This window comes from Mastigoproctus giganteus, chromosome 5 (genome assembly GCF_048544385.1).
Source record: "Mastigoproctus giganteus isolate SK-2022 chromosome 5, ASM4854438v1, whole genome shotgun sequence".
NCBI classification, from domain to species: domain Eukaryota; kingdom Metazoa; phylum Arthropoda; class Arachnida; order Uropygi; family Thelyphonidae; genus Mastigoproctus; species Mastigoproctus giganteus.
Window position 1 is genome coordinate 122,411,472 of NC_143579.1, and position 508,794 is coordinate 122,920,265.

At 38.8% G+C, this 508,794-nt stretch overlaps 3 protein-coding genes across 4 annotated transcripts in view; 2 read left to right on the forward strand and 1 right to left on the reverse strand.

Annotated features, from left to right (window-relative positions):
* Positions 1-24,166: 24,166 nt before the first annotated feature.
* Positions 24,167-309,773, reverse strand: LOC150085673 (endoplasmic reticulum-Golgi intermediate compartment protein 1-like). 2 transcript variants are annotated; one of them, XM_090374181.1, is made up of 9 exons: positions 309,661-309,773; positions 255,385-255,519; positions 230,794-230,882; positions 187,401-187,528; positions 159,996-160,097; positions 143,629-143,689; positions 93,760-93,860; positions 64,078-64,200; positions 24,167-24,405 (listed from the first exon to the last, which is right to left on the reverse strand). In XM_090374181.1, the coding sequence occupies exons 1-9, from the start codon at positions 309,678-309,680 to the stop codon at positions 24,298-24,300; spliced, it is 867 nt and encodes a 288-aa protein (XP_090230307.1). In that variant the 5' UTR covers positions 309,681-309,773; the 3' UTR covers positions 24,167-24,297. The 2 variants fall into 2 exon arrangements, with proteins under 2 accessions (XP_090230307.1, XP_090230306.1); XM_090374180.1 differs by lacking the exon at positions 309,661-309,773 and adding an exon at positions 309,567-309,606.
* A 590-nt stretch (positions 309,774-310,363) lies between these two features.
* LOC150085674 (dual specificity protein phosphatase 1-like) lies at positions 310,364-351,087 on the forward strand. The gene is made up of 3 exons (XM_090374640.1): positions 310,364-310,923; positions 342,356-342,784; positions 350,672-351,087. The coding sequence occupies exons 1-3, from the start codon at positions 310,455-310,457 to the stop codon at positions 351,085-351,087; spliced, it is 1,314 nt and encodes a 437-aa protein (XP_090230766.1). The 5' UTR covers positions 310,364-310,454.
* Positions 351,088-415,855: 64,768 nt separating this feature from the next.
* The window catches only part of LOC150085675 (uncharacterized), a 252,562-nt gene continuing 159,623 nt past the window's right edge, over positions 415,856-508,794 (forward strand). The window contains exons 1-3 of the mRNA XM_090374182.1: positions 415,856-416,316; positions 485,802-486,018; positions 496,824-498,990. Coding sequence (XP_090230308.1) covers positions 416,253-416,316; positions 485,802-486,018; positions 496,824-498,990 — 2,448 coding nt within the window. The 5' untranslated portion in view covers positions 415,856-416,252. The remainder of the gene's footprint in view (positions 416,317-485,801; positions 486,019-496,823; positions 498,991-508,794) is intronic.

The following is a 508,794-nucleotide window of genomic DNA, read 5'->3' on the forward strand; positions in this document are numbered from 1 at the left end:
GGGTTTGATGTACTGTGTGTTGTGACACATTACTCCCTTCACCAGCATTCCAATTACCGGCGAGTTGGGCCACAGTTACCCATCTGGTGCCGCATACCATGCGGGAGAGCCTTCACTCACCTCAAACCTTCAGCTGTGGTCACCCAAGACCTCGCTGGTGGTTCGTGGGTTTCCCCTCCTCAAACCGCTTTCAGTAGGTACTAACCATGAGCACCCTACCAGCTGTGCTGTTTCGGATATGCTCTGACCATTACAATTTGGACTTTGTCAAACTCACTTAAGTCCGCTGCCTTTCCCATCTGAAGAACAAGAGTAACACTGATTAACGTAGCTCAGTATCAGGGTAATTTTTTATACTGTGTCCTGACCCACGCACGTGCCGTAGTTCACCTGCGGTTGCTTCGATTTGCATAACGACTTGCTGGTCATAATGTTTTGGCTCATCGATGTATAATTGTATTGCATAAGCCACTGGCACAGTAAATGATTTTTACTCAAGCCTGTAATATCTTAACTGAACTAATATTTGGTAACTATAGCTTTAGCTGAACACTATATATGAATTTTCAACATATGTTTTTCATTAAGTGAGCTACTAATATTAAAGAATTTTGATTAGTATTTATTATACTAATCAAAATTCTATTTTATAGCATGAAAATGTTATATCTTTCATGCTTTAAGACAACTATTTCTATGTATATCAAACCCTCTGTTTAACAGGGTGCAGAAAAGCATCCTATTAGAACACAAAACTGAATTTATCATTCCACCTAAAGTCTTTCTGTCCATTACATGATATCTTTTGAGTTCTTGGAAGTGGTACAGGAAACTCACTCAGTACTCCCATTTCAGTACTTCCTACTGCTCCACCTCTACAAAAACAAAAGCAAATTAGTAAAGATAATACATAAACACCACCACTAATTGCAAGCCAAGAACAAATGGATGTACAGGTTAACGAAGTGGCTGATGAGGTCAATTCTGGAAATTTTCATTGAAGATGATGTGGACACAGTTTAGCATACATATTTCCTCACAAAAGGCAAAGCCCTCAAAGTCCTCAGTCTTTCCAAAGTCAATTGGTGGGTCCACCAAATGTAAATAATGGCAAAAAGTTTGTTCAGTGAAATTTTTGTGGACTTCACCAGAATTTTGATGTCAGGGTTGTTCTCTGTTCACGGGAGACTTACCTAAAGAAAATGGAAAACCCAGATGTTAATAACTGCATGATCATTCATAAAGATAGCACAGGGAGAGTTCCTATGGATGGAGAGGGTCACTAGTTGTGCACAGTCAATATGACTGTGCACAACTATAGTGACCCTCTCCATGTATAGTATATCATACTCCAGCATAGTATATATCTTGCTTATTACTGCTTTGGAAGTGGTTGCAATATATATCACTAAAGGGTTCCTCCTGATTCTCTGCTCCATCTACCTGACACTGACATCTCCCAGTAATGTCTTGATGAGCTGATATCACAGTCCCCCCCTCCCAATTCACATCTTGAGTGATTTTAATGGTCAAAATACTTTGAGTAGTGCCAGTATTAATGGATGTGGCCTAATAATAGAGCGTATGCTAGACTGTAATGACCTCCATTTTAAATGTATAGGGTTCCATCAACCAATAGCTGCTTTTACTGCCATTGTTTTGACTATTTCCCAACTTTCCATTGATTTCAACTTTGATTGTCCCATTGGGACACCAAGGTGGAAGATAGAGCAGGCTAACTGAAATGTCTATAGACAGTTCACAGTCAGCAAGGTCTCAATCAATGGTATAGTAATGCATGTTACAAAAATGAATAATGCAGGAAGCGACACATTCATTCCACAAACATCTACACAATTTCCCTCTTCTTCCACACTGGCAGACCTCATACTAGATTGCATTGCAGCTAGGTGAGCACAAGAGTGTGGGGTCATTTCTGTTCTTAGCCCACTACTGAAATAATATTCCAATCCTCTTGTCAATACCATCCAGTTTTTAGAATAATATTGGACAACACTATTTGTTTCATAGATAAGTTCATATGACTCATCCACAAAACATTTGCTTGAAGAAATTAAATACTGGGTTGTTATAAAATAAGTTTCCCTATTCAGGAGACCCTAGTGTCAAAACGGTTAGAGATAGTGCTGTCAAAATCAGTGGATATGTCATTTAGGGTATGGGGAAGCGATTTGTAGAATAAAAAAAATTAGTTCAAATTTCCACCATCAGGGGAGAAATTGGGGAGTACAGGGGAGTAAAGATGAGATGGAATACTTAACTTAGGATTAGATTTTAATATCAGAAGTTAGAAATCTATAGATATTGTTCTATGTGCTTTCCTTCACTTGAGATGAAATTCTGGAAGACCGTGTGACTCAGTTTCGCATAGCATCTCATTGGCGATGTTGGCTACATGCTGTTAATGCTCCTTTCAAATTGAAAGGTGTCTGTATGCTGCCACGGTAAACTGTCTTTCAGGTATCCCCATAGCCAGAAATCACAGGGATTGTGATCTGGTGATTGGACTGGCCAGAACTGTGGAGAGTCTCTAGAAATAATATGATCATTTCCGAATATTGAGTGGAGCAGTTCCTTCACTTGTCAACCAACGTGGGGAGGGGCACCATCTTGCATGAAAACTACGGTCTTCAAGCATTGCCTTTCTTGCAGAGTGGGAATAATGTGATCTCTTTGAAGACTGCAGTACCATGCACTAGTTACCATACACCTTACGGGTCCAATGAGGTATAGACTCTTCAAAGAAAAATGGTCCGATTATAAACTCTGCTGTGAATCCACACCATACTGTACCATATGGACTTTGATGCACAGCAGATGGACGAGAAGTTCCTCATATTCACCAGTTTTCTGCATTTACAGCCCCATGAAGAGAGAAATGTGCCTCATCACACCACAAGATCATTTGAGCCCATATATCGTCAAGTTCCATATGAGCCAGAAATTGTAGGGCAAAGTCTATTTGCTGTTGTTGATCACAAGACTTTTAGTTCTTGTGCTACATGAATTGTATGGGAACCACCATAAAATTATTCAAAGCACTTTTCGTACAATAGATAAAGGAAGGTTCAAGTCTCTTGATACATCTCTTCCACTCCTCAATGGTAATGTTTTGCATTCTGACCTGGAGGCCATTGCAACTGCCACTTCATCCATTACCTCCATTCCAATACATGGTCAACCCCTGCCTGGAATTACACCTAACTCCCCAGTCGCTTCAAATTTCTTTATTAGTTTTTGAAACCCCACTGACACAAAGGTCCTTTATGCAAATCTTTTGCATAAAGGACATATTCTGGTAGAACAGTTTTACTAAAATTATATCTAACACTTTTGTTATAGTAAGAAGTTAAAATATAGTTTAATTTCTCACTTTGTAATAGTAAAGTTTTGTAATTGTAGATCAATTTTTACCTCTGGATTGAAGGTAAAAATTGATCTACACAATGGTTTACATGGTTAAATTATTGTTATAAGCCACCAATTATTTTTAAACACAAATTATTTTTGCTTTGTTGTTTTGTAGTTTTTATTTTTAGTACAAAAACTCATGATTCAATATTGCTCTTCTTCACATAGTGCTATTACTCACCAACAGGTGGCACTGTTGGAAGACTCCCAAAATGACCAACAGAAATTAGATGGATAATTTATTTCGTATTGTTTATTTTACTTCATAAACTGCAGAAACAGTCAATGACACTGTGAAGCATGCAAATTTTGAAGCCACACATTTGGGGGTCCTACTTTATTGTAAATTAAATAATCTATTATGCAGATTTTTTTTATTTCTTTAAGAAAAATGCCTAGGTATTTGGCCTTTCAATGGCTGAGGCCAAAGCTGAATAATGAGGAAAGCCAAACTTCGGTGCACCTGTACTACTTGGACTCCCTCCAGTCACTATCTGGCAGAGTAGAGGCAACTAGATTATACACTAGCTGATCCAGAAGTGTAAAGAATTACTAATAGGTTCGGTCCAGTGGACTATCTAGTGGCCAGCCTGTGAACACTGTTTTAGAGCTGTACCCTCGAAATGCAGGGAAGATTGAATTTTGCCATGATGTCCATCATAAGCTCAAAAGACATCAATCATACTTAATAATGGAAGAGATGGGGGAGTTGTTGGAGCTTCTTTCTGGAGACAAAACTTCGGTACCATTATCTAGCCTATTCTTAATCATACATGTTAGCTCAAAAGACATCAATCATACTTAATAATGGAAGAGATGGGGGAGTTGTTGGAGCTTCTTTCTGGAGACAAAACTTCGGTACCATTATCTAGCCTATTCTTAATCATACATGTTATGGACAGTTGAGAAAAAAATATAAGATCGAAAATGAGTTTTCATACCAAAATGCAAGAAAGAAAGTTACATCATCTAAGCCAAGATATACTTATACCTCCACTGCCTAAATTTCCAGGTTGTAGCAACTGAAATGGAAGTGTCATTCCCATCCCCCATACACAGAATGGACTTAATCAGTAGTATTTTTGAACCAGCACCCATCTAGGACAGCAATACTCCAGCCACCCAAACAAAGAACTATTTGTATTAAAAAATTAAACGGTCTCAGAACGAGAACCATGGGATGCTCATCCATACAACCTGTTACATTTATATCGTTAACTGGATCACGTTTAGATTGTGGTTCCTCGTTTAGTGGTTCTGCGAGGAAAAGCATTCTTATAAAGCTGAATTCCATATATGCTCTGTGAATTCCTTTGGGAGCTTTCCGAATTTCTACAGGTAACCTATACGTAGAAGCTAATGAACCTCATCTTCATCTTAAAAGGAAAAAAACAGCTACTAAACTATGCAGCAAATATTTGCAGTCTCTATGTCTCTTCTCATCCTGTTCACACAACTCTTTAATCTACAGTTAACACACTTCTACAACAGCAAGCCCAATGAAGACAAGTCTGCTGCCAAGAGCTGATGAAAATTTGAAATGTACATCTTCAAAACATACACCAAGAAATTTAACAGTCTGATCTACTTCAGATTGTAGGACCAGCATCCTGTGATAGTCCAGTGAGAGTAAAAAACTTCACGAGACCCTCACAACAAACAATCAGATATTTTAAACTTAACAATTAAAATACCTGATTTAATTACATCATTGTGGATTTATTTTTGAAATGTGGTATTCATTTTGATCTGCATCAAAATGAATTTGTATAGCTGTAAAAATTTATTCACAGTTCAATGTTTGCATTCAAGCATGCTTTTTTCTAAAAAAAATCAATATTCCTCTGTTATTCATAGAACTGTGGTTTCTGCTTCAGTTTCATATTCTTATTATTCTTTATGGTCAGAATAAAATTATAAAATATAAACCGTGGTATATAAATTGAATGCATGCCCTTGTTTTTTTTTTTTAATGTGTCTACTAGAGAGTGAAAAATTTTTAAATATGATTACTTCCCACTTCAAATTTTTATGGAAGAAGCATGGTGGTGAGGATCCCCTGCCCCTTGATTTGAAATTGGAGGTATGAAATAAGACATTTATGGGAAATTTCTTAAAGATTAGTTTGCTGTAAAAAAAAAAAAAAAAAAAAAAAAAAAAAAAGCGACTAGTTTTAATATCTAGACAAGACTTCAGTTATAGCTCGGACACAGCATGGTTTTGTTAAGGGAAAGTCTTGCCTGACCAATTTGATTGGATACTATGATGTGGTCACAAAGGAACTGGATGCAGGGAATAACTCTAATATCATATATTTGGACCTTAGAAAGCTTTTGATACCGTTGCACATGGAAGACTGCTGAACAAATTAGAGCAGTGTGGCATTGGAGGCAAATTGCTGCTTTGAATAAAGGGATGGTTGAGTGGGAGAAGACAGAGTAGTAATCAATGGACACTGCTCATCGTGGACTAATGTTATTAGTGGAGTCTCTCAGGTTTCAGTGTTGGGTCCATTGTTGTTTTCTGTATTTATAAATGATATTGATGATAGTATATCAAGCTTAATGTCCAAGTTTGCAGATGATACAAAGGTTGGCAGGGTTGTTAATGACACTAATGACAGTAAGCTGCTGCAACAGGATGTAGAAAGGTTGAGCAGATGGGCTGAGAGGTGGAAAGTGAAGTTTAACATTGACAAATGTAAAGTACTACTTATGGGAAGCAGTAACCCCAGAGTAACCTATCAACTCTGCGGTGGTACCCTGACAGTGGTAGAGAACGAAAAGGACCTGTGGGTAATTGTGCAGGCAGATATGAAGTTTTCTGAGCAGTGCAGCGGTCTGCAAGAGAAGCTCATGGTGTCTTGTCAATGATATACAGGAATTTTTCTAGCAGGGATAAGGATTATCCCCTTGTATAAGGCAAGCAGGGATTATCCCTTTGTATGAAGCAATGGTCAGGCCACACCTTGAGTACTGTGTACAGGTCTGTAGGCCTCATTCTAAAAAGGATGTAGGGCTGTTGGAACGAGTACAGAGAAGGGCAACATGATTAGTGAATGGAACAAAAGGGTTGCTCTTACAAAGAAAGGCTTAAGTTTTGCAATTTTCAGTGTTTGGAGACTAGGTACCTGTGAGGTGATCTGATTGAGGTGTATGAAGCCTTGAATGGTTTGAGCATGCTCAATGCTGATGGGATTCTTCCTCTTGCTGAGAATAATCACCTGAGAGGGCATAAATTCAAATTGAGGAAAGACAGATGTAGGATAAATGTGTGGAAATTTGCCTTTGGCCAGCGGGTAGTTAGTTGGTGGAACAGACTTCCATCCTTTGTTGTGGAAGTTGAAAGCCTAAATAAATTTAAGGCTGAACTGGACAGGTATTTGGAATAAACGGAGGGGGTGAAATGGGAGCAGTTTTTTTTTTTTGGCGATGCTTTCTTGCATCATATGTCTCTACTAATGCTAATATATTAACAATTATATTAAAAACCACATTTTGGAGGATTGTGCTTCCTCCTCTTTGTTTGGGGGGGGGGGGGAACTGATAAAACACTAATAATAATAATATGTCATACAGCCATTACATTTTCATCTGAGAAGAAACCAGTCTAGAACTCCTCCAGTAATTTACAAGATAACTCTGGACCCACCACCAGAAATAGCAGGAATACATAAAGAAACCTCCCAATCACAGATCAGAGAACAACCCACTAAACAAAAACTAGGCAGGATCTCTCCATGCAGCTAACACAACACAACTGGTGTAGTCTCCCTGAGCCTTCTCCTTTCACAGACAACAATCAGCAGAGCTGGCAGCTAAACAAGGGCTACAAACTTTGTCCCCTTGAGCATCATCATCAGTTTACCTTTCTCAATGTTTTGTCATATGGGCTTCACTATATAATATCACTGTTAACCAATATAGAAAGTCCTCGACTTATGCAATTAATTCGTTCCAGTGATTTCTGTGCAATTTGAAAACTGTGTAAGCCGAATAGTGGTTAAATACGATCTATTTTTAATTGTATATTTGTTTGAAAGGAAAATTCAAGCAAATAAACTTCTATTTATGAAAATTTGTGGATATAAAACTTTATTCAATATCCTATCAAGTGCTTACTCGTACATAAATATAAAAATGTATCTAATTTATCTGAAAATACCCATTCTGTACTAATTGTTTAATATGTTTCCAGACTCCGGAGATTTCGATGGTGTCTTGAAGTACTTATCCAATGTTGTGTGCACTGTAGCTCTCTTTTTTCTCGTTGTAAATCAGTTTGTAGCATGCAATTGCATCATGCACTGCCCCAATCACTTATTCAAACTGTTATGTCTGGATCCTGAGCTTTTAAGCCAGCTAGTTATTCATCAATAATTTTAAAGCATTTTGCCATTTCCTTAGTATCAAATCGTTTTGATGGTTCAACTCCTTGTACATCCTCAGAAACCGCGTCTTCATTTTTATTGTCATCAAGCTCCATTAAATCTTCATTTTTTAAATTCTTTCAATGACTGCAACAATTCAATAACGTCATTTTCCTCTAAATTTAATTCCAATGTTCTGGTCATTTCCACAAGCTCTCTGATTTGCAAGAATATTTGCTGATTCTATCGAGGCAATGTTAAGTGGGTAGGAAAACTACTAGCTTGGGGGGATTCACAGACTAATAGATTAACAGTAGCCACAGGCAGAAATGGAAATGATTGTCGCACTGCTTCTATTGGAATCAACAGCCTCACAGAAAGCCAGTTGCTGGGGATTTCAGGAACTACTAGGGGTCATGAAACAAGTAAATACATGGGCTGCGTTAGAGTAACTAAGAGTAAGAACAGATGCATGTACACCATCGCTAGGAGTATAGTAAATAAATTTGAAGTGCTGATCAAGGCATCAAAGGCAGATATTGTTGGGACATCAAAGATGTGGTGCCATTCATATATAAGGGATGCAGAATTGGAATTTGTGGAGTACAATGTGTACAGAAAGGATAGGGTGGGGGGGGGGGGTTATGCTATTAAGAGACATAAAATCTAAGCAAGTGCATCCCGTTGACATGAATGGACCGTGCAATGTGAGTCAGTTTGGCGTCACATAAGCAATTGGGAAAGCAAAAATGAGCAGAGGAGTTTGTTATAGGCATAATGGCTCTGATGAGTACAATGAACAATTATACAGAGAAATAGAGTGGGCCGGTAAATCAGAGTGTCTTATAATGGGTGGTCTTGGCGCATTATAGCCTTAGTAGCTAATGCGCCAATAAAACAAAACAAAAACAAAACGTCTTATAATGGGGATTTTAACTTCTCGGATATAGACTGGAACTTGTGAGTTGGTCATTCGCACACCAGCAAGGCTTTTGTGGATTTATTGGATGATTGCTTTCTACAGCACACAAGTAATTACAGACCCATGTTAGAGAGGGAGTAACACTCTTGATCTGATTAACAGCAGTGATTATTCATGCATTAAGAATTTAAGGATAAAGGAACCACTAGGTGGTAGTGATCACATGTGGGATTTACTTAAAGATGAAACTACCATCAGGGTTAAAGAGAAGGATTTTTGCTTTTGTAAATGTGACTACAGTGGTCTCATCAGTTGGCTGCACTATAGTGACTACAGTGCAGCCAACTGATGATGTTACCAACAGCAAATCCTAAATGGGAAGCATTCAAGGAAGTAATTTTGGTAGCTACTAGGCTTTGTTCCAACTAAAAAAATACTGCTCTAGGTTTAGGCCCAAATGGATGTCAGATGAACTAATGAGACTTGTGGCAGAGATGCACATAAATTGTCAGTAATTAAGTCACAAAGAAGCTTAGGCAATTGAAGGCAGATTATGAAAAATCTTTGGCAAACGATGTAAAGAAAAACAGCAAAGACTTCTTTACTTATGTAAACTCTAAAAGGAAGGGGATGAATCAGATTGGGCTACTTGATATCAATGGTTTTACTGTAGATGATCATTCTCAGATAGCTGCTGAACTAAATGCATATTTTGCATCTACATTCACACGAGTTATTTAAGGAGGAGAGGGCCAGATATTTATCAAACTCTAAAAGGGAGTTAATGATTTTCTAATAACTGAGAGCAAAGTGGAGGAGAAATTGTTGAAGTTAAATGTAAGAAAGGCACTTTGGGTAGTGGGATCTATCCAGTTATATTAACGGAGGTGGCAAAGCAACTAAGCAAACCCTTAGCCATAATTATGAGAGCATCCTTGGACTCGGGGGGGGGGGGAGTCCCCACGGACTGGAAATGTGCAAATGTATCTCCAGTTCACAAAGGGTGACACAAGTAATTACAGACCTATTAGTTTTGACTTTTGTTCCACGGACTGGAAATGTGCAAATGTATCTCCAGTTCACAAAGGGTGACACAAGTAATTACAGACCTATTAGTTTGACTTTTGTTCCAGGGAAAATAATGGAGACACTGGTTAAAGAAGCATTTCAGGATCATCTAGACAAGACAGCAGTAATTCAGACCAGCATGAGTTTGTCAAGGTGAAGTCTTGTCTGACCAATTTGATTGGATATTATGGTGTGGTCACAAAGGAACTGGATGCAAAAAATAATTTTGATATACAGTCGATTCCGGTTATTTGGGACACATCGGGACTAGTGCATTTTGGCCCGATTAAGTGGCTGCCCCAATTATCCTCAAGTTTCACATAAACAGTTAAAAATACAATGGATCCCCACTTTACATTTGGTTCACTGTACAATCAAATTGCGTTACGATGGATTCACCATAGTAAAGTACTGTTCACTATACGATGTGTCATAAGCAGCTATCATTGTGATCACGTTTGTGAATTGAATTTTAATTATATTAAACAGCGATTCTAATTAGCAAAAATAGGAGGAATATTATCCACAGGCTATAAAAGTAAAGATATATTAAGCACAAATTTACCCTTTATTACCTTACCAATTAAAAAAATTAAATGATACGTGAAAATCGGAAGAATATAAGTGATAACCGGAATAATTAATACGTACTGTAATATGTATATACAACTAGTTGACATTTCTATTCACTGACATTTGTGGGTGGGGTTAAAATTTAAAACAGTAAAAAGATAAACAATAACAAAGAACATGGCACACACAAATTGCAAGTAACATGATATGCGCAAGTGAGAACCGAGTAACTAGTTAGGAAGCTTAAAAAATAGGAATTAAGAGAAGATTTTGAAAATTAATTTTTTTTACATGATTGAAGATTTCATGGAAGTGTAAACCATAAAATCCCACAGAATTCCAGCTGTCGGTATTATCGCAAATTCAATAAGATCGAGTTTACTATCCTATTATGATAGATTTCACTAACAGAAAAGCCCAATAAACAGGTGACTGCTAATTGTTTTTATTGTTTTATGGTTGTGACCTCCAGAAATCTGACCGAACTATGTGGTACGGCTGGAGAAAATCGTAGGGTAATCTTCAGTGCTGTGGTCTCCTGCCCTGATTAAACGGCATGTTGTCCCAGTTAAGTGAAGTAAACCCTGGCTATTTTCTGGATTGGGTTCTTTTTTTAAGATTTTCCGCAAGTAAACGGCTCCTCCGATTAATCAGAATCCACTGTACTTGGATTTCAAGAAAGCTTTTGATACTGTTGCATATGGAAAACTACTAACTAGGATGGGATCTATGATCCCATCCTAGTTATTGATATCTATATGATATGTGGGTGTCCTTTTATAATAGCAATCCAAATGAAAACCAACATACCTTGCTCAGACTAATGGAGTTGTCTCATCTCATGCTTGGAATATTGAGCTATTGGGACAATGGATAACAGGATGGTTGAGTGAGAGAAGACAGAGTGGTGATCAAGGGGTACTGCTCTACGTGGACATGTTATTAGTACTGGTCCTTGGTTCAGTGTTGAGCCCATTGTTTTGTATATTCATCAATGATATTGAAGGTATATCAAGCTTAATATCAACGTTTGCAAATGATACAAAGGTTGGCAGGGGGGTTAATAACAGTAATAACAGTATGCTGCTGCAACAGGATCTGGAAAATTAGGATAGATGGGCTGAGAAGTAGCAACTGAAGTTTAACATTGACAAATGCAAAGTACTGCATATGGGTAGCAGTAACCCCAGAGAAATGTACCATATGGTGTTACACTCAAGGTAGTGGAGAATGAAAGAGACCTGGATTTAATTGTGCAGTTATGAAGTTCTCTGAGCAGTGCAGACAGGTGGCCAGAGTATGTCATAGGGTCTTATCAATAATATACAGGAATTCTGCAAGCAAGGATAAGGAGATGATTATCCCCTTTTGTATGAGGCAATGCTCAGGCCATACCTTGAGTACTGCGTACAGGTCTGGAACCCTGATTTTAGGAAGGATGTATAGTTGCTAGAATGAGTACAGAGAAGGGGAACGAAGGGGTGCTCTTATGAAGAAAGGCTTTTAAGTTCTACAAATTGCAGCTTCTGGAGACTAGGCACCAGCAAGGGGATCTGGTTGAGCTGTATAAGGCCTTGAATGGATTGAGCAGGCATCAATGCTGATGGGATTCTTCCTCTTGCTCAGATTACAAACCTGAGGGGGCATAGATTCAAACTGAAGAAAGACAGTTGTTGAATAGATGTGCAGAAGTTTGCCTTTAGCCAGCGGGTAGTTGATTGCTGGAAAAAACTTCCATCTGTTGTTGTGGAGTTGATTAGCTTAAATAAATTCAAGGCAGAACATTCTAGACAAACTTTTTTTTTTTGGCTGATGCTCTATAAGCTTGCTTTCTTGCATCATGTGCCTCTGCTAATGCTAATAGAGCACGTTCCTTTTTTGTGAGAGCCATAATGGTTATTGATGGTAGCATAGGCCTTTCCGCTGTTATCTAACAGGATGCCATTTGTGTAAGCAGTGTGTCTTGAAGTAAATGACAACTTTTACATATGTGCAGCGCCGTTTTTCCCTGGTGGTGGAAATTCTAACTAATTTTTTTTCTTCTACAAATCGCTTCCCCATATCCTAAATGACATATACCCACCAATTTTCACAACACTATCTCTAACCATTTGACCCTAGGGTCTCCTGAATAGGGAAACTTATTTTATAACCATTGGTATATTCTGATCTATATCACCCATATCATGGAATGTGAACTGCCACATTTTTACATCTCTCTAAACAATAATCAGACTTGTACATTATTGATTTTCTACAAATAGATCTTTTTCAGAAAATGCTTATCCCCTCTATTGCTGTTACTTTTTTATTTGTGCCAAAGCATTTAAGTCAAAGACTTTGGCACAAATAAAGTTGACTTCAGATCTTCAATATGGCCCTACTAGAAAACGTGCTGTACAGTGACTAAATACTATCCAGAAAAGTGCTCTCAGTACAAAGGCTTTACCTTGAAGCAAATGAATTTCTCCATTACACATTCATTTGAAAACACTGCTCTTGCTCTGCTGCAAACGATCTATGATCCCATCCTAGTTAGTGATATCTATATGATATGTGGGTGTCCTTTTATAATAGCAATCCAAATGAAAACCAACATACCTTGCTCAGACTAATGGAGTTGTCTCATCTCATGCTTGGAATATTGAGCTATTGGGACATTATTTCAGGATATGTTACCAACTGTACTTTGGGAACTTATTTGTGCATTGTATAATGACCTATTTAAATCCTGGGCCTGTGAAATTACTAATAATAATATTTGAAAACTGACACTCAGGTAGACACTGGGGCAAGTTTTCCCTTCTTTTTCTAGTAAACTTCATTCATTACAAACTGTGCTTTCTGCTGAACTTCATATCATTTAGCTATTTAGTTTTGGATTAGGTTGTTACTATCTCACTTGCCTTCATACACACAAACTCTCTTGGCAGTCTTTTCCATAAGAAATAATCTCTCCACTTCACATTCTGTATTAAAAAGCATCCACTCGGAGTTATTCTTTTTCAGTATAAAATGAAAGAGTTGATCTTAATGCAAAAATATGTAGGCCTAAAATCTTTTCAAGTGCCCTATACTATATACAGACTATAAAAATCTTACTATAAAATATCGGTGTAAATACACCATAGTGAACTTGTAATAAAAAACTACATAAGTAATGTAAAGGCATTGATTTAATTGTATCTCATATTGTGACTACCTTCACGAGTTAGCACGTATTGCACTACCTCGAATAAGTAACACTTCACTAATAGAGAAGACTATTGTTACTTATTCTCAGTGGGTACTGTTTCAAGGCTTATTGGCCTATCCTCAGGTGGGCAGTTACCCTGGGTGCTAGTGTCCATTGAGAATAAGTAACAAGTCTTCTCTATCAGTGAAGCGTTACTTATTCAAGGTAGTGCAATACACGGTAACTCATGAAGGTAGTCACAATCAATATAAGATACAATTAGATTAATGCCTTTACACTACTTATGTAGTTTTCCATTGTGAGTTCACTATGGTGTATTTACACCAATATTTTATAGTGTATTTTAATAACGGCGGCACCCCTACATTATTTTATTTTGTGGCACTCCTACTCGATTTTCTGAATGTTAGATGCGATTTTCTCTCTCATATATATATATATATATATATATATATATATAGGGTGTTTCAAAAATGTCTTTATTTGATATTAAGACTGTATTTTAAACATTATTTGTATAAAGAAATTAAGTTGATTGTTATAAAATAACAGAACATTCGAGCTAATGGCACATTGAGATCGGATGTTTACATACAGCGCTGATATCTTGCAGTGCCAAAAAAAGAAAACAGCAAGTCATAATTACTGTATTTGTTTACGTTTGCCATTTTGAAAGTGAATTCTGTACTGATATCATGGATAGCTCTTTTACATTTATTTTAAATTAAAAACCCTTTACTATGGCTCCTAAAATTAATGAACCTCATATGGAGAAGAAAAGAACAACAACATTAAAGCTTTAGTGGAAAACTTGATATCCAAACTATTACATTAGGTCACCTGGAAAGTTAATTCATATACCCATGTGTATTGTCTATAAATTGTGTGTGCTTTCTAGTTGTTTTGCTGGACGAAAAACCAGTTTCTGGGAAAAAAAACCTTGAAAAAAGTCCATAAGTTCCTTCTGTCATTGACAGGATTTGAACCCGAGCCTTTTCCACCCAGTGTGGGGAGGAGTATATTAATGGCAGAATATAACATTGGATTATCAGCATGTTATGTTTGTTTTTTATGCGCAGTTAATAAAATTGCATTCTTAAAATCTCTCTATTTCTTATTTAGTCTCATTATTTCTGCATTAAATAAAACTTTCTAGATAATGGGAAAATCTAAATAATGAATCCCCAAAGGTCCATTATTCTGAAAGTCTACCGTATTTTGATGTTATGTTTATTTTTTTAATTATGTTTTTGAAGTCAATTTTTATAGCTATCGAAAAAATATGAGATAGTTACATACAATACAAATGTGATTAGGGAATGCAGAGAAATAGGGCTTAAGCTATTAGGGCAAGTGTGGTAAAGCCCGTTATCATCAGTAAAGCAGTGTCCACATACATTTCTATTGAGGTGTCAAAACAGGAAAGTCACTGGGGGCCAGATCCAAACTGTAAGGTGGATGGGTAAGTTCTGTAAAGTCACAGTCTCTCAAAGCAGCAGCAACAGCATGCGATCACTGGTTGTACGGTAGGGATGCATATGTCTCCCCAGTGACTGTTTGTGTTTCAAGTAGTGAATGTACAAAATTTCCTCAGTGTCCCAAAAAAAAAATGGTAGCCATAATCTTCCAGCCAAAGTAACCAAAATTTTTTGGGTGAGGAAGAACCCCTGTGCTTCCATTGCATTGAATTTTGCTTAGATCCCAGTGATGAACCCATGTTTCATCACTCATAACGATTCTGGAGATAAAAGTTTCAGGATCCTTCTACAAAGCTCTAAATTCTCCACAACACGTACTCTGAATTGCAGAAGCAATTCAGAGTACGAATTAATATTTATTAATGATATTGATGTAGGTTCATATTAAGTTTGATTTCTAAGTTTGCTGATGACACAAAAGCAGATATAGTGGTTAATAATAGTAATTAGGGCATGCTACTTTAAGAGCGCCTCTGTAGCCAGGTGGGCAGGAGCAGCAGTGCGTAGCACACGCTTCTTGATTAGACCGGGGTTCGAGCCCATGACCACCAAATACGGAGGATGCGGAAAGGTCAGGGAATGACCACCACATATCCCTGGAGCAATATGGCCTTAGTTGCTAATGCTTCTAAAAACCAAATAACAACAACAACAGCTACTTCAAGAAAATCTGGATAAATTCGGCAGATGAGCTGGAAAATAGCAGTTACAATTTAATAATGATAAATGCAAGGTAGCAGTAATCCCAGAATATCATACCATCTGGGTAGCACCAAACTAAAGGTAGTGTAGTAGTATGAATAAAGATCTGTGTAATAATTGCACAGTCTGACACTGACATGAAAGTCCCTAAGCATTGCAACAGCGTTCTAAAATAGCCTATGGAGTTCTGTCAATGATATACAGGAACTTTGCCAACAGGGAAAAGAAGTGATTATCCTATTATATAAGGTAATGTTTAGGCCACATCCAGAATAATGCATACAGGTCTGGAAACCTCACAGATCTGCTGCTGAAAAGTATGCAGAAGAGAAACAAGATTAATTGGGGGGGGGGGGGGCACAAAAGGATACACTTACGAAGAAAGACTGGGTTCTGTAAATTTCAGGCTCTAGAAAACAACTAAACATCTCTCAATGACCTAACTGAACCAGCAGTTCTCCAACTTTCTGAGCCCACGCCTCCCTTGACCTGTACAATTTTCCCGTGCCTCTCTTGAAGTAAAACATCTATAATTGCACAATTTTTTATTTTTATTTTTAATATATTAATACAATAATTCAAACTCATGCAAGGTCAAATAACATGCAAAAATACCAGAACCAATTGCTCATAAGTAATTGGATCCCAAGAATATGGTCAGGAAACACAATGCATTCTCTTTGTCAAAAATACCCAAAATATTTTCTATAATTATTTAAATTAATAACACAGATCAAATAGTAGTAGATATCTAAAAGTAAGAAAAAAAATCATTCTTAATACATTTTTAATATTTGCCATGGAAATCTTACATAAACTATTACATCGTCCATGATGCCCCCTAGTAAATTAGGCACCTCCCCAGGGCATCGCGATGCACAGTTTGAGAACTGCTGGTATAAGGCCTTAAAGGTTAAGTGAACTGTATACGGATGGCATCTTTACCCTTTTACAGATGAAATCTTTATCCTTTTACAGATGAAACAACAAGGGATCATAAATTTTAATTGGAAAAGGATGGATGCAGAATACATGTATAGAAATTCCCATTCTGATAAAGAGCAATCATTTGTTAGAATAAACTTCCACTAGTATTGTAGAGGTGGGTATTTGTAGTTTGCATTAGTTATTGTAAGGAATGTGGTAATGAAGTGTGAATGCATTGGCTCATTCTAGGATCATCCATTTATCATCTGTTTATCACATGATGGCACTGTAATCAAAAAATAAGAAAAGCAGATGAGAGATCACAATAAAAGAGGGTGAACTAGTACAATAAGATTGTGTGCTCAATGTTGCTGCATAAAATTGTTGATATCTGTGGCACCATCCAGAAAAATCTATATCTGTAAAAGGAATATTTGTATGTTAATCGGACTTTTACAATGGTACAAAAACAAATCTTCTTATATTTTGTATGTATCCAATTGCAGTTTGCTGGCACAGCTGTTAAGAAAAAATTTTTAAAAATAACAAGTTTTCCAAAAACCAATTTATAGGTGTTTGGAGAAAAAAAAATTTAAACAAAATATGAAGCTTTTTTTGGAAATCTAATCATCAAAAATCACCCACTGGAACCTTGAACCTGTCTATCCTATTTTGAAACATTATTTACTTCATTAAATCAGATGCAGTTTGTGATTTTTTTAATCAGTTTTATTTGTTAAAAATACACGTTAAAATACTCAATTTTTTGTATTATTAATTGGAATTGAGAATCAAAACCTCTTCTGAACTATTCATTAAATGAGAATAGAGTACAGATTGTAACACAATATCTGATCTGTTTTAATTTCTATTATAACTGGAGTGTTTTTTGCAACAATAATACTATATAGTATTATTTCCCTTAAAAATCGTAGTTCTGAAATTGGAATTGATAAATTCAAACCTCTTCTGACTATTCATTAAATGAGAATAGAGTACAGATTGTAACACAATATCTGATCTGTTTTAATTTCTATTATAACTGGAGTGTTTTTTGCAACAATAATGCTATATAGTATTATTTCCCTTAAAAATCGTAGTTCTGAAATTAAAATATAGAAATGTTTGATTTCAAGACCCTTTATTATGATAACCCAAACACGAGAGGTATTAGAACCTATAGTACTTAGTACCGTGCTTGGGCAGGAGGTTGAGAAGACGAAAGAAGATATTTGTTGATATTGGACTTAAACTTCTGTAGATTGTAATTTTCAGGAAATACGTATGAAGGAAGGTTGTTCCAGAAAATGGCAGTTGAATGAATAAATGAGGAAGATGAAAAGTTGGTTCTGTGGGTTTGAAGTTGGACAGTAAATGGATGTTGGCTGGTGGCGGCACGTGTTTGGACTGTTTTGAAAGAGAGAGCGGGAATTATAGAAGCCAATTCAGAAGAACAGTGCCCATGGAAGTATCTGTAGAAGAGGCATGCAGCAGAAACAGTGCATCTATGAGAAAGCGAGTGGAGAGACTCTGTTAGAGATGAATCGTTAATTAACCTAACTGCCCTCTTCTGAATGGAATCAAGAAGCTGAGAGAGGTTTTGGGGGCACCACCCCAGATGTGGGAACAATATTCCATGGCAGGGCGGATTTGCGATTTATACAGAGTGAGCAGCTGTTTGGAAGAAAAGTAACGCCGAGAGCAAAAGAGAAAACCAAGTTTTTTAGATGCAGAGGAAGCAATATTTGTAATGTGATTGTGCCAAGAGAGATTAGAAGTCAGGGTAATCCCCAAAAGAGATATATCATTTTGCCTAGAAATCGGAGTGTCACTAAAGATAAGCATAGGAGCAGAAGAATCCTTTTTGTGAGATACAAGACAAGATTGAGTTTTAGAATGGTTGAAATCAACTAAGTTGTCTTTGCCCCACTGGAGAATTACCTGAAGATCGGCATTTAAGGAATTGGCAGCAGATTTTCGAGAACTTGAAGCTGATTCAGCAGGACAAGGTTTCTCAAAATGGAAAGTTGAATGCAATGTGCTATCATCGGCAAAACTATGGATAGGATTTCCAGTCAATGGAAGAAGGTCATTGACATTCAAGAGGAAAAGAGTGGGGGAAAGAACTGAACCTTGGGGGACACCGGCATTAGTGGAGAAGTTAGAAGACAGAGAGCCATCTACCATCACCCTCAGTGAGCGATCAGAGAGAAAACTGGATAACCAATTACTAAAAACAGTTGGCAAACCATAAGATGGAAGCTTGTTTAGAAGACCTTTATGCCAAACACGATCAAAAGCCTTTGAGATGCAAAAGCAACTACTTGTGTTTCACCGAACCTTTCCATTGAATTAGTCCATAAATGGGTAACATAAGCCAGAATATCACCAGTGGATCGACACTGACGGAATCCATACTGGCGATCGTTGATCAGACGGAAGGTTTCTAGGTAGTTTAAGAGGTGGCGGTTAATTGATTTCTCCATTACTTTAGAAAGAGTAGAAGTAATTGCAATGGGACGATAATTGGATGGGAGGGATTTGTCACCCTTTTTAGGAACTGGCTGGATATGAGCAAATTTCCAAGCAGAAGGAAAAACACCTTTAGAATAAGAAAGTGAAAAAAGGCGGCAAAGAATAGGAGTAAGTTCAGGAGCACAGGTTTTGAGAACAAGTGGAGAAATACCATCAGGACCTGGAGCTTTCTTAGCATCAAGATTCATCAAAATCCTTCTGATATCCTTTTGACGGAAGCCCACAGGAGGCATTGAATGGAGCGTGTTAGGAATGGTGGGAGGTGTTTTACCAAGATCATTAATACATGAGCTCGAAGAAAAATGGGATGCTAGCAGGTCAGCTTTATCCTTGGCTGAAGTGACAACAGAACCATCTGGTTTGGACAGAGGTGGGAGCAGAGATGGGCAAAAGTTGCGGCCAATAGCTTTGGCAAGAGACCAGAATGCTCGGCTACCATTAGGGCAAGAAGCAAGTTTTCTACTCTTAGCCTGTTCAAACTCTAGTTTGGACTGATTAATAACTGCTTTACAATTGTTGCGAGCTTTGGTGTAGGCAGAAAATGAAAGTGAAGAATTAGAAACAAGCCAATTATGATATGCAACATTCTTCTCTTGGACAGCCTTAGCACATTTATTGGAAAACCAAGGTTTAGATAAAGGACGAGATTTTAAAGTGGAGTGTGGGATAAAGGATTCCATTCCTGCAAGAATAATTTCACTGACACGATCTGAGCAAACGTTGACATCAGAAGTTTTGAAACAGTAATCAGACCAAGGAAAAGAAGTCTCGCAGGTCATCTCATTTTGCATTCTTGTAATGCCAAACAATACGAGGTTGGGAATAGCCATGAGATAAAGGTTCCATTGGAGAAGAGACAATCACCAAGTTGTGATCTGAAGTGCCTAAAGGACCTCTCACTTCAACCTTGTACTTAGAAGGGTTGTTTGTGAGAAAAAGATCAAGCGTATTGGCTGTATGATTAGGATTGTCCGGTATTCTTGTAGGTAAATGAACAATGTGTGCTAGGTCATTAGTAATTGCAAAAGCCTCGGCATCTCGACCTGCTGGGTCGGTGTGACTAGAAAATGGAAGCCACCTGGAGTTGTGAACGTTAAAATCACCAACCAAAATTACCTCACTGTTAGGAAAGTTGGACTGGAGAAAGTCAAGTTGCAAAGAGAGGAAGTCAAAGAGCTCCAAGTGATTAGTGGAGTTGGGAGAACGGTAGAGACAACAGATGAATTTGACACAATGGGGTAGAGAGATTTTAAGCCAGAGAATATCAAAGAGAGGAGATTCCAAATTGCCAAGTCTCTGACGGGGAATATCAGAACGGACATATGCACAAGTACCACCTTTGAGGCGAAAGGAATCATACAGCAAATAATTTGGACATCTGAGATGAGCAGTAGTTGAATCAACTGATAACTGAGATTCAGTCAGAAAAAGTACATGGGGTTTGGAAGACTGCAAGTGGAAATGGACATCGTTGAGATTGGAATTGAGACCACGTATATTTGTGAAATGAATTAGGAAGTCCTTGGGAGGTTTAGATCTTTTCGCAGATAAGCTTGCTCTATTATTTTGACAATTCATGGTGTATTCAATAGTAAGAAAAAGTGGGCGGGACATGCTGTATGAAGTAATGAAATTTTTGGATATGGCATACATGTGGTAAGAATATACCCAGATCCTTGACATAACATGGCCTCGACAATGCTCCCCACATACACACTACTCGAACTCCCTCCAGTCACTATCTGGCAGAGTAGAGGTAGCAAGATTATACACTAGCTGATCCGGAAGCCTCCTAGAGAGTTACCAATAGGTTTGGTCCGGTGTACTATCTAGCGGCCGGCCTGCGAACACCGTTTTAGAGCTGTACCCTCGAAATGTAAGGAATATTGGATCTCGCCACGACATTCATCATAACCTCAAAAATCATCAATCATACTGCATGATGGAAGAGATATGGAAGGGTTGGCCGGAACTTAGCTCTAGAGACTAAACATGGGTTCCACCACTTCGAGCCTCCAATAAGCAAAGTGGTGGTATTTCACCGGTTGATGAGAGTCATCTACCACCTAGTACTGCCTGGTAACATAGAGGGGTGGCGTTCCTCCATGTGGTGTGGGCGCCACACCTCGACCCCTGCTTATGTTGGTTCACACCTGGGTGGTCACCCACCATGTACTTGTGCATGAAGGTTATACCCATGAAGGTTATTAGGCTGCTAAAGGCAACCTTGTTGCCCCTCATCAGTTTTAATTGTTAAAAATATACATTAAAATACCCATTTTTCATATTATTAACTGAGAAGTAGAGTATGGATTGTATTACAGCATCACAACTGTATTTGATCTATTTTAGCTTCTATTGTAACTGGATTTTTTTGGTACCGTTAACACCTATATTGTATTATTATTGCCTTTAAAAATATAGAAATGTTTGTGGTTTCAAGACCTTTTGTCTGCTAAAAGCAACTGTTCCCCCCCCCCCCAAAAAAGGATATCGATTTTTTAATTCAGAATATGGTCACAATGAACTTCCAAGAATCTCATTACAGCAAACACAAACAGCAATTTAATATCTGGAAATATCACTTGTGGCAATCTGCCAAATCTCATTTAAGGCAAGTTTTAATCAGAGGAAGGATTCTCAATGCAAGGAATAACAACTGTATACATCAGTGATTTCTATGTTCTTGCACTGGTTCAATACAAAAATGTGAGGGTGCTTAGGAGAAGGGATCCTATTAGGTTGGAAGCTTAAGAGCATTGCAACAATTCATTACATGTGATGATGGGCATAATCAAATGATTATCAGTTATTAACTACTAATCATTCAATTATGCCCATCATTACATTCACTTATTCAGGAAAAAGCTATAATTAGTAATTATTTAAGCATTAGTGCAATTCATAATCAAAGATTTTGTATTGAAATAAGTATATATTTTTTCCTGTTAATTTAAACAATAACAATTGTTTTGCATTTGTTGTAAACATATTTCAGCTAATGTTGACATTAACTGTATTAAGCAGCAAAGTGTGAAACTTATCAGACATGTTGACTGTACTTTATGACATCATTAATTAACATTAATTAATTAATGTTAATTAAAAAAAATTATTTCCAAGACAATTTGTACTTTATATTTTTTAATTTCACAATAAAGTATTATCAAAATCATTACGAAGTTATTTGAATTCAGACAACAAATGCATGAATTACATGGTTACTTTATATACATCAATAGTTTTAATACCAAAACAGCATCTCTTCTTTTTCATGTTATTATAACGTTCAGCAGTCACAATATATAATGGACTATCTTGTTTAAAAACACACTATACTATTTTATTAATACAATATTAAATGCCAATCAGATGCACCTGGTGAAAATCACGTTGATGTGAAAACTTTAGTATTCCTCAAGTATGGTAAAAGGTTCCCCAACTGCATCATTAATTATTTATTTTTTTCATTACAGAAGTACAGCTCTAAGAAACTCTTTGAAGGCTTGGTTTTGGAGTAAAAGGACCACCATGTTAATTTTACAAAAAATTTAATTTTTGCCCACTTCTCAATTGAAATTCAACCTCCAAGCATGCAGTCAAGGAAATATAAAATCCCCCCCCCCCTTGGATAACAAGACTATTTTTTTGATATTATTTAACCAATACAGCATTAAAATTAGGAGTAATTTAACATTATTAATTTTACACTATTGTTTGCATCCCCCCCAAAAAAAACCTGATTGATGAGTTCTGTACACCAATGTTGCCTTATTTTTTTATTTTATTTTTTTTTTGTGAACTGCTAGATGGGTTAATATTATCACAGATATCAAACAGATACAGACTAAAGAAGGCTAAAAACATGAAGAAAACATAAAGAAGATTAAAACATGACTCTAGTGCAGCACTTATCAACTTTTTTTCATGTGATACTACCTGGTTGTACTGAGTTTTATAATGCCAAAGACAGAAAATAATGTATGTATTGCTTTTTCTCTATATTCTGATCCCTTGCAAGGCAAAGAAGTAACTTTCTCTGAAAAATTTCTTTCATGACTAGAGAGATCATGAAAGAGAAATAATGGTGTCTCTCAAAAGAAAACACCAGTGTCATTGACATTTGACTATTCTTTTCCTCACTGTGAACAAATTTTACTGCTAGCAAAGAAAACAGAATAGTTTAAAATCAAAGGTAAACAACATTGAAGTTGGATGGTTTTTTTTTTTTTTTTTTTTTGTTTAATTCTTGAGGGAGTGAACACATTGATCTACATGATCAACATTTTAGGAGATCTTTTCAAATAAAATGTCCTTTTACATACAAATTGTCATGAAATTTTTGTAGCACACTGCCATCTCTTTGAACAATTTCATTACTTTGAAACATTATATCTCTGTTTCCCACATGATTTTAATAGATAGACATCATACCTGTCAGCCACTGTTATCTAATTTTAGCTTACAAGTGCTAAAATTCTCTATAATTCAAAAAAAGTTTCTATGCAATTTTTAAAAAAATTTTGGTTTTATTTTTGATAATAATTTTACTTTAATAATGGACTATCAAATCAAAATAATATAATTTAAAAGCATGTATGTACAAAGTTGTTTTTTTACAAAAACTTCAAAATATAATAAAAGATTCTGGCTCTATAGAGCTTATCACTATAGAAACCTGACTACAGGAAGTCCACACATATTTGGAAAAAATCAAGGGATAGTTACTATTCCTCAACATGGGCTGTGAAAAAATTAGGAAATTTTCAAAACATATTATTGAGAAGTATTGCTGTGGTTCATGTTTTATAAATAAAATTCACAGAAATGTAAACTCATTTATATAAAAAAAAAAAAAAAAAGACTATCTCACAGAAGGAATACAAACCATATTCGAATATTGCAAAATTAATAATTAAATTATGTATATTTTTAATGAGTAAATATTTAAATCCTACCCCATACACACAGTTAATCCCACCCCAAAGTAGTTTTTCACAATTCTTCCAAAATTCCATTTTATACACATTCACAAAAAAATATAATTTGGGGTTGGGAAGGAATGATGACTGAATTCTGACAATTATAAATGGGACTAGCTTAATTTCCCAAGCTCAAGTTTTTTGAATACTTCTGAAGCTGAGAACACTAAAGAGTCTATGATTCCAGCAACAGTGAATGTACCTCCTATTATTGCAAATATCTGTAAATGGAAAATGGTACTGTATTATAGCAATATATTATAAATGGGGAAAATATCATATAAATATCAATAATAATTGATATACAATAAACATAATTCATCACTTATTTTTAAAAAAGATTAGAATAATAATTTAACAAAACTCACCTGTGAATTAAGTCGTTTAAGATGGTATAAAATTATTAAAGAAAAATGTATAGTATTTAAAATTTCGCTAAATATATACATGTTTGATTCATCATTATAAAAAATTAGTCTGAAAATTTGAGCAACTGTGGAAAGAGAAAATTGCAATGGGAGTCACAAATTACTGAGTGAACAAACCAGGAGTGGATTCTTATTGTATTATCATATTATAATAAGCTTTATTTTATCTGACTTCCAAGCCTCTTGATAATTCAACTGAAATGAACAACCAGAGGCGTGGAAGTCATATATTTTTATTCTTATATATATATATATATTTATATATAAAAATCATTTAACATAATTTTTCATGATTTTTATAACCCATGTTTCACCAATCAAAAACCTGTTTATAGATATACATCAGCTGTCAGTGGCACAAGGGCAGCTGAGGCCAAAATGTGACTACTTCTATAAAGGTAACCCTAGTATAACACAATACAGTAAAATCTTGTTAATACAAACTCTGTTTATACAAAGTACTCATTTATATGAAGCATATACCATTCCCCTGCGAAAGGATAGGCTTTTCTATGTAAATATATTCGTTTATTACAAAATTTGGCTAATATGTATTACAAAGTTCTTTTTCACCCTGTGAGAAATAAATATATATTTTGTATGTTAATTTAATTTTGTATTTAATTTAATGTTAATTTAATACAAAAAGTCATTTAATACATAAAGTCATTTTGTATGTTAATTTAATACAAATCTTGGCAGAGTAATCCGATTTCTGCCCCCCAGCTCCCTACTTCCTGAAGGATGGCACTGACTTGTTAAACATTAATTTTGTGTAAACAAAAGCAATTTATGGTAGCTACAATGTCCAGTGCTCTCTGAAAAACATCTTTCTGAAGGATGAGTTGTTAAATTAACAAAGCACTCCCTCGCTCTCCACGGGAATAAGGTCAGTTGCAATTGTTACCCTAGTTCAAAGAGGCTTTTGCTATCATATACAGCAATTTATTTTTTGTGCCATTTTATCTGAGCTGATGTCTCTTTCGGAACTTGTGTCTTTAAATTAATTTAAAATTTGTTTACATTAAATCTTATCTAGCAGTGTTATGGCAACAAAACATAGACGGACAGAATTAAGCCTGGAAATCAAACTAAAAATTATACAAGAGGCTGACAGAATGGAAAGAAGCAAAGCGGACACTGCAGAGGAATAACAACATCCCTTTACCTACAACTGATTTATCTACAATACTGAAAAACTGAAAAAGACTTGAAAAAGTGCGTGACACTGGAGCAGCAATGAAAACAGGAAACAAATTCATGGTGAAAAATACGAGGAGCTTTAAACAAAACTTTACGAGTGATACCAACAAATACTTGCATCTAATTTGCCAATATCAGGTCAGATTTTGCAAGAAAAGGCAAATTATCTAGCTCAGCAACATGGGATTAGCGACTTCAAATGCAGCAGTGGCTGGCTCCAAAGATTTAAAGAAGGAATAACTTGGTTATTCCTGTCTTTAAATATTTGTTCGTTGTTCTGTTATGCTGCAATTCAGATGGCAGTACAAAACTACGCCCACTTGTGATTGGCAAGTTTTCCAAGACAAGATTTTTAAAGCAGTTAACCAACTTCCCTGTGATTACGAGGCCAATAGAAGTTCTTGACTTACGGTCAAAATTTTTCAGTCTTGGTTATTGAAATTGGACAGAAGATTGGCCTCAGAAAAAAGGAACATTTTGATGATTCTAGACCGTTGTACAGCACATTCTGCCAAGACACTTAAGTTGACAAATATACTGCTGTTGTTTTTAACCCCCAATACCACAAGTTTAATATAGCCACTGGAGGAGGGAACAATTTGCAGCCAAACTGGAATGTCTTGGATGCTATCCGTAATCTTGTTATTGCTTGGGAAAGTATTACACCAAGTGTAATAATCAACTGCTTTAGAAAGAGTGGCTTTGGAGAGAACATCATCGAAAAACATAGTCCAGCAGACAAATGTGATAGCAACAGTGAGGAATTTGAAGGAGCATATGGATTTTGTTGGCGAATTTGAAGAGTTTGTGAAGGTGGATGATGAAGTTGCTACCACTGCAATGCCAACACCAGAAGAGCTGCTGGGCACCAAACAAAACAATGTTTTTGTTACCAGTGACAGCAAAAATAAAGAAGCATGCACACTACCATCTAAAAAAGACGCCCAAAATGCATTAAACATAATAGAGAATGTGTTGGCCTGCAGTAATGTTGATAAAGAAACAACTATTGCCTTTGATAATGACTGTGCTGTAGTTAAAAATGCATATAGGACAAAAACTGTGCAAACAACATTGGATTCTTTCTTTAAATTAAATTAATTTATTAAAGGGTTAATGGTTTTTATGTCTCCTTTTATATTAAGATTGTAATTCTTTTTACTGTGATACTAAAATATTGTATATATAAAAATATATACTGTACAATATTTTCATTTTCATTAATATTGCTTTTCTCTTAGTTTATCTTATAAATAAAATAAAATCTTTTAAAAAATATGTTATTCCTATTACTGTATTGTTAGACAAGGCTTTTGTTTTTATTTTATTTTATTATTTTATTAATTTGTGATATTATTATTATTTATTATTATTCTTAGATATACAGTATGTATCCAAAAAAAAAACAAAAAAAACAGTAAAATTTTGACACTTTTGGGGGACCTTGTTACTACAAACCTCGTTATTACAAAACGTGAAAATTTAGGTCCCTTGAACTTTGTATTAACGAGGTTCCACTTGAGTAGTGTAAAACATGTTATACGAGACTAAGTACCAGTAGAAAAAGGGAAGTTACCTTCCAAAAGCTAACAAAAATACACCATTTTTTTATAACTATCAGAAAATTAATTTTTATTAAAAATTAGTAATAACTGAACAAACGTCTTACAAACTGTGGTACATATCAGATAATGTATGTTCATTTAATTTTCTTCCTCTTCATCACTGTTAAGCACAATTGAATGAAAAAATTTTCTCTGTTGCAGAATATCTTCACCTTCTGAACTTTCTTCTGCAGCATCTAGATTTCATGTATCTTCTACTCTCTTTAAAAAATCAGTAATCTGAGTTTGTTTGCTTTTGCTTAATAGATCTTTGTAAATTTCTTGGTATGGAGTCAACCATGTTTGAAGCTCGCTTTTGAACTTTGTGCTCCTTTCAGTTGAAGGATCTGCATTCAAAAAATAATTCTAATTGCTCTGCTAAGTTTATGCCTTCCCTTATGCTTTTTATTGTAAAATTCGGAACTTCAGAATTTTCATCTGTGCTATCATCCTCTGAATTGATTTGGTTTACTTCTGATGCCATTTCTACCAAATCTGCTTCACCAGCCTCTTTTTCTACCAGTAATTTTTGGACGTCTTCAGTAGTCATATCATCAAAACCTTCCCCTCCTACTGACTTAGCAAGTTATACTATTGCACCGATTCCATTTTCTTCCGGTTCAACCATATTTCCTGAATGAACTGACTCTGGCCATAGATTTTTCCAACACCCATTTAATGTTGACGGTTTTACTTCTTTGAGTAATAAAGTTATGATTCCGATACATTCCACAATTGAAAAATGTTGATTGAGCGGTGCTTTTTTAGTTTCCTTAGGCATAATTTAGGGCTGGAATTTAATTCACAACAAAGATATATAATACATACTTGAAAAAATTTATAAATGATCAAATAAAAACCAAAATAACCTTCATCATCATCAGCCATTTTCAATCCACTGCAGGATGAAGGCCTCTCCAGCAACTTTCCAGTTCTTTCTGTTTTGAGCACTGGCCATCCATTTACTACTCAAAAACTCATGAATTTCATCTATCCATCTCCGCCTTTGTCTTCCAGGTTTTCTTCTAGCTCCTCTTGGGTACCATTCTGTTATTTTCTTAAAATAACCTTACAAAACCTTAAAAGTCACAAATTGCCCACTTCGAAGTCACAATTTTTTATGGTTTCAAACGAGCACAAGTTCAATAGCACAGAACCTAACACGGGGATTTCCCAATATTTTTATTATTATTATTTTTAAAAATTTTTTTCATAGCCACTAGCGAGTCAACAGTGGAGATTCGCAAAAAAGAATGGAAATTTTGAAAAATTACATCCAACATAGCAGGGTTTCCCCCCCTGCACAAAAGCTCAAAAATACCATTTTATGTGAGGTTTGCCACAATTCTCTAACTGTGTTGTGTGAGGATTGCCACAATTTATCACTCATGTTAGTGCAAAACCGTGTTGTGGAAGTACTATGTTATACGGGAGTTGCTTGTATGACAATTCTACAAAATAACTTGGTCCCTTTTGGCATCAGAAGTGATCACATATGCATATTTGCTTAAAGAAGGTAAACAATTTATCGCTATTTGCAGTATTTCCAATAATGTGAGTAAGTGATGAGGGTTCTTGCAATCATGACAGAGAGTGAAAAGTACTTTTCCTGATATGGAAATAGTAAGTGCAATCAAAGAGTATATGCTTGACAGTGAGCAGGGATGAACAATGCATGCATAGAGGAGGATTGTCCCCCACTAGGAGAAACATGTGGGTTGGGTGTGTATGCTCTATGCATAATCTTGCTAGTACAACAGTGCTAGTAGCATTGTTTCCACAAATGATGTTCTACAGGGCTCCTAAGGCTATTAAAGTGCTATTATGTATGGGTGTAAAGTGCTATTATGTATGGGAGTTAAGCCACTGCAAGACATTGGTTATATTAGAGTCAGACAGGAGCACCATAATTCATTCCAGATCTGATCAGTGCATGGTATAGGAGAATGACAGTCAGCTCCCCATGTCATTGCAGATATCACTCTAAGAATGGTGAGTTTTTCTTGGCAAACTGTGCAGAGATATTGGAGCTAAGGAAACAAACACTATTTGTAGGAGAGATGGTTTTCTAGTCTGATTTCAGGTTCAGGGTGGATTGTGCATTTTCTACAAAAATTAATTGCAGTTGTTTTCCTTTTTGATATTTTGTAACCAAAAAAATGAATAGCAAATGCTTAGAAAACGGTACTCACCTTGTATAAATCTGCAATAAAATATTTTTGGTAGATGGTGGTTAAATTTAGGTAATTTAGGTTGGAAGAAGCATTAAAAAGAACTAAGGTGGGGAATGGGGTGAAAATATTTTAAACAGATTTTAAAATGAATGAAGGAAGTAGAAATGCAGATCTCCAATCCTTGGTTGTCATAAAGAGGTTAAAAAAACATAAATGAAAAAAAGAGAATACCTTACTGATAAATTCATAGCCAGGAGCTATCCCCCTCAACTCATCCAACACACAATATCCACCGTTAAAAACAGTATTAATAATCCCACCAGACACAGTCACAAGACAAATACTCGCATAGTTCTCCCTTACCATAGTGAACTCGCAGCACAATTCCGACGTACATTCAAAGATACCGACATCTCCCTCACCTTCTCCACCAATAAACTAGGTTCCCTATTTAATTCTTACAAAGATACACACAAATATCCCATCAATGATCTCAATAACTTAATATATCTCATAAAATGTCAACCGAACTGCGACACCTGTTACATCGGCAGCACTACCACCAAATTCGGTTCCTCCACAACTTCCAATACCTGCGCATACTACCACTTCAACACTTTCAAGACAAGTCAATCCTGCACTGAGTTAACAACCCATGCTCAAACCCACAACCACACCCACCTTGTTGACTCTGCCATCACTATTATTAAACTTAGATCGAGCTACAGAATTCTTCAATATGAAGCCCTCACCATCGAATGGTACCGACACCATTCTGATCTCAACCTTATTAACGCTAAACGTCCCTTCAACCTTTCACCGGCTTGGAACCTCTCGCGACTAAAGTTCCCACGTGTCAAAAAGAGCATCATGGGAGTTTAGATAACTTTAAATACAACACGCGCTCACTTTTCTTCCATTTTCCAACTGATGACGGTTTACTCACGAAAGTCCCTCGTAACAACTATTGGCACCACCGGTCTTCTCTCTTTTTTTCTCTTTTTTTCATTTACGTTTTTTAACCTCTTTATGACAACCAAGGATTGGAGATCTGCATTTCTACTTCCTTGCGCTCATTTTAAAATCTGTTTAAAATATTTTCACCCCATTCCCCGCCTTAGTTCTTTTTAATGCTTCTTCCAACCTAAATTTAACCACCATCTACCAAAAAATATTTTATTGCAGATTTATACAAGGTGAGTACCGTTTTCTAAGCATTTGCTATTCATTTTTTAGTCAGATTTATCACGATATTATAAGGTTACTATAATTTCACTATTTTGTAACCATTGTTCTTGGTCCATATTTCTAATTTGTTTATTGCTTCTTGAAGCTGTCAATGGGCGATATGAGAAGGTCATCTGCATTTAGATATGCCGCAAATGTTTCTGATATAATTTTAGTTATGAAGTTGATGCCGATCATAAACAAAGCTGTGCTGAGGACCAAGCAGTTTTTCTATCATAAAACCTCTTGCATCTGTAAAATGGGATCTCATATGGAAGGGTGAGCATTTATGTCCCCCAAAATGCAGAAAGGAGGTGGTAGCTGGTGGATGGGTATCTAACAGTTTTTCTATCATGAAACCACTTGCATCTGTACGATGAGATCCCATATGGAATTATGGGCACTTTCTTCTTCTTCCAACTGCATCGATCATGTGCTATACGAGTGGCATCACAAAATGTCATGCCCAAAAGTTCACTGATCCCATCCTTCCACCTAGTTACAGGTCTTCCTCTGCACCTGTTCCACTCTATTTTTCTTTCCATTATATTCTTCAACAGAAAGTTTTCCCTCCTTACTATGTGTCCAAAAAATTAAAGTTTTTTTCTGTTGTGATGCTATGAAAAATTTTAGGCCTGCCAATTTTATTTGATACCCGCTCATTCGTTCTTTGATCACTGTAAGAAATACGCAGTATTCTCCTGCAACACCAAATTTCAAATGCCTCAATTATCTTCCTGTCAACTCTCTTCATATTCCATCCTTCACATCCATAAGTGACAACTGGAAAAATTAACGAATCAATGCTCCCAGCTTCATCTTTAGGGGCAGATATTGATTTCTCCACAATTTTGTCAGATCAGTGACCAATGTTTTAGCAACTGCCTGTTGTCTCTTTACATCATTTGAACAGTCACCATTTTTATTTATTTTTGACCACTTATGCCCCCCAAAATGGTGAAAGGAGGCAGTAGTTGTAGTGCTAGTTCTTCAGAGTCCTCATAGGCATAATGATGATTAAAATGAAGGTATAGTGATACTAATGTTAGTGTTAGGTGAATCACAATGTAAACTGTAACTGCTTCCAAATGTGTCTGTTGGAGAATATGCTTCGAGAAAATTCGAGAAAAAACCCTGGAATTAACCCAAATGGCTATTCCTCTAAGAGTGCCATTAGAGGTTTCATCTTGCCTATGTACATTGAAGACTTTTACTATAGCACTTAACTTTGAAGTTAAATTTATTTCCTGAAGACAGTGGGAGTATATTGGGCAGGAGTATATTGGGCAGTAAGATTGAAACTGTCATTATGTAACTTTGGAAACTTCTGAAATTCCATTGAATATGTGTATGCATTAATTGGGTTTAAAATTTATTTTTTTTTTATCAATGATCAAAATTTATTATAAAAAAATAAATTTATTATTTTTTATAATAAATTTTTATATATATATATATATATTTTTTTTTTTTCTGTATCAGTGGGCACCACTTTATGGACTAATAACATTAATCCATGAAGAGTGTGGCATCCCCACGTGTTGGCTCCATTGTTGTTTTCTATATTTATCAATGATATTGATGAAGGCATATCAGGCTTAATGTCCAAGTTTCCAGATGATACAAAGGTTGGCAGCATGGTTAATGACAGCGTGCTACTGCAATAGAATCTATAAAAGTTAGGCAGATGAGCTGAGAAATGGCAATTGAAGTTTAACAATTGCCATTTCTCAGCCCATATGCAGTACTTTGCAATTGATAAATGCAAAGTACTGCATATGGGGAGCAGTAACTGCAGAGTAATGTACCAATCGTGTGGTTCTACGTTCATGGCAGTGGGAAATGAAAAGGCGATGGGTGTAATTGTGCAATCAGATATGAAGTTTTCTGAGCAGGTCATGCAGTCTTGTCATTGACAAGAATATACAAGAATGATATACAAGAATTTTGCTAGCAGGGATAAGGAGGTGATTAATCCAGTGTATAAGGCAACGAGCAAGCCACATCCTGAGTACTACATACAGGTCTGGAGGCCTCATTTTAGGATGTGGAGCTGCTAGAAAAGTACAGAGAAGGATAGTAAGATTGGTGAGCAGAACAAAGGGCACTCTTACCAAGAAAGACTTTAGTTCTGCAAATTGCAGCATCTGGAGAACAGGCACCTTTGAGGTGGCCTGAAGTGTTTAAGGCTTTGAATAGCACAGAACTCATAATCTCAACATATCCTTGACAAACAATAATCTTCATATGAGGTTTCCCCTTGGACCTTACATTAATTTAATACAATAGAACACCCAGCCATGAAGTCTCCCTCAAAACAATTTCAGGCAACATTTGAATTCTATTGAGTTTTCTTGAAGAAACTAGTCCAGTAGTTTGTTAAAATGATATTAAGCTACAACTTCCAGCATTGAATGTTAAGTAGCACAGGAGAGATATCCTTCCTTCCCACCCCCGCACCAAAAACCTTAACATAATCCCTGAAATTATCTTAGTGTTTGATACATTAATTCCTTATTAAATTAATTTCTCTCTCTTGTTTATCCTATCAACCAAAAAAACACATTAGATAATTGTTTGATTCATACACTGATAATATATTATAAACATTCTCTCACCATTCCATCCATTAAAACTGTTCTCACAAATTTAAATGTTGTCTTGTATATTTCTACTCCTGCTTAACATGTATTATGCCTCTTGTACATTATCCATTCAAACTTCATCCCTTCACGTATTAAATCTTCTTCCTCAGTGATTTCTCTCCTGTTTCATCTACTCTTTTATTATTATTAAACTCTTCATATTTCCTTTTTCCCACTCTGCTATTCCCTTTTTTTCATCCATTTTTGTTATCTTTCTGATCATATCCCACACTTTTTTTAGGACTAGTTCCTTTTTTATATTGTTTACTTTATCAGTAACCTCAATAAGTCCTTATTTCAACCTTATTGCAATCTTGTTCTTACTGATATTTCCCCTTTCAACCTTACCTCTAAATCTTTCTTGTAAAAGTTTCTTTAACCATATTCCATTTTTTTATATTTATTTTCAAATCCTGGAGATGAATGCAAATTTTTCACTGTTCCTTTCTCTTACCATTATATAATAAAATTGTTATCTTCTGTCTCCTATAATTTCCCACGTATAATGAATCCTTTTTTGATTCTTGAACCATGTGTTTGTAACAACCAATTTGTTTCTCCTCTCAAATTGAACCAGTCTCTCTCTCTCTCTCACACAACAACCACTCCACTTACCTCCCAGTAGCAGTTTTTCAAAATGAGAGGGCTGAAGGACATTGTTATATAAGCAGGAATTACTCTAATCTGATTAAAATATACACTGCACTGCATTGCCATTGTAACAATATAATAAAAAATTAAAATAATCAATAATTGGATGTTACAAGACACCCAAACATTTTGGAACATTGTATGTCTTTTGCCTGTGAGAATGTCAGGAAGGTTAGGTACAAAGAAAGGTCAAGTTGTCAGATTGGACTTAGAGCTTCTCTTTACTGCTAGCCATGCCAAATGCCAGAGCAGATGGGGAAGTTGCTCTTGTGAAACTGCTGTTGTTATTGCCTCTGGCTGAACTGTAAACTAGACTTCTGTTAAGGTCTCAAAATATAACTGAACTGGAGATCTGAACACTACACACACACACACACACACACACACACACACACACACACACACACACACACACACACACACACACAGTAGGGTGTCGATGAGCTGAACTAATTGGAACCGGTGGTAGTTCAGACTTCTGATTTGTTCAGATTTTTTAACTTATCAAAAATACTCTTATAAAATAAAAAGGTTTAGTAAGTTTAGAAACAAAAACACTAATTTGCATTTATGTATTTTTATTCATTCAAAATAAATGGAACTTTCAGCCACAATAACACATATGTATAGGCCTTTAACAAAAATAATTACTTATTTTTTGCTGCACCATTTTTGAACTTCATTTCTTTTATTTCCAGATTTCTCACTCTTTTCAGCAAGAGTAGTTGAAGTTGAGTTGGACAGCATTCAGTTTGTTGATTGTTTGCAGATTCATCATTCAGTTTGTTTGTTGATTTTCACATATCATTTAATTTTGTTAATTGGCAGGGTAATAAAAGTGTAAATTGGTGCTTTGTCTTCATTTTTATAGCCTGTGGATGTCTCAGATTTTCACTTATTAGCATTGCCGTTTAATAGAATCAAAATTCAATTTGAAAATGTGATCACAATAATCGGCACTTACTGTAATTATTTTATGGCACCAGCATAAACAAAATAAATTCTGGTTCATTCGGATTATTGACGTTCGGATTTTCGATGCTCTACTATATATATATATATATACACAGTTAATTCCGGTTATTTGGGACACATCGGGACTAGTGCAATTTGGCCCGATTAAGTGGCTGCCCCAATTATCCGAAGTTTCACATAAATAGTTAAAAATACAATGTAACCCCCCTTTACAATTAGTTCACTCTACAATCAAATCACGTTACGATGAACTCACCATAGTAAAATACCATTCACTATATGATGTGTAGTAAGCGCCGATCATTGTGATCACGTTTGTGAATTGAATTTTAATTCTATTAAACAGCAATTCTAATTAGCGAAAATAGGAGGAATATTATTCACAGGCTATAAAAGCAAAGATATATTAAGCACAAATTTACCCTTTATTACCTTACCAATTAAAAGATATGTGAAATTCGGAAGAATATACGTGATAATTGGAATAATTAATACGTACTGTAATATTTACATACTAACTAAACTAGTTGACATTTCTGTTCACTGATATTTGTGGGTGGGAGTTAAAATTTAAAACGGTAAAAATATAAGCAATCAATAACAAAAAACACAGCACACACAAATTGCAAGTAACACAATACGCGCAAGTGAGAACGGAGTAAGGAGTTACAAAGCTTTAAAAATAAGAATGAAGAGAAGGTTCTGAAAATTATTCTTTTTATATGATTGAAGATTCCATGGAAGTGTAAACAGATTTTACCATAATAACCCATAGAATTCCAGCTGTCAGTATTATCGAAAATTCAATAAGATAGAGTTTACTGTCCGTTTATGATAGATTGCACTAACAGAAAAGCCCAATAAACAGGTGACTGCTAATTGTTTTTATTGTTTTATGGTTGTGACCTCCAGAAATCCGACCGAACTACGTGGTATGGTCGGAGACAATCGTAGGGTAATCTCCAGTGCTGTGGTCTCCTGCCCCGATTAAACAGCATTTTGTCCCAATTAAGCAAAGTAAACCCTGGCTATTTTCTCGATTGGGTTCTGTTTTTTAAGATTTGTCCCAAATAAACGGCTGTCCCGATTAACTGGTGGCCCAAATAACTGGAATCCACTGTGTATATAAATATATATATATATATATATATATATTTTTTTTTTTTACCCTATTATCACTTCTGATTGACACCCTGTTGAAGAGAGATATCCAGGATTGGAGGATAGTAATCCTAGATATATCTTTTTCTGTAGTTTTTCTGTGTGGAAACCTTCTAGAAAATCTCTTCTATCTTATTGGTGGCAACATTTAAGACCTTCAGGTCAGAGGTGGGAAAGATGACCTTCTGATATGAAACAGAATGCTATATTACTTTGAGCTAGATTTCTTCATTTTGTGTGATGAAGGTGTTTGTTGATTCTTTTTTGCAGTCAAGTCTGTAAACTACATCTCTTATTAGGCATGGGCAGAAAAGTTAAGGATTTGTTTAAGATTTGTATAATCTTTAAATCTAACATTAAAATGTGCCATTTAGCAAATCGGAAATTATTGATGGTTCTTCTAAAGGCTTTACAAACAGTGTTTCTGGGAGTACTTTTTGTGTGTTTATATGAGTTTTATGTTTGGTTTTTATTGTAAGTTTTCTGCAAGCAGACTGAAAATTCTCAAAGTCATACTTTTTATAATGCTGATTTTTACCGACATATTATTCTAACCATCCTATGTATAAATATAGTGCAAATGCATCAGGAATACATAGCTGTATCTGAATAAATCAGGTTATTAATAAAACGGCATCGTTTTAAGTTATATCTCATATTGTGAATACCTTCACAACGAGTTGCCATGATATTGCACTACTTCGAATAAGTAACGCTTCACCTAAGGAGAAGACTAATGTTACTTATTCTCTAACCATCCTATCAGTAAAAATCAGTATTATAAAAAGTATGATTCTGAGAACTTTTCAGAAAACTTACAAGAGCTCAACAACATAAAACTCATACTAACATATTACCAATACCAAGAAACCACTGTTAACAAATCCATTAGAAAAGCAATTTATAACTTCCAAATCCCCTCCCTCCCACAAACCACAACCTACCCAAACAGATCCCAACCTGCTCTTCTTTCTATTCTATCCAATTATAGAGGAGCCATTAACAGAATTGCTGAAAAACAATGTTAATGCTGTATTTAAAGTTAGGAATAATCTTAAACAAATCCTTACCCCATCCCTCTTACTTAATGTGAGATGTTTACAAACTTGGCAATGATTGTGGGAAGTATTACATATGGCAATTGCTCAGAAAACTACCAAAAAAAAAAAAAAAAACAAGGACTCTATGAACACCACCACACAAAACAAGGAAACACAGCCCAAAGTGATACAGCATTTCATTCCATATCAGAAGGTCATGCCTTTTAAACCCCTACCCCAAATATCTTAAATGTTGCCCACTAACAAAATAGAAGAGGCTGTCCACATACAGAAAGACTACAAAAAATTGTTAACAGAAATATATAGAGAGAATTACTATCCCACAGTCCTGAATAACTCTCTTCAAGAAAGTGTCAACCAAAATTGATAACCATAACCTCCTGTTTGATTACGTTTCCAGATCTTAGTGGAGGTCAAGTTTACAATTCAACCAGAAGAAGCAACATAAAGCAGCAGTTCCCAATCCCCCCATAGAAAAGCCTTATGTACAATAAGGAGGCCACAACTAACCACATGACCTTCCTTCTCCAGTCTCTCTCTCTCTCTCCCCCATCCACCAAGCTTCACTCTGTCGGGTATCATGTGTCATGACGTATAATATAATATAAGATGTAATTTTCATTGTATATCTATTCCAATTCCTCCAGATGAAGGAACCACAGTATTCTGAAACATTTTGGTTTCTTGTAATATCCAGTTATCAATCAATAAGATTTCTAACGTATGTTAATTACAACATAGTGCAACGTATAATCATATTAACAATTTTCTCTCTCTATATATATAAGTTAGTAGTCGTGAAAGGCAATGTGCTAATGTTACAGTACAAGTAACGCTAATTGTGGAGAACAAAGGGCAAACTAAACAGAAATTGCTATCACGGTGAACAAAGAAGGGAGCTAAGATAAAGGAGAAGTAATAAGAAATAATAAGAATAACTTAGTGCTGTTCATCCTGTGACCTCAGCACCTTTTTCAGGGGCCAGCCACTGAAATCAAAGGAGGAAACGGCAATAAGTGGGTATAGCCTTTGTTTCTGACATGAAATACACGGCGCACGTGGTACACGTGAAAAGTAGGTAAAGTCAGTTAAAACATTTTTTACTTAATTTTAATTTTTAAACATGGGGCATGCGTATATTTCATGGCTGACCCGACAGAGGCTGGAAGTAAAGATTAAAAGAATAACAAGAATAAAAAGCAAGAAATGGGATAACTTACAGGGATTATGGCGATCTGTACTGCTGTAGAAATAAAATGTTTAAACTGAATGTGGGCTACAGTATATGGTGTAAACTGGCGACCCCTGGAGTAAGAAATCAGGAAAATTTTAAGATTAAATAATTAAGTTGGGATAGTTACCCCATGTGTCCCAGGTTGGAGATGTATTAACATAATTTAAATTAGCAAAGTAGTAAATTAAAATTAATTAAACCAATTTTGTTACGAATGTAAAAAGGGTTAGTGGTAGGGTTACCCTTTTAAGGTTAAACGTGTGAAGGAATGCATCCCAGGATAGAAAGGAATAATAGGCTAGCAAAGTAGCAGTAAATAGTCGCTGTAGGCAAGGAAAGTGTTTTAAAAAGGAGCATCTCAGGTATTGCATTCGGTAAACTAATAGCTCACGATGTTTGCTATTTGGTTTTTAGGAGTATTAGCAACTAAGGCCATATTGCTCCGGGGATATGCGGTGGTCATTCCCTGAACTTTCCGCATCCTCCGTATTTGGTGGTCACGGGCTCGAACCCCAGTCTAATCAAGAAGCGTGTGCTATGCACTGCTGCTCCTGCCCACCTGGCTATGGAGGCGCCAATGGCTCACGAGAAATAAAAATATAGGGGATAGGAAAGCATAAAGAGTACTGAAGAAGACAAAAAGATGGTGCTAAGGGAATTCAGGGTTGCTATACACGTTCCTATAGTAGGACCCTAAACATAGTTCTGTGAGCATCCTTCATGTATGAAGATAAAAATAAAAGTAAATAAATAAATAAGTAGACAGATAAAATAATAATATATAAATGGTAAATGAATACTCCTAGAGATAGCCAATCGAGAGGTACAAGTTTTCTACGCTTGTAAGAGCCCAAAGAGGCTGGGAGTATTGAGTCAGCCTAGCAGTTATGAAATATCAGTTTGCTATGATATTATTGATATCAATAGTACAGTTAGTCAATTTTTTATATTTGATAATACGGAGAGTTTTTTTTTTTGATGTGGTAATATAAGTAGGCTGCCAGAAACTGGTTATTTAGAAGTTTGCTGCACAGGTTTCTGATGTTGCTTACTATCAGTTGTTTCCTATTGCATATCGTGGCTATTCTGATGATTTGAGATAAGATGATGTTGGCATGTACTTTTTGGAAATATTCGAATGCCAGTGCGTGAAGCTGAATACATTAAAGCTGAAGGAGTCACGCTTATTATATACAGGGTGTCTCAAAAATGCACAACATAATTTCAGGAATGAGTTCCTCATATGTAGACAATAAAAATATTTTATATCAACATAGTTCTGAAAATGCTTGGTTTCCAATTTTTTGAAGGTCTGTCTATGACACTTAACTAAGGGAATTCAGGTTTCAGAATTTCACATCACCTTATAGTAATTGTTCGAAATGTCCACCTTCTGCCTGAATACAGACCTCACATCGATGTCTCATGGCCTTGCAAAGATGATGCCAAATTCCTGGCATGTTTCATATTGTCTCACAACCTGCCACAATTCGATTGCGGAGAGTTTCCACATCAGCTACCGGAGTCGAATACACCAATGACTTTAAATGGCCCCACAAGAAGAAATCTAGTGGGTTTAAATCAGTGAGCATGGAGGTCAGGCAGTTGGTCCACCTCTACCTCTCCACCGATTGTTCCTGATTTGAGTACATGGTCGGAATGGAAAACCACTAGATTCTGTTAGTACCTTGTGATGAAGGAAATCACCTGTGGGAGATAAGACATTCCGATTAATAACTCAGGAACAATGTTGATATAAAATATTTTATTGTCGATATATGAGGAACTCATTCCTAAAGTTATGACGTGCATTTTTGAGACACCCTGTATATTGACAGTGGAGTAGGGGTTGTTAAGCTCTATATCTAAATCCAAGTAGTTAGCAGCCTTGTTATTATCATTGGTTTTTTTTAGTGTGAGCTCAGTCGGGTATGTATTGGCAAGGATTTGTATGAAGTTGGGGCAATTTGCTACAAATAAATCATGAATATATCTGAATATGCAGATATCCGGGGGTAGTGATGTTTCATACCAGTATAGGTATAGTTTGGCAATGATTTTTTGTCTTCTTCAGTACTTTTTATGCTTCCCTAACCCCCTATATTTTTATTTCTTGTGAGTCCTTAGTTTACCGAACGCAATACCCGAGATGCTCCTTTTCTGCTTTAAAACACTTTCCTCGCCTATACAAAGTTCAGCGACTATTTACCACTAATTTGCTAGCCTATTATTCCTTTCCATCCTGGGATGCATTCCTTCATACGTGTAACCTTAAACCCTACCACTAACCCTTTTTACATTCGTAACAAAATTTGTTTAATTAATTTTAATTTACTAATTTATTACTTTGCTAATTTAATTTATGTTAATACATCTCCAATCTGTGACACATGGGGTAACTATCCCAACCTAATCTTAAAATTTTCTCAATTTTTACAGCAGGGGTCACCAGTTTACACCATATACTGTAGTACAAATTCAGTTTAAACATTTTATTTTTTCACAGCAGTACAGATCGCCACGACCCCAGTAAGTTATCCCATTTCTTGCTTTTTATTCTTGTTATTCTTTTAATATTTACTTCCAGCCTCTGTCGGGTCAGACATGAAAATTGGCACCCCCATGTTTAAAATTTAAAATTAAAATTTAAAAAAAATTTAACTCACTTTACCTACTTTTCACGTGTACCACGTGCGCCGTGTATTTCATGTCAGAAACAGAGGCTATACCCACTTACTGCCATTTCCTCCTTTAATTTTGGCGGCTGGCCCCTGAAAAAGGTGCTGAGGTCACAGGATGAACAACACTAAGTTATTCTTATTACTTCTCCTTTACCTTAGCTCCTTCTTTGTTCACCATGATAGCGATTTCTGTTCAGTTCGCCCTTTGTACTCCACAATTAGCGTTACTAGTACCATAACGTTAGCACACTGCCTTTCACGACTACTAACTTATGTAGCAATTATGGTCGTGGGGTACTTTCTGCATATAGCAGTGTTCCAGGTCCATAAACCTTTATTATTATTTTTATTATTAATAATATCCAAAACTGTTGCTTCCTTTAAAAACATATATATATATATATATATATATATATATAGTGCTTTTTTGGGGTGGTACGCAATAGTACAGCATACCAGCACCTTTATTAATAGTGACGTGTGACATTTGTATGTAATGCACTTCGAAATTTGTAATAATCCGTAAATTTTTTTCACATATTTACGTACTATTCAAATAAGCTTAAAACTATTTAACTAAATTTGCATTTTTTACTGTCTATTATTAAGATATTTTCTATATAAAACTGTATAACATTTTTATAATTCTAAATTATGCAGTCGGACTTCTGTTTAACGAAGTCCTTTTATAGTGAATTCCCCTTGGAAGTTACATTTAAAATAGTTTACTATATAATATTGGTGTAGATACACCATAGTTAACCCATAAATTTGAACTACATATGTAGTGTAAAAGACATCGTTTTAATAGTATCTCATATTGTGATTGCCTTCACAACGAGACAGCTGGTATTGCACTACTTCAAATAAATAACGCTTCTCTAGTAGAGAAGACTACTGTTATTTGTTTTCAGAGGATACCACCACCCATGACGATCGTTTCGAAGCTAGTGGGTTTCATCATCAGTGGGCGGGGCAAGTCATTTCGTTTTCAAATACATTATTACCAACACCCCTTGGCATCTCTCATATTATGGATATAACTTCACAACTGTGATGGCATGTTGCACTACCAGGGTACCTGCCTGCCCACTGATGATGAAGTCCACTAGCTTCAAAACGATCGTATGGGTGGTGGTATCCCTCTGAAAATAAATAACAGTAGTCTTCTCTACTAGAGAAGTGTTATTTATTTGAAGTAGTGCAATACTAGCTATCTCTTGTGAAGGCACTCACAATATGAGATATATTAAAACGATGCCTTTTACACTACATATGTAGTTCAAATTTATGGGTTAACTATGGTGTATCTACACCGATATTATATAGTTAATTATCAAAACCCATAAGGATTATGCCTTGTGCATTTCGTTTTCAAATACATTAAAATAGTTTCCATTGAGCGAAGAAATTTTCATATAGCAAACAGATTAAGAGAGAATTAACTCGGTGCGCACTGTTCGCATTTCTGGCCTTCAAGCAATTAGTGATGCTGCACGAATTAAGATAGCTAAAGGGATTACCATTCTGCAACTTAGTGGTACCTGGTAAAACCTTTCTGACCACCTGTCCCATATACGGAGAAGTTGCGCTGGTCAACAGTGAGCAGATCAAAGTGTATTCCCAATGGGCTCTGGCCCACCTTCTACTGCAGCGGTATCTAACATTTTCCCATAGAGGGGTCATATTCAAAAAAATTCTAAGTTAAATTTCTTTAGTGTGTTACATTTTCCATATCTTGTTGCATGTAAAAGTAAAATTGAAAATATTCAAAAATTTTATTAAGTACAATACACAATTACATTTACTGAACAAAACATTTAATGAGAAAATTTTTTGATAATTATGTCATTCAGCAACCGACACACAAAGAGGAAGAAAAGAAGTCAGCATAGGGTGTCAAATGAGAACTTAATAAAAATTTGGAATATTCTACAAAAACTTTATTATGAAATTATTTTTACTTATGTTATTATTTTTTACTTATTTTTTTATATACTGGAATAATAAATTTATAAACTCTGTTAATACAGTTAATTTGTTGTTCTTATTCTAAAAACATTACTACTAAAGTAACAATATCAGGAAAAAAACTTTTTAGAGTACTTTTCACATCCTTTTAATTTTCTTTCCTGATAACAAAAAATGAGTACCAGCATTGTTACCGATTATTGGTGTTTTTCATATAAGTATTAGTGTTCATACAAATTTGTAATCAAGTTAACCTAGTTTGGTTATCTTCATTCCATATGGCCTATACATTTTGAGTTAAGATAAAAAGTATAATGCTAAATGATAATGTTTTTTCATAACATTTTACTAATGAAAACATTTTATCTGTAGCAAGATAATTATTAAATCTTAATTTCTGTATAAATTTATATAATAATACTAAATCTTAAAGACTGTACAAATTTATATAATAATATAACGTATTGCATTACACCACGTGGCCGTCAATCCCCTACTTCTTCGGGGGCTTTGAGTGGATTGACAGCCCTTTTCGACGTAATGCCTCGTACTTACTCGTTTCTGTCTGTACCTATACCAGTTTTGCTATTTTAGTTTATATTTTCAGGTTCATTTTCTTAAATTTTTTTTTTTAATTAAATATTATTTATTTTCCTAAATTTTTTTTTTTTTAATTAAATATTATTTATTTTCCTAATTTCTTCTATTTTTAGGTTAATTTTCTTAAATTTTTTAATTAATACTTAATTTTTATTTATTTAAATATTAGGATAGGGTACACAAAGCCCTTAAATATTTAAGGGCTTTGTGTACCCTATCACAGATCAATAAAAAATAAACTAGTAATATTTAAATAAATAAAAATTAAGTATTAATTAAAAAATTTAAGAAAATTAACCTAAAAATAGAAGAAATTAGGAAAATAAATAAAAGTTAATTTAAAAAAAAAAATTTAAGAAAATGAACCTGAAAATATAAACTAAAATAGCAAAACTGGTATAGGTACAGACAGAAACGAGTAAGTACGAGGCATTACGTCGAAAAGGGCTGTCAATCCACTCAAAGCCCCCGAAGAAGTAGGGGATTGACGGCCACGTGATGTAATGCAATACGTTATATTATTATATAAATTTGTACAGTCTTTAAGATTTAGTATTATTATATAAATTTATACAGAAATTAAGATTTAATAATTATCTTGCTACAGATAAAATGTTTTCATTAGTAAAATGTTATGAAAAATCATTATCATTTAGCATTATACTTTTTATCTTAACTCAAAATGTATAGGCCATATGGAATGAAGATAACCAAACTAGGTTAACTTGATTACAAATTTGTATGAACACTAATACTTATATGAAAAACACCAATAATCAGTAACAATCTACAATTAAACGAATATATACTGGCGCGTATAACGTACAATTGGCCTATGGCAAAAATACAATGGCATCAACGCAGCACAGAAGAACTCGCAAATCTAAAAGAATACATACATCTAAACGTAATAACCACATAATATATATATATATATATATATATAATATATATATATATATAATAGTTTAACAGTAACCGCAGGCAGAGGTGAAGGTGATTCTTGCACAACTTCTATTAGAATAAGAAGCGACCTGGAGCGAGGGGTGTTGGGGGTTTCAGGGACGGATGGCAGTCATCATGGAATAGTTGGGTATATGGGATGTGTTAGGGTAACAAGGAATAGGCATAGGAGCATGTATGCTTGCATGTATACCAATGCTAGAAGTATAGTAAATAAATTTGATGAATTTGAAGTGTTGGTCAAGACATTAAAGGCGGATATTGTTGGGATAGCAGAGACGTGGTGTCACAAAGATATAAGGAATGCAGAACTGGAATTTGGGGAGTACAATGTGTACAGAAAGGATAGACAGGACAGAAAGGGAGGGGGTGTTATGCTGTTAATTAAGAAAAACATAAAATCAAAGGAAGTGCACCCAGTTAATATAGATGAACAGTGCTCTGTTGAGTCAGTTTGGTGTGAGATAAGCACTGCGAAAGGAAAAATAAGAGTAGGAGTGTGTTATAGGCCTAATGACTTGAATGAGTACAATGAACAATTGTACAGAGAAATAGAGTGGGCCAGTAAATCAGAATGTCTTATAATGGGGGATTTTAACTTCCCAGATATTGACTGGAACTTGATGGTTGGTCACTCACACACTAGTCAGACTTTTGTGGAGTTATTGGATGATTGTTTTCTGCAGCAGCATGTTCGAGAGGCAACCAGAGAAAGTAACACTCTTGATCTGGTTATCAGCAGTGATCATTCGTGTATTAAGAATTTGCAGATAAAGGAACCACTAGGTGGCAGTGATCACAGTGTGCTGAAGTGGGATCTACTCAAAGAGGTAACTACCGTCAGGGGTAAAGGAAAGGGTTTTTGCTTCCGTAAAGGGGAGTACAGTGGTCTCAGACAGTTTTTAAATTCTGTACAGTGGGATCAACTGACGATGTTACAAACAGTAAATTCTAAGTGGGAAGCATTCAAAGAATTAATCGTGGAAGCTACTAGACTTTATATACCGATTAAGAAATATCGTTCAAGGTTTAGGCCTAAATGGTTATCAAATGAACTAATGAGACTCGTGACAGAGAAGAAAAATGCATGGGATGCATATAAATTATCAGGTGACGCAGAAGCCTGTGGCAGATATAAGCTAGTCTGTAATCGGGTCACAAAGGAGGTTCGGCAGGCGAAGGCGGATTACGAGAAATCTTTGGCAAAAGATGCTAAGAAAAACAGCAAGGATTTCTTTACTTATATAAACTCGAAAAGGAAGGGGATGAATATGATTGGTCCACTTGACATCGATGGTTCGACTGTTGATGATCCTGCTCAGATAGCAAACAAACTGAATGAGTATTTTGCATCTACATTCACACGTGAGGAATTATTACAATTTGAAAATGGAAGAAGGTTATCAAATTGTAGCAGTGTGCTTAATGATTTTGTAATAACTGAGAGCAAAGTGGAGGAGAAATTGTTGAAGTTAAACATAAGAAAGGCACCTGCGGTGGATGGGATCTATCCAGTTATTTTAAAGGAGGCGGCAAAGCAACTAAGCAAACCCTTAGCCATAATTATGAGAGCATCCTTGGACTCAGGGGAGGTTCCCACGGACTGGAGATGTGCAAATGTGTCCCCAATTCACAAAGGTGGATCGAAGGGTGACACGAGTAATTACAGACCAGTTAGTTTAACTTCTGTTCCGGGTAAAATAATGGAGTCGCTGGTTAAAGATACATTGCAGGATCATCTAGACAAGACTGCAGCAATAATTCAAACACAGCATGGGTTTGTTAAGGGAAAGTCTTGTCTGACAAATTTGATTGGTTATTATGATGTGGTCACAAAGGAACTGGATGCAAAAAATAATTTTGATATCATATACTTGGATTTCAGGAAAGCTTTTGACACTGTTGCGCATGGAAGACTACTGTACAAATTGGAGCAGAATGGTATTAAGTGTAAGTTGCTACAATGGATAAAAGGATGGTTAAGTGGGAGAAGACAGAGAGTGGTAATCAATGGGTGCTGCTCTTTGTGGACTAATGTTATTAGTGGAGTCCCACAGGGTTCGGTGTTGGGTCCACTGTTGTTTTGTGTATTTATCAATGATATTGATGAAGGTATATCAGGCTTAATGTCGAAGTTTGCAGATGACACAAAGGTTGGCAGGGTTGTTAATGACAGTAATGGCAGTGTGCTACTGCAACAGGATATAGATAATTTGGGCAGATGGGCTAAGAAGTGGCAACTGAAGTTCAACCTTGACAAATGCAAAGTACTGCATATGGGTAGAAGTAACCCCAGAGAAACGTACCAACTGTGTGGTACTACACTTAAGGTGGTAGAAAATGAAAAAGACCTGGGAGTAATTGTGCAGTCAGATATGAAGTTTTCTGAGCAGTGCAGACAGGCTGCTAGGGCCGGTCATGGGGTTTTGTCAATGATATATAGGAATTTTGCTAACAGGGAAAAGGAGGTGATTGTCCCTCTGTATAAGGCAATGGTCAGGCCACGCCTTGAGTACTGCGTACAGGTCTGGAGGCCTCATTTTAGGAAGGATGTAGATTTGCTTGAGCGTGTACAGAGAAGAGCAACACGATTGGTGAGGGGAATGAAGGGATTCTCTTACCAAGAGAGGCTTAAGTTCTGCGAATTGCAGTGGCTGGAGACTAGGCACCTGCGCGGTGATCTGATTGAGGTCTATAAGGCCTTGAATGGGTTGAGCACGCTGAATTCTGATGGGATCCTTCCACTTGTTCAGATTACCAACCTACGGGGACATAAGTTCAAATTAAGAAAGGACAGATGTAGAATAGGTGTGCGGAAATTTGCCTTTAGCCAGCGGGTGGTTAATTGCTGGAACAAACTTCCATCTGTCGTAGAAGTTGATAGGTTAAATAAATTTAAGGAGGAACTGGACAGGCATTTGGAGGGAATGGTGTGATTTTTATTTTTTTTTTTTTTTTTGGCTAATGCTGCATAAGCTCCTACACTTGCTTTCTTGCATCATGTGCCACTACTACTACTACTACATCAGGTCAAATTTTTGTCCAGCATTTGATAAGGGTAGTCTTGTCACTTTCGTCCCAAGCTGCAGCAGAAAAATAAATGACTGTTATTATGTTGACATTTTTAAGAAGGTCTATAAAGTTTGATTTTTCTTTAAGTGCCTCTTGTTGTTCTAACAGTGAGATTATCAACTTCTTTCTGTACTGTTGCTTCACAGCCTCTATAACTCCTTGTTCCACATAGGCAGTAATAGTGCAGTAACACTGGGTGTCAAAAATTTTACAAAGATGTTCCCAGATCTCAGTTGTCCTTCAGCTGGGTGGGTTGGAGCATTATCAATGAATAAAACCACTTTTTCTTCCAGTCCTTGATCCCTTAAATATTTTTTAACTAAGGGAACAATTGGATGAAAAACCAATCTTTAAAAAGATCTGAGCTCATCCATGCTGATTTTTGTGACGTGTACTTAGCTGGGAGGGCATTTAAAATCACATTTTTAAGAGCATGAGGCTTAGCAGATTTTCCAATGACTAAACAGTGGTAATTTAAATTCCCAGACACGTTACTGCACAAAAGCAATGTCACTCTTTCCTTACTCAATTTATGTCCTTTAGTTAAAGAGTTAAGTTTTAGGGCAAGTGTTTAATTGGGTAACATTTTGAAAAATAAACCAGTCTCGTCAACATTAAAAATTTTGGATGGAACTAAATTTTCTTCACTAATAAACTTGAGAAACTGTACTTTAAATTCTTCACTTGCAGCCCAATCACCAGAACGACTTTCACCTGTAATTCCAAGCTGTCAGATTCCATGAAACTCCTTCCAAAATCATACCCCAAACTCGCAGTAAAAGACGTGTCACCTCCTAACTTTTCGTTATGCTAAGAGCCCTTGATTGAAGGACTGTGCCTGGAAGAGGAACCCCTTGCTCTCGTTCTTGACAAAACCAAATGTACAAGGCCTCATCCAAATTTTCATTTTTTGCCTTCTTAATGGTAGCTCTATTTCCTAAGCTGTCTTTTTTTTTTGCACAAAAGTTTTTGATTGCTTTCCAATTTTTTTTTCCAATTGGAAACAGTTTGTTTTGCCACCCCTATATTGAGAGTGATCTTTTTAAACTTTCCCTCTTATCAATGCAAAAAAGCATGTTCAGTTTTTGTTCCATTTACAAGGTAACACTCTTCTTTTTGTTGCCATCTTCTGTTAACCCAAAATCACAAAAAAATACAAGTAAAACACAAAATAAAATAAAAACACAGTAAAAACAAAGAAATACAGCAGGTAAAGAACTGAAGTAAACTGTATGCATGGACAATGCTAGCAGCAGCTGTCAACTGAATAAAACAGCTAAGCGACTGATTTGTGAGTCATTTCCAAGAATGCACGATTCATTCACTGATCACGTGCTATGGCGCAACATTACATTTGCTCTTATCCGGTGCAGCGGGCATTTAATGCTTAGTATACATGGACTAGTTGTAGTTCCTTTATCCCTGCTCCTCTTATTTGCAATGTCTCTTTCTTCTCCGATTCACAAGAGCCTGCAGAAATACCTCCACCCCAGCACTATAGGTCATTTCCAGAAATCTACCTTTAGACCTCTATATTGCTTACTGCAGCCTCTTGCACTGCTCCAAAAGGAACATACAAAAGGAAACTACCTTCATCAGTATTTCTGCTACAACCAACATCAAAACTCTTCACAGTGGCACATTTACGTGGTTTTGTAGGGGACCACTGGCACCACTGACATATACACACTATGTTCACTATGTCTTCTTTTACAATGATGTCACTAATATTAACTTAGGCGAGCTCACACTTGTAAATATACTGTACAATTTTCAGAAACCACTCATAAGTCAGTTATTTTTATAATTCCTTCCATGTATTTTTATTTTGATAGAATTTTTCTCCTGACAGAAAATCCAATCCGGATTAACAGTGGGGTCACTGGATCATTTGAGTCCGGATTAATGGGGTTCTACTGTATATATATATATAAATTATTTATAATAATTTTACCACAAATGTAACTATATATTATTAATAATTAATGGTTTATGACCAGGGACACTGCCAAAATTAAGCAGAAGGAACCCAACGACCATAATGGATACATAAGTTTGTAGGTAGACAGTGAAATAGGTAAAAAAGTCAGTTATTTTTATAATTCCTTCCATGTATTTTTATTTTGATAGAATTTTTCTCCTGATAGAAAATCCAATCCGGATTAACATTGGGATCACTGGATCATTTGAGTCCGGATTAATGGGGTTCTACTGTATATATATATATATATATATATATAAATTATTTATAATAATTTTACCACAAATGTGGTAAAATTATTATAAATAATTATTAATAATTATTTATTATTAATATATGGATAAATATATTTATCTATATATTATTAATAATTAATGGTTTATGACCAGGGACACTGCCAAAATTAAGCAGAAGGAACCCAACGACCATAATGGATACATAAGTTTGTAGGTAGACAGCGAAATAGGTAAAGGGCTAACGGAACTGAAATTGTAACTAGGGAGAACAAGGAAGGGATAGAAGTTAATAAGAAGTAATTAGAAGTACTTAATGCTGCATATCCTATGATTTCAATGCCTTCTTTGAGGGTCAGCCGGCGAAATCAAAGGAAAAAGCAGCAAGGAGTAAGGCCTCTGTTTCTGACATGAAATATACACAGCATGTTGTAGATTTGAAAAGCCAGTATAGAAGATAAGGGTTGAAATTTAAATTTTAATGCATACGTATATTTCATGGCTGACTCAACAGAGGTGGAATGCAAAGTGAAAAGTTCAAATGAAAGATGATGTAACTCCCCACTGTACTGCAGTGGGGAGTTACAAAATTACATTCAAAAAATTAAAATTATGAATGTAATTTTGAGGTAGGTATTAAACACAAGAAGTAGTACATCTAAGGAGAGAAAGGAATAATAAGCTAACAAAGTAGTGGAAAATAGTCAGTGAAGTTTGTTTAGGCGAGAAAAGTGTGTTACAGCAGAAAAAGAGCATCTCGATATTGTGTTTGGTAAACTAATGGCTCACGAGAAATAAAAATATAGAATGGTAGGAAAGCGTAAAGAATATGGAAGAAAACTGAAATAGATCGTACTCGGGCAGTTTGGAGCTGCTATTCCTGTTCCTATAGTTGGACCCTGAATACAGTTCTGGGAGTATACTTCCAGTGTTTAAGTCAGCTATGTTTGGTATATAAAATAATAAGAATAAAAAAATATAAAAATACTCCTTGTTCAGCCAATCTTATTATTCCTTATTATAGCTTATTATTCCTTTCTATCCTGGGATGTACTACTTCTTGTGTTTAATACCTACCCCAGAATTACATTCGTAATTTTAATTTAATTTAAGATAATTTTAATTTAAATTTTAATTAGATTTAAATTAAATTTAATTTAATTTTGACTACTTTCTCTAACTTACAGTTTCAAATTCCTGACACGTAGGATAGCTTGCATATTTTAATTCTGATTATTTCTCTAACTTACTTTTTTCCGATTTCTTACACATGGGGTTGCTAGCATATACCATAAATACTTTATATCAGACTTACTTCTTGCTGCTGCTTTTTCCTTTGATTTCGTGGCTGGCCCTCAAAAAAGGCATTGAAATTAGCAATAACATCAGTAGAAGCACATGATGCAAGTAAGCAAGCTTATACAGCACCAGCCAAAAAAAAAAAAAAAAAAATCCTTCTCATTTCACTGAGCCATTCATTCCAAATGTTTATCTAGTTCTGCCTTTAATTTATTTAAGCTATCAACTTCCACAACAACAGGTGGAAGTTTGTTCAAGTAATCAACTACCCGCTGGCTAAAGGCAAATTTCCGCACATCTATTCTACAATTGTCTTTCCACAGTTTGAATCTATGAATCTATATATAAAACTTGCCTACATATTTTAGCAGGTTTGTAATCTGAGCAAGAGGAAGAAGGCCCCCCAGGTGCCAAGCATTTCCGTGGCCAAGCAATTCTCATGCGATTAAAGAGCATTTTTTGATAAGCGACTAGGTTCTCCCTTACTTATTAAACTTTTTCATTAAGTAGCTTCACTCTCTTAAAAGCACTAAGAAGTGAGCCCAGAAGAAGGAAAGTACCTTTTTCTTTAATTTAGTACTCCTACTAACCTCTACACTTGGCCACAAAGAGGCACTGCTCCTGCCTCCCCGTGGTGGGGCCGGTAACCTGGGTGGTAAAGGTAAACCCCCAGGGCCAAAAGGAACTAACATGGATACAAATAGTTATCCACCTTTAGAACTATTGAGCTCAAGACAAGAAATTTCTGACACTGACCATGACTCTGTTCAACCAAAAAGGCTTTGAAGGGAAGCAAAGTGTCAAAATGATATACTGAATTTCCTGGTGGTACATTTGTTATCTGCCCAACCTGTAGACAAGTTATCACCATTCTTCATACAAAAGTGTTTAGAATCTATTTCAGGGTCACCAAAAATGGTGAAGCGACTACAATCTGGAGACTTCCTGACTGAAACAGCCAACTCAAAACATTCTGAGCAGCTGTTAAACACAATAGAATTGGGGGTTAAACACAAATTGGGGGACTGACAGTTAAACACAAATTGGGGGACTGACAATATCAGTAACTCCCCAAAGAACCTTAAATTCATCAAGTGGTGTGATCAGTGAGTGGGACCTAATTACAGTCTCTGAAGAAGAACTACTCCAAGGACTTAGTAGTCAAAAGGTAACAAGTGTAAAAAGAATCATGAGTGAAAAAGATGGAAATCTAACTCCAACTAGAACCATCATTTTAACATTCAGTACTCCAGACTTACCATCCTCAATCAAAGCTGGCTATTTGAATTGTCATATTAGACCATATATTCCGAATCCCGTTCGTTGCTTCAAATGTCAGAAATATGGCCATTCACAGCAGGCATGTAGAGGTGATGCCATCTGTCCCATCTGCAGATCTAATGGGATACTCAAGCTGATTGCTCAGACGCAACCCTTGAGTGTCCAAACTGTAAGGAAAGTCACCCTGCCTTTTTCCAAAGCTTGCGAATTATGGATTACAGGGAAAAAAATTCAAAAATATAAAATAAAGTTACGTTTCCTGAGGCACGTGGGCAAGTTATGTTGAGCATGCCTAGCAGTTGATCCTACGCTGTTCACACTAGAAACTATGTATCTACTGGAGCACAAACAGATGTATCAATTCCACCTAATACCTCTATGGCTAATTGGCTTAAATCTACTCTTTCAAATTCAAAAAAAGAAAATCCTCAAAAAACTAGCGAAGCTACAATATGCCAATCAGTATCCCTAGTGATACTCCATCGGTCCCATATGACACAGAGCAAATGAAATCTGACACAGGTTGAAAACATATGGAAGTAGATTGTTTAGATAATGAGGAGCCCATTTTGGAACTCCATGCAAATGACACCATGGATTCTGTACGCCCCTATTTCTCAAAAAAATATAAAATAAAGCAAGATAGATCGAAATGCTCCACTTCTAAAAAACAGTCAGACCAATCCACCACAATTAAACTTAAATAATGTCTAATATCATACAGTGGAACTGCAGAGGGCTAAGAAGCAATTCTTAGCAATTATTTATTTATATATATATATATATATATATATATATATATAGTATTAGTATTAGTAATGGCCGCATGGTGCAAGAAAGCCTATAGCTTATACTGCACCAGCCAAAAAAAAAAAAAAAAAAAATCCGAACAAAACAATGATAAAAAATAAATAAATAAATAATAATAATTAATTAAAGAAAAGGAAATTAAATCTATCATCCTATGCGCTTCCCTCACCTGAAGGTACTATCCAGATGACCTTTGAATTTCCCCAAACCGTCAGCCTCTACATGGGATGTAGGCAACTTATTCCAATAATTTATAACTCGCTTGGCTAAAATAAAACTTCCTGCAGTCCAATCTAAACATTTCTCCCCATAACTTGAATATATGTCCCCTAGTTCTAGCATCATTTATAATCTTGAAAATTTCATCCTCATTCATTTTACTGATACCTCTCAGAGCCTTAAACACCTCAATCAAATCTCCTCTAAGGTGTCTAGTTTCCAAACTCTGCAACCCACATATTCGAAGTCTTTCTTCTTAAGGACGCCCTTTTGCTAATCTCACCAGGCAAATTACCCGCCTTTGAACACTTTCAAGAAGCTCAATGTCTTTCTTTAGGTGCGGTCTCCATACTTGAACACACTATTCCAAGTGTGGTCTAACAAAAGCCTTATATAATGGGATTATCACGTCCCTATCTCTACTTGCAAAAGTTCAATAGATCATTGATAGGACACCATGGGCCTTCCTTGCAACCTGTTTACAATGCTCAGAGAATTTCATGTGTGACTGTATCGTAACACCTAAGTCCCTTTCCTCCAGTACTGGGTTTAGTTGAACTCCACCAAGTGAATAAGTTATTTTGGGATTACTATTTCCCAGGTGCAATACCTTACACTTTGTTGGATTAAAGCATAGCTGCCATTTTTCTGACCATTCCTGAAGTCTATCTAGGTCTCTCTGAAGAAGCTCAGCTTGACAGTGATCATTAACTACTCTACCAATTTTAACATCATCTGCAAATTTAGACATCACACCCTCTATCCCTTCATAGATGTCGTTCATGAAAATTAAAAACAACAGCGGTCCTAATACTGATGCTTGGGGAACCCCACTTCTTACATCAACCCAATCTGAAGAATAGCCATTTATCACAACCCTCTGCCTTCTGCCCTGAAGCCATCCTGCTATCCATCTAAGGATTTTCCCAGTAATTCCAACATGTTCCAGCTTATAAAGCAACCGCTCATTTGGGACTGAGTCAAAAGCTTTGCTGAAATCTACATAAACAATGTCGAAATTATTCCCTAAATCCAGCTCGTGAGTGACCCTTTCAAAATAGCAAACCATGCTGAGTATCCTTGAAAATTTCAATTCTATCCAAATGATCCTGAATTCCACCCTTGATCATTGCCTCCATGATTTTCCCCTACCACTGAAGTCAGACTGACAGGTCGATAATTTCCCACTTCACTCTTAGAGCCCTTATGTATGGGAGATACAATGGCACTTTTCCAATCCAACCGAATCTCCCCAGAGTCTAGTGATGCTTGCATAATTAGCCTCAATGGTTCAATGCACTCACTTACCACCTCCCTTAATTATAGGGTATAGGGTATATTCCATCAACTCCAGGAGCCTTACTGGCCTGTAGGCTCAAAAGTTTTTTCATTAAATAATCTTGCGAAATTTCAATATCATTAATTACATATTTTTCAACTTCGTTCCCACAATTTCCCATTGCTACAAAAGGTTTTTCATTTGTAAATATCAATGCAAAATAACTGTTGAGTTCATCTGAAATGGCAGCTGGTGTATTCAATACTATCCCCTTTCCCTTACGTAAAGGTCCGATCTGGTTTGAGCTGCTCTTCTTGGCAAATATGTGTGAAGAATTCCTTATCCCCCCCTCTTTGCTCTGTTTGCTAGTGATTTCTCATAAACTGCCTTTGCCTGTCGAACCTTTTCTGTGGCTCTATTACAGATCATCTTCCAGCTGTTATAGGCTTCAGTACTTTTTATTGCTCTGTAACCTTTATGCCACCTTTTTCTGCTCAAGTAATGTGGCAACCTCACTATTCATCCAACTTGGAACCCTCCTCGTGGAGTATTTTTTTTAATGGTAAATACGCATTCAAGACATCTGTGATTAATATTTTAAAAGCATACCACAGTTCAATTGTATTCATTCTCTGCGCGATATCTGCCCAGTTAACAGAGGACATGTAGTACCTTAATGCATCATAATTTCCTTTTCTGAAATTAAAACCCATTCCTTTGCCTTTTACTACTGCTACCTCTCTCATCATCATCCACTGTAGAACTCCCTGATCACTTCCTGCTACTGGTTCCTCTATTGTCAGCCCTGTTATGTCATCTGATTCATGGGTGATGATGAGGTCTAGGATATTCTTTTCTCTAGTACTTTCCCTGATATGTTGATACAAATAACAGTCATCTAGTTGATTTAAAAATTTTGTTCTCCATGTCGAATTTCCTTCCCATTTACTCCAATCAATTAGAGGCAAATTGAAATCACCCATAATAAGACATTGACGCTTACTTGCCCATTCCATTGGAATGTAGAGGCTTTCATCATAATCTTCACAATTACCTGGTCTGTAGATTACTCCTACTCGCATTATACCTTTGTTTCCAACTACCTCACACCATACAGATTCTATACTAGCATGTGAAACGTCTGAATCCGGGAAAGCTATCGTCGCACTCAGGCTGCTTCTGATAACAAGCATTACCCCACCACCCCTTCTATCTACCCTAGCCTTCCTAAATACATTATACAAGCCGTACTGAAACTCATCATCCCCAATTTCCGGGTGGCACCACGTCTCCGTAAGTCCTGTTATGTCCGTGTTACTTGTTTCAACCAGCAGTTCGAATTTGCTCATTTTATTGACGACACTTCTAACATTACTATATAAACAATTAAGACTTGCTATGCTTGTATATTTAACAACCCTAACACAATCCTTGAAGTTTTTTAGGCTTGCTTCCCTGGTATTAGCTACCTACTCACTTGAAACATTTCTGCTCCCAGAACATCTAGATAATATGTCCAGTTGGGGTAACAGATAAGAACTCTTGAGGTATGTGCAAGAGTTACTTTGACCAATATTATCAGATAAATGCGTGTCAGTATTACCCACATCCCCCCTAACTAGCAGTTTTCCTGAACCTTTAAGGTATTTGGCAAAAACATTTGCACTACCTTTGTTTAAGTGTATCCTGTCTCTACAAAACAAATTCCTTCTACCTACAAGTGTGGGCCATGCTGATAGAAATTTCCCCCCTAAAGCCTTGCAGAGTCCTTCAAGTCTTGAGTTAATCCACAAGGCTTTTAACATATAATCCCTCCTATCGCGTCTGGGCAGAATTGCAGACACATAGACATTGTAGCCTAGCTCGCGGCATTTCCTCAGCATGGTCCTGTATTTGTCCAACAAATCATCAGATCGTGTACGTTTAATGTCATTAGTCCCCACATGAATAATAATATTCTCTTCACCCCCTTTAAAATCTGACAATCTGTTGGTGACATCATTAATAGTTGCTCCTGGCAGACATACCCTGGTTATACTCCACCTATCCTTATTACAAAAAATATTCCCCGTTTCCCTGACAATGGAGTCTCCTAATAAAACAATGTCCTTTTGAAGCAGAGTAGTTTGCACTTGGTTTTTCTGTTTTGAGGCCCGAATCGGATGTGCATCACTTGGTAGATTGCTGAAGTCTTGAGTCACTGACGAGCTCCCAGATGCATTATTCTCGAGGGCAAGCACCCGTTTTTTTCAGTGACTCAAATTGTTCCAACAGTGCACCAAATTGTAATTTAAGATCGGTGCACTCCTTACATCGATCACAAAGAAAAGAATCCCCAGGTGAGCTATGATTAGTCACCAGGTCGACCTTGGAAAACATTCCACAGGTTCCGCAACGGATGAAATCATGACTCACCTGTAAATCGCCATCGGCTATTTCCCTGTGAGTCACGATACCCTGCGATGTGTTTAAGGCAGATCTCGTAACTACCATTATAAAATTAGCTAAATATCAATGAAAATTAACTTTAAAAAAATTATATCTATAATATTATAAAAATCAAACTGTTACAGGAAAACCTATAACAAAATAATCCGATAATATCTAAATAATTCAAATATTTAAAAGCAATAATCAACAGTAATCCAAACCACTTAACTGAGGAGCCCTGACAAAGTGCGTCCGCTCACCTTGAATTTCAACACTCGAATGTATATAAATATACACATTCGAGTGTTGTATATATACAGTAAACCCCCGCTATTCGCGGGGGTTACGTTCCTGAGAAATGCCGCGAATACTGAGTTATGGCTCCCATAGTAATAAAGGGGTTCCGTTCCAAAGTATGAAACATATAAGAAAAACTAGTTTTGTCTATGTATGTATTATATGTACTTTCATAATATGACTATGTATATAGACAGTACATAGTGAAATGCAAGCATATGGCATCGAAATGAAAATAAGAAACAATTTAATATTAAATGTAATATTTATTATAAATTTCAAACAAATCTTTCAAACCAGTGCCTTTGCTAGCTAAAAAACTTATCCCGCCAGTGCTATCACCAGTTTCGCTAAAGTGTTGATAAAGGAGTTTTGCCTTTTCACGAATGATGAGTGAACTTAACGGAATTTTATTTTGAGTTTGGTCTTCTATCTGCAGATTTAAAGCCTTTTCCATTTTTTCTAATTTAACTTCACGAGTTACAGAGCAAATTTTTGAAGCAATTAGCACGTTTTCACGGACACTATGGCGGATATTTTCTTCCAATTTCTTGATTGATCATACCATTGACTCATTAATTTTATGTTTTACCACTGACGAGACACTTTCACCATTAGAAATTTTATCTAATAACTCAATTTTATTCGCTAATGTCATCATCTTCTTTGATCTTTTCACATTTCCCTTGTTATTCGTAGCCATATTTTTCTATGGGTTAGAAAGAACTTGTCCACAATAAAGTCACTTTCTTCCATTAACACACTAGAAAAAGTCTATTTTACACTGCAAAATGGTAGATTTGTCACATTTTTAAGCATATCAATTTATAAGCATATAAATTAAAAGCAAACGGCGAAACCTTCCATGAAAAGCGCATAACACAAACTGAACAAGGATTTGCGAGACACATCCACGCTCGCGATTTTGTCACCCCCTCTCCCCCCACCCACTGAGCGCTGTTTTGACCGGGAAAGATAATTTTAGCCATGCCCATGTATTTTTATGGCGGAAAGTGTTCACGGCGCTTTAAAATTCACATTGTTTTAGGTTTCATTTTATATTAAATCAGCGACCGTGAATACAGATACCGCGAATAGCGGGGGTTTACTGTATAGACTGTGTAAAAAGCATTACCGCTACTATCAGAAGCATCTGCGACCTTTCAATCCCACGCAGAAGGCCCCACAGGTATGCTGTCCCTTGGTGGAACCACCAGCTAGACGATCTAAGAAGAAGGGTCCACCATGCTAGGAAAATGTTCCAGCGGGCAAGGGCAATGATGTCCTCCCAAGAGATTACGGCAGCCAGGGAAGCTTACCGCACAGTCAGAAATGAATATACTAAATAAAAAAATTTGCAAAAACAAAAAGCAATCGTGGCAAACTCTGGTGTCTATCTCTGGAAATGAGAACCCCTGGGGCATCGTTTTCAAAATTGTAACTAATAAATTACCACGTGGTGAGGTGCTTGATACAACACTGAAAATAGACGGTACTTCCACCTATATCTGGGAGGATACTATAAATAACATTCTTGATACCAACAGCAACAAGAAATTATCAACCAGAATTTAAAATACCACACAGCAACGGTGGAGCCCCCGTTCACCGGCTTTGAGATGGACCTGGCAATTAACAAGATGAAAGATGGAAAAACACCAGGTGCAGACCTGCTGGAAGTAGAAGTTCTCAAAAAATTCGCTGAGGCCTGCCCAGCTATACTTCTAAGCCTACAGAATAAGTGCCTGGCAGAGGGCACCTTCCCAGTTTCATGGAAGACTGCAACCTTAAAACTAATTCTGAAAAACTCAGACAAGTCACCACAGAACACAGCCTCATATCGCCCGATTGCCTTACTCTCCGTGATGGCCAAACTACTGGAGCGTCTACTCTTGTTTCGACTTTCTGCCTGCTATGAGGAACACCAACTCTCCTCAGAAAAACAATATGGCTTTAAAAAAGGCTGCAGCACTGAAGACGCTATCAACAATCTAATCACCCAAGCAATGCACTCAGGTTTCAAGTACTCTCTTGCTATATTGGTGGACTTTGCTGGAGCTTTCGACCGCCTGTGGTGGCCCAGCGTTCTTCGGAGACTTCAGCACTCAAATGTTTCTAAAAATCTATATAACAATTTGAAGTCTTATCTAACCAACAGAAAAGTATGAGTTACTAACAAATATCAGACAGTTACCAGGTTCATACACCAGGGATGTCCGCAGGGCTCTGTGCTTGGCCCGTTCCTCTGGTCTATTGTCTTGGACGAGTTCCTGGGCTTGGACCTTGGGGGGGGCTGAGCCCTTGGCCTTTGCGGATGACCTTGTCCTGTTGGTGCGTGCGGACACTAGGTCTTCCTTGGAAATTATTGCAAATGCAGGCGCTTGTGAAGCTCCAGAACTGGACAGCCTTGCACAACCTTACCTCTCGGCAGAAAAAACAAAATCCATTCTCCTCAAGGGCAGACTACAAATTAGAAGACCACCTACAATGAAATTAAACTTCACCCCCATCTGACTGTACACAGAGGTTAAATACTTAGGTATTTACATTGACTCGGGTCTTACTTTCCATAACCACCTGAAATATCTAGCCACCAAAATCCGGAAGTATGCCGCCATGATCAGGAGGGTGAGCAGAGCTGACTGGGGCCTGAAGCACAAAACTCTGACCCTCATATACAAAGCAGTATATGTCCTGATTGTTTGCTATGGTGCCTCCACCTGGTATAGACAAGCTACACTAACAAAAAACAAACAGAAGCTGGACACAATTCAAAGGTTCATGCTGCTATCAATTAGTAGGGCGTGCTGCACTGTTAGCACCCCTGCCTTGCAAGTTCTAACAGGTTGTCAGCCACTCTACGTAGAGGTAGTCAGGCGAGGCCTATATTACCACCTTAGGAAAGGAACACCAGCTGAAATAGTAAATCTCCAGCTGGATCTTGCAAATGACCCCAAGATAGAGAAGAGGAGAATCACCCAACACCTACAAGCGATATGGCAACAGAGCTGGGAAACCATGCAGAAAGGAGACATCACGAGGCGATTGCTCCCAACTATAAACCATACTCACCCAGAGCCCCCTCCCTGGTTCTCACCTGGTCTGCACGTGACGTTTATTATCACTGGACACGGCCCCTTCCGTCAGAAACTCACAGCTATGGGGATTGAAAGAGACCCGCGGTGCCATTGTGGAGAAGAAGAGTCCTGGGGGCATCTCATGTATGAGTGCCCTGCCTATGACAACAGTAGAATCAAGTTTGCTACCGCAATTCAAAGGAATCCACGTAACCAAGAGTCCTCGCTGCTGCTGCTCGATGAAAACACATACAGGGCACTAACTGTGTATGCGCAGGAAATCTTCGCACTGAGGCTACCAAGATTACTGAAATGAGAACAACATTGGATCATGCTGCCCAAGGCCTGAATCAGACTGGCGTGGGTTAGCTCCTTCTCCGCTAGAGGACACTGCCTTGACAACTTGCTAATCCTTTAAGGGTAGGAACACTGCTGGTACCATTCTGGTGCGGGATACTGCTGCAAACCCCTTATAGGGTAGGATCAGCCGGCACCGTTCTGGTGCTGGATTGGTGGCACTCTGGAGAACTTCTGAGTGCGGGATACAGCGTCCATTGGCCTCTGGTAATCGTGCAGGGGCACCTGTCCCCTGCTACTTTAACTCCCACTCCCAGACCCCTATTTTCACCTCACAAAGAGCGGACTGCTCCTTAACTTCAGTCCGTCCTCCTTTCCCTCTTTCTGTTCCTTCTAACTCGTACTCTTGCTCTGTTTTCTCCCCCCCCCACTTTTTTTTATTTATTTTTTTTTTTATTTTATTTATTTATTTTTTATTTTTTTATTTATTTTTTTTTCACTTGACCTTTGTCAGGAAGCTTAGGCAACCCTGGCAAAGGCCAGCCAGAGTATAATGGGCAGCCTGGCTCACCTCCCAGTTGTGGTGGCGGGCAACGTGGGGTCCCACTAGGGGCTCTGCGGCCAAGCAGCCAGAGACACAACAACAAAACATAACACTACTCTGACAGAAACCAGACATTACACCTTTTCTGGCTTTTACAGAGAATCTGTACTTCTTCACAAAGTACCATGGTGCAGATGTGGGAAACCACAGGTGGCGCCTTTCACAAAACACTATGCCACTATGTATATATATATATATACAACACTCAAATATATACATATATATACCAATTTCTATATACAGTGGATTCTGGTTATTTGGGCCACCAGTTAATTGAGGGAGCTGTTTATTTGGGTCAAATCTTAAAAAACAGAACCCAATCGAGAAAATAGCCAGGGTTTACTTTGGTCAATTGGGACAACATGCTGTTTAATAAGGGCAGGATACTGCAGCACTTAAGATTACCCTACGATTGTCTCCGACCGAACCACGTGGTATGGTCGGATTTCTGTGGATTATTATGGCGAAATGTGTTTACACTTCCATGAAATCTTTAATCATATAAAAAAATTTATTTTCAGAATAAATAAAGAGAAGATTTCTCTTCATTCCTATTTTAAAAGCTTCGTAACTTGATACTCTGTTCTCACTTTTTGTGCGTATTGTGTTACTTGCAATTTGTGTGTGCCATATTTTTTGTTATTGATTGCTTATCTTTTTACTGTTTTAAATTTTAACCCCCATCCACAAATGTCAGTGAAAACGAAATGTCAACTAGTTAGTATGTACATATTACAGTACATATTAATTATTCCGATTATCACGTATCATTTAATTTTTTAATTGGTAAGGTAATAAAGGTAAATTTATGCTTAATGTATCTTTACTTTTATAGCCTGTGGATAATATTCCTCCTATTTTCACTAATTAGAATTGCTGTTTAATAGAATTAAAATTCAATTCACAAACATGATTACAATGATCAGCACTTACCACACATCGTATAGTAAACGGTACTTTACTATGGTGAGTCCATCATAATGTGATTTGATTGTACAGTGAACCAATTGTAAAGCGGTGGCCCATTGTATTTTTAACTATTTATGTGAAACTTCGGATAATTGGGACAGCCGCTTAATCGGGCCAAGATGCACTAGTCCCGATGTGTCCCAAATAACTAGAATCGACTGTATATATAGATTATCTCTTCTACTCCATCTCTTACATCCCATCTGTTTCCTCTTTGTCATAATCTGATGTTGGCATACATACATACCAGCACCTCCACCATACCTCTTGATTCTGCTTCTATCTTCACCATCATTAACCCATCAGTAGTATATTTAATCACTTCCACACATTTACTTAATTCTTAATTCAACACTATTGCAACAGCATTTGTTCTCTCTCTCTCTCTCTCCTCCATCAAAATATAACATTCTAAATTTTGACTTCGAAAGTATCCTCCCTCCTTCCACCTATCTCACACTACCTTACCAAATCCAACTTACCACATTTACCCCCTTCTTAAATTTTCCAATTTCCTTTTTTCACATCAGATATTAAATGTTTCTATCCTAATTATACTTCTTGTCTCTATCCCTCTTTCTCTTGTCCTTCCCTACAATGAAGATGTCCCCATGGGGAACATTAGCCGTTCCATAGTGCCTTCATGTCCAATCCACTGTTTAGGAAGAAGTTCATCCTAGGATCTTACTTTGCTATGGAAATATAATGGGGTCAGACTTTGTGGTAAATCAGATTTCGATCTGCCGTTGCAGTATTAACCAATTTCACAGAATATCAAGATAGATCATTCCTGTTATTTTCAGTTATGTAAAGAAGAATTGATTATAAACTTTTCCTTATTGTTGATATTAACCTTGGAACTGTCTCTTTCATGTTCATTTAATTCATGGAGGATTTTTGCTCTCCCCTTTATCCATAACTCCCCCATATCCATAACTTATCCATAACTTAGGATAGTCCAGCCCCATGCAGATATCTGAAAACTGCAAAGATAACTGTCTAAAGTTTAACACATTCTTCACTCAGGTCAGAATCAGTTTTCCTTTACAGACAAGCTACATTCACAAATTGCATGTGACAACCAGGAATTGATTTATTTTGTGGATCCTTCCTTTACTTAGGCTGAAACTGTTATTACGCAGACAACAGATTCCATTTCATGAAAAGCTAACACACAAAAAAGCCACCATGTGGCAATAAGGAACATACCATACTTTGTAGAAGGAATGAATATTGTAGGCCACAACCTAGATACTTTAAGTTGATCTTTCCAAGTGGTATATATTTCAATTGTATATATTTCTTAAACACGCCAAGGAATAAAAGATTAAAATTCTATACATCATTATGGACACTCTGTATACTCATGGTTCTTTAATTATGAAACATTTAGAGATAAAGCCTGTGCCTTCAAATTTATTGTGTAAGAGAGAGTTATGTAAAATTTATATTACAAACAATACTTACAGTAGTCAGAAAACTATACAGAGGTTGACGCTTTTCAGTATACTTTACAGTTATTGGGGTCAGATCATAACGAAACCAAATTGCTGGCATGATACGGCCAGTATGGCTAAAAGTTACCGAACTCTGAAATAAAAACATAGTTTGCAGATATTAACATTGTAAACAGTTTAGAATGATAAATATAAAATTTTCAAATAAAATAGCATTTCCTAAAAGTTTTATTTAAATTTTCATATATAGAGAAACTCTAAAAAAAAAACTCTAAACTTTTATATTCATATTTTTCAAAACAAATAAAAACCTTTCCTTTTATCTTCCCTAAGACATTCATAATAAATAAAACTGACCATAATATTAAGCAGTAAGCATAGTGGCTTAATATTATGGTCTGTTAGAAATTTTGGCTAAAAAAATTCCCTTCAGTTTTTGGAATAAAAACAAAACATAAAGGAAAAAAGGATCTGTTTCCTAATAACTTCATTTCATTCCCACTATAGGTATTTCAGTAGTTTTAAGCCTGCATGTAATTACACACATTATTTATGAAACAGGATGTGGTGCAAGGTCTTACACAACTTGTTTTTTTTTTTTTTTTTTTTTTTTTTTTTTTTTGGACAGTTGTTGGCGCATCGGCTTCTGTGGCCATAATGCACCCCCCAAGGTTTTTTGCAGTACTTTGATCCAAGCCCGAGGCAGGATTCAAACCCGCAACCTTTGGGTTGCCAGGCAAGCAGGCACTTTACCCACCCGGCTAGCCCAGTCAGCAACACACATCTTGTATAGGACTGCCTCAGCAATACAGTACCAGTTAATTTTGAAGTTAAAACTTGCCTACATATATATTTTATTTTTATACCATAGTAGCTCCACACTACATATAGTCACAAATGCAGCAGCATGACTATGTCACAAATGCAGCAGTATGGAATTTATTGGGCATGGCCAACTGTGTATGATAGAGGTTCTATAGATAGAATTTTTGGAATACTGAGAATTTCTGCTCTTTCATACACTAAGTCTTACCTTGTGGTATGTCAGTACCTGACTACATTCAAATTCACGGCTTCTTTCTGCATGGCATGTCAAATGTAAATATGCCTTTACCATCCACAGCTGCAGCTACTACTGCATTGCCTTCTAAAGTATTTGCATAACCAAGAATTTTAATAAAATTTGCTTATTCATGTCCAATACCTTTGGTATTGGACATGAATAAGCAAATTTTATTAAAATTCATTCATGTCCAATACCAAATTCATGTCCAAATTTTATTATTTCATTCATGTCCAATACCAAAGGTATTGGACATGAATTATATGCCTAGAGGGGAAAGAAAAGGCAATGTTAGTTTGATTTAAGTATAATAAGTACATCATTTAAGTATATTACTTAAATGATAAAGCCTCCGTAGCCGAGTAGTCAGGAGCGGGAGTGCAGTAGCACACGCTCTTTGAGTAGACCGGGGTTCAAGCCCCTGACTGCTAAATACAGTCAATCTGTCAACCTGCACTGGATCAGCGTGGCAGATTATGGTCCATTTCCCTCAGCATGAATTGTTGAGGAGGCTTCCATCCTGCAGTGGGTTGATCATGGCTGCAGTTTCACTTAAATGATGCCGATTTTAACTACTTTAATCGATGCATTTGCACTAACCCATATGTCTAGGCTGTCCATTTTGGAAGAACACAAAACCAGGACACTTATCTTATGCCGTAGTTATGGGGGGAGTAAACCTGCCCATAACAAAAATGCGCGAAATTTTGTTTTTAATAAAAGACTTTTTTTTTCCCCATTTTTATTTTCAAAATGTAGAATTAACAAAAACAGAATACAGTTCTTAAATTTAAACAACAAAATTTATGCAATAAATATGAAAACTAATATTTTTTATTAATATATTTAGCAGAACTCTTCGTGGCATTTAACAGATTTTTGTTATTTTTAATTTTATTCTTAAAATCTGCAGTTTAAGTCCCTCAAATTAAAAACAGGTAATAATTGCATTAAATTTTTTTTTGTTTGTTTTTTATGAAAACCCCAAACACGAAAGGTATCAAAACCTATAATACTTAGTACCGTGCATGGGTTGAAAGAGAAGTATGGGGGGGGGGATGCCAGAAACTTTGCTCTGTACTTATCTCTAACATATTATGCTCATCAGTCCATTGTATTTCCATTAAAGAAAATATTCGCTTGCAGCTGGCGTTGTGACCCGGAATTGCAAATAAATATGAACATAATCTAATAAACTCGCTCTTTTGTTCAAGCTATTCTATTTTTTTAAGTAAGTAAGTAATGTTGTCCATTTTTCAACACAACTCAATGTATTCCATTCTTTACTATTTTCGATTTCGTTTATGGCAATTTTTTTTTAAAACTCCAAACTGATCATATAATAAATTTTCATGAAACTTAAAATTTCGATTTTTTCAAATTATTTCAGAGAATTTGCTATATCCTACCATTTCGGAATGTTGTTCATTAGCATCCAGTTTAAGAAATGGAATTGTTCTAGGGGTTTCGACCAATTTTCTAAATAATTTTTAGCCGTCAAATAAAAATCTAATTTCATTTTTAAACTTATGAACTTTTTGGTTTTCTATATCACACTGAATCGTTTTTCTAGCCTCAAATGGCAGAAATTGATCAGATATTCTATTATCTAACATCTCAATCGTTTCTTCAACAATTATTTTAACCTCTAAAATAGTTGTTTGCTTTTTCAATTTTTAGTATATGGTTATTGAAGAAACTGAGAAAGCTGTGGGCAGTCTACAAATATGCTTCTCCCAATGAATGATTAAAAAATTTCTAAATAAAAATGGGAGGCTTTTCCTCGGATAAAAAAAAAAGATTTTAAACCTTCGAAAATTTTTAAAATGCATTCCACGGCAGGAAATAATGACAAACAGCAAGTTTTGGAGTAAGAGAGTAATTTTTTATACTCTATACCAATGGTAGCACAAAATTCCTTTAAATGTTCTGTTCGAACAGTATAAGTGTGAAAGTAAGAAAATATTTTTATAACTATCAATTTCACGTCAACAGCTAGTCTTCCTGCTCCCGATTGAGCAGAATTATGAAATATGTACGCTATACATCCGACATCTTTGATATTGGAATTAACTAAATTTTGGAGTCGAGAAAATACGTTGAATTGGCCTCTTCTGTTGATCCCACCAAAATTAATATTCGTATTGTCAGCTACGAATGCAATACACTTTTCTTTGGGGATATTATTTTCCTTCAGAGAAGTAAGGATGTAGTTGGCGATAGTTTCTGATATCTCATCGGGCAAAAACAAATTCATCTTAAGAAATTTAACTCGCATACCATTTTTCTCGTTGAAATAATGCAATAACCATGGAAATACTTTCTCCGATTTATGGTTGCTTGCATCGACAGAAATTCCAAAGAATTCAGTACTACTGACATCTTTTAAAACTTCGTTAAGTGAATAAGGCGCCAGTATTTTCTTTATTAGTGCAATTGTTTTCATTTGTGCACTAGAAAAACAAAAAGTTGACCGAAAAGGCTTGATGAACAATCAGCACTTCTAAACGACTGATGATGTTTAATTAAATGATATGCCATCGTAAGTTAAGTGATGGCAACCTTGTCATGTTCGTTTGAATTTTCTTTGACAAAGAAATGTTCCAATTTAGATGACGATGCAGTTGCTTGAAATTTCATTGCATGTTTTTTTCGAATTAATGTGATCTTTGATATCACATCTGTAAAAATATCTTCATTTTTACTTTTTGTTTGCCTTTGAGGGCTGTTACTTCGCCAAGTCAACTTATACTTTTTGTCACTACTATACTTCTAGTATGATATTCACTCCTTGTATAAGGCTGTTTCTTTTTTTAGCGTACACCCGTTGGTGCAGCACAAGGGAAAAACAGCAGTTGAAACACTATTCCATCTTTATGAGTCCGGCTGATTCACAGCAAGAGATCGGTATTCGATCAGATCGGACAAACATCGTGGATATAATATTTATAAAATGGTGAGAAAGTATATGACTTTCATTGGAGGAAAGAGAGTAGTGACAATTAAGAAACATACTTCAGGGTGAAATCTGAACCTTATAACTACGGGGTGATTTTTGTCTGGAAATTCCTTGTGTACGAACGAACGAACTTTAGATCTAGTGACTACCGCTGGGAAGTCAGGAAATTCCATCCCATGCAGATGTGAAGTTCCTCTTTCTCCTCATAAATTCCATTTTTCACTGTGTCAGGTCTCCAAAATAACAGACCCTGGGATTTTCATTTCCCCACGAAATTAGCCTTTTGGCCAATAGAAGCATTGGAAACTCTAAAAGGGGGGGGGGGGACATATATATATATATATATATATATATATATATATATGCAGATCGGAGACAAAAGAGGAGGAGGCAAACAGAGGGGACAGAGAGAGAGAGAGAGAGAGAGAACGGACAGAACGAAAAAATCAGGAAGACAGAGAAAGAAGGGAGAAACCCAGAGAGAGATGAAGAGAGTCTTGTCCTGAGCGAAGCACTTCTTTTTCTTGAGGCGATCTCGTCAAAAACGTCTTGAGAATCTTTTGCTGCTGGCTCCTGTTCCTTGAGTCTATTCCTGAATATTGCAAAGTTTATTCTGGTAAGTTTCACCCTATATTTACGAAACGATAGTTTAATAGAATGAAAGTGTCGGACGTTAATACCTAATTAAGAGTTTAAGATTAGCAAGATCAATTTGTATTAATGGAATACCATAAGTTATGACTGTTAAACCTGTATAGTACACTTACACATACACCCAGATACTCGAAATGCAGGATGATTGTTGGCTTCAGAGAGTACGGGCAGCAGTGCCAACTGAAGATCACATGAAAAACAGACCTATTTATACATGCCTGTGTTTTTATATATATTAGCCTTATAGTATATATCGTTTTATCCCTTTGATAAGAGGGACAAAACGATATAGAGATAAAGCTCTTATATAATCATATAAAGTATATAACCATATCATTTTACACCTGTTTGTATGCTAGAGTTAATAAACTATGTTTTGTTTAATCATCCTTGCCTCTTAGCCATTCTCTTGCTAAACGTTATCACAGCACAAGTTTTATAATACAAGACCATAGTTTTGCAGCATTCTGAGGTCTAACTTATAGGAGGAGTTCAGAGTGAATAAGCACAATGCCAATTCGATGTTGCGAATCTGTTTTCCACATTTCAGAATAGATCTTGAGAACACGAGATTTTTGTCCTAATATATAAACCACTAGTCGATCATATAAAACACAGGCGTTTTCTGGAGCATCAATATTAATGAATAAACTTGCCCAGAAACCTTATTGTACACATTGCATTTTGAATAATATTAAGAGTTGAATGTCTTAGTCTCCATTTGAAGAATGATGTCCAGACGAACCCCTGTGGAACACATCTCCCACTGTGACTTATGTTGATAAAACATGAGAACATTCTGCATTCAGCCTCATTTTCGTGTCTTCTCTTTTTTATAAAACTCCATTCTTTCTGGAAGTCCTCTTTGAAAACACATTTACGTTTAGGCATTTTTTTTTTATTATGCAGCTTAAACTAATTTAAAAAATTTTCACAAAAACTCACTTATCTTTATCTATAAACTGATCAGGCCATGTGCACTGAAAATAAAGGAACAAAACACACATCCAAACATCCAAATCGCTGAACTTAAACTAAAAGTAGCGTGAAATGAAACTGAACACATAACATCCACGTGCATACACGAGAAATTAATGCCTGCCAATCAATGCTAGACACTTCCTCCTCGATTATATGGATTAAGTTTTTTGACCATTATAAAAGTTATAGTGAGGTGGCCGCAAACCAGCTGTGAACAGGCGACGTACAGGCTGTAACTGACGATGCGATTGAAGACAATGCTCCGAACTCTGCTACTAATTTTTTATTGTGCACAAATAAATTTGTGCAATTGTTCATGATAAGAAACCGGGACATTTAAGAGTCCCAAAAAAAAATTTTCGGGACACCGGGACAGTTTCACATAAACTGGGACGAATCCCAGAAAACCAGGACGTATGGACACCCTACATATGTCAGTAAATTTTCTTGCAACATGAGACTTTAGCCCTAAAACATTTTCAGTTTAATTTTTATTTTATCTATCTGATTTTTTTTTCTTAGGCTTGCCCACCATCTTGCCTTGGCAAGCAGAGGGACTGTCCTGTCTATGGTACACAATATGGCAGATGGTCTGCCTCCTCGTGGTTAAGGACAAATACCAGGTAGCAGTGGCTCTCATTATATTTGTATGATTACTATGCAACCCTCTGCCAACCCTGGTAGCTAAGAGGCCAGTCAAGAACACCAAATCCCCCCCCCCCACGACGGCAACCATACACACTAACTAGCTTTACAGAGTTCTGTACCATAACAAGAGATATCATGTGGATTTAAAGGAAACTTGAGGTACAGCCTTTGTCATAATACAATACAATACAGTATAGTATCTTTGGGTTTTTAATGAATAATGGATTCACTTAACAGTGCATTATCAACACTAAGTGCCAGACAGTTTTTTTGAGGGAATCCCTCATGCTTTCAGGTTGTTCAGAAGATGTACAGTGTTGTACACTACAGAGTCACCATCCACTGCTTTTGGTTTGACAACTTTTACAAAAGTCACACAATGGGATATAGCTTGGGATCATCTTGATTACTGAGGAGAGGGCATTAGAGTGTCATTATAAGTGAAAGCAGCAAATTCAAACTCCAAGAAATATATGTTTTTTGAAAACTTTTGGCATTTTATTTACTTAATTGTTATATTACATCGTACTTTATAAGTAGCTTTATAGTCCTGGTTACGCTCTTTATTTTTATTTTAGAACAAAATTTAGTTCAAAAGAATGAAAATTCTTTCGTTCGAATCTTTCTGCCATTGTTATAATATAGAGTGAGTGGTAGGGAATTCAAAATTTTTAATTGTGGTAAATATGTAGCTCTAACATAAAACTAGATACCATAATACACAGCACTGTACTAGCAATCTGTTAGCTTAGTATAGTACTGTCAATTAATCAATTAAATTTATAAATCTTATCAACTTTTATTGTTAATTAAATTGTATTTAAACGGAAATCACGCCCCAGACTAGAGAAGCAACGTGCAAAAAGTAGTGGGTGTTCTGTGGCTCAGGGAAGAACCGAAGGGGACAATTCTCCAATGCATCACAGTCTAAAAAAATGTGCAAAATGTGAAATGTTTGCAGAACTTTCTGGAACAGGACATGATTTAGCCATGGAGGTTGTCTTTGTGTGTATGCTAGATGCAGAGTGTGTCAAGAAATTAGGCACCAACTCACCATTCTGATGGGTGCCTATGAGAATTTGAAGAGTTGGGTAGATGCCCTCGAAGGAATTAAAATGGGGGGGACCCATCAAGCTCTGAACTGCCCAACTCAATGCCAGAGCTCACTATTGAGCACTAGACAACAGAGCAGCAATCTTCAGGGCAGAATGTGCTGGTCCCACAGGAGCCAGTTATTGTCAGTGACTCCACTGTCAGGGAAACAGGTGACATACTGTGTAAAAAGGATAGGTGGAATAGGACCAGGGGCAATGAGACTATGTAAGGGTATGTCTGCCAGGGGCAAAAGTTGAAGATGTAGAGCAGATATCATCTTTTAAGGGCACAAAGGGTGATATTGTGAATAGGAGATCTCTGCAGATTCACTTAACAAGTACAGGCACTCCCCGGCTTACATAATACTTGACTTACAGAAATTCAACTTTATGTAAGTTTTTGGCAGCCGGTGCAAACTTAAAATAAACCATAGAAATGTATTTTCATCCCATAGCAATAAAGGAAGGTATTGTGAAAATATCATAATGTGAACCCAGTAACACATTGTTTTTTTTTCAGTAATTCATTTCACCAAGACCTTGGAAGTTGAAAGTTTCACTATATAACTAAGCTATTTATCTCTCTAAAAGGTCATTTTTATAATGGAAATTGCACTACACTTTCATCGTTATAAGAATCAATTTTGAACGCCTTTGTGATATTTTTCTAAAACACATTTCTAGAGGTCACTACCATAAAACAATAAAAACAATTTGCACTTTCCAGTTTATTGGGCTTTTCTGTTAGCACAATCTATTATAAATGGGTAGTAAACTTGATCTTCTGGCATTTGCGATAATACTGATAACTGGAATTCTGTGTGTTTTTACGTTATGGTATTATGGAGAAATAAGTTACCCTTAACTGAAATCTTCAATCACATAAAAAACATAAATAAATTTTCAGAATCTTCTCTTCATTCCTATTTACTTATTACAATGGTGAAGGGAAAGGTCCCAAGAAAGTGCAAGTGCTGGCAGTGCTAGGAAACAAAACAAAATTGATTTAGAAATGAAGATGATTAATTAAGTACAAAGCAGGACAAAGTTTGTCATCTACTGCACGGAATTAGGTCTCGCTTTTCAACAGTGAATACTACTTTAAAGGATGATGCTCGTATAAAAGAACATGTTAAAGGTTTGATTTTTGATTTGGTAGTTGTTGGCGCATCGGCTTCTGTGGCCATATTGCACCTCCCAAGGTTTTTTGCAGTACTTTGATCCAAGCCCAAGGCGGGAATCGAACCCGCGACCTTTGGGTTGCCGGGCAGGTACTTTACCCACTCGGCTAGCCCGGTCGGCCACATGTTAAAGGATCAATGCATTTAAGATCAATGATCACAAAACAGCGTTCAGGTGCTATATCAAAGATGAAAAAGCTATTAATAATATGGGTGGAAAATCAGATTCAGAAGCAAGTGCCCCTGAGTCCAATGGCCATTCAAGCAAAAGCAAGAAGTATTTATGAAGATATTAAGGAAAAGTATTAAGGCAAACCCCAGCCAAGTTCGTGGCAAGCAATGAATGGTTTAATATGTTCAAGCATCGTGCTGGTTTCCAAAAACATAAAAGTATTTCCCGTTTCTGTAGCTGCAGAGAAATTTTGTGATGTGTTGGAAAAAAATCATTTATAAATCTCCACAGCCTTCAACTTCCACAGCAGTGCGCTTATCAGCTGGAGAGTTAATTCTGGCAACTATGCTTGAAAGATAAAACTTGCTGATGTTATGCCTGTCTCCTCTTTTGCAATTTTATAATTTTTAAATTTTTGTAATTTTGTACACTTGTAATTTTTCCTGTGCACGACGTAAAAAAATTGAATAAATAATTCTATTTACATGTTCGTCGAACATTTCTTTTTTGCTTCAATCAAATTCAGTATGCATAGTTGCGAATGCTGCATAAGCATTTCAGGAAATTCCGACTTATGTAAAATTTGACTTACGTACAGTTCCGTGGAACACAACCCTTACATAAGTCAGAGAGTGGCTATACAGATCAATGTTGAATAAAGTCGTCAGTTAGGATTAAATTTGAAAGTGTTTTCAATCCTGCACAGACACGATAAGAGGGAGTACATGATGAGAACTTTGTACATCAATTTGGCCCAAGAGAGATTGTTCACGGCTCATGGGTTGGAATTTTTCTCAGCATGGTCTGTGCTTGTTAACAGGAGAGACTGCTTCTACAGGGATGGGAAACCTTTAAATAAAAGGGGGTGCAAGAGTGTTTGCTGATGCTATTGAGGTAGTGTTAGGTGGGTTGGAAAACTGCTAGCTTGGGGGTGGATTGACAGCAGCCACAGGCTGAGGTGAAAGTGATCCTTGCACTGCTTCTATTAGAATGAGCCGCAGCCTTGAAATACCCAGGCAGGGTGCTGGGTGTTTCAAAGGCTGCTGGGAGTCATCATGTAACAAGTAAATACACGAGCTGTGTTAGGGTAACTCAGAATAAGAATAGTAAATAAATTTGATGAATTTGAGGTGCTTGTGAAGACATCAAAGGCAGATATCGTTGGGATATCAGAGACATGGTGTCACAGAGATATAAGCAGTGCAGAATCGGAATTTGGGGAGTACAATTTGAACAGAAAGGACGGACAGGAGAGGTTATGCTGTTACTTAAGAAACACAAAATCTAAGAAAGTGCATCCAGTTGATGTAGATGGACAGTGCAATGTTGGGTCAGTTTGGTGTGACATAAGCACTGGGAAACATAAGCAAATTATAAATCATCATTTTTGATTTTGCAACTGAAACAGAAAGCTTCTTTGCAGCAGTCCAATTAGAGAGAGAGAGAGTTTGTATAATATGATATTAGCTTTCCAGATGCAATCTAATGATCACATCTGATCAGCTTTTGAATTACCATTAAGAATAATAGAGATCCTTCAATAATAATAGACAATATAGATAATAACAGATATCGTAAATTGCAACAATTATATGTAGACACATGCTAAGGAAATCCAGCACATCATTATAAGATGAACAGTTTTTTTTTTTCTTCTTTCTCTTCTCTCTTTCTAAATATGAAAATTAATTCTCATACCAACAGTTGGCAAATTTCATTCTGGCACCATTGATTACAAAAGTTCTGCCTGTCCCTCTGAATAATTTGAATTACTCATTATACATTAAGCTAATTTTTTTTTTCAATTAGGCATAGATCTGTGCTACTCTGTGGAATGTAACTTATATCACAGTTTGAGTTTCTTCTTCTTCAACAGGAACTAGAAATTTATTTATTATTAATTGATAGTGTGGGATTAGGAAGACCCTCTTCATGCAGCACTTATTTCATTGCAGAAGCAATATTTGGATAATCTTTATTTTTGGTGTTTAATTGAATATTTAATTTTTGATGCTGCTCAAAAACCCTGAAAGTTTTATAAGACAGTAATCTTAATTTTGGCTGGTTAAGTAATACCTTACCATGAGAATAACAAGTAGTATGCTCCATTTGTACAAATTTCTTTCATTAATTCAGTGAGAGCCTGATATGCAGAATACATACGTATGGTGCCCAAAATTTTACTTTCCTAAGCTGTATCTGTAGTAGAGATAATAAACAAGCTCATCAATTTTCATTACAGGCCAATGTTATTTTGGTGTAAACTTTCTGCATACATACTAAAAAACACATAAGTGAATTTGCACAGCTATGGTAGTGGTAGTTTCTCTACCAGTCACACACACACACACACACACACACACACACACACACACACACACACACACACACACACACACACACACACACACACACACACACACCAGTTATAACAGATTCTCATAGTAGATAAGTTATAATTATGGTTCATTCCCTCTATATCTTCTGTTTATGTACATTTAGCACAAATGCATATTCTTTTTTAACATTATGAAAATCAGTTACTGTGCTTTTCAACAAAGCTGTGACACAACAGTGACATGTTTCAAGATTTGGAATTAAGATGACAAAAATTAAATTTAAAAGTTAATTTTCCTTTTATGCCGCTGAAACCTTCCTGACCAATGTAATTAAAACAAATGAAGATGAGTGGTTCTGAGTAACTAATAATTGAGATTCTGTTATAAAAAGCAAGTGAGGATTGGCAGATTCTCCCCCCTCTATAAGACAAATGGGGGGAGGGAGTTAGTACATAAATAACGTACTAACTCCTCAAAGATTAAGAGGTATATTATGTTATTTACATTTCCACATGTGGACTTCTCCAGCATACTTTTATTCATATTTATGTTTTTTGGAAAGGTCCTTTCAAGTACATTCCAAATAATGCAGGAGTTGTTTTAAAATCTTCCAGTAAAGATGCAATCTCTTATTTTAATTTTTAACTAACACTATACAGAATTTTAATACATGGCAGCACAAAAATTGCTTTGAAAATTGGCAGAGGAGATCAAACTTGTCAGCCACTGTTGTCCAATTTTCACTTACAAAAGGTATATTTCTCTGGAATTCAGATCCCAGTGAATTTTGGATGAAAGTGGATGAAATTTAATCAAGTAATGATAAATAGATAGATGGGATATTATTCGATTTAAAAAAATGTAACAAGAAGTTCATGATTTTTTTAATTCTGATTTTGTTTTTACATATTTTCAAAAAATTCAAGAAAAATTCTTTGTGTTCTCAGGAAACTCCTTATACAAGCCTGTTTTAGAAAACTTAATCCTCAAAGGATACACCTTCAGGTGTTTTAAAATGTGTCCTGTTTATTCAAGAATAATAGAATAGTATTTGTTGAATGTTTAAAAGAGAAATGAAAGATCAGATTTACTGCAGTGGAATTATATCGATAACCAATGTTTAATTAATGATTTTTCAATCTTCTTTTTTTTTCTTTCCCCTTCCCCCAACATAAAAAAAAAAATACTCAACAAATTGGCAATAATATGTAGAATGCTTCTGCTAAATGAGGTACACCTGTATAACTGGTTTCAAGAATGTTTTTTGAATCCAATTATAGAGTTAAGCCCAATATAGTATGCCTGCAGTTATCTGGGATGGTTGGGAAATACATCTTTCCAAATAATCGAAGCACAGTAATCCATAAAATGAAATATAGTTTGGGAAGGAAGTTATGTGGTGATTTTCCATAGAATTATACTTTTAGTAATGATCACTCTTATACCACGTGAATATTAAAATAGTTTATTCAGTTAATAACTAAATTCCTATACCTTAAGGTGAGATTTCGGAAACCTTGTTAGTGCCCATCATCAGACCATATATAACCGTTACTTATTATTATACTTTATATTACACATTTATAATACAGGTAAGGATTATCTATACAAATGGGAAGTGAACAGAAACAAGTTAAAAAATTGTAGGATTAAACATATAATTAAGGGTGAGCAGAATTATAAACATGTGGCACCCTGTATAAGTGTGTCTCAATCCCTACTATGCATTCTGGCAAGAGCTGCTTCTCAACAGGTACTTATATATGAGAGGATTTCAATCAGTGATTCTTATTGGATTGTAGCCTTGAGGTGTAGTAGTAGTGGCATGTGATGCAGGAAAGCATGTGTAGGAGCTTATGCAGCATCAGCCAAAAAAAAAAAAAAAAAAAAATCACACCATTCCCTCCAAATGCCTGTCCAGTTCCTCCTTAAATTTATTCAACCTATCAACTTCCACAACGACAGATGGAAGTTTGTTCCAGCAATTAACCACCCGCTGGCTAAAGGCGGATTTCCGCATATCTATTCTACATGTCTTTTCTTAATTTGAATTTATGCCCCCTTAGGTTCGTAATCTGAACAAGTGGAAGGATCCCATCAGAATTCAGCATGCTCAACCCATTCAAGGCCTTATATACCTCAATCAGATCACCGCACAGGTGCCTAGTCTCTAGCCACTGCAATTTGCAGAACTTAAGCCTCTCTTGGTAAGAGGATCCCTTCATTCCCCTCACCAGTCTTGTTGCACTTTTCTGTACACGCTCAAATAAATCTACATCCTTCCTAAAACTAGGCCTCCAGACCTGTATGCAGCACTCAAGGCGTGACCTGACCATTGCCTTATACAGAGGGATAATCACCTCCTTTTCCCTGCTAGCAAAATTCCTATATATCATTGACAAAACCCCATGACCTGCCCTGGCAGCCTGTCTGCATTGCTCAGAAAACTTCATATCTGCCTGCACAATTACTCCCAGGTTTTTTTCATTTTCTACCACCTTAAGTGTAGTACCACACAGTTGGTACGTTTCTCTGGGGTTACTTCTACCCATATGCAGTACTTTGCATTTGTCAAGGTTGAACTTCAGTTGCCACTTCTTAGCCCATCTGCCCAAATTATCTAGATCCTGTTGCAGTAGCACACTGTCATTACTGTCATTAACAACCCTGCCAACCTTTGTGTCATCTGCAAACTTCGACATTAAGCCTGATATACCTTCACCAATATCATTGATAAATATACAAAACAACAGTGGACCCAACACCGAACCCTGTGGGACTCCACTAATAACATTAGTCCACGAAGAGCAGCACCCATTGATTACCACCCTCTGTCTTCTCCTACTTAACCATCCTTTTATCCATTGTAGCAACTTACCCTGAATACCATTCTGCTCCAATTTGTACAATAGTCTTTCATGCGCAACAGTGTCAAAAGCTTTCCTGAAATCCAAATAGATGATATAAAAATTATTTTTTGCATCCAGTTCCTTTGTAACCACATCATAATATCCTATCAAATTTGTCAGACAAGACTTTCCCTTAACAAACCCATGCTGTGTCTGAATTACTGCTGCAGTCTTGTCTAGATGATCCTGCAATGCATCTTTAACCAGTGACTCCATTATTTTACCCGGAACAGAAGTTAAACTAACTGGTCTGTAATTATTCGTGTCACCCTTCGATCCCCCTTTGTGAATTGGGGATACATTTGCACATCTCCAGTGCATGGCTGAACCTCATTCTCAGATCTTTGGGAGTTATATGGCTGGCTTCTGGAAGTGGGGGTTGGTAATTGGCTGTTCTATTGTTTTTTGGAGAATCTCTTTCTTGTTTTTAAAGGCCTTCTACTGTTGTTTTTGTTTGTTTTTTAGGAGCATTAGCAATTAAGGCCATACTGCTCCCGGAATATGCAGTAGCCATTCCTTGACCTTCCCGCATCCTCCGTATTTGGTGGTGACAGGCTCGAACCCCGGCCTAATCAAGAAGCATGTGCTACGCACTGCTGCTCCTTCCCACCTGGCTACGGAGGCGCCCTTCTTCTACTGTCTTTTTAAATGAGTTCAAGTATTGTGGATTAAATTTGATTCCTTGTATTTTCAACCTTTGTATTGTTGTTCAGTGGAAAGAATTCTGGTATTGTTGAACTGCCATATATCCCCACATTGGAATGCATGCAGGGAGATGTATGTCAGATTTTTCTATTCTTCTGTATTGTACATTTTTTTTTTTTTTTTTTTTGTGTTCCTTAATTCTGGAATTGAGTCATCTATAAGATACTCTTATGTAGATGCCTCCATACACAGTCTGTTTGATAAATAGGGCCTCTGGGATTTTTGGTTTGATGTGTTAGAATTTGTGTTATGGAGGCCAAACCCTTGTAGAAACTGCTGATTCCGTATTTTCTTGCTTCTTCACCCATTTTTTTCACTAATGCCAGTTATATATGGTATATAGATTGTCCTTCATTCTAAGAGCATACCGAATCCATTGTTTAAGGCTAGACTGGTAATAACTTCTAGTTTTTGGTGGAGGTCTTCTTTCTTCCAGGATGATTTTTGTACTCCGATTTTTGTTGAATGGGCAGTGGCAAGATTTGTAGTTAAGAATGATCCCTGTATCTGTAGGATTCTTGTACACTTTCATCGGTAACTCAGTAGGTTTTTTGTTCATAAGAATGTCCAGAAAAGGTAGTATGCCATTGCTTTCCATTTCGGTTTGAACTTTAGCTTCTAGTGGGAGTTGTTTAGAGTAGTGTTTCACAACCTTTTTCTCTTTGCAGCACACCTTGAATTATCCATGACAAAACACGGCACATCAATATGTTAATCCCCCAAAAAGGCATATGTCAATATAAATATACTTTAAGTCGCAAAAGAATCAATTATTCTTGTTCCAACAATCCAACAGAAATTGGCTCATGCATATAGTAACATTTTACGAATCCTAAATCATTGAACAAAAGGAAAGAAAAGCAAAAAAAAAAATTCTGTTAGTATTAAACCAACAGAACTACGCATACTTTCAATGTGATACTTGTGCCAGCTTTGCTGAACACAGACAACTGATGCGTGGCGGAATCATTGCAATGCTAGCCTCATTTCTTCATCAGTACAGCTCAAAGTTGAAAATAAAATGCCTTGATAGGGTTGAATTTGAAAGTGTCTGCAATTCTGTCCAGACACGATAGGAGAGAGTATATGATGAGAGCCTTGTCGATCAATTCAGCCCTGGAGAAATTGTGCAAGGCTCAAAGAGTAGAATTTTTCTCAGCCTGGTCTGTGCTTGTTAACAGCAGAGACCGCTTCTACAGGGATGGGATACACTTAAATAGAAAGGGTGCAAGAATATTTGCTGATGCTACTGAGGCAATGTTAGGTGGGTCAGAAAACTGCTAGCTTGGGGGTACATGGACTAATAGATTAACAGTATTGGTATTGGTATTGGTATGGTTATTTCTGGCGCAAGGGCTACTTAGGCCATATTGCGCCTATAAACGAGATGAGGATTTCACGGTGTCTGTAAAAACAGTTAGAAAGAATTATACAGATTTATGCATTTTAAGAAGCGGAAAAATTCCGGGAGATTTGCATTATTACCTATGAACTGTTGGAGTGTCAAAGGTTGTTGAAGATTACTGTATGAAGCTTTTCGGGCATCAGTGTATAAGGTACATTCAACGAGTATGTGCTTTATTGTGAGAACAGAGTTGCAGTGCATACACTGCGGAGGATCATTTCCTGTAAGAAGAAAAATATGGGTGAGCTGACTGTGCCCGATCCGGGCTCTAGCCAGGATGACTTCTTCCTTTCTGTTTACAGAAAAACTGGAAACCCATAACTGTGGTTCAGGTTTTATTTCACGCAGCTTGTTATTCAGTTGAGATTGCCATAGAAGTGTCCATTGTTCTTTACATGTATTTCTTATATGGGATCTGTAGTCCATATATGGAACATAGTAACCTGGCGATGCTATGTTGGATGAATGTTTGGCTGCATAGTCTGCTTTTTCATTCCCTGATATCCCAGTGTGACCTGGGATCCAGCAAAAGATGACAACTTGTTGGTGATCATGGATATGCATTAGTTGAGATTTTATAGATTTTATTAAGGGATGCGTTGTTGAGGAGGAATTTTGCAAGGCCAAGATTGAACTCTGTGAGTCACTATATATTACACTTTTTTGGATGGACAGTTGGAGAATGTTTTCTAAGGCAAGCTTGATAGCATATAATTCAGCTGTATAACTGCTGCATTCGGTGGGAAGTGAAACAGAGATAGTGTTAAAGGGAAAGACAGCTGCAGCACCGACTTTACTATCAGACTTTGATCCATCAGTGTATACATGCGTAAAATTTTGGTAATTTTGTGTGTGAGTGGCATGCAGTTGCTGTATATTGGTATTTGCAAGCGAATGTTTTCCCCAGTTTAAGAAATAGCTGTCACAGGATGCTTTAATAAAGGACCAGGGAGGATCTGAACTGTTCAGATCATGGAGGATTTTGTTCAGATGTATATTCCAATTTTGTGATAATTCCTGTAATCTGATGCCAGCAGGGCGAACTGCTCTAGGTTTATTTCTGTAGTACATTGGGAACTGTGGATTATTAAGTATTGGCCAATTGGGGTGAGAAGGCAGACTTTGAATTTTGGCTGCATAGTTCAGAAGTAACATCTTTCTCCTGAGGCTGAGCGGAGGTTCATGGGCTTCGATATAAAGACTTTGCACTGGCGATGTTCTATAAGCGCCTACAGCAATTCTGAGGGCAGAATGTTGAATAGGGGCAAGACGTGCTAGCACGCTTTCCCTAGCAGAATCATACACCGGGGCGCCATAATCAAGGCGAGATCTGATCAGGGCTCTGTACAAGTGAAGTAAGGTGTACCGATCTGCACCCCATGATGTAGAAGAGATAATTCTTAATAAATTCATTTTTTTCTGGCAAGCAGTCCTTAGATGTGTGATATATTCTAGGAAGTTCAGTTTATTATCAAAAATTAAACCAAGGAGACGAATGCTATTCACCACTGTGATGGGATGATTTGTTAGTTGTATCTCTGGATCTGGATGCATCTTTCGTTTATTACAAAAGTGAATGACTCTAGATTTCTGATAGGATAGTCGGTAACCATTGTGTATCATCCATAATTCAATGTTATTTATAGATGTTTGCAGCTGCCTTTCGATAAAGCTCATGTTTTGCGAGCTGCAAGAGACAGTCAAATCATCAGCATAGAGGTAAGAGTTTACAGCTTTTGGAATATTTTTTGTCATCTGATTTATTCTAATTGCAAATAAGGTTGCACTGAGTACAGAGCCCTGCGGGACTCCTTCTTCTTGTATGTATGTTTGCGAAAGTACTTGCCGATAGCGAACTTGAAAGGTCCTGTGTTGTAGGAAATTCTGTATGAAGTACGGTAAGTGTCCTCTCAGGTCCAGGGAATGAAGATCTTTCAGAATACCAAACCGCCAAGTGGTGTCAAAGGCCTTCTCTATGTCGAGACATACCATTACTAGATGTTTGTTTTGGATAAACGCATTCCTGATGTCTGTTTCTGCTTTGATCATGAGATCTAGAGATGATCGGTGTTTTCGGAAACCAAATTGATTGTCAGAGATAATATTTTGGGAATCAAGATACCACGTTAGTCGACGGTGTATCATTTTTTCTATGGTTTTACTTAGGCAGCTTGTGAGCGAAATGGGTCTGTAATTGTTCGGAATAGAATGATCTTTCCCTGGTTTGGGTATCGCCAGTACAAAAGCATGACGCCAGAAGCTGGGGAAGGAATGCTCCATAAATATACGATTGTAGAAGGTCAGTAGCGAAGATAATGATTTATTGTCTAGATGTTGTAACATTATGTAGTATATTCCATCCGGGCCAGCAGCACTGTTCTTAGCGGTGGATAAAGCTTCTTGAAGTTCTACCAAAGTAAGTGGTGTATTGTATTGGAAGGTTGTTGTTGTTCTAAATTTCGGATGGGATTTTTCTGCTACAGCTTTAATCTGTTGAAATGATGGATCATATGTCGTAGAGTCAGACAACTGTGAAAATACCGTCCCTAGAGCATTTGCAATCTCTGCAGGAGTAGATAGCTCCTGTCCATTCACGGTGAAAAGTGGGGACGACAAAGGGGGAAATTTACCATTTAATTGTCTTATTTTCCTCCAAATAATTCTTACATCAGTATTTTTATTAATTGTAGTTGCGAATCGAACCCAAGAGTCTCTTTTTGCTTTCTTTCTAATATGACGGGCTTTAGCTCTAATTTTCTTGTAATTTATAAGATTAGTGGTGGTAGGATGTTTGCGGAATAAATTCCATGCACGGTTTTTTTCTTTTTTTATATTCTTACAGTCCTCGTTCCACCAATAATTTCTGTTTCTATGAATGCTTGACTTTGACTGTGGGATGGCAGTGGATGCAGCTGCTAGAATCTGTTTTGTAATATGGTTGGCAACTGTGTCAATCGGATGAGATTTGATGATCTGATTGTCGAAGGATACGTTAGTGGTATACTTTGCCCAGTCTGCCTTGGAAATTTTCCATTTTGTGTGAGTTTCTGAAGGTATGCAGTGTGACGTTTCAATTTTACATATTATAGGGTAGTGGTCACTATTGAGTGGATCATCCAGAGTTGTCCACCGGATACTAGGGAAAAGGATTGGAGAGCAGATAGAGAGATCTATTGAAGAGACTGTTCCTGTTGGGAGGTGGAGGTAAGTTGGTGAACCAGTATTTAATATGGTTAGATTTCGTCTTTCAATAAGCATTTCAATTATTTTTCCACGTCCGTCTGTATTGGAAGAACCCCACAATGGATTGTGTCCATTGAAGTCACCCAATAAGCAGAAAGGGGTTGGCAACTGCTGAATGAGATCTTCAAGTTCATGTATGGTACAAGGGCGACTGGGTGGCAGGTAGATTGAAGCAAGTGTTAGGGTAACGCCAATGGCTATTCGTGTGGCAACAATTTCAACAGTGGTTTGCAACTGAATGCGTTTGCAGGGTACTCTTCCATCTATAAGTATCGCTACACCTCCATGAGCATTATTAGTAGCAGGTCTGTCTTGCCGAAAGAGAGTGTAATTTTTTATCGAAGTAGACACCTGAGGTGTTAAATATGTCTCTTGTAAACAGATTCCAATTGGTTTATAACGCTTAATTATCTCGTGGATGTCGTCGATATTGCTGCGAAAGCCTCTACAGTTCCATTGGATGATGTTTTTCATTGTTTGGATTTAAATGAGGAAGCTGTGTCTGTCTGCTTTTTGGAAGTCTGTTTCTGTCGGTCAATTTTTATTTTGTCTCTCTTTGAAAATATTGGTCTGGCGTCTATTACATCTTCTGGATGAATTTCCAGAATGGTTTCCGTTTCTTCATGAGAGCAAGTCTCATTCGTGTCCATGAAGAAAGATTCAGCATGCTGCTTGTTAACGGGATCAGAGTTTTCTGTTTGAGTAGATCTTACAGGAGTTGTAAGAGTAACAGGAGGTATCGTGACTGGTGTGTTATTAGATCTATTAGAAGTCTGTTGCTTTGAGGACTGAGGTACAGTAGAGAGTAAAGTTCGAGCCCATTCAGAAATAGAGATGCTTGGCGGGATTGATGTATCTGTTTGAACTGATATTGAGTGAAATTTTTGAGCAGCGTCGGCATATGTACGTTTTGGCATCGGTATTAGTTGCTGTAATTGTTTTCTGGCTTCGGAAAATGAGACTTTCTTTTCTATCTTGTATTTTTGAATTTTCTTCTCATATTTCCACTGATCGCATGTTTTTGAAAAAGCTGGGTGATTGCCTTTACAATTAGGGCAAAGTGAGGACTGCGATTTACAATCAGCTACAGACAGTTTGGGAATGTCCAAATTTTTGACATTTATAGCACCTTAGCGGGTTTGGGATATACGGGCGAATGCGGCAGTTCAAATACCCGGCTTTTACTGATGATGGTAGGTTGGGTGAGCTAAATGTCAGTATGATACTGCGTGTTGGAATAAGTTCGCCATCTTTCTTAATCATGATTCTCTTCGCTTGTATGACCTTCTGATCCTGCAATTCGTTGACAATTTCCTCTTCTGAAACATTCATTAGGTCCCATTCTGAGATAACACCCTTGGAGGTATTGAGTGTTGCGTGTGGTGACACCTTAACAGGGATTCCATTGAATGTTGTGAGCTTGAGAAGGTACTCTGAATGTTTAGAGCTTGTAGTCTCAACCAACAGGTCGCCAGATTTGAGACGGCGCACCATTTTGGGGGAACCTGCTACATTTTCCAGACATTTTTGTATGAGGAATGGCGATAGATTGCCTAGGGCCTGGTTCGCTAAGGAATGCAGGATCAGGAAACTCGGATGTTCTATTAGGGAATCATCCGTCTTCAGTCTCTTTCGGTTGGTTTTGTCATCATTAGGTTGATGCAAATCCTTTGAATTTGGATTTGCTGTCTGGATCGGGGGAAAGTTTTCAAAGTCCATGTTTTGCTCCTTTTGGCCCTGGGGGTTTGCTTTACCACCCAGGTTTCCGGCCCCGCCACGGGGAGGCAGGAGCAGTGCCACAAGGTGACCAAGCGGCTGGGTTAGGAAGTTAGTATTAATATAAAAAGAAACAGAAAGGTGGTTTTCCTTCCTGGGCCTTTGCCTACTTCTTGTAGTGCGAAAGAGCTACTTTGATCGAGAAATCAAGAAAAACGGTTGTTGAAACAAAAAATAGAATCTATTCGCTGGAAATCTCTTTAGAAAAAACGCTTTTACAGACGCACTAGAATCGCTTGGCCACGGAACGCTTGGCACCCGGGGCCAGATTAACAGTAGCCGCTGCAAGAGGTGAAAGTGATTCTTGCACTGCTTGTATTGGAATGAGCAGTAGCCTGGAAAACAACGTGCAGGGGATTTCAGACACTGATGGGGAGTCACTGGAACAAGTAAATACATGGGTTGTGTTAGGGTAGCTAAGAATAGGAACAGGTGCATGTGTACTTGCATGTACACCAATGCTAAGAGTTTAGCAATTAAATTTGATGAATTTGAGGTGCTGGTCAAAACATCAAAGGCAAATATTTTTGGGCTATCAGAGACGTGGTGTCACACACCACGGAGATATAAGGAATGCAGAACTGGAATTTGGGGAGTACAATGTGTACAGCAAGGACAGACAGGATAGGAAGGGAGAAGAGGTTATGCTATTAGTTAAGAAACACATAAAATCCAAGGACGTAGAGCCAGTCGACATCGCAGGACAGTGCAGTGTCGAGTCAGTTTGGTGTGACATAAGCACTGGGAAAGCAAAATTGAGAGTAGGAGTGTGTTGTAAGCCTAATGACTCTGATGAGTATAATAAACAACTGTACAGAGAAATAGAGTGGGCCAGTAAATCAGAGTTTCTTATAATTGGCAATTTTAATTTCCCAGATATTGACTGGAATTTGTGGGTTGGTCACTCACACATTAGCAAGGCTTTTGTGGATTTATTGGATGATTGTTTTCTACAGCAGCATGTTTGGGAGGCAACGAGAGGGAGTAATACTCTTGATCTGATTATCAGTAATGATTCTTCATGCATTAAGAATCTGCAGATAAAGGAACCACTAGGTGACAGTGTGCTGAAGTGGGATTTACTCAAAGAGGTAACTACCATCAGGAGTAAAGGGAAGGGTTTTTACTTTCGTAAAGGTGACTATGGCAGTCTGAGACAGTATTTAAATTCTATACGGTGGGTTCAACTGATGATGTTACCAACAGCAAATTCAAAATAGGAAGCATTCAAAGGATTAATCCTAGAAGCTACTAGGCTTTTCATATAAACTAAAAAATATTGTCCAAGGTTTAGACCTAAATAGATGTCAGGTGAACTAATGAGACATGTAGCAAAGAAGAAAAACGCATGGGATACATATAAATTAACATGTGACACGGAAGCCTATGATAGATATAAGCTGGTCTGTAATGAAGTCACAAAGGAGGTTAGGCAGGCAAAGGCAGATTACAAGAAATCTTTGGTAGAGGATGCAAAGAAAACCAGCAAAGAGTTCTTTACTTATGTAAACTCTAGAAGGATGAGGATGAATAAGATTGGTCCACTTGATATCGATGGTTCAACTGTTGATGATCCTGCTCAGGTAACTAACAAACTAAATGAGTATTTTGCATCTGCACTCACATATGAGGAGTTATTCAGGGAGGGGAATGCCAGAAGTGAATTAAACTCTGGCACTGAGCTAGATGATTTTTGTAATAACTGAGAGCAAAGTGGAGAAGAAATTGTTGAAGTAAACATAAGAAAGGCACCTGAGGTGGACAGAATCTATCCAGTTATATTAAATGAGGCAGCAAAGGAAGTAAACAAACCCTTAGCCATAATTATAAGAGCTTTCTTGGACTCAGGGGAGGTACCAATGGATTGGAGATGTGCAAATGTGACCCGAATTCACAAAGGAGGATTCAAAGGGCAAAACAAGTAATTACAGACATGTTAGTTTAACTTCTGTTTCAGGGAAATTAATGGAGGCTGGTTAAAGAAGCACTGCAGGATCATCTAGACAAGACTTCAGTTATAGCTCGGACACAACATGGGTTTGTTAAGGACAAGTTTTGTCTGACCAATTTGATCGGATACAATGATTTGGTCACAAAGGAACTGGATGCAAAGAATAATTTTGATATCATACATTTGGATCTTAGAAAGGCTTTTGATACTGTTGCACATGGAAAACTGCTGCACAAATTGGAGTAGTGTGGCATTGGAGGCAAATTGCTGTTATGGATAAAGGGATGGTTGAGTGGGAGAAGACAGAGAGTGGTAATCAATGGACACTGCTCTTTGTGGACTAATGTTATTAGTGGAGTCGCCAAGGGTTTAGTTTTCGTCCATTGTTGTTTTCTGTGTTTATTAATGATATTGATGATGGTATCTCCGGCTTAATGTCCAAGTTTGCAGACAAAAGAAAGGTTGGCAGGGTTGTTAATGACACTACGCTACTACAACAGGATCTAGAAAAGTTGAGCCGATGGGATGAGAGGTGGCAACTGAAGTTTAACACTGACAAATGTAAAGTACTACATATGGGAAGCAGTAACCTCAGAGTAATGTATAAACTGTGTGGTACTACACTGACAGTGGTAGCAAATGAAAAGGTCATGGGGATAATTGTGCAGGCAGATATGAAGTTTTCTGAGCAGGGCAGATGGTCTGCAAGAGTGGCTCATGGTGTCTTGTCAATAATATTTAAAATAATTAAATGCACATGGCAAAATACTTTAAGAGTTTAGTATCTATATAATATCGGTGTTTAGATACACCATAGACACTCTTAAAAAAACTACAAAGTAGTTGTTGTGGGCATCATTTGCTCTTTCTCATATTGTGCTCTGCCTTCACGACGAGTTGCCATGATGCTGCACTACCTCAAATAAGTAACGCTTCACTAATAGAGAAGACTATTGTTACTTATTCTCAGTGAGTACCTCCACCCAGACATGTTTCAAGGCTATTGGCCTATCATCAGTGGGTGGGCAGGTACCCTAGTATTGCAGACATGACGACCCAGTTGTGAAGTTAATCGCACAATATGAGAGATGCCAAAAGGTGTATAAGATAATATTTAAAATAATTAAATGCACATGGCATAATACTTTAAGAGTTTAGTATCTATATAATATCGGTGTTTAGATACACCATAGACACTCTTAAAAAAACTATAATAGCCTTGAAACATGTCTGGGTGGTGGTACTCACTGAGAATAAGTAACAATAGTCTTCTCTATTAGTGAAGCGTTACTTATTTGAGGTAGTGCAGCATCATGGCAACTCGTCGTGAAGGCAGAGCACAATATGAGAAAGAGCAAATGATGCCCACAACAACTACTTTGTAGTTTTTTTAAGAGTGTCTATGGTATATCTTGTCAATAATATACAGGAATTTTTCTAGCAGGGATAAGGAGGTGATTATCCCCTTGTATAAGGCAATGGTCAGGCCACACCTTGAGTACTGTATACAGGTCTGGAAGCCTCGTTTTAAGAAGGATGTAGAGCTGTTGGAACGAGTACAGAGAAGGGCAACAAGATTAACGAATGGAACAAAGGGTTGCTCTTACGAAGAAAGGGTTAAGTTTTGCAAATTAGAGTGTCTGGAGAGTAGTCGCCTGTGAGGTGATCTGATTGAAGTGTATAAAGTCTTGAATGGTTTGAGCATGCTCCATGCTGATGCGATTCGTCCTCCTGCTCAGAATAATCGCTTGAGAGGGCATAAATTTAAATTGAGGAAAGCAGTGGTAGAATAGATGTGCGGAAGTTTGCCTTTAGCCAGCACATGGTTGATTGCTGGAACAAACTTCCATCTGTTGTTGTAGAATTTGATGGCTTAAATAGATTCAAGGCAGAACTAGACAAACATTTGGAGCGATTGTTGTTATTTGGTTTTTAGAAGCATTAACAACTAAGGCCATATTGCTCTGTGGATATGCGGTGGTCATTCCCTGACCTTTCCGCATCCTCCATATTTGGTGGCTCACGGGTTTGAACCCCAGTCTAATTAAGAAGCGTGTGCTGCACACTGCTGCTCCTGCCCACCTGGCTACGGAGGCGCCCATTTGGAGCGAGTGGATGAGTGAAATGAGAAAGGGTTTTTTCTTGGCTGATGCCATATAAGCTTGCTTTCTTGAATCATGTGGCTTTACTAATGTTAATCAATGGATATGAGTCTTTCCTCCGACAACCAGAATGTGTCCAAATGCACTTCAGATGTTTTGATCGCAATTGTTCTGTCCACCTGCAGATCTGTTGGTTCCTCTTGTACATTCATCAGAAGAGATTTTGCATCTGAACAAATGGGTCACAAACCCATTCGAAATCTTCATGGTTTCTTCAAAATAATCCTTTAACTTCTGCTGCAAGTTATCTAAATGTTTTTGAATGAAGTCCATCACCACTTTATTACCAGCAGCAAGCATCCATACAGCTAAGAACATCTCAAATGACCCATTTGCAATGCATTATATCTACAAATCCAGCTTATTCTGAAAGCCTTGAATCTTAGCCATACTCGTAAAAAGATTTTCGTTCTTGCCTTGCATTTTTCGGTTTAGCTCATTAATGTGAATGAGCTAAATTCATGTGAAAATATCGGTAATACATGCCAACTTAGTCACTCATTCAGTTGTCAATTTCTAATCATGATACATATAGTATTATTTATAATTATACAGCTGCAGCAAAGTTCGCTGCAGCTGTATAATTATATATGTATGCCACAAGATGACTTGTGGCATACATATATAATTATACAGCTATAATTATACATATATAATTATGTATGCCACAAGATGACTCTAAACCACTTGCGGAACAATGGTTTAGAGCATAAAAATTTGTTAAGTTCTGTTCGTGGCTCCAGATTACTTTTATGTCATCTATGTACCTGCTCTAGAATTTTGACTTGACAGGCTGTTGTTTTTCTAAGAATTCATTTTCGAGGTGTATCATAAATATTTCTGCCATGAGAGAGAGCATGCGCGAGCATTTCCTATGCTTAGACCTGTGAGTTGAGTGTGGAACGAACCGTTGAAGAAGTATGGTTTGCCTATTGATAGGTTGACTAGTACTGTTATTTCTGAGACTGGTAATGGTCTTTTGTATCTAAGGAAGATGTGGCTATCCAAGTTTTCTAGAAGCCTTGCTTTTGCTTCTTCTAGTGGTATCATTGTGAATATTGAGTCTACATCAAACAACACCAAGATATTTTCTTTGATTTCTATTTCAGTCAGGTAATTAGGACCTGACTGTTTTTTTTTTTTTTTTTAAGGATCACTGGTTCTTTGGTATGATTTGTGAGAGCAGTTGTACTAGCCATTTTGAGATCTTCTTCCTGGGGCAAACTCTTCTGCTAATAATAGGCCTAGCTGGGAAACCTGGTTTGTGGATTTTTATGCTTGCAAAGAGGTATGGTGCTTCTGAGCTGTTGGGATTCAGTTTTTTATGAAGATCTTCATATATATACTTAAGGTTGAGCATTGATTTTAGTTTCTGTTTTACTTTCTTTTCCATCTGGTTATTGCGGTCAGTTTCAATCATTTGTAAGTGTTGGGGTCTTTCAATAGGTCTTCAACTTTATCGATATAGTCCCGCGTGTCCATAATGACTGTGGTGTTTCCTTTATTCATTTCAATATATAAATGGTTTTATCTTTCTTCAGGTCTAATAATTCTCTTCTTTTGATGGTTGTTAAATTGTTGACTTTCTTTTAGATCTTCTTGTAGTCTATGTTCTGAAGTAACTGTATGGTCATGAGCTTAATGGAGTTTCTGGCTTGGTCATCCTTAATGTTCCTCAGACTGTTGTGGAGGTAGGCAAGGAAGTTGAGGTGGGAATTTGGTTCAGGATGGGTTTGAAATTTAAACCTTTGTTTAATACATTAATTTCTGCAATACTGAGGGTTCCAGAACTTAAGTGAATGGTATGACTAGTATGTTCAAAGTTCTGTCTAAAGGAAAAAATGGATTGGGAGGAGGGGTTGTCTGGTTCCTCTTATTACTCAAATTGAAATTATAGGATGTGAGATTAGAGATTTTACTATAGAGGCGATTAATTAAGTCTACATGTGTTATTGTGGTTCTAACTGTTATTAATTGGTCAATCCTTCAACAGTTCATTTTACACTCAATTCACAGGCCTAAGCATGGCAAATGCCCTCACTCTCTCTTCACTAATGGCAGAAATATTTATGACATACCTGGAAAATGAATTCTTAGAAAAACAACCCATCAAATAAAATCTGGAGCCACAAACAGAAGAACTTCACAAAATCCTTCATCCTAAGAGCATACCAAATCTGCAAGAAAGAAGACCTCCAACAAGAACTAGAAGATATAACCAGTCTAGCCTTAAACAAAGGATTCCTTCTACACATCATCACAAAGAAAATAATAGCTGACAGCCCTAAGACCTTCAAACTGCCAAGCAATATCATAAACCAATAATCTGCATTCTATACATACTTGGCATTAGTGAAAAATTAGGAAAAATAAGCAAGAAAATACGGAATCAGCACATCCTTCAAGGGTTCGGCCTCTGTAAAACATATTCCAAAAAATCAATCCAACCACCAACAATCACAGAGGCCCTATTTATCAAACAGACTGTGGGTGTGGAGGCACATACATAGGATAGTGTTATAGAAGACTCAATTCCAGAATTAAGGAACACAAAAAAAAAAAAAGATGTACAATACAGAAGAACAGAAAAATCTGACACTGCCCTGCATGCATTCCAATGTGGGGATATATGGCAATTCAACAATGCCAGAGTTCTTTCTGCTGACCAACAATAGAACAGTAGAAAATTCAAAGAAGCATTCTACATAAAAATTGTATGAAGGCACATCTGTTAACAGAAAACAAGGAATTGAATTTAATTCACAATACTTGAACTTATTGAAAAAGATAGCAGATCTCAAAAAACAGAAGATCAGCCAATTACCCTCCCCTTGGAAACTAGCCAGCCACAATCCCCAAAGATCTGAAAACAAGGTTAGGCCATCCATCTCGAGGCTTCAATCCAATTGCAATTTATACTATAATACAAGAATAACTGTATACAGAATAACTTAGCTGACACTCTACTACTGGACAATTAATTGGAATGTTCTCATATAAATACCCGTTGACAGCACTTCTTGCCAGAACACACAGTAGGGATCAAGACACTCAGCAAACAGGGGCTGACAATAGGTAAGACCACATGTTATAATTCTGTTTAACCTTAAGTATATGTTTAATTGTAAAAATTTTAACTTGGTACTTTTCTATTTCCCATTTGTATAGATAATTCTTACCAAATGTATAATATAAAGTATAAGTAACAGTTATATATGGTCTCTCTCATGATGGATACCGGCAAGGTTCCCAAAACATCACCTTAAGGTATAGGAATTTAGTTATTAACTGAATAAACTATTCTAATATTCATATGGTATAAGGAATGGCCATTACTAAAAGTATAATTCCACAAAATGAAAGCAGAATTCATAAATGTGGCAAAAAAGTAAATTTATTTACATACAAGTTCATATTTTTTAAGCATATACTGCAGTTTGAAAAGATGACATAAAAGTGAATACAGTAAACTCTGTAAAATCTGGCACATTTTACAAAAAAAAAAAAATCAAAATTTCATAATCTAGAAATACTGAGAAAGCAATCTGGCACTCACATCAATGATTGCAATTGTCTTTAAGGAATCACACAAAAAAAGAGTGACATTTCTATCTTTATAAGATGCTTGCAAGACTATCCTGTCCTTTAATCTATTTTTATGGCCAGCAGGATTTAAACTGCATAGACATTGCAATGGCTTTAATTCTCACAGGAGAACAAACTTCTCTTTGCAATGAGTTTCCCTGGTATTGCACTACTTGCAAACAGATAGCCTCTGTAGACAATTAATTGCCCATATAAATAAAAGAGGAGACTGCTATGAACAGTATGTTTCGGCACTAGCCACTATTTTATCCCTCATGAATTAGCAGGTGGTCTTCTCTAGTGACAACACACAGACAAAGCAGTTATAGAAAATTGTGACATGAGCTGCTATTTGGCATACAAAATTAGTTTACAAAGTTGTAATACAATTACAGCTATCTGTGGAAATCAGAGTAATACTAGTGCAATTCATTACAAGGGCAAGTTTGTTCTATTGTGCATTATCCATGCAGTTTAAATCTCTGCAAGAAAAGATGAATGGACAAGATAGACATAATAACTATTTACAGATGTAAATAAGTTCACAGTTCTCTGAGCTTCTCTAAAACTGCTGAAACACTATGTATGCTGCTTCTCTAAAATCTGGCACCTCTCAATCCCAGAGGGTGACAGATTTTAAAGAGTTTACTGTATATACTTTGTTCCACACAGTTGAACAGGCACTTCACATGAGAAAAAGCGGCATTAACCAGGGCTGCAGAGATACTAGTTAATCCAACCATTGATAATCAAGAATCTACTATAATTGGGACTATTTGCAATAAAAATAAAAATGGGGGAAAAAAAGCAAGTAAAGCTTTATGCAATAATATTAGCAACTTACATGCTACATGGGAATTATTACCTTATATGCATAGGTATACTGAAAAGTTTCAACTTTCTTTCCATGGAGATCTTCAAATATTGTCGGCACAATTTTCATTACATAATCATGTGATTCAATAGCTAGAAAAATAAAAATTTAAAAAGTGAAAAACCATTATTACATAGAGGTAATAAGCCAATGCAAGAAAGAGAGAGAGAGAGAGAGAGAGAGAGAGAGAGAGAGAGAGCAGTGATTATTAAATATCAATCACCTAGTAAAATCAGGGACTAGTGTGAAAAGCATAAACAGTGAATATTTTTTTTTTTAACATGTTTGCTGCCTTTATACTATATGTGTTCCTCATATACCTTACAGCCCTTATCTTTCACTTGGCGATTTTTTTTTTATTTCCAAAGTTGAAGAAGGAGCAGCAAGGAAAATATTTCCAGTCATCAGAAGTTGTACAGACATCAGAGGTGATTTTCAAATGCATGTCAAAAAAATGGCTTCCACCATGTTTTTGAAGAATGGCAGCAATGTTGGAGTAAGTGCATATCACCAAATGGTGACTATTTTGAAAAGGAACATCAAAATATGGATGATTAAAAAAAAGGTATACAGCCAGTCATCGTATAGCACGATAGTTGTGTTCCTAGAAACCCTCGTGCAATGCAAAACCGTGCAATATAAACAACAAGCCCTATGGGGAAAATAGGGTTAGGTGCCGACCACCCAAAATTGAACACACATTTGTAACCAAAACATTACCAAACACAATGAATTATCGTAATAAAATACTTAAGTATTTTATTACAACTATTACGTAATAAAATATTGCTAATGCTTTTGCTTCTATCGTAAGCAAACTTGTTTTTTTTTTGACTTTCTATCCAAACAGATGACAGCTGTTCAATCTCTTCCAATTCTTTGTGTCTTAATCTAATGGATTTTAATTACACTGAGTTGGTCTTGCTATGAAAGTTTTTATTTTCTCTGCATTCTTTGTAATTCTCGGCATTGCCTCATTTAGGCCTGTAGCACGTGCAATATCACATGGTTTTTCATTTCGCTCAAAGTGTTTCACAATTTCATGTTTTTCTCTATCGACAGAGGAGGACTGGCCATAAGCCTTACCAGAGAAACCACGGTGGGCCGGAGTCTGGTGTGATTTTGGCCATAAACGCTAGTATGGGGCCACTACAAATTTTCCCGGGTAAAAATTTTTGATCCAGTCTGCTTCTATTTATCGATATTGCTTTTCTTTTTCTCTCTAAATCTGTAGTGTCTTCACCAGGACGCTTCCTTTTCACACCTTTTAAGTATTTTACTCATTTTCAGGGAACAAAACATAATTACAAAATAAGGAGGCATGCTTGATACACATAAACAAAGCTGCACGCATGTTTAAAAACTGAATAAACAACACCGTAAAGGCAGAGACACACTATGAACACCTCACATTTTACTAAAGCACGTTTCTGGGGGTTACTACCATAAAACAATAAAAATTATTTCCATTTGTGTTTCTGCTAGTGGAATCTGTTATAAACTGGTAGTTGTTATTGTTTTTTATTTGGTTTTTTTTTTAGGAGCATTGGCAACTAAGGCCATATTGCTCCAGGATATGCGGTGGTCATTCCCTGACCTTTCCGCATCCTCAGTATTTGGTGGTCACGGGCTCGAACCCCGGTGTAATCAAGAAGCGCGTGCTACGCTCTGCTGCTCCTTCCCACCTAGCTACGGAGGCGCCCTGTTAGTAAACTCGATCTAATTGCATTTGTGATAATACCAATAGCTGGAATTGTCTGGGTTTTTACGCTTCACTAATATAAAAAACATAAATACATTTTCAGAATCTTCTCTTCATTCCTATCGTGTTGTGTTCAGTTGGAGTGATTCCGCATTAGACTGCCATTTCTTGTAAACACAAAGGCGAATCGTGCATAAGCAAATTTGGTTCGTGTTATATTCGATATTGTTCCCCTATTTATAAATCGTGTATGATCGAATTCGTGTAGTGTAAACACGTGTTATACGAGGACTGACTGTATTGTGAAAGAAAAAAAATAATTATGATCATTAATTATTGAACAAACCTCCTTCATGGATGGGCTGAAAAATGGCAATTCCGGCTGACAGTGATAAATAGATGTAGAACTATAGTAACCCTGGAATAACATCCATTTGACCAGCACCAAACTCAAGTAATTGATAAGAAAAAGGCCTATGTTTAACTGTACATTCCAACATGGAGTTCTCTGAGCAGCACGAACAGCTCATAAGGATTCTGTCAATGAATAAACGAGAACTTTGCCACAGAGACAACAACATGATTTTTTCTTTGTACTATATAAGACAATAGTTGGCCACATCTGGAATAATGCTTAGAGCTTCCTAATTAGAGGTTTCCAAGAAACTTCATTTTAGGAAGGACATAAAACTATTGAAAAAGGGTGGCAATGGTAGAGAATATCCTTGTGGAAGGCACAGAAAAATAGTCTTACCAAGAAAGACTGGTCTTCTGTAAACTATAGTTTACTAAAATGTAAGAAGAATTAATGTAAGATTTAATACAGTAGAACGTCGGTTATCCAGAATAATTTTAAAGGTTGATTTTTTTTTGATTTTTTTAATTTGCAGTAGTACAGTAAGCACTGGTTATAGTAGTCACATTTCCAAATTGAATTTTGAATGGTTCAATGGTTCAACTATTGATGATCCCGTTCAGGTAGCAAACAAACTAAACGAGTATGTTGCATATACATTCCCACGAGGAGTTATTCAGGGAGGGGGAAATTTTTTTTTTTTTTTTTTTTGGTAGTTGTTGGTGCATCAGCATCTGTGGCCATAATGCACCTCCCAAGGTTTTTGCAGTACTTTGATCAAAGCCGGAGGCGGGATTCGAACCCGCAACCTTTGGGTTGCCAGGCAGGTACTTTACCCACCCGGCTAGCCAGGTCGGCAGGGAGGGAAATGACAGAAGTGAATTAAACTCACGCGGTGAACTAGATGATTTTGTAATAACTGAGCAAAATGGAGGAGAAATTGTTGAAGATAAACATAAGAAAGGCACCTGAGATGGATGGGATCTATCAGTTATATTAAAGGAGGCAGTAAAGGAATAAGCAAACCCTTAGCCATAATTATGAGAGCTTCCTTAGACTCAGGGGAGCTACCCATGTACTGGAGATGTGCAAATGTCACCCCAATTCAAAAAAGGAGGTTCAAAGAGCAATAGAAGTAATTACAGACCTGTTAGTTTAACTTCTGTTCCAGGGAAATTAATGCAGTCACGGGTTAAAGAAGCATTGCAGGATCATCTAGACAAGATTTCAGATATAGCTCAGACACAGCATGGATTCGTTAAGGGAAAGCCTTGTCTGACCATTTTGATTGGATACTGTAATGTGGTCACAAAAGAACTGGATGCAAAGAATAATTTTGATATCATACATTTGAATCTTAGAAAGGCTTTTGATACTGTTGCACATGGAAGACTGCTGCACAAATTGGAGCAACGTGGCATTAGAGGAAAATTGCTGCTATGGATAAAGGGATGGTTGAGCGGGATAAGAACGAGAGTAGCCTTGTTCAGGCAAAGCTTTTACAGCTCCGGAAAATAGAGAAGTTTTTTCTGTTTTTATCAACTTAAATTGGCTTATTAACTTATTTTCTAGAGAAGCTTTATATTCCTAGTTATGATACTTAGTTCAAAATTTAACTTAGATAGAGATTTTGTAGGTTATTACTTAGTATCGTTAAGGGTATCCAATCCACGTGTTATACAAGTTTTGCAGCTCCGGCGAACCGGAAGTTTTTTAGCTATAATTAGCCGCTTAATTGACTAATTGTAATATTAAATTAAAGTCTATAAGTAACGTATGACCTAGTCAAGATCCTTGGTTTATTCTGATTTCAGACAGCGAGATTTTGGAAGTTAATTAATACTTTTTAAGTGTTCGTAGATTTACCGTTCCTAACTTGCCGCCATTGTTATATGATACGTTATATCCCAAATTAGATAGCATTAGCTCAGTACAGTATAGTATATAATATTATCAATTAATAAATAAAATTTTTTAAACTTGTTAAACTTCATTGTCAATTAAATTGTACTTTTTAACTAAATACATATAACAACTTAGATTTTACAAACGTAACATTATTAATACATAACTTGATACTGAAGTTACATATCGGAACTCTGAGATAATACTTGATATTGAAAAAATATATATAGATATATACTGTTATAACTGCATTGGGATGCAAGTTTAGGGTTATAATTTTGTACTGGAATTGAAATTTTATTGAAATTGAATCAAAATCATGACTCAGAAAAGAGCAGCAAAGCAAAAGGCTCAAGCTAATGAGAGTGCTGTGGCTCAGGGGAGAACCGAGGGGGGCAGTTGCCCTCTGAATCACAGCCTTTTAAAATGCACTGCTTGCTTGATGCTTGTGGAGCAATCAGGTACGGGACATGATATTTCCAAAGGGGGGGGGATGTCTTTGTGCATGTGCGCACGATGTAAGGAGTGTGAGGAAATGAGGCGACAACTCAGCGTTGTTATGGACCTATGTGAGAACTGAGGGACAGGGTGAATGTCCTCGAAGGATCTAAATTAAGGGGCCCATCAAGCGCTCAGCTGCTTTTATTGGAATGAGCAGCATCCTGGAAAACAAGATGAATGGTATTTCAGAGACTTTTGGAGGTCACTGCAGTACAAGTAAACACATGGGTTGTGTTAGGATAGCTAAGAATAGGAACAGGTGCATGTATACTTGTGTATACACCAAAGCTAGCAGTTTGGTAAATAAATTTGATGAATTTGAGGTATTGCTCAAAACATCAAAAGCAGATATTGTTGGGATATCAGAGATGTGTTTTCACACAGATATAAGGAATGCGGAAATGGAATTTGGGGAGTACAATGTGTACATGAAGGATAGACAGGATAGGAAGGGCGGAGTGGTTATGCTATTAGTTAAGAAACCCACATAATCCAAGGAAGTGAAGCAAGCCAACATTCCTGGACAGTGCAGTGCAGTGTCGAGTCAGTTTGGTGTGACATAAGCATTGGGAGATCAAAATTGAGAGTAGGAGTGTGTTATAGGCCTAATGACTCTGATGAGTAAAATAAGGAACTGTACAAGGAAATAGATGAGCCTTATAATGGGGAATTTTAATTTCCCAGATATTGACTGGAATATATGGGTTGGTCACTCACACACTAGCAAGGCGTTTGTGGATTTATTAGATGATTATTTTCTACATCAGCATGTTCAGTAGGCAACTAGAGGGAGTAATACTCTTGATCTGATTATCAGTAGTGATTTTTCATGCATTAAGAATTTGCAGATAAAGGAAACACTAGGTGGCAGTGATCACAGTGTGCTGAAGTGGGATTTACTTAAAGAGGTAACTACCGTCAGAGGTAAAGAGAAGGGTTTTTGCTTTCATAAAGGCGACTCCAGAGGTCTGAGACAGTATTTAAATTCTATACGGTGGAACCAACTGATGATGATGATACCAACAGCAAATTCAAATGGGAAGCATTCAAAGAATTAATTTTGGATGGTACTAGGCTTTACATACCAAATAAGAAATACTGTTCAAGGTTTAGGCCTAAATGGATGTCAGATGAACTAATGATACATATGACAGAAAAGAAAAGAAAAATGCATGGAATACGTATAAATTAATGGGTGACATGGAAGCCTATGATAGATATAAGCTGGTCTGTAACCAAGTCACAAAAGAGATTATGCAGGCAAAGGCAGATTATGAGAAATCTTTGGCAAAGGATGTAAAGAAAAACAGCAAAGAGTTCTTCACTTGTGTAAACTAGAAGGAAAGGGATGAATCAAATTTGTCCACTGGATATTGATGGTTCAACTATAGATGATCCTGCTCAGATGGCAAACAAACTAAATGAGTATTTTGCATCTACATTCGCATATGAGGAGTTATTTAGGGAGGGGAATGCCACAGGTGAATTGAACTCTGGCAGTGAGCTAGATGATTTTGTAAAAACTGAGAGGAAAGTGGAGGAGAAATTGTTAAAGATTAACATAAAAAAGGTACAAGGGGTGGATCCATAATTATGAGAACATCTTTGGAATCAGGGGAGGTACCCATGGACTGGAGATGTGCAAATGTAACCACAATTCACAAAAGAGGATCAAAGGGCAACACAACTAATTATAGACCTGCTAACTTCTGTTCCTGGAAAATTAATGGAGGCACTGGTAAAAGAAGCACTGCAGGATCATCTAGACAAGACTTCAGTTATAACTCGGACACAGCATGGTTTTGTTAAGGGAAAGTCTGCCTGACAAATTTGATTGGATACTATGATGTGGTCACAAAGGAACTGGATGCAGGGAATAACTTTGATATTATATATTTGGATCTTAGAAAGGCTTTTGATACTGTTGCACATGGAATACTGCTGAACAAATTGCAGCAGCGTGGCATTGGAAGCAAATTGCTGCTATGAATAAAGGGATGGTTGAGTGGGAGAAGATAGCAAGTGGTAATCAATGGTCACTGCTCATCGTGGACTAATGTTATTAATGGAGTCCCTCAGGGTTCAGTGTTGGGTCCATTATTCTTTTCTGCATTTATAAATGATATTGATGATGGTATATCAAGCTTAATGTCCAAGTTTGCAGACGATATGAAGATTGGCAGGGTTGTTAAAGACACTAATGACAGTACGCTGCTACAACAGGGTCTAGAAAAGTTGAGCAGATGGGCTGAGAGGTGGCAAATGAAGTTCAACATTGACAAATGTAAAGTTCTACATATGGGAAGTAGTAATCCCAGAGTAATGTATCAATCTGTGGTACTACACTGACAGTGGTAGAGAACAAAAAGGACCTGACGGTAATTGTGCACGCAGATATGAAGTCTACTGAGCATTGCAGACAGTCTGCAAGAGTAGCTCATGGTGTCTTGTCAGGCCACACCTTCAGTACTGTATTCAGGTCTGGAGGTCTCATTTCAAGAAGGATGGAGAGCTGCTGGAACGAGTACAGAGAAGGGCAACAAGATTGGTGAATGGAATGAAGATTTGCTCTTAAAAAGAAAGTCTTAAGTTTTGCAAATTACAGTGTCTGGAGACTAGGCACCTGCGAGGTGATGTGATTGAGATGTATAAAGCCTTAAATGGTTTGAGCATGCTCAATGCTGATGGGATTCTTCCTCTTGCTCTGAATAATCACCTGAGAGGGAATAAATTGAAATTGAGGAAGACAGTTGCAGGATAGATGTGTGGAATTTTGCCTTTAGTCAGTGGGTGGTTCATTGCTGGAACAAACTTCCATCTATCGTTCTAGAAGTTGATAGCTTAAATAGATTCAAGGCAGAACTGGACAAACATTTAGAGCGAGTGGATCAGTGAAATGATAAAAGTTTTTTTTTTGCCTGATGCTATATAAGCTTGCTTTCTTGCATCATGTGCCTTTACTAATGGTAATGCTAACAAATCCATTCTGTGATAACCATTTAACTGCATTCCTATCAGAATAATCCTGGATTGCTTCTTTAATCAGCAACTTCATTATTTCCCGTGGAAGAGCCAAGTCAATATTACAGGTTTTTAATTATACAATGTACCCTTAGATCGCTCTCTGTGAACGGGAGAAATATTTGCATATCACAAAACTGTATAGATTAAATTTATTACTCCACAATATGAGAGATGCCTGATGGTGTATGATGTGTTTAGACTATAAAGCATTTAGGGATGAAGCCTCAAGCTATGGAAAAGTCTAGACTATGTATAAGTACAGTAAACCCCTGCTGTTCGCAGTGGTTACGTTCCTGAGAAATGCCGCGAATACCGAAAACGCAAATACTGAGTTATGGCTCCCATAGTAATAAAGGGGTTCCGTTCCAAAGTATGAAATATATAAGAAAAACTAGTCTAAAATTTTGTCTATGTATGTATTATATGTACCTTCATAATATGACTATGTACATAGACAGTACATAGTGAAATGCAAGCATATGGCATCGAAATGAAAATAAGAAACAATTTAATATTAAATGTAATATTTATTAGAAATTTCAAACAAATCTTTCAAACCAGTGCCTTTGCTAGCTAAAAAACTTATCCTGCCAGTGCTATCACCAGTTTCGCTAAAGTGTTGATAAAGGAGTTTTGCCTTTTCACGAATGATGAGTGAACTTAACAGAATTTTATTTTGACTTCAGTCTTCTATCCACAGATTTAAAGCATTTTCCATTTTTTCTAATTTAACATCACGAGTTACAGAGCAAATTTTTGAAGAAATTAGCACGTTTTCACGGACACTACGGCAGATTTTTCTTCTGATTTCTTGATTGCCACTGACGAGACACTTTCACCATTATAAATTTTATCTAATAACTAAATTTTATTCGCTAATGTCATCACCTTCTTTGATCTTTTCACATTTCCCTTGTTATTCGTAGCCATATTTTTGTACGGGTTAGAAAGAACTTGTCCACAATAAAGTCACTTTCTTCCATTAGCACACACTAGAAAAAGTCTGTTTCACACTGCAAAATGGTAGATTTATCAATTCTGTAAGCATATCAATTTATAAATTGATAAATTTATTCAATTTATAGGCATATAAATTAAAAGCAAACGACAAAACCTTCCATTAAAAGCGCATAACACATACTGAACAAGGATTAGCGAGAAACATCCACGCTCGCGATTTTGTCACTCCTTTCCCCCACCCACTGAGCACAGTTTTGATCGGGAAAAATAATTTTAGCCATGCCCATGTTTTTTTATGGTGGAAAATGTTCACAGCGCTTTAAAATTCACATTTTTTTAAGTTTCATTTTATATTAAACCAGCAACCGTGAATCCAGATACTGTGAATAGCGGGGGTTTACTGTATATAGTGCAAAAGCATCAATAATACATAGCCAAATCTGAATTAACAGATTGTTAGCAAAATGGCATCGTTTTAAGTTATATCTCATATTGTGAATACCTTCACAACGAGTTGCCATGATACTGCACTACTTCGAATAAGTAACACTTCATCTGAGGAGAAGACTAATGTTACTTATTCTCAGATGGATACCACCACCACCACCATCCAGACAGCACCGTTTCAGGGCTATTTGGCCCATCTTCGGTAGGTGGGTAGGTACCCGAGTGATGCAATGATGGCAAAACAGTTATGAAATAGAACTCCACAATATGAGAGATGCCTGATGGTGTATGTGTTTAGATTATAAAGCGTATAACTCCATAGCTTGAAGCCTCAAGCTATGGAGTTATACCCACCCACCGAAGAAGGGCCAAATAGCCCTAAAACGGTGTTCTCTGGGTGATGGAATCCATCTGAGAATAAGTAACATTAGTCTTCTCCTCAGGTGAAGTGTTACTTATTCGAAGTAGTGCAATATCATGGCAACTCGTTGTGAAGGTATTAACAATATTAGCATTAGTAGAGGCATATGATGCAAGAAAGCAAGCTAATGCAGCATCAGCCAAAAAAAAAAAAAAAAAAAAAAACACTTCCATTTCACCCCTCTGTTCATTCAAAATACCTGTCGAGCAGAGCCTTAAATTTATTTAGGCTATCAACTTCCACAACAAGGGATGAAAGTCTGTTCCACCAACCAACTACCCACTGGCTAAGGGCAAATTTCCGCATATCTATCCTACATCTGTCTTTCCTCAATCTGAATTTATGCCCTCTCAGGTGATTATTCTGAGCAACAGGAAGAATCCCTTCGGCATTGAGCATGCTCAAACCATTCAAGGCTTTTTACACCTCTATCAGATCACCTCGCCGGTGCCTAGTCTACAAACACTGTAATTTACAAAATTTAAGCCTTTCTTCATAAAAGAAACAGTTTGTTCCATTCACTAATATTGTTGCCCTTCTCTGTACTCGTTCCAGCAGCTCTACATCCTTCTTGAAATGAGGCCTCCAGACCTGTATACAGTACTCAAGGTGTGGCCTGACCATTGCCTTATACAAGGGAATAATCACTTCCTTATCCCTGCTAGAAAAATTCCTGTATATCCTTGACAAGACCCCATGAGCTACTCTTGCAGCCCGTCTGCACTGCTCAGTGAACTTCATATCTGCCTGCACAATAACCCCCAGGTCCTTTTCATTCTCTACCACTGTCAGTGTAGTACCACAGAGTTGATACGTTGCTTTTGGTTTGCTGTTTCCCCATATGTAGTACTTTACATTTGTCAATGTCAAACTTCATTTGCCACCTCTCAGCCCATCTGCCAAACCGTTCCAGATCCTGTTGCAGCAGCAGCATAACAACCCTGCCAACCTTTATATCGTCTGGAAACTTGGACATTAAGCTTGATATACCATCAACAATATCATTTATAAATACAGAAAACAATAGTGGACCCAACACTGAACCCTGAGGGACTCCACTAATAACATTAGTCCACGATGAGCAGTGTCCATTGATTACCACTCTCTGTCTTCTCCTACTCAACCATCCCTTTATCCATAGCAGCAATTTGCCTCCAGTGCCACACTGCTCCAATTTGTGCAGCAGTCTTCCATGTGCAACAGTATCAAAAGCCTTTCTAAGATCCAAATACATAATATCGAAGTTATTCCCTGCATCTAGTTCTTTTGTGATTGCATCATAGTATCCAATCAAATTGGTCAGACAAGACTTTCCCTTAACAAAACCATGCTCTGTCCGAGCTATAACTGAAGTCTTGTCTATGATCCTGCAGTGCTTCTTAAACCAGGGCCTCCTTTAATTTTCCTGGAACAGAAGTTAAACTCACAGGTCTATAATTACTTGTGTCAGCCTTTGATCTTCCTTTGTGATTCGAGGTCACATTTGTACATCTCCAGTCCATGGGTACCTCTCATAATTATGGCTAAGGGTTTGCTTACTTCCTTTGCTGCCTCCTTTAATATAACTGGATAGATCCCATCCACCCCAGGTGTCTTTCTTGTGTTTATCTTCAACTATTTCTCCTCCACTTTACTCTCAGTTATTAAAAGATTATCTAGACCTCTGGCATTTCCCTCGCTGAATAACTCCTCATGTGTGAATGTCGATGCAAAATATTCATTTAGTTTGTTAGCTACCTGAGCAGAATCATCAACAGTTGAACCATCGATATTAAGTGGACCAATCTGATTCATCCCCGTCCTTCTAGAGTTTAAGAGTTTTTCTTTGCATCCTTTGCCAAAGATTTCTCGTACTCTGCCTTCACCTGCCTAACATCCTTTGTAAATTAGTTGCAGATCAGCTTATATCTATCATAGGCTTCTGTGTCACATGTTAATTTATATTTGATACTAGAGAGCTATTAAGTGCTCGATATTTCCTATATTCTATTATATTATGAATCAACAGGGCTTACCTTTATTTTTGATATAGGAAGCTTCTTTTCCAACTCTCCTTGTCCAACTCGCTAATAATTCATGGGGAAGGCGATATCAATTTTGCAAGACATTGTCATAAAGTTAGATTTTGGAGGTCTAAACTGGCTAATAATTAAGGATCGATTTTTTCTTTTTGGTGCTGTGGCAGGAATTTTGAGTTAAATTTAGGGGTCTAATAATTAGATATGGGGTGGGGGGGTGGGGGTTATTCTCTACATTCCTTAAGTCGGACTAGAACTTTTCGGGGTGTCATGTTCACAGGAAGAGAGCTACTCACAATTAATCCGAAACTTTTGTCTTATGTTGTAGTGTTTGTTCTTCACGCATGCGTATAAGTGACCAATCGTCGGACAACAGGAATGGCCTACGGATATTGATTGAAGTTGCATGTAGTTTCATCTCTAAGGTTTCTGCAATAAGTAGTTTGTAGTAGTTGTGTTGAATATTTATAATTTTAGTTTCATTAAAGCCGAATGTATGTCGTTCATTTATGGCGTGGAACGAAAGTTCCGATGCATTTAGTAGTAGTAGTAGTAGTAGTAGTGGCATATGATGCAAGAAAGCAAGTGTAGGAGCTTATGCAGCATCAGCCAAAAAAAAAAAAAAAAAATCACACCATTCCCTCCAAATACCTGTCCAGTTCCTCCTTAAATTTATTTAACCTATCAACTTCCACAACGACAGATGGAAGTTTGTTCCAGCAATTAACCACCCGCTGGCTAAAGGCAAATTTCCGCACATCTATTCTACATCTGTCCTTTCTTAATTTGAACTTATGTCCCCGTAGGTTCGTAATCTGGACAAGTGGAAGGATCCCATCAGAATTCAGCGTGCTCAACCCATTCAAGGCCTTATAGACCTCAATCAGATCACCGCGCAGGTGCCTGGTCTCCAGCAACTGTAATTTGCAGAACTTAAGCCTCTCTTGGTAAGAGAATCCCTTCATTCCCCTCACCAATCGTGTTGCTCTTCTCTGTACACGCTCAAGCAAATCTACATCTTTCCTAAAATGAGGCCTCCAGACCTGTACGCAGTACTCAAGGCGTGGCCTGACCATTGCCTTATACAGAGGGACAATCACCTCCTTTTCCCTGCTAGCAAAATTCCTATATATCATTGACAAAACCCCATGACCGGCCCTAGCAGCCTGTCTGCATTGCTCAGAAAACTTCATATCTGACTGCACAATTACTCCCAGGTCTTTTTCATTTTCTACCACCTTAAGTGTAGTACCACACAGTTGGTACGTTTCTCTGGGGTTACTTCTACCCATATGCAGTACTTTGCATTTGTCAAGGTTGAACTTCAGTTGCCACTTCTTAGCCCATCTGCCCAAATTATCTAGATCCTGTTGCAGTAGCACACTGCCATTACTGTCATTAACAACTCTGCCAACCTTTGTGTCATCTGCAAACTTCGACATTAAGCCTGATATACCTTCATCAATGTCATTGATAAATACACAAAACAACAGTGGACCCAACACCGAACCCTGTGGGACTCCACTAATAACATTAGTCCACGAAGAGCAGCACCCATTGATTACCACCCTCTGTCTTCTCCCACTTAACCATCCTTTTATCCATTGTAGCAACTTACCCTTAATACCATTCTGCTCCAATTTGTACAGTAGTCTTCCATGCGCAACAGTGTCAAAAGCTTTCCTGAAATCCAAGTATATGATATCAAAATTATTTTTTGCATCCAGTTCCTTTGTGACCACATCATAATAACCAATCAAATTTGTCAGACAAGACTTTCCCTTAACAAACCCATGCTGTGTTTGAATTATTGCTGCAGTCTTGTCTAGATGATCCTGCAATGCATCTTTAACCAGTGACTCCATTATTTTACCCGGAACAGAAGTTAAACTAACTGGTCTGTAATTACTCGTGTCACCCTTCGATCCACCTTTGTGAATTGGGGACACATTTGCACATCTCCAGTCCGTGGGAACCTCCCCTGAGTCCAAGGATGCTCTCATAATTATGGCTAAGGGTTTGCTTAGTTGCTTTGCCGCCTCCTTTAAAATAACTGGATAGATCCCATCCACCCCAGGTGCCTTTCTTATGTTTAACTTCAACAATTTCTCCTCCACTTTGCTCTCAGTTATTACAAAATCATTAAGCACACTGCTACAATTTGATAACCTTCTTCCATTTTCAAACTGTAATAATTCCTCACGTGTGAATGTAGATGCAAAATACTCATTCAGTTTGTTTGCTATCTGAGCAGGATCATCAACAGTCGAACCATCGATGTCAAGTGGACCAATCATATTCATCCCCTTCCTTTTCGAGTTTATATAAGTAAAGAAATCCTTGCTGTTTTTCTTAGCATCTTTTGCCAAAGATTTCTCGTAATCCGCCTTCGCCTGCCGAACCTCCTTTGTGACCTGATTACAGACTAGTTTATATCTGCCACAGGCTTCTGCGTCACCTGATAATTTATATGCATCCCATGCATTTTTCTTCTCTGTCACGAGTCTCATTAGTTCATTTGATAACCATTTAGGCCTAAACCTTGAACGATATTTCTTAATCGGTATATAAAGTCTAGTAGCTTCCACGATTAATTCCTTGAATGCTTCCCACTTAGAATTTACTGTTGGTAACATCGTCAGTTGATCCCACTGTACAGAATTTAAAAACTGTCTGAGACCACTGTACTCCCCTTTACGGAAGTAAAAACCCTTTCCTTTACCCCTGACGGTAGTTACCTCTTTGAGTAAATCCCACTTCAGCACACTGTGATCACTGCCACCTAGTGGTTCCTTTATCTGCAAATTCTTAATACACGAATGATCACTGCTGATAACCAGATCAAGAGTGTTACTTTCTCTTGTTGCCTCTCGAACATGCTGCTGCAGAAAACAATCATCCAATAAATCCACAAAAGTCTGACTAGTGTGTGAGTGACCAACCCACAAGTTCCAGTCAATATCTGGGAAGTTAAAATCCCCCATTATAAGACATTCTGATTTACTGGCCCACTCTATTTCTCTGTACAATTGTTCATTGTACTCATTCAAGTCATTAGGCCTATAACACACTCCTACTCTTATTGTTCCTTTCGCAGTGCTTATCTCACACCAAACTGACTCAACAGAGCACTGTTCATCTATATTAACTGGGTGCACTTCCTTTGATTTTATGTTTTTCTTAATTAACAGCATAACACCCCCTCCCTTTCTGTCCTGTCTATCCTTTCTGTACACATTGTACTCCCCAAATTCCAGTTCTGCATTCCTTATATCTTTGTGACACCACGTCTCTGCTATCCCAACAATATCCGCCTTTGATGTCTTGACCAACACTTCAAATTCATCAAATTTATTTACTATACTTCTAGCATTGGTATACATGCAAGTATACATGCACCTATTCTTATTCCCAGCCACTTTAACACATCCCATATACCCACCTGTTTCACGAAGACTGCCATTTGAACGACCCGCCCGCACTGAAGCTTTGTGTTGTTTTGCTCGAAGCTGTGCCACTCCCATGGTGGATCCTACGTAGACCGTGTCACAATTTTTGCATGGTATACTGTATACTAGGTCATGCTGTGATTGGAATGTGGTATTTGAAGGTCGATTTCTGAAGAATGTGTACAATTTGTTCATGGGTTTTGCTATGATTTTCATGTCGGTTCCCTTGCATATTTGGTTAAGTTTATTGTACCAGTGCTCGATATATGGAATGGTGATGAAATATATTTTGGTTTTGTTGGATTTTTTTGCAATGTTTGTTGCAAGGTTGTTGTTATTTATTTTATCACGGGCTATTGTTTTGACTTTGTTTATATAGGTTATTGGGTAACCCCTATTTGAGAATCTTCTAGTTCATTTATTTCAGTGGTTAGAGAAATCTGAGTGGAAGAATATTTAAAGGCATTTTTAAATTGGTTCAGTATGACCGATTTTTTGTATGGTTGGGGATGGTAACCGTGGAAGTGCAGAAGCATCCCTTTATTAGTGGGTTTTCTATATATGCTGAAATTTAGTTTTTGGTCTAATCTGTTTATGGTAAAATTAAGGAAATTTATGGAGTGGGATTCTGCTTCAGTTTCTAATTCAAATTTTAGTCTCTGATGGACGTTATTAAAAACCTGTAGAATATTGTTTATGGTCAAGTGATCTGTGATGATTAGGATGTCATCCAGATATCTTCCGTAATATGTGATCTGTGGTATAAATGGATCAAGGTGGATCTTTTCTAATTTGTCTAAGTATAGTTTGGCAATGATCCACTAATATTTAGGCCCATTGGGAGGCCAAAAATCTGTCTGTATATTTTTTCTTGGAACAGAATGTAATTTGCACTTGCAAGTTGGACAAGGAGAGTTGGAAAAGAAGCTTCCTATATCAAAAATAAAGGTAAGCCCTGTTGATTCATAAGTTAATTTATATGTATCCCATGCATTTTTCTTCTCTGCCATATGTCTCATTAGTTCATCTGACATCCATTTAGGCCTAAACCTTGAACAATATTTCTTAGTTGGTATGTAAAGCCTAGTAGCTTCCAAGATAAGTTCTTTGAATGCTTCTCATTTTGAATTTGCCGTTGGCAACATCATCAGTTGGTCCCACTGTATAGAATTTATATACTGTCTCAGACCATCGTAGTCGCCTTTACGAAAGCAAAAACCCGTCCCTTTACCCCTGATGGTATGTTACCTCTTTGAGTAAATCCCACTTCAGAACACTGTGATCACTGCCACCTAGTGGTTCCTTTATCTGTAGATTCTTAATGCATGAAGAATCACTACTGATAATCAGATCAAGAGGATTACTAAGAATATTATTGATGATGATGTAGAAAACAATCATCCAATAAATCCACAAAAGCCTTGCTAGAGTGTGATTGACCAACCCACAAATTCCAGTCAATATCTGGTAAATTAAAATCCCTCATTATAAGACTCTCTGATTTAATGGCCCACTCTATTTTCCTGTACAGTATCTTATTATACTCATCAGAGTCATTAGGCCTATAGCACACTCCTACTCTCAATTTTGATCTCCCAATGCTTATGTCACACCAAACTGACTCGACACTGCACTGTCCTGCGATGTCGACTGGCTTCACTTCCTTGGATTTTATGTGTTTCTTAACTAATAACATAACCTCTCCTCCTTTCCTATCTTGTCTATCCTTTCTGTTGATGTTGTATTCTCTAAATTCCAGTTCTGCATTCCTTATATATCTGTGTGACCCCACATCTCTGATATCCCAATGATATCTGCCTTTGATGTTTTGAGCAATACTTCAAATTCATCAAATTTATTTTCCACACTCCTAGCATTGGTGTATACGCAAGTATACATGCACCTGTTCCTATTCTTAGCTACCCTAACACAGCCCATGTGTTTACTTGTACCGCAATGACTCCCAGCAGTCTGTGAAATATCCTGCATTCTGTTTTCCAGGCTGCTGCTCATTCCAATAGAAGCAGTGCAAGAATCAGTTTCACCTCTGCCAGTGGCTACTGTTAATCTATTAGTCCTTGTATCCCCCCCAAGCTAGCAGTTTTCCGACCCACCTAACACTGCCTCGATAGCATCAGCAAATATTCTTGCGCCTTTTCTATTTAAGTGTATCCCATCCCTGTAGAAGCAGTCTCTCCTGTTAACAAGTACAGTGTTAACTTGTTAACAAGTACAGAATATGAGATATAACTTAAAACGATGCTGTTTTGCTAACATTCTGTTAATTCAGATTTGGCTAAATATTATTGATGCTTTCGCACTATACTTATACATAATCTAGACTTTTCCATAGCTTAAGGTTTCAGCCCTAAACGCTTTATATCTTTATCTAAATCCAACATCAATACACTATGATCACTGCCACACAGTGCTTCCTTTATCTGTCAACAGTATCTGCAATATTCCCAGCCATAAACCTGCACACACAGTACGGAACATATAGTACTGAAGTACTATACGTTCTTATACTGTTTATAACTGGGGTTATCATCAAAAATAATAATAACAGTGTGAAAATTTACATTCAGCCAAGGCGCCTCTGTAGCCAGGTGGGAAGGAGCAGCAGTGCGTAGCACACTCTTCTTGATTAGACCGGGGTCTGAGCCCGTCACCACCAAAAACGGAGGATGCGGAAAGGTCAAGGGAATAACCACCGCATATTCCCGGAGCAATATGGCCTTAGTTGCTAATGCTCCTAAAAACCAAACAACAACAACAACATACATTCAGCCAGAGAGTAGGTGATGATTCAATCAGTTTCCACCTATTGTGGAAGTGAGGTAAATGTAAAGGTTTAAAAGTCTAATAATCACCTGAGAGGGCATAAATTCAAATTGAGGAAGGACAGATGTAGGATAGACGTGCGGAAATTTGCCTTTAGCCAGCGGGTGGTTGGTTGGTGGAACAGACTTCCATTCCTTGTCGTGGAGGTTGATAGCCTAAATAAGTTTAAGGCTCAGCTGGACAGGTATTTTTAACGAACAGAGGGGTGAAGTGGAAGTGGGTTTTTTTTTTTTTTTTTGGCTGATGCTGCATAAGCTTGCTTTCTTGCATCAAATGCCTCTACTAATGCTAATGGTTTGAGCAAATTATTTAAATACTAATGTCTTTTTTTTTTTTTTTTTTTTTTTAAGGTTTTACGACAGATGGAAAATCTTGGGTATATCTTCCTTAACATATTTCTTTTGTACTTTACTGAAAGAGCTGGTGTGCTGAAGAATGTCTTCTGTTTCTTTATCTTAGAGCCTGCAATATATGGTTCTCTTGCTTTTGTTTATCTTATAACCTTGTATGGTACATGCCTCCATTCTTCTCTGTTCATTATGCTCAACTGAAGAATGCCAGATTGTCTCAGGCTGGCGGCTGTTGTTGAAGTTATATAAAGCTGTGTTTCTTCCCCCCCCCCCCCCCCACACGCACACATTTCCCAGAAAGGTGTTATCACAATGTTTTGCTCTTCTGGTCCTCAATGCAGTACAGGCAGGCCTCGCTTAACACGGTTTTCAGTTACCGCGATTGGAAAAAATGATACCACTTTTTACTTTACGCGATTCAAATTTTCAGTTAACGCGATCTTTTATTTCTGATAGTTGAAAAAGATTCGAATCGCGCACTAAATGTCTGACTGCCAATAAACAAGCGTTTGTCCGCTTCCCGCCTCAGTGTGTTCCATCAACTAAGTAGACATGTTATTTGTTTGTCTCCACCTAATAAAGTCACGTGCAGACGTATTTAAAAATTCTAATTTTCTACCCCTGTTAATTATGGATAAAAGAAAGAGTGAAAAACGTGATTGTAATAAAAAAAAACGAAAAGTTATTACTTTAGCTGATAAACTTGAAGTTATTAAAAAACATGAACGTGGTGCAAACCATGCGAAAATCGTAAGAGATCTAGGATACAGTGAGTCTACCGTACGAACTATCTTGAGCCGTAAGAACAAATATAAAGAGAAAGGTAAAGTTTCATCATCTCTTTTGTCTTACAAAATACCAGAAACAGAACTCTAATAATGATTGAAATGGAAAGTCTTATCAATTTGGATAGAAGATTGCAATCAAAAAAGAATTCCATTATCTAAGGACAATATTCAGAGCAAAGCTATTAACCTTTTTACTAAGCTCAAAGAAACAAAATATCAAGGGGAGACTGAAATGTTTGTTGCTAGTTCAGGGTGGTTTGGACGTTTCAAAAATCGAGCACGACTGCATAATGTTAAAGTAACAGGGGAAGCTGCTAGTGCTGATGAAGATGCTGCAGCCAAATTTCCTGCAGAATTGCAAAAAATCATTCAGGATGCTGAATACGACGATCGGCAAATATTTAATGTAGACGAAACGGGCGTATTTTGGAAACGGATGCCAACTAAAACTTATTTGGCTGCAAATGAAGCATCACAACCTGGGTATAAAGTCTCAAAAGATCGACTAACACTTTTATTAGGAGGTAACGCTGAAGGTGATTTTAAATTGAAACCCATGCTTGTGTACCGTGCACAAAATCCTAGGGCTTTAAAAGGATACAGCCATCGCACTCTTCCAGTCATTTTTCGTTCAAATAAAAAAGCATGGATGACCAAAGCCCTATTTGAAGACTGGTTTACGTCTTATTTCTGTCCAACAGTTGAAGCCTATTGCAAGAAAAATAATCTTACTTTTAAAGCTCTGTTGCTTTTAGATAATGCACCTGGACATCCTTCTGCACTTGGTGACTTAAATGAAAATGTGAAAGTTGTTTTTTTACCGGCGAATACGACTTCGTTATTGCAACCCATGGACCAGGGGATGATTGCAACTTTCAAGGCTTACTATCTCCGCAGAACCTTTGCACAGGCACTTGAAGCTATAACAAGAGATAATGCAATTTCTGTACCAGAATTTTGGAAAAAATATAACATATGATTGGCCATTAAAAACATTCATGCAGCATGGGAAGAAGTGACAGCCAGCAATATGAGAGCAGTTTGGAAGCATCTTTTACCCCGCGCAAACGATTTTACTTGCTTCAAAAATGCAGTTCAAAAAGTTATTGAAGACATAACTAATATTGGTAATGAACTTGGTTTCAAAGGCTTGGATGCGGCTAACGTTCGAGAATCACTGAATTCGCATTTAGAACAGCTAAGTGACAATGATCTCCTTCAAATAGAGCAACAGCGTGCGCACGAAGAAGCTGAAGAAAAAGAGTGTGAGCCAGATGAAAATGTTACCTCAAAGGAGATAACGGTAAAAGAACTAGGCGAAATCTTTCGTATCGCAGAGAACCTTAAACAAAAGGTAATGGATGTTGATCCTAACATCGAAACAAGCATGTTATTTCGCCAGGGCCTAGAGAAGCTTGTTGTCGGCTATCGGAAATTGTATGATGAAAAAACGAAAGCCAAAACTGTTCAAACGACTGTGTTCAAATATTTCTGTAGCAAATAGTTAGTTTCTCCATTTGAACAATACATTTAATTCTATAATTTTTATTATCTTTTACATGGCATGCAGTTAAAAAGTTATTTAAAAGGTATTATTTAAAAGTTATTTAAAATTCTTTATGGACATTCCAGAAGGTCAAGTACCAATTATAATTTTTCCTATTGGTTATGATATTCGATTAACGCGTTTCCGTTTTGCGCGGTGCGCTCGCGGGACGAATTAATCGCGTTACTCGAGGCCCGCCTGTATTTGCCACAATGGCCCAATATCTAGCTAAAAATTATCATTCAAATAGGTGGAAACATGCTAATAAACTTGCAGAGCAATGGGGATGTGTGTGCATGTAACTGGTAGGCATATAGCCATACTCCAAATAAAAAAGCAGGCAAGAGGAGATTTGCTATCTCTTCTCTTCTCTTCTCTTCTCTTCTCTCTCTCTCAACTCTCCCAACAGGTAGTTATGCAATTATAAAACTTATTTTATTTATGTGTAAACATCTTTGGCAGCACCTACTAAATTTCGGACAGTAGTAAAATCAATTTGTCATGATTTTGAGATGCGGAAATGACATCATTTCCATTTCATAACAAATAAAAATGGAGTCGGAAGAGGAGATCGTGCAACTGATCGTGGGGGGTGATCGTTGATGTGCTCAGAGCTGGCATAAACCAGCTGGTTGCGATAAAATGCTTATGATGCAAGCATGCCACTTAGGTGGCTTTGGTGCTAACCATTGCCACCCGGGACAGAAATCTTTTGGTAACCAGAGAAACAGATATCTTGAAAATTTAAAATAAAGTGTTTAAAGCAAAGCAAAGGGAAGTGATCTTGGATGTGCTCAGAGCTGGCATAAACTGCTGTGGAAAACATTTATGATTCGGGGCATACCACTTAGGTGGTTTTGAACTAACCATTGCCACCCATGGCAGAAACCTTTTGGTAACCATAGAAATGGATATCTTGAGGGCAGTGATGTGTTCACAGCTGGCATAAACCAGCTCTTAGCAGACCTAAGGTCGGAGATGAAAACTTCAGCCTTACCAGCTGAAGCACATGTAATGTAAGCATTACAGTACCCATCTGTATTACTTGTATATTTCCATCAAGAGGTGAATCATAAACGTTTTTCTGCAACCAGCTGGGCTGGTCAAGAATATTTGAATCGGCTAGAGATTGGGAGATAACAAAGTCGAAATTACAAGTACGAATAGAATCTTTTGATTGTCATTGGTCATTCTCATTAAGTTGCAGAAGTCTTTGTTAGTCATCAAGTTTTCACGTTTCTTTGCAATTGTGCTGAGTTGGTTGAGAATGGCGAGTTTAGATTCTCATTCATCTCACTGTTTGGATGATTATAAAAGTTTCGAAAGGGGTCTTCTCGTAGCCGCGTTACAAGGCTATGCATGTCATTACCGCATGCTTTGTCAGGGTCACCGTCGTTGTTGTCTTGACATATCATCTTACATATTTCAATTGTTTTATGAATGTCCAAGTCCAATTCATACAAAATACGATCTAGTATGAACTCTTCATTGTCATCATAGAGCTTGACATATTTCATCTCTGACAGTATCTCTGTTTCCTCTTTGTGAAATGGAATGTGCAGCGCTACATCTCGCGCTTGTACTAGTTGAGATCCTGAGCCAAGTCATAGTTTTGATAGCATATTATGCATGAATACTGTCATTTCTTACAGATCTCGTTAGCACTGCATGTGTAATTTGCGACAAAGCAGTCAGGTTGAAGCGTTACTTATCTGTATCCTTTGTTGCCAGACCGCTATCTCACCATGTGGCTGACAACAGGCTATAAAGAGAGAGACTGCCAACATAACGTGGTGGCCGCGTTTCCACCTGACATCTTGCCCGGGGAGGTGCCTCAACTAGTGAAAACTGAGCAGTTATTGTGCTCCATCAATCTGTGCCTTTATCGAACAATATCATCAAAGAAATATGATATTGTCTTCACTGCCACCAGTTAACCCCTGGGGGTATATCTGGTGTTTCCATCCCCCAAAACTTCCACAGTCCACTGTGTGCCTTCAAATACACCCACAAACATGTGGTTGGCATCAATAAATGATAAAACGATACATCATTTTAAGCAAACTATCTGATCCCAACATCGTGAACCCAATTAACCAAACAGTCCCAGTAATCTGGAATCCACGGAAATGGAGGGAAAATTAGATAAGCACAAAGGTCCCCTGACTGAGACACAAAATGATGACCCTGTCATTATTGACCAACCAGAGGAAATAGAGGACGCCTGACCTGGGGGGTCCCCTCAACTAAGTGGAAAACCGCCGCAAGCAAGTGGTTCCCAATTCGGAACGGGAAACACGATCTCAAGCTGAAACAAAGGAACAGCCAGAAGCCACTGCATCGCAAAAAGAAACAAATGATGACAAGCAACAAGAACCATCCCTGGACCGGACCATACCATACCATACCATACCATACTAGAGGGCTTCGTTTATGAGAACTCTCTTTCTGAAAACGGCTCTCGAAACCATTTAAGGAGAATCCCTATAAAATATCCTCTGGCCTGAGATCGCAGATTGTCACCATCTTTTACAAGATGGAGACAATTCTGCATGATACACATGTGGAAAGCGAGACAGCTGTCTCACTGCTACAAGCATACATGGAAAGTAGGGCAAGACAAATGCCACAGTGCACACCGACATACTCTGAAGCGCTGAGGACCAAAACTACCACTACAACTGTGAAACTTATACTTAAAAACTCATCCAAACAGCCCCAGACACCAGAATCATATCGACCAATAGCCCAACTTTCGGTGCTACGCAAAGTACTTGAACAACTGCTCAAAGAGAGGATAGTAGAACACTACACCACAGCAAATTTAACTTCAAACAACCAATTTGGCTTTAAACCTGGAAGATCTACCCTTGATGCTCTGGAACGTATTCTGGACTTAGCAGAGAGTTGTGACCTAAAATATTTCCTCCTCATCTTGATTGATTTTGCGGGGGCGTTCAATGCCCTATGGTGGCCGAGAGTCCTCGCAAGACTCAGAGCAGCCCAATTACCAATGAATCTCTATGGCTGTATGCGGAGCTACCTAAGTAATAGAAGGATCTTTGTAGATGCTCCCTACTGTAGGGTGGAGCGCCGGGTCTGTCAGGGTGGTCCCCAGGGCTCGGTACTGGGCCCCCTCCTATAGAACTGTGTACTTGACGAGTTCCTCTGCAAGGATCTAGGGAACATCAAATCACTGGCGTTTGCTGATGATCTCTCACTGGTACTGGCCGCTAACTCTAGGGCTCAAGAGCTCAGATGGAAATCATTGCAAACGAAGCACTAACCACCCTCTGAGACTGGGCAGAGGGACATCACTTGACCATCTCGTCAACCAAGACAAAATCCATATTCCTAAAAGGCTTCCTGACCCCAACCAGACTGCAGCAAATTAGAATCAATGATAGAAATGTTAAGCTTGTCACTAAACTTAAATACCTTGGAATTATAATAGACAGAAACCAATCGTTTACCCCCTACCTCAACTATATACAGACAAAGATTAAAAATTACCTGGCCATGCTTGCCAGGGTCACCCGCCAAGACTGGGGGCTGAAAAGGTGCACCCTCGCGCTCCTCTACAAGGCAGCCATCATCCCAGCAATTACATATGCCTCCAGCGTCTGGTATCACAAGGCCTCAACAGGTGAATCACTGACGATTGGACATAATACACAGACCGATCCGCCTAACCATCACCCGAGCATGCAATACAGTATCAACACATGCACTGCAAGTTATCATGGGAACCCTGCCTCTCAAATTGGAAGTAATCCGCATAGGAATTCAGCAGAAACTCAGGCGTGGAAAAGCCACAATGTATCTAGACCATTACCACAGACGCGATAAATAACAGACAGGCAGAGAAGAAAAGACTGGAAACATATCTACAAACAATCTGGCAGCAACGCTGGACTGACTCAACCAAAGGCGATATGACTCGAAAGTTTCTACCAACAGGTCTACCCACAATATCTGCAATGGTTCAACCCCAGACTCTACACTACTTACCTCCTCACAGGACACAGACCAATCTGCAACAAACTGAACCTTCTTGGCATCACAGATAATCCCATGTGTGCGTGTGGCTCCCTAGAGACATGGGACCACATAATGCATGAATGTGGGCATTACGAAGATCTAAGTCACACAGATACAATTCAACCCCAAAACCCAGGAGCATTATCTACCGGAGAATGAAGCAAATTACAAGCTATTCTCTAAATTTGCCCAGAGCCTCTATGCCAGACGGCAAACTCTCCCGCCACAAGCAAACCCTGGGCAACCAGAACCAACATAGCTCACTGCTTGCATGACCACACCAAGCCATACTGATCTGCGGAATAACCACCACAACAAAAACAAGAGTCTTGACTCCCTATCTCCCCATTGTGACTGAATCCAAACATCCTGACTTTCACTCCCGGACAGGCCATAGGGACCACGGAGAAACCACGACTACTAAAGACAAGTCCAACCTATAGCATGCAAATGACTCTACACAACCCAGAATGGGACCAAAGCATGGAAATGAACATGTAAAGGCCGCCACTATGACGGGAACACATCCCACAAACAGTGATTGTAAAGATCTGACTCTTTTGACTCACAGCTGGGGCATTGCCCAATCTATAAAAACTAACGACCAAGCAGCTGTCGCGCTGCACAGACACCAAATGGATATGATTGGACTTTCAACCCAGATGAAAATCCTTCCCAATTGACACATGGACGGGACTCAGTCCAATGAGTGACTCCCACCAAAAGATGAAGAAGAACCTGCACAGTCGTTGTAGGGACCTGACTAGAAAGCCTGAATGAACTCCATTAGCCCTGGATGGTAGGCCACTGATGATAGACGACCACTTCACAGCTGAAGGCGTTCACACCCTATTGGCCATCAGGGCTAGCTCCCTTGTCTGGCCCACTATTTCTCCCTTTCCCCAGTGGGGAGGGAGACGGCTTGCCGTCTCCTGCAACCCCCACCACCCTTCTCTTCTCTCTGGTGGGGCATGGGCATGTCCCACTGCAAGCTGGAACTACCTTCCCTATTGGCTTCTTAATCTCTGACTATATCTCCACACTCTAACTATACGCAAGCGAAAGTCCCACACAATCCAAATATAACCATCAAAATAAATTTCGCCCAAAACTCTCGGCTTCACATTCTAGCACCTTCACCATGCAAACTAACCTATACCAATTGATGTGTATGTATATGCATGTTTCTATGTATGTACATGTGCACTCCCTCACTTTTTTTTTTTAGGTCCTAGCCACTGAAATCTCAGGAAATTAAGTGGCAGGACCTGCCAGAGTAAATAATTATAATACTGGTGTACCTGGTCTGCCTCCATGGGCCGAAAGTGGGGCAAAGTTGGGCCACAGTAGGGGTCCAGCGGCTAAATGAATAACGGTACACATCACTACACATGTACAATATCCATACACTTTTAAATCTCTCGCATTTCCAGCAAACTGGCACACCTATCACAATGTAAACTACATGAAGATGGGGTTAAAACCCCTGGTGCCGTATGACCCTAAATACCCTTTACAACTGTTACCACCACCACCAAAGGTGCCTCCGTAGCCAGGTGGGAAGGAGCTGCAGTGCGTAGCACACGCTTCTTGATTAGACCAGGGTTCGAGCCCGTCACCACCAAATACGGAGGATGCGGAAAGGTCAGCGAATGACCACCGCATATCCCGGAGCAATATGGCCTTAGTTGCTAATGCTCCTAAAAATCAAATAACAAACAAACAAACCACCACCAATCCAGCACACCCAGGAAGACACTGCTCCCTCAGTGGTGTCAGTGGTTGTAGGTTTGAGAACCTACAACCACTGACCCTCTTAAAACTAGTGAAGAGGTCAAGAAAAAAGTCAGACTCCCTAACTCAAGAGTTTAGAACAGCTAAAATCAGTGCCATCAGGAAGACCCAAAACACAGTGGTCATAATTGAGATCAAAACCAAAAGTGATGCAGATCTCATCATCAATAACTCCAAGATTCTGATGCTTGGACTCTCTGCTGATCTGTCCAGAGAAAAAGGCCCCTCGATTGTCATTCGATATTGACAAAGACATGACCCCTACTGCCATATGTGAGGAGATATATATATACACAACCATCAAGACTTACCCAATAGAGACCACACTACTGTACTAATGCCCATGCACCAAACCAAGAGCACAAACGACAACCTGACAAGCTGGGCGGTCGGACACCGGAAGCACTTTGGCACATTGCTGTGCCAAAGTGCTTCCGGTGTTGCCAATTTGGCCACACTGCCCACACGTGCTCAATGGGAGGCAACCTGCGGACACTGTGCTGAGAAAGGGCACAACTTTGGAAACTGCCCCAACAGAGAAAATGATCCAGTCTGTGTAAATTGCAAGTGGCAAAAGCTCCTCCACACGCATTCAACCAGAGACAACAAATGCCCTGTTCATATTAAAGCAAGAAGCTCCCAACAACTAAGAATCCATTAAGGGAACTCTGCCTAAAAGGCATAACACTAGTTGCAACAAATTCCTACAACTTAATGCACAGCAAGCAATTGCCAAAGCTGGACAGATCAGACAGAAGGCTGAGGAGGAAAACTTAGACATCCTCCTGCTACAGGAATCCTACACCTGTGAGGGTGCCATCTGGGGATATCCGTTTAACTACAAGATCGTCCAGGTGGAAGGCGCGACCCCCTGGGCTGCGGTGGTGGTGGTCAGGAATCTGGATATAATGGTCACCAGGATCTCGCACCTGTGCTCCGAGTGGGCCTCCTATGCACACATCGTCTCCTCCCTGGGAGAACTCTATGTGATTTCACTATACTACCATCTGGGTTAGGAGATCCTTCCAGCAATTCAATACCTACAATGAGTCCAGACCAAACTGTCAGGAGCAAAAATTCTTGTCTCTGCTGACTTTAACTGCCGCTTGCCCCCTGTGGCACAGTGAGACTCTGGAGCACAGAGGCTCTAGAAATTCCCAGCATATAGAGGAGTTCCTGACAAACAGCAACTTTGTTGTCATTAATCGTCCTAACAACCTTCCCACATTCAGCTCAACCCTATGGGAGGCCACCCTTGATGCCACTGTGACTACCTGAACCCTTGCTGGCCACTTGACAGACTGGATGGTGCAAGAGAACTGGACCAGTTCTGACCACTGGGTCATCACCTTTACCATCTCAGTTTGCTTTAACAAAGCTAACTGGGATGCATTCAAAGTGGCCATCATAAATAATGCACACAATCTGACAACCGACCAACTACAGAACCAGACCATGGATCAACACCAACATGCAGTTACCAATGCTATTGTGAGTGCAACCAATTAAACAATCAAGAAGAGGATCCTGATGCCTGGCACTGCTCCATGGTGGTCGTGAGAACTCAACCTCTCAACCTACTCGGGAGAACCATGAATCAGAAGAGACGCACCTTACAAAGAGCCAGATGAGCCCCCAAGGTGGAGTTCGTCAGGCGGTACAGGGAGGCCAGAAACACATACACTGCAATGATCAGGCAGCAGAAAAAGCTGTCCTGGGAGCATCTGGTCTCCACTGTGGGCAACTCAGGCCATGGAGCATCATTTACCGAATAACTACAAATAAGCTGCCCCGGGGAGAGGTGGTACCCTCCACCATGACCCCCCAAGGCACCATGACAAAAACTGGCAGGATACCATCAATAATATTTTAAATGCGACTTTCAAACCTGTAGAAGGAGACAACACCCACGAACAACAACAGATATGCTAGGCCAATGAGGCTTACCAGACCCTCCCACCCCCAGGCAGAGGAACCCTTTACTCACCTAGAGCTCCAAACTGCTATAAACAAAATCAGAAACAAAAGAACCACCGGACTCGACATGCTTGAGCCAGAACTGGTCAAGAAGGTGGCCGAATTTACCCGGGACCTGCTCTTGGATCTGTATAACCACTGTCTCTGCTCTGGCACATTCCCCTCAGATTGGAAAGTTGCTAGCCTAAAACTAATCTTCAAAAATCCGACTAAACAGTGGGACATACTGGAATCCTACCGACCAATTGCTCTCCTCTCTGTACTCAGTAAAGTGCTAGAACAACCGCTCAAACAGAGAATCAAAATGCACCACTTTACAGCAAATCTATCTGCAAACTGGCAATATGGCTTCAAGTCAGAAAAATTCACCCTGGACCCACTGGAGTGCATCCTGAACATGGCAGAAAACTGTCCACAGAAATATCTACTCCTCATCTCTAACGACTTTGCAAGGGCGTTTGATGCCCTTTGGTGGCTGAGAATCCTCACAAGACTCAGAGCAACTAATCTGCTGATAAATCTCTACAGCTGCATAAAAAGCTACCTGAGCAGAAGAAGGGTCTTGGTTCAGGCCCCCTACTGCAAGGTCAAGTACCAAGTACACAGGGAATGCCCACAGGGCTCTGTATTGGGTTCCCTCCTGTGGAACTATGTCTTGGACAAGTTTCTCCGCCTCGACCTAGGGGACGTTCAAGCACTGGTGATCCTCTATAAAGCAGCAATCATATATGCCTCTGGTGCCTGGTACCACACGGCCTCAACTATGGTAAATCGCCGATAGCTTGATATTATACGCAGACCCATCTTATGGACCCTCACCCGAGCATGCAAAACAGTGTCGACCTACACACTGCAAGTGATTACAAGGGCTCTCTCCCTCAACCTCGAGATGACCAGCACAGGTATGCTGCACGGGGAAAGCTTGGATGGGGAAAGTTACAACATACCTAGACTACACAAAGGATCCGACAAGTAATCAGAAAGCCAAGAAGAACAAGCTTCAAATCTACCTGCGATCAATCTGGCAACAGTGCTGGACAAATTCTGACAAGGGGGAAGTCATGCGAAAGTTCCTTTCAAACCTGGAGCAAGTGTACCCAAAATTTCCAACATGGTTTTGCCCAGGACTGCATGTCACCTACCTGCTTACAGGACATGGAGTGATCTGTCACAGCTTCATCTCCTTGGAATCACAAACAGCCCTGTGCATGCCTGTGGCTCCCCCAAGACCACCAGATGCATGAGTGTGAACTGTATTTCGACTTACATGCCCAGCTGATCACGCAAGTGCATTACAACCCTAAAGACCAAGAGCACCACTTGCTGGAGGACAGGAAAACCTACAAAGCCTTAACAATTTGCTCAGAGCCTAAACACTAGATGACTAACCCTTCCACTGTCTGCAAACCTAGAATAACAAGGACAAATGTAGTACTCCATGCACCCCGAACCTGAAAGCTCCATGACCAAGTGGAAACTTATAATTCCATCAATACCAGCCTACTGGGTTTGGACCATAAAATATCCCAACTCATCACCAAGGATAACCAAACAGAACACGTGTCACAGGAAGAGTATGGGGGAGAATCTCACAATTCTACCCCTGTGGATAACGCTGGACATCATGGCGGAACTGGAACTCAGCTAAACCACATTCAATTCCTTTCCACCACAAATCGACTCACAGACTGGACATGGCTCCCAGGTGCGATCTCCCAATAAAAAGACCAAGCATAGCCTCCATGCACATTATACAACTCGGACTTGCATCCTGGATGAGAGCTCTGTTCTCCCAAACATCAACCCATCAACAGAATTTGCCCCAATGGCGAATAAATCTTATTATTCCAAATATCCATGGGACCCGCGAGCTTGTTATTTGTTTGTTATTTGGTTTTTAGGAGCATTAGCAACTAAGGCCATATTGCTACGGGAATATGCGCTGGTCATTCCCTGACCTTTCCGCATCCTCTGTATTTGGTGGTCACAGGCTCAAACCCCGGTCTAATCAAGAAGCGTGTGCTACACACTGCTACTCCTTCCCACCTGGCTATGGAGATGCCAGGTCCCGTGAGCGACTACTCAACAAATGACTTTGCACTGACTGCACTGTACTGTATGGACCTGGACTTGTTCGGGAATACTCATTCTGATCTACAGACGGAGTGTACACCAAAAGCGAGTATCCCTCTACACAATATCCTATGGATGCCAAAATCTGATCTTACTAGACGGGACCCGGCTCCCATGAGTGACTTCCAAATAGGCAGCCAAACTTGGCCTGCATGGATCAGAGAACCTGGACTATAATGCTGGAAGTGAATCAATCCTACTGGTCTATACCAAATGCTACATGGAAAAATCACAGTCTCACTACATGCAAGGCCCTACTGGCGACCTGAGCCAGCTCTCTTGCCTGGCTTGAGGAAGAGGTGACGGTTCTGCCATCTCCCCCTGCCACCTCCATTCTTCCCCTCTGGTGGACATGCTCCTGTGTAAACTGGCTGTCTTCCCTATCAACTCCATGTCTCTGCCTTCCCCACAGTCTTCAGTCTCCTCCCCACTCTACCGGCACACAAGTCAATGCCCGACACAATTTAATACGCTATCTAAAATCACCTGTGCCCACTACTGTTGGCCTTCCATTCCTAGTGTCTTCCCGACATGCAAGTGCATAATAATTTTTTTTTAGGTCCTGGCCACTCAAATCTCAAGAAATTAGGTGGCAGGACTTGCCAGAGTAAATTAAAACTACTGGGTTCCTGGTCTGCATCCATAGAGCCCATGGGGGCCTATGGATGCAGACCAGGTTGGATCTCAGCAGGGGTCCAGCGGCTAAACCACCAAATGAACAACGGTACACGACACTACACTGTACTGCACTGTAGAATATCCACACTTTTAAATCTCTGACATTTCCAGTAAACTGGCACACCCATCACAACGTAAGCAATGCGGAAATCGGGGCAGCCACTGATGCTGTTTGACACCAAACACACTTTACTCATAACACCAAACACTAAAATTTTTTCAGGCGTGCTGTACAGACTTTCTGTACGCTCATAGAGGACAAAGGTAGAGATGGGCATTTGCCTAGGAGTCATCCTGATACAGGAATACATACACACGTGCACAAAAACCCATAGGATAAAATATATTTGACAAGGAACATAAAATTTGTGTGTCTGCAAATAAATGAAAGAATGTCATGAGTTCCTTTGAATTGTTATATAACCTCTAAAAAATGTGTACTGGCAACCCACCGACAAGGCATTGATTCAGTTCCGCATAAGGTTAAACACACAGTTCCGCATAAGGTTAAACTTCAAAGTTGAAAACCATTTTGTGTTTTTTATTATTAAAATGATTATTGGAAATGGTTGTTTTTCCATGAACCAAAGGCCTTAGGCTATGATTGGGCCTGGATGGCCGACCTCTGTTTAATACATGCATTAAAAAAAGCAATTAATGTTTTATATTTATAGTTTTTCATTGAAATTTTATTGTATTTTAGAATAGTTAGCATATTCATTTTTGTTTTACAACCATATTAAATAGGCTTAGTAGCATTCGTTAGCATATTTTTTTAAAATTTAGCTAGTGACTTTGTAAGTTACAACTTGCTACTCTTACTGCTATCGTATTGGTGTTTTGGCTAGAATTTCGTAGCATAATCAGTAGTGTAGAATACTCTGGTTTTAATTGTAATTAATAAGTTTTTTAAAGGTTTTAATCACTTTATGGGCATATATCTTTTATATTTAGCTAAAGATATAACTAATTAACATTGTGATTGTTATGGTATAGCAAAAATTGATAACGTACATCTCGAATTTGGTAGCTAAGGTATAACATAAAACTATACAGTGGAATACATACTACTGCATTAGCTTAGTATAGTATAGTATTGTCAAGCATAGTGTAGTAAATTAATCATTTAAATTTATTAACCTTATTAATTTTCATTGTTAATTATTAAATCATATTTAAACGGAAATCATGGTCCAGACTAGAGCAGCAAAGCAGCGAGCACAAAGTAGCGGGAGTGTTGTGGCTCGTGGGAGAACCAAAGGGGGGGATTCTCCAGGGATGGGACCTTTCTGGGATGGGACATGATGTTTCCAAGGGGAAGGGATGTCTTTGTGTGTGCTTGACGTAAGCAGTGTGAAAAAGTTAGGTGCCAACTCGGTGTTGTCATGGGCCTTTATGAGAGCTTGAAGGATAGGGTAAATGTCCTCGAATGACTTAAATTGGGGGACCCATCAAGCTCTCAGCTGCCCGCATCAATGCCAGAGCTTGCACTTGATCATCAGGCAACACAGCGGCAACCTTCAGGGCAGAATTCGCTGGTCCCACAAGAGCTAGCTATTGTCGGTTACTCTATTGTTAGGGAGATGGGAAATATATTGTTCAAAAAGGATAGGTGGAATAGGAACAGGGTATGTCTGCTAGGATCAAACATTGATGATGTTGTACAGCAGATATCATCTTTTAAGGTCACAAAGGGTGATATTGTTGTACACATTGGCACTAATGACATTAAGGAGGAGGGAGTATATGATGAGAGCCTTGTCGATCAATTCGGCCCTGGAGGGATTGTGCAAGGCTCAAGGGGTAAAATTTTTTTCAGCCTGGACTATACTTGTTAACAGGAGAGATTGCTTCTACAGGGATGGGATACACTTAAATAGAAAGGGTGCAAGAATTTTTGCTGATGCTGTCGAGGCAGAGTTAGGTGGGTCGGAAAACTGCTAGTCGGGGAGGGATACAAGGACTAATAGATTAACAGTAGCCACTGGCAGAGGTGGAAGTGATTCTTGCACTGCTTCTATTGAAATGAGCAGAAGCCTGAAAAACAAGATGCAGGATATTTCAGAGACTGCTGGGAGTCATTGCGGTACAAGTAAACACATGGGTTGTGTTAGGGTAGATAAGAATAGAAACAGGTGCATGTATACCTGCGTGTACACCAATGCTAGGAGTTTGGTAAATAAATTTGATGAATTTGAGGTATTGCTCAAAACATCAAAGGCAGATATTGTTGGGATATCAGAGACGTGGTGTCACACAGATATAAGGAATGCGGAACTGGAATTTGGGGATTACAATGTGTATAGAAAGGATAGAGAGGACAGGAGGGGAGGAGGGATTATGCTATTAGTTAAGAAACACATGAAATCCAAAGAAGTGAAGCCAGTCGACATCGATGGACAGGGCAGTGTCGAGTCAGTTTGGTGTGACATAAGCATAGGGAAATCAAAATTGAGAGTAGGAGTGTGCTATAGGCCTAATGAATCTGATGAGTATAATAAGATATTTTACAGGGAAATAGAGTGGGCCAGTAAATCAGAGAGTCTTATAATGGGGGATTTTAATTTCCCAGATATTGACTGGAATTTGTGGGTTGGTCACTCACACACTAGCAAGGCTTTTGTGGATTTATTAGATGATTGTTTTCTACATCAGCATGTTCGTGAGGCAAAAAGAGGGAGCAATACTCTTGATCTGATTATCAGTAGTGATTCTTCATGCATTAAGAATCTGCAGATAAATGAACCACTAGGTGGCAGTGATCACAGTGTGTTGAAGTGGGATTTACTCAAGGAGGTAACTACCATCAGAGGTAAAGGGAAGGGTTTTTGTTTTCGTAAAGGCGACTATGATGGTCTGAGACAGTATTTAAATTCTATACAGTGGGACCAACTGATGATGTTACCAACAGCAAACTCAAAATGGGAAGCATTCAAGGAACTAATCTTGGAGGCTACCAGGCTTTACATACCAACTAAGAAATATTGTTCAAGGTTTAGGCCTAAATGGTTGTCAGATGAACTAATGAGACATGTGGCAGAGAAGAAAAATGCATGGGATACATACAAATTAATGTATGTATCTATGATAGATATAAGTTGGTCTGTAACCAAGTCACAAAGGAGATTAGGCAGGCAAAGGCATACTACGAAAAATCCTTGGCAAAGGACGCAAAGAAAAACAGAAAAGAGTAATTTACTTATTTAAACTCAAGAAGGAAAGGGATGAATCAGATTGGTCCACTGGATATTGATGGTTCAACAGTTGAGGATCCTGCTCAGGTGGCTAACAATCTAAACGAGTATTTTGCATCAACATTCACGCACGAGGAGTTATTCAGGAAGGAGAATGATGTAGGTAAAGTAAACATTGGCAGTGAGCTGGATGATTTTGTAATAACTGAGAGGAAAGTGGAGGAGAGATTGTTGAGGATAAACATAAAAAAGGCACCTGGGGTGGATGGGATCTATCCAGTTATATTAAAGGAGGCAGCAAAGGAGGTAAGCAAACCCTCTAGCCATAATTATGACAGCTTCTTTGGACTCAGGGGAGGTACCCATAGACTGGAGATGTGCAAATGTAACCCCAATTCACAAAGGAGGATCAAAGGCTGACACAAGTAATTATAGACCTGTTAGTTTAACTTCTGTTCCAGGTAAATTAATGGAGGCACTGGTTAAAGAAGCACTGCAGGATCATCTAGACAAGAATTCAGTTATAGCTCAGACGCAGCATGGTTTTGTTAGGGGCAGGTCTTGCCTGACCAATTTGATTGGATACTATGATGTAGTCACAAAAGAACTGGATGCAGGGAATAACTTTGATATTATATATTTGGATCTTAGAAAGGCTTTTGATACTGTTGCACATGGAAGACTGCTGCACAAATTGGAGCAGTATGGCATTGGAGGCAAATTGCTGCTATGGATAAGGGGATGGTTGAGTGGCAGAAGACAGAGAGTGGTAATCAATGGACACTGCTCAACGTGGACTAATGTTATTAGTGGAGTTCCTCAGGGTTCAGTGTAGGGTCCGTTGTTGTTTTCGGTGTTTATGAATGATATTGATGATGGGATATCAAGTTTAATGTCCAAATTTGCAGATGATACAAAGGTTCGCAGGGTTGTTAAGGACACCACTGACACTATGCTGCTGCAACAGGATCTGGAAAGGTTGAACAGATGGGCTGAGAGGTGGCAAATGAAGTTTAACATTGACAAATGTAAAGTACTACATATGGGAAACAGTAACCCCAGAGCAACGTATCAACTCTGCGGTACTACACTGACAGTGGTGGAGAATGAAAAGGACCTGGGGGTAATTGTGCAGGCAGATATGAAGTTCTCTGAGCAGTGCAGACGAGCTGCAAGAGTAGCTCATGGTGTCTTGTCAATGATATACAGGAATTTTTCTAGCAGGGATAAGGAGGTGATTATTCCCTTGTATAAGGCAATGGTTAGGCCACATCTTGAGTACTGTATACAGGTCTGGAGGCCTCATTTCAAGAAGGATGTAGAGATGCTAGAACTGGTACAGAGAAGGGCAACAAGATTAGTGAATGGAACAAAGGGTTGCTCTTACGAAGAAAGGCTTAAGTTTTGCAAATTACAGAGTCTGGAGACTAGGCACCGGCGAGGTGATCTGATAGAGGTGTATAAGGCTTTGAATGGTTTGAGCATGCTCAATGCCAATGGGATTCTTCATCTTGCTCAGAATAATCAGCTCAGAGGGCATAAATTCAAATTGAGGAAGGACGGATATCGGATAGATGTGCGGAAATTTGCTTTCGGCCAGCGGGTGGTTGGTTGGTGGAAACGACTTCCATCACTTGTTGTTGAAGTTGATAGCCTAAACAAATTTAAGGCTCAACTGGACAGGTATTTCAAGCGAACGGAGGGGTGAAATGGGAGTGGTGTGTTTTTTTTTTTTTTTTTTTTTTTTTTTTGGCTGATGCTGCATTAGCTTGCTTTCTTGCATCATATGCCTCTACTAATGCTAATGCTAATGCTAAAGGGTAGGAGATCTATGAACTTAGTTAACAAGTACATGTCAATGTTGATGGTTGGTTGGTTGAGTTTTATTGGCGCATCAGCAACTTAGGCTATAATACGCCAAAACCTTGTCAAAAAAAATAAGTAAAACATTCAGTGACCTAATGAATTAGGTCACTAAGTCAGGGTATAAAAACAAGTATAAACTGTAAAAGACAAATATCAGTAAACAAGTAACAATAGTAAATCTTAAAATAATAAGATTTTTTTTAAATATGAGTAAAAAGGTTTACTGATTTTAGGAAACTAAAAATAGCAGACACATGGTCATTGTCGGATAAAATCTGACTGAGTGTATACGGCTCAGTCAGAGTCAATGTTGAAAAAAAGTCACAAATTGGGTTAAATTTGAAAGTGTCTGCAATTCTGCCCAGACATGATAGGAGGCCATATATGATGAAAACATTGTCAGTCAATTCATTCCTGGAGAGATTGTGCAAGGCTCATGGGATAGAATTTTACTCAGCGTGGTCTGTGCTTGTTAACAGGAGATATTATTTCTATAGGGATGGGATATACTTAAATAGAAAGGGTGCAAGAATATTTGGTGATGCTATCGAGGCAGTGCTAGGTGGGTCAGGAAACTGCTAGCTTGCAGAGATTAACAGATTGACAGTAGCCTCAGGCAGAGGTGAAAGTTTGTTTGTTTGTTATTTGGTTTTTAGGAGCATTAACAACTAAGGCCATATTGCTCCAGGGATGCAGTGGTCATTGGCTCGAACCCCAGTCTAATCAAGAAGCGTGTGCTACGCACTGCTGCTCCTGCCCACCTGGCAACGGAGGCACCGAAGTGAAAGTGATTCTTGCACTGCTTCTATTGGAATGAGCAGCAACCTGCAAAGTGAGGTACTCAGGATTTCAAGGGCTGCTGGGAGTCATCATGGAACAAGTAAATACATGAGTTGTGTTAAGGTAACTAAGAGTAAGAATAGGTGTATGTACACCAATGCTAGGAGTACAGTAAATAAATTTCATGAATTTTAAGTGCTGGTCAAGACATAAAAAGCAGATATTGTTGAGATATCACAGACATGGTGCCACACACCACGTCTGCAGATATAAGCAGTACAGAATTGGCATTTGGAGAGTACAATGTAGAGAAAGAATAGACAAGACAGGCAGGCAGGGAGGAGGGGTTATTCTGTTAGTCAAGAAACATAAAATCTAATGAAGTGCATTCAATTGACATTGGTGGACAATGTAATGTTGAGTCAGTGTGGTGTGACATAAGCACTGGGAAAGGGAAAATGAGAGGAGGTGTGTTATAGGCCTAATGAATCTGATGAGTATAATGAGCAATTGTGCAAAGAAATAGAGTGGGCCAGAAATTCAGAATGTCATATAATTCGGGATTTTAACTTTCCAGATACTGACTGGAACTTGTGGGTGATCAATTACACTCTAGCAAAACTTGTCAATTTATTGGAGGACTGTTTTCTACAGCAACATGTTCGGGTGGCAAGCAGAGGGAGTAATAAAATTGATCTGATTATCAACAGTGCTGCTTCATGCATTAAAAATCTGCAGATAAAGGAACCACTAAGTGGCAGTGATCACATTGTACTGATGTGGGATTTATTTAGAGATGTAACTACCATCAGGGGTAAGGGGAAGGGTTTTTGCTTTCATAAAGGTGACTACAGTGGGCTCAGAAAGTTTTTAAATTCTATTCAGTTGAATCAACTGATGATGTTACCAATGGTAAATTCTAAATGGGAAGCCTTCAGGGTCTTAATTTTGGAGAGTATTCAGCTTTTCATATCATAAAGAAATACTGTTCAAAGTTTAGGCCTAAATGGATATAAGATGAAATAATGTAGCTCGTGGTAGAGAAGAAAAATTCATGGGATGCATATAAATTATCAGGCGACAAAGAAGCCTATGGCCGATATAAGATAGCATGAAACCAAGTCACAAAGGAGGTTAAGCAGGAGAAGGAAGATTACGAGAAATATTTGGCAGAGAACGCAAAGATAAACAGCGACAGTTCTTAACTAATATAAACTCTAAAACAAAAGGAATGGATCACATCGGTACACTTGATATTAATGATTTGACTGCAGACGATAATTCTCGGGTAGAGGCCAAACTAAATGAGTATTTTGCATCTACATTCACACATGAGGAGTTAGTTACTCAAGGGGGAGGAGAGGGCCAGATGTTTATCAAACTCTAACAGAGAGCTAAGTGATTTTGTAATAACTGGGAGCGAAGTGGAAGAGAAATTGTTGAAGTTAAACATAAGGAAGGCACCTGGGGTTGATGGGATCTATCCAGTTATATTAAAGGAGGCAGCAAAGGAAGTAAGCAAATCCTTAGCCATAATTACTAAACCTTCCTTGGACTCAGGGAAGGTTTAGTATCATTGGGCTTTCCATGAGGTCCCCATGGACTGGAGATGTGCAAATATGTCGGAAATTCACAAAGGGGGATCAAAGGGTGACATGGGTAAATACAGACCTGTTAGTTTAAGTTCTCTTCCTGGGAAAATAGTGGAGTCACTGGTCAAGGAAGCTATGCAGGGTCATCTAGACAAGACCACAGTTATAGTTCATTCACAGCATGGGTTCATTAAGGGGAAGTCTTCTCTGACAAATTTGATTAGATACTATGATGTGGTTAGAATGGAATTGGATGTACAGAATAATTTTGATATCATATACTTGGATTTTAGGAATGCTTTTGATACTGCGGCACATGGAAGAATACTGTAAAAATTGCAGCAGTATGCATTAAGGACAAGTTGCTACAATGGATAAAATGATGGTTGCGTGGGAGAAGACAGTGTGTGGTTATCAATGGACACTGCTCTTCACGGACTAATGTTATTAGTGGAGTCCCCCAGGGTTCGGGGTTTGGCCCATTGCTGTTTTCGTTATTTATCAATGATATTGATGAAGGCATATCACGGTTAATGTCTAAGTTTACAGATGATAGGAAGGTTGGCAGGGTTGTTAATGACAGTAATGATAGTACGCTATTGCAACAGGATCTGGAAAAGTTGAGCAGATGGGCTGAGAGGGGGACAACTGAAGTTTAACTTTGACAAAAGTAAAATAATGCATATGGGTAGCAATAACCCCAGAGTAACGTATCAACTGGATAGTACTGCACTCAGGGTAATGGAGAATGAAAAGGACTTGTCGGTAATTTTGCAGTCAGATATGAAGTTTTCTGCACAGTGCTAAAAGGCTGCAAGAGTAGCTCATGGTGTATTGTCAATGATATACAGGAATTTTGCTAGCAGCGATAAGGGGGGTGATTGTCCTCTTGTATAAGGCAATGGTCAGGCCACACCTTGAGTACTGTATACAGGTCTCAAGGCCTCATTTTAGGAAAGATGCAGAGCTGCTGGAAGAGTACAGAGAAGGGCAACAAGATTGGTGAGTGGACCAAAAGGTTGGTGTTAACAAGAAAGGCTTAAGGTCTGCAAATTGCAGCTTCTGAAGCCTAGGCACTTGCAAGGTAATCTAATTGAGGTGTATAAGGCCTTGAATGGATTGAGCAAGCTCAATGCTAATGGGATTCTTCCTGTTGCTCAGATTACTCACATGAGGGGACATAAATTCAAACTGAGGAAAGACAATTGTAGAATAGATGTGTGGAAATTTGCATCTAGACAGCGGATGTTTGATAGTTGGAACAAACTTCAATCTGTTGTAGTGGAGCTCAGCAACTTAAATAAGTTCAAAGTAGAACTAGACAAACATTTGGAGTGAGTGGATGGGTGAAATGGGAAGGGTGTGTTTTTTTTTTTTTTGGCTGATGCTATATAAGCTTGCTTTCTTGCATGATATGCCCTACTAATATTAATGCTATTTTTTTTATTTATTTATTTTTTTGATTACTGGAAATAGAGCATGAGTATACTATATGTGGGACCTGTTAATAAACATATTCATTGCATTGCATTGTTCTTTACAAAATTTCATATAACTCCATTGACTGTATATTTAGATTTAAAAATCTAGGGATGCTGCTGTTCAGCAGTGCGTACTGACGAGCTGCCCCAGTGTGTGTGAGTGACCAACCACAAATTCCACTCAATATCTGGAAAGTTAATCTCCAATTATGAGATATTCTGATTTGCTGGATCACTTTATTTCCCTGTATAGCTGTTTGGTATTCATCACAGTCATCAGGCATATAGCACACTCCTACTAACAAGATGGGGTGGGGGATATCGGAAACTTGCTGTGGAGACTAAACATGGGTTTCAATCACTTCAAGCTTCCAATAAGCAAAGTGGTCATATTCCACCAGTCGATGTGAGTCATCTACCACCTAATGCTAGCATTAGTGCAAAGTAATAATAGTAAGTATGACTATTATATTAGTATATTATAGTATTGTAGTTTATTAGTGTTAATTTATATTAATATCAGTAGTGGTGTTAGTCAGTATTCGTACTAGTAGTATCGTGTATGGACAGAAGGAAATATGGAAAGACAAAAGAACACGAAATGGAATAGTCTCAAGGTGCTAGTCATCACAGAAATGGATATGTCTTGGAACTATACATTTTATTAAATTGAAAATTTTAATAAATTCAGTTCGTTGCAGAATGTAGATTCTTAATTCTCAGCTTTGGTATGAAAAATATATAACAAAGGTTTAAGCGACATGAGTAGGTTTTAAGGAGATTTAAACTGATTAAAGTTAAGTGCTAAGGTGTCATCATACATAGATCAGATGGAATCTTAGGTTTCCAGGAAGAAAATATTTGTGCCTATTAAATATCTAAATAAACTTGGAAGAGATAAAGATTTTTAACATAATACAGTTTTTATTTTATATCAGTTTTAGTGCAAGTTGGAGTTTGCAGTTGCATAAATTTACTAAAGTAATATAAGATAATATCTTACATACATTATTCTTTCCCAAGGTAGACTCAAAAGAATATGACAGACAGAAGCCTTGTATCATGATAATAGGAGGTTCTTTAATACCATGAGTAAACTGTATCTGGCAAATCCTACAAAGTGTATTATCAGGATTTTAAAGTTAATTGATGGTGATCAGGAAGTTAATATACCAGCTGCTCCAGAAATCAAACCTGTACAGTGCTCATCACTACGTATGCTTAACGCTGATAATGCGTTCCAGAAAAACAGAGCGCTAAGTGAATCCACGGTAAGCGAGCGCCGCATTCCCATAAAGTAACATATGTATTTGTGAGTTGTGGTCGGTGCCATAGGATATTTCCTAATCAATAATAATCGGTAGTGAAATGATGCACAAATTTCGGTCAAAATATTTAATATTCAAATATTTGTACATATAAAATATTCTGCATTACATACGTATATAATTAAGTGGTAACTACTTACGTATCAAAATTAAACTTAAAATTCCAATTAAAATCATGAATTTAATTGATCTAAATTGATTTAATTTAACTGATGAATTTAATCCTGAAAAATGTGTGGATTTTGGGTTGAACTTTGGCCCTTTTCCAAATAAACTAAAAGGGGTATTAATTTTAAATCACCCACAGTTTAATTACCACAGTTTAAGTCAACCGATCCTTCGCCGCTTTGAAACCTGGCATGTTTTTTTCTTCTTTCAATATGAAACTTCTTTTAGGCATTTGTTTCCACAAAAGTCCTGCTTCATCTATGTTATAAACTTGTTGAGAAGTATAACACACAGTATACTTCTATCAATAATTTTAACAAGTTCTTTTTTGAAAGTTTTGGCTCCTTGATCTGAACTTGCGGCTCCTCCCTGGATTTTAAATCTATTCAACCAGCCCTTACTAGTTTTAAATAGTTCCAATTTTTTTTAGGTGAGTTTTCTTCTGATCATCATATAGGCTAATCCCTCTCTCTTTTTTTATTATTTATAATATTTAACTTGACTGAATTCTGCATTGGATATTATCTTCAATAAAATTAGTTAGTCTTTCCATTTCAATCCTAATAGCCAGCCTAGTCCTAGTTGCTTGCAGTGGAACAGCTATCTTTCCCGCTGCTAAAATTAATTCTTTATTTTTTCATAATTGTTCTTACAGTTAAACTTGCAAGTTCTAAATTATGGCACATATCTGCTTGTCTTTGACCGGATCGATTCGCTTCAAAACGTCTAATTTAATTTTCAAATTCAGTAGTATTTTTCTTACATTTATAGTCTTAGTACTGCTCCCAGACGTTGTTGCTTTTTCATTCTTATTGGCCATTATTAACTCTTCGAAAATGTAACTGCGTTGGTTGCATTAATTATGATACAATATTCAAGTAAACTGTCCGTTACGCACGATGTCTAATACTGTACTGAGTGATGACTAGACTTCGGATAAATGCATATAATGCAAATATTACAAGCAATATACATGATCATTTTTTAAAATGTTGATCTCGGAAATACGTAACAAGTCACAGTACTGCAATTAAATTAGTGCACGAGAGAATTTCACTGAGGGTGGGAATTAGGGCTCCCACTCCTGGGTTTTTCCACCCAGAGCTGGGTTTTTTGATTGTCATCTGGGTTGATAGGTTTTTTTCACAAAAATATCTCATTATCTGGGTTTTTTTCAGTAATTTTTAATTTTAAGTCAAAATTTATTTTTATTTCTTGTAAATACAATAAAATTTAATACATTTAATAACAGTTTACAATTTTCTTAATTTTATGTTCTAACAATACTGATCATAATTTGTAATATCTCAAGTGCTTGTACAAAATACTACAAATGTAAAAGGATTTCAAAGTTTTCGCAGGGTTCTACACTATGAAATTACGCTTACATGTTCATGTTACTAACATGTATGCGCAGCCTATTGAGTAGGCGGAAGGCGGTCTTTACTGCACAGTCTCGTGATCGTTCGTGGTATTATTGCATTGCTTGGTGTGATTTTTACATTTATGCGTGTACTACATACAGTGATTATTATTTATTATTTGTTTTTTTTTTTTTTTTTTTAGCAGCATTAGCAACTAAGGCCATATTGCTCCGGGATATGCGGTGGTCATTCCCTGACCTTTCCACATCCTCCGTATTTGGTGGTGACGGGCTCAAACCCCGGTATAATCAAGAAGCGTGTGCTATGCACTGCTGCTCCTTCCCACCTGGCTACGGAGGCGCCTACATACAGTGATATAATAAATTTAAATTGTAGTGACTATTTCTATTTTATGTTAATGAATTAGTGATTTATTTTTTATTTTATAGAACTTTTTAAATAAGATAACTGCTAATTAGCCATACCCACAAATTGCCCACAATGTTTAAAACTTGTTCCCCACAGAGAAAGATGAGTAAACGGTGGTATACTCAAAATTTTAGAAATGAATGGCTAGAAGATCCGGAATTAAAGGATTGGCTGAAAGAAAACAGTAATGAAAAAGGTGCGTCTTACTATATTTGTTGTGAAATGAAATTAAAGAATGCCAATAAATTGATGTTACTAGCGCATAAAAATACAGTTAAACATAAAAAAAGTACAATTATTGCTAAGACAAGTTCAACGTTAGACACGTTCTTCACAAAACGTAAACCTATGGAGAATGAAGAAGTAGCAAAGGCAGAGTTAACAGTTGCTGCACTCATTTCTGAGCATAATATTCCATTTGCGCAATGTGATCACCTTATAGAAGCATGTAAGAAAGCATTTCATGATAGCAATATTGCAAAACAAGTTCAGATGAAGGCGACTAAAGTCTCTTATCTTATACAACATGGCACAGCCTATCATAAAAAAATATACATTTCTAACATATGCAGAAACAACAAGTTTTCAATGATAATAGATGAAAGTACAGATTTATCTTTATCGCAAGTTCTAGCTGTTGTTGTTAGATATTTTGATATTCAAAAACTTGAGTTGTAGATGTGTTACTTGACACTGTTTGTGTCGAAAATGGTACTTCAGAAGGGCTTTATCAAGCTGTAAAAGATCTTTTCATAGAAAAAAACATTCAAATAAGTAATCTCGTTGGCTTTGGAAGTGATAATTGCGCCACTATGATGGGTACTAAGAGTGGGTTCCAGTCATTGCTAAAAAAGGGTGTACCATCAGTATTTATAATGGGATGTGTTTGCCATTCTTTTGCATTATGCGCTAGTCATTCAGTCAAGGTACTACCATCATATCTAGAAATATTTATAAAAGATATCTCTTGTTATTTTTCCCGTAGTAGTAAAAGATTAAACGAGTTCAAAATGATTCAAGATGTTGTAGATACTGCTAAGCATAAAATCCCCAAATTAGCACAAAGACGTTGGTTATCCCGTGGCAATGTAATAAAAATTATTATTGAGCAGTGGCATGCGTTAGTTCTTTATTTTCAGTCTCAATCAAAAATTGACAAAATCGATGGTGCAGGGAATATTTACTATGATCACTAAAGGAACTAAGCATATGTTGTTGTTTTCAGGATATGTACTGGAGAAAATAAACTGCCTGAATATTGAATTTCAATCTGAGCATTTCAGATTGCACTTACTTCATTCGGTGGTTTCAATTGAGTATAAAAATATTCTTAGTTTTTTCATAAAAGAAGTCATTACTTCGTGCAAGCTGGTTGAAATTTATCCAAGCAATACAATAAATCATAAGCCTCTGAATAAAATATATTTGGGAGGCTGTTGTATGGCCTTATTAAATTCAACACCACTTGGTGACAGTGAAAGCAGGTTTAAAAATGATTGTTTAAAATTTCTTGTTGAACTTTGTATGGAAATCAGTAAAAGATTTCCTCTAAATGATGATGGAATTATCGCCAGTCTCAATGTTCTTGACCCAGCAGTTATACATGATCGTGCCAATTCGCCATGCTCAATTTTCCATTTAGCAATGCAGTTCCCTCACCTTGTTTCTGAAGACAAACTAGATCTTCTAGATGATGAATGGAGATCATTTCGTTTAAATCAAGATTTAGAATTCTCTTACAAAACCATTCCTGAATTTTGGTATCTGTTACGTAATGTAAAAGATGGCTTTAATAATTCTAAATATGAGATTTTATCTAACTTTATGACCAGTCTAACTATTTTACCTCACTCTTCAGCAAGCGTAGAAAGAATCTTCTCCCAAGTAAACCATATAAAAACAAAAGCCACAAACTCCCTTAAACCAGAAACTGTGAAAAATCGACTAATGGCAAAACAGGCGATAAATAGATCTAATCAAAACTGCTACTCATGGAAACCTAAATCAGAATTGGTAAAAGAAACAGGTGCAGGTATACTTGCGTGTACACCAATGCTAGGAGTTTAGTAAATAAATTTGATGAATTTGAGGTATTGCTCAAAACATCGAAGGCAGATATTGTTGGGATATCAGAGACGTGGTGTCACACAGATATAAGGGATGCAGAACTGCAATTTGGGGAGTACAACGTCTACAGAAAGGATAGACAAGATAGGAAGGGAGGAGGGGTTATGTTATTATTTAAGAAACACATAAAAACCAAGGAAGTGAAGCCAGTCGACATCGCTGGACAGTGCAGTGTGGAGTCAGTTTGGTGTGACATAAACATTGGGAGATCAAAATTGAGAGTAGGAGTGTGCTATAGGCCTAATGACTCTGATGAGTATAATAAGGAACTGTACAGGGAAATAGAGTGGGCCAGTAAATCAGAGTGTCTTATAATGGGAGATTTTAATTTCCCAGATATTGACTGGAATTTGGGGGCTGGTTACTCACACACTAGCAGGACTTTTGTGGACTTATTGGATGATTGTTTTCTACATCAGCATGTTCGGGAGGCAACTAGAGGGAGTAATACTCTTGATTTGATTATCAGCAGTGATTCTTCATGCATTAAGAATCTGGAGATACAGGAACCACTAGGTGGCAGTGATCACAGTGTGCTGAAGTGGGATTTACTCAAAGAGGTAACTACCATTAGGGGTAAAGGGAAGGGTTATTGCTTCCGTAAAGGCGACTACGATGGACTGAGACAGTATTTAAATTCTATACAGTGGGACCAACTGATGATGTTACCAACAGCAAATTCAAAATGGGAAGCATTCAAAGAACTTATCTTGGAAGCTACTAGGCTTTACATACCAACTAAGAAATACTGTTCAAGGTTTAGGCCAAAATGGATGTCAGATGAACTAATGAGGCATATGGCAGAGAAGGAAAATGCATGGGATACATACAAATTAACACATGACACAGAAGCCTATGATAGATACAAGTTGATATGCAACCAAGTTACAAAGGAGGTTAGGCAGGCGAAGGCAGATTATGAGAAATCCTTGGCAAGGGATGCAAAGAAAAACAGCAAAGAGTTCTTTACTTATGTAAACTCTAGACGGAAGGGGATGAATCAGATTGGTCCACTTGATATTGATGGGTCAAGTGTTGATGATCCTGCTCAGGTAGCTAACAAACTAAATGAATATTTTGCATCGACATTCACACATGAGGAGTTATTCAGCGAGGGGAATGCCAGAGGTGTATTCAACTCTAGCAGTAAGCTACAGAATCTTGAAATAACTGGGAGTAAAGTGGAGGAGAAACTGTTGAAGATAAACACAAGAAAGGCACCCGGGGTGGATGGGATCTATCCAGTTATATTAAAGGAGGCGGCAAAGGAAGTAAGCAAACCCTTAGCCATAATTATGAGAGCTTCCTTGGACTCAGGGGAGGTACCCATAGACTGGAAATGTGCAAATGTGACCCCAATTCACAAAGGAGGATCAAAGGCTGACACAAGTAATTATAGACCTGTGAGCTTAACTTCTGTTCCAGGAAAATTAATGGAGGCACTGGTTAAAGAAGCACTGCAGGATCATTTAGACAAGACTTCAGTTATAGCTCAGACACAGCATGGTTTTGTTAAGGGGAAGTCTTGCCTGACCAACTTGATTGGATACTATGATGCAGTCACAAAAGAACTGGATGCAGGGAATAACTTTGATATTATATACTTGGATCTTAGAAAGGCTTTTGATACTGTTGCACATGGAAGACTGCTACACAAATTGGAGCAGTGTGACATTGGAGGCAAATTGCTGCTATGGATAAAGGGGTGGTTGAGGGGGAGAAGACAGAGAGTGGTAATCAATGGACACTGCTCATCGTGGACTGATGTTATTAGTGGAGTCCCTCAGGGCTCAGTGTTGGGTCCATTATTGTTTTCTGTATTTATAAATGATATTGATGATGGTATATCGGGCTTAATGTCCAAGTTTGCAGACGATACAAAGGTTGGTAGGGTTGTCAAGGACACTACTGACACTAAGCTGCTGCAACAGGATCTGGAAAGGTTGAGCAGATGGGCTGAGAGGTGGCAAATGAAGTTTAACATTGATAAATGTAAAGTACTACACATGGGAAACAGCAACCCCAGAGCAATGTATCAACTCTGTGGTACTACACTGACAGTGGTAGAGAATGAAAGGGACTTGGGGGTGGTTGTGCAGGCAGATATGAAGTTCTCTGAGCAGTACAGACGGGCTGCAAGAGTAGCTCATGGAGTATTGTCAATGATATACAGGAATTTTTCCAGCAGGGATAAGGAGGTGATTATTCCATTGTATAAGGCGATGGTCAGGCCACACCTAGAGTACTGTATACAGGTCTGGAGACCTCATTTCAAGAAGGATGTAGAGCTGCTGGAACGAGTAAAGAGAAGGGCAACAAGATTAGTGAATGGAACAAAGGGGTGCTCTTATGAAGAAAGGCTTAAGTTTTGCAAATTACAGTGTCTGGAGACTAGGCACCAGCGAGGTGATCTGATAGAGGTGTATAAAGCCTTGAATGGTTTAAGCATGCTCAATGCTGATGGGATTCTTCCTCTAGCTCAGAAAAATCACCTGAGAGGGCATAAATTCAAATTGAGGAAAGACAGATGTAGGATAGACGTGCGGAAATTTGCCTTTAGCCAGCGGGTGGTTGGTTGGTGGAACAGACTTCCATCCCTTGTGGTGGAGGTTGATAGCCTAAATAAGTTTAAGGCTCAGCTGGACAGGTATTTTGAACGAACAGAGGGGTGAAGTGGAAGTGGGTTTTTTTTTTTTTTTTTTTGGCTGATGCTGCATAAGCTTGCTTTCTTGCATCAAATCCCTCTACTAATGCTAATGCTAAAAAAGAAGTCATACAAGGAACTTGTCATTAAAGATACGAAGAATGTTTGAAAAAAATGAAAGAACTTCAAAAAATAAATGTGGAGGGAACTGAATGGGATGAAAATTCTGATTACAATTAAATACAAGATATTTTTGCATGGTAAGTTTTATCTTATTTGTGTTGCTATACTATATGATGAAAACTAGGTTTTTTTTGGGTTTATTTAAGTTGCAATCTAAGTTTTTTTTAAATTTGTGAGTTGGAGCCCTGGTGGAAATATTTCTCAAGTCGCCGTGGGAAACGTTTTAACCGTATTTTTATATTCATTTTCATTTTCAAATGAAATGATTTCGTTAAATATGCAAAAAATGCAATCTGTAAAAGAGCGTTATAGTGATCTGTGACAGCGTTATAGTCAGATACGGGTTATAATATAAGAACAGCGTTATAGCGAATCAGCATAAAGCGAACCGCGTTATAACAGGGGCCTGCTGTATTCTAGATGCCTCTATTAGTCTGGGTGTATCCCTCCAACCTAGCAGTTTTCTGACCCACCTATCACTGTCTCGATAGCATCAGCAAATATTCTTGCACCCCTTCTATTCAACCATACCACATCCCTGTAAAAACAGTCTTTCCTGTTTGTTTGTTTGTTATTTGGTTTTTAGGAGCATTAGCAACTAAGGCCATATTGCTCTGGGAATATGCGGTGGTCATTCCCTGACCTTTCCGCATCCTCCATATTTGGTGGTGACGAGCTCGAACCCCGGTCTAATCAAGAAGCTTGTGCCATGCACTGCTGCTCCTTCCCGCCTGGCTACGGAGGCATGCCGTCTTTCCTGTTAAAAAGCACAGACTACACTGAGATAAATTCTACCCCATGAGCCTTGCACATTTTCTCCAGGACCGAATTGATTGACAAGGCTCTGAACATATATTCCCTCCTATCGTGTCTGGGCAGGATTGAAAATGTGTATATTTTACATTATTTACTTTAACCTAGTGTAATCATGTTGGCTTGGCACCATTTTTATCTGACACCAGAAGTGGCATGAAAATTTATGTTCATTTTCATTAAAAACTATGTCATTTTCAAAAAATACTCCTAAGAATTTTATTTTCTTTTGTTTTCAGGAATCCATCATTGAATTTATGATGTCTAATTTAATTCTGTATCACCTTCTATATGTACATATCTAAATTAAATTTTAAAAAAATTAATAAGTAAAAAAATTCCAAACCACTAAAACTCATTTCCAAAACCACAGCCATGCACAACAAATAATGAAAATAAATGACCTAAGAGTTCAAATCTTCTTCTTTAATGAATCTACATTTACATTTAATATGTAAGGTTGCTCTCATTACATTAATATGTAAAATTGGTAGGCATTACGGGAACCATTTCATCTATGTACCACCCCCATCCACACCACTTTAAAACAACTCACAACTCTCTTCACTCAGGAGTAAATGACACAGTGCTTTCCAGGATGAATTTTCATCACGGTTTTTCTATAAACAGTTTAATCGATCTGTTTTGAAGAGTCAAAATGACCCTCAAAGTTTCGTGTATATGATTTCACACAAATATCAGTAGGTTAATTAATAAAATGCACTTGGTCCGTGCCCTCACACCCTTTTCCTCAAAGATCTGAACTCTCCCTTAAAGTTCATTAAGAGAACCCAGCCAACGAATTTTTTCTGTGGCATAATAATACTTTTTGCTGAAATCACTCTTGCTGATAATAAAATACAACCTATATATATATATATATATATATATATATATATATAATAAAATAAATCTACAAAGAAATGGGAAAAAAAAAAATTTTTTTTTTTTTTTAAACCTTTGGCACTACTTCGGTCTTTTTCTTTAAGTGGGTTAAAGCTTCCCTGTGTCCTCTCTGGCTGAAAAAATGAAACAATAATCAGCAATGAGATATTTTCAAATATTAAAAGTCACAATAATGTAATGTATATTCTCATTAAGGAAAATTTATTTTAAATAAACATTACACTGAAATAAACTAACATTAATAAATTAAGTCAACCTTAACCAGTGTTCACATAGTTGTTATTGCCACTTGAAAGAATTTTAAGAACTAGAACTCTAAATATAAAGAGAATTCCTCAACACAAAATTCTTTAATTATGTAAACTGTAGAAGGAAGGGGGATGAATCAGATTGATCCACTTAGCATAAATGGTTCAACTACTAATGATCCTGCTCAAACAGCTGATAAACTGAATGAGTATTTTGCATGTACATTCACACATGAGGAGTTATTCAAGGAGGGGAATGCCAGAAGTTTATCAAACTCTAACAGGGAGCTAAGTGATTTTGTAATAACTGAGAGCAAAGTGGAGGAGAAATTGTTGAAGTTAAACATAAAAAAGGCAACCGGAGTGGATGGAATGTATCCAGTTATATTGAAGGAGGCAGTGAGGGAAGTTAGCAAACCTTCAGCCATAATTACGAGAGTATCCTTAGATTCAGGGAAGGTCCCCATGGACTGGAGATGTGCAAATGTACCCCCAATTCACAAAGGGGGTTCCAAAGGGTGAAACAAATAATTATAGACCTGTTAGTTTAACTTCTGTTCTGGAAAAAATAATGGAGTCACAGGTTAAAGAGGCAACACCGGATCAGCTGGACAAGACTGCAGTAATAGTTCAGACACAGTATGGATTTGTTAAGGGGAAGTCTTGTCTGACCAATTTGATTGGATACTACAATATGGAAACTGAATGCAAAAAATAATTTTCAGGAAAGCTTCTGTTGCACATGGAAGCCTGCTGTACAAATTGGAGCAGTATGGCATTAAGGGCAAGTTGATGCAATGGATAAAGGGATGTTAGAGTGGGAGATGGCAGAGAGTGGTAATAAATTTCACCATATGGCTAATAATAATAATAACAATAAATGGACACTTCTCTATGCAAACTAATATTATTAGTGGAGTCCCCCACAGTTCGGTTCTGGGCCCATTGTTTTCGGTATTTCTCAATGATATTGAAGAAGGTATATCAGGCTTAATGTCCAAGTTTGCAGATGACACAAAGGTTGGCAGAGTTGTTAATGGCATTAAAGACAGTATGCTACTGCAATAGGATCTAGAAAAGTTAGACAGATGGGCTGAGAAGTGGTAACTAAAGTTTAAAATTGACAAATGCAAAGTACTGCATATAGCTAGCAGTAACCCAAGATAAATGTGCCAACTGTGTGATACTACACTCAGAGAGGTGGAGAATGAAAAAGACATGGGGGTAATTGTGCAGAAGTTCTCTGAGCAGTGATGACGGGTAGCAAGAGCAGGTCATGGAGTTTTGTCAATGATATATAGGAATTCTGCTAGCAGAGACAAGGAGGTGATTATCCCTTTGTATAAGGCAATGGTTAGGCCACACTTTGAGTAATGTATACAGGTCTTCAGGCCTCATTTTAGGAATGATGCAGAGTTTCTAGAACGAGTACAGAGAGGGGCAACAAGATTGGCGAGAGGAACAAATGGGTGTGCTTACAAAGAAAGGCTTAAGTTCTGCAAGTTGCAGAATCTGGAGACTAGGCACCTGCGAGGTGATCTGATTTAGATGTATAAGGCCTTGAATGGTTTGAGTAGTCTCAATGCTGATAGGATACTTCCTTGCTAAGACTAAGAACCTGAGGGGGCATAGATTCAAATTGAGGAAAGACAGTTGTAGAATAGATGTGTGGAAGTTTGCCTTTAGCCAGCAGGTAGTTGACTGCTGGAACAGACCTCCATCTGCTGTTGTGAAAGTTGACAAATTAAATAAGACTGAACTAGACAAACATTTTGGAGTGACCGGATGGGCAAAATTGGAAGGTTTTTTTTTTGGCTGATGCTGTATAAGCTTTCTTTCTTGCACCATATGCCTCTGCTAATGCCAATTATTTTCTGTATGATTCCTTTCGCTTCAAAGGTGGTACCTGTGGATATGTCTGTTCTGATATTCCCTGTCACAGATTTAGTAATTTGGAATCTCCTTTTTGATCTTCAATTGTCTGCCTTAAAATCTCTCTGCCACATTCTGTCAAATTTATCTGTTGCCTCTATCGTTCTCCCAAATAAACTAATCACTTGGAACTCTTTGAAACTTGACTTTCTCACGTCCAACTTTCTAACATTGAGGTAATTTTTCTTTGCTATTTTAATGTCTACAACTCCAGCTGGCTTCTGTTTTCTAGTTACACGGACCCAGCCGATTGAAATGCTGAGGCTTTTGCAATTACTAATAACATCGCACACATTGTTCATTTACCTAAAAGAATACCAGACAATAATAAACAAGCGGCCAACACGCTTGATCTTTAAAAAAAAAACAATCCTTCTAAGTACACAGTCGAGGTGAGTCGTCCTCTAGGCATCTCAGATCACAACTTGGTGATTGTCTCTTTTCCAATGGAGCCTTTTTCTCTTGGCCATTCTCAATCTCATGTTGTTAGTCATTACAAGAATGCAATATGGGATGATCTGCAAGATTTCTTTTCATCTTTCATTGGTTGGATTACTGTTGTCAATGTTTGCTCAGACTGTGACAGCGAAATTATTTTTGTAGGAATTAAATTCTTTATTCCTAAGCCAAACTCAAAATCTCATCTTTTATCTAAACCTTGGTTTTCCAATGTGTGAAGGCTGTTCAAAATAAGAATGTTGCACATCGCAATTGGCTTGTATCCATATCTCTAGGTTCAAATGGCAGTCCAGCATTCTGGTCTCTTCCAATGCTACTGGCTACAACTTTTTCCCATCTCTATCCCACCTTTCTCAAAACGAGCTGCTTCTATTGCCACTTCAGCCAAGGATAAAGCTGACCTGCTAGCATCCTACTTTTCTTCCAACTCATGTATTGATGATCTTCGTAAACCACCTCCTACTTTTCTCAGCATGCTCCATTCAATGCCTCCTGTGCTCTTCCATCAAAAGGATGTCACAAGGATTTTGAATAATCTTGATGCTAACCTCCACGTACTGACCGTATTTCTCCACTAGTTCTTAAAACTCGTGCTCCTGAACTTACTAATGTTCTGTGTTGCCTTTTTTTTCACTTTTTTATTTCAAAGATGTTTTCCCTTGTGCTTAGAAATTTGCTCATATCCTGCTAGTTCATAAAAAGGATGACAAATCCCTCCCATCCAGTTATCATCCCGGTAATGGAAAATCAATTAACTGCCAACTCTTAAACTATCTAGAAACCTTCCATCTGATCAACGATCGCCAGTATGGATTCAGTCAGCCATTAATGATATTCTGGCTTAAGTTACCCATCGTACAAATTAAATGGAAAAGTTTGGTGAAACTCGAGCAGTTGCTCTTTACATTTCAAAGGCTTTTTACCTTGTTTGCCATAAAAGTCTTCTAAATAAGTTTCCATCTCATGGTTTTACAATTGTTTAAGTTTTCTCTCTGACTGATCACTGCAGGTAATGGTAGATGGCTCTCTGTCTTCTAACTTCTCCACTAATGCTAATGTTCCTCAAGATTCAGTTCTTTCTCACCCTCTTTTCCTCTTATGTATTAATGACCTTCTTCCACTGACCGGAAATCCTATCCATAGTTTCGCTGAATATAGCACATTGCATTCCACTTTCCAGTTTGAGAAACCTTGCAGTGCACAAACAGCTTCAACTTCTCCAATATCCACTACCAATTCCTTAAATGCTGATCTTCAGGTTATTCTTCCGTAGGGTAAAGATAACTTAGTTGATTTCAATCCTTCTAAAACTCAATCCTGTCTTATATCATGAAAAAAGGATTCTTCTCTTCCTATGCTTATCTTTGATGACACTCAGATTTCTAGACAAGATCACATATCTCTATTAAGGATTATCCACTTCAAATTTCTCTTTGCATAAGCACATCACAATTATTGCTTCCTCTGCATCTGAAAAACTGGGTTTTTCTCTTTTGCTCTTTGCGTTACTTTTCTTCCAAACAGCTGTTCATTCTGCACAAATCCACCCTACTACGGAATATTGTTCGCACATCTGGAGCAGTTCCCCCAAACCTCACCTTGAGATGAAGCATAATGGTTAGTCTTTCCTATTCAATTCGTTTTTATAGCTTGTTCTACTCCGTTCTCTATTTAACCTTCCTTCACTATTCAATAAGGGGGACGCTGCTAAATTTTCATTTAATTAGGATTCTATTTCCTAAATAATGTTTCCCCAACATTACTTTAACCTTACTTTTGCATGTTAAATTCTTCACTCTAATGGTCTGCCACACTACTAGCATACTTCCATTTCTTTTTATTGTAACATAATACAGTATACAGTTATATATATATATATATATATTTATGGAAAATTAATAAAAGTACTGTATTTAAATTATCCACATTTACACTAGTCAACAGATTATGGAAATCAAAAGTTTGAAAATTTTGTAATTTATTAGATTAATGTTTTTAGGAATAATTTTGTTGTTATGTAAAATACTCAAGTAATTGTTCTAATGTAAATCCAGAAAGGTGAACACAGCTATTTTTATAAGAAATAATAAATATGAATGTGACATATGTTTTATAAAAATTTGGAATGAAAAAGACTATGGGAAATTTAAAATTATAAATAATTAGTTTTAATTTCTTATTTAAAGCTATAATTTTTTAAGGATAATGCTAGCAGAGGAAGACACCAGTCAGTATCACTGCCATGTAGCTCTTTGTTTAATTTATCAATATTAGCATTAGTAGATGCATACTATGCACGAAAGCATGCTCATATAGCATCAGTAAAACGAACATCTTTCCCATTTCACCCATCCCTTGCCCCAATGTTTGTCTAGTTCTGCCTTGAACTTATATAAGTTGCTGACCTCCACTACAAAAGATGGCAGTTTTTTCCAACAATCAACCACCTGCTCACTAAAGGCAAATTTCCACACATCCATTCCACAAATGTCTTCCCTCAACTTGAATTTTTGCCCCCTCAGGTTAGTAATCTGAGAGACAAGAACAATCCCATTAGAACTGAGCTTGCTCAATCCATTCAAGGCCTTATACAACTCAATTACATCACCTCACTGGTGCCTAGTCTCCAGAAGCTGCAATTTCCAGTACTTAAGCCTTCACTGGTAACACTAACCCTTTGTTCCACTCAACAATATCGTTGCCCTTCTCTGTACTCATTCCAGCAGCTCTACATCATTCCTAAAATGAGGCCTCTAGCCTGTCTACAGTACTGAAGATGTGGCCAAACCATTGCCTTATACAAGAGGACAATCATCCCCTTATCCCTGCTAGCAAAATTCGTGTATATCATTGACAAGACATCATTGTCAATGATATACAGCCTTTTTGCACTGCTCAGAAAACTTCATATCTGACTGCACAATAACCCCCAGGTCCTCTTCATTCTCCACTACTCTGAGTGTGGTACTACCCAGTCAGTTTGTATGTTACTCTGGTGTTACTGATACCATAGCAGTACTTTACATTTATCAATGTTAAACTTCAGTTGGCACCTCTCAGCCCAACTGCTCAAATTTTCCAGATCCTGTTGCAGTGGCGCACTATCATTACTGTCATTAACAACCTTGCAAACCTTCGTATTGTCTGCAAATTTAGACATTACCCCTGATATATACCTTCATCAAATATCACTGATAAATACCGAAAAGATTGGTCCACTTGATATCGATGGTTCAACTGTTGATGATCCTTCTCAGGTAGCTAACAAACTAAATGAATATTTTGCATCGACATTCACACATGAGGAGTTATTCAGGGAGGGGAATGACAGAGGTGTATTCAACTCTGGCAGTAAGCTAAATAATCTTGTAATAACTGAGAGTAAAGGGGAGGAGAAATTGTTGAAGATAAACACAAGAAAGGCACCTGGGGTGGATGGGATGCAAAGGCAGTTAGCAAACCCTTAGCCATAATTATGAGAGCTTCCTTGAACTCAGGGGAGGTACCCATAGACTGGAGATGTGAAACTGTGACCCCAATTCACAAAGGAGGGTCAAAGGGCGACACGAGTAATTATAGACCTTTTATTATAACTTCTGTTCCAGGAAAAATAATGGAGGCACTTGTTAAAGAAGCACTGCAGGATCATCTAGACAAGACTTCAGTTATAGCTCGGACACAGCATGGTTCTGTTAAGGGGAAGTCTTGCCTGACCAATTTGATTGGATACTATGATGCAGTCACAAAAGAACTGAATGCAGGGAATAACTTTGATATTATATACTTGGATCTTAGAAAGGCTTTTGATACTGTTGCACATGGAAGACTGCTGCACAAATTGGAGCAGTGTGGCATTGGAGGCAAATTGCTGCTATGCTGCTAAGGGGTGGTTGAGGGGGAGAAGACAGAGTGGTAATCAATGGACACTGCTCATCGTGGACTAATGTTATTAGTGGAGTCCTTCAGGGTTCAGTGTTGGGTCCATTATTGCTTTCTGTATTTATAAATAATATTGATGATAGTATATCAAGCTTAATGTCCAAGTTTGCAGACGATACAAAGGTTGGTAGGGTTGTTAAGGACACTACTGACGCTATGCTGCTGCAACAGGATCTAGAAAGGTTGAGCAGATGGGCTGAGAGGTGGCAAATGAAGTTTAACATTGACAAATGTAAAGTACTACATATGGGAAACAGCAACCCCAGAGCAACGTATCAACTAACAACACTGAACACAACGTAACAACACTGACAGTTGTAGAGAATGAAAAGGACCTGGGGGTAATTGTGCAGGGAGATATGAAGTTCTCTGAGCAGCGCAGACGGGCTGCAAGAGTAGCTCATGGTGTCTTGTCAATGATACACAGGAATTTTTCTAGCAGGGAAAAGGAGGTGAATATTCCCTTGTACAAGGCAATGGTCAGGCCACACCTTGAGTACTGTATACAGGTCTGGAGGCCTCATTTCAAGAAGGATGTAGAGCTGCTGGAACGAGTACAGAGAAGGGCAACAAGATTAGTGAATGGAACAAAGTGTTGCTCTTACGAAGAAAGGCTTAAGTTTTGCAAATTACAGTGTCTGGAGACTAGGCACCAGCGAGGTGATCTGATAGAGGTGTATAAAACCTTGAATGGTTTGAGCATGCTCAATGCTGATGGGATTTTTCCTCTTGCTCAGCATAATCACCTGAGAGGACATGAATTCAAATTGAGGAAAGACAGATGTAGGATAGATGTGCAGAAATTTGCCTTTAGCCAGCGGGTAGTTGGTTGGTGGAACAGACTTCCATCCCTTGTTGCGGAAGTTGATAGCCTAAATAAATTTAAGGCTCAGCTGGACAGGTATTTCGAACGAACGGTGGGGTGAAGTGGAAGTGTTTTTTTTTTTTTGGCTGATGCTGCATAAGCTTGCTTTCTTGCATCGTATGTCTCTACTAATGCTAATGCTAAATTAAAAATCTTTCCATCCAAAACTTGTCTGATGGTTTCTAAGTGTTGTCTTTCTTCAAATAAACCTTTGCTCAACAAAATTAATAACAGTCTATTCCTTTCATGACAACAACTAAATATCTGAGTCTTAAAGTTGACAATCGACTAACATTTCTACTCTATATTACTCATTTTGCAGATAAAATTAAAAAGTTTATATCAATGTTCTTCATATTCCTAGGCAGAAGTGAGGGCTTAGTGCAAAAACCCTTTGTCTCATGTACAATGCTGTTGTTTTTCCTATTGTTACTTATGAGGCTGGAGCCTGGTTTCATTGTACCATACAGTTCAATGAAAGCTTAATTCTATTCAGCGTACTTTCCTTCTTGTCCTTGTTAATGCCTGTCACTCCATCTCCAAATTCTTCTTGCTGTGGTACCCTTTCCCTTGATTTTCTTTTAGTATACTGAGGGCTTTCTTATTATATCTAACAAGGTCATTCTTATGAATTTGATGGCATTTTAATTGACCCTGAAGTACCTCCTAAATATTTCCAAACATTCAGGAGATACTTCAGGGAGATAATCTCGTTTCAAAATTTTAATTTCTCATTGGCAAGAACTTTGTTCTTCCTCATCCAAAGGTAGAACTACTTATATTAAAGTTTTCCCGTCTGTCTCCATTTTCATCAAGACTACTTTGCAGTGGTTCACTCCAAGCTCACTCCTTTTTTTTCATTTTCATATCCTTTCAAACCATGGCTCAATTAATACTAAGTTATTTTATTTCAACCTTTCTACAACACAATTTTGTTTGGGTGGCACTCTTGAGGATGTTCTCTATATATTATTCTACTGTCCAGCTTATAGCATCCTCTAGGCAAAGATTATTTATGAGCACTGGTCCTGTCTTACCTAGTCAAGAATATATATTTGAGTCTTCTAAAAATAACTTTCAAGCACTGCAAGATGTTTCCTGTTGAGAACATCTCAACAGGAAATGCTGTTGTTTTTCCTATTGTTACTTATGAGGCTGGAGCCTGGTTTCATTGTACCATACAGTTCAATGAAAGCTTAATTCTATTCAGCATACTTTCCTTCTTGTCCTTGTTAATGCCTGTCACTCCATCTCCAAATTCTTCTTGCTGTGGTACCCTTTCCCTTGATTTTCTTTTAGTATACTGAGGGCTTTCTTATTATATCTAACAAGGTCATTCTTATGAATTTGATGGCATTTTAATTGACCCTGAAGTACCTCCTAAATATTTCCAAACATTCAGGAGATACTTCAGGGAGATAATCTCGTTTCAAAATTTTAATTTCTCATTGGCAAGAACTTTGTTCTTCCTCATCCAAAGGTAGAACTACTTATATTAAAGTTTTCCCGTCTGTCTCCATTTTCATCAAGACTACTTTGCAGTGGTTCACTCCAAGCTCACTCCTTTTTTTTCATTTTCATATCCTTTCAAACCATGGCTCAATTAATACTAAGTTATTTTATTTCAACCTTTCTACAACACAATTTTGTTTGGGTGGCACTCTTGAGGATGTTCTCTATATATTATTCTACTGTCCAGCTTATAGCATCCTCTAGGCAAAGATTATTTATGAGCACTGGTCCTGTCTTACCTAGTCAAGAATATATATTTGAGTCTTCTAAAAATAACTTTCAAGCACTGCAAGATGTTTCCTGTTGAGAACATCTCAACAGGAAATGCTGTTGTTTTTCCTATTGTTACTTATGAGGCTGGAGCCTGGTTTCATTGTACCATACAGTTCAATGAAAGCTTAATTCTATTCAGCATACTTTCCTTCTTGTCCTTGTTAATGCCTGTCACTCCATCTCCAAATTCTTCTTGCTGTGGTACCCTTTCCCTTGATTTTCTTTTAGTATACTGAGGGCTTTCTTATTATATCTAACAAGGTCATTCTTATGAATTTGATGGCATTTTAATTGACCCTGAAGTACCTCCTAAATATTTCCAAACATTCAGGAGATACTTCAGGGAGATAATCTCTTGTTTCAAAATTTTAATTTCTCATTGGCAAGAACTTTGTTCTTCCTCATCCAAAGGTAGAACTACTTATATTAAAGTTTTCCCGTCTGTCTCCATTTTCATCAAGACTACTTTGCAGTGGTTCACTCCAAGCTCACTCCTTTTTTTTCATTTTCATATCCTTTCAAACCATGGCTCAATTAATACTAAGTTATTTTATTTCAACCTTTCTACAACACAATTTTGTTTGGGTGGCACTCTTGAGGATGTTCTCTATATATTATTCTACTGTCCAGCTTATAGCATCCTCTAGGCAAAGATTATTTATGAGCACTGGTCCTGTCTTACCTAGTCAAGAATATATATTTGAGTCTTCTAAAAATAACTTTCAAGCACTGCAAGATGTTTCCTGTTGAGAACTCGTTATGGAAGACACGATTTCTACCAACCAATAATCTAAAATCTTCATAAACTGCAAGTCGAATTGTAGTTTTCACTGAAAGTACTTATGCAATGTTTTGGATGGTTATTGTGACTTGCAAACTACTGTCAACTAGTCAACTAAACTTTTAAGATTTGTCTGTTAATTCTATTATTATAGCTTATTGATTGTAAGAATTACATTAAGTCTAAATCAATCAATTATAATTGATTGATTTAGACTTTAGCATTAGCATTAGTAGAGGCATTTGATGCAAGAAAGCAAGCTTATGCAGCATCAGCCAAAAAAAAAAAAAAAAACCACTTCCACTTCACCCCTCTGTTCATTCAAAATACCTGTCCAGCTGAGCCTTAAACTTATTTAGGCTATCAACTTCCACGACAAGGGATGGAAGTCTGTTCCACCAACCAACCAACCAACCACTCGCTGGCTAAAGGCAAATTTCCGCATGTCTATCCTACATCTGTCTTTCCTCAATTTGAATTTATGCCCTCTCAGGTGATTATTCTGAGCGAGAGGAAGAATCCCATCAGCATTGAGCATGCTCAAACCATTCAATGCTTTATACACCTCTATCAGATCACCTCGCTGGTGCCTAGTCTCCAGACTCTGTAATTTGCAAAACTTAAGCCTTTCTTCGTAAGAGCACCCCTTTGTTCCATTCACTAATCTTGTTGCCCTTCTCTGTACTCATTCCAGAAGCTCTACATCCTTCTTGAAATGAGGCCTCCAGACCTGTATACAGTACTCTAGGTGTGGCCTGACCATTGCCTTATACAAGGGAACTTATTTAAGTCTAAGTCAATTAAGTCAAAATCAATCAATTATAATTGATTGATTTAGAATTAATGACTTTATTTATTGTACTGTATTGTATTGGTTTGGTTAATGTTGCTTAGTTGCACCTGCAAATCGCACAGCTTTTCTATTTTATAATATTGTCTAACTTCTCCGTTATTCCTTTTCTTTCCTCCTTTATTTTATTTTATTTCATTTTATTTTTTTTTTTTTGCTGGTAGTTGAGACGTTGGCTGTCTTAATCATGGGATGGCCGGCACCCACCGGTATTGTACTACCTTTAGTTGCTGCAGGATATTGTCCATTTCAGGACCGGCATACAAGTTTGCTAAGGTAGGCTATGGTACATAATTAGTAGCGAACCACCTCCTCGTGATGTAGACAGACACTGGGTAGATTTTCAGATTACCTTCCGGGTGACTAAGTGACCAGAAACAACTAAACATCACAACAACACTTTCACTGAACAAACACATTACACATCTGTATCATCACAGTGTACCATGGCAGAATTGCACTAAAGTTCTGAAGCTGTCCTGCATAAAATACTATACATGTCTACAACATGGTGTGACTGGCTTTAGGTTTCACTAAATGAACTAAAGGAGATTTTTTGAATTATCGTCAACATGTGACTAAATGAATAAACTGATATAAAGAAATCCTGTTCTGAAGACAGAGAATTAAATTTTAACAAGAATTTGCATCTCTGCCCATCCACAAAAGTACAAACAAGGAATTCATTCAATTTACAGGGCTGTAAAGTAAAAAACATCGTCAATTATCTGGATAGGTTTTGTGAATTTCTTCTAGAAAGAAATATTGCATTAGAGCTTTTATACAAAAATATTGCATTAGAGCTTTTATACAAAAATATTGCATTAGAGCTAATATATAAAACAGTATGACTGTTTTGTCATGCTGTGTTATATATTAGCTCATATAAACCTGAAAATAAATAATTTTTGAACATCACATTTCAAATAGTCATTTGCTTGATTAATAGAGCTGGATTGCATGAGGAAGACAGTGAAAATAATGCTAGAGTGCAAAGGGTTAATACTAATACTAATCTATGAGTCATATAAATTTCTAATTGCTGCTTTCAAATGTATACTTAGTAAATAAAATAACTTTATATCATAGTCAGATAAATAAGATAACTCAGATAGTCAAATAAGATAATTTTATATGGCTTCCCCAAATAACAAAGTTTCATGGTAACAATAATGAAAGCGATTTTTATGCTGAATGTTGATATGAAAAATTTATTAGTTACATTTTCAAGTCTAGAGATTAGTAAATACAGTCAGTCCTCGTATACACGATAGTTGTGTTTCTAGAAACCCTCGTACAATGCAAAACTGTGCAATATAAACAACAAGCCCTAAGGGGAAAATAGGGTTAGCCGACCACCCAAAATTGAACACACATTTGTAACCAAAACATTACCAAACACAATAAATTATCGTAATAAAATACTTAAGTATTTTATTACGACTATTACGTAATAAAATATTGCTAATGCTTTTGCTTCTATCGTAAGCAAACTTGTTTTTTGTTTGACTTTCTATCCAAACAGATGACAGCTGTTCAATCTCTTCCAATTCTTTGTGTCTTAATCTAATGGATTTTAATTACACTGAGTTGTTCTTGCTATGAAAGTTTTTATTTTCTCTGCATTCTTTGTAATTCTCGGCATTGCCTCATTTAGGCCTGTAGCACGTGCAATATCACATGGTTTTTCATTTCGCTCAAAGTGTTTCACAATTTCATGTTTTTCTCTATCGACAGAGGAGGACTGGCCATAAGATTTACCAGGGAAACCGCAGTGGGTCGGAGGCCGGTGTGATTTTGGCCATAAACGCTAGTATGGGGCCACTACAAATTTTCCCGGGTAAGAATTTTTGACCCAGTCTGCCTCTGTTTATCGATATTGCTTTTCTTTTTCTCTCTAAATCTGTAGTGTCTTCACCAGGACGCTTCCTTTTCACACCTTTTTTTACTCATTTTTAAGGAATAAAGCACAATTACAAAATGAGGAGGCACGCTTGATATATATAAGCAAAGCTGTGAGCGTGTAGCAACTGAATAAACAACACCGTAAAGGCAGAGACAACTCTATTAACACTTCACTAGCTCACATTTTACTAAAGCACATTTCTGGGGGTTACTGCCATAAAACAATAAAAACAATTTCCAGTTGCGTTCCTGCTAGTGGAATCTGTTATAAACTGGTAGTAAACTCGATCTAATTGCATTTGTGATAATATCGATAGCTGGAATTTTACATTATTATGGTGAAATATGTTTCCCCTTCACTGATAGAAAAAACATAAATACATTTTCAGAATCTTCTCTTCATTCCTATCGTGTTTCTTTCAGTTGTGGTGATTCCGTGTTCGACTGCCATTTCTTGTAAACACAAAGGCGAATCGTACATAAGCGAATTCGGTTCGTGTTATATATGAAATCGTTCTCCTATTTATAAATCGTATATGATCGAATTCGTGTAGTGTAAACACGTGTTATACGAGGACTGACTGTACTTCAATCAAATTAGCAATGTACTAAATAAAGGCAGTTGCTTTTAAAAATTATAAGACACTGACATGGTGCTTTCCAAACCTTATTTTATGCAAACACATTATTCATATACCAAAAATAATTCAACACCTTACCCAAATTTTGCAATTATTCAACATTCCTCCCTCTTTTAATCCAAATTTAAGATAATGAATAAAAAGGTATTTACAGGCAGTTCTCGCTTTACGAGTTCCCGGATTTAGGAGTTTTTTTTACCCCAAGTATAAAGTATCAACAAAATCGAAAATATGAACATTAATTGCAAAAAATGAATGTTAAACATTCAGAAATACTACATCCAATTCCCCGTGCATAGCTATACAATACAGTGTACTCCACTTTACGATATTAATCAGTTCCAGAGACACCACCGTATCGTGAAAACATCGTAATGTGAACCCAATAACACATTGTTTTTTGGTAATTTGTTTCAAGATCCCGGAAGTTCAAGATTTCACTGTATAACTAAGCTACTTATCTCTCTAAAATTTCATTTTCAACCGTATTTTTATCTCCTTGTGTCTCGTGACCTTTAAATGGCCTTAAGGTCACGAGCGTGATTTGTAAATTGTATTAGTTACCAATTCAAATCATTAAAATGCACTACACTTTCAGCATTATCATATGTTCCGTTATAAGAATCAATTTTGAACGCCTTTGTGATATTTTCCTAAAGCACGTTTCTGGAAGTCACTACCATAAAACAATAAAAACAATTTGCACTTTCCAGTCTATTGGGCTTTTCTGTTACTGCAAGCAATTATAAATGGGTAGTAAACTCAATCTTATTGCATTTGCGATAATACCGATAGCTGGAATACTATGGGTTTTTACTTTATTATGGTGAAATGTGTTTGCCATTTACTGAAATCTTCAATTGTATAAAAAACAAATAAATTTTCAGAATCTTCTCTTCATTCCTGTTTTTTTTTTAAAGCTTCGTAAACTTTTTACTCCACGTAAATCGTGTTAGTTGCAATTTGTGTGTGCCATTAAAAAATGCTTATGCATATGCAATCGTAAAATTTATAATAAAGAGAAGATTATCTTGTAAACAAACGCCTCTTGAAGCATTTCTGAAGAAGACGACTCCTTATGCAACAAACCAATGAGTGCTGAGCCAATAATGAGTGATCAATGAGTGTGCATGTAGTCGATGATGGTAATGAAGAATAAACATTCTTTAACATTTGTAAGTCATAATTAATTTCTCTATTATTATAATTTGCTTGATTTTACAGGCTACGTTTTCATTTCTTTGCATGAATCACTCATTGTTTAAACATAAACTAATTAGCTAACTAATTTCATTGTTGATAACATAACCCCTATTTTTAACATTATGTCTATGGGAAATATTTGTAAAATAATAAGAGGAGTATACCTCAATATAATACATAGAACACTTCCGTACGATACCTCCAGAAATTAAAACGGAAAAAACCGAAAAAATCAACAACTTACCGGTACATTAGAGTAAAATATAAATAATTAATAATCCAATTTAACACAAATCAAATCAATTTAAAACAATTAAAAATCAAATTAACGCAATTAAAAGAATCTAACTAAAATATTCAAAATGATTTTCCGGTCTGACGATCGAAAAGCGTTGTCAGCTTCAGGAAGGAAAATCGTTGTGAATATTTTCGTTAGATTCTTTTAATTGCATTAATTTGATTTTTAATTGTTTTAAATTGGATTTTTAATTATTTATATTTTACTCTAATGTACCGGTAAGTTGTTGATTTTTTCGGTTTTTTCCGTTTTAATTTCTGGAGGGTATCACACGGAACTGTTCTACGTACTATATTGAGGTATACTCCTCTTATTATTTTACAAATATTATTATCAACGTAGAACGTATTGAGTATTACAGCTCTGATTCATACTATCTAATTCATTTTGTAAACTCTTATTGACTATTTCATTCACTTTCTGTCTCTCCAGTAGTAAACAATCGATACACACAGTTATGGGAGATTTTTTGAATGGCTTGGTTCAAAATTACATTAAATCTACACTAAGGTACTCGGCCCAAAGTTACCATATTTCTTTTCTAAAATATTGCCTTCAAAACAACACCGTTCCGAAGTTTGCCAGGGTTAATTTAAATCAAAAAATTTCAGGCATAAAACAACTAACAGTGGCGACATCGCGTAATATTGTTAAGCTTGCCTTAAAATCTCGATATTCGAATAAACAAAAATACCTTTCCCAGGTTAGGAAGCTTCGCGATAAATTAAAAAATTAGATGGTCGAAAAGTGTTGTCAGCTTCAGGATGAAAAATCGTTTTGAATATTTTCGTTAGATTCTTTTAAATGCGTTAATTTGATTTTTAATTGTTTTAAATTGATTTGATTTGTGTTAAATTGTTTTTTTAATTATTTATATTTTACTCTAATGTACAGTAAGTTGTCGATTTTTTCTGTTTTTTCCGTTTTAATTTCTGGAGGGTATCATACGGAAGTGTTCTACGTACTATATTGAGGTATACTCCTCTTATTATTTTACAAATATTATTATCAACGTAGAACGTATTGAGTATTACAGTTCTGATTCATACTGTCTATGGGAAATGAATTCCCAAGCGCATACTAGGAACGAATTAACTCGTAAAGTTGAGAATTATCTGTACCAACAAATTAAGTTGTTGGAAAATGCAACACTATGCAACTTCCTTTATTTCAATAGCAAAAAAGTGTTAAAAAGAGATGTGAAAAAATTTAACCATAGCCATCTAAAATCGACTACATCAGTTACTAGCTTTGAAGGAGAAAGAGCAGCTCACCGGTTGCTAAGTATGAAGTACATGAAGAAATAAAATATCATATATTTTAAAGTATTACGCAATAACTATAGTTTAACCAATCAATTAAATCAACATAAGCAGTGAAAGAAAATCAGACTGAAAACAATACTGATATGATGCCAAAATTTGGCAGTATCCTTTGGGACACAATATTACATGACATCTACTTTGACCAAGATCTGCATTATCATACCAAAGTCAAATTTTAGATCATTTACCATTTGTGCTCCAAAGCTAACTTCATGTATAACATGAGCCATGTCAATGCTGTCAGGCTGGTTGGAAGCTGCATGAGTAGATACATGGAAGTTTCCAGGAACCTAAATTAATATTAAATAAATATGCAAAAAAAAAACATAAGCAAAAAAATAATTACACGAAAACATAATATAGTCTATCAGAATCCTCAACAGAAATAGAAATTCAGCTATACCAAACTGTTTAATGTTCATATTCATAGTGATACACCTGAACAAAAATCACCATACATAGTATAGAGCTCGGCTCAAAGCAGCACTTAAACGTCTCTAGAATGGCAAATATCTTGGAAATATCTGAAACCAATTAAACGCTCACAATCCATATCTTGTATCTTTTATTAAAGACACATTTTCAAATTTCATACATATTTGTCAAGTGTTTTATTTTACATATAATATTTTGATTTTCTAACAACATCCTTTTACTGTCCAACTTCAAACTCGCAGAACCAACTTTTCTTCTTCCTATATTCAATCTACAGAAATCCGAATCTAATGTCAACAAGTATCTTCTTTCATCTTCACCTTCAACCCATGCACAGTACTAAGTACTAGTTACACAGGAAGACTGTCGAGTGGACTTTTTCAAGCCTAACTAGTCTAGAGTGACCAGATGTGGCGGAAATCCCTGGACAGACCCCGATTTCGACTTAACATCCCGCTGTCCCAAAGAACTTCATCTATTTCTCCCAGATTACTCATTTCTCTTACACAAAATATCAAAATCAGCAATTTTATTGAATATATTTAAATGTAATCACATAATATTAGTCAAATTCACCTAAGATAACTGAAATGTTATCTATAATAAAATTTTCATTGGATTTGGGGGAGACTGCTGCAAGGCATGGATAAAATGGTCTGTTTTTGCTACATTGTCACCAACTGTTGCAAATGCTTACCAGCTGCATGGCACATACCAAGGAATAAAACTGCTTCTCAGAATGTTCCAATTAGAAGTAATGCAGGTAATTTTGACATTATGTGAGTTCTGGACCATCCCAAAAAAAAAATTATCTTGAGATTAATAGACATCCATTTCAACTTTCTTCTTACAAAATACTCACCTCGAACAACTTCTTTGTTTGAATGTGTGTTACATTATTTAGACCCTATTACTTATAACTTATCTTGTGAGACTTACCACATCAGTTTCTCATTACTATAGTAGATGTGGGATTTGTTTGTATGTTTGTTTGGGGATTTATTAGGCACATCGGCATCTGTGGCCATAGTGTGCTAGTATCTTACATGTGCTGGCACACTATGGCACACTATCGGCATCTGTGGCCATAGTGTGCCAGCGCATGTAAGATACTAGTACAAGAGTATCGTTCGTGTAGTGTACTTTACCTTTCAGTGACAACTAAAAATGCAGCCAAAGTGTGATCTATATGTTAATAACTGAAGTGAATAAAGTAAAAAGTAATTTTTATTAATTACCCATGGGCAAAAGGAAGTGTTTCATGTAAATTTACAAAAGGAATTTCATTTTATTAAAAAAAAAAAAAAAAGCAAGCATGAAGGAAAAGTTGAGTTCTTTATGTGCAATGGTGTATTTTTCATTGGACATGGAGGACAACCATATAGAGGATTATTTAAAGTTAAAGAACTGCAAAAGTTGCATGGTTCTAAACTGTTGTCAATAAACAACAATATTCATTTTTCCTATGATTCCAAAGGATGGGCACTTACAGCTTTCTGCTGCAGAAGGTATCTTCACATTTCATAGTGTTGCCCGCAACCAAAATTTCAGATCAGTGGACTGCTTATCATCTCTTATAAAAAAATTTATATTGTAAAAAGTCTGCATCTGCTCGTACTAAAACAGAAGCTATTGTAAAAAATGTTCTTATACCTTTTGTGGTGAATCAAATCATAAAAGAATTAGAAAATGCATATTTTGTATCTATCATGATTGATTCGGCCAATCGTGGTATTCTTTTTAGATCTAGCATTAGCAAGGGCACATGATGCAAGAAAGCAAACTTATATAGCATCAGCCAAGAAAAAAACATACACTGTCTTCTCGTTTCACTCATCCAATCATGCCAAATGTTTGTCTATTTCTGCCTTGAATCAGTTTAAGCTATCAACTTCTACAATAACAGATGGAAGTTTGTTACAGCAATCAACCACCCGTTGGCTAAAGGCAAACTTCAGCACATCTATCCGACAACTGTCTTTCCTCAATTTGAATTTATGCCCTCTCAGACAATTATTCTGAGCAAGAGGAAGAATCCCATCAGCTTGAGCATGCTCAAACCATACAAGATTTTATACACCTCAATCACATCACCTCACAGGTGCCTAGTCTCCAGACACTGTAATTTGCAAAACTTAAGCCTTCCTTCGTAAGAGCACCCCTTTGTTCCATTCACTAATCTTGTTGCCCTTCTCTGTACTCGTTCCAGCAGCTCTACATCCTTCTTGAAATGAGGCCTCCAGACCTGTATACAGTACTCTAGGTGTGGCCTGACCATCGCCTTATACAATGGAATAATCACCTCCTTATCCCTGCTGGAAAAATTCCTGTATATCATTGACAATACTCCATGAGCTACTCTTGCAGCCCGTCTGCACTGCTCAGAGAACTTCATATCTGCCTGCACAACCACCCCCAAGTCCCTTTCATTCTCTACCACTGTCAGTGTAGTACCACAGAGTTGATACGTTGCTCTGGGGTTGCTGTTTCCCATGTGTAGTACTTTACAATTGTCAATTTTAAACTTCATTTGCCACCTCTCAGCCCATCTGCTCAACCTTTCCAGATCCTGTTGCAGCAGCATAGTGTCACTAATCTTGTTACCCTTCTCTGTACTCGTTCCAACAGCACTACATCCTTCTTAAAATGAGGCTTCCAGACAAGTATACAGTACTCAAGGTGTAGCCTGACCATGGCCTTATACAAGGGGATAATCACTTCCTTATCCCTGCTAGAAAAATTCCTGTATATCATTGACAAGACACTATGAGCTACTCTTGCAGATCGTCTGCACTGCTCAGAAAACTTGATATCTGTCTGCACAATTACCCCGCAGTATTTTTCATTCTCCACTACCCTGGGTGTAGTACCACCCAGTTGGTACGTTACTCTGGGGTTACTGCTACTCATATGCAGTACTTTGCATTTGTCAAGGTTAAACTTCAGTTGCCACTTCTCACCCCATTTGCCCAACTTGTCTAGATCCAGCTGGAGTAGCGTACAGTCATTAGTATCATTAACAACCCTGCTGACCTTCTTATCGTCTGCAAACTTGGACATTAAGCCTGATATACCATCATTAATATCATTAATGAATACAGAAAACAAAAATGGACCCAACACTGAACCCTGAGGGACTCCACTAATAACATCAGTCCATGAAGAGCAGTGTCCATTGATTGTCACTCTCTGTCCTCTCCCACTCAACCATCCCTTTATCCATAGCAGCAATTTGCCTCCAATGCCACATTGCTTCAATTTGTGCAGCAGTCTTCCATGTGCAACAGTATCAAAAGCCTTTCTAAGATCCAAATATATGATATCAAAATTATTCTTTGCATCCAGTTCTTTTGTGACTACATCATAGTATCAATCAAATTATATTAAATTATATTAAAAGATGGTCCGAGCTATAATTGAAGTCTTGTTTAGATGATCCTGCAATGCTTCTTTAACCAGTGCCTCCATTAATTTCCCTGGAACAAAATGTTAAACTAACAGGTCTGTAATTACCTCTGTCTCCCATTGATCCTCCTTTGTGGGATTGGGTCACATTTGCACATATCCAGTACATGGGTACCTCCCCTGAGTCCAAGGAAGCTGTCCTAATTATGGCTAAGGGTTTGCTTACTTCCTTTGCTGCCTCATTTAATATAACTGGATAGATTCCATTCACCCCAGGTGCCTTTCTTAAAGTTTATCCTCCTCCACTTTACTCTCAGTTATTACAAGATTATCTAGCTTACTGCCAGAGTTTAATACACCTCTGGCATTCTCCTCATGTGTGAATGTAGATGCAAAATATTCATTTAGTTTGTTAACTACCTGAGCAGGATCATCAACAGTTGAATCATCGATATCAAGTGGACCAATCTGATTCATCCCTTCCTTGTAGAGTTTACATAAGTAAAGAACTCTTTGCTGTTTTTCTTTGCATCTTTTGCCAAACATTTCTTGTAATCTGCCTTAACCTCCGTTGTGACTTGGTTACAGACCAGCTTATATCTATCATAGGCTTCCGTGTCACCTGTTAATTTATATGTATTCCATGCATTTTTCTTCTCTGTCACATGTATAATTAGTTCATCTGACATCCATTTAGGCCTAAATCTTGAAAAATATTTCTTAGTTGGTATGAAAAGCTTAGTAGCTTCCAAGATTATTTCTTTGAATGCTTCCCATTTTGAATTTGCTGTTGGTAACATCATCAGTTGGTCCCACCATACAGAATTTAAATACTGTCTCAGACCACCACAGTCACCTTTACAAAAGCAAAAAACCTTCCCTTTACCCCTGATGGTGGTTACCTCTTTGAGTAAAGAGGTAACCACTTCAGCACAATGTGATCACTGCCACCTAGTGGTTCCTTTATCTGCAGATTAATGCATGAAGAATCACTACTGATAATCAGATCAAGAGTATTACTCCCTCTGGTTGCCTCCCGAACATGCTGCTGTAGAAAATAATCATCCAATAAATCCACAAAAGTCTTGCTAATGTGTGAGTGACCAAACCACAAATTCCAGTCAATCTCTGAGAAATTAAAATCCCTCATTATAAGACACTGATTTACTGGCCCACTATTTCTCTGCACAATTGCTCATTATACTCATCAGATTCATTAGGCCTATAACACACACCTACTCTCATTTTTCCTTTCCCAGTGCTTATGTCACACCAAACAGACTCGAAATTGCATTATCTACTAACATCAATTGGATGTACTTCCTTAGATTTTATGTGGATGAAATCTTAGATTTAATCTTAAACTTGTTTCTTTAATAATACGATTTTTTGATGCATATCAAGGAATCAAAATTAGGGTTTTGGAGTTCACAAATCTCTCAAGTCAATCTTCCGAAATAATCAAAAAATATGTTGTTGAAATTTTGGAAAAATGGTGCATGAATGAAAAAAGTAATAGCATTATCACGTGAAAATGTAAATAAAAATTTCGAAGGTTCTAACAGAAAAAGGAACTCGCATTCTAAAGAGGAATGGCATTGGTGTGAATTGTATTGTCCATGTAATTCAAATAAAACAGCCTCTGACTGCCTTCCAATTGACAATGAAGTCATTGTGAATAAGATTTTTTCAGTTTTTTCACACATACACAGTAAGGACTGAAATATGTGAAAGAGTTTTCTGAATCAGTCAGTTTTGAATATACAAATTTGCAAGCACACTCCAAAATGAGATGACTAACATTACTTACATGCATGGAAAAGTTTACTGACCTATATAACACAGAATGTTATTTTATGCCCTTAGAAAAATTTCAACGCTGAGCAAAACTTTTTTTGACAATCTACTCTCATATTTTTGGCTTAATTTCTTTCAAAGTCAACTTAAACTATTCAATGTTACCATTTTGGAGATAGAGAAATCCAGCAATTATGATGGTAATTGACAGCTTCATTGAAAAATTACAAACCCATAAATTAAAAAAAATTTTTAACAAATGCAACTAAAAATATTCTTCTTGAAATGAGTGAGAGAGGACACATTAATGTTGAAGACTTACAAATCCTTCAAAGTCTTCTTTGTGACTTGGATAGAATATATTAAAAGATGGCCCTCTAATTACCAGGAACTCAAACCTCTCGCTTGGGAACTGGTTTTAAGAAATTCCACCAACACTTGAAGAGTAATAATCCAAATATTTCTATTGACGAAAATAATTTACTTGATGAAGTGCAAAGCATTCATAAATTTATTTGTGGGGAAATTAAAAAATGAGCTGAAATTAAAACACTGGTATACAGTCACTCCCCAGCTTACGCAATACTTGACATACGGAAATTCTAGGCGCCTCCGTAGCCAGGTGGGAAGGAGCAGCAGTGCGTAGCACACACTTCTTGATTAGACTGGGGTTCGAGCCCGTCACCACTAAATACGGAGGATGCGGAAAGGTCAGGGAATGACCACCGCATATCCTGGAGAAATATGGCCTTAGTTGCTAATGCTCCTAAAAACCAAATAACAAACAACAACAAACGTCCTTGAGGTTGTCACAGACATTCTCTCAGATATGCCAGACAAGCTGTACTTGCTACCTGGGAGTCTAAAACGCTGATGGAACTGATATTCGGATGACACTCAAGTCAAGTGGACCCAATTTCGGCGAATTCCGGACGGTCTGTGACAGCCAAATCCTCTGCTTGCACCTTCACGATGGTGGGACTGTTAGTAATCCTGGGTATAACCTCCATGCACAATTACATGGTAGGTGACCACCCAGGTGTGAACCAACGTAAGCAGGGGTCGAGGTGTGGTGACCACTCCACATGCAGGAATGCCGCCCCTCTATGTTACCAGGCAGTACTAGGTGGTAGATGACTCTCATCAACCAGTGAAATACCACCACTTTGCTTATTGGAGGCTTGAAGTGGTGGAACCCATGTTTAGAGTCTAGAGCTAAGTTCCGGTCAACCCTTCCCTATCTCTTCCATCATGCAGTATGATTGATGACTTTTGAGGTTATGATGAACGTCGTGGCGAGCTCCAATATTCCTTACATTTCGAGGGTACAGCTCTAAAACGGTGTTCGCAGGCCGGCCGCTAGTTAGTACACCGGACTGAACCTACTGGTAACTCTCTAGTAAGCTTCCGGATCAGCTAGTGTATAATCTTGCTACCTCTACTCTGCCAGATAGTGACTGGAGGGAGTCCGAGTAGTGTGTATGCGGGGCGCATTGTCAAGGCCACGTTATGTCAAGGATCTGGGTATATTCTTACCACATGTACACCCATATCCAAAAATTTCATTACTTCATACAGAATGTCCCACCTACTTTTTCTTACTATTGAATACACCATGAATTGTCAAACTAATAGGGCAAGCTTGTCTGCGAAAAGATCTAAACCTCCCAAGGACTTCCTAATTCATTTCTCAAATATACGTGGTCTTAATTATAATCTCAACGATATCCATTTCCACTTGCAGTCTGCCAAACCCCATGTACTTTTTTTGAGAGAATCTCAGTTATCGGTTGATTCATCTACTGCTCATCTCAGATGCCCAAATTATTCGCTGTATGATTCCTTTCGCCTCAAAGGTGCTACTTGTGCATATGTCCGTTCTGATATTCCCTGTCAGAGACTTGGCAATTTGGAATCTCCTCTCTTTGATCTTCTCTGACTTAAAATCTCTCTACCTCATTGTGTCAAATTCATTTGTTGTCTCTACCGTTCTCCCAACTCCACTAATCACTTGGAGCTCTTTGACTTCTTCTCTTTGCAACTTGACTTTCTCCAGTCCAACTTTCCTAACAGTGAAGTAATTTTCCTTGGTGATTTTAATGCTCACAACTCCAGCTGGCTTCCGTTTTCTAGTCACATCGACCCAGCAGGTCGAGATGCTGAGGCTTTTGCAATTACTAATGACCTAGCACAGATTGTTCATTTACCTACAAGAATACCGGAAAATCCTGATCATACAGCCAATACGCTTGATCTTTTTCTCACATACAACCCTTCTAAGTACACGGTCGAAGTGAGAGGTCCTTTAGGCACTTCAGATCACAACTTGGTGATTGTCTCTTCTCCAATGGAACCTTTATCTCATGGCTATTCCCAACCACGTGTTGTTTGGCATTACAAGAATGCAAAATGGGATGACCTGCGAGACTTCTTTTCTTCTTTTGCTTGGTCGGATTACTGTTTCAAAACTTCTGATGTCAATGTTTGCTCAGATCGTGTCAGTGAAATTATTCTTGCAGGAATGGAATCCCTTATCCCACACTCCACTTTAAAATCTCCTCCTTTATCTAAACCTTGGTTTTCCAATAAATTTGCTAAGGCTGTCCACGAGAAGAATGTTGCATATCGTAATTGGCTTGTTTCTAATTCTTCAGTTTCATTTTCTGCCTTAGCTCGCAAACAGTTGTAAAGCAGTTATTAATCAGTCCAAACTAGAGTTTGAACAGGCTAAGTAGAAAACTTGCTTCTTGCCCTAATGGTAGCCGAGCATTCTGGTCTCTTGCCAAAGCTATTGGCCGCAACTTTTGCCCATCTTTGCTCCCACCTCTGTCCAAATCAGATGGTTCTGTTGTCACTTCAGCCAAGGATAAAGCTGACCTGCTAGTATCCCATTTTTCTTCCAGCACATGTATTAATGATCTTGGTAAAACACCTCCCACATTCCCAACACGCTCCATTCAATGCCTCCTGAGGTCTTCCGTCAAAAGGATATCAGAAGGATTTTGATGAATCTTGATGCTAAGAAAGCTCCAGGTCCTGATAGTATTTCTCCACTTGTTCTCAAAACCTGTGCTCCTGAACTTACTCCTATTCTTTGCCGCCTTTTTTTCACTTTCTTATTCCAAAGGTGTTTTTCCTTCTGCTTGGAAATTTGCTCGTATCCAGCCAGTTCCTAAAAAGGGTGACAAATCCCTCCCATCCAATTATTGTCCCATTGCAATTACTTCTACTCTTTCTAAAGTAATGGAGAAATCAATTAACCGCCAACTCTTAAAATACCTAGAAACCTTCCGTCTGATCAACGTTCACCAGTTTGGATTCCGTCAGTGTCGATCCACTGGAGATATTCTGGCTTATGTTACCCATTTATGGACTAATTCAATGGAAAGGTTCGGTGAAACACAAGTAGTTGCTCTTGACATCTCAAAGGCTTTTGATTGTGTTTGGCATAAAGGTCTTCTAAACAAGCTTCCATCTTATGGTTTGCCAACTGTTTTTAGTAATTGGTTATCCAGTTTTCTCTCTGATCGCTCACTGAGGGTGATGGTAGATGGCTCTCTGTCTTCTAACTTCTCCACTAATGCCGGTGTCCCCCAAGGTTCAGTTCTTTCCCCCACTCTTTTCCTCTTGTATATCAATGACCTTCTTCCATTGACTGGAAATCCTATCCATAGTTTTGCCGATGATAGCACATTGCATTCAACTTTCCATTTTGAGAAACCTTGTCCTGCTCAATCAGCTTCAACATCTCGAAAATCTGCTACCAATTCCTTAAATGCCGACCTTCAGGTAATTCTCCAGTGGGGCAAAGACAACTTAGTTGATTTCAACCCTTCTAAAACTCAGTCTTGTTTTATATCTTGCAAAAAGGATTCTTCTGCTCCTATGCTTATCTTTAGTGACACTCAGATTTCTAAGCAAAATGATATATCTCTTTTGGGGATTACCCTGACTTCTAATCTCTCTTGGCACAAGCACATTACAAATATTTCTTCCTCTGCATCTAAAAAACTTGGTTTTCTCTTTCGCTCTTGGCGTTACTTTTCTTCCAAACAGCTGCTCATTCTGTATAAATCACAAATCCGCCCTGCCATGGAATATTGTTCCCACATCTGGGGTGGTGCCCCCAAAACCTCTCTCAGGCTTCTTGATTCCATTCAGAAGAGGGCAGTTAGGTTAATTAATGATTCATCTCTAACAGAGTCTCTCCACTCGCTTTCTCATAGACACACTGTTTCTGCTGCATGCCTCTTCTACAGATACTTCCATGGGCACTGTTCTTCTGGATTGGCTTCTATAGTTCCTGCTCTCTCTTTCAAAACAGTCCGAACACGTGCAGCCACTAGCCAACATCCATTTACTGTCCAACTTCAAACCCACAGAACCAACTTTTCATCTTCCTCATTTATTCATTCAACTGCCGTTTTCTGAACAACCTTCCTTCATACGTATTTCTTGAAAATTACAATCTACAGAAGTTCAAGTCCAATGTCAACAAATATCTTCTTTCGTCTTCTTAACCTCAAACCCAAGCACAGTACTAAGTGCTATAGGTTCTAATACCTCTCATGTTTGGGGTTCACATAAAAAAAAAAAAAAAAAAAAACGGAAATTCAACTTTACATAAGTTTTTGCCAGCCGGTGCACACTTAAAAAAAAATCATGGAAACGTATTTTGCATCCTGTAGGAATAAATGAGGTATTGTGAAAATATAATGTGAACCCAATAACACATTGGGGTTTTTTTTTTTTTTTTTTTTTTTTTTTTGTAATTCGTTCCCAAGACCTCGAAAGTTAAAATTTTTCGCTATACAACTAAGCTATTTATATCTCTAAAAGGTCATTTTTATAATGGAAATTGCACTACACTTTCATCGTTATCATATGTTCCATTATAAGAATCAATTTTGAACACTTTGGTGATATTTTTAAAAAACACATTTCTGGAGGTCACTACCATAAAACAATAAAAACAATTTGCATTTTCTGGTTTATTGAGCTTTTTTGTTAGCACAATCAATAATTTCTGTTAGCACAATATAAACAGGTAGCAAACTCGATCTTATTGCATTTGCAATAATACCAATAACTGGAATTCTGTGGGTTTTTATGTTACAGTATTATGGTTAAATGAGTTCCCCTTCACTGAAATCTTCAATCATATAAAAAACATAAACAAATTTTCAGAATCTTCGCTTCGTTCATATTTACTTATTACAATGGTGAAGGGAAAGGGACCAACGGAAAGTACAAGTGCTGGCAGTGCTAGGAAACGAAACAAAAAAATTGATTTAGAAATGAAGATGATTGATTAAGTACAAAGCAGGACAAAGTTTGTCATCTATCTAACTGCTTCAAATGCTATTTTAAGGGGCAGTGCATGTATAAAAGAACATGTTAAAGGATCAATGTATTTAAGATCAACAGTGATCACAAAAGGGCGTTAAGGTGCTATATTGGAGATGGAAAAGCTATTAATAATATGGATGGAAAATCAGATTCAGAAGCAAGTGCCCTTGAGTCCAATGGCCATTCAAGCAAAAGCAAGAAATATTTCTGAAGATAAATAAATAAATTTTCTGTTTATACTCTGGCATGACAACCAAGTTAGTAGAGTTTACAATAAATCGTCAATGAAAATATTTATCGTATTTAGTAGTCACGGGCTTCAACCCTGGTCCACTCAAGGAACGCGTGCTATGCACTCTCGCTCCTGACCACTCGGCTACGTCGGGCCTACATATATTAACGATAAGTACAGCAAACCCCAACCCAAGTTCATGGCAAGCAACGGGTGGTTTAATAGGTTCAAGCATTGCGCTGGTTTCCAAAACATTAAAGTATTTCCCAATGCTCCAGAGAAATTTTGTGATGTGTTGGAAAAAATCCCTTCTAAATCTCCACAGTCCTCAACTTCCGCAGTGCCGTGCTTACCAGCTGGAGAGTTAATTCTGGCAACGATGCTCGAAAGGTAAAACTTGCTGATGTTATGTCTGTCTCCTCTCTATTTTTGTAATTTTATAATTTTGAAATTTTTGTAATTTTGTACCCTTTTGTAATTTTTCCTGCGCATGAGATAAAAAAATTGAATAAATAATCCTATTTACATGTTCATCGAACATTTCTTTTTTGCTTCAATCAAATTTGGAAGTGCTGCATAACCATTTAGGGAAATTCCAACTTACGTAGAGTTCAGTGAAATGCAATCCTTATGGAAGTCAGGGAGTGGCTGTAATAATCAATCTAGTCACACCAAAATGCCTTAATGAAAGTTAAAACTGAGGAATATTTAAATTTACGTAAGCTTGAATAATTTAAATTAATTTTAAAAAATTCTGGAGGCGGTTTTTATAGTATATGGAAACATTATATTTAATTTTTTTTTTTTTTATTTATAAAAAAAATGGGCATAAAGATTCCAAGGTCATAGAAAATGGATTTCATTATTTCCACATTTTGAAAATGAAGGCATTCAATGTGATAACATTAAACTCATAGTTGAATTTGCACTGTCATTTACTGAAAGCAATACACCAGTTGAAAGAAATTGTTCGTAAACAGACAAAAAAAAAAAAAACAGACTGGATATATCTAGTGAAAAAACCATCATAGAAGTTGAGACATACTTCATGCTGCAATTTCCATTCTTTCTGCCTGGAAAATAAAAATCTATTGTAAGAAATTCACTCTTCAAACAAGTATTCCATAGCCACTGCTAGTTCTAAAACAAAATCAAGTGAATAGTTAAAAACAAAGCATTTTTGTTTGGATCACTTTTGTCATAGCAGACAGATGTAAATGAAATCATTTCATATTTTATTTTGTGAGTGTGTTGCGTCACCAATTACAGATGATAATTATTATGAGAGCCGGTAAAAGCTTAATATTTATTTTTTGTAAAAAACAATATTGTTCAGTTTGTCATGCAGAATATTTGTATCTTATAGCTTTAAAATTATAAAAAACCTTATTGAAATATGCAATATTCGTTCATTTTGCCTTTATGCATGTTTAACTTACAAAAATACAAAACAACATGTGGTCCCAAGTTTTTTCAAGCTGTTCGGTTATGTCCCAGATTCTCCTATTCATGTCCTGCTTTTTATCACTGAAAATCTGGTCATCCTAAACAGTCTAAACTGAAGAAATAGGATGGGTTTCTGAACACAGGAAAATTGCCATAAGATTTGCGGGGGAAACCACAGTGGGCAGGAGTATTAGTCGAGGAATATGATGGAAGAAAGCAAGCTTATACAGAATCAGCCAAAAAAAAAAAAGCATTCCCATTTCAGAGATCCATTCATTCTAAATGTTTGTCTAGTTCAGCCTTAAATTTATTTAAGCTATCAAACTTCCACAATAACAGATAGGAGTTTGCTCCAACAATCAACTACCCGCTGGCTAAAGGTAAACTTTCGCACATCTATTCTACAACTGTCTTTCCTCAATTTGAATCTATGCCTACTCAGGTTCTTAATCTGAGCAAGCAGAAGTATCCTATCGGCATTCAGCCTGCTCAAACCACTGAAGGCCTTATACACGTCAATCAGATCACCTCGCAGGTGCCTAGTCTCCAGATGCTGCAACTTGCAAAACTTAAGCCTCTCTTGGTAATGGCACGCCTTTGTTCCTTCCACCAATCTCGTTGCCCATCTCTGTACTTGTTTTCTGTTCTAGCAACTCTATATCCTTCCTAAATCAGGTGACTGTGATCACAGCCACCTAGTGGTTCCTTTATCTGCAAATCCTCAAGGCATAAATAATCACTGCTAATAACCAGATCAAGAGTATTACTCTCTCTCTGGTTGCCTTTCTAATGTGCTGCTGCAGAAAACAATCATCCAATAAATCCACAAAAGTCTTGCTAGTGTGCGAGTGACCCACCCACAAGTTACAGTCAATATCTGGGAAGTTAAAATCCCAAATTTTAACTTCTCCATCTTTCTTTCTCCTCTGTACTCTCACTGGTTCCCCCTTCCAAATTTTTAACTACTAGCCCTATAATTCTTTTCACATCTTCAAGAGCTACTCTTCATTCAGGCCCAAGTCAGATCATGTGTCTTGTGGTGAGGGCAGGTACCAGAAAGCTTCCTTCCAAGTGATTGTAAGGAATTGGACTTGATTCTCACAGGTTGAGACATCGGAATCCAGGCTGTTCCTTCAGAAGTATGCCAGAACCACACACACACACACACACTAGAAAGAATATCTTCTTAGAAATCGTGCAGATAATTAATAGGACCTACAAAAACCAGAACAACAGCTTCCTCAACAAAACCTAAGAGTAGAATAAATAAAATGCTCAACCTCAACAGGAAGGTAAACAACAGTGGTGGGAGCATCATTCTTAACAAAGAGTACATATCCCGAAAATCTCAATTGTCCTCAAAGAGAACATTACCAAAAAGAAACAAAAACTATTCAAAACAAAATCACTAGAGTTCCAAGCTAAAAATATATACTAAAAGGATTATTGAACATAGGTAAAACCAACCAATCAGCAATCAAGCTGATTAACTCACGAACTCCATACTCCTCTTCATCTTTGAGAGGCATCAGGACATCTAAATATATTCATTAAAAAAAAAAAAAAAAATAGAATGGAAACTCTTTAGCAAAAGCAGAGGCATATGATACAAGAAAGCAAGCTTATACAGCTTCAGCCAAAAAAAAATCCCATTTCACGGATCCATTCATTCCAAATGTTTGTCTACTTCTGCCTTGAATTTATTTAAGCTATCAACTTCTACAACAACAGATGGAAATCTGTTCCAGCAATCAACTACCCATTGGCTAAAGCAAAATTTCTGCACATCTATTCTACAACTATCTTTCCTCACTTTGAATCTATGGCCCCTCAAGTTTGTAATCTGAGCAAGAGGAAGAATCCCATCAGCATTGAACCTGCTCAATCCATTCAAGGCCTTATACACCTCAGTCAGATTGCCTTGCAGGAGCCTAGTCTCCAGAAGCTGCAATTTGCAGAACTTAAGCCTTTCTTCATAAGAGCAACCCTTTGTTCCCTTAACCAGTCTTGATGCCCTTCTCTTGTATGACAACACAAAAGTTTACTCATTCTAGCAACTCAACATTCTTCCTAAAATGAGGTTTCCAGACCTGTCTACAGTACTCAAGGTGTGTCCTAACCATTGCCTTATACAAATGGATAATCCCCGCTCGCAAAATTCCTGTATACCATTGACAAGACCCCATGACCTATTCTGGCATCCTGTCTGTTCAGAAAACTTCATATCTGACTGCACAATTACACCCACATCTCTTTCATTCTCCGCTACCTTCAGTGTAACACCACCCAGTTGGTGCATTTCTCAGGGGTTACTGCTACCCATAAGCAGTACTTTACATTTCTGAATGTTAAAATTCAGTTACCAACTCTGTCAACGAGGTGATCACCAAGAAAATCAAATAACTCTGCTTAATACCACACTTTCAACTTAAAAGTCACGAGAATATAATAATGTGTTTAACATAGACAGCAGCCAGTAGTGCCGATGCAGTCTTCCTGCAATGTCAGGCCATAATTTTTGCCATTCATGACTGTGTGTGTGCTGCAACAAATCCAAGGGCAATTCACCTGACAGGAGCCTAATTTTATACTCCTCAAAGAGGATATGTCTGTTTCCCATCACTGGGGAGAGTAGCAACGAATCACTGGAAATGTTTTGTTGTGGACTTCGTGCATTCTGGTTTACTAAACAGGGGTCTCTTATAATGACTCTTCACTGTGGACTCTGTGGGATTTGAAACTAAGTGGAATCTGTGATTTGAGAATTGGAATCTGTATTATTTTATCCCTATAATTTTAGTTTATTTATTTTGCATTTATTCATATTATATTTTGTTATCTTATGTTATAATAGTCTTTATCCATATTTTACCTTTTTTTTTATCCATATTTTACCTTTTTAGCCACAATAGGACTTGTATACTGGCATACGTATACAAACTAAATATTCATATATACAATTTGTTGTTTTTTTTTTTTTTTTTTTTTAGGAGCATTAGCAACTAAGGCCATATTGCTCCGGGGATATGCGGTGGTCTTCCCTGACCTTTCTTCATCCTCCGTATTTGGTGTTCACAGACTCGAACCCCAGTCTAATCAAGAAGCGTGTTGATTCTTGATTAGACTGGACGCACTGCTGCTCCTGCCCACCTGGCTACAGAGGTGCCTCATATATACAGTAAAGCATTATTTATAATTTATATGGCTAACACTAATACTAAATCTGTTCTCAATAATTATATGCACACGTTAAAAAAAAAAAAATTGAATTCAAAATAAGCAGTATCTCTTGCAAAAATTATTAAAGTGCATTAGTTCAATGTTTTATGCCAACGCTTCCAATTGATACACTCTCTGGTTTGTGTTATCAAGAGAATGGCTGACATCCAGTTCTTCAAGCAACCGTTTTTCGATTTACATTTCACTTGCTAATAGGGAAAGCATGTGATAAAATACGTGTCTAAAAATACCAGAAGAGATTTTATTTTTATTGTTGTGTGGTTTTTAATTTTAATATAAAAACAGATTTTTCACAACTGAAGAGCACTCGGTCTACTCAATCTAATAGAGATCTTTCTGATCAATCTGATTACTTATTATAAGGTAGTCAAAAAGGAACTGAATGGACAAAGCTGTTTTAATACCATATATAGGAACTCCCCAACTTAAGTAAGGGCTGCGTTCCACGAAATGCTACGTAAGTCAAATATTACGTAAGTTGGAATTTTCCCCATGCTTGTGCAGCAACCGCAACTGTGCTCGCTGAATCGATTGAATCAAAAAAGAAATGTTCGACGAACGTGTGAATAGAATTATTTATTGTATTTATTCAATGTTTTATCTCATGCGCAGGAAAAATTACAAAAGCGTGCAATTAAACAAAATTACAAAAAAAGAGAGGAGACAGGCATAATGTTAGTAAGTTTTACCTCTCAAGCATCGTTGCAAGAAGTGATGTCTTTAGCTGATAATTATGCTGCTGCAGAGGTTGAAGGCTGTGGAGATTTATAAAGGGTCAGCCACTCAACCTTAAGAAAGAACATATTAATGGATGACTGGACGATGGCTTTTTTCTTTTCGTCGCAGATTTCTTTCTAGAAAGCAAGCATATCATTCACCCTTCTGTTAACTTTTGAGAATCGTTCGCTGTCAGGATCCAGCTTCTCAAACCTTGCCATTGCCGATGCAATTTCATGAAATGCCATTGCCATCTCTCTGGTAATGAAGTGTCTTGACTCCTCATTTGGTTCATCTTGAGCTTCGTCAGCATTTTCTTCTTTCACTACTGCAGCCTGCAAGTCAATAAGTTCTTCGTTAGATAATTCCTTCTCTTCTTCCTCTATTAACTCCTCCGCATCTTTGGCATCAACCTCCAACTAAAGCAGCGCTGCAACCTTTATAATCTTATCTGTAACCTCTTCATATGATTCGTCTTTTTCAAATCCTTTGAAGCCTTTTACGTGCCATAGGCATATTTTCTTCCATGCACCATTTAAACAACTTTTAGTAATAACCGCCCTGGCCTTATTAAGATTTTAGATGCATTGACAGATGCATCTTGTCTACAAATCTTCAATGACAGATTTGTAGACAAGATCCCATATCTCTGTTAGGCATTATCGTGGCTGCTAATCTCCCTCTCTCTTGGCATAAGCACATCACAAACATTGCTTCCTCTGCATCTAAAAACTGGGTTTTATCTTTCCCTCTGAGCATTACTTTTCTTCCAAATGACTGCTCATTCTGTAAAAATCTTCCCAACCATGGAATAAAATTAGTATTAGTAGAGGCATACGATGCAAGAAAGCAAGCTTATGCAGCACAGCCAAAAAAAAAAAAAAAAAAAAACCACTCCCATTTCATCCCTCCATTCGTTCCAAATGCCTGTCTAGCTCAGCCTTAAATTTATTTAGGCTATCAACTTCGACAACAAAGATAGAAGTCCATTCCACCAACCAACTACAAGCTGGCTACAAGCAAATTACTGCATATCTATTCAACAACTGTCTTTCCTCAATTTGAAACAGTACCCCCTCAGGTTCTTAATCTGAGCAAGAGGAAGAATCCCATTAGCATTCAGCTTGCTCAACCTATTCAAGGCCTTATACACCTCAATCAGATCACCTTGCAGATGCCTACTCTCCAGGTGCAGCAATTTGCAGAACTTAAGCCTTTCTTGATAAGAGCACCCCTTTGTTCCCCTGACCAGTCTTGTTGCCCTTCTTTGTACTCGTTCTAGCAATTCTACATCTTTCCTAAAATGAGGCCTCCAGACCTGTACGCAGTACTCTAGGTGTGGCCTGATCATTGCCTTGTATAACAGGATAATCACCTCCCTGTCCCTGCTAGCAAAATTCATATATATCATTGACAGGACTCCATTACCTGCCCTGGAAGCCAGTCTGCACTGTTCAGCAAATTTTATATTTGACTGCATAATTACTCCCAGATCTTTTTCACTTTCCACTTCCCTAAGTGCAGTACCACATAGTTGGTACATTTCTCTTTGGTTACTTTTACCCATATGCAGTACTTTGCATTTGTCAATGTTAAGCTTCAGTTGCCACTTCTCAGCCCATTTGCCCAACTTATCTAAATCCAGTTGGAGTAGCATACTGTCTTTACTGTCAACAACCCTGCCAAACTTTGTATCATCTGCAAACTTGGACATTAAACCTGATATACCTTCATCAATATCATTGATAAATATATAAAACAACAATGGGCCCAACACCAAACCCTGGTGAACTCCACTAATAACATTTGTCCACGAAGAGCAGCGTCCATTGATTACCACCACTCTCTGTCGTTTCCCACTCAACCATCCCTTTGTCCATTGTAGCAACTTACTCTTAATACCATTCTGCTCCAATTTGTATAGTAGTCTTCCATGCACAACAGCATCAAAAGCTTTCCTGAAATCCAAGTATATGATATCAAAATTATTTTTAGCATTCAGTTCCTTTCTGACCACATCATAGTATCCAATCAAATTGGTCAGATAAGACCTCCCTTTAACAAACCCAAGCTGTGTCTTAACTATTACTGCAGACTTGTCTAGACAATCCTTGCTTCTTTAACCAGTGATTCCATTATTTTCCCCGGAATACAGGTTAAACTAACAGGTCTATACTTACTTGTGTCACCGTTTTAACCCCATGTTAATTGGCGATACATTTGCACACCTCCAGTCCATGGGGGCCTCCCCTGAGTCCCAGGAAGCCCTCATAATTATGGCTAAGGATTTGCTTACTTCTTTTGCTGCTTCCTTTAATATAACTGGATAGATCCCATCCACCCCAGGAGCCTTTTTTATGTTTAACTTCATCAATTTCTGCTCCACTTTGCTCTCAGTTTTTACAAAATCACTTAGCTCCCTGTTAGAGTTTGATAAACTTCTGGAACTTCCTTCATTGAATAACTCCTCATGTATGAATGTATATGCAAATTACTCATTCAGTTTATCAGCTACCTGAGCATGATCATCAATAGTCAACCCATCTATGTTAAGTGGTTCATCCCTTTCCTTCTAGAGTTTACATAAGTAAAGAACTCTCTGCTGTTTTTCTTTGCATCCTTTGCAAAAGATTTCTCATAATCTGCCTTTGCCTGCCTAACTTCCTTTGTGATTTGATTACAGACTAGTTAATATCTGCCGTAGGCTTCTGTGTCACCTGATACTTTATATGCATCCCATACATTTTTCTTCTGTGCCACAAGCCTCATAATTCATCTGACCTCCATTTAGGCCTCAACCTTGAACCGTATTTCTTAGGTAGAATAAAAAGCCTAGTAGCCTCCAAAATTAAGTCCACAAAGGCTTCCCATTTAGAATTCAACGTTGATAACATCGTCATCTGATCCCACCGTACAGAATTTAAAAACTGTCTGAGACCCCTGTAATCACCTTTATGAAAGCAAAAGCCCTTCCCTTTAGCCTTGGCAGTAGTTACATCTTTAAGAAATTCCCACATCAGTACATTCCCACATCGTTCCTTTCTCTACAAATTCTTGGTGCATGAATAATCACTGCTGATAATCAGATCAAGAGTATTACTCCCTCTAGTTGCCTCTTGAACATGTTGCTGTAGAAAAGTCATCCAATAAATCCACAAAAGTCCTGCTAGTGAGTGAGTGACCAACCCACAAGAGCCCTGTCAATCAATTCGGCCCTGGAAAGATTGTGCAGGGCTCAAGGGGTAGAATTTTTTTCAGCCTGGTCTGTACTTGTTAACAGGAGAGACTGCTTCTACAGGGATGGGATACACTTAAATAGAAAGGGTGCAAGAATGTTTGCTGATGCTATCGAGGCAATGTTAGGTGGGTCGGAAAACTGCTAGATTGGGGGGATACAAGGACTAATAGATTAACAGTAGCCACTGGCAGAGGTGAAAGTGATTCTTGCACTGCTTCTATTGGAATGAGCCGCAGCCTGGAAAATAAGATGCAGGATATTTCAGAGACTGCTGGGAATCACTGGGGTACAAGTAAACACATGGGTTGTGTTAGGGTAGCTAAGAAAAAGAACAGGTGCATGTATACTTGTGTGTACACCAATGCTAGGAGTTTAGTAAATAAATTTGATGAATTTGAGGTATTGCTCAAAACATCAAAGGCAGATATTGTGGGGATTTCAGAGACGTGGTGTCACACAGATATAAGAAATGCAGAACTGGAATTTGGGGAGTACAATGTCTACAGAAAGGATAGACAGGATAGGAAGGGAGGAGGGGTTATGCTATTAGTTAAAAAACACATAAAATCCAAGGAAGTGAAGCCAGTCGACATCGCTGGACAGTGCAGTGTCGAGTCAGTTTGGTGTGACATAAGCATTGGGAGATCAAAATTGAGAGTAGGAGTGTGCTATAGGCCTAATGACTCTGATGAGTATAATAAGAAACTGTTCGGAGAAATAGAGTGGGCCAGTAAATCAGAGAGTCTTATAATGGGGGATTTTAATTTCCCAGATATTGACTGGAATTTGGGGGCTGGTCACTCACACAGTAGCAAGGCTTTTGTGGATTTATTGGATGATTGTTTTCTACATCAGCATGTTCGGGAGGCAACTAGAGGGAGTAATACTCTTGATTTGATTATCAGTAGTGATTCTTCATGCATTAAGAATCTGCAGATAAATGAACCACTTGGTGGCAGTGATCACAGTGTGCTGAAGTGGGAGTTACTCAAAGAGGTAACTACCATTAGGGGTAAAGGGAAGGGGTATTGCTTTCGTAAAGGCGACTACAATGGACTGAGACAGTATTTAAATTCTATACAGTGGGATCAACTGATGATATTGCCAACAGCAAATTCAAAATGGGAAGCATTCAAAGAACTTATTGTGGAAGCTACTAGGCTTTACATACCAACTAAGAAATATTGTTCAAGGTTTAGGCCTAAATGGTTGTCAGATGAACTAATAAGGCATATGGCAGAGAAGAAAAATGCATGGGATACATACAAATTAACACGTGACACGGACGCCTATGATAGATACAAGTTGATCTGTAACCAAGTTACAAAGGAGGTTAGGCAGGCGAAGGCAGATTACGAGAGATCCTTGGCAAGGGATGCGAAGAAAAACAGCAAAGAGTTCTTTACTTATGTAAACTCTAGAAGGAAGGGGATGAATCAGATTGGTCCACTTGAGATCGATGGGTCAACTGTTGATGACCCTGCTCGGGTAGCTAACAAACTAAATGAATATTTTGCATCGACATTCACACATGAGGAGTTATTCAGCGAGGGGAATGCCAGAGGTGTATTCAACTCTAGCAGTAAGCTAGAGAATCTTGTAATAACTGAGAGCAAAGTGGAGGAGAAATTGTTGAAGATAAACACAAGAAAGGCACCTGGGGTGGATGGGATCTATCCAGTTATATTAAAGGAGGCAGCAAAGGAGGTAAGCAAACCCTTAGCCATAATTATGAGAGCTTCCTTGGACTCAGGGGAGGTACCCATTGACTGGAGATGTGCAAATGTGACCCCAATTCACAAAGGGGGATCAAAGGCTGACACAAGTAATTATAGACCTGTGAGTTTAACTTCTGTTCCCGGAAAATTAATGGAGGCACTGGTGAAAGAAGCACTGCAGGATCATCTAGACAAGACTTCAGTTATAGCTAGGACACAGCATGGTTTTGTTAAGGGGAAGTCTTGCCTGACCAATTTGATTGGATACTATGATGCAGTCACAAAAGAACTGGATGCAGGGAATAACTTTGATATTATATACTTGGATCTTAGAAAGGCTTTTGATACTGTTGCACATGGAAGACTGCTGCACAAATTGGAGCAGTGTGGCATTGGAGGCAAGTTGCTGCTATGGATAAAGGGGTGGTTGAGGGGGAGAAGACAGAGAGTGGTAATCAATGGACACTGCTCATCGTGGACTAATGTTATTAGTGGAGTCCCTCAGGGTTCAGTATTGGGGCCTTTATTGTTTTCTGTATTTATAAATGATATTGATGATGGTATATCAGGCTTAATGTCCAAGTTTGCAGACGATACGAAGGTTGGCAGGGTTGTCAAGGACACTACTGACACTATGCTGCTGCAACAGGATTTGGAAAGGTTGAGCAGATGGGCTTCGAGGTGGCAAATGAAGTTTAACATTGACAAATGTAAAGTACTACATATGGGAAACAGCAACCCCAGAGCAACGTATCAACTCTGTGGTACTACACTGACAGTGGTAGAGAATGAAAGGGACCTGGGGGTGGTGGTGCAGGCAGATATGAAGTTCTCTGAGCAGTGCAGACGAGCTGCAAGAGTAGCTCATGGTGTATTGTCAATGATATATAGGAATTTTTCTAGCAGGGATAAGGAGGTGATTATTCCCTTGTATAAGGCAATGGTCAGGCCACACCTAGAGTACTGTATACAGGCCTGGAGGCCTCATTTCAGGAAGGATGTAGAGCTGCTGGAACGAGTACAGAGAAGGGCAACTAGATTGGTGAATGGGACAAAGGGGTTCTCTTACGAAGAAAGGCTTAAGTTTTGCAAATTACAGTGTCTGGAAACTAGGTACCAGCGGGGTGATCTGATAGAGGTGTACAAAGCCTTGAATGGTTTGAGCATGCTCAATGCTGATGGGATTCTTCCTCTAGCTCAGAAAAATCACCTGAGAGGGCATAAATTCAAATTGAGGAAAGACAGATGTAGGATAGATGTGCGGAAATTTGCCTTTAGCCAGCGGGTGGTTGGTGGGTGGAACAGACTTCCATCCCTTGTCGTGGAAGTTGATAGCCTAAATAAGTTTAAGGCTCAGCTGGACAGGTATTTCGAACGAACAGAGGGGTGAAGTGGAAGTGGTTATTTTTATTTATTTATGTTACTTTTTTTTTTTTTTTTTTTTTTTTTTTTTTTTTTTGGCTGATGCTGCATAAGCTTGCTTTCTTGCATCAAATGCCTCTACTAATGCTAATGCTAATGCTAAGTTCAAGTCAATATCTGGAAAGTTAAAATCCGCCAATTATAAGACATTCTGATTTACTGGTCCACTCTAATTCTCTGCACAACTGTTCATTATACTCATCAGATTCATTAGGCCTATAATACACACCTACTCTCATTTTTCCTTTCCCAGTGCTTATGTCACACCAAACTGACTCAACATTGCATTGTCCACCAACATCAATGGATGCACTTCCTTAGATTTTATGTGTTTCTTAACTAACAGCATAACCTCCCTCCCTTCCTGTCCTGTCTATCCTTTCTGTGCACATTATACTCCCCAAATTCCAATTCTGCACTGCTTATATCTGTGTGACACCACGTCTCTGATATCCCAACAATATTTGCCTTTAATGTCTTGACTAGCACTTCAAGCTCATCAAATTTATTAACTATACTCCTAGCATTGGTGTACATGCACCTGTTCCTACGCTTAGTTACCCTAACACAGCCCATGTATTTACTTGTTCCACTATGACTCTCAGCAGTCCTGGAAATCTCCCTTACCTTGCTTTCCAGGCTGCTGCACATTCTAATAGAAGCAGTGCAAGAATCGTGTTTGCTTCTAACTGTTAAACTTTTAGTCTGTGTATCCCCCCAAGCTAGCAGTTTTCTGACCCACCTAACACTGCCTCGATAGCTTCAGCAAATATTCTTGCAAAGAATATTTGCTCACTGTTACCGCATCTGGGCCCGTGCCTCACAAAACCTCTCTCGGACTTCTAGATTCCATTCAAAAATAGAGCAGTTAAGTTAATTAATGACCTGTCTATAACAAAGTTTCTCCATTCTCTGTCTCATAGACATTCTCTTTCTGCTACATGCCTTTTCTATAGATACTTCTATGGGTAGTGTTCTTCTGATTTGGCTTCTATAATTCCCACTCTCTCTCTCTCTCTCTCTCTCTCTCTCTCTCTCTCTCTCTCTCTCTCTCTCTCTCTCTCTCTCTCTCTCCCTCTCTCTCTCTCTCTCTCTTCCAAACCAGCCCAAACATACGCCACAACCAGTCAGCATCTTTGTACCGCAAACAATATTTGCCTTTAATGTCTTGACTAGCACTTCAAGCTCATCAAATTTATTAACTATACTCCTAGCATTGGTGTACATGCACCTGTTCCTACGCTTAATTACCCTAACACAGCCCATGTATTTACTTGTTCCACCATGTATTTACTTGTTCAGCATCTTTGTACCGCAAACTCACAGAATTGACTTTTCTTCTTTCTCATTTATTCCTTCGACATCCGCTTTCTGGAACAATTTCACTTCATACATATTTCCTGAAAATTGCAATCTACAGACGTTCAAGTATAATGTCATCAAGTATCTTCTTCCATCTACTCAACCTTCAACACATGCACGGTACTAAGTACTATAGGTCATATTACCTCTCATTCTTGGGGTTTTCATAAAAAAAATAAAATGAAAACAATATCTAAATGTGCTGATTATACAAAGGTGACCATTAACAACAATAATCAGGCATGCTTCTCCAACAAGAACTAGATACATTAGGCACATAGGCTGAAAAATGAAAATTAAGGTTTAAGATTGATAAATTTTTGGATTACATAGAATAACATACAAAATGCTATGTTCTTTTAGGTAATCCCAGAATAACTAACATTTCAGTGGTATCAAACTCAAGGTAATGGAGCATGAAAAGATTTAGGGGTATTTGTACAGTACAATGAAGTGGACTGTACAATGAAATTAAGTGGGCTATAAGATCTGACAAGTTGCTCTTACAACTCATCTAGTTCAGTCAATGATATACAGGCAGTTCTCGCTTTACGAGTTCCCGGGTTTATGAGGTTTTTTTGCAAGTATCAAATATCAACAATAATCGAAAATATAAACAGTAATTGCAAAAAATGAATGTTAAACATTCATAAATACCACATTCCAAACCACGTGCATAGCTATACAATACAGTGTACCCCACTTTACGATATTAATTAGTTCCAGAGACATCGTCTTATCGTTAAAATATCGTAATGTGAACCCAATAACACATTGTTTTGTGGTAATTTGTTTCAAGATCTTGGAAGTTGAAATTTTCGCTGTATAACTAAGCTATTTATCTCTCTAAAATGTCATTTTTAAGGTTACGAGCGTGACCTTAAGACCATCTAAAAGGTCGTGAAAGTGGCTTGTAAATTGTATTAGCTACCAAATCAAATCATTAAAATGCACTACACTTTCATCGTTATCATATGTTCCATTATAAGAATCAATTTTAAACACCTTTCTAAAGCACATTTCTGGAGGTCAAGACCATAAAACAATAAAAACAATTTGAACTTTCTGGTTTATTGGGCTTTTCTGTTACTGCAAGCAACCATAAACGGGTAGTAAACTCGGTCTTCTTGCATTTGCGAAAATACCGACAGCTGGAATTGTGTGGGTTTTTACGTTATTATGGTGAAATGTGTTTGCCATTTACTGAAATCTTCAATTGTATAAAAAACATAAATAAATTTTCAGAATCTTCTCTTCGTTCCTTTTTTTTTAAGCTTCGTAAACTTGTGTACTCCACACAAATCGTGTTAGTTGCAATTTGTGTGTGCAAAATGCTTATGAATGCAATCGTGAAATTTATAATTAAAAGAGAAGATTATCTTGGAAACAAATGTCTCTTGAAACATTTCTGAAGAAGACGATTCCTTGTGCAACAAACCAATGAGTGCCAAGCCAATAATGAGTGATCAACGAGTGTGCATTTAGTCGATGATGATGAAGCATAAACATTCTTTAACGTTTGTATAAGTCATAAATAATTTCTCTATTATTATAATTTGCTTGATTTTACAGGATACGTTTTCATTTCTTTCACTAAATCAATCATTGTTTAAACATAAACTAATTTCATTGTTGAGAATAATCCCTATTTTTAACCTTATGTCTATGGGAAATAAATTCCCGCTTTACAAGTAATTACAAGTAGTTCTCAACTCATAAAGTCGAGAACTACCTGTATATGAATTTTTCTTGCAGGGACAATGAAATAAACAGTTAATTATCCAAACCATTCCCTTAAACAACATTTTTGTTGAAGGCAATGGTTAGACCACATCCTGAATATTGCATAAAAGGGTTGTAGCCTCATCTGAAGAACAATGTAGAAATGTTGGAACAGGTGTAGAGAAGATCAACAAGATTTGTCAAGGCATATATGGGTACAATTACCAAGAAAGATTTGAGTTCTGTAAATTGCAGCATCTGGAAACTAGGCATCTACAAGGTGACTTGATTGAAGTATTTAAAGATTTAAATGAATTAAATAAACTGATGGGATTTGGTTTACTTGTGAAGGATCACAAAATTAAATTGAAAAAAGGACGGTGCGGAATAGATGTGATGAAATTTTCTTTCAGTCAGCGTGACTGATTGTTGAAATGGGCTTCTGACTATTATTGGAATGATTGAACAAACATGTTAAGGTGGGTTTTTTGTTTCGTTTTTTCCATACAAGTTTGCTTCCTTACAATATTTTGTAGCTAAATACTAATAACAGAGGAAGGATTTTAAAGGATTCTGCATTATCCAGCACAACCCAGATAGAAACAAACCCGAAACTGCAACAGTCACGAGCCCCTACCCTCCCCACAGTTAGCACATTTTGGCAACACTCTATGAAGCTCCAATGACACAGAGAACTTCTGTCAACCATAAACTCAACACAAATCAATAACAGACTGTTTATGCCCACAGGAACTGGAAGTACCCCAACATAACTCACCATGGAAGGTTGGAGATCAATAAGAGCAATAGCAAAGCAATAAACTGCTATCTATCAAAGGAAACCAGAACCTAGCTAATCATAATTCAAAAAGACAGACTTAGACCTAGACCTCCACTAAGTCCACACTACACAGATCCAGAAGATAGAAACACTACCTCAAGACAAGACAAAACAGTGTCCAGCCTGAATACTAAAAAGTCCCTTCTCTGTTCTCACCCTAAATAGGTACACAGGAGGAGCCCTCAATGCATATTTCTTCTCCCCCACACCCACTGTTAAAAAAAAAAAAAAAAAAAAATTTATCCCCCTTCCAGATTTAAAATTACCTTATTGTCATTTATTTAATTTCATTTATTTACTTTTTCATCACTGATTTTTAATTTTTCATTATTTTCTTTTTTTTTTTTTTCATTTACTGTTTTTTATTCAACAATGAAATTTCCACCTAATTCTTTACAACAATGAGAACACTAAGTTTCAAATAGATTTTGTATATGTTTGAAAACAAACCTTATTTTCCAATTCTCCTAGCCAAAGTAAGTAAAATTAAAATTTCAAGATATAAACAATTTTATGATTCATCTGGATTATAAATTGCCCCCCACACCCTCTTTAATGTGAATATCCACAGTTCTACTGTACCACCTATTCAACTGCATCCTGTTGTTATTCTATGCTGTGCAACTTTAATTATAAGATTAAGTAAATCACAAAAATTATGGTTCTTACCTTATTTACATAAAACTTTCCTTCAAAGCGACAGCCAATATCACCAGAATCCAGTGGAACTTTTACAATGTTTTCAACAAATCCTACTTCATGCCTTCCCATATCATCCTGAATATCAAGTCCAAGAACTTCAAACAGATAAAAATTATTACTAATTAAAATATGTTTTTTGAAGTTCATTTAATACCTATAAGTAATGCTTGTTTTAGTATTCTAGATACAAGGTTATTTTACATGGAGGATATTTTTATATGTGGGCAGATTCCACAAGCCAGAAAAACTTTCATGAAAAATTCTGCTGGTTTGAAAATTCTCAAATTTTTTTAATTATTGACATGAACACAGCATAATTTTTATTATCCAAAATAAGTTAAACTCCATTCATCCAACTGTTAACAGTTGCCCAGAAAGCAACACAATGCTTTTTTTTTTTTTTTTTAAATCAGTCATTTAAACATATTTTTAAAATTTTAACCCAGTAGAACTCAACGTTCTACCAATTTGTGAAACATTTGATAGAAAACACTGTATGTATTATTGGTTAGATATAGCACTGTATGTGATATCTATAGTGAGTTGCACTGAAAACAAAGAGCCTGACTGAGTTTGTAGCAAAAAATAAATCAGAAGAGGGAACGTTCACAAGCAACTAAAGAACATCAATAGAAGCTGTAGTGTCAACAGAAGTGCTGTTAGTCACTAAGCTAAGCAGATGTTGCAATGTGCCAATGGCATTATTCATAAGAAATAACAAACCACAAACAGGCAACTGGTAATTGAGCTATCCATCGGCAAAGAAAGAAATAACACGAAATTAAACAAAAAACATTGTTTAGATCTTCACAAGTTTAAGAACTCAGAAGGCAATCTCAAAACTTGACTGGACTGCATTGCCCCATCCAGCAGAATTTTGAGAAATTGAAGCTGATTGAGCAGGACAAGGTTTCTCAAAATGGAAAGTGGAATGCAATGTGCTATCATCGGCAAAACTATGGATAGGATTTCCAGTCAATGGAAGAAGGTCATTAATATACAAGAGGAAAAGAGTGGGGGAAAGAACTGAACCTTGGGGGACAACGGCATTAGTGGAGAAGTTAGAAGACAGAGAGCCATCTACCATCACCCTCAGTGAGCGATCACAGAGAAAACTGGATAACCAATTACTAAAAACAGTTATCAAACCCTAAGATGGAAGCTTGTTTAGAAGACCTTTATGCCAAACACGATCGAGAGCCTTTGAGTTGACCTTCACATTTAAATAAATATATAGTCATACGCCCATTATGTGTACTATTAGGAAAACACAATACACTCACTTGTAGTGTTGACATATAAACTTACACTACAAACAAAACTTCAAATATCAACACCAATTTCCTATTTGACAAAAGTATAACTCACTGAATTACTTAAATATTTTTGTTCAAACCTTTAACTCATTTATTCATTACTGACTATGTTCCAAGCAACTATACTTTATATTACAGTTACGCAACAATTCCTCCCTACATTATTATTTTTATTTAATTCCCTATCCGCTTTCTACCAAGGTGCTCTCGTGATATTAATAGTCTCATGCTGATGTCTTTGACATCATGGTTCATTGTATGGTGAGCATTACAATTAAAACCCTACTAATCTAATGCACTACTGGTTACGTGCTACATATTCGTACCCAAAACTCCAATACAATAGCAGTATGAGTAGCGAGTCGTAACTTACAAAATCACTAACTAACAAATGCTACTAAGCCTATTTAATCTATTCATAAATCACAAATTAACATGTTAGTTAATCAAAAATACGACAAAATGTGTAAGAAAAACATCGTTTGCAGGAGCTCAAGAAGTGTGTACATCTTCACACTTATAATCTCATTCCCAGACTTCCCATTATGGAGTGTATATACTGCAATTGCACTAGACCATAAATTCTATATATATCAGGTCAACATATTTTTTTTTTTGGTAGTTGTTGGCGCATTGGCTTCTGTGGCCATAATGCACCTCCCAAGGTTTTTGCAGTACTTTGATCCAAGCCCGAAGTGGGATTCGAACCCACAACCTTTGGGTTGCCAGGCAGGCACTTTACCCACCCGGCTAGCCTGGTCAGCCGGTCAACATATAAAATACCTCATATATATAGTTTTATATATATTATCTAAATATGAAGTTATGTAAAAGAATATAAGAAATAGAAAAAGAAAGGGAAAGAGTTGCAGAGTTTCTATTAAAAAAAAAATAAAAAAATAAAAAAAAAAAATATATATATATATATATAAAACTATATTTTAGTTAATTATAATACCAACTAGATAAATCGGACAAAAGTATTTGGGGTGAAAACTATAACCATTAGCTCAAAGTGCCAAATTGGAGCTAGCCCTTGTTAACGTTCCATTCAATGTAACCATATATCTATAATTAGCTATATTATTATTTTACTTTTACTATTTCATGTCATTTTATTATTTTATTTTATGTGTTTATTTATAGGGTACAACGAAAAAGTCCAACTTGGGTTATTTGAATTTGGAACTTTGAGCTAATGATTATAGTTTTCACCCCTAATACTTTTGTCCAATTTATCTAGTTGGTATTATAATTAACTAAAATATAGTTTTTTATATATATATTATTTATTTTTTTTTTTAATAGAAATTTTGTAAATAGTAAATGAATTTTTATTGTTACACACTTCGTGTTAGAAAAAGTACCCTGACAATATATGCTGATCCCCCCAACCACCCAAGCAATGACACAAGTGAATGTATCTTGGTATAAGTCAAAAAACTGGCTAATAATCTCTTGAGGAAGGATCTTTAATCGACAAGCGGCAGAGGAAGGACTGCATCCATGTGAATTATGTCGACTCCCTCTTGCCACATCTTTTTTATACTAGGTTAATCATTTTCCCTTTTCCAGAAGCTCAGAGGTCGTTGAATGATGACAATCCCAACCCTGAAGGAGAAGGACCACTTCCTGAATACCCTTCACAGTACAGTGCAGCAGACCAAACCACCATTAAGCATATCAATTTCAACAACTCTGAAACACCCACTTTTTTTTCCTTTTTTTTGGATGCATGAAGGATCACAAGCATGGGCTTCCAGTCTGCCCCACTGTCAGTGGTACCCTGGACGGCCCTTGCCAAATGTCTAGCAGCTCCCCTATCCAAAAATTATCACCTCAACCCCCACTCTCTAAAAAAAACTCTAGGCATTTGAGCAAACTTCCATACAAAATGAGGGTATATTAGTAAGCTTTGATATGGAATCAGTGTTAACTAGTATCCCTCTAACACAGCGGTTCCCCACCAGTTGGGAACCGCTGTGTTAGAGTTGGGAACCTCTAACACAGCGGTTCCCAAATGGTGGTTTGCGAACCCCTGAGGGTTCACAAGAGTGTTCCAAGGGGTTTGCACTAAAAATTCAGTAAGGGTGCCTGCTTAGATTTACACAGACACATTTTTTATAAACTACAAAATAGTTTAATATTAATTTTTGCAGTTCAGTTCAAATTTTATATTTAGTTGTGGTTTGAGTCATGTGCCCTTACATAGCAAGCATACATGACAGGATGTTAGTGGGGGATTAGGTGTGAATGTGCCAATATGTACTGCACCATTCGGCTGTGGAAGGGTTATAAAAATTATAACTAATAATAAGCAAAGATAGAACAAAGTAAAATAAAATTAATTATAAAGTAAAGAATTGCCACTGAAAGAAACCACATCTCCCACAATTCCTTATACAGTATTATTATGCAATATCACTTATAGAAACAATAGTGCTGGAAATATTTTATAATAAAAATTCAGCACTATTATACAATTTCAGAGAGCTTAGTGGTTTGTGATAAAAATATTATGTTGAAAGGGGTTTGCGAGTCAAAAAAGGTTGGGAACTGCTGTTCTAACAGATGCCAAAGCTAGCCAAGGTCAACCAGCTTGCCATCCCCCTCCAGCTCAGGTCCTCATAGCAGACCTTAAATCCTATGCCTAATTCTACTCCTACATAACATACACCAAAATATTAGTTTCATACTTGAAATTAAAGAAATAAAGAAAGAACACAGTACCTTTCTTGGATGTGTTTGTGAAGAAAGTAGACTGTATCACCATATACCATAAACCCACTAATACTGAAACAGTTATAAACCTCATTTCAATCCCCTCCCAGTGTATGTTATAGTGAACAGAACTGGCCATGAGGATTTCCTACGCTGGTAAGAAATCAGCGCGCACACACACTTCCCCCCATCTAGGAGGAGTAAGGTGAACAAAAGAACTTGAGAAAACTGAACTGAGGTGAAGATTAAGAAAATTAAGGTAGTGATAGTGAGGCTAATACCTTGATTTTAACCAAGGGACACCTGTTGTGGTGATGGTGGCACACACAACAGGTGTCCCTTGAAAATAATATTAACTATTAATCAATGATTCAAATTTTCTGTCTTCTTAAATATAATCAAACTTTTATTGCATTTGTTTCTGATGGGATTTTCTTACAGTTTTCACACAGAAATAGTGCATACGCCTGTACGTTTCAATTTACTTGTTTTCCGTCTCCCACTAGTTCAATAAACATGTCTTACCTTAGTTGGTTTTTGAAAAATTTATTATTGTTTACACAGAGTAAAGACAATAACATGACACCTAATATTCTTTCCAAATGACTCTATGGAAAGCAACGTGAGTAGTTTCAAATTTAGCATGCTGAGAAGGGTGCCAAATTTAAAATAAATTTTGAAATAAACCTCAAAATGAAAGTAACTAACAGTATCAAATATATATAATATATTTAATTTTTTTAATAATATTTATATGCACTTACTTTCCAAAAAATAGAAACCTTTTGCAGTTGGCATCAACAGATAATTATATAATTAAACATATGGTATCATAAGTTCCTTGATAAATACTGTACTTTTTTCCTGGGGCTTTTTATCAATCCGGTAACAGAGCAGGCAAGTGATGGTTATAATTTATAGTGTTATTTTGGAAAATGTTTATCAAGAGCCACAAATGAGAAAACAACAGATATCACTAGTGTGTGAGGAAAGCAACCGTCTCAAAAGTATACAATGGAGAATGAAAGACAGATGCATCTGCAAAAGGAAGAAAAGTGGCAGAAAATCAATATTCCAAGAATGAGACTGTGAGAATTAAAAGCAAATTGTGAGTCAGAAGAAGTCCAGTGTGCCGAAAATTACCAAAAAATATAATTTAGACAAAGAAAGATCCAACTCCAACTGAACTATGTAACAGGAACTGAAAAATCGGATTTGGTAATTGTGTGCTATACAATAGTCACTTCTCTCTGTAAAAAATCAAAAGATTCAACTGAAGTGGTGTCCCCAACGACAAGACTAGACTGTGAAACAGTGAAAAAAGATCATGGGTTCTGATAAGTCTTGATTTACACTTTTTTGCAGCAATGGCAGGGCAAAAATGTAGTGTGAACTGCATGAAGCTATGCATCCAGCCTGTCTCACGTCCATCACTCAAAGCAGCTGGAGGTGTTATCATGGTAGGGGTATGTTGTGTTGATATGGATTGGGTCCACTCATACCATTAGAAAATTGTGTTACCTCCAATGAATATGTTTCTGTCATACTGGACCAACTTCAATCCTGCAATGTATCATTTTTACCTGTACTGTAATTGATTCTTTCATGGCAACAGCATAACTATCACCACACAAAAATTCTATCTAAATGGTTTGAGGAACATTTTCAAGATTTCCAACATCTATACTGGCAGCCTAATAATCCAGATTTGAGTCAAACTGACAACATCTGGAATATGTTGGAAAGGGCAGGTTGACTTCACATATTCTCTACCAACCACAATACAGCATTTGAAAAATATCCTGACAGAAGAATGACCAAATCTGGACCTCCCTCTGACACCTAGTGGAATCCATGCCATGACATTTAATTTGGGCAAAAGGTGAACCTATCAAATACAGAATAAAGGTTTCTAATTTTTTGATGCCAGTGCACGTACATAATAAGCAGAAATATATGGGCATGTTTAAAATTTCATGCACCAGCAGTGCGTTACATTGGTAAATGGAACAGAATAAGAGACTGATGCTTCTATTTTTATGTCAAAATAGTTTTGTAATTTACAGCAGAATTAATATTTTTTAGTTTTTTTTTAAATTAAAGCTTTTAAAAATTTTCTAAAAAAATTTTCTAAAACTTAGTTTCATATAATAAGCATTGCAATCCATTAAGAAAGGATGAAATACTGGCATGTTCAATCAGAATTTTAAAAAATATATAAATCAAAATGAGAAAAAAAAAAAAAAAATGGGCACCTGTCAGGTGCCCACCACTGTTTTTGCTACAAATAGGGTTACCAACACTGCCAGGTTAAGATGTATTTAGGTGTGCTATCTATGTAATCAGATTGGATAATTTTTTTTCCTGAAAGAGATATTAAAAGAATAAATATACCCGTATGCCTTATAAAATTCTCAAGTAATATGATGCTCTGATTTCATGAAATTGTTGTTTAGTGTTCAAGAGGGAATAGTGAAATGATCATTTTACTTTTCCTGTAGAAATATGCATGTAGGTGTGAAGACCAGTGTTTAACAGGGTAAACAAATAACTGAACCTGCCTAATTAAGGTTAAATTATGTGCTCCCTGTTATTCATATGGAATGACATCCGTTAAAATTTCCCAATAAGCAAAAGGTAGTCTGCAACTGCAAAGTTCTTTAAGAGTATATCAGATTTTGGGGGAGAGATATACTGAGACAAGGGTTATTGCAATTCATACAGTTGTAGCTACAGCTATATGTGATATGATATCCATTAGAATCTCACAGCAATTACAGCATCACAGCATTAAAATTCACACTCAATTATAGCATCACAGCATTAAAATCTCACACTCAATTATAATCGAGTGTAAGATTTTAATGAGCAACTAAATGAATCATAAAAACAAAAATTTTCCATAAAACTAAACAGGTATTTAATATAACTATATATTTAAAAATAAAACTGTATAAAAGCAATAAAACAAGTAAATTAAAATACAATAAAATGATATAAAAATCACATACCAAACCTTTCAGCATATGTAGCAACATATAGGATTTAGAATGAATGCATGAATATGAAAATTTAAACAGCCAACAGTACTAGGTTAATTTATTATTATTATTATTATTATTAATGGCCATATGGTACAAGGAAGCCTGAGGCTTATGCTGCACCAGCCAAAAAAAAAAAAAAAAAAAAAAAATTTCCCAAGTTACCCCCTGTGTGAGAGAGAGAGAGAGAGAGAGAGAGAGAGAGAGAGAGAGAGAGAGAGAGAGAGAGAGAGAGAGAGAGAGAGAGAGAGAGAGAGAGGAATCACCAAGAAAGAGAAGAATGATGATATCCAGCTCAGGACCCTGGGTTTGCCAAGCCCATACTCACCAGATGTGAGCCCCCGGGGTGATTTTGATTTAATAAATATGAGTATGACATTATGAACTGTGCCAGACTCACGGGGTAGAATTTTTCAGCGTGGTCTATGCTTTCTTACGGAAGAGACTGCTTCTACAGGGAAAGGATACACTTAAATAGACAGGGTGCAAGGATATTTGCTGATGTTATCAAGTCAGTGTTAGATGGGTTGGAAAACTGCTACATTGGGGCAATTCACAGACTAAAAGACTAATGGTAGCCGCAGGCAGAGGGGAAAGTGATTCTGGCACAAATGAGTACAATGAAAATTTGGGCAGATAAATAGAGTGGGTCAGTAAATCAGAATATCTTGTAAATGGGGGATTTTAACTTTCCAGATATTGACTGGAACTTGTGGTTTGGTCATTCGCACGACAGTAAAACACTTTTGTGGATTTATTGGAGGATTGTTTACTACAGCAACATGTTCGAGGGGCAACCATTGGAGTAATACCCTTGATCTAATTATCAGCAGTGATTATTCATGCATTAGGAATTTGCAGATAAAGGAACCACTAGGTGACAGTGATCACAGTGAACTGATATAGGATTTACTTAAAGATGTAAATTTTTAAGTAAATCTTTAGATGTAAAAGATGTCTCAGATAGTTTAAATTCTATACAGTGGGAACAACTGATGATGTTATCAATGGTGAATTCTAAATGGGAAGCCTTCAGAGACTTAATCTTTGAAGCTACAAGGCTTTTCATACCAACTAAGGAATACAGTTCAAGGTTTAGGCCTAAATGGATATCGGATGAATTACTCGTGGCAGAGAAGAATAATGCATGGGATGCATATGAATTATCAAGCGACACGTAAGCCTATGGCAAATATAAGCTAGTCTATAATCAAGTCACAAAGAAGGTTAGGCAGGTGCAGACAGATTACAAGAAATCTTTGGCAAAGGACAGCAAAAAGTTCTTTACTTATGTAAACTCTAGAGGGAAGGGGATGAATCAGATTGGTGCACTTAACATAGATGGTTCGACTATTGATGATCCTGCTAAAGTAGCTGATAAACCGAATGAGTACTTTGCATCTACATTCACACATGGGCAATTATTCATGGAGGGGAAAGCTAGAAGTTTATCCAACTAACAGGGAGCTAAGTGATTTCATAATAACTGAGAGCAAAGTGGAGGATAATAATGTGTAATAATTATGAGAGCATCATTAGAGTCAGGGGAGGTCCCCATGGACTGGAGATGTGCAATTATATCTCCAATTCACAAAGGGGGTTCAAAGGGTGACACAAATAATTATAGACTTGTTAGTTTAACTTCTGTTCCAGGGGAAATAATGGAGTCACTGATTAAAGAGGTGATAAAAGATCATCTAGACAAGACAACAGTAATAACTCAGACACAGCATGGGTTTGTTAAGGGAAAGTCTTGCCTGACCAATTTGATTGGATACCACAATGTGGTCACAAAGGAACTGGATGCAAAAAATAATTTTGATATCATATACTTGGATTTCAGGAAAGCTTTTGATACTGTTGCATGTGGAAGACTGCTGTACAAATTGGAACAGTGTGGCATTGGAGGCAAATTGTTGCTATGGATAAAGGGATGGATGAATGGGAGAAGACAAAGAGTGGTAATCAATGGACACTGCTCTTTGTAGATTAATGTTATTAGCAGAGTCCTCCAGGGTTCGATGCTACGGCCATTGTTGTTTTGTGTATTAGGCATATCAGGCGTAATGTCCAAGTTTGCAGATGATACAAAGGTTGGCAGGGTTGTTAATTACACTAAAGAAAGTATGCTACTGCAATAGCATCTAGAAAATTTAGGCAGATGGGCTGAGAGAAGAGGCAACTGAAGTTTAATATTGACAAATGCAAAGTACTGCACATAGTAGTAAACGTACCAACTGTGATACTACGCTCAGGGAGATGAAGAATGAAAAAGACCTGGGTGTAATTGTGCAGTCAGATATGAAGTTCTGTGAGCAGGGTGCAGACGGGCTGCCAGAGCAGATCATGGAGTTTTGTCAATGATATATAGGAATTTTGCTAGCAAAGACAAGAAGGTGATTATCCCTTTGTATAAGCCAATGGTCAGGCCACACCTTGAGTACTGTATACAGGTCTTGAGGCCTCATTTTAGGAAGGATGTAGAGTTGCTAGAATGAGTATAGAGAAGGGCAATAAGATTGGTGAAAGGAACAAATGGGGGTTCACTTACGAAGAAAGAGTTAAGTTCTGCATCATCTGGAGACTAAACACCTGTGAGGTGATCTGATCGAGGTGTATAAGGCCTTGAATGGTTTGAGCAGGCTCAATGCTGACAGGATACTTCCATTTGCTCAGATTAAGAATCTGAAGGGGTATAGATTCAAATTGAGGAAAGACAGTTGTAGAATAGATGTGCAGAAGTTTGCCTTTAGCCAGCGGGTAGTTGATTGCTGGAACAGACTTCCATCTGTTGTTGTGGAAGTTGATAGCTTAAATAAATTCAAGGCAGAACTAGATAAACATTTGGAATGAATGGATGGATGGGTGAAATGGGAAGGGTTTTTTTTTTTTTTTTTTGGCTGATGCTGTATAAGCTTGCTTTCTTGCATCATATGCCTCAACTAATGCTAATTGGAATGAGTTCTCCGTCCTTTTGGATCAAGATTCTTTTTGATGTGTTAACCTTCAGATTCTTACACTATTTCATCCTTTGGGATGAAATAGTGTAAGAATCTGAAGATGTACATAATGGCGTGATCCAATGGGATGATGTACATAATGGCGAGATCCAATCTTCCTTACAGTTCGAGAGTACAGCTCTAAAATGGTGTTCGCAGGCTGGCAGCTAGTTAGTACACCGAACTGAACCTATTGGTAACTGTTTAGAAGTCTTCCGGATCAGCTAGTGTATAATCTTGCTACCTCTACTCTGCCAGATAGTGACTGGAGGGAGTCTGAGAAGTGTGTATGCGGGGGGCATTGTCAAGGCCACTTTATGTCAAGAATCTGGATATATTCTTATCGTGTGTACATCATATCCAAAAATTTCATTATTTCATACAGCATTCCCCCCCCCCACTTTTTTTTACTATCGAAATACACCACGAATTCTCAAACTAATAGAGTAAGCTTATCAGCGAAAAGATCTAAACCTCCCAAACACTTCCTAGTCAATTTCACAAATATACGTGGTCTCAATGATGTCCATTTCCACTTGCAGTCTACCAAACCCCATGTACTTTTTCTGACAGAATCTCAGTCATGGGTTGATTCACTACTGCTCATCTCAGTTGCCCAAATTATTCGTTGTATGATTCCTTTTGCCTCAAAGGTGGTACTTGTGCATATGTCCGTTCTGATATTCTCTGTCAGAGACTTGGTAATTTGGAATCTCCTCTTTGCATTCTTCTCTGGCTTAAAATCTCTCTACCTCATTTTGTTATATTCATCTGTTGTCTCTACCGTTCTCCCAACTCCACTAATCACTTGGAGCTCCTCGACTTCCTCTCTTTGCAACTTGACTTTCTCCAGTCCAACTTTCCTAACAGTGAGGTAATTTGTCTTGGTGATTTTAATGTTCACAACTCCAGCTGGCTTCCGTTTTCTAGTCACACCGACCCAGCTGGTCGAGATGCTGAGGCTTTTGCAATTACTAATGATGTTGCACAGATTCTTCATTTACCTACAAGACTACTGGACAATCCTAACCATACAGTCAACACTCTTGATCTTTATTTCAAAAACAACTCTTCTAAGTACATGGTCGAAGTGAGTGATCCTTCAGGCACCTCAGATCACAACTTGGTGATTGTCTCTTCTCCAATGGAGCCTTTATCTCATGGCTATTCCCAACATCATGTTGTTTGGCATTACAAGAATGAAAAAATGGGATTATCTGCAAGATTCATTTTCTTCTTTGCCTTGGTCGGACTACTGTTTCAAAACTTCTGATGTCAATGTTTGCTCAGATCGAGTCAGTGAAATTATTCTTGTAGGAATGGAATCCTTTATCCCACACTCCACTTTAAAATCTTGTCCTTTATCTAAACCTTGGTTTTCCAATAAAAGGGCTAAGGCCGTTCAGGAAAAGAAAGTTGCATATTGTAATTGGCTGGTTTCTGGTTTCCAATTCTTCAGTTTCATTTTCTGCCTACACTAAAGCTCGCAACAATTGTAAAGCAGTTATTAATCAGTGCAAACTCGATTTTCAACAGACTAAGAGTAGAAAACTTGCTTCTTGCCCTAATGATAGACGAGCATTCTGGTCTCTTGCCAAAGCTATTGGCCGCAAATTTTGCCCATTTCTGCTCCCAACTCTGTCAAAACCAGAAGGATAAAGCTGACCTGCTAGCATCCCATTTTTCTTCCAACTCATGTATTAATGATCTTGGTAAAATACCTCCCGCCATTCCTAGCACGCTCCATTCAATGCCTTCTGTGGTCTTCCGTCAAAAGGACGTCAGATGGATTTTGACGAATCTTGATGCTAATAAAGCTCCAAGTCCAGATTGTATTTCGCGACTTGTTCTTAAAACCTGTGCTCCTGAACTAACTCCTGTTCTTTGCCTCCTTTTTTTCACTTTCTTATTCCAAAGGTGTTTTTCCTTCTGCTTGGAAATTTGCTCATATCCAGCCAGTTCCTAAAAAGGATGACAAATCCCTCCCATCCAATTATCATCCCATTGCAATTACTTCTACTCTTTCTAAAGTAATGGAGAAATCAATTAACCGCGGACTCTTAAGCTACCTAGAAACCTTCCGTCTGATCAACGATCACCAGTATGGATTCCGTCATATCAATCCAATTTGTCCATAAATGAGTAACACATTCAATCGAAAAGTTAGGTGAAACACAAGCAGTTTCTCTTGACATTTCAAAGGCTTTCGATCGTATTTGGCATAAAGGTCTTCTAAACAAGCTTCCATCTAATGGTTTGCCAACTGTTTTTTGTAATTGGTTATCATGTTTTCTCTATGATCACTCACTGAGGGTGATGGTAGATGGCTCTCTGTCTTCTAACTTACCCACTAATGCTGGTGTCTCCCAAGGTTCAGTTCTTTCACCAACTCTTTTCCTCTTGTATATTAATAACCTTCTTCCATTGACCGGAAAACCTATACATAGTTTTGCCGATGATAGCACATTGCATTCCACTTTCCATTTTGAGAAACCTTGCCCTGCTCAATCAGCTTCAACTTCTCAAATATCCGCTACCAATTCCTTAAATTCCGTTCTCCAGGTAATTCTCCAGTGGAACAAAGACAACTTAGTTGATTTCAATCCTTATAAAACTCAGTCTTGTCTTATATCTTGCAAAAAGGATTCTTCTGCTCCTATGCTTATCTTTGGTGACACTCCGATTTATAGGCTAGTTGATATATCTCTTTTGGGGTTGTTTGTTGTTTGTTTGTTTTGTTGGTTTTTAGGAGCATTAGCAAGTAAGGCCATACTGCTCCGGGATATGCGGTGGTCATTCCTTGACCTTTCCGCATCCTCCGTATTTGGTGGTGACGGGCTCGAACCCCAGTCTAATCAAGAAGCGTGTGTTGCGCACTGCTGCTCCTTCCCACCTGGCTACGGAGGTGCCTTCTCTTTTGGGGATTACCCTGACTTCTAATCTCTCTTGGCACAGGCACATTACAAATATTGCTTCCTCTGCATCTAAAAAACTTGGTTTTCTCTCTTGCTCTAGGCATTACTTTTCTTCCAAACAGCTGCTCACTCTGTATAAATCACAAATCCGTCCTGCCATGGAATATTGTTCCCACATCTAGGGTGGTGCCCCCAAAACCTCTTTCAGGCTTCTTGATTCCATTCAGAAGAGAGCAGTTAGGTTAATTAATGATTCATCTCAACAGAGTCTCTCCACTTGCTTTCTCATAGACGTACTGTTTCTGCTACATGCCTCTTCTACAGATACTTCCATGGGCACTGTTCTTCTGAATTGGCTTCTATAATTCCCACTCTCTCTTTCAAAACAGTCCGAACACATGCCGCCACCAGCCAACATCCATTTACTGTCCAACTTCAAACTCACAGAACCAACTTTTCATCTTCCTCATTTATTCATTCAACTGCCGTTTTCTGGAACAACCTTCCTTCATACATATTTCCTGAAAAGTACAGGATTACAGAAGTCCAATGTCAACAAATATCTTCTTTCGTCTTCTCGACCTCCAACCCAAGCACAGTACTAAGTACTATAGGTTCTAATACCTCTCGTGTTTGGGGTTTTCATAAAAAAAAAAAGTTACTGATGCAATAATTCATAGTCCAGATCATCAGTTAGACAGCAAACTGCATGCAGTACTTAAAATTTCAAACAGAAGTGGTAAAAGAAAATTATTACAAGATCAATTCCACCCATATAAAATCAGTGTTGTGCAAAAATTGTCTGCAGATTAAATCAAATAGAGTTCTTCAGACTGGAGTTGAAAAATCAATACACAAACACTCTAAAATAAATTGATAATATCTGATGAAAAGTGAAAGTGATCACTTTCACTTTTCAGGGTTCATTTATAAACAGAACTGTGATTATAGGGCTCAAGAAAAAAACCATGTAAAATTGTCAAGCTCCTCTTCATTCAGCTTGGGTAGCTGAATGGTGTGCATTTCATCCTATGATATAACTAAACACCACTTTTTTTTTGAAAATGACCAGAATATAATAAAAGAGGCCTACGTGCTCTGGATTCATAATGCGAAAAAATTTTTATTTTGTTGCACAGAGCATTAAACTACAATACATAAATAAGCTTTCGGCTGGGTGGCAGCCTTCATTGGATTAAAATACTTGAATGGCAGTTGGAATAGAGATGCACTGCCAGGATGGTGCGTGAGGCGCGTGGTTAATTGTTTGTTGATGTTTGTGGCTGTGATGTATGGTGGTGACGTGGCCAGCGTTTGTCTATGGATAGAATTACTGACTCTGTGATGGGATTAACTTGACAACCACTGTTCCTGTTTAAAGAGGTATCCAAGCATTTTATATTTAACGATTCCAACCAGGTATGCCTTAGGTAATGGTGGGACCTGTCCACAACCACGACATCGCGGTGTGGGTCGATGTCGTGGTGGGTTGTCCAGACATGCTCGGCGATAGCTGAGTGTTCCACATCTGCCAAACGGATCGCCCTTTTATGTTCTGAGAGGCGTTTCTCGAGTCAACGTCCAGTCTCTCCAAAGTAGCAGCTCGTGCAGTCACGGCAAGAGATGCGATAGACCAAACCGCTCTGTAGAAGGGTGGGGACAGGTGCTTTTATGTTGGAAATGAGAGAACGCAGTTTCTTGCCTGAGAGTTGGATGCACTTTATCCCATGTGATTTTAGGATTCTACCGATCTGTTGTGACAGGTTGGGGTAGTATGGGATGAATGCCCTCGTGGATGACTCGTCACTGTTGGCGTTGCTGTTGGTCGTCACATTGTCGCGTGCTTGTAGATCACACCTGTCAAGGACGTTGATAGGGTAGCCACACCTCGTAAGGTCTGCTTTGACTCTGGTGACCTCTTTGCGTCTTTCATCTGCGGAGCTGGAGTGTGTCCAGGCGCGAGTTAGCAAGGTTTTGGGCAGTGGAGAGGAGGTGGCCCTGTGCGTGTGCTGACCGGAAGTTGGTAAACTGGCCAGCACACATAGGCTTATGATAAACTGTCGTCTTCAAACATGTGTCTTCGCACCAGACAAGTGTATCTAGGTATGGTATAGAGTTGTTCGACTCCAGCTCAATCGTGAATTTTATGAAGGGCGATAGTGAGTTGAGGTGGGTTAGGAGTTGCTGACCTGAGTCTCTAGGGATGACTACGAACACATCGTCTACATAGCGACACCAAAAGGCGATGTGATCTGGTGCATGTGTAAACGCACGTCCCTCTAACTCCTCCATCACGATGTTTGCTGTGACAGAGCTGACAGGGGAACCCATGGCTGTGCCATGTATCTGCTGGTAAATTGAGTCATTAAACATGATTACACCCCCTGTTAAGCACAGTCTGAGGGCGGCGGAAATGTCATCAGGCGTCAGTCTAGTTCTGTCGCTAAGGGTTCCATCATTGTCCAAGAGTTGTTTTGCACAAGAGATATCACATGGGATAAAGTGCATCCAACTCTCAGGCAAGAAACTGCGTTCTCTCATTTCCAACATAAAAGCACCTGTCCCCACCCTTCTACAGAGCGGTTTGGTCTATCGCATCTCTTGCCGTGACTGCACGAGCTGCTACTTTGGAGAGACTGGACGTCAACTCGAGAAACGATTCTCAGAACATAAAAGGGTGATCCGTTTGGCAGATGTGGAACACTCAGCTATCGCCGAGCATGTCTGGACAACCCACCACGACATCGACCCACACCGCGATGTCGTGGTTGTGGACAGGTCCCACCATTACCTAAGGCGTACCTGGTTGGAATCGTTAAATATAAAATGCTCGGATACCTCTTTAAACAGGAACAGTGGTTGTCAAGTTAATCCCATCACAGAGTCAGTAATTCTATCCATAGACAAACGCTGGCCACGTCACCACCATACATCACAGCCACAAACATCAACAAACAATTAACCACGCGCCTCACGCACCATCCTGGCAGTGCATCTCTATTCCAACTGCCATTCAAGTATTTTAATCCGATGAAGGCTGCCACCCAGCCGAAAGCTTATTTATGTATTGTAGTTTAATGCTCTGTGCAACAAAATAAAAATTTTTTCGCATGACCAGAATATATGAGTAGGAGATAACAGTTGGTAGGAGAGAACCCTGAAAAGTGAAAGTGATCACTTTCACTTTTCAGGGTTCATTTATAAACAGAATTGTGATTATAGGGCTCAAGAAAAAAACCATGTAAAATTGTCAAGCTCATCTTCATTCAGCTAGGGTAGCTGAATGGTGTGCATTTCATCCTATGGTATAACTAAACACCACTTTTTTTTTGAAAATTACCAGAATATATAATGAGTAGGAGATAACAGTTATGTTACATTACATTACATTACAGTTTACCACACTATGACCAAAACCTATACAGCTCCTACAATACATCTCAGAAATCAGAATATTGGTTTCAACAAAATGCAGCCACTTCTCACAGAAATAGAGTTTCTCTGGAATCATTATAAAAGACTAGTTTCCAGGAAATCTTATTTCTGGATATGGAGACATTTCTTGGCCTCCATACTGCTATTCCCCAACAGATGCTGGAAGACAGAAACACAGGAAGATGTCTAGTGCACAGCTTGAGAAGAAGTCACTTTAACAAGGTTCCGCTAGCTTATAATATTTTCCCAATTTTTTTTTATATATTATGTTAAAATATGCTTTTTTTAGCACTACAGTATACAAATAATACACATGGCTCCAAGATCCTGCCTTGCAATATCTGACCTTTGCATATGAATACATTATGCCTAGCATGTAATTTAAAAACTAAATGACATCAGACATAGTAACAATAAATAAGATCACATCAAATGTGCCTGTACTTTCAGCTACAGCACTCTGTATGTAAAAAAATTCTAAAAGCCTTTTCAACAGGTACCTAGGGAGCCCCTTGGACCACTGTAAGTCTTATTTTATATTGGCAGGAATGACCACATTGCTGACTGCACATTTTCAGCCTAGATGCTAAACTAAAGACCCCCACCCCCAAGTAAACACCATCTAGGTTTGATCATTTCCATGTTTGTCACCAGTGACGTTCATTAATACAATTGTTTCAGAAAACTACTGTGAAGTCTAACATCAGACATAGTAACAATAAATAAGATCACATCAAACTGATTGACTGCAAGGTGGGCTTACCAGCCAATGAAATCCACTAGGAAAGTGAGTCATTGTCAGGCACGTCCAAGTATGATAAACACATAGCCATACAAAGTTTCTTGTGTGTGGTGTGGTTTGGTGTGTGTGTGGGGGGGGGGGGGAAACATAATAGTATAATAGACAATAATATCATATTAAACTATCATATCGGTGAATAATTTAAACTCCTGGCCAATAATGGGCAGGTATGGTCAAAGAGCTAATAATACATAGTTAGAGCAGTTGCTTGAAATCTCAAAAACAACTTCTAGAACCTGTCTCTAAAAATGTCTATAAAAAATGGTCTCTAAAACCTCATCTGCAGAATATAAGTAGAAGACAAATAGGACTTACCTGGACTGAAGAGATTTCAGATTAGGTTTCAAATGATTGCTGCTGCAAACAAATGAACAAAAAACACAATGAACAATATCAAATTATTCACTCCCACTAAAATTTACTTTAGATACCAGAATAGAGTAAGTCATACACACAGCATAAGCAAACATGGACTGACACTTTGAAACAGGATCATAACTAAGTAAGTAGTTCAATTATTAGTTACTAAAACACCACCTCCTTGTAACTGATCAGAGAGAAATAAAAGCATTTATTTTGTTGTACCTGTTTCACTGCATCCTATATTCCCTCTACTTATATTTTGTTCATTTTGAATGTCTGTCAACATTTTCTTTCTCTTAAAACATAATTATATAAGAAGTATATACCCATCCTTTAACTTGATATAAATTAATGTGTTGAGTACCTTTCCCCCATGCCACCACAAACATTAATCAGATAGCACCACCACCACTACTCCTGGTTTAAATATCAGTGGTTTAAATATCTCGAATCGATCTCTAGGACTGGATCTTCCAGTGTAATACCTCCTGAAAATCTTACTGGATAAAGTATATACCCATTCTTTAACTTGATGTAAAATAATGCATCGAGTACCTTTTCTCCCACTCACTCATATTTTAACCACTCCTAGTTTAAATATCAGTGGGTTAAATATTCCAAACCCAGCTGCAGGACTGGATCTTCTTCCAGTGCAATCATCATCATCATCATCAGCCATTTTCAATCCACTGCAGGATGAAGGCCTCTCCAGCAACTTTCCAGTTCCTTCTGTTTTGAGCACTGGCCATCCATTTACTACTCAAAAACTCATGAATTTCATCTATCCATCTCCGCCTTTGTCTTCCAGGTTTTCTTCTAGCTCCTCTTGGGTACCATTCTGTTATTTTCTTAGTCCATCTGTCATCATGTCTTCGAGCTATGTGTCCTGCCCAAGACCATTTTAGTTCTTTAGTTTTGATAAGAATGTCCTTTACTTGAGTTTGCTGCCTAATCCATGTGTTTCTCTTCTTACCTAACAGTCTGATTCCCAATATAATTCGTTCCATTCTTTGCTGTGTAGTTCTTAGCTTCTCTTCCATTCTTTTGGTGAGTGCCCAAGTTTCACTTCCATAAGTCATGGAGGGGAGTATACATTGGTTCATTATTTTACGTTTCAGACAAACTGGGATATTGCTCTTCAGTATGTGACTATATTTCCTGAATGCTATCCATCCAAAATTTATTCTTCTCTTGACTTCCAGCCATTTATCATTATTACAGCTAATAACTTGTCCCAGATAAGTATATGACTCCACCTTTTCAATTACTGCTCCTTCAATCATTATTTCCCTTTCCGTGGCATACTTGTTCATCATTACTTTTGTTTTAGTCATATTCATCTTTAGTCCAAAATCCTTACTAACTGTGCATAACTGATTGAGATTTTCCTCTAATTCTTTGGGATCATGGCTTATGACCACAATGTCATCTGCAAATCGTAAATGGTTTAGGTACTCTCCGTTCACATTGACTCCTTTCTGCGACCAGTCTTATCTTCTGAAAGCTTCCTCAAGGGCAGCAGTCAACAGCTTCGGAGATATTGTGTCTCCTTGTCGAACTCCTTTCTCGATTTTAAATTTGCTACTGTCTTTGTCTAGTCTAATAAAGGATGTAGCACTCTCATATATTTTCTTCAAAATCATAATATATGGAGTATTTATGCCTTGTCTTTCCAGTGCCGGAAACATTGCCTTATGCTGTATGGAGTCAAATGCCTTTTCATAATCCACAAATGCCAGGCATAATGGTGTTTTATATTCATTTGCTTTCTCCAGTGCAATACCTCCTGCAAATCTTAATGGATCTCCCAGTCAGACTGGGAGATCCTTCAGAACCAGAATACAGCCTGCAGAACCATATCCATTCTGCAGAATATATATAGACTTACTAGGCAATTCAATTGTAAGGAAAAGTGGAAATATATCTGCAATAAAGATAGAAAGAACAGAATCAGAGTATGTCTGCCAAGTGCTAAAAATTGATGATGCAATTAACCAGCTACAGTTTAAGCGTACCAAATGGTATATGGTAATTACTAACATAAACAAATAGATGATTTAGTTAAAAAAAAAAATAATGTCATGACACGGGACAAAATATTCTTATGTGTGTGTGCAAACATGCACAAATAAGAACTTTGATAAAGAATATGCACATACACAGTGCAGCCACAACATTGTTTTAGCAATCAGCAGCTCCTCCCTACCTGGCGCGCACACACGCACCATGGTGAGAACTGGTAAATGGTGACACTGCAGATTCATGGCATGCAATCCTAAAAACACATGGGCAAGAGACATGATCTGACAGACTCTGAAAAAGGGATGATTGCCATATACTAGCTGAAGGATGGCAATACAGGTTGACCGTCACTAATCCAACAGCTTTGGGACCTGTGAGGTGCCAGATTAGTGAGTTTGCCAGATCACCGGTGGTTATTTTAGCACATACAGTTTACCCAACAGCTAGCCACTTCATCTTACCTTTAACACGCTGACTGCCAAGCTAGTTTAAGAAAAAAATTCCCCAGGGGCCAAAAAATATTTAGCAAATATTTTGATCAGTAATTCTAAAATAAATAAGGTGGCTCTCGACTTTACGAGTTAATTCGTTCCTAGCGGCGCACGCTCATAAAGCGAAAACTCATAAAGCGGGAATTATATCCAATAGACATGTTAAAAATAGGGGTTACATTCTCAACAATGAAATTAGTTAGCTAATTAGTTTATGTTTAAATTTATCCAAAGAAATTATTTATGACTTACAAATTATAAAGAATGTTTATTCTTCATCATCGACTAAATGCACACTCGTTGATCACTCATTATTGGCTCGGCACTCGTTGGTTTGTTGCACAAGGAGTCGTCTTCTTCGGAAATGCTTCAAGAGGCATTTGTTTCCAAGATAATCTTCTCTTTTCTTTATAAATTTCAATATATGCATAAGCATTTTTTAACGGCACACACAAATTGCAACTAGCACGATTCGCGTGGAATACACAAGTTTACGAAGCTTAAAAAAAAAAAGGAATGAAGAGAAGATTCTGAAAATTTATTTATGTTTTTTATACAATTGAAGATTTCAGTAAAGGGGAAACACATTTCACCATAATAACGTAAAAAACCACACAATTCCAGCTATCGTTATTTTTGCAAATGCAAGAAGATCGACTTTACCTGTTTATAATTGCTTGCAGTAACAGAAACCGGAAAGTGAAATTGTTTTTATTGTTTTATGGTCGTGACCTCCAGAAATTTGCTTTAGAAAAATGTCACAAAGGCGTTCAAAGTTGGTTCTTAAAACAGAACATATGATAATGATGAAAGTGTAGTGCAATTTAGTGATTTGAATTAGTAACTAATACAATTTGCACTATAAAAACGACCTTTTAGAGAGTTATATAGAGAAAATTTTAACTTCCGAGGTCGTGGAACAAAATATCAAAAAACAATGTGTTATTGGGCTCACATTACAATATTTCTGATACGATGGTGTCTCTGGAACAGATTAATATCGTAAAGCTGGGTACACTGTATTGTATAGCTACGCACGTGGTTTGAAATGGGGTATTTATGAATGTTTAACATTCATTTTTTGCAATTAATGTTCATATTTTCGATTTTGTTGATACTTGATACTTTGGAAAAAAAAAAAAAAAACTCGTAAACCCGGGAACTCATAAAACAAAAACTCATAAAGTGAGAACTGCCTGTGTTGTCAGTGTAATGTACACTGACATTTTTACAAAAAAAACTGTGGTTTTTTTGCTTATAAAATATCAAAAAAAAAATTCTTTTTTTTTATGTCGCAAATATGTGGCCGACGTGGTCCAGTAGGTTACTTTATTTCTCGAGAAGCCATGTATCAACCAAATACGTGTGGTGCTATTACGGCATACATATGAAGGTCGTTTGTGATTAGTTTACTGCATGCATGGGGAGCACTGCAATAAAACTAATTGCGATAAAATAAACTCTCAAATGTCGCAACAAGTTTTTCAGTATTTTTAGAGATTTTGTGAAAACAAGTTCGTTAGCGCACTGTATTATCAATTATCATATTGTGTTGTGTGGTGTTTTTCTGCAAGTTTGTACAAGTGTGTTGTAAAAAAAAAAAAAAAATCTAAAAAGGAATGGCTAAAAGAAAATTAGTAAAATAAGAGGAACTGAGAGAAATTGTTGGAATTTACAACTAAGCAGAGTTAAACTTCTCACAGACACACCGCTTTCGAGTTTTTTCAGAAGTCCAACTTTATCTGTTATGGACAATAAACGATGTTTGCGCCACCACGAGAGGCACTTCCTTTATGCACTGGAACCATGGCTGGGGCTAAATGTGAGCAGGTTATAATAATAAATGCAGAAAAACAAGTAGGAATGGCTTGCCAGTGTTTACGAGCGTGCCAACAGCTGATGCTGCAACCAATGCCACCAAAACAGTAAAGGCAGGTCGGTGCGCCGACCCGGGAAATGTGAAATTACGTTTGTGGAAATTATGTCCGAATTAGCAGTGGAACCGGATTACCGGTGGTCGGATTAGTGATGGTCGATCTGTATTATGAAACTGTTAATCTTATGGCTGTCCGATAAGTGCTATGAAATTAAGATGTTTCAAGAGTGGATGGTAGTGAACAGAGCACCAGTCACTGGGATTGATAATTATGGTGAATATAGGCTGTCCAGTCTTGTGTGAGCCAGTAGACAAAAAATGGTGGAACAGCTGACCATAGATTTAGTCTGCATGGTAGCTATGATCACTGTTCTCCCCACAATGGGTGGAAAAGCCTGGGTTCGAATCCTGTCAATGATACTAGAAACTTTTATGGGCCTTTTTCATTCCGTAGCTGAGTAAGTCAATATCAGGTATGGATAGCAAGGTCCCCTCCCCACTCTGCAAATTTGGATTTTTCATACAGTAAAACAGGCAAATCAATCACAGAACACATGCAAATTATAGACAACACATATGTGTAAATTGGTCCTTGAGGCTGTCACAGACATTCTCTCAGATATGTCAGACAAACTTTACTTGCTATCTGGGAGTCTAAAACGCTGATGGAACTGATATTCGGGTGACAATCAAGTCAAGCGGACCCAATTTTGGAGAAGCCTGGATGGTTTGTGAAACCCAAGTGCTCTGCTTGCACCTTCACGATGGTGGAACTGTTAGTACTCCTGGGTACAACCTCCATGCATAAGCACATGGTGGGTGAACACCCAGGTGTGAACCAATGTAAGCAGGGGTCGAGGTGTGGCACCCGCACCACATGGAGGAATGCTGCCCCTCTGTGTTACCAGGCAGCACTATAGATGACTCTCATCAACCGGTGCAATACCACCACTTTGCTTATTGGAAGCTTGAAGTGGTGGAACCCATGTTTAGTCACCAGAGCTAAGTTTCGGTCAACCCTTCCCCATCTTTTGCATCATGCAGTGTGATTGATCACTTTTGAGGTTATGATGAACATCGTTGTGAGATCCAATCTTCCTTACATTTTGAGGTTACAGCTCTAAAACGGTGTTCGCAGGTCGGTTGCTAGTTATTACGCTGGACCAAACATCTTGGTAACTCTCTAGGAGGCTTCCGGATCAACTAATGTATAATCTTGCAACCTCTACTCTGCCAGATAGTGACTTGAGGGAGTCCAAGTAGTGTGTATGCGGGGTGCATTTTTGAGGCCACGTTATGTCAAGGATCTAGGTATATTCTTACCATGTGTACGCCATATCCAAAAATTTCATTACTATATACAGCATGTCCCATCCATTTTTTCTTACTATTGAATACACCATGAATTGTCAAACTAAGAGAGCAAGCTTATCTGCGAAAAGATTTAAACCTCCCAAACACTTCCTAATTCATTTCACAAATATACGTGATCTCAATTCTAATCTCAACTATGTCCATTTCCACTTGCAAACCCCAGGTACCTTTTTTGACAGAATCTCAGTTATCTGTTGATTCAACTACTGCTCATATCATTTGCCCAAATTATTCACTGTATGATTCCTTTCGCCTCAAAGGTGGTACTTGAGCATATGTCCGTTCTGATATTCCGTCAGAGACTTGGTAATTTGGAATCTCCTCTCTTTGATCTTCTCTGGCTTAAAATCTCTCTGAGATTTTAAGCCAGAGAAGTCAAACGCATTGTGTCAAATTCATCTGTTGTCTCCACCGTTCTCCCAACTCCACTAATCACTTGGAGCACTTTGACGTCCTCTTTTGCAACTTGACTTTCTCCAGTCCAACTTTCCTAACAATGAGGCAATTTTCCTTGGTGATTTTAATGTTCACAATACCAGCTGGCTTCCATTTCCTAGTCACACCGACCCACCTGGTTGAGAAGCTGAGGCTTTTGCAATTACTAATGATGTTGCACAGATTGTTCATTTACCTACAAGAATACCGGGCAATCCTAACCATACAGCCAACACACTTGATCTTTTTCTCACAAACAACCCTTCTAAGAACACTGTCGAATTGAGAGGTCCTTTAGGCACCTCAGATCACATTGTGGTGACTGTCTCTTCTCCAATAGAGCCTTTATCTCATGGCTATTCCCAACCTTGTATTGTTTGGCATTACAAGAATGCAAAATAGGATGACCTGCGAGATTTGTTTTCTTCTTTTCCTTGGTCGAATTACTGTTTCAAAATTTCTGATGTGACCGTTTGCTCAGATCGTGTCAGTGTAATTATTCTTGCAGGAATGGAATCCTTTATCCCACACTCCACTTTAAAATTTTGTCCTTTATCTAAACCTTGGTTTTCCAATAAATGTGCTAAGGCTGTTCAAGAGAAGAACGTTGCATATCGTAATTTGCTTGTTTCTAATTCTTCAGTTTCATTTTCTGCTTACACCAAAGCTCGCAACAATTGTAAAGCAGTTATTAATCAGTCCAAACTAGAGTTTGAACAGGCTGAGAGTAGAAAACTTGCTTCTTGCCCTAATGGTAGCCGAGCATTCTAGTCTCTTGCCAAAGCTATTGGCCGCAACTTTCACTCATCTCTGCTCTCACCTCTGTCCAAACCAGATGGTCCTGTTGTTATTTCAGCCAAGGATAAAGCTGACCTGCTAGCATCCCATTTTCCTTCCAACTCATGTATTAATAATCTTGGTAAAACACCTCCCACCATTCTCAAAACGCTCCATTCAATGCTTCCTGTGGTCTTCCGTCAAAAGGATGTCAGAAGGATTTTGACGAATCTTGATGCTATGAAAGCTCCAGGTCCCGATGGTATTTCTCCACTTGTTCTCAAAACCTGTGTCCCGAACTTACTCCTGTTCTTTGCCACCTTTTTTCACTTTCTTATTCCAAAGGTGTTTTTCCTTCTGCTTGGAAATTTGCTCATATCCAGCCAGTTCCTAAAAAGGGTGACAAATCTCTCCCATCCAATTATCGTTCCATTGCAATTACTTCAACTCTTTCTAAAGTAATAGAGAAATCAATTAACTGCCAACTCTTAAACTACCTAAAAACTTTCCGTCTGATCAACGATCAGCAGTATGGATTCCGTCAGTGTCGATCCACTTGGTGATATTCTGACTTATGTTACCCATCTATGGACAAATTAAATGGAAAAGTTTGGTGAAACTCAAGCCATTGCTCTTGACATTTCAAAGGCTTTTGATTGTGTTTGGCATAAAGGTCTTCTAAATAAGCTTCCACCTTATGGTTTGCCAACTGTTTTTTGTAATCGGTTATTCAGTTTTCTCTCTGATCACTCACTGAGGGTGATGCTAGATAGCTTTCTGTCTTCTAACTTCTCCACTAATCCGGTGTCCCCCAGTCTTTTCCTCTTGTATATTAATGACCTTCTTCCATTCACTGGAAATCCTATCCATAGTTTTCCCGATGATAGCTTTCCATTTTTAGAAACCTTGTCCTGCTCAATCAGCTTCAACTTCTCGAAAATCTGCTACCAATTCCTTAAATTCCGTTCTCCAGGTAATTCTCCAGTGGAGCAAAAACAACTTAGTTGATTTCAACCCTTCTAAAATTCAATCTTGTCTTATATCTCACAAAAAGGATTCTTCTGCTCCTATGCTTATCTTTGGTGACACTCCGATTTCTAGGCAAAATGATATATCTCTTTTGGAGATTACCCTGACTTCTAATCTCTCTCTCTTGACATAAGCACATTACAAATATTGCTTCCTCTACATCTAAAAAACTTGGTTTTGACTTTTGCTCTCAGTGTTACTTTTCTTCCAAACAGCTGTTCACTTTTTACAAATCGCAAATCTGCCCTACCAAGGAATATTGTTCCCACATCTGGGGCAGTGTCCCCAAAACCTCTCTCAGGCTTCTAAATCCCATTCAGAAAAGGGCAGTTAGGTTAATTAATGACTTATCTCTAACAGAGTCTATCCACTTGCTGTCTCATAGACATACTGTTTCTGCTGCATGCCTTTTCTACAGATACTTCCATGGGCACTGTTCTTCTGAATTGGCTTCTATAATACTCTCTCTCTCTCTCTCTCTCTCTCTCTCTCTCTCTTTCAAAACAGTCAGAACATGTGTAGCCACCCACCAGCATCCATTTACTGTTCAACTCAACCTCACAGAACCAACTTTTCACCTTCCTCGTTTATTCATTCAACTGCCGTTTTCTGAAACAACCTTCCTTCATACATAGTTCCTGAAAATTACAGTCTACAGAAGTTCAAGTCTAATATCAACAAATATCTTCTTTTGTCTTCTCAACCTCCAACCCAAGCATGGTACTAAGTACTACAGGTTCTAGTACCTCTTGTGTTTGAGGTTTCCTAAATAAAAAAAAAATGAGGTTTGAAGTGTTTGAGGTTTTCATAAATACAAAAAAATAAAAAAAAACTTCCTGTAAAATTCAGAGGCCGATGTTGAGTTTGATAAAGTCTGTGTGTTGTGGTGGTACTGATAGTAATAGAAGGACATACCCACTATTAGGTAAGGGGTCATAATGTTTTGACTGGACTGTGTGTGTGTGTTGCTTTAATGCTAAAAGAAAAATACAATCATAATAAAGGCTGCCCTGGGACAATTAGACAGTATGATATGATATTAAACTTTGTGGATTAACTCTAGACTTGAGGATGGGCTTCTCTACGAGGAAACAAACTACACAGTTTTCCCCAACAAGAAAAAGTGTGTTTAAGCAAATATAATGGACACATCAGGGTCGTAAAAAGGCAAAAGATACAAATTTAATTTGAATATATAGTGCCAGCTGTATTGTAAAAATTTCAGCATTAATTCAACTAAATCTGATATAGTAGCACAAAAAAAAAAGACATGGTGCCACCCAGAGATAGGAAATGAAGAATTTCATTATGGTGAGTATGGTGTGTGGGATCAAAGAGTAGAGGGGAAGGGGAAGGGAAAGACATTCTTCTTATCAAAAGCTCATTGAAAGTGTTCAGACTGTATACAAAGCTAGTTCAAGTTCAGATGGATGCTGAGTTTGCATGTAAGGTGACTTATGATAAAGAAAGGTGATAGTAGGGGTAAGAAACAGGCCACACAATTCTGAGAAGAATAACAAAAATCTCTTTGGATAACTTGAATGAGAAGGCATGTGTAATTGTCTCATTATGGGAAACTTCAATGTGCTTCTTAAAGATTGGAAATTCTGGAGTAGTTTTTCGAGCTGTCTGAATCATTGTTATGTTATAATATAAAGATGATCCAGATGGCTCAATTAGATCTGATAATATGCTCAATCTGATTCTCACCAATCTGCATCTAATATTTAACAGTGCAGTAACAAAAAGTGAGTAATGACTACAATATCATAAAATGGATAAAATTCAAAGAAATATTTGTCACCCAATGAAAAAATGAGGGCTTCAATTTCAAGACAACTATACAGATCAGATATTTCCTGGACTCTATTACCTTGAGAGAAAACTACAAGTGAAAAACTAGTGAAAAAGATTTCATACTAAGGAAAGAAATAAAGAAAAAGTTAGGGTAGAAGCAGAAAAGTAACACAGTCATATTTTACTTGAATATATGATTTATTCACGGAGTGGTTGTATTTAAGTTGGTGATATTCTTTTATACAGAAATTTCTAGCAATTTATTCTCAACAAGCCATTCAAGTTAATCAATATGCTCAAAATATTTCACTATTTGAATAAGCCTTCAAGTAGCAACTCACATTACTTAACATTGAATTAATATCCATAGCACTAGAAACTCATAAAGCTTTGCATTAATTATTTTTAGTTGGTCTGATCATTGTCATTACCACTGTCACCTGCAGGACTCAGATCACACACTGCATCTGCAGTGTCATTGTCCATCACCATCTGTACCACAATAATGTTTTCCTATACTCTTACATAATCATTTAATGAAGCCGAAACACTTAATCGTTTTCATACACAGTTGAATATATCACTGCGTGTTGGCTCCCATTTTGTTTTCTTCAGAAAGTTCAATAAAACAATTTTTTATCATTTCTGATATAAATAGACTCCAAGCAGTAAACAGAAATTGTCAGATATTTTCTCAGAAGCAGTTTTCTGTAGTGGAAGTTTCAAGTTTTGTATAATGTTCTGGTCACAAAGCTGCAAGATACTGATGATATTCAGCAGGGTTTATTGTTTGTTATTTGGTTTTTAGGAGCATTGCTAATATGCGGTGGTCATTCCCTGACCATTCCGCATCCTCCGTATTTGGTGGTGACGGGCTCGAATCCCGGTCTAATCGAGAAGCGTGTGCTACGCACTGCTGCTCCTTCCCACCTGGCTATGGAGGCACCTATTCAACAGGGGAAGGGGCACACTTTAATAGCTGTTATTTTTACATCAACAGAATGGACTGGACAATTATCGATAATCAATACAATTTTTCGTTTTTGCAAATGAAGCATTTTTCCAACTCCAGCAGCTAATCAGAAAAAATAACAGACACCATTCATGCTTTTCTATTTGAAGAGTATTCTATCGGAAATTTTTCAACATTTTTAAAGTAGCAAGGATTTAAATTTTTCCTTATTACAAACAAGGATAGATTTTCTGATACATCAGTACTGCATCCAACTACCACTGTGACCCTTTCCTTGATTTCTTGCCACAAGAGCAATGTTCACCTTTAAAAATAAGTATTTTCTCGGGTATGCAGCAATAAAAAAAAAAACAGGTTTCAAGAATTCTGTAACCTAGCTTGTATAAACCGTACAAGAAGTCTAGCCTCTAAATTTTCATAGTTTTGCTTTCCTAAAACATTTTCGATATGGTTCAAAACTTGCTGGCTACAAAAAATAAGAATTTTAAAGAATAAAAATAAGAATATTAAAGTGCCAGTCATCAAATTATATCATTGTATTTTTACAGTGTGAAGTCAGTCAACATTAGTAGACACATATGATTTAAGAAAGCAAGCTTATATAGCATCAGCCAAAAAAGAAAAAAAAAAAAAAAAAAAAACCCTTCCCATTTCACCCATCCATTCACTCCAAATGCTTGTCTAATTCTGAACTGAACTTATTTAAGTTGTTGATCACCACAACAGCAGATGAAAGTTTGTTCCGACTATCAACTGGATAAAGGCAAATTTCCACACATCTTTTCTACAATTGTCTTTCCTCAATATGAATTTATGCCATCTAAGGTGAGTAATCAGAGCAAGAAGAAGAATCCCATCAGCATTGAGCTTGATCAAACCATTCAAGGCCTTATACACCTTAATCAGATCACCTCGCAGGTGCCTAGTCTCTAGACACTGCAATTTGCAGAAATAACCCTTTCTTGGCAACGGCAACCCTTTATTTCACTCACCAATCTCGTTGCCCTTCTCTATAATCATTCCAACAGCCATACATCTTACATAAAAATGAGGCCACAAGACCTGTATGCAGTACTGAAAATGAGGCCTAACCACTGCCTTATACAAGGCGACAATCCCCTCCTTATCCCTACTTGCAAAATTCCTGAATATCATTGACAAGACACCATGAGCTATTTTTGCAGCCTATCTGCACAGTCAGAAAACTTCATATCTGACTGCACAATTACCCCGAGGTATTTTTCATTCTCCACTACCCTGAGTGTAGTACCACCCAGTTGGTACGTTACTCTGGGGTTACTGCTACCCATATGCAGTACTTCACATTTGTCAATGTTAAAAACTTCAGTTGCCACCTCTCAGCCCATCTGCTCAACTTTTCCAGATCCTGTTGCAGTAGTGTACTATAATTACTGTAATTAACAATCCTTCCAACTTTTGTGTCGTCTGCAAACTTCGACAATAACCCTGATATACCATCATCAATATCATTTATAAATACAGAAAACATCAGTGGGCCCTACACCAACTTACCCTGGGGGGACTCCACTAATAACTTTAGTCCACGAAGAGCAGTGTCCATATATTACCTCTGTCTTCACCTACTCAACCATCCTTTTATCCATTGTAGCAACTTGCCTTTAATGGCATACTGCTCCAATTTATACAGTGGTCTTCGATGTGCAACAGTGTCTGTTTGTTTGTTTGGTTTTATTGGCGCATTAGCTACTAAGGCTATAATGCGCCAAACTAAAGTCATATATAAAAATTTCAATTTTCACTGACCTAATTACTTAGGCCAGCATGTCAGTATATAAAACATGTGGTCACTGTACCCAGCAGGGACACGAGTTCAAAGACTGCCCTAAAAGGGAGGAACCAGCAGCTTGTGCAAACTGCAAACGGTCTAAAATACCCCACCTGCACTCCGTCAGGGATGCAAACTGCCCTGTATATATAAAATTTAAGGGAATATACCAAGACAGAACCAATTATGGATAGACGGTCCACCCAACCACCAACACAGAAGAAGCTGAATTTCTTGCAGATTAATGCACAGCATGCCAGAGCAGTGGTTGAACAAATTAAATTAAAAACAGAGGAAGAAAATATTGACATAATTATGCTCCAGGAGCCTTATGCCTACAAGGGTAAGGTCACAGGTTATCCAGCTTCATACAAAATCATTCAAGGTACTACAGATGCACCACGGGCCGCAATCCTAGTCAGTAACACTGAAATCTCTGTAACTAATGTAGCTCCACTTTGTACATCCTTTAGTGCCTGTGCTCAAGTCCTTACTGCCATGGGATCCTTACATCTGCTCTCACTCTATAGCAGACCTGGTGAAGACATCTCAATTGCGATCGCCATAATACAAACAGCACTTGACCTTCTACCAGGGGGTAAGCTACTCATAGCCATGGACGCGAATTGTCGCTCCCCCCTGTGGCATAGTCAAACACCTGATCGTACGGTCACTCGAAATGGGGAGGAACTTGAAAACTTCATCCTTGCCTCCAGACTACAAGTACTCAACCAGCCTGGAAATCTCCCCACATACAGTAGCACCCTCTGGGAAAGTACCATCGACATCACCCTGACCACGCCGACTATTTCTGGAAAGTTCAGCAAGTGGAAGGTTAATGAAGCATGGACCACTTCTGACCACAGAGCAATCACCTATTCTCTTGGCCGCTCCGTGGATCGTATTCCCCCAATACCAAGGGATGTAGTGCGATTCTGCACAAAGAAAGCTGACTGGCCACGCTTTCAAGCCGAACTTGTAAGAAGACTTCATGAAGATTCTTCACAACTGAATCACATCACCTCCGAGGACTGTGCAGTTTCCCTCTCCAAGACCATTAAAGAGGCCTGTGCTATGGCAATCCCCAAGAGAAGGCCCTTCAAAAACGCAGTCCCTTGGTGGAATGCTGAACTACAAGATATGAGGAAGAGAGTCCACCAAGCTCGTAAAACTTTTCAGAGAGCCCGTGCTCACCTCCCACCCTTAGAGGTCGAAGCCGCAAAAGACAGTTACCGATTCTTAAGGAACAGTTACACTACCATGATTAGACGCTGCAAAAAAGCCTCATGGCAGAATTTGGTCTCGATCACTGGAAATGATAACCCCTGGGGAGTTGTCTATCGTATCGTTGTGAACAAACTCCCTAGAGGTGAAGTCCTCAGTACAACTGTAAAGCCTGATGGTTCTTCCACCTTCACGTGGGAGGACTCTGTCCATAACATGCTAAATGCCCTCTTTCCAACAGATGATGCACAGCTAACTGAGGAGCAACTACAGATTGTTACCGCTAACTATTCTTATACAACAGAAAATACAGAAGAACCATTTACAAATGATGATCTAAAAGCTGCACTGGACAAAACTAAAGAAAAAAAAAACTCCTGGCAATGACCTCCTCGAGGTGGATGTTATCAAGAAATTTGCAACCTACTTCCCAAACACCATGCTTGCCACTTTCAACAGATGCCTAATGGAAGGCCACTTTCCTGCTATCTGGAAGGAGGCATGCCTTAAACTCATCTTGAAGAACCCAGACAAACCACCTGAAGAGCCAAAATCTTACAGGCCAATTGCTCTCTTGCCAGTCCTAGGCAAACTTCTAGAAAGGCTTCTCCTCAGCAGGTTGTCAAAATGCTACTCTAAAGAAAACCTCATTTCTCCACTTCAGTACGGTTTCAAAGCTGGTTGCAGCACTGAAGATGCTCTTCTGAAATTAATATCTACTGTTTCAAGCACTCAAGGCAAGTATGTGCTAGCCATCACAGTTGACTTTGCTGGAGCGTTTGATCGGCTGTGGTGGCCAAGTATTCTCAGAAGACTCCGACAAGCCGAAGCACCGCTCAACCTTTATAGCTGTGTCAAGGAGTACCTGAGACACCGCACTGTCCATGTTAGTACCAGGTACAAGTCTGTCACTAGCCAGGTCTCCCGAGGCTGTCCCCAGGGCTCGGTCCTGGGGCCTTTCTTTTGGTCCATCGTCCTGGACGAGTTCCTTGGGATGGACTTGGGGATGACTCAACCCCTTGCGTTTGCTGACGATTTGGTTTTGGTGGTGCATGGTGACACAAGAGCTGATTTAGAGGAGAGAGCAAATTGTGCACTAACTAAGCTCCAGGATTGGACAGCCATTCACCGACTAAAGATCTCGGGAGAGAAAACCAAATCTATATTGCTCAAGGGAACGCTCCAACTACGAAGACCACCGGTTATCAAAATTGACAACACCTCCATAAAATTATACCCTGAAATCAAGTATTTAGGAATCGTCTTAGATATGAAGCTAAATTTCCATCCTCACTTGAAATATATGTCACAGAAAATAAAAAAATACTCAGCCATGATCATCCGTATAAGCCGTGCAGACTGGGGCCTAAAGCGCCGGGCTCTGGCCCTCATCTATAATGCCATATTTGTGCCAATAGCTTGCTATGGAGCCTCAGTATGGTGTACTAGGGCCTCCCTCGACCGAAATCGCCGTAAACTAGACTCCATACAGCGTTCTATGCTCCTTGCCGTAACAAGGGCGTGCCGTACAGTAAGCACCCCAGCTCTGCAGGTGCTAGCTGGATGTATACCCCTACACCTAGAGGTAATAAGAAGAGGATTATATCAACGATTGAAGAAGAGTATTCCCACCGAAACAGCAGGCATCACTCTTAACCTTGATAACAACCCCAAACAGGAAAGGAAGAGAATCTCTGAAATTATGTACAGGACCTGGCAAGAGACATGGGACAGCACCAACAAAGGATTGATAACCAAAAAGTTCATCCCCTCTGTGAACCTCATCAGTCCAAAGCCTCCTCCCTGGTACTCACCAGGCCTCCATACTACATTTCTATTTACAGGCCACGGACCCTTTAAAGCGAAGCTAACATCCCTAGGCATAGAAGAAGATCCACTGTGTCACTGCGGGGCTGAAGAAACGTGGGATCACGTGATGTATGATTGCCATGAATATGACGAGTTCCGGCTAAGGTTTGCCACTAAAATGCAAGAAAATCCCCGGAATTGTGAACACCTGATTATGATGGACGAGCAGCGCTACGCCGCCTTTACAGAGTTTGCGCAGTCTGTCTTCACTGCTAGACGGGTTAGGCACCCAAACAGCACCCATTGAAGATCAAAGTAAGAAACTTCCTGGATATGACAGTCCTCTCAGGAGAAGGGAAAAAAAAAAAAAAAAAAACTCCTTCCTTCCTTCGTCCCAGGAGTGACAGAACCTACACCAGCACAGCTCAGCTGCTGCCTTTAGGCCTCCCTAGCCACGCTCCCTTGCGTGGTCCTTTGCTTCCACTCCCTGGCGGGAGGGTGAGTTCATCCCTGGTGTCCTTCCCCCTCGCCACCCCTCTTTTTCACTCTGGTGGGGCATGGGCCTGCTCCACTGACTTGGGGTCATCTTCCCTATGGACCCCGTAACTCTGTCTTTTCCCCCCAGTCTTCAGTCTCCCTCCCCTTCTCTAACTTTCAACTAGTGTTTGAATCAACTCCAATTTGTTTGAGCCCTACATCCAAAAACTTAACAACATCAAATCGCCCGACTAGTACTCCCTTTGTTTTTTGGCTGACCCCTATCTATAGCGTGTTTTTTTTTTTTTTAGGTCCTTGCCACTGAAATCTCAGGAAATTAGGTGGCAGGACCTGCCAGAGTAAATAACTAAGTAGTGTACCTGGTCTGCCTCCACGGGGCGGAGTGGGGCAACGTTGGGTCCCATTAGGGGCCCAGCGGCTAAATGACCAGAGGAACAACGGTACACGACACTACACATGTACAAAATCCATACACTTTTAAACCTCTGGCATTGACAGTGTTCTGTTTCACACCCACAATGTATAGCACGCGGAGATGGGGGAAACCCCTGGTGCCGTTTGACACTAAACACACTCTACACTCTACACACTCTACTCTACATGTCAGTATATAAAGTAACAAAGGTATAAAATGTAGAAAAGATAAATCAATAAAGAAATAACATAACATGTAAATATTAAATACAAGTAAAAAGCCTTATTGATTTAAAATAACTAAAAATAGCAGACACATGGTCATTGTCGGATAACAACTGACTGAGTGTATATGGCTCAGTCAGATGATTAAAAACGCTAGAACGGATATTGCTAAAATCTGGACAGTCGATTAAAAGGTGTCTAATCGATAAAATTGTGCCACAAGACTCACACATAGGAGGGTCATCAGCCCTCAGCAGAAAAGAATGTGTCAAATGACTATGTCCTATGCGGGTCCGGGCAAGAACAACTTCCTCCTTACGATTCCTGCGCAGACTAGACTGCCACGGTTCAATAACAGGCTTTATACGATATAATTTATTCGCAGTCTATCTATTCCACGAATCCTGCCATTGGGAATGTACCTTTTGATGTACTATTTGCCTGTAGTCTGTATAGGGGACTAACAGGCAGCAGTTATTATTGGGAATTGCTGATTTGGCTGCGGCGTCAGCCAAATCATTTCCCCTAATCCCAATGTGGCTGGGAATCCAGCAGAAGCGGATGTCATATTCGCATTCATGGAGAACGTGAATCTTCTGCTGAATGCTAGACAGAACTGGATGAGGATTATACCTCACAGATATTAAAGCCTGTAACATGCTAAGAGAGTCGGAATATAAAATGAACCGTTGGTATTGGCATTTACTAATATGATCCAAGGCTAGCTCTACAGCGTGCAGCTCTGCAGTAAATATGCTGCAATCAGAGGGAATCTGCTCTGATATAGTGCTGTCTGTGAAGACAGCAGCAGATCCCACATATGATTCTGACTTCGAACCGTCTGTGTAGACTGGCGTGAAGTCGGAATATTCAGTTCGGTGTGCTGAATGAAGCTGCAGGTAGACACATGATGGCGTGTCCGACTTTCCCCAGTTTCTAAGCGACAAGTCGCATGCTGGGACACGAGCATGCCAGGGTGGAAAGGGTTGCTTTGATGTTTGGGCAACCTTGTCTACCTTGATATTAAGTTCTTTGAGTAGCTCTTGGAAACGAATACCAAAAGGACGATTGGCAGTCTTACGAGTATTGTATAAATTTTCCCATTGTGGCTCAAAAACGAATGGCCACGTAGGATGGTCTGGCAGGGATTTCAGTTTTAAAGCATACTTTAAAGACAACTGCTTACGTCGAAGCGATAACGGTGGTTCGTTTGCTTCGACGTATAAGCTCTGGACAGGAGATGTGCGATATGCTCCAGTAGCAATATGTAGGGCCTGATGATGGACGGGGTCCAGCCATCGCAGGACACTGTCTCTGGCTGAGGAATATACCTGGGACCCATAATCTAATTTGGATCGCACAAGTGCACGGTAAAGCCGTAGAAGGGTGCATCGGTCTGCACCCCAAGATAAGGAGGAGAGCGATTGTTGTTGTTGTTGTTTTTGGTTTTTAGGAGCATTAGCAACTAAGGCCATATTGCTCCGGGAATATGCGGTGGTCATTCCCTGACCTTTCCGCATCGTCCGTATTTGGTGGTGACGGGCTCGAACCCTGGTCTAATCAAGAAGCGTGTGCTACGCATTGCTGCTCCTTCCCACCTGGCTACGGAGGCGCCTGGAGGAGAGCGAGCGGAGCATATTAAGGGCTCTTGTGCACTCTGTGCGGAGTTGACGAATGTGATCCAAAAAGTTAAATTTTTTATTGAATATGAGTCCCAAGAATTTTGTGTTCGCTGCTACTGGAATAGCATTTTGTCCGAGCCTTAATTCAGGTTCAGGATGAAGATTACGCTTGCGACAAAAGTATACGCAAACGGTCTTCTCCGGCGAGAACCTGAAGCCATTAGCAAGTGCCCAGGAATTTAGACTATCAATGGCTTTCTGCAGTTGTCGTTCAATAACCCTCATGTTGCACGACTGGCAAAAAATGCTAAAGTCATCAACATAGAGGGCACTGTTTACAGTTGGAGGAAGTTGTTCTGTGATGGAATTTATTTTGATGGCAAAAAGCGTGACACTTAATACTGATCCTTGTGGTACTCCCTCCTCTTGGCTAAAGGAGCGAGAGAGTGAGGATCCCACACGAACTTGGAACGATCGATTGGCTAAAAAGTTTTGAATAAAAAAAGGGCAGGTGCCCTCTTAGGCCTAGGCTATGTAAATCTTTTAAAATGCCAAATCTCCAAGTTGTGTCATACGCTTTCTCCATGTCAAAGAACACCGACACCAAGTGTTCGCGTTTTAGGAAAGCATCCCGGATGGATGCTTCCAATCTAATAAAGTGGTCCAAAGTGGACCGGTTCCTTCGGAAGCCGCACTGGATGCTGGAGAGAAGGTCATTTGATTCTAAATACCATATTAAACGAGAATTGACCATTCTCTCCAGGATTTTGCACAGACAGCTAGTCAGAGCAATAGGACGATAATTGGTGGTGACTTTTGGATCCTTTCCTGGCTTAGGAAAGGCAAGAACGATTGCCTTTCGCCAGGAATCCGGAAACTGCCCTTCAATAAAGATTCTGTTATACAGAAGGAGCAGACAATCCATAGATTTTGGTGAAAGATGTTTAATCATTTCATAATGGATGCCATCTGGTCCAACAGCACTTGCTTTGGAAAGAGCGAGGGCTCTTTTCAGTTCCTCTATAGTGAATGCCCCGTTGTAGGGATAGAGGCCCTTGGTCTTAAAATTAAGTGCTTGCTTTTCCAATTTATGTTTAAGGACCAGGAACTCTGGGGAATACGAAGATGTTGCAGAGATGTTAGAGAATGTTTCCCCAAGAGCATTGGCTATTGCAGTTGGATCTGCAATAGCGCATCCATTATAATCTAGGATTGAAGAAGGGTGGGATGTATATTTTCCCTTCATTTTCCGGATTTTATCCCAGACTACCTTAGAGTTGGTAGACTGGTTAATAGATGATGTAAAACGGATCCACGATTCCTTTTGACTCTGACGACGGATGTAGCGTGCTTTGGCTCGTGCACGTTTGAAGGCTATAAGGTTGTTTGTGGTAGGATATCCCCCACGCTTTGTTTTGAGCCTTTTTTGCTGCTGTGCATTGTGAATTCCACCAAGGTTTGGGAAATAGTGGAAACCGGGCAGATGTTTTTGGAACAGCATTCGCAGCTGCTTGGACAATATTTTCTGTGATGTACTTAACTGCATCATTGATAGGCTCTTGACTGACCGTGCTAAGATCAAAAATTGCCTGATGTTGGAAGGCAGTCCAGTCAGCCTGATCAATCTTCCACCGTGGTAACCTGAAGGGAAGACATGGTCTCCCACTGTGTAACGAGGTTATCACAGGGAAGTGATCACTTCCGTATGGATTCTCCTCCACTTCCCAGGTGAGTGAAGGGAGTAGAGAAGGGGAGCAGATAGAGAGATCAATGGCAGAAAAAGTACGGGTAGGCATGTGGAAGAAGGTGTTTGTTCCAGTATTTAGAAGGGAAAGGTCAGTGTCATTGAGCATACGCTCTATGACTCGTCCCCTTCCATTGATGTTAGCACTACCCCACAGGGTGTTATGTCCATTCATATCCCCGAGAAGTAAGAAAGGGGGAGGCAACTGCGTTAGAAGATCATCAAGGTCTGCCTGGGAGATGTCAGTCCCAGGTGGCAAATAGATAGAGCACACAGTTAATAAAAATCCCACCGTAAGGCGAATTGCAACAGCCTCTATGCTAGTTGTAATTAGTAAGGGCTGCACTGGGGTCTGGTTACCCACAAGGATAGCCACTCCCCCATGTACAGGGCCATCCGCAATTCTATCCTTTCGAAAAATTGTGGTGTTGTGCATCGTGGGATCGTCATTTGCCTTTAGATATGTCTCCTGCAAGCAAAAGCAAACTGGCTTGTGCTTTTGCAGGAGGGCCTTGATGTCATCCATATTTTGCCGGAATCCACGACAATTCCATTGTAGGAATTTAGCCATTATTTTGGCTTGGTGGGTCCATCAGGCGGCTTCCGAGGTGCTGAGGGCTTACTTTTATCAGTCTTGGATTTATCTTTTTTGGGGAAGAATGGACGCTGTCCCGTGTCCATTTCCTCCTCCGCAAAGAGTTCCAAGACTGAATCATCGGGTACCTCCTTCTGCTCTACATCCATCTTTTCTTGGGTACTAGGGGGGACTTCCCCTTTCTTATTCTTTTCTTTCATTGTTACCTTTGTTACTTGTGGAGCGTTAGGAGGTACCGATATAGGAGTGGCAGCTGATTGGTCCTTCTGTGCAGGTTTTTGAGAACTTAATAGATACCGCGCGATGGGAGTGAAAGACTCCTTTGGAGGAATGGTCATGTCCGTCTGAGTTCCGACGGAACATCTCCCTGCTACCTTCTGGGCGTAGGTCTGTTGATATTCAGGGGTTTGACCGATTTCCTTGCCTCCTGGTATGATATATTTAGCTCTGCCTTCAGCCGTTGAATTTCTTTTTCTTCTTTCCACCTCTGGCATGCTCGTGAATAGGCCGGGTGTTCGCCTTCACAGTTAATACAGGTGGGTTTTGCGGCTGAACATGCTGTTGTTTCGTGGTCCTTTGCACCGCATCGAGCGCATGCAAGGACTCCACGGCAGGCCATTTGAGAGTGTCCATACTTCTGGCATTTGAAACACCGTAAAGGGTTCGGAATGTATGGACGCACTGAACAGTTGATGTATCCAGCTTTAATCTCATCAGGAGGTTTAGGAGTGTTAAAAGTCAGGATAACGCTCCTGGTTTTAACAATTTTTCCATCCCTTCGCGCAGTGATTCTCTTGACGGCAATGACTCCCTGTGGTTTTAATTCGGAGCAGATTTCCTCCTCGTATACGTCGAGAAGGTCCCACTCCGAAATGACACCTCTAGAGGAATTGAGTGTTCTGTGTGGTGTCACTGTTACAGGGATTCCTCCGATTGATGTTGTTCGGAGTAGGTGTTCTGATTGCCTGTCATTTTTAGTTTCAATTAAGAGGTCTCCAGAACGGAGCCTCTTAACTGACTTGGGTGAACCTGCTAACCCATCCAACCCTTTTTGGATAAAAAAGGGTGACATTTTTCCAATCGGTTTTTCACTGGTTGAGTGCATAATTAAGAACCTTGGGATTGGCCCTGATGGTAGTTCGGTTCGCTGCCTCTTATTAGCAATAACGCTATCTGATTCTCTGTCTAAATTTTCAGATAGGGACCGGGTTGGGGCCCCTGAAGGAGTAAGTTTATCAGGATTCATAGAGATTTTTTAGTTGTTCAGTGCCCGGGCTCCCCACCCACCACGGAGCCCAAAGGGACGCCCACTACCCGGCATGCAATAAATGCGCTCGGGAGTGGGTCGCCAGGGCTACCCAGACACTATACCCGCACCGCCGCCAGCCTGAATCCTGTCCCTCGGACCATGAGGGTAGGGGCGTGGCATTGACACGGTTGACTCTCGCAGGCAAGCCTACTAGCCGATTGATCCTAGCCGGGCCTTCCAGGACCACCCGTCTTGTCGAAGCAGGGGCCAAAGTGGTGTATTGAAGCTGGGCCCCTCAACCACCAGGATCCCCCTTTCCGAATTTCCACGGGTCGCAGCGCACGGCAAACACGCCGGATTCCATTGATGTAAGCCTGGAACCTGGGCTGTGGGCGTTAGATCCCAGTGATGCTAGTCTGGAAGTCCAGCAGCATCACTGGGAGGTCCCCTCACCACGTACAGGTGCCCACGTCGAGGGGCCTAGCACTGGTGTACATGCAGTATACATGCACATGTTCTTACTCTTAGTTACCCTAACACAACTCATTCCAGCAGGCCTTGAAATCCCCAGTACCTCCCTCTACCAGCTGCTTTCCAGTTCTACTTTCACACTATAAAAATACAATGATATAATATGACTGGCACTTTAATATATACCCCATGGCACTGAGTCAACACACCAAAGACTGTGTAACCTTCTGAAAATATGAAGAGTTTAAAACAAGAGTTTAAAATTAGCAAAACTGCAGTTAACTCCTACCACATAAATTTCATGGTAGCTTAATCCTGATGCTGATTCAGTAAAAAAAAAAAAAAATACTTTCTAAAAGTTCTTTTTTGCCATGCCTGGTAAGGCTGCAATCCCTCTTAATGATATTATGACTTTCCAAGTGATCACAAAAAAACAGTAAAATGCCCCTTTCCAATGGGAACCTAAAAATATTTTGTGTTAACCTATTTTTCATGTTAAAGGTTTTTCACTGTATATGCTATATAGGCTTTGAATTTCTTATGAGACATATTTAAGGAATTTATCCTGGAAGCCACAAATGTATTCAATCCAGTGGAAAAGTTATACAAAAGAAAGATACTAAGTGGATGAATAGAGGTTGAGTGACTGGATGAATAGAGATTGAGTGACTGGCTGATCAAATGAAAGAAGCATGTGACAGTTATAAATTATGATGTGATGCTCATTTAGTATTAGCAATGGCCATATGGCAAAAGGAAGGCTAAGGCTTATGCTGCACCTATATGTGAGTGTTATAAATGTATATGTGACAAAACCATTGAAAGGGTAATCAGGTGAAAGATGAACATGAGAAATCCCCAGCAAAGAGAGCTAAAAATAGAAATGTGCAGTTGTACATGAATACAAAAAAGAAGAGGGAATCATACACCTCTTTACTTGGTTGAAGTGGGAAAATCACAGAAAGCTTAGAAGAAGTGGCAATTAAATATTAACACGTTGACTGCCAAATCAGCCGTACATGCGTGACACCATTAGGTTTTTTTAGGCACCGCGTAAGACATGGCTGACACCCTCTCTTTCAGTCATAGATGCATCAGCTGTTTAGCACTGACAATTGATGGGAATTTACATTATTTTTGAAAGCATGGCCCGTGATGATACATGTGATGAAATACTATGAGATACTTCCTTTAGATGAAATACTTCCTTTAGTCGAAATCTTGTTTTTCATCTTCAGAAGTACTAAGATTTTCAGCAATTTCTCTCAGTTCCTCTTCCTTTAGTAATTTTCTTTCAGCCATTGCTTTTCAGAGTTTTTTTACAACAAACTTGCAAAGAAGCACACAACACAATATAATGGATAATACAGTGCACTAGCACCTTTTTTTTAACGAAATTGTTTTGACAAAAGCTTTAACAATACTGACAAACTTATTTTTACAAGTTTGTGATAAGTTTATTGCACAGTGCGCATGCAATAAACTAATCACAAATGACCTTCATATGTGTGACCTAATACCGTCACACATATGTGGCTGACATGATGGGGGAAATTTTTTCTTAAACTAACTTGCAGTCAATGTGTTAAGTTCAATATGTTCTTTGCAATGAAACTTACAGTTGAAAGACTATTTGAACCCAGTGTGTAAAATAGACAAGTAGTCAGACTACTGTAAAAGTGACATAGCTATCTTGGAAAAGAGAAAAGCTACTTATGCTTTTATTCTGTTAGGAATGTTAATAAGCCACAATCAGACTCTAGACCAATTCCCCTGGACTAGAGAAACACTAATGTCTAAAACACTAATCACCTTTGCAGACTGGGGTCCACAAAGGTGATGCAAAATACAGGATAGGCAACTATAGACTAATGAATTTGACTATAGTGGTTAGTAAGACCATGGAGTATGTAGTTAAGGGTATGATATATAACTACCTCAATAACAGTATCCTTAATGGATCATAAGCATGGATTTACAAAGGGAACACCTTGCATGACCAGTCTAGTTAATTATTATGACAAGGCCATATAGCAGCTGGATGCAAGAAACAAGTGACTTGATTCAATAGTTAAATTTTAACAATGGGAGAAACTGGGGGGGGGGGGAAGAGATACAGAGAAAATGTACTGCCTTGCACAATTTAGCCCTTCCAATACTAAACCTTCTGACACAGATTTAAAATTTTTTTTTTTAAAAGTCCCCTCTGTCTGCTGATGATAATAATCATAATAGTTCATTTCATAAAATTACAATTGTGAGGTTCTCAAATAGAGGATTTTTATTTTATGACTTGAACCTCCTTGCTGTGATTAATGTATATGAAATTTCTTATTCAGCAAGTAGTTTTCTATGAAAACAGTATTTTGAATTAAGCAGGTAAGTACAATTAGACAATATTTCCGTTTCCTTTGATTATCAATGTATGAAATTAATATCACTCATTAAAGTTATATTGTAGCAATGTTATTAATTTATAGCATTTAATTTAATACTATAAATTTACCATTTAATGTAACCAGGCAGCTAGGAAATCATGTAGTGTCCTGTCTGTGATTTATACCTTTGCAAGTAGGGAATATGATATCCTTCTTATCATCATCCCTCTTATAAGATTATGGTGAGACTACATCTGGAATATTGTGTTCAGGCCTGAACTTGAAGAAAGACTCTGGAGAGGATTCAAAAAAGGATACCCAGATTGGTAATGGATGCAAATTAATGTCCACATGAAAAATGGCTTAGGTGTGGACTGTAAAATTTGGCAGCTGAACATATCAGATATAATTTACCAAGTAATGTAACCATGCAGCTAGAAAATCATGTAATGTCCTGTCTGTGATAGGACCCTACATGATATCCAAGCCCATAAAAGACAGAGTGGTAAACCTTTAAAAAAATTTAAGGAATCCAAAATAGGTACCACTGACTGTCAGCTTAAAAGAGAGATGCATTTACAAGTGTAAATTCATCTTTCTGTAACTTCTATTTAACACAATCAATATACTAGCACTATAGCTGACAATAGATGTACAATTTTGTGTCAGCATACAGATTCGTGCCAATTTGCAATGCGTGTACCAGCATCCACATACAGAATCACAGACAGCCCATAACAAGTAGAAGGGAAAAATTTCAGGGGAGGTAAAGACAATGGAACTATTTGAAATCAATGTATTCTGTTCTGTGTTTCACTAGAAATACATAAAATTTAGTCATGCAGGTGTTTCATGGCATGAAGAATACTGAAACAAATGCATAAAAATAATAAAAATTATTAATATTATATAAGAATATCTTAATATTCATTATTTTTTTTTTTATATAAAGACATACCTTTACAAGACAATCGAGGAAGTGAGATGTTAAGACGAACTGAAATGCGATCGTCGTCTGCTGGATTATCTACAAACAGCTCACTTATTCTAGATATTAAAATAAAAAAAATTAATTAATTAAAAAAAAAAAAAAAAAAACACACATGCAGGGTTAACTTTAAGTACATTAAAAAATTACAATTGTATTAAAAACAATTGCAATGAAATTGTAGTAAAAAAAAAAATTCAAATGAAATTATAAAAACATTATAGCCACACAATTTACCTAATGTTTTTATATGAATACAAAATGTCTAAAAGACATTAATTATTAAGCAAGCATTTTATTATTAGGGTAGGCTTTTGGCTGTAGATTCATAACTCTGATTGAGGTGTATAAGGCTTGAAAGGTTTGAGCAAGCTCAATGTTGATGGGATTCTTCCTCTTGCCCAGATTAGTCGCTTGAGAGGACATAAATTCAAACTGAGGAAAGACAGTTGTAAAATAGATGTGCGGAAATTATCCTTTAGCTAGCGGTGGTTGATTGCTGGAACAAACTTCCATCTCCTGCTGTAGAAGTTGACAGCTGAAATAAATCCAAAGCAGAACTAGACAAACATTTGGAGTGTTGGAGTGAATGCATGGGTGAAATGGGACAGCGTTTTTTTTTGGCTGATACTATATAAGATTGCTTTCTTGCATCATTAGCATTAGTAGAGGCATACGATGCAAGAAAGCAAGCTTATGCAGCATCAGCCAAAAAAAAAAAAAAAAAAAAACACCCTCCTATTCATATATCTCTACTAATGACTAGATCGTATGTATAGCTTAGCTTAATTTTCAGCACTCGCCTCATAGTAATCCGCTTAGCTGGTGGAGAGTTTTACCACATACATACATACATACATTTACCACATACAAACTCTCCACCAGCTAAGCGGATTACTATGAGGTGAGTGCTGAAAATTAAGCTAAGCTATACATACGATCTAGTTATTACATTACAGCACATAAGGACTCCTTAAAAAATCAAGAGTCTCTACTAATGCTAACTCTGTAAGGAAGTGGAGTCCAGAAGCTTATCAAACTCTAGCATGGAGCTAAATGATTTTGTAATAACTGGGAGAAAAGTGGAGTAGAAATTGTTGAAGCTAAACATCAGAAAGGCACCTGGTGCGAATGGGATCTTTCCAGTTATTTTAAAGGAGGCAGCAAAGGAAGTAAGCAAACCCTTAACCATGATTATGAAAGCATCCTTGGACTCAGGGGAGGTCCCCATGGACTAGGTGTAAATGTATCCCAATTCACAAAGGGAGATCAAAAGGTGATATGAATAATCACAGACCTGTTAGCTTAACTTCTGTTCCAAGGAAAATAATGGAGTCACTGGTTAAAGAAGCATTGTATCATCTAGACAAGACTGCGATTATAGTTCAGACACAGCATGGGTTTGTTAAGGGGAAGTAGACAAGACTGCAGTTATAGTTCAGACACATCATGGGTTGGTTAAGGGGAAGACTTGTCTGACAAATTTGACTGGATACTATGATGTGGTCACAAGGGAACTGGATGCAAAAAATAATTTTGATATCATATACTTGGATTTTAGGAAAACTTTTGATACTGTTGCATGTGGAAGACTACCGTACAAATTGGAGCAGTATGCCATTACAGTAAAATTGCTGCAATGGATAAAAAGATGGTTGAGTGGGAGAAGATAGAGAGTGGTAATCAATGGACACTGCTATTCGTGGACTAATGTTATTAGTGGAGTCCCCAGGATTCGGTGTTGGGCCCAGTGTTGTTTTCTGTATTTATCAATGATATTGACAAAGTTATATCTGGATTAATGTCCAAATTTGCAGACAATATGAAGGTTGGCAGGGTTGTTAATGACAGTACACTACTGCAACAAGATCTTGAAAATATAAACAGTACACTACTGCAACAAGATCTAGAAAAGTTGAACAGAGGTGGCAAATAAAGTTTAACATTGATAAATGTAAAGTACTGCACATACAGGTAGCAGCAACCACAGAGTAATGTACCAACTGTGTAGTACTACACAGTACTTTTTCATTTTAAGAAGGATGTAGAGCTGCTGGAACAAGTACAGTGAAGAGCAACGAGATTAATGAATGAAACAAAGGGTTGCTGTTACCAAGAAAGGCTTAAGTTCTGCAAATTGCAGCATCTGAAGATGCGGCACCTTCCAGGTGATCTGATTGAGGTGTATAAGACCTGGAATGGTTTGAGCAAACTGAATGCTGATGGGATTCTTTCTCTTGCTCAGATTACTCACCTAAAGGGACATAAATTTAAATTGAGGAAAGGCATTTGTAAAATAGTTGTGCATAAATTTGCCTTTAGCGAGCAGGTAGTTGACTGTTGGAACAAACTTCTATCTGTCGTAGTGGAGGTCGACAACTTAAATAAGTTCTAAACAAACATCTGGAGTGAATGGATTTGTGAAATTGGAAGGGTTTTTTTTTTTTTTTTTTTGCTTTGTTTGAAAATGAAATTATGGATGACACAGAAATCTCTCTTGCGTGCACGCACACCATGACAGAAACAGATCGATCAAAATATGAAGATATGAAGAAGAAGCTGAATCAGATCAGGGCTAAATCTTTTTCATGCAGCTGCCAAAAACATCTTAGATACAGCTTTCCATTATACTGCACAACAACAACCTGATTCAATAATCAATTAAATAAAAAAATTAAAAAAAAAAAAAGGAGGAACTATGTTGCAAAATGTTACATTTCAAAATTCAAAAAATAAATGACTTCAGAATGTCCTCTAAGCATGTGCAACACTCAGTAACACATGCTTAAACAGCATGCTGTTACTAAATTCTTAACCATGGAAAAGGTTATTCTGCTGAAATTTATCAGAGAATAAAGGCTGTTCATGGGGAAGAATATGTCAATGAAAGCACTGTGTGTGTGTAGGTGGGCAAAGAAATGTGGTAATAGGGAACCAGAAACAGGTGATTTGAATGATAAACCTTGCACTGATAATGGTATGTGATTAAATATACAAATAACTTGTGAATAACATCACTCAAAGTGATCATTGCATTACCCAAGGTCGCACTGCTGCCAAGCTGAACATCTCGAAAGAAAGGGTAGGCCACATTATTGGACTTCTCAGTTATCAAAAAAGTGTTTTATTGTTAAACCAGCATTTCCCAAACTTTTTCAAGAGCAGACCGGTGTTTGCAGATTTTTTTTTCGCGGCCCTCCTATAGCTATAAATTAATGTATTTTTAATAATTATACTTGTAGGTTCAGGAAATAATGACACTACCATTAGGACATTTAACATACCAGTAATAATGCAATTAGGTATTCGTTAAAATCGGTAAATATAAATAACAGTGATTTATTTCTTTGTTTATTATCAAAAGTTTACATAAAATTTTCATATTTCTGAGCAAATAAAAATTTATTTAACAAGTAGGGTGATGCTGTTTTCCATCATATAGTAATTTTAAATCAAGGGGGAAAAGATGTCAACTTGATTCTCAAATCTGGCTCGATGTCCAATCTGTTCTAGCATTTGTTTTTTAAAAAAAACTAATGTTGAGAATCCGGTTTCACATTTGTAAGTTATTACAAATGGCAAAAGAAATTTTAGTGCTTTTTCTGATAAATGCTTATATTCTTCACGGCAACTAAGCCAAAAATTTATCAGTGAGACCCAATTGAAGTAGTCTTTTAATGCTGTGTCATGTGATAGTTCAATAACAGAATAAATTTCTTGTTTATTGAGATAGAATTCTTCCACATTAAAAGTAGAATATTCAGATGGATTTCAAATCCACATTTTACTGCTGTCAACTGGAAGAAAATATTCTTGAAGATTTGATTTCAATTCTAAGAGGTGTTCTTTAATCGCTGTAGAAAGTTCAGCCAGAATGTCGCTTCTTTTTGTAATTTAGTTAAATTAGGAAGAAAATTATAATTCCCCTTTTCAACTCAAAAGTACCCACAGATGAATTTTCTTCGTAGTTGCTTCTACTATTCTTGAATAGCTGTATTCAAAACCAAAGTCATTTTTTTTTTACAGCTAATGCGTCTCTGTGAATACTACAATGCACCCATTCACAATCTGGAGCCATCTCTCGGACCCTCGGAAAAAGTCCCTTACGGGAACCTGCCATTGACCGGACGCCATCACAACTCAATTCGACACATTTGTTCCAATCGATTTCACTTTGAGTTATATAATTATTGATTAATTTAAAAAGTTCTTCAGCCATTGTTCTCACTGTAAGGGGTTTACAAAACAAAAAATCTTCACTGACAGTGTCCTTAAAATCATACCTTACAAAGCACATTAAATTGACATTATTGGTATTATCTGTACTTTCATCCACTTGTAAAGAAAAAAATTCAGTTTTGAATGCACTTTATGAGAGTTTCTTCGATATTATTCGCCATTTCCACAATTCTATGCTTCACAATATTATTTGATAAGCAGAGTAAATGCAGCTGATTTTCTTTCTTTTTTTTTTATAAAGGTGAGATGTAATTACTTTTAGTGCAGAAAATATTAACTTTTCACCAATAGTATGAGGGTATCCTGTCTGGGCTATTAGTTTTGCAACTTCATATGAAGCCATAACCAAGTCTTCATTGCAACATCTCAAAGAAACAGTCTTTACAAAACTTTTTCTAGATAAATATATTCATTTTTCTTATTAATGAAAAATTCCTTTGCCTTATTTGAGTATTCTGGATACACACAACTAAGTGCTCTTTCAGTTTTGATGGTTTCATGCATTCATTTGACGTTTCAAAACAAATAACTCACAATGACATGTGCTTATTAGCACTAGTAGAGGCATACGATGCAAGAAAGCAAGCTTATGCAGCATCAGCCAAAAAAAAAAAAAAAATCCTCCCATTTCACTCATCCATTCATTCCAAATGCTGGTCCAGCTCAGCCTTAAATTTATTTAGGCTATCAACTTCCATAACAAAAGATGGAAGTCTGTTCCACCAATCAACCACCCGCTGGCTAAAGGCAAATTTCTGCACACCTATTCTACAACTGTCTTTCCTTAATTTGAAATTTTATTGCAGATAAAACCAAATTTTCATAATACTACCTTTTCCAAGAGGCTTTGGATTTCTCTTCCATGCTGTCAGTCTGCCCATTGCCAGGGCATTTATTAATATTATTTCCATTATCTCTACTTGTACTAGAATGCACATCACTTGACTTGTTAAGTGGACATTTCTTCAGCAACTTATCCATATTAAAAATGACAGGATGTTTATATAAATATTTATTTGAAAAAAATGTGTAATACTTCACAGGCGACAGCAACAAAAAGGAATAAGACAGGCATGTATATACAGCTTGTCAGGTTCTCACTGATTGCTGATGATTGCGGCATGGTTCATAAGTTAGAGATGGCACAGGCAGTCTGTCACCTCAGAAGCATGTACGCATGCATGCTACTTACATGGCATAATAAAATTGATGAGCGCATCACACACTGTTTTTTTCTTTTGTTAAGAGCAGAGTCATCTGGAGGCATCATAGATCTTCTTCTTCAAGAGGAGTGTTTCCATTTACAATGGGTTTCCTCAGCCTACAAGTTATTTCTTGTTAGGAATTTTTTCCCGCCATAAAGTGCAGTTCAAGGTGTCTTGGTCAGTTAAGCCTCGGGCTGTCATGCACTCCCGTACTTCATCCATCCATGTCCTCCTAGGTCTTCCTCTTCTTCTTCCAGGAGGTATCCATTCCAGGATAGCCTTTGGATATCTGTTTTTTTGCATCCGTTTTACATGTCCATACCATGTTAGACGCTTTTCTAACATGGTATGGACATGTAAAACGGATGCATACCATGTTAGACGCTTTTCTTTGATGGTGTCAATAATAGTCTTTTTCACTTCCATTTTTTCCCTTATGTCTTCATTCCGTTTTCTGTCTCTTCTAGAAGTTCCTGCTGAGCGTCTCCAAAAATCCATTTCTGTGGAGAGCAATTTGTTTTCTCGCTCGCCTATTCAATGTCTAGGTTTCCGCTCCATACAATAGAAGACTTTGTACAATCGTTTGAAATATAAGTTTCTTTGTTTTATTTAGGATATTTTTGCTCCACAGAACAGAATTTAACATGCCGATAGCCTTTCTGCCGTCTGTAATTCTCTTACTGATCTCTGCTTGGGATGATCCATCACTTTGTAAGATTGATCCCAAATATTTGAATTTATCAACTTGTTTGATTTTAAAGCCTGCAATATTTAGAACACGTCCTGGCCCTGAAGACAACATTTCAGTGTTGCTAAAATTGATTTTTAGACCCCATTGTTTATATTCCTCAAACAATTGACGACATGCATACTTTGCATCTTCTAAGTCTTGGCTATCACCACCTGATCATCTGCAAAAAGTAAATTGTGAATATAGGTGTTCTTATTAATCGGCAATCCCATTTTATTACATTTTTTTCACCAGGATCTTAGGCAGATGTCGATATAAATTTTGAAAGGTGTTGGTGACATGCAACAACCTTGTAATAAGCCTCTTAAAGTGTGGTGACAAAGCTGATCCCACTTTAATTCTGCATCTATTATTCCTGTAAATTGCCTTAATAATGTTTGTTTTGTTTGTTTGTTTGTTTGTTTTAGTTTTTAGGAGCATTAGCAACTAAGGCCATATTGCTCCGGGAATATGCGGTAGCCATTCCATGACCTTCCCGCATCCTCCGTATTTGGTGGTGACAGGCTCGAACCCTGGTCTAATCAAGAAGCGTGTGCTACGCACTGCTGCTCCTTCCCACCTGGCTATGGAGGCACCACCTTAATAATGTTAATCAGTTGTCCATCAATATTTGCCTCTTTCAGTGCTTCCCATAAGAGTTTTCTTGGAACACTGTCATATGCCTTTTCAAGGTCAATGAAAATCATAAAGATTTTTTTTTTTTTCTTTTGATTGGCATTTTTTAAGGATCTGTCATATTGTTGAGATATGATCTATACATGACCTTCCATCTGAAAAACCACTTTGTTCTTCTGATACCTCAATTTGGGCTTCTAAATGGTTCCTGATCCATTTTCCAAGAATCTTTAACAGCAGGTTCAGGACGCATATTCCTCTGTAATTTGAACAGCTTTTCTGATCGCCCTTCTTATACATTGTATTATATCCTGTTATCATTTCTTTCGGTATTTCTTCTCCTCTCAGTATACTATTTAACAGTTTTTGTATCAGAACAGCCATTCCTCTTCCTCCATATTTCAGAAGTACCATGTAAACTCCTCCAGGTCCAGGTGATTTGCCATCCCTTCCTTCCTTCCTTTAGCAGGAGTTTCACTTCCCTAACAGAAACTTTTCTTCTACACCAAAATCCTGCATCGTCTTGAACTCTTCCCAGTCTTCTTTTAAAAGTCCTTCATAGTACTCCGTCCAGTCTTTCAAAGGTATTAATTGCAAACCAGCATTGTGTTTATTCTGTTTTCTCAAGTCTTTAAGGACCTTCCACGATTCCGCTGATTGCTTGAAGCCCAATTTGCTATTAATAGTTGCGCATTTCCTTTCCCATTCTTCATTTTTCGCTTCTACTACCAACCGATTGGCTATTTTATTTTTTTCAACATAAATGTTCCTATATGCATCATTCCTATCACCCAGCCATTTGTGATATGCAAGTTTCTTTTCCTCTACAGCAGCTCTTACTTTCTCTGTAATCCAGGTCTTTTTTGGTCCTTGGCTCTTCTTTTTGCCTAGGATTTCATGAGCTATTTTTTTAACAGTATATTTTAAATATTCATAGATTTCTTCAGTATTACCTTTTATCTCTATGTTAATTGCAGCATCCAGTCTCTGGTGAAGTTGTTTCTAATGCTGTCATCCTAGAGTAGGTCAATGTTAAATTGATCCACTTGTAGCATTTCTCCTTCCCTGCATTGTTGGTTGTCCACACATATTTTCTTAATCCAGTTCCAGCTCAGTGCTGTTTTAACAAGAAAATGGTCAGATCCACATTAAGCTCCTCTATAAACTCTGACATCTTTCAATACATATTAGCATTAGCATTAGTAGAGGCATTTGATGCAAGAAAGCAAGCTTATGCAGCATCAGCCAAAAAAAAAAAAAAAAACCCACTTCCACTTCACCCCTCTGTTTGTTCAAAATACCTGTCCAGCTGAGTCTTAAACTTATTTAGGCTATCAACCTCCACCACAAGGGATGGAAGTCTGTTCCACCAACCAACCACCTGCTGGCTAAAGGCAAATTTCCGCACGTCTATCCTACATTTGTCTTTCCTCAATTTGAATTTATGCCCTCTCAGGTGATTTTTCTGAGCTAGAGGAAGAATCCCATCAGCATTGAGCATGCTCAAACCATTCAAGGCTTTATACACCTCAATCAGATCACTTCGCTGGTGCCTGGTATCCAGACACTGTAATTTGCAAAACTTAAGCCTTTCTTCGTAAGAGCACCCTTTTGTTCCATTCACTAATCTTGTTGCCCTTCTCTGTACACGTTCCAGCAGCTCTACATCCTTCTTGAAATGAGGCCTCCAGACCTGTATACAGTACTCTAGGTGTGGCCTGACCATTGCCTTATACAATGGAATAATCACCTCCTTATCCCTGCTGGAAAAATTCCTGTACATCATTGACAATACTCCATGAGTTACTCTTGCAGCCCGTCTGCACTGCTCAGAGAACTTCATATCTGCCTGCACAACCACCCCCAAGTCCCTTTCATTCTCTACCACTGTCAGTGTAGTACCACTGAGTTGATACGTTGCTCTGGGGTTGCTGTTTCCCATGTGTAGTACTTTACATTTGTCAATGTTAAACTTCATTTGCCACCCCTCAGCCCATCTGCTAAACCTTTCCAGATCCTGTTGCAGCAGCATAGTGTCAGTAGTGTCCTTGACAACCCTGCCAACCTTTGTATCGTCTGCAAACTTGGACATTAAGCTTGATATACCATCATCAATATCATTTATAAATACAGAAAACAATAATGGACCCAACACTGAGCCCTGAGGGACTCCACTAATAACATTAGTCCACGATGAGCAGTGTCCATTGATTACCACTCTCTGTCTTCTCCCCCTCAAACACCCCTTTATCCATAGCAGCAATTTGCCTCCAATATCACACTGCTCCAATTTGTGTAGCAGTCTTCCATGTGCAACAGTATCAAAAGCCTTTCTAAGATCCAAGTATATAATATCAAAGTTATTCCCTGCATCCAGTTCTTTTGTGACTGCATCATAGTATCCAATCAAGTTGGTCAGGCAAGACTTCCCCTTAACAAAACCATGCTGTGTCTGAGCTATAACTGAAGTCTTGTCTAAATGATCCTGCAGTGCTTCTTTAACCAGTGCCTCCATTAATTTTCCTGGAACAGAAGTTAAGCTCACAGGTCTATAATTACTTGTGTCAGCCTTTGATCCTCCTTTGTGAATTGGGGTCACATTTGCACATTTCCAGTCTATGGGTACCTCCCCTGAGTCCAAGGAAGCTCTCATAATTATGGCTAAGGGTTTGCTTACTTCCTTTGCTGCCTCCTTTAATATAACTGGATAGATCCCATCCACCCCGGGTGCCTTTCTTGTGTTTATCTTCAACAGTTTCTCCTCCACTTTACTCCCAGTTATTTCAAGATTCTGTAGCTTACTGCTAGAGTTGAATACACCTCTGGCATTCCCCTTGCTGAATAACTCCTCATGTGTGAATGTCGATGCAAAATATTCATTTAGTTTGTTAGCTACCTGAGCAGGATCATCAACAGTTGACCCATCAATATCAAGTGGACCAATCTGATTCATCCCCTTCCTTCTAGAGTTTACATAAGTAAAGAACTCTTTGCTGTTTTTCTTTGCATCCCTTGCCAAGGATTTCTCGTAATCTGCCTTCGCCTGCCTAACCTCCTTTGTAACTTGGTTGCATATCAACTTGTATCTATCACAGGCTTCTGTGTCATGTGTTAATTTGTAAGTATCCCATGCATTTTTCTTCTCTGCCATATGCCTCATTAGTTCATCTGACATCCATTTTGGCCTAAACCTTGAACAATATTTCTTAGTTGGTATGTAAAGCCTAGTAGCTTCCAAGATAAGTTCTTTGAATGCTTCCCATTTTAAATTTGCTGTTGGTAACATCATCAGTTGGTCCCACTGTATAGAATTTAAATACTGTCTCAGTCCATCGTAGTCGCCTTTACGGAAGCAATAACCCTTCCCTTTACCCCTAATGGTAGTTACCTCTTTGAGTAAATCCCACTTCAGCACACTGTGATCACTGCCACCTAGTGGTTCATTTATCTGCAGATTCTTAATGCATGAAGAATCACTGCTGATAATCAAATCAAGAGTATTACTCCCTCTATTTGCCTCCCGAACATGCTGATGTAGAAAACAATCATCCAATAAATCCACAAAAGCCCTGCTAGTGCTTGAGTAACCAGCCCCCAAATTCCAGTCAATATCTGGGAAATTAAAATCTCCCATTATAAGACTCTCTGATTTACTGGCCCACTCTATTTCCCTGTACAGTTCCTTATTATACTCATCAGAGTCATTAGGCCTATAGCACACTCCTACTCTCAATTTTGATCTCCCAATGCTTATGTCACACCAAACTGACTCAACACTGCACTGTCCAGCGATGTCGACTGGCTTCACTTCCTTGGTTTTTATGTGTTTCTTAACTAATAGCATAATCCCTCCCCCTTCCTATCCTGTCTATCCTTTCTGTAGACGTTGTACTCCCCAAATTGCAGTTCTGCATCCCTTATATCTGTGTGACACCACGTCTCTGATATCCCAACAATATCTGCCTTTGATGTTTTGAGCAATACCTCAAATTCATCAAATTTATTTACTAAACTCCTAGCATTGGTGTACACACAAGTATACCTGCACCTGTTTCTATTCTTAGCTGCCCTAACACAACCCATGTGTTTACTTGTACCGCAATGGCTCCCAGCAGTCTCTGAAATACCATGCATCTTGTTTTTCAGGCTTCTGCTCATTCTAATAGAAGCAGTGCAAGAATCTCTTTCACCTCTGCCAGTGGCTACTGTCAATCTATTGGTCTTTGTCTCCCCCCAAGCTAGCAGTTTTCCGACCCACCTAACACTGCCTCGATAGCATCAGCAAATATTCTTGCACCCTTTCTATTTAAGTGTATCCCATCCCTGTAGAAGCAATCTCTCCTGTTAACAAGTACAGTCCAGGCTGAAAAAAATTCTACCCCTTGAGCCTTGCACAATCTTTCCAGGGCCGAATTGATCGACAAGGCTCTCATCATATACTCCCTCCTATCGTGTCTGGGCAGAATTGCAGACACTTTCAAATTCAACCCTAATTCTCGGCTTTTGTTCAGCAGTGACCTGTACTTGTTAAGTAATTCTGCCGGTCTCCTACTCTTAATATTATTAGTGCCAACGTGTACAACTATATCACCTTTTGTTCCCTTAAAAGATGATATTCGCTCTACAACGTCATCAACCTTTGCCCCTGGCAGACATACCCTGGTCCTGTTCCACCTATCTTTTTTACAAAGCATGTTCCCCGTTTCCCTGACAATAGAGTCACCAACAACTACTAGTTCCTTCGGGACCAGCGCATTCTGCCTTGGGGGTTGCTTCTGTGTCACACGATGCCCAAGTGCAAGCTCTGGCGTTGATATGGGCAGCTGAGAGCTTGATGGGCCCCTCAATTTAGTTTCTTCGAGGGCATCCACCCTGTCCTTCAAGCTCTCATATAGGCCCACAAGAACGCCGAGTTGTTGCCTGATATCGATACACTCCTTGCATTGCGCACACACAAAGACATCACCCATGGCAGTATCATGTCCCGTACCCGATTGCTCTGCAAACATCAAGCAAACAGTGCATTTTATAAGGCTGTGAGTCAGAGGACAACTGCCCCCCTCAGTTCTGCTCTGAGCCACAGCACTTCCATTAGCTTGAGCCTTTTGCTTTGCTGCTCTGGTCTGAGTCATGATTCTATTAATTTATTAATTAATTATGTTATGTTATTAATTATGTTAAATATAATTAATTATATTCGTTTGTAATCTAAGTCGTTATATGTATTTATTTAAACGTACAATTTAACTGCTAACGAAGTTCAACTAACGCTATCGTATCACAATGGCGGGAAATTTACGAACGGTAGCGGAGTTGAAACACGTGGAAACCCTTACCGATACTTTTATGCAATTACAAGGCCAAGTAAAGAATAAATACACCAAATTAATCAGAAAATCACAAAATAATGTTATACTACTAAATTTAAATCAAAAGTTTTAGAAAAACAATAATTTCAAATCAATAAATAAGAAAATCTACTTAGCGGCTTTGAACACGACCGTCTCTAGTAGCCTCGTCAGCTCTGCCTGAGATATGTCCCTGAATGTTTTGAAATAATGTAATCTATAACTGATCTAATTTGTCTTGTCTCCTGTGACCAAGTGATATCCTTGTGTTGGAAAAATGTGTTGTTTATTCTCAAGTCGAACGTTCACAAAGATTGCATAGTCTATCTCCATTGTTATTCCTCTCTTTCTCTCCAAATCTTCCAATAACTTTGCTATTTTGTTCAGTTCCTACTCTTACATTGAAATCTCCCATTAGAAATATCTCTTTTTTCTTAGGAATTTTTTCTATTAGTTCTCTCAGATCCTCCCAAAATTCATCCTTCAAGGTATCGGTGGTGTCATTAGTCGGGGCATATATTCCCAAAATACATATTTCTCTCCCATACATTTTCAGTTCCAATGAGATCATTCTTTCATTAATAAATTGCCAGTTTTTGATGTTGTGTCTCAATTTCTTTTTAACAGCAATAGAAACTCCTACTCTTGCTCTTTCACTCTTATCAACTCCATTCCAAAAATGGTAGTATTCTCCCATTATTTCCTCTCCACATCTCTTTTTATTTGTCTCTGGTAACACGACAATGTCTAACTTGAATTTTTGCAGTTCATCCGAAAGAAAGTTTCTTTTAGTTGAAAGGCCTTGAATATTCCAGCATCCCAAAATCATAATTCTTTTCCATTTGCCGAGTCGTTTCCTAAAGTGCAGTCCATTTTCACTTGTAGGTCGTTTAGCATTTGTGTATTTTTTACACTGAACGAGGAGCTAGCCCGTTGCAGCAACCCCCCAACCTAGAGGGCCGGGGTATCTCTCTTAGTCTGGCCCCCTACCCTTTGACCTGTCCGGCTTGGGAGGCCCTACCAGTAGCTAAGCTACCGCCGACTTAGCTCTCCGGGTCATCGGGACACGCAAGCCCCCCCCACCACCGCGACAAGGTGTAGAATACCATCGGGGGAGGCATCATAGATATAAATTTAATAAATTATAAAAGCATTAAATTTATTTTTAGTATAACTGGGTATTTGGTATTTTATTACATTTTCATTTTCTCAAGAAATTTTCTTATAGTCTTATGTAGGTATATTTCAAATAAGTTGTTCAAGGACTGTTATTTTCTTTTTGCAGACCGATACTGGGCTGCAGACCACACTTTGGGAAATCCTGTGTCAAACTAAGAAAAACTATTTTTATAAATTTTTTACCTTTACTTTACTGCCACTCACAATAATCAGCATGGACGGACTCTGCATTATTCAAAGAATTAACCATATATTTGCACCTTCTGTAAAGAAACAGTTAAATATACTTACCTGAAAGGGCTATCCTCTTTCTGAATAATGTTCCTTCAGATCCCAGTTAGGAGGAATTTAAAGAAAAGGATGTAAAGGCCATGTTCTTACCACCAAATGCAACATATTTGATTAAGCCTATGGTTTTAAGATCAATTTTGCAAAAAATAGGAGACAAATATAGATCTCATAGAATCATTAAAAGTCAGCAGGGTGGAATGTTTACAATATAGCACTAGCATGGGAAATTATAAGTTAAAACATTTACTTTTCATGGTTGACCATACTAACAAAATTCATGAACCACAAGAAGAAAACAAAGAACATTGTTTATTAACTGATTTCAGGAAAACTGAAGGTCCTGAAGATCTGCAGCAGAACACATACAATAATAAATATGATAGTTTCAGACAGAACTGTACCCACTGATCACTGATGCTTTGTTTGAAAATGAAATTATGGATGAGGCAGAAACCTCTCTTGCATGCATGCACACCAATGTGGAAACAGATCGATCAAAATATGAAGGTATGAAGAAGAAGCTGAATCAGATCAGGGCTAAAACTTTTTCATGCAGCTGCCAATAACACCTTAGATACAGCTTTCCATTATACTGCACAACAGCCTGATTCAACCATCAATGAAATAATATTTAAAAAAAAAAAAAAAAGTGGAGAAACTATGTTGCAAAACGTTACATTTCAACATCTAAACAGATGAAAATAACTGATTTTATGTAAATTAATGTACAAGTATGTTTTAAGTGAAAATAAAATTATTTTTTGTGTGTGTACTTTTTTATGGTACCCCGCTATAACTAACTTTTCAATTAACCAACTGTCAATTAGGCTCAATCACGTCACATAGGAAGACTTAGCAATTTTTAGTTGACTCATGGATAAATATAGTTTTTTTTTTTTTTTATTTAAGATGGTAAGGCAAACTCTGTTACTGTCAATGGAGAGACAAGAATATCTCCAAACAGTAAAGACAGAAAAACAAAAAGCACAGCAGCCTTACTTCTTAAACTATCGAACTCCCCACTCGCCCCCCCCCCCACAAACAGTACTTTGTTTGGTTCCCAGTAATAATATGGGGAATACCAAAGTAATGAGCAAAAATAACAACATGCAGGACGTTCAGCAGTTCATGTACACTTTGAATTAGCAGTTTTTGGTATTCTAAAAATTATTTTTTAGTCTAGAAAAGGATGATGTATGCTGTTATTTTCAAAAAGTTACCTCTGTACCAAACATACATTTCAAAAATGCAGCAGCTTGGTCCTCTTTCAGAGAGGAATGTTTATTTTGCAAGTTTCACCACATGTAATTAACGTTTCACTGATATGGTTTTTTACTGCTTCCCAAGTTGAGGAACTAATTGCAGGTCTACAATAATTGGTCTCAGACATGTGCAATGTTTCCCTTTCATCTCTATCCTTCATTTTGAATCTGTGGATGGCAGGCTGCATTTAATTTCCATCTTCATAATGTGAGATGTATGACTAAGAGATTAAAAAAAGAAGTGCATTGGTATATTTATTATATAAATGTAATTGTCACATTTTACTTGATTTTGTGATATTCATTTTATAGTTATTTGGGCACAGGATGACAAGAAAGCATTTTTCAAAGATGAAACAAAATAAACTTTCAAAGAAAACAAAGAAAATATTACAAAATACTATTATAAAAAGTGTAAAAGCATGTCAAATGCTATAAACTTTTCTTCTTTTACTTGTTTCTCTATAGCTTTCCATTTTTGATTTATCAAAATTTGTAGATTGGCAGTATTTTAGCTGTCAACAAATCAGGATGTGAGTTGCCAACTCCTACTTTGAATAGGTTAATCTGATAAACATTCATTAATGTACAAAGCATAACCCCCCTGGGGGGTATGCTCCACACTGGAAACTACTGCAGTAATTTCTCTCTGAGAAAGAGATATTTACTTTTACCTATTGTGAAATTAGTTTTGTGGTATAAACTCATTTTTTTAATATCAATCTCAGGTAATTATCACACCTGCATTATATCCGAAACTAAAGCATAACAAGATGTTATATACTGAGGTTGCAGATAATTATGGATCAAATTTTTAAAAATAATGATCATGACTATTTATGCATTTTTCCTATTGTCCCATTGTATCTGCCATTACTTTGACTTCAGTAGAAACCTCTCTCTTCAGTGAATTCTTTAGTTTGGGGAAAAAATAAAAATCACACAGTATTAGGTCACACAAACATGAAGGTTGTCAAAGACAGTTACAGAGTGGTCTGAAAGGTAATCAGAAATTACTGTCACAAAATGAGTAGTAGTATCACCTTTTAGAAATTTCTAATTTTTCCATACCACAGATTACGAATCTCTTCTAAGTGGATCTCTTAAGCACTTAATTATTTCTAAGTAGATAATGTCTTAATAAGAGTACAACCTACTGTTATAAATTCATAAGGAATTATGCTTTTTAGTCAAAAAAAATAATTCTAACACAAGAGGAACATTTGAAAAGTTTGTGACCTGAGCATGAAGGGTTTATTTGAGGAGTCTGGTTAACACATTGCTTTTCATAGTCCTCTTCAGAGTCAATACATATTTTTCACTGATGCTGCAATGTGTCGATTCCAGCTGTGAAGAGAGTTTTCTCTTCGGTTAGCAGGAATGCATCCACTGCAGCAATGACATCACTGTCTGTGGGAAAATGGATTCAACCAGTATTTTTTTTTCAAATTAGGAAAGAGGTGAAAGTCTGATGGTGCTAGATCTCATGCATATGTGGGATGGTCCAAGGTTTCAAAGCTGCACTCGTACAGTGCAGCAACAGCAATGACAGACTTGTGAGTAGGCACTTTGTCCTGGTGAAACAGTGTGTTTGTCTTTGATGTTTTCATGTAAACACCTCACGGGGTCTGCATAGCAGGTCCCCTATGACCATCTGGCCATTCCGAAGGTAATCTACTAGCAACACTTCATCAGAATCCCAAAAAAACAATGCCATCACTTCAAAAGAAAGCCAACTCAATTCCTTCAGTAGAAGGAATTGAGTTGGCTTTCTTTTGAGGGGGTAGAATAGCTGTGTTTATACCGTTTGGACTGCTCCTTTGTCTCTGGTTGAAAGTGATGAAACCAGTTCCCATTCATGGTCACAAACCTTGCAAGGAAATTCGCTGTCTGCTTGAAAACAATGAAGATTTTCACTTGACTTGACAACTCTGTGTTTTTGATCTGCTGTCAACAACTTTGGGACTCATCATGCTGATACATTTTTCATTGTGAAAACCTCTGTTATTATGTGGTACATGTGTTCAGATGGCATGCCCAAAATGTTGGCAATGTACTGAACTGTTACTCATTGATCACTCATCACCAGATCATGCACACTGTCAACAACTTCAGGAGTGATGGACACAGGTGTTCTATGGCATGGGTCATCTTCCAGGCTCTCGCTCCATCATTTAAATTCTGCTGTCGACTTCTTAGCCATACAATAGGAAGCAGCATCCTCCCACAATGTTGTAGCCGACCGGGCTAGCCGAGTGGGTAAAGTACCTGCCCGGCAACCCAAAGGTCGCGGGTTCGATTCCCGCCTCGGGCTTGGATCAAAGTACTGCAAAAACCTTGGGAGGTGCAATATGGCTACAGAAGCCGATGCGCCAATAACTACCAAATCAAAAAAAAAAAAAAAACAATGTTGTAACCAAATCCTCATGAATTGCCATTGGCATTAGTCCCTTGTTTAGTATTATCCATCTCCTCCAATAGTTTATCTAGTTCATCCTTGAATTTATTCAAACTAGTCATTTCCACAATAGATGAAAGTTTGTTCCAACAATCAACCACCCACTGGCTGAAGGCAAAATTCCACACATCTATCCTGCACCCAACCTTTCTCACTTTCAATTTATGTCCCTATTGACCAATTAAACTTTACACCAGCCGGTATTCAAATAAACAAATTCCAATCCCGCAACTAAAACACTTTATTTACAATAAAATAAGATAAAATACGAGCTTATAAAATGAAATTAAATGAAGTAAAATAAAATATATAGTAGTCTAAAACTGATATAGTAGTCTAAAACTGATTAAATTCGGAGTCCAATGTGTTAGAATGGCATTAGAAAAGGATGTTTTGTTAAGTACTAGGTCTCCTCTTAATGTTAATGATATTTGTGAGGGTGTGGAGTTCTGTTTATCCAGTACTACCATGGTTTTCCAAGATGTCATGTATAAGCAGGTCCATGGCACAGCCATGGGTTCCCCCATTAGTGCCATAGTGGCTAACTTAGCTATGGAAGAGTTGTAAGTTAGAATTTTTGAGGGTTTGGAATTTCCCATGCATAAATGGAAAAGATTTGTTGATGACACATTCACCATTATACAAAAGGGGAGGGAGGAACAGATACTTGATGTACTTAACAGCTTCTCCCCTTTTATTAAATTTACTTTGGAGGTGGAAGCAGAGGGAACCCTACCATTCCTTGACGTGTTGGTTAAACTGGTTATTAGGGATGGTTGTAGGCTCAAAACCAAGTTTAGAAAGCCCATGTGCCGAGGTCAATATACTCATTATACCTCAGCACAAGCCAGCCAACACAAGGGTAGTGTTGTCAAGGCTTTAGTAGATAGGGTGTGGTCCCACTGTAGTACCTCCGAGGACAGAGACAACGAAATTATTCGTGTCACGGCAGACCTCAAGAAATGCGGCTACCCCAGTGGGTGTTGGACAGAATTATTAGAGGAGCGGAGTCCACCCGTACTGAGCCGTTTGCCCCTGTGAGCACTGCATACATTCTCTACTATCCGGGCCTTTCAAACCACATGCACGAATAATTCGGGGGTTCCAGATACGCTGTGTGCAACTCCCGGGATGAAGGTTGTACACAGTGATATCTTGTGTCAAAGACCCCATAGCGAAAGAAGCCAACAGTACGGTGGTATACGAAATTAAATGCCCGGATTGTGGGGTGTGTTATGTAGGTGAGACGGGGGCGACGACTGAAAGACCGTCTGGGAGAGCATATGAATGCAATAAAGTCCACAAACTATGGGAAGTATGCCGTGACAGAACATTTCTGGGAGAAGCAACATCAAATCTCCCCGGAGGATGCTGTCATCACGGATCATGCACAGGGGTTCTGGGACAGTAAATGGCTTGAGAGTTTACGTATTGGGGCAGCTAGCAATTCCATTAATAGAGACAAGGGTGTACGCTTACATCCCCTCTTTGAAACCCTGGTTCTTGGGCGAGATGAACGGTTTCAGCTAGCACGCTCCCAAGCCATTTCCAGTTCCGGTGCATAAATGGGAAATTCCGGCCTTACTCCCGAGGAACCATGTGACGAAGTGAAGTGGATCTGCTATTTAAGGATGTGCCGCACAGCAGAAATATGCTGTTGAGAAAGGAGATCGCTATCTCCGAAAGCTACAGTTGTTACGGTATTTTATTAACTGTTTTTATCGCTTTTATCATCATATTTTATATTTTTGTATTTTATTGTAAATTAAATCACATCAGTTTTAGACTACTATATATTTTATTTTATTTCATTTAATTTTGTTTTATACACTCGTATTTTATCTTATTTTACTGTAAATAAAGTGTTTTAGTTGAAGGATTGGAATTTGTTTATTTGGATTCAGCTGGTGTAGAGTTTAATTGCTCAATATGAATTGTCCCAGCCTTGTGGGCCTATTTAGAGATAATTTATGTCCCCTCATTGTGTAGTCTAAGCAAGAGGAAGAAAACCATCAGCACTGATCTTGCTCAATCCATTCAAATACTGCAATCAAATCTGCAGCAATTTGCAGAACTGAAGCTTTTCTTGTTCTCCCTCACCAATCTAAACCTATTCAGCACCTCTTTCAACAGATCTACATCCCTCTTAAAATGATGCCTCCAGACCCATATACAGTTCTCAAGATGGGATAATCATTACTTATTCCTGCTAGAAAAATTCCTGTACATCATTGACAAAACCCACCATGGGTTATGGCTTGTAAATCAACATTTATTGTTTCTATGTTATCGCTATGGTGAAGACGTCACCACCATGACTGTAGTATAGCAATATTACTGTTATTGCTATCGATTGCTTTTCTGTCAAGTCATTGCTTCTTGCCTGATCTTTTGAGGCTTGAAGTTGCTAGTACATTTTATGTTAAGGATTTATTTCTTACCAATAAGTAGGTATGTAACCTTCAAGGTGTTTTTAGTTATAAACATAACATATTTTTACAAGACAGTTCCACCCCATTTTCATCCCCCTCCCCCCAAACTCGAAATGTTTTGTATCTTGGGTAATAATAGGCATAACTGTACAAATAGGATATCAATTGATTCCCTGTTTGATCTAGAATTTAAATTATGGATTCCAAAACAGAAAGTACTTTATAACCCTATGTCACTTCTAAGAAACACACTAGAAATGTGCCACAAGTAAATTTTGCTGAAGACGAAGAGTATAAACCAGGGCTTGCATAGAACATAAGGCCCCACAAAACTGCCAGATCACCCTCACAATCACTAACCCCACCCCTAAAACAGGACTGAAGTTGGGGAAAATGCAAGATATGGAAACCCTAAAAGTTATTGAAGCTGTAAATCCTAGTCAAGCTAGCCAAAGACAGAGGAAGTGATGCCACTTGATGCAATAGTACAAACATATTTGTATTTGTGGCAATTTTTAACCAATTTGCTTAAAATTGGAAAACATTATGGCATTACAGTCCAGCAGGATTATAACTGCTCTCTGAGTGCAAATAGTTGAATACTGGACTGAACTGGAAAGGATATAGAGAATGTTATTGTTATTATTTGGTTTTTTAGGAGCATTAGCAACTAAGGCCATATTGCTCCGGGATATGCAGTGGTCATTTCCTGACCTTTCCGCATCCTCCGTATTTGGTGGTGACGGGCTCGAACCCCGGTCTAATTATAGAGAATGTCCTTTCCAGTTTCCGGCACATGGAGAATCAGGTCCTGCATGCCAAATTAGAACTTACCACTAAGGAAAAAGAAAACTTCTAAAAGCAAAGTAACCAGTCTGTACAGGCACTCAGACTGGTTACTTGGACTCAGCCCCAAGTACTAAATCTTCCACACATGAGAAAGACAATCAAACAGGGTCCACAGTACCCAACAAAAACAATGACAACAAAATTACGCTTACCAGATCACAACAATGAGCCATCTTAGAGTAGTGAGGAAGTTACAAATGTTGGTATGAAGCTGTAGCCCTAATTTAAACAGGTCAAAGTGAGAACAGTCAGAAAAATCAGGAACACTGGTGTTCTCAAAGAAACCACAACAGAGAAAGATGTGCAAATAAAAAACCACCCAGAGGTTAAAAATCTTGGACTGACTGCAAGGCAAAGAGTAGCAGGGCCTCTATAATAATTTTTTATGTGGAAAAATCTATTCTCACACAAGAACTAACAACAGAGCCATATAAAAAAAAAAAATGTAATTATGTACCAGGTACATGGGTTGCTGCCGCTCTACTCTGAGACTGATAGTGTCACTGATAATGTCACAGCAACAGCCGTTAAAAACATCTTTACTGCAGGAACTCATTACGAAACTAAAATTATGTGTAAAGTTACCATTTTGCGTATATGTTCATGAAGACATGTATTATAATTCTGATACCAAATTATTTTAGGAAATCACAACCAATCCCCCATTTCCTTTTCGATAATGAGCAGTAAATTGTACAAAAGCTATATCTTTTAATGTTTCGCCCCATTTTTCATATTTATCAAAAAATACCATCTTTCCATATATCCAAAGACTCACTATCAACTTGTTGTTCATCCAATTCAGCTTTTCATTTACGTAATTTCTGACGCTCAAGTGGCCATACCATTGGCACGTATTCAACCGCTCTTCAAGACACGGACACTGGGTATCACAATAAATACCAAGCTGTCTCTTGTGAACTCATCTCCACAGAATTCAATATATCTACACTTAATGCTCGTGTTAGATACGAAATGCTCGTGTTAGATACCGATGGTCACAGATGACCTTCGTCATCTGTGGCCATCCAAAAAATATCGTAAAATGCTTGACTCATTAGAATTGGATAATCATTTTAATTTCGAAGAATTCCTTAAATCAAATCAATGCCAATCAGAAGAAGAATATCTAAATATTTTGAGGGCTGGTATTAAACAACCACGTGTATTTCTTAAACACAAGATAGAAGAGAAATTTATGAATAATTATAATCCTTGGATTTTAGGAGTGCTCAAGTCTAATTCGGATTTCCAATTTACCATATCAGGATATTCTTCTTGTAGCTCTATAATTTTCCTTTGCAGGTTGCTTATTCCTCTGTTAGTTTTATTCACATATTCAACTACATATGCCGCATATGAATATTCTTCTATGGTAAATTGTAAATCCGAATTAGACTTGAGCACTCCTAAAATCCAAGGATTATAATTATTCATAAATTTCTCTTCTATCTTGCGTTTAAGAAATACACGTGGTTGTTTAATACCAGCCCTCAAAATATTTAGATATTCTTCTTCTGATTGGCATTGATTTGATTTAAGGAATTCTTTGAAATTAAAATGATTATCCAATTCTAATGAGTCAAGCATTTTACGATATTTTTTGGATGGCCACAGATGACGAAGGTCATCTGTGGCCATCGGTAGCAATATACGAGTTTGTGACAAAAAAGTTGCTTCATATCGACATTCGTGTTGGTTTGCATTATTATTTTTATAACAGGTAAAAGTATGTTTATGTTGCTGTAAATTTGAATAATCTGAAGTTTTCTATATAGAGCATAATGCATTATCATTTGGATTGCTTCTTCCATCCCACCTTCTTTTTCTTCTAATGGTGCAGAGGGTGCATGTTCGTCCATAATAATACATGTGCATGTGAATTTCCTCGATGTTGAAATTCAATGCGTTTTGAATTTATTTATTATGTTGTGAATTTCTTTAAATTCACAACATAATATTTCCCAAAAGTACTATAGGTTTTCGATTTTAAAATTTTCAGTATACTCTCAACAATTTTATTAAAGTATATGGCACACATTATCTATCTTTCCCATTACTAAAATTAATTCTTTAATTTTTTTATAATTGTTCTTACAGTTAAACTTGCAAGTCCTAAATTATGGCACACATCTGCTTATGGTTGACCGGAATCGATTCGCTTCAAAACGTCTAATTTGATTTTCAAATTCAGTCTTTTTCTTATATTTATAGTCTTCGTACTGCACCCAGATGTTGTTGCTTTTTCATTCTTATCGGCCATTATTAACTCTTTGAAAATGTAACTGCATTGGTTGCATTAATTACGATACAATGTTCAAATAAACTGTCCTTAAGCACGATGTCTAATACTATACTGAGTGATGACTAGACTTCAGATAAATGCACATAACGTAAATATTACAAGCAATATACTTGATTGTTTTTTAAAATGTTGATCTTGGAACTTCGTAACAAGTCACTGTACTGCAATTAATTTAGCGTGCGAGAAAATTTCACTAAGCGTGGAGAAATTTCTCAAGTCGGTGTGGGAAACGTTTTAATGCTGTTTTGGTATTCATTTTCAAGCTATCGACTCCATCAAATGAAACAATTTCGTTAAATATGCCAAAGATGCAATCTGTAAAAGGGCATTGGTGATCTGTGACAGCGTTATAGTCAGATACGGGTTATAATATAAGAACAGCATTATAACGAATCAGTGTAAAGCAAACCGCGTTACAACAGGGGCCTGCTATATTGTTAATTCAACAATAGTTCATCATCATTCAAAATCAATAATACTGTGTCTAACTACCACCTTGTCTGATTTTGCTTGCAAAAGTTGAAATTTTCTGAAATTCAGAACCAGAAGTTAGTGAAATCATATGAAGAGATATACAGATATATGCAGAGGATATCATTGTTTGAAGAAAAAAAAATATAAGAAATTATGAATTTTTTAATAACTTTTTTCTTAAAATTCTGGTTTTATTTTTAAACAATAATTTTACTTTAATGAAGGGCAACTGAGTCAAAAGGGAAAAAATATTATATTTAAAAGCATTTATATGGCAGGTACACATTTTTACAAAAGTTCATAAAAAAATTCACTCCAGTGACTCTAATAACATAGAAAACTCATAACAAAAATTTTCTGTAAATTTGTTCTACCCATTTTCATTTTGAAGATTAACCAGAAAAGTGAACAAGTCGTAGGAAACCAAATATGGTAAATGCAATCTAGCTGCATAAATCTCCTCCATAAACTGTCTCACAGAAATGAACTGTGAATTAAACATTATCATTATGAAGAATCCACTGGCATATCCAAAATGCTCTCCTTTGAAAATGCACCAAGCTGTTTTAATAATTAAATTAATATAATTTCAATAATTAGACAATAATTTGATACAAACAAATAATTATCAAACTACCTGTATGTATCAAAATCTCCCATCCTCGAACATCTTCACTGGTTTCATAAACTATTGAATGTTCATTCTGTTAAACAATGATATATCTGCTGTTTTCTTTAAAAATTTTAAATCAATCAAAAACCAGTCTTCTGCTCTAGACATAATTCCATCCCCATAAATTTAATTCCACATCTGAATTGTCTCAAGTGAAGATGCAAACTGTGTACAAATTTTCATATCCATTCTTTGTCTAATATACCATTATAATACTCTCATTCAATTTCTATTTTATCGTAATGGAAAAAATCCTTCCATTTCACTCAGTTATCAGTTGATTGTTCCAATTCTTAAAATATATCTCCATTGACAACATACTCCTTAAAGACGAAAAAAAAAATCATCCTATAAAAGGTGACCAACAAAATGACCCTCATTTATTTATGTTTACACCTCATATTAAACACAATGCAATCATGCATGAATGTCAACTCAATTAAAATTCATATTATTTATAATTATAAAAACACTACTTACACCTCAGTGGAGATAAAGGAAAGGAACTCAGAAAGAAAGAGGAGGGCAATGAAGCAGCAGCAACAAACTGAAATAATGGCCCCTGTTATAGTAGGTTGAGTAAGATCTTTTGGAATTTTTCTGTATATGTCTAGCCTAAAAAAGAAATAATGATACATATGTGTGTGTTCTACTTCTTTGGGTGGTTTAGAAAACTAGGCAGTGGTTTAGGGATAGAAATAAACAACTCCTGCCCTTAAATGCCCTAATAGCACAGAATGATGACAACATAAAATTAAAAGTACATGAATAAGGAATATAAAATTTTTACTTAGGTTTTCCAGGAGTGTCCCATCTGTACTAGTGACAGCATGCTTGTAAATTCTATAACCTTGTTTACAGGGTTACAAACTTTATATTCTTCATTTATATACTTTTAACTTACTGTTGTCTCTTTATTTCAACTCAAGCTATTATGATACCTGAGGGGAAGAGTTCTCTATTTCTAAATAAAACCTTTACCAAATTTTGCCTTCATTCAAAAAAATTGCTAAACATGTACTTGTAATGCAATGACAAATGTTTTTTTTAGATAAACTGAATAAATAAAATATAAATATATGCTAATATCATGTTCTATCTTTGCTGCTATGTGCAAGATAGGCATGAGAGATCCTGATACTGAATAATATAACACTGCATGGTCATTTTATTAGGTACACATATTAAGAAGTCATTTTCATGAAATGGAACACTACTTCAGTAACTGCATCACATGTTCATATCATGCAATATAAAGCAGGTGGGCAGATACATAGAGATACTGGATATGTGTAATTCAGAATTAGCATAAAACAAGTTTGTGACTTTGAATTTAGAATAGCTCGGGGGACAGATGCGCTAGTATGAGTATCTCAAGGTTTCAAGTACAGCTGTTCAGATACAGCAAGCTTGATCCAATTATCAAATAAAATCCAGAAAATCCAATCGAGTGGTCAGAAACAGCTCATTCATGCAAGAATTGCCAAGAGGCTAATAGGACTTGAGCAGAATAATAAATGCTACGGTAAATCATATAACAACCCAGTACAATAGCAGTAACCAAACAGGCATTTCAGAAAGCATCATTTCTCATGAATGGGGCATTGCACATCATGACAAAAACAAGTTCCACTACTGTCAGCAAAGAGCTAGAGGGTGCAGTTACAGTAGGCCAATAATTAGCAGCAATCCCAGAGTAATGTACTAACTGTGTGGTACTACACTCAGGGTAGTAAAAAATGAAAAAGATCTGGGGGGGGAGGTTAATTGTGCAGTCAGATATGAAGTTCTCTAAGTAGTGCAGACAGGCTGCCAGAATGACTCCCGGGATTTTGTCAATGATACACAGCAACTTTGCTAGCAAGGATAAGGAGATGAATATCCCACTGTACGAGGAAATAGTTAGGACACATCTTAAGTCTGGAGACTTCAGTTTAGGAAGGATGCAAATCTGCTGGAATGGGTGCAGAAAATAGCAACCAGATTAATGAAGGGAACAAAACAGTGGTCTCACAAAGAAAGGCCTCAGTTCTGCAAATTGCAGGGTCTGGAGACTAGGCACCTGCAAGGTGATCTGACTGAGGCATTTATTGAGGCATGGATTGGGGAAGTTCAATCCATTCAAGAATGCTCATGGCATTCTTCCACTGGATCAGACTGCACATGTGAGTGCATAAATTCAAAATGAGCAAGGATGGTTGCAGGATAGATGTGCAGAAAGTTGCCTTCAGCCAGCAGGTGGTTGTTGTTGAAAAAAAACTTCCATCTGTTGTTGTAGAGGTGGGTAGTTTGAATAAATTCGAGGAAGAACTAGAAAAAAAAATTTTATTTTAGTGGAGTGGATGAACAAGTGATGTGGGAAGGGGTTTTTTTTCGGCTGATACTTCATAAGCTTGCTTTCTGTCATTACTGGTACATCAATTTGAAATTACTGCCACCAATATGCTACCAGTACTAAGCATTTTTCAATATTAAATTCTGCCACTTCTCAGCCCATTTGCCAAAATTTTCCAGATCTTGTAGCAGTAGCTTACCTTCATTACAATCATTTACCACAAAAGCCAACCATAGTATCATCTGCACTCTTAGACCTTAAGCCTGATATACCTTTATCATTAATAAATACAGAAACCAACACTGGGCCAGCACTGAACTCTGGGGTCTCCACTAATAATATTAGTCCATAAAAAGCAGTGTCCATTAATAACCATTGTGTCTTCTCCCACTCAACCAACCCTTTATCCATAGCAGAAATTTGCACTTAATGCCACACTGTTCCTAACTGTAGAGGTCTTTTATACACAACAGTATCAAAAGCTTTCCTGAAATCCAAGTACAGTCGAACTTGGTTATAACAATCACAGAAATAACAAGGTCATGGCTGTAATGAGCAAAAATCCATAATGATTTTAATTTAGGCGTGTTCCCATACAATCACTCACTGTTATAAGGAGTGTACTACACGGATATACCGAACAAAATTTTGGTAACTATGCAAACGTTCTTAAAAGCTTGGGTTATCGGAAAAACCCATTTCTTGGAATAGATGAAAATGAAAAGGGCGACTTAGCTCTATGACCATCTGCATCGGATTAGCAGCCGGTTTATGACCTTGTCCTCCGGGGATGGGGGGCCTATACAATAGTGCATTGGCATTCTGCTTGTCGCATTACCCTATTTACAGATTGTCTTGTTTCATTGAACCATTTATTTATTTCGGGACTTCTAAGAAAGTTGTATGCATTTTGGGACCTCTAGGAACGTTGTATGCATTTCGGGCTACTAAGAACTTTGTATGCAGATCACTTTATCATTTTAAAGTAAAATCAGTTAGAAATGAACCCTTCCTTCCGAAACATGTCTACTAACAAAAGAAAGTGTCTCTAGATTTGCGAAAAAGTCGAAATTATTCATGAGTTAGAATGTGGTGCAAAAAAAAATGTTGAAGTGTGTAAAAAGTTTTCTTTGTCCTTTTCAAGTGTATCGACATTGTGGAAGAATAAACATGTTTACATATCAGCACTGGAAAAGAACATAACTGAAACAAAAAATTTAGAAAGTGTGAGGTTACAAATGTTGAGGAAGCATTGCTTCATTGGTTCACCAGAAGTAAAATGCATGGGATACATATAAATTAACAGGTGACACGGAAGCCTATGATAGATATAAGCTGGTCTGTAACCAAGTCACAAAGGAGGTTAAGGCACGCAAAAGCAGATTACGAGAAATCTTTGGCAAAAGATGCAAAGAAAAACAGCAAAGAGTTCTTTACTTATGTAAACTCTAGAAGGAAGGGGATGAATCAGATTGGTCCACTTGATATACAGGGTGTTTCAAAAGTGATAGTCAATAATTTTAAGGTGAACTGTACAGACTACAATATGCAAAAAAAGCCTAGTAAACATGGGTCCATAAGTGAATCGTTTTTGAGATATTGCACATTTCTAGTTGGGATCCACCACTGAAATGGTGAACTGTAGAGTTGGGATCCACCAATGACTTGTTTGTTTAGGTTAGGTTATGCTCATTCTCTCCCTTTTCCCCTTTCTCAATGCTCTGAGACATAGCAGGCATACTAGTATTTGTCAAAGGATAGTCAACATGGAAAGGGGTTACAGCAACGAAGAATACGCGGACATGCACTTCATGTAAAGTAAAGCCAATGGCAATGCACTCGAGGCTGCATGTTTATACCAAAAAGCATTTGTCCGCCGAAGACAGCCCAACAGGCATACAATCATCAGGGTACATCAACACCTTAGAGAACATGGGCGCTTCGCAAATGGAGTACGAGCAGATAGGCCCAGAAGCATAACCTGATGTTGAGGAAAGGATGTTAGAAAGAATAGAACAAAATCCAGGAATTTCGACAAGGAGAGTTGCTTGGCAAGAGCATGCAGTGAGTCATAGCAATGTGTGGCAAATTTTACATTGCCAATTACTGTATCCCTACCACATCCAGCGTGTACAAGGTCTTAGCAATACAAACTACCCTCCCAGAGTGCTCCCATAGTCAGTGGGAACACTCTGACAGAAATCTTAACAGAAAACGTTCATTATCTCAAAAACGGTTCATTTGTGACCCGATGTTCACTGTTACTTTTTTGCTTATTTTAGTTTATACTTTTCACGTTTAAATTATTGACCATCATTTTTGAAACACCCTGTATATGGTTCAATTGTCGATGATCTTGCTCAGGTAGCTAAAAAATTAAATGAGTATTTTTTTGCATCTACATTCACACATCAGGGGTTATTCAGGGAGGGGAATGCCAGAGGTAAATTAAACTCTGACAGTGAACTAGATGATTTGTAATAACTGAGAGAAAAATGGAGGAGAAATTGTTGAATTAAACATAAGAAAAGAAAGGATCATCCAGTTATATTAAAGGAGGCAGCAAGGGAAGTAAGCCCTTAGCCATAATTATTAGAGCTTCCTCGGACTTGGGGGAGGTTCCCATGGACTGGTGATATGCAAATGTGACTCTAATTCACAAAGGAGGACTAAAGGGCAACACACGAAATTACAGACCTGTTAAATTAACTTCTGTTCCGGGGAAATTAATGAAGGCACTGATTAAATAAGCACTGCAGGATTCAGTTATAGCCAGGAAACAGCATGGATTTGTTAAGGGGAAGCCTTGTCTGACCAATCTGATTGGATACTATGATCTGGTCACAAAGGAACTGGATGCAAAGAATAATTTTGATATCATATATTTGGATTTCAGTAAAGCTTTTGATACTGTTGCACATGGAAGACTACTGCAAATCTTGCAGCAGTGTGGCACTGGAGGCAAATTGCTTCTACGGATAAAGAGATGGGAGAACACAAAAAGTGGTAATCAATGGACACTGCTCTTCGTGGACTAATGTTATCAGTGGAGTCCCCCAGATTTCGGTGTTGAATCCATTGTTGTTTTCTGTATTTATTAATAGTAGTAGTGGCATGTGATGCAAGAAAGCAAGTGTATGAGCTTATGCAGCATCAGTCAAAAAAAAAAAAAAAAAAATCACACCATTTCCTCCAAATGCCTGTCCAATTCCTCCTTAAATTTATTTAACCTATCAACTTCCACAAAGATAGGAAGTTTGTTGCAGCAATCAACTACCCGCTGGCTAAAGGCAAATTTCCGCACATCTATTCTACATCTGTCTTTTCTTAATTTGAATTTATGTCCATTTAGGTTCGTAATCTGAACGTGGAAGGATCCCATCAGAATTCAGCGTGCTCAACCCTTATATACCTCAATCAGATCACCGTGCAGGTGCCTAGTCTCCAGCCACTGCAATTTGCAGAACTTAAGCCTCTCTTGGTAAGAAGATCCCTTCATTCCCCTCACCAATCTTGTTGCCCTTCTCTGTACACGCTCAAGCAAATCTACATCCTTCCTAAAATGAGGCCTCCAGACCTGTACACAGTACTTTTTTTGGCTGATGCTGCATAAGCTCATACACTTGCTTTCTTGCATCACATGCTACTACTACTACTACTAAGTTTTCTGAGCATTGCAGATGGTCTGCAAGAGTAGCTAGAAGTGTCTTGTCAATGATATTCAGGAATTTTTCTTGTAGGATAAGGAAGTGATTATCCCCTTGTATAAGGCAATGGTCAGGTCACACCGTGAGTACTGTACACAGGTCTGGAGGCCTCATTTTAAGAAGGATGTAGAATTGCTGGAACAAGTACAGAGAAGGGCAGCAAGATTAGTGAATGGAAAAAAGGGTTGCTCTTACAAAGAAAGGCTTGACTTTTGCGAATTAATTACAGTGTCTGGAGACTAGGTACCTGTGAGGTGATCTGATTGAGCAAGAATCCCATCAGCATGCTTGATTCTGATGGGATTCTTCCTCTTGCTCAGATTGACTGAAAGTGCATAAATTCAAATTGAGGAAAGTAGGGTAGCCGTGCAGAAGTTTGCCTTTAGCCAGTGGGCGGTTGATTCCTGGAACAAACTTCCATTTGTCGCTGTAGAAGTTGATAGCTTAAACAGATTCAAGGCAGAACTAAACTAACATTTGGAGCAAGTGGATGGGTGAAATGAGAAGTTTTTTTTTCTTTTCTTTTGGCCGATGCTATATAAGCTTGCTTTCTTGCATCATATGCCTTTGTTAATGCTAATTGGCTCCATTATAAGCCATTAAAGGACATTTCTTGTCATTATGAGATGTCTCCAGGAGTGGCACTCAGCTTTGCTTGTAGGATTGATCTGGAGATAGCTAGAGGGTGGCCTACCACCATGTTCATCCATCTAAGCAATCAGTACTCCAAACTGAGATACTTCTTTTTTTTTTTTTTTTTTTTATGAAAACCCCAAACACAAGAAGTATTAGAACCTATAGTGCTTACTACCGTGCTGGGGTTGGGAAGATGAAAAAAGATATTTGTTGACATTAGACTTGAACTTCTGTAGACTGCATTTTCAGGAAATACATATGGAGGAAGGTTGTTCCAGAAAACAGCAGTTAAATGAATAAACGAGGAAGATGAAAAGTTGGTTCTGTGAGTTTGAAGTTGGACAGTAAATGGATGTTGGCTGGTGGCAGTTTGTGTTTGGACTGTTTTGAAAGAGAAAGTGGGAATTACAGAAGCAAATTCAGAAGAACAGTGCCCATGGAGGTATCTGTAGAAACAGTACGTCTATGAGACAGCGAGTGGAGAGACTCTGTTAGAGATGAGTCATTAATTAACCTAACTACCCTCTTCTGAAAGGAATCTAGAAGCCTGAGAGAGGTTTTGAGGGCACCACCCCCAGATGTGGGAACAATATTCCATGGTAAGGAAGATTTGCGATTTGTACAGAGTGAACAGCCGTTTGGAAGAAAAGTAATGCTGAGAACAAAAGAGAAAACCAAGTTTTTTAGATGCACAGGATGCCATATTTGTAATGTGTTTGTGCCAGGAGAGATTAGAAGTCAGGGTAATACCCAAAAGATATATATCAACTTGCCTAGAAATTGGAGTGTCACCAAAGATAAGCAAAGGAGCAGAAGAACCGTTTTTCCAAGATATAAGACAAGACTGAGTTTAGAAGGATTGAAATCAACTAATTTGTCTTCTCCCCACTGAAGAATTACCTGGAGATCGGCATTTAAGGAATTGGTAGCGGATATTCGAGAAGTCGAAGCTGATTGAGCAGGGCAAGGTTTCTCAAAATGGAAAGTAGAATGCAATGTGCTATCATCGGCAAAACTATGGATAGGATTTCCAGTCAATGGAAGAAGGTCATTAATATACAAGAGTCTGCAATTCTGCCCAGACATGATAGGAGGGAGTATACGATGAGAGCCTTGTCGATCAATTCAGCCCTGGAAAGATTGTGCAAGGCTCAAGGGGTAGAATTTTTATCAGCCTGGACTGTACTTGTTAACAGGAGAGATTGCTTCTACAGGGATGGGATACACTTAAGTAGAAATGGTGCAAGAATATTTGCTGATGCTATCGAGGCAGTGTTAGGTGGGTCGGAAAACTGCTAGCTTGGGGGGAGACAAAGACGAATAGATTAACAGTAGCCACTGGCAGAGGTGAAAGAGATTCTTGCACTGCTTCTATTGGAATGAGCAGAAGCCTGAAAATCAAGATGCAGGATATTTCAGAGACTGCCGGGAATCATTGCGCTACAAGTAAACATATGGGTTGTGTTAGGGTAGCTAAGAATAGAAATAGGTGCATGTATACTTGTGTGTACACCAATGCTAGGAGTTTAGTAAATAAATTTGATGAATTTTAGGTATTGCTCAAAACATCAAAGGCAGATATTGTTCGGATATTAGAGACATGGTGTCACACAGATATAAGGAATGCAGAACTGAATTTGGGGAGTACAACGTCTACAGAAAGGATAGACAGGATAGGAAGGGAGGAGGGGTTATGCTATTAGTTAAGAAATACATAAAATCCAAGGAAGTGAAGCCAGTGGACATCGCTGGACAGTGCAGTGTCGAGTCAGTTTGTTGTGACATAAGCATTGGGAGATCAAAATTGAGAGTAGGAGTGTGCTATAGGCCTAATGACTCTGATGAGTATAATAAGATACTGTACAGGGAAATAGAGTGGGCCAGTAAATCAGAGAGTCTTATAATGGGAGATTTTAATTTCCCAGATAATGACTGGAATTTGGGGGCTGATCACTCACACACTAGCAAGGCTTTTGTGGATTTATTGGATGATTGTTTTCTACATCAGCATGTTCAGGAGGCAACTAGAGGGAGGAATACTCTTGATTTGATTATCAGCAGTGATTCTTCATGCATTAAGAATCTGCACATAAATGAACCACTAGGTGGCAGTGATCACAGTGTGCTGAAGTGGGATTTATTCAAAGAAGTAACTACCATTAGGGGTAAAGGGAAGGGTTATTGGTTTCGTAAAGGCGACTACGATGGACTGAGACAGTATTTAAATTCTATACAGTGGGACCAACTGATGATGTTACCAACAGCAAATGCAAAATGGGAAGCATTCAAAGAACTTATCTTGGAAGCTACTAGGCTTTACATACCAACTAAGAAATATTGTTCAAGGTTTAGGCCTAAATTGACGTCAGATGAACTGATGAGGCATATGGCAGAGAAGAAGCATGCATGGGATACATACATATTAACACATGACACAGAAGCCTATGATAGATACAAGTTGATCTGTAACCAAGTTACAAAGGAGGTTAGGCAGGCAAAGGCAGATTACGAGAAATCTTTGACAAGGGATGCAAAGAAAAACAGCAAAGAGTTCTTTACTTATGTAAACTCTAGAAGGAAGGGGATGAATCAGATTGGTCCACTTGATATCGATGGGTCAACTGTTGATGATCCTGCTCAGGTAGCTAACAAACTCAGGTAGCTAACATTTAGCGAGGAGAAAGCCAGAGGTGTATTCAACTCTAGCAATAAGCTAGAGAATCTTGTAATAACTGAGAGTAAAGTGGGGGAGAAATTGTTGAAGATTAACACAAGAAAGGCATCTGGGGTGGATGGGATCTATCCAGTTATATTAAAGGAGGCAGCAAAGGAAGTAAGCAAACCCTTAGCCATAATTATGAGAGCTTCTTTGGACTCAGGGGAGGTATCCACAGACTGGAGATGTGAAAATGTCACCCCAATTCACAAAGGAGGATCAAAGGCTGACACAAGTAATTATAGACCTGTGAGTTTAACTTCTGTTCCAGGAACATTAATGGAGGCACTAGTTAAAGAAGCACTGCAGGATCATTTAGACAAGACTTCAGCTATAGCTCGGACACAGCATGGTTTTGTTAAGGGGAAGTCTTGCCTGACCAATTTGATTGGATACTATGATGCAGTCACAAAGGAACTGGATGCAGAGAATAACTTTGATATTATATACTTGGATCTTAGAAAGGCTTTTGATACTGTTGCACATGGAAGACTGCTGCACAAATTGGAGCAGTGTGGCATTGGAGGCAAATTGCTGCTGTGGATAAAGGGGTGGCTGAGGGGGAGAAGACAGAGAGTGGTAATCAATGGACACTGCTCGTCGTGGACTAATATTATTAGTGGAGTCCCTCAGGGCTCAGTGTTGGGTCCATTATTGTTTTCTGTATTCATAAATGATATTGATGAGGGTATATCAAGCTTAATATCGAAGTTTCCAGACGATACAAAGGTAGGCAGGGTTGTCAAGGACACTACTGACACTATGCTGCTGCTGCAACAGGATCTGGAAAGGTTGAGCAGATGGGCTGAGAGATGGCAAATGAAGTTTAACATTGACAAATGTAAAGTACTACACATGGGAAACAGCAACCCCAGAGCAACGTATCAAGTCTGTGGTACTGCACTGACAGTGGTAGAGAATGAAAGGGACCTGGGGGTGGTTGTGCAGGCAGATATGAAGTTCTCTGAGCAGTGCAGACGGGCTGCAAGAGTAGCTCATGGTGTATTGTCAATGATATATAGGAATTTTTCTAGCAGGGATAAGGAGGTGATTATTCCCTTGTATAAGGCAATGGTCAGGCCACACCTAGAGTACTGTATACAGGTCTGGAGGCCTCATTTCAAGAAGGATGTAGAGCTGCTGGAACGAGTACAGAGAAGGGCAACAAGATTAGTGAATGGAACAAAGGGGTGCTCTTACGAAGAAAGGCTTAAGTTTTGCAAATTACAGTGTCTGGATACCAGGCACCAGTGAGGTGATCTGATAGAGGTGTATAAAGCCTTGAATGGTTTGAGCATGCTCAATGCTGATGGGATTCTTCCTCTCGCTCAGAATAATCACCTGAGAGGGCATAAATTCAAATTGAGGAAAGACAGAAGTAGGATAGACGTGCGAAAATTTGCCTTTAACCAGCGGGTGGTTGGTTGGTGGAACAGGCTTCCATCCCTTGTCGTGGAAGTTGATAGGTTAAATAAGTTTAAGGCTCAGCTGGACAGGTATTTTGAACAAACAGAGGGGTGAAGTGGAAGTGGTTTTTTTTTTTTGTTTTTTTTTTGGCTGATGCTGTATAAGCTTGCTTTCTTGCATCAAATACCTCTGCTAATGCTAATGCTAAGAGGAATATAGTGGGGGGAAGAACTGAACCTTGGGGGACACCAGCATTAGTGGAGAAGTTAGAAGACAGAGTGCCATCTACCATCACCGTCAGGGAGCATCAGAGAGAAAACTAGATAACCAATTACAAAAAACAGGGTGCCTCCGAAAACAGGTGGACAGGAGTAGTAGTGCGTAGCACACACTTCTTGATTATACCGGGGTTCGAGCCGGTGATCACCAAATACGGAGGATGCAGAAAAGTTAGGGAATGACCACGACATATCCCCGGAGCAATATGGCCTTAGTTGTTAATGTTCCTAAAAAAAAAACCAAATAACAAAATACAGTTGGCAAACCATAAGATGGAAGCTTATTTAGAAGACCTTTATGCCAAACACGATCGAAGGTCTTTGAGATGTGAAGAGCAATGCTTGTGTTTCACCAATGCTTGTGTTTCTGGCTTATGTTACCCATTTGTCCATAAATGGGTAACATAAGCCAGAATATCACCAATGGATCAACACTGACAGAATCCATACTGGCGATCGTTGACCAGACGGAAGGTTTCTAGGTAGTCTAAGAGTCAGCGTTTTAATTGATTTCGTAGAAGTAATTGCAATGGGATGATAACTGGATGGGAGTGATCTGTCACCCTTTTTAGGAACTAGCTAGATATGAGCAAATTTCCAAGCAAAAGGAAAAACACCTTTGGAATAAGAAAGTGAAAAAAAGGCAACGAAGAACACGAGTAAGTTCAGGAGCACAGGTTTTGAAAACAAGTGGAGAAATGAAATACCATCAGGACCTGAAGCTTTCTTAGCATCAAGATTCATCAAAATCCTTCTAATATCCTTTTGACGGAAGACCACAGGAGCCACTGAATGGAACAGTAATCCAACCATGGAAAAAAGAAAAGAAATCTCGCAGGTCATCCCATTTTGCATTCTTGTAATGCCAAACAACACGAGGTTGGGAATAGCCATGAAATAAAGGCTCCATTAGAGAAGAGACAATCGCTAAGTTGTGATCTGAGGTGCCTAAAGCACCACTCACTTCAACCATATACTTAGAAGGGTTGTTTGTGAGAAAAAGATCAAGCATATCTGCTTTATGGTTGGGACTGTCTGGTATTATTGTAGGTAAATGAACAATCTGTGCAAGGTCATTAGCAATTGCAAATGCCTCAGCATCTCGACCAGCTGGGTCGGTGTGACTAGAAAATGGAAGACAGCTGGAGTTGTGAACATTAAAATCACTAAGGAAAATTACCTCACTGTTAGGAAAGTTGGACTGCAGAAAGTACAAAGAGAGGAAGTCAAAGAGGTCCAAGTAATTAGTGGAGTTGGATGAATGGTAGAGACAACAGATGGATTTGACACAATGAGGTAGAGAGATTTAAAGCCAGAGAAGATCAAAAAGAGGAGATTCTAAATTACCAAGTCTCTGACAGGGAATATCGGAACAGACATATGCACAAGTACCACCTTTGAGGTGAAAGGAATCATACAGCGAATATTTTGGCCAACTGAGATGAGCAGTAGTTGAATCAACTGGTAACTGAGATTCTGTCAGAAAAAGTACATGGGGTTTGGCAGACTGCAAGTGGAAATGGACATCGTTGAGATTAGAACTGAGAACACATATATTTGTGAAATGAACTAGGAAGTGTTTGTGAGGTTTAGATCTTTTCGCAAATAAGCTTACTCTATAATTTTGGAAATTGATGGTGTATTCAATAGTAAGAAAAAGTGGGGGTGACATGTTGTATGAAGTAATGAAATTTTTGGATATGGTGTGCACATGTTAAGAATATACCCAGATCCTTGACATAATATGGCCTCGACAATGCCCCCCCCCACCCGCATACACACTTCTCGGACTCCCTCCAGTCACTATCTGGCAGAATAGAGTTAGCAAGATTATACACTAGCTGATCCGGAAGCCTCCTAAACAGTTACCAATAGATTCGGTCTGGTGTACTAACTTGCGGCTGGCCTGCGAACACCGTTTTAGAGATATACCCTCGAAATGTAAGGAAGACTGGATCTCGCCATGATGTCCATCATAACCTCAAAAGTCATCAGTCGTACTGAATGATGGAAGAGATGGAGAAGGGTTGACCGTAACTTTGCTCTGGAGACTAAACATGAGTTCCACCACTTCAATACTCCAATAAGCAAAGTGGTGGCATTGCACCGGTTGATGAGAGTCACCTACCAACTAGTAGATACTTGTTTAGGTAGGAGCAGGGGCAGATGACCAAATTTCAGATGCACAGAGCAGAGTAATACACCTCAGGATATGCCGAACAAGCAATGTTGGCCAATGCACATTAATAAGCTGCTGACACACTGTCCAAAGAGTCATGTACATCTTCTGTCTCATCCTGACAAAGTGAGGCTGAAAGGTGAGCCCCACATCCCAGTTGAAGCCAAGGTCGCTATGGGAGGTCGCTTTTTGCACCAGCTCTCTGCTAACAAAGATTTGGATATCGTTTTTAATCCTCCTATTTGTTATTGGTATTTCTGCTGATTTGGAATGGCTCAAATGCAACTCAACTGTGGAAAAATAATTTTCCAAGATCAATATCTGCCTAGAAGCTTGTTGCTTGATATGAATCTGATGAGGATGATCAGATCTCACGTAAAACTTCAGATTGTCGGCATAACAGACAAAGTTAGGATTCTGAGCTCAGAATGGATCCAAAACTGCTGCGAACAGGATAGCTGAAAGCACGCTCCCTTGCAGGATGCCTCTGGAGACATCAACAGTTACCTGGAAGTCACTGTGGGCCACAGACAGGTGTCTAGGAAATAAAATTAACTTCAAAACTTGAAGGTATCTGCCAGACCGAAGTAATGTTTCAGAATAGTAAAAAGAGCTGGGAGGTGTAGTTTGTCATATGGCGATGTATATCCAGGAATATGATATCAATCTGTCATTTGCTGTTGAGGGTCCGTTGAATTCTGAAGAGGGTATCAAGAAGATTCGTAGTTGTTGTTCTCCTGTGCAGAACAGTATGCAGGTACTCAGACACAGGCCCGAGTACCTGCATACCATTCTGCAAGGAAGATCGACTACTACGAATCTTGGAAGCTATTAGGATTCTAACATGGCCTTGTGTGGGTTTATATTGCCATGCCCTGAAAATAGACATATAATTAGTAATAATGATTAGTAATGATTATGTAGCCAATTATTGATCTATAGATACATTGAAAGGAACTTTAACTTTTACATTTATCCCAATTATTCTTAATATATATATATACAGTATAAGCTAAATTAAAATAGGATATTTTCCAGTAGCATGGCAATTTAGCTTTCCTACTATTCTTCTTATTTATTTTTAATATATATTTTTATTAATTTTGATCTGTCTATTTAATTTTTGGATTAATTGGATTATATACAGGAAACCCTTGATTAATGCGGTTTTGAACAATGCGGTTTTAATTAGTGCGCAAAATTTTTTGATACTATCCCCTTAATATATGCGTTATCAAATTTGATTAGTGCGCTGTTTTTTTCTTGCGGTGCTTGGCAACTCACAACGGCGCCTAAAGCGGCAAATACGTGATACGCACTCACCAGGGTCTTCTAACTTAAATGAATGGGAATCGACCCCAAAATGCTTGACAGCAGCACCCCATACCACTCTGAAATTGAAATTTGCTCATATTCTCTTATTCATATTCTCATATTCTTTTATTCTTTTATTATTAATATTAAACTTCTTTAATATTATGATATTAAAGAAGCAGTTGAGAACATACACAAATCGTGGGAAGAAATGACGAACAGCTGCATGAGAGCTGTCTGGCAGAATCTTTTGCCTGAATGCGCAAATGATTTTTGCGGTTTCATTAATCAACAAAGTTATTGATGAAATTACTACAATTGGAAAAGACCTCGGCTTTGAGGAAGTAGATTCAGAAAACGTTAGAGAATTATTGGAATCGCATTCAAAAGACTTAAGTAACGATGATCTTCTTGAAATTGAGCATCAACATGCATACGAGGAAGAAGACGAAAATGAAGCAGAAGAAAAGCAATTTGCTCCCAAAGAAATTTCATTCAAAAAACTTGAACTATTTAATACACTTTAAAAAGCAAAAGAACTCATACTAGAGATTGATCCAGATGCAGAGAGAAGCATGAACGTTCGTTGAGGGTTAGATAAGCAAATTGATTGTTATCGCAAAATCATGGAGGAAAGGAAGAAAGCTACCACTGTTCAATTGAAGTTAGATAAGTTTTTTTTGCAAAAAATAAAATTTAAATCATACTATCTTTTTTAAATTTATTCCTTAATAATTTAAGAACTATGCAGTGCATTATAGGTACGTATTGAGTAAGAAAAAATATATTTTTACAATTTCATAATTTTCAAGGATTCATTATAATTATTCCCATTGTTTCTTAAGTTTGATTAGTGCGGTTTTAATATGTGCGGTATATTTCAAGGATTCATTAACCGCACTAATCAAGGGTTTCCTGTATATATAATGATTATATATATATATATATAATCATTTTGATACACAATATCTTTTGTATTCAAAGCACTAAATAATTTTTTTAAACTCTTAACAATTAAGGGAGAAACAGAAAACATTAGGCAAAAATAAATACAATAACAAGGAATGTTAGGCACCAACTAACCAATGAACAAGTTTTGGTTAAAAATATAAATAAACAGCACTAATTTTACTGATAATATATAAGTTGCAGCATTTCAAGTTATATCAGGGGCTCATATTTGGTGAGTATGGGCTTGGCAAACCCAGGGTCCTGAACTGGATATCATCATTCTTCTCTTTCTTGCCTTCTTGGTGATTCCCATCTACTACTTTCTCTTTCTTTCTTTCTTTCTTTCTCTCTCTCTCTCTCTCTCTCTCTCTCTCTCTCTCTCTCTCTCTCTCTCTCTCTCTCTCTCAGGGTAATGTGGGATTTTTTTTGGCTGCTGCTGCATAAGCCTTAAGCTTCCTTGCACCATGTGGCTAATAATAATATAAAAGGCAACATGTAGGCCTCCATAAAATGATTTTCGAATTTATGTACTGATTGTAATATCATTTTATTCTGTTGCTGTGAATTTTATTAGTAATCTGTTTGAACCATGATTATTTTGAAACTTGATACCCTTCTGAGTTGAATTAAATTATAAATTCTGACCCCTTAGAAATACTTATTTAAATAAGACTTTACTGCCAGTTCATTTCAGTATTCAAGCAGTTGTAAAACAACCCCAGGGGCTCACATCTGGTGAGTATAGGCTTGGCACACCCAGGGTCCTGAGCTGGATATATATTCTTCTCTTTCTTGGTGATTCCCTTCTACTTCTGACTCTCTCTCTCTCTCTCTCTCTCTCAGTGTAATTCAGAATTGTTTTTTTTTTTTGGATGGTGCAGCATAAGCCTCAAGCTTCCTTGCACCATACAGCTAATAATAATAATAATAAATAATAATAATCTCTAGTCTATGCGGATCTCCTCTGAATCTAAAGATGCTCTCATAATTATGGTTAAGAGTTTGCTAACTTCCCTTGCTGCCTCCTTCAATATAACTGGATAGATTCCATCCACCCCAGGTGCCTTTCTTATGTTTAACTTCAACAAATACTCCTCCACTTTGCTCTCAGTTATAAAAAAATCATTAAGCGCCCTGTTTCAGTTTGTTAAAATTGCAGCATTTTCCTCCCTTAATAACTCCTCATGTGTGAATGTAGATGCAAAATACTCATTCAGATTATCAGCTATCTGAGCAGGATCATCAAGATTCGAACCATCAATATCAAGTGGACCAATCTGAATTATCCCCTTCCTTTTAGAGTTTATTTAAGTAAAGAAGTCCTTGCTGTTTCTCTTAGTATCCTTTGCCAAAGATTTCTCGTAATCTGCCTTTCCTTGCCTAATCTTCTTTGTTTGTGACTTGATTAGAGACTAGCTTATATCTGCCATAGGCTTCTGTGTCACCTGATAATTTATATGCATCCCATACATTTTTATTCTCTGCCACTAGTCCCATTAGTTCATCTGACATCCAGTTAGGCCTAAACCTTGAACAATATTTCTCAGTTGGTATGAAAAGCCTAGTAGCTTCCACAATTAGTTACTTGAATGGTTCCCACTTAGAATTTGCTGCTGGTAACAATCAGTTGGTCCCACTGAACGGCATTTAAAAACTCACTGAGACCACGGTAGTTGCCTTTATGGAAGCAAAAACCCTTCCCTTTACCCCTGATGGTAATTATATCTTTAAGTAAATCCTACATCAGCACACTGTGATCAATGCCACCTAGTGGTTCCTTTATCTGCAATTATTCTTAATGTACGAATAATTACTGCTGATAACCAGATCAAGAGTATTACTCTATGGTTGCCTCTCGAACATACTGCTGCAGAAAACAGTCATCCAATAAATCCACAAAAGTCTTGCTAGTGTGCGAGTGACAGACCCACAAGTTTCAGTCAATATCTGGGAAGTTAAAATCCACCATTATAAGACATTCTGAGTTACTGGCCCATTATATTTCTCTGTATAATTGTTCACTGTACTCATCAGAATCATTAGGCCTATAACTAACTCCTACTCTCATTTTTGCTTTCCCAGTGCTTGTCACACCAAACTGACTTGACATTGCCCTGTCCATCTCTATCAACTGGATGCACTTCCTTAGATTTTAAGTGTTTCTTAACTAACAGCATAACCCCTCCCTTCCTTCCTTCCTTCCTGGCCTGTCTATCCTTTCTGTACACATTGTGCTCCCCAAATTCCAATTCTGCACTGCTTATACCTGTCTGACACCATGTCTCTGATATCCCAACAATATCCACCTTTGAAGTCTTGACCAGCACTTCAAATTCATCAAATTTATGGTTGGGTGGTTAACAGCAGTAATGATGGTATGCTGCTTCAACAGAATCTAGAAAAATTAACCAGATGGGCTGATAAATGGCAATTGAAATTTTACCTTGACAAATGCAAAGTAATGCATATGGATATCAGTAACTGCAGAGTAACATACAACCGGGTAGTACTACTCTCAGGTAGTGGAAAATGAAAAAGACCTGGTCATAACTGTGCAGTAAGGTATGACGTTCTCTGTGCAGTGCAGACATGCTGCCAGGGCAGCTCATGGGATTTTGTCAATGATATACAGAAATTTTGATAGTAGGGATAAGGAGGTGATTATCCCATTCACAGTTAGTATTTAGATGCCTGTCCTTTTATTTGAGAAGAAGAATAAAATCTGAGTTGATGGCCACTGAAATTAACACTTTAAATAACTTGAAAAATGAAAAGAAGTGGATTTAGGAGCTCGTTTTACAAAAATGGCAAAACAGATGGAATTGTTCGGAAAAAGGTAGAATAACATTCAAATTTTTGCCTTATGTTAATGGTGTACATTATATTAAACTGGTCTGGTTGGTAGCTAACCTACGTTGTGCATTCTTATTAACATGGATCATTTTTTGCTAAACTGCATAGTCTGGGAATCGTAGAAAGATGCAACTGTATGTGTGGTGGTCTAGAAACGTGGGAACATGTTATATTTGATTGCTTGGGATATACTGATTTTCGTGTGGAATTACCAAATAATGTTGTTGATGTTACTTGTTTAGTAGATGTGATTTTCTCTTATTAAAATAAGAGAAAATTTTATTGCCTTTCAAAATTTTCCAAAATTCAGTTTTTTGCAAGACAGAATATTCTTTTCAATTGGAAGTAAAACCTAAAAGTAAAACTTTGGATTACATAATGGATGAACTGGTGGACTGTACCCTTTTATGTACATGAAATAATGTTATTTTTTATATAGAAACAGAAATTTCTTTACAGAAGTGACAGGATGTTGGTACTGTTTCTTTCATGGGTGGATGTACACTTCTGCTCCTGCTAATGCTATTGTCAAGAAGCCTTAGTTGTAATGGGGTTGATCCTGCAATAACATTCTTTCAGCTTGGTTTTGATGGTTAATATGGGTAACTTCTGTTGAGCTCTCTGACTGCTGGTGGATTGCTGTTCCTTGAACTGTTTATCTTTTTGGAGATTACTATGGGCTCCTGCAATGCAATTATCATCTGCGGACAGTGTCTCTTCAGTGGTTTCTGTTGTAGCTTGTTTGTCCAGCTCAATGTGCTGTAGTTGAGTTTCAGGATGACCATTGCAATTTACTTGGTTCATCACATGCTTGTTGAATTAATTGATGATACATAATGTTTTCAAGTATATAGGATATTGTTAATATGTGTATATTGTACCATATTTATCATACGTATAGTGGATTGGCCAGATAATTTGGGTAGGGGCCACTTTACTCAAAAAATAAAAAAAAAAGTAATGTATAATGGCAATAGTCAGACCACATCTTGAGCGCTGCATCCAGGTCTGGAGGTGCCATGTTAGGTATGGTGTACATCTGCTATAACAGGTATAGATTGGTTGGTTGGTTGATTGGTTTTGATTTTATTGGTGCATTAGCTACTAAGGCTATAATGCGCCAAGACTAGGTCATATATAAAAATTTTAAACTTTCAGTGACCTAATTAGTTAGATCACTATGTCAACCTAACCATTAAGTTTGTAAACCAACTTAAGTATCTAGGCGTGGTACTGGACAACAACCTCTCGTTCCAGCTGCACCCAAAGTACATAAGAAAAAAAATCAGGAGCTATTCTGCACTGGTAGCCAGAGTTACTAGGAAAGATTGGGGACTCAAAAAAAGAGCCCTGACGCTATATTACAGGACAATGTTTCTCCCAGCAATTACTTACGCCTCAGCAATTTGGTTCCCAAAAACTGCACTGGCAGTGAATAGAAGAATTCTGGACATGATCCAAAGGACCATACTCTTAATTAACTACGACGCGTGCGTGTAGTACAGTGAGTACTCCAGCACTACAGGTACTCGCTGGAGCGCTTCCTTTGGACCTGGAGGTCGTTCGCACAGGTCTGCTATACTTGCTATCCAGGGGAGTGGCGGCCACACATCTGGACTACACAACTGACCCAGCGAACAACCTAAAAACGGAAAAAACTAGATTACAGAACCACCTGCTAAAATTATGGCAGAGAAGATGGACGGAGACCACCAAGGGTGAGATAACCAGAAGATATCTACCTGACCTCCAGAAAATCTACCCAAAACAGCCGACCTGGTACTTCCCAGGGTACCATTTGACATCTCTAATAACAGGACACGGACCCTACAATGAGAAGCTGCACGGATTCGGACTCACTGAGGACCCAAACTGTACGTGCGGGGAGACAGAAAGCTGGAATCACATAGTGTACGAGTGCCCACAATATGAAGACCTCAGAGGGGTACTTATAACAAAAATACGATACCTACCAAAAGGATTGGAATCCCATTTCATAGATACTGAGGATGAATATAGAGCATTATCCCAGTTCGCACAAGACCTCATCAGAAGAAGGACATTAATCACCATCTACAATGACTGACATCAAGTACCACTATTGAGACACCAGCCAGCACAATGTAAAGGCTGCAACTAAAGATGAGGGACACAAGCACAAGGACGGAGCTTGCCCCATGAGTAAAGAAACTTGAAACAATAGCTGCCAATAGCCATATGGCGATCTGAAGAGGGCACTCTAGCCCCCTTCACCTTTAAACCTACTTCCTTGGGGGGAGGGGGGACATTTTCGTCCTCCTCTCCTCTCCACCCTATATCTTCTACTCTGGTGGGACATGGGCATGTCCCACTGAAAACTGGGGCTACCTACTCTATTGGCCCCATATTTCTGTCTTTCTCCCCCCAGCCTTCTGCCTACCCCCTCTCTATCTATGCGCTAGCGAAAGCCCTACCCAAAAACTTAACATATCTAAATTACCTTACGCCCATAACTTGGCCTAGCAAAACTAAGCGATTCTACCCCTACGTCGACGCGTTTCTGTCTTTATTTTTTTTTTTTTTAAGGTCCTAGCCGCCGAAATCTCAGGAAATTAAGTGGCAGGACCTGCCAGAGTGAAACAGACTACTGGGTTCCTGGTCTGCCTCCACGGGGCGTAAGTGGGGCAACGTTGGGCCTCAGTAGGGGCCCAGCGGCTAAATGACCAGATGAACAACGGTACAAGGCATCACACATATACAAAGTCCATACACTTTTAAATCTCTGGCTTTTCCAGTCAACTGGTTCACCCACAATGTAAACTATGCGGAGATGGGGGGAACCCCTTGTGCCGCTTGACCCTAAACACACTTACACTTACACTATGTCAACCTAAAGATCTCCCCAGAGAAAACCAATTGGATCCTACTAAAAGGCACCCTTGATTTGAGAAGACCACCCCAAATCAAGGTCAATGGTGTTACAGTAAAACTAAAAACAGAGCTTAAATATCTAGGTTTGATCTTAGACAAAAACCTTTCCTTCACTCCTCATCTAGACCAACTCAGGATTAAGATCAGGAAGTATGCTGCCCAAGTCTCAAGAGTTGCCCGGAAGGACTGGGGCTTAAAGAAGAGAACGCTGTCACTCTTCTATAAGGCAGTTTTCATCCCGGTTATCACCTATGCTACTGGAGTCTGGTACAAGAAGGCCAATACCGTAGTAAACAGATCGCGCCTAGGAACTATCCAGCGCTCTCTTCTCCTTCTGTCCTCGCGTGCCTGTCGCACTGTCAGCACCCATGCGCTCCAGGTCCTCACTGGATCTCTTCCACTGGACCTGGAGATTGTTCGTCATGGGTAGAGCAACCCATGATTGTTCGTCGTGGGTTGCTCTACCAAATAGCCAAAGGAAGAGCAGTTACTTGTGCAGGTTTCACCACTGACCCAGCAAATAATAGAAACGCTGAAAAGAAGAGACTTAATGAACATCTAACAGACACCTGGCAAGAAAGATGACAGACCAACTAAACGCGCTGTCACCAAAAGATTCCTCCCTGATGTCAGGGCCTCCTACCCCCTCACACCTGTCTGGTTTTCACCAGGACTCTATGCTACCTACCTCCTCACTGGACATGGCTCCTTCCAGAAAAAACTACATGACTTCAGAATTTCAGACTCACCCCGCTGCCACTGTGGAGAGGATCAGACGTGGGAGCACCTTGCCCACAGCTGTGAAATCTACGAGGACTTCAGGAGGATCCTAATAACAAAACTACACTTCAACTACCAAAATCAAGAACACCTCACCCTACAGAATGAAGAAACTTACCGAGCTCTGACTCAATTTGCAATGGACTTATTTACCAGGCAGAAAGCGCTACCACCACCTTAGTATCCGAATCAATAGGTCATAACAACCATGACTGCCAATTGTTGCTACGCATCATTGAGCCATGGATGCTAACGCCTTGGACCAACTTGCACAAGACTTGACCAGCAGTGCAATAAAAGACAGGGTCCGCACATACCTTGACAAATTCCTCATCATTGATTTCTGGACAAACTTCTCTCGACCAGATGTGACACATCTCATCAAGAAGAGGCCTAGCATCGATCCCTGGACTTGACCATCAATCTTGGACTCCCGGTTTTGACCACCCCCACTGTTTGTTCTGATGGACTACTGGACCAGCCTTCAGTCTGGATGCGACACAGACTCACCAAATGGAGTCCCAATGACGGCACCTGAACTAGACCTTACTGAACATGACCCATCCACCATAGCAGCACTCACACTGCTGGATTTCCAGCAAGTTGTCAGCTCCAACTGACTGGCCGTGCTAGCTGTACCTACCCTGAACTTGCAGAGTATATCTCTCTCTCATTTTTTTTTTTTTTTTCGGCTTCTTTCTTTTGTTTCCTGCCATCTGTTCTTTTACTCCCCCCCCCTATTTTTCTCTTACAGAATGATTTTTTTTTTTTTTTTTTTGTGGGGTGGTGGTTTTCGTCCACCCGCCACTCCACTCCTCTCTCTGGTGAGGCACTGGGCATGCCACACTGTCATCAGGGGCCATCTTCCCTATTGGCCCCTTTCTTCTGTTTCCTACCCTCCAGTCTTCTGCCTTCCCCCCTTACTTTTCTCTTGCACAACGTTTTTTTTTTTTTTATTTAGTTTATATATATATATATATGTGCGTGTGTGTGTATATACATATATTTATATATACACACACACGCATTCCCCACAGGTCTAAATCTAAAAACATCAAAATTACTGCCCGACCTATTTGGCCCTAGAACAAGTTATCAGCGAACAACCCTACGCTCTGTTAAAATTACAACCGTTGCTCAAGAAACAGCGATCATCTCATTCTCAAATCTGGTCCTAGCCACTGAAATCCCAGGAAAGTAGGTGGCAGGACCCGGCAGAGTACTCTAGCTACAGTGGTACACCCGGTCAGCCTCCCCGTGGCATGGTGTGGTAACGTCGGGTCCCACTAGGGGCTCGGCGGCTAATAGACCGGAGGAACAAAGGGCACAACACAATATACAGCACATGACCCCCACACACTTCAAATCTCTGGCCCCGATACAATGTACACCCGCGGAGATGGGAGAAATCCCAGGAGCCGTTAGACACTAACATACCTTATACGTTATATGTCAAACTACGGTGGGCTGGGGTGAGGGTAGCATAGCGGTCACGTTATTTTTAGCTCCTGTATTATCGTGTCAAAACTACGGATTCACTTCGTGTTAAAAGTGCAGTTTGTTACCAAATGGATAATTACAACTTGAGGATTCTGTTGGTAAGCATAGTTTTTGTGTTATTACAGCTCTCTTTCGAGTTTCTTCCATCTTCTTCTCACTGCTATTGTTCTTTGGTCACTCCGCTTAGATGCCATAGCCGAAGCTTTAGGGAGGTGGCCAATTATTTGCCTGACCATCACAGTCTCTATTCTTGATAATTTGACTGGGGCTATTTTCCCCCTTCCGTGACCTTGGACGGGTGTCGCATCGGAGCTACCAGTTTTCACCGTTTTGTGCCTCCGGTGTTTACTTCCTTCTCACACTTACCCAGTGCTTGTTTCAATACTTGATGTTTCAATGCTTGTTGCATGCATGTGGCGCAAATTTTCACCATCTGCATAAAGACCTGTACAGCACATCTGTACAGAAGATCTGTCATCACTTACTTTGGACAGTGATTGTGTCCCAACTAACTCCTATCAACTTAGTGAAATTCCAACTGGAAACGATGATTTTTGTTTCCCCCACCCCCTCCTCTACCATAAACTGACCATGGAGAGAAGCTACTTCTGTTCCGATGATCTCTTCAACAAAATAACACTACCAACGTCTTCGCCGATATAAACTACCCAATAGGAAATTAACCCCGTTCTTCTAGGGGCATTTCAACATCTGGCTGTTTCCCCCCCACCCCAAGTGACAGAGGGGAATAGCCCAAAATCTTCGCTGAAGGACTATTCAGGTCCAAATTCAAACAGAGACTTGACAAAGGTGGCCTCTTGCTCACCTCCACGAGCTCTTTCACGCGGCACCTCATAAACTCCAATTATCCGTAAAAGTTCGATAATCCGAAATTCGCAAAGATTGATGGGAAATTGAAAAACCCACAGATGCCGCGCATCAGAGCCAAAATGACGACCCCGTCATCATAGACCGACAACAGGAGACGTCAGAACTCCATTCTGGGGTCCCGCTAACAGGAAAATGCAAGTATAGAAAGCCAACACCTAATCTGGAGCGGGAGATGCGCTCCCAAACTGAATCAAAAGACATAACAGAAAACCAAAAGGACACCAGCGAGAAAAAGCCACCGGAGGTTCTCCTGGATCCCTCCTTGCCAGGGGGTACAGTTCACGAGAAGTCTCTGTTCCTCAAGGCTGCCTTGGAAACATTATTTAAGGAGCAATCTAACGGGGTAACCACAGGACTAAGGGCACTCTCTTGACGGAAACTTACCTCGAGAGTGAGAGAGCCAATGCAAAGCTCCAGGCATACATGGAATGTGGGGCAAACCAAATGCAACAGCGCGAGCCCACATATGTGCCCAAGCGCTGAGGACCACAATGACAATGGAGCGACCACCAACCCTCACTGCTCCCAGCAAAAGGAAAGTACCACTACTACCAAGACCCAACCTGGTCATACTGAAGCCAACAAACACCGAGACTCTTCACACAAGTGAAGAAGTAAAGAAGACTGTAATTACTAACCTTAGCGATGAATTCAAACACACCAGAATAAAATCAATAAGGAAGACCCGCAACGTCGGCGTCATCATCGAGACAGAAACACAGGAGGAGGCGAACAAAATTATAGCAAATCCAAAAGTGCCGTCCCTGGGCCTACAAGCAGAAACTCCCAAGAAAAAAGGACTAAGCATTGTAATCTTTAACACAGGAAATGACCTATCCCCAACACAATTGCAAGGTGAGATATATCACAAAAACCTGCAGCAAGCATTCCCAGATATGGACCCATCGAATCTGATAACACCCAGATATCAGACAAAACCCAGAAATAATAACTCAACTAACTGGGTGGTAGAACTAGCTCCCAGAGCATGGAAAGTACTAACGCAGCAGGCAAGAATCTACATCGATTGGGGCAGTCATCGCTTCAGAGAGCACGTGGCTGTTCCAAAGTGTTTTAGATGCTGCCGATTTGGCCACACCACACACACACGTACCCAACCGCAAATTCTCCAACCTGGGGGCACTGCGCAGAATATCACCAGCAGACCACTCTGTCAGAGACAGTAACTGTCCCGACTCAAAAGCCAAAAGCACTCAACAACAACAAAGAACAGGTTATTGGAACTCTGTAAATATAAAGATTCTAGCACATTTGCCCAGTGAAATTTGCACAGCATAATGCACAATGGGCAATTGCAGTCACTGCGCAACTAAAGAAAAAGGTAGACGAGGACAACCTTGACGTCCTTTTCCTCCAGGAACCCTACACACACAAGAAAGAGGTGAGAGGATACCCACTCACGTACAAAATTGTACAACATAACGGCAACACCCCCTGGGCTGCCCTGGTCGTCTGCAACCCTGACCTCACGGTTACTAAAATAACCCACTTTTGCAACGAATGGGCTGCCTGTGCCCGGATCATCTCTCCATTGGGAGAATTTTATGCCATATCGCTATACTGCCGACCTGGCGAAGATATTCTCCCTGCAACCCAATACCTGCAAAATGTTCTCCACGAGCTCCCTAATACTAAAATAATCGTCTGTGCAGATGCAAACTGCAGGTCACCAGCCTGGCACAGTACAACTCCCGATCGACGAGGAACTGCCAATGGACAGCACCTGGAAGAATTCCTGATCAACAGCAGCTTCACAGTATTGAATCAGCCAAATAATCTACAGACCTTCTCAAGTACTCTTTGGGAGTCGACAATAGACATAAGCCTAGCCACTCGCTCCACAGCAGGATACATATCCCCATGGAAGGTCAGAGAGGGCTGGACAACCTCTGACGATAGAGTAATAACTTTCCAGATACACCGTGCCCTCAATAGACCACCCACACCCAGAACAATCCTCAACAGATTTGCTATAGCCAAGGCAAACTGGGAACAATTTCAGGAGGCACTGACATACTCTGTTGAAGCATTCGGCAGCACAAACCTCACCGCGGACCAGCACCAGCATGCCATAGCAAGTCTAATCACAGAGGCTTCACACAGCTATAAAAAGAAAGAAACCATCCGCAGGTTCAGTCCCATGGTGGTGCCCTGAGCTTCAGAGACTGCGGAATGAAGTAAATACACTCCATAAAAGCTTCCAGTGAGCGAGAAGATCCTGGCCGGCGGCAAAGGTTGAAGTCCTCAGACAACAATACCGTGAGGTCAGAAACAAATACACAGCCCTGATAAGAACCCGGAAAAAATGTTCATGGGAGCCACTAGTCTCAACAACAGGAAATAAGGACCCCTGGGGGTTGTATACAAAGTGGCGACTAATAAATTACCAAAAGAAGAAGTAATATCTTCGACAAAGACACCTGATGGCCACTATACCACATCCTGGCACCAATCTATAGACAATATCCTGAATACCACCTTCCACAAACTCCCCTCAGACCACACTCCTGAGCAACTTCTGCTCTGTGAGGAAAATACTAATTACTGCCCAGCACATTGGGAGGACCCGTTCACACTTGAAGACCTCCATCTGGCGACAGCAAAAATAAGAAAAGAGCGAACACCCGGAGAAGACTACCTGGAGCCAGAAATTGTAAAAAAGGCCGTGGAATATATCCCAACAACTATATTAAACTTATATAACCACTGCCTATCTGCAGGATATTTTCCCCATGATTGGAGAGCAGCACGAATTAGAATAATACTGAAGAACCCGAAGTAACCACAGGAACTCCCGGAGTCATACAAACCCATAGCCCTACTGCCAGTACTAAGTAACTTGTATGAACACCTACTACACAGCAGGATATAAGGTCACTACCAAGAAGCAGGCCTCCCCTCTCCCAAGCAATTTGGCTTTCGATGAGGATGTTCCACCGTGGATGCCCTGGAACGTATAATAAATGCAGCTACACACAGCAATAGTAAATACTTCCTTATTATCTCCATCGACTTTGCCAGGACATTTGACTCACTTTGTTGGCCAAGTGTCCTCAGCAGACTACAGAAGGCAAACATTCCCAGCAACTTATACCAATGCATTAAAACCTATCTTTCGGACAGAAGGATCTCAGTATCTACACAGTATAGCCAACTCACCCGGCCGGTGTTCCGGGGATGCCCACAGGGATCAGTCCTGGGGCCTCTCCTCTGGAACTTGGTGTTGGACGGCTTTCTCAACCAGGATCTAAACGGAGCAGATGCTCAAGCCTTCGCAGATGACCTGGTCCTGATGCTGGAGGCGGACAATCGTGCACAACTTGAGGCTATTGCAAACCGGGTCATAGAACACCCTCCAAGAATGGTCAAAAAATAATCACTTAAGAATATCACCTTATAAGACATCCACAATACTTTTAAAAGGCTCCCTTGATATCAGGAGGCCACCTCGGATAAAAATAGAAGGAAAAACCATAAAACTGACCACGGAATTAAAATACCTAGGAATCATCCTTGACAAAACTCTTTCATTCACCCCACACCTCGTATATCTACAAAAAAAGATCAAAAACTACTCAGCCCTCATAGCAAGAGTCTCACAAAAGGATTGGGGCTTAAGGAAAAAAAACCTGATCCTCTTTGACAAGGCTTTATTCATTCCAGCCATCAGCTATGCAGCAGGGATCTGGTTTAAAAAAGCAACGCAGTCAATAAAAGAAAGCTAGAAATGATACGACGGTGAGTAAGATGCTGATCTTACTCACCGTCTCCAGAGCATGCTGCACGGTCAGCTCACACACACTGCAGGCCCTTGTGGGGATCCTACCCTTTGACCTGGAGATTGTCCGCTGTGGCATGTTATATCAACTATCAAGAGGGAACAGTGTAACTTGCATTGGCTTCACCACAGACCCGACCAACAACAGCAACGCAGAAAAGAAACAACTAACCAAATATCTTCAACAAACCTGGCAGTCCCGATGGGTGGACTCAACTAAAGGTGAGATAACCCAGAAATTCATTCCGGACATTACCCAAGTGTATCCCGAACAGCCAAACTGGTTCTCGCCGGGGCTCTACACCACCTTTCTTCTAACAGGGCATGGCTCTTTTAATGCCAAGCTTTCGGCATCAGGGATTCCCCATTATGCCACTGCGGAGAAAACCAAACATGGTCACACCTAATGCATGATTGTCCCCTCTTTGAGGACATCAGATATCATTTCATCACAAAGATACGTTTTAATCCGAAGGAAAGGGAGCACCTTATATTACATGAGGAGGAGCACTACAAGGCCTTCTCGTGCTTTGCACATGAGCTGTTTACCCGGCTAAGGGCAATGACCCAACCTCCCCAGGCCTGATGCAGGACCTGACTACAACTACAACTCATCGGACGGGACTCTGCTCTCATGAGTGCCATTACTTTGTCAACTGTACCAGAAAGATCAAAGTACCACGATATCGGACAGGACTTTGCTCTCACGAACATCACAATCAAACACGGACACCCTGTCAACTGGACCGACAACGCATGTAATTTACCCAACGAACTACCCTAGAATGTGACAATCACCATATGCAGGAGTGACAACACTGCATCGACACCCAGATAACAGAACAAACAATGAAAGTGACCACATACCAAGAATGACCACCCAAAATGGAAACAGAATGACCATGACCACGACCAAACTGGATGAGACCTTGATCCCATGACCAACGCCGGCATTCAACCAATCTGTGAACAAGTCGGTAGAGACCTTGTCCCTGGATGTACCTCCTGGTGGGGCCAGTGTTGTGATGCTGTCCTGAACCTGCTGACCTAGCCATTCTGCAGCCAGGCTGCACACACGCCATATTGGGGCTACGATCCCCCAAACAATTTGGCTTTCGTAGAGGCTGCTCCACTGTAGATGCCTTGGAACGCATAATAACCGCAGCTAACAACTGTAACCGCAAATACTTCCTAATGATCTCTATCAATTTTGCCGAGGCATTTGACTCACTCTGGTGGCCAAGTGTCCTCAGCAGACTCCGGGAGGCAAATATCTCCAATAACCTGTACCACTGTATCAAAACCTACCTATCTGATAGGAGGCAGTATGTGCTTCCTACTGTCAACTTACTCGGCCTATCTTCCGGGGGTGCCCACAAGGTTCAATCCTGGGGTCACTCCTTTGGAATCTGGTGATGGACGGCTTCCTCAATCAGAATCTCAATGGGGCAGATGCACAAGCATTTGCAGACGACCTCGTCCTGATGCTGGAGGCGGACAGCTGGGCACAACTGGAAGCCACTGCAAACCGGGCAACTGACTCCTTGCAAACGTGGGCGAAACAGAACCACCTAACAATATCACCAACCAAGACATCCTCAATACTCCTCAAGAGTTCTCTCGACACGAGAAGGCCACCACAAATCAAAATAGAAGGAACCACAATTAAACTAACTACAGAACTAAAATACCTCGGAATCGTATTGGATAAATATTTATCCTTTACCCCACATCTCATCTATCTCCAGAGAAAGATCAGCAACTACTCAGCCCTCATAGCAAGAGTCACACGAAAAGATTGGGGACTACGGAAACGGACGACCCTGTCTCTTTTTTACAAGTCTTTTTTCATCCCTGCCGTCTCATAAGCTGCAGGGATTTGGTACAACAAAGCAACCACGGCTGTGAACAAAAGGAAATTAGAATCAATACAGTGTAGCATCTTGCTCACCATCACAAGAGCATGCTGCACTGTCAGCTCTCGTGCGCTGCAGGCCCTGGCAGGATCTTTCCCCCGGTACCTGGAAATTGTCCACTGCAGCATGCTCTTTCAACTGTCCAGAGGTAAAAGTGTATCCTGCATCGGCTTCACTACCGATTCAGCCAACAACAGCAACATAGAGAAAAAACGTCTTATCAACCATCTCCGGCAAACCTGGCAGTCCCGATGGGCAGAATCAACTAAAGGCGCCATAACCCGGAAATTTATCCCGGACGTTACCCAAGTCTACCCCCACCAGCCGGCCTGGTTCTCACCGGGGCTCTACACCACCTTCCTTCTAACGGGACATGGTTCCTTTAATGACAAACTTTCGACCTTCGGAATAAAAGAATCACCACTATGCCACTGCAGTGAAAATCAGACATGGACACATCTGATGCATGAATGCCCCCTCTTTGATATAAGATGTCACTTTATAACAAAAATATGTTTCAACCTGAAGGAACGGGAACACCTTGTACTGTGGGAGGAGGAGTACTATAGAGCCCTCTTGAAATTTGCACACGAACTGTTCAGTTGACTACAAGCATTACCACAACTTCCCTAAACTCGACACTGGAACTCAGACAACTGAAACGGACAACAATGACTGGGACTTTACTGGATGAGATCTATATCCCCTTAGTGACACCATCCCACACTGACATCCTGATTATTGGAACAGCAGTGGATGGGATCCTATCCCAACACTGACCAACTAATGGACTGTACACTGTCACGGATCTGACAAAGCCACAGCTTTGCTGCATACACACCATGTTAGTAATAAGGGCCAGCTCCCTTGTTCGGCCCTTTCTTCTCCCTTACCACGGCGGGGGGAGGCGACGGCTTTCCTGTCTCCTCCCCTCATTGCCGACCCCACTCTTCCCTCTGGTGGGGTATGGGCATGCTCCACTGATTCCACCTGAGGGTCGTCTTCCCTATTGACCCCATTCTTCTGTCTTTATCCCCCCAGTCTTCATTCTCCCTACCCAACTCTATCTGTATGCAAGCGAATGCCCCCACACACCAAAAATAACTGTGTCTAAATTACGCTGTTCGCCCACCATTTTGGCTTTTCCAATTCTAGAGCAATATTCCCATGCAATTTTTTTTTTTTTTTTTTAAGGTCCTAGCTACTGAAATCCCAGGAAACTAGGTGGCAGGCCCTGCCAGAGTGCAAATCTAAACTAGTGATTACCTGGTCTTCCTCCATGGGGCAAAGTGCGGGCAACGTTGGGCCTCAGCTGGGGTCCAGCGGCTAAATGGCCAGAAGAACAACGGTACATAACACACTCACATGATCCACACACTTTTAAATCTCTGGCCTTCCCAGTGAACTGGTACACTCACAATGAAAGCAACGTAAAGATGGGGGAAACCCCTGGTGCCGTTAGACACTTAACACACTTTGCACTTTTATGTCAAAATATACTGGGGCCTCAACAAGAGAACGCTGGCACTCTATTATAAGACAGTTTTCATCCCAGCAATCTCATATGCTTCGGCCATATGGTATGATAAGACCACGCTAGCAGTGAATAGAAGAATGCTAGATTCTACCCAGCGATCCATCCTCCACGCCATAACCCACACCTGCAGTACAGTGAGTACACCAGCCTTACAAGTAATAACAGGAATGCTCCCATTAGACCTAGAAATCATTAGAATTGGAATGCTCTATTACCTTTCCAAAGGAGTCCCAGTTACCTTCCTGAATTTTACAACTGATCCCACTAATAACAGGAAGGCAGAAAAAGTACGCTTATAGAACCACCTGCTACAGGAGTGGAAAAACAGATGGGCTGGTACCACCAAAGGAGAGATCACCCGCAAGTTTTTTCCACACACAAATAGAGTATACCCGAAATCACCATCATGGTTCTTCCCAGGACTTCATACAATGTACTTAATAACAGGGCATGGCCCCTTCAATGCAAAGCTTGCTGGCTTCAGACTCACAGACAACCCACATTGTACTTGTGGAGAAATAGAAGACTGGAACCATCTTATTTTGACTGTCCCATATATGAAGACATAAGATGTATTCTAATTGCAAAAGTGAGATATCTTCCAAGAGGGCAAGAATTTCTCCTCTTTGAAACCAAAGAGGATTATAAAGCATTGTCACGATCCGCCCAGGACCTCTTCGCGAGAAGAAGAGTGCAAATTGCCATACACTGAGGAAAAGAGGAAATGGCACTCAACCATGACAACGCAAAGACAAAACTTATCACCAACCAGCATTTCTCCTCTTTAAATGAAAGAAGATTAAAACTTGATGATAGACTTGATGCAAGCACAACCTCAACAACCTGAACTGCAAATATAGGACTTGTCCCAGGAATGACCTACAACCCTAGAAGTTGACATCTCTTTAGAAGAAGTAGAACTCAAATAGAAGATCTACCATGGACTTGACCTCATTGCAGCTCTGCTGCCAACGCCACAGGCTATACCTGTGCTCTCTTGCATGGTACTGTCTTTCCACTTCCCTGGGGAAAGAAGGAGATGGTTTCACTGTCTCTTCCCCTCCTCACCCTCCTTTTCCTCCTGGTGGGACATGGTCCTGCCCCACTGACCACAGGGGTCACCTCCTCTATCGACCCCTTACTTCCTATTTCCTCCCATTAGCCTTCAGTCTCTTCCCTACTCTGTTCACTTTCACAGGTAACCCCACATAGTCTAAATTTAAATCTTTGACCTGGGGTCACCTTCCCTATTGGCTCCATATTTCTGGCTTTCCCCCCTGTCTTCAGTCTCTCCCCTACTCTGCCTAAACACTAGTGAATGCCCCATACAATGTCAAAATTTAAAAAAAAAAATTGTCAAAATTCCAAATACATATGAAAACCCCTTTCGGCCTACCTTTCAATGACTACTTCCCAATACTATTAAATTATTTTATTTATTTATTTTTTTTTTTTAGGTCCTTGCCACTGAAAAGGAAATTAGGTGGCAGGACCTGCCAGTTCATTTCCCCCGATCCCAATGTGGCTTGGGATCCAGCAGAAACGGATATCGAATGAACACTCAAACAGGGAATTTAACATCTGCTGAATCCGGGTCACAATCAGATGAGGGTTATACTTCATCCCCGATAAAGCCTGCAGTGTACTTGAAGAGTCAGTTTACATTAAAACCCGTAAGCACCATACATCTTTGGTGCTTACGGGTTTTAATGTGGTTCAAGGCTAGCTCTATAGAATACAACTCAGCTGTATATATGCTACATTCGTGGGGAATCTTTCCAGATATAGTACTATCTGGAAAGACAACAGCAGATCCTACAGACAACTCTGACTTCGAGCCATCGGTAAACACAGGCAAAAAAATCTGAGTAATAGGATCAGTGAGCAGCATAGAGGTGTTGGTAGACAGAGGATGAAGTTATGGACTTACCCCAATTTTCAATGGAGAAGTCACATGATGGTAAGCGAGCATGCCAGGGTGGAAGTAGATGCCTTGGTGACTGGGCAACATTGTCTACCGTGATATTGAGCTCTCTGAGAAGCTCTTGGACACAGATGCCAAAGGATCGATTAGCAGTCTGGTGGGTTTTATAAAGCATTTCCCATCGTGGCTCAAAAACGCAAGTCCACGTTGGTTGTCTGGCAGGGATTTTAGTTTAAAGGTATATTTTAGCGACAATTGCTTTCATCGGAGCAATAGTGGTGGTTCACCGGCTTCGACGTATAAACTCTGGACAGGAGATGTTCTGAATGCTCCAGTAGCAGTACGGATGGCTTGATGGTGGAGTGGGTCTAGCCACCGTAGCACACTATTTCTAGCCAATGCGTACACTTGGGACCCATAGTCTAATTTTGAACGAACAAGCGCACGATAAAGGCGGAGTAAAGTGCACCGGTCTGCCCCCCATTTATTTGAGGAGATGGCACGAAGGAGATTCAATCCCCTCGTGCACTTTGTTCGCAGTTGACGGATATGTGGTAAAAATGTCAACTTCTTATCAAATGTGAGACCAAGAATTTTGTCTCAGGTACTACTGGAATGATGTGTTGTCCGAGTTTGAGTTCTGGTTCAGAGTGAAGGTTCCATTTGCGACAAAATTGTACGCAGACGGTCTTCTGAGGTAACAGCCTGAAACCATTAGCCATTGCCCAAGTTTTGACATGGCCAATGGCATGCTGCAATTGTCATTCAATAACCCTCATGTTGCATGACTGACAGAAGATGGTAAAATCATCAACAAAGAGGGTGCTATTTACAGTTGGAGGAAGTTGTTCAGTAATAGAATTAACTTTGATAGTGAAAAGCGTAACACTTAACAATGATCCTTGGGAGACTCCTTCCTCTTGACAAAATGATTGAGAGAACAGGGCCGACACGAACTTGGAATGACCAGTTCAATAAGAAATTTTTAATGAAGAGGGCTAGATGGCCCCTCAGACCCAGATCATAGATATCCTTTAAGATTCCAAATCTCCAAGCCGTGTCATATGCTTTTTCGATATCAAAGAAAATTGACACCAGGTGTTCACGTTTAAGGAAAGCATCTCAGATAGATGTTTCCAGTCTTATAAGATGGTCAAGTGTTGACCTGTTCCTTCGGAAACCACATTGAACTTTGGAAAGGAGGTCATTCACTTCTAAATACCACATGGGACGGGCATTCACCATCCTTTCCAAGATCTTGCACAAGCAGCTTGTCAGAGCAATTGGACGGTAATTACTCGGAAATTTGGATCTTTTCCAGGCTTTGGAAAGGCAAGCACGATTGCCTTATGCCAGGAGTCCGGAATTGCATCTTCAAGATAAACTCTGTTGTAAAAACAGAGCAACTGATCCAGAGATTCAGACGAAAGATGTTTAATCATCTCATAATGAATGTCATCTGGCCCTACGGCACTCGCCTGGGATAGTGATACTGCCGCTTTCATTTCCCATTCTGTGAAGGGTTGATTGTATTCTTCACAGTTCTTTGATTGCAATTTCAAATGTTGCCTTTCGGCATTTCGTTTGAAGGCCAGAAACTCAGGGTGGTAAGATGTTTTGGCAGACACTTTAGCAAATGTCTCCCCAAGAGTGTTTGCAATTGTACACCATTATGCTCCAGGATCGAGGAAGGGCGTGAAGTGTATTTCCCCTTCATTTTCCGGACTTTATCCCAGACAAGCTTAGATGATGAAGCCTGGTTGATAGAAGATGTGAATTTGATCCAAGATTCCTTCTGACTCTGACATCTTATGTAACGTGCTTTAGCATGTGCGCGTTTGAATGTTATTAAATTATCTGTGGTGGGGTACCGGCAAAAAATACCCCACGCCTTGTTTTGAGACTTTCTTACTGCAGTGCAATTAGAATTCCACCATGGTTTTGGAAATGGTGGAAACCGAGACAAAGTCTTTGGAATTGCCGCTGCTTGGACAACAGTGTCTGTAATGTACTTTACCACGTCATTAATCGATTCCTTGCTGACTGTGTTGATATCAAATGATGCTAGATCTTTGAAGGCATTCCAGTCAGCGTGACCAATCTTCCACTGGGGCATCCTAGACAGGTGGCATGGTCTCCCTTTGCAAAGGGTGGATATCATAGGGAAGTGGTCACTGCCATAAATGTTGTCTTCAACCTCCCATGTATACATGGGAAGGAGAGAGGGCAAGCATATAGAGAGACCGATCGCGGTAAAAGTACGGGTAGGCATGTGGCAAAAAGTGTTAAGTCCAACATTTAGCAGGGCCAGGTCATTGTTTTCAAGCATGCGCTCTATAGACCGACCTCTTCCATTGATGTCAGCACTACCCCACAGAGTATTGTAGTGTCCATTAAAATCCCCTAGTAACAAAAAAAGGGGATGGCAATTGTCTAATGAAATCATTAAGGTCTGCCTGGGGGATGTCATTCCCAGGTGGAAAATAGATGGAACAAACGGTTAAGAGAAACCCTATAGTAACTTGAACTGCTACAGCCTCTACGTTGGTGGTAAGTGGTGTAGCTTGAAATGGGGTGTAGTTACCCACAAGGATGGCGACTCCTCCGTAGGCAGGTCCATCTGCATCTCTGTCTTTTCGAATAACTAAAAAGTTACGGAAGTATGGGTCCTCATTTGCCTTTAAATATGTCTCCTGTAAGCAAAAGCAAGTAGGCTCATGCTTACTCAGGAGCGCCTTGATGTCATCACTATTTCGACGGAATCCACTACAATTCCATTGTAGAAATTTAAACTCACCCATTATTTGGATTTGTTGGGTCCATCAGGTGGTTTCTGAAGGGCTGAGGGCTTAATTTTCTCAGTCCTGGCTTTATCTTTCTTTGGAAACACAGGTCGTTGGCCTGTATCCATATCTTCTTCTGCAAAGATTTCCAGGACTGGGTCATCCGATACCTCCTTATCCTCAACATCCATTGTTTGTTGTATTGCAGGTGACTCTTCTGATATTTGCATTTTTTCTTTACCAATTGGTTTTGGTAGTGGTGGAACATTAGGAGGTACAGAAATAGGAGTGGCAGCTTTTTTTTTTTTTATGAGAACCCCCAAACACGAGAGGTATTATAACCTATAGTACTTAGTACCGTGCTTGGGCAGGAGGTTGAGAAGAAGAAAGAAGATATTTGTTGATATTGGACTTGAACTTCTGTAGATTGTAATTTTCAGGAAATACATATGAAGGAAGGTTGTTCCAGAAAACGGCAGTTGAATGAATAAATGAGGAAGATGAAAAGTTGGTTCTGTGGGTTTGAAGTTGGACAGTAAATGGATGTTGGCTGGAGGCGGCACGTGTTCAGACTGTTTTGAAAGAGAGAGCGGGAATTATAGAAGCCAATTCAGAAGAACAGTGCCCATGGAAGTATCTGTAGAAGAGGCATGCAGCAGAAACAGTGCGTCTATGAGAAAGCGAGTGGAGAGACTCTGTTAGAGATGAATCATTAATTAACCTAACTGCCCTCTTCTGAATGGAATCAAGAAGCCTGAGAGAGGTTTTGGGGGCACCACGACAGATGTGGGAACAATATTCCATGGTAGGGCGGATTTGCGATTTATACAGAGTGAGCAGCTGTTTGGAAGAAAAGTAACGCCGAGAGCGAAAGAGAAAATCAAGTTTTTTAGATGCAGAGGAAGCAATATTTGTAATGTGCTTGTGCCAAGAGAGATTAGAATTCAGGGTAATCCTCAAAAGAGATATATCATTTTGCCTAGAAATCGGAGTGTCACTAAAGATAAGCATAGGAGCAGAAGAATCCTTTTTGCGAGATATAAGACAAGATTGAGTTTTAGAAGGGTTGAAATGAACTAAGCTGTCTTTGCCCCACTGGAGAATTACCTGAAGATCGGCATTTAAGGAATTGGCAGCAGATTTTCGAGAACTTGAAGCTGATTGAGCTGGACAAGGTTTCTCAAAATGGAAAGTTGAATGCAATGTGCTATCATCGGCAAAACTATGGATAGGATTTCCAGTCAATGGAAGAAGGTCATTGATATACAAGAGGAAAAGAGTGGGGGAAAGAACTGAACCTTGGGGGACACCGGCATTAGTGGAGAAGTTAGAAGACAGAGAGCCATCTACCATCACCCTCAGTGAGCGATCAGAGAGAAAACTGGATAACCAATTACTAAAAACAGTTGGCAAACCATAAGATGGAAGCTTGTTTAGAAGACCTTTATGCCAAACACGATCAAAAGCCTTTGAGATGTCAAGAGCAACTACTTGTGTTTCACCGAACCTTTCCATTGAATTAGTCCATAAATGGGTAACATAAGCCAGAATATCACCAGTGGATCGACACTGACGGAATCCATACTGGCGATCGTTGATCAGACAGAAGGTTTCTAGGTAGTTTAAGAGTTGGCGGTTAATTGATTTCTCCATTACTTTAGAAAGAGTAGAAGTAATTGCAATGGGACGATAATTGGATGGGAGGGATTTGCCACCCTTTTTAGGAACTGGCTGGATATGAGCAAATTTCCAAGCAGAAGGAAAAACACCTTTGGAATAAGAAAGTGAAAAAAGGTAGCAAAGAATAGGAGTAAGTTCAGGAGCACAGGTTTTGAGAACAAGTGGAGAAATACCATCAGGACCTGGAGCTTTCTTAGCATCAAAATTCATCAAAATCCTTCTGATATCCTTTTGATGGAAGACCACAGGAGGCATTGAATGGAGCGTGTTAGGAATGGTGGGAGGTGTTTTACCAAGATCATTAATACATGAGCTGGAAGGGGATGCTAGTAGGTCAGCTTTATCCTTGGCTGAAGTGACAACAGAACCATCTGGTTTGGACAGAGGTGGGAGCAGAGATGGGCAAAAGTTGCGGCCAATAGCTTTGGCAAGAGACCAGAATGCTCGGCTACCATTAGGGCAAGAAGCAGGTTTTCTACTCTTAGCCTGTTCAAACTCTAGTTTGGACTGATTAATAACTGCTTTACAATTGTTGCGAGCTTTGGTGTAGGCAGAAAATGAAACTGAAGAATTAGAAACAAGCCAATTACGATATGCAACGTTCTTCTCTTGGACAGCCTTAGCACATTTATTGGAAAACCAAGGTTTAGATAAAGGACGAGATTTTAAAGTGGAGTGTGGGATAAAGGATTCCATTCCTGCAAGAATAATTTCACTGACACGATCTGAGCAAACGTTGACATCAGAAGTTTTGAAACAGTAATCAGACCAAGGAAAAGAAGAAAAGAAGTCTCGCAGGTCATCCCATTTTGCATTCTTGTAATGCCAAACAATAAGAGGTTGGGAATAGCCATGAGATAAAGGTTCCATTGGAGAAGAGACAATCACCAAGTTGTGATCTGAAGTGCCTAAAGGACCTCTCACTTCAACCTTGTACTTAGAAGGGTTGTTTGTGAGAAAAAGATCAAGGGTATTGGCTGTATGATTAGGATTGTCCGGTATTCTTGTAGTTAAATGAACAATCTGTGCTAGGTCATTAGTAATTGCAAAAGCCTCAGCATCTCGACCTGCTGGGTCAGTGTGATCAGAAAACGGAAGCCAGCTGGAGTTGTGAACTAACAAAATCACCAAGGAAAATTACCTCACTGTTAGGAAAGTTGGACTGGAGAAAGTCAAGTTGCAAAGAGAGGAAGTCAAAGAGCTCCAAGTGATTAGTGGAGTTGGGAGAACGGTAGAGACAACAGATGAATTTTACACAATGAGGTAGAGAGATTTTAAGCCAGAGAAGATCAAAGAGAGGATATTCCAAATTGCCAAGTCTCTGACAGGGAATATCAGAACGGACATATGCACAAGTACCACCTTTGAGTCGAAAGGAATCATACAGCAAATAATTTGGACATCTGAGATGAGCAGTAGTTGAATCAACTGATAACTGTGATTCAGTCAGAAAAAGTACATGGGGTTTGGAAGACTGCAAGTGGAAATGGACATCGTTGAGATTAGAATTGAGACCACGTATATTTGTGAAATGAATTAGGAAGTCCTTGGGAGGTTTAGATCTTTTCGCAGATAAGCTTGCTCTATTATTTTGACAATTCATGGTGTATTCAATAGTAAGAAAAAGTGGGTGGGACATGCTGTATGAAGTAATGAAATTTTTGGATATGGCATACATGTGGTAAGAATATACCCAGATCCTTGACATAACGGGGCCTCGACAATGCTCCCCACATACACACTACTCGGACTCCCTCCAGTCACTATCTGGCAGAGTAGAGGTAGCATGATTATACACTAGCTGATCCGGAAGCTTCCTAGAGAGTTACCAATAGGTTCAGTCCAGTGTACTAACTAGCAGCCGGCCTGCGAACACTGTTTTAGAGCTGTACCCTCGAAATGTAAGGAATATTGGATCTCGCCACGACATTCATCATAACCTCAAAAACCATCAATCATACTGCATGATGGAAGAGATAGGGAAGGGTTGGCCGGAACTTAGCTCTAGAGACTAAACATGGGTTCCACCACTTCAAGCCTCCAATAAGCAAAGTGGTGGTATTTCACCGGTTGATGAGAGTCATCTACCACCTAGTACTGCCTGGTAACATAGAGGGGCGGCGTTCCTCCATGTGGTGTGGGCGCCATACCTCGACCCCTGCTTACCTTGGTTCACACCTGGGTGGTCACCCACCATGTACTTGTGCATGAAGGTTATACCCAGGATTACTAACAGTCCCACAATCGTGAAGGTGCAAGCAGAGGATTTGGCCGTCATAGACCGTCCGGACTTCTCCGAAATTGGGTCCACTTTGACTTGAGTGTCACCCGAATATCAGTTCCATCAGCGTTTTAGACTCCCAGGTAGCAAGAACAGCTTGTCTGACATATCTGAGAGAATGTCTGTGACAACCTCAAGCTGACTGTGTTTTTTGGGTGGGCTTTTGTGAACGCAATAAATAGCGTGCAATCGGAATAAATGACTCTTTTGGTGGTACAGTCATCTCAGTTTGTGTACCGATGGTGTACTTCACAGAAACCTTCTGGGCGTGTGAAGGTTTCCTGCTATTTATTGGTTGAATGCGTTTTCTGGCCTCCTGATAGGATATGTTCAGCTCTGTTTTTATTTTTTGAATTTCTTTCTCGTCCTTCCACCTCTGGCATGCTCTAGAATAGGCAGGGTGCTCTCCTTGGCAATTTATACAAATTAGCTTGGAAGCTGAACATTTCTTGCTCTCATGGCCTTTCGTACCACATCGAGCGCAGGCAGGATTACCACGACAAGCTGTTTGTGAATGGCCATATTTCTGACATCTAAAACACCTCAGTGGGTTTGAGATGTAAAGCCTCACTGGGCAGTTTAAGTAGCCTCCCTTGATGGAACTTGGAGGCCGTGGGGGTGTTAAATGTTAGGATGAGAACTCGGGTAGGGACAAGATTCCCATCCTTCCGCATTGATATTCTCTTGACAGCCGTCACTCCTTGGTCTTTTAGTTCAGAGCAGATCTCTTCTTCAGAGACATGAAGAAGATCCCACTCTGAAATGACACCTCGTGTAAGAGTTCAAAGTTTTGTGGGGTGTTACACTGATCGGTATTCCCCCTATGGATGTCGCGTTCAGGATTCTTTCTGCTTGCTTGGTGCTTGAAGCTTTGACTAAAAGATTGCCAGAACGCAGCCATTTTACTGATTTTGGTGATCCTGCCAACCCTTCTAATGGTAGAATGGAGAATGAGGAAAAGTGGTGTTATATATGGTGTTTTATCCTCAGTTCTGGCTCTTTTGGCAGAATTGGTATCTGATCGATTAGGTAGGGGCCTTGTTGGGGACCCAGAAGAAATTGGATTTAAATTACTCATGGGAGTAAAATAAAAATTTCAGATGCCCTAAGTACCTCGCCCACCACGGAGCCCTACGAGGGGATGCCCACTCGTGAACTAGCAGGTACTGCGTACACGAATGGGACGCCAAGTTAGCTCAGGAGCACCATACCCACATTTCTAATAAGCCTAGATCCCATCCCAGGACCAAAGGGAGGGAGACTTATTGGAATGCAGTTGACCCTAGTAGTAAGAACCACCCGCCGATTGATCCCAGTCGGGCTGGTCTGGGACCATCCATCTTGTTGAAGCAGGAGCCAAAGTGGTGTATTAAGGCTGGGCCCCTCAACCACCAGGATCCCCCTTTCCGAATTCCACGGGTCGCAGCGCACGGCTGCACACGCCAGATTCCAAAGCTGTAACCCTGGAACCAAGGTATGGGCGTTAGATCCCAGTGATGCTAATCTGGAAGCCCAGCAGCATCACTGGGAGGTCCCCTCACCACGTACAGGTGCCCACATCGAGGTGACAGGTATAGAGAATGGTGCCAAGATCTTTGAGAGGGGAACAAAGGGGTGATCTTACCATGAAAGGCTTCAATTTTGCAAACTGCAGTGTCTGGAAACTAGGCACAAGATGATCTGATTGTGGTGATTAAGGCTTTGAGTGGATTGAGCAAGCTCAATGATAATGGTATTCTTCCTGTTGCTCAAACATTAGCATTAGCATTAGTAGAGGCATTTGATGCAAGAAAGCAAGCTTATGCAGCATCAGCCAAAAAAAAAAAAAAAAAAAAAAAAAAAAAAAGTAACATAAATAAATAAAAATAACCACTTCCACTTCACCCCTCTGTTCGTTTGAAATACCTGTCCAGCTGAGCCTTAAACTTATTTAGGCTATCAACTTCCACGACAAGGGATGGAAGTCTGTTCGGTATATCGTATCACAAAGGCGGGAAAATTACGAACGGTTAGCGGAGTTGAAACACGTGGAAACCTTTACCGATACTCAAACCAGAGCAGCAAAGCAAAGGGCTCAAGCTAATGGGAATGCTGTGGCCCAGGGGAGAACTGAGGGGGGCAGTTGTCCTCTGAATCACAGCCTTGTAAGATGCACTATTTGCTTGATGTTTGCGGAGCAGTCAAGTATGGGACATGATACTGCCATGGGGGATGTCTTTGTGTGTGTGCGATGCAAGGAGTGTAAGGAGATAAGGCGACAACTCAGCGTTGTTATGGGCCTATATGAGAGCTTGAAGGATAGGGTGGATGCCCTCGAAGGATTACAAGTGAGGGGCCCATCAAGCTCTCAGCTCTCAAACTAGAGACATGGGGCCCATAAATGCAAATTGAGGAACAATAGTTGCAGAACAGATGTGTGGAAGTCTGTCTTTATCCAGTGGGAGGAAACATCCATATTCCTCCAACAGTTTATCCGAGATAATCTGAAATCCAAGTATATGATAATCAAAATTATATTTTTAATCCATTTCCTTTGTTACTGCATTATAACCCCAGGGGCTCACATCTGGTGAGTATGGGCTTAGCACACCCAGGATCCTGAGCTGGATATCATAATTCTTTTCTCTCGGTGATTCCCTTCTACTTCTGACTCTTGTTTTCTCTCTCTTGAGGTAATTCACAATTTTTTTTTTGCTGATGCAGCATAAGCCTCAGGCTTCCTTGCACCATATGACTAATAATAATAATATCCAATCAGATTGGTCAACAAGATAGCCCCGTAACAAATCCATGCTGTTACCACATCCCTGTCTGATGGTCCTGCATTTTTGTTTTAACCAGAAACCCCCATCCATGGAAGTTAAGCTAACAAGTCTAGACCCCCATCCATGGAAGTTAAGCTAACAAGTCTGTAATTAGCCATGTCACCTTTTGATTCCCTTTTGTGAACTGGGGCTACATTTGAACATCTCTAGTCCATAGGAACTTCTGAATTTTGACTGGAAATCATGGATTGGAAGTTTGGCAGCAAAACATTTTTGGATTTGCTAGATGCTTTCTTCAACATTTTTTTTGAAGGCAATAGTCTTAGTATTAGTGGTGGAAAGTGATGCAAAAAAGCAACCTTATACAGCATCAGGCAAAAAAAAAACCCTTCCCATTTCACCTATTCATTCCCTCCAATAGTTTGAGTAGCTTTTCCTTGAATTATTCAAACCATCCACTTCTAAACAACAGATTGAAGCTTGTTCCGGCAATCAACCACCCGCTGGCTTAATTAAGGGAAACTTCACATCTATCCTGCAGGCAGCCATCGTCAATTTGAATTTACGTCCCCTCATTTGCCTAGTCTGAGCAAGAGTCAGAATCCCATTAGCAGTGAATTTGTTCAATCCATTTGAAGCCTTAAACACCTCAAGGCAAGAAAGCAAGCTTAAAGAGCATCAACCAAAAAAAAACCACCCGACCTCATCTTCTATCACCTTTAATAATCTGTCTAATCCTTCCTAAAGTTATTGAAACTACCCACTTAGGCAACATCAAAGGGAAGTTTGTTTCAAATACCATTCACTCTCTAACTGAAAACAAATTTTCACACATCTGTTCTACAACTATCCTTTTGCAAGCTAAATTTGTACCCTTATATGTCATCTGACAAAGGATAAGGATGTGATCAAGATTTTGTTTGTTAAACTCCTTTAAAACCTTAAAAACTTCAATCAGGTCTCCTCATAGGTACCAAGTGCTCGTCCTTTATCTAAACCTTGGATTTACAATAAATGTGCTAAGGCTTTAAAGAATGTTGTGGGAAGAATGTTGCACGTTGTAATTGGCTTGTTTGCAAATCTACAGGTTCATTTCCTGCCTACACCAAAGCACGCAACAATTGTAAAGCAGTTATTAATCAGTCCAAACTAGATTTTGAACAGGCTAAGAGTAGAAAACTTGCTTCTTGTCCAAATGGTAGCCAAGCATTCTAGTTTCTTGCCAAAGCTATTGGCCACAACTTCTGCCCATCTCTGTCTAAACCAGATGGTTCTATTGCCCCTTCAGCTAAAGATAAAGATGACCTGCTAACATCTATTTTTCTTCCAACTCGCGTATAGATCTTGGTAAACCAGCTCCCACCATTCCCAGTGCACTCCATTCAATGCCTCCTGTGTTCTTTCATCAAAACAATTTTGATGAATCTTGATTCTAAGAAAGCACCAGGTCTTGATGATATTTCTCCACTTGTTCTCAAAATCTATGCTCCAGAACTTACTCCTGTTCTGTGTCACCATATGTAACTACCTTATTCCAAAGTTGTTTTTCCTTCTGCTCAGAAATTTGCTCATTAGCATTAGTAGAGACAAACGATGCAAGAAAGCACGCTTAAACAGCATCAGCCAAAAAAACAATTCCCATTTGACCCATCCATTCGTTCTAAAGGTTTATCCAGTTCTTCCTTAAATTTATTTAAGCTATCAACTTCCACAATGACAGAAGTTTGTTGCAGTAATCAACTACCCGCTGGCTAAATCCAAATTTTTCGCACATCTATTCTACAACTGTCTTTCTTCAATTTGAATTTATGTGCCCCCTCAGGTTCATAATCTGGGCAAGAGGAAGAATCCCATCAGCACTGAGCCTGCTCAAACCATTCAAGACCTTATACACTTCAGTCAGATCCCTCACAGGTGTCTAGTCTCCAGATGCTACAAGTTGCAGAACTTAAGCCTTTCTTGGTAAGAGGACCCCTTTGTTCCCCTCAACAAACTTGTTGTGCTTTCTGTACTCCCTCCCATCCATTTATCATCCCATTGCAATTACTTCTCTTTCTAAAGTAATGGAGAAATCAATTAACTGCCAACTCAAACCATCTAGAAACCTTTCAACTAATCAACCAGTATGGATTCAGTCATTGTTGATCCACTGGTGATATTCTGACTTAGGTTACCCATCTATTGACAAATTCAATAGAAACGTTTGGTGAATCTCAAGCATTTCAAAGGCTTTTGATTGTTTGGCAAAGAGGAAGAATCCCATCAGCACTGAGCCTGCTCAAACCATTCAAGACCTTATACACCTCAGTCAGATCCCTCACAGGTGTCTAGTCTCCAGATGCTACAAGTTGCAGAACTTAAGCCTTTCTTGGTAAGAGGACCCCTTTGTTCCCCTCAACAAACTTGTTGTGCTTTCTGTACTCCCTCCCATCCATTTATCATCCCATTGCAATTACTTCTCTTTCTAAAGTAATGGAGAAATCAATTAACTGCCAACTCAAACCATCTAGAAACCTTCCATCTAATCAACCAGTATGGATTCAGTCATTGTTGATCCACTGGTGATATTCTGACTTAGGTTACCCATCTATTGACAAATTCAATAGAAACGTTTGGTGAATCTCAAGCATTTCAAAGGCTTTTGATTGTTTGGCAAAGAGGAAGAATCCCATCAGCACTGAGCCTGCTCAAACCATTCAAGACCTTATACACCTCAGTCAGATCCCTCACAGGTGTCTAGTCTCCAGATGCTACAAGTTGCAGAACTTAAGCCTTTCTTGGTAAGAGGACCCCTTTGTTCCCCTCAACAAACTTGTTGTGCTTTCTGTACTCCCTCCCATCCATTTATCATCCCATTGCAATTACTTCTCTTTCTAAAGTAATGGAGAAATCAATTAACTGCCAACTCAAACTATCTAGAAACCTTCCATCTAATCAACCAGTATGGATTCAGTCATTGTTGATCCACTGGTGATATTCTGACTTAAGTTACCCATCTATTGACAAATTCAATAGAAACGTTTGGTGAATCTCAAGCATTTCAAAGGCTTTTGATTGTTTGGCATAAAGGTCTTCTAAATAAGCTTCCATTTTATGGCTTTCCAACTGTTTTTTTGTAATTGGGTATCTAGTTTTCTCTCTGACCATTCACTGCAGATGAGGGTAGATGGCACTCTGTCTTGTAACTTCTCCACTAATGCTGGTGTTCCCCAAGGTTCAGTTCCTTCACCCACTCTTTTCCTCTTGTATATTAATCACCTTCTTCGATTGACCAGAAATACTATCCATAGTTTTGCTGATGATAGCACATTGCATTCTACTTTCCAGTTTCAGAAACCTTGCCCTGCTCAATCAGCTTCAACTTCTCAAATATCCACTGCCAATTCCTTAAATTCTGATCTCTAGTGGGGCAAAGATAACTTATTCTTTGCCCCACTTATTCAATTTTAATCCTTCTAAAACTCAGTCCTGTCTTATATCTTGCAAAAAGGATTCTTCTGCTGGTATGCATATCTTCGATGACACTGATTTCTAGGCAAGATCATATATCTCTTTTGGGATTACCCTATCTTCTAATCTATCTTGGCATAAGCAGATTACAAATATTGCTTCCTCTGCATCTAAAAATCTGGGTTTTTCTTTTTCGCTCTTGGCATTACTTTTCTTCCAAACAGCTGTTCACACTCTGTACAAATCGCATATCTCCCTCCAAGGAATATTGTTCCCACATCTGGGGCAGTGCCCCCAAAACCTCTTGCAGGCATCTAGATTCTATTCAAAAGAGGGCAGTTAGGTTAATTAATGGCTCATCACTAATAGTCTATCCACTCTCTGTCTCATAGACATTCTGTTTCTGCTACATGCCTTTTCTATAGATATTCCATGGGGACACTGTTCTTCTGAATTGGCTTTATAATTCTCTCTCTCTCTCTCTCTCTCTCTCTCTCTCTCTCTCTCTCCCTCCAAAGAGTCCAAACATATGCTGCAACCTTCAAACTAACAGAACCAACTTTTCTTCTTTCTTATTTAATCATTCAACTTCTCTTTTCTGATACAGCCTTCCTTCATTCATATTTCCTGAAAATTACAATCTACAGAAGTCAAGTCTAATGTCAACAAATATCTTCTTTCATCTTCTAAACCTTCAACCTATGCACAGTACTAAGTAGTACTATAGGTTCTAATACTCTCATGTTTGGCAGTTTTCATAAAAAAAAAAAATTGCAGCATTTTACAGAACTGAAGTCTTTTATGGTAAAAGTATCCTTTTGTGTCCCTGATTAATCATGTTTCTCTTTTCTGTGCCTATTCTAAACAGATTCGCATCTTTCTTAAAATGAGGCTTCCAAACTTGTATGCAGTGCTCAAAATGTGGCTTAACCATTGCTTCATACAATAGGATAATCACTTTGCTTTGTCCCTGCTGGGAAAATTCCTCTACATCACTGATAGAAACCAATGAGCTGTCCTAGCAACCTCTCTGCAGCACTGCTCAGAGAACTTAATGTTGGATTGTACAATTACCCTAGATCTCTTTAATTTTCCACTGCCCTGCGTGTTATCAACCAATTGATATTTGGGATTACTGCTACTCATACACAGTATCTTGCATTTATCAATGTCAAACCTCATATCTACTTAGCATTAGCACAGGATGCAAGAAAGCAAGCTTATACAGAATCAGCCAAAAAAAAAAAAAAATCTCATTTCGCTTCTCAACTCACTGCCTAATTTTTCTAGGTCTTGTTGAAGTAGTGAATATTGATTCCTGTCATTAAACATCCTGTCAATCTCTGTACTACTTGGAAACTTAGACAGTAAGCTTGATAAGCCTTCATCAATACCGTTAATAAACACTGAACAGTAAGGTGCCCAGCACCTAAAAGACTCTACCAATAACATTAGTCCAAGAAGAGCAATCCCCATTTATAAACATCCTTTGTCTTCTACCACTCAACTATCCCTTGAGCTATAGCAGTAACTTGTCCCCAATGCTCCAATTTGCATTTTTGTGCTCTTCATGTAAAAATGCCCAGAAATATAAGCTATGGATTTTTATCCTCACGAAAAGAAAAGGCGATGCCCTATCCCTAAATTCGGCACTGCGAAATGCAATAAATTTATTTTTTGAAACAACCTGAAAGCCGAAGTAGTATAGTTCCCTTTACAAATTGGGCATTACTACGATATATAAATTTATCAATCATGTCCATTTATTGCCAAGAATAAAAATATAAAGTGGCAAAGCAAAAGCAATGATGGGCATAAAGTTAACCATAATTATGAAAACAAATTTTGTAAATACAGTAAAAACATGCGATAACCATGATCTCGTGCTATTCAGATTTGTTTTCTAGATATAATCCATTATTATTATTATTATTATTATTATTATTAGTGCGTTTTTTTGCAGATTTTAGGGTTGCCCCCATTCGCTGCTTTGTCGTCTTATGGTGAGGAAGCACCATCTCCGGCCATTTGTGTGTAGTATTGGAATATGTGAAGGTTTTTTTTTGTGTTGAGTGGCCAGCATCAGGCGATTTATCAACCGGGAGACAACAAACACGAATTTTATTTCCCTGTCTCACATCTCCAGCTGTGCAGAGGCAGGCCAGATTCATCTTTTAGCTCCTGCTGGGTGTCCCCAGAACTGATGGTCTGGGGACGCCCATGGAAATATAGGAAAGGAGAGTGGATATATAGCAGGGAGATGGGGAAGTACGGACTGGGAGGTATATAGTGATAGAAAGATGGAGATGATAGTTAGAGGCATCCACATATAAATAGGAAGGAGTTGTTAGTTAAGGTGATAGAGCAGAGCAGAGGGTGGGATCTTTGTCCAGGAATCTCACCCCTTAATAGGGGTCAGCAGTGCAGACTGCACCCCCAGGTGGGGGTCAGTAGCTGAAATCCCACCCCTCAGTAGGGGGCAGCAGGCAACAAAGATCCCACCCTCAGTAGGGGTTAGAAGGCATTGAAGATTCCACCTCAGGTGGGGGTCAGCAGCAAATATCCCACCTCTCAGTAGGGTTCAGCAGGCAGTGAAGATCCCATCCCAGACAGGGGTCAGCAGTGAAGATCCCACCCCTCTGTAGGGGTCAACAAGCAGTGAAAATCCCACCCCCAGGTGGGGGTCAGCAGGATGTGACAATCCACCCCCAGGTGGGGGTCAGCAGGCAGCAAAGATCCTGCTCAAGTTGGGGTCAGCAGTGAAGATCACAACCTAGATGGGGGGTCAGCAGCATGGATCCAGCCCCAGGCAGTGGTCAGCACAGAGGATCCCATCCTCGGAAGATCAGGGTCTGCAGTGTTTTCTGCCAAGGTGTGGTTCTGTAGGCCAAGTGAAGTGTCCATTACTAAATATAACTATGAATGAAGTTAGGTAAGTCACAGTCAAATTGGTCGCATTAATGTATCTGATCAATCTGATCTTGTTAGAGTTTACACATCAGGATGTCATTGGTGCTGTCCTTGAGTAATAGTTGTCCTATGCTTGAAGGGAGCATTAGCATACCTACAGAAGGCTGCATAGTTAGTCTGAGTTGCAATTAATTCCGGCACTTCACCTTGGGTGTAGCAGCCAGTCTCAATTTCAGGTTGTGTCCAGATGTCCACGTACAGGTGACAATCATACATCAGGTGGCCCCAAGATTCCCTGTTTCTGCAGGTGCAATCTGGGGTGTCTGTGAGACCCATGCTGTAAAGTTTTTTGTTGACGCTACCATGGCCTGTAAACAAGAACAGGGCATGGAGCCCTGGAGTGAACCATTTAGTGTAGTTTTTGCTGTTCTCAGCTACCTGTGGTAGGAATTTACGGGTGATTGCTCCATACTGTGTGTTGTTCCGTTTCTCCTGCCACCTGGAGACTAACAGCATTCTTATTCTCTTCAGATCTTGTTTAGCTGGATGTTGTGAGCATTGTCCTGTATGTTCCTTTTGCGGATAAACTTTATCTGGTGATAAACAACTTCCATATCAAGAGGAATCTTGCTGGCAAGGACCTGGAGTGCAAAGATGGAGGTTGTTCTGCAAGTCCTGGTCATTGCTAGGAGGGCAGCCCTTTGGGCCTGTAGTAGTTGATTTCTCACAGCCTGTATGTTGATTCTGTGCCCCCATGCTCCTGCTCCATATGTTATTATTGGAAGCACAATAAAATTGTAGTATAGATTTAGGGTTTAAGGCCCCACTTAGTAATATTAATAATCCTTCTTATACATGTCTTGACTTTTTCTTTGACATAGACATGTGGGAGAAAAGAGAGCCTGCAATGAACGATTACTCCAAGGTATTTTGTGCTGGCCACGCTTTTAATGGAGCAGCCATTATACCTAACCGCGGGTGGCCTTGCTGGGTCTAATTTCTCAGCCAGGTATCAAATACCATTGTCCAACACAGGGGTCCCAGGATGGGCCCCTGCAGGCCACCTCTGGTAACAGGCCTATGAACTTCCAGTTGGTTAGATCTGACAAGAAGTATTCAGTCGGAGAAGTAGCTGGTAAACAGCAGATAAAGTGGGTTAGAAACTTCAGCCTCCCTGAGTCTCTCCAGGACACTCTGCCACCATAAGGTGTCAAAGGCTCCTTTGAAATCAACAAGGAGGGCAAGCAAGTACTTCTTGGTAGTGGTTGTTGCTGTGGAGACTAGAGTTGTCATCGCATCTTCAGCAGAACACCCTTTAGTGAACCCATACTGGTGAGGGGATGCAAGATGTTTGTGATGGTAATAGGTTAGTACTCTTTGTACCATCAGTTTTTCAAGAAATTTGTCTAAAATTGGCAGCAGGGCAATGAGTTGATACAAGTTTGGATCCAGTGCAGGCTTGGTAGGGCTTTTGATCAGGATTTTGAGTAGTGCTTTCTTCCAGGTCTGAGGGAAGGTTCCCTCCTGCAGACATGTGTTGTAGAGATTTTTAAGAACAGAGGAAATTGCTTTCCAAGCTTGTTTGAGGATTTCTACCTCAACTCCATCAATGCCAGGGCATTTGTCAGCCTTGCCTGACATTATGGCCTCTTCAATCTCTTCTCTGGTAAAAGGATCTTCTCCAGTTGTACCTCTGTGAGTCAGATGGTTGATTCTCATGGAATCAACCATCAAGCCAGGAGACAATGTTTGCATTGTTGTCTCCTGGCTTGATGGACAATGGCATCAAGGATCCTATTCACAGACTCCATCCAAGAGGTAGTTTCTTCATTTTGTCCATCTTGGATAGACAAGATTTCCCCAGGATGGCATTTTGTGGTTACCAGCCTGTGCACAAGATCCCAAGGGTCTGTGTTGCCACTTGTTTGTACTAGGGTTTCCCATGTATATCTGTTTTGTTTGTGTATTTCTTGATGATACAGCCACCTCATATCTCTGCACCACTCCAGAAGGATTGCTACATCATTTTGACTCCTAGAGTGATCTCTTCTTGCCCTCTGATAATCTCTTCTCGCTGCCCTTGTTTGCATTCTCATAGCTGTGAGATTGTTAGTCCACCAGGGAACATGGTTGGATCTTCTTTTCTTCCTTGGGATAGAGATTTCAGATGCTTGTATGATTATGTTTTGCACCTCTTCAGCCTGGTGGTGTGTGGGGAGCCTTCTAAGGCATTCTGGGTCACGTTCAGTTATTATATGTTGAATCTGGGATTTAAATGTGTTCCAGTCTGCTTTTGCAATTTTGTACCTCGACAAGCTGTTTATATCATGTCTATGGCTCGGTGTGGTTCTCTGGATTCTGTTTATGATTGCATTGTGGTCACTTGTGGTCCACTGCATATTCTCTCTCCATTCTGTTACTTTTCTGCTTAGGGAACTAGTGGCCATGGTGAAATCTATGAAGGAGTGACCCATGGGGGTAACACAGGTGGGTAGATGGCCTGGTCTGTTTAGAATTTGCATATTGTGTACCAGTATCACTTCTTCAAACAATTTGAAGGGTGATACTGGCAAACAATTTGAACCCTTTGGGGCATGTACGTGCACAATTCCACATGGTTGAGTTTGCATTCGCATCAACTGCAATGAGGAGGTCAGAGCCCCTTAGTTTATTAATAGCATGATCCAAATAATTGACATACGGATCTGCAGATTGGAAGTTATTGTTGTTGTTTGTTATTTGGTTTTCAGGAGCATTAGCAACTAAGGCCATATTGCTCCGGGATATGCAGTGGTCATTCCCTGACCTTTCCGCATCCTCCGTATTTGGTGGTGACAGGCTCGAACCCCAGTTGAGATTGGAAGTCCTGACTACATTGTGAATAGAGGCTTATCAGATGAAGCTGTCCTGTGGGACCCTCAACACATGCACAGGCAGCATGGGTGGAGCATAGGCCAGTTATTTTTGTCACTGTGAGCTTATGATCAGTAATGGCTACTGCAGCCCAAACTCGGGCAATAGCATTTCCTCCTTGTTGTAAACACTTCAGACTGGATTATTCTGGTTGAGATGGCAGCCCCTTGACAACCCCTTTGTAAGAGTAGGGCTCCTGTAAGAGTAAGATTGTTAGTTTTTCTTCCTGGATTAATTTTGCTAACTGTCCCATTACTAGCAGGGATCTGTAACAGTTCAATTGAACTATTTTTATCGTTGCTCTATTGTAATTACTTCTGTGGGTGTGGTTATTCATAATCTGTTTTCTGTTGTAATGTTTCCACTGCTCTTATGTATTCCTGACACTTGTTATCCCTGTAAGAATGATTATGTTTTTTCTTTTTTGCTTTGCAATTTGGACAAGAGGGGGGTTGTTCCTTATTTGGACAGTGTGTTTGTGACCTGTGATTCCAGTGTCCACAGTATTTAGCAGGGTGCCCATAGCACAGACATTTACAGCATCTGGTAGGAATCAGATAGTCTTTAATGGTATGTGCCGTCCACCCAAGATAAACCCTGTTGTTTTGTGAGAGTAAAAATCGCCTCATGCTGCCTGAGGTAATATCTCTAATATCCAGTGCCTCGTCCCTTTGGCTTTGGTGGTTTGGTAGGTTTGTAGGTTTGGTGGCAAACCTAATCTTCATCTTTTCTTCAGTGATTCCTTGGTCTTCTGTGTTTTTGTGTAGTAAGTCTTCAAGAAGTTCCTCCTTAGTGATGTTTTTTGGCACATCATAAACAGCCAGTGTTCGTCTAAGCTTTTTTTGGCATCTCTAATTTCATGCCAATGGAGGTAAAGTTGTTACAGCTTTTGATTTTAGTTAGATTTTCATTGCTAACAGTTTCAATTATAATAGCTTTTGCCCTTGTTTTCCTTATGCTTTTTATTTTTACACTCTTCAAATCCTTCTTTAGCTTTGTTGTTATCTCCATCTTGATTTCTTCGCTTGTTTTTTGTGTCTCATTGTCTATAGGTTTGACTAGTATGGTGTGGTTAGTCTTCTGAATGTTTTTGTTCCTTGATTGACTCCTTCCTCTAGTCATAGGGGCTGGGATGTACTTTGCAGTGGCCTGGGCATAAGAATGTGTATGCTGATACACTTGTGATTGAGTTGATCTTATCTCTTCTTTCTCTTCAATTTTTCCTTTCAGCTTTTCATTTTCCATTAATACCTCAATAATGAGGCACTCCATTTGTCCCCATGCTTCATTTATCTTTAGGACAGGATTTGGTAATTTTTGATCCCTCCTTTAGTTTTTTTGCTAAAACAGTGAGCAACTCTGGTTAATTCTGACTTGTCTACTTCTTGGGGACCTGAGGGTTCTTGGGAGAAGATTCTTTGGGAGGTTACTATATCTTGAGGGTCTGCATTCCCTTCAGGAACTTCTGGTTCTGGATCCCTTTCAGGAACTTCTGGTTCAGTGAGTGGAGGATGAGCCTCAGGAATGACTTTCTTCAAATGGATCCGAGCAGCAGCCATTGCTTTGTGTTGTAATGAGGCAGGCAAAGTTCTCTGACACTTTTTAGTGTAAAATGTAGTGTTTTTATTCTTTATCTATACTCAAATTGGATCAAGAGCAATTCTTGATGTTTTTATGACCTGTTGTAAGTTGTAATGTTAAACACTAATGGGGGGAGGGGGAGTAGGAATACAGCAGTTTAATCCTAAAAATACTAGACATTTTAATAAGATATAAAAATAGGGTCAGTTAAGGATAATGGTCCAGATTATGAAAATGTGGTTAAAATAATTTTAGAGGGCCAACTTGGGATCAAAACCTCAAAAAGGATTAGGATTTTTAACAGATATAACATGGGGAGAGAGAGATAGAGAAAACATGTTTAACTGACAAAATAAGGCAAAATGCAATTTAAAAGGGGATAAGAAGAAAGAATATAATGTAGAGAAACTGGCAATATAAATTTAAATCTAAAAAAAAAAAAAAACACAATATAATTTTTAAGCACTAATGGGGGGGAGGAAAATAGCAGTTCAACACAAAATACTAAACATTTTCACAGAATATATAAATAGGGTGAGTTAAGAATAATTTAGGGGTTCTGATTATTAAATTATACTCAAAATAGTTTAACAGGGTCTTGTATAATCCATATATATTTTATTTATCTACTTAAAAAGAGTGTAAACAAATTTGATCCCTCATTACCAACAACTACTACACCTACTGTGAAACATACGCCGGCAAAGTATCGACACTAATACTTAACAAATGACAATTTATGCATGTTAGCAAAATTTACCTTCGAACATCAAAAGCCATTATTTTATAAACTATGTTTATATCAGTTAAATAAAAAATATATTTAAGCAAGTTGTTTTTGTTTATTTACACTACAAACTACTAAGCCTACGATCACTTGACAGAACCTACTCAAGCAAACGCTATTTCGCAGCCACGTTGTTACCCACGTGGTTTCCATCTATTGGCAGAAAATTAGTATCTAAATTTTCTTTAAAGATAATAAGATCACTAATATTTATTTACGTGATTTTTTATATTACATTATAAAAAATGTTGAAATCATTTTTTATTACAGTACTGACTTTCGCATGACGTCACACGCACTGCAGTCGCGTTTTTGCTTCTGTTACCTAAGAGTATATTCTGATCACAGAGAAGTATGTTACTACTCTGTAATTTTGATGTCATTGATTGAGGAATTGCTTAAATGATGATTTACTGAGCAGTATCATGTGATGAAATTCAAAATGACAAATAAAATAAAAAATCTTTCATTGTATGTAATAAGTAATAATACAACTGTTTTACTTTAAATATAATAAAGTGTGTCAATTTTATTGGTAAACTACTTTTATACGCGGATGTCGAAAGTTGTTTACATTTGGGAAACACCTCCCCCCCCCCAACCATTCATAAGTCTCATTGAGGAAGTTGTATTGCTGTGTAGTGTAACTGCTTTAAGAGATTCGAATGAATTTGTATGGAACTTGTTATTTAATTATTGTTAACTGTCAAAAGAATCATTGTTTTGGCTCTTATTTTTCTTCAGCCATAATATCACGAAGGAAGTTCATGCCTGCATTCCTTCGATTTGAAGAGCCGCGAAAAGGACGGTACAAGAGTATAACCGTAGTGGGGACTATGACCGGTCTTTACAACTTGTCATGTGAGCAGATGGAGGCTTACGTTGAAAACAAATATATAATCGACGGTAAGAATAAACATCATTCCGAAAAGCAACAAATTGTGCTTCTGGACTGTAGGTCATTTTTAGCTCATAATAAAGGCCACATAAACGGTGCTATAAATGTTCATTGTCCAGCAATTTTACGTCGACGATCAGGGGGAAGACTTCCTTTACGAATGATTATCCCAATTGCAGACGTTTGTGATATTTTAGAAGCGGATATGTGTCACGCTGTAGTGCTTTATGATGAACACAACTTGAATCAAAAGTCAATATCAGAAGAATCGGTGTTGCTCTTCGTATCGCGTTGCCTCCAAATTGAAGTCGGCTTGAGAGCAATATATATATTAGAAGGTATGTGACATAATCAGCCTCAGGGGCTTATATCTGGTGAGTATGGGCTTGGCACACCCAGGGCCCTGAGCTGGATATCATCATTCTTCTCTTTCTTGACGATTACTTTCTACTTCTGACTCTCACTCTCAGGGTAACTTGGGAATTTTTTTGGCTGGTGCAGCATAAGCCTCAGGCTTCCTTGCACCATATGGCTAATAATAATAATTTTGGTGTCTAACGTAAAATATATCACATTTTCTTATATCCAACGATATCTATTGGTTTTAAATATCCTAAAATCGATGCGTTTGTGAAAATTAATACAATTTGTTGTAATTTGTGGTTGTGTACTTAAAGTTATTATAGATGATTCAAACACATTCAGATGTCTGAATTAGTATTTAATAGTGGCAAATCATACAAGTTTATACAGCATTGACCAAAAACAAAAAAAACACAACAATCTACCCATCGCCTCCAATAAGTTGTCTAGTTTTCCTTGAATTTATACATTCAACTATCACTAATGCTAGGAACATATTAAATAAATCTCAAGAATTTGAAGTATTCATAATGCAGGCAATGTGGAGATATCGTAAACATGGTGTCATTCACACAAGGGTTGCCAAATTTTAATTTAGGAGGTACAATGTGTACAGGAGCAGTGCCTATGCTCTTAGTTAAAAAAAAAAAAAAGTCTTAAGGCAGTGCATCCATTCAGCATGGCCAGTGCAATATTCAGTCAGTTTGGTGTGACATAACAGCAAGAAAACAAAAATGAGAGGAATGTTATAGACTTAAGAAAGGTGATGAGAATAACAATCAACTGTACAAAGAAATAGTTGGCCAGTAAATCAGAATGTTTTATAATAAAAAACTGCAGCCATTATCAACCCACTGCAGGATGGAAGCCTCGTCAACAATTCATGTTGAGGGGAAATGGACCATAATCTGCCACGCTGGTCCAGTGCAGGTTGACAGATCGACTGTATTTAGCAGTCAGGGACTTGAACCACGGTCTACTCGAGGGGCATGTGCTACTGCACTCCTGCTTCTGACCACTCGGCTACGGTTTTATAATAGGAGATTTTAACTTTCCATATATTTACTAGAATTTGTTGTTGGTCACTCGTGCACTAGCAAGACCTCTGTGGATTTATTGGATGACTGTTTTTTACAGCAGCATGTTAGAGGGACAACAAGAGAGCAACATTCTCGATCTGATTATCAGCAGTGATTTTTAATTCATTAAGAATCTGCAGACTAACTAGGTAGCAGATTCGATAGGTGGAAAAAAGAACCACTAAGTGGCAGTGATCACAATGTATTGATGTGGGATTTATATAAAGGGAAGGGTTTTTAATTTAGTAAAAGAGAATACAGTGGAACCACTAATGGTTACCCATTCTAATTGTGAAGTATTCAGGGAAATAATCATAAAGCAACTAGGCATTTTCATACAGAGAAATGCTGTTCAACAGCTGTTCACTTAGATTTAAATGGATGTCAGATGATCTGAGACGTGTCAGAGAAGAAAATTACATAGGATGCATAAAAATTAACAGGTGATACTGAAGCTTGTAGTAGATATGAACTAGTCTGTAATCAAGTCACAATGGAGGATAGACAGATTACGAGAAATCTTTGGGAAAGGATGCAGAGAAAAACTGACTTCTTTACTTATGTAAATACTAGTAGGAAAGTGATGAATCACATTGATCCAGTTGATATCAGTGGTTTCTGTTCATCCTTCTCAGTTACTAACAAACTGAATAGGTATTTTGTATCTACAATCACACATAAGGAATTCTTTAGGGAAGTGTATGCCAGAAATTTATCAAACTCTGATAGGGAGCTGAATGATTTTGTAATAACTGAGAAGAAAGTGAAAGAGAAATTGACGAAGTTAAACATAAAAAAAAGCATCTGTTGTGTATATGATCCTTCCAGTTATATTAAGGAATTCAGAAAAGAAGATAAACTCTTAGCCATAATTATGAGAGCATCTTTGGATTTATAGAAGGTCCCTGTGGACTGGAGACTTGCAAATGTATCCCCAATTCACAAAGGAGGATTAAAGGATGAACGTGAGAAATTATATGATTGTAATTATTTATGTCCATAAAGATGAACAATTAATTACAGACCTGTGAACTTCTCCTCTAGGAAAAATAATTGTCACTGGTTAAAGAAGTGATGCAGTACCACCTAGGCAGGAGTGCTATTATATTTCAGTCACAGTGGATTCGGTAAGGGAAGATATTCTCTTGAGCAATTTGATTGGATATTATGATTCAACGACAAAGGAACTGGATTGAAAAAATAAATTTGATATCATATACTTAGATTTCAAATAAAAGACTGCTATACAAATTGAAACAGTGTGACATTAAGGGCATGTTACTGTTAGCATTAGCAAAGGCACATGATGCAAGAAAGCAAGCTTATACAGCATCAGCCAAAAAAAAAAAAAAAAAAATACCCTTATTTCACCCATCCACTCGTTCCAAATGTTTGTCAAGTTCTGCCTTAAATCTGTTTAAGCTATCAACTTCTACAACGACAGATGGAAGTTTGTTCTAGCAATATTAGCACCTCCGTAGCCAGGTGGGCAGAAGCAGCAGAAATGACCACCGCATATCCCCGGAGCAATATGGCCTTTGTTGCTAATGCTCCTAAAAAAAAAAAAATAGTTCTACAACCGTCTATCCTCAATTTGGTACGTTTCTCTGGGTTTACTTCTACCCATATGCAGTACTTTGCATTTGTCAAGGTTAAACTTCAGTTGCCACTTCTTAGCTCATCTGCCCAAATTTTCTAGATACTGTTGCAGTAGCACACTGCAATTACTGTCATTAACAACCTTTGTATCATCTGCAAACTTCGACACTAAGCCTGATATACCTTCTTCAATATCATTGATAAATATACAAAACAACAGTGGACCCAACACTGAACCCTGTGGGACTCCACTAATAACATTAGTCCATGAAGAGCAGCATCCATTGATTACCACCCTCTGTCTTCTCCCACCCAACCATCCTTTTATCCATTGTAGCAACTTACCCTTAATACCATTCTGCTCCAATTTGTACAGTAGTCTTCCATGCACAACGGTGTCAAGAGCTTTCCTGAAATTCAATTATGTAATATCAAAATTATTTTTTGCATCCAGTTGCTTTGTAACCACATTTGTAATTGTGTGGTTTTTTACTTTATAATGGTGAAATGTGTTTAACCATCCTTTTATCCATTGTAGCAATTTACCCTTACTACCATTCTGCTCCACTTTGTACAGTAGTCTTCCATGCGCAACGGTGTCAAAAGCTTTCCTGAAATACAAGTATGTAATATCAAAATTATTTTTTGCATCCAGTTCCTTTTTAACCACATTTGTAACTGTGTGGTTTTATACTTTATTATGGTGAAATGTGTTTCCCCTTTACTGAAATCTTCAATCGTATAAAAAACGTAAATAAATTTTCAGAATCTTCTCTTCATTCCTTTTTTTTTAAGCTTCGTAAACTTGTTACTCCACGCAAATCGTGTTAGTTGCAATTTGTGCATTCCGTTAAAAAATACTTATGCATGATATTGAAATTTTTATAAAGAAAATATAAGATTATCTTGGAAACAAACACCTCTTGAAACATTTCTGAAGAAGGCTCCTCTTGTGCAACAAACCAACGAGTTCCGAGCCCATAATGAGTGATCAATGAGTGTGCATTTAGTTAATGATGAAAAATAGACATTCTTTAACATTTGTAAGTTCATAAATAATTTGCTTGATTTTACAGGCTACGTTTTCATTTATTTGGATAAATCAATCATTGTTTAAATATAAACTAATTAGCTAACTAATTTCATTGTTGAGAACATAACCCCTATTTTTATCATTATGTCTATGGGATTTAATTCCTGCTTTACGAGCGTGCGCTAGGAAAGAATTAACTCGTAAAGTTGAGAACTACCCATACTGAGTTATGGAAGCCATTAGAAAGAGACTCAGAGAGGGCATAAGAAGATTTAACACAAGAAAAGTAGAACGAGCATTAAGGGAAAATAAAGGACTTAAATCAGCAGCCATGAGCAGTAATACAGAAAGACAAATGATACTGAAACTGAAGAATAGCGATGGTGTACTTATAAATAGCAGAAGACTACTATAGAGAATTATACAAGGAGCGAGATGCCAGCATTGGGGAAGATGGATTGCAAATTAGTAACACATACGACATACCCGATATTCTTCCTGAAGAGGTAGAACATGCGTTGAAGAAAATGAAGAATCAAAAAGTCCCGGGGGAAGATGAAATTACTGTACAGTTGTTAAAATTGGGAGGAAGAGACATGACACAAAAACTGGCAAGACTCTTCACAAAATGGCACCTCCGTAGCCAGGTGGGCAGGAGCAGCAGTGCATAGCACGCGCTTCTTGATCAGACCGGGGTTCAAGCCCGTGACCACCAAATACGGAGGATGCAGAAAGGTCAAGAAATGACCACCGCATATCCCTGGAGTAATATTGCCTTAGTTGCTAATGCTCCTAAAAACCAAATAACATCTTCAACAAAATGCACTAGAAAAGGTGTGATGCCTAAGGAGTGGAATAATGCAATCATAGTTTTGCTGCATAAGAAAGGAGATAAATTGGAAATTATAGACCAATTAGTTTGTTATCCCACATCTACAAGTTGTCACACTGGTCATTACTAACAGGTTAGAAAGAATACTTGATGAGAATCGACTGAAAAAGCAAGCTGACTTTAGGACAGAATTCTCAACTATGGATCACCTTCACGTAATATCACAATTAACGGAGAAAGCAAATGAATATAAAACACCATTATGCCTGGCATTTGTGGATTATGAAAAGGCATTTGACTCCATACAGCATAAGACAATTTTTCGCACAGTGGAAAGACAAGGCATAGATACCCCATATATTATGATTTTGAAGAAAATGTATGAAAACGCTACCTCCTTTATTAGACTAGACAAAGATAGTAGCAAATTTAAAATTGAGAAATGAGTTCAACAAGGAGACACAATATCTCTGAAGTTGTTTACTGCTGCCCTTGAAGCTTTCAGAAGATTAGACTGGTCGCAGAAAGGAGTCAATGTGAATGAAGAGTACCTAAACCATTTACAATTTGCAGATGACATTGTGGTCATAAGCCACAATCCCAAAGAATTAGGGGAAAATCTTAAAAATCATTTATGCACAGTTAGTAAGGATTTTGGACTAAAGATGAATATTGCTTAAACAAAAGTAATGATGAACGAGTATGCCACAGAAAGGGACATAATGAATGAAGGAGCAGTAATTGAAAAGGTGGAGTCATATACTTATCTGGGACAAGTTATTAGCTGTGATAATGATAAATGGCTGGAAGTCAAGAGAAGAATAAATTTTGGAGGGATGACATTCAGGAAAATAGTCACATACTGAGGAGCAATATCCCAGTTTATCTGAAAAGTAAAATAATGAACCAATGTGTACTCCCCACCATGACTGACAGAAGTGAAACTTGGGCACTCACCAAAAGAATGGAAGAGAAGCTGAGAACTACACAGCGAAGAATGGAATGAATCATATTGGGAATCAGACTGTTAGATAAGAAGAGAAACACATGGATTAGGCAGCAAACTCAAGTAAAAGACATTCTTATCACAACTGAAATGGTCTTGGGTAGGACACATAGCTCGAAGACATGATGACAGACGGACTAAGAAAATAATAGAATGGTACCAATGAGGAGCTAGAGGAAAATCTGGAAGACAGTGGTGGAGATGGATAGATGAAATTCATGAGTTTGTGGGTAGTAAATGAATGGCTATTGCACAAAACAGAAGGAACTGGAAAGTTGCTGGAGAGGCCTTCATTGTGGAGTGGATTGAAAATGGCTGATGATAATGATGTAAGCTTGCTTTCTTGCATTTTCCATTTCTAATACTATGTTGCAAATGAGCACCTCAGCTGTTAACAAGAGAAATGAGACTCACCAGTAGGAGTACAATAATTTTATTTTTTATTTATTTATTTTTTTAAAGTCTGCTAATTTCACTGAACAACAAATTTTGGTCATATCTTGTTACGGACATGAAATTGAGTTTACTTTATAGATTTTAGAGGGCTTAAAATAGGAAATTGTTGCTCATTTTTGAAAAAAGTAGTTTTTTTATATTTATACAAAGTTTTTTTTTTTTTTTATTTATATGGCAGGAAGATGTAGCTACAAACGTACCTGTGTCAAACACGGGATCCTTTTGCTTGTATTCAGCTTCGGGAGCATCCCTTTTCACCATCCAATAATAATCGGCTAACATGCCATCACTCCATTTGCTTTTGTATCTTTGTTCCATTGCTATGCTGTCTTGATGGAAGTGCTCACCATGTTCATCACTGATGGCACCACAGTTCAGCAGAAAAAAATCCAGATATGAGTACAAGAAATGCATCTTCAATGACATGTTGCACCCTAGTTTTTCATAAGAAGTAATGAGATCTTTCACAAGCTGCTTTTAGTTGCCGGCTTTAATATTTCCTAGAAAAAATCAATTAAAACATTTCGAAAGGCTTTCCCACTTTGAAAAGTTACCTTATTTGTGGACCAATGAAAACACCTGCTTTAATCTTCCCTAATAAGTCTTGGGAATTTCTCTTGCAAGTTAGTTAATGCAGGACCGTTCACTTCCCAAAGCCTTCACAAAATTTTCATGAGCCCTAGTTTGATGTGAAGTGGTGGAAGCAAAACTTTATTTGGATCTACCAGAGGTTCAAACACTACATTCTTCATTCTGATTAATGACTTTCATTGAGGCCAACTCCTCTTCTCGTAGTGCATACCCTTGGCATGACTATCCCACTCAGAGAGAAAGCAACAATATTTAGTGTAACCCTTTTGTTGTCCTAATAAAATGGCATTTACCTTTAAATCACCACGTATCTGTCACTCGTACTTGTGATAGTATACACCTAAGAGGATGTCCTCCATGTTTGTATTTCTTATTTGTGGATGGCATAAGAAAGAGGGTATGAAATCATATTTCTATTGTGTAATAATACAGCCTTAAGGCTAACCTTAGAAGCATCTATAAATAGTCAGCATTCTTTGAGAATGTGCCTCATGTTCATTGTTGCCATTAAACCATCAACTTCCTTACACAGTGAGTTCATCTGTTTGATAGAATTATCATAGTCTTTATTTCAAGTACAAAATGTCACTTTTACAGAATGATCCAGAAGATTCCACTGTTGTAGCCTCAAGGCTACAACAGTAGAATCTTTTGTAGCCTCAAAGCCAAAAGGTCTGCCTTATTCTTCGGCAATTTGAGATCCCTGATAAGGTTATTAAGCTCACTTTCTGTGATCTTATGTGGTTCAGAAGGATAAACGTTTGGACCAAAATGGTGATCCCTTGAAGTAGATGGCTGCTGCTGTACTTTGTGTATATGAAGTTGATGAAGATGAATGTCTTCATCTCTCTCTCTTTACACTCTGATGAAGATGAATGTCTTCATCAGGGTATACAGAAAAATACAGAAAAAGTGAGCACAGGACGAGTTGCAGATGGTATATTTGGGTCCATCACTGTCCACTTTTTCTTCATTGTTATCCCTTTTCTAATTGGAGGCACCATACAGAAGTAAGTCTGTGACATGATTTGTTGGCTCCCTCCATATTACGGGCACTGCAAAAGGTATAAAACGTCCCTTTCAATTCACCCACGCATTTAATTTTAATGAACAGGTAGTGCAGCATATGTGTGGAGCCCAGTTCTTGTCCTGGTCGCCTACTCTACACCCAAAGCACAAGAAGTAGGCCTATTTTATGGCTCTAATTTAGGGATGCTTTTTTAGCATTAGCATTAGCATTAGCAGAGGTATATGATGCAAGAAAGCAAGCTTATTCAGCATCAGCCAAAAAAAACAAAAAAAAAAAAAAAAAAAAAAAAACCCACTCCCATTTCACCCCTCCGTTCGTTCGAAATACCTGTCCAGTTGAGCTTTAAATTTGTTTAGGCTATCAACTTCAACAACCAGTGATGGAAGTCGGTTCCACCAACCAACCACCCGCTGGCCAAAGGCAAATTTCCGCACATCTATCCGACATCCGTCCTTCCTCAATTTGAATTTATGCCCTCTGAGGTGATTATTCTGAGCAAGATGAAGAATCCCATTGGCTTTGAGCATGCTCAAACCATTCAAAGCCTTATACACCTCTATCAGATCACCTCGCCGGTGCCTAGTCTCCAGACTGTAATTTGCAAAACTTAAGCCTTTCTTCGTAAGAGCAACCCCTTGTTCCATTCACTAATCTTGTTGCCCTTCTCTGTACCCGTTCCAGCAGCTCTACATCCTTCTTGAAATGAGGCCTCCAGACCTGTATACAGTACTCAAGATGTGGCCTAACCATTGCCTTATACAAGGGAATAATCACCTCCTTATCCCTGCTAGAAAAATTCCTGTATATCATTGACAAGACACCATGAGCTACTCTTGCAGCTCGTCTGCACTGCTCAGAGAACTTCATATCTGCCTGCACAATTACCCCCAGGTCCTTTTCATTCTCCACCACTGTCAGTGTAGTACCGCAGAGTTGATACGTTGCTCTGGGGTTACTGTTTCCCATATGCAGCACTTTACATTTGTCGATGTTAAACCTCATTTGCCACCTCTCAGCCCATCTGTTCAACCTGTCCAGATCCTGTTGCAGCAGCATAGCGTCAGTATTGTCCTTAACGACCCTGCCAACCTTTGTATCATCTGCAAACTTGGACATTAAACTTGATATCCCATCATCAATATCATTCATTAACACCGAAAACAACAACGGACCCAACACTGAACCTTGAGGAACTCCACTAATAACATTAGTCCACGTTGAGCAGTGTCCATTGATTACCACTCTCTGTCTTCTGCCACTCAACCATCCCCTTATCCATAGCAGCAATTTGCCTCCAATGCCACACTGCTCCAATTTGTGCAGCAGTCTTCCATGTGCAACAGTATCAAAAGCCTTTCTAAGATCCAAATATATAATATCAAAGTTATTCCCTGCATCCAGTTCTTTTGTGACTACATCATAGTATCCAATCAAATTGGTCAGGCAAGACCTGCCCTTAACAAAACCATGCTGCGTCTGAGCTATAACTGAATTCTTGTCTAGATGATCCTGCAGTGCTTCTTTAACCAGTGCCTCCATTAATTTACCTGGAACAGAAGTTAAACTAACAGGTCTATAATTACTTGTGTCAGCCTTTGAACCTCCTTTGTGAATTGGGGTCACATTTGCACATCTCCAGTCCATAGGTACCTCCCCTGAGTCCAAGGAAGCTCTCATAATTATGGCTAAGGGTTTGCTTACTTCCTTTGCTGCCTCCTTTAATATACCTGGATAGATCCCATCCACCCCAGGTGCCTTTTTTATGTTTATCCCCAACAATCTCTCCTCCACTTTCCTCTCAGTTATTACAAAATCATCCAGCTCACTGCCAATGTTTACTTTACCTACATCATTCTCCTTCCTGAATAACTCCTCATGCGTGAATGTAGATGCAAAATACTCGTTTAGATTGTTAGCCACCTGAGCAGGATCCTCAACTGTTGAACCATCAATATCCAGTGGACCAATCTGATTCATCCCTTTCCTTTTCGAGTTCAAGTATGTAAAGAACTCTTTTCTGTTTTTCTTTGCATCCTTTGCCAAGGATTTTTCATAGTCTGCCTTTGCCTGCCTAATCTCCTTTGTGACTTGGTTACAGACCAACTTATATCTATCATAGGCTTCCATGTCACCCATTAATTTGTATGTATCCCATGCATTTTTCTTCTCTGCCACATGTCTCATTAGTTCATCTGACAACCATTTAGGCCTAAACCTTGAACAATATTTCTTAGTTGGTATGTAAAGCCTGGTAGCCTCCAAGATTAGTTCCTTGAATGCTTCCCATTTTGAGTTTGCTGTTGGTAACATCATCAGTTGGTCCCACTGTATAGAATTTAAATACTGTCTCAGACCATCATAGTCGCCTTTACGAAAACAAAAACCCTTCCCTTTACCTCTGATGGTAGTTACCTCCTTGAGTAAATCCCACTTCAACACACTGTGATCACTGCCACCTAGTGGTTCATTTATCTGCAGGTTCTTAATGCATGAGGAATCACTACTGATAATCAGATCAAGAGTATTGCTCCCTCTCGTTGCCTCACGAACATGCTGATGTAGAAAACAATCATCCAATAAATCCACAAAAGCCTTGCTAGTGTGCGAGTGACCAACCCACAAATTCCAGTCAATATCTGGGAAATTAAAGTCCCCCATTATAAGACTCTCTGATTTACTGGCCCACTCTATTTCCCTGTACAATATCTGATTATACTCATCAGAGTCATTAGGCCTATAGCACACTCCTACTCTCAATTTTGATTTCCCTATGCTTATGTCACACCAAACTGACTCGACGCTGCCCTGTCCATCGATGTCGACTGGCTTCACTTCCTTGGACTTTGTGTTTCTTAATTAATAGCATAACCCCTCCTCCCCTCCTGTCCTGTCTATCCTTTCTATACACATTGTATTCCCCAAATTCCAGTTCCGCATTACTTATATCTGTGTGACACCACGTCTCTGATATCCCAACAATATCTGCCTTTGATGTTTTGAGCAATACCTCAAATTCATCAAATTTATTTACCAAACTCCTAGCATTGGTGTACACGCAGGTATACATGCACCTGTTTTTTTTAAGCTAATGTGACTTCTTCACATACATAACAGAAGTCATCCGGACTATTCACACAATTATTATTATTAGCCATATGATGCAAGGAAGCCTGAGGCTTATGCTGCACTAGCCAAAAAAAAAAAATTGAGAGAGAGAGAGAAAGAGAGAAAGGAATCCTTCAGTTAAGGCAGTATTATAAATGCCGGTGTATGGAATGGACACATCCTTCATTTCCAGTGGAAAAAATAAATAAAAACTTGAATTTTCAGCTCTGCACAAAAAATAATGGCCACAGTATTTTGGTATGGTGAATGGTTTTTTTTTTTTTTTTTAAGAGGAGGATTAGACACTAAATCAAGAAAGATATTGCTAAATACTTAAACAAGGCAATAAAACAGAAAAAATGAAGAATAGAAGCTCTTAAAGGACACCAAATTGCATTACATTGAAATAATGTGAAGCCACACACTGCTCTCGGATGAATATTGCAGAACTAGGGTGGACAAAACTACACTGCTAAAATATTAACAGAACAAAATGTTTTTTTGTGAATATTTTATTGTGAACAATGTTGCCAAAGGTGAATATTTGATATAGTAAGCATGCAAATTCTGAGTATCCAATAGAAATTGATTTACCACCTTACAGAGCTGAGCATTATGCAAATTATTCATGCCTATAAAAACATGGGTTGTGACCACATCACTTTATTCCAGTTTTTTGGCTTGCTCAGTGGAATAGCCACATCTCCATTACTCAGGATTGCAAGTCATCATTGCTTCTTTGGGATGGCGGGCATTGGACGAGTTGAAGGCAAGCAGTCACACGTCAGTTTGGCTTAATGCATCATGTAGTGTCATCTTGGCACTACTGATATCATGGAAGCAGTTTTGGGGAAATGGGAACTATTACAAGAAGAGCTGGCCAAGGTGTCCCATGGACTGAACCAGAACAGACTGCTATCTGGCTCTAACAGCAAGACAAGAACCCTACGATGTCCTGTCCTGTCATTAACTGTCTCTTGAGGTTGCTGTGGCCACAGATGAAAACATTTCCAGCTGGACTGCGTTAAGAAGGCCCAATCAAAGTGGACTCTAAGCAAGGAAGTCAGTGGTTTATATCCAGTAACCCCAAAACACTGCAGAGATTGTTGAAACTGGTGCCATGAACACATGACTTGGAGCCCTGACAAATGGGTGACTTCTGGGAACGATACCAGAATGCGATACCATCCGTCCAACATAAGAGAAAGGGGCACCTATGGTGGAAGCAGAATAATGATCAATGGCCACACCCCTCTTCATGTTTTTGATAGGGGTACCATAACTGCACAGAGGTACTGAGAACAGATCCTTAAACCCTATGTGCAACTTTTTAGGGATGCAGTTAGCCCAGATTTTCTTTTCATGCACGACAAACCAGACTTAATTCCAATCAAACGTGTGGGATGCCCTTGGGCATTGCATTACACAGCAACAACCAACTCCTAGGTCACTTGGCGAGCTAAGGTCTGCACTGGTGATGAATCTTATGAACACCCTTATATCGAGCATGGTTCACTGTTGTCAGGCCTGTTTAGCCGATGGAGAGAATCTATGCCGTACTGATGTCATGTGACCATATTTTCAAGCATCTTGTATGGACTTGTGTAATGTGAGCTTTTGGTAATTCTTGTACAACTGTCTGAAGTTGCTTGCTATCTCATCGTTTCTTCGTTATTCTAAGGTACACCACCATACAAAATTTCGTCCCACTTCATCGCTAGCTGCACAAGTTATACTATGTTTCCTACATATTCTGTTACTTTTGCCAACAGTGTAGATGGATAACTGAGGCATTCAAAACTACAATGGATTGAGTTCAGAATTCTAATTTCTGAGATTTCTTGCTTTAAAGTTAACATTCTCTGAGAAATTCAGAACAATATTTATAAAATCACAATTTTTGTACAGCAAGGGACAATCTAACTTAAATGTTTGCTAAGTCCATGAACTCTTCAGTCTTTTCACTAATGTGTAATCTGAATTTGAAATGTTGGACTTGATTCACTTTAGCACCAAAATATTCCTGGATGAAGTGGCAACAAAGATAATTTTTTACTATCTCTTTTTAAAATAAACAAAAAAAATTTTATAAAAATACAAAAAATGCATGTTAAAAAACAATTGTTTTTTTTTTACGCTGAAATTAAATTACTACCATCAGTTTTTCCTTTTTAAATGATTATTGGTTTGTTGTTTTCTGATTTGATGCCATTCTCTTTTCGAGCACCGTTGCTTCACGTCACTGTCTGAGTTTGAAGACTTGAAACAGCCATGATGCACAGTGGGAATTTATGGCAATAGCAAAAAGCATATCCTTTTTCTTAATTTCAGTGACTATTCCGGGGGCAATATAAAGGCAATCTTGATTATCAATAAAATAAATTTTCTTATTTCTTCCTACAGTTGATACCTTTTGTCATCAACACAATGACAGTGTTTTTATGGAGGGGTGACACCAGTGGTTTCACCACTGGTGTCACCCCACAACTGCACCATTTGTACTCATATGAAGTAAACAGAACTCTAAATGTGAGAAGTCTGTGTAGTGTATTGTTTTGTGTTAGAGTAGTTTAATGTTCTGTTGTCCTTTTGGCTTTAGGGACACTAGAGGGACTCTACATTGCCTGCTGCCACCACTGGGAGGTAGCCAGGCAGTCTATTGTATCTGCCAGGGTTGCCTGAGCTTCCTGACAGAGACAAAAAAAGGACGAAAGATAGGGGGGAATGGTTAGCATTAGCATTAATAGAGGCATATGATGCAAGAAAGCAAGCTTATTCAGCATCAGCCAAAAAAAAAAAAAACACACACCACTCCCATTTCACCCCTCCGTTCGTTCGAAATACCTGTCCAGTTGAGCTTTAAATTTGTTTAGGCTATCAACTTCAACAACAAGTGATGGAAGTCGGTTCCACCAACCAACCACCAGCTGGCCAAAGGCAAATTTCCGCACATCTATCTGACATCCGTCCTTCCTCAATTTGAATTTATGCCCTCTGAGGTGATTATTCTGAGCAAGATGAAGAATCCCATTGGCTTTGAGCATGCTCAAACCATTCAAAGCCTTATACACCTCTATCAGATCACCTCGCCGGTGCCTAGTCTCCAGACTGTAATTTGCAAAACTTAAGCCTTTCTTCGTAAGAGCAACCCCTTGTTCCATTCACTAATCTTGTTGCCCTTCTCTGTACCCGTTCCAGCAGCTCTACATCCTTCTTGAAATGAGGCCTCCAGACCTGTATACAGTACTCAAGATGTGGCCTAACCATTGCCTTATACAAGGGAATAATCACCTCCTTATCCCTGCTAGAAAAATTCCTGTATATCATTGACAAGACACCATGAGCTACTCTTGCAGCTCGTCTGCACTGCTCAGAGAACTTCATATCTGCCTGCACAATTACCCCCAGGTCCTTTTCATTCTCCACCACTGTCAGTGTAGTACTGCAGAGTTGATACGTTGCTTATTCAAATTCTAATTCAGTATTTAAATTCTATACAGTGGGACCAACTGATGATGTTACCAACAGCAAATTCAAAATGGGAAGCATTCAAATAACTTATCTTGGAAGCTACTAGGCTTTACATACCAAATAAGAAATATTGTTCAAGGTTTAGGCCAAAATGGATGTCAGATGAACTAATGAGGCATATGGCAGAGAAGAAAAATGCATGGGATACTTACAAATTAACACATGACACAGAAGCCTATGATAGATACAAGTTGATATGCAACCAAGTTACAAAGGAGGTTAGGCAGGCGAAGGCAGATTACGAGAAATCCTTGGCAAGGGATGCAAAGAAAAACAGCAAAGAGTTCTTTACTTATGTAAATTCTAGAAGGAAGGGGATGAATCAGATTGGTCCACTTGATATTGATGGGTCAACTGTTGATGATCCTGCTCAGGTAGCTAACAAACTAAATGAATATTTTGCATCGACATTCACACATGAGGAGTTATTCAGCAAGGGGAATGCCAGAGGTGTATTCAACTCTAGCAGTAAGCTACAGAATCTTGAAATAACTGGGAGTAAAGTGGAGGAGAAACTGTCGAAGATAAACACAAGAAAGGCACCCGGGGTGGATGGGATCTATCCAGTTATATTAAAGGAGGCAGCAAAGGAAGTAAGCAAACCCTTAGCCATAATTATGAGAGCTTCCTTGGACTCAGGGGGGGGTACCCATAGACTGGAAATGTGCAAATGTGACCCCAATTCACAAAGGAGGATCAAAGGCTGACACAAGTAATTATAGACCTGTGAGCTTAACTTCTGTTCCAGGAAAATTAATGGAGGCACTGGTTAAAGAAGCACTGCAGGATCATTTAGACAAGACTTCAGTTATAGCTCAGACACAGCATGGTTTTGTTAAGGGGAAGTCTTGCCTGACCAACTTGATTGGATACTATGATGCAGTCACAAAAGAACTGGATGCAGGGAATAACTTTGATATGATGAAAACTTTGATGAAATTGATATGATAACTTTGATGAAATTTTATATGATGAGAGCCTTGTCGATCAATTCGGCCCTGGAAAGATTGTGCAAGGCTCAAGGGGTAGAATTTTTTTCAGCCTGGACTGTACTTGTTAACAGGAGAGATTGCTTCTACAGGGATGGGATACACTTAAATAGAAAGGGTGCAAGAATATTTGCTGATGCTATCGAGGCAGTGTTAGGTGGGTCGGAAAACTGCTAGCTTGGGGGGAGACAAAGACCAATAGATTGACAGTAGCCACTGGCAGAGGTGAAAGAGATTCTTGCACTGCTTCTATTAGAATGAGCAGAAGCCTGAAAAACAAGATGCATGGTATTTCAGAGACTGCTGGGAGCCATTGCGGTACAAATAAGCACATGGGTTGTGTTAGGGTAGCAAAGAATAGAAACAGGTGCAGGTATACTTGCGTGTACACCAATGCTAGGAGTTTAGTAAATAAATTTGATGAATTTGAGGTATTGCTCAAAACATCAAAGGCAGATATTGTTGGAATATCAGAGACGTGGTGTCCACAGATATAAGGGATGCAGAACTGCAATTTGGGGAGTACAACGTCTACAGAAAGGATAGACAGGATAGGAAGGGGGAAGGGGTTATGCTATTAGTTAAGAAACACATAAAAACCAAGGAAGTGAAGCCAGTCGACATCGCTGGACAGTGCAGTGTTGAGTCAGTTTGGTGTGACATAAGCATTGGGAGATCAAAATTGAGAGTAGGAGTGTGCTATAGGCCTAATGACTCTGATGAGTATAATAAGGAACTGTACAGAGAAATAGAGTGGGCCAGTAAATCAGAGAGTCTTATAATGGGAGATTTTAATTTCCCAGATATTGACTGGAATTTGGGGGCTGGTTACTCACACACTAGCAGGGCTTTTGTGGATTTATTGGATGATTGTTTTCTACATCAGCATGTTCGGGAGGCAACTAGAGGGAGTAATACTCTTGATTTGATTATCAGCAGTGATTCTTCATGCATTAAGAATCTGCAGATAAATGAACCACTAGGTGGCAGTGATCACAGTGTGCTGAAGTGGGATTTACTGAAAGAGGTAACTACCATTAGGGGTAAAGGGAAGGGTTATTGCTTCCGTAAAGGCGACTACGATGGACTGAGACAGTATTTAAATTCTATACAGTGAGACCAACTGATGATGTTACCAACAGCAAATTCAAAATGGGAAGCATTCAAAGAACATATCTTGGAAGCTACTAGGCTTTACATACCAACTAAGAAATATTGTTCAAGATTTAGGCCAAAATGGATGTCAGATGAACTAATGAGGCATATGGCAGAGAAGAAAAATGCTTGGGATACTTACAAATTAACACATGACACAGAAGCCTATGATAGATACAAGTTGATATGCAACCAAGTTACAAAGGAGGTTAGGCAGGCGAAGGCAGATTACGAGAAATCCTTGGCAAGGGATGCAAAGAAAAACAGCAAAGAGTTCTTTACTTATGTAAACTCTAGAAGGAAGGGGATGAATCAGATTGGTCCACTTGATATTGATGGGTCAACTGTTGATGATCCTGCTCAGGTAGCTAACAAACTAAATGAATATTTTGCATCGACATTCACACATGAGGAGTTATTCAGCAAGGGGAATGCCAGAGGTGTATTCAACTCTAGCAGTAAGCTACAGAATCTTGAAATAACTGGGAGTAAAGTGGAGGAGAAACTGTCGAAGATAAACACAAGAAAGGCACCCGGGGTGGATGGGATCTATCCAGTTATATTAAAGGAGGCAGCAAAGGAAGTAAGCAAACCCTTAGCCATAATTATGAGAGCTTCCTTGGACTCAGGGGAGGTACCCATAGACTGGAAATGTGCAAATGTGACCCCAATTCACAAAGGAGGATCAAAGGCTGACACAAGTAACTATAGACCTGTGAGCTTAACTTCTGTTCCAGGAAAATTAATGGAAACACTGGTTAAAGAAGCACTGCAGGATCATTTAGACAAGACTTCAGTTATAGCTCAGACACAGCATGGTTTTGTTAAGGGGAAGTCTTGCCTGACCAACCTGATTGGATACTATGATGCAGTCACAAAAGAACTGGATGCAGGGAATAACTTTGATGTTATATACTTGGATCTTAGAAAGGCTTTTGATACTGTTGCACATGGAAGACTGCTACACAAATTGGAACAGTGTGACATTGGAGGCAGCTGCTATGGATAAAGGGGTGGTTGAGTGGGAGAAGACAGAGAGTGGTAATCAATGGACACTGCTCATCGTGGACTAATGTTATTAGTGGAGTCCCTCAGGGCTCAGTGTTGGGTCCATTATTGTTTTCTGTATTTATAAATGATATTGATGATGGTATATCAAGCTTAATGTCCAAGTTTGCAGATGATACAAAGGTTGGCAGGGTTGTCAAGGACACTACTGACACTACACTGCTGCAACAGGATCTGGAAAGGTTGAGCGGATGGGCTGAGAGGTGGCAAATGAAGTTTAACATTGACAAGTACTACACATGGGAAACAGCAACCCCAGGGCAACGTATCAACTCTGTGGTACTACACTGACAGTGGTAGAGAATGAAAGGGACTTGGGGGTGATTGCGCAGGCAGATATGAAGTTCTCTGAGCAGTGCAGACGGGCGGCAAGAGTAGCTCATGGAGTATTGTCAATGATATACAGGAATTTTTCCAGCAGGGATAAGGAGGTGATTATTCCCTTGTATAAGGCAATGGTCAGGCCACACCTAGAGTACTGTATACAGGTCTGGAGGCCTCATTTCAAGAAGGATGTAGAGCTGCTGGAACGAGTACAGGGAAGGGCAACAAGATTAGTGAATGGAACAAAGGGGTGCTCTTACGAAGAAAGGCTTAAGTTTTGCAAATTACAGTGTCTGGAGACTAGGCACCAGCGAGGTGATCTGATAGAGGTGTATAAAGCCTTGAATGGTTTAAGCATGTTCAATGCTGATGGGATTCTTCCTCTAGCTCAGAAAAATCACCTGAGAGGGCATAAATTCAAATTGATAAAAGACAGATGCAGGATAGACGTGCGGAAATTTGCCTTTAGCCAGTGGGTGGTTGGTTGGTGGAACAGACTGCCATTCCTTGTGGCGGAGGTTGATAGCCTAAATAAGTTTAAGGCTCAGCTGGACAGGTATTTTGAACGAACAGAGGGGTGAAGTGGAAGTGGGTTTTTTTTTTTTTTTTTTGGCTGATGCTGCATAAGCTTGCTTTCTTGCATCAAATGCCTCTACTAATGCTAATGCTAATGCTCTGTGGTTACTGTTTCCCATATGTAGTACATTACATTTGTCAATGTTAAACTTCATTTGCCACCTCTCAGCCCATCTGTTCAACCTTTCCAGATCCTGTTGCAGCAGCATAGCGTCAGTAGTGTCCTCAACAACCCTGCCAACCTTTGTATCATCTGCAAACGTGGACATTAAACTTGATATACCATCATCAATATCATTCATAAACACCGAAAACCAACAACGGGCCTAACACTGAACCCTGAGGAACTCCACTAATAACATTAGTCCACGTTGAGCAGTGTCCATTGATTACCACTCTCTGTCTTCTGCCATTCAACCATCCCCTTATCCATAGCAGCAATTTGCCTCCAATGCCACACTGCTCCAATTTGTGCAGCAGTCTTCCATGTGCAACAGTATCAAAAGCCTTTCTAAGATCCAAATGTATAATATCAAAGTTATTCCCTGCATCCAGTTCTTTTGTGACTACATCATAGTATCCAATCAAATTGGTCAGGCAAGATCTGCCCTTAACAAAACCATGCTGCGTCTGAGCTATAACTGAATTCTTGTCTAGATGATCCTGCAGTGCTTCTTTAACGAGTGCCTCCATTAATTTACCTGGAGCAGAAGTTAAACTAACCGGTCTATAATTACTTGTCAGCCTTTGATCCTCCTTTGTGAATTGGGGTTACATTTGCACATCTCCAGTCTATGGGTACCTCCCCTGAGTCCAAAGAAGCTCTCATAATTATGGCTAGGGGTTTGCTTACTTCCTTTGCTGCCTCCTTTAATATAACTGGATAGATCCCATCCACCCCAGGTGCCTTTTTTATGTTTATCCTCAACAATCTCTCCTCCACTTTCCTCTCAGTTATTACAAAATCATCTAGCTCACTGCCAGTGTTTACTTTACCTACATCATTCTCCTTCCTGAATAACTCCTCATGCATGAATGTAGATGCAAAATACTCGTTTAGATTGTTAGCCATCTGAGCAAGATCCTCAACTGTTGAACCATCAATATCCAGTGGACCAATCTGATTCATCCCTTTCCTTCTTGAGTTTAAATAGGTAAAGAACTCTTTTCTGTTTTTCTTTGCATCCTTTGCCAAGGATTTTTCGTAGTCTGCCTTTGCCTGCCTAATCTCCTTTGTGACTTGGTTACAGACCAACTTATATCTATCATAGGCTTCCATGTCACCCATTAATTTGTATGTATTCCGTGCATTTTTCTTCTCTGCCACATGTCTCATTAGTTCATCTGACAACCATTTAGGCCTAAACCTTGAACAATATTTCTTAGTTGGTATGTAAAGCCTAGTAGCTTCCAAGATAAGTTCCTTGAATGCTTCCCATTTTGAGTTTGATGTTGGTATCATCATCATCAGTTGGTCCCACTGTATAGAATTTAAATACTGTCTCAGACCATCATAGTCGCCTTTACGAAAACAAAAACCCTTCCCTTTACCTCTGATGGTAGTTACCTCCTTGAGTAAATCCCACTTCAACACACTGTGATCACTGCCACCTAGTGGTTCATTTATCTGCAGATTCTTAATGCATGAAGAATCACTACTGATAATCAGATCAAGAGTATTGCTCCCTCTTGTTGCCGCCCGAACATGCTGATGTAGAAAACAATCATCCAATAAATCCACAAAAGCCTTGCTAGTGTGTGAGTGACCAACCCACAAATTCCAGTCAATATCTGGGAAATTAAAATCCCCCATTATAAGACTCTCTGATTTACTGGCCCACTCTATTTCCCTGTACAATATCTTATTATACTCATCAGAGTCATTAGGCCTACAGCACACTCCTACTCTCAATTTTGATTTCCCTATGCTTATGTCACACCAAACTGACTCGACACTGCCCTGTCCATCGATGTTGACTGGCTTCACTTCCTTGGATTTTATGTGTTTCTTAACTAATAGCATAACCCCTCCTCCCCTCCTGTCCTGTCTATCCTTTCTATACACGTTGTATTCCCCAAATTCCAGTTCCGCATTCCTTATATCTGTGTGACACCACGTCTCTGATATCCCAACAATATCTGCCTTTGATGTTTTGAGCAGTACCTCAAATTCATCAAATTTATTTACCAAACTCCTAGCATTGGTGTACACGCAGGTATACATGCACCTATTTCTATTCCTAGCTACCCTAACACAACCCATGTGTTTACTTGTACCGCAATGACTCCCAGCAGTCTCTGAAATATCCTGCATCTTGTTTTTCAGGCTTCTGCTCATTTCAATAGAAGCAGTGCAAGAATCACTTCCACCTCTGCCAGTGGCTACTGTTAATTTATTAGTCCTTATATCCCCCCCCCCCAACTAGCAGTTTTCCGACCCTCCTAACATTGCCTCGACAGCATCAGCAAAAATTCTTGCACCCTTTCTATTTAAGTGTATCCCATTCCTGTAGAAACAATCTCTCCTGTTAACAAGTACAGTCCAGGCTGAAAACAGAATTTTCTTGATAATCAAGAAAATAAATTTTCTTATTTCTTCCTACAGTTGATACCTTTTGTCATCAACACAATGACAGTGTTTTGATGGAGGGGTGACACCAGTGGTTTCTCACAACTGCACCATTTGTTCTCATATGAAGTAAACAGAACTCTAAATGCGAGAAGTCTGTGTAGTGTATTGTTTTGTGTTAGAGTAGTTTAATGTTCTATTGTCCTTTTGGCTTTAGGGCCACTAGAGGGACTCTACATTGCCTGCTGCCACCACTGGGAGGTAGCCAGGCAGTCTATTGTATCTGCCAGGGTTGCCTGAGCTTCCTGACAGAGACAAAAAAAGGACGAAAGAGAGGGTTGAATACTTAAAGTGGGAGGGAAGGATATGGAATGAGGGTGTCCTCCATATGAGGGAGGGAACAAAGGTTGGAGACCTCTGGCCTAGCGAACCCACTCACCCAGGGCTGTTACCCTGCAAAGGCAGTGCTTATGGAATTTCAGACTCAAAGGCATAAGACCCATCTTCCAGTATACAGGTGCAAATTCACCCCACACCCAAGGGTGTCAGCAGGGTTTGTAGTTACTCCTACCCCAGAAGGGGTTTGCAGTGCATTTAGGTGGGGTTTCCTTTTGTACTACTGTTGAACTGTTGCCTGGGAGATCTTTGTCAGCTTCATGCATCTGAGTTGGAACGTTGATTGAGCAAACTCGGTGAGGGCATGAGATTACGGGCCGACCGAGCTAGCCAGGTGGGTAAAGTGCCTGCCTGGCAACCCAAAGGTCATGGGTTGGAATCCAGCCTTGGGCTTGGATCCAAGTACTGCAAAAACCTTGGGAGGTGCATTATGGCCACAGAAGCCAATGCACCAACGACTACAAAAAAAAAAAAAAAAATGAGATTACGGAAAGCTCATCTTGCAGAAATAGATGTTCCTGATGGTGTGGGTTTCCCAGTGATTTTTTTTTTTTATCAGTCTTGTCCTGAAATCCTCATAATGAGGACAGTATTGCATTACATGTTACCAACTTTTGGGTTGTCTGCATGTGCAAAAGTGTGTTTTGTTTGATGTCCAGCAAGTAGGAATGTTACCTGGAGGCCTGATGAAAACCAGGTAGGAGACTTTGGGTATATTTGGGCAACAGAAGATAGGAATAGTTTGGTAATTGATCCTTTTCTGGTGTTATTCTGTGAGTCTTGCAGATTTCAGCGGGTTTGTCTGCTATATGTTCTCTCTCTCTCTCTCTCTCTCTCTCTCTCTCTCTCTCTCTCTCTCTCTCTCTCTCTCTCTCCCCCCCCCCCTCTCTCTCTCTCTCTCTCTCTTTTGGGATCTTGGCCAAATAAAGATGGATATCAAAGATCTCAGAGGGAATACCATTCTTTAGTATTTGAAATAGGCCTCTCTTGATCACCTCAAGACACAGGAGTAAATATCCAGCCAGGACTTGAAGGGTCAGCGTGATAACAGTGCAATAGGCTCTAAAAACTGTCAGGGTCATAGCTCTCTGAATGGAATCCAACTTAGCTCTATTACTCTACACCACACTGCTGCACTATAGTGGACAATTGGCAAGAAGTTTGTTTCATATATTACCACCCTTTGTTTAAGGCCCCCAGTCATCCCTACTAATTCTGGCAATCAGTGTCATGTATTTCCTAATTTTGGTTGCGATATAAATGAGATGCAAGTAAAACGTCAGCTTCATATTGAGGATGATGCATAAGTGTTTTATTTCAGGGAACAATTTGATGGGCGTGCCATTAATTTTTATGGTTGGTGGTCTAGTTAGTTGAAGTGAACCCTCAAACAAAATAGACCTGATATTCTCACTAGAAATAGTGAACTAGTGTGTATGTGTGGAGGCCCAGCTTTGGAGCTTTCTGAGGGCAAGATTTGCATTGACTTCCAACTGGGCTCTAGAACAAGCATGGACAACCAAGACTAGGGAGGGAACGAAGGTGCCTGGTCTTAGTTGTCATCTGCAAAGGCCAGAAACACAGCACGCTCAAGGTCCATCTCTAGGAACTTGGCCAAGACAATGGACCAGAAGAATGGTCCAAGGACCGAGCCCTTAGGATAACCCAGGCTAATTACCCGGGGCATTTGCTAGTGTTTGGTGGTGAGCATGATCTGCTGCTCGCAGTCATTGACGCTTAGTGTTTGGATTGGGATGCCACCAGTGGTTTCCCACAACTGTGCCATCATTTCATGTGTGGTGTATACAGAACTCTGTAAATGCCAGATGTAGGTGTAATGTGTTGTTTTATGTTAGAGTAGTATTGTATTCTGTTGTTCTTCTGGTTTTTGCCCGTAGGGCCCCATTGGAACTACGTTGCCCGCCGCCATCCTGACAGAGGCCAAGTAAAAAAGGTAGAGGTAGGGGGTACAAAACAAATGAAGAGAGTGGTCAAAGTGGGTAGAATTATTGGGGATGTAGATTAAGGCATCCCCAAGATACAATGGCGATACAATGGCAAGATACAAACAGCAACTGTTTCCTCCTCCTGTTCTGCCATCAAGGCATGCAGTATAAAGTGAGAGTGCACTTTCCTTTTTTTCAAACCTTCAACAACAATCACATGCATGGTATCCTCGTTGATGTGAAGCTGGTTTTCTGTCATTCAAAGGGACAGGCAACAATCATTCATTAACAGCTGCCAAACTTTTTTTTTTATGGTGAAATCTGTACAAGACTGGGATTGTGACCACTCTGCATATCTTCCTAGACATTTTCCTGCTCTTTGCAGAACTGCCCATACCAGTAGAAAATTTTCGATCATGTCCATAAACTGCACTTACCATTGCAACTGTTTCAGTTGCACTTTTTCCAGCTTTAAAACAAAATTTTATCACCACTCTTTGCTCAATCCTTGAATCCATGATGATGTGATTTTCAGAAAGAAAAAAAAATCTCCAAAAAGTGTTAATGGTTCCTTTCACTCCAAAACTTCAATACGAGGTGTACCAACCATCGAGGGCTTCTTCCTAATGGTATGATGGGAATAAACACCATCCCATCAGAACTGCCTCTGTGCTGGCTGCTTGCCCACTTGGTTATTTCTTTTCATATTCGGTACGTAATTAAATGAATGGCACTTGTGCTATCCCTTGTCATCATATAAAATAGTTATTACCATGTATAGGCATTTACAAGATGAGCAAATTAGTACATACTGAAAAAGAGAAAACACATACTGAATAGATTATTGAATCTATTCAGTATGTGTTTACTTAAGGAATGACCCAAGCGCATATAAAAGATCCACTAAACGAGTCCCTTCATGATACCAAAGCGCCATTGATGAAATGTATTTGTCATAGCATTTTTATTACAATATAATGAATGGGGTTTTGAGGCTACAGCCACTAGGCTAAATGAAAAGCCAAAATGCCATCACTGTTAACCTTTAACCAACAGGAAACAGAACGATTTTTTTTTGTTGAAATGTGGCCCTCTGTGCTTGTCTGGTATTCTTGTCTTTGATATCCTCCTTTTTAATGCAATATATCTAGTAACCCTAAAGAATAGATTAACAGTAGCCCCTGGCAGAGGTGAAAGTGATTCTTGCACCTTTTTCTATTGGAATGAGCAGCAGCCTGGAAAACAAGGTGCAGGGAATTTCAGAGACTGCTGGGAGTCATTTCGGAACAAATAAATACATGGGCTGTGTTAGGGTAGCTAAGAATAGGGACAGGTGCATGTATACCAATTCTTAGAGTTTAGTAAATAAATTTGATGAATTTGTGGTGTTGGTCAACACATCAAAGGCAGATATTGTTGGAATATCAGAGACGTGGTGTCACACAGATATAAGGAATGCAGAACTGGAATTTGGGGAGTACAATGTGTACAGGAAGGATAGACAAAGGATGGGAATATACTATTAGTTAAGAAACACACAAAATCTAAGGAAGTGAAGCCAGTCGACATCGCTGGACAGTGCAGTGTTGGGTCATTTTGGTGTGACATAAGCATTGGGAAAACAAAATTGAGAGTAGGAGTGTGTTATAGGCCTAATAACTCTGATGAGTGTAATAAGGAACTGTACAGGGAAATAGAGTGGGCCAGTAAATCAGAAAGTCTTATAATGGGGGATTTTAATTTTCCGGATATTGAATGGAATTTGTGGGTTGGTCACTCACACACTAGCAAGACTTTTGTGGATTTATTCGATGATTGTTTTCTACATCAGTATGTTCGGGAGGCAACTAGAGGGAGTAATACTCTTGATCTGATTATCAGTAATGATTCTTCATGCATTAAGAATCTGCAGGTAAAGGAACCACTAGGTGGCAGTGATCACAGTGTGCTGAAGTGGGATTTACTCAAAGAGGTAACTACCATCAGGAGTAAAGGGAAGGGTTTTTGCTTTCGTAAAGGTGACTACAGTGGTCTGAGACAGTATTTAAATTCTAAACGGTGTGACCAACTAATGATGTTACCAACAGCAAAATCAAAATGGGAAGCATTCAAAGAATTTATCTTGGAAGCTACTAGGCTTTACATACCAACTAAGAAATATTGATCAAGGTTTAGGCCTAAATGAATGTCATATGAACTAACGAGACATGTGGCTGAAAATAAAAATGCATGGGATACATATAAATTAATGGGTGACATGGAAGCCTATGATAGATAAAAGCTGGTCTGTAACCAAGTCACAAAGGAGATTAGGCAGGTTATGAGAAATCCTTGGCAAAGATGCAAAGAAAAACAACAAAGAGTTCTTTACCTATGTAAATTCTAGAAGGAAAAGGGATGAATCAGATTGGTCCACTGGATATTGATGGTTCAACTGTTGATGATCCTGCTCATGTGGCTAAGAAACTAAATGAGTATTTTGCATCTACATTCACCCATGAGGAGTTATTCAGGGAGGGGAATGTACAGGTGAGTTAAACTCTGGAAGTGAACCGGATGATTTTGTAATAACTGAGAGGAAAGTGGAGGACAAATTGTTGAAGATGAACATAAAAAAGGCACCTGGGGTGGATGGGATCTATCTAGTTATATTAAAGGAGGCAGCAAAGGAAGTAAGTAAACCCTTAGCCATAATTATGAGAGCTTCTTTGGACTCAGGGGAGGTACCCATGGTTGAGATGTGCAAATGTGACCCTAATTCACAAAGAAGGATCAAAGGGCTACACAAGTAATTATAGACCTGTTAGTTTAGCTACTGTTCCAGGAAAATTAATGGAGGCACTGGTTAAAGAAGCACTGCAGGAACATCTAGACAAGACGTCAGTTATAGCTCGGACACAGCATGGTTTTGTTAAGGGAAAGTCTTGCCTGACCAATTTGATTGAATACTATGATGTGGTCAGAGGAACTGGATGCAGGGAATAACTTTGATATCATATATTTGGATCTTAGAAAGGCTTTTGATACTGTTGCACATGGAAGACTACTGCACAAATTGGGGCAATGTGGCATTGGAGGCAAATTGCTGCTATGGATAAAGGGATGGTTGAGTGGTAGAAGACAGCGTGGTAATCAATGGACACTGCTCATCATGGACTAATGTTATAAGTGGAGTCCCTCAGGGTTCAGTATTGGGTCCATTGTTGTTTTCTGTATTTATAATGATATTGATGATGGTATATCAAGCTTAATGTTCAAGTTTGCAGACGATACGAAGGTTGGCAGGGTTGTTAAGGACACTAATGACAATACGCTGCTGCAACAGAATCTAGAAAAGTTGAGCAGGTGGGCTGAGAGGTGGCAAATGAAGTTTAACATTGACAAATGTAAAGTACTACATATGGGAAGCAGCAACTCCAGAGTGACGTATCAACTCTATGGTACTACACTGGCAGTGGTAGAGAACGACCTTGGGGGTAATTGTGCAGGCAGATATGAAGTTTTCTGAGCAGTGCAGACGGTCTGCAAGAGTAGCTCATAATGTCTTGTCAATGATATACAGGAATTTTTTTTCTAGCAGGGATAAGGAGGTGATTATCCCGTTATATAATGCAGTGGTCAGGCCATACCTTGAGTACTGTATACAGATGTGGAGGCCTTGTTTTAAGAAGAGTGTAGAGCTGTTGGAACGAGTACAGAGAAGGGCAACAAGATTAGTGAATGGAACAAAGGGTTTCTCTTACGAAGAAAGGCTTAAATTTTGCAAATTACAGTGTCTGGAGACTAGGCACCTGCGAGGTGATCTGATTGAGGTGTATAAAGCTTTGAATGGTTTGAGCATGCTCAATGCTGATGGCATCCTTCCTCTTGCTTAGAATAATCATTTGAGAGGGCATAAATTCAAATTGAGAAAAGACAGATGTAGGATAGATGTGCGGAAGTTTTCCTTTAGCCAGCGGGTGATTGGTTGGTTGGTGGAACAGACTTCCATCCTTTGTTGTGGAAGTTGATAGGCTAAATAAATTTAAGGCTGAGCTGGACAGGTACTTGGAATGAATGGAGAGGTGGAATGGGAGTGTTTTTTTTTTTTTTGTCTCATGCTACATAAGCTTACATTCTTGCATCATATGCCCCTACTAATGCTAATTATAGAAGCTTTTTTTTATTTATTTATTTTTTTATGTGAATCAGCTCCAATGTCTTTACAACTTATAAAAAATATATCGACAGATGCAAGGTCAAGGTCGCAGGGCAGAGGAGGAACACATTTGACATTAATGCTGGCTAAGTACTCAATGACAGTACAAGCGATATGAAGTCTCACATTGTCATGATGCAGCATCCACCCACCTGTGTGCAGCTGTGGTCATTTGAAACAAATGTGATCCCACAAAGTGCAGTGCAGTTCTGTAGTAAAGCCCCATCATAAAGGTTGTATGCCATGGCCCAACATGCCAGTAAACACTCCTTGAATGTCAAAAAAAGAGATGACCATATCCTTTCCTGCAGAAATCACAATTTTTGCATTTTTCGATGTTGGCAATGACAACTTCCAAACAGAACTTGCTCTCTCGGTTGAAATGATGAATCCATGTCTCATCCACCATTATCACCTTTTGCAGAACCTCGCCATCTTTGGCAACCATCTGTTGCAGCTCCTGACAAACCTCCATGTGAACTTGCTATTGCTCAAATGTGAGTAGTCTTTGAATCCAGCATGCACAGACATGTCATGTGCAAATGGACATGAAGAATACGGTGCACGCTTCCTCCTGATATTCTCAACTTCTTTACCAGTTAACTTACTGTTACAAGACAATCTTCTCTCACAATTACAGAAACAGTGTTTTTTTGTTTCTGTGGTGATGACAATGGTTGGGGCTCCAGGACTGTTGATTTTTGTGATTGAATCACATCGATTTTTAAGCATTCTAAACCACCTGTGAACTGTGCTCTATAGAAGCATAGATTCACCACAAGCCTCTTTTAACATCTCACACACTTCGGCTGATGTTATCTTGAGGCAGAAATAAAATTTGAGAGCAGCATACTCTTCCTCATGTATCACTTCCATTGTTATATAGGCAAAACCAAACATGCATCAACTTGTCCAACCACTAAGATCACACCGTGCGCACAAGTCAGCTGTGCAGTTGCTATGTGATGCAGCTTGATTTGGTCTTAAATTCTGTGGTTCAGCTAGAAATAGCAAGCAGAATTATGAGCATTAGCATTAGTAGAGGCATTTGATGCAAGAAAGCAAGCTTATGCAGCTTCAGCCAAAAAAAATAAATAAATAAAAAATAACCACTTCCACTTCACCCCTCTGTTCGTTCGAAATACCTGTCCAGCTGAGCCTTAAACTTATTTAGGCTATCAACTTTCACGACAAGGGATGGAAGTCTATTCCACCAACCGACCACACGCTGGCTAAAGGCAAATTTCCTCACGTCTATCCTGCATCTGTCTTTTATCAATTTGAATTTATGCCCTCTCAGGTGATCATTCTGAGCAAGAGGAAGAATCCCATCAGCATTGAGCATGCTCACATCATTCAAGGCTTTATACACCTCTATCAGATCACCTCGCTGGTGTCTAGTCCCCAGACACTGTAATTTGCAAAACTTAAGCCTTTCTTCGTAAGAGCACCCCTTTGTTCAATTCACTAATCTTGTTGCCCTTCTCTGTACTCGTTCCAGCAGCTCTACATCCTTCTTGAAATGAGGCCTCCAGACCTGTATACAGTACTCTAGGTGTGGCCTGACCATTGCCTTATACAAGGGAATAATCACCTCCTTATCCCTGCTAGAAAAATTCCTATATATCATTGACAATACACCATGAGCCACTCTTGCAGCCCGTCTGCACTGCTCAGAAAACTTCATATCTGCCTGCACAACCACCCCCAGGTCCCTTTCATTCTCTACCACTGTCAGTGTAGTACCACAGAGTTGATACGTTGCTCTGGAGTTGCTGTTTCTCATATGTAGTATGCATATGGGAAACAGCAACCCCAGAGCAAGGTGGCAAATGAAGTTTTACATTTGTCAATGTTAAACTTCATTTGCCACCTCTCAGCCCATCTGCTCAACATTTCCACATCCTGTTGCAGTAGCATAGTGTCAGTAGTGTCCTTGACAACCCTGCCAACCTTCGTATCATCTGCAAACTTGGACATTAAGCTTGATATACCATCATCAATATCATTTATAAATATAGAAAACAATAATGGGCCCAATACTGAACCCTGAGGGACTCCACTTATAACATTAGTCCACGATGAGCAGTGTCCATTGATTACCACTCTGTCTTCTCTCCCTCAACCACCCCTTTATCCATAGCAGCAATTTGCCTCCAATGCTACACTGCTCCAATTTGTGCAGCAGTCTTCCATGTGCAACAGTATCAAAAGCCTTTCTAAGATCCAAGTATATCAAAGTTATTTCCTGCATCCAGTTCTTTTGTGACTGCATCATAGTATCCAATCAAATTGGTCAGGCAAGACTTCCCCTTAACAAAACCATGCTGTGTCTGAGCTATAACTGAAGTCTTGTGTAGATGATCCTGCAGTGCTTCTTTAACCAGTGCCTCCATTAATTTTCCAGGAACAGAAGTTAAACTAACAGGTCTATAATTACTTGTCTCCCTTTGATTCTCCTTTGTGAATTGGGGTCACATTTGCACATCTCCCGTCCATGGGTACTTCCCCTGAGTCCAAGGAAGCTCTCATAATTATGGCTAAGGGTTTGCTTACTTCCTTTGCTGCCTCCTTTAATATAACTGGATAGATCCCATCCACCCCAGGTGCCTTTCTTGTATTTATCTTCAACAATTTCTCCTCCACTTTACTCTCAGTTATTACAAGATTCTCTAGCTTACTGCCAGAGCTGAATACATCTCTGGCATTCCCCTCGCTGAATAACGTCTCATGTGTGAATGTCGATGCAAAATATTCATTCAGTTTCTTAGCTACCTGAGCAGGATCATCAACAGTTGACCCATCGATATCAAGTGGACCAATCTGATTCATCCCCTTCCTTCTAGAGTTTACATAAGTAAAGAACTCTTTGCTGTTTTTCTTTGCATCCCTTGCCAAAGATTTCTCATAATCTGTCTTCGCCTGCCTAACCTCCTTTGTAACTTGGTTACAGATCAACTTGTATCTATCATAGGCTTCTGTGCCACGTGTTAATTTGTATGTATCCCATGCATTTTTCTTCTCTGCCATATGCCTCATTAGTTCATCTGACATCCACTTAGGCCTAAACCTTGAACAATATTTCTTAGTTGGTATGTAAAGCCTAGTAGCTTCCAAGATAAATTCTTTGAATGCTTCCCATTTTGCATTTGCTGTTGGTAACATCATCAGTTGGTCCCACTGTATAGAATTTAAATACTGTCTCAGTCCATCGTAGTCGCCTTTACGAAAGCAATAACCCTTCCCTTTACCCCTAATGGTAGTTACCTCTTTGAGTAAATCTCACTTCAGCACACTGATCACTGCCACCTAGTTGGTTCATTTACCTGCAGATTCTTTGTGGTTTATTTACCTGCAGATCATTCTTTATTAAAAACCCTTGTGTTTTTAGAAGCAAAAGTACATCAAAGCTTGTTGTTGGGATGATTTCGTCTCTTATGCTTTTGAAGATTGCTTAATATGAAAAATAAACTAACAGAATAAATAATAAAATATAACACATTTAAATAAAATAATTAATGAGTTCATCTGCCAGAACCTAGTCACATCAAGGATCACAAGTCACCTCCATAAAAATGCACACAATGTAGACATAGCATTTCAATAATCTTGAAACCTGCCATAGGACTCAGTTGAGAGGCTCTCTCTATGCTGCAAATTGCGATCACAAGAAGTGCTATTTGAGGTGCAAGAATCTCACCGACGAACGCTTTAGATAGTGCCCTCTTGTTGGAAAATTTAATCAGAATACTGGAACAGCCATATCTTGACAGAAAAGGCAATTTATTAAAAATGAATAAAATAATAATAAAAGGTTAGCCTTAACATACATATTTAAAAAAAAGAATAATAATAATTTGATCTATCAAATAATATAAAGTGTTAAACAGTTTATTTTTTTGTTTTCCTTTGTATTTTTTTCAGGTGGTTATAGTCGATTCAGCCAGATGTCACCTCATTTGTGCACATCATCCAATCCTTTATCAGCACCTTCTTACTTCACTTCAAGTCCAGCTGTACTTACCTGTGCTGTGAGTGTAAGGGATTCCACACCTTGCAGTCCTAAACCAACAAGAACTAGAGTTACTCCAGGATTTGAAGCTGCACATATACATAGCCTTGGACAAGAACAAGAGGAACCTGTGGAAATCTTACCACACCTGTACATTGGAAGTGCTTATCATGCCTCATGTAAAAACAGTCTGCAAACACTTGGAATCACTGCTCTCCTAAATGTATCACAGAATTGCCCTAATTATTTTGAGGATGCTTTCACTTACAAATCCATCCCAGTGGAAGATTCTAACTGTGAGGACATCAGTATTTGGTTTCAAGAATCTATTAACTTTATTGGTAAGATTTTAATTCTTTCATATTTTGAAATGTAATGTTATTAAATAAATTTTCTATTTATAATCTGGGATGAGCACATGGTCAGTGGAGATGACAAGACAGAACACAAGAAATAGCACCGTATTTAGCTGTCATATGAGCTTGAACCAAGGTCGCTCAAAATGCGTTTACTTATGCACCCTTGCATGTGACATTTCATCTGCAGCTAGCTACAGCAGCCTTAAAAAATTGGAGCCCTAAGATTTTATAAAATACTCAGAAAAACTCTCCTGTCAAATAATACACTATTTTAATAAATATAATAAACCTTGGTAAATTTCTTAATTTGACATATGCTGAGAATTATGGTTTTTTTTATTAACATCCAAAGTGTTAAAGAAATCACAAGTGACAGGCTGAAGGACAATCAATAGGAAGGCAATATAAAAAGTTTATTCTAAACAGTATATATTTTAAGACTTCTTTACTAACTTATGAAAAGACCCCCACACCCTTTCCCATTTAAAATACTAGCTGACACAAAATCTACAGGGCAATTCGAAATTCACACAGCCAAAAATGAAATGAAACACTGCTAATTTCTCTAATTTTGGTAACATACAGAATTCTTACAATTATATAATATCGGTGTAGATACACCATAGTTAACCCATAAATTTGAACTACGTAAGTAGTGTAAATGGCATCGTTTTAATTGAATATCATATTGTGGTTTGCCTTCACAACGAGATAGCGGGTATTGCACTACTTCAAATAAATAACGCTTCTCTAGTAGAGAAGACTACTGTTATTTATTTTCAGGGGGTACTACCACCCAGATGATCGTTTTGAAGCTTTTTGGCTTCATCATCAGTGAGTGGGCAGGTACCCTGGTAATGCAACATGCCATCACAGTTGCAAAGTTTCCACAATATGAGAGATGCCAGATGGTGTATAAAATAATATATTTGAAAACGAAACGCACAAGGCATAATCCTTATGGGGTTTGATAATTAACTATATAATAACAGTGTAGATACACCATAACAGAAGTCTTCTCTACTAGAGAAGCATTATTTATTTGAAGTAGTGCAGTACCCGCTATCTCATTGTGAAGGCAAACCGCAATATGAGATTCAGTTAAAACGATGCCTTTAACACTACTTACGTAGTTCAAATTTATGGGTTAACTATGGTGTATCTACACCAATATTATATAGTTAATTACCAAAACCCATAAGGATTATGCCTTTTCAACAGTACCAAATTTCTATCAACAGTACTTTACTCTTTTGCTGTCACCTTATGTAATTAAGAATTATAATAACCTACAATGATAAGTAACTAATAAATTTTAATTGACATTTAGGTTGCATGAATTAAATCCATTCTTGAATATAATATTGCCATAATATTGCCTTTGCAGCTACAGTGATGTATCATATATACTTCAAAAGATCTTGACAAAGAACAGTATTGATATTAACTAGAATTAAATTTTGATCATAAAATGTAGGATCACTTTTAGGCAACTTAGGAGAATTTAAGTTGCCTAGTTGAGTACTATGGCAGTAAATCTCAGTGAGTGTTTATGTTACTAACCAGTTCAGTAAGAAGCATAAATGCATTGAATGGATGAATTCAGTGCATGTATGCCATTTATAGATGTACAAGATTAAATCGAACTTAGAAGATTGATTTATTTTCTGTTTTTATTTCTTTTTGACAGAAGAAGAAATAGCAAAGTAAAGGTATTATGGATAAAAAAGAGAAAGTTTCTCATGGAGAATAGTTTACAGATTAAATATTTTTTTAACAAATGAGAAACTTTCAGCACTCACCTCATAGTAATCTGCTTAGCTGGTGGAGAGTTTTACCACATTAGCATTAGCATTAGTAGAGGCATTTGATGCAAGAAAGCAAGCTTATGCAGCATCAGCCAAAAAAAAAAAAAAAAAAAAAAACCCACTTTCACTTCACCCCTCTGTTCGTTCAAAATACCTGTCCAGCTGAGCCTTAAACTTATTTAGGCTATCAACCTCCACCACAAGGGATGGAAGTCTGTTCCACCAACCAACCACCCGCTGGCTAAAGGCAAATTTCCGCACGTCTATCCTACATCTGTCTTTCCTCAATTTGAATTTATGCCCTCTCAGGTGATTTTTCTGAGCTAGAGGAAGAATCCCATCAGCATTGAGCATGCTTAAACCATTCAAGGCTTTATACATCTCTATCAGATCACCTCGCTGGTGCCTAGTCTCCAGACACTGTAATTTGCAAAACTTAAGCCTTTCTTCGTAAGAGCACCCCTTTGTTCCATTCACTAATCTTGTTGCCCTTCTCTGTACTCGTTCCAGCAGCTCTACATCCTTCTTGAAATGAGGCCTCCAGACCTGTATACAGTACTCTAGGTGTGGCCTGACCATCGCCTTATACAATGGAATAATCACCTCCTTATCCCTGCTGGAAAAATTCCTGTATATCATTGACAATACTCCATGAGCTACTCTTGCAGCCCGTCTGCACTGCTCAGAGAACTTCATATCTGCCTGCACAACCACCCCCAAGTCCCTTTCATTCTCTACCACTGTCAGTGTAGTACCACAGAGTTGATACGTTGCTCTGGGGTTGCTGTTTCCCATGTGTAGTACTTTACAATTGTCAATTTTAAACTTCATTTGCCACCTCTCAGCCCATCTGCTCAACCTTTCCAGATCCTGTTGCAGCAGCATAGTGTCAGTAGTGTCCTTGACAACCCTGCCAACCTTTGTATCGTCTGCAAACTTGGACATTAAGCCCGATATACCATCATCAATATCATTTATAAATACAGAAAACAATAATGGACCCAACACTGAGCCCTGAGGGACTCCACTAATAACATCAGTCCACGATGAGCAGTGTCCATTGATTACCACTCTCTGTCTTCTCCCCCTCTAACACCCCTTTATCCATAGCAGCAATTTGCCTCCAATGTCACACTGCTCCAATTTGTGTAGCAGTCTTCCATGTGCAACAGTATCAAAAGCCTTTCTAAGATCCAAGTATATAATATCAAAGTTATTCCCTGCATCCAGTTCTTTTGTGACTGCATCATAGTATCCAATCAAGTTGGTCAGGCAAGACTTCCCCTTAACAAAACCATGCTGTGTCTGAGCTATAACTGAAGTCTTGTCTAAATGATCCTGCAGTGCTTCTTTAACCAGTGCCTCCATTAATTTTCCTGGAACAGAAGTTAAGGTCACAGGTCTATAATTACTTGTGTCAGCCTTTGATCCTCCTTTGTGAATTGGGGTCACATTTGCACATTTCCAGTCTATGGGTACCTCCCCTGAGTCCAAGGAAGCTCTCATAATTATGGCTAAGGGTTTGCTTACTTCCTTTGCTGCCTCCTTTAATATAACTGGATAGATCCCATCCACCCCGGGTTCCTTTCTTGTGTTTATCTTCAACAGTTTCTCCTCCACTTTACTCCCAGTTATTTCAAGATTCTGTAGCTTACTGCTAGAGTTGAATACACCTCTGGCATTCCCCTCGCTGAATAACTCCTCATGTGTGAATGTCGATGCAAAATATTCATTTAGTTTGTTAGCTACCTGAGCAGGATCATCAACACTTGACCCATCAATATCAAGTGGACCAATCTGATTCATCCCCTTCCTTCTAGAGTTTACATAAGTAAAGAACTCTTTGCTGTTTTTCTTTGCATCCCTTGCCAAGGATTTCTCGTAATCTGCCTTCGCCTGCCTAACCTCCTTTGTAACTTGGTTGCATATCAACTTGTATCTATCATAGGCTTCTGTGTCGTGTGTTAATTTGTATGTATCCCATGCATTTTTCTTCTCTGCCATATGCCTCATTAGTTCATCTGACATCCATTTTGGCCTAAACCTTGAACAATATTTCTTAGTTGGTATGTAAAGCCTAGTAGCTTCCAAGATAAGTTCTTTGAATGCTTCCCATTTTGAATTTGCTGTTGGTAACATCATCAGTTGGTCCCACTGTATAGAATTTAAATACTGTCTCAGTCCATCGTAGTCGCCTTTACGGAAGCAATAACCCTTCCCTTTACCCCTAATGGTAGTTACCTCTTTGAGTAAATCCCACTTCAGCACACTGTGATCACTGCCACCTAGTGGTTCATTTGTCTGCAGATTCTTAATGCATGAAGAATCACTGCTGATAATCAAATCAAGAGTATTACTCCCTCTAGTTGCCTCCCGAACATGCTGATGTAGAAAACAATCATCCAATAAATCCACAAAAGCCTTGCTAGTGTGTGAGTAACCAGCCCCCAAATTCCAGTCAATATCTTGGAAATTAAAATCTCCCATTATAAGACACTCTGATTTACTGGCCCACTCTATTTCCCTGTACAGTTCCTTATTATACTCATCAGAGTCATTAGGCCTATAGCACACTCCTACTCTCAATTTTGATCTCCCAATGTTTATGTCACACCAAACTGACTCCACACTGCACTGTCCAGCGATGTCGACTGGCTTCACTTCCTTGGTTTTTATGTGTTTCTTAACTAATAGCATAACCCCTCCCCCCTTCCTATCCTGTCTATCCTTTCTGTAGACGTTGTACTCCCCAAATTCCAGTTCTGCATCCCTTATATCTGTGTGACACCACGTCTCTGATATCCCAACAATATCTGCCTTTGATGTTTTGAGCAATACCTCAAATTCATCAAATTTATTTACTAAACTCCTAGCATTGGTGTACACGCAAGTATACCTGCACCTGTTTCTATTCTTAGCTACCCTAACACAACCCATGTGTTTACTTGTACCGCAATGGCTCCCAGCAGTCTCTGAAATACCATGCATCTTGTTTTTCAGGCTTCTGCTCATTCTAATAGGAGCAGTGCAAGAATCTCTTTCACCTCTGCCAGTGGCTACTGTCAATCTATTGGTCTTTGTCTCCCCCCAAGCTAGCAGTTTTCCGACCCACCTAACACTGCCTCGATAGCATCAGCAAATATTCTTGCACTCTTTCTATTTAAGTCCCATCCCTGTAGAAGCAATCTCTCCTGTTAACAAGTACAGTCCAGGCTGAAAAAAATTCTACCCTTTGAGCCTTGCACAATCTTTCCAGGGCCGAATTGATCGACAAGGCTCTCATCATATACTCCCTCCTATCGTGTCTGGGCAGAATTGCAGACACTTTCAAATTCAAACATAATGGTTATAGAATTCTAGTAACTTACAGGGATTATGGGTTTAAAAACTAAGTGATGGGCTATAAAAAGTTTTCTAAGAAAGGAAAGTGCACCTTCCATTCTATGGTTGCCTAATTAAATTAAATTAAATAAAGAAAAATAGAAGCTAATAGCCGCGCACGAGCGACTTTCGAAATCGTCCTCAGTTAGCTATAGTGGGGGGAAGAGAGCACACTTGTGTTATATACGGGTTGGGTTCCCGAAATGCATTTCAGTGCATGTGGAAACTTAATACGTGCTAAATTCCAAATGGGGGAGAAATTGGTGGGAATCTTTTTGTTTAACACATTGAGTGATGTATGGCGCTTAAACCATTCGATGAAGAGGGCTGCGTTTTCAAGGATTTTGTAGCTGGAATTTGATTTGACTATTGTGATGGCTGAATCGATGAGTGGGTTGTGATTATAAGACTGAACATGTTAATTCTGTACTAACACAACATGTCTAATTCAGCAAGTACAGAACTAACACAACACGTCCAATCTGATAATCACAACCCACTCATCGATTCAGCCATCACAATAGTCAAATTAAATTCCAGCCAAAAAATCCTTGAAAACGAAGCCCTCATCATCGAATGGTTTAAGCGCCATACATCACTCAACGTGTTAAACAAAAAGATTCCCGCCAATTTCTCCCCCATTTGGATTTTAGCACGTATTAAGTTTCCACGTGCACTGAAATGCATTTCGGGAACCCAACCCGTATATAACACAAGCGCGCTCTCTTCTTTCCCCCCCCACTATAGCTAACTGAGGACGATTTTGAAAGTCGCTCGTGCACGGCTATTAGCTTCTATTTTTCTTTATTTAATTTAATTTAATTAGGCAACCATAGAATGGAAGGTGCACTTTCCTTTCTTAGAAAACTTTTTATAGCCCATAACTTAGTTTTTAAACCCATAATCCCTGTAAGTTATTAGAATTCTATAACCACTATGTATGTGGTAAAACTCTCCACCAGCTAAGCGGATTACTATGAGGTGAGTGCTGAAAATTAAGCTAAGCTATACATACGATCTAGTTATTACATTACGATGTAGGATAGACGTGCAGAAATTTGCCTTTAGCCAGCGGGTGGTTGGTTGGTGGAACAGACTTCCATCCCTTGTGGTGGAGGTTGATAGCCTAAATAAGTTTAAGGCTCAGCTGGACAGGTATTTTGAACGAACAGAGGGGTGAAGTGGAAGTGGTTTTTTTTTTTTTTTTTTTTTTTGGCTGATGCTGCATAAGCTTGCTTTCTTGCATCAAATGCCTCTACTAATGCTAATTACAGCACATAAGGACTCCTTAAAAATCAAGAGTCAAATGAGAAATTATAAATGATATCTAAAAATATTAGACTGGGATTGTTTGAAATATTGCTTGCAGTTTAATGACCAACTTGACTAGCAGAATGCCAAGAATCTGTCTATTTATGTAATACCAAGTGAGTAACCCAAGAAGAATACTGTTTCATTAACTCACTTTGAATAACTTCTAAATTAGTTTGTTTGTTTTTTTTTTTTTTGAATTTACTTTCAATGGAACTTTAACAAAAGAATTGCTCACATTATTTTCAGAAACTTATTTCCCTGCTGATACTGCAGTGCCAGTAGACAAATTTCACTCTGGATTCAAAATCTTGCAAAAGATATTTTGGCAGTGGTTATTTTTTGCATTTCTAATATTATATTGTGGTTTTGTTGAGATTTGAATTAATTCCACCTTATGGAAATTGCAAAGAATGACCACAGTTTCCTGAGTTCTATGCAAAGATTTAAAATTATGGCTAATGTAGAGAAAGCCAACACGAGAACTATGACACACTGGTTTCCCACTACTGTGGTTTCTCCCTACATTCTTGATAAAGATGGTGCATGTTATCAGTAGTGCCAGTAGGAGTCAATAACAATGTATTGATTAGTTTTTTATCATTATTAAAAACAGATTGTTGGGGTACATGAGTGTTTTCACAGCTGAAATTTACTTATGGGTACACCCCCTAGACTACCTCAGCCTTGGGGTGTTTATCCCCCCTTCCCACTGTTTTAAAATAGGAAAATGACTTCTGCTGCTACTACTGATAACACACACCGTCTGTAGAAGTTTTCCTATTTTAAAACAACAGGAAGTGGGGGGGATAAACACAGTAAGAATGAGGCAGTCTGAAGAGTGTACCCATAAGTAAATTTCAGCTGCAAAGGCATTACATCATTATTGGGAAACCAGTTTGTCCGGTTACTTTTCCCAAAGTTTGCCATGGTTCTCATGTTAGCTTTCCTTTACCTTCACCAAAATTATCAGTTTAGGTACAATGAAGCCTGTGAGTAAAACTTTTTCCCAGGAAAATAGTATTTTGCCTACATCCAAAATTTCATTTACAGGTTGGCCTGTGAAGCTGCAGTTGGTTAATACCAGTATTTTAAGAAAGTTGTTCCTGGAAACTTTTGCAGGAACTTAAGTTTTATCGGGAATAGCAGGTAGTGCAGTCCAAATTGATAAGCCATTTGTGCAAATATTATCATAATGAACAAAATGTGAACAAGCTTATGAAACCAAACTAAAGGGATAGAAATGTCGGAAGTGTGTCAAATTCTAACAAGAAGCTTAATGATTTTGTGATAGCCCTTTCCTAATCTTTTTTTTATCTTACATTTCATTTTGAAATAGCAGTAAATTAACAAGATGTTTTCCTTTTAGATCATGTGAAGTCGCTGAATGGCAAAGTTCTGGTTCATTGTCTTGCTGGAATAAGTCGTTCAGCAACGATCTGTATTGCTTACCTCATGGTTGCAAAGCTACTTAGAATGGAAGAAGCATATGAATATGTGAAGTCAAGAAGAAGGATTGTCTCTCCTAACTTCAGTTTCATGGGTCAGCTTCTCTCCTTTGAATCTCAAGTATTTGGAGCTCCATCATTGAAAGGCTGCAAGTCCTCACCATCCCCACGATCTCCTCTGCTTGCCATTATAGCAACAACTCCAAATTCACTGACACCAGCTCATATTGTTCAACAAAATGTTTTTGATTTTGCTGTGCCTATTGTAACGGCCTCTGTTGTTAGCCCATGTCAACTGTTGTCACCCTTGTGTTTAACAACTGTTTCACTGTCATGACATTACTTGTGCCAGTAACCGTACATGAAGTTTCTTTTTCAGAAAGGAAAATTAAATTCCTTTATACTATTATTTGAGATTTTTATACCAAATAGAATGTGATGTTAACAATAATCATATTTTTGAGATACTGCCTTTGAACAGTTATTGTTAAATATCATACTATATTATTCTGGTCATTGCAAGATTACAACTTTAGGCTATGTGGCAATAGCCTATACTAGTCAGCCTCTTGATTTTTGCTTTATTTTTAGGAGGGTAAACAGAAACATCTCTTTTATGCTTAACCATTACAGTTTTAAAAATACTAAAGTTTGCTATCATGTTGACATTTTCTTAACACAATATTTTTCTTTATAAATGATTGGTAGGAAAGAGTCATAACAAGTCAGGAATTTTCAAACATCACTATAAATAAAAGCAGTTTGCCTCATTGATGTTTCTGTTGAATGTAATATATACGTAATTTAAACAACTAAGAAAAGAAAATTAACTGAAAACTAATATACTGCAATTTGTCTAATTTTATATAATAAAAATTAGAAACCTTGAATTCTTCAGTTCATGGTTTCTAAACACAAAATAATTCAAGATTTCTAATTTTTGTAGTCCTGAAAGTATTTAAAATTACTTTCAAGATTCTAAAATTATTCTTTTGAAATAACAATTATATAATATGAAAGAATGTTTATGGGAGATTAGCCTTCTTGTCCCCTCTCCCATCTTCCATGAGTGTATCAATGGGTTACATGATTGTAACAAAATCACTACACTGACTTTTTATTTATTTTACTTATTGTTGTACCGATTGTTAATTGCTGTTAATTTGTAGAAAAAAATTTTGCCATCAGTTTCTGGAAACATGCAGTGTTATCTTATTTTTAAAATCAAATAATTTTTTTTCAGGCAGTTAGTCTGAGTGGTACAACTACTTGTGGCAGTGGTGATCAAATTTCTTTAACAACAGTGATGTAATCATCCTACCACAGAGCTAGTCCTCTCTACACTTTGGCCTACAGTTTCAGTAATACAATTGCAATAAATATTAACTTTCATAAAAAGTATGCATGTTTTATTTTTATAATGAACCCATTATAAGATGGGTGTCTGTTCCAACCAATTGCACTAGTTGGAACCTAGATCTAATGCGACTACTTATTCGGTCGAACACTTTGTGATATGAGGTTTTATCAGAGAAAGCGTATCACCCTGTTTATATGAGGTTGTATGAACAGGGCTGCATTTCTAAATTGTGAATGCTACACAAAATTTGTTTGTGGGCCCCACAGTGGGATAAATAATATAAAACAATATTTTTGGTAGAATGAAACTGTCTGAAGGAAACTTAGAGGAAGTTTTCAAATAATGATGCTCAAAACACTAAATTTCAGTCTTTATTGGCATGTGCTACAAAAAGAATTCCATTCAAACAAAATCATATAGGTTTATGCATTACTTATTTTATACTTTTTTTTTTTTCCCCACTGGAGACTTTTTATTAAAAAAATTCAATTTTATTGAAAGATATTTGAGAATGCTTGATGTTAAATGTTAGGTAGTTAGGTACTATAGTTTAATATTCTTTTTTTAGAAAAAAAATTAATTCAGGTCAACCTTTATTTGTAAATTTTCTATTTATGTTCCTTTATTACACAAATGATAAATGAAATATTTTCTTCTCAAGCAGAGACACATCAGCTTCATTCTTTTTGTTTTATTTCAGGTGTTTTTAGTTATCAAACTTGGCTGAAATGTATTTCAGGAAAGTAATGCTAATAATGTTTCTCCAGCCTTTTATTGTGATTTCTTTTTCTAAAGAAATTCTTGCATATACCACACTATCATATATTATGGATGATCGATTTATTTATTTTTTCTTCAAAAAAATATGGAAAGAATCTGGCTGGTAAAACTATAACAACTCAAGTGTCTAGCATTGATCCTGAGAAACAAGCAATCCAAAAATATTAGCATAGTTGGAATATCTTGTTCTTTTCTTTTCCAACTGTTTAAAAGGTCACAATGAAACTGTTAGTTGTACTGTAGTTATTTATATCCCCTTCTGGATATTATGGTATATACAGGTTGAAGAATCATCATATGCACATACAATATTAAGCTTGAATTACTGCCACACATACTTTTGCAATTAGCATTAGTAGAGGCATTTGGTGCAAGAAAGCAAGCTTATGCAGCATCAGCCAAAAAAAAAAAAAAAACCACTTCCACTTCACCCCTCTGTTCGTTCGAAATACCTGTACGGCTGAGCCTTAAACTTATTTAGGCTATCGACTTCCACCAAGGGATGGAAGTCTGTTCCACCAACCAACCACCCGCTGGCTAAAGGCAAATACTTAGTATCCTATTAGACAAAACCATGCAAACAAAATAATACAGTTCCATCCCACTCCACAATATGAATGGGTCCCATTGATGTTATTAATTTTGTGGTACATGACAGCTGCCACTCGGCTTGCAGTTATTACATGACCCTTGAAATCAAATATCACTAGCATATGAAAATTTCTAAATTTACGAGTAATCTTAGTTTTTTTTTTTTTTTTTTTTTTTTTTTTTGTTAAATTTTCATAAATCAAAGTGCTGATGTCAAAATGTGCCTTTAATACTACACAACTGAGAACTGAGTATGTTTGTCAAAAAGTAATCAAAAACAACAAAAAATGCTTTATCTTGCAAAGGCCATTAGAGATATGTAGATAGTCTAGTCACTTATAATTTATTGCACTGTGCAGAAATTCTTGCAATGTCCAAAAATAAAGATTTCATTAAGAAAATTGTAATTCATTTTTAGGTTACCTACAGAAAAAAATAAATGCAAAACTGCAGCTGAAAGATGAAGATTAGATGGCAAAACACTCACAATTACAAAGTTCATTATAAAAATTCTACTTACAGGGGCATAATTAGGAATTGCATCAATCCAATTAAGTTTTTTTATAATAGAAGTTCAGCCATCATCAGATCAGTTAATATTAAATTGCATTCAAACAGTTATTATCATGGCTAATTATGCTGAACTGTAACAGCAAAAATTCCTTTTCGCTCACCTCCTTTTGAGGTCATGTAATGACCTCAAAAGGAGGTGAGTGAAAAGGAATTTTTGACATAGGATCACTGAAGGGCCACATGGTATCAAGCCACTGTGGAACTCATCTTAACATCTCTATCTTCATATGTCATCTCTATCCAGGAGATTGACTACGACAAGTCTCCATCAGCTTCGCATCTGTGGTTCCTATGTTGCCTGATGGTTTACTATGGGAAGTGTAATGTGGTGAGGTCCCGATCTCTTCCAAATTCTATGTCATCGACCATTAACCTCTAGTTCTTCCACCTTTGGGGGCAGTTTGCCACCCTAAGGACAAGAGAGTGCCCTGTTCTGTTGAAAGGGTAGAATATATGTGAACCCCTGGTGCTCGTTGCCGTGATGGGATATTGTGCTCTAACTCTACTTCACAATAAAGATTTAATTTAATTGAAAGCTTATTCCAGCCTTTCCTTGGTCCCCTCCAGCATTAGCCATCCACAGACATTGCCCACTCTTCACCTGAGAATGCTTCTCACACTTGGAGGCTCAGGTAGGGATTTTCCCTTCATTGAATTTGAAACCATAAAGCATTTCCCAAAATTCTCCAGTAATTTTGAAGTGCATATCTCTATAAACACCCAATACATACAAAATTCCTCTTCCCCCCTCAGTCAGACAGATAAGAGTTCACATAGGGTGACATCTGTAAGGATGGAAAGCTGCCGGTTGCACAGAAAAGAGAGCCTCAACTATTGTTGTGTCAGGCATCCACATGGGTCACTATCACAGAGGTAGTACAGAAATTGCACTATCCCGTTCGACACAAGCAAGAGTGTATCAGGAATATGCCATTTCCGGAACAACATCTCGTTAAGAATTAATAACTGCAGTTACCACAATTACTTGTATTTATCAACCCACTCTAACAAGGGGTTAGAGGCAGTATTCAAGAAATTACCCTTGCATACTGCCCCAAAATTCCCCTCTTCACACCACCAAACTGGGGCCAGCTGCATATACAGGTGTTGTGGATCCAAGTTCAAAACCAATCTCATTCCTAAACAATGGTCATGTAAGCTTGCCAATAAAACCTGTGGGGGTGTTGTCTCAAGGTGCAAAGGAAAGTCTGGCCAGTCCTGATTTTGACTGTGAAACTGATGGATACAATGGTTGTGCCTGATATTGTGACCATGAGAAAAAAAGATATCCACTGCAGAATGGAGGCCTCCTCAATGATTCATGTTGAGGGAAATGGACAATAATTTGCTACACTGGTCCAGTGTGTTTTGGCAGATCGACCATATTTAGCAATTGGGGGCTTGAACCACGGTCAACTCAAAGAGCATGTGCTACGGCACTCCTGCTCCTCACCACTTGACTACAGAGGACATAGCCGAATGGTCAGGAGCTTTTTGTTGTTTTACATAATGCCTTTTCAATTAAAATTAATAATTCCAGACTGTGGAAATGCTTATGATACTTGATGATTTACAGATGAATGATGCACTGCCATGCATACACAAAGGTAATCCACATGGCCAAATTATGAACCTGATTACCAATCATTACATAGCACTAAACTCACACTACCAATACACAACTAAATAAATTTATTATGGAATTGTGGAAAATTTTGTCAGCAATGCACTTTGGCACTTCCAGTACCATGTGAAGTGTCCTTAGACCACCAGATGATCAATACTCAGTAATTGGACTGACAGTCCAATTACTCTTCTTGACAACATCCATTACAGCCTCACAATAAGGGTTTATCTATATGTGAGTTTACACTTCTAAGTAGATGGTCGAAATGAGTGGTCCTTTAGGTACCTCAGATCACAACTTGGTGATTGTCTCTTCTCCAATGGAGCCTTTATCTCATGGCTATTCCCAACTTCTTATTGTTTGGCATTAAAAAAAGGCAAATTGGGATGACCTGGAGATTTCTTTTTCTTGGTCGGACTGCTGTTTCAAAACTTCTGATGTCAACGTTTGCACTGATCGTGTCAGTGAAATTATTCTTGCAGGAATGGAATTCTTTATCCCACACTCCACTTTAAAATCTCGTTCTTTATCTAAACCTTGGGTTTCCGATACATCAGTTTCATTTTCTGCCTACACCAAAGCTCGCAACAATTGTAAGTAGTCATTAATCTGTGCAAACTAGATTTTGAACAGGTTAAGAATAGAAAACTTGCTTCCTGCCCTAATGGCAGCCGAGCATTCTGGTCTCCTGCCAAAGCTATTGGCCGCAACTTTTGTCCATCTCTGCTCCCACCTCTGTCAAAACCAGATAGTTTTGAAACTAGATTATGCTAGCATCCTATTTTTCTTCTAACTCATGTATTAATGATCTTGGTAAAACACCTCCCACCATTCCCAACACTCTCCATTCAATGCCTCTTGTGGTCGTCCATCAAAAGGATGCCCAAAGGATTTTGACGAATCTCGATGCTAAGAAAGCTCCAGATCCTAGTGATATTTCTCCACTTGTTCTGAAAACCTGTGCTCCGGAACTTACTCCTGTTCTTTGCCACCTTTTTTCATTTTCTTATTCCAAAGGTGTTTTTCCTTCTGCTTGGAAATTTGCTCATATCCAGCCAGTTCCTAAAAAGGGTGACAAGTCCCTCCCATCCAATTATCGTCCCATTGCAATTACTTCTTCTCTTTCTAAAGTAATGGAGAAATCAATTAACTGCAAACTCTTAAGCTACCTAGAAACCTGTCTGATCAACGATCGCCAATATGGATTCTGTCATTGTCGATTCACTGGTGATATTCTGGCTTATGTTACCCATTTATGGACGAATTCAATGGAAAAGTTTAGTGAAACACAAGCAGTTGCTCTCGACATCTTGAAGGCTTTCGATCATGTTTGGCATCAAGTTCTAAACAAGCTACCATCTTGTGGTTTGCCAACTGTTTTTTGGAATTGGTTATCCAATTTTTTCTCTGATTGCTCACTAAGGGTGATTGTAGATAGCTCTCTGTCTTCTAACTTCTCCATTAATGCTGGTGTCCCCCAAGGTTCGGTTCTTTCTCCCACTCTTTTCCTCTTGTATATTAATGATCTTCTTCCATTGACTGGAAATCCTATCCATTGTTTTGCCGACGATAACACATTGCATTCCACTTTCCATTTTGAAAAACCTTGCCCTGCTCAATCAGCTTCAACTTATAACCGCTACCAATTCCTTAAATGCCGATCTCCAGGTAATTCTCCAGTGGGGCATAGACAACTTAGTTGATTTCAATCCTCCTAAAACTCAGTCTTGTCTTATATCTCGCAAAAAGGATTCTTCTGCTGTTATGCTTATCTTTAGTGACACTCCGATTTCTAGGCAAAATGATATATCTCTTTTGGGGATTATACTGACTTCTAATCTCTCTTGGCACAAGCACATTACAAATATTTCTTCCTTTGCATCAAAAAAATTAGTTCTTGTTTTCGTTCTCAGCGTTACTTTTCTTCCAAACAGCTGTTCACTCTGTACAAATCGCAAATCCGCCCTACCAAGGAATATTATTCTCATATCTGGGGTGGTGCCCCCAAAACCTCTTTCTCAGGCTTCTTCTAGATTCCATTCAGAAGGGGTAGTTATGTTAATTAGTGACTCCTCTCTAACAGAGTCTCTCTACTCGCTGTCTCATAGACCTACTGTTTCTGCTGCACGCCTTTTCTACAGATACTTCCAAGGGCACTGTTCTTCTGAATTGGCTTCTATAATTCTTGCTCTCTCTTTCAAAACAGTCTGAACACGTGCCACCACCAACCAACATCCATTTACTCTCCAAATTCAAACTCACAGAACCAACTTTTCATCTTCCTCGTTTATCATTCAACTGCTGTTTTCTGGAACAACCTTCCTTCATACGTATTTCCTGAAAATTACAGTCTACAGAAGTTCAAGTCCAATGTCAACAAATATCTTCTTTCGTCTTCTCAACCTCCAACCCAAGCATGCTGCTAAGTACTATTGGTTCTAATACCTCTCATGTTTGGGGTTTTCATAAAAAAAAAAAAAAAAAATACACACACACACTTCACCAGTCAAAGAGGACACGCTTGATGTGCAGGAACCTCACAAAAGAAATCCTGCACAGCACATCTGACTGAAGAAATATTAGAAATCCACTTTTATTAATTAAAAATTTCACAAGAGATACCTCTATTTTGCTTCCTAGGAATGCTTTTCTTCCAAACTCCTTGTTTATACATGACTTGTTTATGTTTTTACTTGTTTATACACGGTTGTTTTTCAACAGGTCACTGTTGAAAAACAGCCGTGAATTAGGGTTAAATTTGAAAGTGTCTCCAATTCTGCCCAGACACGATAGGAGGGAGTATATGATGAGAGCCCTGTCGATGAATTCGGCGCTGGAAAGATTGTGCAAGACTCAAGGGGTAGAATTTTTTTCAGCCTGGTCTGTACTTGTTAACAGGAGAGATTGCTTCTACAGGGATGGGATACACTTAAGTAGAAATGGTGCAAGAATATTTGCTGATGCTATCGAGGCAGTGTTAGGTGGGTCGGAAAACTGCTAGATTGGGGGGGATACAAGGACTAATAGATTAACAGTAGCCACTGGCAGAGGTGAAAGCGATTCTTGCACTGCTTCTATTGGAATGAGCAGTAGCTTGGAAAATAAGGTGCAGGATATTTCAGAGACTGCTGGAGTTGTGTTAGGGTAACTAAGAAAAAGAACAGGTGCATGTATACTTGCATGTACACCAATGCTAGGAGTTTGGTAAATCGATTTGATGAATTTGAGGTATTGCTCAAAGCATCAAAGGCGGATATTGTTGGGATATCAGAGATGTGGTGTGACACAGATATAAGTAATGCAGAACTGGAATTTGGGGAGTACAACGTCTACAGAAAGGATAGACACGATAGGAAGGGAGGAGGGGTTATGCTATTAGTTAAGAAACACATAAAATCCAAGTAAGGGAAGCCAGTTGCCATCGCTGGACAGTGCAGTGTCGAGTGAGTTTGGTGTGACAAAAGCATTGGGATTTCAAAATTGAGAGTAGGAGTGTGCTATAGGCCTAATGGCTCTGATGAGTATAATAAGAAACTGTACCGGGAAATAGAGTGAGCCAGTAAATCAGAGAGTCTTATAATGGGAGATTTTAATTTCCCAGATATTGACTGGAATTTGAGGGCTGATAACTCACACACTAGCAAGGCTTTTGTGGATTTATTGGATGATTGTTTTCTACATCAGCATGTTCAGGAGGCAACTAGAGGGAGGAATACTCTTGATTTGATTATCAGCAGTGATTCTTCATGCATTAGGAATCTGGAGATACAGGAACCACTAGGTGGCAGTGATCACAGTGTGCTGAAGTGGGATTTACTCAAGGAGGTAACTACCATCAGTGGTAAAGGGAAGGGTTATTGCTTTCGTAAAGGCGACTACGATGGTCTGAGACAGTATTTAAATTCTATACAGTGGGACCAACTGATGATGTTACCAACAGCAAACTCAAAATGGAAAGAATTCAAAGAACTTATCTTGGAAGCTACTAGGCTTTACATACCAACTAAGAAATATTGTTCAAGGTTCAGGCCTAAATGGATGTCAGATGAACTAATGAGACATAGCAGAGAATAAAAATGCATGGGATACATACAAATTAACATGTGACACAGAAGCCTATGATAGATAAAAGTTGATCTGTAACCAAGTTACAAAGGAGGTTAGGCAGGCGAAGGCAGATTACGAGAAATCTTTGGCAAGGGATGCAAAGAAAAACAGCAAGGAGTTCTTTACTTATGTAACCTCTAGAAGGAAGGGGATGAATCAGATTGGTCCACTTGATATCGATGGTTCCACTGTTCATGATCCTGCTCAGGTAGCTAACAAACTAAATGAATATTTTGCATCGACATTCACACATGAGGAGTTATTTAGTGAGGGGAATGCCAGAGGTGTATTCAACTCTAGCAGTAAGCTAGAGAATCTTGTAATAACTGAGAGTAAAGTGGAGGAGAAATTGTTGAAGATAAATACAAGAAAGGCACCTGGGGTGGATGGGATCTATCCAGTTATATTAAAGGAGGCAGCAAAGGAAGTAAGCAATCCGTTAGCCATAATAATGAGAGCTTTCTTGGACTCAGGGGAGGTACCCACAGACTGGAAATGTGAAAATGTAACCCCAATTCACAAAGAAGGATCAAAGGCTGACACAAGTAATTATAGACCTGTGAGTTTAACTTCTGTTCCAGGAAAATTAATGGAAGCACTGGTTAAAGAAGCACTGCAGGATCATCTTGACAAGAATTCAGTTATAGCTCAGACACAGCATGGTTTTGTTCAATTTGGTTGGATATTATGATGTATTCACAAAAGAACTGGATGCAGGGAATAACTTTGATATTATATATTTGGATTTTAGAATGGCTTTTGACACTGTTGCACATGGAAGACTGCTACACAAATTGGAGCAGTGTGGCATTGGTGGCAAATCGTTGCTTTGGTTCAGTGGCAGAAGACAGAGAGTGGTAATCAATGGGCACTGCTCATCGTGGACTAATGTTATTAGTGGAGTCCCTCAGGGTTCAGTGTTGGGTCCATTGTTGTTTTCTGTATTTATAAATAATATTGATGATGGTATATCAAGCTTAATGTCCAAGTTTGCAAACGATACAAATGTTTGCAGGGCTGTTAAGGACGCTACTGACGCTATGCTGCTGCAACAGGATCTGGAAAGGTTGAGCAGATGGGCTGAGAGGTGGCAACTGAAGTTTGACATTGACAAATGTAAAGTACTGCACATGGGAAGCAGTAATCCCAGAGTAACTTATCAACTGTGTGGTACTACACTGACAGTGGTAGTGAATGAAAAGGACCTGGGGGTAAGTGTGCAGTCAGATATGAAGTCTTCTGAGCAGTGCAGATGGGGTGCCAGAGCAGCTCATGGCATCTCACTGATATACAGGAATTTTGCCAGCAAGGATAAGGAGGTAATTACCCTTTTGTATAAGTCAATAGTCAGGTCACACCTTGAGTACTGCATACAGGTCTGCAGGCCTCATTTTAGGAAGGATGTAGAGTTGCTAGAATGGGTACAGAGAAAGGCAACAAGATTGATAAGGGGTCCTCTTACCAAGAAGGCTTAAGTTCTGCAAATTGCAGTGTCTGGAGACTAGGCACCTACAAGGTTATCTCATTGAGGTGTACCAGGCCTTGAATGGTTGGAGCATGCTTAATGCTGATGGGATTCTTTCTCTTATTTAGATTATGAACCTGAGGGCAAATACATTCAAATGACAAAAGAAAGTTGTAGAATAGATGTTTGGTTTTGGTTTTAGGAGCCTTAGCAACTAAGGCCATATTGCTCCGGGATATGCGGTAGTTATTCCCTGACCTTTCCGCATCCTCCGAATTTGGTGGTAACGGGCTCAAACCTCGGTCTAATTAAGAAGCATGTGCTACACACTGCTGTTCCTTCCCACCTGGCTACGGAGGCGCCTAGAATAGATGTGTGGAAATTTGCATTTATCCAGTGGGTAGTTGATTGCTGGAACAAAGAAGGAAAAGGTGAACAAACTTTCAGAGCAACTGGATGGGTGAAATTTGAAGTGTTGGTTTTTTTTTTTTTTCTTTTGTCTAATGCTGCATAAGCTTGCTTTCTTGCATCATCTGCCTAATGCTAAAATCTGGCCTTTACAGAGATATATTCATCACATAGTTAAACGTGGAATTGGGGAAAACCCCCAAGGCTTTATTACAAATAACGCTATACACTATATTCAATTGCCTAGTGATTTTTGTAAACAACAGGACTCATCAGTGAATAATTACTGTGAATACAGTTCCCCCCCCCCTTCTCAGCTATAAATGCAATAAAGATTATTTCAGTGGAACATTAATAACAAACAGCTACTTCTGGAAGGGATATATGACTACCATTCGTTAAGTGCAGTCTATTAATTAGGCGACTCCGTAGCCAGGTGGGAAGGAGCAGTAGTGCATAGTACACGCTTCTTGATTAGACCGGGGTTCGAGCTCATCACCACCAAATACGGAAGATGTGGAAAGGTCAGGGTATGACCACCGCACATCCCGGAGCAATATGGTCTTAGTTGCTAATGCTCCCAAAAAACAAACAATACATTAATTATAAAGTAATTTTTTGTAAAGAACAGCATATGGCATCTTTTGTCAACTAGACGTTAAACTTAGGACAGAAAAAACTGTTAAGGGGTAATAAACTAGGCAAAAATATGCAGGAAGTGACAAGTAATTTATGGGGACATCACATTATTATTATTATTATTAGCCATATGGTGCAAGGAAGCCTGTGGCTTATGCTGCACCAGCCAAAAAAAAAATTCTGAATTACCCTGAGAGAGATAGAAGGAAGTAGAAAGGAATCACCAAGAAAGAGAAGAATGATGATATCCAGCTCAGGACCCTGGGTTTGCCAATCCCATACTCACCAGATGTGAGCCCCTGGGGTAGCATGACTTCATTATGATAAGGCAGACAATTTGGTTTTGATTTAGTTTTCTCAAAACATCATAAATTCTAGGGCATCAGAAATAAATACATCTCAAAATCAGTGAAATTTCGCAATTAGTGGATAAATATTTTACTAAGCACATGAAAATCCACCATCTTGGATGCAATGCCCGAGATACCTCTTGGTACCCCCATGGATACACGTACCCCTAGAGATCCATGGAGTTATATAATGCTAATTTGGCATTAAAAAACAACAGTTACACCAAGACAGTAAAACAGGAAATGACAATATTCTCTAGGGCAAATTCAAAGCCCTAGAGAATATTGTATAAAATAACAAGAGATAAGTTGCAAATGACTGGTGTATTTGGAACTGTCACAGCTAGTGACAATGAAACAACAGAAGGGATTGATTCCCTCAGTATAATAAGGTCATCTATACGAAAGTCTTATCAATAACTTTCTTAAAGATCACCCTGCAAATGATTCTTATTATCATTCTGTTCTACTTAGGGTGTTCATTTTGGAAGAACACGAAACCGGGAAACTTATCTTATGGCGTTGTTATGGGGGAAGTAACCCCCCCCCATAACAAAAATGTGCAAAATTTTGTTTTTAATAAAAGACTTTTTTCCCCTCATTTTTATTTTCAAAATGTAGAATTAACAAAAACAATACAGTTCTTAAATTTGAACAACAAAATTTATGCAATATATATGAAAACTAATTTTTATTAATATATTTAGCAGAACTCTTCACGGCATTTAACAGATCTTTATTTTTAATTTTATTCTTAAAATCTGCAGTTTAAGGCCCTCAAATTAAAAACACAGGTAATAATTGCATTAACTGTACTTTCTCTAACCTTTCCCCCAGGGGCTCACATCTCGTGGGTATGGGCTTGATATCCTTGAGCTGGATATCATCATTCTTCTCTTTCTTGGTGATTCCTTTTTACTTCTCTCTCTCTCTCTCTCTCTCTCTCTCTCTCTCTCAGGGTAATAGGGAAATTTTTTTTTGGCTGGTGCAGCATAAGCCTCAGGCTTCCTTGCACCATATGTCTATTAATAATAATAATATTACGCTCATCAGTCCACCGTATTTCCATTAAAGAAAATATTCGCTCGCAGCTGGCGTTGTGACCCGGAATTGCAAATAAATATGAACATAATCTAATAAACTCGCTCTTTTGTTCAAGGTACTGTATTCTATTTTTTTAAGTAATTGTTCCACAGGCTTTTCCGTCATATTATGCTCTTGCCTATCAATATACTCGTGAATCCTCGCTATAGCAAGTCAGCACAATATCATGTGAATTCCAGAAAAGCCTGGGTTTCGAATGATCTATCTAGTGGTTCACATTAGGACAAAATCCTGCGCCCTCAAGTCTCACTCAACATGTCACAGTGAGCGTACTCGCAGCGACAGAATTGCGTTGTGTTTTTCATCCCGAAACAACTCTTAGCTAAGGGCTGGTTCGAAATGCCGCCATAAATGATTCTTTAAAAAAAATGATTGTTAGTGATTTGCATGTATTGACAAAGAATGATCACGACATAATTATAACAAACAAAAAAAGGTTTATTTAACATATATGTATACAAATGAGTACAATATAACTGGTAAATAAAGTAGATTAATTGGTATTTAATTGTTAGACAAATTAATTGAATGCAAGCATTATCTTGCTGTTAGCTATATTACAATGTTGTAATATTCTTCATATGGTTTTTCCACTAATTCCTTAGCAAGTACAAAATAATTAGTGTTTGTCATAACATATCACTGTTCGAAATATGAGACAGGTAATTATATTATCTTAATAGTATAATTAGTAATTGACAATTAAATTAATAAGTCGCATTATTATTAAAGTTGAATACTAAGAAAATAATACAGTTGTCGGGGTATATTTATGTGAGGAAAGGTGTCTTATAAATGCATTAAAACGTATGCAGGTAATGGATTCGGCTTTTGGGTGATTTAATACTGTTTGTTATCAAACAATAGGGGTTGACTTACCCGAAAATATTCTGCAACGCCTCGGGGGGGGGGGGATCTGTTCCAGACATCAATATAGTTCTTTTCTCATCTTTTCCCTCGTAATTATTAATTTACATCTTCTTTACACAATCGCAAAAATCGGCCAACCGTATCACTACTCTTTCTTCAGTCATGTCTTGCACAAAGATCACTGTCTGTGTGCCTCTCCCCGTCTGTTTTCCCCTTCAAATATATATATCTCTGCATCGCCTCGGGGGAGGGGGGTGAGAAATAAATTGATACTGTACCATGCACGGCCTCGTAGTGACAATTAATATCTTTATAAAGGTCTTGTTATGCAAGACCTGCTGTGTCTTGTTCTGGTAATTTCTACTCATATACAATTCACCGTTCTTCGGACCTTTGCGTTCGATCAACGCTCTTGTCCGCTCAGGAGAACGGGTGACATCACTGTAGTGTCCCCTTACGGCGACCGCACCCCTGGGATGATTTGAAAGCAAAAGTAAAAGCTTAGCTCAAGTGACGCTATCTTATATAATTTAGTTGTACAGGCCGTGAAAAATATATCAGGCATTATTAGGCCAAATACCTCTTGAAAGTAAGTGAAAGGGCTGAAAAGTGAAAACATGTTTCACACACCTTCCCCCTACGGATAAGAAATTCTGAGCGCCGAGAATTTCACAAGCTCAAAATTTCTCAAGTTTTTTTTTTTTTTTTTTTTTTTTTTTAAAAAAACGTGTAACATGAATTCTACCGGTGTAAAAAAAAATGAAGTGACAGACATCTTTCCTCTTACAGAATTCGGATTGTTCTCCACTATGATAAATGGTACCCCAAACAAAAAGAAAAAATGTGTCTACATACTTTTCAAAATCTTCTGAGTCCTCTAATCCTACCTTGGATGAGCCAACAACTTGGTCTGCAGACCTTAAACAAAATCCCATATTAGCAAGTAAATTTTCACAAGAGGTGTTTATCATATATGCAATGTCTATATTGTAGCAATGTTTATTTTTGTATTAACACAAATTGTTGTAGTATGTTGCACTGAATGTTCTCTACACAAACGTCTGAACTGGACAATTGAAGCACTGGAATACTGATAGGATTGTTCATTGTTGGTCAGGGAAAAATACTGAAACTTCTTCTCAAAGAATTCTTTGGTCACATTTCCTTTATAACAGCATTGACTCCGCACAATAGTATTACATGCAACAAAAAAAATCAAAGAATCTGTATCTATTCTTTTTAACATAATTAGTATAATATGACACTAGATATACTATTCATTATGACAGTTAGCAACTGAGACAACACAAATGTTCAATACATATGACATCCTTTTATAATAAATGTATTTAAAAATACATCAAGTAAACAGCAAAAAAAAATATTCTTCTAACAGGTGAACATTTATTTTACTTATTCTATCATATTTATTTATTTATTTACCCTTTTTTTTAAAAAAAGAAAAACATAGCAAACATCAAACATTAAATGATTATATAATATAAATCCTCACATATAATTAAATTCCTGCAACTAATATACAGAATTTGCAATAAGAACAAAAAAATCAAAGAATACATTGAATAAATATGGCTGCAAGTACTAACTTATTCTTGCAAAGTTATAAGACTACAAACTAAACTGTAAAAATTTAGGCAGTTATATCAACTGACCAATTGTATAGTTTTAACTGTTCAGCACCTTCTGATGGTGCAACCATCATCTGTGGAGAATATCTCACTAACTCTCCAGACATAGAGAGAGTTCTTGGGTCCACAAATCCTTAAAGTTTAAGGCCACTGAGTACACTTGTCAGCTGTGAAGACTGCATCATATTCCTTGAGTGATTTCATGGAGATAGTCCTTCACTATTAACTGGAACACCATGTCAGAGCATGAGAAAGACTAAATGTTCACTACAGTTCTGAATGGGAGAACTTTTTTGCATGCCTTCAGAGGAAGGACAACCATCATGCACATAAAACTGAGACATCCTAAAAAAATATCCTCTAAGCAACTGAGCAAGAAGATAGTAAAATGTTAAGTGGATCTCATTTTCTCTTTTTGTCTTTCTTATTTTCTTTCTGGACAATTTGTTCAACTGATAGGTTCACAACCTTTATTCATCTTTTCAGATTTGTTTTGACTTGTAGGAGAGGGGGTGAGGTCTCATGCCATTTACCCTTCATCTATACGCTTTCCACTCACTTTTCTTGTACTTGATCACATTCCAAAACTGTCACCTCCTTATTTCTTTTCAATAAATGGATTTTTCTCTCTATTTTCAAAACAGAAACACACAAGTCACTCATGACAGATAAACAAGATTCCCTTAACAGAAATTAGTAACCAATCTCTAAACTTGAAAATGAGCTCTGATCTGCTCAATCAGTGCAGTATTTTAATCATCAGCTATTTGGATTATCAAAGGCAAGAGCACAAGATTGATACTTCAACAGTTTGCTTTCAGTTCCCTTTTCATTGTAGTTGATATTGACCAAGTATGAGTACTATTCAAACTCTCTTTACATTAATACAATATCATTAACTCTTCTAACGTCATATGTGATACAACTGTAATTAGTGGATATACTCCTTTTCAAAAAAAATAATTATTTATGGAACTACTACTCTGATTTATATTGTTTCAACTTTAACTCAGGATGAGGCTGAGTATTCTTTTTCAAAATGGTACAAGGAAAGATTCTCTTATCTTCATCTAGAAACACAGGTGTTACTATTTATTACACTCTACTCTTCTCTTCGGAGGAACGACAAAACAAGCAGTAACTGGGCGGAACCAGCCGTCCTCAGGCCACTTATTTCATCCGATCTTCAAAAGAAAAAGCCTAAATATATATATAGACATATTTATATTTTTTTCCAGAATCTTTTCTCTTGTAGTGAAATTTTAGTCAGCAATGAGAGAGAGAGAAAACAAAAGAAACTAGGGGGTGCACCCAAAAGGCCCTAGTATCCACTGCAACCTTCCTCTCAAAATTGGCCTATACAATTGCAACATGTTTTGTGGAATGAGGGTGATAATATAGGTTCCATAAGAAAATATTTTCCTCAATGGTCAAATTTGAATAAGAGTTCTAGTATTTATCTTCTTTTACCTTCTCTCTTTTTTTTTTAAAAACAACTCCTGAAAATAACTCTTGTTTTTATTTGAAATCCAGATTCTCTTTCCATGTTCTCTACCTGTATCCTTTAATTCTCTGTGCTCACTACATCATCCCTAACATAACTGCTGATAAACACAATGATAGAGTTTGATGAGAACTAACCTTTCTGTTCCCTTTATAAGTAAAAACTTCATGGGTCTGATACTCTAATTAATCAGAAACTTCATTTAATGTATCTCTTAGCTTATAAGCAAATCATCTTCAACCGAATGCAATATTCATCTCATGCCACTATGCATCAATTTAGCATGATACTGGAATCATTATTCTTATATAACTTTCCCTCTCCAAGAACTGACTTCTTTTCTTTAAAGATGGAGGAAACACAATAACAAACTTTTCCTCATACTGTTTTCTCTTTCTCACAAATTTCAATTTTGCTTCTTTATAGTTTTAATCTCTCCACGCATCTCTTATAAGACCTGCCAAATCAAGGCCTCTGTCATCATTTGGTGTATTTAACCTCGCGGTAAGTGGACTTCCCAACATCCACTGAATAGTCCTATCTAATCCACTGGGTTGATCAGCGTGATCTGCACTTCCATGTTCTTCTGTATTTTGATCAGAAGATTCGCCTCTCTGCATCTCTGTTTCATGAGAGGAGCTTCCATGTTCTGTTCCTACTCTACTGTCAGAAGCTGATTCGTGAATTCTCACTTCATTTTGTGACGGTGGATTGAGGGTTACCACATATGGTGTGTGAGTTACACGACTGCGCAAATTATAGTCATGTGTCTGTGCTGGCCTATGGGTAGATTCAACTGTCTCCTCAGACTGTTTTCTCACTGATGGCCTATTTTGGTTCTCTTTTGGAGACATCATCATAGGTTCTGAAATAGGTGCAGTTCTGGTTGGCTGCAAATACACAGGTTGGGGGTCTATGGGTGGGATTAAATCACATTCTTCTATTATGGGGTCATCAAAGATCCATGTTTCTTTTGGCACTTTTGGCACCGTCTCTGTACCAGATTGATCTTGTATTTCACCATCTTCTGATTCTTCTGACTCTTCTACTCTAAGTTCAGGAAACACTTTCCTATTTACCACCTTTGTCAATCTGTCAACATGCACTAACTGCTTGTCCTTAGGTTTATTTATATTCTGTATTTCAAAATTGACTGGAGAGGTCTGATTTATCACACGGTAAGGTCCTGTACTCAATCGAGCCAGTTTCTTCGTGGTACCGGCTTTCACCTTAGGAGTAAAAAGGTAAACAAGGTTTCCTACTCGAATATTCTTATCCACAGCTACTGCTGCTCTACGCTGTTCTTGTTTCTGCACTGCTTCTTCTAAATGTTCAGAGACCATTTCATAAGCTCTACGGAGTCGTGCACACATTTCTTCTGAATAGTTCTCTAAGGATGCGTAACTTGGCCTTAATTTTGCATGCCATAAATCTGAAGGTAACACCAAATCTCTGCCATAGATTAAAAAGTTGGGTGTTTCTTGAGTAGAACTGTGAGTTGCAGCATGATATACAGCTACAGCCAATGGAATCATTTCGTCCCAGTCAGTCTGAGTCTGATTTATGACATGGGATAATATGTTCGCTAAGGTACGGTTTATACGTTCGACTTTTCCGTTTGCTTGTGCATGGAAGCTAGATGTATGTAGTTGATGAATGCTCAACTTCTCACACACTTGTCGCAATAATGAGGACATGAAGTTTGTACCTTGATCGGTGAGTATGTATTTAGGAATTCCATGTCTCGCTATCACATTGTTTATAAATGCTGTGGCTACTTCATCTGCCTTCTGAGTTTTGAGTGGAACTGCTTCAACATAACGCGTGAAATTATCCACTGCTAACAATAAATATTTGTGTCCTCTCAAGGACATAGGAAGTGGTCCTAGGATATCTAATGATACTCGCACCCAAGGTGAATTTTCACTGGGAACTCTCATCATAGCTGCTTTAGCTTTCGGATTGTATCCTTTTCGTTCCAAACACGATGGACATGACTCAATATAATTCTTAATGTCGCTGTAAATCCCAATCCAGAAAAAATTCTTTTTTACCTTCTCTAATGTCTTCTGTAGAGACCAATGGCCTCCGTTGTCGTGGCATGCTTTCAATACCTCTGTCTTTAGGCCAACGGGGACCACTAATTGTTCTGTTGGCTCTTCTCTTGTCGCTCCAGGGTCAGATAAAGTGTAGTGATATAGTATCCCCTCTTTCGATAAATAGAAAGAATCTGGGATTTTTGCTGATGCCTGGGGTATTCCTTCCAATTGTTCAATTAACTTTTGCAAAATTGGATCTTCTCTTTGCAGGGTTTTAATTAAATTCCTGGTTTGTTGCTGGGGCATCACCAATGACTCCATAGTTAAATCAGCTGATATGGGAGCTACTAACTCAGTTGTTTTAGGCTTCCTTGGCCTTTTTTTCTTTTCATCCTCTTCTAACACTGGCCTTGAAAGAAAGTCTGCGTTTGAATGTACTTTACCAGGACGGTACTGAATTTGGAAGTCGTATTCTTGTAAAAGCATACTCCATCTCGCTAAGCGGGGAGAAGGATTCTTCAGATTGAGCAAATAACTCAAGGGTTGGTGATCTGTTATCAGGGTGAAATGATTGGACACTAAAAAAGGTCTGAACTTTGTGACTGCGAAAACAATAGACAAAGCTTCTTTCTCTGTCGTACTATAATTCAATTCTGACTCCTTTAATAGCCTAGAAGCATAGGCAACTGGCTGTCTTGTATCTTCATCCATCTGAAGCTCGAGACAGGCCCTACACAGTACGCTGAGGCATCAGTAGATAAGAGAAATGGTTTTGTAAAGTCAGGAAAAACCAACAGAGGTTCAGTTGTCAAGGCAGTTTTCAGTTGATCGAAAGCGTGCTGCGTGGAACAGTCCCAAACAAAAGGTTTTTCTTTTTTTGTTAGCGAAGTGAGAGGTCTTGCTATCTCTGCATAATTGGGAATAAATTTCCTATAGAAACCTGCCATTCCAAGAAATGATCGGACTTGTTTTACGGACCGGGGGGGGGCGTGCGTCTCGAACGGCGACTAAGTTTTCTCGATCCGGACGGATGCCTTCAGAACTAACTAAATGCCCAACATATTTAAACTGTTCTTTCAGGAACTCACATTTCTTAGGTTTTAGCTTAAGGTCGTATTCTCTCAGACGCTGGAAAACCTTTCGCAACCTCAAGAGATGCTCATTCAGGTTGGGCGATGCAATAATTATATGATCAAGGTAAGCGAAAATCGATTCTTCACCGAGACCATGAAGCACTAATGATAAGGCTTTCAAGAATGACGAAAATCCATTCTTTAATCCATGTGGCATTCGAGAAAACTCAAATAAGGCTTCTCCAGTAGTGAAGGCGGTTTTGTGACGATCAGCTGGGTGCACCTCAATTTGATGGAATCCACTTCGCAAATCAAGTGAAGAGAAGTAGCGCGCTTTCCCTAAAAGTTGGAGAATTTCATTTAAATCTGGGACAGGATATGCATCTGAAACCGTTTTCGCATTCAATCTCCGAAAATCAATACACAGCCTATATGATTGGTCCTTTTTGCGCACCAAAACAATTGGCGCTGAATATGGGGAGTTGCTGGGTTGAATGATGTTTGCCTCCAAAAGTTCATTCACCTGCCTTCGAACTTCATCTTTCAAAAAGAAAGGAACTCTATAAGCTGACTGCTTAACCGGTATACTGTCCGTCAATTTAATTCTATGTTTATATACCTTTGAATTTCCTAGCTGAGCTGGACACTTGGCAAAAATGTCTCTATATTCATACAACAAGTCTGATAGTTTACGTTTCTGATCACCAGTCAAATGATCCAGATTAAAATCACTTAAAGTCACAGGAGATGTCTTATTGTCTTCTACTTCCTTACCTGCAAGAGTAACTGGATTAATTTCAACCCTTTCCAAACTAGCAATACCCATCCCCTTTGGAAGATATAAAGGCTCAGTTGACAAATTTGCCACCAGGACTGATACTAATCCATCGGCCTGTACTTTGTCCACTGAACAACGGACAGCTAAGTCCTCATGACCAAGGTTATAATTAGGCTCTGTTAACACCAGTTGTTCTGTGGAAACAGCAAGCTGGTTACAATAGGCTGTCAAAACCCTTTCGGACGATCCTGGTAGTACATGTTTACATGTGAGTTTTGCTACCACGGGTTTAGAACTCATAATTCGTTCCCTAACACCTACTTCTCTTAAACAAATATTCAATGGGATTGAGCGAACCATTTTTTTACCTAAGTCAATTATGAACGAAAAACGTCTCAAAACATTCAATCCTAATATAACATTATATTGTCCGGTGAAATTTCCATTAGCTACCAAAACATTATCTTGAAAACATGCATTATCCAGTTTAATGTTTACTGTAATTTCAGTATGGATCGGTACTACATAACCAGATACACCCGTTACCGTCAAGTTTGGAGTTCTTGGATTTAGAGACTTATCATGTTTAATTTTATTAAATAAGTCTGTATTAATTAAAGTTACGCTAGCGCCTGAATCTACCAAAAATTTAGCCTCAACATTTTGAACTGATCCCATGATCAACGGCAATTGAGAATCGTTATCTAAGATATAAACTCCATGTTGCACATTTTTGTGGTTGGCATACGATTTAGCTCCTCTATAATAATTTTGACCTGGTAACACATTTCTATGACGCAGATAGTCCCTTCTATTTCCTTCTGACATCCGTTTATGTCAGAAATACCTATCTCTACCTTGTCTGTAACTTACATTATCTACCTGGTTAATTTGCCTACCAAAAATCGCTTTAGGGTGAGTTTGCCCCTCATTAAACTTATTTCTAGGCATTTCTTTTGTTGCCCCTGTGTAAGAGTTCATATCTGTCCTATTTCGATTATTATAATACATTTGGTTTGCATTTTTCACCCCATTTCCATTAAAATTGCAACTTTGTGTATTAACATAAGGCGTCCGATATTTTGGTAACGCAGTGTATTCACGCGCTCCGCGACTCGGGCACGGACGGTTAGAATAAGTTGGCGTCGGTCGGGAGCTGCTCGGACGACGGCAAGCGGCATAGCGTCTTACTGCCTGTCTTGCTTCGTATGTAGGGTTACAGTATACATGCTTCCCAGCATAGCACGGAGCAGGAACGCGTCTCTCACTTTGGGCGAGTTCATTGCTACTGACACCTGAGGGCATAGCGCCTCTTCGTTCGTCAGACTGCGAATACGTAAAACTGGGCGCTCTGTTATTGTAGGAAGGAAAAAATGGATAAGCTGCAGTATCAAAATTTTGACATCGTTCCGTTTCGTAAATTGGCGTTTATAAATTATTACAAGTTGCGTTACTTACAGCTAATGCTTTAAGTGATTGTTTTAAGTCCAGTATTTCATTTTGTAAAGGTTTAATAAATTTTTCAAAATAATTTTCCTGCTGGCTACCGACTACTTCATTATTAGATTGACAGTATATGGCATTAATTGGTCTGTGTTTTGTTTCTGTAATAAGTTCATTTGTTTCCTCTCGTTTCGAAATAACAATTGCTTGATGGAAAGTGAGGGGGTTTTGTGACAAGACTATCCTTTTAATTTTATTTGAAACACCCCTAAGAAATTGGGCTAACATTGCCTGATCTAAAATCGACTTTGCTTCAGGGGTTTCATTCTGTATCTTAAACGCCTTTCTTGCCAGGTTTTGAATTCGGGCTCCAAAGCTGGCGACATTTTCGTCAGGTTTTTGCACAGTCTTAGCGAATTCGCTTAAACAAGTGACTATGGGTTCCATTTTTTCAAAGTGAGCTAAGAAAGCATTTTTGAACACGTTATAATTTTTTTCCTTCCGTAATTCAATGGATTGTGCTAGAAATTCCGCAGCCAAAGAACGAAATTTCGCTCGACAAATCGAGATGAGTTCGGAATCACGCCAATATGCTAGTTCCCCTACGCTTTCTAAAGTTTCAAAAAAATATTGGGCAGATGGACCTTCATCTGTACCAAAAAAAGTAGGCACAAGGCCAAGAAAACCTGCGATATTAGCCACATGCGGTCTGTCAGATCCGGGAGGGGATTGTGTTTGTTGCGTATCAAACAATGGGGCAGAAAAGTCGGTTGAAGTTTGTGGGATTTGTTCTTCCATGTTGGATTTATAAGTGTCTATGTTAAATTAGATGACTCTATTAATATTTGAGTAAAATTCGGGGTGGGAAGGTCCCTCCAAAACAGTGTACTTACCTTTACGTAGCTGAAACAGAACTAAACTGTTAGTACTGAGCAATGCTAAAATCAAAATGAGTTTCTAACACATATAGCAACTATAGTTTTTTTTTTTTTTTTTTTTTTATTTAATTTATTATTATTATTTGTTTTGACAAATCAATTAACTACTTCAAGATGCTTCTAGTTGCTATGTGTTACTATGTTGTATGTACTTGAGGACTATGTTATTTGTATTGCTGAAAAAGAAAAAAATAATAATAAAATGTCTCTAACCATTCTCTGTATACACACAAAATCACTAGTGTTAGACGTTTCCCTTTTATTCTATTACCACATTAATCCCTTATTTGTCTTCTATTCACAGTTACTCTTGTTGTGCTTTGCTCTTCAGTTTACAGTAATCCTCATAACTCACAAGTTTTCATATATAAAAAAAAAGGTTTTTCATCCCGCAAAAGCACATTTCATCCTGGTCACGGCACCAGTGTTCCACAGGCTTTTCCGTCATATTATGCTCTTGCCTATCAATATACTCGTGAATCCTCGCTATAGCAAGTCAGCACAATATCATGTGAATTCCAGAAAAGCCTGGGTTTCGAATGATCTATCTAGTGGTTCACATTAGGACAAAATCCTGCGCCCTCAAGTCTCACTCAACATGTCACAGTGAGCGTACTCGCAGCGACAGAATTGCGTTGTGTTTTTCATCCCGAAACAACTCTTAGCTAAGGGCTGGTTCGAAATGCCGCCATAAATGATTCTTTAAAAAAAATGATTGTTAGTGATTTGCATGTATTGACAAAGAATGATCACGACATAATTATAACAAACAAAAAAAGGTTTATTTAACATATATGTATACAAATGAGTACAATATAACTGGTAAATAAAGTAGATTAATTGGTATTTAATTGTTAGACAAATTAATTGAATGCAAGCATTATCTTGCTGTTAGCTATATTACAATGTTGTAATATTCTTCATATGGTTTTTCCACTAATTCCTTAGCAAGTACAAAATAATTAGTGTTTGTCATAACATATCACTGTTCGAAATATGAGACAGGTAATTATATTATCTTAATAGTATAATTAGTAATTGACAATTAAATTAATAAGTCGCATTATTATTAAAGTTGAATACTAAGAAAATAATACAGTTGTCGGGGTATATTTATGTGAGGAAAGGTGTCTTATAAATGCATTAAAACGTATGCAGGTAATGGATTCGGCTTTTGGGTGATTTAATACTGTTTGTTATCAAACAATAGGGGTTGACTTACCCGAAAATATTCTGCAACGCCTCGGGGGGGGGGGGGATCTGTTCCAGGCATCAATATAGTTCTTTTCTCATCTTTTCCCTCGTAATTATTAATTTACATCTTCTTTACACAATCGCAAAAATCGGCCAACCATATCACTACTCTTTCTTCAGTCATGTCTTGCACAAAGATCACTGTCTGTGTGCCTCTCCCCGTCTGTTTTCCCCTTCAAATATATATATCTCTGCATCGCCTCGGGGGAGGGGGGTGAGAAATAAATTGATACTGTACCATGCACGGCCTCGTAGTGACAATTAATATCTTTATAAAGGTCTTGTTATGCAAGACCTGCTGTGTCTTGTTCTGGTAATTTCTACTCATATACAATTCACCGTTCTTCGGACCTTTGCGTTCGATCAACGCTCTTGTCCGCTCAGGAGAACGGGTGACATCACTGTAGTGTCCCCTTACGGCGACCGCACCCCTGGGGTGATTTGAAAGCGAAAGTAAAAGCTTAGCTCAAGTGACGCTATCTTATATAATTTAGTTGTACAGGCCGTGAAAAATATATCAGGCATTATTAGGCCAAATACCTCTTGAAAGTAAGTGAAAGGGCTGAAAAGTGAAAACATGTTTCACATAATGTTGTCCATTTTTCAACACAACTCAATGTATTCCATTCTTTATTATTTTCGATTTCGTTTATGGCAATAAACGAAATAAACAAAATTTCGTTTAAAACTCCAAACTGATCATAAAATAAATTTTCATCAAACTTAATTTCAATTTTTTCAAATGATTCCAGAAAATTTGCTATATCCTACCATTTCGGAATGTTTTTCGTCAGCATCCAGTTTAATAACTGGAATTGTTCTAGGGGTTTCGACCAATTTTCTAAATAATTTTTAGCCGTTGAATAAAAATCTGATTTCGTTTTTAAACTTATGAACTTTTTGGTTTTCTATATCACACTGAATCATTTTTCTAGCATCAAATGGCAGAAATTGATCAGATATTCTATTATCTAACATCTCAATCGTTTCTTCAACAATTATTTTAACCTCTAAAATAGTTATGTTTGCTTTTTCAATTTTTAGTATCTGGTTATTGAAAAAACTGAGAAAGCTGTGGGCATTCCACAAATATGTTTCTCCCAATGGATGATTAAAAAATTTCTCAATAAAAACAGGAGGCTTTTCCTCGGATAAAAAAAAAAAGATTTTAAACCTTCGAAAATTTTTAAAATGCGTTCAATGGCAGGAAATAATGACAACCAGCGAGTTTTGGAGTGAGAGAGTAATTTTTTATACTCTATATCAACGGTAGTACAAAATTCCTTTAAACGTTCCGTTTGAACAGTGTAAGTGAAATTTACGAAAATATTTTTATACCTACCAATTCCACGTCAACGGCTAGTCTTCCTGCTCCCGATTGAGCAGAATTATGAAATATGTACGCTATACATCCGACATCTTTGATATTGGAATTAACTAAATTTTGGAGTCGAGAAAATACGTTGCATTGGCCTCTTCTGTTGATCCCTCCAAAATTAACATTCGTACTGTCAGCTACGAACGCAATACATTTTTCTTTGGGGATATTATTTTCCTTCAGAGAAGTAAGGATGTAGTTGGCTATAGTTTCTGATATGTCATCGGGTAAAAAAAATTCATCTTAAGAAATTTAACTCGCATACCATTTTTCTCGTTTAAATAATGCAATAACAATAGAAACACTTTCTCCGATTTATGGTTGCTTGCATCGACAGAAATTCTAAAGAATTTAGTACTACTGATATCTTTTAAAACTTTGTTAAGTGAATAAGGAACCAGTATTTTCTTTATTAGTGCAATTGTTTTCATTGGTGCACTAGAAAAATTTTGTGCGATTTTTGAGTCATCAAAAAGTTGACCGAAAAGGCTTGAGGAGCAATCAGCACTTCTAAACGACTGATGATGTTTAATTAAATGATACGCCGTCGTAAGTTCAGCGATAGCAACCTTGTCATGTTCATTTGAATTTTCTTTGACAAAGAAGTGTTCTAATTTAGATGACGATGCAATTGCTTGAAATTTCACTGCATGTTTTTTCGAATTAACGTGATCTTTGATCACATCTGTAAAAATGTCTTCATTTTTACTTTTCGTTTGGCTTTGAGGGCTGTTACTTCGCCAAGTCACCTAATACTTTTTGTCACTACTATACTTCTAGTGTGATATTCACTCCTTGTATAAGGCTGTTTCTTTTTTTGGCGTACACCCGTTGGCGCAGCTCGAGGGAAAAACAGCAGTTGAAACACTATTCCATCTCTGAGTCCGGCTGATTCACAGCAAGAGATCGTTACTCGATTGTATCGGACTAACATCGTGGACATGATATATATAAAACGGTGAGAAAGTATATGACTTTCGTCGGAGGAAAGAGAGTAGTGACAATTAAGAAACATACTTCAGAGTGAAATCTGAACCTTATAACTACGGGGTGATTGTTGTCTGGAAATTCCTTGTGTAGGAACGAACGGACTTTAGATCTAGTGACTACTGCTGGGCAGTCAGGAAATTTCACCCCATGCAGATGTGAAGTTCCTCTTTCTCCTCATAAATTCCATTTTTCACTGCGTCAAGTCTCCAAAATAACAATCCCTTGGATTTTCATTTCCCCACGAAATTAGCCTTTTGACCAATGCAGATCGGAGACAAAAGAGGAGGAGGCGAACAGAGGGGACAGAGAGAGAGAGAGAGAGAGAGAGAGAGAGAGAGAGAGAGAGCAGACAGAACAAAAAGATCAGGAAGGCAGAAACCCAGAGAGAAACGAAGAGAGTCTTGTCCTGAGCGAAGCACTTCTTTTTCGTGAGGCGATCTCGTCAAAAACGTCTTGGGAATCTTTTGCTGCTGGCTCCTGTTCCTGGACGTCTATTCCTGAATACTGAAAAGTTTATTCTGGTAAGTATCACACTATATTTACGACACGATAGTTTAATAGAATGAAAGTATCGGACGTTAATACCTAACTCTACTTTATAGAGTCTACTGAGAAACAACCCTCCTCATAGGAACATTCACTATGATAGCATCAATCTTACAACACCTAGAAATTAGAGTTTAAGATTAGCAAGATCTATTTGTATTAATGGAATACAAGTTATGACTGTTAAACCTGTATAGTACACTTACACATACACCCAGATACTCGAACTGCAGGATGATTGTTGGCTTCAGAGAATACGGGCAGCAGCAGTGCCAACTGAAGATCACATGAAAAATACAGACACGTTTAACACATGTATCATTAGCCTTATAATATATCGTTTTATCCCTTTGATAAGAGATAGAGCTCTTATATAATCATATAAAAGTATATAACCATATTACTTTATACCTGTTTGTATGCTAGAGTTAATAAACCATATTTTGTTTAATCATCCTTGCCTCTTAGCCATTCTCTTGCTACACGTTATCCACAGCACGAGTTTTATAGTAAAAGAGCCATAGTTTTGCGGCAATCTGAGGTCTAACTAATAGGAGGAGTTCAGAGTGAATAAACACAACGCCAATTCGATGTTGCGAATCTGTTCTCTCAAGATCTATTCTGAAATGTTTCAGAATAGATCTTGAGAACACGAGATTGTTGTTCTAATATATAAACCACTAGTCGATCATATAAAACACAGGCGTTTTTTTTTTTTTTTTTTTTTTGATTTGGTAGTTGTTGGCGCATCGGCTTCTGTGGCCATATTGCACCTCCCAAGGTTTTTGCAGTACTTTGATCCAAGCCCGAGGCGGGAATCGAACCCGCGACCTTTGGGTTGCCGGGCAGGTACATTTACCCACTCGGCTAGCCCTGTCGGCCAGGCGTTTTCTGGAACATCAATATTAATAAATAAACTTGCCAGGAAACCTTATTTTACACATTGAATTTTGAATAATATTAAGAGTTGAATGTCTTAGTCTCCATTTGAAGAATGATGTCCAGACGAATCCCTGTGGAACACATCTCCTACCGTTATTTATGTTGATAAAACATGAGAACATTCTGCATTCAGCCTCATTTTTGTGTCTTCTCTTTTTTATAAAACTCCATTCTTTCTGGAAGTCCTCTTTGAAAACACATTTACGTTTAGGCATGTTTTTTTTATTGTGCAGCTTAAACTAATTAAAAAAACTTTCACAAAAACTCGCTTATCTTTATCTATAAACTGATCGAGCCACGTGCACTGAAAATAAAGGAAGAAAACATCGAAACATTGTCCGAACATCGAAATCGCTAAACTTAAACTAACAGTCACATGAAATGAAACTGAACACGTAACATTGCACGTGCATACCGAGAAATGAAGGCCTGCCAATCAATGCTAGACACCACCTCCTCGATTATATGGATTAAGTTTTTTGACCATTATAAAGTTTATAGTGAGGTGGCCGCAAACCGGCGGTGAACAGGCGACATACAGGGTGTAACCGACGATGCGATTGAAGACAATGCTCCCAGCTCTGCTACTAATTTTTTAATGTGCACAAATAAATAGCAACCCGCCTAAACGCACCGATCCATCAGTCCTTGTTTATGACGTGCCCAATACCATCACTGATACAGAACTACTGGAGGACTTGTTTAACAAAAACCTTGACAAGTTTGACATCTCTTTTGAAGAGATTAAACAAGAGATGGTGTACAGGTTCTCTATGAAGGCTCGCTCATCTGCGGCATCACATCGCGTCATTACAGTGTCCCCCAGACTCTTCAAGTACATCATGTCCCATGATAGAATCTTCCTGGGCTGTAGTGCTCACCGATTCAGACCCTTCACAGTACTAACAAAGTGTTTCTTGTGTCTTGGCTCTGGGCATACAGCACAGCATTGCACACACTCCTCTCCTACATGTGGACACTGTGCCCGCAGTGGACATGTGCTTGCTGAATGCCCACACAGGGATGAAAGTCCTTGCTGTGCTAATTGCAAAAGGAGAAAGAAAGAGCATGGCCACTCGGTCAGAGATGCAGCCTGCCCAGAATATCAAAGAGCCCTCGACCTGGCAAGACTAAGGACCGCTGATGGATGAACCTGTTCTAATCCTCCTACAGAAACAGTCAGCCGATGATAGACCACTACAACCACTCCGAATATATTCAGCCTCAGTAAACTCTAGGAACAAGAATCCCTTTGCAAAACTTAGAATAATGCAAATAAATGGTCACCGGTCTCGGGCAGTTGCTGACGAAATTAGAAGAGCAGCAGAAGAACACGCAATAGATATAATCTCCATCCAAGAGCCCTATGCCTCCAGAACTCCAATGTCCAACAGTGATAAGATTGTGGGATACTCCATACATGCAAAAGTCATCCACTCTGCTACAAAGGACCCAAAATCCTGTATTGTAGTGCTTAATAGAAATCTTGATGTATTGGTGATCCATGGATTATGCACAAAATTTGCAACCTGTATTCAGATAACATTCTACTCACACTCATTCTATCTAATATCTCTATACTGCCCACCATCTATGGATATTGAAGAGTCACTCCACTATATTGAGCACGCATTGGACCTTCTTGGCTCTAAAGCTATCGTCATCACCTCAGATGTTAATGCAAAATCCCCACTTTGGCACTCCCCGGCTTCAGACCCTCGAGGACTTCTCCTGGATGGCTTGATCCTGTTTAGGAATCTTACTGTCCACAATCAGCCCAGCCAGCTAACAACCTTCTGCAGCCCATCAGGTCAGTCCAACATTGACATTACAGTCTCGACCAAGGATCTCAGGACAGCAGTCAGCGAATGGACTGTCATTCCAGACTGGACACTCAGTGACCATAGGGTGATCCTATTCAACCTCTGCCCGAACCTGAAAGACTCAACATCCACGAACCGGACCCCGGACTTTGTTAGGTTCTCTACGAAAACAGTTCACTGGACCGCTTTTGATGACACCATCCAGAATGAATTCTCTGATTCAAATATCCAGGGCCTGGAGCACATCTCAGTAGTTGACCTAGGACATAAGATTCAGAATTCTTTATCAAAAGCAGCATACAAGTCTGCTAGGAAAAAGACTATCGTGCTAAGACCCTGTGCCTGGTGGACAGCTGAACTAAGCAAACTCAGGAAGGACACCCACAGTGCCAGGAGGGAATACCAACGCCATAGAGACTGGCCTCCCCCTGATGTCGAACGTCTTCACACTGCCTACTTGATAAAGAAGAATGAATACACCAAGGCTATTGCTGCTCGCAAAAGAGAAACCTGGACTGGATTTGTCAGACTCAGGTAATACTAACCCATGGGGCCTCCTGTACAAAATCACAAGGGACAAAACCTTTGTCCCAGAAATCTATGGATCGGTTGCCACTGCTATGAGGGAAACCACCAACTGGGAAGACTCAGTCAACGAGATACTAGATAAGCTTTTCCCCCCAGATGACGTATCAGAAGATATGCCAATCAGAAGAAACAATGCTAACTATATAGCATCCAACAATACTAACCCTTTTACCCCACAAGAACTTGAAACAGCTATGATGAAAATTAATCCCAAAAAATGTCCAGGCCCCGACTTGATTGAGTATATGTTTATACAAAGATTTTATAAATTAAAACCCAGCCTACTGCTACTCCTGTATAACAAATGCCTCCTGGTATCAAAATTTCCGAAATACTGGAAGGAAGCACTCCTCCGCCGTATACCTAAACCAAACAAGCCACCAATGGAGCCAAGATCCCTTAGGCCAATTGCTCTTTTGGCCAACCTAGGCAAAATCCCGGAACGCCTCATGGCCCTGAGGATTGTCAACTTATTCCAATCACAAGATCTTATTTCCCCAGCACAATACGGTTTCACGCCTGGCCGCTCCTGCGAAGATGCCCTCTTCGACCTGGTTCTTCATCTAGAAACATCTAAGTCAAAGTATGAGCTTGCTGTTTTGTTGCCTTTGAGGGTGCATTTGACAAAGTTTGGTGGGAGAGTGCACTGGAGCGTCTCTGGTTAGCCAACTGCTCCTCACAACTCTACTGGCTAACTAGAAACTACTTTTCTGAAAGGTCAGTTATGGTGAAAACAAAGCATCAGCACGTCACCAGACCAGTCTTTAGGGGCTGCCCCAAAGGATCTGTTCTAGGCCCCCTGATCTGGAATGTAGTTTTACAAGATTGGCTAAGCAGATCATTTGAACGCACCAAGGTCATTGCATTTGCTGATGACTTTACCATTGTTGTCTCTGGACACTCAAGACTTGCTCTGGAAGATACTACTAACTTAGTACTAACTAACTTTACCAACTGGGCTAAGATTAACAAACTGCACATCAATCCTCACAAGACAAATATGATGATTTTTAAAACTAAACTGGATCTTCGGCGGCCCCCTCAGGTGAAGATAGATGGAATACGGCTCCCCCTGGTGACACAAACCAGGGTCCTTGGGGTCGTTATTGATCACCGGCTATCCTTCTTAACCAAAGCGAAACTTGACGCCTTCCTAGATAAAAGGGTGAATGAAAATACTACAGCACCCCTTACATACGCCCAAGCGCTGACAACGATTCCACCGGATACAACTACCACCAACAAATTAACGGATCATCATCAAAAGAAAACGCTTCTTAAAGAACCTCACCTTGTCCTATTGAAAGCTACAAACAACTCATCGCTAGACTCGAGCGAATCAGTTAAAACTCTTGTGGTTCAGCAGCTTGCTCACGACTTAAAAACAACTAAAATAAAATCCATCAGGAAAACTAGAAACACTGGTGTCATAATTGAGACTGCAACAAAACAAGAGGCCCAGGCAATAATTTCTAATCCTAGAATTAGTTCCCTCGGTCTAACAGCAGAATACCCCAAGAAGAAAGGTCCATCAATTCTTATTTTTGACTTGGACCGGGAAATTACTCCAGACAGCATCGCTGACGAAATTTTACACAGGAACATTCGAGACTCGACCCAAGAAAAAAGAGACAAGGAGCACATAAAACCAAAATACTGCACCAAGTCAAAGTCTCCCAACCTTTGCAATTGGGTAGTGGATCTCTCTCCACAAGCGTGGAACCAGCTAAAACTTCAAGACAGGATCTTTATTGGTTGGAGCAGCCACCGCTTCAAGGAACATGTGGCTGTTCCTAAATGCTTCAGATGCTGTCGTTTTGGGCACACCACCCACACATGCACACAGACGGATCCTACCTGTGGGCATTGTTCCCAAAAAGGGCATCATTATAGCAGCTGCCCAAACAAATCATCTGCTCCGACGTGCGCAAACTGCAAAGCAGTAAAACTGGATGCATCCCATTCAATCAGGGACAACAAATGTCCTATTTACATCAAGGCAAAGCGAAACCAACAACTGAAGACCGACTATGGTAGCGAGGCCTAAGCCATTCAATAACAGTGTTATTAAATTTATACAACTTAATGCTCAGCGAGCACGTGCAGTAGCAGCGGAAATAAGAAAAAAGGCAGATGAAGAAAACATTGATATATTACTACTGCAAGAACCATACACCCACTCCAAGAAAGTTAGAGGCTATCCTCTCACATATAAAATAATTCAAGCAGAAGAAGATACTCCCTGGGCTGCCATAGTCATCCGGAATCCAAACATAATGGTCACCAAAATCTCTTCTCTCTGCACAGGTTGGGCAGTGTGTGCCCATGTAATTGGCCCCTTAGGTGCCTTCTATTTAATATCACTCTATTGTAGACCCAGTCAAAACATCGGCCCAGCTATTGACTACCTAAGAACTGTTACCACTACTCTACCTAACGCTAAAATCATCCTGGGGGCAGATGTTAACTGCCGTTCTCCTGCTTGGCACAGCCTCACAGCTGACCGACCTGGTTGCCATAATGGGCGGCTTTTGGAAGACTTTCTAGCCACCTCACCATTTAATATAATAAACAGGCCCAATAACCTCCCAACATTCTCCAGTACTATGTGGGAGTCTACAATAGACATAACAATTGCTACAAGATCAATCTCAAGTAAGGTGTCGGGGTGGCAGGTAAATGAAGCCTGGACCACCTCCGACCATAGAGCAATTACATACAGCCTCACAAGAAATATAGAATCAACTCCTACTCCGCACTACGATATCAACCGCTATGCCATCAGCAAAGCTAATTGGGAGCTGTTCACCACTTCTCTCCAGTCAACAATCATGGATCACCCTTCTGATATCCTCTCCCTGAATCCCGAGCAGCATCAACAGCTTTTAACTAACATCATCACCCTCTCCTGCAATCAATCTATGCCCAAGAAAAAACCTCTTCCAAGTGCTGTACCATGGTGGTCTCAGGAACTCGAACGTCTACGCTGGACTGTTCATAACAAGAGGAAAGCTTTTCAGAGAGCTCGCACCTCTTGGCCAGCTACTGATGTAGAAGCCCTTCGTGAAGACTACAAGAGGACCAGGAACCAATACACTTCCATGATCAGGCAGCGAAAAAGAACTACATGGGAGCGGCTGGTTACCACCACTGGTAACTCGGACCCTTGGGGAGTGGTGTACCGAGTTACTACCAACAAATTGCCAAGAGGAGAAGTAGTCCATTCCACAATAACACCACAAGGAATCATGACAACGTCATGGGAGCAATCCATGATGAATATCTTGGATACTCTCTTTATCAGCGACGCCGATCATCTCACAACACAACAGCAGCAAATTTGCCTAGATAACGACAATTACCACATTGACTCTGTGGAGGAAGAATTTAACACTGAAGAACTGCAGCAAGCCCTTGGCAAAATGAAGGATAAAAAATCCCCAGGACTAGATCGCATTGAACCAGAAATACTAAAAAAGGTCGCCCAGATAAATCCCCAATTTCTGCTTAACCTGTTCAATAAATGCCTAACCCAGGGATCCTTCCCAGAAAGCTGGAAAATAGCTGAATTAAAGTTAATACTGAAAAATCCATCGAAGCCTCCAGAACAGCCTAACTCATACCGACCCATTGCCCTCTTGTCCACATTGAGCAAACTACTTGAACGCCTCCTCCATACCAGACTCCTAACACACTACACAGAAGCTGGCCTACAATCCAATTCACAGTATGGATTTCGCCCAGGACGTTGCACAGAGGATGCTCTCTACCAAATAACCCAAGCTGCAGCCAACACTAATTACAAGTACTTTCTCCTCATAACCATTGACTTTGCCGGGGCCTTTGACATGCTCTGGTGGCCAAGCATTCTTCGCAGGCTAAGATTGGCACGCATACCAGCCAACTTATACAGGTGTATAGAAAGTTACCTTTCCAACAGAAAGATCACCATCTCCTCACCATAGCAGAAGCTCACCAAATCTATCTACAGAGGCTGCCCACAGGGTTCGGTCCTCGGCCCGTTCCTCTGGAACATCGTCCTTGATGAGTTACTTGGTCTGGATCTGGGCCCTGTTACTATCCAAGCATTCGCAGATGATATTACCATCTCCATCGCAGCGGACACCAGAGCAGCTCTCGAGGCCACTGGAAATCAGGCACTACAGATCTTACAGGACTGGGCAACTCTACACAAGCTCCGGATTTCTCCACAGAAGACACAATCCATACTTCTCAAAGGCACCCTACAAATATCAAGGCCACCTCAGATCAAGGTACAAGGAAAAACCATCAAGCTGGTAACTTCCCTAAAACACCTGGGTATCATCCTGGATTCAAAGCTCTCCTTCTTCCCGCACCTCTCATACCTTCAAGTAAAAATCAGAAATTATGCAGCCTTAATCGTCCGAGTAAGCAGGTGTGACTGGGGTCTGAACCGGAGAACACTCAAACTCCTGTATAACGCTATATTCCTCCCTGTTATTACATACGGATCCGGGATTTGGTACCATAGAGCAATAATTGTTCGCAATAAATGCAAACTGGAAACAATTCAGCGAAGTATACTGCTTGCTATTACAAGGGCCTGTTGCACAGTAAGTTCTCCGGCCCTACAGGTTCTTGCAGGTGTCCTCCCCCTTGACTTGGAGGTTATCCGTCGAGGATTGCACTACTGCCTGTCGCGGGGAATCCCAGCTACCATCTTTGGACATACCATCGACACCCGCACTGACTGCAAGCAAGAAAAGAAAAAACTAGCTGCCATGCTACTACAAATCTGGCAGACAAGATGGGAGGAGACGGACAAGGGTCTGATAACTAAGAAATTCATCCCGGATGTCAAACTAGTTTATCCAAAGTCGCCGCCTTGGTTCTCTCCTGGCCTCTACTGTACATATATTATAACTGGACACGGCTCTATAAATCATAAGTTGACTACCTTGGGAATCATCAATAATCCCTACTGTACATGTGGAGAAATTGAAGATTGGGACCATCTTCTTTATAACTGCCCAATTTATAACGATCTTCGAGGAACACTGTACACCAGGCTACAACACATACCTCAAGGACAGGAGCACCTGCTAATTTCTGAAGAACAATATTATAAATCATTAACGGAGTATGCACAGAATCTCTTTTCTAGGCGCAGGACTCTACAACCAACTCAAGCCAGGGATAGAAACCTGTAAAGGACTTACTCAAACTTGAAGTACAAAATCTGTACTTGACTGTTTTACCAGCATCGACTTGCTAACCCTGGAACATCCAAAGTAGGATTACCTGCTAACTTTTCATATGGTTTTGTAGGCTCCAGTGGTCTTGACCACTCCACTGCAAAATATAAGTCACACTCAGCACTCTCGCTGAGTGGTTTTTCTACCCTTCTGGAGTTAACCCCTCCCCCTTTTCTCCTGGTGGGGCATATGCTCCACTGTCAATTTACAGGATGCCCTTACCTACATCCCCTTACTCTTACTTTCATCCCCCATCTTCTTCCGTACACCCTGTACTGCCGCACTCTACCTTATTTTTTATTTATTTTTATTATTTATTTTTTTTTTTTTTATTATTATTATTTATTTTATTTTTTTTTATTTTTTTTATTTTTTTTTATTATTTATTTTTTTTTTATTTTTATTTATTTATTTTTTTATTTATTTTTATTTTTTTTATTTTATTTATTATTTTTTTTATTTTATTTATTTATTTTTTTTTTATTTATTTTATTATTATTTTTATTATCATCGGTTTTTTTTTTATTTATTTGTTATTATTATTTTTTTTTTATTTTTATATTTTATTATTATTTTTTTATTTACTTTTTTTATTTTATTTTATTTTTATTTTTTTTGTTTATTATTATTATTTTTTTTTTTTTATTTTATTTTTTTATTTTTATTTTTTATTATTATTTTTTTTTTATTATTATTATTATTATTTTTTTTTTTTAATTGGTCTCCGTTCAGGAAGCTCAGGCGACCCTGACGGAGACCTGCCAGAGAATAATGGGCAGCCTGGCTACCTCCTAGTGGTGTGTGCGGGCAACGTGGGGTTCCACCAGGGGCCCTGCGGCCAAATGCCAGGACACACAACAGAACCCAACACACTACACTTTTTCTGGCATTTACAGTGTTCTGTATTTCTTCACAGTGTACATATGGCGCAGATGTGGGAAACCACAGGTGGCGCCCGACCCTAACACTATGCACACTATGCATAATATCCTTCTTACCACACTTGCAACATTTATATGCCAAAATCAGAAAATTCTCTGCATCAATTATCAGAATCTCCCGAAGCGACTGGGGTCTCTCTAAGCGTACCTTACAGTTATACTATAAAGCTATTTTCTTACCTATCGCCACGTATGCTGCAGGAGCATGGTTTCACAGAGCGACCAATTGCAAAATCAAATAGAAGCTTAACTCCATCCAGAGAAGCATTATTCTTGCTACCCATCGTGCTTGTAGAACTGTGTCAACTGCAGCATTGCAAGTAATATCTGGAAACATCCCCCTGGATCTATTCCTTATCTATAGAGGATTTGCCTACCGCCTGAAGAAAAGAATCCCAACTGAAATACTGGATACTGAACTCAATCTGAACAGTGATACCAAACAGGAAAGAGCTCGTTGCTATAACGAGCTAATCAATTTCTGGCAGACAAGATGGGACACGACCACAAAAGGCGTTGTTACGAAAAAATTTATACCGGATGTCACATTCGCAACCAGCAAAGCGGTCAACAAGTGGTTCTCAATCAGCATGGAAACATCCTTTCTGGTCACTGGACATGGATCTCTCAACCAGAAACTCCACCAACTAGGTCTACTAAATACTGACCTGTTTCTGTGGGTCTGTTGAGAGTTGGGAACATCTACTCTTTGAATGTACTATCTACGAGGACCATAGACAATAACTCCAGGCAGCAATTTTGGGATTTTCTCCTCACCAAATAGAACTCCTTGTCCATTCCAAAAGGAACTTAGGTACACTACAGCACTTTGCGGCAGAGGTATTCAAGCGTAGAAGGAGGATCATCCTAGAAGCTTCTGCAATTCAATAACTAGTTATTTATTTTTATTATTTTTTACTCTCTCTCTTCTTCTCATAATCTGCTAGCACTAGTAGCCCTAGCACTCTCCTGATAGCCTTTTCCTATTCACCCCGTGTGGGATAATTATTTTAAAAAAAAAATCCCTCTTTCTTTATTTTTTATTTATTTGTTATTTTTTTTTTTTTCCTTTAACATCATTCTGCTTGCTGACATCCTGGCTATATTCCTTTCCTTGACCAGGTTGTGGGATTTAAATCTTTTTTTTTTTTTTTTTTTTTTCGCGTTCTGACCTGGGCTGGGGCTCCCCAGACCAGGAAAGCTCCTCTCTCACACAATTTTTTTTTTTTTTTAATTTAGTTTTTTTTTTTAATTTATTATTTTTATTATTATTTATTTATTTATTATTTATTTGTTTGCATTGTTGTTCTAGCTATCCATCCTGGATTGGGACTTCCCTGGGCCGGAACAGTCCTTCTCCTCTTTACTCCTTCCCTCTCTTCATCTTATACAAGTTTTTCTTTCTTCCCTGGGAACTCTTTCCCCAGGGAGGAGGGCGTGCAGATAGTAGAGGAGGCCTTGCCCTTCTTCTGCTAGGGACGAGTACCTGGAGGAATCGTCCAGGTGATCACTCCTTCCAGGTAGCCAATAGGCCAAAACACAACATCACGCTACAGAATACACACACACATAAGCTCACAAACACAGTTTTTCTTTCCTATCACTTTCTCCCGTGCGGGACGAAAAGTTTTTTCTTTTCTTTTTTTTTTTTTCTCTCTCTCCCCTTCCTTTTCATCTATCTTCATCCAATCTGGGATATTCCTGTGTGGATTTGGTTTGGAAAAAAAGATATATATATTATTTATTTTTATAAGACACACACCGGCCTTAGAAATTAAATTTTTCTGTTTATACTCCGGCACGACAACCAAGTCAGTAGAGTTTACAATAAATCGTCAATACAAATATTTATCGTATTTAGTAGTCACGGGCTTGAACCCCGGTCCACTCAAGGAACGCGTGCTATGCACTCTCGCTCCTGACCAATGGGCTACGTCAGGCCCTCTACCTTTACAGAGTCTATAAAAACTGAACAGAGCAACGAGGCGGAGATGAACTTCTGTTCTAGGAGCCGACCATACAAAAACACAAAAAATTTAAAAAAATAAAAAATAAATTTGTGCACAATTTGTGCAAAATTGTTCGTGATAAGAAACCGGGACATTTAAGCGTCCCGAAAAAAATTTTCGGGACACTGGGACAGTTTCACATAAACCGGGACGTATGGACCCTACCTGTACTATATATAACTGTAATAAGTGGTATAATTGCTAATCATAATTACCAGACAAACAAATTGTGATCATTTTACTTTATAGGAGCTAACAACTGAACATAAAGTTAATATTACGAAATTCCCAGGATCTAATATGATTGAAAATGTCTTTATACTTAGATTCTTTAAGAAATTACCACAAATCGTATTGCTAGTAGGGCTTGCATAAAACCGAGAAATTTCAAAACCGAGTTTAACCGAAGTTTACTCTTAAAACCGGTTTTAGAACCGATTTTCTCAGACTTAGGGAAAATAATTAAAAGCTTATAACACAGGTCTTTATTTTATCTTGGGTAGATTGTACAAATCGCAATCAAATCTTTTAAACAAAATCTATCACCTCTTATAGTAAAAAAAAAATAAAAAAAATTTAAATGTTCCAAAAAAAGTAACCAGCTTGAGATTATACAAAATTACAAATTGTATTCAAATCCTTAGAATAAAAACTATCTTCTTGTATAGTAAAAAAAAAATAATAGACCCGATAATAATAATAATAATAATAATAAATAAAAATAATGTGAAAAAAAAACGGCTTGGGGAAATTACTTTACTATTTATTGCTCAGCTTTTTTCTGAAAATGGTCCTTTAAAAAACACAGTATATTAAGCATTTTTCTTGATAGACTTGATCTTATTTTTGTGTTAAAGAGACCAGTGATCGAAAACACTCTCTCAGATTGGACACTTGTTGGTTTAATGGTCAGCAGTGCTCTATAAACTTTCTCCAGCTTTTCACTTCTACTGCTAGTTGCCTCCAAAATTTTAAATTCTTTGCTGATTTCCAATTCACTCGGACATTTTGAAGGCTCTTCAGTTAATCTCTTTATTACACTATCATACTCTAGCATGAGTGTATCTCCAACATCGGAACTAGACGAGTCTTTGTTTTCTTCTAAAAGAACAGTTCGTTTATTTTCAGTTTCTTCATTCAACGCTAAGACTCCTTCTGAACATTTGCAAATAATCTCTGATAAATCTCTTCAGCGTGCTTTTTCAAAACTTGCTTACTTGGAAAATCAAGAGTTCTTGAATCTGAATCTTCTTTCCTAAACTTTTTGGGGTTCTGTAGATAGCTCAGCAAAGCCATAGTTTGGCAATTTCGTCTTCCATTGTAACGCTGCAAAAGGCTTTGGTGAAACTTTAAAGTAAATGGGTTTTCTGTTGTATCAAGCTTAGCAAGCAGAAATTCTATTGAACACTCTGCTTTAAGTAAGTCTGTATCTTCTGAGGTTATAGCCTTCAGAAGCATTTCAACTGGTCGCAAAGTTTAACGTAGCAATTCGAGGGTTTTCCAGTCGTCGTCAGACACAGCTTCAGTTGACAGTACTGCACATAGAGCATTTGGAATGCAATTTTTCAATTTCAAAAATCTCTCAATCATATAGAATGTGCTATCCCATCTAGTCTTGCAATCTAATATAAGTTTATATTCTTTCCCATTAAATTTTGCTTTAACAAAATTTTGTAATATATCATTTTTGGTAGGCGATTTTCGAAAAAGCTTGCAAATTTTTCTGACTTTGTTAATAGTTTGTGCAATATTGGCCATCGCATTGAAAAATAAATGAACTCATCGGTAAGGTCGGTTTGATAAAGCATGCCTTGCTGTCTTTCTTCAACTTCTTCATCATCACTACTTTCTTCATTATTTTCATTGTCTTTGGGAGACTCAGAGACTGTGGCACCATAAATGATTGCTTTTTCATAAAGTACATCTATAACTGACAGATGTATACAATGGGCTATACATTGTTGATGATTAGGCGTAATTTTCTTGCCAAACTTAATCATCATTGCTGCTCCATCGGTGGTGCAGGCAACAATATCCTCATCCAAGTTCAAACCAAATTCCTTCAAGTGTCCATCCACAATTTGCTCAGTTCTTCTGCTATCAAGTGAACCATTAATCTCAATAAGACCTAACGACCAATGATTGTCTTTTGAATGCACATTTATATTCATATACCTTTTTATTTTGTATAGACGTATATTCATCTAGAGTCAATGAATACCGTTACCTTAAAATAAAATAAAAAAAAACATAAAGCAGTTGAACGATCCAGACAAACGAACAAACAAAAGAAAATGGGCGTAACAAAAAACTATATTCGAGTGCTAACTAAAAAAATATTTGAATCCGGTTTTAGAAGCTCGGTTTCGGTTTTAACAACTCAATATGAAAACCGGATTTAACCGGTTTATAAAACCGGTTTGCAAGCCCTAATTGCTAGTATTCAATAAATGTCTATCTACAGGTCTGTTTCCAAAACAGACCAGTAGATAGACATTTACAGCAAATAAAACAAACCTAGATCCTAAATCATATTGCTGGCAAATATGTGGAAGATCTTAAAATGACTGTTGGCGCTAAGAACGTCACGATTGCTGTCAAATAATAACTTATCATCATCTATGCAATATGATTTTTGTTCCTGGAGGTCCTTCGAGGATGCGTTAGTTGAGGTTTTTGTTCCACACAGAAAATTCTTCAAAATATGAGAGCAATATTTGTTGATTTCGAAGAAGCATTCGGTTCCCTTTGGTGGGAAAGTGCCCTTGAATGCCTCCAAAGAGCAGAATGTTCGCGTCAATTATATCAACTATTCAGAAGTTACATAATTGTAAAATCTAAATATCGTTTTCTTTGCAGACAAGTTACAGTAGAGTGCCCTCAGGGATCTGTCATGGAGCCACGAATATGGTCCTGTGTGAGTGATTGGAGAGATCTTTTGAAAACTGAAAGGTAATAGCTGAAATAACCTACTTTTATAAGTGGTAGATCTAAGTTAGCTCTTGTGATAAATGCAGCTGTGGTATTAAATGGTTTAGGCGTATGGTCAAATAATAAATTGAAAAATCAGTTTTAAAATGCAAATGATTATTATTAACATATGATGCAAGGAAGCTTAAGGCCTATGCTGCACCTGAGGATGATATGTAAGAAACAAAAGAAGTGTGGCTCCAATTAGTTAAAGACATTAGATATTTAGGAATAATCATAGACAGCAAGCTCAGGTTTTTTCCACATATCATGGTCCTACTTGTATAGGGCAATTGTAGGACCACATTTGGAATACTGTGTTCACTCAGGCACCTGGGAGGTGCCCTGATTGAAGTTTATAGAGCTCTGATGGAATTGGTGGAATGGGTGGTGGTGGAGTTCTCACTTGTGGAGATTTCCAGAACTAGGAGCCATGGATTCAAATAGCAGGAGTTGAGGTTTAGGTTGGATTGTGGGTGGTTTCTTTTGGCCAGCGTGTCATTGATTGCTGGAACGGGTTGCCCTTGCAGGTAGTTGAGGCTGACAGTTTGAATGGATTCAGCGGTTGGCTGGATAGTTGCTTGTGTGAGGAGGGAAGGTATATGTTTTTGTATTTTCTTGTTTACTTGTTTTTTTTTTTTTTTTTTGCTAGTGCAGCAAAAGCCTTTGGCTTCCTTTCACTATATGGCGAACAGGTGCAATATTTGACAAGCAAAATTTACAGGTACCATGTAAGAATTTCTACAGCAGATGGGTTGTCAAGAAAAACTTTACTTCATTAGAATGCAGTGTTTCTCCCTCTGAAGTGGACATCATATCATATTAACATGATCTCTTGCTAATTTTTTAATTTTTTTTTTAATGAGTGACAAAAGACTTTAGAATGGTATTGCTCAAATGACTACATACTGATCTCATACTTTGAGCAATTATGCACTAGAATTTCTTTCTTTTTAATTATTTTATTTATTTTTATTATTATCCCCCTCCAGAGAAAAACGCTCCACCCGCTGCTACGGTGCTATTTCCCACTGGTACGGTGGAAATTGTCTCAAAAATGAGACCTTCAGAGTGAATAAACACAACTGAGTTTAATATGTAAACTGCACATATACATATATTTAGAAGGAACTAAGAAAATCATTGTTTACAGATAGATCACAGTATAATTCTAAGGAGGGAGTATATAAACCTGAAATTAATTACACATTCACTGGTTATGTAGGTAAGTGACTTAAGAAGGTGACACCAGGAACATCAGCTCAACTCCGTCATGAACACCGTCATGGGTAGGACAGTGGTAGAATTGCAGTTCTCCCCACACCGGGTGGAAAATACCTGACTTCGCGTCCTGTCGATGACATGAGGAATTTTTATGAGCTTTCTTCATAACGTGGTTAAGTTAGTCGGTCTCAGGCAAGGTTAACATGGTTTTTTTCTCCAGGAAAGTCGAGTTTTTTGTCCGGCAAACAGAAAATCAACCACAGTACACATATAATTTACAGACACTATACACGAAGCAATATGGCCTTAGTTGCTGATGCTTATAAAAATCCTACTACTACTGTTACTACTACTGCCACCCTCAAACATTGTGGTCCTAAGTAACATGGCCTGCCCAGGGAGGGCATTGATACTGTACCCACGGGAGGAAGTGCTAAGCCAGGGGGTGCCAACAAAATTGCACCTGTATCCTGGTGAGCCAGACAAGGATACTAGGGAGACAAGTCAAGAAAGTCCTGAAACATATCAGGGGGGGGATATGTATAAAATCAGTGCATTAAAAGTTATAAGATTATTAGAAGTTTTTTTTAACAATCTAACAGTAAATATTTAAACAGGAATAAATACAAATTTAATGAGAATTAGAAAACAAACTTGATACAAATAGGATGTTCTACTCTGAAAGGACAATTCATGGGATATATAGTTCCTGGGCAACGCGACGCTGTCACCTCTCTAGTGAACGAACCAACGGCTTGGCAGGTATATAGACATGTGAGTTAACTAACTTTGAAAGAGGCATGATAATGGGTGCTTGACACATGGGTCACTATAACAGAGGTGATACAGAAATTGCACTATCTTCATTCGACAATAGCAAGAGTGTATCGGGAATATGCCATTTCCGGAATAACATCTCATCATGGACGGCGCTGTGGGCAGAGACAGGTGGTGGATGAACATGGCCGTCGAAGTCTCTTGCATTGTTTCAGCCAACCAGAAAACAGTGGCACAAATCACCAACTTCAATGAGTGAGGTGCCAGATACGTATCCACAAGACCATCAGACGATCATTAGCTGCAATAGGTTATGGGAACCGCCGACTACCAGAGTCGCAATGCTAACACCAAGACACAGGAATCTATGTAACTGGGCGAAAGAACATCGGCACTGGATGATTGGAGACAGGTCAGATGAGTTCCATTTTGAGTGGACAGTCGGGCGCGGAAACTGCATGAAGCTATGCACCCATCATGCAAACGAGGAACTTTTCAGGCAGGTGGACGGTTGGTAATGGTCTGGGGCGTGTTCAACTGGCACACATTGGGACCTCTGGTACGTCTAGACGCATCTCTGAATGATCCAGATTACGTATACATCCTTGCAGACCATCTGCATCCCTTTATGGTCATCGTGCACCCACAGGGCACTGAACTCTTCCAGCAGAGCCGTGGTGACTAGAACATGGTTCAAAAAAACATTCTGCAGATTTTACCACCATGGAATGGCCTCTGCGTTCACTAGACATGAACCCTGTGGGCAGTAGCGGATTAAGGTCGGTTGACGCCCCAGGCGCAGAAGAAAATATTGGGACCCTTAAAAAAAAGAGAGAGACAGGGAAAATACAAATACATGTTAAACATTTTTTTAAATAAATAAAAAATATTATGTACTATTAATGTTTTATTTCCAATAAAATTTTAATATAATATATGTATAATATAATTAATAATAGCATAATAATAATCACAAAGTTTTGAACTAATAGTTGAACATATTAGTTCAACTAATTTGTTGGGGTTTTGCGTAGGCCCTTCAGAAGTCGGGGCCCAGGGCGCGCGCCCGGTGCGCCCACCGTTAAATCCGCCTCTGCCTGTGGGGCACCTTTTGGATGCTGTGGAAAGATCCGTTCGAGCTTTCGAACCTTCACTCAGGAATACGATGGAATTATGGACGGCGGTGCAGCAAGCATGGATGGAAATAGCATTAGCATTAGCAGAGGCATATGATGCAAGAAAGCACGCTTATGCAGCATCAGCCAAAAAAAAAAAAAAAAAAAACAACTCCCATTTCACCCCTCCGTTCGTTCAAAATACCTGTCCAGCTGACCCTTACATTTATTTAGGCTATCAACTTCCACAACAAGGGATAGAAGTCTGTTTCACAAACCAACTACCCGCTGACCAAAGGCAAATTTCCGCACATCTATCCTCACTTGTCTTTCCTCAATTTGAATTTATGCCCTCTCAGGCGATAATTCTGAGCAAGAGGACGAATCCCATCGGCATTGAGCATGCTCAAACCATTCAAGGCTATATACACCTCTATCAGATCACCTCGCCAGTGCATAGTCAGTGTAGTACCACAGAGTTCATAGGTTGTTCTGGGGTTACTGTTTCCAATATGTACTACTTTACATTTGCAAATTACAGTGTCTCCAGACACTGTAATTTGCAAAACATAAGCCTTTCTTTGTTAAGAGCAACCTTTTGTTCCATTCACTAATCTTGTTGCCCTTCTCTGTACTCGTTCCAGCAGCTCTACATCCTTCTTGAAATGAGGCCTCCAGACCTGTATACAGTACTCAAGGAGTGGCCTGACCATTGCCTTATACAAGGGAATAATTACCTCCTTATCCCTGCTAGAAAAATTCCTGATTATCATTGACAAGACACCATAAGCTACTCTTACAGCCCATCTGAACTGTTCTGAAAACTTCATATCTGCCTTCATAATTACCCCCAGGTCATTTTCATTCTCTACCACTGTCAGTGTAGTACCACAGAGTTGATACGTTGCTCTGGGGTTACTGTTTCCCATACGTAGTAATTTACATTTGTCAATGTGTTAAACTTCATTTGCCACCTCTCGGCCCATTTGCTCAACCTTTCCAGATCCTGTTGCATCAGCATAGCGTCAGTAGTGTCATTAACAACCCTGCCAACCTTTGTATCGTTCTGCAAACTTGGACATTAAGCTTGATATACCATCTTCAATATCATTTATAAATACAGAAAACAACAATGGACCCAACACTGAACCCTGAGGAACCCCACTAATAACATTAGTTCACGATGAGCAGTGTCCATTGATTACCACTCCCTGTCTTCTCCTCCTCAATCATCCCTTTATCCTTAGCAGCAATTTGCCTCCAGTGCCACACTGCTCCAATTTGTGCAGCAGTCTTCCATGTGCAACAATATCAAAAGCCTTTCTAAGATCCAAATATATAATATCAAAGTTATTCCCTACATCCAGTTCTTTTGTGACTGCATCATAGTATCCAATCAAATTGGTCAGGCAAGACTTTCCCTTAACAAAACCATGCCGAGTCCGAGCTATAACTGAAGTCTTGTCTAGATGATCCTGAAGTGCTTCTTTAACCAGTGCCTCCACTAATTTTCCTGGAACAGAAGTTAAACACACTTGTGTCAGCCTTTGATCCTCCTTTGTGAATTGGGGTCACATTTGCACATCTCCAGTCTATGGGCACCTCCTCTGAGTCCAAAGAAGCTCTCATAATTATGGCTAAGGGTTTCCTTACTTCTTTTGCTGCCTCCTTTAATATAACTGGATAGATCCCATCCACCCCTGGTGCATTTTTTATGTTTATCCTCAACTATTTCTCCTCCACTTTCCTCTCAGTGCTAGAGTTTACTTCATCTAGTAATACTCTTGATCTGATAATCAGATCAAGAGTATTACTCCCTCTAGTTGCCTCCCGAACATGCTGATGTAGAAAACAATCATCCAATAAATGCACAAAAGCCTTGCTAGTGTGTGAGTGATCAGTCCCCAAATTCCAGTCATTATCTGGGAAATTAAAATCTCCCATTATAAGACTCTCTGATTTACTGGCCCACTCTATTTCCCTGTACAGTATCTTATTATACTCATCAGAGTCATTAGGCCTATAGCACACTCCTACTCTCAATTTTGATCTCCGAATGCTTATGTCATACCAAACTGACTCGACACTGTACTGTCGACTGTCCAGCGATGTCGACTGGCTTCACTTCCTTGGATTTTATGTGTTTCTTAACTAATAGCATAACCCCTCCTACCTTCCTGTCCTGTCTATCCATTCTGTACACATTGTACTCCCCAAATTCCAGCTCTGCATTCCTTATATCTGTGTGACACCACGTGTCTCTGATATCCCAACGATATCTGCCTTTGATGTTTTGAGCAATACCTCAAATTCATTAAATTTATTCATCAAACTCCTAGCATTGGTGTACACGTAAGTATACATGCACCTGTTACTATTCTTAGCTACCCTAACAGAACTCATGTGTTTACCTGTACCGCAATGACTCCCAGTAGTCCCTGAAATATCCTACATCTTGTTTTCCAGGCTGCTGCTCGTTCCAATAGAAGCAGTGCAAGAATCACTTTCACATCTGCTCGTGGCTACTGTTAATCTATTAGTCCTTGTATCCCCCTAAGCTAGCAGTTTTCCCACCCACCTAACACTGCTTCAATAGCATGACCAAATATTCTTGCACCCTTTCTATTTAAATGTATCCCATCCCTGGGAGGGCTTTCGTAAACTAGTGGACTTAATGCCTGATCGTGTGACTGCCCTTATCCGGGTGAAAGCAGGCTTACCCGTTACTAGGTAGGTATTCCATGATTTCTGTCCACTCATTGTACATGAAATAATAGTTTCAGAATGTAACTATAGTTAAATATAATGCCATACATAGAACAGCGATATTAATAATTTTTTAAAATGAGATGACCGGTTGATTTAGCAAATTTAGGTAGATTCAGTAGGCAAGTTCAGTGGATTAAAGTAGTAAGAGAATAGGAGATAATTCATTTTATGTAGCTAGATATTGCAAAGTTTAATGTTAAAAATTAGGTTAACGGCGAGAATATAAAAATCTAAGAAGGAAGATTTAAAAAATTTAAGTGGAAGGCAGCTTATATATAAATATTTTCTTTTTTCAAACACTGATCTTGCAAAATTTTGAAAAGATTGAAAATTCTGAATAGTGTGGATAAAAGTTTCTTGACCTGCAGATAAGGTGCCTGTAATTGAAAAGAGATTCAAGAAATCATTGTATAAAGGAAAATAAAAGTACAGTATGTGCTTTCAAACTTCAGCCTGTCCGTAGTGACAAAGGTCTGTATCAGAAAGGCCAAAGAGGAAAAGTTTAGAATTCGAAAAACCGTGTCCAGTAAAAAGAAAATTGGGAAAAAAGGCTAGGACAGAACCATTTCAGAAAATCTTTTGAGATAGTCATAAATTCTGGGAGAAAATATTTTGTTCTAGGATCTTTCAGAGAAAGAGAAAGAGAGAGAGAGAGAGAGGGAGGGAGGGAGAGAGATCAAAGGGATTGTCATTTTTAGAGGAGAAACTGGCAGCAGCGACAATTTTCAGCTTCTGCAGAGGAAGAAGTGACAATTTCAAAGCCATCAAAATTTAAAAGAATCTTTTTCTTAGTGTTATAATAAAAGCCTAGGTAGAAATAGATAGAGGGAATGCAGCCAGAAAGTACCTGAAGAGCTGGGGTTGACACGGTTCTATATGCCTTTAGAATTACGAGAAGATAAGCTGAAGAAATCCAAGTTTGGATTGTATACTGTAAGAAGCCAGGCTCAATGGAACCAGGCTCCAGCAGCATAAGTAACTATCGGTAGGATAGGATGGCAGCATGATACAAAGTTCTATTTTTTTATTATTTTTTAACTCATTCGAACTTAGAGATTCTACTTATTTGTGAAAAAAATTTTCTTACTTTGTCAGAGAAATAAGAAATGTGGGGAAGAAAACTAAGCCTGTTATCAATCAGTAATCCAAGAAATTTATAAGTTGTGACCAAAGGAATGGAACAGAAGTTTTACAAGAGGAGGGCGAGTAGGAGAAGTTTTGGAACATGAATTTATTCAAAACAGACCAATTATGGAGTTGATAAGAATATTGTTAGAAATTTCTTCAAGGAAAGCCTAGAGTTGCCAAAAAAAGAATAGAACAAGATCATCAGCATATGCCAAATATAAATAATTTGGAAATTGTTTGATGAACTAATCGTTAAAGAAGATATTTCAGAACGGAGGTTCAAGAATGGACCCTTGTGGACATCCATGAACAACTTGACGACAGACAGAATGAAACTGTGAGGAGACAAAGACAGATCATTAAGAAAAATAGTGCCGAATAAGAAGAAAAAGATTTAAGGGACATTGTATCGAACGGAGACCTTCGAGGGTGCTCTCCTACCAAAGGGAGTCGAAAGCTCCTTGAAGTCAATGAAAACAGCAAGAGCATATTTCCAATGGGTTTCTTGAGAGAATTTTAAGTGTGAAACTAAGGCATCTTCAGAGCCAACGCCAGGAGTAAATCCAAACTGGTTTTAGATTTACTCCTGGCAAGTAAATCCAAATTTCGTATAGAATTAATTTTCTAAAAGAAAATTAATTCTATACGAAATTATCGACCTGTCAGTCTGACTTCAGTGGTAGATCTAGAGTGGAATTCAGGATCATTTGGATAGAATTGAAATTCTCAAAGATACTCAGCATGGTTTTGTAAAGGGAAAATCATGTTTAACAAATCTGGTTCGCTATTTTGAAAGGGTCACTCAAGAACTGGATTTAGGGAATAATTTCGACATTGTTTATTTAGATTTCAGCAAAGATTTTGACTTAGTCCCACATGAGCGGTTGCTTTATAAGCTGGAACCGGTTGGAATCACTGGGAAAATCCTTATATGGATAGCAGGATGGCTTCAGGGCAGGAGACAGAGGGTTGTGATAAATGGCTGTTCCTCAGATTGGGTTGACGTAAGAAGTGGGGTTCCCCAAGGATCAGTATTAGGACCACTGTTGTTTTTAATTTTTATAAACGACATTGATGAAGGGATAGAGGGCGTGATGTCTAAATTTGCAGATGATGTTAAAATTGGTAGAGTAGTTAATGATCACTGTCAACCTGAGCTTCTTCAGAGAGACCTAGATAGACTTCAGGAATGGTCAGAAAAATGGCAGCTATGCTTTAATACAACAAAGTGTAAGGTATTACACCTGGGAAACAGTAATGCCAAAATAACTTATTCATTTGGTGGAGTTCAACTAAACCCAGTACTGGAGGAAAGGGACTTGGGTGTTACGATACGGTCAGACATGAAATTCTCTGAGCATTGTAAACAGGTTGCAAGGAAGGCCCATGGTGTCCTATCGATGATCTATCGAACTTTTGCAAGTTGAGATAGGGACGAGATAATCCCATTATATAAGGCTTTTGTTAGACCATACTTGGAATACTGTGTTCAAGTATGGAGACCGCATCTAAAGAAAGACATCGAGCTTCTTGAAAGGGTACAAAGACGGGTAACTCGCCTGGTGAGATCGGCAAAAGGGCGTCCTTATGATGAAAGACTTCGAATATGTGAGTTGCAGAATTTGGAAACCAGACACCTTAGAGGAGATTTGATTGAGGTGTTTAAGGCTCTGAGAGGCATCAGTAAAATGAATGAGGACGAAATTTTCAAGATTATAAATGATGCTAGAACTAGGGGATATAAATTCAAGTTACGGTGGGAAATGTTTAGATTGGACTGCAGGAAGTTTTATTTTAGCCAGCGAGTTATAAATTACTGGAATAAGTTGCCTACATGGGTGGTAGAGGCTGACAGGTTTGGGGAAATTCAAAGGTCATCTGGATAGTACGATAGGTTTAATTTCCTTTTCTTTTATTAATTATTAGTTTTTTTTTTTGTTTATTTTTATCATTGTTTCATGAACCCCTGAATTTTTATCATTGTTTCATGAACCCTTGGAACAATTCGCGAACCGCTGGGGGTTCGCGAAGTGTTCCAAGGAGTTCACACTAAAAATTCTGCAATAGCGTCTGCTTAGATTTACTTAGGTATATTATTGTAAACTACAAAATATAACTAATAATAAACAATAAAGTAAAATAAAAAGTAAAGAATTGCCAAAGAAAGAAACCACATCTCCGACAGTTCCTTATAATTACTTTACTATCTCAATATATCATGTTAAATAAATATCTAAAATTATTTCTTGACTAAATGTATAAGAGTATGAAAAAGATTGTTTATGTATGGGTAATGCGAGATATAATCAAACGAAGCATGCATACTACCTGAGTAGTAGAAATGATGGAAGAGCATTACCCATGCATAAAGAACCTTTTTTAAATAAATATGTTTTCCATACTATTAATTTTTTTTTCATTCTCAAGGATCATTGTTATATATAGGTACTTTTTTTTAGAATCTATAGTACCGTGCATGGGTTGAAGATCGAAAAGATGAAAAAATATACTTGTTGACATTAGACTTCAACTTCTGTAGATTGTAATTTTCAGAAATTACGTATGAAGGAAGGTTGTTCCAGAAAACAGACGTTGAATGAATAAATGAGGAAGAAGAAAAGTTGGTTCTGTGAGTTTGAAGTTGGAAAGTAAAAATATGTTGACTGGTTGCAGCACGTGTTCGGACTGCATTGAGAGAGAGAGAGAGAGAGAGAGAGAGAGAGAGAGAGAGAGAGAGAGAGAGAGAGAGAGAGAGAGAGAGAGAGCAAGAATTATAGTAGCCAATTCAGAAGAACAATGCCCGCAAGTAACTATAGAAAAGGCATGGAACAGAAACAGAACGTCTATGAGCCACAGAGCGGAGAGACTCCGTTAGAGATGAGACATTAATTAACCTAATTGCCCTCTTCTGAATGGAATCTAGAAGCCTGCGAGAGGTTTTGGGGACACCACCCCAGATGTGGGAACAATGTTCCACGGTGGGGCGGATTTGCGATTTCTACAGAGGAAACAACTGTTTGGTTGAAAAGTAACGCCGAGAGTGAAAGAGAAAACCAAGTTTTTTAGATGCAGAGCAAGCAATATTTGTAATGTGCTTTATGCCAAGAGAGATTAGAAGTCAGGGTAATCCCCAAGATCTTGCCTAGAAATCGGGGTCACCAAAGATAAGCCAAAGATCTGATAGGAGCAGAAGAATCCTTTTTGTGAGATATAAGACAGGACTGAGTTTTAGAAGGATCGAAATTGGGGTTTTTTTTTTTTTTTTTTTTTTGCCCTACTGGAGATCAACATTTAAAGATTTGGCAGTGGATAGTCGAGAAGTTGAAGCTGTTTGAGCAGGGCAGGATTTCTCAAACTGTAAGATGAAAAGCAATGTGCTATCATCAGAAAACTATGGATAGGATTTCCAGTCAATGGAAGAGGGGCCATTAATATACAAGAGGAAAAGAGTGGGGGAAAGAACTGAACCTTGGGGGGACACCGGCATTAGTGGAGAAGTTAGAAGACAGACAGCCGTCTACTATCACCCGCAGTGAGCGGTCAGAGAGAAAACTGGATACCCAATTATAAATAACAGCTGGCAAATTATAGGAGGGAAACTTATGTAGAAGACCTTTATGCCAAACACAATCAAAAGCCTTTGAAATGTTAAGAGCAATGGCTTGAGTTTCACCAAACTTTTCCATTTAATTTGTCCATAGATGGGTAACATAAGCCAGAATATCACCAGTGGAGCGACACTGACGGAATTCATACTGGCGATCGTTGATCAGACAGAAGGTTTCAAGGTAGTTTAAGAGTTGGCGGTTAATTGATTTCTCCATTACTTTAGAAAGAGTAGAAGTAATTGCAGTGGGACGATAATTGGATGGGAGGGATTTATCACCCTTTTTAGGAACTGGCTGGATATGAACAAATTTCCAAGCAGAAGGAATAACACCTTTGGAATAAAAAAGTGAAACAAGACGATACAAAACAGGAGTAAGTTTAGAGGCACAGGTTTTGAGAAGAAGTGGAGAAATACCATCAGGACCTGGAGCTTTCGTAGCAGCAGATTTATCAAAATTCTTCTGACATCCTTATGACGGAAACCACAAGATTCAATGAATGGAGGTACAGGGAACGGTTTCAGGCAGGGCCGGTTTTGAGCTGTTAGCCGTCTGCGTGCTAGAGATATTTGGCCGCCCCTACCAATGCGGATCACAAGTAGATTCATAACCTAACCCAACCCATGGGAGCCTACTAGTATGTTTCTATTTCCATATACCGGTAGTTGATAGGGGTAAAAAAATCCATAAAAATATTTGATATATTTATTTTAATTTTATTCAGATCAAAAATGTACAAGATATCAAACAGAAGTAACAAAATGTACCCACAATGTTAGAACTGCACTCTTCTTTCTTTCTTATTTGTCAATTCATCAATAACATCTGATAATTCTAAACTTTCACACAATTCCTTTTCTATAGCTTCTATAGTCCTAGATCATTAAACCTTTCTTGAGTCATTGATGTTCTTAAATATGTTTTTATGTTTGAGTTTCGAAAAACTCCTTTCACCTGATGCTACACTAACTTGTAATGTCAGAAAAATTCTCAAAACTATAAACAGATTAGGAAATGATGACATCAAGTCATTTTTTGTAATATATGTCAAGTTTTTTAATGGGTCTGCAATTCCACTGCTCAAAATTCTATGTTATCAGCTCATTGAAGAGCTGAAGACCATCAATATCCTTAATACTTGTGCTTCCTTTATTAATTTGAAGGGAAATGTCTAAATCAAAACAAGATTTTTTAATTTCCTCTTCCGTCATTTCTCCAAATTCACACAGAAATTTAAATACATTATTACATTCTAAACAATTCTTTGGGATTTTGATTTGTTCATCGGGGCTTTCATAATCAAAATGGCTTAAGAGTTCACTTAAAAGATAATTACATAAACCTTTTCCTGTAGTGTCTGATACTGGATAAAGCCCAAGAAATAATTCTCGAACTGCAACATCAGAAGTGTCAATATTTACAATTCTTACTACAAATGCTATCTGTTCAGTGTGACTGGCATCTGGCGTGCAGTGGAGAATTACCGTAAAATATTTTGCTTTCTTTACAAATTCCTTGATTTTTGATTTTATGCCACTTGTTAAAACAGATATGATTTCATTTTGAAAAGCATGGCCTAAGTAATGGGGTATATGACTTGTAGCAGGTTGAGATTGTGTTATGTTATTGACATGCTGTGAGATAATGTGGTCAAATTCGCCAACATTTCTATAGTCTTTAAAAATTTTCCATTATTTGTTTCATAAAATTTATAATTTTTACCACTGAAAGATAAACACTGCCCTGCCCAAAACTGGACAATTGCAATGATTCTTTCAATAATGACTCGCCATCGTCTTTTTTTTAGATTCAAAGTGCCGTTGTTATTCCTTGTCAATTGTGAAATTGTTGTCAAGACGTGTTTTTAATTCATACCACTTTTTACAATTTTGCATATGTTCTACGCTCGTTTCATGCCGTGATAAATGAGTGGCTAAATGTCGCCAATCTGAAAACCCCTGACTATCTGTTACTTTGTTTTGCTTTAAAGCAAAAAACTTGCAACAAAAGCAAAACACACTATTCGATTTTATAGAATAGATTAACCAAGTTCTTTGAACTTTTTCAGCTTTATGTAAAAGTCTCATATATTGCTACGCAGAAAATGATCTTCCATTGTTATTTTTAGGAAATTTCATATTTTGAGGCGTTACAGGTCCATTCTGAATTATGAGTTCTAATAACCGATTATTAATAATTGGTGGCTAGCTAAAAAGAATCCCCTATATAGTAAAAAAGGCCTACGTGCTCTGGATTCATTACGAAAATTTATTTTGTTTATTTCGTAATCCTCTATATCATATTCGGCCGTAAATTCAATACAGTTATTATTTACTAAATTATTCTCACCACAACTTGATTCAACCACTGATAATTCTTTGCATAATTTCAAAATAACTTAAAACTTGTCATTCGATTTTTCACTTTCCATTTCGTCCTTACTGTCTGAATTGAATTCCGAAGCAACTGAAGTTGATGCTGCCGGGTCACCCTCGTCCAACTTACGAATTCCAGCATGGATCCTCGAAATTTTTCCTTTTCCTTATCACTTTCATTCTTCCGCTTGCGATAAAAAGCACCATACTGACGTTTTGTTTTCCTATCTGACATATCTGAACCTATAATAATAATAAGGTCGAAAACATCACAACCAGTCCCCATCAGGAGAGGAATCTTTCGGGGAGATGCACTGAGCCCATTGTGGTTCTGTCTAGCACTTAACTCGCTATCCGCCATGCTCAACAGTAGCAAGTACTGATATAACCTCAATGAAGGAAAGAAGAACCTGTACACCCTCACCCACCTGATGTACACGGATGACATAAAACTCTACGCGGGAACCGAGAAGCAGCTCCAGAAACTACTCCAGATCACCGAAGAATTCAGCAATGATATTAGGATGGAATTTGGTCTAGACAAATACAAGACCCACGGATTCCACCAGGGAAAATTAGTCAACCGAAACTACCAACTGCAGACTGGTAAAGAGATCGAAGCCATGGCAGAGGGAGAAGCATACAAATACTTGGGGATGATTGTCATTTGATTTTGAACCTTCCATTTTGTCCTTACTATCTGAATTGAATTCAGAACAGTTACAGCACAAAGAAATTATGGCCTGCCTGACCGAAAAATACCATCAGAGACTCAGAAGCCTGCTGAAAGCAAAGCTGAACAGAGGGAACACAGTTAAAGCCATAAATACTTATGCAGTCCCAGTGCTAACATACTCCTTCGGGTCATAGATTGGACTAACACCGAGCTGGAGGATATATCATGAGAAAGACAAGGACAATGATGACTAAGAGCCGCCAACATCACCCGAAATCTGCAGTGGAGAGACTGGCAATTGCCCGGGAAGAAAGAGGAAGGGGCCTGATAGACCTCATTGAGCAACAGAAGACAGCGATAGTTAACCTGAAGGATTACTTCCAGAAACACACAGCAGCACTCCACCAGGCCATAAGGAAGACAGACAAGCTGTATACCCCACTCAATCTAAGCGAGGGGGTCCCCCCCCCGCCAACCAGGAGGTACAAACGAAGCTAGAAAGATGGGCAGAGAAGACACTCCATGGCAGACACTGCAATGATCTCCATCAAGATCACATAGATAAAATTGCTTCCAATGCATGGCTCACGAGCGTGACGCTCTTCCCCGAGACTGAAGGATTTATGCTCGCCATCCAAGACCAGGTAATCAACACCCGAAACTATAAAAAAAATACATCGCCAAGGAGCCCGGAGTGTTCGATGACACATGTCGACGATGCCACCTGGCCTCAGAAACGATCCAACACATCACCGTGGGAAGCAAGGTGATCACCCAGACTGAGTACACTCATAGACACGACCAGGTAGCCAGGATAATACATCAGAAGCTAACAAGGAAATACCAGTTGATCAAAGAAAGTGTACAATACTACAAGTACGAACCCCAGGCAGTACTAGAGACCCCCAACCCACAAGCTGTACTGAGACCGCGCCATAATAACGGATAGGACAATTCCGCATAACAGACCGGAGATAACCCTCATGTACAAGAAGGAAAAGGCTACTTATCTGATTGATATAGCGGTACCCAACCTGCAGAAAACCCATGGGGAAAAAATCAGGAAGCACACGAACCTAAGACAGGAGATCAAAGAGATGTGGCATATGCAACAAGTAACGATTATCCCGATCATCGTGTCAACCACAGGTATGGTGCCAAAGACCCTACATAACAGCCTAGCAGCAATAGGTCTCCCAGCGAATACCTACAAGGAATTTCAGAAAGTCGCAATCCTGAACACCTGTAGGACAGTCAGACAGTTCCTCGACCAACAGTAACACCAGACATAACAACAAACACCCTGTGTACTTGGTAGCAATACCCGTCACGAAGTGGAACCCCAATCAGGGAGAAATAATATAAGAGCAACAATAATAATTTTTGCTTACATGGCAGAGACTATTTTTTTCTCTTTTCGAATGTATAAAAACTTTGTAATGACCAAACCTGACTTAAACCTTTCTGTGCGAGTACCGAAGGTTTACTTAAACTAAATTAAAATAAATAAGCACAAAATGAAAACACGTACCAGTTATGTTTATTCTTTATCAGCAAAAGCTCTAAAACAAGACAGTTTCTTAGGTTACATTTATGATTTATGCACCCGTTGTCCATCTACATACTTCCCACCTCACTGCTCACTAGGTAGTAACGAATTTTTTTTTCTGTGAAAATGTTGAAAACGGTCGACAAGAGAATTGATTGTTGGGTGAATATTTAAATTAATAACGTTCGTGCGCATTTCTCTCTTTATTTAAATTTCCTTTCGGTTCAGTCAACAATTAAAACAATGATGATTTAAGATTAAGATTAAGACGCTTTAAGACTAACGGTACGAGAATAAAGGCCCATTCACAATGAACACTAAACATAACATAAGGATAAAACCTTATATCTATGTTATTTAATGAAACCATTCACAATGAATTATATAAGTGTAACCTTAAATTTAATCATAAGACGTTAACATAAAAGTTTGCAAACTCCAAGCTTTTATGTTTTTTTTTTTTACGTGGTTTAAAACAAGACATAATCGTATTCCCATTGTTGAATCCTTCTCTGGTTCAACGGATGAACCCACCATCGCCTGTGTTTGCACTTCTAAGTTTTCTGATGCAAAACACCTAACATGTATGCTTCGGCACTATTTATAACCATACACTGCATAGCTATATCATGCAAACATCAATTTTTTGAAGTATGAAAGAAGAGCATGTTGGGTTTCCATGGTTACCAAATATGTTTATGTTCCCATTGTGAATGTTGGTATGACTTCTTAATTTTATGGTAACGTTTGTTACGTTATTTTTATGTTTAATTTTCATCGTGAGATTACAATATTATTTATTAACAATGCCACATTCGCTATTTCATCGCCGACCACTATATTAAAATAATATTAAATTACATTTTAATTTTATTCTTTAAAGTTCACTCTCGGCCGCCCTAGGGATTTGGCCGCCTGCGTGCATGCACACACTGCACACCTACCAGAACCGGCCCTGGCTAAAGGAGTCTCAACACGCTACTAGGTAGGTGTACCTAATAAAGTGGCAGCACAGTGTATATCTCTGAGAATGAAATCCAAGAAAAAGACTCCACCTGATATACCTAATTGCCATAAATATAAAATGCGTAATTAATGGAAATATGAGAAATCATGCAAATGGCAACCAAACATACATTTTATTGCATTTACGTGTACAAACTGAAATGACAAGTTAACTTAATAGTATTGTGTACTGTAAATCAGCAAAATAAGTCCTCAATATTTTGTTGTTCCTCTTCGAGGTGAAATTACAGCTTTGCAACGATCTGGCATAGAGTTAATCAAATTCTGGATATACGATTGCCCAATTTCATGGTACCACACCCTTACAATGCTCTCCTGCAGCTGAATCTTACTTGTTGGCTTCTTCTGAGTAATTTTAGACGACATTAAAAATGTTGTCTAAAATGTCAATTTTCATTAGGGTTCAAATCTGCACCGGGCCAGTCCAACACTGTAATGCCAGCATTTCTGAGGTATGATTGCACCTTAAGGGAGAAGAACGAGGGAAAACATTGGTGTAAGTATGTTTTAAGCCTTGTGAGACATGAACACAAACTCATCATTGAATCTAGATATTATAAAACTTACCAATTTTGCTGTGTGGCAGGGTGCTGAGTCCTGCTGAAAAATGCAGTTTTGGACGTCTGTGTGTTGATCCTTAATAACGGGTTTCAGGCACTTCTCCAGGATAGCAGTGTAGATTTATGCATTCACCGTTCCGTTAATAAACTTAATTCGCTCCACCCCTCCATCCCCAGACCATCTGAACGAGGGGGAACTTTACAGTCGGTGTTATGCAGTCAGGATGGTATACCTCCGATTTTCGTCTTCTGACATATCGCTTCCCATCCGAGCCATGCAGGTCGACCGCACTCAATATGAAGAGCAGCGAACACAACTGAAAACTATTGTGACAAACCTTGACCCTAGCCATAGTGACCAACTTATTACGACGAATGACAACCTGGGGGCCTTCAAAACATTTACCAAGGAAGTTTTCACTAGACGCAGACACCTAAACCTGACTAGAACTAATGACCACCAGCCTGGGACTTGAGCCGACTGCAAAATGATAAATGTCCTATCATAAATTTTTCTTTTCTTTTCTTTTTTTTTTTTTTTTTTGCTCTTCCTCTCTCTCTTCGCGTTCTGCTCTGGGTCTGGGAATAGTTCCTGCATCCGGAGTAGCAACAGCACTCTCCCTCTCCTGCTACTCTATCTCTCTCTTCCCGCGCGGGATAAAAACTTTTTTGCGAAATAAAAAACTATTTCTTTTAGTATTATTTTTTTTTTTAAATTTTCCCCCTCTTTACCTGTTGCTGGCATCCGATCGATGCTCCCTTCCTTTGCGCGATCAGGATTTAAAGATTTTTTTTTTTCGTTCTCGCGTTCTGTCCTGCCCTGGAGCTCCCCGGGTCAGGCTATCAACCTCTCACCCACTCTCGTTTTTTTTTTGTTTTTTTTCCTTAACAATTTATCCTGGACTGGGGCTCCCCTGGGCCAGGGAAGTCCCCCTCTCTTTCGTCCTTCCCCCTCTTCATCTTACTCTGGTTTTCTTTTCCCTGGGAAACTCGTTCCCCTGGGAGGAGGGCAAGCAGATCACTGCTTCCCGCGTATAGGGACAAGTACCTGGAAGCTTAACTCTAGGTGATCACTGCTTCCCGCGTATAGGGACAAGTACCTGGAAGCTTAACTCTAGGTGATCACTGCTTCCAGGTAGCCAAAAGGCCGATACATAGCACACACAGAAGCAAACAGACAAAATTTTTCTGTCCAATCACTTTCTCCCGTGCGTGATGAAAAACTTATTTTTTTCTCTTTGCTTCCTTTTCCCCTACCCAGTTCAACCCGCACAGGACCCTCCGTCCTGTGCGGGATGGAATTTTTTTTTTTTTTTTTTTTTTTATTACACGACACACACACACTGATCTTACCTTGACAGAGTCTGTAAAAACTGAACAGAGCAACGAGGCGGAGATGAACTTCTGTTCTAGGAGCCGCCCATAAAAAAAAAAAAAACAAATGCAGGTTGAATTTCGATTCACCAGAAAAGATAAAAGATGACGGTGTCCCATTGCTCTTTTGTCCCTGAAACATGCGTTTTAGCCCAAGCAAGTCGCTTCTTCCCCATTTTTTTTTGGGGCCAACAAAGGCTTCTTCTTGAGCCGATAGGCATGCAGACCAAATTTCGAAAGACGTCTTTGGATAGTTCGTGCACTTGTTTCAACACCAGAGACAATCTCAAAGTCCACTTTTAGATCAGGAGCACTAGCATGGCAATTACAAAGGCATAGCCGTTTCAAATATCGATCTTGGGAAGGCATAGTTACTCTCTTACGGCCTGATCCAAGTCTTCTGGTCACATCACCGGTTTCACGGTTTAATTTCAGCACGCGGGATACTGTTGATTGGTGGCAGCTTATTTTATCAGCGATAGCACGCGTAGAAAGCCCTTCCTGGGACAGAGCAATAGCTACACTTTTTTTTTTTTTTGGTGTCAACTGAACATAGGGAGCCATGCTTATACCTCCGCAAAACAGGATACTAATGAGAGTGTATACCCTTCCAATGCCATATTTATAGAAACGGCTGATGCAATACCTTGCAATTACTGTTTGATGCAATAGAAACATTATCTGATGCAATACCTTTGCTTTGCGACGAACAAAATGACGGTAATCAAACAATATCTTATACGTTTCACTACAAATGTTACTTTTTTTAAGGTAATGCCGTGTTTTTTGTCCGCCAATATACAGTAAAATATGATCTAAGCTTCTGATGCGCCTAACAACCAACCAATTGACGAAAGACCCTTTAAGCTGACAAGAGGCCTTGCGAGTGAGGCTGAGACATGCGAAATTAGTGATTTTGAAATTACAGATGACTGTTTATTAGAAAAACGTTTCGAATATAAAGGCAAGTAAGACCTTTGGAGGTGATAGCATATACCCAGTAATTTTGAAGGAGGCGGTCAGAGCATGTATTATATTACTGAGATTAATTATGAAGACATCACTGGACTCGGGAGAGACTCCATTATGTTGGGGAAGTGTCAAAGTATCGCCAATACATAAGGGCAGTTTGTCGGCAGAACATGGTAACCAGGGCATATGGGCACCAACGTCTGGGGGCTCCTAAATTCAAAGTTTTTATTATAATAATATTTAATAAAAGTATCTCTTGGGCGCCAAAAACCTAACGGCTCCCCTGTTGTCTACAGACCCGCAAGTCTGACTACAGTGATAGGGAAAATCTTGTAGGCAATGATTAAGAGGGCAATTGAGGAACGTTCACATAAAAACAGCATTCTTAGGTACACACAATATGGCGTTATTAAGGAAAAATCATGTTCAACTACCTTGGTAAGCCGTTTTGACAGTCACTCACGAGCTGGATGTAGGGAACAATTTCGGCATAATTTATTTAGATTTTATCAAGGTATTTCACTCAGTCCCTCATGAGAGGTTACCAGTGGCGGATCCAAAAAGAAATGACAGGAGGGCACCATTTGTGACAGGAAGGGCACAATTTTGTGCCTTGTTTGTGCACCAACAAGGCACAAATAATGCACAGAACAAAACAAATATGACACTCAATCATAATGTGACTGGCACACAACTTAAGTCTGAATTACTTTGAAGTAAACATTAGGCACGTCCAAACGACTCGAACTAGAATGGCGATCACATCCGCATTAATGTTGCCAACTGCAGTCAGTTGAAAATTGCTGAGCCATAATGCAAAAATAGATAAAATCCTGTGTTAACAATGAAAAAAAAAATTTTTGTAGCTAAAGAAAATTTAAACGATTGGTGTATATTCTCGGAAAAACAACAGGGGGGCACGTGCCCCGTTTCTCCTACCCTGAATCCGGCATTGGAGGTTATTGCATATGCTAAAACATGTTGAGAATACTGGAAAGATTCTAAGATGGATCGCAGGGTGGCTGCAGGGTAGAAAGTTGTAATTAATGGATATTCTTCAGATTGATGAAACGTCCGAAGTGCCCAAGGATCGGTTCTTGGACTACTGTTTTCCTATTTTCTTAAACGACATCGACAAAGGGTTAGAAAATATATCGAACTTTTCAGACGATGTAAAGATCGGGAGAGTCGTAAGGATCAGTATCAAGCAGTGTTCCTTCAGGACAAATTGAACAGGCTTCAAGGCCGGTCAGAAAAGTAGCAGCTCTATTTTTATGCGCAAAATGCAAGTCAGCTGGGGAATGGCAACCCGAAAATAACTAATACACTTGTTGGAGTTGAATTAAAAACAGTAGAAGTAAAAAGGGATCTGATAGGGGAAAATATGAAGTCTCTGATATTGTTCGATAAATCCTCAATAGGACACCATGGACTTTCCCGTTCATGGTGTTCTATGGATAATGTATCGAACAATATCCTGTAGAGAAAGTAAGGTCATAATCCTATTGTGTAAGCAATTGTAAGACCGCATTTAAAATACCGTCCAAGTATAAAGACCTTATCTGAAAAAAGACATTGAGTTTCTTGAGAGGTCCAAAGACGGGCACCTAGCATGATGAGATCGGCAAAAAGGCACAAGGTAAGACTTCGATTATTCGACTACAGAGCTTGGCAACAAGCCAGCTTTGAGGGGAAACTAATTGAAATTGATTAGGCTCTGAGAGGGGTTAGGGGTTAGTACAATGAATGAAGAGAATTTTCACAGTATCAATAATTCCAGAAATAGTGGAACCATAAATTCATATTACAGGGGAAGAGGATTACATTAGTTTGTAGAAAGTTTTCTTTTAGCCAGTGCGTTGTTGATTATAGAGCAAGTTGTCTTCTCAACTACCTGTGGAAACAACTGATAGAGCAAGTTGTCTCCGCACGTAGTTGAGAATGGCAGTTTCAAGAAATCAAAGATCAAATAGATAGTTACTCACATTAGCATTAGTAGAGGTACATGATGCAAGAAAGCAAGCTTATACACCATCAGCCAAAAAAAAAAAAAAAAAAAAACCCTTCCCATTTCACTGATCCATTCATTCCAAATGTTTGTCTAATTCTGCCTTCAATTTATTTAAGCTGCTATCAACTTCCACAACAACAGATGGAAGTTTGTTCCAGCAATCAACTACCCGCTGGCTAAAGGCAAACTTCCGCACATCTATTCTACAACTGTCTTTCCTCAGTTTGAATCTATGCACCCTGAGTTTGTAATCTGAGCAAGAGGAAGAATCCCCTCAGCATTAAGCCTGCTCAATCCATTCAAGGCCTTATACACCTCAATCAGATCGCCTTGCAGGTGCCTAGTCTCTAGAAACTTCAATTTACGGAACTTAAGCTTTTCTTCATAAGAGCACCCCTTTGGTGAAGGGATTCATCATTCTTGTTGCCTTTCTCTGTACTCGTTCCAGCAACTATCCATTCTTCCTAAGATGAAGCTTCCAGACCTGTATGCAGTACTTATGGTGTGGCCTGACCATTGCCTTATACAAGGGAATAATCACTTCCCTTATCCCTGCTCGCAAAATTCCTGTATATCATTGACAATACCCCACGACCTACTTTGGCAGCCTGTGTGCACTGCTCAGAAAACTTCATATCTGACTGCACAATTATCCCAAGGTCTTTTTCATTCTCCACTACCCTGAGTGTAACACCAAATAGCTGGTACATTTCTTTGGGGGTTACTGCTACCCATATGCAGCTTTGCATTTGTCAATGTTAAACCTCAGTTGCCACTTCTCAGCCCATCTACTCAACTTTTCCAGGTCCTGTTGCAGCAGCATACTGCGATTACTGTTATTAACAACCCTGCCAACCTTTGTATCATCTACAAACTTTGACATTAAGCTTGATATACCTTCATCAATATCATTGATAAATATACAAAACAACAGAGGACCCAACACCGAACCCTGTGGGACTCCACTAATAACACTAGTCCACTTGGAGCAGTACCCATTGACCACCACTCTCTGTCTTCTCCCACTCAACCATCCTTTTATCCATTGTAGTAACTTGCCCTTAATGCCATAGTGCTGCAATCTGTACAGTAGTCTTCCATGTGGAACAGTATCAAAAGCTTTCCTGAAATCCAAGTATATGATATCAAAATTGTTTTTTGCATTCAGTTTCTTTGTGACCACATCATAGTATCCAATCAAATTGGTCAGATGAGACTTCCCCTTGATAAACCCATGCTGTGTCTGAATTATTGCTGCAGTCTTGTCTAAATGATCCCGCAATGCTTCTTTAACCAGTGACTCCATTATTTTTCCTGGAACAGAAGTCAAACTAACATGAGGTGGGAAGAGCATAATTTGTATTTTCTTATTTATTATTTATTTTATTTTATTTTTAGGCCGGTTCAGCAAAAGTGGTCGCCTTGCACTATATGGCTCATACTAATACAGTACTAATATTAATGCAAGGTATAAATTCCAATTCTATACGATTATTTATTCAACAAGTCTTCCTGCTTGAGTGGGTGGGGGAATTTTTCGGTAGTCTGATTCATCAGTGGGTGAAAACTGTAAATTTATCAATTCTGTGAACGTACACATTCCCTCAACCTGCATATTGAACACCTAGTTAAATAACTGGGAAATAATTGTACAGTACTGGGAACCTACCTAGATCCGATACAATTATTTAGATGAGTATTTTCAAAAATTGAAAAAAAAAAAAACGAACGAAAAAACGTAATCTTCAAAATTGTGCCCATTCGAAATGAAACGCAGGCTTCGCAACTTACAAGTTCCGAACGGCAGCGGTATTCGCAGGAACCAAAATGTTGGTTGTTCCATGCCACTGGGTGTGACGTCACCATTTACTTATCCAATCCAGTAAACGACAACTACATTTTCCCAGACACCAAAGCTGACTGGGTAAAGAAACTAATAACAGTTTATTGTTGGGCTAGGTAAGATAAGTTTCGTTCGTGGCAGTTTGGTTTTTGGTGTGTCGAACGTACACAGGAATGCATTTGTTACGGCGTTCACAATAATACTTTTAAGTGTGTTCAACAACTTTGGCTTACAGCGTTCACAAGAATACGTTTAACTCTGTTCAATACCTTTGGCGTTGTATATATTTCTTTCAATGGCCATTAGAACGGGAAACGTGTTTTATTAATAAGCTTAGTCTTGGTATGTGAACAGGTGGATCTCATCTGTTTTCCTGTTGTTTCAACGTTAGCAGTGCTAAGACTGAATTAATGCAAGCGGCTTCGGTCGGCGACAGGTGTTCTGCTGTGCTGTGGAGAAGCGCGTGATCGTCCACGGCCTCCTTTCGTATTGGTGCGGTAGCCTGAATTTTAGGTGAAGATGGGTCATCCAGTCGTCCTTCAAATCTTTTACGCAACTATATTTTTCGTGGCAGTCATTTCAGGTAAGGCGTCTTTTTTTCCGGTTTTTTTTTTTTTTTTTTTTTTACTTTGTGTTATTCGCTGCATGGATTTCTTCCCATTTTCCACAACCCCTTGTAAACGCGAACGATCTGCTGAAGTTAATTTCCCGTGATGCGTGACAACTGCACGTCTACGGTAGTAGAAAAGACTTTTTTTTTTCTTTCATCGGTTTCAAAAACTTCCGGAATTTGTCTTAAGTAGGGCAACTTCTTTCTTTCTTTCACTGATCTGCGCGTTTCGTTGGAAACTTAGTACATACTTTACAAATAGAATTGAAGCCACGGTGTTCGTTGGAAGCTACGTTTACCTATCAGAACTTGAATGGACAAATTGCGATATATCGACTCGTGCAATTTGTATTAGATGCTTCTGGATATTTTTAACTACATTTTGTATACGATTTCCATCTCGTTCATTAATACAAGTTTTGCGATTTGTGCCGATAAAATTTCTAATACATGTCCACATATAAATGCACTTCGTAAAAATAAATCGAGAAAGTTTAGGTGCATAACAGAGATGGAATACAGTCTCAATGAGGTGTCAAGAAAGGCATTAATGAATAAACGTGCGAGGAGAATTATTTTGCTCCGCTTATAATGCTTATTATTTGAGTGAAATGCAGAAACATTTCTTTTCCTACATTTTTGAAAAAAGCTAATTCTGGGTAAGTGCTTCGGGCAAGAGAAAGAAAAGGTCTGTATTGTGTTGTCGCATTGTAGTGGGCCTACATCAAGTGGGTTCCCCATAAAATCGCCTAGCAAAGTGCTAATGAAATTATTTCCCAAAGGCGATTATTAGTATTATTGACCACGGAGTGCAAAGAAGCCAGTCTTTTGATGCACTCGCCAAAAAATATAAAAACAATTGATAAAATTAATAATAAAAATAAATATATAAAAAATGAAAAGAAAATAAGCAATTTTCGTGTTACCTTCTCAAGTAGGTAACTGTCCATCTGACCTCTCAATTACCCCAACTTGCCAGCCTACCCACAGAGTTAACTTATTCCAGTAATTAACAAATCTGAAATGAGGTGGCCAAACGTATTATGCAGTACTCAAAATGCAGCCTAACCGTTGCCTTTTACAACAGATTTTCGGCTTCATTCATTTTACTATCTCCTCTCAGAACCTGCTTTACAGACTCAATCAGTTCCCCTCTACGCTTCCTGGTTGCCCAACTCTGTAGCCCACATATTCGAAGTCTTTCGTTATACAGGTACCTTTTTCGGATCCTACAAGTGGGCTACCGCTTTTGGACTATCGAGAAGCTAGTGTCTTTTATTATATACGGTCTCCTTATTTGTATACAGTAATTTAAGTGCAGTCTTAGAATTGTCTTATACAGTGAGATTATTGGCCTCCTTATCTCTATAAGCAAATCTAAAAATCATTGAGAAAACACCACCGCCTGTCTACACTGCTCGGAGAACTTAATGTCTGACCGAATTATGTCGCAAACCCTTACTTCCTCTACTGCGTTTAATTCAACCCAACCAAGCGTGTACGTTATTTTGGAATTGCTGTTCCCCAAAGTGTGGATTTTGCTGTTTTAAAATATAGTCGCCGCTTTTCTGATCATTAACTACTCTCCCAATCTTCACATCAACTGCAGAATTTGACAACGTGCCCTTTATCTCCCTTCGTCAATGTCATTTATAAAATTCAGAAAAAAATAGTGGTTTCAGAACCGATTCTTGGAGGTGGGTGCCCTGTTTTAACTAAATTAAAACAGGACATGAAAGAAAAACAATTTCAGTCAATTCAGGAAATCCAGTCAAACACCACGGACAGCCTAAAGTATTCACAAAAGAAAACTTCCGAAAAAAAAAAAAAAAGTTACGTGGGAAAAATGTTGGAATCACAGGCAAAATTATAAGATGTTTTGCAAGTTGGTTGTACCCATTACAGCTCTAGGTTAGGGGTTTTAGAGTACATATTGAAATAACACAAACAACTAATAACTATGAACCCTCTGCTTCCTGATTTCTGGAAGTCTTCCTTTGTGAATGCTTTTAAGCATTCCGTCATTAAATCCTCCATCTCGTGGGTATGGGCTTGGTAAACCCAGGGTTCTGAGCTGGATATTTTCATTCTTCTCGTTTTTTGGTGACACCTTTTTTACTTCTCTCTCTCAGGGTAACTCGGAAATTTTTTTTTGGTTGGTGCACTATAAGCCTCAGACTCCTTGCAACCATATGGCTGATAATAATAATACAGTAGAACGTCGGTTATTCGGAATAATTTGAAAGGCAGATTTTTTTTTTTTTTTTTTTATTAATGGTAATATTTGAGACAAATGTTTATTATGTATGCTACGAGAATATTTCTATCTGTTTTTAGTGTACGTAGGCTAACAAAGGACCTTTTATAATTTACTCGATTGTCTGTCCTTCCGTCTGTCATAGCATTGTATCTCTGGAACCACTCAATCTATTGACTTGAAATTTTGCATGGGCCAACAAAAATTTGTCTGAGAAATGGGGGGGGGGGGTAAAAATGCGGGGAGACAAAAAAAGTCGACAACCTATAGCTTATATACACCGTTGGAAAGAGCTCAACGAGGACATGTGTATATGTAATGGGCGGAACCTAAAACGTCTGTTCAACTCCGCCTCGTGTCTCTGTGAAGAACAGTATCACTACAAATGGGCCAAATATGTGTGTATTGCGTGTGTGTTCTGTTGTTATGTTCTGGCCACTTGGCTACCCAGAAGCATCAGTCACCTGGACAGATGATTCTGGGTACTCGTCCACACCACGGGAAGGTGGGCCAGTTCCAGTAGAGCACGTAACACCTCAAAAGAGACTCTGACCCACCTGATGTTGCCAAAAAGGTGGGCCAGATTCCTCCGGGGGCCTATTCCAGAGGAAAAGGGAAGGAGCGAGAGAGAAAAGAAAAAACTAAATAAATAAAATAATAATAATAAAAAATAGTAAAAAAAAAAAGACACGTTGCGATAAAAAAAATACTAAATAAATAAAAGAATAAAATAATAATAAACTAATAGTAAAAGGAAAAAAAAACAGACTGGCGCTGGTGAGGGGAAAAAAAAAAAAAAGCTGTAGTCTTCAATAAATACTCTTGTAACCAGAATAATTCATATGTGAAACTGGTGACCTTTAGGATCAGTGCAATGACAATTCATGCAGACATGAACCATAGAAGAAAATAAGTCAAGAGAAAGAAACTATTGTCCCGCTTACACAGTTGGATTGTTCTGGTGCGCTAATCTGGCGTTGATTCTTTTTCTGGGAGCAAACACCTCGGAGGCAAAGTTCTGAAGAGCTGAGAGATGATTCTTATTATGCAGAAGCATTTCCTCTTTCCCCGAAGAGAGAGATCTGGAACGTCAGTTTGGAGCTTCACCCTAAGATCGTCGTAGATTGCACAGTTAAAGAGCAGGTGATTCCAATCTTCTGTATACCCACAGCTGCAGAAATCGGTGTGATGCAAACGAAACTGAAAGAGTTTTTGATTGAGAGAGCCATGTCCTGTTATCAGAAAGGAAGTTTGCATAGTTAAAGAGCACCAGGTTTTAACCGATTTAGAGAGAAAGAAGGTCACATCAGGCAGGAATTTTCTTGTCGTCGCTCCAAGTGCGGTGGTGTCCCATCTGGTCTGCCAGATGCTAATTAGCTCGTTAACCATCTGGATTTCTCTCTTTTTAGGATCTTCATTTAAATTTAGCTGGATACCAAGTAATTCTGAAGGTATTTGTTTTTTGTGTCGAAAGCAGATGCCACGATAGATGACAAATAGATCCAATGGGAGGGACCCCGCAATAACTTGCACTGCAGCGGTGGAAACTGTTCTATAGACTCTGAGAATAGAGAGGAACATGCTCCGCTGGATGGAATTCAGTTTTAACATAATTTTGGAATTAGTGGCCCGATGAAACCAAGCTCCTGCTGCATATGTTACTATTATGGGCAGGAAAACAACATTATAGTAGAGAAAGAGTGACTTCCTAGAGAGACTCCACTCCCCTCTGGAAATTCGAATAATTGACCCTGTGAACGTTTTGATTTTGGTACTTATGTGAATCAGATGAGGATAGAAGGAAAGCTTATGGTCAATAATAACCCCAAGGAGTTTTGCCTCAGTGACTGTAGGAAGCCACTTGCCAAAAATTTTGACTTGGGGAGGCCGCCTGAGATCTAATTTGGATTTAAAAAGCATCATTTTTGTTTTCGCTGGATTAATTTTAAGTTTGTTAGCCAATGACCAGGTGGAAAGGTCAGTTAAAATCGGGTTTGCATTCACCTCCAACACTGCACGAGAACTGCATGAGACCACAATTATCAGGTCATCGGCGAAAGCAAAAATTTTGCAATTCTGGAGAGAGTGGCCCAGCCAGTCTTGAAGCACAATGTTCCAGATAAGGAGCCCCGGGACTGAACCTTGTGGGCACCCTCGAAAAACCTTCCTAGAGACTTGGAGGAATTTGGACTTGACAATTATTGAGCGGTGAGAGAAATAGTTTTGAAATAATGTGTACATATGAAAGGAGCATTTGGCAGATCGGAGACGTTCAAGGGCGCTGTTCCCACCAGACAGTGTCAAAGGCGCCCTCGAATATAGCTAGTTCAAACTTGGATTTAGAATTTATAATGTGCCAGACAAAGTCAGACAAGGCCTCCTCGCAAGAATGACCTGGGGTGAAGCCATATTGACAGGGAGAAAAGAGATTTTGTTGTTGAAACAGAGCTGTTAGTCGAAGAGCCATAAGCCGCTCCAAGATCTTCCCTAGATTAGCAAGCAGCGCAATTGGTCTGTAGGCACCTGGATTTGAGGCAGGCTTATCTGGTTTTTTGATAACACTGAATAACAAATTTTGGGTCATATCTTGTTACGGGCATGAAAATAAGTTTACTTTATAGATTTTGGGGTGCTAAAAACTTAAACCTCTCCCATGTTAATAACATGGGAGATTGTCTCATGCCTTCGAAAAAAGTAGTTATTTTTTTTATATTTATTATTTTTATTATTTATACGAGGTATTTTTATTTATATGGCAGTACGATGCAGCTACGAACATACCTGTATCAACACGGAATCTTTTCGCCCTTCGCACTTGTATTCAGCTTCGGGAGCATCCCTTTTCACCATCCAACAATAATCGGCTAACTTGGCGGCACTCCATTTGCCCTTGTATCTTTGTTCCATTGTTGCGATGTCTTCATTGAAGCGCTCACCATGTACGTCGCTGACGGCACCACAGTTTGTTGGGAAGAAATAGAGGTGTGAGTGCAAGAAATGCATCTTAAATGACACGTTGTACCCTAGTTTTTCGTAAGAAATAGTGTTAGTTGTCAAAGTGGGGTGGGACGCGGTGACCAGATGTTGGCTTTTCACCTCGAAGTCGACGTAATAGCTAGTTCAAACTTGGATTTAGAATTTATAATGTGCCAGACAAAGTCAGACAGGGCCTCCTCTCAAGAATGACCTGGGGTGAAGATATATTGACAGGGAGAAAAGAGATTTTGTTGTTGAAACAGAGCTGTTAGTCGAAGAGCCATAAGCTGCTCCAAGATATTCCCTAGATCAGCAAGCAGCGCAATTGGTCTGTAGCCACGTGAATTTGAGGCAGGCTTAATCTGGTTTTTTGATAAGACGGAGCAAAGAAACCTTCCAAACAAAGGGAAAGATGCCTTCCATGAGGCATTTATTGAAGAGCAAGAGCAAGTAGAGAGGTCTTAATTTTAACAGCCGGAGAATGAACACATATTCAATCATATCCATTCCCGGACACTTCTTCACATTGATCGTCTTGACCACCGAGGTAAGTTCCTCTAAAGTAAATGGCTCGGTACGTTCCTAAATGGTGTATTTGTTATTTGCCTCCCGAATTGCCATATGCTCTGGAGAATCTTCAAAAGGGTTATCCATAGGGAATAAGTTATCAAGAATTTGGTTGATTAGAGTCTGTTCAACCAGAGGTTTCATGAGTCTCAGTGGTTACAGTACCAAGGACATCAGACGTGAATGTTCTCTCCTGAGCTATCTTGTACATGAGGCCCCCATGGGTTTTTGCTGTTGGATTCTTTTACCAAGATGGTCCAGGTTTCTCTTTTTCTCGTTGCAATTACTTTACAGAAGGCATTTTTTTTTGCAATGTAGTCATTATATAACAGCATAACGTCATCAGCAGGCCAGTTGCGGTGTCGCTGATATAACCGTCGAGCTCGGTGAACTGATTTGCGAAGAGTAGTAAGGTCCTGGGACCACCAGGCGCGGACTTTAGAGTGGATGGTCTTTTTCTTTGCTGATTTATAGGAGGTTTTTATAAGAGATTGTTGGATAAGTTCTCTTTTAGATTTACAGCTAATTCCGGAAGCTCTGCTGCAGTGCACTGGGTGATAAGCATGTCTCTACAGTTATAAATTTTTTCTAAGATGGATAGAATATACTTATTTGTTAGTTCACGTCGACACCGACCCCTTACAATTGTTTCTAGATGTTTGTTATGCTTAGGGTATGGTCATACCACTAAATATTGTGCTCATAAGACCTGACATGTGGTCATTGTGCGAGGGAGGGGCATTTTTTTTCTGAATGCCCTACCTAATAGAGAATGGTAGCCCTGCTGTGCTAATTGTAAACGGAAGCGGAAGGATGCGCACCATTCTGTTCGGGATGTGACATGTTCAAAATTTCAAAGATCTCTAGAAATAGCAAGATCTAGGACAGTTAATGATTAGTCTGTCTAGCCAGGCTATGGATTTAGGAGATCAACAGGTAGTAACAGCTAGGGATAGAGAAAGGGAGTTGGCAAGACAATGGTCATAGAGGGGTACGGATAATGCAAATAAATGGTCAACGATCTAGATTGGTTGCAGACGAACTCAGCCGGATTAGTGAGGAAAATTATGTGGATGTAATATTGGGTGTGGATGGATCATATTGGGTAAGGTTGCAGTTGGAGCAAGCTTCTAAAATCGTATGTTATCCATTGAATTGCAGGGCTATACAACACTACAGGATGATCCAAAGGTTGGTATTGTAGTTAATAATAGAGATTTAGATGTTGTAATAATACAAGGGTTGTGTAATCAGTACGCAGTCTGTGTTTTTATTGCTATGCTGACCGTTAAATTTTACCTTATCTTTGTTCTCTGTCGATGGACTTGGGTAATATTTTAGCTTATTTGGACTTTGCATTGAGTATGTTATGTTCTAACAACATTTTTATCACTGATGCTAATGCTAAATCTAGAATGTGGTTTAGTCGGACAACAGATGAGGCCGACCGGGCTAGCCGAGTGGGTAAAGTACCTGCCCGGCAACCCAAAGGTCGCGGGTTCGATTCCCGCCTCGGGCTTGGATCAAAGTACTGCAAAAACCTTGGGAGGTGCAATATGGCCACAGAAGCCGATGCGCCAACAACTACCAAATCAAAAAAAAAAAAAAAAAAAAAAAACAACAGATGAGGGGGGGGGGATGTTATTAGAGGAGTTCATTATTAGCAATAATATGTTAGTGTTGAATAAGCCTAATCAGCTATCTGTCTTTTGTGCAGCAATGGGAGAGTCCAATATAGTTATCACTTTGGTGTCTTCGCGAATGCGTCAATGGATTCACAGTTGGCCGGTGGAAACAGACTGGACCTGCATGACCACAGCACGATATTTTTCTGTTAGATAGTATGAATCAGAGCTCTAATGCTCAATACGTTCCACGTTGATATCAATATCTGTAAAGGAATAAGAGAAGTTTACCTCAATATGATACGTAAAACACTTCCGTATGATACTCTAAGAAATGAAAACGAAAACAATTAAAAAATTGAAAATCTTGCATTGCAGTAAAAAATAATTAAAAATCAATTTAACGCAATTCAAAATTAGTTACTAAAACGATTTTTGAAAATCGTTTTAGCAATTTTTTCATTAAATTCATTTTTTACTTAATTTTGATTTGCGTTAAATTGATTTTTAATTATTTTTTACTGCAATGTAAGATTTTTGATTTTTTTTTTAATTGTTTTCATTTCTGGAGAGTATCAGTTCTACGTATCATATTGAGGTATACTTCTCTTATTCCTTTATAAATTACAGATATTTTTCTGTGTAGATACTCATATAATATCCGAGGATAGACAAGATCAATTACCTGAATTTATTAGATTTTCTTTAAAAACTGTTGATTGGTCTGCGTTTTGAAGAATATTTCTCTTGATTTTATTACTGAAGTTCAACAAAGATTATTTTATGACACTGTAGTAGATATTAAGACGTCTATACAGAATTCTATTATTTAAACAGCATAACTTTACTAAGAAAAAAAAAATTAGAACACGATCTTGTCCCTGGTGGATGCATGACTTGACAGTGATTCATAGGGCTGTTTATAGGGCGAGAAGACCGTATCAGCGTCATCAGGATTGGACTCCGTAAGAAGTCTATAGGCTGTGTGAGAATTATTTGACTTTAAAGAATAATTACAGAAAGGTTGCAGAAATGGGAAACTTGACGGTCATTTGTGCGGGAATTCGAACCCCTGCGGATTATTATATAAAATATCTCAGCAGAAATTGAGAAGGTTGGAGGTATTTAGCACCATTCAAACAGAAGATAGGGAAACTGTTTGGGAAGATTCTATTAAAGTTGCATTATCTAGGTTATTTCCTGCTGATACGCAGAGTCAGGCCAAGTTGGGAACAGAAAATCACCAGCACGTAACTGAAAAGTCAACAGTTGAGTTTAAAATGTAAGATCTCGCTGATATTATTAAGAATTTGAATTCGACAAAAATGTCCAGGGGTGGACATGATAAAGAGCGATTATATAGTTCGGTTTTATGAGTTGTTCCCGGATATGCTTCTTCTGCTTTATAATAAGTGCTTGAGTGAGGGTCTTTTTCCAGCTGAATGGAAGATAGCTTCGCTTAAACTTATAAGGAAACCTGGGAAACCATTATTGGAACCTAAATCCTATCGTCCGATAGCTCTCCTTACTAATCTTGGGAAGATTTTGAGGAGTTGATGGCAGGGTGTGTTACAGAGCTATTGGCACTGTGTGCAATGTTATCTCCGAATCAATATGGGTTTACACCTGGTAAATCTTGTGAGGATGTGTTAGTGGATTTTCACAAGCATATTGAGGGTCCTGTGGCTAAATATGAATTGGCAGTCTTTGTTGATTTTGAAGGCGCTTTTGATGCTCTTTCTCACTGAGATATGTTCAGTGCAATTGTATAAATAATTTCGTAGTTATTTTTCTAATAGATATATTATGGTGCGATCTAAGTGTTTTCATATAAAACAGCAGGTTTCAAATAAGATGTCCGAGTATTTTCCAACTGTAAAATTATAGCATTTGCAGGTGATCTGGAAATTGTTTCTGGAACTTCGTGATCAAATCTGGAGAAAATGTTAATACTGTATTTGAATAGTTGGGCACATAATAAGTTGAGTATAAACACTTACAAGACTAAAATGATGTGATTCAAGACTAAATTAGATATTAAATGACCACCTCAAGTCAAACTAAATGGAGTAAGATTGCCAATGGTTACTGAAACAAAATATTTAGGGTTTATCATTGACAGTAAACTATCATATTACTCAAATTTGCAATATTTAAGTTATAAGGCTAGGAAGTTTTCAGAGTCCATTGTCAATATCTAAATCGGATTGGGGACTATCATTCAGAACCTTGCGCTTATATTATGTTGCAGTATTTCTTCCTATGACGACGTATGCTGCTGCAATATGGTTTCATAGAGTGGTTATAATCAGATTCCAGTCAGACTTAATTCCATACAAGTTACAACGTACCATGCTGCTTTGTTTATTGAGAGTATGCAGAACTGTCTCTACCGTCACCCTTCAGGTTTTGGCAGAGGCTATCCCACTGGACTTATTTATTGTTTATCGAGGCTTGAGCTACAGGATTAAGAGACGGATACCGACTAATATCATGTGTATTGAAATTAATATAGATTCAGATGTTAAGCGTGAGAAGAAGAGATGTATGAACGAAATAGTAAACTTATGGTAAACTAGAGGAACACGGTGACTGCAGGCAGAGTTCCAAGCAGTTCTTTCTGGAGGTTACATTTTTAGTAAACAACGAAGTAAGAAGGTGGTTTACGCCGAGTTTTCAGTCATTATTTTTTATAACATTTAATGCCAAATTGTTTGCGTTAGGATTACTTGACACGGATATATTTTTTTTTTTTTTTCGTGGAGTAAGAGAATCTTGGGATCATATAATGTATGAATGTAGCATTTATGACAGCATTAGGACTATAATTGAAGATACAGTATATTAGTATCAGTTTCGCCAGTACAGGGAATGAATATTTTTGTAAATTTCAGGAGTTTGCCAAAGGCGTTTTTGAACTAAGAAAAAACAGAATTCAGACACCCAGGAACTGATAATAATATCAGTATTTTGGTGTACTTAATAATTGTTCCTAAGGAACTTTGTGATGGAGTTGGCAGATTTTCCCCCCTCCCCTTCTGGACTTGGTTCCAGAGTTGGTTTTTTTTTTTTTTTAACACCACGGAAACTTCCCATCCTCTGGAGTGGACTCCCAGAAGAATCTGACCCACCTTTTGGCAACATCAGATGAGTCAGTCTCGAATTGAGACAGTATGAGTTCACACAAACCTACATTATTCGCATATGTGGCCTTTTTTGCAGTGGTACTTGTTCTTCACAGAGATGCGAGGCGGAATTGAACTGACGTTCTAGGAGTCGCCCTTTACATACCACATCTATTCTGCTGTTAACTGTTTTACTTAAAGTGCCTACCAACAGAACATACTATCTTTAGCCGATTGAATGGACAGGATATTGTCTGGACGTATGGCTTTACGTGGTTCATGTCACGCTTAATCCTATCATTGTTGCAAAAAAAAAAAAAAAGGTAAGTGTAAATCGAGACTCGGTCAGACCGCATGATCTTTTTCCACTGTTCCATAGTCCACTCCGTCGACTCTTTCGATTCACCCAGATTCAAGAACAGAATACTACCTCCTTGCCCACTCCCACCGATACGAATTCTCTCATTCTGTTCTCCCACGCATCACATATGAAAACTGAAAGCTGGGTAAGTTAGTCTTGTAACTACAATATTGCACACATCATCCATACCTGCATTCGCAGCCGTTCCAAAGCATTTCAAGATCCCTATCTTCAGAACACAGGGGCCTGATCTAACGCAGTGTCATATTTCACCACGCGAGCCCCCAATTTTCTCAATTAGTAGACCTACTCCTGCCAGAAGTGATAAGGGTTTGTTATGTGACTCCACATAACAAACCCATATGTGACTCCACCACATGAACTCATGAATGTGGCAATATGTCTTATGTAAGGCGGCTCTTAGTTCAACTCGCCATGGTTCTCTGTGATGATATATAAAACTCTGTACAGTGGCCAGAAATAAATGTAGTGCTATATTTGCGCAATGAAGAAAATAAACCTAGCATCCACACCTCGTGGCTTTTAACATAGCTTTGTCCCAAGTGTAATCTGCATATTGTAGTGTCTAGTCGCGCTATAGTTTTCTCTGAATGTAATTACATACAGTATAGACATTACCAGATTTAAGTGAAAAATATGTGCGCCCCCAATGGTACTGGCGCTCATATTTTAGCTGCCCTACAAATAAGGTCGCGGGGCTCTCGAAAAACAGTACGCAGACTTTCGACTTACTGGGATCGGTTTAATCGGGACACTTCAAGACTCCAAATAAAAAAAAATAATAATAAAAATAAACCAGAATAGGTATAAACAGATGTTTTGCAAGTCGTAAATAAGAGACATGCAGAGCGTTATAAAGTCGTCATTAAGATATTATTATCTTGCAACCCCCACGCTCAAAAAAAAAAAAAAAAAAAAAAAAATGTTTAGTTTGTTTTAGTGCGTCGCTTCGATTGTTCCGTTTCGTCGTACCGCAAAGAGAAAAATTGTTTCGTTATGGCAGGAATAACGAAAAAAATTTTTTTCTTTATAAATCGAAAATGATTCGTAACCGCAAACGAGTTGCGCTTTTAATTAAACATAAACTTGAAATTATTCAAAAGTTTGAAAACGGTGCATCCGTTAAATCTCTAAAGAACCAGTATAATGTTGGTGACCAAACCATACGCGACATTGAAAAAAATAAAGGGAAGCATCGTATTAAGTTTTTTTTTTTTTGTTTGTTTTTGTTTTTTTACGTAGGTTGCTGGACATTTTTGGATATACTGTGCTGTAGTAAGTCCCCGACTTACGTAACTTCGAACTTACGTTATTATAATTTTTTTAGGATTGTAAAATTTAAAACAGAATAATAAGCAATCAATAAAGACGATCACGGCGCGCGGGATTTGGAGTCACAAGCTTAAAAATAGGAATGAAGAAAAGATTTTAAAAATTTATTGAGGTTTTTTTTTTATATGGCTGAAGATTTCAGTGAAGGGGACACAATTTCACCATAATAACGTAAAATCCCACAGAATTCCAGCTATCCGTATTATCGCAAATGCAATACGATCGAGTTTACTACCCGTTTATAATGAATTGTAGTAACAGAAAAGCCCAATAACCCAGAATATGCAAATTGTTTTATGGTAGTGACCTCCAGAAAGGTGTTTTAGTAAAATGTGAGCTCGCGTGGGGTGATAACAGTGAGTTTTTGCCTTAACCCTGTGAAATTCTTTACATAAAATTTCATTTTGACCGTTATCATGGCCGACTAAGAGAATGACAGCGGTACTAGTAAATCTATCAAAAAAAAAAAAAAAAAGGAAAGCAATCGATTCGGATCAGAAAATTAAAATAAGGATGTTTGAAAATGGTCAAGTATGAACAAGTATCGCGCGGAATTTAGATTTGTCAGTGTCAACAGTGAACACAATAATAAAGGAAAAAGACAGAATGCGAGAAGCGGTGAAGGGATTGGCACAAATGAAGTCAACTATGATAACCAAGGCTACGAAATACATATCAGTTTTTACTGTACAATTTCTTCCTTTAATGCTTTCTTTTCTTATGTGTCACTCCAGCAACTTCACCGCTGTCCCCAGATAGTTTTTAATTGAACTAATTAAAAATATATAACTATTTTTCTTCATTTTTCTGAGGATATTGTGATTTTTGTAATTTTGGCATATCACGGATATAGGAGCAATATTTTATTAGTCATTCCCTAGTTACGTAAAACTCGACTTACATAAGAAGTCCTGGAACGTATTTCGGAGACTTAGTATTTTTGGATTAACCGGTATTTTTGTTTTACCATCTATCCTGGAAAATCGAGATTCCACTGTATTTGTCTGCTTTGGATCTCCCGCCACCTTGCGATCCCCTGGAGAAACTACATTTCAATAAAATTGACCACGATTATAGGGATTGTGCAGCACAGACTGTCACTTGTGAGGCATATTAAAAAAATAATAATAATAATTTTCTATATAACACTGTCGATATAAATACATTTAGCTGCCTCTTTTGCCACTTGAGAGGATTAAAATAAAAATAAAAAACTTGGCGATGTCAGTAATTAAGTGCCTCTTTTTTTACTGTTCAACGGATTACTAAATTTCGTGAAACTCAATTTCCCCTCCACCATCCTTTGCCCTGAAAATGAAAAGGCGGACAGGCTAACCAAGTCTAATCAGGTCCTTTATTGCCACACCCAGTTTATTATGCTGTGCGATCACCCACACATAGGCGAATGCAGTGATCTAGTCCATGCCACGGTACATGTAACAAGCCCTATAAACAGAGATAAAAACTAAAGTTTACACCAGGAAGTTGCAAATATCAGACACACAGCACTAAGACTAAGTTTTCCTTGCTTTAGGCCGAAAACAAATGTGGTCTGAGCATGTAAACGGACGGGAGAGCAAATTACTAAAGCTCACAGCGTTCTCTCATATGTCGAGTAGTAAACGGGAATATAATCTCAACGAGGACATGAACTAATTCGTGTATTGAGTATTGGACAGGAGGAGAGAGGGAGGGAGCTTATGCTCTTAAAAAAGAAGCGTAGTAATCTAAGCAGTGCACCCAGTCGACATCGATGGCCAGTCCGATGTTCAATCAATTTGGTGTGATATAAGCACTGGAAAAACGAAAATGAGAATAGAAGTGCGTTACAAGACTTAATGAGTATAATAACTATACAGAGAAACAGAGTGAGGTAGTAAATCATAATGTATTATGGGGATTTTAACTTTTCCATATATATATATATATATATATATATATATATATATATATATATATATATCGCTTTTTGCAAGATTTTTGTGGATTTACTGGATGATTGTTTTCTGCCGCAGCATGTTAGAGAAGAAACAAGATGAAACAATACTATTCTTGATCTGATGGGTTTTTTTTTTTTTTTTTTTTTTTGTTAGTTCTTGGCGCATAATGCACCTCCCGAAGTTTTTGCATTTTCTACTCTGATCCAAGCCCGAGGCGAGTTTTCAACCCGCGACATTTGGGTTGCCAGGTAAGCACTTTACCCACCCGGCTAGCCCGATCGGCTTGATCTGATTACGCTGAATAACAAATTTTGGGTCGTATCTTGTCACGGGCATGAAAATAAGTTTACTTTATAGGTTTTGGGCTGCTAAAAACTTAACATGGGAGATTGCCTCTTGCCTTCGAAAAAAGTTTTTTATATTTATTATTTTTATTATTTATACGAGGTATTTTTATTTATATGACAGTACGATGCAGCTACGAACATACCTGTATCAAACACGGAATCTTTTCGCCCTTCACTTGTATTCAGCTTCGGGAGCATCCCTTTTCACCATCCAACAATAATCGGCTAACATGGCGGCACTCCATTTGGTCTTGTATCTTTGTTCCATCGTTGCGATGTCTTCATTGAAGCGCTCACCATGTTCGTCGCTGACGGCACCACAGTTTGTTGGGAAGAAATAGAGGTGTGAGTGCAAGAAAAGCATCTTAAATGACACGTGCCATAGTTTTTCGTAAGAAATAGTGTTAGTTGTCAACGTGGGGTGGGACGTGGTGACCAGATGTTGTTGGCTTTTCACCTGCTAAGAGCCAGGTGCTGGCTGACAACACAACAGACCATATCATTACACTTACACATTTTTTAGGTCCTAGCCACTGAAATCTCAGGAAACTAGGTGGCAGGACCTGCCAGAGTGAAAATTTAAACTAGTGGTTACCTGGTCTGCCTCCACGGGGCGAAGTGCGGGCAACGTTGGGCCTCAGCTGGGGGTCCAGCGGCTAAATGGCCAGAGGAACAACGGTACATAACACACTCACATGATCCACACACTTTTAAATCTCTGGCCTTCCCAGTGAACTGGTACACTCACAATGAAAGCAATGCGGAGATGGGGGGGAAACCCCTGGTGCCATTAGACACTTAACACACTTTGCACCACATACAAATGGCCGGCTTTGGCGCAAGCTTCTTCACAAGATGTACAACAGCAGTTAATGGGGGAAACCTTGGTCTGCTACAACAACACATGAATATCCCCTTGTCAATGTAGGGTCCCATTAGGGATCCTGCTGCCAAACTCCAGACCACAACAACAGATCCTACATAAAACTTCTCACATACACCCCCCCCCCCCCACACACACACACAATTCTTTTGTCTGGTTTTTACAGAGTACTCTATACTTCACAAGAGTACTTATGGCGCAGTTGTGGGAAACCGCTGGTGGCGCCACCTCCTTAAACACTTGGTAAGCTATGTCAAACGGCACCGGGGATCTCCGCAGTCATTATAAGTGAACACACTCTGTGTAGGCCAGAGATGAAAAAAAGTGTTATGTGAATGCTTGCGAAGTGTAGTGTTGGAGTATTTGTTACTCGGTCCATTTAGCCGTTGGGCCTGTTAAGTGTTTTCAGTGTCTAACGGCACCAGGGGCTTCCCCCATCTCCACGTTGCTTTTATTGTGGGTGTACCAGTTCACTGGGAAGGCCAGAGATTTAAAAGTGTATGGATTATGGAAGTGTGGTGTTTTGTACCGTTGTTCCTCTGGCCATTTAGCTGCTGGACCTCTGCTTAGGCCCAACGTTGCCCCGCTTACGCCCCGTGGAGGCAGACCAGGGACCCGATAGTCTTTAGTTCACTCTGGCAGGTCCTGACACCTAATTTCCTGAGATTTCAGTGGCTAGGACCTAAAAAAAAAATTACACATATATGTATAGATATATATGTGTGATATCTCTCAATTGCGTAGGGTGATATCGCTTGAATAAGGAAAGACTGAAATATGAGCGTAAGTTAATGTGGTTTCATTGAATTTATGTGTGGGGGGAGGCATTCGTTTGTGTAAAGATAGAGGGGGGGAGACTGAAGACTGGGGGGTTAAAGGAGAAGAATGAGACCAATAGAGTAGGAGGCCTCAATTTGGTGTCAGTAGGGAATGCCCATGCCCTGCCAGAAGGAAGAATGGGGGTGGTGTGGAGGGGAGAAAACAGTCGGACCGTCTCCTCCCCCCCCTACCGGGGTGGGGTAGAAAGGGCCGGACAAGGGAGCCAGCACAGATCGCCGCTATGGCATGTGTGCAGAGTGGCTAGGTCAGCAGGTTCAGAACAGCATCACGACACTGGCCCCACCAGGAGTAGATCCAGGGACAAGGTTTCTACCGACTTGTTCACAGATCCATTGGTCATGGGATCAAGGTCTCATCCAGTTTAGTCATGGTCATGGTCATTCTTGGTATGGGGTCACTTCCACTGTTTGTTCTATTGTCTGGGCGTCGATGCAGTGTTGTCACTCCTGCATATGGTGATGTCACATCCTAGGGTAGTTCGTTTGGTAAATTAGATGCACTGTCGGTCCAGTTTACAGGGTGTCCGTGTTTGATAGTGACATTCGTGGGAGCAAAGTCCCGTCCGATATCGTGGTACACTGATCTTTCTCGTTCAGTTGACAAGGTAATGGCACTCATGGGAGCAGAGGCCCGTCCAGTGAGTTGTAGTTGTAGTCAGGTCCTGCATCAGGCCTGGGGAGGTTGGGTCATTGCCCTTAGCTGGGTAAACAGCTCATGTGCAAAGCACGAGAGGGCCTTGTAGTGCTTCTCCTCATGTAATATAAGGTGCTCCCGTTCCTTCGGGTTAAAGCGTATCTTTGTGATGAAATGACATCTGATGTCCTCAAAGAGGGGACAATTGTGCATTAGTTGTGACCATGTTTGGTTTTCTCTGCAGTGGCATAATGGGGAATCCCTGATTCCGAAAGTTGACAGCTTGGCATTAAAAGAGCCGTTTCCCATTAGAAGAAAGGTGGTGTAGAGCCCCGGTGAGAACCAGTTTGGCTGTTCGGGATACACTTGGGTAATGTCTGGGATGAACTTCTGGGTTATCTCACCTTTAGTTGAGTCTGCCCATCGAGACTGCCAGGTTTGGTGAAGATATTTAGTTAGTCGTTTCTTTTCTGTGTTGTTGGTCTGGTCTGTGGTGAAGCCAATGCAAGTTACTCTGTTCCCTCTTGATAATTGATATAGCATGCCACAGCGGACAATCTCCAGGTCCAAGGGTAGGAGCCCTACAAGGGTCTGCAGTGTGTGTGAGCTGACTGTGCAGCATGCTCTGGAGGTGGTGAGTAAGATGCTGGGCTGTATCGTTTCTAGCTTTCTTTTATTGACTGCAGTGGTTGCTTTTTAAACCAGATCCCTGGTTTAAAAACGCTGGGATGAAGAAAGCCTTGTAAAAGAGGATCAGGGTCCTTTTCCTTAAGCCCGAATCCTTTCGTAAGACTCTTGCTATGAGGGCTGAGTAGTTTTTGATCTTTTTTTGTAGATATACGATGTGTGGGATGAATGACAGATTTTTGTCAAGTATGATTCCTAGGTATTTTAATTCCATGGTCAGTTTTGTTTTTTCCTTCTATTTTTATCTCGGGTGGCATCCTGTGATATCAAGGGAGCCTTTTAAAAGTATTGTGGATGTCTTATAAGGTGATATTCTTAAGTGATTATTTTTTGACCATTCTTGGAGGGTGTTCTATGGCCCCTTTTGCAATAGCCTCAAGTTGTGCATGATTGTCCGCCTCCAGCATCAGGACCAGGTCATCTGCGAAGGCTTGAGCATCTGCTTCGTTTAGATCCTGGTTGAGGAAGCCGCCCAACACCAGGTTCCAGAGGAGAGGCCCCAGGACTGATCCCTGTGGGCATCCCCGGAACACCGGCTAAGTGAGTTGGCTATAGGATATAGATACTGAGATCCTTCTGTCCGAAAGATAGGTTTTAATGCATTGGTATAAGTTGCTGGGAATGTTTGCCTCCCGGAGTCTGCCGAGGACACTTGGCCACCAAAGTGAGTCAAATGCCCCGGCAAAGTCGATGGAGATAATAAGGAAGTATTTACCATTGCTGTGTGTAGCTGCATTTATTATACGTTCCAGGGTATCCACGGTGGAACATCCTCGTAGAAAGCCAAATTGCTTGGGAGAGGGGAGGCGTGCTTCTTGGTAGTGAGCTTGTATCCTGCCGTGTAAGTGTTCATACAATTTACTTAGTACTGGCAGTAGGGCTATGGGTCTGTATGACTCCGGGAGTTCCTGTGGTTTCTTCGGGTTCTTCAATATTAGTCTAATTCGTGCTGTTCTCCAATCATGGGGAAAATATCCTGCAGATAGACAGTGATTATATAAGTTTAATATAGTTGTTGGGATATAATCCACAGCCTTATTTACAATTTCTGGCTCCAGGTAGTCTTCACTGGGTGTTCGCTTATTTTTGCTGTCGTCCGATGGAGGTTTTCAAGTGTGAACGGGTCCTCCCGATGTGCTTGGCAGTAATTAGTATTTTCCTCACAGAGCTGAAGTTGCTCAGGAGTGTGGTCTGAGGGGAGTTTCTGGAAGGTAGTATTCAGGATATTGTCTATAGATTGGTGCCAGGATGTGGTATAGTGTCCATCGGGTGTCTTCGTCGAAGATATTACTTCTCCTTTTGTTAATTTATTAGTTGCCACTTTGTATACAACCCCCAAGGAGTCCTTATTTCCTGTTGTTGAGACTAGTGTCTCCCATGAACATTTTTTCCGAGTTCTTATCAGGGCTGTGTATTTGTTTCTGACCTCATGGTATTGTTGTCTGAGGACTTCTACCTCAGCCGCCGGCCAGGATCTTCTCACTCTCTGGAAGCTTTTACGGCGTGTATTTACTTCATTCCACAGTCTCTGAAGCTCAGGGCACCACCATTGGACTGAACCTGCGGATGGTTTCTTTCTTTTTATAGCTATGTTTGAAGCCTCTGTGATTAGACTTACTATGGCACGCTGGTGCTGGTCCGGGGTGAGGTTTGTGCTGTCGAAGGTTTCAGAGTATGTCAATGCCTCCTTGTTCCCAGTTTGCCTTGGCTATAGCAAATCTGCTGAGGATTGGTCTGGGTGTAGGTGGTCTATTGAGGGCACGGTGCGTCTGGAAAGTTATTACTCTATGGTCAGAGGTTGTCCAGTCCTCTCTGACCTTCCATGAGGATATATATCCTGCTGTGGAGCGAGTGGGTAGGCTTATGTCTATTGTCGCCTCCCAAAGAGTACTTGAGAAGGTCGGTAGATTATTTAGCTGATTCAATACTGTGAAGCTGCTGTTGATCAGAAATTCTTCCAGGCGCTGTCCATTGACAGTTCCTCGTCGGTCGGGAGTTGTACTGTGCCAGGCTGGTTACCTGCAGTTTGCATCTGCACAGACGATGATTTTAGTATTTAGGGAGCTTGTGGAGGACATTTTTCAAGTATTGGGTTGCGGGGAGAATATCTTCGCCGGGTCGGTCGGCAGTATAGCGATATTGCATAAAATTCTCCCAAGGCTGCTTGGGAGAATTTTATGAAAGGCAGCCCATTCGTTGCAAAAGTGATTTATTTTAGTAACTGTGAGGTCAGGTTTTCAGACGGCCAGGGTCGCCTGGGGGGGGTGTTGCCGTTATGTTGTACAATTTTGTATGTGGGTGGGTATCCTCTTATCTCTTTCTTGTGGGTGTAGGGTTCCTGGAGGAAGGGATGTCAAAGTTGTCCTCTACCTTTTTCTTTAGTTGCACAGTGACTGCAATTGCCCGTTGTGCATTATTCTGTGCAAATTTCACTGTGTTAGAATCTTTATATTTATATAGAGTTCCCATAATCTGTTCTTTGTTGTTGATTGCTTCTGGCTTTTAAGTACACGGGACAGTTACTGTCTCTGATAGAGTGGTCTGCTGGTAACTTTAGGACTGTGAAGTTTGCGCACATTGATGGAGCGGTTTTGTTTGGGCAGGAGTTGTAATTGTGGCCTACTTCTGCGCAGTGCCCACAGGTTGGAGAAGTTTGCGGGTGGGTACACGTGTGTTGTGGTGTGGCCAAATCGGCAGCACCTAAAACACTTTGGAACAGCCACGTGCTCTCTGAAGCGATGACTGCCCCAATTGACGTAGATTCTTGCCTGCTGCGTTACTTTCCACACTCTGGGGACTAGTTCTACCACCCAGTTAGTTGAGTTATTATTTCTGGGTTTTGTCTGATATCTGGGTGTTATCAGATTCGATGGGTCTGTATCCGGGAATGCTTGCTGCAGGTTTTTGTGATATATCTCATCTTGCAATTGTGTTGGCGATAGGTCATTTCCTGTGTAAAAAATTACAATGCTTGGTCCTTTTTTCTTGGGAGTTTCTGCTTGTAGGCCCAAGGACAGCACTTTCGGATTTGCTATAATTTTGTTGGCCTCCTGTATTTCTGTCTCGATGATGACGCCGACGTTGCAGGTCTTCCTTATCGATTTTACTCTGGTGTGTTTGAATTCATCGCTAAGGTTAGTAATTAGTCTTCTTTACTTCTTCACTTGTGTGAAAAGTCTCGATGTTTGTTGGCTTCAGTATGACCTGGCTGGGTCTTGGTAGTAGAGGTACTTTCTTTTTGCTGGGAGCAGTGAGGGTTGGTGGTCGCTCCGTTGTCGTTGTGGTCCTCAGCGCTTGGGCATATTTGGGTGCGCGCTGTTACATTTGGTTTGCCCCACATTCCATGTATGCCTGGAACTTTGCATTGGCTCTCTCACTCTCGTGGTAAGTTTCCGTCAAGAGTGTCCAGCTTGTTCCACAGGTTCACGATTTGTACCCTTAGCCCTGTGGTTAAGCCTAGTACCCTGTTAGATTGCTCCTTAAATAATGTTTCCAAGGCAGCCTTGAGGAACAGAGACTTCTCGTGAACTGTACCCCCTGGCAAGGAGGGATCCAGGGGAGCCTCCGGTGGTTTCTCCTTGCTGGTGTCCTTTTGGTTTGTTTTGGTTTTCTGTTATGTCATTTGATTCAGTTTGGGAATGCATCTTCCGCTCCGGATTAGGTGTTGGCTTTCTATATTGCGTTTTCCTGTTAGCGGGGCCCCCGAATGGGGTTCTGACGTCACCTGTTATTGGTCTATGACGACGGTGTCGTCATTTTGGTTCCGATGCGCGGCATCTGTGGGTTTTTTCAATTTCCCATCCATCTTTGCGAATTTCGGAATATCGAACTTTTACGGATAATCGGAGTTTATGAGGTCCCGCGTGAAAGAGCTCGTGGAGGTGAGAAAGAGGCCACTTTCGTCAAGTCTCTGTTTGAATTTGGAGCTGAATAGTCCTTCAGCGAAGATTTTGGGCTATCCCCCTCTGTTACTTGGGGTTGGGGGGGAAACAGCCAAATGTGGAAATGCCCCTAGAAGAACGGGTTTAATTTCCTATTGGGCATTTTATATCGTGGTAGTGTTATTTTGTTGAAAAGATCATCGGAACAGAAGTAGCTTCTCTCCATGGTCAGTTTATGGTAGAGGAGGGGGGGGAAACCAAAAAAATCATTGTTTCCGGTTGGAATTACACTAAGTTGATAGGAGTTAGTTGAGACACAATTACTGTCCAAAGTAACTTTCACTGAACATTACCCCAGTCAAGAGCCAGATAGGTACGTGGCGCCCGCGTTATATCGGTTCCTCTCTATTTCCCTGTTGTTTGCCACATGGTGACCAGTGCAGTCTCACAACAAAGGAAATAGATACTAACGTAAATATCTGGCGATAAATCCAGTAAAGCACCAAAAGTATCTCACCGGAGGAATCCTCTGAAAGCACTTTTCTGGAGATAAAATACACTTAAACCACATTTAAAAGCGAAGTTCACGGAGCGATGAATAGCACGTCCGAAAAGTAAGGCGGCCATATTGGCGATGAGTTGGGACTCCTCCCCCTTACCCTTCCACCGCCCCGAGGAAGCAGGCCAGGCGGTAGGGTCAATAAAACTCTGGCAGGTTCTGCCGTTTAATTGCCTTAGCTTTCAGCGGCAATGGCTTAAAATAAAATGTTATGTATGAGTATGGGGTTAGAGAATGAAGAGGGGAGGGAAAGGCAAAAAAATGAGGATGAGAGGGAAGATATCCCCAGAATCAATAGAAGTGTCTTTCATCAGGCTAGCAAAGGAAAGGAATGGGGGATAAAAGAGTTTGTACAAGGAAGTGCAGGCTAGGTCGCCGTTCAGCTATTATAATTAGTTCTGGTATTGTCAACTCCAGTTGTGTTGCCAAGTTCTGTTTTGCACACGTTGTCTTTGTCACTCTAGATTGTGCCATAATTTGTGAGGTTCTCTTGCGGAAAGGATAATTGGTCCAGTCTTAGTCGAGATGCAGTTGTCGTGGTTTGTTCTAGTGCAGTCAAGTTCAGTTGTATCTGAGAGGTCCAGTTTAGTTACACGTTGTCAATTCGGTTGAGGTTACAGTGATTATAGTTCCTCTGATGTCTTTGGTACGTTATATCTTGCTCCGACAAGCGGCGGGTTATCCTGGTTTGTCAGAGCAAGGGTTCATGGCGAATTTTGGTTGTCTTTTCTGGTAAGTGATCGTCTGCTAGTGAAGAGCTCTTGTGCGAATCATATCAGTGCTTTATATTCCTCTTCAGTGTCCAATACCTTGATAATGTTATTGCCACTGTTGGTTCTACAAACATTTTCATGTCAGATGCCAATGCAAAGTCTCTACTCTGGTTCTCATCTTCCTCTGACGCTAAAGTCAGACTTATCGAAGAATTCTTATTCTCTTATCACCTTGTTACTCTCAATCAGCCTGACATGCCTTGTACCTTCAGCTCTATATCTGGAGAGAGCACATTGACATAACTGTGACTGCATATGCCAATGCTACCACTGTTTCTGACTGGTCTGTTAACTGTGGCATTTGCTCTAGTGATCACAGAGCTATTACCTTTGTGATTAAGCCTTCCTCTCCAGACACTTTTTTTTCCTTTGCAGGACCTTCGCCGCTTCTCCCTTAAACGTATATTATGGCCTCGTTTTGATGATGCTCTTCAATTCTCATTCTCAGACTCTATGATGAATACTTTCGCTAATTATTCTGCATCTGCCTATGCATTGTATGTCCAGGAAGATTTGTTCAAGGCCTGCTCTCGTGATGCTAAGAGGAAAGTGCTGCCAAAACATCCAACACCGTGGTGGAGTCATGACTTAACCATCTTACACCATTGTGTGTTTCGTGCTTATGGTCCTTCCAATGACACCATACGAGCTGGCCAACCACAGATGCTTAAAAATGAATATTGCAACCTCAAAAGGCATTATACGGCTATAAGAGACAGAAAACGATCCACTTGGAGAACATTGTTCTAACTGCAAGTAATTCAGACCTTCGGGGTCTGGTTCATCTGTTCTAGAAACAAGGTTCACCCTCCAGAAATTTACCAGTCTGTTGACTCACACAATGCTGAAACTGTTTATTTGGATTAGCATTGTCAATGCCATACTTGATGCACTTCTTCCCTCAGATGATCCCTGCTGTGCTCTTCCTATTCACTAACAAATTAGATCTCTCAACAGTGCCTATCTTACTTCTGAATCCACTCCTTGCTTCAGCCAAGCAGAGATTGATTTGGCAATCTCCAAAATCAATAATAATAGCTGTCCTGGAATTGATAACCTCGAGGGCATTTTTCTTAAGCAACTACACAAACTCTATCCATCTGTCTTTGTCACAATGTATAATAAATGCTTGACGAGGCAACTTTTCCTGTCCTTTGGAAGACGGCATTGTTAAAATTAATTCCCAAACCTGGTACTCCTATTTCTGTAAAGCCTATCGTCCTATTGCGTTATTGTCCAACTTGGGTAAAACTCTTGAGCGACTTTTGTTCAGTAAATAGACAATCAGTCTATTTACTGAACACTCATTAAAGTCCTCTGACCAGTTTGGCTTTCGTCTAGTCCGTGGAACTGAGGAGGCCTTGGTTGAATTTCTCTCCAGAGTAAACAACTGCACGTTTAAATATGCTATGGCTATTTTCGTAGACTTCTCTGGAGCCTTTGACTCCCTTTGGTGGGACAGCTTCTTTGCTCGCCTCAGGGCTGCTCAATGCTCCTCACAACTCTACAACTTAACCTTCAACTACTTTCTCCACCATTCTGTACAAGTCATTTCTGGAACTCAGCAACTTAGTCGTTCTGTCTCTCGAGGATGCGATAAGGTTCAGTGCTTGGTCCACTCGTCTGGGATTTGGTTCTAGATGAGTGGCTTCTCCGTTCAACTCCCAATGCTTCTAAAATAACGTATGTCGATGATCCAACCCTTCTTGTCCTTGGTGTTTCTCTGTTTCTTTGGAAAGTACTGCCAGTAGCGTTATGAATGATCTGTCCTCTTGGTCCGTTATTAATAAACTTACCATTTCTCCTAACAAGACTAAGCTTCTTTATCTGAAGGGCAATCTTAACATTTTCAGGCCTCCGACTGTTAAAATTTTTGGTCGTTCTCTCTCCATGGTTGACTCAAATTTTTGGATATTATTCTAGATCGTAAGTTAAACTTCAAGAAACATATCTTGAACCTCATGATAAAATAGCCAATTATACATATATGCGTGTCCGTCTTTCGCATCAATCCTGGGGTATTAACCATCATACCCTTCGTCTTTTGTACAAAGTGGTGTTTGTTCTGAATTGTACCTATGCCACTGGCGCCTGGTTTTAGTATATTAAGAAGATTGCCATCCAAGAGAGGCGCTTCCGTAGCCAAGAAGGAGCGGCAGTGCGTAGCACACGCTTCTTGATTAGACCGGGGTTCGAGCCCGTCACCACCAAATACGGAGGATGCGGAAAGGTCAGGGAATGACCACCGCATATCCCGGAGCAATATGGCCTCAGTTGCTAATGCTCCTAAAAAACCAAATAACAAACAACAACAACAGCCATCCAAGAGAAACTCTCCTCTATCCAAAGACGTATGCTTTTGATGATGAGTCATACCTGTCGCACTGTCTCGACAGCTGCGCTCCAAGTTTTAAACGGTTGCCTACCTCTGGGTCTCCAAATCGCTTATCGAGGTTTTTGCTATTACCTTAGACATGCCATTCCAGTTGACTTTTCAGACTTCACTGTTAATATCCACTGCGATACTAAAATCGAAATGCTCTTTGCTAGAACCACCTGGTTCAACTCTGGCAAGATCGGTGGTCGTCTTCTTCAAAATGTATGGTTACAAACTTTGCCTTATAAAAGTCTATTCTAAAATGTTCAATCCGAGTCTCCGCACTCTTTTTCTTCTAACTGCCCATGGTCCCCTTCGTGCTAAACTTGCTATGTTTAATCTATCTGATTCTCCCCTCTAACTGTGGCAGCATGTTCTTTTCACCTGTCCATATTACTTGGATATTCGTCAGCCTCTGTCTGCTGTGTGTCAACCATTCTCCCCAGGCAATGAGTCGTCTCTCTTGGACTCCAAAGAAAAATTTCATTTTCTGCAAAATTTTGCACATAAAGCCCTTGCCAGACGAGGACAAATCATCAGTAGTGCCCCAATTTCAGGAATTACTCCTATTCCAGCTCTACCTCCAGTCCAGACCAGCATCTCTATCATCGTCATCTCGTGACGCCGCCACCATCGTCACTACCACCATTTTTTAGGCCAAGTACCATCTTTGACTTGGACAGTTGGTTAACAAACTTTTATGACGCCGAGTGACATCACTGTGTCTTCTTGACTTCTATTTCCTGTTAACCTTAGGCTAGTCCTGAGGCAGGGTCGTCTGTTGGCACCACCTTACACTGGTGCGGGATGATTTGTTTTTATTATTTTTATTTTATTTTATTATTTATTTTTTTTTTCCCATTTTATTAACTTATTTTTATCTTTAATTTTTCTGATTTTTATTAATTTACTGTTAAATTTAATTTTATTTGCTCATATTTCGAATGATTTCGACATTCAGTACGTGATACTCAAGGTTTACTGCGGTTCGCGCTCAGTTGTGGACCGCCTCCTCGCGGCGTAGACGGGTATCAGGACGCACCACCCTGATGCTTGTTGCTTCCTGATAGCAAAGCGGCCAGAAACAACTAAACAACATAACAAACATATACACGGCACAAACATAGCGTTACACACATTTCTGGCCTTTCTGCAGAGTTTTTGTAACATCACAGTGTACTACGGCTGAGTTGAACTAGCGTTTGGGAGCCGACTTACATGAGATACTATACGTGTCTTCAATGTCCGAAAGGTGCGACTCATGATTTTGAGGCAGATAGGTTAGTCTGGTAGTAAATATACTTCTTAGGTTGTTATAGAGAGGGCAACGATGAATTAGTTGTTCCCAGTCTTCTAGTTCCCTGCAGATGCAGAGGGGGTTCTCTGAGATATTCAATGCGGTGAGTTTTGCATTTATCGTTCTATGTTAGCAAATAAGTTTAATACAATCCGGGATGAAACCATGACAGGATCCTGGGGTAGATACTCGGGATGAATTTGTGTCTTATTGATTTAGTTGATTTGCTCCATATGTTTTGTCATACCTGCTGCAGGTGCACTTGGAGGGGAATCTTCTCTTCCTTTCGATTTTTGCGGGGTCTACAGTGTATCCTTGAAAGAATGCTGGCATTCCTTTGGAGAGGTTATAAAACAGGCGACAGAGTACGTTCAGACCCCAGTCCCGTCTGGAGACCTTAGCCACCATGGCTGTATAGTTTCTGATCTTGGTTCTTAAGTATTGTAGATGCGGCTGGAAGGATACGTTACTGTCCTGGATTATGCCTACATATTTCAGTTTGGTGCTTAGTTTAATTGCTGTACCATCTATTTTTATTTATGGCGGTCTTGCAATGTTCAACTTCCCTCTGAGCAGGACTGAATTCGTCTTCGTCAGTGAGATTTTTAGTGAGTGGATCTTTGCCCATTCTTGTAGTACTTGGAGTGCGTAATTGGCTTGGATTTCAATTTGGATCTGGCATTTGCTGCCACGGTAAGTATAAGATCATCTGCGAAGGCAATCTTCCACAAGCGGCCTGTAGTTTCCGGCTTTAACATTTCCTGGAAAACCAGTCGAAACATTTCGAAAGCATTTCCATGCTGATTTCTTACAACCACTAAGGACACATTCCAATTGTTCGTCTTTGAAAAGTTGCCTTATTTGTGGACCAATGAAAACACCTGCCTTAATCTTCTCGGTACCAAGTCTTGGAAATTTCTTTTGCAAGTGTATGAATGCAGGATCGTTCACTTCCAAAACCTTCACGAAATTCTTCATGAGCCCTAGTTTGATGTGGAGTGGTGGAAGCAAAACTTTATTTGAATTCTACCAGAGATTCAAACCCTGCGTTCTTCGTTCCAGGTGTTATGATTTTTGTTGAGGCCAATTCCCCTTCTTGTAGTGCATATCCTTGGCACGACGATCCCACTCGCAGAGAAGCAACAATACCTAGTGTATCCCTTTTGTAGTCCTAATAAAATGGCGATTACCTTTAAATCACCATATATCTGTCACTCATACTTCTTATAGTTACACCTAAGACGATGTTCTCCATGTTTGCTTTTCTTTTTTGTGGGCGGCATAGGCAAGAGGTATTGAACGCAGCATATTTCCATTGTGCAATAACACAGCCTTAAGGCTAACCTTAGAAACGTCTATACAGGGCATGATCTTAAGGCATGATCGAGCGGTTCCCCCAAACAGGACGATAAAATTTAGGGTTCGAAAATTCCCTGAAAATTCACTGATTTGCTGTAAATTTCAAGTCTGAGATGGCGCACCAAAAAATCTTGCACAGGGCACTGATAGACCTGGGGCCGTGTCTGCGTCTGTAAATAGTCACCATTCTTCGGGAACGTGCCTCGTTCATTGTTGCCAATAGACCAACATCCTTACAAATAGTGAGTTCACCTTCTGTTTGATAGAATTCATCATAGTCTTTATTTCGAGTACAAAATATCACTTTCACAGAATGATCTAGAATATTCCACTGTTGTAGTCTTGATGCCAAAAGCTCTGCCTTATTCTTCGGCAGTTCGAGATCGCTGATGAGGTCATTAAGCTGACTTTTCTGTGATCTTATGTGGTTTAGAAGGATAAAGGTTTGGACAAAATGGTGGATCCCTTGACGTAGACGGCTGCTGTACTTCTTCGTGTATATCAAGTTGATGTTCATAAGTGTCTTCATCAGGGTGTACAGAAAAACGGTCGGGCGGTTCAGGAATAGGTAGTACTTCACCGTGAGGCACGGGACGAATTGCAGATGGTAGTGGCATATCCAGGTATCATCGTAAGGGGATGGGGGGCATGGCGATCAGGCTTTTGAGTTTTTTTTTTTTAACGCCTCCTGCGTTCTTTTTCTTTAATTTCAAAACATTTGTTGGGGTGCATATTTCCGCAAAGCTGAAAATGTAGCAGTAATATCATCTGACCACAGATGATAAATGATTCGACTGCCATATTGCACCAGATATTAGTTCTGCTAATGTAGGGTCTATGCGATCACATTATTGGTGACTTTTGATTTCAACGTGTTGCTCAAAGAAGAGTCAAAAAAAAAACTATTGTTTTTAGGCCACCCGAATAATTAAATTCATCTGCTGTGCTGTGTGTCTTATGTCTGTTAATCAAAGCAGAGTCAAAATGACTTTGATATAATTACAAAGCGTCCGGCATTCTCTTCTAGCGTTTCTTTAATTCTTGTTTACCTATTATCACTAGTGATGGCTGTGATAACTTTAAACCTCTAACAAAGGAATCGGTGAACAAGAACATTCTTTATTCTGCTAATCGTTGGGTACATACTGTTAATGACTACTGTACTTGAGTTACGCTCCATTTGCGAGGTAGGAAGGAGCACATAAAAACGGTAGACAAACAGTTCAGTATAAAGAACTGTCATTCTGCTGAGGTTATTGTTCATTATTTTCTACTCCACTTAGCTGAAGTCTTTTGTTCACTGTGTCACGTTAACGGGATCTTCACTTTAGTGATCTCAATCAACGTGACTACAATTTGTTCCGATGCTTTCCGTCGGAACAAGTGTGCTAACATGAAACTAGGTCACTGTTCCTGAACAAATTATCTGCATTCATATATTTGTGAGTTACTTAGAAGTTTGCCAGTGATAATGGTCCAGGCACGAAGTCTGGGAGACAGGATTCCCAATTCTTTAAAAACTAAGCGTTTAGATATCCATCTGCGCACCATATACATGGAAAAGATAGGATAATCCAGACTGGATATGCCAAGCCAAAACTTGCTTGCTCAGTTATTGCCATGGGTATTGTACATGGAAGATCGTTTTTTACCAATAATTCGCAATCATCTTTACACCAAACTTTACATATTTTTTCAATAATGAGCCATTTCATTTGTATGAATAAAAAAAGTATTAAGTAATGCTTTAAAATGGAACACTTAAAATTGTTATTAATTGTATTCTTTCATTCCTTATAAATTTCAAAAAAATACCAAGATGTTTATGATATGTTCCTTTTAAGCAGGCCCTGCACACACACTGAAGCATGCGGAGGCATGGACAGTGGTGATAGTGATCACCAAGGGGTGGGAGGGAGAAAAAGTAATAAAATTACTTGTTCTCTCTATAATTAAGAAAATTATAATGAATAAAAAAATTAATTAAAAATATACTAAAACTAAATATGATTAATAAAAAGCTAATAAAATTTTACTGGTTTTCAAAGAATAAAATCTAACACAAATGTGGTCAAAAACTGCCATATTAGGATTCCCCGAGAAAGACGTCATCTGCCCATGTATAATACGTCCATAAATTGCGTGTTGTCGGTTGTGCCCTTGTCGATTTGCCTGTTTTACTGGACAAATAACCCGAGTTATTATTATTAGATACATGGTGCAAGGAAGCCTGAGGCTTATGCTGCACCAGCCAAAAAAAAAAAGAAAAAAAAGTTACCGAGAGAGAGAGAGAGAGAGAGAGAGAGAGAGAGAGAGTCAAAAGTCGAAGGGAATCACCAAGAAAGAGAAGAATGATGACCAGCTCCAGGACCCTGGGTGTGCCAAGCCCATTCTCACCAGATTGAGCCCCTGGGGGTATTTGCCGGGAAGGACCTTAGGATCCACGCCAGAGACTGACTCACTCAGCCACGAGTGGGGAAAAAAAAAAAGTTCCTCACGTCACTGACGGAATTCGAACCACCGGACATTTTCACGCAGTGTGGGAGGACGGTGATGATACGAATTGTACTATACGTAAGGGCTAGTCACGTAGAATATCTCTGTATAAAGGCACTCCGAGCCGACTATTATGCCGTGATGGAATATTTGCCCATATTCCCTCACTAACATCGCCGACTTGGTTTAAAAAAAAAAAAAAAAAAAACATTCTGCATCATGAAATTTTCAGTCGATTTGTCAATTATTCTGTAATTTTTATTCTTAATGTTACCAAGAAAGCTATTCACTACAAGGCAAAACGACTGCCAAGGCATTTCATTAACATCAGTCATTTTATCTTCCAGTTCTTGTTAAGCCAACATTTGCTTAACTTGGGCACTCTCCTACTATTCTTTCGTTCGTGATCCCTCTAATTTTTACACTTTTTCTTGTTCTTTTGATTGTGCCTCGTATAGGCACAATCAATCCTCTTTTCCAGTCTCTCAGTATCCTGTTCTCCTCCCATACTACTTTCATTACTCTGTTTATCCATTGCAGCCCTGCTTGTCGAGCACATCTTACCATCTCTGTAGTCATTTCATCGCGCCCTGGCGATTTACCTCCTTTCATCCTTTTCATTGCTGGAAGATCCATAGGACTACCCGCTTGTAAAGGTTAACCTAAACAATAATATTTTTGAAGTCGCCATTTGATAATTAATATTACTGGGATTAAAAAAAAAAAAAAGCTAATTTAAAAAGAAAATAAATTTTATACCAGTCTGTGTTTCAAAATATGCTTATTTTATTTGCGAAGGAACTGTAGCAAGATATGTTTAGGTGTGCTTTAAGCGCCAAAGAAACAAAGGCTGTGGGGCATCTTTATGTATCATCTGTTGTTGCATACTTTGGCACTAATGACATTAAAAGTAGGAGATCTGAGGACTTATTTAACAAGTACAGGTCGATGTTGGAAAAAAAAAATCGCAAGTTAGGGTTAAATTTGAAAGTGTCTGCAATTCTGCCCAGACACGCCCGATAGGAGGGAGCACTGTGGGAACTGGAGTTTTGTTTTCTTTTTTCTGTTTAATTCTTTATCACTTTAAAATCACTTTTTACCTTGGAACCAATATGGTAGTTGTTATTACAAATGTTTCGATTAAAGCAATTAGATCCTCACCTTCTCCAAGACCCAACAAAGCTATCTGACTGCTCTAATTTTAATTCTCCTTTTTTTTTTTCTCAGAAGGCTCTAGGCAATGAGCATTTTAATTGTTTCCCCGCTTCCAGGATAAGTCTCAGTGAATTTCCTAGGACTGTGAAATTTCTGTTGAATCAAGAGGCATGTTTTGTATTTTAAACATAACAGATTTATTTTCAATATCAAAATTTACACATGGTAGTAATGGCGCACTATGGCCATAATTGCCGATGTGCCTAATAAATCCCCAAACAACAATACATGGTAGTACAACATTTTAAATTAAATTAAATCATATTATCACCACTTTTCCTAAAAAAAAAAGGTACGTACTCTCTACTTTAAGATAAGGGTTAAATTCAGTGTCGATAATATTCTCTTTACTTTCTATATATATATATATATATATATTTGTACATACAACATTTAACTTCCCTCCTGACAGTCTCAGGCTACACAACTGACATCAATCATTCAAACCTTACTGAATACTGTTCCCCTAATTTACTAATCAATCATATACACAGTTATATATAATTTAAGGTGTATTCTTATGCTCCCTTTTAACATATTTATATAATCTTTCTTACCCCAACGTCTCTCTCTCTCTCTCTCTCTCTCTCTCTCTCTCTCTCTCTCTCTCTCGTATATATAATTACTACTGTAAGAGTGTATATGTACAATATAAGCGCTCAAAGTGAGTCTACAGACCCAAAAGAGCAGATGTATGATACAGAGCGAGCCATTAGGCAAAAAGAATCTATAAAGACTAAGATGGACTGTGTGGTTTACTTCGTTATACCCTATAAATAAACATATAATTAGTAATAAAAATATAAAATAAAATGATTGAGGCTAATTATCGATAATAGGATACCTTTAATGGTACGTTTTCCAGGGCGAGCATCATCCAATCAATAATTAGCAAGGCTACCTGTTTCTGTTTATCTGCCTGAAATCGAAACATAACTAGGTGAAAATGATCAAAATTATAGGTATTAAGGCACAATATATATTTAAATTTAACAGCAAACATGAAAAAAATAATAGCTAGCCCGATAGATCACTCAGAAACAAATAAATAATACAGAAAATGAGAGCCAACGATAAATATCATTTGAGTTGTAAGGTATTTATTATATTCATGTGCAAAAGAAAGCTTATGCTGACATAAATAAATAAACAAATTTTCCGTTTATACTCCGGGACGACCACACGGTCAGAGGAGTTCACAAGGTAGAGAGAATACAAGAAACAGCACTGTATTAGTATTAGTAACGGCCGTATGGTGCAAGAAAGCCTATGGCTTATGCTGCACCAGCCACAAAAAAAAAAAAAAAAAAAAAATCCGAACAAAACAATGATAAAAACAAAAAATAAATAAAATAAATAACTAAATAATAATAATTAATAAATATAAAAAATAATAATAAAATGAAATAAAAAATAAATAAAAAGGAAATTAATCCTATCATCCTATGCGCTTCCCTTACCCGAAAGTACTATCCAGATGACCTTTGAATTTCCCCAAACTGTCCGCCTCTACCACCCATGAAGGCAACTTATTCCAGTAATTTATAACTCGCTGGCTAAAATAAAACTTCCTGCAGTCCAATCTAAACATTTCCCCCCGTAACTTGAATTTATGTCCCCTAGTTCTAGCATCATTTATAATCTTGAAAATTTTGTCCTCATTCATTTTACTGATGCCTCTCAGAGCCTTAAACACCTCAATCAAATTCAGTAGTCACGGGCTTGAACCCGGGTCACTCAAGGCATGTGTACTTATGCACCCGTACGCTTGACCACTCGGCTACAAGGGGAAAGGAGGTAAGAATAAGAAAAGCTATAGCACTTCAGTTTCCTTCTAATTACTCTAAGAGATCTTGAGATTATAAAGTATTTAAGGGCAAAGGCCTCGTGCTACGAGGTAGAATGGCTAATATGTAGGTTAGTGAAAATGCATCATTTTAACATAGCTATCTACCAAAGTAGTTAAATTAAATTAATTAATTTAATTAAATTGTCGTCGTTTTGGTTATATCTCATATTGTGACTGCCTTCACAACGAGTTGCCATGGTATTGTACTACCTCGAATAAATAACACTTCACCAGTGGAGAAGACTATTGTTACTTATTCTCAGCAGATACCACCACCCATAACAATAGTCTTCTCCACTGGTGAAGTGTTATTTTTTCGAGGTAGTACAATACCATGGCAACTCGCTGTGAAGGCAGTCACAATATGAGATATAACCAAAACGATGCCAATTTAATTAAATTAATTAATTTAACTATTTTAGTAGATAGCTATATTAAAATGATGCATTTGCACTTAACCTACATATTTGATCTTGAGATATAAAAATTTAGAGTTAAAAAGCAAAAAGTCAAAGAAATGTATGTTTTCCACTCTTCCTTTTACTACATTTTCATTGTTGCGGTTATTCCTTCCCCAACTTATCTTATCGGCCATTACCTGTGTACAGAACTATTAACTAACATCTCTCTCTGGGATTCATTTACAATTGAACATATATATAGGGTATGTCTATATTATATATTTACATTCTCTCTTTATTTATATAAACCTGAATCTGGGCATATAACTTACGCCTTACTGCAGCTTCTCTCTGTGATTCATGATCTCACAATGCCTTTATATCACAGAAAGATCTCTCTCTCCTCTTATCTATCACTGTTTCCTTTCTACAATAACGTATACAGCTTGACCTAACTCATGCTATCTCTAGATAGAGTTAACTCTGTCAGTCCTATGTGTATTCTAGCTACTAAACAGATTCAATATCCTGGGGACTTACTTTTCTTTGTCCTTTTCTTTATGGCTGCCGGTTAGGAACTCTCTGCTCCTGATCTTTTCCTCACGGCTTTCTTCCTTTTTATTGGTACACGGACCCGCCTGGCAATCTTGGATTCTACCTCTCTGGAAATCTGGTAGTCTATGGTTTGCGTCCTTCCATCAGTTCTCTTTTTACGATTAGGCTCTGCTTCCAGCTACCCATAAGACCTTTTCACTTACTCGCAACTAGCATCACTTCTCCGCACCTTCTACACTGAGCACTTGCACTTCTACATAACATTTTTTTCTTTCTTAACCATTCCGCCACTGAACTGTTCCGCAACTCTTTTCTCACTCCCCTCCAAAAATTTTTCTCTCTTCACTACCCCGCCTCCTCGCGTTTTTCCTTTTTGTTCTCCCTTTTTTCTTGACCAATCGTTTCCACCTTCTTCCTGCATCTCTATTTTTATTCGCTCACGTCTTCTTTCTTTGTCCTTCACGCGTCCTGCATGGACAAGCCACTAATCTCCAGGAGTAGGAGCGTTGATTGCAGAATTGTTCCCTCCACTACTTTCCTTAAAATTCTTCCTAGTGCAGTATAACCATAGTCGTTTTTGTGCCAGTAAAATCAAACTAAACTAAACTCAACTCAACTCAACTTTCCTTAACAGTCACCTTCATTTAATTATTATTGTTACGCTATTCGCCAAACTCAGCCACCATTCAGGTTTCGATCGAATTTCAGGCTCGGTCTCTTTTTACCTACCCAATGCTTAAGTTACCATGGTCACGGCTCTTTTTTTTTTTTCCCCCTGAAGTACAGAAAACATTTCGGCAGAGGTGTTTTCCCTCGGCGGCCATTCCTTAACAAACTCGTGCCCTTGCCGCATTTAAGGAACAATTGGGGACGATGCCTTTATTCCTTCCCCAACCTATCTTATCGGCCATTACCTGTGTACAGAACTATTATGTTTACAAGTAAACGGATCTATCTCCCACTGTTCTCCTCAATCGTTCCGTTTTCCTCGGACCGGTTCCCATTGATAGTGCTCATCCAGAAGCTGTATGAGCTCATCCAGAAGCTCTATCAGCGCCCTGTGAGAGATTTTTTGGTGCGCCCTCTCCGACTTCAAATTTACAGCAAATCAGTGAATTTTTCGGGATATTTTGCGCCCCTAAATTTTGGCCCCTTAATCGGAATAACCGCTCGATCGTGCCTTAAGCTGGCCCTGTGCTCATCAGCGCTCTACTTCAAAAGAACACCTGTGGTAACTTTAGAACCATAAGCCTAACCATATCCTTAATTTCCAAGACAAAATTTATTTTTTTAAACTTATAAGATTGACATCTTACAGTACACGAGAGCCGTGTCAATCAATTCTGCCCTGGAGAGATTGTGCAAGACTCATGGAGTAGAATTTTTCACAGCGTGGTCTGTGCTTGTTAATAGGAGAGACTGCTTCTACAGGGATGGGATACACTTAAACAGAAAGGGTGCAAGAATATTTTCTGATGCTATCGAGGTAGTGTTAGGTGGGTCGGAAAACTGCTAGCTTGGGGGGATGAACACATTAATAGATCTTAGTTACCTGTGATCAGGTAACTAAGAGTAAGAACAGGTGCATGTATACTTGCATGCACACCAATGCTAAGAGTATAGTAAATACATTTGATGAATTTGAAGTACTGGTCAAGACATCAAAGGCGTATATTGTTGGGATATCAGAGACGTGCTGCCACACGGATATAAGGAATGTAGAATTTGAATTTGGGGAGTACAATATGTACAGAAAGGACATGTATGTATACCCTGTCTATGGTGGCTCCCAGACTAATGTCCATCATAGCCTAATGTCACTCTGATGAAATACAGAAACTGTAAAACGTGCCTGCGTGTGGTTAATGAATGTATATGCATGTTAATGAATGTTCTGTACTATGTGTTGTGAGTGTCAGGCCTCTTTGCCACCAGGGAGCAGCCATCACCTGGACAACTGCTGCCAAGTGCCGGTACGCGGTTTTACTGCATCCACTGGAGGTAGTCCAAAACCAGTGGATACATTGACCCCCCGTACTCAGGTTTCTCAGTCTTGAATACCGCACTATCTTAGTATAGAAATATATGGAGACTTAATATGCTATCTATGCATAAAAGCACTGAAAACGGATACATTGGAGGTAGTGCAATACCAATAGACGCACTGTCTTTCATAGGCTGCCCAATCCATTGAAAAAAAAAAAAAAAAAAACTACGACTAGTGATATTTACATATACTTAGATTAGAATTCCTAACCCCATGAAAGATCACCTTAATTAAGTTACCAATTTAGAAATAATTAAATTTGTGTACAGCAATAATAAATATTAACAAGCAACAAAATTTCTACACACTAAATCTCATATTTAGCATATACATCTGAACCCAGGTTATTCTGGATTTTCACATTCTAAAATCTAAAACTATCTCAAGTTTTATGATTACCTAATTTATTATTCGTTAAAACTGTCATTATGGTAACCATTATTTATAACTGCTAAATTATTACTGCATTTATAACTGCTAAATAGCATAATTTACCGAGATTATCTTTATATAATACTAACCTAACGTTGACACAGGTAATCTCATTTTCAGCTTACAAACGTATTAGACAAAACAATTTGAACTAACACGGTTTGTCTGAATAAAGGAATAAATTTAACCCAATTAAAGGTGTATATATAAACATTAAATCTTTTAAAAACATTTCTGTACAATCTTTAAAATTAAAAAGAAATTATGCAGTGGGAGCAATCTCATCACAAAAGCAAGAGTTAAATCAAATCGATTTCACTCAAGTTAAACCAGTTTCGAAGGCCAAAAATTTGACTGAAGGGGATTAATATCCTCAAACAGTATCAACAGTCCGAAAAAAAAAAAAACTTCAAGAAAATATTTGCGAAATAGTGATTTCTGCAGTCAAGAATGTGTATTCACCAAACTGTAGAATAATTAGGGAGCTAGCTTGAAAAGGTTAGCCCAAAAGAAGCTCAATTTTGAAATTTTTTTATTTATCACTAAAACATAGTGTTTACTATATGTTTTAACAACAGATTCCGGGCTGGAAGGACCAGAATTTGAAAATAAATTTTATAGTTTTATTAATTATGTACACAGAAAGGACAAACTTAACTATTATAATAATTATAAAATTCTTTAATAAGTTAATTCTTATACATTTGTGATTCCATGCACAGATAACCAGAGGAATATTACAAAACATTAACTATACAAGTGACCAAGCACAGAAATACGAAGTTCAGCTACAAAATAGATTGTATTAAGGTCATGGTTAGGTTTGTCCTTTCTGTACATTCTATAAAGAACAGACAGGATAAGAAGGGAGGAGGGGTTATGCTATTAGTTAGGAAACAAAATCTAAGGCAGTGCATCCAGTTGACATGGGTGACCTGTGCATGTTGAGTCAGTTTGGTATGACATAAGCACTGGGAAAGCAAAAATGTGAATTGGAGTATGTAAGTGTTATACGCCTAATGACTGAGTACAACGAACAACTGTACAGATAAATGGAGTTAGCCAATAAATCAGAATGTCTTATAATAGGGGATTTTAACTTTCTGGCAAGGCTTTTGTGAATTTATTGGATGGCAGTTTTCTACAGCAGCATATGCGAAAGGCAACCAGACACAGTAATACTCTTGATCTAATTATCAGCAGTGATTATTCTTCCATTAAGAATCTGCAGATAAAAGAACAACTAGGTGGCAGTGATCACAGTGTACTGATGTGGGATTTACTTAAAGATATAAGTACCATCAGGGGTAAAGGAAAGGGTTTTTGCTTTCGTAAAGGCGACTACAGTGATCTCAGGCAATTTTTAAATTCTATACAGTGGGATCACCTAATGATGTTACGAACAACAAATTTTAAATGGGAAGCATTCAAGGAAGTAATTTTGAATTTGGTTCAGTAGAAAAATAGCTTAAGAGAATGCTAGCGAACCTCCTCTGCTGGATCCCAAGCCATATTGGGATCAGAGGTAATGATCTGGCTGATGCTGCAGCCAGATCATCACATCCCAGAACAGTCGTAGCCTGGTAATCCCCTATATAGATTACAGGCATATGTTATGTTCTAAATTATAATCCCAGTGGCAACAATCTTAGTATGGGCAGATCATGAACAAACACTATCAGATAAAGCCTGTAATTAAACCTGTTGCAGTCTAGTCTGCGCGGGAATAGCAGAGAGGAAGTTGTCCTTGCTCGCCTCCGCATAGGACACAGTCATCTTACACACTGGTTCATGCTGAGGGAAGATGACTCTCCTATGTGTGAGAATTGTGAAAATGTTTTAAGCATTTGGCATGTTTTAATCGAGTGTTCACGTTATAGACACGAGCATGTTTTATATTTTACCGCCTTTAGCCACCTGACTGAACCTTATACACTCAGATTTTATCCGACAACTAACACGTGTCTGCCGTTTTTTAATTATTTTAAATCCTTAAACATTTTAAGTCTTATTTAAAATATATCGTTATCCATTTTGACAAAGAGACCTAATATTTTTAGGTCACTGAAATATTCTTACCGTAATTTTCCACTTTGGCGCATTATAGCCTTAGTTGCTAATGCACCAATAAAACCTAAACTTAAGCTAGCGAACCTAAGATGTAACAGAGATAAATGAATATAAAGATCCAATTAATAAATCTGTTGATGTCGAGAATGGATGACAAGATGCAATAGATGATAAACCTGAAGATAATGCAACAAAAACTCAAGATATAAAAGGGCAATATTGAAGATACAATTCAAAAATCAGTTGACATGAAAATGAAAACTAACACGATAAAATTTAATTCGAACTTATTTCATTTGATCTTGCTAATCCGGGTATTTGGCCACAGGTTTTTCAAATAGAACAATTGAAATAATTATTGAAAAGGGTACAGTAAAAACTGAAAATTTTGATTTTACAAGAGATCATACAGGAAAATGTTTTTCAGTTAATTATTATAAACGCAAATTGATGAATGGAGAAAGTTATTCGCAAATGGATAATTTATTCTATTATAAACAGCGTATTTTGTTTTTGTTGCAACCTATTTAGTAAAGGAGTATGAAATTTACCGATCCAAAAGTTTTCTGCGATTGGAATCATTTGTATTAGCAAAACATGAACATACTAAAAATCATTTGGAAGATTGCACAATTGATAAAGATCAACAACATATTTTCGAGTTAGAAAAAAAAGAAAAAAAATTATATTGAGTAATAAAACGGATGATATGTACCACAGGGTAGCAAGATACAGAGTGGACACTCTGATAGGCGATAATATTAATTCCTTTTACATGTTAAAATGCATAGAAAGTGGAGCCACTAGTTTTGGACCCTAGAAATAGTCCGGAACATTGCTAACAGTTCGTGGAGAATTTTCTGCAGTTTTGTAATTGCAAGGGATAATATATAGAATTACTGATTATTAGTATGAAATATTCACAATTATTTATTGTTCCAATACAAAAAAAAAAAAAAAAAAATAACGAAATGTAAACATAAGTAAAAATATTGGCAAGCTTAAGTTAACGGTTTGATAGCTGTGCGGTAAAGCTAAACTGAGCAGTTTCTTTTTCATTTCAAACTGAAGGCATGCTGGTTTAAGGCATGTTGATTTAAGTTTTAAAATTAAAAGCAAGATTAAGCACTTATATGCCCAGTACAAGCACAAAAATAAATAAATTTATAATAATAATAACAAAGCGCTGTTTCACAGTCTTTAATATAATCTTTGGTTTCCTAAACTGTAAAAATGCTATGACGTGCTGTTACTGGCAGCTAAGCTTTGCTTCCTTTGCAAATACAAATATCAGTATCTTTCTTACAACTCCAGCATGAAAATTCAGATAACTTTGATACTGGAGTTGTAAGAAAGATACAGATAAAGTCTCTGAAACATGTTTAAGACTTGCGGACAGTTCACTGGACTAAAACAAGTGGAAGCTATCATCTTCAGGATATCATCATTCTTCTCTTTCTTGGCGATTCCCTTCTACTTCTCTCTCTCTCTCTCTCTCGGGATAATTCAGAATTTTTTTTTTTTTTGGCTAGTGCAGTATAAGCCTCAAGCTTCCTTGCACCATATGGCTAATAATAATATCAGTACCTTTTTTTAAACTATGATACCAATTCTGAACCTGTTTTCTTTTAAAAAAAAAAAAAAAAAAAAAAAATTCATATTTGTAATAATCTTTAGAAGGTCTCGCTTTCAGAGCCATTCTGAAGATTACTTTGGAATGTCTCTGAAAGCCAGAAGAAGACACTTCAGTGATTTGGAGTTCACCAGACAGTAGAATTCCATCTGAATTATGGAGCTGTATCTTATTTGTGGATTTGTTATTATTTGGTTTTTAGGAGCATTAGCAACTAAGGCCATGTTGCTCCGGGGATATGCGGTGGTCATTCCCTGACTTTTCCGCATCTTCCGTATTTGGTGGTCACGGGCTCGAACCTCGGTCTAATCAAGAAGCATGTGCTACGTACTGCTGCTCCTGGCTACGGAGGCGCCGTGGATTTTTCATATTTTACGTAGTTCATATTGATCAGTTAATATTGCTCTGAACTGATCTCTAATAAAAAAAAAAATAATAATAATAATAATAATAATAAATAAACAATCGTGACACAATTTTCCCCTCTAGCTTTCACAGCACATGTTTAACATTTCCCAGTTACACGTGTTTAATATACAGTATTTCAGTTTTCTTTTTGTCTTTTGTTTTTTTTTTAAGGATTTTGATGCTTGACTAGACTGGTAAGACAAATTCATGGTTTTCACTTTTTGTTTTAACATAATTTTCAAGAATGGATAAGCACTTTTTGCATATCATCTTTGTGTTTGTGATTCGTAATCCACTCAAGTCAATAAAACATGATTTATCATAAAGGTTTTTTACAAAATTTTCCAATCAACTTCAGAAAAGAAGATATTTGATACGCGTCATTGCATTCAATAATTCCTTTGGTGGACAGTTCAATCCGTACTCAGTCGTATTAAAATCTTTAAAGTACAACAATTAAATTAAATGCCGTTTATTAGCTCTTGATCAGGAGTTCCATCAATACATCAAGGCAACAGCTACAAACAGGCCAGTGGTTGCAGGTTTGTCCAGAGGCATTCTGGACCGAAGTTATCTGATATTATTATTCAATTTATTGCATATGCTTCACCCCTGTACAGCCTTCAGCCAGGAGGGTGCCTATATACATTTGTACATTGTATATAACTTAGACAGTAAACATAAAGTAGTACAAAATTACACATACATAAACATTTATTTTCTGTAAAATAATACAACGAATAACATCCAATACAAGCACATACACATATATACTGTGACAAAAACAAAAGGTAGAGACATATAAATACATAAGTATTGTAATATATACAACTAACGTATATACATAATAATACATACATACAAACAAATAATTTAAAACAAATGAATTCGTCTCTGTAGAGGAGCAAAGTAGGATTCAACGGAGATTCCATCCTGAAGGGAGATAATCAGGAAACTTCTACAGTTGTATGTGGTGGTATGTTTTGTATCGTCTGAGATCTGTACGTTTTCTTATCACAGAACTTGCGGGGGGTCAATCTTTTAAGGTGTTGTACGTTTGGAGGATGTTAACCGGAAAATTTTTTTAATCATTGATAAATTCTATAATAAGCTTCTTAGGGGAATTCACGAGTGATAGCAAAGGACGCGGGTAGCCTGGGGCTCTCAACAAGATTGTGGAAATATAAATTATCGGGTCACACAGAAGCAGATATAAGCTAGTCTGTAATCAAGTCGCAAAGAAGGTTAGGCAGGCGGAGGCTGATTAGGTGAAATAATTGGCAAAGGATCCAAAGAAAAACAAAGTTCTTTACTTATGTAAACTCTAGAATTAAGGGGATGAATCAGATTGGTCCACTTGATGTTGATTCGGCTGTTGATGATCCTGCTCATATAGCTGACAAATTGAATGCGTAAGGGGAGGACATAAGTTTAGTAAACTCCTATTAGGGAGCTAAATGATTTTGTCAAAACGGAGAGCAAAGTGGAGGAGAAATTGATGAAATTAAACATAAAAAAAAGAGGCACCTGAGGCAGATGGAATCTATCCAGTTATATTGAAGGAGGCAGCGAGAGAAGTTCGTAATCCCTTAGCCATAATTACGAGCGCATCCTTAGATTCAGGGGAGGTCCCCGTGGACTGGAGATGTGCAAATGTATCCCCAATTCACAAAGGGGGTTCAAAGGGTGACAGAAATAATTATTGACCTGTAGGAAAATAATGGAGTCACTAGTTAGAGAAGTGATGCAGGATCACCTAGACAAGACTGCAGTAATAGTTCAGACACAGCATGGGTTTGTTAATGGGAAGTCTTGTGTGACCAATTTCAATGGATACTAGATGTGATCACAGAGGAACTGGTTGCAAAAAAATAATTTTGATATCATATACTTGGATTTAAGGAAAGCTTTTGATACTGTTGCATATGGAAGACTGCTGTACAAATTGAAGCGGTATGGCATTAAGGGCAAGTTGCTGCAATGGATAAAGGGATGGTTGAGTGGGAGACGATAGAGAGTGGTTATCAATGGATACTGCTCTACGTGGAGTAACGTTATTAGCAGAGTCCCCCAGGTTTCGGTGTAGGGCCCATTGTTGTTTTGTGTATTTATCAATGATATCGATGAAGGTACATCGGGCTTAATGTCCAAGTTTGCAGATGAGACAAAGGTTGGCAGGGTTGTTAATGACAGTAAAGACAGTATGCTACTGCAACATGATCTAGAAAAGTTAGGGAGATGGGCTGAGAAGTGGCAACTGAAGTTTAACATTGACAAATGCAAAGTACTGCATATGAGTAGCGGTAACCTGAGAGAAACGTACTAACTGTCTGGGAGGTGGAGAATGAAAAACACCAGGGGGAATTATGCAGTCAGATATGAAGTTCTCAGAGCAGGTCATGGAATCATTTCAATGATCTACAGGAATTTTGCTAGCAGAGATAAGGGGGTGATTGTCCCCTTGTATAAGGCAATGGTAAGGCCACACCTTGAGTACTGCTACAGGTACGGAGGCCTCATTTTATGAAAGATGTAGACTGCTGGAACGAATACAAAGAAGGGCAACAAGATTGGGAACAAAAGGTTGGTGTTACCAAGAAAGGCTAAAGTTCTTGGAGACTAGGCATCTGCGAGGTGAATTAATTGAGGTGTATAAGGCCTTGTATGGATGGAGCAAGCTCAATGCTAATGGGATTCTTCCTCTTGCTCAGATTACTCACCTGAGGGGACATACTTTCAAGTTTAGGAAAGACAACTAGAATTGGTGTGCAGAAATTCGCCTTTAGCCAGCGGGTAGTTGATAGTTGGAACAAACTTCCATCTGTTGTAGTGGAGGTCAATAACTTAAATAAGTTCAAGGCAGACATTTGGACAAACATTTGGAGTGAATGGATGGGTGAAATGGGAGTTTTTTTTTTTTTTTTTTGGTGGTGCTATATCAGCTTGCTTTCTTGCATCATGCGTCTGCTAATGCTATTGGCCCTTATTGTAATTATATGATATTAGGAAGATTGATTGTCTTCTCCTATTTTATCAGCAGCCAACAGGATTTAAACTTCTTAGAATAAAATGGGCTTAATACTCCATAGAACAAACCTTACCTTCACAACGAGTTTCCCTGGCTTTGCACTATTTTCGAACAATAGGTTCGAAACTATAATAGTGGGTAATGCAATTATCAGATAACTTTTGGGTATGCCATTTGTTTTTAAATAGGGAAAACCAATACAACTAATTGTTGAAGTCAAAGTTTGTTCTGCTGCCATTAAAGATGGTTGTATTAAATTAGCAGTTTAAATCCTGCATCTCCATAAAAGAAATGAACAAGATAATCCTTCCAGTTCCATATAATTTAATAGTTAGTTTCATTTACTTTATCTATATTTTGTTATTTTATTTTTATAATTTCAGGAAATTAATTATAATATTAGAATATGACAATGTAATTTTTATTAATTAAACAAATTCATAATTTAATAATTGTTATTTAATTTAACCTGAGAAATACTGAATATTTATTGATCGTAAACATATTCTTAATATTGAAGCCATCTCTTTTCCGGATTTCTAGAGATAAAACTGGAAATCCTACTGTAATTCTTATTGTTCCCGTGCTATGTCTCGGGGGCTTGATCCTTGTCTTTCCCCCCCCCCCCCCCACAGTCTTTTTTTTTTTTTTGTATATATTCTGGCTACCGGTAGTCAAGGTACAAGTCATTCGTTTAACCTACAAACTTGATCAAGATTGGACCCGCATATAAAACGATTTGTTCTGCTCTCATCGTTAGTGGTTAGTTCCTGTGCCAGCCCCCCATATTTTAAAACTTCACTTAAATTATGCTTGGAGGTATGTATCCTTTCTTGGTTAATACTTTTTAAGTTAGTAATAGTGCTCTTTATAAGAGCACCTTGAACTTTAATTTCCTTCAAGGTTCTCAACACATAAATATTAAGCCCCTTTGAATTTATTCCTGTTCTTGAAATTATATATCAATTGTATGTTTACATATCAGTTTTAATCTTTGATTTTTTTTTTTTTTTTTTTTTTCGTAATTTGTTTCTTTCTCTTTCTTCCGAAAAGGTCTGAAGACGGGGTTCAGCAGAACCTTGAAACATAGCCACCAATTGAGGGTAAATTGACGTAGTACCACTTCAATAAACATCTTTAAACAAATTCTCACATAGTATAGTAGTTTCTTTGAATTTAACTTCTGATGAGACCACATCGTCTCACTTGTGAAACAACGGTTTTTGGAAGAACTTCCGAAGAGCCATAGCTCGACCATAATCGGGTGCCAGTATAGAGAAAATGTGCCAGCATGGCATATTTTCAAATCTATGGGATGATACAAAATACTGTAAAATGCTTAATTGTATTTAATTTGCAAATTCCTCTATCCTTCAGACAGAAGCGAAACTTTTCCCGCGAGATGCAGAAGTCCATTTCTGGTCTTTATCATATCGAACCGAATGTACCTATTCCTTCTCTACTAGTCAGTATGGTAATTTTGCCACTGACTGCGTGCCTCTTTTTTGTTTTTCCCCTGCACAAATTCTTTTTATATTTCATTTTGCATTTGAAAATAATTTCCGATTTGCTCCAGTGTTTTGCATCGTATTAGAGGAAAAGTCATTCTTCGATCCAGTAATACGTCATTCTTGCTTTAATCATAATATAAATAAATAAGTTCTCTGACCGTTTGGTCGTCCCGGAGTATCAGATGAGTTCACAAGATAGACAGAATACAAGAAACAGCACCGTATTTAGCTGTCACGGGCTTGAACACCGGTCACTCAAGGCACGTATACTTATGCACACGTGCGCCTGACCACTAGGCTACGGCTTGAAGGTGATGAATTTTAATTATGACACCTTACATTATTAATGTGACTTCTTTTGAATGATGTCTTATGTGGTTAGCTTTTAATATTTTAGTGTTAAATGACGTTTTCATATTTGTTGGTAATTTCTTCAAAAGTCCAGCTTGTGGACTAGTATATAAACAAATTGAGATCTATCGTACAAAGGCTTATAATCAATGACCCTATATTTAAAACATGTTTAAAGAAGACAACACTTACACCAGTGGTTTTCAACCGGGGTGCCGCAACAACATTCCAGGGGTGCCACGTAATTTGGGTTTAAGTTACTTAAACTTATTATTATTTTTTAATTTATGTTTATTTCATTATAAAAAGGTGTACAGCATCTTTTTAATTTTTTAGTAATCTATAATTGATGTTTGCTTAGTACCTCTATATAAAGAATAAAATTATTATATACTCTGTATATATAATTTGTATTATGAAATGTAATTTTTATATATATATATATATATATATATATATATATATACACATACACACACACACCGAGAGAGAATCGGATCTATAGGCAGAAAATTGAGTAGGGGTGCCGCAAAATAAAATAAATTACTTAGGGGGTGCCGTTATTATAAAAAGGTTGAAAACCACTGACTTATACCATGGCGACTAGCCTTTGGCTGCATCATTGTAAAGAGAAAATAGAATAGTTTAAAGTGGTTATTACACTTATTTAATTAACCAAGGGTTCGCAAACTTCTCGCCAAACGTAAGTCGCCCGGGCTCGACAAACTATCCAATATCTGACAAGTCTCTCGCAAGTTCAACCGAGCCTGTGGCAGTTCATCCAGACCTTAATATGCTGCAAAGTAGAGCGACACCTACGTGAATTGTTACATGAGGACCACCGACACCATTAAAGAAAACATGAAGGACAGTAGTCGAAATCGGGATACACTACTTTTTTGTTCCATTCCTTACTGAGTCATAAAGGGTCCGCGAGCAAACTGAACTTCCATTATTCATATTACGCGTTGACTAAGATGACGAAACACAACCTTGGTTTTTGAGAAAGTGACGAAATAGTAATCTAAAACCGGATTTGGTATAGTTCCCCCGAGAAAGCAGGAACTCCGAGATTAAAGAGCTACTAAAATAGGGTGTAAATTACCAAACAGGAAATACTGAATTGCATGCAAGGGCATTTGCTAAAGGTGGTATTTCTTTCCATTCGTATAATTCAGCTACTGCTAGTTGGACAAATAAAAGGAGTAGTAATTAAAAATAGACGTTACTGATTACCGGAAATGAGAGTGAAGGGGCGTTCTGAATGGATGTGTGAGCTACGTAGCCTGCAGGTAATAATGTGAGGGGAATGACAATAGAATATTTACATTTCTCTTCTTGCCATTCCCATCTTTCCCGATATGTCTGGACTTAGGAACCTTGACCCAGTAAGATTTATAAAGGGCAAAGCATTTCATGGAATTCTTAGTACGAATGTATAGGCAATTGGTCGAGCCGGTAAGACATGCATGCCCTGAGCTGTAAGAGAAGGGGTAATAGGCGTATTGTGAAAACGATCTCCGATTTGACGAAACAGGTTTTTTATTGAACCGGAGACCACGCCATAATATCGTTTCCGGATCTCTTGTGTGTATGTGCGAATACGTACACTCTCACCTGAAAGTGTGGAATCAGTGTATGACAAGTTTCGTTTATTTTCCAAAAAAAAAATTAAAAAAAGACACGCCTATTTAAGGTTTAATAATATTTAAAAAAATGTTTAATAATATTAAAAAAAAACAAAAACTACAAACTATTATTATTATTATTATCCATATGGTGCAAGGAAGCCTGAGCTTATGCTGCACCAGCCAAAAAAATTCCCGAGTTACCCTGAGAGAGAGAGAGAGTCAAAAGGAATCACCAAGAAAGAGAAGAATGACGATATCCAGCTCAGGATCCTAGTAGGGTGTGCCTCAGGATTCTTATGGTGGGGTGTGCTTTAAGATTTTTTTTATTAAGCATTGAAAAACTGACAGCAAAAAATATTGAAAAGATTAATATTAACAACTATACTGATATTTGATAAAAATGTCGTCCCCAAGATTTTATCACTGCCTTACAAAGACGTTATTTTGTATAATAGTATGCTGGCGTGGCATTGATTATGTAGTGTCTTGATTAACATTATTCCACACGATCTGCAAGGTTTCCCATAAATTTTGTAAAAATGGGCAGACTTCCTGGACTTGACGGCCCCAGCTGATCCCATAAAAGCACTGGGTTTAAGTTACGCGATTTGGAGTGGCCACGCCATAATTTGCAATAACCCTCCTGTTGTTTAGTTGTTAGAAAGTCCAGAGGATATTGCAGCATATTGAAGGATGTTTTTACATCCTCCTTTTTTAAAATTCCTTGAATTTTGGCCCTCGTATGTAACACAGTTGGTAGAATCGCCGTCTTCCCCATATCGGTAGAAAAGACCCGAGTTCGAGTCCCGTGATGACGTGAGGGGAAAAACCACTACCCCTCGGTTTCAGGCGAGGGTAGCATGGTTATTTTTTCCTCGCAGAAACTTGGTTTTTTCGTCCAGCAACAGAAAATCGACCACAGAACACATGCGGTTTATAGTCAGTATACACAGCGCAATATGGCCTTAGTCTCTGATGCTCCTAAAACCCTACTACAACAACTTTTGAATTCTGACGATGTCATATACTCTAGAAAAATATAAGCAACCCCTAGATCATGATGGAATCACTACTGTATGCGGAGCCGGAACTAGACAATCCTACACCTGTGGCAAGAATGTCGTCGACGCCCGGAACCAACATATCTTCCTGGCGTCACTGATTGTGATAGATAATTCCTCCAGTTTGCGCCCCCCGAAGCTCGGCGCCCGGGGGATTTCCCCCTCTGCAATCTTTATGAATTTATAAAAATTACTATTGCAATGGTCTATGATTTGCATATCTCTCTATACATTAAAAATTTTCCTCCTAGTGATATTTATTCCAGCCTATAGGAGAAGAGGGTGTGACAATTATGTCACTACAAATGCAATTAATTATTGACAACTGCCTCCATAACGTTACCAACCTACTGCACGTGCGTCCCTGTTTAAAATTTGATATTCCACTGTAACGTGTTTTTGTATATTAATGAATATTGTACATTTGGTAAATACAGTAATTTAGTATTAGTTTGTAAATGTTTTAGTCCTGCTCTTTGGGATGCAACAATATTCCTCATGCATTATGAAACTCAAAGGCCTTTTCCTAAGTGACCTATGTAAACGGAGGTAAAAAATTACATGCAATATTTATTCCACCTTGAAAATTCCGTGCACCACAAATGCACAGGTAAATAATTACAAATTATTTCAGGTCAATTCCTAATTAGATATCGTTCATAGTGACATAGTGTTTTTTTTTCTCTGTCGGCACCGAGGTCTCCCGTAACTCCGCGTTTTTACTCTGTGTAGAATACAATACTTTGCATAAGGCCAGGGTGTGTGTTTTGTGAATTATTAGTGTGGGTTGTGTTGTTCCTCTGGCCACTTAGCCTGGGGGTCTGTGAGAGACACTAACATCCCCAGTTTCCATCACTGTCCTGGGGAGGCAGGCCAGGACATATTAGGAGAGAAGAAAGCTCTGAATCCTGGCATAGCCTATGCATCCAAGGAGAGCCAAAAAAAATTTATTGGAAAGGAGATAATGGGGAGATAGGAAGAGGGTGGGATAAAAGGAGCAGAGAGAGGAGGGCAAAAGTTGAGGCACTTGCCTGATATGAAAGGGGAGACAGTAAGAGGAACCCTGGTCCAGAGGGATGGGAGTTGAAAGTGGGTGGTGGGGTGAGCCATCACGCTAAGGGGAGTCGGAGGAAAGAACCTAACCACCACAGGTGGTAGGAATAAAAGAACATAGGGAAAGATTCTTATGGTGGAGTGTGCTTTTGAAGCTCTGTCCCACACTGCCCTGGGGATTTACCTTAATGGCCAGTGTCAGCATCCCACACCATGCCAACCAGGAAAAGCTACAGCATGGTGTCAGCTTGGATAACTATGAGGATCTGCATAGCCACCAGTCTGTCCAGTGAAGAGGATAAGATTAGAACATGCAATTAATAATAACTTTCATTCACACAGTTTTACTTTTTATAGTTTTTTTTCTTACACTTTCTATTTTCTTTTATATATTCGATTAAATATCGATGAGTGGGTTGCGACAGGTGTCTTTTAAGTGGAAAAGATTTGACTTACTCCGTCCCCTACCTCTACATATTACGTAGAAAAGCGTGCGCCGGGGATTGACGAGCAAAGCGAGCAGGGGTTGAAGCTAGTATTTATTAATAAAATAATTTAAATAATACAATGCATATATTTATTAACAAAATTTAAATATTAAATTAATTTAAATACAATATCTGTTGAAATATCGACAGATATTTGAAAAATTGTTGTTTGAGGACAAACCAAAAAGCTCAGGTGTGACGTCACAAAATGGGCATTACTTTATAGAAGTTTGCAATTGGAATTGCTCTAATTTTCGAAATTTGTGAAACAGGGTTCCTCGCTGATATATTTTTTCCATAAGTGATTATAAATCCCGAATTTAAAATCTTATTTTTCACTCTCACAAAACTTTCTGGAATCATAAATAGCACATGCAAAGATAATGCAGTACTGTATTTTTTTAATAAAATTTTTATTTTAAACAAAAAGAACGCAAGTTTACCAGAAGCTATTATCCGTGTAGGGAATACGTCTTAATCTTTTGACTGGCTATAGAAAGCAGTTGACTAGCATGGCTTCTCCGTATGTGGGATAGATGTATGTGGCTGCACACGTTTTACGTTCCACTTACATTGTAGAACGATAATACCTTTAACCCTTAATTTGCGCCTTCTAATTGCTTAAACTGCCTAAAGGCTGGAGGTGGAAGCAAAGCATGCAAAGTTAAGTCTCTCGTAATACGTTCGTTATATGGAAATTTTCTTCATTCTACAGAAACTTTTTTTAAATGTAATTACCAAAAGGAACTCAAAAAAATTCGCTATAAAGAAGTTCGTTAAACACAGGTCCCACTGTAATAAAATCAAAAATGAAGCAATTTTAAAATATATAACTGGTCGGATGCAGCCTTAAAATGCTGCACCTGGGTCTGACGCCCCACTCGCCCCACCCTAGTTCCGGCTGACTGTAGGAACTATTTTGTCTTCAGCTGATCTCACAAACTCTACGCATGGATCCAAAAATTTCAAATTTTGATTCATCCGTTCACAGTACATTTTTGCACTCTTCAGTTGCCCAATGTTGGTGGCTCTTAGCCCAAGCCAACCGTTTCTTTCGATTTTCCGGTTTTGATAAGTGTTTTCGGATAGATACACGACCATGAAGTTCTGTTTGTTTAAGAAAGGATTTTACAGTGGATGTAGACAGTTGTTGTTGGTTTTTAGGAGCATTAACAATTAAAGCCATATTGCTCCGGGGATATGTGGTGGTTATTCCCTGACATTTCCGCATCTTCCGTATTTGGTGGGCACGAACTCGAACCCCGGTCTAACCAAGAAGCGTGTGCTACGCACTGCTGCTCCTGCCCACCTGGCTACGGAGGCGCCATGTAGATAGGTCAGTTTCTTCGTTCCTATTATCGGTATTGCAGAACAGTTGATTTGTTGTGTACTCGTGTTATGCTTTCAGAGACCTACTATAAGGGAAGAAAAAAAAATATATAAATAACTTCGTCTAACCTCAGCGGCTCACATTTGGTGAGTATGGGCTTGGCAAACCCAAGGTCCTGAGCTGGATATCATCATTCTTCTCTTTCTTGGTGATTCCTTTCTACTTCTCTCTCTCAGTGTAACTAGTGAATTTTTGTTTGGCTGGTGTAGCATAAGCTTCAGGCTTCCTTGAACCGTATGGCTAATAATAATAATAATACTAATATGCCTCAAAATATATTTTATTATTATCGATTAAAAAAAAAATACAGTAGTACTCTTCTGCAACACAAATCCGTCCCGAATTTGGTGGAGTAAACTAACTTATAGGCCTCACGTAGCCCAGTGGTCAGGAGCGAGAGTGCATAGCACGCTTTCTTTGAGTGGACCGGGGTTCAAGCCCGTCACTACTAAATACGATAAATATTTGTATTGATGATTTATTGTAAACTCTACTGACTTGGTTGTCGTGCCGGAGTATAAACAGAATATTTATATAACATTTTTTTTCACTAGTGGAAATGAAAACTCCTATTACAAACGAAGGTCAGGTTTACCAGCTTGTCTATCGTATTCTTGCCGGCTCTGCTCGCTTGCAGAAGGCATTCACCCTAACTTAAAATCCTGGTGATTAGCAGCCAATCAGCACAAAGCAGTGGGCGGAGCTACATTAGCCATCATTTGCTGTCTCAAAGATTTATGGGCAAGAGTCTCTTACTAAAGTTTAACCCCTGGCTACTACCCCAATTTCGCATACAGAACAATAAAATCAAAACTCACATTTGACGTGGGTGCCTCTGTGGGCAGGAGCAGCAGTGCGTAGCACACGCTTCTTGAGTAGACCGGGGTTCGAGTCCGTCACCACCAAATACGGAGGATGCGGAAAGGTCAGGGAATGACCACAGCATATCCCGGAGCAATATGGCCTTAGTTGCTAATGCTCCTAAAAACCAAATAACAACCAACTGTGTGGTACTACACTCAGGGAGGTGGAGAATGAAAAAGACCTGGGAGTAATTGTGCAGTCAGATATGAAGTTCTCTGAGCAATGCAGACGGGCTGCTAGAGCATGTTATATAGTTTTGTCAATGATATATAGCAATTTTGCTATAAGAGACAAAGAGGCGATTATCCCTTTGTATAAGGCAGTAGTCAGGCCACTCCTTGAGTACTGCGTACAGATCTGGAAGCCTCATTTTTGGAAGGATGTAGAGTTGCTAGAATCAGTATAGAGAAGGGCAACAAGACTGGTGAGTGGAACAAAGGATGCTGTTATGAAGGAAGGCTTAAGTTCTGCAAGTTGCAGCATATGGAGACTAGTCATCTGCGAGGTGATCTGATTGAGGTGTATAAGGCCTTGAATGGTTTGAGCATGCTCAGTGCTATCGAGATATTTCTGCTTGCTCAGACTAAGAACCTGAGGGGGGCTTAGATTCAAATTCAGGAAAGAGTTGTAGAATGGGGTGCAGAAGTTTGCCTTTAGCTAGCGGGTAGTTGATTGCTGGAATAGGCTTCCATATTGCTGTGGAAGTTGATGGCTTAAATAAATTTAAGGCTTAACTAGACAAACATTTGGAGTGACTGGATGGGCGAAATGAGAAGCGTTTTATTTTTTATTATTATTTTTTTTCTTGGCTGATGCTGTATAAGCTTGCTTTCTTGCATCATATGCCTCAACTAATGCTAAACTGAATTGACGTGGGGAAATTTGATGACCATTGAAGGACGGAGAATTCATGATGTTCCTGAAACCAGTTAGCACTCTGCTGGGCCTTGTGTCATAGCGCGATTCCTTGTTGATAGATGCTGGAGTTGTCCGGATAGAGTATCATAATGAAGAGATATACTTGTGTCGCCGACAATAGAAAGGTAATCATTCCTATCGTGCCGTTGGTAACGGTGGTCAAAGGACCTGGGAAATGTACGAAAATAGTCTAAACCATTACACCATTGCTTCCAGCCCATCAAACGCTAACAGTACATCCAATTGCCATGGCCTCATGTTGCTTTCTCCAAATTCAGATAACACTGGTCTCGAATCCCGTTTCAACTTTATCATGCTGATATGAGAATCTTTGTCATTGTTGTTCGTGTTGCTTAAATGCAATGCATAGTTTGTATCTCATAGTGAGCACAAGCCATCGAATGCCGTAGCTTATAAGAGGTAGTGTAAGTGTAAGTGTGTGTTGTTGTCTTACGGCACCAGGGGTTTCCCCCATCTCCGCGTTGCTTTCATTGTGGTGAACCAGTTCACTGGGAAATGCCAGAGATTTAAAAGTGTGTGGGAATTGTTCATGTGTTGTGTTCTGTACCGTTGTTCATCTGGTCATTTAGCCGTTGGACCCCTATTGAGGCCCAACGTTGTCCCACTTACGCCCCGTGGAGGCAGACCAGGAACCCAGTAGCTGTAGATTCACTCTGGCAGGTCCTGCCGCTTAATTTCCTGGGATTTCGGCGGCTAGGACCTTAAAAAAAAAATAAATAAATAAAATAAAAAAAAAAAATAAAAATAAATAAATAAAAAAAAAAAAAAATAATAAAAATAAATATATAAGTAAATAAAAAATCTGCGCTGGGGTAATGTCGCTTTGGTTTGCTAGGCCGAGTTTTGGGCGTAAGGTAATTTTATCATATTTAGTTTTTGACGTGTGGGGCTTTCGCTATGATGAAGGTAGAGAGGGGAGGGAGACCGAAGATTGGGGGGAAAAGACAGAAATATGGGGCCAATAGAGTAGATAGCCCCAGTTTTCAGTGGGCCATGCCCATGCCCCACCAGAGTAGAAGTTTGGGGGTGGAGGAGAAGGAACAAAAAATGTCCCCTCCCCCCAAGGAAGTGGGAATAATAGGTGAAGAGGACGAGGGTGTCCTCTTCAGATCGCCATCAAGCTGTTTGCAACTGTGCTGCGTTTAGTCTGTTCTCTACTGTCTGTGCTGCATTCCCCCGTCCTTGCTTTTCTCTTCCGTGTGATCAGCACTCTTCTTTTCCAAGTACTGGTCCTCTGCAAGGTTTCAGTTTTTTTGTCACATTTGGCGCCGATTTTTGTCAATCTCTGTGTACGTTGCTGTAGATAGCTATTAGTGTTTTTCTCCTGGTGAATAAGTCTTGCGCATACTGGGAGAGTGCCCTATATTCATCCTCAGTGTCCAGGAAGTGGTGCTCCAGTCCTTTTGGGAAGTATCTTAACCTTGTTATTAGTAGCCCTCTGAGGTCTTCATAGTGTTGACAATCATAGACTATGTGGCTCCAGCTTTCACTTTCTCCACATATGCAGTTGGGGTCCTCAACAAGTCGGAAGCCAAACAGCTTCTCCTTGTAGGGTCCGTGTCCGGTTAATAGTGTTGTCATATGGTACCCTGGGAAGTACCACGGTGGCTGCTTTGGGTATATTTTCTGGAGGTCTGGTAGAAATCTTTTTGTTACTTCGCCTTTTGTAGTCTCTGTCCATCTTCTCTGCCAAAGATCTAGGAGGTGGGTCTGTAGCCTATTTTTTTCGTGTTTTAGGTTGCCCGCCGGGTCAGTCGTGTATCCTTGGTGGGTAGCGGCCACTCCCCTGGCCAGCAAAAACAGTAGCCCGGCCTGAACTGCCTCCAGGTCCAGAGGGAGCGCTCCAGCAAGTACCTGCAATGCTGGGGTACTTACCGTGCTGCAGGCGCGCGTTGTTGATAGCAGTATGGTCCTTTGGGTCATTTCTAGTGTTCTTTTGTTGACTACCAGTGTCGTTTTTGGATACCAAACCGCTGCTGCATAGGTGATTGCAGGCAGGAAGGTTGTTTTATAGTAAAGCATCAGTGCTTTTTTCTTGAGTCCCCAATCTTTCCTTGTGATTCTGGTTACCAGTCCAGAGTATCCTCTGATTTTTCTTCTGATGTATTTCAGATGCGGCTGGAACGTCATGTTTTTATCTAGGATAACGCCCAGATACTTCAGTTGGCTCACAAATTTGATTGTTACATTGTTGATTTTAATTTGCGGGGGTCGTCGTAGTTGCAGAGTCCCCTTTAGCAGGATCGATGAGGTCTTGTCTGACGATATTTTCAGCTGGTTCTTTGATGCCCATTGCTGCAGCCGCTGCAGTGCCTGATTTGCCAGCGTCTCCAATTGGGCCCTGGAGTCCGCCTCTACCGTCAATGTCAAGTCGTCCGCGAAGGCGTGTACTGCCACAGAACCCAGGTCCGTAGTCAGGAATTCATCGAGGACCATTGTCCACAGAAGCGGCCCAAGCACCGATCCCTGCGGACATCCTCTGTGCACCTCTCTTGTTATTTTTTGATAGTGTACATTGATTTCCACTCTTCTTTGTGTTAAATAGCTTTCGATTACTTTGTAGAGGTTAAGAGGCACCTCAGCCTCCCTCAACCTTGCCAGGACGCTTGGCCACCAAAGTGAATCAAACGCCCCAGCAAAGTCAACAGAGATGAGCAACAGATACTTTCGTCTACAATCCTGGAAAATCCTTAGCAAGTTTCCCAGTGCGTCCACGGTTGAGGATCCTGGTCTGAAGCCATACTGATTTCTGGCATGTAGGCCTGCCGCTTCATAGTGTTTTATAACTCTCACATGGAGTAATCTTTCAAACAATTTGCTTGCCACTGGGAGCAGTGCGATGGGTCGATATGAATCCGGAAATTCTGGATTTTTGGTAGGATTTTTCAGTATTAGTTTTAAATTTGCTGTTTTCCATGCAGTTGGGAAATGTCCTGTTTCCAAGCATCTATTGTATAGTGTTAGGAGTAGGTGCGGATTGTATTCCACGGTTTTCTTCAGTATTTCAGGCTCAATAAGATCGAGGCCCGGGCATTTTCTATTTCTGACCCTACTAGCGGCCACGCTGAGTTCATCCAGGGTGAAGGGAGGCTCAATCGCCTGGTTTCTGTAGTTATCGTTTCTGTAGCATGTCTGTTTCTGACCTGGCATAGTTAACATATTTGGTTTTTGATATATTCTGTCGAGTATGTTATTCATCGACTGCTCCCAGGTTGTGGTGAGATCTCCCTGCCGAGTCCTAGTGGTAGAAATCACCTCCCCCCTAGGCAGTCTATTGGTTGTTACTTTGTAGACAATGCCCCAGGGGTCATTGTTCCCTGCTGTGGAGACCAAGGACTCCCAAGAGCGTCTTTTACTTGTCTTTATGGCGTCAGTGTACCGGTTTCTTATTTGTCTATATATTTGCCTCAGGGCTTCAACCTCATTTGCTGGCCATGTTCTTCGGGCCCTCTGGAAGTCCTTCCTACTCTTGTTCATTTGTCGCCGGAGCATGGCAATGTCCCGGGTCCACCAGGGGACTGCGCCCAGTCGGGGTTGTTTCTTCCTGATAGTTTGGTTGCTGATATCTATCATCAATTTAGTAATTGCCTTCTGCAGTTCGTTCGGATTATTCTGTGGATCTAGGGACGGAGGTTTGTTGTTAACCGCTGTAGTTAGTAGCTCTTTGTATTGGGGCCAATCTGCCTTGGCAACTGCGTATCTGTGGGGTGTTTGTATATTTGCTGTTGTTCTTGGCAGCGTTCTTGTTACTTTGCAGGTGATGACTCGATGGTCCGAGGTGGTCCAAGCGTCTTCCACCCTCCAGTCGGTCACGTGGTTCGCCAGGTTCCTAGTTGCTAGAGTGATATCGATGGTGGCCTCCCAGAGGGTGTTGCAGAATGTTGGCAGATGGTGCGGTTGGTTCAGTACAACAAATTGTGATCCTATCAGATAGTTTTCGAGTTGCTGCCCATTTGTTGTTCCTCTTCTGTCTGCAGTAACGCTGTGCCATAGTGGAGAGCGACAGTTTACATCCGCTCCTATAATTATTTTTTCATTCGGCAGAGTGTTTTGGAGACGGCGCAGGTAGTTGATTGTGGTCTCAATTTCCTGTCCTGGCCTGCTGTAAAGGGCCACTACATATAGGGAGCCTAGTGCTGTAATGAGCTGGGCACAGGCAGCCCAGGTCGTGCACAGTTGAGTTACTTTTGTTGCAGTGATTTTGGTGTTCCTGACTAGGACCGCTGCCCATGGGGTGTCCTCCTCCGTGTGGACGGCCTTATATTGCAGTGGATACCCCACCACCCGCTTTGCGTGAACGTATGGCTCCTGCAATATGATTATGTCGGTGTCTTCCTCATCGGCCCTGACCCGGATTTGGTCTGCCACTGTTTTGGCTCGTTGCGCGTTAGTCTGGATTATCTTAATCATTGCTATATTATACTTTTTATTTCTTGTCCCCATAATCGATTCTATTTTGGTATATGCTTTTGGCTTTAAGGTAGACTGGGCACTTCGGGTCCTTGATTGAATGCGCGTGTTCTATTTTCATTGCCTTACAGTTTGCGCAGGTGGCTTCCTTGTCTTTGTGTGGACAGTCTTTAAAGGCGTGTCCCTTCTCTGTGCAGTGTCCACAAGTTGGAACTGTCTGGGTGCAGACATGCGTAGTGTGTCCGAACTTGCAGCATCTAAAGCATTTCGGAACCACCACTCGCTCCCGGAATCGGTAGCTGCCCCACTCAATATATACCCTTGTTCTGTCCTTTAAGACTTGCCATGCTTCCGGTATAAGCTCCACACTCCAGTTGTTGTTTATTCCTCCTCTCGCCTTTATATGAAACTTTGTGGTTATTACTTCGTGTGTTTCTTTGTCTGGTATTTCCTTTTGCAGATTCCTGAGGTAGAGCTCTTCGGCCAGCTGGGCTGCTGTGACTTCTGGATTGACGTCATAGATTATTATTGACGGTCCCTTCCTTTTGGGCGGCTGGGCCGTTAATCCGAGAGCGTCTATTTTGGGGTTTTCTATGATACTTTGTATTTCTTGTCTAGTTTCGGTTTCAATTACTAGTCCTACGTCTCTCATTTTCCGTATTCCTTTTATTCTTGTATTTTTAAGGTCCTCCCTCATATTACTAATTACTTTTGTTTTTAATTCCTCACTAGAGGGGATCTTGCCAGTCTCCTTTGGTCGGAGTATCACCAGGTTTGGTGTTGGCAACAGTGTTTTCCTCTTCTGGTGCGTCTCTGCGGTTGGTTGGGTTTCCGTTGCTATTGGGATCCTCAGCGCTTCCGAGTATGTCGGGACGCGCTGTGGCGTTTGTTTTGCCCCGCATTCTTTATATGCTTGTAGCCGTGGTGTAGGAAGATTCGGTAGAGTGTCCAGCACCTTCTCAAGGATGGAGGTTCTTGTCTTAAGTTCCTCGTTAGTGGTTTTTAGTTTCTCGCTGTCGATAAGGAGGGCAGTGGTAATAGATTCAAGGGTGGCCCAGAGTTCTTGAACATAACTTGCCGCTTGTCTGTTGAATCGACTATTATCTTGATTAAGAAAGGTCACAAGATTCCTATGTAAAGCAGATATTATTTGATGGGTTGGAGAGTCTTCATCTATAGGTTTGTGAGTTGTAGGGTATGCAGAAGGTGTAGTTACTGTGACGGTTAGTTTTCTAGATTGGGGGAGGCCTTCTGCCTCAGTCTGATCCAATGCTCTGCGTGGTCTCTCTGGTTGTTTGGCAGAGGAGGTCTTAGGAGTCCCTGATGGGGTAGGAATATTGGTTGATAGTTTGGCTGCAGATAATGTTCCAGGACTCTCTGCTAGATTAGGGGAGGGCCCTAGAGCTGCCTGGGAGGCAGGAGCACTTATAGCTGTTGGAGAGAGAGTGGTCTGTAATTTCCCAGTGTAGGGAGAGCTTGCCTGTGAAGGTTGCAGAGTAGGAGGGACAGGGGCTAGGCGAACTACTACTGGCGTTGAAGTGTTAAATTGAAACTTAGATGAGATCACAGGGTCAGATTCATCAAGAGGCACTTTGTTGAGAAATTCTAGTATGGTTTGAGGAGACCGGGGTGTTCTGGTTTTTGCTCTCCTCTTACTTTTCTGTTTCTTTTTCTTGGACTTGTTCACTTTGGGAGGCTGGAGGCCAACTTGGTCTGAATCGTCTGCTACAGCATTCTCGTCAGCCGACGATGAGGATGTTTCTCTTGAGCTCATGTCTAAGGGTTGTATGGTTTGGGTCAAAGACCAATAAAGCTATAATAAAGCAATTGTAAGGGGTTGCTCCTGAGTAATTTGATTTCTTCTGAAAGGTCTACCGGAGGTTTAACGGGGTTGAAATTTTTTACGCCTCAAGAGGACTGAAAAAGCCGCCGAACGAAAGCGTCAGGCCCGTGTGATGATCTGAAGCCGCACATCAACGCCTCGAAAATCCCCGAGTTATCCCCAGAACACAAGTGGGGGGAAGAAGTAGCCAGCGGTGAGCGTGGCCCTAGAGAGAGGAACCGACGGCGTAATAAGAGGTAATGTACTGTAGTCCACGTGACATTGATTTTTCTGTACATGCATTATTTTGTACTGGGTGGTTAGATGGGCCATTATGCTGTTTCGCTGTTGTGTTACCAGGTGAGAAACACGACGCTTACCAGTGAGTGGTCCTTTAGGTACCTCAGATCAAAAGTTGGTGATTGTCTCTTCTCCAATTGAGCCTTTATCTCATGGCTATTCCCTACCTCGTGTTGTTTGGCATTACAAGAATGCAAAATGGGATGACCTGTGAGATTTCTTTTCTTCGGATGGAAACCATACTGGCGATCGTTGATCAGATGGAAGGTTTCTAGATAGTTTAAGGGACAAAGGATTTCTTTTCTTCGGATGGTCGGATTACTGTTTCAAAACTTCTGATGTCAACGTTTGCTCAGATCGTGTTAGTGAAATTATTCTAGTAGGAATGGAATCCTTTATCCCTTAAACTACCTAGAAACCTTCCGTCTGATCAACGATCGCCAGTATGGATTTCGTCAGTGTCGATCCACTGGTGATATTATGTTACCCATTTACGGACAAATTCAATGGAAGAGTTCGGTGAAACACAAGCAGTTGCTCTTGACATCTCAAAGGCTTTCGATCGTGTTTGGCATAAAGGTCTTCTAAACAAGCTTCCATCTTATGGTTTGTCAACTGTTTTTTGTAATTGGTTATCCGGTTTTCTCTCTGATCGCTCACTGAGGGTGATGGTAGATGGCTCTCTGTTTTCTAACTTCTCCACTAATCGGTGTCTCCCAAGGTTCAGTTCTTTCCCCCACTCTTTTCCTCTTGTATATTAATGACCTTCTTCCATTGACTGGAAATCCTATCCATAGTTTTGGCGATGATAGCACATTGCATTCCACTTTCCATTTTGAGAAACCTTGTTTTGCCCAATCAGCTTCAACTTCTCGAATATCCGCTACCAATTCCTTAAATGCCGATCTCCAGGTAATTCTTCAGTGGGGGAAAGACAACTTAGTTGATTTCAATCCTTCTTAAACTCAGTCTTGTCGTATATCTTGGAAAAAGGATTCTTCTACTCCTATGCTTATCTTTGGTGACACTCCGATTTCTAAGCAAGTTGATATATCTCTTTTGGGGATTACCCTGACTTCTAATCTCTCCTGGCACGAGCACATTACAAATATTGCTTTCTCTGCATCTAAAAAACTTGGTTTTCTTTTTTGCTCTCAGCGTTACTTTTCTTCCAAACAACTGTTCACTCTACAAATCGCAGATCCGCTCTACCATGGAATATTGTTCCCACATCTGGATGCCCCCAAAACCTCTGTCTTCTAGATTCCATTCAAAAGAGGGCAGTTAGGTTAATTAATGACACCTCTCTAACAGTCTCGCCACTTGCTGTCTCATAGACGTACTGTTTCTGCTGAATGCCGTTTTTTACAGATACTTCCATGACCACTGTTTTTCTGAATTGGCTTCTATAATTCCCGCTCTCTCTTTAAAAACAGTCCGAATACGTGCGGCCAACTTCCATTTACTGTCAAACTTCAAACTCACAGAACCAACTTTTCATCTTCCTCGTTTAGTTATTCAGCTGCCGTTTTCTGGAACAACCTTTCTTTAAATGTCTTTCCTGAAAATTACCGTCTACAGAAGTTCAAGTCTAATGTCAACAAAAATTATCTCTCGTCTTCTCAACCTCCAACCCAAGCACGGTACTAAGTACTATAGGTTCTAATACCTCTCGTGTTTGGGGTTTTCATAAAAAAAAAAAAAAAAAAACTTCCGGGGTAACCCTAATTTAATACAGTAGAATGTTGATTATCCGAACTAATCGGGACCAAGGTTGGTTCGATGAACCAAATAGTTCGGATAATCAAACATACATGAAAATACCCAGTTTATCGAAGCAAAGTGTTATTAGGCCTACGATTAAATTATTGTATGCTAGGTTAGTCTGCGCGAGTAGCACAGGGGATCGTCACCGTCCTCCCCACGCCGGATGGAAAAGGTCCGGTTTCGAATCCCGTCGTAACGCGAGGAACTGTGGTGGTTTTTTTCACTCCGGCTGAGTTAGTCGGTCTCACTCGTATATAGCAAGGTTTTCTCCCCCATAAACTGTTTTTTCTTCCAGCAAAACGGGCAAATCGACCACAGAACACACGCAACTTACAGACAAAATACATATAACCGTCCTTAATGCTACTTCACTTCGGTGATCGCACAAGGACGATAGGTGGGTGTTCAGAGGGCCTGTAATGCATTTACTTATGGTAACGGTTGCATTTTCTTTGCGTTTTTTGTCAATCCACGAATGCTAGTTACTTCCATCTGAAAACTGCCTGGAGCATGCCTAAAGAAGTGTCACCTCAAGAAATCAGTTGGACCTTTAAGGTTAATTAAAAGGAACTTATTGGACTTGATTCCAATTTGGATTGGGGAAGTGCCAATGTATTACCAGTACATAAAGGCAGTTCTAAGAGTAGTTCTAGTGACTGCATAGTCTGGCATTAACAGTAGAAAAAAATTGTAGAGGCAATGATAAAGAATGCAATACCGGGATATTTAGATATAAATGGAATTCTGAAGGAGATTCACAAAATTATTTTGCCAGCTAAAAAATTATTTAGCTAAGCTGGATATCTATTTCTTCATTTGATGCCATACACCAAGTAATTTTGAGGGAATTAGTGATAGAGTGAGTGTACTGAATCTTTATTATTATTAGCCATATGGTGCTGTTTGTTATTTGGTTTTTAGGAGCATTACCAACTAAGGCCATATTGCTCCGGGATATGCGGTGGTCATTCTCTGACCTTTCTGCATCTTCCGTATTTGGTGGTGACGGGCTCGAACCCCGGTCTAATCAAGAAGCATGTGCTACGCACTGCTGCTCCTTTCCACCTGGCTACGGAGGCGCCTTCCATATGGTGCAAGGAAGCCCGAGGCTTATGCTGCACCAGCCAAAAAAAAAAAAAAAAAAATTCCCGAGTTACCCTGAGAGAGAGAGAGAGAGAGAGAGAGAGAGAGAGAGAGAGAGAGAGAGAAGAATGATGATATCCAGTTCAGAACCCTAGGTGTGCCAAGCCCATACTCACCAGACGTGAGCCCCTGTTAAGGTTAATTGTAATGGCCATTATTGGACTTGAGAAATTGCTTAGGATTGAGGGTTTCAATGTGCCACCAGTACATAAAGGCACTTCTAAGAGTGAAGCGGGTAACTATGGACTATTCAGTCTAAATTTAATGATAGATAAAATTATGTGGCATGAAATACAGGGAAATTAAGATAGAAATGGTGGAATTCTGAAGGATACTCAACATGGTTTTGTGAAGGGAAATCACATTTAGTTAAGATGGTTATTTGATTTGGCATGGCAACTTGTTAGCTGGTGTAGGAAATAATTTTGTTATTTTCTATCTGGATTTTAGCAGAGCATTTCACTCAGCCCCTCATGAGATGTTACTATATAAGCTGGATGAATACAGTGGATGTTGGGATCACAGGCAAGATTCCAAGATATATCACAAGGTGGCAGGAAGTAGAAGTTTGTGATTAAGGGTTACTCTTCTGATTGAGCAAATATTAAAAGTAACCCAGGGCCGCTGCGACTCTACGTGCCGCCAGTAAGCGAAATCAAATTTGCCGCCCCAAAATATTTGGATTTAAAAAAAATGAGTAAATAAAATTGTATTAATTTATTGAAAAAGAAAAGAATTACAACATATCTCACATTATTATTATTAGCCATATGGTACAAGGAAGCCTGAGGCTTATGCTGCACCAGCCAAATAAAAAAAAAAAAAAAAATTCCCGAGTTACCCCCCGAGAAAGAGTGGGAGAGAGAAAAGTACAAATGAATCACCAAGAAAGAGAAGAATGACGATATCCAGCTCAGAACCCTGAGTTTTCCAAGCCCATACTCACCAGATATGAGCCCCTGAACAAAAATAACAAAATCATTCTGAAATTCTGGAAATAAACTTTAAATTCTAAATCACAGTAATTGTACTCTATCACAATAATAAAATAAGAGGAAAATTATACAAATTTGTTTCCTTGCTTTAAGAGATACGAATTTATTAATTATTGCATTTGTTTTTGTTCCAAATGATCGTTTTCCCTTGAAATTATTGTCAAATTAGAGATTCGTTGTTCAGACATTGTCGATCGTAAATAATTTTTGATTAATTTTAATTTTGAAAAACTCCGTTTACCTGAGGTAACTGAAACTAGTAAAGCTAGAAATATTCTTAGTGCAACTGCTACATTTGGAAAAGTATCTGTAAAATCTTTTTTAAAAATATATTGTAACACTTCAAATGGAGTAATATCGTCTAAACCTGAAGTACTCTGAGTTCTTCAGATAATGCTAAACCATCAATACAAACACATTACGATCAATGTCACTTAATTTAATATGCAAATCTTTGCAGTGATTTAATAAATCACCATTTGACCATTTTTTTTATTAATTCAGAAATTTTATAAAAGATTTTAAATATTTCTACATGTTCTTTCATATTTATAAACCTTTCAGTTAACGAGAAAATTATTGTCCATAATTTGAAAGAAAAAATTAATTTTGAAATTTTGTTGCATATCCTGAATAGCTTCATCTCTACTTTCATAATCGAAGCGACTTTTTTTTTTTTTTTTTTTTTTTTGCAATCTTTTCCTTACAGTCTTTACTTCTGGACCCGAAGCTTCAACGCCAATGATAGCCATAGCAGAATTGAGAATTTTTTTGGACTGCTTCCTCTGTTCTGTTTAATTTAAAATATTCGTGATATTTTGTAGACATTCAAGAGCTTCATGTACAGTATATCAAAAACCGTTTTTGGAGCATTTTACTTACCGGATTTGTATTTAAAATATCATGCCAAATTATACTTGAAAAAAGAAATTTATAAGATTTTATTTTTAAGGCTATTGATTTGGCATGATTCCCTAATGCATTGGTAGTATTACCGCCAAATTTGGATCCACTAAAACTGCAAATAAGAGCTTATATCACAAACCAGCCTTCATGCTAATTATTCAGCCACAGAACTCGGCCAACATTCCCATTCACACATTTATAACACTCAACCAGATCCTGCAATAATATTAACAAAACTGAATTCCAGTTCTAAACTATTATTAATACACAAAGCTTTAGCCATTGAATGATTTTCCGGATAACATCCTGTGAGGTTCAGGATGTAAAATTTCATGTAATGTAATAAATTTCATGTATATGATAACATGTAAAATTTCCGGTGTGTGCTAACCATGCACCATGGAAGCTAGAGTTAACTTTTATAACACTCAGAATTTCTTTCCCGATTAAATGAACCAACTGATGATGGAACTGCGAAACTCCAACATTAGGACTCTTGGTTCTTCTCTTTCTTCCCCTTGGGGAATTTTTTATATTTTTTAATTTCCCATTTTAATTTCTTCATTATATTTTAACCATAGAGCTTAGGAGGTAAGTTTCGTGATATTTATAAGCAATGCTAAAAACTGAAATCGTATAAAGAATCGAAGCTATAAATATATGCTAACAAATAAGTTGCACATGGTAACACAAAAAATACTTACCCTGAGGAAAAAAATTAAAATACACTATATAGTACAGTCAGTACTCGTATAGCATGTGTTTACACTACACGAATTCTATCATACATGATTCATAAATAGGGGAACGATGTATATAAAAAGTAAATGTAAACTGCAGCAATTATCAACCCACGGCAGGATGGAAGCCTCCTCAACAATTCATGCTGAGGGAAATGGACCATAATTTGCCACGCTGGTCCAGTGTAGGTGTTGGCAGATAATATTAACAAACGTATTTAGTAGTCAGAGGCTTGAACCCTGGTCTACTCAAAGAGGGTGTGCTGCTGCACTTCCGCTCCTGACCACTTGGTTATGGAGGCCTTTGTCATATATAACACGAACCGAATTCACTTATGCAAGATTCACCTTCGTGTTTACAAGAAATGGCAGTCAAACTTGGGATTCGAACTGAATGAAGAAAAGTTTCTGAAAATGTATTTGTTTTTTATATGATTGAAGATTTCAGTGAAAGGGAAACACATTTCACCATAACTACATAAACAGTTATCAGTATTACTGCAAATGCAATTAGATAGTTTACTACCCATTTGTAACAGATTCCACTAGCAGGAATGCAACTGGAAATTGTTTTTATTATATTATGGTAGTGACCTCCAGAAATGTGTTTTAGTAAAATGTGAGCTAGCGTGAGGGGAATAACAGTGTGTTTCTGTCTTTACTGCTTTGTTTATGTGTAACAAGTGTGCCTCCTCATTTTTGTCCTTTTTATACTGTAATTGTTTTATTCCCTAAAAATGAGTAAAATACTTGAGAAATGTGTGAAAAGGAAGCGTGCTGGTGAAGATACTACAGATTCAGAGAGAAAAAGAAAAGCAATATCGATAGACAGTCAAAAATTCTTACTGGGGACAACTTGTAGCAGCTTCATACTAGTGTTTATGGCCTCCGGCACACCGGGGTTTCCCCGGTAAGGCTTATGGCCAGTCCACCTCTGCGATACAGGAAAAAAAATGAAATTGTGAAACGCTTTGAGCGAAATGAAAGAACATGTGATATTGCGCTTATACTATTGAAGGAAGTTCGTTAATTAAACAAAGGTCTGGATTGTATATGTCAAAAGTTTTGTTGGTGCCCTCTTGAACTGCCGCCCATAAGCGATGCTTACATGGCCTATCTACTTGCGGCGGCCCTGAAGTGACCCCTTCTTCTGAACAATCAGTTCTGAGACCACCTTTTCTGATTTTCTTAAATTACATCGGTGAGGAGATAGAAGGCATGATGTCAAAATTTGCACATGATGTGGATTGGGAGAGTGGTTAATGGTAAGCACTCCTTCAGGATGACTTGGATAGGCTTCAAGGATGGTCAGAAAAGTGGCAGAAATATTTTAATTCAGCAAAGTGCTATCTCTTACACCTGGGGTATAGCAACTCCCGATTAATGGGGTCGAATTAAAGACTGTGCAGAAAGGATAGGGATTTGGGAGTTGTGGTACAGTTGGACATGAAGTTCTCTGAAAAGTGTAGACAGGTGGCAAGGAAGGACCATGATGTGCAATCAATGATTGATTGAACATTTGCTTATAAACGGGGAGGCTGTAATCATATTGTATAAGGCACTTGAATTACTGTGTTCAAGTATGACAACTACATCTAAAAAAAATGACAGTTTCTTGAAAGGGTCCACGCAGGGAGAACCTACTTGGTAAGATTTGCAAAAGGGTACCCATATAAGGAAAAGCTTATTTGTATGTATGGGCTTTAGCAACCAGGCCTCTTAGAGGGAAACCCAATTGAGGTATATAAGGTTCTGACAGGGGACAGTAAATTGAATGAAGGTGAAATTTTCATTGTTATGATTCCAGAAGTAGATGCCAAAAATTCAAATTATGAGGTGTGGGAGATTTAGACTGGATTGTAGGAAGTTTTCTTTTAGCCTGTAAGTTGTTAATTACTGGAATAAGCTCTACAGTTCAGGGCTGGCCACAAGCATGTTCAACTAGTTCTGTTGAACAGAGCCCTGTACTCAAATGGTCTAAACAATAATATCATCTGCATCTTTTCTGCATTTCTATCAATGAGCACCATTGATAGAAATTGTCTTAATGTTAGTTACCCACATTATTGTGACCCTAAGAGCACTTGCGCAACTAGACTTGAAACTTGCTAGAAGTAGAGTGTATACTGTACTTCTTTTTCAATGTGTTTCATTCGATATCGAAAACAGGACGTTATTTAAAAATGTAATTTTTACGTTATACTCACTTCCAATAACATTTGTATTGTTTGTGTGATGTCAGTGATTATTGGTTCATATTATTATTTATTCAAGTTCCTATTTTCATGAGATGACTGCAATTATTAAACAATATTGTTGATTAATGTATTAAATATTATCTGTATTTAAAATTTTTGTTCAGTGTAATATAAAATTAATTAATTATTTCTTAGTTGCTGTAAAATTTGAAAAAATAAAAAATCGCTATTACAAAAATACTCCGTATAAGTTTTTCACAGGACCCCAGAGCCCACAAGTAATTCTTGAGCAGGTTCCCACAAATTTTGGGGCTGGCCCTGGTCTGGTTGAGACCGACAGCTGAAGAGTTTGAGTTAGCTAGATGGTTACCTACATGAAGAGGGAAACATACGGGTAGTTTATTTATATTAATTAATTTATTTTTTAGCTGGTGTAGCAAAAGCCTTTACCTCCTTTTCACTGTATGGCTAATACTAATTACACTCTCAACCTATATATCATCAAAAATTTTTTATTATTAATAGCCATATGGTGCAAGGAAGCCTTGCACCATATGGCTATTAATTTTTTTTTTTTTTTTTTTTGGTCGGTGCAGCTTATGCTGCACCGACCAAAAAAAAAAAAAAATTACAGAGAGAGAGAGAGAGAGAGAGAGAGAGAGAGAGAAGAATGATGATATCCAGCTCAGGACCCTGGGTGTGCCAAGCCCATACTCACCAGATGTGAGTCCCTGGGAATCTTCTTCACTCTGTTTGCTGAACATTAATCCAAAATTATCAGGAATAACAAACTGTAGGTATCTTGCTTGAGATAGACTAACTCATGCACACTGCAAAAAATCCCATAAAAAAAAAAGTCCCCAAGTGAAGCCTTTTTTTTTATGATGAGATTTGAACTCAAGTCTTTTCCACCCTGTTTTAAAGATTGTAACCATTATGGTGGTACGATGAAGAGAGACAAAGACAAACAAATATTAACTAATCAATATCATGCAAGTTACTATAACCCCGGGGCTCACATCTGGTGAGTATGGGCTTGGCACACCCAAGGTCCTGAGCTGGATATCATCATTCTTCTCTTTCTTGGTGATTCCCTTCTAATTTTGACACTCTCTCTCTCTCTCTCTCTCTCTCTCTCTCTCAGGGTTACTCGGGAACTGTTTTTTTTTCTCTCCTGGTGCAGCATAAGCCTCAGGCTTCCTTGCATCATATGGATATTAATAATAATAAAAATAATATCATTTTCAGTTTCCTGTTAGTTATTTATACTGTAACACAAATAACTAACAAACAGGAAATCGAAAAAAAAAAAAAATTAAACAAAGGTGAAAATATTCATCATTGTACAATGTGTTTTTAAAAATATGTGCTAATAGGAGAAAGATAATTTGTAAAAAAATTTAGTCTGTCATCATCTTTGGCTAAGGATGAATCCAATAAGTTTTCTTGGGTTTGTCATTATTCAGTTACAGTAGAATACCAGCAATGAAGCTGTTATCCTATTAAATTGATTATTATTATTATTATTATTATTATTATTATTAGCTACGTGGTGCAAGGAAGCCTAAGGCTTATGCTGCACCAACCAAAAAAAAAAAAAAAAATTCCCAAGTTACCTTGAGAGTGAAAAGTCGAAGGGAATCACCAAGAAAGAGAAGAATGATGATATTCAGCTCGGGACCCTGGGTCTGCCAAGCCTATACTAACCAGATGTGAGCCCCTGGGGGATAAATAGTAATATCTAACAAATGTATCCCATTTATTTGAATTCCATATTTTTGATTCTTATAAAATATGCTTAGCAAAAGGTAACTAAATAAACCTTAAGTGCCATTTTATTTTAATAGAGTATAATTTTAGAGAAAATTGAGATAAAAGTGTACAAAATATTTAGTAAATTAAATTTTATTTTCAGGAATTTACTGTGATATTTCATTACATGCACCTTTTAACTATGGAGGAATCAGAGGTAACATTACTTTTCACCAGGTAGCGGCAGGAGAAAATGTAACTATTTCCATTCATCTAACATCACGCTTCACTGAGCCAAAGAAATTTGCATGGGGGATCTATAATTTTCCAGCTATGTTTGATACTGCAACACCCTGTGCAGCTCCTGAGCTTGGAAGGACGTAAGTTTATCTGCTTCTATACACTACCCTTTAGCATGTAATGGAACACTAAATTATAAAACATCTGGTCAGAAAATAATTTAATATCTAGTACAGCAATATCCTATTTAAATAGGTTTAAATGACAATCTTCTGAGGATGTTTTCATATGTGGAGAATGGAATTTTGCACCACTTCTTTCATAAGGTGGTGGTTATTTCTGGGCTTGCACTAGTGCAACTTGTTCTGGCTCAATTGTTGTTCCAAAACATCTAACACATATTCAACTTGATTTATATGCATTAAGAATCTGCAGGTAAAAGAACCACTAGGTGGCAGTGATCACAGTGTATTCATTTTGGATTTACCTGAAGATGTAACTACCATTAAAGGGAATGGTTTTTGCTTTAATAAAGGTGACTATGGCGGTTTCAGACAGTTTTTAAATTCTATACAGTGGGACCAACTAAGATGTTACCATCAGCAAATTTTAAATGGGAAGCATTCAAGAAATAATACCAGCTGATAGGCTTTTCATACCAACTAAGAAATACCCTTCAAGGTATAGGCCTAAATAGATCTCAGATGAACTAATGAGAAGTAAAATGCCATGGGATGCATATAAATTATTAGGTGACACAGAAACAGTGTCTACTAATTTATAGATATAAAATAGTCTGTAATCAAGTCACAAAGGAGGTTAGGCAAGTGAAGGCAGATTGAGAAATCTTTGCAAAGATTTCTCAATGAAAAACAGCAAAGACTTCTTTACTTATGTAAACACTAGAAGGAAGGGATGAATCAAATTGGTTCACTTGATTTCAATGGTTTGACTGGTGATGATCCTGCTCAGGTGGCTGACAAACTGATGAGTATTTTCCATATTCATCACATCTGAGGAATTCTTTAGTAAAGAGGATTCCAGAAGTTTATCAAACTCTTACAGAAAGTTAAATGATTTTGTAATATCTGAGAGGAAAGTGGAAGGGATGGGATCTATTCAGTTATATTAAGGGAGGCAGTGAAGGAAGTAAGCAAACCCTTAGCCATAATTATGAGAGCACCCTTGGATCCAGGACAGGTCCCAGCAGACTGAGGATGTACAAATATCCCCAGTTCACAAAGTAGGATCAAAGGATGGCATGAGTAATTATATACCTTCTAGCATAACTTCTGTTTCAGGGAAAATAATGGAGTCACTGGTAAAATAAGTAATGCAGGATCATCTAGACAAGGCTGCAGTTATACTTCAAACACAGCATAAGTTTGTTATGGGGACATCTAGTAACCAATTTCATTGGTTACTGCAATGTGGTCACAAAAGAACTGGATGCAAAAAAAATTTTGATATCATATACTTGAATTTCAGGAAAGCTGAAATCCAAGATATTCAGGAAAGCTGTTATTAGTGGGACTCCACTAATGTTATTAGTGGAGTCCCACTAATAATATTACTGCACATAGGTAGTAGTAACTATAAGTAATGTACTAACTGCGTGAAATTATACTCAGATTAGTGGAAAATGAAAAAGAAAGGGGGCTAATTTTGCAGTTGGATAAGAAGTTCTCTGAACAATGCAGACAGGCTGCCAGGGAAGTTAATGGCAGTTCCTGTATTAACTGCCAGGGCAGTTAATGCAGGAATTTTGCTAGCAGAAATAAGGAGGTGATTATTCCATTGCCTACAGATCTGGAGGCCTCATTTTAGGAAGAATGTAGAGCTGCTGGAACAGAAAAGGATAATGATATCGGTGAGGGAAACAAAGGGGTGTTCCTACCAAGAAAGGCTTCATTTCTGCAAATTGCAGGGTCTGGAGACTGCGAAGTGATCCAATTGAGGTGTTTAATGCAATGAATAGATTGAGCAAGCTTAATGCTGACAGGCTTCTTCCTCTTGCTCAGACTACATATATGAGGGACCACAAATTCAAATTGAGAAATTTGTTAAGGACAGTTGCAGAATAGATGTGAGGAAGTTTGGCTTTAGCTAGTGGATGGTTGATTGCTTGAACAAACATCCATCTGTTGGTGTTGTGAAGTTGATAGCTTAAATAACATCAAGGAAGACCTAGACAAACTATTGGCGGTGATGAATAGGTGAAATGAGAAGTATTTCTCTCTCTTCTTTTTTTTTTTTTTTGCTGATGCTGTATAAGTTTGCTTTCTTGCATCATTTGCAACTACTAATGCTAATAGTAGCAGTAGTAGAGGCATGTGATGCAAGAAAGCAATGTATCAGCTTATGTAGCTTCAATCAAAAAAAAAAAAGAAAAAAAATTCACACAACCATTCCCTCTAAAAGTTTGTCCAATTCCTCCTTGAATTTATGTAAGTTATCAACTTCCACAATGACAAATGGAAGTTTGTTTCAGCAATTAATCACCTGCTGGCTAAAGGCAAATTTTTGCACATCTATTCTATAGCTGTCTTTCCTCAATTTGAATTTATGCCCCCCTTAGGTTCACACGCAATCTGAGCAAGTGGAAGAATCCCATCAGAATTAAGAATGCTCAACCCATTCAAGGCCTTATACACCTCAATCAGATCACCTCGCAGGTGTCTAGTCTCCAGCCACTGCAATTTGCAGAACTTAAGCCTCTCTTGGTAAGAGGACCCCTTCATTCCCCTCACCAATCTTGTTGCCCTTCTCTGTACATGCTCAAGCAAATTTACATCCTTCCTAAAATAAGGCCTCCAGACCTGTATGCAGTATTCAAGGCATGGCATGACCATTGCCTTAAACAAAGGGATAATCACCTCGTTTTCCCTACTAACAAATTCCTGTATATCCTTGACAATATCCCCCATGACCTGCTCTGGTAGCCTGTTGGCATTGCGCAGAAAACTTCATATTTGACTGCACAATTATGACCAGGTCTTTTTCATTTTCTACAACCCTAAGTGTAGTACCACACAGTTGATAAGTTTCTATGGGGTTACCACTACCCATATACAGTACTTTGCATCTGTCAATGTTAAACTTCAGCTGCCACTTCGCAGCCCATCTGCCCAACTTTTCTAGATCTTGTTGCAGTAGTACATTGCCATTACTGTCATTAACCACGCTGCCAACCTTTTGTATCATCTGTATACTTGAACATTAAGCCTGATATACCTTCATCAATATCATTGATCAATTATACAATACAACAATGGGCCCAACACCAAACCCTGAGGGTTACTCCACTAATAGCATTAGTGCACGAAGGGCAGTGTCCATTGGTTACCACTCTATCGTCTCCCACTCAACCACCCGTTTATTCATTGTAGGAACTTTCCCTTAATACCATACTGCTCCAATTGTACAGTAGTCTTCCATGCACAAAAGTAACAAAAGCTTTCCTGAAATCCAAGTATATGATACCAAAAATATTTTTTTTCTTCCAGTTATTTTGTAACCATATCATAGTATCCAATCAAATTTGTCACATAAGATTTTCCCTTAACAAACCCATGCTGTGTCTGAATTATTTCCTGTAGCCTTGTATAGATGATCTTGCAATGCTTCTTTAACCAGTGACTCCATTATTTTCCTTAGAAGAAGGAGTTAAACCAACAGGTCTGTAATTACTCGTGTCACCTTTTGATCCCCCTCTTTGTGAATTGGGGATATATTTGAATATCTCTGATCCGTGGGGACTTCCCCTCAGACCAAGGATGCTCTCATAATTATGGCTAAGGTTTTGCTTACTTCCTTTGCCGTCTCCTTTAATATAACTGGATAGATCCCATCCGCACTGGGTTCATTTCTTATGTGTAACTTCAACAGTTTCTTCTCCACTTTGTTCTCAATTATTACAAAATCATTAAGCTTCCTGTTAGAGTTTAATAAGCTTCTGTCCTTCTGTTCCCTAAAGAATTCATCATTTGTAAATGTAGATGCAAAATACTCATTGTTTGTCGACTATCTGAGTAGGATCATCAACAGTTGAACCATCTGTATCAAGTAGACCAATATGATTCATCCCCTTCTTTGTAGAGTTTATATAAGTAAAGAAGTCCTTGATGTTTTTCTTAGCATCCTTTCCCAAAGATTTCTCATAATCTGCCTTAGCTTGCCTAATCTCCTTTGTGACTTGATTACCTATATCTACCACAGGCTTCTGTGTTGCCTGATAATTTATGTGCATCCCATGCATTTTTCTTCTGTGCCACGAGTCTCCTTAGTTCATCTGACATCCATTTAGGCTTAAACCTTGAATAGTATTTCTTAAATGGTATGAAAAGCTACCACGATTAATTCCTTGAATGCTTCCCATTTAGAATTTGCTGTTTGTAACATCATCGGTTGCTCCCACTGTACAGAATTTAAAGGTGACTACCACTGTAGTCACCTTTACGAAAGCAAAAACTCTTTCCTTTACCGCTAATGGTAATTATATCTTTAAATAAATTCCACATCAGTACAATGTGATCACTGCCACTTAGTGGCTCTATCTGCAAATTCTTAATTCACGAATAATCATTGCTGATAACCAGATCAAGAGTATTACTTTCTGGCTGCCCCTTAAACATGCTGCTGAAGAAAAGTCATCTAATAAATAACAGAAGTCTTGCTATTGTGCAAGTGACCATCCCACAAGTTTCTGTTGATATCTGGGAAGTTAAAATCCCCCATTTGTATGGGGGTTAAATTAGATTGTATGGGGGTTAAAAACCCCCATACAATCTAATTTACTGGTTCATTCTATTTCTTTGTACAATTGTTTGTCGTACTCATTAGAATCATTAGGCCTATAACCCCAGGACTGACATGTAGTGAGTATGGGCTTGGCACACCCAGGGTCCTGAGCTGGATATCATCATTCTTCTCTTCCTTGGCTGAAAATTTTTTTGGCTGGTGCAGCAAAAACCTTAGGCTGCCTTACACCATATGGCTAATGATAATAATAATTAATAACACACTCCTATTCTGAGTTTTGCTTTCCCAGTGCTTATGTCACACCAAACTGACTCAACATTGCACTGTCCACTGGATTCACTTCCTTAGATTTTGTTTCCTGATTAACAGCATAACCCCTCCTCCCTTCCTATCCTGTCCATCCTTTCTGTACACATTCTACTCTCCAAATTCTTCTGTAATCCTTGTATCTGTGTGACACCACGTCTCCGATATTCCAACAATATCTATGTTTGAAATCTTGACCAGCATTTCAAATTCGGCAAATTTATTTACTATATTTCTAGCATTGGTATACATGAAAGTATAAAATTCTAACATCCTGACTAGAAATGGCACGTTCACTTCATTATTTTCTTTGAAGCCCTGTTGTATTGATTATGCTTTGTGACAAGGTGTATTATGTTGCTGCAAATATAGTCCTTTCATATCAGCTGGATGTTTAATCAGTGACAACCATTGGACCAAGTTCAAACCATAGCAAAATCGGATCCAGCTTTCCATGCCTAGTGCCATAATCACCAATGGGAGGTCAACAACACCTGTACTAACCAGTGACAGATACAGAAAACACAGATACAAATATACAAGAAATATACTGAATTCCTTTGGAAATTGGTGAAATAATGCATGTGTGGAGTGTAATCTGGCTTTAATTTCTTAAAGAATTAGATTATTTTCAGGACAGCATTTGAAGTCTTAGTTAAGTTATTTGAGCTTTAGACAATTTCCCTCTAAAACCCATATACTGGGGTAGATATGTCAATGACATATCTACCCCAGTATATGTTTTAGAGGGAAATTGTCTAATTTTACATTCTATGAATGCAAAAACACTAATGATGAAAACAATTAAAACAAGAAAATAGAAATATCTCAACACACAGGCATCTAACAAAGAACTGGAAAAAGAAAGAGTATTACCATACCCTGTGTCTCCTAAATTAGCAAACAGATTAAAAACATAGCCAAAAATAATGGGTTGTACACCACATTTATAACAAATAGCAACATTTGAAAATATGACAAAAACACCCTCCTGCCCTTCACTCCAATGAAGACTCTTGCCACCAAATACCCTGTATATAATTTACAATGCAAAGGCTGCCAGAAATCATATAGTTTATAAACCACTAAAAAACTGTTCAAAAGAATTAAATAACATAAATATGACATGAATAGCTCATGACCAAATAGCAAAATCGGATCTAGCTTTCCATGCCTAGTGCCATGATCACCAATGGGAGTTCAACAACACCTGTCCTAACCAGTGACAGATACAAAAAACACGGATACAAATATACAAGAAATTGTTCATTATCCATGTAATAAACAATATTAAGCTTAAATACTCTGCATTTGAAAATATATATATATATGCAGTAATTGTCTCACAATTACTTCATATATATTTTCAAATGCAGAGTATTTGATCAGATAAAAAAACAAAAATAAGAACCACAATGGTTCTTATCTGATTTTAATGGACATAATACCCTGTATTGTTAGTGTTGATAATAATGGAAGAGGGACATGTCAGAGCATATGCTCACTGATAAAGACTTTTAAATGTAAGAACTATCTCTCTCTCTCTCTCTCTCTCTCTCTCTCTCTCTCTCTCTCTCTCTCTCTCTCTCTCTCTCTCTCTCTCTCTCTACCCCCCCCACATAACTTTATATGTTCTCTGTTCTTTCTGTGTGCTTTCCCTTTTTTCCTCCCTTCTTACTTGGGAGGTGTAGAATCTATATGGAAGCAACTGCTTTGATGTGATAACTTATTTACTTGGTGGGAGACCTTGTTTTACCTTTAGGTTATCATGGTAGAAGATGGAACAGGTTGACTGGAATGCCTTCCACCATCTGGCAAAGTTTGACATCATTACAGTCAGCCAGTCAGGAAGGAGCCTTTCAGTGATGCATGTCACAGAAAATATCGTCCATGCAATTGCAATTCCAAAAACATTTATTCAGTATCCACCATGCCCAAAACTGTGGTCAAATGCAGAATGCACAGCAACCAAAAAGGGCACAAAACAAGACGTGGTAGATATTCCAACATTATCTGTGGTAGATATATTTCAACATATATGGTTGATCCTCGAATATATAATGGATGTGCTATTGCAGATTTAACTGCAGTAGTATTCTTGCTGAAATGTTTTCTGATATCTCTGCAAAATCATCCTATTTCTCAGAGGTCACAGTTCTGAAAAAGAAATGGCAAATTTTTTTTTTTTTTTTTTTTTTGAAGAATTTCAAATCAAACCCTTACAATAGACCATTTAATCTAAGAGAGTTAAATACAGCTTTAACTCTTACCAAAGCACGTGCTGTTTGAACCAGATGAACTCCATTATTAAATGCATAAACACTTTACACCAAAATCTATAGCGCCTCCATAGCCAGGTGGGAAGGAGCAGCAGTGCGTAGCACACGCTTCTTGATTAGACCGGGGTTCGAGCCCGTCACCACCAAATACGGAAAGGTCAGGGATTGACTACCGCATATCCCGGAGCAATATGGCCTTAGTTGCTAATGCTCTTAAAAAAAAAAAAAAAAAAAAAAAAAAAAAATCTATAGATGACTTGGTCTTCCTGTAAAACAGAATCTTTCTTGAAGAACAGTTTCTGGACACTTGGCATAAAGCAACTGTCCTTGCCTTTGCTAAGCCAGGAAAGGATTTCATGACTTGGGCATGCAGTCCCAGTACTAATGTACTTCTTTGGGATCCTAGATTGGACAAACTTTGAGCTGGAAGAGATTCCAAGATTCCCCATCTGAGTTTCCACTGGTTGGCAGACAACATTGTAATACATCATGAGCAACTGTCTGCAACAACCCATGGAAACTTGGACAGGAGGATCTCTGAATCCCCTCTAGCTCTGTGTTGGTCCAATCTATGATCCCAAAGGAATAAGTTAGTACTGGGACTCTGTAAGTGTTTATGGTTGTGCTCATGTTTCCAACATTGAGCTTTGATTTTAGTTTCCTCAGTCAGGCGGGCCTTGATCTCTTTGAATTCTAACTGGTCAGCTTACATCATCACCAGATATTTGTAGGTCTCTCCCTCTGTCATGGCTTCAGTCTCTTCACCAGTGTTCATCTGATAGTTTCAGCTGACTGGATGTCCTTAATGCAATCCATGGGTATTGCATTTGCCTAGGCCATATTACATCCTGATGTCAGTGCTGAATCCTTTGGTGATCCAGAGTACCTGTTGGAGTTGATTCTTGGTTGCCACAAAGTTTGATGTCATCCATGCACATCAGGTGAGAGAAATTGTACATGTTCTTCCTCCCTTCTTTTAGGGTATATTTGTACTTGCTGTTATTGAGCATGGTGGACAGTGGGTTGAGTGCTAGACAGAACCATAGTGGGTTCAGGTCATCTCCCTGGAAGATTCCTCTTCTGATGGGATCAGTCTGGTCATGATGGTGGTCCTCCATTTCACCATGATTGCTTCTAGGAAGTGTGCAAGTGTCGCGTTGACTTTAAATCTTCAGTGTCTCTGTCAGCCAGCTATGGAGCACAGAATTGAAGGCATTACAGTAGTCGATGTAGGCCATGTAGAGGTTGCGCTATTTCTTGTTGGCTTGCATCATAACTGCCGCATTGATGATAAATTGCTTCTTGCATCCTTTGTTCATCTGCTTACATCCATTCTGTTGCTTGGCCATGATGTTCTGGCTCTCCAAATGGTCTGATGTATTCTTGGTTATGCCACTATGATTCCTAGCCACCAGGTCTGCCCTCTCGTGGCACCTCCGTAGCCAGGTGGGAAGGAGCAGCAGCGTGTGGCACACGCTGCTTGATTAGACCGGGGTTCGAGCCCATCACCACCAAATACGGAGGATGCAGAAAGGTCAGGGAATGACCACCGCATATCCCGGAGCAATATGGCCTTAGTTGCTAAAGCTCCTAAAAACCAAATAACAAACAAAACTGCTTTTGATTCGCTTGTGCAGCAGTCTCTCATAGTTTTCTGACCACTGAGAGCAGTTTGTTATTTGGTTTTTAGGAGCATTAGCAACTAAGGCCATATTGCTCCGGGATATGCGGTGGTCATTCCCTGACCTTTCCGCATCCTCTGTATTTGGTGGTGACGGGCTCGAACCCCGGTCTAATCAAGAAGCGTGTGCTACGCACTGCTGCTCCTTCCCACCTGGCTACGGAGGCACCTACTGAGAGCAGTGCGATAGGTCTATATGACTCTGGGCAGTCCGGTTTTTTGTTAGGATTTTTAAGTATTAACTTGGTGTTTGCCGTTTTCCATGCTGTGGGGAATTTGCCTGTTTCCAGGCATCTGTTGTATAGAGTAAGTAGTAAGTGTGGTGCAGATTCTGGGTTTCCTTCAAGATCTCTGGTTCAATCATGTCCAGTCCTGGGCATTTGCGATTTCTAATCTTGGTGGCAGCCTCACTGAGCTCCTCAAGGGTGAAGGGGGTTCGATTGCTGAGGTGATATAGTTTGCATTGTCCTTGCAAATTTCATGTTGTTCTTGCATGGTTAGTATTACAGGTTCCTTGAAGATTTTATCCACTACGTTGCCAATCGACTGCTCCTAGGTGGTTGTTAGGTTTCCCTCCGATGTCCTGGTAGTACTAATGACCTTTCCCCTGGCTAGCTTATTGGTTATCACCTTGTAGACACTAGGCGCTCCCAAGAATGCTTCTTACTTATTTTTATGGTGTCCGTGTAATGGTTCCTAGCTTCTCTGTAATGTTGTCTCAGGACCTCCACCTCATTTTCGGGCCAGGTTCTGCAAGCTCTCTGGAAGTCTTCTTGTTTTTTGCATCTGTCGTCATAGTACAGCAATTTCTGGTGTCCACCAGGGTACTGCACCAGGTTTTGGATTTTTTCTTTATCGCTCAATTGCTGATCTGTAATAATTTTGTAGTTTCCCTCTGAAGGTCATCCGGGGATTTGTTTTCCGGATTGTGTCTAATTGCCGTGGTGAGCAGCTCTTTATACAGTGTCCAGTTTGAATTTGCGACTGCATGTTTGTTTTGTGGTTGGTTTGTTTGAGTTATTCTTGTTAGTTATCTTTCTATTGAAAAGGTTATTGCCCAGTGGTCTGAGGTGGTCCATGCATCCTCCACCCTCCAGTCAGTTACATGTCCAGCCGTACTCCTGGTGGCCAGGGAGACATCAATTGTGGCCTCCCAGAGGGTACTCGAAAAGATCGGCAGATGGTGGGATCAATTTAGTACAGTTAGATGGGATCCTGTAAGGAGTTGTCCATTTAGAGTTCCTCGTCTGTCTGGGGTGATGCTGTGCCATGCTGGGGAGCGGCAGTCGACGTCAGCTGCAATGACGACTCTTTGATTTGGTAGGGTATCCAGTAGACATTAGAGGTAGCGATTGCAAAGTCTCCATCTTGTCCCAGTCTGCAGTAGAGTGCCATGACATATAGGAATCCTAATACTGTGCCAAGTTGTGCAAAAGCAACCGTAGTCGTTTTTGTGCCAATCAATCAAGCAAAAGCAGCCCATGGAGTATACAGCTATGTGATTTTAGTTGTGTTGGTGTTTCTTACCAGCACAGCAGCCCACGGGGTGTCATCATATGTGTGGATCACCTTGTAATTGTGTGGGTACCCTGCGACCCACTTTAGATGTGCATACGGTTCCTGGACTATAATGACATCCACGTTTTCGTCTTCAGCTTTGGTCCGTATCTGGTCAACCACTGCTCTAGCCCGTTGTGCATTAATTTGGATTATTTTCAGCATATTTGTGTTATAATTAATTCTCATTCCCATAGCTGATCTTGCTTTGGTATAAGGTCTTGGTTCGTTGATATGTAGGGAATTTTGGATGTTGTTAATTCATGTTAATTTGATATGTTTAAGTAATATTCTATTTGTTATTACAAACATATCAAACATTATTATTTCATAATGTAATAATCTTTTTTTGCATCCGCAGGATCCATGACCTTTCCCGAGAGTATGGACCAATTCTTATACCTCCTATTAATGGAACTCTACAGGTGTTTACCACAACAAAGGTCTTCCTCAGAGGTGTCAAGACTGTGTGGGGAAAATCCATTCTGTTACGTAGCATGGATTATGATAAAGACTTGCGCTCTTGTTCAAACATTATTGATCATGGCAACGTGAAGACTGTAGATACAGTATTCTCCAGTCCCATTGCAGGCAATGTTATATTCCGTCAAAGTGAGCTTGGTGAGACCACCATCTTCTCAAACCTGTTCTACACCACTGAAGAATACACACCTTCCACTAGCCACGAATGGAAAATTCTTGCCACAGATATTCTGGATGACACTAGAGATAATTCTCGCCGTGGTCAAAGGCAATGTGAGTACTTACAAATACTCTTTGATCCTAATAATGTTGATGATGCCAATTGCAGTAGAACTAACCAAATTGAATGCAAAATTGGTGACATGACCCAGAAGCATGGAGAAATAGTAGTTGGTACCAGCAACTCCCGTTATTCCAAGAAGTTTATGGTTGATAGGAACTTTCCGCTTTCTGCAGTTGAAGGTTTAAGAACATTGTATTTAGTGCTATATGAGAAAGGCAATTCATTTCGCATTCTTGCATGTGGAAAAATGACTTCTACTAAGCCAAAGGAAGTGAAAGCACACTTCAATTCTGATGGAGTGAAAGGTTATATTCGCTTTAGCCAGCGATACCGCATGGACCCTACAGTGGTTACTGTGAATCTGAAGAATATCAGAGGAAGGGGATTGCAATATCATGTGCATGAATTTCCTGTCCCTCAACGTCTTGATGTAAGTGATGACTTGTGTTCAGATTATTCTGTTGGAGGGCACTTCAATCCATTTGCCATTGATAAAAATCTTAGTCCTGCTCCCGGTTCAGGAACAAGTGATGAATATGAAGTTGGAGACTTGAGTGGTAAGTATGGTCTATTAGAGTCAAGTGAGGTGCTTGGGTTTTACGCCGACTTTAACCTCCCTTTATTTGGAAGGCACAGCATCATTGGACGTTCTCTGGTGATTCATCGGTTGGATGGAAGTAGATGGGTGTGTGCAACCATTGGATATCCTAGTCAGACCACCAATGCTGTGGCAACTTTTGTTTTCCCTGTGATCGGCCAAATCATCATGCGACAGGAGATGGAGATGCCTTGGGGAGAAACTACTGTTTACGGAGAGCTAAGTTATGCTGATGGTAATTTCAACAACACTGAGAATCATCGATGGGGAGTCCATGAATTCGAACCTGGTCGAGACTTTTACAATTGGACTAAACGTTGCGAAAGTGCAGGTAAAGATTACAATCCCTTTAATGTTGCCTCCGGAAGACAGTATGAACGTTTCTGCAATCCTGATAATCCGCTACGCTGCAAAGTTGGTGACCTGTCAAGTAAACACTCTCGAATCAATGTTGCTGCACGTAAAGGTATGCTAAAGAACAAATTCTTTTTTACGGATGTTTTGCTTCCCCTTTCAGGTCCTTATAAAATCTTGGGTAAGTCATTGATTATCCATGATGATCAAGCACCCCCTCATCGTGGAGATAGACTTGCATGCACAGGAATTCGTATTCAGCATGGAGTCGCAGCATTTGTCCGTTCATGGGCAGTGGGTACAGGTGAGAATTCTAACGTTACAGGTTTCATTTATTTCTCCCAGGAGATGGGAATGGATGTCACAGAAGGCAAAGTTGAACTGAGTGGTCTTAATGAAATAGCCAGTGGTTATCACGTGCATGAAGTATCTGTTCCACAGGGTAAGGAGTTTCCATGTACTGTAGATGCTGTTTATAACCATTTTAACCCCTTTGCTGTTAACGTATCCCTTGGTCCAGCAGCAGCTGTAGGATCAAGTGATCAGTATGAAGTCGGTGATCTCAGTGGCAAGTTTGGAATTCTTGATAACAAGGAAAGCCTGCAGTTAACTTTCCATGACAGTAATTTGCCATTGCTTGGCATACATAGTATTGTTGGAAGGTCAGTAGTTATTCATAAGAAAGAACGGAATATCCGTTGGGTGTGTGGCACCATTCTTCCAGAGTACAAAAAAGAAACTACGAGAGAGGTTGTTGCCATTGCATCTTTCAGCCAGCCAGGTACATTCATTGAGGGATATATTCGTCTGGTAAGTAATACTATTCTTTATAGCATTATTCTCTATAACACTCTAGTACTGTAAAAAATCATCCATCTCATTAACTATCAGGTTTTTAGAACTATGCAACCTATACTTGTACATATGGAAACAAAATAAATTTCCATATATTCTCTAGGTGGCCAAGGCTAGAATAGTTCATCAAAATTCATGGTGACTGCATACATATTAAATTATTAAGGATAGCCAGATTTCAGCACCACAGTCATAATAGGCCATGCATTTCTTGTGGCAGTGTACAGTTTTGAATCCACAACCTGGCTTGTGGCCATGAAAGTTAGCTATTACCATACAGATCTTGTGGTTCAGTGGTTAGTTTAATGAGAAGTAGTTTTTTTAAAACAGCACATAAAAAAAAAAAATCCTTCCAACTACTGAAATCTTTCATTGTTCCTAATTTCTGATGTCAGATAACACTGGTTGGTGTCAATTTCCTCCCTGAAATAAATTCGACAGATTCTCGTAGGAAATATGTTCAAAAACTCAATGTGTGCTTAAAATGTTCTCATCACCCTCAGTTTTCAAATATTGTAGGTTAATGACCAAAAATCAAGACCTGTCATTAAAGCTTCATTTCCTACATTCCCTTTTAGGCTTTTTTGCTGAAAACTTGGAAGCGGCCTCCAGTGAACACAGTGAAAGGTTTCATAAAGATATTTTTCAAATGGAAAAAAGATACCAGGGAAAATGGAGTCCAAATATGTTGGCAGGTGTTGGAATCTTGTATGGGAGACACCAGTGGACAATTATGAAAGGCAAAAATGACAAAATGAGTGTTTTGTTATCAGATAAACCTTTTTGTAAATAGAATAAGGTTAATAGACTCATTGTTTAGTATTTAGTACTGTATGTAACATTTTCTTAAAATATATGAAATCTTTTTACTAGATACTTTGACTTTAACCTCTTCTCCCATATAATTGTTCTGTGTTACAGCAGTATGGTTGCCATATTTGAATTCAGCAACTCCAAATCTACAATTGCCCTGAATTTTAATAGGGAGCAAAAAAAAAAAAAAAAAATTTTTTTTTTTTTTGCCGACCAGCGTAGTCTATATGCATTTCTGTCAAATTGTGGCAGAAATGCAATGTTATTTATTTTAAAAAACCTTCAGATCAGCAGATGAATATAGAAAGTTACAATGGTGCATGAAACTAAATATCTCAGTGTTAGCACCAAATTTAATTGCAGTCTTGAGTTCCCAGTGACTTGGCCAACTACAATTTTTTTTTTTTTTTTTCTGCCTAGTAGAGTCTGAGTGTGAATCCTGTGACAAACTTGTGGAGGAATATCTTATAGTTTTGTACACAGTACTTGAGTTAATTGAAGGACAAAGGGATGGATTTCTACCACTGGATGTTACCATATTACTTTTCATCTCCTCCACCCCTGTTTTTTAATTACCATGATGATGAGAATATTTATGATAGAGTTAATGGTCACATTGCTAACTTGATTATTGAAAGATAATAAACAGATATCCAGAGACAATACTGCTCACTTTGCTGATTCCCTTTCAAATGCTGTTTTTTCTACAGTTATTAGATGCTTGTGGATAATCACCTCCTTATCACTGCTGGGCAGAATTCCTGTACAGCAGACTCTCAATTTACTGGGATCGGATTAACTGGGACACTTCAAGACTCTAAAAAAAAAAAAATAAATAAACAGAAATTATAAATTTCTAGTAATAACTAGAATAGGTATAAACAGATATTTTGCGTTGTAAATAAGCAACAAGAAGCGCTGTTATAAGTCATCATTAGGAGATTAGTGTACCTATTATTATCTTGCAATCCCCGCTGTCTTCACACCAGCAGCTCAAAAAAAAAAAAAAAAAAACCCCGACTAAACGTTTAGTTTGATTTAGTGCATCACGTCAATTGTTGTTCCGTCGCACCGCAAAAGGACAAATTTTGTTTTGTTATTTATGTCAGAGATGGAATTTTTTATTTATTTTTTTTTTTGTTTAGAAATCACAAAAATGATGGGCAAACGCAAGAGTTGTGCTTTCAATTAAACAAAAACTTAATTCAAAATTTTGACGTAAAACATAAATGCATGTCCAATACGCACTACTCGTGTATTGGACACACGAGTAGTGCGCAGCAAGTTTTTAGTTTTTTATCTATCGCCATACATTTTACGTAGGTTACTGAACATTTTCGATACAGTAAGTCCCCGACACGTTGATTTGGACTTATGACTGAAGATTTCAGTGAAGGGGACACACATTTTACTATAATAACGTAAAAGCCCACAGAATTCCAGCTATCGGTACTATAGCAAATGCAATAAGATCGAGTTTACTACCCGTTTATAATTGGTTACACTACAGACAAGCCCAATAACCCGGAAAGTGCAAATTGTTTTTATTGTTATTTGTCAGTAACCTCCAGAAATGTGCTTTAGTAAAATGTGAGCTCGCATGGGGTGATAACTTTGTGAAGTTCTTTTCAGAAAAGTTAATTTTGACCGTTATCATGGTGCCGACAAAGAGAATAAGTGACAGCAGTACTAGTAAATTTATCAAGAAAAGGAAAGCGATTGAGTCGGATCATAAAATGAAAATAATAAGGATGTATGGCCAAACATTAACAAGTATTGCGCGGAATTCAGATTTGTCAGTGGCAACAGTGAACACAATAAAGGAGAAAGAGAGAATACGAGAAGCGGTGAAGCGATCGGCACCGATGAAGTCAACTATAATAACCAAGACTACAAAATACAAATCAGTTTTTACAGCAATAACGTGTTTTTTCTTCCTTTTATGTTTTTTCTTATGTGCCCAGATAGTTTTTAATTGAACTGATTAAAAATATATAACTATTTTTCTTCATTCTTCTGAGGACATTGGTTTTTGTAATGTTTGCATATTAGGGATATAGCAGCAATATTTTATTAGTCATTCCAGAGCATTCCAGAGTTACGTAAAATTCGACTTGCTTAAGAAGTCCTGAAACGTATCTCTTATGTATGTCGGGGACTTGTTGTGTTTTTGGATTAACCGGAAATCAATTATCCGGGAATTTCTTTTTACCATCCATCCCAGAAAATTGAGAGTCTACTGTATATTGTTAACAAAACTCCATAGGCTGTCCTGGCTGCTTGTTTGCACTGCTCAGAGAACTTCCTTTCTGACTGTACAATTACTCCCAAATCTTTTTTCTCCACCACTATGACTGTGGTATTGCATAGTTGGTACTTCAGTCTGGGATTGCTGCAACCCATATGATAAACCTTAAATACCTTACATTTGTTCAATGATATATTAAACTTCTCAGCCGATCTGCCTAATTTATCAAGATCTCTAATTATGGTACGCAATAACATACCGCATACCATAATTACTGATATTTAACCACCTTGCAAACCTAGACATCTGAAAACTTAGATATTAGGCCTGATATGCCATCATCAATGTCATTAATAAATACTGAAAACAATAATGGGCCCAGTACTAAACCCTGGGGGATTTCAACAATTCGCTCCTGTGATATTTACTTCCAAAATGATGTAGAGAAATTCACTTGCGTAATAAATAGCTAAATTTTGTTAAAAAGCGAGAATGCTCTGAGGTAAACATTTTCTATACTTTTCATGGTCCAAATTAATTTTGGCTTAGCCATTGTATAGAGCAGTGGTTAGACCACATTGTGAGAATACTGCCTACAGGTCTGGAAGCCTCATTTGTGCAAGGATGTAGCTCTGTTGAAGTAGGCACAGAGAAGAACAATAAGATTTAGTGAGGGTAACCAAAGGGTGCTCTTATCAAGAAAGGCTTCGGTTCTGTAAATTGCAGTGTCTGGAGACTAGGCACCTGTAAGGAGATCTGATTGAGGTGTTTTAAAACTCTGGAATGAATTGAGTAAGCTTAGTGCCAATGGAATCCTTAGTATTTCTAAGACTATGTACATAAGGTGGCCATAAATTGAGGAAGGATGGTTGTAGTAGAAATGTGTGGGAGTTTGCCATCAGCCAGCAGGTAGCTGATTGTTGGAACAAACTTCCATCTGGTGTTGTGGAAGTAGGAAATTGAGAACTAGACCTTGTTTCCTATTTTGGAATCTTCCTCAGTGATGATAAATGTTGTATAATCATAATCACTTTCTTCAGTGATAATTACATATAAAAATTAAACTATAAATTACATATTTGATCAAGAATATACAGTGAAATGAATAATAAATTGCAGTTAACTATGTTTTAAAACTGTTTTTAAAGTTGTACCCAAAGAAGGTCACTAGCATGGATCAGGCATTCATTATAGGGTTATTGGAAATATAGTACCACTCTTGCACAGGGGATGCAGAATGTGAAGGTTTTTTGCATAGTCTACTGATTGGCATTTGCATTGCAACATTCCTGCATATTATGTATATTGTCAAGTGGCACTGGGGGTCCTCCTACAAACTGCGTAATATACGTGGTGATGCTACAAACTCTATAAATGCCAGTGGTAGTGTTAGTTTGTGTAGCGTTGTTGGTTTGTTGTTCCTCTGGCATTTAGTCTGGGCCCCACATTGCATGTGGGGCCCAGACTAAATGCCAGACTAAATGCCTGGCCTTGGGAAGACGGCCGGGTGTAGTACAGGTCGAAAGTTCTCTGGCAGGGTTGAACCCTAAACTGTGCCTGAGTTTGGCAGTAGGAAAAAAAAAAAAGTATGTACCCTGTACGCACAAAAGATTAGCATTAGTAGAGGCATATGATGCAATAAAGCAAGCTTATGCAGCATCAGCCAAAAAAAAAAAAACTGCTCCCATTTCACCCCTCCGTTCATTCCAAATACCTGTCTAGCTCAGCCTTAAATTTAGAAGGCTAGCAACTTCCACAACAAAAGATGGAAGTCTGTTCCACCAACCAACTACCCGCTGGTTAAAGGTAAACTTCCCCACATCTATATGAGTTGTATCCTACATCTATATGTAGGATACAACGGAAAGACAGTTGTATCCTACAACTGTCTTTCCTCAATTTGAATTTATGCCCTCTCAGGCCCTCTCAGAAGGATCCCATCAGCATTCAGCATGCTCAAACCATTCATGGCTTTTACACCTCAGTCAGATCACCTCGCAGATGCCTAGTCTCCAGACACTGTAATCTGCAAAACTTAAGCCTTTCTTCGTACAAGCAACCCTTCGTTACATTCACTAATCTTGTTGCCCTTCTCTGTACTCGTTCCAACAGCTCTACATCCTTCATAAAATGAGGCCTCCAGACCTGTATACAGAGAAGGTGTGGCCTGACCATTGCCTTATACAAGGGGATAATCACCTCCTTATCCCTGCTAGAAAAATTCCTGTATATCATTGACAACACACCATGAGCTACTCTTGCAGATTGTCTGCACTGTTCAGAAAACTTCATATCTGCCTGCACAATTACCCCCAGGTCCTTTTCATTCTCTATCACTGTCAGTGTAGTACCATAGAGTTGATACATACTGCTTTCCCATATGTAGTACTTTACATTTGTTAATGTTAAACTTCATTTGCCACCTCTCAGCCCATCTGATCAACTTTACTAGAACCTGTTGCAGCAGCGTGCTGTCTGCAAACTTGGACATTAAGCTTGATATACCATCATTAATATAATTTATAAATACAGAAAACAATGGACCCAACCCTGAACCCTGAGGGACTCCACTAATAACATTAGTCCACGATGAGCAGTGTCCATTGATTACCGCTCTGTCTTCTCCCACTTAACCATCCCTTTATCCATAGCAGCAATTTGCCTCCAATGCCACACTGCTCCAATTTGTGCAGCAGTCTTCGATGTGCAACAGTATCAAAAACCTTTCTAAGATCCAAATATATGATATGAAAGTTATTCCCTGCATCCAGTTCCTTTGTGACTGCATCATAGTATCCAATCAAATTGGTCAGGCAAGACTTTCCATTAACAAAACCATGCTGTGTCTGAGCTATAACTGAAGTCTTGTCTAAATGATCCTGCAGTGCTTCTTTAACCAGTGCCTCCATTAATTTTCCTGCAACAGAAGTTAAACTAACAGGTCTATAATTACTTGTGTCGCCCTTTGATCCTCCTTTGTGGATTGGGGTCACATTTGCACATCTCCAGTCCATGGGTACCTCCCCTGAGTCCAAGGAAGCTCTCATAATTATGGCTAAGCGTTTGTTTACTTCCTTTGCTGCCTCCTTTAATATAACTGGATAGATCCCATTCACCCCTAGTTCACTCCCAGAGTTTTAATTCACCTCTTGCATTCTCCTCCCCGAATAACACTTCATGTGTGAATGTAGATGCAAAATATTTAGTTTGTTAGCCACCTGAGCAGGATCATCAACAATTGAACCATCAATATCCAGTGGATCAATCTGATTCATCCCTTTCCTTCTAGAGTTTACACAGATGGTAGTAGTATTTTGGCTGACAATCCCCTCTAAATATTTGTCCAGTTCCTCCCTAAATTTATTTAACCTATCAACTTCCACAATGACAGATGGAAGTTTGTTCCAGCAATTAACCACCCACTGGCTAAAGGCAAATTTCCGCACATCTATTCTACATCTGTCCTTCCTGAATTTCAATTTATGCCCCCGTAGATTCATAATCTGAACAAGTGGAAGAATCCCATCAGAATTCGTGCTCAACCCATTCAAGGCTTTATACACCTCAATCAGATCACCTTGCAGGTACCTAGTCACCATCTGCCGCAATTTGCAGAACTTAAGCCTCTCCGGGTAAGAGGATCCCTTCATTCCCCTCACCAATCTTATTGCCCTTCTCTGTACACGCTCAAGCAAATCTACATCCTTCCTAAAATGAGGCCTCCAGATCTGCAACACAGTACTCAATGCGTGGCCTGACCATTGCCTTATCACCTCCTTTTCCCTGCTAACAAAATTCCTGTATATCATTGACAACACCCCGTGACCTGACCTGACAGCCTGTCTGCATTGCTCAGAAAACTTCATATCTGACTGCACAATTACTCCCAGGTCTTTTTCATTTTCTACCTCCTTAAGAGTAGTACCACACGTTTCTCTGGGGTTACTTCTATCCATATGCAGTACTTTGCATTTTTCAATGTTAAACTTCAGGTAAAGAACTCTTTGATGTTTTTCTTTGCATACTTTGCCAAAGATTTCTCATAATCTGCCTTTGCCTGCCTAACCTCCTTTGTGACTTGGTTACAGACCAGCTTATATCAATCATAGGCTTCCATGTCACCCATTAATTTATATGTATCCCATACATTTTTCTTCTCTGTCACATGTCTGATTAGTTCATCTGACATCCATTTAGGCCTAAACTTTGAACAATATTTCTTAGTTTATGTAAAGCCTAGTAGGTTCCAATTCTTTGAATGTCTCCCATTTTGGCACCTCCGTAGCCAGGTGGGCAGGAGCAGCACTTGATTAGACCGGGGTTCTAATACGGAGGATGTGGAAAGGTCAGGGAATGACCACCGCATATGCCCACGGAGCAAAATTGCCTTAACTGCTAATGCTCCTAAAATCCAAATAACAACGACAGCCTCCCATTTTGAATTTGCTGTTGGTAACATCATCAGTTGGTCCCACTGTATAGAATTTAAATACTGTCTCAGACCACCGTAGTCTCCTTTACAAAAGCAACAACCCTTCTCTTTACCCCTGATGGTAGTTACCTCTTTGAGTAAATGCCACTTCAGCACACTGTGATCACTGACACCTAGTGGTTCATTTATCTGCAGATTCTTAATGCATGAAGAATCACTACTGATAATCAGATCAAGAGTATTACTCCCTCTAGTTGCCTCCCAAACATGCTGATATAGAAAACAATCATCCAATAAATCCACAAAAGCCTTGCTAGTGTGTGAGTGACCAACCCACAAATTAGTCAATATCCAGAAAATTAAAATCTCCCATTATAAGACTCTCTTTACTGGCCCACTCTATTTCCCTGTACAGTTTCTTATTATACTCATCAGAGTCATTAGGCCTATAACACACCCTATTTTCAATTTTGATCTCCCAATGCTTATGTCACACCAAGCTGACTCAACACTGCACTGTCCAGCGATGTCAACTGGCTTCACTTCCTTGGATTTTGTTTCTCTTAACTAATAGCATAACCCCTCCCATTACTCCCTATTTGGGGAGTAATGTGTTTCTCTACACATTACTCCCCAAATTCCAGTTCTGCACTCCTTATATCTGTGTGACACCACGTCTCTGATATCCCAACAATATCTGTCTTTGATGTTTCGAACAACACCTCAAATTCATCAAATTTATTTACCAAGCTCCTAGCATTGGTGTATACGCAAGTATACATGCACCTGTTTCTATTCTTAGCTACCCTAACACAACCCATGTGTTTACTTGTACCACAATGACTCCCAGCAGTCTCTGAAATACCCTGCATCTTGTTTTCCAGGCTGCTGCTCATTCCAATAGAAGCAGTGCAAGAATCATTTTCGCCTCTGCCAGTGGCTACTGGTAATTTATTAGTACTTGTATCCACCCAAGCTAACAGTTTTCCAACTCGCCTAACACTGCCTCGATAGCATCAGCAAATATTCTTGCACCCTTTCTATTTAAATGTATCCCATCCCTGTAGAAGCAGTCTCTCCTGTTAACAAGTCCCTTCACATTGACAACGTTAGTAAATTGTATACTAAATTAATAAAAGTCTTATTTTCATATATATATAAGGAAGATTGTATTATTGTTGTTTTGTTATCTAAATTAAATTTTATTTTTTATATATTATTTATCCCTCCTATCAAATATGTAATGTTAAGAAGGACGTCAAAAACGTATCCCTTTTACGTTAAGCCAATATAATAATATATACTATATTATACATACAATAAACACTAACTATAAAATAAACAATCTAAAAACTCACAGAAACATCTTTTTTGCTTGTCCTACTATAATTACGTAATAGTAAAATAGAGGGGGTCGATAAAAAGTCAAACTCTTGAAGAAGTTTGGCGACCCCTGATCTAGATGATTTCAATTTGAACGTGCGAGTCATATTTCTACTGCCAAACATGACTTCACTCATCCAACCTGTGGATCCGGGTGTTATTTCGAATTTAAAGTATGCTATTTACACACAACATTTGCTCAGGCATTTTCTACAGTAGATGATGAGAAAAACCTTACATTAAGAGACTTTTGGAAATCTTACAATATTTAACACGCCATATTATACATTAATTACTAAAAGTTGTTTAAATGGTGCATGGACGAAAATATGCCGATGGCACGTAAAAGGCTTTGAAGGATTTGAAAAAGATGAATCATATGATTCGTCTTTTTCAAATTTTACAGATAAGTATTACAAATATTACAGATAAGATTGTAAAGGTTGCAGAGCTACTTCAGTTGGAAGTTGATGCCAAAGACATGGAGGAGTTAGAGGAAGAAGAGAAGGAATTATCTAACAAAGAACTTATTGACTTGCAGGCAGCGATAGTGAAAGAAGAAAATGCCGATGAAGCTTAAGATGAACCAAATGAGGATCCGAGACGCATCACCACCAGAGAGATTGCAATGGCATTTCGTGAAATTGCATTGGCAATGGTAAAGTTTGAGAAGATGGATCCTGACAGCGAAGAACACCTCCATAGCCATGTGGGAAGGAGCAGCAGTGTGTAGTACACGCTTCTTGATTAGACCGGGGTTCAAGCCCGTTACCATACGAAAATACGGAAGATGCGGAAATGTCAGGGAATGGCCACCGCATATCCCGGAGCAATATGGCATTAGTTGCTAATGCTCCTAAAAAAAAAAAAAAAAACCAACCTG

Coding starts and splice junctions, on each gene's coding strand:
- LOC150085673 (XM_090374180.1), bottom strand. CDS start 309,595: ATGTTTCACAGTAGGTGTAGTAGTTGTTG. Junction 160,098..187,400: donor GAAAGTTTTATGTAAATAAG/GTAAGAACCATA, acceptor ATATTAATTTAG/GTTCCTGGAAACTTCCATGT. Junction 93,861..143,628: donor AGACCGAAGTAGTGCCAAAG/GTTTAAAAAAAA, acceptor TTATTTTTCTAG/CTATTGAATCACATGATTAT.
- LOC150085674 (XM_090374640.1), top strand. CDS start 310,455: ATGCCTGCATTCCTTCGATTTGAAGAGCCGCGAAAAGGACGGTACAAG. Junction 310,924..342,355: donor AGCAATATATATATTAGAAG/GTATGTGACATA, acceptor TATTTTTTTCAG/GTGGTTATAGTCGATTCAGC. Junction 342,785..350,671: donor AGAATCTATTAACTTTATTG/GTAAGATTTTAA, acceptor TTTTCCTTTTAG/ATCATGTGAAGTCGCTGAAT.